At 29.2% G+C, this 576,716-nt stretch overlaps 6 protein-coding genes and 4 long non-coding RNA genes across 23 annotated transcripts; 5 read left to right on the plus strand and 5 right to left on the minus strand.

Moving 5' to 3' along the window:
- Positions 1-46,742: 46,742 nt before the first annotated feature.
- Positions 46,743-418,093, minus strand: LOC121129701 (uncharacterized). Of its 9 annotated transcripts, XM_071893234.1 has the most exons (15): positions 417,725-418,035; positions 417,563-417,646; positions 417,108-417,508; positions 416,826-417,017; positions 416,526-416,750; positions 416,198-416,472; positions 415,919-416,118; positions 415,686-415,860; positions 415,137-415,401; positions 414,637-415,077; positions 239,968-240,109; positions 159,682-159,802; positions 133,395-133,747; positions 95,971-96,460; positions 46,743-48,694 (listed from the first exon to the last, which is right to left on the minus strand). In XM_071893234.1, exons 13-15 carry the CDS (start codon positions 133,647-133,649, stop codon positions 47,568-47,570), a joined length of 1,872 nt encoding a protein of 623 aa, XP_071749335.1. In that variant the 5' UTR covers positions 133,650-133,747; positions 159,682-159,802; positions 239,968-240,109; positions 414,637-415,077; positions 415,137-415,401; positions 415,686-415,860; positions 415,919-416,118; positions 416,198-416,472; positions 416,526-416,750; positions 416,826-417,017; positions 417,108-417,508; positions 417,563-417,646; positions 417,725-418,035; the 3' UTR covers positions 46,743-47,567. The 9 variants fall into 9 exon arrangements, 6 of the variants coding, with proteins under 6 accessions (XP_071749335.1, XP_071749336.1, XP_071749333.1 ...); XM_071893235.1 differs by lacking the exon at positions 416,826-417,017 and having other exon boundaries at positions 416,198-416,463; positions 417,108-417,646; positions 417,725-418,093; XM_071893232.1 differs by having other exon boundaries at positions 416,826-417,646; positions 417,725-418,093.
- LOC121129561 (uncharacterized) lies at positions 300,285-301,749 on the plus strand. Its single transcript, XR_005868454.2, has 4 exons — positions 300,285-300,581; positions 300,657-300,743; positions 300,801-300,868; positions 301,020-301,749. It is a non-coding gene; the product is annotated as an uncharacterized lncRNA (long non-coding RNA).
- LOC139907226 (uncharacterized) lies at positions 399,051-408,110 on the plus strand. Its single transcript, XR_011783680.1, has 4 exons — positions 399,051-406,575; positions 406,640-406,739; positions 406,800-407,473; positions 407,538-408,110. It is a non-coding gene; the product is annotated as an uncharacterized lncRNA (long non-coding RNA).
- Positions 418,094-457,829: 39,736 nt separating the features above from the next.
- LOC121129284 (m-AAA protease-interacting protein 1, mitochondrial) lies at positions 457,830-458,775 on the minus strand. Its single transcript, XM_040724989.2, has 2 exons — positions 458,618-458,775; positions 457,830-458,550 (listed from the first exon to the last, which is right to left on the minus strand). The coding sequence occupies exons 1-2, from the start codon at positions 458,680-458,682 to the stop codon at positions 457,950-457,952; spliced, it is 666 nt and encodes a 221-aa protein (XP_040580923.1). The 5' UTR covers positions 458,683-458,775; the 3' UTR covers positions 457,830-457,949.
- An 897-nt stretch (positions 458,776-459,672) lies between these two features.
- Positions 459,673-463,879, minus strand: LOC121129260 (uncharacterized). 2 transcript variants are annotated; one of them, XR_005868382.2, is made up of 4 exons: positions 463,687-463,879; positions 461,257-461,382; positions 460,102-461,173; positions 459,673-460,034 (listed from the first exon to the last, which is right to left on the minus strand). It is a non-coding gene; the product is annotated as an uncharacterized lncRNA (long non-coding RNA). The 2 variants fall into 2 exon arrangements; XR_011783579.1 differs by having other exon boundaries at positions 459,673-461,173; positions 463,687-463,866.
- Positions 463,880-470,962: 7,083 nt separating this feature from the next.
- Gyc88E (Guanylyl cyclase at 88E) lies at positions 470,963-475,416 on the plus strand. The gene is made up of 10 exons (XM_040725522.2): positions 470,963-471,137; positions 472,164-472,381; positions 472,454-472,652; positions 472,712-472,876; positions 472,946-473,276; positions 473,336-473,523; positions 473,581-473,965; positions 474,030-474,096; positions 474,154-474,633; positions 474,703-475,416. The coding sequence occupies exons 1-9, from the start codon at positions 471,018-471,020 to the stop codon at positions 474,299-474,301; spliced, it is 1,821 nt and encodes a 606-aa protein (XP_040581456.1). The 5' UTR covers positions 470,963-471,017; the 3' UTR covers positions 474,302-474,633; positions 474,703-475,416.
- A 14,746-nt stretch (positions 475,417-490,162) lies between these two features.
- LOC121129552 (uncharacterized) lies at positions 490,163-493,900 on the minus strand. The gene is made up of 2 exons (XR_005868449.2): positions 493,569-493,900; positions 490,163-491,943 (listed from the first exon to the last, which is right to left on the minus strand). It is a non-coding gene; the product is annotated as an uncharacterized lncRNA (long non-coding RNA).
- Positions 493,901-507,139: 13,239 nt separating this feature from the next.
- Positions 507,140-510,960, plus strand: LOC139907172 (glutamate receptor ionotropic, delta-1-like). The gene is made up of 7 exons (XM_071893393.1): positions 507,140-507,276; positions 507,353-507,556; positions 507,612-507,690; positions 509,826-510,071; positions 510,124-510,290; positions 510,350-510,575; positions 510,635-510,960. Exons 2-7 carry the CDS (start codon positions 507,410-507,412, stop codon positions 510,958-510,960), a joined length of 1,191 nt encoding a protein of 396 aa, XP_071749494.1. The 5' UTR covers positions 507,140-507,276; positions 507,353-507,409.
- A 39-nt stretch (positions 510,961-510,999) lies between these two features.
- Positions 511,000-522,507, minus strand: LOC121129592 (protein trapped in endoderm-1). Of its 5 annotated transcripts, none has more exons than XM_040725313.2 (7): positions 522,363-522,507; positions 521,461-521,685; positions 512,591-512,753; positions 512,459-512,535; positions 512,062-512,403; positions 511,865-511,982; positions 511,000-511,409 (listed from the first exon to the last, which is right to left on the minus strand). In XM_040725313.2, the coding sequence occupies exons 2-7, from the start codon at positions 521,641-521,643 to the stop codon at positions 511,246-511,248; spliced, it is 1,047 nt and encodes a 348-aa protein (XP_040581247.1). In that variant the 5' UTR covers positions 521,644-521,685; positions 522,363-522,507; the 3' UTR covers positions 511,000-511,245. The 5 variants fall into 5 exon arrangements, with proteins under 5 accessions (XP_040581247.1, XP_040581249.1, XP_040581250.1 ...); XM_040725315.2 differs by lacking the exon at positions 522,363-522,507 and adding an exon at positions 522,023-522,193; XM_040725316.2 differs by lacking the exon at positions 522,363-522,507 and adding an exon at positions 521,912-521,930.
- A 24,120-nt stretch (positions 522,508-546,627) lies between these two features.
- On the plus strand, positions 546,628-548,669 carry LOC121129854 (uncharacterized). The gene is made up of 3 exons (XM_040725569.2): positions 546,628-546,740; positions 546,815-547,343; positions 547,762-548,669. Exons 2-3 carry the CDS (start codon positions 546,824-546,826, stop codon positions 548,340-548,342), a joined length of 1,101 nt encoding a protein of 366 aa, XP_040581503.1. The 5' UTR covers positions 546,628-546,740; positions 546,815-546,823; the 3' UTR covers positions 548,343-548,669.
- The last annotated feature ends 28,047 nt before the right edge of the window (positions 548,670-576,716 follow it).

Raw genomic sequence — 576,716 nt, forward strand, 5'->3', positions numbered from 1 at the left:
CGAAACGGACTTTTGGCTAAGATGCAGTATAAAAAATCATTTTTGACATGAAGATGAACCCCAATAAATTACAACTGAAAAAAGAATTTACCTTCAGAAATAATCTTTCCATTTTGAGAGTATCAGATCTGAGTTTATTGTGGAAAAGATCTGAAATTAAATTAATGGAGAGTGTTGGGAGACGAAGAGGTGGCTGGAAAGCAAATTTGTCGAGGCTTTACGAGCCCCATTTGGTCTCCAGCTGAAAAGGGGGTTACTTACAGAATCTGTACAGGTACACTTGAAGTGACTTCTATTATGAAACCAGAGTAGCAGTGTTTTTCCGGTAAGGTAGATAAGGAGACAACATCTCACATTTTATATGACTGCAAAGCTCTCTGGGCAGCTTTTAACGTCGTTGCAAAGGATGGAATCATCTTTTGGAGGAAAAATTCTGAGGGACGACTTTTTCGCTTTGACGTCCCCAAAAAAGATACTACATCATGCTGTTATAACAAAAGTACAATATTACCTTTATTCACTTAGAGCAATTAATGACGCCAAGAATGTTCGGTTTGAAAACATTGTTAATGACTATATTAGATTGTTACTCCTTGTTGTAAAAAAAAAATATATATATTAAGCTTCTAGTTTATTATTTGGTTGTTTTTATATGATTTTTTTTTATCGGTGCATATATTTATTAAGGATTATTGACTGTTCTTTAGGTTATTAATGTTTATTTTGTTAAAGTTATACTGAAATAAATGGTAATAAAAAAAAATATTTGCATTGTTTATAATCATTATTATACTATTTTTTATATTTTCTATATTAATTTGTACCATTGATATTTACTTGCAATAAATGACGATTAGATAAAAAATAAATTGTTAAAGAATAGTTTTATTTATTTAAAACATCAATAAAAAATAGATTTTTATTTCAAAATAATCTTAAAAATGTGAGTTTGGGGGTTTATCAATATATACTTTTTTATTATTGTATATAAATATTAAATTGAAAAAAGGTGTTATACATTCTAAGATACTAGTAGTTGTTTTTCTTTATTTATTTATCCTTACAAAATCACACTTAGGGAAAGGACTGCTCATGATCTTCACCAAACTAAGATCAACACAAGAACGAAATCCCTATATGAAAGCCCAGAAAGGCTCCAGGTACACAAGTGAACCAGGAATTATGATAAAAGAAACACGGGGAAAAACACGGGAATACAGAATAAATAATAATGAGCAAAAATTGAAGGTCTCAGTAGATTAGATTATCATCTAGAACTGCTTACGAGTCACTTCATTCTATTTTATACTTACTCTGTATATAAAGAAACAAGTACAGAAGGAAGGGTTAGAACAACTACTAGGATTTTAAAATATGGAACAAAAGGAATACTTTCAAGGAAAAGGGTTCATTCAATTGATTATACCTCGATTAAAAACTGCTTAATATACGAACAAATAATACACGAGGCTCTATCAAGACAAAAAATAATTGTATAGAATCGTTTCATCTGCATCCTGACAAGTATTGCGGATAAAACATAGATCCAAAGGAATAAGAAGCATTTTTATAAACCTTGGGATGAAAAATATCAAGGCTCACCAACAAAAGGGTTAATTGAGTAATTCAACTATAATAAATAAAACATTTCCCATACCTTTTAGAAGTTATTTATTACTACTTCATGATAAAATTATCAATGATCTTTATCACTTTTTATATTTGATACATATTATATAACTATTTCTGTTTTGATTTATTAGATATGTGTTTATCCATGCATTACATAACATCTTGATAAACTATTCTCTTATAAAATCATCCAACCTCTCTATTATAACTATTATTGTTTTGACTCATTAAGTTCTATAAATATATTCCTTTTTTTTTGTGAATTTGTTAAAAATAAATATCATTTTGCATAGAAAGTGACTATACGTGAAATATGAGCTTAAATTATGTGGTTTTTTTGTTGCCACACCAGCAAAACACAGGGTCTAAAGCTCAATGATAATAAAATAAGAACTGCTTGCATAAATTTCCAACATAAAATATTGAAATTCTTAATAAATGGAAATCAGCTTAACCAATAAGATAAAAAACTTGTAAAAAACCCTTATATATTTATTTTAGTGATATCTGATGAGTGTTTGTATACATTTATTATTTTTATATCGATGGTAAATCTGTTAAGAAAAAGTGCTATACCATCTTAAGGATTAAAAACAGAAGTGACAATTAAACAAAGAACTAGTATACTAGCTAAGGTGGGACGTAAACCAAAAAGTGATGAAATAGAATTAAGAGTCCAAAAGTTTTTGAGAGAAGATGATCATTCAAATATTTCTGAAATCAAACAACAATTAAAAATCAATGGTGTACGTAAAAATAAAAGTAGATTGGATTGAGGATGAAATTCATTTTATGTACAAGACAAAAATCAAATTAAGGTATTTTGCAGGACACACAATATTAGTAAAATCATAACTCTTTTTTTGAGAAGATAGTTAACTATTATTTTGATTTAATTACTATATTTTTATTGTCTTTCTTATAGATAAACTAGTGTTAATTCAATTTAGACTGTCCAGTTATTGGATTTAGTGCGATAATTCAAAGAGACTTGAAATTTCAAATCTTGAATACTATCAATAAGATTTTAATCAATGAAATAATACATTTGGTGGTTGCAGAGAAAATAAATACATGTAGCAACGTTTTGAATGTGCTTTTTTTAAGAGTAAGTATGAGGACGTCACCAAACAAGATGCAATTATTAGAATAAACAACTTCAATTGAACCATTTACGATCCAGGTCAATTAATTTCTTATTAAAAAATATCATTTATTTCCTAGCAATACATGATAATATTTTCAAATTATAATAATAATTATCGGACTGAACAAGAAATAAGTTTATTTTTTACTTTATATTTTATAATTTTTATCAATTATACATTTAATATTTTTCTATAATATAAGCTATGCTATTTCTCATAGCTATTTATAATGAATAAGTTGTAAGGGTGTAAAAGAGCACAACGTTTTTCATCATTTTTCAGCATAAAAAGGAAATATATCAAGTTCAGAAAAAGATACAGGTTCAACAAAAACACTTTTTAATCCTAAAAAACACTTTTACACAAGTTTTATTACTCTTACTTTTAATTTGAGATTGTTTTGAGGGTAAAAAAGGACACTAACCCATAATAATCCCGAATTACTATAATCCCAGATATTTCAGAATTCAAATATATATCACTAATTGGTTTTGAGTTATCTGTTTTTGAATCCTTTAATATCACGTTTTTTATAATTGAGTCATACTATTGCAAGTTTTGAGTATCTGTTCTGTGCAATTAAAGATTTTTTGGAAAAATTAGACTAAGTGAGTCTTTAAAGTTTATATGATAAAAATAGTTTAACTATTGGCATTACATCAAATGTTCAATAAGTTAACGGAGAAATATAATAATTTTAAAACATGTTTGGGTCGAATCCCTGGACAAAGGAATATTACTTAGTTTGACGTCTCCACTCCTATATGAACTATCTATTTTTATATGTTGGTGAAAAGGAAAGGTTTATATGTTTATTGTAGAAATAACAAAGCATAGCTATAATTGACTACATACGAACCTACTTATAATGTTTTAAGATGAGAGCATTCTTTGTTAAATATCAGGGCTTTTAAACGTACATCATAAGTAAATAAATAAATAAAAAACTTTTGCGGGTAAATGTGGAATTCTTAAAAAAAAACCATCAATTGCCGAAATATATAAGATAAAATACATTTTTTATATAAGGAAAAAAAAACAAAAAACGAAGAGATCGTTCCCATTTCTGTACATATGTACATACAAATATAAGGAGAAAAAAAGGTAAGAGGGTAGGTAAATGGAAATAGCGACCATATCTGAATCCCTCAAAGTACCATAAAAAATAATGGAATCCTGCAGGTATTTTATATCTGATATTTGTTTAACTCTTCTATTTTAAATAAATTTATATGATTTGATAAGAAAATACAAGATAGAGAACAATTTTGGTATAAATGCATTTAAAAACATTTATATATTTAGTACTTGCTTGTATACCTACTTTTGCAATAGGCCTTATCATTGATATTATACATGAGAATGCTCATTTATGCTTTGCATTTTTTTTAAATGCCTTAATAAAAGTACTTTTATAGTTTTGTGTATTTGATATTGATATTTTGAAAAAGATTTTAATTCAAAAAGAAACGTTCTATTTTGATACGTCGTTACTTTTATTGAATCACGCAACTTTTCCTTTAAAAAAAAGAAGAAGAAAAAAAAAAGGTTCAAAATCAATTTGTCGTTGTTAATAAATTCTTCCTAACTATGGAATTAGTATTCAATAATTATTTAGAATTGTTCAAAGCTTATTCAACTAATATAAATTCAAAATAGTCGAAAAAACCATAAACATCAACAGCTGACTACGAAATGTATTGTAAATTTGTGTTAGTAAGGTAATTTTGAATATACAGGAAATACATATACAGGAGGTGGGAGAAGTATCTGGGTATATTTCTAATTGTTTTTTATTTTTTTTAATCTAGTGCGTTTACTTTGTTAAGCCCTTACAAAACCTAAAAGTACTATCTATAGACAATAACTTTTGTTTTTATACTAAATCCCTTCAGTTTCACAATTAAGCAACAAGAGGACAAACATAAAGTCTTTGTAGAATTGTTTGATTGCGGCAACGATGCTAAAGCAATCTTAAAAGTCACAATGTATATCAGGAGCAGCGTCTATAAAGTCTGCAAGCGACTGAAGGCGGGTAAGGGGCTTTCCCATTCCTAATACGCCTGATTTAAATCCAAAAAGTGGACTGGCGAATTCATGGCAAGGGTCAATTTGTCTAACAATGGAAATCCTGGTAACTCACTGGTCTACTAATACTCAAAGGAGTTCTGTTAGAGGTGGGCAGTGCCCAGGGCCATCAACGATGACCTTGGCTTGGAGTCTCACATCAGTGGAAGGCATCATCTTCCTATAAGAAGCAAGAAACCCGACTAAATCTGTAAATCAAATCCAGGCATCATAAAGCTATTCATTAGAGTGTTGCTATTTTTTTAAGTTTACAAAATTTAAAATTATTATGGATAACGAGATGTGTTTCGGTGTTGGTTATGACTTCCTAATTTTTTTTTTTTTGTGCCATCAAAAAACCGTTACCCTCCATCCGGTCAAAGTTCCAAAGTACCTTAAGTACTTCAAAATGAGATAAAATTAAAAAAATAAATATTTTTTATTATAATTAAGACAAACGAGAAGAGAAAAATTATTTTATAATTTTTTGGAATTTGTTTGACTTTATTATGAAGTCGGTTTTGTCAGTTAAAACTCATGAAGTAACTATTGACATCATACAAATATAAATAAATAATTATGAATTTTCTGTTTATTCAGCAACTTATATAATTAATTTTTTTTACAAATGGGCAAACATACAAGTTGGGGGTACAAATGGGCATGAAACATAAAAAAAAAAAAAAAAAAAAAGGAGAGTGAAAAATTAGAAAGTTTGCAAAAGTAATTTTTGAAAAATTTTTTTAAATTTTTGAATACTCAGTACATTAATTCATGAAATCAGACGTGAAAGTTTTTATTCAATTTTGATCCTGAGTGATTTGTAACAATTAAATGTTTGTGTCTTTTCTCTTCATCATATGTTTTCTAGGATTTCTTTGTTGTTGATGCTACATATCTTTCAACATTTTGAGAATGACACGGAATATCTGGTAGAGATAAATCTTCAACTTGTGTACATTTAAACACTAGAACGACAGCTAGTTCCAACCCCCTTAAAAGACGGTGGAAATCAAAAATAATATCCATTTATTTTTTGATATTTGTAACTGTTAGTGGTTTATAAAATTGAAAGTAATGTGTTACCCGTCACTTCTATTTACAAGATAACAGCATTTATCCCAGCAAAATCCAAGATATTATATAAAACTTGTAAAGTACATCGGCGAAAATACATTTCGGTTGAATAAAGTATGGTCATTTGATCTAAAATATCAACTCCATGCTTAGTTTTATTCTAATACTGAATTAATTCTGATAACCTTTTTTGTCCATTCGAAATTGTCACACATATTTTTGGGAATAAAGCTCAAATTTAAAACATTTAGTTCTTTTTTTTTATAAGAAGTCAATTATCAAACTATTTACAAAAAAATCTTGAATTTATTGCATTTTTGGTAGTTTTTGTTCAGGAGACTTTTCTTTGCAAGAACAATCCATAGTTCCCTAAATACTTCTAACCAAAATTTAAAAACAAATCTAGCAGGCTTTTTAGCCATATATTGAGGGAAATCCGTTGTGAATATTTGCTCATGAATGTTGATATTTCTACAGGGCCTTTAGTCCCTCTTAAAATTTTCGACTAATCGATCTCATAGCATTGAAATAAAGGTAGAACTGGTTGTTTTGGCGTTTTTGTAATCTTGCAGAACAAACATCAAAGTGGACAAATCCCAATCATTTCTTATATCTGCTGCGAAAAATGTATCCCCAATTTTCCATGTTGACACAAATTCCTCTCTCATACATTATAGCAACTAATTGGAGTATTTCTCGTTTGCTGGTTGTCTATAATTCAGTCAAAAGTTTGGAACGACCCTAAGCTATTGTAAATTTTGACAATGTGATCAAAAATATAATTATTGATCAAGAGTTCAAAAGTTGATTGAGTGTTTTATCTGTAATGTCTTTACGTTTTGAAAATGATAGGGGACAAAGGACTTCCTTTAAAATGTTTTCTTGTCTAAAAAGGGCTGAATTCTTTCAATTTTCTATTTTTTTAGCCAAATTGTATTATTCTTAGTGACAAACAATGATTATCTTAGTAAATCCGTTGATGTTGCTTAGTAAGCGGGAATTGAGTCGTCACTTATTTGTATTCTAGCATTTTTTTTAAATGTTAAATATACCAGATAGTCGTAAACAAATACATATAGCGTCTATCAAAAGTAGTAAAGGTTCTCAACAAGATTACATAACGAGAGGTTTGCCAAACACTTCAAAATAGCTTTGAGAATCAGATGTACTTGATTGAGGTGGTTGGACATATTCTTAATCTACTTCCAATTCGAAATGATCACCTTCTAAATTGGAGTACAATGTTGACACACATATTTATCCAATGGATAACTATTTTTTTACAGTAAAAGGTGGAAACAGAATGATTAGTTCAGGAAAATATATGATATATTTAGACAAGGAAAGTGCAAGATTCCTTTCTAGAGCTGTTCATTCATGCCTGAACTTGCTTGAGCTTGTTCATACACAATTGTAGAACAAAAAGTTTATTTGAAATGATTGAATATCAAATATGATACTCACATCTCTCTAGGTAGTGTCCACCAAATGATTACTAATTTTAATTTATAATTTAGTTTTTTGTGGTTAATATAAGGATTTATGAAAATTCAAGAACTTCTGAATATATACAATCAAGAATTTTCTTACAATATTTCATTGTATCCCAAATGGGTATAAAAAATGATATCCTCGTCGTTCCAGTGCTAACAATTCATTATTTGTTGTATCAAATGTTTGTTAAGTTTGGTAATTTTTAGAATTTGTATTCAATTTAATTAAATCTAGGTAACTAGTTTGACGTAAATTTTGAAATTATTTTCTATGTCTGACTTGACCTTTTTGTCCTCTTTTACGATCTTCTAAAATGATATCAACTGTTTTTTTATTATGCTATGGTTTGAATCAAATAAGGACATTTTCTGGATGTGCAAAGCAAAGCAGCAAAGTCTTAAATGTGACTAATTTTTTCATTTATTTCTTCAAAGTTGAGATGCTGGTTTGATTGATTTAGTGAATATAAAAATTGTTTCAAGCCGTGTGTGATGTGAGGGAATCTATTATAAAAGGAAAGGAGGACCATCGATATTTAAAATCATAAAAACAAGTCTGAGAAGCTTCATTGCTGGATTTTTTTAATGCATAATCTTAGAAGGGTAGAAGCAATGATCCATGTTGTACTGTTCCTGTATGTTTTTCAAGAAATTTTTTAGGTTCATGATGTGGTCCCTTTTGTACAATCTGACAAATCTAGACAAAGTACTATTGATATCTGCTCTAACATTTATATAAATATTCATCTATGTGTGGTACACTTACTTTGATAGCCACAAATGTTACCAAATTTAAAATTATCATGGATAATGAGATGTGTTTCGGTGTTGGTTATGACATCCTAAAAAAAATTTCCTGTGCCATCAAAAACCGTTCCAGAGTACCGTAAGTACTTCAAAATGAAGTCAAATTAAAAAAAAAAGAATATTTTTTATTATAGATAAGGCATACGAGAAGAAAAAAAAAGTTTTAATTTAGGGAGCTATATAAGGTTTTGGCCTTTTTGTTTTCGGTTTAAAGTATTCAAATAATTTTTTTAAAGTCAATTCATTCATGTTAGGTGAAAAAAAATAAACAACATCAAAAAAAAGGAATCCCAGAAAAAATATATTCAAGAAAAAAGACGCAAAATTTTAATTGTTACAAGTCACTCGAGAACAAAATTGAAGAAAAACTTTCAAACGTCTGATTTCATGAATTAATTTACTGAGTATGCAATGATTTAAAAACGATGTATGGTCATGCCCATTTGTATCTTGATTTAAAAAAAATTAAATAATATAAATTGCTGAATAAATAGAAAATCCATAATTTTTATTTATATTTGTATGCTGTCAATAGTGTTTTTATGAATTTTGACTTACAAAACCGACTACAAAATAAAGTAAAAAAAAATTGTAAAATATTTTTTTGTTTTCTTATGCCTCGTTTATAATAAGATTTTTTTTCTTTTTTTAATTTGATTTCATTTTAGAGTACTTATGGAACTTTGACAGGATGGAGAGTAACGGTTTTTGATGGTACATAATATTTTTTAGGAGGTCGTTATTATCACCTAAACACATCTCGTGATCCATGATAATTTTGAATTTTGTCAACTTTAAAAAATACCGAACACTCTACTATTCATTGATAAGTCAAAATTCACCTTGGATGCTGCCTACAACCCAAAGAATGACCCCAGGCTGCCAAAAGACAGATCATGTTCCTCCTGTGATGAAGACTAAGTTATTGTGCAAGTGTTTCTCTTAATCTCAAGTAACGGGAATGTCAGGTCGGCTCATATTTTTGATAATGGTCTGAAGCTGACCTTTTTAGTGTAGTTGTAATACTTTATAATGTTGTGATACCATACACATACCCTTTATATATGAGGTTCATGTGGATTCAAATTGATAAAAAATCAACCATGACTCAACTTTTTAGGTAAGTCTAAACAATTTTTTTGCCAATTGCTTTTACTATTCATTCGTTTGATAATTTTGACAAATTTTTATGAATGGGTCTCTTATTAATATTCCTTCATAACTTTTAAAATATTTATTCGTAGAATGTAAAAATATAATCATAATATTAAAATTATAATGAAATTACTTGAAATTAGAAGTTGTAAAGAGGTTTTTGATTGAGAAGTGGAGGAACCAAGAAATGAATGAAGGAAAAGGAAGAGAATATTAAGACTTTTAACTTGGAAAATTAGTAATTAACAACAATAGGTTGAAGAAAATGAAAAATCCTAGGGTGGCCCCCTCCGCAAAGCAGCAGAAGGATTAGTGCTCAGAGCTTATGAATTGATGATCTCGGAGAGCAACTGGTTCATAAAGATGAACCTGGCCGTGGAAGAAAATATGAAGTCCTGAATTAACTGGGTAAATAAGATCAGGACAAATTTGACCCCTGATTTACAAATATTTGGACAGTCCGCTAAAAAAATCAGCTTTGATGGTTGAGCTAAAGTTTTTTAGGATAAAATGATGTAAGTAACATTACAAATAATCGGATAAAAAATATAATATTTCTCAGAAATAAAAGAATCAGTTTTTACATAAAAAATGGTGCTTTGATCACGAATTTTAGCAAATGTTGAGACAAGGGAGAAAAAAATCGTGAAAAAGACGCAATCAACTACAAAATTAAGATATGAGTGGTAAGGATAAAATGTCAAGTTTTTACCGTGTGGCTTGATCAAAATCCAAGGATTCTATCCAAAAAACAAGTTTCTGTAACCTATTTTTATATGCTAAGAGGACATAAATGTTAGTATCTAAAAATATTATCATTTAGCTAGCTTAAATTATTTGAGAATAGCTTGTTCTAAATTATTGACAGCTAAAATTTTGAGCTTTTTTTCTAATTTTAATTTATAGGACACTAATAAACATGGTGTCTTTTCATAATTTACTTTCAAATATCAATTAATATTGAATCAAAAGATTATTAGATGCTCATATCGACGCCATCTTTGAAAAAATATCTATGTATATCGTACATCCACTAGTTTAATTACTTTCACATCATCTCAAAAAAAGTTTTTCTTAAATTTAAGAAAAGTTAAGAAATTCATGTTTCGACTATAGTTGTTTGATTTATAAGAAAATGTGTTTGTTTCAACTTTTCCCGCTCTTTCAACCTATATATAATTAATCAACACTATGTATATTATCAAACAAATGCATTTTGAGGCTTATGAATACAATGGAGTTTCAAAAATAAAATTGAAAATTTAATTATGAATGAGAAACTTGGCAATTTATAACATAACAATGTATACAATGTTGTTGATATATGAATATTAAAACCATGATTTTATTAAAATATGCTGTATTATGATTTAAAAAAACATGGCATCAAAAATATAATGAATAACATAGATATAAAGTCTTAAATATTTTTATTGCATGAGGCATGACTAAATTATTTAAATATTTGACATTTCTATCAATAGAATTTATGAATATAAAATAAACTCTATTAATGTGATTGGTTTTGACACATTTTTAATTTATTGTTTTTTAGCATGTCATGAATCTTTTTTGAAGCCATTTTAGAGTTTTCATTTTTATTTTTTGCTCTTCAACATTAAAAAGCAATACTTTTATAATGTGCAAGTAATAATATTGATTATTTTGTCTCTCATACATATTGTTATATAAATATACTATTTTTTATTTCTTCTTTAAAAAAAAAATATTAGTCACTTATTTTGGTTTATATCAATCACGTTTGACAAAAACTAAATATAATTTGTTTTACGTATATCTGTCATGATTAAATTAATATTAATAATGTAGGTTGTGAGTTTTCTGTTACTTTGATGCAATTGAGCTATTCCATTCTCTGTTTAGATGACATGAGATTCTCTTCAATTAATCAATTCAACAATACTTTTTTTTAATATCATAACATTCCATCATTCGTCCAATGAAAGTGAAGTTAAGAATAGGTGTAGTAAAAAGGAATCCATAAGTCATCCTGTGAAATTAATATTAATTACCGGTATCGTGAAAATAAATCCATGGTTTGAAATTATTTTTTTTCATGTTTATCTGCTTTGTAATTAAAATATTGCTTAAATGATTTCCGTTATTTTATCAACATTTCAGACAATTGACCTTCCTGAGCGGGGTAAATCTTTGACATCAAAATTACCAAAACGGAATCTACAAAACCAAATTTTTGCATGATTGGTTTAGTAGTATTAGGACCACACACTCTATCCATATTTCAGCCACCTGGCTTGTATTTTCGCCTTTATCAAAGAAGATGTATTTTCTCTTTGTTGGCGTCCATCTGTGGACGAGTGCTCGAACAATACATAGTCAAACAATGAGGAATCTGTCTTTAAACTATCATTCTAATGCTATTTAGCAACAGCAAGTTGCCAATATCCATAGCAAAATACACATAACTAAAGCCATCTATTTGAAAATAAGGATTTCGTTTTGTTGAATTGTTAAAGTCATAGTGCGGCATTATGTAGTTATTTTTGATTATAAAAATATTATTGGTATCAATAGTAGTATAAAATTTATCTTTGTTTATAGGTAGCTCAACTATATTAATATTTTAAGAAAAATAAGATTTTATACTCAATTACCATCAATATATTTTTTTTCTTTTTTATGCGAAACATATTATATTAATTTCATAATTTTTAAAAATATGATAATTTATATTATAAAAATAATAATTTCTTCTCTATCAAACGTTATTATACAATATCCGTATATTTCTTTTATGATCAATATCTCAAATAATCAGTTTGACTAGATACTTATTTTTTTCTAGTTCGGGTACATCTTTTGATGTTTTTCAACTACTTGTAATAAGAATTAAGCTGCAATTCGTTAGTTGTTAACACTGTATTATTTAATGAGTGTCCCTGCTCTGGAATAATCTGCTGAAGGTGTTTGTAGGAGAAATTGATGTTTTCTTGTCGTTAATCTCCAATATGATATACCATTTCACAATTTACAATTTCAGGTTCATAATTAGTATCATTTGATACCTTTTTTGGAATCTTTTAAAGTGTAGAAGCTGGGAAAAAATATATTTCCCACGCAGGCTTTTCCACAAAAACTTGTTACTTCTTTAATAGTAATAGTTAGTTATTCTTGAATACTCTTTTTTATTCATAATAATGATATAGGAAAAAACAAAAAGCCATTCGTGATGAACGGATTTTTTTTTCAGAAATATGGTAACATATACGCCATTAAGATTTAACTTATTTTGAGATCGTGTTAATTTTTCCATAGTGTCTGTCATTGCACTTTGATATTTCCACTGTTTTTGTTAAATAAACTATTATCCTACTTACCTTTTCCTTTTAAGGAAACTACAAAGTATTATGTAGTTTTACAAACAAGACAAAGAGTCTTGTTTTGCGGGAGAAAAATGGGGGAAATGCAAAAACATTACAAACAGCACATAATATTTATGTATTAGTTTTCTCTTCAAGCATCTTGCATTGTAATTCATATTATTAATAATTTTTTCTCAGAACAACATTCATATTTCTAAAAGTAAAATGAGTCATGCTGAATAAATTATATATATATATACAAAAGAAGCTATATCGGGAATCGTTTTCATGATATTCTAGAAGGAACCCCCATTTTTTGAAAAAGTTGGTAATTTACAAAACTTTAAGGTCGTTGAGCTGCTACCTTTAAACACTGTTCAATTTTTCTCAAACTTTGAAAGTTATATTTTTTTTATCATAGGAGCGGATTTTGACACAGCAACCCGGACATTTCAAAAAAATAAGAAACACCCTAATGAGGACCTGCTACCACGGATTGAAAATTTAGAATCTTAGGTTATAACTAGCTGTTCTACTCATTACTAGCCATTCGAGATAAGCAAAGTCCCACATACTTACTATTTGCATATATATCATTCAAATGTATCTTAAACTACAAACACGTTTTAGATTGACTTGTCTTACAATAAAAAGTATAACCTTCGACTAATTTCCAATATTTTACAGCTATAACAAGAGTTCTATAAAATATGACCCATTTGTAGACAAAGTATTTTGAGTTGGTAATCTGAAGAGTTTTATTTAATTTGTCAAAGCTTCTATTATTATTATTTTGTTGTGGAAGAGATAACATCTAATATAGTATACAGATTACATCTGATCTAATGTCATTACAGCTAAGATGCTTTCATTCCAAACATCAATTTCAATTTTTAGGATTACTACCTTAATTTTCGCATTTCATTTTTTTTTTTTTTTACATATTTGGAGGGCATCCTTATATCAAGACTAAGAATATCTTTTACTTTACCCAATAAAATATTTTTCTAAGTACTAAAATCCTACCATAAGAGACTTTAACTTCCTATTTATCCACGTTTCTTAAAAACTGAGGATTCCAAAAACCCAAGTGATTAACGGAAGGTCAACAAATAAATCATGCAAATTTTGCATTGTAAAATTTCGTAAAAATCTATGTATATACTTATATATCCTAAGGAACGCAGAAAACAACTTGTAGACAATTATTTCATCTAAATTAGCCTAATTATTTCAAAATCAAATAAATTAAAAACAATTTTTTTTTTATGATAATAATTGTTATTAATTATTTTTTTAAACAGTCAGAATGGGTTTTTGATTAATGATCTATGATGCTCAATCATTTTTCCCCTTTTTTCTCCAAGTTCTTTCATAGTAATTAATTACAAAAACTGTATTTTAAATTAGTGTTTTTTGAAATAAAAAAAATACAAACACTAGCGGTAAAAAATAGCATATTCATCATTAATTCTTTTTATTTATATCTTATGAGCATTAATATAAAATATAATATAAAAGATCTATTCTTTCATATATAGAGAGAGAGAAAATGAAAAGGAAGCAAAAATCTTATTGTTCATTACATTTCTTATTCATTGAAAATAATGGGAGCATTAAATGAAGAAAAATAAAAAATTATACTATATATTAAAATGAGAGAAGGGGTTAGATGTACGACATAATTAGGTTTGGAATCATTTTTATGCGACATTTATTTTAATATATTTATCAAATCATCAATATCTACACCAGGAGTTAAATAAAGATTAAAACATTTAAAATTTGTCAATTTGTATTTTACAAAAACCAGGAAATATCATTTGTGCATGTAACTTGTATTTAACTTTTTTTCTGTTTCGGTATATTATACGTGACTCTTTTTTCCTTATACTGTATTGGTATAGGATATACATTAGGGAGGAGCACTATCTACAGTGCACCCTATGACTTTTATTCATCGATACAGACGTTCATACATATAGATAAACTTTGCTTCATTAATAAGAGATACATCAAAAACTTTAGAGAAATTGAAAATTGTCGGAAATGCAAACCGTCTCCACCGATACTACCGTAGATGTTTGTTGGTCAATGGTCATGTATGTTTTTCTGAATGTCAAAAGGTATTCAATATCATTCATTTTAAAATTATTTACGGTTTTTAAGTAAGAAATCTACTATTTTTCTTTTTACTAAGTTATTATTTTAGGAAAAGAAAAATCAATAGAAGTGTACAAACATCATCAAAGGGATAGAATATAAATATTTGATATTTTATAAAAATTGTTAAAAATATGACCTAATCTTAGGAACTATCGAGGTTAGGGTCAAATTTATTCAAAGATCTTCCCGTTTTGCAATATAGCACAAGAGCATCTATTTCAGAACTTCAGGGTATTATTAAGAGTTAACTAATATTATTTTGCAGATAATGTTATTTTATTTTTAATTGATCTTCGGTTAGTTTTAGATTCATTTTCCCCCCGCATATTTATGTACTTAATTTTAAAACTATAAGGTTTAAAAAAATCGATTCTCTTCTTTTTTTCTTTTTTTTCTTAAGAATTACAACTCTGTTTGTGTAATATGCTAAGCTTTTTGATTTGGAATAAGTTGGAGATCTAAAAGAGGCTACTTAGATCGACCTATTCTGATGCTTATTGAAGACATTGACAATACTATTACTGAGTTGTCCAAAAAATAACCTATGATATCCACCGATATATCGTACGCCGAAAAAAATTCCCTATGGAACTTATAAGTCAAATATATTTTGAGGTAGCCACAATATATATATATATATTTTTACTATATTTTTCGGCTTTTGGGCAGATGTGTTTTGCTAAATATTAATTTGTCCTTCTATGTTTTATAAAACAAACTTTCTTTATAGATGTAATAACAGACAATTTCTCAAACTTACCAAGAAAAAGTAATGGAAAAAGGTAAGAGGTAATTACAACATAAGCCTTAATTATTACATTATTATTTATTAATTAGTAAAAGGGATAATCATAGCTTACCAAAAAATAATTTGAGTTGAACAAATCACGCTTATGACACTAATTAAAGGCAAGAGTGGACAGATGGACATCTGACAAAAAAATAAGGAGGAGTTGTTGATGGAATACTCTTTAATAGTACCAATACTATTAAAAATGTAATTCTTCTAAAAGTAGCGTAAACTCAAAAAAAAAAAAAAAAAAATAGATGGATACACATCGTCAGATATACTTTACAAATATGAACTTAAGATTGAACAACATTTAAGTCTAGTTGGTACGAGCAAGCTTAAATGTAGCCATAGATTTTGCCTAATAGATGACTTTATTAATGTTTAAAAAGCCAAGTGACTGAAAATATTAATAGACTTTCTGATCCTGATACTGTAACAGGCAATCACGCACAATTTTGGTTTCATCAGTTCCCCTCCGATAATTTTGTTTTCCAAGATGAAACACGCTCTGGAATGTAGATTGTTTAAAATGTGAATGACATAATAGAAATTGTCGAGTACGACTGCCATGTAAACACTGTTTTGCTTACCAAGAAGGTAAAATTAATGGGGGAAAAAAATTAATAAATATTATAGTTTTGTTTTTATTACATTTAATATATTCTTCGACCTGCATTACTACTACGTCTTCGATTGTATTCGCTTAAATGATATAAGAAATTCCTTACTGTATTCATCAAAAACCTGTAAAGGGAGAAGACAGGCGGAAGAAAAGCGGCGAACAATCGAAATACAAGATATTATATAGGAAGAAGTAAAATCGGCATTAATAAAAGCAAGGAAAATTAATCAAAATATTATTGAAAAAAATATCAACGTAATGAAGATGTATGAAGAAAGATATAGCTGCAACAAGTTATATTTTTATTACGATAAAAGACAACTAAAAGACAATGAAGATACGGCGAGAAGATTGTACAATATTATTACAACAAAAATATTGGATGGATCTGAAAACACTACTAAAAATTCAAAATTTGATTTCAATGTTAAACAACCTACTATACAAAAAAAAACCTTACAAAAAGAATTTACCATTAAAGAAGGATATGAATACACGAACCAAAAATTAAAAGATGGAAAATTCCCTTACCCATCTGCAATAAATGCAGAATCTTATAAAAAGTTTCCTCATACAATTTCTATTTCTACAAATTACTTCAACCAAATCTTACAACAACAATCTCTTCCCAAAGAAATGAAGGAGGAATTGTAGTACTCTTAAAATAAACACAAACTATGTACATAACTTGAAACCAATTACACTTTTAAATGTACATTATAAAATTTTATCTGGATTAATTGTCGAGAGAATGATCCCAATTCTAGAAGAAGTTTTACTTAGTTCGCAGTTTGGTTTTAGAAAAAAACAGATCAATCAGCGATGTAGCGATATTTGTTCGAGAATTGATAAGATTTCAGGACAAAATAAATTAAAAGAAAACAACAGTTTTTATTGACTTTGCAAAAGTATTCGATACAATATCGCACAATCATATAATGCATACGCTCCCTACATTAAATATACTCTAGGATATATAAATCCAATGACATCTATCTTAAAAGGATCCAAAAGAGAAATTGCCATAGGCAGAGGAGAAAAAATAAATATCGGAAGAAGAGACAAGGACCAGTAATTTCTAACTTGGTAATAAGAGCACTACAACTAAGAACTGAGAACATACTAGATAGTACGAACATAAATGGGAAAAAATATGTAAGCGTTGTTTTGTTTTTTTGCAGCCAACACCACGTTCCTATTTGACGAAAATAACATGGATAAAAATATTAATGACTTTGTAAGCATATTAAAAGAGTTTAGATGGCTAAGTGAACTGCAAACAAATGGGAGCAAATCTACGTTTATGACAACGATGATAGAAAAAAAAACCAGTTTTAAAGAACTTGAAAATGCAGGAAAAGGAAGAAGTAGATCTTTTGGGAATTATAGTGAACAAAGAAGTACATACGAAAGGGCTACCACTTACATGGAAAATACTATTCGAAAATTGATAATATCTGCCAAAAAGTACAATCTGAACCTAATAGACAAAATAAAAGTGTTAAATCAAATCTTAATTCATTCACTGAACCATTGGTTCAATGTAACAAACTACAACCATACGATAAGTCAAAATTTGTGAAAATATATGAAAATGAATACATAAGGCATAAAAGGCTAAAAACATACAAAACCACAAAATATAGTTATGATCCTGATACTCTAACAGCCAATCACGTGAAATTTTGGTTTCGTCAATTCCATTCAAGTAAATTTGATGTCAAAGATACTCGGCCAATTGTCAAAAATGTGTATAAAATAATGAAATTAGTCAAGCCCAACCGTTATGTGATAACTGTTTGGGGTGCAAGGGAAATAAATATTAATAGATTGTTTTTTGTTTGTTTTTAATCCGAAAGATTATAAATTTATTTTTATTACATCTTTTATTATAATAACTCAACTGATTCAATGATAACTGGCACATTTGAACTTAATACTAGATTGCTTGGTAAAATCAACAGGCATCATGATTTAAATTTTGGGGTACTTGGGTTTGAAACAAATGATTTCCCTGATTTTACTTAAAAAAATTATTTTGTGTTTTTCTTTTATGTGAAACCGGAACATCAAATTGTCTTGACCAGAATTTTTCTTGTACTTTTTTTTAAAGGGTATATTGGTATGTGGAAATAAAAGTGTTGGTAACATCTTAGTTACTATAATCTGATAAGTTATGAAAAACAATTTATAGCAGACAGCATTATATAATAAATAATTTCAAGGCGTATGTAAAGAAATTTAATTCTTGCTTTACTATTATTACATTCCTGCTCAAGTATTAAATGTTTTTTGCCAATATAATTTTTTACGTTTTCTATATAACTAAAAAATCAAAGTAAAATAATAAACTATTTCACCTTTGTCAAGAAGCAATAACAGCTTATTAATGACGTAATTTCACTATTTACCATCATCCCCTCAAAAAGTGAACGTTTAAAACCAATTTTAACATACATTTAGTTCCTCATGAAATTTTCAATAGAACTTTTGTCTCAGAAATTGTACAAACATTGATTTGATGATGTTACAAGTCATTAAGCAATGTTGAAATATCCTGTATGAAATTTGTAAAAAACTACGAATATTTACTTTACTTATATTATCAATATATCTTACGAAGAAGAAAAAACCCTTGGAGTTGTATTATGCGTTAGGAAAATAATATTTTCTCTTTGATCATATATTCGTAAATATCATATTTTTATAAACAAAGTTACATATCTATGTATGTAAATTCATTTTGTCCATGATGAAAAAAAAAACTTTTGTATAATCTTCTGATGTAATAACTCTCTATAGTAACATTTATTCTAAATATTACTTATATTTCGCCAATTTACTACGTGTATCAATAAAGAAACACATTTTGCTTGAATTTTCATTACCTGAACATTAGGTTGCCGATTAATTACAAATCTAGCTAATGTAACTTTAAAATATAAATATGTATTTAATTGTTATATGTTTTTATTGAAACTTGTAGATGAGTTATAAATAATACAGTACGCTTTTAATAATATAAACATTCCTCAAACTTTGAGAAACTCTACACACTTCTTTCTATCATTATTCTATCACTGTAGAAGCACCCAAATAATTTTTTCCTGCAAAACTATTGTTCACGAGACACTTTTTGTTTTTGGCGTAATTACTCGGAGTTGGATGGTCTTATACGCTTCAAATTTTAACACAACAAGCTTGTATATGCCTACTATTATTTAATATATATAAAAGTTACACACACTTTCAAAAACAAATATTTAATGATAGCTTGATACTCAATTTTATCCATTTTCACGACCAAAAAAAAAATAACCTAACATCAACTTACTCAAATAACTCTTGTATAATAACTGCACATCCAAAATGGTAATGCCTTGGTGATTAAGTGTCATCAGATAATAGATAGATAAGACTAACTCTTATTAACGATTTATACAATCTTCACGTTGAGCTTGGAAACTTTTCAGACTCCCCCCTCATATGTGAGTAACTTTGAACCTCTTTATTATAGTTTGAGCATTTTAAGTATAAACTCGTATGTTTATACAAATTTAATCTATCATTGTGAACAATTGTAGGTAAACTTTTTGATTAATTGAGTTTTCTATATCTGATATTCCAATCTATTTTTTATTCAATAAATCATATCTTTTTTCTACCATATATTGACATATATTCAATACTCTCAATATCTTCATGGCTAAATATTGTTTAAATGATTTGCTTTCCAAATGAAAATTAACGCTACGTTAGTAAGCTGGAATTTTTCACTCCAAATTTTATAACACAACTTCTAAATCCATTTAAACAACATTTTATGACCATTATTTTTTAGTGTACTTAGAAACTTCCCATCAGAACAAATGGATTTTTTTGTTGTTTTAATACAAACAATTGGTAAATTTTGACATTTTTAATCAAGTTTAGTGAATTTAATTAGCAAAATCGTTCTTAGTTTTAAAATTTCCCTCTATTCAATGTAAAACAGAATGAGTAAATATCACCATAATCTAGGAACGCTCTAAACCAAGTGGCGAATCGTAGATCACGTGATCAATATTTATCTAAGGTAGTGCTATTAGAAATACTATTTTCGTGCACTAGAGGCGTTGAATATTACTATAGAGCTAACTACCTACCATCTATGAACTCACACATAAAATAACAAGGTAAATTCTGCAAAGAGAATAAAATGTTGCATAGGGATAAGGGAAAATGACAGAAAATGATATTGTGACGTCAATTGTGGTATAATACAAGGTACGACCAATTTCCTTCATTTTTGTCGCCATACTCTGAAATATTAATATTTTGCTCTTTTGGTATTATTTTATACAATAAATAAGTAAACTATCTCACAATTTTCAGTTTTTATTGTAATAATTTTGCAATATTTGGGATTCAATTCCAAATATCCAAGTGCATTATATCCCCAATGTTGAACTTTCCACGTCTTCCTCACTATACCCAGTTCATAACTTTTTTTATCTAATTAATTTATAATTTTAAAACTAAAAACTAATTCTTCAAGTACAAATATTTTTGAGTGATTAAATATTCATCTTCAATTTAAAGTCTTAAAATGGTTTGTATCAAGATGAGGAGAAAATGTATTCAATCAAAAAGATAACATTCTTAATTTTTGATATAATATTCAGACTTTTAATTTGCATACCAAATTTTATGTATTATTCAACAAGTGCAGAAGATTATTTTTTGCTCTGGTGTTAAAAGGATTTTCCTTTGAACACAGACCATATTATAAGGGACTCTTCACACCGCTGGATACTTTAGATATTTCTGTATCTTCTTTTATTGATCTTCCTGATACAGAAAACTAAACAAATACGAAGTCAACCCCCAAAGGCCTAAGGAAATATGAAGGTTTTCTTCTTTATCTTTCCTCACTTTTTTGTGCTCACGTTGATATAGGAAGCGTGCTTAAAAGAGCCGTCCGTGTATTTTTTTTTAGCTTAAAGTAAGTTGTGTACCAGTTGCTAGAATATGCACCTGTTCAATTAGGGATAGATATTGGAGTGGATTTGATTCCCACATACAAACTCCTAGTTGACAAACGTGCCAATTATGGTAATAACACGATTTCGTATGCTAAGGCGCTAGCTAAGTGTCAAAGAAACGTCAATGATTCTTCTAAGAAAATTAACTTGAATACATCTTTACAGTGGGACCACGGTAGCATTACAACTTATAATGGTAAAGAAGTAGAAAATCTTAATCAACAATTAACTCTTTGATTTGACAACAACAACCACGCCAGGACCACAACTTTTTATAATAAATAAGTAGGAAATAAAGTGGGTGACACTTCCCCTTCGGACGGCACTATAGACTGTCCACAATCACAAGAACCAAATACATCAAATGTTGAGGAACCAAGCATTCATAGCGAGAGCAGTGCGCATCAGAACCTTACACCTGTTAATAAGACGAAAATATGCTAAATTACCCTTCATTGTTATACTTTGTGATACAAGATGTAATTTGGAGAATCATTACTTCAATTTCACTAGGTTACCTCATTTTGTCGTACTTCAATAATCTGAGTCAGAACCCAAAACGTAGAGTAACTTTACCAATCACATCGACTCTAAACCCAAAAGTTCAATACCGCAGAGCCGACGGAAACTCTCATTAAAACACAGTGCTGTTACCTAGGCGATAACTTTGAAGTGATTGGTCTATATGGGTCAAACACTGACGCCCAGATTTCTACCAGGGTAAGCTTCTCCACATTGTTGCACACAGGGCAACAACTTTAGTAGAAGATTTTAGTGTGAAACTAAAAATGAGCAGATACACAACAAACAAGGTAGTGAACTCCCATCCTCGATCCAGAAAAGTAGTGTTGTCAATTATTCATCTTGAAATTAATTATAATAATTACAAACATATATATGTTGAGTTGAAATTTGACGATTGTTAAGTTAAGCCAGATTGGAGTAGTTGAGCCAAAAACATAAAGTTAGAACTGCATCTGAGACCCTCACTGTAAATTTTTCTAATTGTTTAAATTTTATTATCTTAACAAAAAACAAAAAAGTGATGAGAATCATTTTATAGACTTACATTGGCTTAAGCCTAGAAGCTCTTATCTATAAGGCGATTGATAAAATTTTATTTTCTCCAATTTTTAATTTAACATATGAGAAGAGCAATAATTGTTATTGTAAGTCTGAAAACACGAAAATGACCTTTAAAACATTCAACAGATCCAGATTTAGCCTTAGCACCCCTCAAATATTTCTAATTGTTTGTAAATTTTTATGATTTATATCTATATCCTTGCGTAAAATAAATATATAGACGTTTATCAACGTATATAACTATTGATTGATAAAATTACACCCTTTCAAAAACGTATTATAATGTTTAAATCTTTTGAATTTATAAATTTCACGCAAAGAGAAAGTAAAACTTGAAGGCCCTGGAAAAACTTCTCACAATTTGTATAGGTATTTGATATAGGTATGTAAGATGGACTCCCTATGGGAGTTAGATTTATTTTGAAAAAAACCATATGATTTATCCTTATTTTTCATTTATAATAAAAACAAATTGTAACCCAACAAGCTACTTCGGATACTCCAACAAACAGAAACCTTATGCCCATCTCCAAATTAAATTGAATAAGTATAAGAGCTCAGTTCTAAATTTTATTGTAAGTGTCTAAAGTAATATCAGTTACTGTTATGAGGAGTATCAAAATCAAAAGTACACATAGTTGGAAAACAGATCATTAGGGAAACTGTTTGTGAAGTAAGAAAAGGAATCAAAAATAAATTTCGGAGAAAAATGATTCAATTTTCGTTAAGGATTCCAAACTTCCATTCAAATTCCCTAAAGAATATTTTTAATATTCATTATGTTTATTTTTCATATTTTTGGATTAATGTCCAGATTAATTATCAGGTATACAATATATATGCATAGATATACCGTCAGAAGCCCTATTTTATAATATAATAGATTAAATTTTGACTTATTTATCCAATACTTTCATAGAAGCCATAATTATCATTGGAAGTAAATCTTTAAATATTAACAATTTCGTAACATATTAAACTTGGGGTATGATTCAGAATTATTGATTGATTTTAGTTGATTTATATTAAAATTTCCATCTACATTAGAAAGATATTAGCAAACAAGAGTCTTCATTTCAAATTTGAGTGATATCACCATCAAGTGCCTTTGAAAAAACATTTAATAATGCTCAAATTATTCTGTTTAAAAAAACATTAAATATATAAATCTTTGAACTTCTTTTGGTAAGATATAATCAATTTTCTGATCACATCCAAATCTCCAAATACATATGTCCTCTGTCGATAGAATCCTTCAGTTAATTTGAGAAAAACAATTACTTTTACAATTTTTTTATAAATATATTGAAAGATCAACTGGAAAATATCTAGAATATCTTAAGGATTTATTGTTTTCGAATCAAGAAAAGTTACTCTATTTAAAGTACAAATTTTATTATATCAAAAATATGTAGATTTTGCTAATCCAAGGAAATATAATAGTAAATAGACGTCTAACAATAAATTAGACCAATTTAAGGAAAATTGACTCCTCAAATGACAATGCCACAAAAGTGTTTTTTTGCCACGCGCAATCTGTGAGTAAAATTGTGAAATATAAAGATAAAAGTACATAATCACAGAACCAGGTAAATCCTGACATTAAATGCTGCTCAAATTCATAAAAATTGATTCTATGACTAGTAGTACAAATCAAAACTAAAATATTAGTACTACAATAGTTAAAAGGTTTTTTTTGCTACTGTTTTGGTTCAAGGTGGTCGTCAGGAACAATATATACGTATATATATTTATTTATTTTTGAGCTTATCTCTAAGCCAAAATAGAATTTACGTATAAGTAATAGCTATTTCGAAAAAGATTTCTGTTAATATATAAATTGCAAAGAAAAGAGGGTTTATTCTAGTAATAACTATCTAGTGGCATGAACCCTGTAGTGGAAATTACTTCTTTATTTATGGAATATGTATTAAATTTATTGTCGACAATGTAAATACAATATAATTATGACAAAATTAACATAAATAAAATTACAGTAAAATTTAGTTGAATCAACATAAATAACAAAAAATAATAATTTCTAATTGGATAATTGATTTAGCTAAAAATTCAAAATTGTTTATTCTAGAGTGTTTAAAATATGCTCTTACATCCGAAATTAGGGATAAAATTGAGTTTTAATTTTTACGCCAGCCTCTTATACAAGGAGGTTCAAAAATTTCAAGAGACATAGATACAAGAAAGGAAGGGTTGACATTCATGAAGGTATATCAATATAGGAATTGTACTTGTTTGAGTAATTCGTAAATGATTTATTTTGAATAGTGACATACATCTCAAAGGAGAATATTTAGGACATCGTTCGTTTGCCAACCAATAATTGTGTTTATATATTTCAAAAATTTTGTTCATGTCGGGTCGAAGTCGTCGAGTGTATTCAGAACATTTTATTTTTCTAGAAGCCATTTTCAGAGCTTTGATTTTTCCGTAATTAAGTTATGTAGTCAATATACAAAGTCAAATCAGGTTTCTAATATAAATTAATGTATTGTGTCAGGTTCGATAAAAAATTAGTTTTGTGTTGTGTTCGTTTCGATTTGTTGGACCAAATCTAAAACCATAGCTTAAATAGTTTAGTATAGACAGGAAATATCTAATTTGATCTAAATTGATGATTTTAAGATCCATTCTTTCAAAGAAAATTGGTAGTGAAAGATTGTTAGATAGATTGCTATTATTGTCTAGACAAAATCAATATTTTTGCACCATTTTTTAGTACCAAAATGTGAATAGGAGTTCAATACTTATTTTACTTAATACGTTATTATCAAATGAGCAGTTCACAATAAATTATTGGGGCGTCTATATAATTATTGTTTTGGGTACTTTGGGGTGAGAGAGCACTAGTTAAAAAAATTTGAAGACCTCTAAATAATTTTATTTTTTTCAATAGGTGACATTCTATTTATTTTTTTGAAAGGGGAGAGGTCTAGCTTAAATAATTTAATTTTAATTAATGGAAGTTCAATTTTTAATGACGTAATAGCGTTCCAAGTATCAGTTTCCAAAAGAAATTTAATATAATATTGTTGTAAATGCATCCGTAATCTGATATCACTATAGTACCGGTATACCGAATAACACTTGTGCATAACAATGTTGGGAAAATTGATACGTGCAATACATATCATTTTTGGACAACAATAATGATCTACTAAAGTATCCGAAATATATTACTTTTGATTGTTTCCTTAAACGTAGAAAAATTCAGTTATTTTCACACAAAGAAGAAAAATTTAGGAAAATTAGAAAAGTAATCTAATTCGTAAACCAATTATTTTATGGTAAAAGCCAAATAAAAGTTAAATCAGATTTTCATATTCAATTTCCTTTATTAAAACTTATAAATAAAACAAAGACATAGGTTTTATATTAGAAAATAACAAAAAAACATTTAAGTATTGGGATAAAAGATATCCAACTTTTCTATCAAAATTTAATTGGGACATATTTAAAACAAATTCCTTTGCAAACTTGCTCATAAAAAAACTGTTGCTGGCACAAAATCTTAATAGATAAATTAGATGTAATTTTTTTGAAGATAATTACAGCTTTGTATAAAAGGAGTAAATAGACAAAGAAATGCATTTATCTTAAAAATATATACAAACTTATTTCCCTCAAAAAAAAACCGAAAACAACACGAACCAGATATTGAGTGAAGACAGTTAATTTATATATTCCCATATATTTTTCCTAATTAATGTGTGTTAAAACCCATGCATTTACCCATATCGTAAAAAAATATATGTATATAGTTCAAATGTTTAAAAATAAATGTACTGGAGAAATCATTTTCCCATAGTTATAATTGGAGATTTTGTGCACTTCATGACAAGTATTTTCCTTAAAAAGGACTAACTTTTTTTCGTGTAAAACTGTTTGTTTACACCTCAGATATAACATGTATTTACTTGATAATTGTTTTAACTGCAACTCCCCCCCCCCAAAGAAAGAGTATATTTGTACCGAATGGACGACAAATTTCTAAGATATGACTTTTTGAAATATACATAGATAGTAACAAACATACTTAATTTTGCCAAATATTGCAAATAAAAACACGTCATAACAAATATAACTGAAGTGGTGAGTTAAAGGTTAGTTCTAGGTTGAATTGGTGTGGAATCGTTTATCGTATATAAAAATTAATCCACAAAATACATAACAATCTTCAAATATTAAAAAGTATATACAAAATGTAAAAATAAGAATTTTATCTTAAATAAATATGAATGTTTCTTTATGAAGTACAAAAAATATGAAATAATATTTGATGAATTGTCCCAAATCCTTCCTATTATCCTTGTGGAGCTGCCAAGTATTCTTTAAAAAAAGGAACTGATAAGTAGTCATTATTAAATAGACTATTTGGAACATTTTTCTAAAGTACAGGGCCTCATCTGATAACTTATTCTTGAGCCAAATCAGTATTTGAATGCCAAACCCAGCATGAGGTTGTTTAATTATATATTTTATACTATTACAAAATTTATATTTTTTTAAAGAAAAAAATTATAAATTTCAAAACTATGTAAGCGATGGGGTATCGAACCGTATACAAAATCCAAGGAGAAAGAAATACATACAGGCAAACAGGATGGGCAAGTGATTGACAAAAATATCAGCTGACGAAAACGCTATAAATCATATTTGCTTGTTTTTTATTACATTAATAGTTAGCAATTCCAACAAGAGAAGTTAAATTTAAATTTAATTGACTCTGATGGTATAATAAAAGTATTAAAAATATTTTTTTTTCTTAGCTAATCTTGAAGTTATAATACCCCTGAGATAAAATAATATAACGATTAGAATTTGTTAATTCCCGGGTACTATTATTTAAAACAAATGAATCCAAAATAAATAACAAGAAAAATAAACTTTGAAGTGACCCTAGCGTTCCAAAACTAACTGTTGACCAGCTCATATCTACATAAAAATTCGTATGTTGTATCTGTATAACTGTATTCTTTTTTCCCCTTTTGCACAGGTGATATTAATTGCTGTATACTGAAGTTTTAAAACTACTTTCTTACTTTCTCGAACTATCAATCGAAATCTGTATCCTGAAATCCTAATGAGATAGCGAAACTTGCAAAACTAACCCAGAAATTTTCAAAAAAAATATTTTTAGGAAGAAAATCCCATTATATTTAAATGATTTTTTTATGTAGTTATAATCATAAGAATTTATTAAACATAGCACCATTCTAAACGAATAATTTATGTTAAAATATACTATTTATGTTTTGTGTAAAATTATTAAGATAACCAAAGAGTGCTAGACAAAAGTAAAGCACATATAAATAGGGAATATACAAACTCCAGCTTATATTTTCAAAAAAAGATAGGGATAAAAAATAAAGAAACGTAATAACTTTACTAATGTAAAATTATATCAAATTGTTATTTTTAATAATATAATTTTAAAATAAAAAGGTTAATGTATTTTAATTGAAGCATTCTCCAATGCAAAACCATACGTATGATCAAAGTAAATAAAAGTTCAAATTTCTATTGAATAAATATTTGTCATAGAACTTGGAGACAACAAAGAATTCCAACTGAATTTATGATACCATATCTTAATTTTAAATTATTGATATTATTAGGAAAAATTTAATTTCAATAACTTAAACAAATTATCTATAAAAAGACTGATTATACTTGATTTACACAACATGAAAGAAAAACTAATAATAGCAGTTTTTTAATAGCACTATATATTACAGTAAAAATTAAAAAAAAAGACTTAAAATAATTAAATAACCACACAATAAATCTCCACAAAAAAAAAGAGAGATTTTTTCATATTTACAAATGTGACATTTTATTAAAATTAATCGCTATCATCTAGAATTCTTGGTTTCCAAAAACTGTTAAGACTTTACAATAAAAGAAAACACTTTATATATCAACTAGGTAGTGAGAGATAACTATTTTATCGTATTTCTCAGATGAGTGGGAAGAATAAAGGAGTATTAAAAGTGAAGACCCTTGAGCATTTAATATTTATTAAATTGGCTTAGCCTGTTTTTATTATCATGGAGTACAATTGAAGTAAATGCTTGAGGTGATCTTAAAAAGAAGTATACAAAAAATAAGTTGAGGTAGAAACGAGTGATGATTAATTGGTTTCAGAGTTTATAAAATAATTAAGACATAACAAGGGACTGACGACTATTCTCCCTCCTTGACTTCTTGAGATAGGGAGAGGTGTTATAATCAAATTTAACTTTAACCCCCATTTCTTGTTGCAAAAGCATATTCTAAACATTCTAAAAAAAAAAAATTACCTTTAGAAATTAGACAACAAAACTGTTGGTTGATTATTAACTATTGTAAATAATAACTATTATTTCATCAATATTTTAGTTCTCATTTCAAATATAATCATGGAATCAATTCATATAAATTTGAACAGAATTTCATGTGAACTTACCATTGAACAGTAATTATGTACTCATATCTTTACATTTAATCATTCCATTCAAAATATGGGCGTTGCACAATAAATGTAGCATTGTAATTTGAAAGTAGTAGATTTCCTCTAAATTTATTTAGCAGTGACATGCATTGTTAAACGTCTATTTAATATTATCTTTCTTGTGATTAGAAACATACCCAAATCTTTTACACAAGAAATATTTACATGAACCATAAAACTTGATATGTTAATTCATTTTCCACTTCCTATGAATGTGAACTTTTCAATCAGGATACAACATTTATTTTATAATTAATGTTTATCTGTCATCTGGAGTTCTTTAATTTAAATTATAAAAAAAAATAATTTTTAAATTATTTCCTGTGGGACGCATAACCCAAGAGTCTAAGTAGAATTGAGAATGTTGTTCAATTCAAAACTATCAAAAAAGGCAAATGTATCACAGCATATAAATTCATCCGTTATATTAACCAAGTCCTTATCTATTTTTAAGAGGAACAGCTAGCAAAAGCTTAGTAAGCCGCTCCAATCTTCACCTTATAAGGTATATCCTTCAGTTAAGACCTCGCAAAGATCCAATGCAGAAGGTAAAGGCAACATTTCAGTGTTACGGATGGAATATTCTGCTATCTCCACTCTCCTTCTATAACTATAATTTCAACTTCAAAAGTATATAAATATATTCAGATATGTTAATTTTGTAGTTAAATAAACCAAAATTCCCAAAAAAAAAAAAACATTATTACAATTATAATGGCTAACTTTTATATATTTAGAATTATAAAAAAAATAAAAATATCTTACACATTGGACCTTTGCAACATCTTAACTCAGAGTTAGACCTTATAGGATGAAAGCCATAGTCACATCTCAAGCTTTTGCTAGCTGTTCCTTTTAAAAATAGATAGGAACTTTGTCAATATGACGGAAGAATTATAAATAATGCAGCGATATATTTGTTCTAGCTTTGAACAGCAGAAGCACTATTTACTAGTTAGTTATAGACAACTACCCTTTTCTCCATATAATTATCTCTCAATAAACAGTTGCTATTGTATTCGAGAAATAAATTCCTCCAATTTAGAAACTCTTTCTGAAAATGTCAGGTTCCCATGCTTTTTTTTTAGAAAATATACATCAGTAAGATATGTCTTATGAAAGCAAGATATTCTTATAAATCACTATACTTACCTTACTCGCGAGAAGTTACATTTTTATAAATCAAGAGCAACATCAAGGATCACAATAATATTTTGTTTTGAAATTTGTATGTATATCTTATACTTAAGTAGGTATTCGCCTTGATATGGAAGCCATAATTTTGAATTGAACAGAAATCATGATTTGAGATAGACTCTTGAGTAATGCAATGCTATAAATAATTCATATCTTTTTTATATATGTAATATTAAGTAATGTAGTCTGTACGAAAGATGAACATAATTAAATTAATAAATATTCATGTAGATTAGAAAATTCATACTCACATGTTGTGGCATATTAATTATTATATCGTTTGTAATGAGTTCAATTGTATACTTTTTGAAACAAATATATAAAAGGAATAGTCATTCACTACCTCTAAAATATAATTAAGGGTTTCTGAGGTCAATTTATTAATATTATTAGTCTTTCATAGATTATAAACTTGTAAATTATACAACCATTTTCAAGACACCTTTTAATTCAATCTCCTTCTTCTACACCCATATTGAAAAAGTGGCGTCTTTCCAAAATGTTCCAAAGGTCGGATATCAAAGATAATGTTAACAGATGGAGAAAAAATTTAAAAATTGATATTGATTAATAGAATATTATAAAGACATTTTAGCAATGAATAATATAATATAATGAATAACATTATTTCAGATCAAGCGCCTAATAACTCAAGCTTAATTTTAATTCAAAACTTATACTTCAATTTCCTCATTTGATATCTTTGAGAGTCCATACCCTTTTTTTATTAAAAATAAACATTTCAATAGATTTTTAATTAAATATTTGGATAAACATCGATCATATTTCTTGCTACATCATTTTTTTTTGGAAAATATACCGGATGGTCCATTGAAATCTGAACATTTAATCATTCAATAATTGATGAAGGTTGGATTATTAAAATTAATTCATGTTTCTATATTTAAAGCATAAACAATTAGTTGCAAAATATAACAAGCTTGAGCTCTCTAGCTTACGTACTAGTCAATAAAATTAAAGTTGAACGTGATGGACAATCCCATCCATTCGCACACTCCAAGCCGTTGGGCGTCTCCAGGACCCCCGTCTACGCCGTCAGCAAGTCCTAAACGTTAGAAAGGAAGAAGGGCTATATCAAAAAGGCCAAACTGGATCAGAAGGAATTAAAGAAAATAGCCCAGGCTAATTTCCACAAGTCCACAAAGGTCCATACAAAATATCTAGGGGTTTTACATTATAATAAAAAAAGTGCCCAAAAAGAATATTGTTGATGGTATAGAGGCAACTTTTGACACCAGCAATGAAAAAACCCTAACTCTTCCGTTGCACGACTCTATTGAATGAATCTTTTGTATTCCTTGGAACTTTTTTTTGTCACTTTCGGTCACCTACAGGCCTGATGCCAACCTCCTGGACTACAACTTTATGTTGCATGTAGAGGAAAAGGCATTCAGTAAACGTCATCTAAACACCGAGGCCCCCAAAGCCACTGCCACCCAGCACTAGGACGACATAACAGAGGACTACATCCGAAACGGTTGACAGGCCTTCTGCAGCCACCTGGAAGACATCATTACCACTAAGGGTGGCTACATTAATGATTAACAGAGCTCAGACGTACAGCTATTTATGGGATTAATTTTGTTAATTCATAAATTAAATCTTGTTGAATTTTAAAAATTAATATATTCAGATTTTAATGGAACACTCGCCATACATTATACTTACATTTTTTGGGTGGGATAAACTAATGAATAATAAGTTTTGTTGACGAAAAGGCACACAAAACTATTTTTAATTATTTACATGTTGCGACCAAAAACAGAGATAATACTTTTTAAATGAATAATTCAATGTTCTTGTAATATGAACTCGTATAAGACAAAATAATTAAATTTCATTACATGCTGATCTATCTTGACTCTCTTAATTACTTTGTATCAGATATATGGAATATTCAATAATTCAAGTACCTTAATACGATTATATCACTTGGGAATTGATATAAAATATGATTCAAATATATGATAGTTTAAATTAATAATTAGGTAATTCTATAAATCATTCAAAAATTGTCATTGCATATTTAAGAAGTTAGTACATTTTTCTTACAGGACGTAGATACTAATGTTACATGTAAAAATTCTTTAAAATTTCAAATCAACTTGTTGATTAATTTCTTAGATATAAATATTAAATTCAATTAGAGTGAACAAAAAAAAAATGCCAATTATGACTCTCTCTTCAACATCAATTCAACATTCATCTAGTATTTGATTATATTTATATATGCATAATAAATCCAAAAATGTTAATTACATATCCATTAGATAGCACTGTCCAACAGCAAAAATGTACAAAAATAGTCTACGCTCAATTTAATAGAATTTGATCCCCTGATTCAAAATATGGCGTTATTTTTTCTCTGAAAGCCTCGTGGTCTCCAGAAAAAGACCATATATATTGTGTAATTTTTGGCTATTTTTAAAGTTCAAAGTTTTTGATGATAGGGTTACATTATTTTAATATATTTTAAAGCCGAATGTTAAGAAATTCTCAAACCATTTTTAAAATGTCTGCATCATAGTTATAGCTTGACTTATCTTTGTTTAAAGTGGAAAATAGGTGCTTTTTATTTAGAGGATTATAGCTTCAAGACGAATAAATTCAGAATGTTTAAAAATATCTCATTGGATAGGTGAAAGTATGAACCTTAATTGACAAAAAAAACCTTCCCAATAACGCTTTATATCGTTGTCAATTTGAGATAAGGCCACTACAATATTTCAAGGAAAAAGCTCATTTTTAAACTGATATCATAGTAAAAGTCAATTAGTATGCCCCAGCTAGAAGAGATAGAAACAAAGAGGGAGAAGAATAAAAGAGATAGAAACAAAGAGAAAGAAGAAGAAAAGAGATAGAAACAAAGAGAGATAATAAGAAAAAGGAGAAAAAATTTATATTATACAATTTGTTTTTACATTAAGCCTCATGTTTCAACCTGTACAAATAAATTATTTCAAGTTCCATGGACCCAAAATGACTTGTTAGTCGTTGCATACCCGTAGTGAATGGGGGATACTAAAAGACGGACATTCAAGGGAGTCCTTGGAGCAAATACTGTTTCTTTTTCTCACTCTTAAGGTTTCAATATCGGACCCTTCAGTTTTTATAGCATAATTTTGTATACATTTATAATAAGTGGTTAAAATTATCTGAGGCAGTTTTGTCAAAAATGTAATGATACATAATAATATTTTTTTACTTCCTCCAATCTTGAGATTTGTTTAGGAAAAAAAAAGAAAATTTTATGTCAGAAAAAGTAGAATGAAATATATTTTTTAGACTATAGTTGAAAAAAGATGAATTTACGAGTAATACAAACACGGGTTTATTGGGTTATCGTTGGAATTGACATAACCAACTTTCATAATGTCTTATGTTCTCCGTTTAAAGTCTGCACATAGAATTATGTGGAAAAAAAATTCCAATATATTACTTAACTTCAGTAATCATATGTTTAGACAAAAAAATTTAAACAAGTATATTTATTTTTAATTTGAAAATTGTATAGAATTAGAAACAGAGGCATAAACTAAAAATATATTATCAATATTCGATGTTGGATCGCATTAAATATTATCGAACGTAAATTTTTATTTCTTCTATTTGAGATTTTGCAAACAAGGTTTTCTTAATGTCCTCTTAAATTTGTTGGTGCAGTCGAATACAAATAACACCCAAAGTAGTATACACTTATAACATAATTATATACATTTATAATAATTCTTTGTTAATGAGTTTGTTAATTGAATTATGAAAAAAGATGAGAAAAAGCAAATTTATTTTTTAACTATATGAAAATATATATATCTGCATATATTTTTGATTAAAATTAAACACTTTGGCATGTCATTCTTTTTATACTGTTAAGTAATAAATCATATTATTAGGTAGTACCATTATTTTTTTTTAAATTACGATCTTTCAACAGATAAAAAAATGACTGGTTATAAATATGCGTAATATTAAATTATTGCAAAAAAGCAATGAAAAATAAGTTATGTAATTGATTTTTAATGTCAAAGTAAATTATATTGTGGGTAGGAATTTTAAATCTGGAAAATTTAATGATAAATACTTTACAATTTTTTTCCGAAAATTAATTCAGCAATTCCGAAATCTTTTGCTCTTACATGTAGGGGTGAATAGTTAAGTCAATCACTGAAGTCAACTACCTCCAATTTCAACCACAGCCTCCTTTTTGGTTCTGAGCCTGCCAAAAATCTTGGTGAGGGACCTCTGGTTCATGTTGGCCACTGTATCGACAATGGAAGCCTTCAAAGAGTCAGTAGTATTATGTGTACGTTTATTGGACCTTTTTTATCTTTCTCATGTGTTCCCCAAGGTCTCAGGATCAATACTGGTGCCTACTTGGAAGTGCTAGAAACTAAGGTGAAGACTTGGGTCGATATGGTTTCCAATGGGAGACGTATAATGTGGTATCAGGACTCGGCTCCCTGCCACCCTTGAAAAAAAAGACTTAAATGGCTGATGGATTTTTTTTTGTGTGGGCACGATGGAAGGATAAACCAAACCAAACCCCTGCAACACCAAAGATGAATTTATCAGTTGGATCGAGAAGGACTTTACGGATTTGCCAAGAGTAGTGAATGTTTGCTCGAATAAAAACTGTAATTGATACCGGGATATTTCAGGGAATAAAATAAATCAGAATTCATAAAGTTTTCAGAATCCATTTTTATTATTTTAATTTGATAACTCGTTGGAGAGAAAATTGCCTATTTTTTTTTTTTTTTTATGTGTTAGAGAAACTTTGCACACCATGAAACCCCAGTGGCACATTCAAATCTAAATATTTAGAATTTTAAACTTGAACATGATATAAATTATCAATTAACAATATAATTTTAACAAAATAAATGATATAAATAGATGTGTGTATGAGGTCACTTAATCACTAATGAAACCGCCATTAGATGCAAACATGGCTTCCAGGTTGTAGCAGATCGCATAGCATGTAGTCCCAATGCTGGATGACAGTGACATTGAGAGCCTCGGTGCTGGAATGACGGACACTGCAGGCCTTCCTCTCAACATGCACCCAAAAGGTGTAGTCGAGAGGATTGGCATCAGGGTTGTAAAGGGGGGGGGGAAATTGTCAAAAAAGAGTTCAAAAAACTTCAAGTTATATCTCTCCATTTTTTTCATATTTGATTTGTTTCCACAATTTTTTTCTTTTCACATATTAAATTTGTTCTATATTACCACAAGTATATAACAATATGTTTCCTATATAAAGAAACTCATCTTTAGTAATAAAGTTTTTATAAAATTTAACAAAAAAATAAAACATCTTAGCTAAACATTATGTACATTTAATTGCAAGAAAGAAAAATGAGCATATGTTACAATGTTCTGGTTTTTTTTTTTTTTTTTAAATTAAATTTATTATTATGAAAATGCAGTCATATTGCTTCAAATCATTTGTAAGCTTTATTTTCTTATTAATTTGACGTTCCATAAACTTTGTAATTATATTATAACGTTTTTTTGTAATTACATACTACCCATATGATAGTACATAATTTGTCAATTATCTATTTGATAAAATTAATTTAATAATCTTTGTTTTTTACCAAATTTTCACTGTCCTATTTTTTGATTGTCTTGTGTTTTTAACCAAAAAACTATTTTTTACTCAATACTAATAATACCTTTTCCAAAGAACACGTTTTTTATATACCCCCCTCCTTAAAAACAATTAATTTACTTAATGATGGTTTTTTAATTATCATAAATTTGTATTTTATTTTTAAACCAACCCTTTTACAAAAGGCAAAACCTTTTTTTTGGTTTTTCTAATTAAAGCTATTGATTTTTTTCAATAACATTATATTGATATATTTGTACAATATTCCTGATGACGTCATTTATGATATCTTAAAACTTTATTAAAGGCTTTGTTGTTTGAAGTTAGAACATTAACCTAAGCATTAACCCTCTCTCTCCTTGTTGTGTATCTGTATTAACATGTAAATACTGTACATATCTTCTTCTGTATATATATAAAAGAAAATGTGTGTTTCCTTTATGTTTCCCCAGACTGTTGGACCCTTTACGCTAAAATTTTGCATGGGTCCATCTTTTGAACCTGGTCAGGCTAAGACGGGGTATCGATTTGGGGTGGGGTCATATAAGAGGGACTTATTCAATTCACAACAACCGTTTTTTGCACCTCATATGTACTAGATAGGTGGTTGAGTTGTAATTCAAAAATGATTGGCGTTTCAAAAACAACTATTCGAATAACTACGTTGTCTATATTTATTCGAAATCAAAAAAGTTAGGATCAAAAAAGAAATTGTTAAAAATTGCAATTTCATTCGTCTGAAGTTTAAATGAAATATTGGATTAGTAAAAATATAAAATTTGAAAAAATTTGTCTGGAGATTCGTTTGCATATAAATTTTGCACATTTAACTGAAATATCTGTTATTTTCTGAATATTTTTTCAATTTATTTCTCTCTTTTTTTTTCATTTTTTCATCAAGCGTCAATTTTCAATTTTAAAAAAAAAATGCCACAGAACCATCCTTTTTGGACTCAATCAGATACTCAAAAATTACACTATAATATTTTTGATTTCCAGAACATTTTAGATTATAATTTTTGCAACATATGCAAAAATGGCTAAGTAATCGAGGGTTATTTTTTTCACAACATTATTCTTCATAACTTCTTTTTTTTTAAGTAAAAAAATATTTGGGTAGTTTTGTTTTCCTCTTTCCAATTCATATAAATTCTATTTAGAACTTTATTGCAAATTAGTACAAAAAAGTTTTCTGCAATTTTTTCACTAATTTCAATTTTGAAATTTTTGTCAAATAGATCTAGTAAAAGGTACCAGCACTCCGAAGGATCTCTCCCGAATTGCTAGATCTATCGAATTTGTACAAGTTCACTCCAATATAATCAAAACCAAGAATGGGGGTTTTCACTTTTTCTCAATACAAGGGTGCACTTTTTCATCAGCTTTATCTATCCCAATATGAAAATGTAGAGAATCTGCGGTGATTCAAAAGTGAGGGACAAAAAACAATCTCCGTTGATGGACTTAAAGTTTCTTAAGTTGTTGAAAAATTATTCACTTTGCTTAAATTTGTTGAAGCAAAGAAAAGTCGAATAATCTATTCTTTTCATTTTAAACTGCTAAAAAGGTTAGAAACAAAACATTTACCAATCTTGAAGTTGAAAGAAACTTTTCATATGGATGATAATAAAATCAATTTGTAAAAAGTAAATGCCTTAGTTTTAAAAGTGGTTCCTAATTGTACAAAAAACATTGAGTTTCAACAGTTTTGAAAATATTTGGAGGTAGGTAACTCAATGGACCTTAAGTTTAGAAAATTTACATCTTAAGAAAAAAATAGAGTATTTTCTTAAATACTGTCTATATAGTTTTGATAATTTTGGTTCTTTTTTCTTGATGATGTATCAAATAATTTATAAGTGAGTTTTAAATTGACCAAAGAGTGCATAAATATTTAGTAAAACAAAGCAATATATTTTGACACCATAACTTCAGATACCAGTAACAATAATTAGACTTATCTTCTTCTTGAAAAGTTATTAGGCAAAAAATAATGGAATTTGTTATTGGAACTGTTTCCATGAGTGTATGGGTACACTTTGTCACCAGATGTTTCTTTGTTCAATAGATATAAAGAAAATTTGTTGCCAATCCACAAAACTTACTATAAACATGGAAATATAGATGAAGAGGTAGACAGTCTTTTGGAAGGCATACGATGGTAGCATTGTACTATTGAATTCCCAAAAGATATTTAAGAGACGAATCTAGAGAACTATTAAAATGATTAATTATATTTTGTGGCGATGCCCCTGAGCGTGGAGTTAGTTCATATAGCTTGGTGGGCTTTCAAAAGTGATATATAGTCTCAAGATTTGAATATTAGATTAGAATTCAAATTGACTCCAAAGGCAGAACGATGATTATGTGATGTTTGTGTTTTCATTGCAAGAGTATATATCAAAACTTGGGTCAATAAATTTAAGGCCTCTAATGCTCCTAATGAAATTGTTAATTGAATATTCTTCAAATAATAGACATATTTCCAAATCTCTTCCATGCAAATTTCCCAAACATTTATGGTATTTGTCCGAGGAACTCGTTTGTCTTGCTTTTTTCGATTATAGAATTAGTTTAACTTTAAAAAAAAAACTAGAAATAAATTTATATAAAAGATTTAGTTAATTGAAAGGCTGAATGAAAGAGAAATATATAAGATATCTAAAGGATTTATTTTTCTTCAATCAAGATTAAGTACCAATTTATTTTATAAAACATTTGTGGATGTTATGCATAGGATGAAAATACATTGGTTCTGATCGTTTGATCATCCGGAGTATTTTCGTTGTACTAAATTTTATTTTAATTTTAAATAAGAAATAAGGATTATATTCTTACTTATGACATGAGAAATGGAACCTTAATGAAACTTTTGTAATTTAACAACATAACTTTAGAATTCAAACTTATGAAATTCAGCAACATAATATTAAAATTAAAACTTTTGAATGTCGTTTTAAAAAATCATTAGTGGTCAAAAACGGTGCTAGGTAATTTAATTCCCAGTAATTCATTCCTTGTCTTTTAATTCCTACTAATTTCATTCCCTATAAAATTCATTACCGGAAATTTCATTCCCACTTTGAAGAGGGATAGTTAGTGACGTCATACGGTTAATGTTTCTACAATAGTTAGTAGTTTTTGTGTAGGGGTGTAGAGGGAAGAATAATTGACATTCATTTACAGTCCCTTTCTTCATCAAAAGGCCATGACGAGGATTGTATTAGAGTTATAGAACTAGATCAAGATGGAGATCTTGGTCATCAAAGTCTGCATGCATTTGTGAATATGATATATAATATTAAATATATCTAAATACCTCATTAACTTATCATAGATTGTGTTGTGTTATCTTCGACCCTTCACTTGTGCTTCCCTCCCTGTGCATCAGGAGTAAATTATCTTGCAATCTTGTGTGTTTATATCTATTAGCTCTACTTTTATCGTGGAGTTATCGAGTTTTGATGGAATACTCCTGTATGAGATCCCCATCTTGATCTAGTTCTATAACTCTAATACAATCCTAGTCATGGCCTTTTGATGAAGAAAGGGACGGTATATGAATTTTAATTATTATTCGCAACGGACCGTAGCAATAGTATTCCGTGATTCCTTCCAAATACTTTGAAACCTACGTATTAGAGTTTGAACATATGTAATTGGATGAAGGATATACTCTAAAGATCTCTTATGAGTCCCAGCATTATTCTATGTCGAATGATGATGATTGTTTTAGGATTCAATCCAGAGTTGAACTTGAAGCAGGGGAGAGTAAGTGATCCTGGAGAAGGGAGTGAGGGGCCTGAGCAGTCTTGTTTATTGTTTACATAAATTACATGAATTATGAAAAGAGCAAGGGAAGATGATGAAATGGATGATGGTCGATGGATGAGCTGGAGCGAGTAGTGATAGACGATGAACAAGAAGGAGAGTAATGACAGGATTTACTACTATTTCCCAAGGTATAAATAATATCCACGGATCGGGATTCCCTCCTTACTCCCTGTTAAAGATTTATCATTACGTTATTTCTAATCCATAAACACCATAACTCATTCATATCCGTCTCCCATCCATCACTAGTCATCCATCCTCTCCAGTGCCGACTTCCCACTGTCAAGCCCTCCCTCTACAGGCCTACACAAAAAAATACTAACTAGTTCAGAAGCATTAATCAAATGACGTCACTAACTATCCCTCTTCAAAGTGGAAATAAAATGTCAGGGAATGAAATTACTAGGAATGAAAAGACAGGGAATGAATTTACTGGGAATGAAGTTACCGGTAACGCGAAAAAAACACCTTTGAATACTGAAACTTTATAAATAAAATAGTTTCATTAAAATAAAACAGAAGATCACCAGGTCTCCCTTAAAACTAGATACCCAAGTACACAAGCTAAAATATAAATTTAGAAAAAGTGGACCGTTGACCTCATATGTAACCTTAAAACAGAACTTTATAATTTTAAAATATTATATAACTATTGGTTTAAGCAAAAAAAGGCTTTGATATTACGACATTAGGGAGTTTCTTCTTATTAATTTGAAACTAGTTTAAAAAACACGCACTTGTGAATAAAAATTAATTTCAGAAAAGAAGAAAAGAAAAGAAGAGTGACTGGTCATATTATTTGGCGCTCTCATTTTTTATTCTCCAAGATAATATAATGTGATTTTGCATTAAATTTGTGTATAAGTGAGACTCTAGATGTGTGTGTATATTTAGTGAGATACATATCGTAAGTGTGGAATAGTTTTGAGAAAAAAAAGTGATTTTGTATTTTTCAACTCATCTTTAATTTCTTATTGACATCGATCAGGTAGTAAGAGGTTGTATATATTTGTTTATCACTTCATATAAGAAAAAGTTCCGAGAAATTTACGTTTTATTAATGAAGGAAACATCTAGTGGGCAACATAGCTATTTAAATGCATTAAAAAAGATTTGGCTACAAAAAAAAATTAGAAGAAAGATAATCATTGATATTACCAGCAATGATGGAGGTGGCATTCCTAAACGGCCAACTGTTCCAGAAGTTGATAACTTAATTTTTGGAAAGTTGGAGATAGACACATTCCTTCTTCAAGGAATTCATATTTGTCCTGGTTCTCGCCTTATGGTGGTTATAGTACTGAAAAAAGAATTAGTTTTTTAGCATTGCCTTTTCTCACATAGAGAATAACTTTCCAATAAGGGAAGCCACTGACAGGGACGGGGAATTAAAGGTGTTGTAAAGGAGGTTAAAAGCCCAACGTAAAGACGAGTATGGAAATCCTATTTTATTTGAAAAGAAAATAACTATTCACTCTCCCCATGAGGATGTTAAGCCCTGTGATATAGATAATGTATTTAAAGATTTTGGTGAAATTGTAAAACCTACAAAAGGGACTGCTTTTATTGATGGAAGATTAAAGGGCCTTAATAACGGGAATTTTGTTATTGGATTGATACCAAAGCGTAACCTTCCAGGATTTATTGGTTTTAGAGGTTTAAAGACTGGGATTAGCTACACAGGCAGTCAATTACATGCGCAAAGTGTTACGAAAAAAGTAACTTTGCAAAAAATTATCTTAAGTCAGTTAAGGAAGTTTTACCCTAAGACAATGCAATTGATAATAATAAAACAAGTGAAAAAATTGATCTTGGCTCCATTATTTTTGACATGACTAAAGATAACACAGATAATGTGGTAGATTCAGATGGGAGGAGAAATACAACATGTGAAGATAAAACATTCCAGAAAATGAAAGAGTTAACACTTGTACAAGAACAAGAAGAGGTTACAATAAGCGAAAATACAACTCCGACAGAGACAAATGGTAATTAAAAAATCACTTTAGTATCGAATATTTGCGCAGGAATTAGTTCAATCTATGATGATATTAGTAGCTCTAAGGACCAAAATGAAAAGAAAAGTGTAAATAAACCCCCAAAGCCTCATATTGATATTGATAAACAACAAATTTTTATCCCAGCGTTTTTGTTCCAAATCAGTTGGCAAACGAAATAAGCTGGATAAATTGCCATCCCCCAAATAAGAGGGAGAATCGCCTTAAGCAATTGAGGAGCTCCGATTAAATGACGGTTGATTTCTTTTTATTATTGATTTTGTTTGTCTTTCTTAAATTATTCTCTCATGAGTAATACCAAAATGACAGGTAATAGTAGTTTTAATAATAGCAATATTGGAAAGAATATAGGCATTGGAAAGATACTTTCGCTAAATACGAGAGGGGGCAAGACTCGCTTATCACTCCATGCTTTAATGTAAAGATTATTATCATATTATCCAGGTGTTATATGTCTTCAGGACATCAAAGCTAAAGTATCCTCGTCATGTAAGGATAATTGCGCCTTCTGTCTTCCAAGACAGTTTAACTATTTTTTTACCGGCTCAGGTTCAAATGGAGGAGTTCTGTCCTTGGTTTCTAAATCTCTTGATGATCCCACATGTACCGAATCCAACTCAAGTGCGAGTGACTGCCATAAAATCTTAATATCCATTGAACAGGCTAAATTTGAATTAATTAATGCTTATACTCCTAATGTAAAGAGTCAATCATTCTTCCAGGCCATTACTAACAATTGTATAGGTAATGATTTACCAATCTTACTCGTAGGATACCTTAACGTTGACCTACAATGTGTCAGCAACTCATATTAAAATAAAAAATATCTGGAGAAACTTATATGTGAATTAAATTTGATTGACTTAATATCCTATTTTAGCCTCAGTGATAATGTGTCACGGAGAAGAGGCCGATCAACGTCACGAATTGATTTAGCGCTTGCGTCAAAATTAATCTATAAAAATACTAAGAATGCCTTCTATCGTTCCGAACCATTGTCCGATCACAAGATGATAGTGGTTAGTTTTGTACTCGAAACTTCTTCAAAGCCCCGAAAACTCCCTTTGTGCTTAATCGATGATGAAAAATGCATAAAGAAGATGAAAAAAAACATTGCAAATATTTTTAATTTTTCATTTTCTGTAAAAAAATCATGGGTTTCCCTTAAAAGCACAATACATAGTACTGGTAGAAGCTGCATTAGTGAAAAGAGAAAAGTGATGGATGATTTTAACAATAATTTGGAACGTACCTTGAACATGGATTCACTTTTCAACAAAATATAACTTCTGAGTTTTATAATTCGTTCAGGATTGCCGCAATCGCCGAGTTAGAAGCGAGGGCTAAAATAAAAAATGAAAATAATCCCCTTCGAAGGATTAAAAACCTTAGCAAAGCAAATAATTAATCAGCCTCAGTAATAAAGAGAATAGAGTATGGGGGTAAAACTTATAGTTATCCTTATGTTGTTTTTTTCAAATTCCTTCATTACGTCTTTTGGATAACAGCATACAATTTATTAATTCACAAATTGATTTTCCAATATTGGTTATTGATTTTGTAAAAATCAAGCAATTCATAAACATGTTCCATTTGTATCACAATAGATAATTTGAATATTATTGATGTCAATAATAGTAGAATATTATGAAGTGAAAGTCTCATTTTTGTGTTAACGTTTGAGTCTATAGACTATAATGAGATGAAAGTAAAACTATAATTAATTAAGGGAACTTTTTTTTTCTCGGAATTTTTGACTCTTACTAATGATACCTTATTTTTTCATTTATATGGATGACTATATATACAAAAAAAAGAAACTGAAAATTAATATGTTCAACTTGTTAATTTGAAGATATTTTAGGATAAGAGTTGCTCAGCTGTCATGACGTTTCTTTAAATTACCTGTGAGCAGCAATGAGATGAGAGGAAAATGTACAACCCCACTCCGTATTTAATAAATATAACGATGCTGATCATCAAGTCTACTCCGAGACACACGAGACTTACACTTAAAAATCTGCAACAAATTCATTCAGTGTTATTTGTCTTTCACGTACTTGTGGTAACTTAATATGTCTCTTCAATAAATAAAAAAATGATGAGAGATTTGGAAAATAAATACTCCTTTTCGTATTGCAATTACAAAAATCTTAAATTTTCATTTTTTTATAAATCAAACTTGATGACGTGTTTAATAGCATATTAGATGCCTTTTATTCTTTGATATAGAAAAGAAAATTTTATATATCATATTCAACGAAGATTCTTTTTATGACTAGATTACCACATTACTGCGAAAAAAAATTAAGAAGTAAATGTTATTCATTGCTATTAATAGTCTGAAACAATTTTTATCAAATTTTTGCAAATGTATTCTCTACCAAAATTAAGAAATAAGGAAATAGTTTTCAAACATTTTGATATTAGTAAAATAAAAAACTTCTATTTTATATCTTCCAAAAATGATAATTTTTGGACTTATATGTCCTCACCTAAGCCCTTAGAATAATCATGTCAAATTTGGGAAAGACATAATGTAGTAAAGAATGTGCTAAGGGGAAGTTATTTCCCTGAAATTTATGTGCGTAAGTTTGATTCCTGGTTGTTCTTAAAGAAGTAAATATACAATTATTATGTAAATTGAGTTTAAGAAATATCTAAGTTAAGATGTTTTAATTTGCAGTCTTAGTAATAATACCTAATCAGTACAACTCCATCCGATCAATAGACAAATACCAACCCTAATGTTCATAATTTGGGCTTTTTGCTTAAAGCGGGGTTGTACACCAACGCTTGACAGAGAAAAAACCACACAAACTATTAGTAACATATTCAGATAACAATTTTACAAAAATTAGTCTTGAGAAAAATACATTATAATTTATTTATGATATGGACTTAGTGATAAAAATACAGTGTATCTTTTAACTAGCCCGTTTTTTTAAATTGGTAATAAGCAGAATGTTTTTCCCCTCAGCTGTTGTCATTATTATTTAACATTTTTTTATTATTATTAAAGACAGACAGTAATTTAGAGGATTTGTTGAGAGTTCTAATTGTAAGTCCTTGTTGGACTCAATGTGGGTTCACGTAAGTACTTACGCACAATATATCACGCATTTATTCTTCCTTGTTATTCTAATTATTAATCTTATATAATAACTTTTTAATTTTGGAATATAATTTATGAATGAAGTGCAATGATAATTTAAAAAAATGTAAAATCATGCGTGCTTAATGAATGCATAAGGAGTTCAGTGAACACACCTTCAGAGAGAATTGAGGTAAAACAGCAGACTAATTCTTGCCAATATCCTTGTTTATTTACTTCTCCTCCTCCTCCTCCTTCGTCACAGCTGATTGTATCTCATCTAATGAAACATAATGACAACTAGGCTGATCTCCTCTAAAACATTTTGCAAATTGTTACCATGTAGATTTTCGTTGTTCTTGTTTTTTACCTGTTCAAAATTAACACGATTTTCATCACTACTTCTTCTTTTTTGTATCATTTAACCTAAACAAAGATCTTAATTTGACACAAAAGGGAGAAGTGCATCATTCACATATCCAGTCCGGCCCTTTCTCTTCGTCTCTAAAACACACATGACCACAATGCTCAAAGATGGAAATCCTGACAAAAAATAAGGTGTCTGCAAATAACACATCCTTGTGCATTTTTGAGAAATACATGGAAACATTGCTCGAGTGGTATGTCAATAGTTCATGATTGAGTTCGAATAAGGATACGTCAAACTACTTCTGACTTTTTAAAATAGCTTTGAACTCTTTTTCTCATAACGTTGCCAGGAAATACTTGTTTGACGATTGTTTCAATCCTTTTATGTTTCAATAACCTATATACAATTCTATTCAAGAAATAGTAAATAATTTTTTTATTACTAGAATAATAATGAAAATTGTATTTTATGAAATGAAATTTCATATAAAATAAATAGAATAATGATAATTATAGAATGTCAAAATAAAATAATTTTATTTTTGCAGTAACTATGAATTTTCACTTCGTAATTTTCCTTGAGGGTATTTTGTAATTTTTTTTCGAAGATATAATTTTTTTCTTGGGTATGATTCTTATACTCAAAGATTTTTTTTTTTAATTTCGCTTATTTTTAATTCATGAGAGAAAGGGTTAATAATTTGACTGTTAAATGTTTAAACTGCATGTAAAGTATTAAGTAGTTCATGGAGATTCGAATGGATCTTAACCACAAACTATTGATAATTTGAAATAAATAAAATATTAACACAATTAGATTAGTATCAAAAGTTTACTTCTTCAGCAAGTTCATCGGAATCCAAGAAGAACAAATGTCAAAGAGGAAAACAGAGAAAGATTTGGATTCTATGACTCCTGTGCAAGATATTCCCAGAAAGGATAATACGTTACAAGAATCATGGTTCATAGTAGATAAGGGAAATAGTTGAAGTGCCTTAAATAAAGATAGTGAAATGTAATCTTCTCTGAGAAGATCCTTAAGTTAACAAATTGACAACTCCAAGTCCCCTTGCTCGTCCTGATACTTCATAAGAGACAAACTTACAACCTCTTTCACATGATTAGATATCTTCAATTTACTTTCCGGATCCTCAAAAGTGAAAATTGGGCAAATAATTTTAAAAAATCAATATCCAATTCCTCCTATTTCCCGTTGCTTTCGCTTACCGAGGTTCCTTCTATATTCCTAACTATGAAAAGATTGCGACAGTTAAATTTCAACCTACCCGAGTCCAAATTTCAATTGCTTTTATATATCCACCTCTAAAAAATACCCAAAACTCATCCCAATTTGGACGTAGTGGGTAAATAGTAGGTATATATTGATTTATGTTTCAGATTATACCAATTATAATAATTTTTCGGGGAATTAAAAAAGTTTGAAAAAAAGTGATTTCGGTGAAGATTTTTACAGTAAATAATTAAATGAAATGTCCGTATGAGTATAATTTGTATATATTTTGTAGCTATTTATGTGACAAATAATGAAAAGCTTATGGGATCTAGGATTTCATTCAGCCGAATTTAGAAAAATTGAGAGATATTAGCCAGGCTGGTCTACCAAAAAATTTATTACAAAAATTATTTAAATATAAATTAAAAACAAGATATTTTGAATGGTTAGTAGTTTTTATTTAATAGATATACATAGTTCATTTAAAGAATTAAGCATTTATATATATTTATTTTTCACAGGTACGATGAATAATTTATTGATTCTTTTAAAAAGTGTTCATTTATTGGAGAAAAATGACTGGAGAAGAAAAAAAACATACTCAATAAACAAAAGTTGTTTAACTCATATTATCGAAGTAGGTATAAATATAAGCTCATGAGTCCAAACTAAATTTGCTGTAGAGTAATTAAAATCTTTTTTTTTTTTTTTGTAAAAAATATCATCTCTTGGTAGCCGTCAAATATATCTAGCACATGAGTCCAGAACTCTGTATTTCAAAATGCATATATCTTTTGAAAATCAAAATTTTCATAACTAGCACATAAATCTCCAGATTTAACATAAATACGTTGGGTTGATTTTTTTTTTTTTTTAGTTAGTTTTCCAATTTTTTTCTTACAAAACAAGTATAACTGAATAAAATAACAATCCACAATTGAGATAAAACAAAAAACAATCAAATTTGAAAAGAATTATTGAATGTTCAGATTCTGTTATTGAGACATCATCCTTTTTACAAAATATTTTTTTATACATTTTACATATAGAAAAACTCTAGTTTTTGTTGACTATAGGGAAACGTTTACGATTCATAGAATATAAAAATATGTTTGTCATATTTAACAAAAAATAGCCACAGTTCATCAGTAGTCTTAATCTCTTAAACCTTGGATACGTTTGTCAATGACTTTGGATCCGCAATGGCGGAAGAGGAAGTCCCGAGACTCATCGTGATTAAATCACGACAAGGAGGTGCTTGTCATCCATATATAATATGGTCACAATTACTCAATCTGGAGAGTGTCAGACTTTTTGGATCTTGACGATCACTTGGAAGGACTGTTCTCATTGGAGATGAAGAGGGCGTTTTGTTTGAAGAACTATTTGTGGTTACAGGAGACATGTTCCCCAAGCCGTAGTTTCGTCTATTACTCCCTAGTGTATTGTAGTAGCGATGACAGGTGTGTTGTAGACCTGATGGGTTATTGTTAGAAGTATTCGTTGTATAGGAGGCGGGAGTGTATCCCTCTGGATTTTTATTCCTAAGGATCCCTCGAAGGGGATAAGCAGGGGTGATTTCCCTGGAAGATGTTGAAGATGAAGCAATGGAATGTCTATTGAGAGATCCACCACCTCCTGTATAGAAAAGAGTTATGGGGCCATCAGGACCCACGCCGCCCAACAGAGAAGAAGGATGAGGTCGTCTATTAGTTTCCTCATTTCGACTAAAGAGGAAGTCTACTTCATGATCCTGAACCTCAGTCTCCAAATCGATAGGTGCATCACATCCCGAATTAATAGGAGAGATAGAGTGCAATGTCGCTGAAGAGGATGAAGAAGTGGGCGGTGGTCGACTTATTATCCGTGATAGTCTTTTAGATCGATACATACTCCAGAGTAGTATACTAAGAAAGAGAGCTAGACCCAGTGCTATACTCAGAACAACAAACAGAATGAATTTTTCTCTATGCATTTGTATATGACGGTAAGAAGAGACAATGTCAGACACAAGGCCTGCCACGAGGTCATCTCCCTCCTTCCCCTTCTTCCCATCCGCTTCGTCAGCAAAAGAAGGGTGAAGTAACATCGTATTATCGTCTATAAGACCATCAATATTCTCCAGAATGATGTCATCGTCATTGAATGCTCTCGAAGAGGAAGAGGAACTCGGCTCATATTTGTTCAAAGAGTGTGTCGAGGATGAACCTATGGGCGCAGAAATCGTAGTGGTGGCAGCTGTTGTTGTTCTGTCTCGATGTTGATAATGAGTTTTAAGCACGTCTACATCCACACATGCGTATGCTGTTTTTAAATATACATTTGTGTTGGATCCAATACAGTCTGGAGCACCTAGAGAGGCTCCATCAGCCATGACAACACATGATTCTGAAACAAAAATGTTGAATGTATTTTAGGATCAAACATTAAAAAGTTAATGAGAGGACATTAAATTCAATCAATTTATATTTATATAAAAAGCATATATATATTAATGACCCTAGCACACACAAAAACCCTTATTTTTACTGTACATAAATAAATTAAGTAGATTGGGGTAGCTATTCGTTCATTAGCCATGTCCAAGAAAAACTCATAAAATTTGATAAATAATAAATAATTTATTTGGCGAATTGTATTACATATTATAGCAAAAAATATTAATATTATATGTGTTGTAGATCCAGTCTTGATGCTGTTTTTGGTTAAAAACGTTTATTCATTTTATTTTTGCCGGATAAGAACAATGATGAAGGTTTTATGACTAGTTCCTACATACAAGTACTTAATATATAACTGAAAGAATCATTATTATACAATTACATTATGATTCATTCCAGATCAAATATTTTTTTTTAAAAACCATCACTCTACCATCACATACATAATTTTGACTTTTTTTCTAGAGAAGCTATTATTTAAATGAATAGAACGTATACCAACTTTTAGTTTGGACATTTTAGGAGTTCATGAGACATAGAAACTTCATTGTTTATCAAATTAATCAACTTAAACAAACAATCATAATTAATGTACAGTGGACTAAATGTAAAAAATATCGAGTTGATTAATTATTCTTCAATTCCCCTGGTGTCACTCCTAGTAGTGTGGTATAACTTAATGACTTAAAAATGGCTGTAAAGCCACTTTTGTGCCTGTTTTTGGTTAAAGATGTTAATTCATTTGATTTATATTTATATTTGGTTGTTGAATATCCTTATTTTTTTATTTATACTGAATATAAATATAGTCCTTGCATTTTATTTCATGAATTCAATACCTTTGATATTTTTTTTTTCTCAACAACTTCAATAAGTAAGAAAATCATAAGTCAAATTTTTTCATGGAACAACATGAATTTTTGAAAAAGTGAAGTTTTTATTTTTTAAATCCACCCTAGAGTTAATTTGTTTGAAGAAACGTCGGGCAACTTCAATATAAATCTGGTCAAATGGAGCTCATCAATTTAGATGATTATTGTCTATATTAATTTCTAAAACAAATTATTTGTTCTGACCACTAATTTACATTGCGTTAAGCTATTTTATTTTTGTTTCCATGAACTTTAAGGGGCTTGAGTTTTTAGACTCAACTGTGTATAAGTTCATAAAGACTTGGACCATTTAATTGTTTACCTAAATGCCACATTTAGGTATTAATTATAGTTGATTATAGAATTTTTTACCTTATAAAAATATTTATAAATGCTTGGACAAAAACAAATCGTATTAGAAAACTTTTATTGTTTTATAAACAATGAATTTATGAAAATTTTACTAAATAATTACAAATTATCGTCACTCCCGGATCTTGTAATTATCTATTAGATGACGTTTATTAATTCATCACTGTGCATTTTATTATTCAATCAACCTTTTTATTTTGAATGTCTCTGGAATAATTGTCTATTGAAAAAAATTATTAAGCTTGTAGGTGAAGTTGCTGGAAGTAATAATGTATTAATGTATAACATATACATATGTATTCCTTTATCATGTAATATTCTGCGATTATCTTAATTTTTTTTACAATGTATATTCTCAACAATAATAATTTTTTATTGATTAAATTATGTTGATACATTGTCATTACTATTCAATTTGCCTTCCTTGCATTATAAATGAGAATCTATATAAAATAAATGTGAATTATATTTGTTTGATCTTGACATGGATTAAATTTTATTCTTTTTAACCCATTAACCCAAAATTGAAAAGATTTGATGCATCTAAATCTAAAATTACGTTTTTGTAAAGTTTTGACTATTTTTGTGGTCTGAAGGGACTGATTTCTTTACATCAGTTTAAACTGACACTGGTCATATAAGGGTGCGTATAAAAAAAATGAATTAAAATTAGTCCAAAAATGTATTCTTTTCGGGAATACATTTCTTGATGCAGTTTTGTTTACCATTTTTAGTTGGGGATATACTTTTACAAATTTATCTGCAGGGTCCAGTTTGTCATTGCTTGCCTAGATACAAAAACTTTATTATTTCATTAAAACAATTTTTCGTAAAAAGATAAGTTACAATTGAATTACTCACATCATAACAGATTTCCTAATACATAGATCATCTAGGGCATGAAACATATGCTCTCAGAAGCAATATCGCAATAAATGATCATGAGGCTCAATTCTAAATTATGATTTCCTGTATGAGCAGTGTACCTATTCGATTCCTTGCAAATATGCCTAACTATATCATCCGTCATGAACAATTCAAATAATGTAGTTGTAGAATCATGAGCATTTTGAGTAGGAGCAGGTTGGGGCATATGAGTTTAAAACTATTTCATTTTGTTTGTCAAGTTACAGCCACTCATTTACATCAACTCCTTGATTTTCATTCTTCTTTTTGCCTTTGGTTCATGGGTATATTTGGCTTTGGGGGAGGACCTTTCCATAGATGAGAAAAGCATTGTTACATAAGTTCTCTTCATCTTGTTCATCATCAAAAACACCTCCCTTAAAATCCTTCACCCAGAGAAAATCTTGTGCGAAGATTTCATTACTTCATAGGTTATTTATGTTTGGATAATCCTCGTCACTTGAATCAATATCACTATTACTATTATGTTGGTTTCGGTCTGGAAATTCTAGACCAGTCTGAGACCGTTAAGTTTTTTATTGGACCGAATTAGTTCGAAAAGTTGGTTCAAATCGGTGTAGAAAAAAATCACTGAAGACCGAACCAAAAAAAAAAAAATTAGTGCTGGACCGAGTTTCAACAATAATTGTTAAGTTGATCAAAATATTCAAGAACCTTATTCATTTTTTATTTTTTTTCGAAGAGTCCATAATAATAAGAATATATTCATAAATACTAATGTTGTAATACTACTCATAAGTAATAAAACTACTTTAAAGATGAATGAGAATCAATTTGATAAAAATAACAAAGAGATTAAATACGTCCTACTATTATGACCACAGAGTACTTTCCCACGACTTTCGTCCTCCAAAAACTTCACCATGAACGTAGACATAAAAATTCATTTATCAATGAAGCCTTACACTCTTTTGTTACTAGCTTCAGATAAACTGACGCTCTAAAACATCCATTTTTGGAGCATATACTGTTTGTATGTAGAAAACTTATTTTTTCAAGGGACAATATAGACTAAAATTAATAATTCATATGATTTTTTGTATTAAAAATTAACATTTATCGAATTTTAAAAATCAATTGAAATTTGTACTAAGAATTTATCATTTCCAATAAATATTTTAACTATTAAGATATGGGTATTATGATTATTAGGATTGTCATTCATGTTTGTACAATTCAACGTTTATCAAAGTTCTTATGTACGATGGGAAAATATTTTTTGGGGACTCATAACTTTTCCACTTTGAGTAAATATTGAAAATAAATAAATGGATGCTAATCCAAATAAACCTATACATAGTTGTGACAAGGATTTATTTTGGGAGGGAAGGGGCCGTGAGATTGGTATTGGTTTACTTAAGAATAACATATTTAAATGTATTTATGATCTTCTTATATCCTCCAAAAAAATAATTTTTATTTATTTGTAGACAAAGCTATGATTATTTATGATGAAATATGCTAAAATAAGTTTTATTATGTATAAACTAATGGATGGAAATACTACTTTATGGAATGCATCTTATGAATAAAGTAAAGAGCTAATAATGATTATTTTTTCTAATTACGGGTGAGAAGAGGAGGGACGGAGGATATACTACTCAAAAAAAAAAAAAAAAAAAAAAAAAAAAAAAAGATGTATGCTACATAATTAAAACAAATATTAACAATCCCTTTATGAATTAAACACAACAGGCTAAGTATTCAAATCGAACGCAAACACCCATAGGCACGGGAAGGAAATAAAACTAGTGATTACTTTATACATTTTTATCTCTCTTCATGAATTAACAAAAAATGATTTGAGCATTGGATTTTTTTTTCCTTCAGATTGCAATTGCAAAAAACTGATGACATGTTTAAAGCATATTAAAATATGGATTATACTTTTTTTTTACATATGAAAAGGAAAATGTTATAATTTCTCTACTTAATAATAAAAAAGATTGTCTTTATAACTAGCTTATCAAATTACTTCAAAACAAATTAAGAAGTAAATATTACTCCTTCGCAAATAATAAAGTGCAAACAATTTTTTCGCTCAGTTTAGCTAATGTATCTTTTATCAAAATTGAGGAATGAGGAGAAGAGTTTTAAAACCTTTTTTTGATGAAGTAATTTAAAAAAAAAAATGTATATCCTCCCAAAAAGGATAATTTGGTAATAATATATATCCCCACCTAAGCCCTACTCTACACACGTTAAAATCAGGGATTGACTTAACTTTGTGGATATTTTAGCAAAACTTTAGTAAGATAAGTTTTAAGTTGTAATTTGAAAAACTTACACCTCCACGTACACAACCATAGGCACGGGTCTGAATACTTGGCAAACAATTTCGATAATTATTTTAGCAATAATTGCATGTTAGAATTTTGCATAACTAACTCCATAGTAGATATGAAATTCACAAACCATCCGAAGAAAGTGAAATTGTGCTTACTTTTTCCTAATCTACCCTCGAGTCAGCCTTATTATCGTTGCGACAAATAATATTGTTCTATTAGCATACAGCGTTTGTCCAACTTATATGTGGTCTTATATCTATAATTTTTTTTAGTAAATAAGAGTTACCATCTATTTCCACAAACATGTAAAAATTTATTTTGTAAGGTTTAAACTTTTAAAATGTAGTTTTGGACAAAAATGAATACTTTTATCAATTTAACTTATATAAAAATTGATTGTTTGAACTTGAATCAGTTTTTAAACTCGTTGATCACAATAAGTACAACATATGGGAAACAATATTTTTTTAAACTGCAAATTGTACAGCACTTAACCCATTGACAACAATAATTTTTAAAAGATTTTGAAAAAATTCGGGATATCGTTTATCCATTTATGACTCATATAAGAGAATTATAAAGTTTTTCAAGTAAATTGTGATTTAATTTGTCTCAAAGCTAAGAATATCATAACTAAAGATTCCCCGAGACCAACATATATCAATCAACTACTTCACAGTTGAAAAAAATTGGCAAATAACAGAATAATTTTTTCGTTTTGTCGAAGAAAAGTTAGAATACTCGTATACAATAACGTAATGTCGTGAGATATTTTACAAAAAGAGCGAAGAAGTTATTAGTTATTTAAAATTATAAAATTAATAAATATATATTTAAAATATATTAAGGATTTTACATTAAGAGAAAATTCAAAATACATAATTGTGATGCGTCAGCCTAAAAATAATCTTGAAAAAAAATCAAGATAAGGAGAAAATTCCAATATAATTTTATACCTTATATTTATATAGCGAATACTATATAATAGACATGGTTGAGTAAAGAAACTCAAGAATTTAAGCCATTGCTATATATTTAAGATACTTCCATTGGATCTGATTTGGGCCATTCAAATAAAATATATCAATTTGAAATTATTTTCATGTGACGATCAATTCTCATTAATTTAAGTGCAATTTTCTGCGCCTCTAATTGATTGATAAACTGTCGATACTTTGTCGAAGAATACAGATGTCAATTTTGAGAAAAAACATTCTACCTATTCTGTGTGTTGACAGCCCACATGAACAAAGAAACATAACTGGAGACATGTAGATTTTTATATAACTAATTTCATATGATATTATTAGAGAAAATGAGAAATGGTTTTTTCAAGAGGTATGATAAATAACCTACGTTCAAGATGGAGAATGTAAAAAAACGTGTATACTATTTTTACATCATGATGATCACATGTTCCAGTAATTTCTTTTCATCTAGCTGGTCTATTAACTAATTAAAAAAACAAAAGTGTACCTTGAATTTCAAAATGTTATTATTATGCAACCCGATTCTTTGATGTTCTAAAATGTATATATAGGTATAACTGCATAATGCACAAAAATAAAGAATAGAAAAACATAGATAATTATGTTCAGAATATGCACTGGTCCTCTTGCTACGTACATATATTGTAATGACGTATGCACATAATATCCCTACATATACATAACATATATTATCCAACATATTTGCATAAGGATAATATCTAAGAGTTAAATATTTTTGGTTTTTGCGGAAATTTATAATAAAAAAATTATTCAGATAATAAACTCTGTATAGAGGAATGAAGTCATATATGCTGGTGTTGGGCTGAAGTCTGAAAATCAGATACGGGTCTTGGAGCGTTATAGTTTTAGTAAGGCCCAGCTTAGTCGGTATGATCAAAAAATCAGTATTGATCTGTCCAGAATAAAATTACTTGACAAAATTGATCCTTTTTTATATTTTTAAAACCATTTCATGAAATTCTGAAGATTTTTTTGAAAATTAGTATACAGGATCCACGGAAAGTCCTGTAACCTTAACTTTATATAATATATGTAAGTTTGATATATATTATGTTTAAACTCTAATTGGGTCGAAATTTGACTAAAACAAACAGTTTTAAATAAAATAACAGTTTTGTTAACCACAATGGAAGCCAAGAGAAAGGCTATAATCAAGGAGTACCTGAAGGGCAAATTTCGACCAGCCATCATGAGGAATCTAAAGCGCCTGGAGGTCAACCCCATGCTCATCAAGAGAACCATTGAGAGGTACGAGGAGACTAAATCTATCAAGGACAGACCCAGATCAGGTAGACCAAGGTCAAAAAGGACTCCTGGAGTCACCAAGGCAAGAATGGCAAGAAATCCCTGGAGGACACTACCAAGATAGCCAAGGATTTCAACATGGGTGTAAAAACAATGACAAACTTTAACCAAGATGACCTTGGGATGTATCCCTACAAATTGAAGAGGTAAAGACATCCGTCAAGCAAGGTCAAGGCTAAAAGACTTGATAGAAGGAATGTAATTCTTCAGAAACTGAGGAATGGCACGGCTCTCAACATTGTGTTCAGTGATGAGAAGATTTTCACTATGGAACAGGCATTGAATTCCCAAAATAATTGGATTACGGAAAAAAAGGTGAGCTGGGTGACTATTGAGTCAACAGAGTGCAGAAGCCACAGTGTGTAGTAGTTTGGATGACCGTCACTGAGACAGGGAAGTCCCTCTTGGTATTTGTACTGGCCGGAGTGAAGATCAACACCAAGGAGTACATCAACACCATCTTGGAGGAAGTTCTTATTCCCTCGGCCCAACAGCACTTCCAAAATGAGCCATAAACCGTCCAACAGGATGGTGCCCCCTCCAACACATCCAGAGAGACGTAGCTGTGATTTAAGAGCAATTTGAGTGGCTTCAAAGACAAGAGATCTGACTCCCCTCCAGCCCGAGCTAAATATAATGCATTACTCCAAATGGTCCATTCTTGAGAGTCTGTTTGACCCCAAGCAAGAATTTGGAGGACCTGAAGACCAAACTGGTGGCTACCTTGGATTCCATCCCCGTGGGCAGGCTAATTGAAGCATGCAAGTCCTTTTCAGAGAGACTTTGGGGTGTGGTCAAGGCTAAAGATGACCATTTTGAATGAAAGTTATGTCACATGTTTTTGAAACGTATGTCAACTTAGGCCTATAATTATGCAAATTATGTAAATATATCATATGTAAGCCCTCAACATGAGGAAGCTTTTGCCTTATGATGCAATCTGAAACGTTATTACAAATTCTTTAAAATACAGATAACATATTTATTCTTTTGAAGTTAAATAATAATAGTCCATAAGAAATCGGAAACAAAGTATTTTAAGATTCTCAACCTCAACTTTACAGACGCCATTGATAAAATAATAATTTAGGATATTTAGGTCTGAAAATCTAATAATAACGGGTCTTATAACGTTATAGTTTTAGTAGATTCGGTATTTCATACTTTTTAATTATTTAACTTTAACAAAAAATGTTCTTTCATTCAACCAATGTACAAATTTGATGTAAATGAATCTCAAATCAAGAATTAATATTTTTTTCCCCTCACCAGTAAGATTTTTATTTCAAAAATATTTGTGTTTATAAAAAAAAAAGACATAATTAAACATTATAGTAATATTTTTTAGTTTTGATTTAAAAAAGAATATATAGTTTAAAAAAAAAAATACCTTCAAAGGTGTGTTTCTAAAAAAAGATTATTATTAAGAATTTTGATTAAAATTCTACTAAGGTATTATTAACCCTCAATTGATAAACATCCTTTTTTTAACTCGGGTAATGAACTGAAATAAATGGTTACCCAAAGATATATTTAAAAAAATCCGGTACCTTCCATCGTCTTCACGGAATCGTATAAATATTTTTAATAAGGGTGATAAGAAATTTTAACAAATATTTATCATTTTTTTTAAATTTGCATATTAACTGTTGTTATTTTGAAGATTGATTTTTAGAATATTGGTTGATTTTCTACCCCTGAGCATTATGTATGTATAAACTATAATGTATATTTATGTACTTTTTACGCAACTGCTCCGGTTTATTTATATATGTATGTTCTAAATAATATATAAACCAAATAAAGAATGTTAAAAAAACAAGACCAAAATACTCCATATACACAGTTGACATAGAATAAAAGTTATATTAGTTTGTAACAGTTTAAAAAATTATTTATAAAAATTAAGATCAATAAAAACTTTAAAATACGTGTTTGAGCTCAAGGCATTAGTAAAACTATATATTTAAAAAAAAAAGTTAATCTTAACAGAATTAGTTTGGGGTATAAAAAAGATATAATTTGTTATTATCATAGATAAAGTATAATAACTTCATTTTTGATACAAATTTCTATGAAATATTTTTTATTTTTCTAACCAAACGTTTCAGAAATATACTAAATAGTATTTCTCGGTAATAAAATGCTATTTATAGGGATTTAAGGAAGTATATACAAAATTTCACTTCAATAACGAAGGGAAATAACATTATGTTTTAAAGATTCTACCTGTTTAACGCAATAAAAGCCGATATTTTCTCTATGTACTGTAACTGATTTTTACAAAAGCAATTTATCCACGTTTTTTGCATATTATGTGTTCCTATTATCTCAAAAAATAATTAATTTTAATAAAAAGTTTTATAACAATAAACTTTGTTTTACAAAAAAAAACACACTAAAAACGTCACATTTTTCAAAAGTTCCATAACTGGGCCTTAGAGACAATTTCACAAGAAACATGAAAAATACTGCATTGTGTATTTATCTATAGTTTTTTGGGAAAGATTTTGAAAAACTATATGGATAAATAACTAAATGCTATTATTTTTTTACTTATGATATTATCTGCGTATTTTAAAAATATAAGAAATTAATGATTGTAATTAAATATTTATACATGAAAGTTTAATGCAGATATAAAGAGAAGGAAAATTTAACCAACATAGCTTTCTTATAAATTATTTCTTTTTTAAACTTGAAAATAAAAATTGAAATACATAATATTTTATTCTTCAAGACTTTCAATTTTATATATAAAAAATACAGAATATTTACAGAGGTCCCAAAACAGTATTTTTATTTAATAACATTCTTTAGAAGCTGAAATCAAATTCATGCGACTTAAGGTTGATGTCAGTGATATTAAGACAATTTACATGTCAACATATAAAAAATGAGAGGAAGGACGAAAATACAAATCCCACTCCATATGTTGCTAGGTAATTAGTAGGAATTACTCAGTTTTCAACCCTCAATTCTACTCTGAGTCAGACAAAGACTTTCATTTTACACTCTGCAACTAATCTTTAGTTTTCATTTTCGTCTTTTACATACAGGTTATTACTTTACACTATGGCTGTATCAGCTATTCAGATGTGACTTTAAATCTGTCATGTCCCACATCCGGTCCAGTTTTGTCTCTTCCTATTATCGGTCATTCTAAAACGTTCTAAAGTATAAAGCAATCATTACAATGCATCATTTTCACAAACGTTATAGTAAAGTATTTTTCATTATTATTTAAATCTCGGTTTTATTACTATAAATTTTAGAATCATCTTTCTGTCTAGGTATACATAACAATTAGATATTGAAAAGGCAAACGGCTCCGAGTTAATGTAAGTATAATAATAATTATTAATTGTGCATACAAATCTACGTGAAAAAGATAAGCTCTCGAAATGAATGTAGGGAAGTTGTACTTAACTATCAAAAACATCATTCAAGGTGTTTATATACTCGTATATATATATATATACCTACTCATATTCGTGTCGATTTTGATAACTCACGTAGAGAATGTGTGAAACACCTTTGAAACGGTAGCAAAATAAACCAATTTATTATGTTTTATTATTATCTAGAGTATTATTATCTTTAACGAGAGTAATAACATGACATCAGTCCTTTAACCTAGACTGAGGGTCAGTTAGAGGATATATGCCACCTAGTGTGTCAACGAAAAAAATTCTAAAGTCACCAACTTCCGGAGATATTTCAGGACTCCAAGAGATTTATCCCTTAAGCACCATATTATCTGGATCGACGTTGTATAAACAAGGTCCTTCAGTAAGAAGAAACATTCTTTGCCTGGACCAAAGAGCCTTCTTAGTAATAGTAAAGTATCTCAGTTTAATATTTAAATTAGTTTAATATAACTTTCAGTATCTTTAAAATACATTAATATTTTTATTATTTTGCTTAATAGATGTCTTTTTAAAATTAAAGGATGCTCATTAAAATGATAGAAGATTGATATATGATTTAATCAATATTAACATAATTATTCTGTATCTAGTAACAGCATTAGTTTGAATATGAATGATATAGTCACCAAACAATTGCTTTGAGCTCCATCTTCATTTTTCTACATTATACGTAACATGAATAGCATAAAAAGAAATAATACGAGGAAGGAGTTTTCAGAACATACTCCATTTAGATATCTTTATACATTTATGTATGTGGAGCTTCAATTATTCCTTATGAAGAAGTACTTTTCATCATAAGAAGACTATTTCATTTAATATCACTCATATCTTATTTATACTATACATACAAACTGTTTTTATTTCTCTCTCGTCCATTCTTATTGTTCGCCTTTCTAAGACTCTGTTAGACTGCAAAATAGAATAATGCTTAGATATTTTATTCATTATATAAAAATGGGGAATCAAATTAGAAATATGCTAGCATTTCCTTCACGTTAAATTTAATTTTCCGCCTATAAATTTTTTGAAGTATTGAACTAATTGGTCTCACAAAATTGTTTTTAATTTACAAATTGTAAAATGTTTTTTGGTTAGTCATAAAGAGTTTAATATTGCATTTGTATTTTTGGACTTTCACAAAGGAACAAAGGAGCAATATTAGAAACTAAAGCAATATTAGAAACTAAAGCAACTGACTTTACTCTGATAAACTCAAAAGCCCTTTAGGAATTCCATGTGAATTGTACACACTCTCACGACATCATCATCACCGATTGTGATAATTTTTAGTCAGTCTGCTTATCCCAACAAAATAACTCTATGTCTGAAATTTTTGGAAAGTTCCTCAAATTGGTTTTTTCGAAGGATCCTCACATTAATTGATTCCAAAAAAAATATTTTATGTACAAACAAGGGCAAGTGCTTTAATTGAAATATATTAAGTAATATCATTTGTTGAATAATACTATCTAAACATTATTTCCAAATTCTCAAAATGACCCCACAGCCAAGCTGCTGGTTTGATTTTTCTAATTTTTCGTGAGAGTATTAACCTCCTAATACTCTATAAATATGCAAAAAAAGAGAGAGTAGATCATAGCGGAATCATTTTCAACTAGGCCTATAAAAGGAAAATGTCATATTTGCCAAAAAAAAAAAAAATCTTTATTCCTTCCAGATATAGTTTTTTTTTGTTGGGATAAACACCTTGACCAAAAATTATCAAAATCGGTGATGACCATTTCAAAAAATTTCACAAAGCATGTACACTTGACATGGAATGCCTCCCTTTATAACATGCAAGCTAAAATCCTATGAACCGAACATTATGAAAGAAGTGTGAGCTTTGGCCTTAACGTTGAAAGTTCTAAATATATGTAGGAACTGACATACGGTCCACAGTATTTGAAGCAATCAAGTATTTTCCATCTAAGACTTCATACAAAGGAAGAGTTTTTAACAGATTTATACTGAATTTTAGGAAATGCTTCATATAGCATCTTTTTGAAGTAATTTCAATTTTATTTGTTGATTTTAATTTAGAGTCTGTAGTTAATTTTAATGGATTTGTTTTGCCTGTACATACATGGTACTCCGTGGCCCTAAAGTTTAAACGTTAATATTCATCATATTTTACCGAATATTTAACTGTACTGTACATTATTTATATTGCCTTTCAAAATATACTTATATTAATATCGATAAATTGAAAGCAAAAGTCAATAATAATAATTTATCTCTCTATTTAACGTAGAACGTTTAGTTTGTACATTATTCAAAAATATAAATTATGGGAATAGCAAACTAAACGAATTTCTGACTATTTCATTATAACTCACGACTAATAAAAAAATTAGCAATATTTTCATAGAAAGACTTTCTTTATTAACTATAAAAAATGAAATTATTTGAAGAACAAATATTTGTTTTAAATTTAGATCATGTACTGTTTTGTTTGCAAAATTCCTTGCCTTTTGATAAAGCTTAATCATCTTACCTCAGACAAGAATAGTGCTTCTTAAACTGCACATGTTAATAATCGACATAAAATGTTGGAGTTTTATAATCCAGATGCTCATACTGAGTCAACTATGGACTTTAGACATTTTTTGCTTAATATGATAGCTAAGGTAGTATAGACTTGCTCTATTATATACAATTTAAGAATCCAAAAAGTAAAGAAAGCCAAAACAACAACAACTTTTATTAATTTCTTTGTCAACCTTTTCTATCTAAATATTGATCTGTGGCACTCAAATTACACATTTTTAAAGATATAGTAATATTATTATTGTTAAAGTAGTCGAAATTACTTGTATCCTATAAAAATGTACTATGAGATTTCTCGACATCCACAGTTTCTAACTACTTTTCTCTTTATTGTTGTTATAAACTTTGATATGTTGAACTCAAATTAGCTCTTGTTGAGCTGTAAACTATTTTTTACTATTATTAAAGAATAACTACAAACAAATTATTTGAAATCCTTTTTTAAAGGTAAGATTAACAGGGACAAAAAATGATCAAATCGTGCCAAAAATGGGAAATTGTTATATTTGACAATTAAAATTAAAGGATTTTTTTTTTTGGAAAAACTTATTTTATAGTTTACAATTTTTTTTTTTTTTTTTTTTTTGGAAATTCAAATAATTTTTTTTGTATACAAATCTAGTAATTTGTAACTCTCCCCTGGAAAATTCATAAGCATCTTATAATATTATTGTACTTAGAAAAGATTGAAAGGTGTAAAACAACTTGTTTTTTATGGATATTTTTGAGTAGTTAATGACTAAATATTTTCCTTATCTCATATCATCACAGCTTTTTGTATCATTTTATAAGATCAATGGTACAATTGAATCGAGTATGTGTATGTAAATAGTTACTTAAATAAATTTTAAATTCACTTGGATTAAATTAACTAAATTAAAGGATACTTTAATAGAGTTTTAATTAATTTGCAAACAAATTAAAAAAAGATGCAGAATAAAACATGTCAAAGCTTATCCTTTTATTGAGCTGCTAAGTGCAATAACAATAAGGGGATAGATTTAATTAGAATAGGCATGCATTTGTACATGCATATACGAGTATGTATATTTAATAATATCATTAAGAGCTCATACACTATATTTTAGAAATATGATAAATATATATACAATATACATTAGGGTGATGCAGTTGACCCAACATTATTAGAATCCGCAGAACCTAATTTTGGTACTGCAACTAGGTAAGTAGAACACATACTTAAAATTTTAGGTAATTTGGTTAACTTTTATCTCTTGTAAAATTGCAATTTTTAGACGTTGATGGAGCAAAAATGTTTTATTATGAGTTTTATAAATTAAAAAAAAACATCTTCAAAAGTAACATATTTCTATAATCAATTAAAGATTATCTTGTTGTTTTTTTTTGTCACTTCACTTTCTTTGATTTTATCAAGCAATAAGTGATCGCGCCTAGACTTATTAAATAAAAATAGACGCTTTAAAAGTCTTCATTATTCACTCTTCTAGTCAATCGTCCAGAGATGGGTAATTGAGGTCCTTGATAACATAACAAAATAATTACTCCGGCAGAAGAATAGTTTAACCCAACACTCAAATATTGACTAATGCTACATAAAAAACAAAGTGAGCACTATGCAGTGAAATTTGACATATGTACTAATATGTGTTCAACTGAGATTATTGCAGTACTATAGAAAGGGCCATCTCATTCTGACGATCATTAAAAGGATTATAATTTTAAAAAAAGGAAGAAATATTTTGCTTTTTTATTTTGGGGACTGAAATTTAATGATGTTAATGATATTAAATAAACGGTTTAGGTGCGATCACTTATTGCCCTCTACAACCAAAGAAATTAGAGTCACAAAAAAAAATTATAAAACATCATAATCTTATTTTGTTCATAGAATTATTTTATTGCAAAACATGTTTTTTAAATAGAGCACAATTTTTTTTTTTTTTCTGCTCCATAAGTGCTTAAAAATTGCAATTATCCTTGAGATAAACATTAGCCAATTTGCTAAAATTTTATATTTGTGTTCTACTGACGTAGTTGCTGTACCAAAGTTAGGTTCCGCTGATTCTAACAAGGATTTTTAATTTCAGGGGCAACTGCATCACACTAATATACATACATACTGTTGTGAACTGGCGGAGTGGCACCATATATTAAACAAATCCAAATCAAAGAGACAGAAAGTGCATGGAGGAGACATAAAATATTTATAATAATTTATTTATATTACTATACTACCTGGCAGTGACTCGCCTGCGAGGATACTTTAGGTAACAATTAATAAGTACACTACCTATATAATATAACACAAACGGCTTATAATAGTAAAAAAGATTGATAGGGAGGGAAACTACTATGTTGTAATACACAACACATTCTTACTAGGACAGCAAAACATGGACTGTTAATTAATGTTTATTTTCTCATTACTATGAATAAACTTAACGATTATCGTTTGATGTTTCGTTTTTCGTCGTCTATTGGACCTTAATAAACTATACAAATCATGGTGTTATTTCATCATCATAAGAGAGCTACAAGCAAAAAGGTAGATCATTTCAGATATCCTTGATACTGGAATTGATTTAATGAAGATTACGGACATTGGAAAGTGTTCTATGATGCTGAAGACCTCTCCATAATGTTTGGAAGTGGAGATCATGTTAAGTTTGGAGAATAATATAAAGGAGGATCACACTAAGTCGATGAATCGCCTCGCCAACGACTTTTCTGTGGCTTCTAGGACCATCAGGAAGGCTATAAAGAACAATTTGGAATTAGTTTCTATCAAAAGGACTCTACGCCACCTCCTCACAGCGGGGATGAAAGCCAGGAGGCTTGAGAGAGGCAAAAAAATCCTCACATGGATCAAAGCAAATCGGTCAATTGTGTAAATTTTCTTGGACAAGAAGATTTTTACAAGAAGATCAATTCCACAACGGGCGAAACAACAGCTGGCTTGTGGAAACAAAAAGAATAATGGTCCTCGAATTTGTGTCCTCTAATAGTGACTACATGAGACAACATGTCAGAAGAGTTTGTCATCAACTCTTGCATGACCTTCAGGTGACGTGTAAAGGCTGTTATTGATAATGAAGGGGCCATACTTAGTAAAAAAAATTGCAAAACCTAGTCTACATGTTGTTGTTTTTTTCCCCCCTATTTTGAAAATATAAAATTACTGATATATTTCTAAATCCATCTCTGGAGTCCACGTTTTGCTTCCCTACCCTATATATGTATATATAATTTCATTTCTAAATATCTTTGTAAGCTTTTCACATAACTATCCCAATTATTTGTAATTTAAATGAAATAAAATACATATATAATACCACTAGGACATATTTTCCTATAATCAATAGATAGGAACATGCATGGATGTTAAGTGATTCCCATAAATCCATTTTTTTCCCTACTAAACCAATTAGAATATCTATTTTAAATCACTTGGACATCATTCAATATTAACAGACGATCACTTCTACCGGGTGAGAAGATACTCCACGTATGTTTTTTTTCAGGCAGTTAACTTGTGGCTAAAGACCTCCTTCAGCATCTCATCATAGTCTTTTCAGAAGCGTCCAACTCCATCGAGAGCCTCCTAGCTGACACTAAAAAGTTGACTTCAATCAGAACTAGGATAGTCTCGATATTGGCTGGTGTTCTTAAGTTTTGTTCTTGGCCCCACGATCTCTTTTTATCTCTAATACTCGTGTCCCCTATCCTCAACATGTACTTAACCATAGACACTGTCTTGACTTTCATGCAGTGATGTCCTTAACTTTATCACTGCCTCAATTCCCTCTGCAATAAGTGTGCCTATTTTAAATCTTATGTTATACTAATATTCTGATATTATGGTACAACAAAAAATATTTTTTTACCAACTATCTAATTTATCAAACGATTTGACTTTTTGACAATAAATGTTGGTATATTATTTTTCAATGGTTAAAAAATATTTATATTTTAAAATAAAAACAGTTCTTTGTAAATAATTTATATTGTATATACATAGTTTTTATGTATGATATGAGTACATAGATAAATGGGAATGTTTTTCTCTACAAATATAGGTATAATCAAGAAAATATCTAATTTTGTATGCAGAGGAGAACCGCACATATAGCCTATGCTTGATAGAAAGTATTATTATATTAATGTATATTTTTTTGCATAAATAAGACCATAAATTAGTAAATATGAATACTATGCTAATACCAGGAGTACGTTTATAAGATAAAACCTAAATATACATATTATTTTGCAAACTCAATGTACAACAAAAACGTAAATTCGACAATAAAAAGTTTTAAAAATATTACAAAACTCCAATGAGAACTCTATTGAGTGCAAATCTCCACCTATAGTTATTTTTCCTGAATTAGATGTAATTTATTTGATATATTAAAGACAAAAACGTCTAATATTGAACAATTTGAATTGAACGACATTTAATATACCTATATTGTGTTGTGTGACACAAAGAGGTGATTTTAGCTCTGTCTCTCAATTTGTTCAAATTTGTCAATTATGCGTTCCTAAGTTATTGTTGGATATGTATTTTTAACGTTTTATGCTACCTTGATCCTTTTTTTTAATGTTCTTTTAATTAGTTAGAAGGAGTTGCACTGATTAAGTATAAGTAAACATTATAGTATAACATTTACTCCATCTATGCTTGTAATTTTCTTTGATGTTCATATACATAATGTATACTTCCTTTTCTAGGAACGACTGGGACGCATACCTATGCACATTGAGTTTAAGAAAATAATTTCTCCCCAGCGCATTGCCTATTGAGCCACGTCCTTCCATAAGTGTATTTTTCTTTTGGATATTGACCATGTTGTCCGTATAAAAAAGATATCATAAAGCCAATCATTAATATCTACTTTCAAGGATTAAACTATGGAAATATGCGTTGCCCTTATGTAAAACACAGAAGAAGAAAGTGAAAGTTGTCGTAAATACAAATTTGATGTTACATAGTTATGTTAGTGGGTTAAAGCGAAATATCTTGGAGCAAATAAGTAAGGTACCTAGTGCTACAAATAGTAACTTAAAATATGGACTTTATTTAATGAACTCGAACATACTCCCGTCAAACATCCATGTGTTAAATAAAATGTATATAATAAGTTTACCAAACAATCAAAATGGATTTCTTATACTCTGATATTGTTTAAAAATTACCAACTGTTTTAATTGTACGCATTATGGAGTACTGATGATCTCATATCAAATCAATATTTATTAATAATTTGTATTAAATTAATATAATTTTTTTTTATTGCCTTACTTTTCCTTTATTTATATATCTATTTTTTCCTTCAACCTCCATGTTTTTTCTTTAATTCTATTTTACTTTAAGTTAGATATACATATTATCTTGGTACTTTATAGCCTTTCTGGGAAAAAGAATAAATGTCGATACTAAAAAAGTTACTTTGAAATAAGCGGTTTTATATCTATTTCATTCTATGAATGTTATACCTATTCTTTTCTAAAATGTTCGTATTATTCTACTTTTTAAGAACTGTAATGAGGCTAGGAAGGAGTAAACATAAAAAATTACATTTCCTGATAAGGCTACAAAAGATCCATTATAATAGCAGCCAAAGAGCCACTATCTTTATTTTCAGCTATCATATAAAAATAGTTATAAGAGTTTAAAAGCAAAACAAAAAGAAAGGAAGAAAGACTAACAAAATGCTTGAAATAAATAGGCGTTTGAATAGAGGTAATAAGATATGATCATTAACTTCATTTCTAATAGCCACAATTACAGGAGGGGGGAGAGCTCTATTAGAAATTAATTTGATACAAAATTACCCTATTACAAGGTACATCTCAATAACATTATACAATGATAGATATCCATAACATAATACTATGATAGATCTTTAAATAAAAGTATGTTAATTATGTGTAATGTATTATATGCTCTAAATTACTAACAGTTATGGCTGTGAATGGTCAAAAGAATGGCTTGTTTGTATTTAAAACCAAAAAGAATTAAGCAAAATGACGGTAACAATACAAATTTTATATTGCAAATTACAATGTTTTTTCATTCCTTTATTTTTATACCTACTGGCAGCGCTAATGATTTAAACCTCTTGAGTGAAGGAGTTATGGAGATATCTTGCTGAATTTATCATTATTATAGACTATAATAACAATATTATTAATATTAAGTTCAGGTATTTATTTCCGTCTCTAGTTATCACTATTGATGAAATTTTAGAATAAAATATCCAAGTTGAATTTAATAAAAAAATTGGTTTTAAAATTACCTGTATGGATTGGATTTTGACCTTATCTGTGCATAAAAGCTAATAAGTTTACATCCGATAAGTTTTGTATACAACTGAAATATACTTGAAACATCAAATATAAATAAAACCCATGGGATTTAAAACCAATGCCAAGGATCTTTTTCAATTCCTCCTGAATTAATATATTTTTGTCTCAGGACATTTTGCCTTATAAAATTTCTCATTTTTTTATGCAGATAAATAATAATATTCAATGAGTTATGATGTATTCAAAACTCACTTTTAATACATCACTACATATACAATATGATACATAGTTTAACATCTCAGCATTAAAAAAAACAAAGTTTGGTAGAAAAAAAGGGCAGTAAGATATATTAAATTTATGGAACCCTGGTGTCCCCTGGGTGTGACAGAGCTAGTAACCAACAAAAAATATATAAAAATCCAAGTCATAAATTGAACTTCCATCCGAGAAAAAAACATTGGACCTCATTTGCAATTTATTTCAAAAATAATTTATATAATTTAATCGAAATTATATACATCGGCAACAAATATAATTTATTTAAACTGTTATTGTGTCCCTTTATGACTCGTCAATAACAATGGGTTTAAGTATGAAATCTCCCAACCTTTCATATTCTTAGAAGAAAGAAAAACAGGTTTAAAATCAGTTGGTAGTAAAGCCATTCTTCTTAAATGCGGTACAATTACTGAACAGAGTGTAGGAGATGATACAACAACAATGGAACTGCAAAACTCTGAAACGTTTCAGAGTTTGACTAATGCTAACAGCGTCCAGACACCCAGAGATATTCATTACCAAAATACAGCCAAATATCAAGGATGCGTGAACTAATAAAAATCAATACCTAAAGGGAGGGAGGCAATGATCGCAAGGTCAATATCAGCCATGCAATGATATGATGATAATGGAAAATTACGTACATTTATAGTTGCTAAAACAAAATAATTACTTTTACTTTTTCAATCATCCAGATTATTTAGAATATTGAATTTTATTCATATTTATTTATTAAGTATATTTTAATTTGGAAATACAAGTTTAACTTATTTATAAACATATATATATATAATAGATTTGGAAATGTACAAAAGCCGTATTGATATATGTAATATGCTTATACAAAATAAATAAATGAGTGATTTTTTTTTGATTTTTTTTTTTGAAATATTAGTTAAAAATAATAGGGAATTGCTCACACCTTAAAAATGAGACCATTTGAGTTCTATGTACGATTTAATTTAAAATAATAATAATATGAGGTATGATTTTACTTCTCTGGGGATGTTTAGCTATATATAAAAACTGAATTTGTCCTTATAGTCGTAACATATATTTCCTACTAAAAGCATCTGTGAATAAGTTGATATGATAATTGTGATTTTATAATCTACAATAGTAGTTGGAAAAGCAAGAAAATAATTTTTGTAGAATTTAAGGATTCATTATTTCTAAATCAAGAAGCTAAAAAAGTTGAAGTATACAAATAATGAGAACACATAAAATCATTATTTGAAAACTCAAAAGTTAATTAGAAAATTGATTAATTTAGAAATTAATGAAGTATCATGCCAAGAAAACTTGAAACAGGGAGTAGTACTTGATAAAGTATGGATGTTGTGTAAAAATATGACCAGATCCATAGATAAACACCCTGGTGTAACCAAGGGGTTTGGGATAACGCTATGTTGACCATACAATTGAAATTGAGCATAGCATTGTCCCATTAACATTAATATTTATCGAATATGTTTTTGTTTGCTCTCGATTTTTCGTCTACTATTATCCCTTATTAGTAGTATACAATAGTGTCCTGGACATTCTTTGGTTAGACTTGTATAAGTTTTAGTTAAATTTTGACCAAATATTTTCAATTATAAAGCGAAAGCAAATTTTTTATAATTACTACCAGAAAAGGGTTTTCAATTTTCCAAAACGTTTATAATTATTACTTAATTTACTGAATAGGGAATATCTAAATATATTTAAAGTAATAACCATTGCGTGTGCCCTTGAAAGGTGTATAGTAACAGGGTGGATTTGCTCAGGAGTTATAACTGAAGTCCTTGATAATAATTGAGGATGGGCATCGGAGGAATCCCAGCCATTAGGTTTGCTCTAGAATTATAGATAATTGTCTTTCCTCTCTAAACTTCATGAAATGTAAGCTACTCTCCTTCCAAACATTTTTGAATTGTTTGAATTAACACGTTTATTTTCGGTTTCTTTTATTTTTACATACATATTTTATACAGTATTCCTCAGTTCCTTTTCTTTTTAGAAAAGTTATTAGTTGATAAAATAATGATCACATTCTAGACCGCTATTTTGAAAAATGGTATTTTATTAAATGTACAACAGCTAAAAGACAAGGTTATGCCTGGTTCAGGTTCAGTGGTTCTATCGGTCCGGTATCGGTTCTTTAATTTCAACGGTTTTAGTCTTGGTTCAGCTTTATCGGTGTATAGTCCGGTCTTGGGGCTCGGTTCTTTTTTATACATACTCAGTTTGGTAAGAGGCACATAAAACAAGGAGCGTCATTAGAAAATTCAGGCCCAGGAAATGATATTAGATACAAACAGGGCGGTAGCTGCCTTATACACAGAGTACTTAGTGCTCCAAAAACTCGTAAATACGTCCTCATAAAACCACTTTTCCAGATCCATAAGAAGCCCTTAAATATTGGGAAGTCAGACACAACTCTGTATCATCCTGGCGATGTAAGAACATAAAAAAAAGTCAGGAAATTGACTTATTGACTAAAGAACTGAGACCATAAGCAATGAATTGCAGTCACGGTTCGATTTTGTCGTTCCCGTTATAGTGGTTCTAGAAGTCAAGGCAAGACAACCAAGGGCATAACCTTGATTACTTACTTTATAGCTATGAGTGCATAATTAGTACTTATTATACAATCTCTCAAATATGACGTTTAACCAAATTATATAAATATAATTTATATATTTGTTGGCTGTTTAAATTAGTGTGATGCCTTTTCCTTGCTTTTATTTAATTATGTATATATTTGAACACACATGTGCCAGGGTAAACAATGAACCCTAATGAGGTATAATTCTTTAGAAAAGCATTTAGTTTACCATCTAGATTAATAAATTATTCATTTTTGAGGTACCATTTACATACATATTTGCAACTTTTAAAAGTAGTTAATAATGATGATGAAAGATTGTCCCTTTTTCTATTTACCTTAAAATGAATACAAAATATATATTACATACTTCTATTTGCATTTTACAAAATCTATTTATTTAGTATGATTAAGTTTATCTTTTTTGACAAAAATCTTTTTATTTTATATACATATAAATTACTCAAAGTAACAATAAAAAATTTTTTTAAATTTTCCATTTACAGAGTAGATTCAGTCAAATGTTGATTTGTCAACATTTGACTGAATGTTCTCATTCTTGGTTGGTGAAAATCAAAATAAATTAGGTTAAGCTACGAATATTATAGCTTGAAAATTCGGACTCACGGTCGCATTGAAATCTAAGGGAACTTTAACCTCCCACTCAACTCGAACTTATATTCAAACATTCTGAATTGAAAAGACACGAAGCAACTTGTAAGTTGAAACTTAAAAATAGTCTATGTCTAAAATTTTCATTATTACATTTTTTAAGCACAATTTCGCATCTTTTATTTTTCTATACGATGGAAATTATGAAAATTTAGGGGTATTGGATAAAAAAAAATTATAAAAGTTAGTTAACAACGATTTTATATCATGGTAAGTGAAAAAAAACCTCAAAATCGTTTATAATTACATGATAATCATAGGTGAACGATTATAATAAATACGTGATTTAAAGTTAGTATCTTTTTAAAACTATTTTATTCATTTTACACTCGTAAATATCAACCAAAATACAAAATACTTGTATGAATATAAAACATTCAAAAATAAATAAAAACTTGATGTTAAAGTAATCTTATGAAAAATAGTTAAATAATGATTTAATATAATTGCAATTATCTATATAATTACAAGGACTTTTTGATCTCTTTTGTAAAAAGTAAAGGTTAAAAGTTATGGAAATATGAAATAAGTCATTTAACTGATGTCACAGATTTTACCAAAGATGAAAAAGTAGAAATATGTATTTAAAAAAATGAACGAATTTTCTAAAAAATCAAAGTAAACTTCATCAAATAACATACAGACAGAAAAAGAACAAAAATCTAATAATGTATATAACTTGATACTAAAAAAAGTTATATTTATATTAAATCATGTTAAAAAGTGCTGAAAATCAGTATGAAATGCACATATTTTATAATATATTATGTTTTGGATCTATTGGTAACATGGAATGTAAGAAATTTGGAAGGAAATATAACATCTTTGAAAAAGTTAATTGTCCACTATTCTATGTAATTAAGAATGTATAGTATTGTATCAACATATTTAAGGAAAATTAAAGTAGGGTATATAATAAATACTGTAGATTTTTCAAAGATAATAAATAATTTAGTCTTTTCCTTTGTCACTCCATTTTTATATACAAATACCTACAACATTTTTCCTAATCTTAATTTAAAAAAAACTATTTATTGAACTAAAATTTGATAATCAATACCCCTTAGATGCCTGAAACATTTTATATAAATAATTAAAAAGTTTAAATATCCATTTTACAATACTATCAATAAAAACATTAAGAACATATGAAAAGATGGCAATTTTTCGAAATGACAAGAAAAAAACAACAACTTTAGACTTCTTAATGTACTTTGATTGGCATCTTTATAGTGTTCATTCGTCAACACGCGTGTGTATTTTAAAGACAAATTTATACAATATGTTTATCGATATACATACAAGCATAAAAACTATTTCACGTCATCTTTAAACATTTATATTTCATGTTTAACGAAATATATATTTTTATTTTTATTCAAATTTTCCAATCAAATAAAATGATAAAAAAGCTAAAATCAAACTTTAATAAACATAATTTCGTATAATATGTAAGTAAAATATATTTAAAGCTATGCACAAAAATGTTGTATTTGGTTTAATTATAAAATTATTTAAGTTGCTATATTTATTCATGCAACAAAACAACAAAAAGGAAGGTAGAGGTTAAAATAAATGTAAACATCAACTCAATTAATTATTCAAAAATCTTACTGCAGAGGAAATCTGTTCAACATGAGTTGATTTAATGTATATTAATTTATATTTTAATTATTATTTTGAAAATTACTTAAATACATATATTATTATTTTACTCGTTGTTAGTTATATGAAAGGATTTGCAAAGGGTTACTTGGTGTTTCTCTGGTTTAAAGTATTCTTACAGGTACAATAGGTAATATAGCACCTTTATATTATATAAAAATATACATACCAAGATATATATACATAAAAAAATTTGTTTATCCATCTTATATTTTATGTCAAAAAATTACGAAATCAATATTTGTGAAGAAAATTGCAAAAACCTGTTTTTCACTAATTCTAATAGAAAAAATTAGTAAATAGGATTTATTGGAATTGTAAGAACCTACCCAGTTTTTTTTGTATTTGCAAAAGTACAAACGTAATTGAGAATAATGTTGTCGAAAAAATAACCCTCGGTAATTGGTTCATTTGTGCAAATGTTGCAAAAATTATGTTTTAAAATGTTCCAAAAATTGAAATTATTTTGATATAGTCTTAAGTTTTCTTATTTTATGTACAAAATGCAAGGTTTTATGGTATTTCTTCCAAAAAACTGACAATTGACATTTGATGAATAAAACAGAAAAATATTCAGTAAATGGTAGATATTTAACTTAAACATCAATCCTTATTTGTCAATTTATATGTAAACAAATCTCAAGACAAACTCCTAAAAACTTTATTTTATCTACAAAGCCAATATTCCCTTGCAAATCCATTTTATTGAACCTGAAATAAAACGAAAGTGCAATTTTCACAAAAAAAAATTCCCATAACTTTTTTGATTTTTAATAAATTTAGTAACTATTTTTTTATATCTGTAAAGCTATTTTTCGATATCCCAGTCTCTTTTGAAAACTCAACCACGTATTTAGTCTTTTAGAGCTCCAAAAAATAACTTTTGTTTATTGAGTATAAAATAAGCTCCCTTTATATGCCCCTCCCCAAATGGGCACCCCACTTTTGCCGGGCCATGTTCAAAAGAGGTTCCTTTCCAAATTTTCACCCTCTTAGCCCCGATGGTGCGGTCACCCATAAAAGACACAAACTATATTATATATAACAGACAGTGTTTGTGTTTCCTTTATGGGTGCGCATACCCTTGGATCTAAGAAATTGAAATGTCAAAAAATAAGGCATTCTGGACATCAAATTTTAAATCATAGTATTAAAATTCTGTATTTTTAATTTCTGGAACAATTAAAAAAATATATTTTTTAAATTTGAACAAAAATAATCAAGTTATCGATTGTTATTTTTTCGTCGACATTATCCTCCATATTTCGTTTTGCTTTTGTAAGTACCAAAAAAATCTTGGTAGATATGTGTTTCTTTTTAAAATTCCAATAAGTGTTATTTTCTACTTTTTTCCATATTAATGCAAAAAATTTATCAGTAGTTTTCTTCGCGAATTTCGACCTGGTAATTTTTTGACAAAATACAAAAAAATGGCTTTCTCATCTAGACAAATTTTTTCATCCATATATGTTATTACAAGTTCATAAAATATTTTTTTAAATACATATATTATAATGCTTGCCTGCACCGAAGGGGACCAAACATGAAGAAAAAATCATATTGACCATTGTCTGATGGAATAACTATTAACATAGAAGACTTTCTATGATAATTAGTCTACACCCCATCAATAAAATTAATTTAAATATACCTACTTCAATCCAAAAATATACATAACCAATTTTAAGAATACTCATTATGGTATTTGCATGAAAATTAATGTTCAGCAATGATTTATTATTTTTCTACGAAACTTATTTTTATTCCTTCTTTACTTCATGAACAGTCTTTCTTATTATATGTTAATTACTTCAGTCACTTGCAATAATATTCAGTAAAATGTTTCTAGTCGTTTGAGTATCCAAAATACTTCCTAGGCAACAATTTGTTATTCTTTCAAATGAAAAATAAGAAATATATGCTTGTGTATCACTGGAAAAGAGGAACTCTAACGAACCCCAAACTAAAAATATATGGCAGGGCGAAAAAGAAACAATTTTCAGCTATTTGGGAGGGCTTTAAACTGTTACATATTATATTTTTTTAAATTGTGGTGTGGGGTGCTTCTTCAATTTGCTTCCTCCTGGTGTCTAAATATAACTCAAATAATATTGGAAAAACAAAAAAATCGATATTGGATAATGAAAATAAATCAAAAATCAACGTAAAGTAAAAAAAACCACCTTATAGTGAATATATATTTTTTAATTTATAAAACCTGAGGAAAGTAAAGTAATGTTAAATAATTAACGATTGATCAATATTTAAAAAATATTTGCATAAATTATTTATAATTATTCTGTCAGATTATTAAAAAAATCATTCGAGAGTGTGATGTTGTTTAATGTATATGGACGTATTATATTATTTAATCAATAATTTATTTAATCTTTTTATCACATTAAAGTACTTAAAAAAAATTATTTTGAAACAGTTTAGTTATTTTAATGAATAAAGCAAATGTATATTTTTATTTGAAGGAAAAAAATTATCTTGTTTTATCTAAAATTAAACAGTATCTACTTTGTAAAAAAATAATATATACCTCTTTGCAAAAGTTGAATATGAACTTTAAATTCATTTTATTTAATTCAAATTATTAAAATTAAGATTAAACATCATATTAAACGATTGTGAATGGAAAATGAGTTTTAATACAGAAGTAAATTGGAAAAAGAATCATTTTCAAATAAATCTTTGAAGACTTGCTGCCAATCTGTGTTTTAAAAATAACAATGGCATGGAATTAAACAATTCGTTTTTTCTATAACTTTGAATATCTTGAATAAAAATAATAATTATTTTTTCATATACAACTCATTACAAATTATCTATTTAGGCTAATAAGTCAAGTAATTTATTATTTGGGGAAAAAGAAATGCATCAAAAATATATCGAGTTTTCATTCATTTAACATTACAAAATAACTTATTACAAATTTTATCTGCATTAACTGACATATATCGACCTTTCAATTAACTCATGGCAATAAATACTTTATTTTCTGAAAAGATTTTTAAAAGCTTCAAAAAGTATAAGTTCCCAGAACTAATTATATATTAGGATAAACTTATTAGATTCTTTGAATATTAATTGTACAAAATTAATCAAACCTATGTTACATAAGGAATAGCACATACGTAACTAAAAGAAACCCCATCAATAATCACAAAATATTAATTTTCAGTTGAGTTATAAATATATTATATGTATATATACATCACTTAAAGTATAATATATATTTGACTTTTTAAATTATCTAAGTTACACGTCATGTGACATCATTTTAGTTCAAAATTTTGCTTTTTATGTCAGCAAAAATAGTGATAAACATCCCTTCTACATTATCTCATACAACTATGATCTGCATATATTATCAATTATTGGCCATTCGTTATATTTGTTGAGCACATGCACGTAATGTAATATTCATTTGTTTTCAAAGGATATGAATATAATTGGAAGTCTTATAAGAATTTTAATTAATCATTTTTATTATTCTTTAGTATATTCTTTAGTTTTTTTTTCTTTTAATTAAAAACTGCAGTTTTTTTCTTTTAGTTTCATATAAAAGTTATTTTTGATAAGCTAATTGTACAAATTCTTTTAATAAATTTAAATGATTGAACAACTAGTCCGGTATTTGAAGCTTTAACTTAATGAACTAATCTGTTGGTGCATTAATATATAGAAAAGATTAACTGTTTAGAATATCATTAATCAATATTTTCTTGAGTTTTATTTTCAGTTATTAATTCATAACTAGTCTTTTGAACGTTACTTTTTTCATAATATGTTTTTTTTTACAATTCAATCAACATTTAGAGATATAAAAAATAAAGTGTAAAATGAAGATACATAAATTTAGAAAAATTTAACAAATATAAGGCTAAGTACCTAATATAACAACCCATTATTTTGGAATAGAGTTCCAGATTGCAAGACAAAAATAATATTTTTCATATAACATTATCATCTAAGCTGGGTGTTAAATGTTCATAATGCTCTTAATTAAATATTATGATGAAAAAAAATTCCTTTGCCCATGTGTTAAATTTGACCATAGTTAAACTGTTTTCATCACATCTTTGCAACATTAGTTGAAAAACCTCCATATTATCATTAAAGCACCAAGTTATTTTTTTTAAAACAACTGTAAAATTTTAAATGATATATTTAGAAAGGCATCAAGGCCAGACATTCTAATGACTGAGCCTGTTGTTTGGTTGTAATATATTTTGCACAATTTTTTTGATTCACAGTGTCTATTTTAAGGTGTATCAGAATTGTGGGGAGCATAGCCACAAGGCAATCTTTCCTTTGAGTTTTTATACCGTAGTCTTCTTTTATTTTTACCCTTCAATTTTTCCTCACAGGTTCAACCCTGCAACATTCATAGAGTAACTGGAGTGTTGATATTTTTAACACTAACTTTTAAAACTTTAAAAAAAATTTACTATGTAAAAATAATCAAAAATATATTAAGAATATCATTTGACTAAGGACCTTCCTTCTGTATTAAAAAAAAGTTGAGGGTTTCAATTGCAACTTCTATGTGCAGAAATATTAGGGTAGTAGTGTTTCTCAATCTTCATAGTAATGTGGCCAACTATTGATTTATTATATCAATATTGGAAATATTGATATAATAAAAAAATGCAGAACATTTAAATTATCATTTTCGTTCACTATGGGATTGCGACTCCGAAGTTGGGACTAGATAATGATTAAAATAAATAAAAACACAAAGAAAGCTTATGATAAGTAAGTTACAAACTCTTTTTAGGTAATAAAATCAAAAAATGTCACATGTGACGTTAAATCACATAGTTTTTACTCCTAGTCACACACAAAAATACAATAAACAGGTAGTATGTACGTCAATTCAAATTAGCAGTATTAATCATGTTTACCAAAAATATTTGGGCTAAAGAAAAACTTTAAACTTTTGCTATTGGGAAAATCATGGTTTGACAAAAAAAAAAAAAAAAAAAAAAAAAGATTTATAGAAAATGTGGAAATCGAAAAAAAAAAGTTGAAACGAATATCACATAATGTCCCTAGCGATTTTTTAAGAAAAGTTTTCTACACATAGAAAAAAATCAAACTCTATTTAAAAGAAATATCTTATAAAAATATTTTTTTTTTTGTATTTCAACTAAGTTTGGATTTACAAGAATATATAAAGAATAATATACCAGTAAGTTTAGTTTGTATCCAAAATAAGTGTTATATTTATGACTTAAAAATATTTAATTTTGGTAAATATATTAGAAATGTATAATGTATGCGAATTTAAGAAGTTAAAGAGAAAAAATAGATAAAATATATCTTGTTAGATCAGATTACACAAATTATTATTCCATTAACTAATGCCAATGTTTGACTCTAGGAAAAAGATCAAGATACGAAATTTGAAACTTTTATAATTGACTATATTAATAGAAAAAATAAAAAAGATGAACAACGGATGTTCTGTTGTTAATTACTTTGTTTCTCTTTATTAAAGATTTAAATGCAGCTAAGATATAATATCTGATCCATGATTTTCTTTTAATTTCTAAACATTTTAACATTTGGCAAAATATTTTCCAGCATTATTTCCCCTTATATATGTATATACTAGCAATAGTTCACAGTATTACCCAGAGTAATTAGGGTTTCACTAAAAGACAAATTTTGTATTCATAATATAGGTAGAAGAAAAACTCCCTAAGCAAATCATATTTGTTACTCTCCATTTTTCATGAGCACAGTCATATGTAACTATTCAATTCTTATATCAATTTATATGTGTCTTCTCGTCAAGAAAAAAAGAATATAAATAAAAGTTAACGAAAAAAAATAGTATAATGTGATTGAACCAAAGAGAACTAAAGTCTCTAGAGCGCTCACTAAAAGAAACAGTGCTCCCATACGCTCGATGCGATATGCAAAATGCAATACTGTCCATAAAGCATTCATAGTATACACTCAAACATTTACAAAGCTATATCGTATGATCGGATCTGACAAAAAAAGCAAGATATACTTAGTTAAAAAAGACGTAAAAAGTAATACTTAATTACTTTTTCACCCAACCTAATATGTGTCACAACTTACCTCAACTAGCTTGTGCCAATCCCAGGTAATCTCTGTCTTACGAACTATAAATGTACTTTAATAGTATATACGAACGCAATGTAATATTTGAATTTCAGAAAAAAAAAGTATTCAGAAGGTGTGTCATAGGATAGGATTACCTGCACAAGCACCCCTTATATAACAACCTTATTTAATGCATTAGTAATAGCTTGTTATTCCGCAAAAGTACATAATGAAGTACAACTTGTCAAGAACTACTAGTCTACATACCCATGTGTCATCAGGCCTCACTTTCCCTTATCTTATGTATTATTTTCATCGTTGTAGAAATATTACTAATACAATAATTTCGGGGTAAATAATCTCTAAATCGTTAAATACTACACATTCTGAAATAATTCTTAATAAATCTACGTTTAAAGGCTGTTGAAGTACTTGTGTTATTTTGAATAAAATAAGATAGAGTATTTTGTTATAGCAGTCGTCTATTAGGTCGCTGGGTTGCATACATCTGAATATCAGAAATTAGTTAACTAATTTAAATACAATACAACAACTTCAACATAAATAACGTATGTCTATGTTTTTGTAAGTGTTTGACCTCTTTGCACTTGGTTCCTATATTTGTTTTGTAGATTAACCTATTAAGTTCGAGGTAGTGAAGATATTCCTAAGCATTTGAGAAAATCTTGATAATATCGGCTAAATATTATTTAAGGCTGATATGTGTTTTTAGTTTTATAGATAAGTTTGATTACTGAAAAAACTTTTAATACCATTACAACAGATAATTTGACTTTTTAAAAGTTTTGAAGAGTTCAAAACTATAAAGATCTAATGTAACCCTTAAAACTTTTCTTTATCAAAATACTAAGTATGTAATAGGTTAATATTTACAAAATGTTGTATATTTAACACTACGCTAGTGAATATCTTTTTTAGTGTAGTAAGTGAGTTCAGATGAAACTTTAATCCCAAAATTAAACGAATTTTTCTAAATTTATAGAATATTCAAATTTTTTGCGTCCCTGTTTCTTTTACTCAAAATTTATTTTTGAATATTTGTTTAGTCCATACTTATTTACTCATCGCATAATAACAGCAAATAAAAATAAATCAACTAAAAAAACCTTGACTGAGTAATGATCTACAAATATCATTACTTATATGTTTTTATCAAACAAAAAGTTTGAATAAATTTTATGTGAATAAAAAAATTGTTATTGAATTCAAAAGCTTTTTGACTTTCTCTCATTAATTAGATGTGTTATTAAAATAACTTTATCGGGGAAAAGATCTATCTACTAAGTATATTCAGAGAAAGGTACTAAAAAGGATTGAATAATAATAATAAAATAATCTAATTACATCAATTTATATTATTTTCATTTTTGCTTTCCCTGAAAAAAAAACAAAAAAACTTTCTTATTATTATTTTTGTCCTCCTTGTTCCACTCCTTTCTTTCTTCTCAGTAATTAATGAATTAAAGTTTGAATATATATATACCAGAATAAATGGAAAAGAAAGTAAAAGTATACACCATTTTCTAGGAATATGTAATTTTCTTTCATAAAAGATATTTTTTCCTTTTTCAGAAGCACTCAAATGTAAATATGTATATATACATACTAATTAATTTTTCATCTCTTTGTCCTCTTTTAAGTCAAAAGCAGAGTACAGAAAAGAATTGATGAACTGATGTATACAGGGTGAGGATTTTAAATCCGGAACAAGTTTAGACCGCAATGTTTTGACAACCATGAGATTTATGATTATGAAAGTGTTCTCATCACATTCAGCTAACAAAGCTATATAAGAAAAAAAAAAACCTTCAGATGCAAAACGAATACAAACGCCGTGGGCCCAAAGAGGTGATTAAGGTTACAAAGCTGCCCAAATCAACTAATTACGATGCTGCTAAGCCTTTTAAAGAGTCTGATAGGTCAAGAATATCTGCAAGGAAGACTAATGATCATTGTATGGGAAATGAAAATTCTCCAGCAATTCCTTAAAGTTTTGAACAAAGGAAATGTAACCTCCTGGCTCTCTGATTTGAAACTCTTTGGAGTACTATGAATGGTGCTCCGTTGAGAGATAGAAACGTGCGCATAACACTGTTGACTCCATGTGGAGTTCCATTCTACAGGCGGTGGTCAACGTGAACATGACGATCCTCATCAAGACTTCTACAAGACTGAGAGCCCGGTTTGAGTCTGTGGTTGAAACTGGCTCTGGATAGTTTTGTGATTGACTTCACTATTGACCTCTATATTTAAGAAAAAAGGATTTGTGAGTTGCTAAATTAATTCTGGAAAAAAAAATCGTAATGTACAACATCCTTTAATTTTCTAGATTTGAAATCTCCATACTGTATATAGTAGTTAGCGTTGAAAATAGTTTCTATTTTTGACATGTAAAAAAAAACAACCCAAAATCAATCTAATAACCCTGAATTAGATAAGGACCAAGGTAATGTGCTAAAAGAGGAGGGGGTAAAGGAAATATACGGGGACATAGGCAAGAGTTATTGTGATACCGTTCCTCATGTTTACTCTGTGTCCAACAATGACTTACAATTATATCTCCATGGCAAATCCTCATGGTTAACAAAAAAAACTCAAATTTTTAATCAGGTTTTGAACATAATTGATTGTTGTGGAAAAGGAAATGATCTCCTAAGAAAATAAATACTCTCCTATCTTACCCTTATTGGGTTTAAAGCAGTGTTTTTCGAACGGTGCAATAGTCAGGTTTCTAACAAAATGATATTTCCTCTATTTACAAATAATAAGACCTAACATTTTTTAAGGGTTATTAGCTCCATATATTTAATTATCTCATTTAAGTTCCTTTTGATCATACATATGAAGTATTCCGGCAAATGTTATTTTTGAGAAAAATATATTTATGAAAAAAATAACTAATATTATCATTTTTATCAAAAATAAGAATTGAAATATTAAAAAGTGTATATAAAAATTATCCCTTTTTTATATAAAATATGCAGTAAGTCAACATAAAAACAATTTATAACAAATATCTAGAAATCGAGAAAATTCCAATTCATTTTTTAATAAACATAGAACCTAATCATTCATAAACATATTTGAGTCAATAACGGGCTTTGTATTTAAATTTTATATAAAAAAATAAGGAACTCAATCATTTTAACTTGAGTTTAGAATTTATTCTTAGTTTTTGAGACTTAATTTATCACCGATAAAGTTTTTCCAATAAAGTTAACAAATTTCTCATTATTTTATAGTGAGAATCAATTTTTGCCTACTTTAAATGTAATTTGCGCTACCTGCAGTGATAATGATTTGTTAATAGAAATAAACAACCATTTGTCGAATAATACAAAATAATAATAATAAAGACAATATATATTTTTATCAAATTTTTAATTTGTTTAGATGTATTTATTTTTTAAAAGGCATTTAAAAAGATATAAAACATTCATATGGCCTTTCCTCTTAATAATCTTCAAATTATACATACATACTCGTACATTAATAAAAATTATTATACATATTATATATTTTTAAATAATATATTCTTTAGCTGTTTATAAGAGAGATCAAAAGAAGCTTTTAGGATTTCTTCTTAAATATGTATGTTATATACATGCATATATGTACATATTATTCAGTCTTTTTTATTTTAAATTACCATAATCGGTTTTTTTTTGTATGAAAGTGAAAAACAGCTTTTTTGTCTCTATTGTTCATTTAACAAGATTGCAAAATATGTGTTTTGTTGAGTTAAACTAATATAAAAAAACTGCATTGATTTAATTTTCCAAATGAACTTAAATATAGTATTATTGTTTCACCCTCCCTTATTTCACTGGATTGTTTATTAACCCCAAATATTGAAATGCCCTTGTTATATCTTGTATATATCTTACTTTTTATTTATACACATTAACAGAGTCGGCTTTGCTAACAAAACATCGTTCAAGTTATCTTTATTTTTTGATAAATCAAAGAATATTCAATATATATTTCTACTTAGTTAAATTATAAAACATTTAAATTTGTTGATTGTTACGAAATGTTGTTATGGGTCTTTCTATAGAAAATTTACAATCAATAAATTTATTGCATATTTGAATATAAATTGCTGTATCCAACTTCCTAATTTTTGGTAACTCAACAAAAAAATTTCAATGTTTAACTTAATCTAGCTTTGATTTTTGAGCTCTTTTTATGTTACATTTGATAAAAAGTTGTCTTGCATACCTATGCGTTTTGGACTGTAATTCGTAATCTATTTTACTGATGGATGTAGATAATACAACATTGGTAGCTATTGAGCTATGGATCAAAATTATCTTTTTTATAGTTCTGCTATTTAAAAAAAAGTCTTTGATATAAATCATATTAATTTTACCCTTAAACATATCATGCATCACGTCCTCCGTTTTTGATAAAACATTCATCAGAACACGATAAAAAAGGCTCGAGGAGAAGGTATATAATTGAGCCATATAATAGGCTTAATTAGTTCACAATTAATGGTTTTTAAAGGTGTGAAAATTATCAAGTGAAGATAAAATCTTATTTAAATTAATTTACGTGCAATACTCATTTGCATGAGGAAGGCTTGACATTTTTTTCTGTCTAAAAAAAAAGAAGCACCTGTGTTACAGTTTGAAAAGTTATGGTTTACGCATGCACGAGAGTTAGCCATGTCCCAAAAAAGGTTAACAATTATTATTAATGACAGACTTCTCACCGGACTTATTATATAAAGTAAGAAAAAATATTATTTTTATTGTTCCAAAATTGTAACATGACTGTAAAATAATTGGATTATTCGATATGACCACCACCCTCATAATTAATAGCAGCCTCCAACCTCCTTCTGAATCAATTTTCTACCATTGGAAGCTATGCCCTCCAGGACCATTACGGAAGCAGAGTGTTTCGTCTTACATATAAACTCTAGATCGTCTGGCATGTCAGCAAGCTTTTTATCACTTTTTAGAACATGGAGTATAATCTTGAAATAATAGACGTCGATATAAATTTGTTACTATAAAGTAGAAACTAATGGTTATATCATAAACTCTGTCACATGTTAAAACGAACTAAGCTTGGATCAATTCGGGACCTTGTGTTAGTTTAAACAGAATATACCATGTACTAATCTGTCCAACAGAACAATTTTCCCCTCTCAGAAAGTATTTAAATGTTTAGTAAGGATCCAGATGAACTTTTTAAACATTCCTTGGAACCCTCAAAGAATTTGAAGACCCCATAGAGTAAAGAGAAATAGTGTTGTCCTACTACAGAAGACACAAGAGGTATAAGATGGCAATGCGCACAAAATCATCCTCGGGTAACCATGTCCACTCTGAACCACCCAAAAGTCAATTCCAGGGATAAGAAAAAATGGGTTATTAATAACAGTCACCCTCAGAAATACATTTTCCCCAAAAGATGCCATTCAAATGGTTGCTAATGTAATTCCCAAATAATTAGTTTCTATTAGAATTTATTTATCAGCCAAAACCTAAAGCTTTTTTAAATCATTGGTTATATTAATCAAACACAAAAATAAATAATAAAATTATTCACATTCTCAATAATTGCAAATAATTTTAGGATGGATGATAATTTATTAATAAATTTAGTCGCATCAATAATATTTCACATTTAATGTTTAATGAGATGAAATACAGATAAAGTATCTTCCTTTTTCAAATGATTATGTATGAATTAGATAGTAATTGAGTGGTGGAATAACTTAATTCTGTATATTTTAAAGCTTTTAATAGAAATTGGTCTAATTAAACAATCAAATAGCAAACTTGTTTGGCAAGATAAATCTTCTAATAGGAATGATTGAACATAGTTATACGGTATATACCTGTTCATATGACTGGATTTTTTTTATATGCTTTAAAAAGTTATTCATTATACTTTTAGTTTTGCCTCATTTACTTTAAAAAAGTACTCTCAAGTCTAAAGAAACGCACTAGAGTAATAAATAAAAAATATGTCAAACTGTGCATAAAATAAAATAAAACAAGGCCTGTGCAAATTGAGTTAAAACAAAACCTTTAAAAGAACATGAACTATATATCAAAGGTCCTATTAACTAAAAGTTATTAAATATAAACCTTCCATTTCTTCTTGAAAAGGAAGAAAACGTGAAGGGAAATTTTTTGTACAGAAATAAGAGTTTTCTTTCTTTATGAACGATAAGCAGGGAGAAAATATGTACGTGGGTCGTATAAACATTGAATTTATGACCCTTCATCGTTTAACAATGAGTAATAAATTTTTACCCCTTTCGTCCTTTCCACGTCTTTATATATAAAACTATAAATAGCATTTTTTCATAGGCATCATTAGCCCCTGTTTGTTGATTTTCCAAGCTGACATATATTCATATATTCGTTTTTCAAGTAAATAATCATTATCTAAGGAAATAAATTTTAAATTTGAAAAATAAACTTCCCCTTTTCCTATTTTATTTTTAAATTAAATCTCCTTTTCATGCTTCTAAAACCAGGAATATTTACTTTTAAGTCGTCTTACAAAGAGTATGTAAAATAAATTGTAAAATATGAGGTTCAGTATTGATTAATATCAAGCATTTATTTGCTAATTGTCTTCCTCTCATCCTCATAAAGGACTTCTTAATGGTACGCTCTAAATATTAAAAGGATTGTAGTCAAAAAATCCTAGTTTGAATGAAGGAAAATAATATATTTAATTCAGCATTCAGTAGCTGTAAAGCTCTGATAATGAAGAAGACATAAACTGATAGCAATATATTGCAGTCAGATTTAACTTCTTTCCATATAGATCTTCTAATTTCAATTTCAAGATCAATTGGGAAATATGCGTTCAATTAATTCATATATTTCCCCACAAGATCAATCAGATACTTAAGAGATTTGAAATAATAAATAAAGACGTAGCAAAAGAGAAGACAATTAATATAAATATGGAGTAAGCAGATTTTTGATTGATTTAAAATACAACTGTTTTCTTTGGAAATCTCGTATGTGTCATTTGATGAAGTTTTCTCCCGATTTAAAAATAAATCATACTTATTTTCATAAATATATCCCCTCTATGGCTCTATAAAGGCGCCGCTTTTGTTTTATGACTGCTATGATAAAGTTTAATTATAAAGTAACCTCGAGTGTCTTTAAGCATGAATGACAAATAGCACTGCCCGATAAATTTTTGATACTGTTTTATCTCTTAATATAAAAGTGTATTATAACACCAACATCAACTAAAGGAAATAAGTTGATTAGTTATTTGACCATTAGAGTGGAATATCAATCCAACTCTTCACTATATAAGTACGATAAGCAAACAAATGTGACGTCATTTAATACCCATTTGTCAAATAATACTTTTCTTCAATAATTTTTGTATCTTGTGCATTCCTTTTCTATGAAAAGTCTATTTCATACTCTTTTTTTTTTATTCTTCTTAGTAGTGTAACGGAAGTTAAAGCTACTTAACACATGTTAGTTCATGTATAGTAATAAAATTACATAAATATATAACAACAAGAGGGAGAAATCACATTTATCAAGCGCATATTAGTGAACCCTACTCTCCCCTCTCCCCCTCTTCAGACACACAAAGAGGAAAGACATTCTTAATTCCATTAATCATATGTATGTATACACACTCTTATATATTTACCTATGTATGTAAGTATTAAATAAGTAACTAAGGTGTATGGATTCCAGATATCCATCGTTTTTTTAAAATTACATAAGTATATAACATAAATTTTTTTTCTCAACAATTTGAAATGCATACCCCATATTTTTTTTAAATTTGATCTCAGCTACACAAAAATGAAGGAAAAAAAATATCTAAGACAACGATAACAGGTGCTGACGACAGCTTAAATTCAATTCGATGACTTGATCGTAGGGTGGACCAGTAAATTTACATTCAGAAAAAGTACTTATCATAAATGTATTTTAACTCGTTTGATTATTAGTAAATAATTAAACCATGAATTTTTTTTTGTCAACTGAATTGCTCTCTCAACCGTATCATGAACTGTTCTAAGCATTGACAGTTTTTTTTTCTGGGCTTCAATGTAAGCAGAATTACTATCCCATAAAGATGATGCTTCACGAATAAAATAATTATCAATTTTGAAACGGTAAAACAGTAAAACACTTTTGACCGATATGAAGTCATATACTTTTTTTATATACAAAAATGTATATAATGAAATTTCATATCATGGTAGACGATTTGGTAATTAAAAAATAGGTAAACTTATCATTTGATTTAAAAATATTCACGTACATCCCAAAAACCATCAAATGTTCAATTTAATGGAACGTATCTTGTTCCAATTGCCGAGAAATTTTCAATAGTAAAATTTACAACCTTTTTTATTTAATTTCTTGTTCAAATACCATAAATGATGATTAAGTTTCTTTAAAATGGGGGGGGTATTCATTTTCAAAAAATTACTTTTGATTTTATTGGACACCCTAATGTACATATATACTTACTATCTACAAATTTTAATTCACTTCACTATGTCACTATACTCCCTCCCAGTAATCTCTAAAAAAACCGAAAGTTTATATGGTTTACGGTAGGATAGTAAATTGTAAGTATTTTCAGTACGAAAATCAAAATGGAAAGTCTGACAATTAGGAAAATATCATATTCTCCGTATGAAGCAAGGACATGGGCAGAAATTAAACCATTTTTGATTTTCAGTTCTACTCTTTGTCCAACATGGCCTTACACTTTTAACTCCTTTGTGTAACTCTCCGTCGTTCATGACCACATACACTGGTGGTTATATATAATGTTTAGATGTTCTCTCCTGAAGAACAAAATAATAATTATAATTGTTCTAAAAAATGGAAAAACTTTTCAGGTCTCCACCAAAAAAAAAAAAAAAAAAAAAAAAAAAAATATAGCACGCTAAAAAAGATTAAGATTTTTAACAATACTTATAGAATACATTTTTATTATAAACCCACCATTAATAGTAGTTTTTAGGAGTCAATGGATTATTACTTGTAACATCTGTTTTTAAAATTCTAATAAAGGATTAAAATTAATGAAAATAAAAAAAATTAACTTTTCTTGTACAGTTTTTTATAAAGTCTAAAATATGTATCTATTATGTGTAAAAAATGAATATACATATAATTTTGTTCAAAGAATTTGCTTTAAACTTTAAAAAATCGTTCATAAAGTGGAAAACTTTTTGAACGATTCTAATGTTTCCAAATCGGCTGTGGAAACAAAAAATGTTTGCCTTTAGTTTTTAATAACTCTAATTTTGGATATTCGGCCCTCATGATATACTTATATGCACAGCTGTGTATAAAATATGCCTTGGCGTTATTTACTAACAAAAGAAGCTAAAAATTATCGTAGTAATTCTGACAGTTTGTACAAAGTTCTGGAGGAGTGCAGCTTAGCGGTCATGGGGTTTTATTAGAACAGCTGCATACAACCGTGAGAGGAAGTAAATAAACAAAAATACCACTTTCTATATAGCAAGGATGGACATATGGACTGTAATTTATCCAATGTCGATCCTAATAGATTCGACTCTGATCCACACAGACTTACATTTATAGCTCCCGCGCAAACCATTACTTTTACTCTTTATCTTTCGTGAGCACACGCACAAGCTATTACTTTATATTTAGAGATTCTCTCTCCAAAAATTAAATTAATAATTATAACAGCTTTGGAACATTAAAAACCCTGTTTAAATTCATAAATTTGAAAATCAGCTCCTGCTTTATAGTACATATTTTATACACCTCTGGATATACACATATGTATATTTTTATACAATATACATATACAATATACAGACAGAAGATGATGATATGACTTATCATTTATGTCACGCCTCCTCCTGTTACTTACTCGTCTTCCAACTTCATTCTTCAAAATATGTACGAATAATATATGTGTTTCTAAAAAAAAATATTTTCCTCAATTATTCAACCCTTCTTTTTTTTGTGAAAGATATCTTTGGAGTATGTTTTTAAAAAATTGAATCTTATATATTTAATAGAATGTTTTGACGACTTCCATTGTTTTGTTTTTTTCCCCTCAAAAATAGTGCGTAATTTAACCTATAAAGATTTTTAGATACATCATTATATCCAAATTCAAGGTCATTTCGTGTGTGTAACTATTTTTTGAAAGTAATACAACTTACGAGTAAAACTTTGGCCCCTTTACATGTTTCTTTAAAAATACTATACTGAAAATAATTTCTGATGATTTAAACTCACTTCGAACATAAACTATAAGCTATCCGACAAAATTATCTTGTAGTACATCATATATTTTTTATTTTAAATTTCTGTTGTATATTTCAAAATATTTATCTAACCTGGGTGACACCCTTCTTTGAGGGGCCTAAAAGGTTGTCAGAAGAATCACCAAAACAGAAAGAATATTATAAATAAAAACCCTGTTAACCAATTAAATAAAAATAAAAGGTTAAATTTGTAGAAATTTAGTTTGGGTGAGGGCGTCCGGCCGACAGAACCAACTCAACAGGGGGAGTTCCATGAAAATTATGTCTTACATTGATGAAAACATAAGGACTCACCAAACTACTTTTAATTGTTTATGTATTTGAAAAAAAATGAGGTAAAAATCACTGATATTGTATTAAAATATAACTTAAGGCGCATGTCATACTTTTTGTAGTCACAATCAAAGCAATATTTTTTTAAACTGTTATCATTAATAATTAATTATTGATAAGGAAATATTAAAGTATAAATTAATCACCAGTGGTTGTGCTCATAAAGGACTGAGAGTAATAATGATGATTTTTCTCAGGATTTATAAATATAAGTCCGTGTTTGACTCGGCGTAGAATTATGACATACATCAGAGTAATTCCCGCTTATAAGTCTTATATGTTATATGAAAAGATTAATATTTTTGTATTTCCTTCCCATTACAAAAGGCTGTAGCTTTTTTTTAAAACATCATGACAGCTAAGCTGCTTTCCTTCCAAAAACTCTTCAAATTGTTAGGATTAACACGATTTTTTTGGTTATTTTTATTTTTACATACTGGTAAGAAATATTTTGTACAAGATTAGTAATAACCTTCTATTTAAGCATTAAAAGGAGAGCTTGCATCTAGTTATTTTTATTGAGGTAGAGCTTCGTAATTCTACACATTGAAAATCCTTGCTCAATAGTTTAAACTTTTCTATGTACTTACAATTATGTAAAAAAAAAAAAATATGTAAATGTGTCCCATGAACATTTTTTTGTAATTTGCAAAGACTCTTTTTAGGCTTCCGGATCTGATAGGAATCATATTACCATAAATAAAACATATACTCATGTATTAATATTATAACTTGAGCTCCTTAGTTTGATACTATCTATAAAAATTAGCAGAGTTTGTCTTGATGGATGCTGTAAAGTCATTTTTGATCAAATAAATAACAATGTAGTAATGATTGTATACTGCTTATGCTCGGCGTTTCCTTTTTTATTATATTTAATATTAAAAAAAACTGTGTAGCAAAGCTTTGAGCGTAAAATTAAAAAAAGAAAAGATCGTTAGACAACTTTGATATAAAACTCATATTCTGAAAAAAATCAGCAATAAACTATAGTACTCTTTGCTTGCTAATACACTTGAATTTTTAAAATGGGTGCAATAATTAATAAAATCACTAACATTTTACAAATTATCAATAAATGTTTATCTTTTTAAACTGTATGCTCACTAGGATTTTGACAATTTCCACATGACTATATTATAAAAGCAAGATATATCGACACACAATTATTTCTTTCATTTCATAATTTTTATACTTTAATAAGTATTTCATGTATTAAGCAATTTGTGGCTTATCACAATTTGTATTTGTTATAAAATCAATATTAGCAAAAGTATGCTTAATTGTTATAAATAATTAATTAAGCATCTTTATATCTTTTATTAAGTTATTTTTTTTATTTGTAACTAAAAGGCCTTTCCGGGATTTCTCTGAATTATTACTCAGAAAAAACTTTTTAAATATTGATTTTTTTAAAATAAACATTTTGATAAGTCTCCAATATAATCAAATACATAAGTCATGAAAATACTCAGTAAAGTATAATAATTATGAAATGAAAGAAATAATTGAATTATTAAAATGTAAGCAATGTTTGAAAGAATTAAGAGATCTTTTTTTACTAACAATTATTATGATATCATAAATAAATATATTAAAAAATATATATAAGTTATTTCTTTAAGACATTTATTACACGAGTTCTTTATTTCAATTCCCTCTTTATAATTCCACACTAAAAAAAAATTTGGTACAAAAAGGAAAGGAAAAAAAGAATGCGCATTGGATGTATGGAATAATCTTTTCTATATTATGGCAATGCCTGCTTTTTCTAAGCTACAAATATTATTTACTGATACTTTATGTAGAATCAAAGGGGGAATAATTTTCAACATGAATTACTGATTTTTTAATGCTTGTACGCGTCATAAAATATATGGTATGATGAAGAATGTATTGAGTAGAACACATATTTATATTAAAACATACAGCAAACTGTATATTAATATACGTATATGTGCTTATATTTTCCTTCCTACAGCACTTTAGATATAATAACTATATTTTTTAATTGACACCAAGTATTATACGATTAGTTAAACAATTTCAATTAATAGAACAAGGCTTTTCGTTTGCTAAAAAAACGGAATATATGTACTTTTTTTACGTGTAAGATGAATTTTGTATTTTTGTAACAATTGGGCAACCTTTGATGTCCAGCTAAATAATAGTGTTGTATTCCTGTCTAAAAAAGTTATAATTTTAACTAATTCTGTCCTAATTTGGACTGGTCTGGTATCGTAGTAAAATTTAAAAAAACAAACAAAACAAAAACAGTTGATTTGATCCAACGTTATTATTATTTTTATTTTTTTTTAGAAAATGAAACTATGAATTTAATTTTGGTCCAAAGTATAAATTTCTGTCTCAAAAATCCCCCATGGCCCAACCGGGAAAAGATTTTTTTTTTTTTGACCTAGTCTCAACACTATACTATTTATTATTTTTTATTCTATCAATGACGTCTAAAAGGAGGGTTAAAATAAATCTGATGTACATCAAAATGTTATAGCCAAAACATTAAGAATGGTGCAATTGGGCAGCTTAAGTCTATTATTGTATCTCTTAGCATTTTCTTTACAAAGAGAAGGTGTTAGTGAACAGAGATATTATACACGCCGAGATTTTATAAAGATGCTTCATTTTCCTTTGAATATATATTTTATTGCTCATACATTTCATTATGCTCTTGATACATTACGTCTGATTATATGCAATTCTTAATTTATCTAGCTAATGCCTTATATATTTAACTATTTTTACTGCAGGTTTATTTAATAGTTTGACTAGATTTTACTTAATATTTCTTGGATTTTTTTTTCAATATGAAGGCTGAAACGTGCAGTTGTAGCTACAAAATGTAATATCGTTGCTATTATTATTTTTTTTAAACAATATATCCAACCTTAGTAAACAGATGTATAATCATACAAAATAATACAAATTTCAAAGATATTTATAACAAAAATAAAATTTTAATATTTTTACCGTATGAATAACAATCTATATCTTGTTACCTCCCCAAATTCATGTATTTAAGATTATTTTAAAATAAGAATTCATAATTTTTTGGGATGTCATATATTAAAACAAGTAAATCTTTCAAACTGACACTCTTTTTTTTGGCCCACTTCATTAAATAGAAGAGTACAAGGGTTACGTGCAATATGTGTCTCGAAGAGCCACAAAGTGCGGACCACCTCATTAATTGATTCCCTGCTCTCTCATATGAGAGACATCAAACAATACAAAAAAAAGACAAAAAACTTTGTATTTTTAAATTTATGAAATCTACAATTGTAAAAAAATTATTAAAAATAACTTTTAGATCAATTAAGCTTAAGAAACTGCTGTAGTAGCACAGATACCCCTTCATGTGGTCGTATCCATTCCTTTATATTTACATTGTTTTATAATAGTGCATGATTATTGTAAACAAAAATACATTCTTTAACTAACTAACTAATCTATACAAGTATTTTCAGGATTTTCATTGATATTGAAGTGTACGAAATGGAGGGATTGGTAAAAAATTGATACAAATTTAAATGAATGAATTATTAAAATCACTCTACTATTTCAATATATAATTAAATAAAATTAATTTCTTGAGTTTCTTTTTTACTCACTTTATTAACCACGAACTCAAAAAAGATGCTCTATAACTAATTGTTAAATGAGATAGTCATTTATGTTAGTCTGTTCAAATGTTAAATTAATCTTTTTTGAATATTAGGGATGCGTTTACTGATTTCTTCATTTAAATAGGTTGATCGAAATATGTATCTTAAAACAACACGTTATCAGAAAAGTAAAATCCGTTTTTTAGGATTTAATTATAAGGAAAATTATTTAAAATTTATTTAAGGTGTATTATGTGAGATTTTTCGAAATGGTTTAAAAATTATCAAATACATACGGGCACATATTTGATTGGTAGTTATAATTAAATTCTTTGCATTAGCATAATTGTAGTTACACTGTTGTCCCCTTTAATGTTTCCCCTCAAGAATTATATTTGTAGAAAAATAAAGCTGTATACTATACGCATTATGTATTTAGGTTAAGTTTCCTTGATATTATACATACATTTACCTCCATTCAATAATTTATTACAATCTGTCTATGAATCTACGTACATACATAGGTATATTTTATTTTCTTAAAATGAATAAAAGTCACTCACAGCCCCGATTACGTATAAAATAAATTAATATATTGAGATAGAAAATAAAAACTTGTTGATTTACGCTGATAATATTCAATATCTTTGATAGAAGAGTGGGAAAAATTATGTTGAAACTGTGGACAAATAAAAAAAAATCTATCAGTAGCACTCATGGAAGTGTAAGTGACAACTTATTCAAAAGGATGTTTGTCATTCTATAGGTATAGAAAAACATAAAACAGTCATACATTTGATTATGATAAACAATTTAGTAGAGGAAAGTTTGAAAAAAAATAAATGGGTTGTTGCCTTGTTTCAATTAAATTACCAACACTCAATACAAGAATCAACCATCATTTTTTCTATTTGAAAAAGTGTCTTTTGCATTGAAATTTTTCCTAAATTTGATCGATTTTTAAAAATTTTAAATAGAAATTTCAAAAAATATGAAAATTATGATAAATGAGTCACAACTGGGAATAATTGGGAATAATTCCTACAATATTCAAGATTAAGTTCTAAAAACAAAGTATTGATAATACCAGGAGTAGGAATTTGAACTCCAATCCGAATTTTGAACACTTGATTTAGACTCAAAAGTTATAGCTTCATAATATTGGTACTTGATTCGATAAGCATTTAAAACGATTTTCTAACCAGCATTTCAAATTTTTGAATGGCAATAAAATAGTAACTCTTCTAAGTCTATTTTATAGAAGAAAAACTTAATTTGAATAGAAATAGATTTTCTAAGTATTAACATTTAGTGGTATGCTACCTAAAAATGAAAATTCAGTTAAGATTAATTTAAAAGTATTTTTACAAATTTATAAAAAGTAAAGTTTTCAGACTCAAATCTATAGATAAGTAATAAGTTACCTTATATGAGTACGAAATAAATCTAAAACTCGATTTTGACTAGAATGAAATATTTAGTAATTTGAACTTGTTTAAAAACTTTTTAACTATTTTTGGACTTGCAATGTTAAGAAATTAACTCACTTTCCCTTATTCGATTAGAAGTAATGTTTGTTATTTACAATGCATATAATATTGAGTTAACCCTCAAAACACAGGTGTGACCATAGCTACCTACTTTTGAAATGACTATTTACTCTTCATATTTAATTAATCTTTTTGACATTGACATTCAATATAATTTATGATATTTGTCAACTTAGCTGTTTTCGATTAAAATTTTAAAAACAATTTTTGGAGTTAGACAACCAACAATTCCCGTAACAGCACTTTAAATAAATTTTTGTTGAACAAAAAATATATTTCACTCCTTCTTAGGAGCTGTTTCAATCATAATTGATTAGAATACTTGACACAAAAATAAATATGGCAATTAAGAAGAGTAGAAAAAGCCAATTAATGTCTTACTCCATTTTTCGAAAAACAGTTCATTGGTTATCTCTTATTTCTTGTTTTGCTCAGTATTATCTAATGATTTATAACATTATTCACCTCAAATAATCAATAATGGTAATAGTTTGTACCCATAAAAAGAAAAGGGGGTAGGACGTTTTTATATTCATAAAGTTTTTGTTTGTATACCTTATAAATTGACTTTTATTAATTAGACAACAGCATATATAATTGATTAATTTACACTCACAGGTTAAAAATATTTAACAAGAGCTTTAAATCAGTCGAAAATATGAGTCATAGAGTAACAGGTACATGAATTTTTGTATTTATGAGCTGACTTATCATAATAATCTACACATGATGAATTATTGTACTCACTTCAAGCTACAAGATGTTGAAACTCAATAATAGTACTTGTTAAACAAAAGAAAAGCTAAAAAAGCTTACACAGATCTCATTATTATGTTATTTGTTATAAAAATTAAACATAAATATTCTATTCATAATGTTTTCTTGTTGTTGAACAAAAGCTTCACTGTATTTTTGTGTTTGTATATGCATATTTTTGTATAGGTCTCGCTTAATGAAACTCAGCCCCTTCCTAAATAACAACAGGAGGAGTCTTTATACTTTTATCAAATCCTTTTTTATTTAGAAATGATTTATTCAAGAAAATAAATAATAAAAGTCAACTCACTTTGTCCATGACACATTTGCATAATGGCCTCTGTTGCATAGTTGGACTCACACTTTGAATTCTTCAATTTCTTCTTTTTCGGATGCAATATCCCAGCTCCACCTAAGAAATCATCATACACACCGGGGGAAAAGGTAGCTGATTCCTTGAGAGGGCAATAGATGTGAGAGTTTGTTGCTACAGCAAATGTAGCAGAGTAAATAGCCACCCGCTTGTTATTGCCATCGCAATCAAGTCGAATATGTTCACCATGACATACCTCACGGGATCGAAATTTCGTGGGACGACACTTATACGTCACTTCGATATATTTACGATAACCAAAGCAGGGATCTTTATCACGACCAAATATTTCAGGTGCTGTGACCATAGAACAGACTTCATGGTCGTGACATTTATCTTCGATGAACTTAAGAGCCTCTGGGAAGTCACAGTCTAGCCCTTCGAAGCCTGTATATTTCTTGGGGTAGAGTTGTGTTGGAGGACAAATCTGAAATGATATAAAAATTAATATGAATTTAAATTTATATATTAAATTTATTTAAAAGTAAGTATTTTATAAGATTTTTTAAGAGAGTGATACAAAAAGATTTCGAAACTGAAGTTCCCCTATGTTGTAAAAATAAAGCAAATCTTGTACAAAATTTGTTTCTACATGATAAAATAGGAAAGTAATCAAAGGTAAAAATTCACTCAAAAGTATAAAATATATAAATCAAATGAGAAGGAACAATGTCTCAATATTTTAATTCTTTTTAAGCCAAAGGAACTCTTTTGAAGCATACCTAGATAATTAGGGGTTCATTACCAAAATAGTATTTGGTTCTTGAAGGTGTAGTTAAGCTCCAATTTAAATTTAATATAAATTTTTTTAAATCAGCACTTTCTCCTGACAAAGTGATAAAAAATTTTAGGAGCTAAGATGAATAATTTAACTTTTAAACAAATTATTGGTTTTTTCCCCTTTTTACACAGATTACACAAAAATTTCAACTATAATATTCTCGAACGTTAAAAATTTTTGAAGAAGAAAACTAATAACAGATTTGTAATCAGCTTATCAATGATTAATCAAAATTGAATATGGAAATTAAAATAATCTCTTTTTTGACTTGTGGGTGAATAGTTAACTATGTCATAGTAAAAAAAACGCTTCTTACAAAAGGGATATATTACAATGAGTATATATATATATAAATATAAAGAATACAGCGTCTTGATGAAAAATAATAATCCCCCCTGTTGATGATATCAATAAGCCAAGTTTTCAAATTCACAACAAAGTATATAATCTGTAATTATGAGGTTAATAGTTTTATATGTTAGAACAAAAGAAATTGAGCCATATGTTGCAAATGAAAGAAATTTTCTATGTATGCTACATGTTTTTTAATAGTTTGGGCTTTTTATACGTGTTTAAATGTATCTGACTAATGACTTGTAAAGGTTTTTTTTTACTTAAGATTGAAATAAGTTGTACAAAACTTTACATGATGTAAAGACAATTCCATGATGTTTATACTCAAAAATGAAGGTAGATAACTATTATCAACTTTTAAAATTAAAAAATGTAACATTTGTAGGATTACTCTTATTTCAAGGAATGGTATTAATGGTTGTGATGTGACAAAGAGGAGTGTCACAATATATATTAAGATCATTCAAATTAGGCAGAGGTTAGAAAAAAGAGGCGTGGAGGATACTTAGAATATGTATAGCAATTTATTAACATGACCCTACTACCTTTCTGTAACTCGCCTGCCAGGATATTTGTAGGTATCAATTAATAAGTACACTATCTATATAATACATATATAATAAACGGCTTATAATAATAGAAGAGATTGAGAGCGAGGGAAATGACTTAGTCATAATACAAAACCGAAATAGTTTTATTTTTTTAATACAAATTCACAGCAAATAACTTAAATTGATTTATTAAATTCGTTAAAATGTACTTTCATAAAAATTTCTATATTGATTCAAACTCACAATTCACCAAAAAAAAAAAATATATATATTTGAAGAAGAAGAATTATTATCCATAGGTATGTAAATTCTTAAATTGTATTTTTCAAGTTGTTTTCAACTTTTGCTGGTAAGGGTATTATTATCTCGATTTATTCGATTCTTTTTTCCTTTTTTCTAAGATTTTGTGGAAAAAAAAATTATATTCCATTATATAAGTGTCCATGGATTCTCATGATATCTCAAAATATGTTTAAATAGAAATGTAGGAATAAGAAAAACTATGAAGAAAAACGATACATAATTAATCTTAGAACAAATAACGTTGTTATCATGTTTTTCATTTTACTAGAGATCTAATTTAAGTAAAATAAACATAATTATACAAAAATCACACTCATATTAAGATATTCAAAACGTAAATTGCTTAATTTAACTTTTTTTTAATTTCAAAAATTGTATAAAAAACTAAGTATTATGATCACAAGAGAACATTTTATTTCTCAAATGAAAAAATCTCTAGGATACATCATGTTTACATTTTCTCATAATATACATTTATTTGGCTTTCTAAAACACTTTTATTTTGCAAAACCTCTAGTCATTTCATATAACATAGAAGGGTTTAGGAAAATCTAGGTTGGACCTAACAAATTTGTTTGTTTTGCTGTTTGAGTTAGCCATATGTAATTATTTCATAAACAATGGTTCGTCATAAAAATAAGTAAAGAACTGTAAAAAAATATGTTTGTCCCATGAAAGTGTATGGTGGTGTTATGATTATCGTTAAATATTTTATATATGAACAAAATATTATTTTTCGTCATGAACGAAGAATAAGAAACGTATTTCAAAATACATACACTGTTATCGTAATTTTCCAAAATTATTTAAAATAATGTGTGACCTTTCTTATAGAATGAAAAAATAATTTTTCAAACCTTTTCTAAAAATTTCAAAGTAATGTAATTCCTCAAATCTGTGCATTTATGAATTAGTATATACTAAATATACTAAAAGTTCTCATAGTTATTAAAATAAAGAGTGAAGGGTAAAAAAATTCCATTATTCAATCAGTCTTCCAAAAACGACTAATGATTACTACTAAATTATCTCTCTGGGAGCAATATTTCATTATAAGTTAGTATAAATATCTCTCAGTCACAGCTGTTTCTCGTAATAGTATTCCGTAGATGTAAATATATAAAAAATATGGTACTAGGTGATTTCACTTCTAGTAAATTCATTCCTTGTCTTTTCATTCCTAGTTAATTCATTCCCAGTAAAATTCAACCCCAGACATTTTATTCCCACTTAGAATAGGGATATTTAGTGACTTCTTACAATCTATGTTTATAAACTACTTGGTGGTTTTTGTATAGGGCTATAGAGGGAGGGATGGGTTGTTGGCAGTCGGTACTAAAGATGAGTGGTGAGTCATTGATGACTAGTGATGGATGGAAGACGAATATGAAATATTATGGTGTTTATACTTTGGTAAATAGAAGAAGAAGAAGAGTAATGTCGAGATTTACTTCTATTTCCCAAGGTGTAAATATTGTCCATTGATCGGGATTCCATTCCTACTCACTATTAAGATTTACCATGACTTCATTTCTAATGCAGTCACTCATCTCCAACTATCCAACGAAAACACACCTTTTTTTGTACTAGAAGGAAATTTTACTTTCTAGGGTTAGATCACCCGATTCTCTATTTGGTTTTTTAATAAGCTCTTTTTTAAGGCAAATTACAAACTTACAGCTATCAAATGAGATACTTTAATTTTGTTTTGATTTATTATTCTTCAAACTATGAGCCTTAGAATAAAAAGCACCTATTTTCAACTTTAAACAGAAATAACGAGAGTTTTAAGCACGATACATACATTTTACAAGTGATTTTAAGCCATTGCATTTGAAATATATTCAAATAATTAATTTATCTTCCACACAAAGGTCTTAAAAAAGCTTTGAATCATAAAAATAAGAAAAACTTTATGGCCTTTTTAGTAGACCAAGAGTCATGTAGATAAAAAAATATGGTCACATTTTGAATCAAGGAATCACATTGTACGATTTTGTTCTTGTACCATTTTCATGTTGAACAGTGTAATATCAGCTAAAATATAAAACTAATATTATTGAAAAATATTTTTTTCCAATGGTTGTTATTATTCGAAAATATTTTCTTTGTCAAATGACTTTAATTTATTAAAAGAGAAGTAAAAGATAACAAAATATGTCTGGCTTGTAATGTTTTTTAAAGCTTTAATGCATTGCTAAGTAAATGGTACATAAAGATACCTTGAAAAAAGCAATTCAATTTAATGCACTCTGTTTTTTCAAATTGAGGAGTATAAATATATATACATAATTATTTGTGCATATTATATCAATTCGTGGTGGTATTTTTTTTACTGAACTCCATATTGAATATATACATATAGTAATTAAAAAATTGCTATAAAATGTGTTCATGCATATTCAAAATAAATATAGTTTAATAAAATTTGAGTAGCACTCAAAAAAAAGAAGAAAAAAAGAAAAGAGTCTTACACATAGAAAAAAAGAATATTTTTTTTCTAAAGAGAACTTTAAAATACATTTTAAACTAAATATATTTTGTCGAAAAATAGATAAAAAAGTTTAAAAAAATGACCTATCCACATAAGTAGTATAAACCTATATGAAATATGTATAAATTTATATATGGGTGATTGTTTACATATTTATTAGTTTTTGAGGCCTGTAATATATTGCATACTTGAGATTCAAGTATAGCCCCATATTCAACATAGAAGGTTAAGTGTTTCAACATTATAAATATACATATGTATGTGTGCTTACATATAGTAATGTTTAATTTGTTGAAATGGTGTATATAGTGGGTTTGTGAAAGTTTCAAAATTAGATTAATGAGAGGAAGAAAACACAATTTAGTCTCACTGTAACCTTCAGTATGAATGAAAAATGAGTGATAATTATATATTTTATTAATTATTAAAGTATAACCCAGTGAAAGTCACATTTTTATATTTCATTAAAATAAAAAAAAAGTGCAGGAATAATTAATTATAATAATGGCTTTAATCATTCCATATTTATATCAGATCATTGCCCCACATAAAGAACACAAATATTTATGAACTGAAATCATCGTAAAAAACAAAAATAACTAAATAATTCAAAATAACAATAAAAACCATTTGAATAAAAGATACGATCAAAACAATCCATTGAAATAAATGAGAAGTCTAAATATATATCTGAATACAGTCTGAGATAGTGATTTATTTCATATCAGATGGTATATTTTATACAAAGGAAGATTTAAAGCTACTTTGACCACCAGAGGTAAAAAAAGCGTTTTTTAAATATGCACATAAAATGGATACTTGAGTACCACATATACTTACTTATCTTTTTGATATTATATAGAAATAGATGGACTTGGAACTCAAACACAAAGACGTACGTAAACACTCGTAACTACGATTTGTCTCTAAACAAAGATTTGCACAACAGTCTACCACTGGTAGTCTTGAGAACAAATAACAAGACATAAAAAAAGGAAATGAACCCTTAAAATATATCCATTGCCTAATTGCATGTTAACCAAAGTTATGAACTATATATTGGATTCACGGAAAACACAAGCACTCACATTTTATTTTATTATTATTTTTCACACTAAAAATATAGTAATACATACATTTACTGTCTTAATAAATTAAAAAAAAAAAAGTTCATAGTCGCAGTCAATCTAAGACTTTAAAATAATTATTTTTTTTAATATTTTGAAGTAAAAACATGAATAATATGAACTATTAAAAATTTAGTTTGGATACGACATTTCGTTTTAATAACTTTGCTCTTATAAGAGAAGAGAAGAAAGATAGATAAATGGAATGATCCAGCTTTGTAATCCAACACTAGGTAAATAGATTCATAGTCGTAGAAGTTTAGTCTTCACACCAGTAAAGGTAGTTTATTTTATACTTTTCCTCTCACCCTATCTTCTTCCCTCCCCTCAACCAACTTTTTAACATAAAGTCGTTTCGAAGGCTAAGAGAAAAACTCCTCGTAGAAAAAAATAATTATAGTGTGCTCTTGATAAGAAAATTTTGTGGCCACTAGCTAAAGATAGCTAGTACCCTCAAAATCATACGAGAACTAGTAATATGATGGCTACCTACACAATTTGGAATCCACACACTAGCTAATTTCTTGTAGTACATCCTTCAGGGAGCATCAGTCACAAATATTATGCGATCCTGTTTTTTTATTAGTACATTCTTTTTGAGATTTTGCTCATCCTTGAAGAGACCACGGTAAAAAAGACTTGAGGCAAGATACGATATTCCAAAAGAATATGCTTTGGTGTGAGGAAAGGATCTCAAACACGCTTGATAAATTACTGCATTCTTTCTGTTTCCCACGTAGCCTCCTTCAATTTGTTTAAGTAGTCATGCTAAAACATGTTTTCCCTGATAGTTTATGTGACAACTTCGAAATTAACTATAGTATGTGAGTAAGAAAATTAACTATAATTCAGGAACACCCTCATGTATGGATATGGATTAGAAAATGAGTTTCATACATCTGCAACTATCTGAAGTGAGTGCTTTCATCTATACTCTGAGTCATTTCTTTTCCAGTCTGGTCAACTATTATGCATAATATATCGTATAATCCTACATATTTGGATATACTCATTGGTTTGAACAACACGTATTATCAAAAATTCAAATACGCCTCCAGATCTCTGAATACCCTTCTGGCTAAATTCAATTAAGACTTATATAATCTATAAGATGTAATAGCATAAATTCTTTATTACGGATGTGCATAGTTAGAATTTCAGCTTTAGTATCAAGCTAATGCAGTATTTTGTTTTCTCAATGATTAACAACTACGCAGAAGAAAAAAACAATAATAAATTAATCATAAATATTCTACAGCTTACTCCTTTGTTTCTACGTTCTACCTATATACGTACGTACGTGTGATGTACTTGCAATACTAGAAAGAATATTTTTTGTAAGTGAATTGTATATACGTAGATAGGTTGTTGTATATAAAGAAACATCTCAAGTCAGAGTTCTTACATTTCAAATTCTATTCATTTGATATAATCAGAGCTAATTACATTTAATTAATACTGAATAGTTACTGATTATATAAACATACAACCATGTATATTTAACTTTACCTCCCAATGGTTTAATTTCATTATACAACCATAAGATTATTGGTAGGATTTACAATATTTTAATCAACGTGCTTATCTATCTGTAATTATTATATACATTAGTAAACATTTTTTTAACACCATTAGTGAACTGGTTAAAATCTTACCCAAAAGTAGAAAACATAGACTGAAAGTTAAACTATTTAAGTTAAACAATTTTTTAAATTATTTCATCAATTGTGTACTCTTAAAGTGAAAGAAAATACAAAAAATTCTAGTATGAGCTCAAGACATAGCAAAAAATATATCCTTTGGCTAGAAATTTAATCTTATCAGTATTAGTTTGAGGTCTCAAAAAGATCTAAATTGTTATAATCAAAGTTAAAATAATATAATTTTATTCTTGATAATAATATGCATGAAATATTCATTATTTTAACGAATTTTGATTTAAAAATAAGTATTTATCCATTTTGATGAGGTTGTGGTGATACATAAACTAATAAATTATATTGAATTCAAAGCCATTTGACATAATTTTATGAAAAACATTATCACAACAACAACACAAATTGAAGTTTTCAGGAACATACTTAAAAGTGTTAAACGGGAATAAATTTTATTTGTAGGAATTAAAGATAAATTAAATTTATTGTATAGAAAATTCAATGTAAATTACCAAAGGATGGACACAAAAACGACGGTGAAATTATCATAATTTAAAATCGAAAATTACCATTTTCACTCTTTAATATAAATGATTAAGATTACAACATTTATTAATATTACAAATAATTTCAGGTTATTTCACGATATATTTTAATTTTCTTGGTCATTTTTTTATAACACAGTAGTGAAACAAAGACCACTTAATCAATATTTGTACAAGGTAGGTGCTGTGGTTACACTTGTTTTGTACACTAAGAGCGTAGAATATTACTCCAACAGTTATAATTAACATTGCAGCTTCCATTGATTCACCCTTTTAAACGAATTAACACGGTAAATTCTATTAAATCAAGAAAAAGTTGCATACAGAATACGGTATTCAATGATATAGTGACTTTTTTTGTGAGAAAAATATTTATCTGCAACCATGTAGGCCACCCAGGTAATAGGCACGTTTGACTACTTTGTTTTAAAGCTTTATCGTGGTTTATATCAAATTATTAAGAATACGAGTACGAATGATCCACGTATACACAGGATAATAAAAAAATGTTTGGACGAAGTAAAAGATAAATCAGGTGCACGTAATAAAAAAAAAGACACTCAGTTTCTGATAAAACAGGTATTTTATAATATATATTGTGATAAGTACAACAAACGAATCTTATATTATTATTGTTTGACAATATCTACTATCTCAACGTACCCCAGTTTGTTATAACTAGCCTTATGAATAAACCAAAAAATGTGCAATATTCAATTTAAAATGTAATAACTTGTATAATACAATTAACTATGGAATGAAATTGGTGCCTTAAAACGTATATTATTTGAAAAATTATCAATAATTCTATGATATAAGTGATTTGCTAAAAGTTCAATTGTGTGTTCATTACCACCCCTACCCTTATTTCCATACTATTCAAACTTTGCATTAAAAAAGTGGCATGTTAGGCTGAAAGGGGTTCAATTACTGTTAATTATAAGAAACTGTTATAATACTGTCAACCTAAAATAAATTTTTTTTTAGACTATTCTTACATTTAGTTTAAACAAAATATCTGATTCATCTTAAAGATTCGAGCGTACGTTATCTCAATTCATATTGGTCCTTGAATATTTGTTTTTAAGTGTTTAGTGCTTATAACCGTTTTTAACAGTTTCGGTAACCTTAATAGAGTATTTAGCTTTTAATTTCGTTTAAATGAACAACTTATTTTCAAATTATTACAAATAAAGTTTTGCTTTTTTAAATATAAATTTAGAATTGATTAAAACAATGCTTACTTGGATTCACCATTGAATATTTTATTTACATTTCAGATTTTTATACTTCTATATAAAAAACAAAACATAAACTGCTACACTCTTAAAATATATATTATATTTTTGGTACATGAATAGTGTCGTCAAATATTTTCAGAATGCCATAAATTATTTTCTAAAAAAGTAAAGAAAAATATTTTTTATTTATATGTGAAATGCATTGTACCAACATATACTATAAAAAAAAGGTTTTAAGTAAAAGCTTCTTGTCAAAAATAATGACAAAAGAATAAAAAATTAACATAAACAAAACGTAGACGACATATAAGGAACAAAATGAAAAATTATTTTGCCTTTTTTTCTGCTTTGTCATGAAGTAAATATTTTTTACTTTGAAATTTTTGAGGGGACATTGTTTAAAATTGTTCAGACAGTTTTTTCTGGAAAAAATGACAAAATATTAAGTTAAAGCCTCATTAATTAATATCTAGAATTTATCTTGCATAATCACAAAATCATAAAATCCTCCATTTTACTAAAAATATAACAGTAATAGATAATTTGCCTTTTTCACATTGAAAAACGCTTTTAAATAGTTTAGATATATTAATACTACAAAAAAAATCGTTATCTGTATGTCTAAGCTTTCATACTGTGAAAAAAAACCTTTTTTTATCCAGTCTAGGTACATTTGTAGTAAGTCAACGGTTTTTTTTTGTTATTTGAGAGGGATGTGGAAAATCTGAAGGATCATGTTCAGTATCTTAACAAAATTAATAATGGTTATTATTGTAGATATGGAAATCATCTATTGTATAAAATCTTTCAAGTAACATATTTCCTGTTTAATATCATGTAAAATATTTTGTTTCTCCGTCTAAAATAAAATTTCATATATTTAGACCCTTTTTGTTCTATGTCCTCTGTCTTTTACTTAAATATCCACTTTCATATTTATAATCATAAACTAAAAAATATAAATATATATAGGCAACAGCTATGTATAAAGGTTCATACATTGATAAATAGGGTCATTTTAACCAAATATGTAAGGTTAAGTGCTAGAGTATGTAAAATGCATATATTTTCTCAAGTAGATACAAATTAATAGCGTGCTATTTATGAACTTGCATTTTATTATTTTTAATTAGAAAAATATTTTTATAATTTACTTGAAATATATCAGGGTTTCTTCTAAATATTAAAGATGAAAAAAAAGATGTATAGGCCAGGGATCCGTCTTGCTGAAACGCGTACTTGTTGGATTTCTTCATGGTCTTGCTGATTTATGGAGCCACATTTTCCTTCAACACCATCAAGTAGTCAACCACACATAACCAGTATCCAACAGGTAACCAAATTGGAGGCATTTTTTCTCCAGTTGATGCCTCAACTCCAACATCATCACAAAGGCCGGATGTTTGTTCTTGGTGACTGTCCTGATGCTGTTGTCAGCCATGCCGAAGCATATCAACCAATTATTATGCTTGTTGTAGTTGTAAGGTCTCAACGGTTAAGGTCTTTTCATCACAGAAAAAAAATTACTCCGGTGGTGTTGTGCTTCAGATCATTCAAGAGTTGTTGACATCGATGAAGACAGAGTTCTTCTTGACGTTCAGACAGGAACGCCCCTCAATTCTTCTAAGCGACCTTCTTCCAGCCTTTCAGATGGCCTTGTTATAGTAGGCTGATTCACCTTCTTCTTCTTGGCGTACTCTTACATCTTCATCGTTAGGTTGAACTTAAAGGCCTCCATATGTCTTCAGGCTTCAATTTGGTGGGTCTTGCACTCTTGGGGTTGTCGTTAAGATTGTCCTATTCAGCAAAACGATTTTTGACCAGACAAACTGCCGCCTAGCTGACATTTAAGACCTTCATGATGTTAGGTGGTCATCCCGGTGCAGATTATATGCCTATGATGTCTTTTTTTGCTTCCTTTGCGACGTATACAAAATTTTTGTTTACAACATGTACATCAATCAAAGGCTTAGAATATAAACTATTCAAATATCATCAGAACTTTAAAACTTAATCAATAACACCTACTCAAAACTGTATTTTTAGAAGGTCTTATTACTTTTTCAACACCCAGTAAAGGTAGCTGAATCTACAAATAATCTTAATGAAAGGTACTAATGTGTCGAAAATGGAATATAATGAAAGCAATGCGTCAATTTTAGGTACAAGGTCGTAGCCCTTGCAGTAAAATATAATTACGATTTCATCCCTGTTATTTTAAATTACAAGGTTTAATTACACAGATTTACGACAAGGGAAACAAAAATAAACAAGTTTTATTTTTATCCTATATCTCTTAGTGTAAAAATGGCATCTCCATCCAGACAGCCTACCACATCAAGAAGATCTTTATAGCCAGGAATATCAATAACTTATGTAGCAATAATATGGCAGAATTCTGGCCTGTCTCAATGTGGCACTCCTCCAGCCCTGGCCTTTTCCTAGCATTTACTAAATATCTTTTTGAACGAACATTTCTTTTTTTCGAAAAAAAAAATCCAAGGTAGTAGATTTAACCAAATAAAACAGAAGATGATTAAAATATTCAATAAAGGATCAAATTGATTTATAAAACGTATTTAAAGTTTGTTGATAAAATTTTCGTCTTTTAATACTCATTAAGGAGACCGAAAGCCTTTTTAGGTCTACAAAATGGGAATTTTTTTTTATATGCTTATTATCTTACTCAAAAAAAGTGACGGTAAAAAGAGTTTTTTACAGTTTATTGGATAAGATAGATGAAGAAGCAAGACCAAATCGGTTGGTGAAGGATTCGGGTAATTCTTCAGGATACAACTTTTCTAATTATTTCAGTCAAACTCAGTTCTGTTATGAGCTTAGATAAAAGATTTTGATTATAATAGAAACGATTAATTTATATTTGTCAACATTTAAATCTCCTATTATCAATAGAGGATAAAAGTCATTCTGACAAACGTTGATAATATACTGAAAGAAGGTTGGACATTTCACATTAGGGCGATATGCATTAATTATATAAAAAACACCCCTTTTTGTTGGACTTTTTTTTTAAGGCAATCGCCAACACTTTTTGTTTAACACATTTAGGTTCTTTGATTGATTTTTAAATTAGACAAAGTGTTCCCCTATTGAAACCAGAGCCTGGTTTATACTAATAACTAGTTCAAACCAATTTTGATATTTTGTTATTGTTTATTTAATTTTTACCATAATTTTTTTTTTTTTAAATAAAAAAACTATAAAAGACAAGATAAAGACTTGCAGTAAACAATGTTTACATATTTATTTAAATAAGTCAGTTTCATATTTGTGCATTTATACTTTTTATTCATAATCTTAATATATATATACGCACATACATTGTTTGTTTTTTCCCCCAACTCTCTCATATTTTTTATTAATATTATATGTATATCATCATTAATATAATCTATGTATACACTCTATATGTACATTAGCCATGTATTTAGTCGTGATGAGACTTCATACAATACTGTTTTATCTCTGTTCAGACCGGGATCTCAGACCTTTCACCGAAATTATATCGTTTACAAATCATATAGTGATTCTTTCAGTATCAATAGGTATATAAATAGACCAACTTTGTAAGCATCAAAACGTGAACCTTTTTTCTTCTCTACCCAGATTTATGAGCTGCACAATATTCCAAGTAGCGGATTGATTTAAAAATTTTTGTTCTACGTAGTATTATAATCTTTTTTGTCATAAAATATATTTTTTTTGTTTAAATCAAGATAATAATCGTTATCAGAGGGGGGACACAAGTCTCAAGATCACAACTATAAGCCGTGCGGCTCAATTTCCAACAAAGATTTCAAATTTATTTGGAGTGACCACCAGGAAGACTGTTAATAATGTAAAAATTTGTTGGAAGAGGATGGGACATTGAAATGAAGGATGGCTGTGGTAGAAAATATTATACCAATGCAAATAACCTCAAAAATATTATTGACATTAGCCCAATCTATGCACAATCATTATAAATATTTGAGAACATCCTACATTATAGTCTACAAAAGAGATCGATTCTGACGAACAACATGAAACAACCACACCTTCAACGTTGTCCTGGAATTTTAAATGATCTTATATATCCAACGGTTCGAATAGTTATATTCTTTATTATTGAAAAAAACATTTGCTATAAACCCCGTCTCTTACTCCCTGTTAAGATGAAGGAATGAAGAAAATATCATGTAATTATTGTGTAAATGTTCACAACTGTTAACAAGACCTGTATTGAAATAGATCCAGTCTACATCCATAAGTACTGTGTCTCTTTCCGTACGAGAATGACAGCAATTGTAACAGTCCATAGGGACATACTTGAGTATCCAAATATATTATAGTATGTGTGATAGTTTTGTACTAAATATTATCAGGATTATATAAAGCATTTAATAATAATATAAAAACTTTGTAAATCCCCAGCCCAGTATTTACCTACATAGACTTAGCCTTTAGAACAACAAAAAATACATACCTAAAAAATAGTAAAAAAATGCACACGAATAAATTTCATTATTATTTTATGAACATACAAAAGTTTGGAATACAAACACATATTTGTTTTCCTCTTTTCTAACAACAAATGAATGCATAATATTATTACAATAATTTCGTTTTCATCTTTTACACTGCATGATTTTTTCTTTCTTCAAAATTGCCATCATTAATGAACTACAAATATGGATGTATATATGTATCCTTTTTCATTTTAAGCATAAGGTACCATAAGGTTAAAGAGTCCTCCTTATACATAGAAATAACGTTCTCATATTTGAAACATGCAGTTATTTTATTACTTTAAAAGCTATCTTCTTTTTTTTTTTTGAATAGGTGTATTTCCAAGTTGATTTATTAACATCATTATATCATATCATGAAACTTTATTGGGTCCTATAAATGTATTTATATTTTTAAAGAGTTAAGCTTATTTTAAAATTAATAAATTGTAGGACATGAAAATGACCGTGTGTGATGTGTGGGCTTCTATGTTCGTTTTATTGTTGTATAAGTAGCCGTCAACACAAAATCAACTAGAATGATTTTTCCATAATTAAATGTGGATTAAACTTGGTCTGTTAGACAAATAATCATGAATTTATATCAATAAATTATTCAATCTTTGCAAAAAGATTCGATCGTCTAAATCAGAAAATTATTTCTATTCTAGAGAGAAAATATGACTACATTAGTAAAAAATTTATAAACTAAAGAAGATTCTACAATGATTACTTAAGTAAATATTTGATTGTATGGAAAAATAATGTTTTATTATATATTTTTATTGAAATTCTTGGTGCAATTATATATCTTTTATCATGTCGAAAATGGATAAATAGTTTTTTTATATTATTCAATGAACCTTAGCCTTTAGACTAAGGATATATATAAAAACCATAAAAAAGTCCATAACAAAAAGTCTAAATATAAATGTTCAGACTGTTTATGTATTCTGTAAAATAAGGTGTAAAATTATATACCAATTTGTACTTATTAAATATGTATAAGCTTACAAGCATTTTCTATAGATTGAAATTTGTTATAGTTGGCAATCTGAACAGTATTTTATATTTTTTCAAAGCTGTTATTATTATTATTTAATTCTTGAGTAGAAAACATCTCAGAATAAAATGGCTGTTCATGAAGGCAATAAGTAACAGGAAATATATATGGAAAAGTTATTTGTTTAATTCTTTGTCGTACTTATATTTAAATCAAGGATTAATATCGGATTAATCCATTTCTATTTCGTTGCTAGATATAGTGTGGTATTTGGATTTATTTCCTAAATATTATTTACCCTTGTAGCTAATCTAATGAAACATTCTTCAAACAGTCAGAGTTACTACATTATTTTTCATGTTTTTACATACTGGTAGTGCTTTGAGTTTACAAATCTCTTTATAGATTTTAACCTAATATAATGAAGGTACTGATAAAATAATTTTTTTTTAAAGCAAACTTACTAATTTGTATTGCTCTAAAGCAGGTGGGATTATTCAGCTGTTGGGGAAGGTCATTCTTGTTTAAATAGGGGTTTTACCTTTGCCCAAGAATTAAATTGTGTTTGTTAGACTACTTTGATTTAACCTTGCGTTAGTGAACATCCCTTTTATAATGCAAAGAAAAATAATACATGAAAAGTACTCAACTACATGTACAGCTAATCGATTATAATAACTAATCGTTAATTAAGCTTTGTATCATTTTTTTTAATATTCCATCCATTTTTCAGACATGAATATCAATTAAAATGATCAAAAGACTTGTATTAATATAAGAAATCAAGAAAAAATGAATCTTTATTTGAAAATATTATTAATAACATGAATTTGGTGTATTCAACAAGATATATTATTTAATTAAAATGGTAAAAAAAACAACAACTATATATATATATACTACTTTATGCGAATTTCGCAAATCAAATTAGTATCCATCAGTATATTTATGAGTTCACGTCTATTGTATAAAAAGCTACAATGCTATATTGTAATGCCTACAGTTGTAGGCCTCAGTTCATAAATCGAAAAAAGAGAAATTCTAGAAATGAAACGGGTCAACATTAAAACAAACAGTTAATTAAATTCACCAAGCCTCGATTAAATATTTTCTACATATACAAATAAATCCTAAGTAAGATATTATTATTAATAATAAAATATTACATATAATCTGATTTAATGTTTCAGGAGCATCCTCAAAAAAATATCGACGATTAAATGTTGATAAATCTCGAGTATATAATATTCCAGTCACTAACAGAGGTTAACTCAAGATTTTGTCTCGTAAGGTTATACATAGAAGGAGGTGTAAAGGGGGATACAAATTGTAATTATATTAAATAAAATGCATGAACAAAAAAAGAGCAATAAATTATTTCCTTTCCTATCCCTTTATTGCATTAACGCTTTTCTATCCAATTTTTTATAGGTACATATATTCAAAAAGATATACTGCTATCTTATTATTATTTACAAATATAATTAAAAATATTGTTAAAAGGAATCACTCCACAAATGATCAAAGGAATCTGAAGGGAGCAACGATTTACTTATATGGGTGATAAATTTGACCATTATTTTATATCAGTATAAATCAATTGGGGTACTAATACTGCTCACTCCTGGGTGACTCATTCCTTCTCCATTAATTAAATGAAAGGTTTTGGGTATCTCCCGTTTATTACCTTCAGAAAATAAAAACTATAAATAATAATATAATTAATTGTGCCCATTCAGTAATTTATAGGCGGTCAAATATTGTCAATTTCATAATCCAAAGTACGCGTATATCTATATAAATAAACTGATATATAGATATATCATAATGTAAATGTGGATAATATCTCATATAGGAAGCATATGGAAAATCTTTTTAAGCTTACAATTTTATAAAGGGATACTTCATATTAGTGTTATTTTACCACACCTTATGTTAAAAGGTGATGAAGAAATGATGGGTCATATGAAAATGATTTATTCTTTGTCTTTTGATAAATCAGTTCTAAAATAAAGATATCATGTTTTTGTTTTGTTTTGTTTTTCAAAATACATACATATATCTGCTGATGACGTTTTACCCTTATATTATAGATAAATAAGACAAATATAATCCAAAATTGCCAACAAGTCTACTTTTGAAATATTGATGCAGGCTGGGATTTATTTTTCCCCACAATTAAACTGATGTGAGAGCATATCAATTGATGACACTTGGTTCTTAAAAAAAATGAAAAATAAGAAACTGTCATTATATTGTTGATTTATGTTGAAGCATCCTTTTTAAACCATTAAAACAGAAATGGATACATTTACAAATATTTTTGTTCTAGTTTCTTACAAATTGGTATTGTCTCTGTAAGACATTTAGCATTACCCTTTACCTTTTTTTGTATCAGCTTTTAAAACCTATACGTATATGCATAAAGATTACATTGTTATTTTACGAAATTTCATTGCAATTAGATTGTATTTGGGCAATGATAAAAAAACTCCACCACCGTTGGTTTTTTTAAGTATCCAAGGCTTCGAGTTTTATATTTGTTTTATTTTTTCCTAGTTATGTTGCAAAAAAATATGCTCGATTTCCCCTATATTTTTTTTCGTCAAACATTATATAATCTGAATTTGATAAAAAAAAATATTATAACAAGATAAAATCAAATCACTCTAGGGAAAAAATATTAGAGTTGAAGGTCTTTGGTCTTCAAAGATATGAGAGATTTAATTGGTTCATATGTATTGTTTCATATTTAATAGTGTAATTAATGTTAGTATAAAAAAATATTAATTTGTTGAGGGATATATATATGCAATTCAACTGGTGAAATCACGTCCTTTGAATATAGTCCTAAGCTTATAAACCATTAGATTAGATCAGTGGTTCTCAAACTATTGAGATTTCTAAATAATACTATGGTTTAACAATAGAACGCCAGATGGTAACAACCCCCTCCCCCCCTTAAACGACGCTCGATATTATAAATGATGCTCATTTTTCCTTTAATATTTGAAACTGTTTGTAGTAGCTAAAATTGAACGTACATTATTCGCCACATTAAGCTTGGACATAGTACTTGTGTGGTAGCCTTTAGTTCAGGAGGTATTTCTTTGCAAGCATGATTCATAGTTCTTACATTTGGCGCAAGACATACTATTCTGAAAGAGTTTGATCCCTAATTTTCTTGAGCAAATGACTTCAGTAGGCTACACTTGGGCAAAAATTCTTCTTGCACAGAATATAGCAATTAGTTAATTCTTTAGTTTTTAACTAGCCTCAACTATAGTACAATTTTACAATGTGAACAAAAATATAATTATTGATTAAAAGCTGATCATATTTTGATGTTACGTTTTCCTAATGATGATGGACCTGGGTCTTCCTTCAAAATATTTTTTTGGGTCAAATAGACCTAATTCTCTCGATTCCCTAATTGTTTGTGCCAGATTTTGTTACCCTTGGCAACAAACATTGACCTTCCTAAATTGATGAAGGTGGTTGGACATATTCTTCATTTAAAATTCGAAATTAAAACCTTCTGAATCGGAGTAGAAGATAATGTCTTATTTCATCAATGGATGTTTTTATTTTTATAAAAGTTGGTAGCAAAAAGGATAGTTCAGCAAAATGTATGCTTATATTTATACAAGTAAGGAAAACGACCCTCTCTAGATTAGTTCATTCATGTTTGAACTTGTATGAGCCTTTTAATACACAATTGTAGAAAGAAAAGATTATTTAAAATGATGGGGATATCAAATAGGATACCCACATCTGTCTAAAGAGTGTTCACTGTATGAACGAAACATTTACAAATTTTAAGTTTTAATTTTGTTTTATATGGTGAATATAATGAATTATGAAAATTCACGAACTTATAAACACAAATAATCAAAAAGTTTCTCACAATATTTGATTGTACCCCATATGGGTATCAAAAATGATAACCTCGTCGTTCTAGTGTTAAATTTTTATAATTTTACATTTATTGAGCAAAATTCTGGATGACCGTATTTTTAACAAAATAACTCTACGAGTACCACTAAAGAAACATTTGTGGGACAGCTTAGAAATATTGGATAATATTGTTCTGTCTATTATATATTTGATCAATAGTGCCATAGTCTTAAAGGATATTAATTGTATGACTATATAACTTTAAATAATAGTTAACTATAGTATCTGAAGATATTTCAAATTTTAGAAATGTTGATTTCTAAATATATTTGGTTAATATATACATTCATTTGAAAGATTTTTGTTATCTGGATTTATTTTTTTGATTTAGAAATTTACAAATTTTATAAACAGCTTTACTGACGTTTTTAGTTTGACGTTTATTTAGGGTTATTTAATAACTGACAAAAAATTTTTAATGAAATTTTTCCTAAACAAATCATCCAAAATCACGAAAATTGAAATATTGAAAATAAAAATATATTGCTATTCAATATAATCGCATATGGCGATCAGGAGGATCTGTTGGTGTTTTGCTTAACTGCTTCCGGTACAAATAAGTAAATGTGGTTGAGATCCAGTTAGCTTGAAAACCAAATACTGGATCCAATAAAGTTTTTAAAAAAATTTGATAAATAGGTAAACGGTTTCTTTTCACTATGGCATGGAGGAGAGTTTTACAGTTACTTCTAGACTCCTTCCTCCAGTTCCTTCCTGACTCTCCAGATAAAGAACTTGGTTGTGCTTAAGAAGTTTGCAATCTCATCATGGTCTTTTCTGGCGCGGATTGCAATTTCCACGATTTTAGAATAAATACTTCATTGATCAATGACATTTTTGTAACTGACGCCAAATACTAGATGGTAAAACAACAAACAACGTACTCAATCTCAATCTTATTATTTCATGCAAAATATTTATTTATCAGTAGACATGGATGTCAATGATAGATATCTACAGACTCGTGGATCGATCAAATTTCCATCACAAGCCAGATCTCTCGACTAATGGAGAAGCTAATCAATTCTTAATTGAGAATTTTTTTTTGACAAACACAATTTGATATCTCCCAGACAACATGGATTCCGAAGTGTTACAAACCTGTTTTCATTCTGGGATGATGTCGCTCCAAGTAGGAACTCCTCACTGGATACATATGTTTTATACTTTGATTTCAGCAAGGCGTTCGACAAGGTGCTGCATGGTGGGCTCGAACCCAAACTATATTGCATTGGGATTGAGGGTGAACTGTTGTAGGGTATCTCATCTTGCCTCAAAAATCGAGAACAGTGAGTTCTAATAAACGGCATTGGATCAGCTTCAATAGATGTCCCATCCTCTATACCTCAGTCTTCTCTGTCTATATTAATGACCTGTGTGAGAACCTCAGATCCAAAATATATATGAATGCTGACGACACAAAGCTTGTTTGCCACTAAGAAGAGGAGGCTAAACATAACCTCAGAAATTTTTTGAAGTGGAGCGACCGATGGAGAGTTCCTGTAAATCTTGAGAAAAGCTCTTTTATGACTAATTCGGGGCGGTGATATTCATCTTGGAGAGATGAAGAATGTGGGTGCCTTTAAGGATCTTAGAGTACTGACATCTTCTAATATAACATTCAGCACTCACATATACAGTATTGTTAGAAAAGCAAACAGAGCGCTTGGCTTTGTTAAAAGGAGTTTTAACAACCACAAATATGAAGCTGATGAAGAAACATTATGAAGCATATATTATGCCTATTTTAAACTACACTTCTCAGTTGTGGAATCCAATGTATAGAAAGGAAATCAGAGGTCTTGGAAGTGTACAGAAAGTATGAGGCGATATATCCTATGAGGTTGGTTTACATTTAGTCGGGATGTTGTTGCTTGAAAAGAGGAGGAAACTTCAGGATATGGTTATGATGTTTAAAGTTATTAATGGATTGACCAATTGTAATATCAAGCCCAAAGTATGTAATAAGGTGTACAACACTAGGTTGTTTTTCGATTTTTACTAAGTTCAGCTAATACTAATGACCTCCAACATAGCTTTTTTAATCGAACTATACGGATATGGAACAGCCTCTCCGAACCGGTGAGAAGGACATCCTCACTTTGCGGTTTTAAGAGACTTTTAAAAATAATCAGCATCTACTTTAATTTCACACCATATTATATTATTTCATTTTACCATATTATTTCATTAGATTTTATCCTATTATTTTATCATAATGTTTTATTATATTTTATGATGAGTCGACAATATTGGGCTTTTTGAGCAACTAGTCGAAACAAGCCCAATATTAATTAAATAAAATATCAAAATATTTTAGATGTGATTATATATATTGTATATAGGTACGAGCGCCGAGTATAAAAAGGTACCGAAACAAACCTCTGTATAATTCCGTACCGTACCAGCTCTACTTATTACATATTTACATAAAACTTATTTTGTGAATGAAAAATAATTTGATCATATAAATTTATACAAGAGACCAAAGAAATCTTGTCACCATTACATTAACAGCTCCCCAGAAACCCTTAATTGAAGTGCTTTTTTATCTGTGTAAGTCTCCCTCAGGTAATTTATTTTACTAAGGTATGTCCTTTGATTGTTAATCACTATACTCAAACTTTGTTTACAAGAACAGAAGTCTATAAACAACCTTTTAAACTACTTGGTCGCCTACATATAAATATTAACAATATATTTATTCTCATTTAAAGCACATTTAAAATTAATTAGGAATCAGTTTTAAATGTAATCACAAGTTTTTAATAGGATAAAAAGAAATTGACTTCTAATGAAAGATTACTTAACTTATTTCAATACATGTTAATGGGAATTTACATACAAAAATTCATATTCTTTATTGAATAAATAATAATTTTCTTTGAGAGACAAATATAGGTATGCTTATTTATGATTAAGTCTTACAAAATACAAAAGTATGTATTTTTTTAGGAGTTAATCAAACAAAATTCACCAAGACTCATAATTATGTTAACTTTTGAAAACTTGGTTAGTAAACTGGGATAACACCCCCCAGAAAGGAAAGATATTTTATTCCATGCTAAATAGTTAAAAGATTAAAATAATTACGTAATTTACATTTTGTATCAATTATTTGACCATTCTATCAATTTTGCACTCGTAAATATCAATTAAAATGCTTAAAATACCTGTATAAAAATAGGACATGGAAAAAATATAATCTGGTCAACATGAATTCGGGGATTCATGTCGTGGAAAAAAAAAAAAAACTTATATATTTTTTAAATAATTATATGGGCATTGGGAATCAATTTAGTAATCATCAGTTTTATTGAAGTTGCGTGTATTATATAAAATAATAGATACAATATTACACCTTTTTAGCTAGTGTATATGCTACAGTCCTCACATTTGATATAAAGAAGAATTCAATCAATCAAACACAAGCAATAAAACGTCTTTTAAGCAAAACAATTTATGAAATTCTGTAAACTTTCATGGAAAATTGCTAAATATACGAATAATTCCTAAACAAGGCATTTTGAAGATCTATAGGTAATAATTGTATATAATTTGATTTATTGTTTGAGGAGCATATTGAAAAGTATTTATAAAAAATGTAGAACTAAAGGAATAAAAAAGTTTTTTTTCAAATCTTGGAGTCTATAACATCCCAGTTTACTAACGGAGAGTTAAAGAAATAATTGTTGTATTTTGCAGAGTTCATTGTTATTATTATTATTATTTTTTTTTTTTTCGTTTTCACCTAACATCAAATACTTATAATGCCAACTTTTTAAAGTAAGTTTAAATATATTTACAGTACATACTTCACGGCTAATTATCTTTCATTCTGTTTTTTTTTCGGTCCGTTTGTGTATAAGCTCAAATAAAATATTTGATTCTTGTATGTAGATACCTACCTCCTTAAGTATATATATCTCCTATTTTTACTGTATATATAATTTTGTATATCCAACATATTTTACCTATGTTTTTACTACATGTTGTAATGGCTATTATTCATATTGTCATAGGTAAAAAGTAATATGAATCATTGTTGGCTCATTTCCAAGACGTCGTTGTTTTTGTTTTCTCTGTGATTGTCGTTGTACTTTCAACCCCACTTTTTAGTAGTATGTACTTTCTCAGAAGAAACTCATTAATTTTAAAACGTATTCTATGAATATATATATTTTTTCTTGTCAAATTAAATGAATATATATATATTTTTGGAAAATTGAGTGCCTTCATTAATTCAAACTAATCAATTAAGACTTGCTGTTTCTAATGAAGAAATTACTAGAAAATAGTAAAAAATATATGCGTAATCATTAGTGAGTCATTCGACCCTTCTGCTATATATACTTATGTATGTCTATATATTTATGCCACCCTATTATCATTTTGTTTATGCCCCTGAAGAGTAAACTTCCTTTTTCTTCTGAACATTTGTTTGTTTTCATAAAAGACGGAGAGTAGCCTTGATGATTTGTTTTGCAATTATAACTGTAAGTCTTTGTTAAACTAGCCTATGTCATTATTTATTTCCTTTTCCCACGTTCCCTCGTCACAGTGGATTGTAGCTGACAGCTAAGCTTCTCTACTCCAAAACATTCTTCCAGTTGTCAGGGTTATAAGTTGAGTTTTGGTTTCTTTTTCTAGCATGCCCAAAATTCTATCAATTTTCATTACTGTACATCTAAGTTAATTTTGTAATTTTATCTTTATTCATCGTTATTTGCTTTAATCTAAAGTTTGAATCAATATTGGTAAGTATGGCTTTATGATTGGATTGGAATCATACCTTACTAACCAATCATCTTTATTTCAAGTAGACTTTCAAAAATGTATGTATGTACATTAAAAATTAAATTTCAATATACTTCAGAATCTTATTTCTTTTCACAAAAAAGAAAACTTTATCATCAATTTAAAATTATTTTTTTTTTGATTTATATACATTGAAATTGATTGAGGATTAAACACTTTTTTTCTCCAAATAAAGTTTCATGTATAGTTTTGATATACACATAAATTATTGGTGTAATATTAAAATACCCATGCACTTTAACAAACATATTTTCTTTGCATTTCAAAAGGGTATTTTGTTCGTTAAATATCGTGTGATTGGTTATTGTTCATATTATAACATATACAAGGAAAAATATCATTTTATTATTTTTAGAATTTAATAAAGAAAAGTTGAAGAAAAATAAATGAAAATGCATTTTTAACCATTTGTCCATTCTTATTAAATCAATAGAAGAATTGCTGATAATAAAAGTAATAAATTAGATTTTGAATAATATCCATGTCAGAATCAATAAATCAAAACCGATCGATATCTTTTAAAAATATATATATATATATATTGACTACTATATGATGACATAAACAAAATCATCCTCTGAGAAGTGAGAAGTGACCTTTTTTTGAAAGAGTGACATAAACAAAATCATCCTCTGAGAAGTGAGAAGTGACCTTTTTTTGAAAGAGTGACAAAAGAGAAGCAATAGTTTTAATTCAAATTATAAAACTACACATGACAATTACAATATCAAGTACAATGATTTTTACTTGAATTAAATTGAGAATTATTTGATTTTTTTTTAATATTATAAGTCTACTCATACCTCATTTGCAGTCGATGTTTATTTTTAATTAGATTTGCATACTGTTGATGTAAATGTCAAATTCGACATATTTATTGTGAATGATTCATACTTTACAAATAGTTTAATATCAAAATTATATTTACAATGTATGTAGTAGACAAATGCTTCAAAATAGGAAGGACTCTGTCAAAATAAACCAATTAATGCATATATAGTTTTTTTTTAAATATTTGAATAAAATCTTAGCAGGAAAATTCTATAATTTCAAAAATAAAAAGACATTAAAAGGTCTTTTGACACTTTTTTTTTGTATCTTAAAAAGAAAAAAAAACTTTTTTTGAGTGGATAAAAACTACTAAGATAAAATGATATTAACTATAAGTTCGTTTAAAAAGAATTTCCGATTTTTTTTTTCATTGTGCATCTATCTCTGCATTTATAAAAAGCAAAATGAGCCAGTAAATCTTTTAGAAGTTTAATCTTGGTCATAAATTTGAAAGAAATTATATTTCCATGATTTCTAAATAATCACATATATTATTTTAGATAATAGATATTTTTTAAATTTTAATTTGATACTTATCTCTAAAATTCAATATTATAAAATAACTTTTTCCTACGTATTTCTACATGTTATTCAGTGTATGAATAATTATAGAACATTCTTTAAAAAACTAAGGATTAATATCATTTTTTTGTTTTTTCATATGTTTTGAATCAAAGTTTTGGGAAAAATAAATAGTGAGTATTTTGTTTTAAACTTGTTAAACTTGAATGTTGAAATTAAGAAATATAGAAGCGAAACAGTCAGGAAAAATAATATACACAAAGTCGATAATAACCACAAAACCTTTTAATAAATTAAAAATATATTTTAAATTCCCAAACGATTGAAATATTTCTTCTTTTCTCTAAACAAACTGAAACTTTAGTCTAAATAATGTATATTTACAGAGAGCAAAAATTATAAAATTCACAATTAATAGTTATTAATATTATGTTGATATTTGCTCAGTATTACAATCTGAAATAATACATTCTTGTTCACAAAAAAGAAATAAAAAAATACATGGTTGAATAATGCTCCAATAGATACAAAAACATTCATTTTCTTGTCAGAAAAAATCCAATGAGTAATTACCATATTGCGAATTTATTTTTTGAGATAATTAAAAACAAAAGGAGTTTCGACAATATGATTTGCCAAAGAAATAAAGGGGAGGTTTGAAAATATCAAATTAAATGTATTTAATTGAATTTATATTGATAGCTTTGAAATGTTCTATTACATTTAAATAGAAGTTTTATAGATAGGGTTCTATTACAAATTTCAATAGAAAAAATCAATTATTTATGACACTTTTCTTCAAATTCTAAATATATCTCATCCAAATATGAATATGCAAATATAGTGATAGATAGATTAAGCAATCAAAATCAAGTCTAAAGAACATTCACGACTATAATCATATTCTTTTATAAATGATAAATTGACACATAATTTAAGAAAGAGGAGGGAGGCAGACGAATGCATATTTTACTCCTTTGTTGCAAGGCTTATCTTACATACATTATATTATTTTATAAGATTTCCTTTTTTTAATGGTTGGATGAGTGAAAAAATAAAACTTAATTCTTTACAAAAAAAAAAAAAACGTATATATCCTAACAAATAAATATCTCTTTTCTCTGATTAATGAACCATTTATTTGATAAAGAAAGTTTCGAAAACCATCGAATATTTAGTGGGTTCTTATTGTTTATTTGATGTAAGGATGTAAAAAGTATAAATGTACAGTTCCTTAAAACTGTGTTTTTCAATTTTTTGTTAGAGTGACCACTATTTAAGACATAATTTACATCGGATATCGGCGTTTTTTAAACGCTAAATCTAAATCACTACGTTAATCTATCAGCTATTTTTTAATAATTTATTTTTCTATTTTTTAAATATCCTTAATGAAGGACCAAGACTCAATATATGAAATCATATCTATAAGAGTTCTTCAAAAATCCTCTGGATCATGATTATCATAAATATTATATCTTAATTTATGAACTAATGAATGTACTTTACAAATTACAGCAGATAACGTTTAAACATTTGAGTAAGAAAAATGACTGCTTAAATGTTTTTGCCATAAATTTAACTTTCATTATTTTAAATCATGTGGTCAATCTAAATCCAGTATTTTTTATTAAAATAATAATAGGTATTGTAAAAAAGTAAATTATTTTTCAAATATATGGCTTAAGTAATGTGTATCTCGCATTGTATAAGCTCAATCGATTTACGTTTGATTGTCTTAGAAAGATAATATAACTTGCTAAAAATCCAAAGAAAGACATTTTTGTGATTGAGTATTGTTTGAAAAAAGGTAGTTTTAAAAAAAATAGTTTTTATGGTTTTAATACTGTAACAGCAATTCACCTCCATGGAAATCGTCCAGTCAGACAATCATGTAAACACCGCTTTGATTGCAAAGAGATAAAAATTGATTTTTTTTCATTTTTAAATCCGTTTAAAATAATAGATTTCTTTTTATTACATCTAATAAATATAATTATCATAATTCTATGACAAGTAAAAATCTGCCAATTAAGTTTTTCCAATGTCAATTTTTTTATAATATAAACTTTTTATGGTAAATTGGTTTAAATATTTATATTTGCTATTTTCCTTTTGGGTGTACTCATAGAGAAAAGAGTAAACATTATTTAAAAAAAGATTATTAAACAGACACTGGAAAATATTTAATCAGATTGAGAAATTTTTTAAAGTAATGAGCTTGAAAAGGTAAATGTAGAAATACAAAAGTTAATTTAGAAATCTTAAAATGAATCATTTGCTCGTAATATTGAAGTATTTTTTTTCAAAAGCGAGTTCAATGGTAGCTGAATGTTCGACATTTCTTAGTTTATATTAAATAGTTTATTAGTAGTTTTAAAATTTCAAAACGAAAATGAGCCCCCATCCCACCTTACTTAGATAAGTTTTCTGTACAAACGTCAATCAAAATGGAGTAGATCGCTGCAGAATTTGAAAGAAGGATTAAAGAAATTTATTTGTTCTATGGTGCAACTACTGGAAGAAAGGGAGAGATAAGTTGAAAGATATTTAAAAGTGCCGCACAGATTGCTTAGAAGTATATCCCTGGATAAGAAATCAAGAAAAAAACGATTTTACTCGAGTTAGTGTACGTCATTCTAACAAATAAAAAATTGTATACGTTATAAATTCATTTTTTCTGTATATTATTTTTTTAAATATAATCTTAAAACTTTGCTTTCACTAAAACTTAATGTAAATTTGTTTTAAAACTATTTCAAATTTTTTTTTAAACATACTAAATTTAAAAAAATAAAAACATAATACTAATTACACCGAAGATTGACGGTGGCATAGAACCTTCCTTTAAGGAATACTAGTGTTAAATATTATCCGATCAAAGGTACTGAACTATATTGACCAAAAAAATAGGTTGTATTCTGTTCAAACAATTATAGTTACAATACAAGTATTCACTTGATGCTAAGTATCAAAATTTGGCTTTGCCTGTGTATATCTGTTACCAAATAGAATCAATGGCTCCAAAAATGATTTTGCTGTCCACTGAGATAGCATAACCTGTTTTAGAAATCATGAAAATGTCAATCGGTTCGAAAGTTGATCTATAAGTAGTGTTCCCATGCCTAATAATGTACTTTTTTGAGGAGGCTCGGATTTAAATATTCGATAGTACCATACGGCAAAGTCAAAATGGTTTCACTATGATACCATTCTTGTGTTAAATTGTGTTATTGATGATCTTTTTAACATAAGTTATGACTACAAATTACTTTTTTTATATAAAGATGTAGATTAAGCTCAAGTGCAATGTTTTGACGTGTAATAATATTGCATAAAAACAATATTAAAAAAATATATATATTTTACTATTATTTGAGTATATTTTACATTATAGAAATATTTATCTTAACTCTCTGTAAAATGTGCACATGTGCTCTCTGCAAATGTGTATTATCAAAATATTCCACTAAAAAAATATAACTTTACTAGTTGATACAGCTAAATATAATGGAAGGGGCCTAGTAATTTGTGCAAAGTAATTTTGTTTAGAATCAATAGAGTATGAATGTGTCTTACATAACGATAATATTTATGTAGTAAAAAATTTGTTTCCAAGTTATTCAAAGATATTTAATACTTCAACTTATTTATAGCTAGCAGTTTTTACAATAATTGATACACTGAACTTCAAGTATTTTATGTTAATTGTCGTCTGGGCTTCCTTTCTTTTAAGATTACAATAAATTATTTCTTATTTTACTTCTCGATAATTTTTGATAATAATGGAATTCATATAAAAGTTTCAAAGGAATATTAACTAAATTTTGAAACTACTCCTTTTAAATTTAAAATGAGTACTTTGTTAAATTATATCATTGAATGGATAATGTATATCTATGATAAATTTAAATAGCTCACTAAGTTCAATTAACTAATATCATTAGTGTTATTTTTTGAATGAATATTTAAACTTTATAATAAAGTTACCAAGCAGGTATGAAATAGGAAATGTATAAGGATCAGATTAATTTTTGCCGTTATATCTTACTGATGAGTATTTTAAATTTTATATGTTATTTGTTATTAAAAAACCCCAAAAACAAACATACAGTCTTGCTACAGACATATTGTTACTAAAACATGCATTATGCAGTTAGAACAAATTTTATTTCTAAGCTTGGGAGTATTTAAAATAGATGTTACTATACTTCAAAATAATCAACATTAATAGTATTAATATATATTATTATAATAGATTTGGATTGAGTCCCCACAAAAGGAGGCTAGGGATGCCAGTCATCATACGATTAATTTAGTGTTTGAAAGGGTAGGCTTAGATTTGCAAACTTATATCCCGTGAACTATAAAAAATGTATCTATGAAATGATGATCGTAAGTTCCATAAACATTTTAATATGATAATATCATTTAAGTTTACTCACCCTTTAAGTATAAAAATAAATTAACCTAGATGAAATGCTTCATTAGCATTACGTTTTCATATCTTTAGATATATTCTTCCATTACTAAAATAATAATAAATAGATAAAAACTTATAATTTTCTATCAATAAGTAATTTTTAATTGGACTAGATTATAGACTATCTCAATACTCTCATTTATCATATTTTTTCTACTCCTTGCAAAGCAATTGTAATATTAATTTTGATTCTTGTTGAATATATAAAGTAACTATCAAACTGTTTAAACATTAGTTATATTAAATGAATGATCAATCTAAATTAACTCATATAAAGTGAAACAACGTAGCTCAATAGACAGATCTTTCTCTCTATTTATCCTAGAAAAGGATGATTTGTACTTTAAATACCATTTCTGGGTTAGTACGAGTAATTATAATACTATCATGTACAATGCAACTATATCTGACATAATTAAAGGTAAATAAATCAAAACTAAATAAAGCGTTCATACGTTGATGAAGAAAAAAATACCCAAAAAAGCTGAAATGCAAGAATTAATGTTATTTGTTGGCAATTCGAATTGTAGATTCTTCCCTCAAATTATTAAAAAGTTTGTCAAAGAAAAAAAGAAAGAATAACAGATATACATAGTAAGTGATTAAAATCGAGTGCATTTTTTAGATCGTCCATTATTTGCTAGTTTGTAAAATGAAGAATAAATTTTCTTTCCTAAATCTTTTTCATTAGTATTTTATTCCTCAGGAGTGAACTACTTTTTTTACTACATACAATTATATACATATCTGAATTGAACCTTTGTGTGTGCTCATAAAAGACCTAGAGTAACCTTGAGGATTTATTTTGGAGTTTTATTTGAAGTCCTAATTGAACTTAGAGTAGAATTGAGGAACAACATTGGAATAATTCCTACCTATCTCCTTATTTTATTTTTATCTCCCCAACTCTCTCGCTGCAGCTGCTTGTAACTGACATAATAAAACTTCATGACAGCTAAGTTTCTTTCCTCCGAAACATACTTTAAATTGCATAGGTTATAATATGAGTCATATTAACTATTTAAAAAAAAATACACTGCATATAATTCTAAATTAATGATTAATTAATTAAAACAAACTTGTACAATCGCTATATACATATGTTTTTTGTTTAACATCGCGTTGTATATATTATATAAAACAGGCTTTGTGATGATTAATGATAAAATATTTGTTGTTGTTGTGTACTTAAAAAATATGCATATATAGCTAAGCTAATAATAATAAAAAGATATGGAATTAGTGAAAATGGTATATATACTTTACGAACATAAATAAATATTTGTTAGAATTTGTCAAGAAAAAACATCATTTTATATGATTAAAAAAACGATATTTTAGGGGAAAATACACAAATAAAAGCTTTTCATATAAAAACTAATGCATTTTTTCTTGGAAAAAACAAAATTATTGGATATTTATACTGAATTATGATTTAATAGTGTAGATTCAAACAATTACTCACATATTTATTTACGTACAGGGTAACTCAGAATTAAAGTCCACATAACTTTAGCATTACTAAATAAAAAGACATAGTAAGTGACATAAGTCAGAAATCTAGCTAGGCAAAACTCCTGAAAAATCAGAAGACGTTTTGTGTAATAATTGCGGGTCAACGTTGAGGCGTCTCAGCCAAGTTGTTCAGAGAGGAAAAAGCACATGAAATGAGATTTTGTAGTATTCAAGTCAGTTGTAGAGAAATATTATTCCATTCAAAAAAGTAATAATACATATTCCAATACAAACTATAGTCTCTAAATAGTTTAATTTATTTTATAGTACTCTAACTAAATCCAAATAAATGAAACCCTACGTTAGTTAAGTGGTATATTATACACCTTGGCATTTATAAAAATGCTTCTCATGTCCTTGAATCTACACTTTATTGCCAATACTTTTTAGTATGCTCATCAAACAATAAATCAGATTATAAGCAATACTTATTGATCTCGAAAATGCCTTTATTAGAGATTATTTGTATATTTATCCATTTTTAATCGAGCTTTAATTAATTTAAGAAACAGTTTTGCTTAATAGTTGTTCCTATGTTTTTCTGTCCGATTGAATTAATTCTCTTTTTCTTTTTTTTTTTAAATGTGAGGACTGAGGCGTAGAATAGTAGCTAAAAAAGTATAATATTGTAGCTGTTATTTTATATAATTTACACAACTTTACTAAAACTGATAATTACTAATTTGATTCCCAAACTTACAAAAAAGTTATAATTATTATAAATATATATATTTTTTCCAAAAAAATACGTTTAATGTTTTCACGAAATTAATGACAAATTTTTCCTTGTTAAACCCCCAAAATGATGTTGGTAATATTATTTTTAAATGGGGATTTATTTTTTTCTCACTGTCTGATAATTCAAATAAGTTTTTTTTAGCATTTTAATTCATATTTACGGGAGTAAAATTAATGAAATAGTATAAGTAATAATACAAAATGTAAATGACTTAACTATATTAATTGTTCAACTGTGTTTATCATGCAATTAAATAAGTTCATTTTTATTTTTAGGGAGAGGGGGATTCTTTTTATAAAAAGGATGTTCACTAACGGAGAGTAAAATGTTATTTATTTTGCGTAGTTCAAATTATTTCTGGTATGTATTCGCATTATATATACATATGTATATACAAGTTACTTAGTCTTTCACATATATTTTCTATAAAGACCGCCTTCATCTGGCTTCTTGTAGGGGTATTGATCCCCGTAATTTACCTTTACAAGCAAAAATATATGGAAAAGAGCCAAAAAAAGATTATGAGTATATGTAGGTGTGCATTTTTTATCCGCAACTTGAAGCTATTTTAAATTGAAGTCAATACATTTGCAATAAATATACAATGTAGTACACATGTCGAAGTGTGTCTTTAAATAAATAATTTATTGTGAATAAAAGCACTCCAGGGCTGTTTGTCGTTTTTGTATTAAAAAATACGAACTAAAGATTTTTTTTTGTATAATAAATGTACCCATTAAATACATTTTTATGTACATCGAACTCTAATCAATATGAGGACTTACAGTCATTGAGAAAAAAGATTATTTAAGAAAAAACGTCGATTGCACAAATAACGTATCAACACAATTCGATCTAAAACAAGAACTCTTACATGAATCAGTAATTGATGTGTTTGAATAATGTGGGGGAAAAAAAGGCAGTGTTTTTTTTCATGTCAAGGGTATGATTTGCACAGTAGATATTTGGAAAGGAGATAACAATATGTTGATTTTGTAAATGTTTGCAGAAAAACATATATAAGAAATTCCTGGGGAAGAAAATGTATTAAATACGACTGATGATTACAAATGAGTCTGCATTATATTTGTATTTTTCGATAAATAATTTCAATCAGTAAATTATTATTATTATAAATACAAATTGAAATTAAAATCAAAAATTTCTTAATTTGGCAGAAGGGTTACAGTCGCATAGAAGTAAGAAGATTGGAAGTGGGGTTGGAAGTGTGGCTCTTTAAATAGATGATCAAAACATAAATAAACATATACTTAAAATAATAATATAAACTCTAGAAAATAACAAAAAAACAAAACAATATATGTTTTTAAAGGAGATTGTGAAGTTGTCTTCTTTAAAACTCTCAGGTGAAGCTTATCTATCGATAACATATCGGAAATGCTAAAATCAGAGGAAATTCTCTTTGCGTAACATATTTTTTTTGTTTTTCTTAAAACAACTTTGATTATATTTCCTAGCCCTCCAACATAAAAAGAAATAAAATCGCTCTAATTGAATAAGAGCATAAAATTGTCATTGATAAGATGACCCACAGATTAATAAGGATATTTTTTTCAGATTTACTATTTTAAATAGAAATATCAGTACACTAATCGTCGGTGGGGCAATAACAACACTTGCAATGGTCATTCGAAAAACTTCGACCTGACTTAGGGTTTACCGTAGAGTAAACAATATTTGAACCACTTTTAAGAAAAGGATTGTATTGCATTTGTTATAGTTTTAATAGCAAAAGCTGTTGAAAGAGCCAAGTTTCTTTTCTACAAATAGTTGAAAAAATAATTGAATATTATGTTAAAATTACTGTCTTAATCACAACGTGATCTTTGTTTTCACTCCACCTTTCGAACAAGGATATAATAAATAGTCATCAAACTGACTGATTACGTACAACTCTTAGAATCAATTTATTAGAAAGGACTATACGTGATGATATATCGGATCGAAATCAAAAAAATTGATATATCGTACAAAATTTACAATATCTACACCGTATTGGTATCAAAGAAAATTAGATATTTGCACAGATATTTTGTATCATGTAATAAGAAAATACTTCGATTTTTGTAGCCTGGTAATGCTGAATACACAGAAGTTTCACTTAGATAAATGAATTTGTTATGAATTATGTACTCCTTAAATAGTAAAACACAAACTATGTCTACCTGGTTATTACATTATTTGTAGAAAAATATAATGTTATATTATGTCCCACTTGTACTCTTAAAATTTTAGTAATTCAATAATAATTTCTAAGTATTCATAAATGGCAATTATTTGGTTTTAAACGAACATAAACAATATCACTCAATATCTTAATAATCTATCGAAAGGACAAAGTATATACTCATATAAATATAGATGAATCAATTCGTCCATTTCGGTAATACATAAATTATTAGTTATTTGGAGGTTTAATAAGTTTTTATGTACATAGTCTATATAATGGTGTTCTGAATATTTAATTGTAGAAGAACAATCTTTCTCACTTATAAATATTAATTATTTTAATGAATTTTTTTATAAAGATCTTCATTAGTAACATAAACTTAATACAACAAAATGAAGTAATTATTAATTATTATTTTTTTTTTTTTCTTAACAACAATCATTGATTTTATATTGTAGCAAGTAAAATAGTTTAAAAAAAACAAAAAAAAAACATCAGAAGCCAAAGTTGTAAATTGAATTAAAAGTTTATTTTAAAGTCTTATAAAAAGAAGAAAAAAGTTAAAAGAAAAGGTTTTTCAATCATTTTTTTTTTTTTTTAAAGAAAATTGATTGTCTACTTTGAGTAGAATAATGAAAAGGATTGATTTTATTGGCAAATAATCAAACTAGACTTATCATGGGAAAGTTTGGCCAAACTTAATAAAAAGAATTACTTTAATATAAAAAAACGTTTACACTATTTGATGTTAATGTATACAAACAAGTATATATATATATATTGTTACATGTTGTATTCCTTAAAGTAAAATAATTCTGTCAGTTATATTTTGATTCAACAATTCTGACATGAGAAAATAAATATGTTTTTATTCACAAAAGTGTGTTAACGACAGAACTAAGTAATATTAGAGCCAGTTTATATTATAACCTTAGGAAATATAGAGGTTAGAACTTGAAGAAAAGTTCATTTATTGAAGCATTATCGAGAGTTTACACAAGTTGCGATCCTTGTTCAACCAATCTCTTTTTTTACATTTATTTACAATACAAAACATATTTTTAATTATTAACTAAAGGAAAAAAAAACTCAACTCAAGTCAGAATAAATAGTAAAATATTTACAATAAGTAACTGATAATATATAAAAATTGAGATTTGGTTATCCCTATTACTTTTAATATTTATTGATGATAAAGTCAAAAAAAGTCCAATGACTCAAGTGGGTAGATAAACTATTATGCACTTGAATGGAGTTCAAATTATTTTTTGGGTATTCAAATGGCCTCTGAAAAAAGTATTTAAGACTTGAATTTATAAGCAATGACTTAACATTCAATGCAAAAGACTTTAGAATATATTTGAACTTAGAATATATGGACTTTACTTCAGATCTATCAAATAATAAACTTGATAATGACTTATCCTTAAAATGGTTTCAAATTATAAGAAGTATAATACAACCCATAGTTTTAAGCTAAGATTAAAAAACTTTTTTACGGACAAAGAAGTCCTTGAACAATAGGAAAACAAAGCCAATATCCCAACAACTTTAAATATATATCAATAGATAAATAAAAAGGTGCTAAATTTATACAGCCGATTCACCTAAAGCAGTATTTCTCAAACTAGTGGTACGCAAACTCTCCTTTAGCTATCATTTTTAAGGAGTCCATTTATGGACATAGTGACAATGATAGTGGAGGAGGCAAAAATAGTATTATGAAATTTTCCTTTGGAATATTCTCATCGAAAAATATCTATCGGGAGATTTACCATCTATGTAAATTAGCCAACTGCAGATAATTGCCTGAATTATATTATATATGTAGCAACAAATTTGCCAATCTGTCTCATTTATGGACGTAAATGACCCTTTTTTTATGATCCGTAGATAGTTTTCCCAACCACAAATATATTTTTTACATTTTCAGTTGCATAAAGACAAGAGCTGAAAATTCAACCTTTATAATGTTTTTTTTTGCAAAAAGGGACAATGGCTTCTACCACAAGGGCATTATGAATTGTGATTCTCGTTGGCTTAAATAGAACGATTGTAACACTTGTTCTAAGGCATTGGAATTAAGCGAAAATTACTAAACTACTTTATAAATAAAAAAGTTAACAAATATACATTGTTTTCAAGAAATGAAATAAAAAATTATGAATGATCATATAATTTGGAGTAATATTCTCTCAAAAAGTGTCAAATTTATAATTTTTAATTAATTCTGATATTTCAATATTTTTTTAGGTGTTTCACAATGTATATATGTAAGTTTTAAGAACCACTGATCAAGACAATCTTTTTCAGTAGTATCTATTGTATATGTTTCCTTATTCTGAAGCCATTTTTTCTTTCATGAATATAACAAATCATCAAAATTTTGTTGTTTATAAGTAGCTAGAGGCAATTTGTAGCATATATTTAGTTTTGTTTGATTTATTAGTCAGTAACCTATAATTAGTTTTTTCTTAACACGTAAGGTATTTTAGTGTTTTCTTGTGTGATCCTTTTTGTACAAATTTCTGACGCACTTTTTGAGAATGAGAAGTTAGATTAATATATTTGATAATGAATCATTATCTGCATTATATAATGTTTATTTGAATTATAGATTTAAACTGTTTCTAAGATTAGCTATGTTAATTCCGGAGAAAAAAATGAAACTTTTCCTCAAAACAAAACATGGTTTTTATAATTATAAAACAAGGTATTGATTTTTCTAAGTCTTTTAAGAAACTGAAACAACTTATTAAATAAATTGATCATAATTGACCTCACATTTAAAAGATAAATATTGAAGTACCTTGAACATTATTCAAAGTGTTTATTTTAATACAATTTTGTAATTGAAGAATACTCAAATTGCTTTAATTATGATAGCAAATGTCCAATTTTCCGTACTTTTTTTAACCTTATTCTACGGAACTTACGTCAAATTACGGAGAAACTCACATAATTTCAACTCCATGACCTTTTAAAATATAGTTTATTAGCCAATGAATCATTGTAAAATATTAAAACATTTTCTCCACAGAGTTTTTAAAAAAATTTGAGGGAGGAAGTTAATTTTTTTATGTAGAACTAACTTTTAACAAAAAGGTAGAAACATATCTAATTTTTTTTAACAAGAATATAATGATGTGTTAGTTAAATATAATTCATTATATAAATTTGTTAAGAGTAAATATGTATTTAGTATTAATACAATCGATAAATACTTCAGCTAAATAAAAATTATTTTTTATATTCTTCATTTATACATTTATTACAAAAACATTAATACTTATAAGGAAAAGTAAGTTCTGCCTTTAGCAACTACATGTAATAAGCATGGCTATACACTTTACTTTTCCTCATACGGAGTGAAATTAGGATCAATGAGCTTGGGTATTAACGTATTCTCCGGGGCAATGGAGTTTACAGAGTCATTAAATGGTTTCCTTATTTATGTAAGAGTGTATGCGCGATGGAAGTAGGAGAGGAGGGGGGGGGGCGATAAAAACACACACTTTAGAAACAAAATCAACAACTATATGTATTTGTATAAAGGAGATTTTTGTGGAAATTTGACTCTTGGGTGTTCTTTAATGTTCCTATATTTATATGTAAGTATATATATATATACATTTGTAACGACTCCAACAGCAAGGAACTCATAAGGAAATACTAAATATAAATCACGATATGTCCTTTTAGCAACAAGGAATTATAATTTATGAGAAGATGAAATCTCTTACCTGCGATGAGGGTTTATTTCGTCCATATTTGACTAACTGAATGGATATCTTTGTTCCAACAGGACATTCCAAACTAAGTGTCTGTGAGTCACAGGCTGCTTTTTGATAGGTCCTTAATGTTCCGGACAAAAGAGCGAAAGGATCGTTTCGATAAACTTTATATTGAGCTCCAACATGGGTAACGAGTATCAGAAGGAAAGGAAGATAGAAATATATCCTTTCTACTCTCCGTGTTTGCTTTGTCATCATCAACATTTTGGATGTATTGATTTAACAGCTCACCGAATAGCGTAGTACTCCTTCATAGAAGAGGGCATTACAAATAATTCATACCATGATTTGCTCGGCATAATCTGTAAATAAACACATCATAAAAAAGTTGGTTTGAACTCATTAAGTCTTATAAATATAAAACATCATTTGAAATTATTTTTTTTAAAAGTAAGCACTTTTGATACATTTTACTTATATTATTTATCTACATATAATAATTGAATAATTATGCTATAATGCTCAACTACAACGTTTGTAACGCTTATATACCTAAATGACAGACTCCATGTAATTAATCATAACATTAATGAGTTCTTTTTTTAAATTCCTTTTTTTTAAAGATCTCAAATGGGAAAATTTTAATCATTTCATTTTATAAAAACTTCTTCACAGCATAACTTCAATGCAAATTTTATATATTGTTACGGATTTTTTTGTATCCATAAAAAAATAATTAAATAATCATATATAACTGTTCAAATGGAGCAGTATTCAATCAAATCCCTGGTAGGAGAGAGGGAAAACGTATTTACATATGTTATGTTTTATGTATTTTGGGGAGTGATTTAACCGTCTCGTTCTTGTTGAAGATGAAAGACAGAGATCACTCAGTTGAAGAGGAGGGGAAGGGAAGGAAAGATATTGTAAAGTGATGGATTAGATTTGTAAAGAGACAGAGAGATAACAGAGGACGAGGTGAGTTAGGGAGAGAAAGAAAGAAACAGAAAGAGAGCCGAGCTAGTAATTCACTAATAAATTTAATATTCATATATTGCTAGAATAGCAGTAATACCTCGGATTACGAACAACATCATTTCAGTGAAATGTTTGTAATTCATAACTTTTATTTATATTTAGATTATAAATTCTGAATAAAAAGAGTGTAGAGGTGATGTTAGAAAGTTTTCTTGAAAATAAAGTTGGTTGCTATCATGCCTTGTAGTAATTAGCAATGCCCATGTGCCGTTGCAAATAAATATTGCCCAAAAATGAGTTCTAATGATATTTAGTTAAATAAAATTTATTGCAATGAGGCTCTTCACTTTTTATCAGTATTATTTAAGAAAATCAGTTAATCGATTTAATTTCAAATTGACTTAAAATTATATTCATAATTTGAAATTTGTAAGGTTTTTAGAACGCAAACAACTCCACAACTATAGAGCTAAAATTAGCTCCACCATATGTGCTCTCATGCAAAAAAATTTAAATTAGTGCGGTTTGTCCAAATCAAGTAATTAGAACCAGATTATTTCCAGAAAAACCAACATTTTAAAGATTTTTTGCAAAATTGTAAATTAATAATGACTGAATCCAACAACTATCCACACTTAAAAGCTGCAATATGTTTTTTTTATATATAATTGTAAAGGGTAATACGGGAATTTTAAGGTAGTATGATCTCCCTTTGGCAACTCTTCAGACCATACGATATGTAAGTTCCCTCAAACTAGTAAGAAAACTATGCTTAGAGGTAATTTACAACCCCCAGACCACAACTAAGGCCTTAAAGTAAAAACTTGATCAGACTGGGATAAAGGTATAACAATCCTCCATCTAGCTACTCTTTCACAGAAGAGATTTTTCTGGACGTATATCTAATATGGTTACCCATTCTGGGGTTTGAAAAGTCTGCAATAGTTTTATCACAAAAAATAAAAAATTACCAAAATTAATATGGTTATGTTAATAAGTTTGATAACAAGAGTTTATATACACTTATTAATATTAGTCATATTTGATGGTGAAAGCACCAAGAGTCTTAAATAAGAAAAATAAAGAGTAAGGGCCAAATGTTAAAAGATATATTTTAAAAGTTGTTAGTTCAATTATTCGAAGAGTTTTCCTTTCTTTTTTTACACAACTAAATTTCCTTTCAAGTTTTTATTTATCTTCGAATGCTTTCTAATCGTATTTTTATCTTAAAGGGACATCAATTTAACTTTTATTTATTTCTTCAAATAGAAAACAAACCACACAACTTTTTTATATAATATGTAGGTGAGTAAGTATAATGTTGGTAAATAAACACTTTTATTATTGTACGACTAAAAATGTGGCTCAGATTACAATCTTATGATATTTACGACCCAAACATAAACAACTTTAACAAAAAAAGATAATATTTGAGGGGAAATAAAAAGTTTTCAACAACATAAAAAAATTTATATTTTATATCAACATTTTGTAAAATCAACGTGGAAAAAAGAAAAAGAAACAGATCACAAATAGAAGATGAATATTTTATTTTATATCATAGTAAGAAGGTTTGTTTTTATTATTTATCTGTTATAGAAAAACATTTCTTCTTTATTTCTCCTTCTTATTTTGGTATTGACAAAACAGTGACTAAAAAAAAGTTTTTAATCACTGCTTTTTGTCTTGTCAAAGTAAATTTATTAAAGAGTTTTACTTTGTTCTCAATAGTTTCTTTCCTTTATAATTAAGAGTATGTATGAATTTACTATCGATCGAAATTATATGTATTCGTTGATCTTGAAATATATATTGGGCTAAAAAGTGCTCTAAAGTTTCAATTCAATATCGTTTACAAATAATTAAAATATTTTCTCTAAGATGATCCTTTAATGTATCGAAAAGTGTAGTCGAAAAAGGAGCAACTTTCTATAAATAACACTGGAGAACACAAACTTTGTGAATTGAAGCCAATAATCGAATTTATTTGAAGTGAAGAATTCAAAACTGATTTCAATTTTTTTAATGGTGGTTTGAGTTCTAAAATATCTGGTATTATAGTAATTTGGTACTATTATTGTGCAGAGTCATTTTTTACCCTTAATACAATCAACAAATTAAAGGTAAAAATAATAAAACTTATTTAAAAGTGTTTTTATGATTAAAAAAGTGTTTACATTGATTATGAATATTGTCCTGAACTTGATATATGAAGGAGGGAGGGAAATGGATGAGGCACACGCAGAGGTTGACTTTCATTTCACGAATTTTAAGAAGCAAATGATCTTATTCATCAGTAATAATAATCTTTACTTTAAATTCATTTAAGGATAGAGATTTTCCTATGAATATAAGTGTTTAAAATGATCCGATAAACACGTGCAAAAAGATAAATTTTCCGGAGATTTCAGCTATAAGTTTGATTTCAATGTGATACATACCGCTTTTAAATTTTGAATATCTAAGATTTTTTTTAATAAAAACATGATCATCGAGATAACAGTGATTTAACTATTTATTAATTTTTTACAAAAGATTTTTTTATAAGACTGTTTCAAATGTTTGTTAAAGCAAAATTTACACCCTATACATTTTCATATTTATTTTATTTAGATATTCTTTATAAAAGGAACCCCCATTATAATTGAAGTACTCTTCTTTAGTTCTTGATGATGATGAGGTAGAAAGTAGACTTGAAGGAGGAAGCTGCTAAGATATTGGAGGGCTTGATATGACAAATGGATTCAAAATAGCAGAGGGGCTTAATTAAATTCGATTAAAGATAGAAGAAAGGCTTTCGGTAAACAACAGATTTGAGGTTAAAAAGGGCTCAAGGTATAAAATATATTTACTGTAGGAGGATAATTTTGAGGTACGAAACTGACTCAAGGTAGGATGAGTGTTTGGGTTATAAAACATACTTGAGGTAAGTAAGCTTGGAGTAAGAAGATGACTTTAGGTAGGAAACAAACTTAATGTGTAATTAGAAGGATACTTTGAGATAGGAAATGGATTAAAGGTGGGAAGATAGCGTGGAGCAGAAAGAGGGTTTTCTTCTCTTCTGTTAGAAAATCTTCTTCGCATAAATGGCTTACAGAAATCAAATTTGATAATTTTTTCATTGACCTTCAATTTCCCTGTATTAAAATGTATGCTAAAAGCCCTATAATAATGAAATTCTTGTTTTAAACTCTAAAAAACAATGAAAACATAAATAACAAATAAAATATGAGTGAAATAAATCACCCACCCACAATTGTCGCATTGAATTTCAATTCGAGGAGTTAAACTATAATGCAATAATTTATGGTATAAAAGAGATGCAATGAAATTTAAACCTTTCCATCAAGTTCCCTGTAATAAGTATAAAGATACTAAGAATAAATAAATATTTTTTTAAACTACAATATATAAATTAGCATGTTCAGCTTCTTCAAACATGTACGATTAGAATATGTGACATCTCCTTCAACAAACTCGTGTTTAGTAGTTGTTGTTTTTTCCATTTTTACACGATCCAAATAATTTTTGATATTTTAATATTCTATTGTCTTTATAAAATAGATTGGATTTCTTCAGCAAGGAGGCAAAGTTTCCGAATTATCACAACATCTATGGCAACTGTCATTCCGCTTTCTCATAGTTCGTATGTGTTAAAATACAGTTACCGGTCTTCCAATGCTTTGTAAATGTATTTTTACAACAATATATTTCATAACCAGCATCCTGGTAGGATGGAAAATGTCCCTACTCTAATTTCTTGGAAAAGGAACAGTTTTGAAGTCTAAATAAGGAGGTTCTTGATGCGTTCCTGTCACTCATGACGATGATTTCATTCTAAGTTATGCTAAATTACTTGGCTTCTTTAATATTTTTAGAAACTTTGGGAATATAACATTGATTATAGGCTTAACATTGAAATGTCTAGTTTAAAAATTATGCCTCTAAACCTTGACTAATAATTACGAAAATTATGAAAGTATTTGTTTTTATTTCTTAGATTTGAAGGTTCTATAAAAAAATAAATATTGTCTATTCAAAAGCTTCAAAAAATCATAGGAAACGGATTTTCTGCCTCAAGTGATATAAACTTAATTCTTAATTTAAATTTACGCTATGTTACTATATTCGAGCAAAAGTAAATTTATATTTTTGTCAATTGTTTTCGATTGTTTTTTGTTGCAATTATGAGTATTAAATAAACATATATGAAACAACAGAGAAAATAATGAAAAAAACATGCAACACACCTATGGGCACAGAAGTGTTTTTATAGTTTAAAAAAAATATTTTTGAGAAATTTATGTTTTTTCTAATGAAATATGTAGTAAACAGGAATTTATTATTTTTCCAGGTTTAGTAATGTGTATCTCGCATTGCATAAGTTTGATTGGTTGATACTAGATAGAGTAAGAAAAATAAAATTTCGTGTACTAAAAAGACATTTTAGACAATTGCAGGATTGTTTGCATTGGTATTGTTTGAATGCACGTTAAAGATGACAACTAACAAACAGAAAATACTCTATACTTTACAGTTTTTCTTAATAAATGCGAGATCACAAGAATGCAGCTGAAAATATTAATAGTGTTTATGGTACCAATAATGTAACAGTCAATCACTTGCAATTTTAGCTTCATTGATTATGTTCCAGTAATTTTGATGTCAAAGATGCTTGACGCTTTGGAAAACCAATTGTTAAAAATGTGAATAAAATAATGGAAATCCTTGAGTTTGACCGTCATGTAAGCACTGTTTTAATTGGTAAGGAGATAATCATTAATGCAAATAAAATTTTCATATAATACTTTTATTTGGATTTGATGATTTCTTAGCTTAATCTAATTGAATAGTTTGATTTGTTTGAAATTCTTATTAAGACTGGCATAAATATCAATTCCCCTTCCAATCTTTATATTTACATCCACGAATTATTTTAATAGATTATTATTTTTCTATTGTTTTTATACTCAATATTTGCTAATTTATATTATAGATGGAGAAAGAAAAAAAGGATTAAAGAAGAGATGGAGTAAGTTCTAACCACACATTATAAGCCTGTCTTCCAATTCGGCTCTCACCCTTCTCAGCAACCAACAAAAAAAACCTATAATAGTATAATATTTCATTTACCAACTCGTTTATCGGATTTCGATAGGAGTGAAAATGAATTAAACTCTTTATATAAATTGGTAAAAAATGATCGCAAAAAAGAATAGATATCCCTATTAATAGATAAAGTTGTTTAAAATCAATATTACTAATGAAAGTGTATTAAAAAAGTGAATATAACTAAATTAAAACTTCGTTTCTCTCATTGTCTCTTGATTCTTGATCGAAATAAAATAAAAGTGAGGTGAAGCTCTTTTTTTAATATACGGAGTTGTGTAAAAGTTTTGACACAATTTTTAAATTTAATAACTCAGGCTATGCTCCAAAAATCTAATTATTTTTTCCCTTCTAGAGAGAGCGTTAAGTGTTTTTTTGTTTTTTCTGTTAAATTCTAAACATTATAGGTTATTATTATGTTGCAAAAAAAAAAAAAAAAGTGAATGGAATCATCGTAGCTCAAGGAAATACTTTATGTATATGGACTTCACACAAGAATCCTAGATTAGTTGGAGTACTTATACTTAATCAGTCAAATTAATCTAACCAATTAAAGGAACATAAAAAAAGTGAATGGTTGCAGCCTTGCTAGATGCCGTAATTTTTCCAAACGCCATTATTACGAAAAAAATATGACTCAAAGGCAATAATCTACCGTAACCAGGAGCCCCTCGATAAGGATGAGGATCTTGGAGAAGCTCCCAGGAGTGGTGAATAAAGAAAATGAAGAACTGAACCTGTAGTTAAAGCCATAAAGAGAAGCCTGATATCTTCTTAAATGAGATGGTCATGGGCATATATTTCTCAGACTGCCAAGGCCCGTCAACGAGAGTGGTTTTTTCTCTATACGACTCCAAATGTACCATTGCTTTGACAAAGTTTGGGGAAAAGTGAACCAACTTTTTAGTTCAAGCTTTTTTGTTGAATTCTTGGCCTCCCAAATCACCAGATCTGAATCTTCTTTATATTGTTATCTAGTGGCAAGTACAGTCACAGGCCTACAGAATCTTAAACCCAAATAGTATGTATATAAGCAGAGGGCTAAAAACCCCTGCAGCAAATTCTACCACTGTCTCAAAGCCATTATTGCTACCTACAGTGATCATATTCAAGATTAATTATCCTTAATATCATTATTACAAATTTGATTAATGAAATTGTTTTTGATATCTAATGCATACAAAATTATACTTTATTGTTTAATTCGTTCATTTTAGTCACAAAAAGTTTGGATTACCCGGCATTTGCAAATTTCCGAAGTTATATTAAATTTAAAAAAAGACAGACAAATCTAAACACGGCTACAGATAAACTCAATCTCCCATTCTCGTTATTAAAACGTATTTTAACAACCCCTTAATATTCTTTCAAATTCTAAAGTGGAAACTTACTTTATGTTCATCAATGATTATTTCTTAAATGATGTCCTAGCAAATAATTTGCTAGCAATGTATGTTTATCGATCCATAAATAACCGCAGCACTTTTCAATTTTATATACCATCTATATTTAATTAGATTGATTCAATAGATTATAATATCAAGCAAATGTGATTATAATACTCTTCAAACAAATATATAGTATTTAAGTTTTAATCTTTAACTGTAATTTTTATTTGTTCTGTAATCCTTATTTCCATTGTGTATATTATATATATTTAATGTTTTGACTTCTTTTTTGCTTAATTATATATTTTAATGCCGATTATAATGCAATAAAAACTATTTCTTTTTGACAAAACTCAACCCTAAACACCCAATACAATAAATAGTTGAAAATAACTTCGATAATATTTGAGAATAAACGAAACAAAGTTAGTTTTAAAATAATTAAGATAAATTAGAAATTAACCTTGAAGAAGAGGTACAAACAAGAGGAAAAAATTTTATTATACAATTTTTATCAATAAGATTTTCATAAATATCCCAAAAAAGTAATGGAAGGTTCGAAGAATTAACAGGTAGTAATAGAAAAAACAAATAGAGTATAATATATTGTATAAATTATAGAAATAAAAATGCACCAATGGACCCAATATTAATATAGCTTTTCAATAGAAATGGTTACATTATTACGTCAACGATATTTATATAGGTTTTATAATCAATACTGTTGTATTTTCAAAGTTTTAAACAGATAATGCCCAATTCAATAACCAGGAAAGTTTTAATAATAACACATTGATTTTTAAATGAACACATTGTTCCAATTTGACATCTCAAATTTTTTATCTCACAACTCAAAAAAAAAAAAAAAAAAGCAAATAATTTGTGGATTGTCCCGCTGCAGGTATTTCAAATGATTGGTAAAGCCAAATATTTGAAGATAAGAACATGCTAATATTAACATTACCAAATGTAGGGTTTTGTTCGATATTTCCAAAATGATCATTTCATGATCATCTTTGGAATCGAAGGATTTTATATTTTCCTTCACCAAACTTTAAAACCTTTTATAAGAAACAAAATAATAAATAAGGATGCGTATTCAATTGGTATTGCTGCATCAGAAAGATATGAAGCACTTTCCATTAAAGTACTATCTTTTTAGAATTTGGCTAAAGAAATATTGAGTACTTTTTATCTACTTCAAGATATCATTTAAAGGTTTTGAAAAGGATTTGAACTATTTAAATTTAAAACTGAGGCTTTTTTTAGTATTTTAATCAACTATTTTGGTTTAATTGTAAATACCCTGCTTTTTTTTACCTCTGATAGTATTGATTTTATCAGTTTTCAATAAAGTTTTTTATTAGTAAACTTTTGTAACTTTGCGATGTAACCTTACTTTTGAAGCTTAAACTTTGAACTAAAATGTGTATTTCTGTTCGATATATAAGTGTAAGAAATTTAATGAAAATTCTATATTTTAATTTACAAAATCCTTTAAAAATTGAAAATTTAGGGAGAACAGTTTGTAGGAGGACTAATATGAATATATGAACTAATACGTATTTGAATATGAAATTCAATTTTTTTTTTTTTAATTTGTGTAATTATACGTACACTTTTAATATATGTGTTTATTCTTTTTCTTTGATGGTCAAAGTGGTTTTAAATCAAGATATCCCTACATATAAAAATATACAAAGATTCGTTTCCCTCTATCAAACATATACTATTTTTTTACTTTATTTTTACGAAGTACATACTCTTTAATGTGACCAAACCATACACAATCATAAAAAAGAAAAAAAGAAATGGCAGTTAGAATTATGACTGTAATTATAAAAAAAGAGCTCTTATCAAAAGAACAAACTAATACGCTAAATAGTAGCATAGCAGTGCCTTATTACATAAAAAAAGCAAAATAAAGACTTAGAATTGATTTGTGCATGAGGTAGTCCAATCATTCAATGTACAATCTTTCAGACTATCACAAAGTTCTAATTGGATTATTCGTATAACCAGCTTCTTAAAGAAGAGTTAATGTATCTTGTGAGCGGACAATTGACTGAAAACATTTTTGCCTTAAGAAAATATGCTGAAGGATATTTAGCAGAACGAGAATATTCCAAACAGACATTTCGACAATTGACAATTAACTGAATGTACATTTTTGTTGAACATCAAAATTTAATATTGATACATGCGATTGCATATTTTAATTAAAATTTGAAATGATAGTATGAAAAATAGGTAGATTAATAAGTTTTTTTGCCGACAAATATTTATTCCCTTAATTATATTCATTAATGACGACAACATAAACATAACAAAATGGTTAAAATATAATTGAGGCACTCCAAGGTCGAATCATAAGAGAATATGAGGATTGAAAGGCATAAGCGAGAAAAACTGTAGAGCTTTGTACAGTTGGAACAATCTACAATTTGAGTAGAAAAATGAGAACGATGGTTTTTGTCTCTTCATGAACTTAGTTTATTTTCCAAAGAGTACAAAATAGTATGCATTACTTATTCAATCAAAGGACTTGAATCCTCGGAGATGTACACCAAAAAATTTGAATTTATTTTTCAATTATTGAAAAATATAATTTTTTAATTAATTTTTATTACGAAAGGTATTTTTCCATTTTAGGGGGAATTTTAATAATCCCTATAGTTTTTCAAATGCCCAGAAAATGATTTATTAATTAATCATTTTGATCAATTTTTCTGCAAAGGGATAATAGTGATTCTAATTTTTCACTTTATTGAAATGTCTAAATCACTAATTAGCAATCCGTCCTTAGGATAGAAAAAAATAATAGAAAACTTTGGAGTGAAATTTAAAAAGGTTAAGAGGTAGCTAAATGGCCTCAAATTTTTGAAAATTGCCATTTTTTTTTTTTTTTTTTTGAAAAAAGGGACTTCTTTCTTGATGATCATGAAATAGTTTACGATATATCGTTTTCTGCTCTAAAGCTTTTTAGAAATGTCATAATTTTACTCTAAGAAGTTTTAATGTTGATCTGAGAAAAACATATTTATAATTTGAATGACGTGTTGCACGAAATGTTTTATATTTTACATTTTTTCACTACAAAACATTGTTCACGTAATATTTTCATTATGTACAATTGATTTAGAATTTTTTACGTTATAGAGTGACAATTAGTTATTTTCGATTAAAAAATACAATTAGTAGAGTGTATGTCAAATTGAGTAATTTTTAGAGGTTAGCTTTCAAAATTGATAATTTATGAAACCAGATTTTATACTCAATTATAATCAATAATTTTTTGTTTTGTTTTGTGCGATAAATATTTAGTTTAAATTAACATTAGATAATTTATAAATTAGTTTCTTCTATATGATATATTACAATACAATATAAGCAGTTATCCTTTTTTTTCTGAGTAATATGTCTAAAATACTAACATATCCTAGATTAAGATTTTTTTTTAGTCTGTGTATATACGAGGGTTGTATGGTTGAATATGCAAACTGTTTATTTCGGGAGTAATTAACTAATTGAAAAGAAACCATCACTTATTATTTTTCGACGTATTCTCTATCAATGTTGACGCACTTTTGATATCGCCGAATCCACCTGTTCATACCGATTCCGAAGTCCATTTCCGACTTAGGCTTTGTGACACCCTCCCAAGCTGATTTTACATCTGCCACGGTCCGAAATAATCTTCCAGTTAAATTTGTTTTTGGCTTGAGGGAACAAGAACAAGTCAGATGGTGACAAATTGGGAGAGGATGATGGGTGGGATATGATCTTTATCCCACGGGAATCCAAGAAACTTTTACTTTTCTTAGAAGTATGAGGAAAGATATTGCCCATGTGAAAGGTCCAATTTCCAGCCTTCAGTTCCTGTCTTTTTCCCCCCCAAAATGATATAAAAACGTATTTATAACATAGATAAAGTAATCCAAGTCAACAATTTGGACCTTTTGACACATAATGAGTGTATATCCAGCCATATTAATCAAATAATAGAATGATCATTACTTTTTTGGCTGAATTAATGACCTTGGCTTTAATAGGAGCTTGACCACTTTTAGGTATCCATTATTTTATTTGTTTTTTGGTTTGGAGTATGGTAAAGGATACCCAAAACTATTCAGTTGTAACAATTGATTTTATATAAGCCGGATAGGCCCGACACAAGCCCTCGAAAATTACTTTGCACATTCTGACCTTCATATTTTGTACTCCTTTGTGAGAATTCGAGGTACCCATCTTGCAAAACGTTTTGAGAGACTAACATCTTTGGTGTGGATTTAGTTGACGTTCCAAAATGAAAGTTCATACTCCAAGAAAAGTTCCCTGACTGTGACACCTCGATCCATTTCCACAGCTAGCCCCACTGGCTAAATCATTTTCGGGGTCCTTTTATTTGAATCCACCACATGTATCTGATGGGTTGTCTCCTGGTTGAAATTTGGCAATAATCCGATAAATTTGGGAATCTGATATGGCGGAGACTACAACTTTCAGATATCAGAAAACATTTTATTTCTACGAGCAAGGTCGGAAACAAAATTATGAACTCTCGTCATTGTTATTATTTGGGAGGGGTAAGCCAACAAGGCATTTTGATTATCAGTTTTTGCCTCTGATCCATTTGATTTATTTCAAAAGGATAAGCTGGTATGATTAAAATTTGTATCTTTTAAATATCTTTAAAAATGAAAGAGCTGTCAAAGCATTTCCATACTCAACTGTACAGGCCTCGTACTTTGATGCCCTTCAACGACTTGTGATAAAATTTGAAGTTGTGATTTTTCAGTTGTTAACAAGCCACTGAATTTTTTAATAAATATCACTTTCTCGTTTTGTTTAACCATTTACAACTTTACGAACATTAATTATTTCAAAGGATTTCTTATAATCAAAGTTACTTGGCCAAAGTTTTGGATCGATCTAAAAAAAAAAATGTCTTGTCTACTTATCATTATTTTTTTAATTTCTGAAGTACTAATTCTATAAATATTTGAACTACATTCGAACCAAATGCTCCTATGCTGTATTTATATAATAATAGTTAATAAATATAAATAATAAAATAATATTTTTCCTGAAAAATAAGACTAATTAGTTTATCTATATGACATATATAGCATATAAACAATACCTACATATTTAGCATGCTATCATTTGAAATGTAATTGTATATATTAAATATCATTTTTCGGACAAATTTCCTTAATTGCCCTTCGGCAAAACGGCTGTTCCACAAATTTTCCTTCGGCGAATTTTCGTTCTGAGACCTATCCTTCGATGAAAATGTTTTCGGCCAATAGTCAATGAACCAATGTAACTGTTGTTAATTATTAGTTTCCATAAAATGAGAGTTTGTTTAAGTATCTCAATCTGTTCTCATTAAATGATATGAGATGCATGAAAAAGAGTTGTAAAAGAAATAAGAAGGGGAATGTTATTTTTATTGGTTTGGTGATAATGGTTTGTAGCGCCATCTTTTGGGAAAGTTTTTTCAGTGTATTACTGTAATGGAAAAAATATATCATTTTACAAGGATATATCAATTTTATGACTTCTATGTTGGTCATTTTAGTCTTTAGGATTTAATTACCTATATAATGTCCAAAGATATTTAATCCATCTCATTTTAACTAGTTGGAAAAGCCTGGTTTAAATAACATAATTTGGAGGAAGAGTATCCCTAATAAGAACATACAAGGGTCTTTATGAAAAAATAATAATAACAACTTGGAATTTAAAAAAAATCTGATTTGATGAGCCAGAGAGTACTTTAGATCGTTGCTATACCTAATCTAAAGTCACATACTACATTATTGTAAATTTAAAAAAAAGTTGTTTCGCTTTTTTTAATTGTGAATTGTGAGTTGTAATAAACGCCTGAGAAATTTCTTTTATTCTTACATACCAGCACAGATCTTTAAAAATATACACTCAAATAGATAACACCATAATTATGTATGTGATGTATAAGTTGAATTGTTTTCCTATCTTTTTAAATTAAAATTTTGGAATACTTAAGTCTAAATATAGGCAATTGACAAATTACGATCAAGTATTTGCAACAGCAAAATGTTTTCCATTTAATAAAAAAAAATATCCAAATATCGGAAAAGACTAAAGAAATGTCTCCTTTTGATTTATTCATGTCTTTCTTCGTTAACGAACTCATCGAATTCATTTGTAATGCGACTAATAAATTTGTGTATCAATCAGAAGTAGATTCAAGTTTATGGACCCCAATTTATCTAGCTGAGTTTTTAGTCCTTCTCACCTTAATAATTTTTTAAGAATTTAAAAAAACCAGAAGATTACATATACTTGACTAAAAATCGCTTATTGAATACTCAAATTTTTTCTGTAGCTATGTCATTTGGACGATATAAGAAAATTAAACAATTTTTATATTTTTCTGATAATATTTGATCTGTTGCTAACTCAATCAAATTATCATGTTTATCAAAATTTTCAGGAAAAATGCATGAAGTTATAAATTCTTCAAAGATACATTATACCGGCGATCGATGGATTACGTTTTTCATTCATATCAATGTTGTAAAAGGTACACAGTTTGATCCCAATTTGAAGTGCTTGCCAGTTACAGGAATAATTTTATTGGCAAACAAATCAAACCATATGTCATTATTAAGAAAGTAGATATTTGAGGGGCAATATGGCTTGTTCAGATAAATCATTAGTTGACGGCTTTCTGTATCATGCACCGTATCTTGACATAACAACCATATATTCAAGTGAGAGTATACATACGGATTATGTCACCGTTTTTTGTTCAAGCTCCAGAGAAGAAGTAATGAAGTCCCTTAGTGCAATCATTGATAAATTGGGAAAATTGCAAATCCAGTTTGGACTATAAGTTAATATAGTAAAATACTACAAAATGTGAGGAAGTTCTGGCCCACGGTTCGGTCAATTCCAATTCTTTACATCTCTTAGTGATGTGCACATTAAACTTTGTATTACTATATAAATAAATAAAAATATTTTCTTCTCAATGTAAAAAAAAATATGTATAGGGTATATATTGATAAGTAATAAGTTTTTAAAGACTTATTCAGTCTATAATTTAAATCTATGTTACCTTCTATGAAACATTAATTCAATAACAACATTAAGTAATGGATTATCCTTTTCACAACTTCAGACATACAACATATGAATAAGCTCAATTCAAAAACAATCTTAATAGAAATGGAATGAAGTATGTTTTTTGTCTATTTGTTTGTCCAAATGTTCATTGACCCGATTTCACCATCCAATATTTTATATCATCTAATGGAATATATGATGAACAGTCAAATTTTGCCTTTGTTAAAAAAATTCAGGTCAATTTGAAGATTTCTAATATTTTTTCGACTGAATTTATATTTTATGTTTTGTCTGTATTTAGTAGACTGTATAGCCATCAAATGAGTAAAAGCTGTATAAATACTTTGAGTTAGATAACAGTAGATCTAAATACTAATAGATCAGAAGTCAAAAACCATGAGGTAATAGTTTTTTCTTTATCGTATTTGGCTTTGAATTTAAAAAAAAAACTATAAGATATTGTATGTAATACTTAGGAAAAATTAAACTCAGAAATATACTCAAAATCAGAGTATAATTGCACAATATAATGGAGACAGTGAAAATAAATCTGTTGTTTTTCCAATAGATATAGGTATATGTATCTCACATTGCATAAGTAGGATCAGTTTACACTAGATGGGACTAGAAATATAAGATACCATACTAAAAAAACTTATCTAACAGTTGTGTGATTATTCAAAACAGTACATATTGTTTGAGCGTGCGTCAAAGATAGATCTCAGAAAGAGAAAATACACCATATTTCACAGTTTTTCTTCGATAAAGGCGAAAAAGCAAGAAGGGGCTGAAAATGTGAATAGTGTTTATGGTCCTTATAGTGTTATTCCCAATAATTTGCACTTTTGGTTTCTTCGATAATTTTGATCTCAATGATGCAACACACTCTGGAAGGCCAATTATCATTAATGTGGATAAAATAATAGAAATCGTCGAATCTGACAGTGATTTAAGCACTCCTTTGATTTCCAAGGAGATATTCATAAATAAATTGATAAAAAATACTCAATAAAAATAATGGAATTTTGATGGATTTATTTTTACCATACTTTATATAACATAAAAATATTCAGATATATTCTACCTTTGACATCATTCTATTACGAGGAGAATTTATGATGAATTTTATATACAAGACATTGATAAATAATAACAGCTTTGAAAATTTTCGAAAATAGGAAAGGAAAGGGTGGAAAAACTAATTCGACGTCGTATGGCAAAAAGGAATCTGCAAGGCCATTTAAAAAATACTTTTTTTTATATAAATATATTTTTCAACCTAAAGCAAAACCAGATCCTAAATTATATTTAAAAAAACAATCCATATAAGAGTGCGATATAGGTCTGGTTCAAAGATAAAAAACAACATTTTGAAAGAGATGGAATTATAAACAAACTACGAACATATTTAAAGAATATCTAGGGATGTTAATATTGGCTAAATTTCGGTAAACTTAATAACTTATTAATATATAAGTTGATAAGAGCAAGATATGAATTGTTTTGATAATGATTCTTTCTTGTTTTTGTAAGTTCTAACATATCAGCGAATAAGGAGCTATATCTCTGCCAGTAGAAATTACGTTTCTTAAAGGTAAAAATTGTTTATGGTATTTTTTCAATTCCATTTGGATAATAATCGTAATTTAAGCTATATTCTGATCTATCTTTGTAAATCCTAATGTTTTGTTAGCGTGGTAGTGGTTTTTTTGTTGGCAACCAGAAAAAGGTTCTTAATTTTCTAAAGATCATTCTTTCCATCTTGAGAAGAGAAAACCCAATATAAAGTGTGTGAGTTCATGAAAGATGTAGAGTAAAACTAATTAGATGTTAGGGAGTTAAAAGGGTAAAGGATCTGTGATCATTCAGGAAACCAAAACATTTATTCTTATATTTAAATTACTAAATTAGAATGTAATCATATGTCTTTACATATATGATGAGACTTGTAATCAAATATATTCGAATTTACGTATTTAAATAGTTTATTTACAACATACTTGTCAATGCTTGTGTTTATCATAAAATAAGAAGAGTATTATGATAATTGAAGAAGGATAATTTAAATGTATTTTTGTCTGTTTTTTCTGCAATTTTTATACATTTAATTATTTATTCACGAATAAATATATACTTAATTCATATTTAAATTTTTAATAATTTTATTACTTATCTGTAATAAATTTTTTTTTCCAAAAGACTCAATTAGATTTAAAGATTCAAAAATCATATACGCTATGACATATTTGATTATATCATATACAAACATTCATGCATAATTTAATAAAACTACATACATGTGATTATTCATTTTTGTTACTTGGAGCTTTTCACTATGTACTGACGACTAATAGTTTGAATAATCTCCTACATTTGAAAGACAAACAAATTATTTCTGTATTCCCTTAACATTCTTCATATTAGTTAATTATTTTGATATCTTTGTATGTTATTAATAATGGCTCTAAATAAAAGTAAAAAATTAAATTATACGAATATATAAAAGATTATTATTATTGTGTATATGAGTAAATAATATTGATATACATAGATGGCATGATATTTTCTTACATGTATTATTTTTGCAAGAAAAAAATATTAATTAAGTAAGTACATAACTTCAAATATATATCTGCTATATTTAAACAAAGGTTTTAGTCACGGTATTAAAAATTATTATATACATGGGTAGTTTCAGTTCTAAAAAATTGTGCATAAAAACAATTTTCTTCATAATACAAATCTATACCAACCACTTGCTTTCTTTCACTTATGATATTACTATATCTATATAATCCTTTTTTATGTAAAACTTTAAGACCCATTTTGATCAGTCTAAGTTGGAGCCCAATAACCCAAAAGTATCATAAAATATAGATGTATTTTTTATAAATAGGAAGAAGAGTATTATTCTATTTCCAAAATATTAGACCAGTACTTCTCAAAACATTTTGACTAAATATCCACACACTTCGGTGATTTTTAATTATTTTTTTCGAAGGATACTTGTTGAAAATATTCGTATAGCCATTGTTACTCTGATAAGAGACGACACACAGTTTCAAAATCCCAGTGTTAGACTTGTTTTAGATAGACAAGGTCTGCACAATTACTCAACCCAGTTTATTTCCTTTGTGAATCTATGTACTGGTCTTCATTGTATATAAAAGTTTATGCTTACTCAATTTTAAGTTTAAAAAATGGAAGTATGTAGTTGTACATTTCAGCATTTGAGTTCATTCAGTAAAATTTAATATTTTGGTTGGAAAAGTTGACATCGATCATCGAAGTATAAATTCCAGAATCCTGAAAAGGCAAAGTGCCCTTGTTGTGTTCCATGAAAAGTTGAGTTTGCAAATTTCTTAAACCTAAACAAGTCCTTTTCTGGTGAGTCAGGAAGGAATTGGAACAGTCTAATTGTCGTTTTGAATCAACAACAAATGGTGCAGATCACAAGATGAGGTTATACTTCCAGAGCTTCCCTGACCTCCACCCCATGGGCTTCTATGTGTAGGTAGGAGTTGAGCAGCATACCAACAGATTCTCTCGCAATGCAAAATCCAAGCTGATATCCAAGATCCAGGAGAGATTCCAGAATCCGCTAATGAAGACTATCATCATGAGCTGCTTCCGTTTCTAAGGTTAAGTCGAGGCTGTTATTGATACCAAAGGTGCATTGAAAAATAATATATACATTTTTAAATTCAGCTTTCATTTGACATTGGTTTTTATTCAGATCAAATTATTAGTTTTGGAGAAAATCCATTCAAAAAAATGTGTTGGTTATTAAATAGAGGTTGCACTCTGTAGAATGGTTAGAATTTTTAATTTTCGCTTTACAGAACCATTTATATTTTTATTAGATCATATATTGATATTAATTAATTTAGTCCTCAATTTATGTAGCATATTAATATAAAAAGTTGGCTCGTATTCATTAAGGTGCTAAAGTGATCGATTGAACTGTTTTCTTCAAATAATATATTTACATTTTTTTAGATTTAACTGTATTTTTATAATTAGTTTTATAGATAACTTCAATATTACTTATTTATTATTTAGTGGACTATTGATGTAAAACAGAGATCACTAGAAAAATAATTTTTGTTATACAAAAACAATGTAATGTTTGTGTCCTAATTTCATATTTGTATACTCAAATTTCAATATTCTACGAAGAACATAAAAATACAATATTGACATAGAATGCATGATTTTTATGATATAAAATTTCATATACGAATCTGAGACTGTTTTAATGCTGACATATTGCACTTGCTTCACAAAATCATAATACTTTTTTTAAATGGAAAATAATAAAACAGTGAAGTATATTTATAGTTTAATATTAAAAAACCAAAAATGCAAGTTTTACAATTTTTTTTTAAATTTAAAGCTATAAATTGAGAGAAAAAATTCGCAAAATTAAATAAACCAATTTTTGTTAAGATCAGTTGTAATTAAAAATGAAATAGTTTGTATATGTTTGTGCATATTTTTGGCTTATGTGTGTTTTTCTCCAAATCAAATTAGTCAAATGGAGTTACACCAATTCGAAAAATAATATATTCTGGGTGCTTTGTTTACTATGTTATGGGGTAATTTAAAATTAGGGCTGGTACGGTAAAGGGTTGTACCGTTGTTCGGTTCAGTACGTCTTTACCCTCCGTTCGATACGTATATATATATATAATCACATGTTAATTATTTTGATAATATATATATTATTTTTTTTGTATAATTATCTATTTGATTTATTTAATTTAAATCACATAAATATGTAAATACATCGAAGCAATCGGTTGGTTATTATTTTTTTCAAAATCAAACATATATTTTATGTTTTAAATATCTATTGCCCCCTCAAATATTTAGGCAACCACTATTAAAGAATTATTCAGTTATTTGTTCTTAGTTACTTCGAAGTAATTTGTATTATTTCAAAAGCTTTCATTTAAGCATCCTTAACCAACAAATATGGAATTGAATATACCTCCTAATGGTATGTACATACAAGTTTGCAGTATTCTGTAAGTATTGTTCCACAAAAATCGCTAATGTCAGTGGAAGTACATAGAATATATAAGCCGATTTGCGAAGACAAACATTTTTATACGGATAGAGATATTGCGATTACTAATCGGTTATGTTTATTACCAGAAAATATAGACTAGATCATTTTTTCAAATAAATATTATATATTCATGAATAATAGTATTATATAACTCGTTCAAATTTCTATATCAACCTTTGTTTGTTTTTTTAAGAGTAAAGTATAATTAGGGATAATTTATTTGTACAGAAAAGTAATTATTAAAGAATAAATATCGAAAAACTTGAAAATCTAGATTAATTTCATAAAAAAACATTTACTATTATAGCGTACTGAACCGTGTACCATGAAGGGTGTACTGCGGTTCGTAGTGAATCGTTGCTTTAAGCGTACTCTCCCAAACTTACTAAAAATATGCTTTAATTATGTTACAGCAGACAAATATAATTCGATATTTTGAACAGCTGATTTTAATGTTGTACTATTATTAAATCTATTTTAAATGTATAGAAGAAAAAACAATTGTAAAATTGATGAAACTTTGATTCAAACAAGATATTCTTATTAAAAATTAATAATTTACATTTCAATTTATGTTAAGTAGAAACATATAAAAATAAATAAGAAACAAATCCGTGTCTCAATATTTTTGATAAAATAATACTTTTAACTTTTTTTTAAAATGACATAGGTTGGAAACTAATATATATACTGATATCCTTTGTGTATTCTTAGTATTTAACATCTTGTTGACCATATTTATAAAAGAACATTTTCACAATACTTCTGTTCATTTCTTAAATCATCATAAAAATATAATTTTCTTTTAAAAGATCTTTTATTATCATTTGAGTTACCTTTTTCTTTTATTTGGCTTCAAAGTTTACAATAGATTAAAAAAGTCATTTTTGATGAATAGAAAAAAAATAAGGTATAAAAATACATTTTTCTTTATTAAAAAGATTTGTTTTTAATATATAAATAGTAATATAAAAAACTAACAAAACATATAAATATAAACTAATCTGAAAAAACGTCAAAATAATTACAGTCCCTCTTAGTAAATGCATTTGTTATTTGTATATGACATGTATATTTTATTTTTGTAACTTAGTTTCATACTTTTATTTATACAAAAGAATAAGCTTTTTAATGTTTGTAGGTGATGGGTGATACAAAAATTGCTTTTAAATTGATAGTTACTATATACCCTTCTATTGAGAGCCAATGATCTTAAAAAATAACATTGACAAATCATTATTTCATTTGAGTATGGGGAACATAATAGCAAAAAGTATTAGTATCCCAATTTTTTATGTATAGAAAAAATATTTCTACATGTACAACAAGCTAGTCGTAGTTCCCAGGATGGCCAATAGTTATGATGCGTCAACAAACATACAATTTTGCTTTAATTATATAAAAAGCCTTAGTGTTACTCTCTGTTTATCATGAGCAGACTTACACCTAGTTACTCGATACTTAGACGATTTCTCCTCAACAAAAACAAAATATTATTATCAGCTTGATATTTTTTTATATGATTATTTTGAATTTTATAAAAAAAATACTTACTTTTCGAAAATAAGTTGAAGTAAACTTCTGGAAGATTTCTTTTATTTGTACTAAACAACGATACATATTTTCTACAATTCTGAACATATATTGTAAATTAATATGTAAACAAAAAAGAGGAATATTATACAATGATTCTTTATGTTATTCTCTTTTTTTTTCTTTATATTGATAGGTATGTTATATACATAAGGGAGCACTATTTACAATGCGCCCTTTATACACGCTCGATGCTACATGCAAAACACCTGTAATAAGACTATGTAATTATTTCTTAGATCAAAATTGCCTTTCCATCAAACATAAACATATACATACAAATAACTTTGCCTTATGAATATAGATATATCATTGATATTTACATTGTTTACAAAATATTATCGATTAAGATACATGTGATTCATTTTACTAATGTAATATAATTACAATAAAGAATCAATGAAGTTAGGAAATTTACAGATAACCTTTATTTATTATCATGTATGTCTATATGTTTCAAATAGAGTAGACCGTGTTGTTACATAAAGGGTTCGAGGGAGACTGATATATTTCAAATGTATGAATGAAAATGTAAAGATACAATAAATATATTTCAGTAAAAATGGTGAATATGTTTTATATCCATCACTAGAGATTGAAAACGTCTATAATTTTACAAGTATATAAGATCGTTAAGCATCCTTACAAATTATGGCAGATTAATTAGGTTACAAAATATTGTCAATGATGATTTTACAACACCAAAGCGAAGAAAGCAAAAATAATAAAAATGTTATTTTGTTTCATGATATATGTATGTAAAAACACAAACTTTTATTTATTTATCATTAAGAAAAAATGGTAAAAATGTTTTTCTTTCTCGTTGCAAAACCATAAAATTAAAGTAAATCTGGGAAATCTATTTTCATATTCCAGTATTATAATACCAATTCGTTACTACACAAATATAAAATACCATAAAAATAAATTATTTATATTTATTTAAAATATAAAGCAATATTAGATTTGATCATAATGCTTTCTCCATCATTGCATTGGTGAACACATTAAAAAAAATCAAACTGTAGTTTTTCTTACATAAAGCCTCCCATTTCTTTCAGCATTTCTCAATAAAATTTCATTTTTTACCCTTTAATGATCTAAAAGGCTCTATCAAATAGAGTTAACATTACGGAAGACATTTTATAGGACATTAAATGACTTTAATACGCTTAACTATAACGTTCAAAATATGGGGGTTTTTTCGTTTCTAAATTAATCGGTATGATTCAACAATATTCTTCTTAATTTTTGAAGCAAATCAGCTTCTACTTTAAAGTAAGTTATTTATTAGGTTTTGACTCTTATGTAAAAAAAAAAAAAAAAAAAAAAAAAAGGTTAACTTTGACTTGAAACGAGGAAAGCAAAGTCACCTTCACAAAAAAGCACGGAATACTAGTACCTTCAAAACAAAATTATCTTTTTCTGATATATTTTCTGCCACAACTAATTGATATTCATTTGTGAAATATTTATTTAATTACTTTTTGATTTTATTTAATTATTATGTTATACATTAAAACAACTTTCCTAATGTAACATTCTATCAAAATCAAATTAATTAAATATTACATCAATGCTATAAAAAATATGATCACTTGTAATATTAGCTAAAAACTATAAAATTTATAAAATAAAATATCCGGCTCGAAGGAATATATCATACAACCACTAATTAATAACAATTACCTTCATATAATAGGAATGCTCACAAATAGAATCTTATCCGTGTAGAATTAAATGATTATTTTATGCTACTCATATGGAGTTGCACTGATTAAGTATAACTAAAAATTATAGTATTATATTTACTCCATCTTCATTGCTATACATAACGTATATTTCCCTCTCTAGGAAAGACTGGGGCGCAAACCTACGACCACTGAGTTCAAGAGACTAATTTATTCCGAGCGTGTTGTCCATTGAGTAACGTCATTCCAGTTGATTGGGCGTACAATTATTATTTTTAATGTTTAAAGCAAACTCGAAGCTTCTGTTATCGATTATGATTGTGTCTTATCTCAGATTTTTTATTTTATTACCAACTTCTTCTTGTTTTTTGGAATTACTATTATTCTTTTTGATCTGAGAATATTGTTTTTTATATCCATTATTAAATTTAATGTCTTAGGAAGAGTCGACGGTCTCGAGTATTCTTAGCTAATAATCGATTTATAAATAATTACTATGAAAATATACACATTATGTGTACACAAAAAATTCCTGAAATCAACTTTCTTTTTTAGTTAATTGAAGATTAATTATAAACAAATTGTAATATTTTAAGGGGCTCCTCAAGAAGGAGCAGTCTGTAAATAATGCAATAAAAAAAAGTATTGCATAATTTCAAGGACTGCAGCTCCCCAAAGTATACTTTATAATATATTTGCCTAGGTTTATATTTCAAATCGACCTATTAAACCACAACTCTAGTATATTTTTGGGTAAGCTAGCGATCTCAAGCAAGTGGCCTCAACAGTTATTACTAATCTACATACAATGTTACCTATCTAGATCACAATATGGCAATGATTATCTCAATAGGAATTTTGCAAATACTCCTCTAAACCAGTTTTTATGTACAAGGTTGATGAAGAAGCGAGAGAAAAAAAACGATCTTTACCTGTGTGAAGACATATACCAAAGCTCTACGATTAATAAGTGATTATTTAGGGTGATTATAATTGAAGTATTTTTTTAGTTTTTTATAATTTTTTTTTAAATGTCAAACTCTAATTGTAAATTTTTATAAATTAAGTTTTAATTTATGGTTAGGTTTATCTTGAGTTTTTATTATTTTGGTTGCTTTATATTATTTAACATGTGAGCTTGAAATATATATGTTTTGTAATGGGAATTTTTTGTAAAAATAAAATTTAAAGATAAAATGTGAAACCAAATTTGTTTTTAAAATATTAGAGAGTTAATAAATTTAAAGTATACTCGTATATTAAGACTATTTATTGGTGCATATATAATTTCACAGACTTGAATATCTATTTCCTTGATAAGGAAAGTAATTTGAAATGTTATTGTTATATTTCTTCAAATCACAGTTTTCACACTGTACAAAAAATTAATGCTGAGATGTTGTTAATTCTAATCATTTTTCTTTGGCTCTTAATGATTATATAAATTACCTCATAATACTAAAGGCTTAGATTACCCGTATGATTTTTTTAATTTAGTTTCAGCTAAAAGTTTTTATTTTTGTTGTTTGATTACCTTTAATGTATAAATATAATAAAAGAGTAATTTAAAGTTTAAAAATAGGCACTTGATTGATAATTACAAATTTCAATCAACAAATTCTATAAAGAATTGATTTTGCAATTTATAAGGGGCTGAACATACATATTAATGTTGTAGGTATTGTCTTTTTTAAGACTGCTGAAATGAAGGAATTATGTATGGTCTGGATGACAGTAAATACACTTAAAATATTCAAGGAAAGGTTCCACAAAAGCCTTAACTTTATCATTTATTAGACTTTTGAATTAAAAATTGTTTTTTTCGAGAGTTCAATCACTACTATTTTAAATGCTCAAATTATTTTCCCCCAGCTGCTATTACAGCCTAAAAACATATCTAAAATTAGGAGCAAGCTTAAGTAATCTCTTCTATGGGCCATGCCTTTCTGAGGACTGACTTGAGAGTGTCAATATTGATGTGGTGGGCGCTGTTGGACTTGCTCTCCACAGTGCTTCACCAATAATAGTGCAGAGAGTTGAGGGCATAAATGATTGGGACCAGAAGTTAAAGGGGCACAAATTTTCAAGTTACTAATTGAGAAAGGAAAAAAAATTCAAGGAGCTCCATTCTTCTGCAACAAATAATCCCTCTTGGAGTAATTGAACTTCAAACTGGGCAACTATTGTAACTAATCATTTTGTAGTAGGCCTCTGTGTCGATAGACTGTCCTTGTTTGCAAATGACACCAAAAATCATGATTAGGTGGAGAATTCTTATGGACTTCATCCTCTTTCTCATGGTATAGACATTGATCAGGGACACTCCAACAATTGGCTTTCCTCTCCTTTGGGCCCGTTTGAGCTATATGGGGAATGGCAATGATTTTCCGATTTTGTTCTTGCGAATTAATTTTTCAAGCATTCTGAACAAAGCTTAGCGAGAAAAAAGAAAAATATCATTACTCATTTTGTTTTCTATGTCAAAACTGAAGAAAAGAGTTGCCAGATGTTGTAAATTAGCAACAAAGTCATTTAAGTTTATTTATGGCCACCTTCTAAGTATATCTGTTTGGGATATATATTATTTAACTTTTTTCAAATTTTGATTCCAGTTAATGTGAAAAACTTTCAAGCAATAAGAAATAATGAATACATAGTTTAGGACGTCATCTTTGGGTGACACATTACGATTACAGTTTTTAAAAAATGTTAGTTATTAGTCAATAAAAATTCAAATAAAGCCTTACTCTTTATTTTGAATTAATTTAATTTGATATAATTTTTTTTTCACGCCAATCAAAAAAATTACTATTTTTTCTAAAGTCATCCTATTGAGGATAAAGAGAAAATAAATGAAAGAAATGTTCATGATGTACTTTGATGATCATTCTTATTTCAAAATGTAAAAAAAGGTGATGCGCAATAATTGAAGATCATTCAAATGTATAATGTTTATTAATTTTTTATAGTTAAGAAAAATGAATGTTTTAAGTAAATAAGAATAATATTGTATTTTAGCCCTTACCGTCTAAATAACTAACTTTTGTCAATGTTTTTAAACTTTGATTGAGATGTGCAACCTGAAGATGGCATTGGTGAATTTTTTTATCACTGGACAACTTTTTCGCTCTTGAAAAAAATTGAAAGAAACCCTCTGATATCTTAGTACATCAAACGTCTTTAGTATGTAGTTTATGAATATATGAAGAGATACATAGTTTTACATAATCAACTTCATTTCCTTTCTTTTGTCTTTTGAAAACGAGTAATGTAATATATGTTCAATTTAAAGTATATGCTGGGGAGTAGTCAAAAAATGTATAAGAAAGTTTATGCAGATATCTCACCTTTAAAAGCATTGAAACCCATATCAAGAAGACTTGAGACTATCATGTGATCTTTTCGTATGATAATGATAAAAACAAAATGTAGAGAATCCACTCAATTTCTCATTCAATCTTGGTCGACCTAAAAAAGATATTTATAAAATGAACCATGTATAATATATATATATATTTACAGTTGTATGGCATAATACATAAAGTGAGTTCCCGATATATGAAAATGATTGCATCTTTATTATGCACATAACATAAGAAACTGCATATACTGCGTATTAGTAATCTATGACATGTTCATCGCAATATAATGCCAAAAAAAAAGAACTTTTCTAAACTGGGAAAGTGTACTTTCTATTGGTACACATATCGTTAAAAATAAAAAGTTCATGGATTATAAATGGTATAATTTCTGACTTTTTACTTTTTTTAAATAGGTGATAGGGTTCGACCAATACAATGATTGTAAGAATTTTATGGCAATTAATTTTAATTTCATAAAAAACAAAAATATATCTAACTTAAAGGTGGCTTAACATGTATACCAGATAAGAAAGTCAAATAAAAAGATGCACTTTGGTCAACGTAGAATTGTATCCCTTACGCCTTGTTATTGCATTAGCCTCTAAAAATTCATAAAATTGGGGGACCTGTATTTTTTTTTAATGTATATATTTGCATTGTACATAAATATTTTATAAATACATCTTTCTTTAAAAGACTCTTGCAAATAAGAATGACAAATTATTAACTACACAATTTGTTTTTTTTTTATAAAGAAAGTAAAAATGCAATCGAAGTTTGCCAAAAATTGAGTTGATTGTTTGCAGTGTCTTTGTTCTATAGCCATTTTTTATTATATTTTTAGCAATACTTTACAAAAAGAATGAGGCAAATGTAAAGATCGATACAAAAAATAGAACACATGGCTTTTTAATATGGGAAGAATATTTGCAAAACAAAGAAACTAGACAAGAGACTATTGTATAATTCCCAAGTTTAACCAAGATCTAAAAGGAGGCCACAAAAAAGAAAGTTTTTATTTATTTTATTTTTATTATTATTATTATTTTTTTAAATAAAAGGTTTTTCGTCTTAATACAAATATTAAGTTATTCTTTCAAAGTATTCTATGTTTTTGTGTGGCATCTTTATAATTCAGACACGTGCTGTTAATTTTGACAGCTACGACTACACAAAATCCATTTGCCAATGAATGGATCTTTTCATGACAATGACAACTTTTCTTTCATTGAAGAAATTTAAACAAGCTTTAATGGAACGAAACATTAAAAAATGACTGAGGATAAACAATATACTTTCGGACGCATATTATAATATATGAAATGAAAAATGACCAAGTCGAGACAAAACTTGAATAAAAGTAATATGAAGAAATTTGATCATTTGAAAAACTTCAGACCCATTGAAAAAAATAATAATTAAACAATATAGCTCTGTAAACAATGGGGTCTAGAAAAGTTATTCTTTGAAATTCAATGTGCGTAGGTTTAATTCACAGTAACTACATTTCATTCATCGGATAATTCCTTGGTCCGATGGAGTAATTTGAGTACTCTCAAGTTTATTAAAACCATGGAATACTCATGCATCCTACATGAGGGTACTTTAAAAGGAGTGATTGGCTGAAAAAAGGGAAAATGTGTCTATTTTATTTTTTACTCCATCCTTTATGAGGGAAAAAAAGAAAAACAACAAGGTAAGTTGCATTCGTAGCATTCCATGTGTCAAGAATATAGGGAGAAAATAAATTATTATTTTTTATACTGGAAGAAAAACATAGAAAACATTTTAGTTATGAACTATACCAACTAAACAAAATTACACAAAAATACAGATATATCAAAACGTTAGGAAATTTTGAAAAAAAAATAAAGGACTAAAATAATAAAAATAATTTTCCTTTTTATTATTATTTATAATAATCTAAATAATTAAGAACTTTGTCCTAGGAACTACTCGTCATTTCTAGAATTTTGATCAAGAAAGCCAAATATTTTGCAAATACAAAAATAATAATTGATCTTCTTTCAATAGTTTCACCACTTTTATTGGTTGAGAGTGTTAAATTTCTAAGACTGAATACAAGCAAAAACCACATTAAGAAAAATGTTATATAATGGTTATGGCAAATATTTTTTTACTAAAAATAAAACTGAAACACTAATCAAAAATTTAATTAATACTTTAAAAATTATTTAATAATTTTACTTTTGAGACTGTAATGTAGTTTTTTCATTTCGTTATATCCCTAGAATGGGTTGTAAAGCAGTCAATCCCCCTTAAAAAATAATCACAAAGAAAAAAATATTAATGGTAGAAGCAAAGCCTTGTAAAAAAAATCGTCCTCTATATAAAAAATTGTAGAAAGTTAGAAAAATTACATTCATAAATTCCTTCTTTTTTTTTCTCCTTCGACCTTAATTATAAAAACCACAATTTCATACCTTCTTGGAATGTGTTTAAAATTAAAAGCTACTTTCATACACCCACCAAAATATTTTTTATAATATAACCTGACCTAGTTTTATAAAAAAGCATATACAAATATATAAGAATATGCCTTAGGAATAAAAAGGCTTAATTTTTGATTATCTCATGAGAGGAGAAAGACTGTTTATATAATATACATACCTTCTTTTTGTGTAGAATAAAGAAAAGAAAACAACAGAGAGTTAGGATCAAGGTTGAGTAAAATATGATTTGCCAGTATATAACAATAAAAAAACCAAAAAATGACATGGTAACTCTGACAATTCGAAGAATATTGGAGACAATAGCAGCTTAGCTGTCATGAAGTTTTCTTAGGTTAGCCACAAGTGCTATGAGATAAAGTAAATGAACACAAATCCCACTCCGATTCTATCAAGATTATAGACAGGAATTACTTCGATGTCAATCCGTATTTTTACTAACTCCTAGTCCTAGAAGGACTAATATGTAAAAGTCCTTCACAAATCCTGAGTGTGTCACACGGTCCTTCATGATCACTTTATAAATAGATGTTCACTTTTTATGAGCTAACGAATAATAACAAACTTTTCAGATTGCCAAATAAAATAAAAGGCTGCACACGTGACGTTCATGTTTTCCACAACTATAGCTATAAATAATAATAAACACTTTTTTAAGAAACTGTATTTAAATTTGCCATGAGTCCCTACTTTGTACAATTTTGAAACATTGAAAAGCCATGGTTTGAGAATTGCAAAAGAACCACATTGGTTCATTCAGAATTATCTTTAAGAAAAACAATTTAGAGGATTTTCATCGAGTCTTCAAACAAAAGTGTATCTACATATATATATATATATAAGCATATTTCTTATTTGAGAGAAAAAATATTAATCATTCATGATGTTATTTTTATTATTATTGATGACTCAGCTTATACACAACAACAAAATGCTTCAAATAACAAATGAATTATAATTTATTCAAAAATAACCATTAAATCTTTCTTTTATATTGATCAATATTTTGTTCTTCAAAAATAAAATAAATATGTTTATTTCCTCTACAGTGACAGGTCATTGATATTGGTTTTAGCAAGCAAAATAGACTAAAGATATCTTTGTCAGCAGACAAGTTGTCTTTCAGGGTCATAAATAGTAGAGTAACACTGAAACACAACTTACCGGCTAACAAATATCAAAATAGAGTATTTGGCTTGCTAAAACCAACATCTTTGAGCTGCCAGAGAAGGAAAACATAATTAATAAGAGCCCTAATATCTTGCATGTTACTATACTATTTTGGAAATAACACGACCTAAAATTTAAATATACTAGTAGTCCCTTTTTTTCAAATCTTAAGGATCCATTGCTCCAACTATTGAGGATTGCATATTAGTTCGATAACATATTACTCTCAATATAATGTAAAGATTTAGAAAAGAGAAAAAAATATTTATAATTATTGTATTGGCAAAATATAACTAATTTTTCGTACAGTAGACTCTTGTATGACAGACATCCATTATTTTTTCCCTATGAATAAAACAAAATGATTTTTTTGAGACTTTTATTTTAATGTTAAATGATTGTTTTGTTGTTCAATGACTCATCCAATACACATCAAAGGTACGACTTTATACATATATTTACTATCCATACAAACTTATAAGACAGTATTTTTTATCTCGTTCAACTTTGTGCTTTCAAAAAGTACTGTCTTCGAATCCCGCATGGACAACATTAGATGTACAAAGTCATATATGTATATTTACTTTGTATTTTTAAGACATCAAAATTTGATAAGATTTATATCTGGTATATATCAATATAATATATTTATAAGGAATATATGGGCTCCAATTTTTTGTCGTCACGTCCGGTGTCGTTCGAATAGGACGCAAAAGCCGTTACATTTAACTATATTTGCTAAATGAAATCATCATGAACAGGAGTACTACTAACTGTGTGCATTTGGGGGAGAGGGGGTCTTATCCCAAACATTATCAACACCGTAATTATATAAATTATTTTACTAACATATATATATATATTTTTTTTTTTTTTTTTTGGGGGGGGCTTTCGAAACAAAAAACAGAGGCTAACGATGCCCTTAATCATGGATACCATTTGACGTCCTCAATGATATTCACCAATTTGTATGAACATATCACATATTTTAAATAGGGCCATATTCAAAATAATGGCAATATATTTTCTTGCTTGAAAGGTACTTAAACGTTAATAACACCAATTCAGACGGTTAAGTTAGATATTTAAATAAAAAATGAAAAAAAAAAATCTCCTCTAGAGTGTTCTTTAAAATTTGAAACGCTTTTTAATAACCAATAATTCAATTCGGGATATGGGGTGAGACCGATTTTTAGTTCCTAACTCAGGACAGATACAAGCATAATTTTTTTATATATATCATAAATGAAAACAAAAAAAGTGTACTTTTATTCTTAGATATACCAAGAAGAAGCTTTTTATATCTTGTCTGTCAAAACAAAAATTACATTAGTATTCTTTGATAAATTATCGTTTACTTATATACACAAATTAATCTTATCAACCCTTTGGATGCACTGCAAATTGCACTTAAATTTGCCAAAGTTGATTACCTCAAAAAAAAGAATGAGAAATTAACAGATTTTATTTGAAAGGCCATATCGGGGCCGGTATAAGTCCCTTAAATAAATTATAGGCTCTAAATAATGACTCAAATTCTCAAATAACTAAACTCATCCTACAAATTTGAATACAAAATCAATAATTGACTCAAATATGTCTATGAAATATTGGATTGTATGTATATATGAAGTAAAAAAATAAAATTGAGTCATCTCCTTTTCTTAATTTTTTTAGGATTATTTTTATGTTGACACAAAAAAATGAGGTTTTACTTTGTTCCAAAGGCTTTAAATAAGCTATCTTGTTCAATTTTACTAAAACCATAGGGTTAATTTTTGACACTTTGTTATATAGGTTACATTTCAATAAACACCACATGAAAGAAAAAAAAAACACATGATTTATTCTAAAGGCGGAAAATTAATGTCTTCCGATATCTGCATCAAAGATTAAAAAATATGTTTATATCAATAAAAATAAACATATATCTTTGTAAAAAATAATTTATAGCCTCTAAAATTAAAATATTTTTTCTTCTACACCAATAAGTCAAATACAATAGTTATTTATTTGTTTTTGTGATGTATCATTTAACAGAAGATGTTTGATGCAATGTTTTTAGCCAATAACATTTGCTTTAAAATCTATAAGTAACAACTTATTTCTACCTATGTATGTACTAGACCTTTAATGCAGTCAAATGCATTCGTGAATCTAAGTTTTGCGCATAGAAAATACTCTCATGGGGTTTCTACATGAAAAAGAATACTTAAGGGGCATGTACCTATTAGTGTTAAAACTCGGTCCGAAACAATTTTTTAGTTTTGGTTCGATCTTAAGTAATTTTTTCTGTAGCTTGAACCTGAAATTCAATTCATAAATAGACCAAAATTCAAAAAGTTCATCAAAATTTACTTTGACCTAAATTTATTTTTCTAAAAAGACGGCTAGCACAAAAACTCCTTTTTTTCACTGAAATATGTATGTAAAATATCATCATTTATAGAGGGACTGGCCACTACCAAATTTTGGCAAAAATAGTTAAAGTTATTATAGTCTCAGACCGGTTTAAAATATTAAAACCGCAATCGAACACTAGTACGAATATATATTTTTTTCAATAATTTAATATTGAAGTCTACAATTCATCTTTTCTTTTGAATATGAATTCCTTGCTCTTTGAACATGTACATACTTATATTTATATATATATACATATATAAATAATCATAGATATTTCAAAAACAGATCCATACCCAGGGATTAATTATTGTTATTTATGACATTATAAAAAAGGGGGTTTTGGCAGATGAAATAGTTCTACTTAACTAATACGACTTGATATACATAAGTATTCTCAATTAGAACACACAAAAATCATATCTTTGTTTACAACTTATGCTCAAATGCAACCAAACAAAAGCAGCTTTTTTTAGGGTGGATGGAGAGGTATTGTAATTTCTGTATAGATTTAAAAATGCAGAAGAATGTTTGGCATTTATTTAAATGTTTTATTTGTACATACTCGTATATCAGATATACAGAGTTAAAATTTTCATACTTTCAATAAGTAAATTGAACTATACTTAAAGATTAAACATATATACGTACATTTTACTAGTGGGTTGGATCCCTAGCCGATATTTAAAAAAGTGACTTGTAATAAACTTAATAACTTACTAATCAATAAATTATCAAATATATATTATAAAGGTAAGCAATTATTATTATTTTAATGTTTCTTTAATCGTTCAGATGGAGTTGCATTATGTAAGTATATATTATATTATTAGAATTACTCAATCTGACCAGGGAATCTTCTTTGAAGTCCATATGCATATTGTATATTTTCTACTCTAGGAACAACCGGAACCCGAATCTAGGCACATTGAGTTCAGAAGAATAATCTCTCTCGAACGCCTTGTCCATTGAGTTACGTTGTTCCTTATTAATTTAAAAAAATGAAAGTTTAAATAATAAAGTATCAATATATATAAGTATTCACCATTGATTAATAAAAAGTAATTTTATTTGGTTATATTTTTTTATTATTCCTTACAATTGTCATATTACACTATCACTATCTTTTTTTCTTGTCAATTAATACAAAACTAATTGCTTTATATACAGTTTTGTCACATTCTTTTTTTTTCTTCAATAAAACAACTTATAGTAAACTTCAAAAGCAATGGAAACCATTTAGTATATTTAGTAAATTATTTTTTAATATCAAGATCTTGCATGCACACGAAGGTGATATTTCAATATGATGTCCAACAATTTTGAAATTCAGAAGAAGTCTCTCGACTCGCTAACTGTACAATTAAATTTAGATATTGCAATAAAAGCTTAAGGCAATTATGAGATCAAGGATATCCACTGTTGCTTAATTTTTTTACTTATATAGTTGATTGTTTAGTTACTTATTATTTATTGTTGGAAAGGTTAATTTGTTATATCACTCATTACTTAGAATTAAGAAAATATTACTTTATTTTATAGAGCTGATTTTTGTATACCAATATTTTTTATTATATATGTAAATATGCGATATGTGATGCTTATAAAAATGCATTTATTTTAGAAAGGGGGTAATTCCTTTTATCTGTCAACCTCACTACTTTATATGATTTCATCCAGATCCTGAACAAATGAATTGTGACGATTTTTTTGATTTTATTTAATAGTATAGATGGTAGTAGCTTATTAATTTACATTATGGTAAAGGGCCTCAATTCTCCTGCGGAGTAACTATTTTACTTCATAAAGATAAATATTAATTTTCCATAAACAGTCCCAGAGTTGATATTATTGATTATATAGTCATATTATTGCATTAGAATTAGTATATCTTTTGAATGTAAAGGTTGTATTACTTGGCCTAACTGTAACATTTTTCTGTTCGTTGCACTTTTTAAAGAAATGAATGCTTAATAAATAATAAAAAACATTCATATTTATGACATTTATCCTATTTTGACTCTTACATATCAATATTTTCATTTATATGAATCTATGAACTGAAAACGATTGAAACCATTTCACTTCACAAACAAACTGTTTAGCCTTCCATAAACGGTCCCAGAGTTGATTTTAATTACCCTATCGAAAACAATTTCATTAAATTGGAATCCATAAATAAGTTGAAATAAGAAGAAATCAATTTTACACTTAAACAAAATTAATTCTAGAGTTATTTGAGTTTAAAGAATTTTAAAAATTTCAAATTAGATAAACAGTACTTGATGAGTGATCGTCTTTCTTCATCTCGACAACTGACTAAAAATAAAAGTCACCTAAGATATCCTTTCAGCAGGAAGAGTTTGTTTCAATTGTATTGCACAGCCATGTATATTTATGATATGTGACTATAACGCTAAATTAAAAAATAAATAAATCATTTGGAGCTTCCTTCTTTTTTTTAATTATTTTTTATAAAAAAAATTATTTCAAAAATGTTGTTTCCATTACTGCATATACATACATATATTCTTATGAATCAATCTATGGTTTTTGTCAAGTAATGGTTGGGGGAGTACACTAAAAAATTATATTTTTTAGTAATTTCATTTTATCTTTACTGCCTCAGACATTTACAATACATAAATATAAATATATATAAAGACCATCAAATGTAATATTTTTATTCATATTAAATATTATTATTATAAGACTTTGATTAAATGTAATAGAAATATCTATTCATAATATCAAAATTAAATTAAAATTTTTATGATAATTGGTACTTGTTCTGAAAAATATATATTTGAACATAAAAAATGTTGTACTTTATATATCTATATATGACTTTAACTTCATTTGACTCCATTATTAAATGCATATCTATATATGTAAATAGAATATATTCTTTGATCCTATAACAAAGTGATATGTTTAAAAAAAAATCTTATTAGAGATATTAATATTATATTTACTCTATGTCTATATTCATGAATGTGTCTTATTCGATGAATAAATAAAGTTCAAACTGTTTCAACGTTTAGCAAATAAAGGTAGGGGCCTTTTTATATATTATATTATTTACACATATCGCTGATTTGGGGATAGAAATCTCCCATATGATTCAAATTTCGAAAATAGAAATATCACTACTATGTCTTCCGTATGTTCAACTTATTCTGAGCTGTATGTAAAAAAAACGTGAATACTCATAACTTTATCAATTTAATAATCATGGCATACGGTGTTTTGTCTGAGAAATATAGAAAGTATAAGATTTGCCAAATCAGATTATTATTTACAAATCAATATTTAAAAAAAAAAACTTTTACAATTAACAATAATTTTTTGATTTCGTTAATTTATTAAATATTTATTGGTATTAAAAGAAGAATATGATTTTTAAGAAAGAAAAAAAAAATAGTCAAGGGCCACGCTTTTTTTATCCTCGGCTTAGACCCAACGAATAAAAAAGATGTAACATTTTATTTCCACATTGGTTATATTCCTAGAGTTTAATATACACTTTGTGGTTTATTACACGTGATTTTAGCACGCATAACCCTTCAATATCGTAGTTTTAGAAAATAATTTTAAAAAATATTAGGTTTCAACTAAAATTTATAGAAGGTTTCTTAAGATTTCATTGCACAAATTGTTTCAAAATTATAATAATTTGTACTGTAATATGTTTTGAAAAAAAAAAAAAAATTGTTTGAACAATTCTTAGTGCCAATTTCATAACAAAGATATAAATCATGTTGGAATAATTTATAAAAGGGCTTCATACATATTTAAAAAAGGCATTTTGCAAGGCTCAATAAATTTAACAATATATCAATATCATCTTTTTGAGAAATAGTTCTAAACCAGGAAAATTCTTCATTTTTTTTAAAAGAAATTTTTTTGTTAAAAAACATTTAACATTACTAAATTTTTACTTCAAAAATAAACTTCAAATCGATATTGCAGTTGAAACAAAAAAATTGTTGAATTTGTGTTTTCTAATATTTTGAGCAACATTTACCTTCTTATAAAAAGAAATATTTAAAACTGTCATTTTTAATATTTTATGCTTAACTAATAAAAAATAATATTTACCAAACTTGCTTACATTATTTGTTAAAATGTAGCTTTAAGTTGGGAAAGGCTCCATTTATTTGACAACGATTTGTAGAATAAAATATAATTATATTCATATATTCGTATATACTCACTAACAGTTACATTATTGCCTGTAATTCTCAAAAAACAATATTTTATTATAACTGACAGCTTAATAAGATATCACAATATGAACAAAAAACTTTCATATACTACAGAAGTAGGTACTCAATAAATGTATGTCGAAGTTAATTATGCAAAACACTTCTGATAGCAACTTATCTTACATTTCCTTTTCTAAATAATAAGTATTTTTCTGAGAGATCTGTTAGATACATTTTATAGTGAGTTAAATGGGTTTTTTCCTATTCAAAGACGAAACACACAGAAATAAAAGTAGAACCTTTTTTATTTAATACAACTTGAAAATTTCACTTTTCTATAATGATTGATATATATTCAAAAAAGTGAGTAGTCAGCAAATGTTCAACCTTTAATATAGACCATAAAGCAATGATACTTTCAAGATATACAGGGTGGGGATTTTATATCTGTATAATTTAAGGATAATGTATCCCACGATATCATTGCAAAATATAATTAATCAAATACATATCTTTTTTTCCAACATATGGGAATCCATAGTGAAGTCAATCACTCAAATTAACGACCTCCAACTTTAGCTACAGCCTCCAACCTGGCCCTGAACCTGACACAAGCCTTGATGATGAACTTGTTGTCCATATTGGCCACTGCTTCGAGAATGAAAGCCCGCAAGAGTCAAGAGTGTTATGCCCACGATAATTGGGCTACTATGTGTGAGAAATCTTGGAGAGTCCAAGAGGTTAAGATTCAGCAAGCTAAGAGACCACATTTCCTTTGACAAAAATATAAAGGTCTTAAAAAAGCTGGCTTTTCTGGAATTAATCCTTTTCCAATTACCCAATATGCAAGAAACGACCCAATTTAAAATTATCACATGGCTTTTGACCTATTAACATCAATTTAACCTCTCTATCATAATTATCTATGTAGTTATTTGCATCCTCGGGCGTGCTTACATAACCAATCCACAAAATAATGAACGCACGGCGTTTCTATTCAAACAAAATCAAAATGATTATTAATATTTAGAAAACAATTTTGTCAACTAAATATGATGAGCACACTTTCATAAATATAGAACTCAGGGCTGCCAAGATATGGAAGTCAAAACTTTTTTCGGATTTAAAATCCCGACCCTGTACATATTTAAAACCAACAATATTGATAGTTAAATAGTTTATACTCTATCCCATCTTTGTTTTCATAGACAATTCAACATTTAGGCGGTTTGAAGCAGCTGTTGTATATTATCAGATACAATTGTGTTAATTTTTTCCATTTTATCAAAAAAAGGGATATAAAAATATAAATTAAACTGATTCTTAATTTTTTTTTGTTTCCAACATGTTCGGAGAAAAGACATAGTAGACAAATGTTCCCTTTGATAAAAACAGCAACAAATATAAAGTTTGAACCGTGTTTGGTTAATGTACAGAGTCCTTGAGGTTGTTAATTTTACAATTTTATGAAATAAGTAGAATTATCACTTATAAATATGAAACAAAAGCTAGAATAGAGCAACTTATAAACAATGCATATTTTTATAGAAAAACAATCTTTTAACAATTGTATTACAAACTTCCCATAAAATTTAATTTTTTCACATTTACATTAGGACAAATAATGATGTTGTAACACGTACTTGTTTGTCATATATTTATAATATAGGATCTAAACATTGTTTGAACATAGTTTTTTATAGCCTAAAAAATCATTTTATTGAATATATCTTATAAATTTTCATTTTTAGTGGCAGAATCCCCCTCTAAAATAATCAGTACTAAAACAATTAAAAAAACCTTTAATCACTTTGTATCTTTCATGTATTTACGTCATTAGTAATTATGATAAATGTTACTCGTATTATGGTAGGAAAAATAACCATTTTTCATTTTACTTAACATATACGCTTAAATTTTTTGGAAAATTTGCCCTATTTTTTCATTCATAAAAATCTTTTCAAATTTATTTTAATATATATCAGTTAATGACAGGAGTTTAAGTTATCATATTTAGAAAAAGTCGCTTTTTTATACTGCCAATTTAAAGAAAGTTGACATTTGTCGCGATTTTTTTTTTTAAATGACGTCAAAAAATCAATTAGTGTATTTAAAGCAAAATTTAGTAAAGCAATTGTATAAGCTATTGTAGACGTAGATATTAGCTGTTATATATAAAAAAATAATTCAAGGACTGTTTTCAGTATTCAATATTTCGAGTATGTAAGCCAATTTACCCTCCATAGCTCCTGTTTGACTTTAAATACTAATATCTCACTGAATACTTAATCGTGGTGCGTCAATATATATATAAAAAGTTAAGCAAAAATTAAGAAAGGGAAAAATCTAAATTTATTCTTTATACTTTCTATGCATATACAGTAATACAATAAATAGAACGACAGAGCTCAATGGACTCACGCTCGAGGGAAATTTTTATTTTGAACTCAATCTCCGTCGATCCGCGTCTAGGTCGTTTCTAGAGAAGTAAATATACTCTATGGAAATGGACTTACTAGACCATTTCTTCGTGAGATGGAGTAAATGTAATACTATCATGTTTCTTTATACTCAATCAGTACAACTCCATCAAAGGAACATTAAAAATCAAGAAAAGAAAAAAATGGAAATTTTTTGTTATTTTTTCTATATTTAAGTACATACAGCTTAAAATTTTATAGACATATTTGAGACAATTATATCTTTTGAATTCAAATTTCTTCTACAAGTTAAGATACTCACGATTTTGAACTATATCTTTGAACCTTTATTTGTTTTGAGATACTTTTATTGGCCCCAATATGACCTTTCAAATCTATCGAATTCTCATTTTTTTACTTTGATGATCAATTTTGGCTACTTTCAATGCAATTTGCAGCTTCTCCAAAAGTTTAATAAGAAAAATTTGACGATAGAAAGGGATGAGAATTTGTCGAAAAACACGAAGACAGTACACACTCCTTTACGAGAAAAACATTTCAGTTTATTTTTGTTTAGAAAGGCTGGCACATTTAACCTTCACGTTTAAATTAAATACAAAGGATTATATTTTCCTACAATAAATAAAGCTTCAAAATAGTAATTTAATACTTGAATTTCAAAAGGCAGTTAACAAACATGATGTAATGTACAACGGGTGCGTAAATTCAGAAAATGTGTCACAGTACATGGTTGGGTATTCTCCCCGCTCCTATTTCTCCCCTTAAGAAGACGTAGATAATGTAGCAATAATTTGTTAAAAATTCAAGGAAATGTGTTACTCACCTTTAACTACAAATGTTCATTTTTTTATGGTTTTTTGTAGTTTTTAGAATTGAATGAATTTTGTCAACCTTTTATTCTATACTTGCTATTTACTTTCTACATTTGTAATTACACATTATGTATTAATAAAATGACATATGTAATAATTAATTTTTATGCATTTGAAAAATAATGTAACATTGTAGAAACAAGAAATATAAATAGGTAAGTTTATAAACGAATTGAAGAAAAGTAAAGAATTATGAACATTTATCAACTTAAATATATATTTGACCTTTTTAAAAAAAAAAAAAAAAAAAGTTTATAAGATAAAAAATAAGATTTTTGAAGATAAGATTACTTTTATTGTGCTTGTGTGTCAATATAAATTATTTTTTACTCTTTGAAAAAGAGTAAAAAACAATAAAAAAGCCTACCGAATGGTATTCGTAGATATAAAGAGATGAATCTTTCAATTGAACAGGTAAAAAAATATAGAAATATTTTTCTATTCAAAGTATTTATTGTGTAGTAAGGGAGGAAAAAGACACAGGGGGATTTAATTGCAAGCCTTTTATCAGTTTTAATGTAATTATTAAAATAAAAGTAATAATTTAACACGTGCAGCATAGAAAATCGTATTTATTATCTTTCTAAGATATAGAAAAATATTTAATATATTTAGAATAGAAAATGAAAAATCATTCATTAACAAAAACTCACTTTACATGTTTCTAACATTCTGCATTTTCTCCAAACTTTAGAAAAACAAAACAAGGAATGATAAAAAAAGGAAAAAATTTAACAAAAATATATAACTTTAGTATGTCAATTTGTTAAAGCATCCAAATAGCCAGAAAATAAAATGTTATCTAATGTTTTATGGGCTTCTATAAACAGAAAAAAACAACGCTTTTTATATGTTAGTACAACCTCTCTCAAATGTAAATTTGAACATAAAATCTCCTTGCCAAATGTTTTATTCTACTTTTTAGACATATCTGACAAATGATTGTTATTTTATAATATATATCATTTTTTCTGTTATGCTTTGGTTATATGTACCTATGGGGTAAATATATATATTAAGAGCTGTGTTCCTTTCTTCTGATATTAAAATGTAAGGTACTTGTGCAAAAATGTTTGATAAAAATTGCATTACATTTTTGTTTAAAATAACACTAAAATATTTTTATAAACAAATGTCAAAAAATGTATAGAATAAAGTATTGAAAAATGCATCCCTGACAAAAAGTGTTTTATCTACTTATGACTTTAATTCTAGTCTATCATTATATTTAGCTATATATAAAGTATTAAGCGAACTAAAATATCATTCAATTTTGGTTGTTCTTTATAAGAAACCTTCAAACGATAAAACATACATTGTGCATCTGCTTAATATCTCTAGAGGGTAGGGGTTTTAAATCCAGAACAAGTTTAAACCTCAATACCTTGGCAACACGGTAAAGAAAATATTCTCATCAGATTCATCTTTTAAATTGTATAAGAAGTACAACAAAAACCTTGATTTTTCTTCCGAATGCAAAAGCCATGCGTCATTATTGTGTGCCTCTGTGACGGGTGTACATCCAAAGAGATAATTGATTTTATCAAGCTGCAGAAATCAACTATTAAATATATTGTCAAAGCTTTTCAAGGAGTCTGATGTATCGGGAACACTAGCAAGGAAGACTCATGATCGTTTTGAGAGCAAAAATACGTACGCAGGACTTACTGAAATGTATTCTGCATTTCATGCTAGCACACTGGATCTGAACCCCTTAGACTATTATATATTGAACGTCTTGGAGAGAGAGTGCAATAAATGTGACACAAGGGATTTAAAATCCCTATCCTAAATGTTATGATGTCTAATGAAAACTTTATATTTCTTAACTAAAATTACTTGAAAGTTTAATAGTATTTTATTCTATTTCAACGAAAGAACGTTCAGGACACTCATTGACAGTTGTCTATACAAGATGTGGGAAGTTTGTGTGATAACGCTGTGATAAATGTTCATGTATATTTTGAGTCATAAATATGATTTAATTTTGAAAAGTAAGTAATTTTTGATTAATCCCTCCTCCTTCTAAAAAAAAAATATATAGAAAAAAAATATACCACACATTGACATTTTTCCTATTATCATAAACATAAACTGAAGCAGATAATCTATAGAACTGAGAGGAATTGTCCTAATCTACAGAGCGAATAAAAGTTTATCATTTTTGAGAATATATGAATGTTTTTTTTTTTATAGAGAATAATAAATGGAGGAAAAATGAAAAGAAAGACGTTATTGGGTTAAAGGGGGGGGGGGAGCAGTTGAGGATTTGATGATAAACTTAACATATGAGACCTTTAGTAAATATTGACTTCTTTGTCAATAGCTTGGATATTGATTACGCATAAAAAACCTTTTATTGACATAATTTTAATTGTTTACCAACTGTGATATTGCAAAACAGTGTGTTTGCTTGATTTGAGAGTTATTTAAGTATTGGATCATTTAACAACAAATCAATACAGCCTCAAAAAAGAACAGATTAGTAGTTTAACAAGCCAAAAGTGTATGCTTTCATTAATGGGATGTTCTTGGAACACCATATATTTCCTACAAATTACAAACAAGTATCAAAAACACCATAAGTTACAACAAAGCTTTCTCACAACAATTGAATTTTATTGCATTTAACTTTGAAATGGTTTCTTCTTTCATTTTTGCAAATTTTAGCTCTGATGATATAACTTTAAATATTATTATATATTTTTGTGTATGTAATTTTTTTGTTATGAAAATTTAAAGTAAAATTTGCTTTTAGTTATTTTTGTGAAACAAAATGAATATTATAAAATGTTAAACGATGTATTTATTATATTTTATTCATATAATTATTGCCATTTTTTTAAATACTCCCTGGAGGAATAGTAGGATGTTGTACAAAAAATATAAATTTCACCAGCAAAATACCCATTGGATAAGAAAGCTATGAATGAAGTTTATTAGAAACAAAGATATAAAACTGTATGCATAAAGAACTATTTTATCAATAACACAAAAACTGAAGTAATTATCCTTTACTCTTGCTTACTTGACAATTACATTTTTTCTCTCTATAGTCAGAAAAAGTACAATTCAAAGATTCGTAAATCCAGTTTGAAAATGAAGAAGTTATTTTTCTAAATCTAGTGAAATACAAGTTATGTTTGTTAAAGCTCATGGTCTTATAACTTTGAATAGATACACATAATAAGGGATGTGAGAAGATGCAATCATAAATAATTCTGTAAACAAATCTGACTTGAAGTGGTACCATAAGAATATGGCAACCTTGAGACATAGTACATCATCAGATATATTGTCAAGTCTTAAAATAAGACAGAAAATATAGAAACTATCATTATTTACCTCCTTTATCTCAGAGCAGCTATTCTTTGACCAATTTATGCAAATCACACGAAAATAAATAACACTTCATCTTAATATGCTTACTTTTTGACACCTTTCCATTGTAAAAAATATAAATTAGCCATTATTTTAGCCTTTTTATAAATATGTAGATGATTTATTCAGACAAATAATATATTATATTTAAGTTATGTATTAAGAGCATTGCACATATCTTGCGAGAAATATTCATGACTTCATTATAATGCAATGTAATATGAATAAGTTATATTTTTACATAGGTATATAATTTATTCAATTAAATTATCGGGAAAATTTAGAGGAAAAAAAGAAAACTCTCATCAAAATCACGAGGAATGGATTTTGCTTTCTATAAGGACCATTAAGTTGGACTAGAGTGTGCTCTTAAATAAGGACAACACAACATTATTTGCAATGAAGCCCCAATGTAAGGAAGATTTGTATATTTATTGGTGAACCGTTTTTTTTTTTTTTTTTTTTTTTTTTTAATTATAACATTTTTATTAAAAATTTTGAAAAATAACTTTTAACCACTTTGATTACATATGGATGATTAAGTGCCACATTTGTCCTAATACAAAAATTATAAATATTTTTTTTATTGTCTATATGTCATCCTAGATGTCTGATATTTAATGTAAAAACTTAAAAAATATAAATTAAGACAGTTGAAATGACTTTCTCAGATTCATTTTTTTGTAAAAATTGGGAAGCACCATATTTTTCAACGTTTAAGAGTGGAGTTTTTAAGCTTAGTTCTGTAGACTAAGTATATAAGTTAAATCAATTTGGCTCTAATAATGATGATGATAAAATAAAGAAAGTAGCACAAAGAAAAAAAATTAATATTGTCTGGGTTGACGATTGTTATAAAGCTGCAATGCACCAAATTAATCAATCAATTTTTGCATAGGTAGGTCCTTTGATATCCCTAAAGAGGTATATTGTATAGGGAAATGTGTATTTATGATTGAAAACATTCATTATTCAAAATAAAAGGTCCTTGAACAATTTGAGAAAGACCAAATAATTTATATACTTTTTCATTAAACATAATTTATTTTATTTGCAAAAAGAACAGAGGTGTTATTTATTGGAGGCCTCTAGACATATTTAATAGCTTCTTTTTGTTTTTGTCAACGTTTCTTCCGAGGAGTAAATCTTCTTCTCCAATTGTTTAACCACGAAAAAATATGAAGTAGGTACATTTATATTTCCTCAAATAAAGCTTTGATATATACATAAATCTTTCTCATATCATTGAATTTGAATAGTGCCTAAAATAAGTTTCTTAAACTTTTTTTGTACTTTGGTTTCAAGGGAATTTAACTTTTTTTTCATTTCAAAATATAAAATACAACTTTTGTAATGGAAGAAAAACTAACTTAGTTTTAATATAAACGAGAGTAGGTGGTCCGGCGTTGCCAGGGATACTGAGAAAATAAAATTAATTCTGAACTCTGCTGCTTCATATAAAACTAAAAATAAAGATCGTAAATTTATAAGATTATTCTAGCTCCATGTTACTATGTATCTTGGTACTCTTTTTTTACAAGGAGATTATAAGATTTAGAGAACAAAAAAAATTCAAGCACCGACTGTTGAACTGTCCTTTGCTCAACTTTCATGTTATGGTCTAAAATCCTTTGTTTTATTCTTTGTTTTTTTTCTCTCTCTCTAAACATTATAATCTCCTTTTAAAAAACTCGTGGAAAGATACATACCAACATGCAGCAGAAATCATTCTTAGAATTTTACGGTCTTTAAATCAACCCCAAACATACACACAAACATACATTTGCATTTAACATATTGATAAAATGTTGAGCTCAACCTGCGTAGTTTTGCGCCCTGGTCATTCCTAGAGAAGGGCATATACATAATGTACATATATGGACTTCAAAGAATATTCCAATGTCAGATGGATTTAAGATAATACTATAATGTTTACTTATATTTAATCAGTTGTTCTCAATCTGACCAATTAGAAGAACATTTAAACAAAAATATTATCACAATATGTGTGATACGTCAACATAAAATCAATCTACAACAAAAATCAAGGAATATTAATTGATTTTTTATTTCAAATATATATTTAGAGTGCGAACATATACTTTGGTGATCAAGTTAAGGTAGAACAAAATTTAAGATATAATTTAGAAACTTTATTCATTTTAGAGACATATAGAGGTTGTGGCAATAAAACATCTTTTTTTATCATTCTTGGCAATCAGGCTGTAAAAGTAGTAGTGGTGCAGCGGCGTGGTTTCATTCTAGAGGCAAGATTCTACAGTTTTCTTGAAAATACAGGCATTTGCTATCATGTGTCGGAATAAAGAAAAACGAGTGTTTAGAGCTCTAATATTTTGGGAATCAAAAAATAAAATCAAAAATCATGTTGACCACTGCCAACATGCACAATAACTTCCTCATCAATGCCTGTGTCAGGTTTTAGGGTCAGTTTGGAAGCTATGGTTAAAGCTAGAAGTGATTGGGTTGATTGATTTACTTCCCTATGTATTCTCTACATGAAAAAGCAAAAGATTTGTAAATTTCTGCATCAATTTTGAGGAATTAATTGTAATATAAATTATTCTTAAATTTTTCAGGGTTTAAAGTGCCCACCCGATACATAATGAAAAAAACAAAAAAAAAACAATGCTTGTGCAATTATTAAATCAATAATTCGAGAGAAACATGATAAAAAAGTTACTACAGATTTTATATAGAGCATGTTATGCATATATTGCCTTAAAATAAAGCTATCTATTCATAATTTACATTAATTTTTTTCCATTAAAACAATTGTATTTTTTTAGCGTTTGTGTCTTAAAAAACTCATTAATGTAGAAAATAACTTTCATGATTTTTGGCAATCATGAGCATGATTATTTTTTAATTTTATATAATTACAAAATTTCACAAATAAAAAATATATATTCTTTGAGGATAAAAAATAAGTTCAAGAGTTTTAACTTGTCATAAATAACTCCTTGGTCCCCTTTATCTACTTAAAGGCATAATGAAATTATTCTATTAAAATGAATGTATGTATTTTGATATAACGTTTTGGCACAACTTTTCTAACGCGAAGCATTTTTTTGCAAATATATTTATGGGCTTTAGTATTTAAATATAATCGGTTAAAGTCGGGTTTTAATTGAGTCATGGAAGGAAGTAGCTCAATGGAGAACACGTTAGGGACTTCAAAAACAATTTCAAGGTCAGATTTAGTTACTGTTCAAATTTAATTTTTATTTATACTTAATCAATCATTTTAATCATCATTCCTATTTTCTTGACTTGTGACTATTATATTTGTGACTTGTATATGCTAGTATTTTATAGATTTCTTTATTTTGATAATTATAAATCTTTCCTTTAGAGAAAGTTTTAAACTTGTATTTGGTTGTATTTTACTACAACTTGAAATAAGTGTAATTTCTTCAACCAGGATTTGACAAAACATATTGGTCAATCAATTTTTGTAGACCAATAACGAGACAAAAAAATTTTTTAAAAGTTTTTACTTGATTTTTCTCATCTTGACGAAATAAAAATGATATTTTATTTGAAAAAAAAAAATTATGAATACGGAAGGGGAAAAAACGAATTGAATACGGAGGGCAAAGCAAAATTGTCAAGACAAGAATTCAAATTCGTCTTTTATATAAAAGTAAAATTTAAACACCCTAAAAGTTGCCGTTACTACGATAAACGAGGCAAAATGTCTCGAAACTGAATTTATTGAACAATTAATGACGAAATTGAGTTACACTGATTAAGTATAAGTACCATTACAGTAATACATTGTCTCCATCTGACTTAGAAATAATGCGTGAAATAAATATACAAAAAGTATATTTATTTCTCTACGAATGAACGGGGCACAAATCTATGTACATTGAATAATTTATCCGCAGCCCATTGTCCATTGAGCTACGTCGATTCTATTGTAATTTTAATTATATTAATTTGATCATGTACAAGCATGCTTTCAAACTTTACAAAATACAAATTTATAATCTTTCAAATTATTTGAATAAAAATACATTCAATTACTACAAATTCTGCACATTACTTAACTTAATAAGGCTAGTTTGATCTTCTAAAAAAAAGGAAATAAAAACAAACACAGTATTTTTCTAAATTCATGTATAATAACGAAATAATGTTTTATAAAAAATGAATTGTATTGATTCTTAGTTCTAATTTTTTTAAATCGTTTTTTCAATTTCAGTGTTGATAAGAAATAAACATGGCTATGAAACAATTTTTAGTACTCTTTCTACGAAATGACAATGACTAGGAAGTTTCTATAACTGGTATATTTACAAAGTTTTGATATACCCCTATTATACACCTTTTGATTAATAAAAATGTTTCTTATTCCTTTGAATCTACATTTTATTTCCAATACAGTATGCTCATGAACATTTTTATTTATTTACCTTCATAATTATTTGTTTAGGATTTAATCGTATACTTTAGACATTTCTAATCGAGGTGTAGTGAATTAAATGAACTTTTTTGCAACAAAGTCAAAGACTGTGGTGTACATATAACAGTAGCTACAAAATTATAATATTGTAGCTGCTATTCTATATATTACATGCAATTTCATAACAAACTGTTATAAGTTAATTTAATTCCCGAATTTGCATAAAATAATCACTATTTTAAAGATATTTTTATCAAAAATAAAAGAATAAAACGTTTATTTAAAAAATAACAAATTATATCTGGTTCAAAGCCCAAACTCTATAGATAAGATTCTTTTAATATAAGGATGTTTTACCCAATGTTTTTGATTCAAGCAAGTATTTATTACATCTTAAGTGATATTGATGAGTGCAAAAAAATAAGTAATAGTTTAAAGAATCAAACAATGACGTAATTATTATCATCACTCAACTGTTTATCATGAAGTTAAATACGTTTTAATTTTTGAGTTTCTTTTTTACCCAGTTCCCTTTACAAAGTATAGATAGATTAAAACCAACCAAAAGAAATAAATTGCCTCCTTGTTTTCTCTGAAAAAAAAAATCTGAAGAAATTTTCTTCAAATATGAGTTTTCCTCTCTCTTTTCCCCTATATTATCCGTTTAAATAAATCATTCTTGATATTTTTCTCTCTTTAATCAGATAATTTATGATTTCGAAAATAAATATATATTATTCTTTAATTGGAATATAGCCTAATAATGTTTATGAAATACGAGGGGAGTAATTTATAATACATATAAACATGGATAAATCGTGTCTTGATTATATTTTTAGTCTAATAAAATATCTTATTGATGAAAAAAAACAGCTATTATTTACATAAAGAGATAAATTTATGTTTTGAGTCATATTCTATGATAATTTAGAAAGATTTTTACTCAAATATAATATATATATATATATTTATAGAAAATGTAACTTCCCTAACAAATTTGGATAAACACTAAAGTAATAAATCTCAACTAATCTCAACATGTTTAAAAGTAATTATAACTCACAAGAAAAAAAATATGAGTTTCTCATTTGGTGCTTTCTTATTTTACATATACAAATATTATCGTTGTGGCTTCTATAAAGCATTCAAGTATATTTTATAGAATGGAATATACTTTTTTTTTGTAATAGTATGGGAGTATTTTTGTTTATTGAAAATAAAAATCATTTCCTATTATAACTTGACTGTTATACATATATGTTGGTAATGAAATCATAAAATATTTTTTATTAAAAAAAAAAAAAAAAAATCTAAAAAGTGATTATTGAAGGACTATTTTTGTAAGCTCATAATAAATTATCATTGTTTGCAAATTAGTTGTTTCACTTTTTAAGGAAATAAAATAAATTGAACATAAAAAATCTGCGACATATCATGTCTGACGTTAATTTTTTTTTATCTGGCCATTTTATAGTAAAATGCTCCAATGTTAGCCAAATTTTGAAAATTAAAGTAGTATAATTGATAAGTTGTATTTTTGCTTCATAAAGTTGTGGTTAATGTCAACTTAGTTGTTTTTTCGTTATTTTTCCCTTTCAGTTATAGTTTTAATACATTAGTTCATTTTGAAGTTTTGGAACTACTAATTAAAATTATCAAACCATCTGTTCAAGGACAGGATTTCAAAACTAAAACCTTTAATCCATGGGTAGTTACTTATTCTCAAATAAATATAATTATTTTGTCGCCAAACGAATCTTTCTCATTGGTGAAGTGCAGTCTTAAACTATCAATGAAAAATTTATTTAAATTTCTGATAAAGAAAAACATAATATTGTGTGAGGTTAAAGATACTAAAGATATAGGCTATACGGGCTAGTTTTGCATCCAATATGAGAAAGATGGATAATCCATCATAATAAAAAAATATTTTATCCATCTAAAAATAAGGAGAAATTGTTTACGAGAAGTTTAGACAAATTTAAAAACAAAATCAGCTCAAAATTAAAGATTAACTTGAATTTTGATACAAAAAATAAATAATTAAGAAATTAAAATCACGGTTTAAAAAAAGACAAATCACAATGCGTTTAGCTCTTAGTACAAAGTAAACTTTCCAACGGCACACAAAAGACCTTTCATAAATTACGTGAATGGGAAATATTTAAAAAATACGTTAGTAGACAAGACATATGTTGAAAAAAGTAAGTTGAGTGCTTATATTCCAATGTAGTCTGTCCTTGAGCAGTTGTAAAAATAGTCATTTAAAATGTCAGATAGCAAGACAGGACAAATTTTCTTATGATACATAATCTTAAAAAATATAAGAGTTGTACTTGCATGGAAAAGAAATAATTAATCGTAATGAATGTTATTAGAAATTTGCAAGAACATCTTCTGTCAACATTCAAACTTTTTGAAATACTCAATATCTTCAATTCTACTTAAAATACTCATTTTATGAGTACATTTACGATATATAAATGGTGTGATTATACTTTATTACCTATGTCAGAAAAAAAGAAGGTAAAGAGGTGGAGTAATAAATATTAAAATATAGGTCTTATACTTTAAGAACAGCATATAAAGAAAAATTGTCACTTATCTTACTAGTAAAACTTCGAGTCGCAAGAAACTAAACAATTCGTTTATCAGGGTCGACTAGAGTGTCATTGAAGTAAGGAAATTGAAAAGTTAAAATTATTACAGATGATGTCAGAAGTATTTAGTATTTAATTTACTGACAATCTGAGCATATTTATACTATCTCTACTATGAGTTTGATCAAATAAGTAAAAGAAATACTCTGGCATGTATATTGTACACAAATACGTTCATGAAAAAATAATATCAACTGTCACACTTTCCCGAAGTAATTGTCAAATATACAAAAAAAAAGTTTACAAACTTACTGCTACAAATCACAAACGTCAAGAACTGTTAAAATTTTGCTAACGACTATACAATAAAAGGCTTTTTTATATTAATCCTAAAACTATTGAACTCCTTTGTGGCAAACAAACGAATATATAACATGTAATAGAGAAAAGTAATATTTTATGTACTAAAAGTAGTTTAAACTTGCTAGACATTTTATTGAAAAATCTATCTACTGTTAAGAAACATTTATTTGAATAATACTTTTGTTCAAGGAATCGAAAATTGTATTTCTTTTTTTAACAGAAAATTGAACTTATCCTTAAATGTATAACAATTAATTAAAAAGCTTCCACATTTCAAATAAATTAGAAAATGTTTCAAAAATAACCAGTTCTACTTTAGAGCTATATTAGGAAAATAATTCCCTTATTCCCATTATTAAGATAGAAAATTAGGAATACAGTAAATTAAATTTCACCTTTATTTATCTTTTTTGTTTATGTTTATTCAAACAAATTAGTAGGAAACAATACTTTATTAAGTTTGAATATCAAGAGACTCGTAAAATAGTTTAAATGTAAAAAAGTTTTAAATTAATGAGAATGTTAATAGTTAATAATTGGAAATTTAGATCATAACAATAATTATCATTTTCACAACATAGAGTAGAGTTTGTTTCTACTTTGAAATAAAAAAATGTCAATAATGAAAACTTACCTCATCCTCAAGTATTTATTTAAAAATATTCTACATCAAAAGAAAAGTAGTGTTTTTCTTGCACTATCTGTGGGTAAGAGTTTTCAACCCCCATATTAATTTTCTTCAAATAACTTGTAAAAACGTTCTTGATTAATGACTTATTCTATGTGGCTCTCTTCTTTCACCTTTTTTAGTTATATCTTTGTTGAATTGTATGACTTTTTTTTTTTTTAAATATTGTAAAGTACAATAAAAGAGAGACTCATAAAAAAGCTGTTGTATTAAAAAAAAAAAAAAGTATTGAATTTTAAAAGTTTCTCATTAATTAAATTTGAAAATATCATAATTAAAAGTTGTAGTAGTATTAAGTATTTTATAAAAGAACATTTATATGAAAAAATTGTGATAATGATGGTTATATTATTTACATTTCCAATTATTGTCGTCAACATGTTTTCATTGTTAACGTTTTAAGACATTAAATTAACTTTATTCAAATTTAATTAATCTAACAAGAGTTGTCTTTAAAGTGTTCTCTCTGAATGTGAAAATTGCATTACTTGTCAACAAAAATTAATTACTTAGTATGATTGCATATTCATTAAAAGGTACTCATTAAAATGTCAAGCCTTTTTAGTACGTAGTTTTTCAAAAAAAAAAAAGTCAAGTATTCGCCAAATTATTGTTTTTATAATCCATTTTTTCGACTGTACTTTGATTTTGGAGAGTAACTATGAATCATTGTTTCATAACGATAAAGTAATATATTTTGTCCAAAGCTCGAATTTATAAAGTCTAAACTACACCAATTTTTGAAAATAATTAAAGAAATAGCGAACAAACTTGCACTTAACTGGTAAACAACCAATATGTATAATAAAAGGGAAGACATTTTGGTGATAATTTTCAAAAAGAGTTAGAAAAATTGCAAGATGTATGTAGGGAGTAAACACAAAAGCACGCTTGAATCATTTTGATAATGAAGGATCTTTACTAATATTTTTTTTTTTCAATAAAATTAACTAACATGTTATTAATTAATTATTCTGATGAGTCCTGTGGAGGTATTGCAAATTGCACTAAAGATGGAAAAAATCATGATGACAAATCAGTACAAAAAAGATGATATATTCTCTTTGTATGATAAAATAGAAGCTTGTAGAATCTTAAAAAATATAAACAAATCTAATAGAAGCTTTACACCAATGATTCTCAGAACTGTGGCACACGTACTAATAGTAAAACACAGTTGCCTCTAATAGTACGTGTAGGCAGGGTAGGTTTTACATTAATCAGGGACTGGGGGAAAGATATATGGACAATTTCTTTTTTTTTATAGTTTGAATTTAACTTGGAATGTTTTTTTCTTTGGTATGTTTTTTGACCCACGTGACTTTTTCTTGTTCCCGAAACTGAAGGGACCTATGGAAGGAAGGAGATTTGCAACGATTGAGGAGATAAAGACTGCATCGCTAGAAGAACTCATGGTTATACAGAAAAGTGCTAATGAGAAGTGCATGGAAGATTAAAAACCTTGGTAGAAGTGTATTGTATCTGAGAGGGATTACTGTGAAGGGGACAAGATAAATATTGATAAATAAATTAATATTTTCCCTAAAAATACAAAGTCACCGTGCTTTTTGAACACACCTTGAATAACATATTCTTTGTAAAATGTAGTACGTAGAAAAATAATAAATAAATATGTAGAGCTTACATAGATACATATGTACTATGGTAGGGTTGTCAACTCAGTTTCACTTTTTCCTGGGATTTATCATAGTTTTGTGCCAACGTTAAATTTTCTAGATATCTCGTATTTAGTCATTTCATAATATACGGTAAGTTTTATCTAATTATATATAATCCAAAAATTAGCTTGTTCATCGTATACAGTATTTTTTTAAACAAAATTGAAAAAAGTGGGACCCATGGGCTCTAAAAAACAATTCGTGTGCTATTAGTAATGAAGAAAATAAGAATTGAGAATATATAGGTATGACTAAATAGATAAACTATATTACTTTCTTTGATATTATTATTTACTAACGGGATCTAGAAAATTCTTACCAGGGAAATAAAAAACCCTACATCATACATACATAAATATAGTAAGTGCTTTTTGAAGCTAATGTAATGTTATGTTAACATTATCTCAATAATATATGTATGTTTTTAAAAGAACATATTTAAAAAATATATATATACATATAATAAATAAAATAATTTTACCTTTTAAAGAACAAAATAATAAAACAAATGTGAATATTTCAAGATGTGTATGTATCTTATAAGTATATATATGTAATACATGATATTGTCCATATCTATAACTTGAAACTCGAAAATATATATCAATCTATTAAAATATCTCCATGCTATTAAAAATGAAGTTGTTAAAAGAATACAGAAGGAAGATATATCACTCGCATGTTGTTATCACAAGCTAATTAGTATGTATATATTTATATATGTTATGCATCTATAGTGAGTTCCTTTCAAATCTCAACACGAGTATTTCCTTGGAGTGTTTAGTCAGTCCAACATTCAAATTGAGTTGTTTAAAACTGTATTTATCATAAATATAGTTGATATAAATGACGAAACCTGTTAAACATATTATCCACCATTTTGTAAAAAAAAAGGAAAGTTAAATGGGCAATTTTAATAATATTTGAAAGAAGAGCAGGATAGCCGGAAATAAACACAAACCCAACTCCATATATGGCAATGATATTTGCAAAAATTACTCCAATATCTATTCTTAATTATAACTCCAAGTACAACAAAGAATTATCACTTCAAAGTGCAACAAACCCCCAGTGCTACTCTCCGTCCTTCGGGCACTAGTAATTAGTTTTTTAATTTTATATTACTTTTTCAATAATTGTAATAGCTTTTGGGAAATAACATATATTCAGCTAGCAAATACAAAAAAAAAATTCTATCTTCCATTTACAATGTTTTCATATGTCAGAGTAAAAGTTGAATATTTTTTAATCAATCTATTTTACACCTTTGAATTTATAATCCATAAGTAAATTTGTAGGCACTAGAGAACATACTATTTTTTCGTTAATACACTATTATCAAGCAAGACATGTATAATGCAGTATAAAACAATTCCCAACTTCCCTTCCATTTTCCTTTTTGTATTCAACTTTGCAGTAGATAAATAATAGGAACGTTTAGTAAATATTCATTAAACCTCAATAATTAATTCTAAAAAAATTAAAAATTTTAGAAACTAATTAATGATAATTGCAAAGTAATTAGAGAAAATATATGATAAACTATATATTAACATCGAAATTGGAGCAAAAAATATGAAACATTCAAGATCTCCCAATAGTGTTTTAGTTGCTGGGGTGGACAAAGACTTCATAAAAGTAATACTCGGTTAATCGGCCTTGTGTTACCCTTACTCAAGTAGAATTCTTTTGTCAAATAACATTTATTTGTCGACCTCATTCAAAAAAAAAAAAAAATGACTTGTTCCTCTATCAAGAAAGTTACAAAAATTCTTGGATAATTTTAATTTTTTTTTAGATTTATGATAATATATTTTATCAGTTAAATTTTTCTTATTATCACTTTTTGCTTGAAATTTGCGGAATTTTTTTTGTGGGCCTAATCTAAATTCATCTATCATTCTACTTTCAAAAAGTTACTATTCTTTTTAAAGTAGATATATTTGCAAGGTTTAGTTGGTTAAGAAACAAATTTTTCCTTTTTTTTTTACATGTACCGGACTTAAACAGTAAATATTCTCAAGGACATTCCTTTGTCGGTTTTTTCTCGTGTTGGTTTATTTCACACATAAATATAACAAAAGTTTGGAAGGAGAAATTAACATTCTTATTGTAATTGTAATTATCCAATGAAGAGCTCAATATTGTGTGGGTACATTGTTCGTTTACATAAAACATTTTTTTTTTTTTTTGTAAATATAAATGTTTCATAAATGAAAGTAAATTTTTTGAATTAGATAAAGGGAGATAATACTCCTTTATAGTGTAGCTAAGAAAGAGAAAGGGCGGATGAATTTTATTCCCAATTTCCCTTCGCTACTTATTTAAAGAGAAAAAAATATATTTTCCACTATGTTGATTATACCATCATCGACATCGTCTTACTTTTTTATAATGTAACTATGAAAAATAAAAAACAGTATTACCTCGATTTGCAAACATTTAATAAGCTATGTGTTTTAAAGCAAAAAAAAACCTGGTTTTAAGCTGAAAGCTGTCAATACATTACTGGAGTGATTGTTATTAGTAGGCAAGGGCATTGCTAGCATTCATCATTTTTTAGGGGGGCTCAAAAAATTGTCATCACTTGTAATTCTATATGTGATAAACCTATATGTGAAAAAATTTAGGGTGTTGTTCCTGATAGTTTTAGGTGGGCTGAAAAATAGGCAAACGAAGCAACTGCTTCTAGGTAATATCCTTATTTTTTATGCTTTATAAATGCCAATAACTCATATTATCTCACACAACGATTGTACTTCTCATTCCCCCCTATTACTCTTCTTTCTTCCCTCCTCAGATACTATTTGTGTCCTTTTCCTCTATTCTTACACAATGGAATCTTAACAAAAAAAAATATATATGTATATTTGAAAATCTTTGACAAGTCTTCTTTACTTTTGTTTTTCCAATCACCATATGAAACACATTCACGAGTTTGAGGAGGTTTGGGCTACGTAAAACACTCAAGTACCTACGAAATATTCATATTACTTGATACTTTATATCAGTGACGTGTAGAATAAATAGGAGTCTCAAAGATCGTCTGGATACTTTCTTTTAATGGTATATATTGTATCCGTCGAATATTTATGACTGAATGCGTTATGAATATTTTAAGGGGTTACATTGGATATTGTCAGAAAATATATTTGTTTGCATTAAATTGTTATACAAGGAAAAGTTTTTCAGCAAGATGTCTTTCAATATAAATATTTAGTAGAATATAACCTGCCACGATTTATTAATTAGCTTATTTCAAAGAAACTAAGTCTCGATCAGTATTTTTCTCATCCTTTTTAGTCAATGATATTGCTTGCAATCCAAAGTATCGTCTTTTTTCCTTGATTAAAACAAAAAGAAAATCCGAATAAGGACGTTATACATCTGGCAATTTATAGGCAAGAACTCAATTTTCGTTTTTATTTAATTATTTATGTATTTGATAATTGTACAGAGAATGAAGACTGCTTCTTATTTTGTTGTCATTTCAGTAGCAATTCATTTGATCAAAATGGGGCTTGAATCGAACATACCGACTTATAATACATATACCTTAATTCAACTCTTGCTTCTAAATAATAGTATTCCTAATAAGCAAAAAAAAAAAAAAAAAAAAAAAAAATAGGTACACGGCCAACATTTCTTTGTTTTATTTAAAAAAAAACTTAATTAATCATGATAAAAATAAGGTAGGTATGTTTTAAAAACAAAGTAGACTCGATATCCGTAGAAAACATAAACTTTATTTCATTGATTATATCCTTATTACATAAAATGTATTTAAGACTCTTACCTAAAATAGAAAAAAAAATTATTTACATAGGAAATTAAAACTTTTTTTAATAAATTAATTTTTTTGAAGACCTGTCTACTATAAAAAGATTTTTTTGTATAGGAAAAAAATATATATTTAGAAGAATAATATTTGAAAAAAACAACTTTCATTGTTATGTTAATGATATTTTTTGTGCAATAGTCTAGGTTCAAAAGATATCAAGTTACTATGTTGTTTGATCCGTTTTGTTATTAATAAGTAAAAAGATCAAATATTTATGTACTTAAGGAGAAAAAGTTCTTTAAAAAGGAAGCTACAACTTTTCTAAAAACAGCACCAAATAAACAACATTAGGACTATTAATTTGCTACATACAAAAAGAAACACAATCCACATTATTATTTAGTAATTTTATATCAAAAAATATTAAGTGCATTGCAGCCCTCAAGTTCAGTAAATATATAAATATATATATATTTGTATAAAATATAAGGATTTGTGGGAAAAAAGATTGATAAGTATATTTGATTGAAGGCAGAACAAAAATGTCATAAGTGGTATAACTAAAATAATGGATTGTCAAAATACGGGAAATAAAATCTTAGTGTAAATGCATAAAATGGGCAATTAATATGTGGTAATCATCTCATCCCATTTTTTTGCCCAACAAAATATCGTAGTTAGTTTGACGTAGGACAATTCATCTCTGTGTTTCTATACTTGTAAAGTACTATCTAAAACCATAATGCTAATAATTTTGTGAGGGAAATTTCCAACATCCACAAAATCTATTGGAATAGACTCTACCAAGAAGAAATACCTGTTGTCATTGATTTAAAATCTAAAAGTGGCTTGTTCAACTCATCCTTAGCTATTTGAGTTAGCAAACTCCCTCATTCTCTACATGAATGATTTGCAAATGTATTTTAAACTACAAATACACATTAGAATAACTCATTTTCACTAGTTTAATTGGTTCAATTAACCAATGAATGTATTCAACAGTAGTGTAAAGAGACCTTTTAATCAATAAAAATCAAAGTAAATATCCATTTCTAAAATTTTCTTCTATATTCAAAAAAAGAATATTTAGTAGCATGTGAAATATACCCCATTGTAATTTCCACAACAATATACAGAAAGATTATATTTAAGAAGTCTCAGTTCACTTGCAAAAAAATATATATCCATTAAGTATAATCAAAACTTAATAAGCAATCTTCTATTATTTATGAAATTACCACGTGCCAGAGTTTAGTTCGGACCCCATGATATTTATATTCATCCCAGAAAACACTTCATTGGCATTTAAAGCTATATAAAAATAAAGAGGAGAACAATGGTAGCCTTGAACAAGCTTACTTACATAGCGTATTTACAGCTATATATCAGTGTTAGTTGAATATTATTTGTTACATACTCAGCCTTCAATTATTAAAATAAAATTAGTAGTTTTTTTTCTCAGAATTTTAACAATTTTAAGTCGATAACAATTTAATAATTTTCAAAAGTTTGATATTATTTGTTTAGTTGTATTTATTATGTATTTTTAACTTTGTAAAACAAAAAAAAAAAAAACTATAAGATCTTGAAATATTTTTTTTTTTAAATCAGGAAATGTATTTTTTTTTAAATTCCATGTACATTTTCTGGGGTAATAAAGTTGTTTTCTATAAATAATACTTAAACATTTACTTATGGAAAGTAAGAAGTGTCTTTCAAAGCGATTTATAAAAACGGCAGTATCTAAATATAATCATTTTGTCATAACAAATATGAAGTTATTTAGTTTTCTTAGAATTGGGAGTGTGTAGAAAGCTTTAGACAAAATACAGGGTATAGAAAAAAGATACGAACACGGATCGAATTGCTGATTTTGCTGAAATAAATCAATATTTTATAAATGGAAATGCTGCAACGTATTAATTATTATTTTCTTAATGGGAGGAAACAAATTGATACATCATTTCATCTTTGCATGTTTTATTTGGAAAGCGTTGAAACACAATCATTATGCAAAGTGACAACGCTGTTTATGTAGGTCACTAATTCTATAAAGCTCACTAAGTGAATTTAGGGTAAGATTTTTAAATACATATCTATAAAAATAAACAAAGATATTTTGTTTTGTTTTTTAAATAAGTCAAAGTGAAATATTTTCGATTTTGTTGAAGTTAAGATTTTTAGCATACAATTGGCAATTATTTTATTGAAAGTTACGAATTGAATGCTTTAGCAGATTTTGATAAGAAATAATTGGTGGTCACCGTGTAATATCTCTAAAATTACCTTTTAATTTTTTTTTTAAATAATGGATCACTTTTTGGATGACGTGATACATCTGCAACAATTGATGGACGAAAGTAAGAAATTCACAGTTTTGCTGTTTAATAATCCATTGGTTAATTGTTTGAAAATTGTTTCCATTAAGTTTTAGAGCCAAAAATTGTTTAACTTCTCAAATTAAGTACTCGAATAATCACATATCAAATATGACACATATGACGTTATAGCACCAAATAAATTGATTATTATTGTAAGTGATTTTAAAGTGTATAACTATTCTGGAACATTTGATCCTAACGCTGTATCAAATATGACCTCCCGATAAGTAAAAACAAAATGAAAATTGACATGATAACTATGACCATTATAAGGATGCTCTGGAAAAGAGGAGCTTATCTCTCATGACGTTTTTTAAAATCAGCTGCAAAAAGCTATAAAATGAAGAAAATCATCATAAATTCTACTCTGTATCTTGAAAGGATATAGGCGAGTTATTACAATGTCAATCCTCAATTCTTCTCTAAGTCCAACAAAAATTACAATTATACCCCGTAACAAATCTTTAATATTACTCTTCTTCTTTTAAGAGAATATTAAGAGCCGATTACTCTATACTTAGACGTTCTCTATTCATGATTGAAAGAATAATGAAAACAGCGTTGGAAAATATAAAATAAACACTCTTAAAATTGCAAATTAGAAAAAATCTTTCACGTGTTAATATAATAGTATATATAATCTTATTACCCTTTTAACCCTTGGACCTTTTTAATACAAAGAAACAACATTATTCTCTCGATTTTAAAGTAATAAAAGTAATTATCTCACCCCACCATTAAATAAAATATAACTTTCAACTCAAACTAAGGATTGACTTTTTTTAAGGGACTAAGAAAAAACAAGACACATCTTTGTTATTAAATCATAAAAATCCAACCCCAGTAGTGTAACTTAAGTTGAACAGTACGAGTGATCATTACTGCTGTTAATTAGAAGTCACTTATTGAGGTTTGTAATATCTGTTTGGATTTGCTATGGCTAATTTCTTAGTTACATACTTTTTATTTAAAATATGTATACATATATTGAGGCTCCATTAACAATTTGATCATAACAAGATAAGTTAATGGAGACCAAATGAATCAACAAATTTCTGATAGGGTTGCTCATAAATTTAAAAGTATGTGCCTTTCAAACAAGTAAATATCTATGTCAGAACGTATATATATTCAGATTGATGAATTAGCTTCTGTCGATATTCAGCTCTTTTATTATTTGTATAAATATATTTCTTGAAAGAAATAACGTTTTTCCCCTCTATATACATATATAAAGAAGAGTATAAAATTTGTCTAAACCAATATTTATCAACAATAATAACAAAAGAGAAAGCACGAGAAAAATTGTTAATGATTGGAAAATAATGTTTAAAAATGATTTATTAGAAATATTTGTTTGTATATAAAGAATAAATCTATTGATCATTTGAAAAATTAAAAACATATTGTTAGTATATAATAAAAAACACTTCCTTTCTCTTCAAAGATTTTATAACTCCGGAAGTTTTTATTATAATATTTTTATCATAACTTTTTTCATTTTCTGAATTTTTTTGTACATGCCTTTTATAAAGGTTATTAATTTTTTCCGCGACTGCTAAGAAAATACTTTATACTTTTAAATATTTTTTTATTGAGGCATCATAAGAGGACGGGTTTATGTCTGGAGGTACAATTTTAAAATAAAATGTACATTAATATTTTTATAATATAATTACTCCAGTAATCAATTAGCTAGTAATTGTTTCACATAATATCTAATAAGAAAGACCACATCCTAACCAAACGGAAAAGGGAAGTTTATAATAAGGAAATATTTCTTCCTCATATGGATAATTACTAGGTTTTTTCATTGAATTAATTTAATTTACATAAATATTTAACAAAACAAAATTTACAAAAAAACTAGCTTCGAATTACAGGCTGCGACCTGAATACGACTTTTGAAAATTAATTTTCCATAAATAAATCAATTTTAATAAAAACCCATGACATATGAAAGGTAAATAAAAAAATCAATATAATCATCTTTTGCGTCAATAGATGCCTCGACTCGACCACAGAAACAGGTCTTGCTGAAAGTCTCTCTTGAAAACTCCCGTAATTCCTTCCGGATCCTGAGCATCAGCTTGGATTTTGTCTCGCAAGAGGGTCTGTTGATGTGTTGCTCAACTACATTTCACACAATAACCCCTTGAGGTTTGAGGTTCACTGAGATTGGAGGCCAAAGACTGGGTCCAACAATTTTTTTGAAAAATAATTATTACAATTAGGTTTTCTGTAGTGTGGCATAGAGCAGAGTCATAGTCCCGTCAAAACCCCTGCAGTTCATTCTTGAATCTCCGGATAAAGGACCCGTCTATGTATAATAAACTTACAATCTAGTGCAGCGTGGATTGCAAAAAGGACACTCTGCCTTTTGTACGATTGTAGAATAAATATTTTGTTGATCGATGACATTTTTCTTAACTGACACCACACACTTCTGGCATCCCTCTAAAACAACAAACAAAGTCCTGACTGCTCAATGTTAAACAACGTCTGCAGACTATAGAGACAATTCATATACAACCACCATTGCTTTTAATGAATTTATCAGGAGATAAAATTAAATACAATGATACATTTTATGTTCTTAAAGTCATTTCATTCTAACTATTTTAAGCAATAGTAATGGTTAAAATTTAAAATTGCAAAAAAATATGGTTAAACTATGCATTAATGTATTTGTAATAATAATAATAAAACTAGCGAAACTTTTATTTTTTGCTCTTTTTCTTTCTCAAATTATTTCTCTCATCTGTTGTCTATAGATGTGGTTTAAAAATATTGTATCAAAAGGAAATAGAGAAGCAATAATCAACTTATACAAATAATAAAAATAACTTTGATCACTTATTTTTTTTAATAAAAATTCTTAAACTTTATCACGATTTTACATGCATCATAAAAGAACAAAGCATCAATTGCATTTTGTCCTTAAACACATGGGAAGTTTTCTTACATTTAAGGTATTTTATTTATTCAGAGTCTCTTATTTTAGTGATATAGTGTGTTTTCTTTACAAATTTCAAATAATGTAACACAAAAACAGATCTGTAAGATACAAACGAGACATCCCCACTTTTTGTTAAGCACTTATCGACACTTTTATCATCTTATTGTTTCAAATATATGCTTCTTATTTAAAATATTTATTCTTTAATTGAACAATGATGGCTATTATTTTTGTAATATAAACTAGAATCAGACAACTCCATTACAATTCCATGGAATTAAATTAAACATTTCAGTATGATAAAAAATAACTTTTTTATAAAAATTTATATTGAGTTTAGAATACAGCTTTTGTTCACACCTTAAAAAGATTTAATTCTAATTTAAAAAATAACGCATTTGGAAAACTAACAAGAGACAAGAATAACTGTTCATGAGTTGGTAATAGTATAGCAAAGGGTAAGATTTCCATCTTTCGACAAAGTAATATTTTGAATAATTTTTTTTCTAGATAGTAATTTAACTTTCTTTACATGTCAAATATAAAAAAGTATTTGAATTTTATATCTAAACAAATATACTTTTTTTTCCCCACACATACTTTTGGCAATTTTAATTTTTGAAAGACAATTATTTGGCCCTTTGACACATTTAAAAAAAATACCTTCTTAAATATGTAAGAAGTTAAATAACGTAATTTTTATATACACAGTGTAAGCTAAAATAAAGAGCTTTTCGTTACTTCATGAAAGCTATTGTATATTTACTTCATTGCTAATTAAAGGTCTTATTTTGGATTATATAGAGTTTATAATACATGTGTATAATATGTCAGAGGTAGAACAATGTCGAGACCAAGTCAAGTAATGAGTCATTTTAGTTCAAGTTAGACCCATAATTGTCTACAAACATCAATTCTTTACAAAGATTCACAAGAAAACCAAACCAAACCAATCAAACTTCAAAGAAAATGAAAGTTGACATAGATCATGGAACAAGTGGAATAACTTCCACTTTAAAAAAAAAAATCCAATAGAAAAGACAAAATTGAATGCTCAATGCCGTTTATACTAAAACGAGGAATATTTTTTTTTTGCTAAGCCGGGCAAAGAGAGTGAAGATAAAGACTACCTTTGTCTGATCACTTTAATCGAAGTTTTATACAAAATTAAAACTAGTATATTGACAAAAATCATAATGCCAAAACTTAAATAAATAATACTAGAAGAGCAAATCAGATTTATGCCAGATAAAACAATGTTCGACACCATTATCAACACGGATAAAGTTATTCATAAAGTACTAGAAAATAAAAGCATGGGACAATAATGCCCGTTTACTTCAGAAAGTTGTTGGAGGGCCTGAGTCACTAGCTAATTCTAAAACACATCAATATTTTCTTCGATGATGAAATATTTAATTGTGTTGGAGCATGCATTACAGGCACTTATATATACGTGGGTGATAAGTATTCTAAGGAAGTTAAATCCAGAAGTAGTGCTAGATAAGGCTATCCTATATCACCTTTTGTATTTAGCTTAGCTTTCTTGTTGCGGACGAAGAAAATTAAAAATTGTAGTTTTTTATTAGTGCCAATAAGTAGGACAGTTATAAAACTCAATTTTATGCTGATTACAACCGTATTTTGATAAATAGTGAAAGTGAAGAGGAACTCTGCAATAAAATAAATCTACATATCTATGAAATATTGGAAAAGATGTCTAACTTCAAAATCAAAAACAGTAAAACTAAAGGATTGCTTATAATTAAGACGAATAACTTGTCACAAAAGAATGCTAGTTGCATGGTTGTTACGACAATGGAACAATTGGGAGTGAAAGTGAAATGAGTGAATCATACTTTGTATATATCGACTCCAGAGGCTGGATATTAATAAAATCCTCAGAAGTGACGTATTTGGGACAAGTCTACTCGTGGAACTTCCAAGTCAATTCTAAATTCCTTAACCAAATGACTGTGAATTGGCAGATTTCAGAAAAAGTTATAAAACACTCATATATTTAAGGAAACTCCTTTTTCTAATAATAATATTAAAAAGTTGGAAGTAGCAAGGTTTTGCATTTAACTCCACAGAAGAAATTATATGAAAAATATACTCAAAATCTCTTATAAGAACATTAAAGAAAACAAATCAGGGATGGTGTAAATAAGGAAACGACAATTACTTTGTTGTAGCACCATATGCATCTAAACACATAATGACCTTATAATAAGAGATTGAAGGCATTAGCCCAAATATAAATTTAGGACAAAAAAAAGATATCTCTAACATATATATTTTTATTAAATATGTAATCATATGGGGAGCAAGAAAAGAAGAAGACAATCAGATAAAAACAAGTTGGCGGAATAGGAGACTCCAGCAATTAGAAATTGGTTAGTGATTAGAAGCCTTTGATTGGACGATAAAATAGTGAAGATATCTTAAATGCTGCTTACATAATATGGAAAGTTAGGCTTGGTATTATACCTAAAGAATACATAAATTTTAAAGTATTCGAGGTTCTAAAATTGAAAAAGTGGAAAATGTATATGAAACATTCTTAGTAATACCGTCTAATATTGTTCAACACAGGAATATGCTGTAAAACTATAGTAAAAAAGGCTACTCAAAGATCTACTTATGGTTTGAATTTCTTTATGGGAAAGAATATCCACTTTCAATTCAATAGAAATCCCTTTTGTTTCCACATCAAAAAAACCATACTCTCTGGGATGCAGGGAAATGTATAAATGTTTAGATATATTTACAGAGTCTTACAAATCGTTTAAAGGAAGAAAACTAAAAAAAAGAATTATACCACTTGTTGGGTTTAAAAGAATATAAGGAGTTCCTTATGTTCCTACCACCTGAAGTGACAAAAAAAGGCAGAATTTGCCAAAATATATTCGCTAGTATTAAATTCACTTAAATCAAACTAAAGCTATAAGTTGGAGAAGGATACATGGATCGAATAAAATACAAGTTGACGACATATACGACGTAAGTAAAGTTGTTTATAACACTAATTTGAACAACGTCCTTGATAATTTGCTTTCAAAGTGTTGGAAGATTTAAATTTGTATTGGAATGTTTTAAATATTTAACTGGTCCCATGTTGTTGTTTAATACAACAAGGAGTTAAGTTTAAAAGGAAGTTATTTATCAGAGATGTAAATACTTTTTTCTTTGATTTCTATTATTATTTTCTTGATATATGTATATTTGTAGTTATGTTGTTTGTCTTATATAATTTATGGACAAATATTATGTTATTGTACAAAATAACAACTTTACCAACAAATGAAACAATCAAAAGTTATCATTGTATTTCAATAGGCGATGCTCAAGCCTTTTACATAATTTGGTTAAATTAATTCATATTGCATTATCGCCTTCAGACATCTTTGCATTTTCCTTCTACAAATATGAAGTTTTTCTCATTACTAAGAAAATAGTATATTAGTTTGGAAATTTTTGTTCATCTTGGTTCGGCATATGAATAAGTGCTCTGTAACAATACAGAATGCTTGGCTCCTCCAGGATTTAGAAACAGGCAATTTAAGACTTTGTTTATTCTAAATTAAATTTCTTATTAGTTATATCATTTAAGATTTCATTTCTAATAGTCTATGTTATAGTTGTATTAATCAATTAGAATAATATCTTTGATATAACGATTTATTGTAATTTTTATATATTTATTATTCCAATAGATTTCCTTCATTGGGCAATATACTATTTGGAGAGGTATAGTATTACACTGGCTAAAGAATCTTCTGCAGTCTTCTCATATCTTTCCCTCAAGAAAAGTTATTCATTCAACATCAAGATTAAACCCAACAATTTCTTTTTTAGAATTGCTTTAACATTAACTACAACTAAATACTTTACGAGTTGCAAATAATTTAGATTATATATTTGCCCTGAGTGTCCACTCTTTTCTAAATGACTCTAGGGAAAGAGCGGTCCAGGGAAAAATAAACAATTCAATTTAAAAACATGGAAGACTATGTTCCTAACACCGACCTATAATATGGTGTTATTGTTGTCACGTTGGTCAATAGCTCTACTATGTGGTCATTGTTAAAAAATAATTTCATTTAGTAGCTTATGACATGTAAATTAAGAAATCGTAGGTAAAAATATGTTTCATAATTTATGACAAGTTAAAGCCTGATAAAATGTACATATCATATTTCTACAGTCTATATGCAACATGGTTATACATTTATATTTGATTAAACTTTTTGAAAAATATTTCATAAACTTTAAATGATAATAAAAACTTTTATTAATAATTCCCAGTTAATATTTAATAAAGGAAATGATTGAAGTAAATGTAGAAAATATTTAATTTTTAAAAACTGTTTGTGAGACTGAACAGACTATAAGCACATCCTTCTTTTTTTTATATATATATTTCCGACCTAATTGGACCATATGCTATTCTTTAAAAAAAATTGCAAAAAATATTTTTTTCATGGATTAATGCGTTTTGCTACAATTAAAACACTTTATTAAAACAAATCTTGATCATTTTAAAATATTTTCTAAAAAAAGTAGCAAATAGATATATTTTTTTTTTTTGTAAATGATTGATAAGAAATGGGTATGACAACAATCCATGATTACAATGCATATTTTCATATGCATGTATACTAAAATGTAAGTATGTAAGGTATTTTTAAAGGTTAATCATCTTTGATTGACTCACAATATAAAAAAAACTTTAAAAAGCAAGAAGAGAAAAAAAAGAAAAACTTTGTTTGCAAATCAAATATTAAAAAAAAATGTTAGACAGATATGTATCATAAAGATAGAAAGATAAATCATAAAGAAGTCAAACTGGTGCAAAAGGACTATGCGACATAATTGGTTAAAGTGATTTTTAATTTAAAAAATTGTTCGATAACCTTTCGTTTAGAAAGTATAAAATATGACTTCCTACTGAGAAAATAATATTTTGTTCTTATATATATAAGATTTATTATGATAAAACTGTCGTATTTCATATTAACGTATGTCAAAAATAAAAATACTTTTTTTGGGCCCTGTATGCAATCTCGGAGATGTCTTCCAAAGATATGTAGGAAAATGTTTTCCGAAAGATTTATACATCATTATAATATCCAAAAACTTTTATATCATTGAAATATTTTATGTAACCATGCCACTACTTCCCATTTAATGCCACGTTCCAAATAAATTCAACTAGGGAGAGGAAGAAAAAATAAAAATGTAATATGCTATTAAGTCGGAACTGAATTGGTCCCTATTTTGCTATTATTTGGTTATTCATTTTTGAGCTGTTAAAATAATATATCAATCTATATGTACTGAAAAAGAATTTCAAAAATTTAAAAGTGACGTCAACGATAATTGAGTATTCCTTTATCAGTTTACTTCAATTATGTACACTTTGTCTATTTTCTATCTACTGATCCTTATATTATATAAAACATAACTAAACATATCTCAATTACAATAAGTTGATTCTAAAGAAAAATGAAAGAAACACTATAATTAAAATTTGTATGATAGTAAAAAAAATAAATACATAGTTTAATGTACTACATAACTATGTATTTTTTTTTACAGAGGTAAAGAGGAAAATAATTAATGTTTGAGTATTTCCCTAATTTTTTTTTTTTACATTTATACAACGAGTCAACATTTTTTTTTTTTTTTTTTTTTTTTTTTGGAAAAATGCCATATTTCTTAATATGTATAGTATTTGGAAGAGTATTTATGGTATAATAAAAGGATATTGAGGTAAAAAGTAGACCAATGCAATATATTTAGTATTAGAGGGCGTGGTAACATCATATTATTTTACTGTAGTTACATATATACTTTAAGAACGTAAGGGCATTGGGCATACAAAACAACAATTTTCAAACTTATATACATATATTTATATGCTGTATGTGTACAAGTTGCAATGATGTAAAAGTTTAAATTTGTACAAGTTTCAAAACAAAAATCAGATCATTCATTCTAAAGGAATAATTTATTATGCATTTGGAATAAGTAATGGATCAGTCTAAAAAAACAACAGCTAAAAATACTGCAATCATATCAGTCCGGTCCTAATAAAATTAGTCAGTTCTGTGACTAATTCCTATCCGTATTTTATATAAACTATATAGTACGACAGGGAAATTTTCCGCGATGAAGAAGACAAACCAAAACCTTTATAATTTTTTATAAGAAAAGTGTAATGAAAAATGTTATTGAAAAAACTTTTAGGAATCAATCTTGGCAAAGAATTATTCAATAATTGGCTCAGGTTGCCAAAATATACTCGGCAGCCTATTGCTTCTTCATGCTGGCCTTGACCTCTTGCGCATTTCTACGTGATGTCTTCCCAGGACTGGAAGAGTGTCATATGGTGTTGTCCTAGAAGTCAGCAATATGCTCCTTGCAGAAGCTCTATGTCTTCAAGGCCGTATTGCTGGGGGCACCATCTTGGATGCACACATAGTTGTTCTGGGGATAGTTAACCTTCAGTCAAGGCAAGATTTTCCACCTCAGAAACTTACAGCATGCCTCATCCCCGTTTTTCTCATTGGGCTTGAAAAAGAAGAGATCAATTTTCTTGGTCTCAGAGGCCACGACTCAGAAGCACATTGTTTGGGCCGGATTTTTTGTCCTGAAGGTACTCTGAACATCCTCAGGTGATGTAGCTATAAATTTGTCGTTTCTGGTATTCAAAACCTGGCGGACTGTGACTCTTTTGCATCTCTTAAGCCTTAAGGCCTTCATCAGGTCGATGAGGAGATGTCTTGGAGTACTAACAAAACACTTTAGGCCGATGTCATCATAAACTACCCTCTAAGTGGTGATCTTGTCCACGTTAAACTTGTTAGCTGAGTGGTATATCGATGCTGTTGGATCGTCCTTGATATTGGCCTCCAGGATCAGAATCAAAACAATGCGCAAGAAAAACAACACATGTATCGGAACATTGCTTGAGATGCCACCTTAATTAGCAAAAAAAAATATTTTTATGACTATGAAATTTCCTGGTGCACTCTATACAACAGCTGAAATTACTTAGTTATATCTAAATACGGCATTTGAGTTGAAAAAGCTTCCTCATAATTCATAACCTACCATAAAGAGACAGGATACCTGAAATGAAAAGTAGGATGTGTCTGACTGAAAATTATTCGTTCTAGCTATAATTAATTAATTTTTTGGTTCTTATATTCTTCAATCCTATTTAGAAGTGAACAAAATAAAGAGATACCTACTACCGTACAACTGAAAGACCGGTGTGTCGGTGTGTCGGTCCTTAAGATTAGGATTGCATTTTACCATTTATCTACGAAAAATTGTAAAACGACAGCTGAATGCCAATTTTATCATTGCTGGTGTCCATAATTGACAACAACTGATACAATACTGAGTCAAACAATCACATAACTTCCTGAAAAGTTTTCCTAGTACGAAATTTACAATACTAGAGTTATCCATTGGAGAATTGATGGATATATTTTTACTACATGTAATAAAATGCAATAATGGAATATCCAATTAATGTTTGAATAGTTTATCGAGCAATTTTTGACTTGAATAATTAAATTGACTAAAGTATAAATATTATTTGGTGCATAACATTTATTTTATTCATAAAAATTGATAATTATTCATGAAGAGTATTGATGTTGCAAAGAAAACAAAACGTTATGAAACGTACAACTTTGACAAGTGCTTTTACACAATATATTATGTATAATATCAATTATATTTATTATATAATTGATATTATTACTTTCATTTTTCAATTGATCTTTTTCAGTTGTTTTATGAAATACATTTTTATTATTTATTTACAAATGAACTTCTAATTTGGAAAAAGGAAATATTTTCCCCCAATTTTTATATTTTTTTAATTTTGATATACCAAGATCAAATAAGAGAAATTTACAAAAAATCCCTAATAAAATAACTAATAACATTATTTATTTTACAGATTCTAGAATTTTGGAGATACGCAGAATCCTTTTCCCAAACTTACTTTTTTGTTTCAATCTACTATTAATATTTACTATACCGGATGGTCCATTGAAATCTGAACACTTACTTATTCAATAATTAATGAAAGTTGAGTGATTTAAACTAATTCATCTTTAGATAAATTAAACCCAAAACAATTAGTTACAGATAGAAGACGAGAAAATGACGCTTGAACGTAATCGACAAATTTCTATTCGTGCTCTCCAAGCAGTTGGGTATCTCCAGGACCACTGTCTACGCCGTCAGCAAGTCTGAACGTTGAAGAGGAAGAAGGGCTCTGTCAAAAACAGCACAGGGCAATCTCCTCAGTCCATGAGGTCCTATGCAAGAGATCTCGGAATTTGACACCGAATTGTCCACAGAGCAATAAAAAAATGTATACGGACATACCCATGTAAGGGTGGAGAGGCTACTTTTGACAGCACTAATGACTGAACCTCCTCTCCTTCGTTTCAAGACTCTATTGAATTAGTCTTTTGAACTCTTTTTTTGGCATTTTACCCCCCCCCCTAACATCCCGTATGCCAACCCCTTCGATACCCCTTTTTGGTGCCCAGGGGGGAGGGAGGACTGCAGTGTCTGTCATCTAAAAACTGAGGCCCTCAATGCAACTGTTGGCCAGCAATGTCATACCAGGTTCCATGCCTTCCACCGCCCCCTGGAAGCTATCATTACCGCTAAGGGTAGCCAAATTGATGATAAAGAATGCTCATCCATTTATAGTATTAATTTTTTTTTAATTCCATTGATAATTAATATATTATATCTTTTTGAACTTTGAAGTTCAAAGTGTTCAGATATAAATGGACCACTCGCTATAAAAGTGCAAATTTAATAATAAATACAGCAAATAAAATTATATAAAATTTAATTCAATTCCTTTTTGTAAAAAAAAATACAAGTTTATACCAATTCTATTAGCAGTTGAATCTTTTATATTACTGGCTTATGAAAAAGGCAATTTCTTTCATAGATAAATGACTTAATTTCATGGAAACTTATATTTATAAAATGCTTGGAAAATCTTTAATAATTTATTCATATCCATTATAATCATCCATTTTGATAAATTAAAAAGTGATATTTATTTGCAAAAAAATGATAAACTCGAGCAATTTAATTTTTTGCAAAATGTTTTAGTACCGTTTATTTTAATAGCCCATATAAGAAATTTAAATCGTTTATTGAAAACGTTAAAAAATATATTTTTTAACTATATAAAAATAAGTACATTGTACATAAGACAATGACTTTCATAGTTTTGTTTTGCAATATTTAATTTGCATACTAACATGTGAAACTAAATACATATATTACTATTATTTCTATACAATTGTGTTTTTACTCGATAATGGATATTGGCAACCAATATTTGAATTAAAAGTGTAGAAGGTTAAAAGCTTGATGTTTAAAAAAATACTTTTTCTGCAAATTTGTCCTTGCTCATACACAAGATACACCATGTGTGTATTGGTATTGCCGTATAGTTTAACAAAAATTTTAGCAATATATTTTCAAAAAAAATAGCTATGTTATAAAAACTCAATTTATAATTTCTTATATCTATGGCCCTTAAATATATAACGGTAATTATAAATGGTGTGGTACACTGATGTACACATGTAGAGCTTCAGCACAAAATCATTCTATAACAAAATTCAAGAAAAATGATATACATATTCTTTTTAAATTGTTTACTTTTTAATAAATATGAAAATATGGAAATTTTATATATAAGAAGTATTTAAACTTTGTTTGAAATAATATGAAATACTATATTTTAGCATTCCATATGATATATTAAGCTATTTATTTTCTCCAATTATGGCTTGGAAATTTTGCAGCGCCCTGAAATATTAATAAGAATACTTTAGTAATATAATTCGAAAAATACGAATGAAATTCAGACTCATTCTTAAATGAATTTTTTTTTTTGTAGTGTTCTTATAATTGGTCAGATGGAGTTGCAATGAATAAGTATAATTAAAACTTATATTGTTACATTTTTCTTCATCTGACATAGAAATTGTCTTTGACGTCTAAATATATTAAGTAAATTTCTCTAGGAACGACGGAGTATCAATCCTACGCACAATAAGTTCAAGAGTTATCATTAAGGCCAAATTTGATAGCATTCAAAAAGTAATATATTGTGTTTCTTACTTATTTCTTCCATATATGATTTTGAGCTCACATGCTATGTTTTAAAATATATTATTGTATACTAAGAACCAAACCAATCATTGTTTTTATTATTATTTTTTTTTTTTTTGCCAACTAAGAATTGACCATAGTTTATGGTTTATTATTAATGATGATACCTGCAAAATTATAGACAAATGGATAAAGAAAAGAAAAAGGTAAAAAAAAAAGAAAGAAAGCAATTGTAAGATATTTGACCCGAAAAAATAATTATACTCATATCTAATTAAATATTTTTACCACCCAATTTTTGAGAAGTGGTGCACTTACAACACAACCATAGTTAAAGATTGTCAAATGTAAATACATAATCAACACAACAATTAACAGATAGATTGACAGACTATTTGTCACTTTTTTGGGGAGTGTGTGATAAATTTGAATGATAACGTCTTTTTTTTTACTGAAATTATTTAAAATTCGAGCATTTTGTAAAAAGAGTAACAGTTCCTATTTGAGCTTTGTATCTTTTTATCTAATAAGAAAGATTTTAAATCGGCATACCTTATAATAAATTTTTTTAAAAATGTAAAAAACTTAACCAATATTAGTGGTGGTCAACAGGGATGACAACTTGATTTTTATTCAAAAAAGTTTGCATTTAAATAATAAGATCTCACTTAATATGAATAATTAGTTCTTATTTCTTTTTTTTTTTAGTCTTTATAAATAAAATTTCAAACACTATTGTAGTCTTTATTTAAAATAATAAGGTACATTAAAAATATTATATTTTTGCATCTTGGCTATCATTAACTAATTAATGCTTAAAAAAGTTCATTTTCCAGTAATATGTATCTTTTTTTAAATTATAAAAGAGTACACTACTCTTAATATATAATCCGTTAATTATGTAATGCCTGCTATTCTGATACCATAAAGTACTATTAGTCAGCAATACTAACCACTAACAAGAAGGAATCTAGTAATATGCAAGTAATATTTAAAAAAAAAAAAAAATACAATATTAAATTTCTGCATTTTTTACATCAAGGTTACTTAAAGATGTATTTTTTTACTAACTCAAATAAATGAGATATAAAAGTTTTTGAGAATATTTTATGATAAATAATTATCATATTTGTTTTACAACTAAATAATAATTTCCTCATACAATTTAATTTGTTCATTTTTGTCATATTTTATGCTATATAGTTTTACATATTAAATATTATAAAATGGGTATTATAAAAATTTACAAGGAATTTTAATGTTGTTTTTGATCAAACAAAATGAATGTATTTTTTTAGTATTTTAAATTTCTTTTTTAATGAAATGATTAAAGCAAAGATCTGTTATGTGTATTTAATGCAAAGATAAAGTAAGTTGCTTACTCATGGCTTGCTAAAAAAAGATGATGAGAAAATATGTCTTTTTTTATTGAACAGTGGAAAAAAACATTTCAATAAATAGATTGTAAAATTGACTAATAGTTGTAGAAAATGGATTAAAAAATATTAACTAAATATATTAATGTTTTTATGGAGATTTAAAAACTAAGAGTAAGTAAATATCAGCTATAATATTTCAAGTAATATGGTCATAAATATCATATACGAGTCTTCTTGTTTGAGTTATGTGTTTGTAATTTTAACTCATTCAAAATGAAAAAAAGAAATCATTTTTACATTTTCATAGTTTGTAAACGACATTCATATGTAAAATTGATTTTATTTGATACACTATGACAAAATATACAGTTATAATTTAAAAAAGTGTTCACGTAAATAATTATATTTAAATTAAAATTGTCATTTAACCTTCCATAGATCTAAAAATCTATATTTACCTAGATATGATTTCAAATTTTATGGTTTTCTTCATTAGTAAACTCGATGGTATTCATATCTTTTGAATGTGTTTGATATCCTGATTAGTTGATGTAAGAATAAAAAATTTATTAAAATTCTAAGCTTAAATTTACCTTAATGAAAATTATAACATAATTCTTAAAAGGAAAGATTCATTTGGTACCCTGATCGGCATAAATGAGGAAAAAATGAAAATAAACAAATTTATTTCTACATACACTTGGCAAAGAATGACTAAGAAAGGTTTTTTGTTGTTTTTTGAAATATACTTGATATCTCTGCCTACATTTTTTTGGCTCTAAATCAACAAACAATGAAATTAGAAAACAAATCAAAAGAAAAAAAACTCTTTGATATAACAATTTGGGGAAGTTTTAGTTATATCTCATATTCTACAAAGTAAATATTCGGTCCAAAACAAAGTCTCTCACAGATTTGTTCAAAAGATTCAAAGCTTCCATATGAGAAAAAAAAACTTGGCAAATTTTGAATTTTATAGAAAATTTAAAGAAAAATATAGTTTGCTTATTTACATAGTTGATGTGACCCAAAATTCAAGAAAAGCAAAAGATAAATCAATTCAAAGTTACAAACCTTATTTTCAAATTCTCATAAGTTTTAAACAAGTTTTATACAAAGGACATTTTTTATTTATAAATATACGTAATAGTGCAGAATTAGAGTCCTTTAACAGCCTTAAAATTATGTGTGTTGAGATTTTGTTAAACAAGTAAGAACTATTCTAACAGCGGGATGGGGGTCCCATCCCGCTGTTGCAAATGAAGTGCAATAATAGTGCAAATACCGTTTTGAACACATTAGAAACAAAACCTTTTAACCCCCTTCTTCACTTAATGTTTACCCCTTTAATGTAAGGTACGGTCAAGGGAAGGGGATAAGCAGTTTTTAGACTCCGGAGAGACCGTGTGAGCAAAATATTCTGGAAAACGTTCTGTGTACTAGCTCCAAGTTAGTGACGATAATAATACGCCATTTTGTTTAGAAAAGGGAAAAAACATTTAATGAAAAATTGGTTAGTTGTCAACCTGTAAGATAGTATTCATACCATATTCTAATAACAAGTGTAATCGCTAAGGAATTTAAGCTTTTAGATGTGAGTCTAATACAACACAATAAAACATAGCTAACTTTTCTGTACGTCAATTTCTTCAAATTTCATGGCTTTTATCCAACAATATAACCAAGTAAAGATTGCACTTACATGTCCCCAAGTTATGTAGTATATATACTTATGTTTCTTTTAGAACAGTTTTAGCATTACACCTGCTACACAGGCACCTAAATATACATATATTATGTTTTAAACCAAACCATAATCATAAATTGATGGCAAATATACTTATGCACATTATGGTCCTTTGTTTTTATACATATAGTAGTATCATTGATCTTTTCCCCCCCTCGTGTCTTAATTCATAGAGAATAATAATGAAGAGAAGAAGCTAACATGTAATTAAACATATATACAAATAAAAAACTTTGAGTAGAGTTTAAGAAAACACAAAGAATACATCCATATATAAAACTTTTTTGTGAAAGGAACACAAACACTTTTTCTACTTTATAAAGTGTTTGTTTTTTGTTTTATTTCTTGTTTTTAGTTGATTCTAAAAATAATATATGTATAGCGTTACACTTACATACCTATAAAGTTACACACAGCGGTATCTAAAGAAGTTACAAAATTATTCTAGAAAGACAATGATAACTATGAATTTTGTTTTTTTTAATGAACGAGGGGGATGTGAAACAAAAAATTAGACAGTTTTAATATTCAATTCAGTAAAAACTAGTTTAACTTGATAATTGAAATGATACGTGTCATTTATTGATAACGAATTAATAAATTATACTTCTTAAAAGAAGTCATTTTTAGCTGGATTTTAATAAAAAAAGTAATTTGATAAAATTAAAACTGTATAATAAATACTAATAATGATTTTCTATCACTACTTAGAAGTGCAAGAACGTCACGGAAATACCCGTCTCTGATTTTAGCATAATTTTATACAAATTAGACAATTACAGTTTCTTAGATGCTGATGAGAGAAACAAAAAACAACATAAAACTGTATCATTATAAAAAGTTAAAAAATAAGGGATGGGTCTGGATAATGCAATCTAAAAAATTACGGCATGTTAGCTGCTGCTAATTTTTGTTCGTGAATAAAATTTAGAAAATATATTCGACTTTTTATTTCAAGTTATTAAACGAAATAGTTCATAGTTTTGTGACGTCATCATTTGTTTTAAAAACTCTGCAATAAATGCCTTCAATTACGTAACATAGAGTTATGAACTATTTGCTTCCTCTGATCTCACTTATCCCCAGATGAGACAGATCCAATTCAAAAGTGGGGAGCCAATTCCATATAAATGCCATTATATATATTAAACAACTGTTCATTGTTAATGTCGTATAAAAAGTTGGATACCAAATGGCTTCTTGGCTCCATGGTCATACCTCATGAGTATCTTATGTGTTAAAATATCCTGCAAAAACTTAGTCTAAAGTATGAATTAACTTTGGTCCTAAAATTAATTCCTATTGGGAATCCTTGTTTTACTATTCAAACGGTATAAATTTATTAATTATTACATTTTTTTGTTTTAATTTAATTGGTCATGTAGAACTTTACTGATTAAGTATAAGTAAACCAATTATTGTATTACAATTACTCCACCTAAACTATGAACTGTCTTTGAAATCCATTTCTATATAAAATGAGTCTTTTCTGAGCAAGTATTGATACTGAGAGCGTCTATAATCATCTTTATTGAGAGCAGGATATTCCCAGCCTGCCATGCACAATATTACAAATGATATTTCCCCCCTGAATTAAACAATGTTACAATCCATGTTTCATACATTTTTTGTCCTTTTGTACTCCCTCTAATAAAGACCTCTCTAATATTTCTGCCATAGCCCTAATCAACTATTTAACATAATTACATTTCACCCCATCTTTATCATTTAGTTCACTTTTGAGTAACAAGGCTGCTATTATTAAAGATCAGTCTCAACCAGCCGTGTTTCTGAAAGACAAAAACTTAAATAAATATTTGAAGGGCCTCTTTAATAAGAAATATCTTATTCTTCGTGACACCTGGTTCTTTAAAGTTTTACTTGAACATTTAAAGTCCTTAGAATTCCCTACAAGTCATGCCTTTGAAATTTCAAGAAAAAAGATTGACACACATTGACTGTCCAGGATAATAATTTCTGTTGAGCGATGTTGCTCCATTAATATACTCGTAAATTTTAATCGGTATGTCAAATGGATATTCTAATTGAAATATAGCTTTACATATATTGAAGTAATTATGTTATCATAATCCCTAAAATTGCATTATACTAATTGAGTATTTTAAGTGGGAAGTTCACTATAGTTATCGCTACTGTATAGTGTATGTGTAGAGTATACAAGGACCAACAGTTTCTTGATGTATAAAACTGAGTATAGTATAATGAAGACGGTTTTACATAATCGTATATAAGCATGAATAAAGAATAAAAAAAAGACTTAAAAACATATACCCCATCTCAAATTGTTTCTTGATTTCAAATAAGCTGAAGACCCTAACGAAAAAACAAACTTTTATTAAAGTATCTTTTATGGACACAAAATACTATCCTCTTATTGTTAATATTTGTAAAAACCCAACATATATGTCCCTTTTAAAGAGTCATGTTAATATATAAATTATAGATGGATTTAAATAAAGGACATTTGATAACATCATAAAAATATTTCAACAAATTAGTAAATGTTTTCAATTACAAAAAATGATTTTTTTTTTTGGCAAATTAAAGTTGAACATTCAATTTAGTCTGCAAATATATGCATGTATAAAAGGTTGAGAAAACACAATCTGATGTTATCTCATAACTCTCATAATGGTTATTAACCAAAAAAAATCTTAAATTTTGATGCAACGAACGTAAATGGCACATTCAAATAATAATAAGTTTATAATTAACAACAACAACAAAACTAAACAAAAACTCAATTAAAATGCTTACGTACCTAAGAAGCAAAAGTAATTATTTGCTATGTTGCTTGCTTCTAAGGAACAAATGCAATTCTACACATATATTATGAATATACTTATTTTCTACATACAAAAACCTTTTTACGACCTAATGAAAAACTACAAAAAGTACATTTTAACTATAACATGAAAATTTTATAGTTATAAAAAGTATAGAAATACACGTAAATCTTTCTAAGGATAATAAGATATATCCTACACATTCATATATAATTAAAAAAAAATTAATCATTTTGTAAATAGTAAAATATAGGCTTACTTATGTTAATACAACGCAATTCCTAGCTGCAATTTCATATTATATTATTTCATGTTTGTATGTATACATATATGATATGAGAAAGAGCAAAACAAATACATATAATTATACCTATATATGTTTGTTTTTTTAATTAGAAAATTATATTCAAACAATTTGCAACAGTTAAAACTTCATTTTCTCCTAAACAAATGAATAGCAATTGATTATGATTTTTAACTTTAGGTAAAAGACGGTAAAAAACATGATTTCTTATTTTAACTTATTAACCCAGGAATGGCCCAACCCCCAAAAATTATTTTTATTTAAAAATATTTCAATATGACATTCTTGTAAACTCGAATAGTATTATTCAGGTCTATAAATCGATTTCTGCTCCTGCATAAGAGCACTAACATTGAGGAACGTATTTTTTATATTTTAACTTTTTATATTTATTGTTATAAAACCACTATTCATCTTCATAAATATTTTTTTATTCACTAATTTTATTAATATTACATACAAATATTTTTATTTTGTAGCAGGTGTCAAAAGACTGGAGAAAAATGCCTACTTCACATATCTTACATTTATTTTGAACTGTGTGAGTTTCTTTACACATTTGACAAACACTTTTTAAATTATCCTTACAGTATATCAATAGTACCCTCAGAGTTCTTGCTGCATATCTAGTGAGGTTAAGAGCTGTTTCTATTGATGTGTTGATATTTGGTGCCATTGCATATTTTCTAATAATAGATGATAAGCATCTCTTACTATTTACTGATTTGTTCATTGTTTTTCGTTTTATTAAACTTTTAAAAGATGTTCCATACTGGAACCATATTTACATTTAGGAACCAACTTTTTAAGGCCTAACAACATCTCTTACTTCTTATTGATACTCTGTAGTTAGTTACATCATCGTCAAACAAGTATACTCCTACATTATAACTTTTTAGTTTAAAATTCGTTCCTTTGATTTCTTGGGTTCTTTTTTTTTTAAAGTGAAAACTGAGTTTGTACAACAGTAGCAATAAGAGTTTAATATTATAGATATACATCCAACCTCATCAAACCTAATATGTACTAATTTGATTATTGAAATTCTTTCTAAGTTATGATTATTTTATAAAAAGTTCGAACAAAATTGAATATCTTTACAAAACTAATTTTGTTAAGATTATTTTAAAATAAGGTTTTATTTTTATTAGTTCAACTGTGCAATTAAATACGTATTATTTTTTGCAATTGATTTAGCAAGTTCACTAACCACGTTATAGAAAGGATGTTTATTAATGGAAGATTAAAGTATCATTCAGTTATTGTAAATTAAGCGACATATATACAATATACAACAAAACAGTCTCGTCATTAGTTTTTGAAACAACACTTTTGAATGTTTAAAAACGTGAATTTGACAGAAAAAACTAACTTCAAAGGTAACTTTTGTAGATATAGAGACTGAATTAATCAACTGATGGTTATTTTGTTTCAATATTTTGAAGTAAAATACATGAATAAACATATTCAATAATTCGCTTTTTCATGAATACATATAATTTTATTTTTCTGGTTTAATAATATTCATTTATCTCAATTGAAGTAAGTAGAAAATTTATAAATATTTCCTTTAAAAGGGCTTCATTCCAAGCATATATATGTATATTTTCTACACTATTAACCATAAGGGGGCAATAAAAGCCTATATGTGTGGCAATAACATAAAAGTAAGCTGGTTTTTTTTTTTTGATGAAACAGAAAAAACGCATTTTAAGTTTTTTACTTCAATTAAAAACCAAAGAGGATTTTTCAAAGGGTCAAATACAATATTAAAACACTGAAAAACTGTCTAAGAAGTTATTAATATGATTGATATTTGTTTAAATTTTTACATGAACATATTATATACAAGTTCAGTCAATTTGATTGTGCGGTATTTGAACTTTAAATCGAACTTTGATGTCATCAATATTATCAATTTCAGTTGGTGAGACATGCTCTTAACAAACTAATCCCTCTCTTATTTACGCTATTCTCGCAACGTGAATACTTATCCACTCTCCTTTAAAAATAATTTTCACGTTATGACGTCTCAGTATCTTTTAGGATCAGTGTTACCAAATAACTAATTTTTATAGGGTTCCGTTAACCTTAAAAATCATGGCTCTTAAGGAATTTATTACTTTTTTAAATTAATATAAATTATAGTAGTCATATCAACAGATACGTAGATCATATTGTCGCAATATTGAGAAAAAGTATCCAAGTTTGTTTTTATGTTATCGCGACACATATGTAATTAGTTATTCTATTATTTTGTTATGATATAGGTTATCTCATCATCATATAAGCTTATGTCATCAATTAGTGTAAATTGAAATAATATAAATAATGGCAGAAGGTATATAATCACCATAACAAGCTAAATCAATGTGGGGTTGACAATATAATAATATATGTACTAGTATTAACCTACTCCTAAACACCTGTTTATAGATTTTATCGATTCGATAACAACCAAATTTGCACTTTTTTATATAGAAAAACAAAAGGTTACATTTATCAAAGTTGAACAACAATTATTGGAAAAATTCAAAGAAGAAAAAAACTGTGTACCTATTTATATTTATGTTGTTTTTAGAAATACTAAACAGAATATGATAACACTTACTATATTTACTTATTATTATTTTTTGTATGTATGTAACCTTCCTAAACTTCCGTCTTTCCCTTTTAGCTTTTTACCTATGAAGGGAATTTGAAGGCGCAATTAATTACATATGTATATTCTAAAGATATTTACATATAACGGCTATTATAGCATCTGTATCTTACAACTGAAATATGTCCGCCAGTTTTGCAAAATTAGGTAAACTTGTAGTAAATTCTTTTTAGACTATTTTCCTATAAAAAAGAGGGACATGCAACGTTTATCGTGCTCTAGAAGTGACGGATTTAAATGTAAAAATATATTATGTAATATGTAAAGTCATTTTTTTAAATAGATAAAGTTTTTTTATTAATAACAAAAAAATATTTTATAACAATTTTTTTTATACTCCATACAGACACCTTTCTGAACCAAAGCACGGCGGTCAAATACATTTCCATGCAAGGATTTCTATTTACAAGTTGTCAATTTTTTGAAATGGCTAAACCCGCTCATACTTTTGGTTCGCGTGATCCTTCTACTACGTATGTACTTGATTTAAAAATAAAAATACAGACAAGAGTTTATATCATATTCAAAATAAAAGTGTTTCTGTATAGAGTTGTATAAAAACTATACATTCAACTATATATTAATGAAATCTTGCCGTCACTTCAGTCAGCTCATACAGTTCTTAACGTTAAAATATGAGCTGAGAACTCATTTTTAACATAGCTAAAGCTCTTTAAAAAAATGAGAAACTCTATGTGTGAGTGTGCTCATGAAAAACGTAGAGTAATACTGAGGATGACTTAATAATGATAATTTCTCTATTATTGAAGCACCACTAACTTATTTATAAGATTATATATTTTTAATATCTTAATTTTTATCACACTTAATTTGAGTGTAGGAGTCGGTCACTTTTTATCAACACAAACGTATCTGACTCTTACTGATGAAAATGTCGCAAACCCTGAGCATTAGAAAGTATAATGAATGATTGGAATTATATTGCATGTTAAAAAACTTAAAACCAAGGAAATATATATACGAAAAATTTAAAATTTACATTTGATTCATTTTTGGATGAAAATAACTTTCAATCATCCAAAGAAAAGGTACGCACAATGATTTAAAAATCTGTAAAATATCTAGAAAAAACAAAAGATTTCTCCTATGGTATATTTAAAGTTATCTAATTAAATCGATGAACCGAATTTTATTCAATTTGAATATTCTGGATTATAGGTTTTATAGGTCGGATTATTTTAAGAATATTTTAGTCATGAAGATGTTCAAGTAAATAAATATATTATTTTGGTAACGCGTATTACATATAGATAATTTGATGCATTTTTACTAATAAATGTAGTCGTTTGATACGAAGTGTTTGATATACTATTATTAAATATATGTAGATTCAGAGTTCATTTATACCAAAGAAGAAACCCTATTGTACCTATCAATTTGGAATATAAAAATTTAATTTTATATTATTCTAATATGACATTTTATGATCTATTTAACATTGAAGCCAGTTTTTATGTCATTGTTACAAATAATATATTCATCTGAAGAAAATACCATTTTCATGTCATATTGGACATGTGGTAGGATTGTTTATATACAAGGAAAGAGTGACTGAACCTAATTGTGGTACTGAATATCAATATCGATTTTGGATTATTCTTTGGTAATATAATCAAGTGTCATTGAAAAGTAAGTAAAATACCTTCTAAATTCGAAAATTGGACCGCAGCTAAATTGATTTCTGAATATCTTTTACATTAGTCATATGAGATTCAGATAGAAAAATCATACGCAAAATAGAATTAAACATCCTATCTTAGCTTAATAAGTCATTTCATATAACGCTTTCATACAAAATACGCCTGATATTGCTACAAACGTTTTAATTTATAATAAAGTGACCACACCAGACAAAAAAAAAAAGTAGAATACTTATGAGAATTTAAAAAATATATTTAAGAAAATTATGAGTTAACGCTGGATTTAAATCACCCATTTGAATATATATATTCTTATGGTCAAATGGACATAACAAATACCACTATTACAATCCGCACAATCCTTTCTCCCCCAGGTAAACATGCTAAATTAACTGTGAATTGTATATTTTCTTCAGGTGATATGAAAAAAAAATCATAACCATTATTTTTCATTTGTATGGATGCAAAAACAAGTCATAACATTCAATACACTTATCTCAGAGCATAAAAAGAGGAAGTCACAGAAATGAGAATCAATTTCTTGAAGAAAAGCTTGGAACTGATAGTGATGGAGTTCATATCCCTCAATGAAGTTCACTACAGAAACGAAGTGTGTCCCACAACGCACTTGCTGATTTATAGATAGATATTTTATGTATAGAGGGCCCAGAATTTGCCCCACCAGACCCTTCCTCACTCCAAACGTAAGCAGGTCTTACAAAGTTATTTGCACCTCCATTAAAATGTATTTTCCAGTTGTTGTTGCATGCATGCTACAAACAGATGCAAACTCTCGCGCTATGAAAGTCCAAATTGACGGCACGAATGAACACGAAAAATTGTGATGTACTTTAACGATTAGTCGACATAGTCAGCGCCAGAGAATTCCACAAAAAGTTCCTTGCCTTTTGCATATTTGTAGCACATTCTTCTTTTCAAGTTCTTCTGTTCTCTGCACAACTGAACTTGAAGAACGACTGATACTTCACAAAAAATGGGCTTTCTCGGGACACAAGCCTTTTCCTGCTTCCATCATACACTCTTTGATGATGATGCCATCAGTAAACGGGTTTCCTCGTTCTGCCATCTTATATGGTACACTATTTTTTAATTTATAAGAGTGACAGATTCATTTTCAGTAAACATTCTGAGGAAGAAATTTTTTTGAGTTTCTAAACCATATTTCATGGAATCATACTTTTCAGATTGTAACTTTCCTCAAAACTTTAAATATGTTGATATATGTTTTGTTTCAAAGTTATGGCGAAGAAAACTGCAACACTTTCGCGGCATTTTACACAACTACCTCACTCTTCCTTTGTTTCCACAATACTTCCCACTCTTCATTGAAAATACGACAATTGGTGTACACTTTTTTTTAGTAGCCGTATTGATGACTGAAGAAACGGGATCAGGAAATAAAAAAACAGAAAATATGGGTAATTGTAGACCAATTGCTCTAAAAAATATCTTGAATTCAATTTTCTTCTCCATAAACGACTTGGATTAAAACTCTCGCAGACTGATTTTCATGATCGTCCACTATATTATCGATAACTCTAACCTGGATCTTCAGTTAATTTCTTGCCGAAAGAAATAACCTCGGAGACCCTTCAACTTTTCATGAAACCATCCAATTCCTGTGCTACAAACTGACAACTTTTTCTTTCTAAATGTTAATTTTGTACTTTTTTACTAAAATGTTTTAAAAATTAAATCCCAAACTATAGCGAAATATGACTAAACGAACTATCACCAAATTAGGAAATATATATACTTTAAAAAACAAAATTTGAAATTAGTTTAAAATTTAAAAAACAAAACAATTTCCCGTAGAGGGGTCTCACTCCCAGTCAAATAGACCCCCTACTCAAACTCACATGCTCGTATATATATTGTAAATTAACTTACAGACCAAAACCTGAGTATATAGATGGAATTTGTAAGTACATTTAACGGTATAAATATGTTACGTAGAGTAGTGCTACTTCCAAAAATGATGGAAACATATATAGTTACTAAAAAATTCTGAAATAGAAATTAAAATATTGAATATGGGCAATTTAAGTTTGTTTAAACATATTCTTATAGGTCTCTGTATCTATAAAAGGCTATAGATATTTATAGGATGGTACAAAATATGTAAGTTTTTTTATCAGAAAAAAGTCGTAAATAAACTTGAGTGAAAAGAAAGCATCGGTTTATGACTCTGTTTAACTTATGTTTTTATGTATGGGTTTAATGTATATAATATTTTGTGTTTGAATATTCTTAAAGAGGGGGGTTCCAGTGGGGGCCTGTAATATGATAAATTATTAGTACTCATGATAGGCTTATTAGCATTGTTTTAATTTATATAAAAATAAAATAGGAATATGAAAAAATGCAAAATATGTAATATGAATTAGAATTTAGTGAAAAATTAGTATCCTAATAATGGAACAAAAATAAGTTATATTTCTTCTAAAACCATTGTAAATGAAAGATTCATAACCTTAATTCTCAAAAAGTAAAAAACTCAAATAAAATAAAATATATGAAATGGACTATTAAAATCTTCGATTTATCATATAATTAAAACTGATTAATTCATACTGTAACCTTGTGATCAAAACCAGAAGTTATAAACAAGAAATTACCCTACAATTTATATAAAGCAACCTTTCCCTTATCCATCCATTGTGCTTTTGGAGTGGAAATTTTATGAAATAGTATAAATTGGAATCCATAATTAACGCTTACAATTCAAATTTAGTAGAGTACCGCTTTAAATGGGCCAGTATTCTTCTGCCACCATTTATTTTAACATTAACGTATGTGACAGTGACTTCAAGTGACATTCAGTATCAAAGGGTCAAGGTATGGGCCATTCTGTAAACATTAAATTTAATTTTGTAATAACGTGTTTCTAATTTAGTTATTTTATTTAACTCTAACAAGGTTCTTTTTCTGAAAATTACTTTGATTTTTCGGCTTGAAGATATTTCCCAACAAAGCTATGAATGAATTAGACAGAACCATGAAAGTGAAATTAAAGAGATAAAAAATAGAATGTTTAGCATGTAAATCATTTGATACAATCATATTTATACCCACTTTGGAGTAAGTATAGCTATTCTAACCTTTTATTATGTACCTATCTTTTCAATTATTAGAATTTCACAGCCAAATTCGCCAGAATCAAATAAAACATACTTGTGTATATATTTACGAAATAAAATAAAATGGAAAATCATGTTTTTATATGTCGTAGCAACCATTAAATTTTCAAAAAAGAGGAAATGTAATCAATTGGCTTAAATGCATTAGGTATACTTAATGTAGCACTTACAAAATAAAAAGTGCATGTTATATCTAAAATAAATCGTAATTAAATTTCCAAAACTAATTATTTAAATTTTATGATAACTATTTTTACACAGTTTATTTTAATTTATATCAGTTATTTCTGCTTCAAATAAAGGTTCTTCTAAAAAACGTATATGATATGTATTACTCCATCAAAGAAAAAACCTTAAAAAATATAAATATAATTTCTTAAAGTTACCTTTTTTTCTCATAATTTGATAATCCCACATGTTATACAAACCCATATTTGTAAGTTGCATTTGATTTTTTCAAAAAATTAGTCTACCTTCAAATGTTATACCCCAACATTATATTTTCTTAGGTTAATTTAGATCTACAGTCCGAGTAAAAAATAGTCAAAAAAAAGTTGAAAAATAACAAAAACTAAACTAAATACAAAAAACTATATTGGCAACTTTTAATACTAAACACTTCTATATACATACATAAAACTTTAACCCTTATTGATTCCACTAGTTTGACAAAAAAAGTTTTTTATAATTATAGTCGTTACTTTAATCTGTACATTATTTAAATATTAATGTTATGGAATGGACATCACAATTAATAGAACATAAGTAATTTATAACTTCACATTAACACATGTAGGCCTTATATATACATACACTATTTAGAGCTTTTCAGATCGTAAAAGTTGAGTGTCAAGCACAAGGTATGTATATAAAATATAGACATTCTTTATTTAGAACTATAAAAAACCGATAGAAATGGGTTTGTATGAAAACATCAATTCAACAAATTATAGTCGTTAATATTTTTTGATAAAAAGGAACTATATATATAAATTAATGATACGTGAGCAGACATTTATCCCACGAGTTACTAGCAGATTGGGCCGGGCTATACATTTTCAACCCAACCCTTTAAACAAAAATCAGCTCCTTCATCACATTGCACTTGATATTTTTAACCCTTTGAATGTCATATTTCCTAGTAAATATGTTTAAGTTTAGGGATCTTATGTATCACACAATAGACTAGAAACTCAAGCAGATTAACAGTTTTTTCTGCTACTAACCACACATTACAATTAACACATATTTTTCAAACACTGAGTTTGATATGGAAACCTTTTTTTGCGAACAAAAAATTAACGTAAGTTTGAGAGTAGCAGGTAACACGTAAATGTTGCAAGCTATTTTAAAGAAATATTAGCTTAAATTCAAAAACATTAACTTACACTAAGAAAATAATGTGGAAGGTAATTCTTATAATGAGTGAAAGGTTTATGGGCAATTTTGTAAAATTTACTTCTAAATTTCAGTTATATACATTAAATCAATTTATATTTTATACGTATATAGGATAGGAAATAATTAAGGCTAAGTGTTTTGTCACATTTTTTAAAGTATCGTAATTAGATAACATGTTGCGAGCCGGGAAGGTTACATAACTCATAATGTGGGACCTACGGTTTAAAAGATACCCGCACATCATTTAGATACATATACAACATGTTATTTAAATAATACAATTTTCTCGTTAAATTAATTTACATCAATCAAAAAGAACATTAAACTATGAACAACTATGTTAAAGGGACAAAAGTTATATGAAACTGTATGAGTCATTTCTGCCAGTCTCAATTTGGTGATGAAAAAAAAGATTATACAATCACAGCAGATGTATAATTGTATTAATTACATAAGATTTCAAGGTAGATACTTATTTTGTTCGAACAATTGATAGTGAATCATGAAGGATATTGTGACAGAGATTTACTGTATGAATGTACACATCATATAAAGTATGAAAAAATACTATCAATGGGATTCATAAAGCTTTTTGATATTATTATTTCAATAAATACACAACACGTATTAATGTATCAATTCCCCCCCCCCCACCCTTTTTATTTGAATAGATGTATTTATATATTTTGCAACACTTTTATTCGCTATTAAGACAATATTGCATTGTGATATGATAACAACTTATGTGTATACATCTATTGTATTCAAAACAATCTATTTTCAAAAAACTATGCAGTGAATATCAATGAAATATCTACCAAATAAAAAACCATCGATTTTGTATCATATATTTTTTTAAAGATTAAGATTTTTTAAACATATACAAACTACAAGTAGCAGCTGCATTCCCTACAAAATAGTATAACAGTGTCCCATTAAGATTGCTTCGATTTGTTTTGCAAAATAGGAGTAAATTTTTTCATTTCCATACCATTTTTGAAACAAAATACATTATTTTAGTATTAAATTATTTATTCTCACAGCTGACAGTTTCATACACATCTTAACAGCTTGGAATACTGATGCATTTTTTTAAAAAAACCAAACTTTTCTCTCAACCACTATTTATGTTTGACCAAAACTCTAATTAAAAACTCTATTTTAAGCGCATGTTTGTGTGAAATGTTTCGAACATACAGCGATATTAATATAAAGACCTACCCTGACTTTTCCTAGGATTACCCTCCCGATTTCTTGTATTCCGATGACACACTATCACTAATTATGAACGTTGAATGTTACTATACTTAGCCACTCATTAGATTATTTAGGCACGCGATATTCACCCTTTCATTTATATTTATTATCTTCTATATTAATGAAATAATAGACGACTTAATAAAATCAAACATCACAACATATAACTTTCCAAGATAAAATTCAACTAACTGCTTTTTTTTTCTTGTTCTTTTTTATTTTTTGAGTCACTATCTAGTAAAGTTTTTCCGTACAAAAAAAAAATCGTTGCCAAAAAAAAAAGCGTGAGAGAAAAAAAGGACTCTGGGCGTGTGCTTAAACTTATTCAATACTATTATTGTATATACGTGTGCGTTTTGGAGTAGTGTGAGTGTACGGTGACTCTTTTATTCTCTTTTTTTCCATATACATACATTCAGCAATTTAAGTTAGTTCAAATGTATTTTGAGAAGGAATTTTTTATATTATTTCTGAACAGTCCTATGCAATTTGATAAAGGGAGAGAGTTATCACATTGGAGTTTCAAGAAAAACGTTAAATAGATTAATTTATCAAACAGTAATTGGTCAATTTTCATTGGCGTTGAAGTTGCAGTTTTATTCATCTATTATAATGTATTGGGGTGTTTAAGCTTTCTATTAACTTTCAAGAAGAATCGGCATTTTTTTGTCTTGTATTAAGGTCAATTTTATCTAGGAATAGTACTTTCAAGACTAACCCTTAGAGGCAACGTAATATCTAGATGACACAAAAAAAATATCATTTTGAAAAAGACAAATTTTAATCTAGTTGCATCAACTAGTTGCATCTTGACAACAATATCAAAAGACTTGGAGAGGTTGTGTTATTCTTCAACTTTGTGCCAAATAGGTTTTTTTTAAATTAGTTGACCTTAAATTCCTATAGAATATTTACTCGGTTCAGGTTGTTGAATTGGAATATACTATATATAGTATGAAACATATCAGAAATTGTATTTAAGTTTGTTTTTTTTTCCCATAAAAATCACGTCTTTTGTAATCGAGTAATGTTACTCCGAGTTTTGAGTTCCCACCCTGTATAAATAGATAAAACTAAGCATTTGCTTAGAAAATCGGAGCTCCTTAAAATTCAAGTTTGATGCCTTATGATTTTATGTTTCCATCTGCATGATTTTACGCCAATTACGATCTACACTTATTTTTTAATAATATACGGCATTTCTATACTCAACAAACATACAAATGAAAACAATGAAGATGAAAACTTTACGTCAACAATATAATGACATGCATATTTGGGTAGAAATAAAATTATATTCATGAAATGACTGACGAGCTGTAATATCAAAAAAATCAATTGCTGCAATAACCAAGTAATAATTAGATAATAGAATATTAATAATTTTGTACAAGATACCTAGTTATTAATCCATATTTTAATAGTTGCAGCTAATAATATTTTTTCTTCCTCAAAAATACTTTTACAACCTTGTCCTAACATCAAATGAAATAAATTACACATAGGTAACTTTACCCAAAACATATGTAATAGTGGTTAACAGCATATCTCAGAACTTTTAAAAAAATGTAAAATAATACTTATATATGAAAATTCAGAAAAATGACGTTTAAAGTTACCAAAATTAAATATATTTTCCCAGAAAAGTGACACTGAAATTAGGCTATACTTTTACGCTAACATCAGTAATTCGATATTTTTTGAATGAATAATCCCCTTCATTCACATATACATCAATGAAAGCTTATTTTTTCCAAGAAACTAAATTGTATACCTATCAAATGAAGTATTGCTTAGATATAACCCCTCATAATGTATATTTTTGTAATTGTACACACAAATTTCGAAGGCAAGTCAAAGGCATGTTTCTGGCTAGAAAATAAAAATATATTTTTATGTATACTTAACAACTTATTTTAACATCCTGAAGGTATTGGCCTCTTCAACGATATGCAGTATGAGCACAAGTACATTTCTATTTTTATTTTGAGATCTTAAAGGTATAAAATATGATCACTGACAAATTTTGAACGATTTTAAAAGAGTTATAAAGGTCGTCTAACAGTGTTCAAGTGTTAAAAATTAAGATTATTTTTCAAAAAGTGTATTTTCTTCTTTAGTTATCTTCTTGACACTTCATGACGTTATTTATTTTATGTTTTAACATTTTTTTTTATGTCAGTAATGATCTTAAAAAATATTTAAGGGATTTTTTTTTTCTATGATTGAAAACAGAATAGGATCATAAGTCAGATTGTTCAATCATTAGCAACTTATAAGTTGCTAATGATTATATTCAAGGGGTTTCTGCTCCGATTTACGAAATTTTATACTTGTTAACTAATGATAAATAAACATATAATACAAATTAATTAATTCCGATTCAAAGTAATATTTTGAAGTTAAATTACTATAAATATGAAAATTAAAGGTTATAATAATGGATAAAACAATTTCACCATTCAAAATATAAATTATTGATTAAGTTACCTTGAATACAGTACAGTATAGAAATATGTCTAATCACATCATGTGAATAATCAAGTAAAATAAAGAATTTTATTTGTGAGTTTATATCATTTCACTAGCATTATATTATGGGTAAAAAAATAACCTAAGATAACAACTTTAAAAGATTTTACATCACAAAAAAATTTGGTATTGACTAATTTTTTGGTTTAACTTTAGTTATATTAAATAATATTTAATAAAACTAAGTAATGTAATGTTTTGTGAAAAAATTGATCTGAAATTACCTATAATTTAATTTTGCTAATTGTCATCAGTAAATAATATTTCAGAGCTTAGAAGATTAATCCAAATTTAAATATGTTTCATATCCAATGTATTTGATTTGTAACTATTTATTAGAGTTTAAGTAATCTAATCAATTTATTTATACTTAGTTTTTGAATATTTCACGCAACTTTTATTTATTTATTCATTATAGAATTCATATGTAACTCAAAAATTTATGTGAAATAACCACTGTGTCTCCTTGAAAACCAGAAGAGCAGAATCAAATCATCGGTAAAAGAAATAAAAGACGAAGAAAAAATTATTGTCCAATCGCAGATTTCTGTGAATTATATTTTTTTTCCCAAGACCATGTAAGTACTGAGGTGAGATATTAAACGGCAAAACCCATTCCTTTCCAGATTGTACGCCTCTTGCCACTCTAAAACAATTGGAAAAAAAGGTAAAATATTTTATTGGTATTGTTCAAAAAAAACTCATAGAGTAATAGTGGTTTTTGGACTTTCAAGAAGGGACAAATGAAGCTACCTCGAAAATCAAAGCAATTGACTTTGCTCTATTAAACTCAAGAGACCTTATTGTGAGCAGTCTAATGGACATATTGTAGTGACAGAAGTGAGAACTATAATTTGGACCATACCTACAAGATATGTTGCCTTATCGCTGAAAATTTCGAACATGAGAACGAATGCTTGTTTCACAGAAGCAGACTAAATCAATTATCTTCTATCTAGGGCTTCCAAAAGGGAAAAGTTTTGAACATAAATATAATTTTTTTAGCAAAAGCTTGAGATAGTATTTTTTTTATCATTTCAATTTTATGTATTGCTGTTCAATTAGAGTTTTTAGCTTATTTTAATAAATTTGTTTTTCTTTCATATAAATAATGGATCTGGTTTTACTCTGGAGGACTAACTTGAAACTAATTTCTTAAATGTATCAAAACATTGCCCATGGCTTTATTATTATATTTATATTAATATTTTAATCTTATAAAAAAATAAAAAAGACAATCTAAATCGACCTTTTTTCTCTTGCAGCAAATCTTTGAAGCTGTAATGTAAAGTTTCAACGTATAATGAATCCCTGAATCGTATCTATATAAAAAGCTTATAGAGCAATAATAAATGTAGGTTTTTAGACAATGAGCGTTCCAAGACCTAAGTTCTATTATTGTATTCTGTAATTGAAGAAGAAAACACAGTTTTCGAAAAATCGTCAATTCGTAAAATTTTAATGATTTGAAGCTCTATTGAAAATACTATTGTCTTAGTCTATGTTTAAATTTCTAGAATATGAATATTTCATAACATTTTATATCAAAAATTGTAATTTAATGATTTTACAATAAGAATAACAAATGATATCTTGCTGAAACCCCAAACTCATGTTGATAAGATTTCTTTAAATAGAGATTTATTTTTCTCAAAGTTTTATATTTATAAAAGTATTTTTAGCATTTTAATTGATATTTACAAGTGCAAAATGGATTGAATAGTTAGGAAAACAATAAAAAAAATTAAATGACATAATTATTATAATTGTTCAACTGTTTTTCAAGTAATTAAATACGTTTTATGTTTAGGGCTTCCTTTAGCAGTTCATTAACCATGTTATATAATGGAAAAATACAAACAAAGGGTTATATAGTTTTCATGCAACATCAATAAATGCAAATAAATAGCAAATATGGAATGAAAATATTATTTTAGTTTTTCATTTAAAATTTTCTCCTTATTTTGTTGATTTTCTTATCAGTAAATATACTTTTAATCTCATTAACATATAAATTTCTAGAAAAAACAACATTCGAGACATGTTTTAAAATTTTTAAATTGTGTCATAAGCTTGACCCAAAAATTTAATAATTGTCCAATTATATACCAAAAAGGATTTTTAATCAGACCTAAAACTAAGTATTTTGAAATTATACACACTCTAAAAAAATATTTAGTGTGGTAAAATAGTTGTCCCTTTAAAGACGAGCCGCTACTGTTCTCACACTTCTTTATATATTTAATTAAGAATGTATTTTTATACTTTATATGGTCATTTGAATTAGTACTTAGAATTATTGTTGTTACAAAATTGTAACATCAAATATATAAACACAATATGCACTAACGAAGTAGCACTTTTTACCTTTTATAAAATTATGTAACTCCATTAAGGAATAAATTTACCAAAAATATTCTTCCATGATTGATTAAAGTGACAAACCTTAACTTCCGTTTATTTGAAACAGGAAAGTTTTTTTTTTTTTTAATCCAGCCTCGCAGGAAATTCTGAGCTCTCCACTGAGATTCATTTATTTAAAAAAAAATTATCCAGATAAACAATCTTCAAAACTTGTCTTTACAATTCAGCCTATTTATGTAAAAATAACTTTTTACTTTTACTTATTTTTTCTACAAGCTTAGAGAGGTTTTCACATTCTACAACTCTAAGTGTAATTATATTTTTTGTAATCTGTATTATTACTTGAACATATATGATAATTGTATAAGTGACTGTAAACCTAACATTTCCTGTGGTCAGTTATTATCAAACTGTTGTACATTCACTCATCTTTAGTAGTACATAGAGACTTGAGTAGGGGACGGGGAAGTAACTATTAAGAAAGTGACCACAATTTATTTCCTATCAACAAAAAGTCTTCTAAAATTTTGCATAACTTTCAATCAAAGATTAGCATTTTTTTTTTAAATTGTGATATAAACTTAGATATTTTTTTCAAATTGTAGGTAATGAACAAAGTTTGAGAAATATTGTCTTAGACAACGCAGATGAAATATTATTTGATTGATTTAAATTGTGTTTACCATCTACGACAAAATAGTGGATCAAGTAATTAAATATTGAATCACTGATACCTTTTTGATGAATCAAAATATTTCACTGAAACTTTGCAAAATTGTACATTTATTGATAAACTTTCAAAATTCAACAAAAGAACCTCCTGCATCAATCAAAACTTCAACCCAGTAAATGCTATAAATTTAATGTTTTAGACAGCTTTGTGATGGTTTTTGAACGTGCGTCAAAAATGAATACAAGCAATGAGAAAAAACGCCATATTTTACAGTTTTTCTTTGTTAAAGGTGGAAACACAAGCCAGGCGGTTAAAATTATGAATAGTATATATGGCTTCGATACTGTAACAACCCAGCACACACAGTTTTGATTTCTTCCATCCCATTCCGTTAATTTGATGTCAAAGATGCAGCATTGCATCAGATTCGGGAATGTTAATTGTAGAAAATATGAATAAAATAGTGAAAATTGTAGTGTCCAAACGTCATGTAAGTACAGTTTTGATTGCCAAGGAGATGAAAATTAATAGAAAAAAATGTTTTTTACTACAACAGATATATACATGGTTTAAAAATATGTAACAAATAAAAATATCATTGTTTAAAATAAAAGTGTAAACATACTTAGTCCACCCACCATTTTTGACCATGTACCTTGAACTTATATCTAAGAAGCTTTAAGTATTGCTTAAATTAAATAAAACACGACTACATTTTAGATATAATCAATATACATACAGGTAAAGCTTTAGGATATATCAATATAATGCAAAAATAAAATGATCCTTAACTTTTAATAATATCCAGCTAAGGAAATTTTTTTTTTATGTTAAAAAAATAAAGATTACACCAAAATTAAAATATTTTCTTTGTTATTAATCTCCGAGTTCTTTGCTATTCTTCTGTTTCTTCTTTTTAAATAATATTTTTACAAATACTAAAATTCCTTTAAAAAACAACAAATTTAGGTTAATAAGATTTACTTTACTTTTTATTTAGGGTTAAATAATTTGATTAGTAGATGTTTTTTTTGTTTTTGTTTTGTTATCAAAACAAAAGTTGAGTAAAAAAAAATACAAATAAAGTAACAGAGCACATAAATTCAAAAAAAAAAATCCAATTTTGAAAAATAAAAATTACCTGATCAAAGTTTATATTTTTAAAAATTAATTATTAGAATATTTTATTCCATGGTTTGAACTAAGATAATTAAAATAAGTTCATTCAGTAAATAAGAAATTAAATGGATCCATTTAAAAGTATTTAAAAAAATATATTTTCTTCTTTGAAAATATAGAAATCCCTTTTAACCTTATAAATGATCGACGAACAAAAATAAAAAAATCATTATGATATAATTTTTTACTACGCAAGTTTTTATCGTATAAATTTTACAGTTAGCTCATAGTTTTTAAATAAAAAAAAGATTTCATTAAGATTATTTAAGAATTTAAATAAATGTTACCTTTCTGCTTTTAAAATCATTTTGAAAATTCTGAAAGTATCATCTAATGTATTTCAGGTTTAAATGTACTTTCTACGTCATATTGTAACCTTTTTATTATAACTTTTAGTTATGTAAATGATTATGTAATGAGATAAAAATGTCAAGGCTATAAAATTATATAAACATCAAATCATTATCACTAGGAGAATATCTCAATTAAAAATAATTATTGGAGCTACAAGGCATGTTCAAGGAAAGGGTTAAGGAAGGATACAGACTAACACTGAAGGAGAGGGACTGGCTTTTTTTTTATGTCTCCAGAAGCTGAGGAAAACATGCAGATCAAGAAACTTATTACGGGCATTCTTTTTAACGTTTACACAAATAAATGAAGCGGAGTCCAGTTAAATAGTTCAGTAATACTGTTGAATAGATTGAAGAGGAAATGTGTACACATGCAAATCTACGTTAACCTGTCTCACCAGTCACCAATGTTTTCAATTCTTTTTTTATTAGTCATTGTGTGTATTTTTGTTTTGTTTTGTTTTAATTGATCATTTTGTTTGTGGCGAGGGAGTCGGGGTAAAAAAGGAAACGAAAAGAAAAATAGAAAATGAATGAAACTACCATTTTAATAACATCATTTTTTTATATTTTTTTATACACGTTCAGAAGCATGCCGGTGAAAATATGAATAAATTTGTAAAAATCAATTTTATTATAGTTTAATTTATTTATGTTTATGTTAATTTTATTATTTATATGAACTTGTTAACTTACATATTGATTATAATTATGTGTGTCTGTTTTGGTAGAGAATAAATAATAGTAAAGAAAAAAAAATAGTTATGGAACCTGTGCCAGGAAACAAAATTGAATTCTGGTTCCTCTGCTTGTAGCAATATTAAAGGATCTATATCTAATCATTCCTTCTGTAAAATTTGGACCAACGAAATTTTTTTGCTGTAAGTTATTTGAGACAATTTAGTCAAAGAAAGAAAGGGTTCAACCAGATGTATTTCAATGGGGACACCTGCACAAAACATAGTTTTCAAGAATTCCAGGTCGATAAAGCATCTTACTAAAAAATCTAGCTGATTAGTTAAATTATCATACTTAAGAGGAAACAATGTAAAAGATAATTTTTTGTTGATGTATCACATAATTGTTTTATTATTGACATTTTGGATGCTTATTTAGAATGTATCAATTATTCATGTGAAAGAACTAAATAAAATTGTATACTAGTAAAAAAAGAAGAATAGATGCAACATTATTAACAAATAAAATTATATATTAATTAGGTATATTCTTTTTTTTTTTAACAGAACACAATATCATTCATTAGCATCGACTATCCTTATATTTACAGCAATTCTATTTTCGTATATATTTATAGAGTTACAGCCACATGTCTGTGACGGAAAGATATCAGAACTAATGAATGGATAGAGCTGATTTTTTTAATGTAAATTTTTTATGACAATGCACAGAACAGAATATAATTTCTATCAGCCTTAAGCATCAGCACAAAACTTTTACGTATAGCATAAACTTTTAGGTGTAAGGCTAAGGTGCAAACGCCAAAACAGAAAAAGAGTATTTTATACACAAATAAATGTCTTCCAGTCTATAACATCATAAGGCTATTAATTTACTTAGTTCAAGTGTCATGCTGTTTAAACCAATTTTTATAGAGTGTCAGGAGTGGTAAAACAACTGAATTGATTACCCTGTTGCTTGAGGCTATTTATAAATTAAAAAGGTTTATAAACATTTAAATAATTTATTTAACTTTAACTGATCGAATTCATTAGATTCAGCTGATAATTCCATCATTGTGAAAATACTAGATTCCTCTATGTACCCATATTCATTGTATACAACTCCTCTAAAAATGATAACATGATCATTTTATGACATGCAAACCCTTTTAAAAGTATATAAAATATATGCAACATGCAAAATATAATTGCACACAGTAAAACCTCGTTGTTACTTAATATAATTTTTTTTTAAATTTTTTTACAAATTACTTGTATGTGTAAATAATACATATATTAAAAATAAAATTCATTTTCTCAACATCATTGATGTTTAAATTAAAATTAACTATACTTTATAAAAAGCATAAATGTTGATAAATGTGTATTCTGGACATCCATAAACTAAAACATCAGATTTCAAAATGCACAAAAATTTCTTTAAAAATCAGTTTCATTTTAAGTTTGACAAGTTTAAACTTGGAAACATGTATCTAATATATATATATTTAAAAGAAACACAGGGTTTTTAACATGAAATTCGTATTTCAGACATAAATATATATAGTCAATAACTCATAACACGCAATTTAATTAACCAATATTCATTAAAAGGTATGATTAAAAATTAATAGTTACATGTGCATCAACCTATAATCCTTTGATGATTCCTTTAATGGTGTAAACAATTTGTATATCGATATATAAATATATTTACTTATCAAGGTCTTCAAGTATTGAAGGAATATTTCCATGAATGACAAGAAAGAGCACATTTAGGTGCATTAAGTAAAAATAGTCGTCATATGTACAAGCACCAACCAATCTTAATTTAATGTAGTAAATATATATAAGGCTAAATCCAACGCGTTAGATCACCCATTCGAAATTGGATGTCATCAAGGGTTGAAAAAAAAAAATATGTGGTTGATTGCAAACAGGGACGTTTCTAGCTTTCATCATTTGGGAGCCTTACCCTCCAAAAAAAATAAACACTGTTATATAATTACTTATATAAATTGGCCTTTTATATAAATATATACTAGAAGACCCTGCCTGAATTGCAGAACTGAATAGAGATAAAGATAATATCTCTATAGATAATAAAGATAAAAATGAATGAAGGTAGAAGAAAAAATAAAGAAAAAAAAAACAGGGAAGAGACAGAGAGAAGGAGAGAGACATAAAAGAGAGAAGGAAATTGAGGTTTTATTTGGGTCAAAAACAAGCTCTTAATGACCTTAAAAGACCAAAAAAATATCATAGCAACATACTTGGTTATTTTATACGTCTACTTGCTAAATTTCAGAATGATTTATTAGACCATTTTGGATTCCATGTGTGATACAACAAAATCAGACTTATAAATATATATAGAAGATAAGATAAATATTTTTATTGGTCCTCATAAGGTTTTAGGAGAGCTCAAACCCCCCAAAAGGGGGCTAGTGACTCCACTGATTGCGAACATAATTTACCACTTTTATTGTGATAGTTTTTAGTCTTTTATTTAAATTTGTTTGTTTATGCTAATTATTTGGAAATAATATTTGAGTAAGCTCAGGATCACAAGTCGTGTTTGGAATAGATCTGTATTATATTTTATAGCTTCTATTGTATGTTTATTTATATCAGATACCGGCCAATAATTCCCACACATATTCGCGTCAATTGTAGGTATTGTATTCGAATTTGTGGAATGAGTCAAGATATCCCAGAACTTTTGCTATTGTTTAGAAAAAGTGGTTCTCAAACTATTCGCTCCACAGCTTTTTGAGGTGCGCTCCGTAGCATTCTTCAAATATATATTAATCTATTAAAGAAGTTATAAGATATTAGTCTATTTTGTATACAGTGCACCAATAAATATTTCTAATAATGTCACAGTGTACTTTGAGTCATTCCATGTCAAATCAGCCAAGGCCTTACATCGAGTGTCTCAGATTAATTTCTGCAAGATTTCGGAGTAAAATCATCTACTTGGAGAAGAATATGTATGAATAAATTACTGATAAAGTGAATCACTATATTGTATATTTATTACATTCAGAATTTGTCAGATAGTTATATGCTTATCAGTTTAATATTATCTAGATTTACTATTTAATAATTAACATAAATTTACAATAAAATGAAATTGAAGTAGTTATTTACATCAGTTAGTATAAATCAAGATTCATAAATGAATAGTGTTTGAATGAGTTACATTAGTAGCAGTTATAATACTTTAATTCATTTATACAGTATTTTTTTTTTTTTCAGCTCTAAGAAATCAGTACCTAATCTGCATTTAAGAAGAGCACACAAAATAATGAAAGGAAATAAATGTTCAATGGGTGCAAAATTTTATTAAATATGCACTGAAATTGATTTTAAAAAATGAGATTGAGATTGGCTACTCAAAATTTTGCATATTGAGACCCAAATGGTATATTTTACCTGACATTAATGGAACACATTTAGTTTATGTTTGCACCTACCACCAAAAGCACAAAAATCTTTTTGAGGAGGCATTGAACTCAAAAATCTACTTCCACAACTGATTGGCTCAGTAAAGAGTGAGATGTGAGGGCTATCTAGACTCATAAATGTTAACTTATTGTTTGTTTACATTCTTTGGCAATTACAAAGATGATCAAAATTCATTTTTACTCGGTGGACAAATACTGATAGACCTACGCTCAAAATTGTTTCAGATGTACCTTGCTTAATCGATAAGCCTTTTGAATCACTGCAAGCACTCAGACCTCACTCCTACATTTCAAAAGGACAATCTAACTACCTGAACCAACTGAAAAGGGATCTCGATGATTCACAGGCCATCTTTCTCGCTGATTTTGCAAATAACTATTCTTTTTTTGTGCAAGATGAAGTTCAGAGTTCATTGCATCCATTTGTCCACTACTTTAAGTCAGACAATGTTATTAATCATGTCTCCTATACGATTATTTCTGAGGACAATACTCATAATGCACACTTTGTTTATTAAGTCATCGATGTCATCATGAAAGATTTGAAAGTGAGACTACCTGGTTTGCAGCTTTAGCATTTGTTTAATTATAGTTTTGCAGGGCAATAGGAAGATGATTTACAACCTTAGTTAATTTGAAAGGGAGTTTGGTATCGAAGGTAAATAGAATTTATTTGCTACTTCTCAGTGGAAACCCTCATGCTCTGGTATTTAAACAGTTTATAAATAAAAGTTTGTAAGTCCTTTGTTCCGTTTATATAGGCGGCAATTAACACACTTCTTTAAATTTGTACCTCAATGGGCGGGGTAGTACCGACGAACGCCTTACTGCTAAAGAAAGTTTATGCTGGCCAAACAACAATCAAATTCTATTTACCGAAGAAATGTTTGAATTTTGTCAAAATAGAATTCCCAGTATTATGTTTAAATATGTACCTAAGATTGAAACGGAATGCAGATCGTTACGACAGAATTGATTATGCTATTCCTGGAATCAAATCTTAACACAAGTTCATTCCACTATGCGTTGATAAAGTTGGGGGAAAACGGTATATTGATAATGAAGAGTTTGCCTAAATTTATGATTTTAAAGTTGCATTTTTCTTGGAGGAGATCACTGTTGGCTAGTGAGCTACATTTATGTACAACAGGTGCTGGTGGCTTTGCTAGATGTTAAAGAAAACCAACTAAGATTGAAGTCAAGTTCTTACACCCTGAAGGTATATCAAAAAAAATCATTGGCACCTACGTGATGATGTATGCTTGATACCATTTGTCTGTATATTAAAAATGATCGACATTCCAGATACAAAGTTATACAACAGATACAACTGTTGAAAAATGTAGTTTATTTTGTTCTAAGTTTTAGTGTTTCTGACTTAAGTGTTATGAAAAACGACTTTTATCAACTTAAATATATAGTTTTAAGCAAATTTAAATTCAAATGGATAATTTTTCTCTACAAATTTTGCAGAAATTACTATGATTTGATCTTTTAAAGTGAAAATTTTGAGTAGATTTTAACATTTTGTAAAATTGTTTATTTGTATTAAATAGACATTTCCAAAACGCCAAACTTTCCATTTAGCTATTTTTTAGAATATGTAAAAAATAAATTTGACTTTTTTTTTTTAAATAGGGGTGTTATGAGATATGGACCGCAGTGGAGGGTGCAGTTATTGAAACAAAAATAGTAATTTTTGAAGGTAATGCCTTCATTAATGGTTGTTCTAATGTGTTTTTGGATTCTACATCAAAAAATAATCAAACATGATTTTTTTTTCTACGAGTACTTTTCCAAATATTATCAAAATAGTTTTTGGAACCTTATGTGAACCAGTCAATATTTGGGAAATGGAGCCTTAAAGAAAACATCAACAACTCGGTAACAATTCAAAGTAATGACTTCAAATTTTGGTAGGGGAATTATTACAATAAGGGATACAACATATCTAAAAATGAAGAAAATCTCAAAAACCTTAATTTTTATGAGAATTGGCTGATTTGACATGACTCCATTGAGAATTTAGAAAGTTTGAAAACTACTGACTTAGAACTTTTATTTGATTTAAAACTTATTTTAATCCTGATATAGTCTTCAAAATAAAAAAAAGTTTAAATTGCCATTATTTTATATTAAGAATCAATTTTGGCTACATTAATTGTAATTTTCGACACACCCAAAGGGTTAATAAAACTAATTTATTAATAGTTGTTGTCGAGAAATTGTTGAAAATTTTAAATTTAATATACGCTAAATTTTTAGAAAAGTCATTCTAGCATCTTTCGTCTTGACAAAACTATTCATTCCTTTTATTTCATAATAAATGGAAAATTTTGTTTATTTGGGAAGAGAGAAAAAAAATTATTTCTCAATTGAATGATGAGCATTTTTATTGTACAAACTATGGTTTATACAGTAATTTACAAATCAAATTGCCCTTTAAATGAAATATATAATTTGTAAAAAACATCATTACTCTTTGTAACAAAACATTTCTGTATTAAAGAAATTTAAGGAAATAAATAAGTTTTAAAAATTTGGTACAAAAATTCTTGTAGAGACAAATAGGAAAAATAACTAAAATAAAAGCAAATTTCATTTCTTTAATTTAAAATACAAAATATACGTTTATGAAAAGATTTATTAATGTCAGCAAATTCAAATTAAGGAAGAAATGCTTATTTGGAAAAAAAATAGAGGGTGCTGGAATATGTTAGACATATAAGCATAAAAGGTAGATTAATCAATAGTTGTACATTTCAAATCCAATGCTTATTAGAGTTTACTTTATACATTCAGAAAGCTTATATGTAAATATGTACAGCTATTTCCGTTGCATGTCTCAAACAGTAGACAAAAAGTATTTTTAAATGTATTATATTTATTTTGTTATTATGTCAAAAGCATATATTTTGAAAAAATATATATATGTAAATAAATTTAATGAAAATTTGTAGCATGATTGACACACTTTTTATGAACTTCTATATATATTTATTTGAATTTATTCCTACTTAAATTACATGACAGTATTTATCTAATAAGGTGTTATCCAACTGAAATTTATAATTTTGTCAGTTGTCAATTTTGTTCCTCTTCTGAATGTTGATCCATTAAATTTAAATTATATTTTGATAATTAAAAGTATAATCAAATAAATACAAGATTTGCAAACTCTGATACTCCTTTTTGTAAGATATGAAGGCTTGAGTAGTGGAAATTTTAAAAATCATCTAAAAGGTATGATTTTTACAGAAAAAAAAAAGTCGATTTTTTTTAATTACTAGTAAGGTCAATGAGAAGTATTGAGTAACTACGTGTGAGTGAGCTCATGAAAAATGTAGAATTAAAAGGTAGTTGTTTTTTTTTTTTGTTTTTTTTTAAAGCCATATCTATAGTAATGAAGAAAAATTTGTCTATTCGTCGGCGTCTAATAAGTAGGAATAATCCAGTGTACTATCCACAATATAAAATTTATAAAGAATAAATTCTTTATAAATAATTGTCGAAAGTATTTTTTTATATGAAGTAATAATATTCGAAGCATTCAAATAAAAACGGATCGCGTTAGTTTGGCGAATTATAATTTGTTTAATATTTTATTTTTATCTAATAAAAACTTTTTTAATACTTCATTTTATTTACTATAAATATGAATTACGTCATCTCTACATAAGGCAATCTAAATATGTACCAAATTTGATGCCGTGTTTCAGGAAGCAACTAATGCAATAATAAGTTAAATATAGATGTTTGTGGCTTTTTTCTTTCTATATTAGGTAAATTATGCATTGCCGGGCACATCGAAGAGGTGTTTACGTTCATTTACTTTATATAGACATCGTGCGTTATATTCGATATTTAAAAAAAAAAAAAACATTGACTAATATGTTAGCAAGAAATGTGTATCAGAATATTTTCATAGGAACATCGAACAAAGAGGCTATTAAAAATTTAATAACTCATTCAGAAAACGGCCTATGTTCATAAATTCGGACAAGTTTCAAATTTTTATTTTTTTATTTCGGACACCATGAAATAGTAAACACTTGTATGTAGGGGAATCCCTGATCCTTTGGCAATCTTTGGGTTAAAGGATTTCATATCATTTTATGAAAACGAATTGAGGAAGGAAGAGACACATAGTAAATGAATTAGAAAGAGAAACATCCCTCCCTCAATCCTCACTCTGAATCATATTAATAAAAGGGAGTATATTGTATGTGCTTCCAACTCCGTCTCAGGAAGGAATTAATGGATCCAGTTCAAAAAAATAATGTCATATATTCCATATATACCTCCAATGTCTGATTTTTGGGGAAATATTAATCCAGATTCTAATTCTAACCATGTATTGTATAGAGTCACTTTAGGGATGTACAAACTTTCCTAAGATATGTTATAATTGTCTGAATTTGTTTTCTCGTATCATTAACACCAGAAAGTTAAATCCTTACTTGCAATACGAACCCAAATTCAATTGGGACTCTTCCATTTCCAAATTTATATTATCGTGATATAATGTTTGATCAATTATGAAGAGGAATTATCTCTAACTCTAAATCATTTATTACATTCAAGAAACAAGAGTTATCATTTGTATTCTGATTGGCTATGTTGATATTTTAGCCCTTTAATTCCTTGGTTTTATTTGTTAATAATAACTAATATCACAGCGTCTCCTTTAGACGTCTTTGCATTACTACTCTACAGACACAAATTTGTCCTCTTGGTCGAGAATAAGGTAAATTCAGTTGGAAGACTTATGTTACACTTGATTTAATATATTCATAAGCAAGGCAATCTATATCTTAGATTTTATTGGAAACATCTCCCGCCTTGTCATATCTTTCCCTCAATAAAATGCATGTATCCAAATGACTCCAGGATTCAACTCCACACATAGACATTGCTTCAAATGGAATTGTCCTGTTAATCAAGTTGGACTTAATGTTATTCATATGAGCAACTGTAAGGAGGTCCAAACCAACTATTTGTACTTGAACAAGAAATGTTGATAATTTCACAAGGTGATGAGTTGACGTTAGGCGACTCGGACTCGGAGAGACTTCATACGATACTTGGCTAGAGTTAGAATCCAGAAAGAGATTGAACCGTCAATAAAATAATATCCATAGAATAAATGACATTATCTTGGAGAGGTGGATCCGTTATATTCCTTTCCAAGATGGAGTTATTTATATTATCGGAAGTTTACATTATCCCTTTTTAAATTTATTGATATAATTAAGGGTGAGGCTTGAAGGAGGCTTCTCTTTCTATTTTATGTACCGTGCATCTGGTCTTACCCTCTCTTCTTCCTCCTCTACAGCTATTTGAATGATTTTCTGTTCGGCATCTAGCTATTTATTAGGCTATTTTCACAATTTCAAAAAACTAAAAACTATCCCATAATATGAATTTGTCAATTATTTGGTTTATATTATCAGACAGCAATTATTTTGCAAAAAAATATGACAAAAATGCAGCAAATATTTAATAATGATTATGTCAAAACTTATATTCAACTAAAACATAGCAAGGTTGTTCTAATATAATGAAATGGGGGACAATCTTACACACCAGAAAATATAAAAGTGTGTTGTATTTTAACTTCATGTTATTAGAACCTGGAACTTTAAAGTTATTTTACACAAAAAGTACATCATCACCAATGAATTTGAAATTTTAAACGATTATTGAAAATGTGTTAAGATTACATAAAAATATCCTGTGATATCCTCGGTTGAAGTATTATCAAAATTTGTGGCGTAAACGTTACACGTTCGAAAATTTGGAACGTTCGACGAAGAATAACTTACCCTCATGGCTTTCTAATTACAATTTGTTTTTAAATTAGATAATTTTATTATTTATACTTAAAAAGGAGGAAAAGGATTAATAAAAGCAATAAAATGTGTAAAAAAAGTTTTTCAATTACATTTTTACTATTCATGTTAAATAAGTTAAGATAATTATGATACCTGTAAATACATTTAAAAAAGTCCTTTGTATATTTTATTGTACAATAGACAATAAACAAAACAAAAAAATGGAGGAACAGTTTAAAAAAATAATAATGTTTCATTGTAAAAAGCAAATAAAGATAATGTTTTATATTCTTGATATTATCAACATTCAAATTGTAGTTATCTTTATTCCAAATGTGTAGAAAGATACAGAAATGAATAAGCTCTCCATAATTTATAACTTCATGGAGATTTATTCGTCCCAAAGACAGAGTTATACTTCTATAATCTTGTTTGTTTTACATTGTTCCTCCAACTTCTTAAAAAAATATCAAGTTTTAATATACTTTCTGTTTCGTATTTGTTTGTGATGATACTTGATTTGTTTCTGAATTATTAATACATTCAAAAAACAATTATTGAGCTTTCAAAAATGTTTTAAATTCATTCTATTTATTTATCTACTACCATGAAAAAGGGAGATGTAAGATGAGTTGTCCATTCTGTAGAAAACATTACTTGTTTGATTATATTTTGATAGTACTTCAAGAAAACACGCACAATATTTTTTTTTTTTTTCTTAACACGTGTTTAGAAATAGCAATTGTGCTAGAGGTAAACGTAAAACAAATTTGTAAAAATTTTGTATTTGTTTTCAACTTACCTAGTTGCAGTACTAAAATTAGGTTCGGCTGATTATGACAAGGATTTCTAATTTCGGGGGTAACTGCATCACACCAATGAAGATCAATAATAAAACTTGTGTAAATGCAGCAATCAAGGCATTTGCGGTACATTATTCATACCTAAGTGAAGAAATTGTAACATCAGCATTATTTTTTGATCAAGTTAGAAATGACATCAAAGTATAACATGGTATCAAAATTACTGACTTTAAGACAAATGCTCTACAGCATGAGACATGGCTCAAGTTATTCCCTTCCAAATCAAAGAAACATAAAGCAAAAAAAAACTAGTTGGTATTTTAAAATTGACGAATGATCTATATATTTATATGTGTAAATTAGTTACTAGTTTAATTATAATTATAAATATATATCATTATATAAAGATGATAATTAGTAAACAAGAAAACAACTAAAAAAACTTAATCTATAATTATTTTTCTTCTTCTTGGCTGAACGGAAGTTTAATAATGCATTCTTTATTTAATAAACGGTTTAGGCGCAATAATTTATTGCTTTCTACAATCAAGGAAATTAAAGTAACAAAAAAATAAAAAAATATCATAATCTTTCTTTTTTTTCTTTCACAAAAACACTTGATTGTAAAACATACTTTTAAAATTATGTTTAAAAAAAGTTTTGCTTGATACTTGTTTAGAAATTGCAATTTTGCTCGAGGTAAACATTAAGCAAATTTCCTAAAATTTTGTATTTGTGATCTTCTTACCTAGAATCAGTGGCAAAATTAGGTTCTGATGATTTTGACTAGGATTTTTAATTTTGTGTCCAACTGCATCAATCAAATATATATAATTGCAGATAAATTTGGACTAAGTTTATAGACGTCAAGAGCTACAACAGTGATAAATAAAAGTAGTTTTTTTTATAATCTTCCTGGAAGAAGAAAAACACAATTCCACTTCATGAGGATGATATCATCATACTCCACATGATGTACCCCAAAAATACTATATATACCATCATAAAGAGGTACAAATACATGGGTATGTCAAGTAGTTTAAAGCACAGTCCCAAACTGAAGTAGAACCCCCAAGATCCTGGCTGGGCTCAAGAGGTCCATCAAAGCTTATTCAGGCAAATCCATGTGCATCCTTGCCAAAAACCGTTCCGTGAACTGTAGTATGATCTCCAGGGCCATCAATGAGAACTTAGTTTACAAGAGCTATGTCCTAAGGAGGATACACATGTTAAAAGATTTAATTAAGCTCACTAGAGAGGCCAGACGAAAACCCCAGCCATCGTGAAAGTCCTGGAAATCATTAGCAGTAAGGGTCACGTCATACTTCTACGTGCAACCATACTTCTTCTAGCCCTAGCAACAGCTGATCAAGACGTCTACTTGAACGTGCTCAAAGATTGGTCAAGCCCTGGATGGACAAAGTGGCTGGAGGCAGAAGGCACATTCTCAAATTGGACTCCGCCTCGCCCATAAAGCCAAGACTGTGCCGGAATGCCTGAAGGATAATGTGTGCTCATTTTTTAGACTTCAAGACTTAACTTAGCTTAATATTTGTGATTTTTATATGAAGGGAAAGTTGGAGGGGGGTTGCCTTTGCAACCCTCCATAACTACGTGGAGGTTTTGAAGAATTATATTCAGGTCGTGACCAGTTCCATAGACGATACAGAGGTCTCAAAGTCTTTTACTGATTTCAAGTCCCGTGTGGAGACTGTCCTTGAAACAGGAGGACATATAGAATAAAAATATTGAAAAAATGGTATTCTCCAAAACCATTATTTGTCGATCTTGGTGTCCTTAAACTTGGTCCAAATTTATCAGCAAGACCCTGTACATATTAGTTAAAATAGTGAATTTAGTCAACTTTCTGGAAGACACATGATTTAATAATTCAATATAAATATGTGATTACATAAATTCAAATAATACAAGATCTGAATTATTTGTTTGTTCCAAGTTTTAGTCAAAATATTTATTCATTTTTTTAAATTATCAAACTGATTCTTTATTAACTTTATAAATATTGCAAAACATACAAATATAAAAAAACAATTTATAATTGCAGTCATTATGAAATATAATAAATAATGATTAAAAATATTTTAAACTAAATCTTCAATAATATAAATATTAAAAATTTAGTTTGGATGTAACACTTTGTTCTCGTAAGATAAGAGAAAGAAGAGTAATAGATGAGATGATCGACCTTTTATAAATAAATTACTAACTTAAAAGTCTAGTTTTTAGTCTTCACGCCAGAAAATATAGTTTTTGTTGTTTTTTTTCCTAATACCCTATGTTTTCTCTCCTCTTGACCAACTTTGTCTAAACATTGTCATATTGTGCTTGTAGATAATGTAAATTGCAATTTATATTTAACTTTGGAGGCCACTTGCTCGAGATTACTAGCTCCCCAAAAACCATGCTGGCTAATTTCCTCGTTGTAAATACATCAGGGAGTTGCAGTCCCTCAAATTATTTTTTGTTTCTGTTTTTTTATTAAATTATTTACTGTTTGCCTCCTCATCCATGAAGAGTTATAAAGTTTAGTTTTTTAAGGCCCCTAAATGGCTGACATTATCAATGCTGACGTCATTTAGAAACACTATATTCAGTTACTGCATATAAGTATCCTCGGGTTATCTATTTCTTAATAATCCCTGTAAAGACTGTGGCAAAATGTTCAACACAGTTATGCATGCACTTAAAAGTTGCCCAGCACTCTATTTTTGAGAAATTTTATCACACTGAACATTCCTGGAATTTCAGAAAAATATATAACGCTTTTAATTTTATTAAGTATCTCCTTAAAAATTCAAAGTGCTCCTACAAAAACAAAAGCTATGGACTTGGCATTATCGAGCCGTAAAAGCATGATTGCAGAGAATTTGGCAGTAGCGGAGCCTATCAGAGTTGAGAAATCAGAGCTATTCAGATATTTAGCTTGAAGTATCGCCCTCTTCACAGGAACCCTACATATGAGGCCCTCAGCCACCAAGATAATAAAAGGAGAAATCAAGCATTTCCAAGCCTCCTACGGTCTCAGAAGTGAACAAACGGCTGGTCCTAACCATTTTTGGGAGCCAAAACAAGTCAATTCCTTTCTAAATAATAATATGTGGTTATATAATTAAGTAAATATAGGGTCTTAATTATTTGTTGGCTTCAAGTTGTAAGACTAATATTTGTTCAATAGAAATTTGCTTTTTGATTTACTTTATACTTGCTTATGAAGCTACGTAGGCCAGCCAGCCAATATGAAACTGTTTTGATTTATAAGTATTATAAAAAAATGATGCATTTATATGGTTAATCTTTAAAAAATAAGGTAATACGATTTTCTCCTCTTTAAAAAATAGGCCTGAGTTTGTATTCTCGTTATTTAGGTGCGACCTCCTTTTTCTAGTTCTCCTTGGTCAAAATCAGGATCTCATCATATACTGGTTGCATCGAAATGGGAGGTTTCAAAATTACTTATTTCTAATTATCGAAAGTTTTGGTCTTATATGTGTGATGATAACAAGAAATAGAAAAGGATATTTCTGTTACCATAAATTTTACCACTTTTTCTCAAAAATTTCACAAAGACCGGACATGTTATTATTACTTAGAACCTCTAGTTTAATTTAAAGGGATATTTATTAAAGGTTACTGCATCAGTGACGCCAATATAGCCTCTCAGAGATGACAAAGGATGATATTGCATTATAGGAAAGAATTCATATTGATGTTGGTATTATTAAGCATTTACCAGGCTTATCTGAAATGATTTTTTAACTATATAATATATCTTAATTTTTTTGACGCCATCATTTGGTTGATTAGTTATATTAATATTGTCATGAGATCCCCGATTTCATCTTCATCTGCTAACGATATCTCTGAACATGGAAATGTAACATTTTGCGATGTGGATGTGGAAGACGGACAAGGAATTAACAGGTTCCTCGAAAATGGTTGTTCTTGTTTTCAGGGACTTTTGGATACTTTCGGAAATAAAACTTCTTCTTTTAATTGTTTTAGCACCACGAAGACATTTCTTATCGGGGAGATCAATGCTTAGAAATGTCTTATATTTCTTCATTGAGTCACAAAGCCATTGCTTTAGGACATTTTGCTGCCCTGGATACGGAAGTTAAAAAGATCAAATTACAAATTAGTGGGCGGAGAGTCTGTCAGACAACTTTTCCTTTCCTATTGGTTATAGGTAGATCTACATTTAAGGGACTATATACTCATTATTTAAAGAATGGATTCAAACATTAACATCATAAATTGACTGCAAATCCATCTAATAACTTGTACAATAGAAATAGAAATAAAAGAGAGATGGTATTAAACATTTTCGGGAGAACTTAATGAAGGATCATGGTATTTTTGTACCAGGAAGTGTAGCATTTCATTATGACCTCAATGCTATACGTTACTAATGTCATTGGAATAGGGAAGTTGAATATAATAAATAAAAACAATCATGTTTGGATCAAGGATACGATAAATTCAGATGTTCAGATGATCTCTACAAACTAACCCTTTGGTTAATTGGACATTGAATATAGATGAAGGTATTAAGGAGCACTTGTAGTATGTTCAAACTGATCGTAGAAATTACAATTCGAGGATTGAATACGCTAAAAATCATCAAGAATCTGTTTCATTATTAACTACGGACTTTTCTGAGGCTAAATCAATTCATTACACGTCAATACTACAATTGGAAAAACTCATTTTATTTCTCTTTATAAAGTTAATATTTTTGTTATTGAGAATGAAGGACTAGGAACGTTCAATATATATATGTTTGATGAGGCTGAACAGGTACATTTTGATTTCTAATGTTCTCAGTCTATATTATGCTATTGTAAAATATTTAGAGGAAACATGTAAGAGAGGGTCAAATTGTGTAGCGTCTCTCTTAAACCATGAACTACAGAGTATAAGTCCAATTCTACGTCTTGAATAATAAATTGTGGTTAAGAAAATTTTAATTGGTTTTTTTAATTTTCCACTTTCCACATTTGATTTTCCTTTACAGAGGCCAGAAAAAAAATAACATTATAATGGCGTTTGTGGCCTACATGGTTATTTGTGGTGATTTCATGAAATTTATATACATTTTCCTGTAGAAAATCACACAAAGTTTTCACTGAACCGCAGATTTGGTATCATTTTAAAATCATATTATAATCAGCATAAAATTGATTGTGTTGAAGATTTAGTCGAAGTAGTCTAAAATGCATCTACTAAATTTAGTGTGATATCATCCAAGAAGAGTGAATGCCAACTAATTCAATGGTATAATTGGAAGACATTTTTAGACAATTATTTCCGCCCTTTAAGGGGAATAAAAAATTATCACACATTTACCTTCACATCTGTTTTTTTCTGGAGTTGTACATATTAAAAAATGATGATATAGTACACTAGCTATTCCTATAAATTTATTAAAACCTGGAATTCGGTACTCTGATTTGCCATTATATATTCCTGTTCCTATATTTAAAAAAAAAAAAAAAAAAAAAAATTACCGGAGGAAAGAATGGAATATCTAATGAAAAATGGTGTTCCTTTGGTTTATTGTAATGAAAAAAATAATTTTTCTTAAGTCTATAAAAAACTTATCCGTCACAAAATAAGCTAATATTCCTTCTTCTCAAGATAACAATTTTGTTTTTCCATCTACTTCTAACCATAACGATTTCGTTCCTCCATCAACTTCTTCTCGTACAACATCTATCAATTTAATCGTAGATAGTCAATCAATTTAATCTTTAAGAAATAATTATTTAGTACAAGATAATTCCTCATCATCTTTGAGTAAATTATTAGAAAGTGTAACACATCATTTTCTGTTGCTTTATTTTTAAAATTTTAATCTACTTATTTTCTATTATAAGTCTCATCATGTAACGTGATAGCAAAAATATAGATTTAGCTACATTTTTTTAACCAGATCGATAACTTCCAGATGTGTTCAAATCACGAGGAATAAAAAATAAGTTCTTTGCATGTGATGGATGTAATTTGCACAGTAAATATTTGAAAAAGGAGATAAAAAAAACGTGTATATTGCACACATTGCATAAAAAAAAACATTACAAAAAATTATTCAAGAAATTTATTTGTACAAAGAACAAGTCATCCTCGATACAATGAATAATAAGGTTATTTTTGTTTGAGGGTTTTTTGTTGTCTACCACTTGCATTCATAATAATTGGTTATGGATAAGAAACCATATGTTTATCGTATAATTAATTATAGTTGTTAATAAAACCAAATATAGTTTTTGGTTTATTATTAAATTTATCAATAATTTTGTTTTAATGTTAATATTTTATATATATTGAGATGTAAATAAATAATTTTAGTATGTATTTTAGTCTACATCAATTTATTTATAAACATCAAAAGTTGAGAAAATTTGAATTAGCAATCCTTACTTCTTGCATTCTATTCCATAATATTTAACTTTGTAAATCTAAACCAAACGTGACCATTATTTACTTTTAAAATAAAGCCAAAATTCTTTATTAACTAATTGATAATAATAAAATAATTATCTTTTTCAAGCAAACAGCTAAATCAATTTAATAGGGAATATAATAGTGTATAATAATAAATATCGAATTATCTAAATTAAAAATAGATTTTAATCTATAAGATTGATAAATTTTCATTGCAAATTATATGACTATCTACTTCTAATATTCCCAATCCTTCAGCAATGTGATCCTCCCATTTAATTAATATAAACTCCAATTATGTGATACAAATTTAATTAACAGTCTGGATGTGTTAATTCAGTAAATTTGTATTTAAAAAAAGTAGGACATTAAACCAGATTAAATATCCATAATTCATTTTTTTAGATATGTAGAGAAAAAAAACCATTTTCTGAGTTTCCAAATTTGTAATTAGGCAAATTTCATACCTAATCCAGATCTCGTTAAGTTAATAAGCAATTACTCAAACACTATACAATTATATTTTCAACTATCTATTTACAAATTTATATATAACCAATGGAAGACATAAAATTACTTAAGAATTGAACGTGGAAAGTTAAATTATATTTTAGAAGTAAGTAATAGCTATACATAAATACAATAGCATGTTTTGAAAAACTCCACATTTTAAATTATAATTTTAGTAAATTCAATATCTTGGGTCAAAACACTTTGATTTATGGGAATTCTGTTGTTATTACAATATTAATCAAAGATTAAATAAAAATATTAGTATGCTATAATCCTGGAAGAGAGGATAAATGCAGATTACATTGGATATTTTATTCTTGTTTTGCAGAATATTATTTTAAGTCAAAATCATAGGATCCTGGAAGATAAAGTAGTAGGCATATATTATGAGTCTAAACAATTAAGTCTAGCACAAAATTAATGCTACTTATGTAGACGCTCTTTAAGTCCTTGTCATAAGCTGAATAGAATTCCATAGAAGTGGGGAAAAGTCCTTATAATGTTAGTCCAAGTTCTTCAATATTTTGATCATATTTCTTTTGAGAATATTAGAGTTTAGGCTTTTCGTGAGTTCAGTATACACTAGCTTTCGAGTCAATAGTCTTAGCTATAGAGGGCAAGTCAAGTATCGAGTCTTTGATTGTGAGATCAAGCCGAGTTGTTAGTCTTCAAAATATGGACTCAAGTCCAATTTGAGTCCTGGGAGTTCCTCTGGTATTCAATTAACTCACAACATAATGAAAATAAAATGATTAACAAAATTAAACTATAGAATTGAGTTTCGGTGGAGACGGAGTTTTTTTCTCTTGTTATTATTTCTAAAGCTTTTTTATTCCTCTCACTTAAAGAAGCGCCTCTTATTAAATATGGAAATATTATTAAATATGTATCTTTTTACTATTCCTAAGTATCAAAATGTAGCAAAGCTTATGAAATCAGATTAATATAAAACATTTAGTATAATTATGAATATATGTATTTCTTTACCATATTACTATCTATAAGTCTAGCAAGAAAGATTAGATTTTTATTTGTCCATTCTGTTATCCTCTCTACAAAGTACGTGCTAAAATAATAATTATGTTGAGCCAATTAAATTTGCAATATAATGATGAATGGTTTTTATAGAAATCAAAAATAACAATGGTAAAGAAAATTAAGCCTTAAACGATCCTTAAAATAATTTAATTTTTTTAATTGCCAAGTAATAATAGAATATAAAATTATATTAAAAAGATTAATTGATCAGAAAAGAATTATAAAAAACATTAATTCAACTACTTCATTCACAATTGAGTATGGAAATATATGTATGTGTGAGTACCCATTAAATTGAAATAGTTTCAAATTATATATATTTATATATATACAGAAATTAAATATATTAATTCTTCTTCACTTGAAAATATTCATTGTTTCCTGTCTTTAACATATTTATACCTTGACAGATTTTATTGAGTGCATTTTAAAATAAGTTGAAATGTTCATATGATCATAAATCAAAAAATTGTTCACTCGTAAATATTAGGTATATAATAATACTTTGATGCTGCTTTGAACATGCTTACATAAAAACATACAAAAATGTTTGTCATTTGAATGAGTAATTGACTGCTCCTCTTGAAAAATTAATTAAGCGAGAAATAGTGTGTTTCTAATGGTTACTCTATGTTGGAGAGCTATTGTTAAATATGATGCATTTTATTTACAAAAAAAAAGAGGTTGTGTGACCAAGAAAGCAAATCTTTTATGAAAAACAGTGGATAAAGTAACCATGGGATACACTAACAGAGGATGGAACAGCAAAAATATTACGGGTACTAAGTAATATACTATGCCGAAAATGCTCTTTTCTGTGTGAAAACTCCTTTTTGAAAAAACAGAGCATTTTCCTATCAATGAGGATTACTTTGTTTCAGAAATTAGGACGAAATCTGCGTTCCTCTTTCATGATATATCAATTAAGTCTTCCACCTCCATTAGCAGAGTAATGGGAGTAGCAAATAAAGATTAATTATTCTCTGAATAACCATTAATTGTAGCAGTATATGTTTTTTTCGAAATGTCTTCATGGAATTGGTTTGCAAATAAAACTACAAGATATTTTCATGACATCTCTGATATTACTCACCTCTATTATATATTTTAATAAATTGAACATTGGAGGTTTCTTGGTATTTGAAGGATAAGTCTAATCGCTAGTCTAATTACTTTTTAGATGACCTTTATCCATTTGTCTTTCCTTGAGATTCGATGGAAACTTGTGTAAACCTATTATATAGGTATATTTTCTGCTTTTTCATCAATGTATATATGTTGGTTATATAAGTCATTTTCTGAAGTTTAGCAGTATGTTGCATCATTTGAAATATATATATATATATTATAATTTCTTGATGTACCAAATGGTACATTAAAATCTAAACACTGAATTTTAAAATTCAACAAGATACAATTTATTAGTAAACAATTGAATTTCAACAAAATTAATACAAAAAAAATAGATGTGTGTCTGAGTACCCTTAATCATTAATGTAGCTTCATTTAGCAGCAACGATGACCTTTTGTGATAGCTCTCTAGTGTGAAACTCCTGGAGACGCCCCACTGCTTGGAGTGCGCCGATGGAAATGACCTCGTTCAAATGCAATTTTCTTGACTTGTATGTAAGCAAGATTGCTCAAGATTTCTTTGCTTTCTAACTAATTATTTATGCTTTAATCAATCAAAATGTTAATTATTTTCAATCACTCAACCTTAATCCTTTAATGAATTGTTAAGAGTTCAGATTTCAATGGACCACGCGGTATATCATCGTATAGCATAATTTTTTTCTTCTTCTAAGTATAGTGTATAGTTAACTATAGTCGACATTGGCTTTTTTATATTATTATCGAACATTGTTAAATATACTCTTATAAATTTATTAGGCCTGGAAATGTTTTACTATTAACTTTATTTGATTTAAATATGAAGCTCTCTAAAATAAAAGAAAGATATTAAATATAAATTACAGTACAATTTCCCAAAATCAAGTTACTTTTACATTAAATATGAAATATTTTTAGAAATTAATGTGTGTGTTTTTTTGAGCGATTTATAGGTAATTTCATGATCCATCATTAATATTGAGTGTACATGATTAATTTATAACTCTCATGGAATCTTAATAATTCCATTCTTCCTTTCATTCACATCTTTTACCAGGTAAGCTTTGAAAAATATTAGTGAATGTTATTTATTGAGAATGATGGGTTATGATCAAATGTGTATCACATTAAGAACTTCATTGTTTCTTGTAACCTTGCATTTCAAAAGAAAAAAGATGAATGTCCCAAACGCACTAGTACTTACTAGATTATACTATTGGAGATTACATTTATCTAATGATAGGTTGTTTTTAATATCTTTACCTAAATTTAATTCGAAATCAATCAATGTTCAGAAAATTAATAAAAGACCAGATTAAACAAATCGAAATTTGTCAAAAATTGCATTGTAATTTTTCGTATAGGTGTGATAAACCAAGCAGTACTAGGAAAAAAAGGAGGACACACCTAAATAGCGAATATACAAACTCACCCCTATATTTTACAAAAGTTAAAGAGATAATTATTTAAAAAGCCTAGTAAATTACTAAAAATACTTGTAAAACATATAAATATTATGTAATTTTTAAATTTTAATAACCTTCTTTTAAATGAAAGCAGTTTCATAAACTAACATTGGATGACTGGCCCAGGTTTCATATCCTATTATATAAATATAAACTTTCTCAATAAGAAAGAAAATTTCAAAACAGAGAATTCAGATTGTCCATGTACTGAATTTATAAAACTACATATTCGTATTAAATTATTAAATCACGTGTCCTGTAGAAAAATTGACTAATTTGACCATTACAACTAATATGTATATTATAATTCGTAGTACTTTGACATGCTCCTCAACGAAGAATTGTCTGACATGAGGCTTAACAAAGGGCAAGGAGTAAAATTTAATATCTTCAACCTTTCTACCGAATAAGCACTATGAAGTATAGCTTCTCATCGATCATTGGGTTGAATAATCAAACATGATGACTCATGAAGAAATACTTTTAGGTCTTCTTACGTATAATTCCAATATTGATCCTTATAAATCGGTGAAATATAATAGATACGAATTATTTCTTGGTTATCTTGCAATTGTACAGGATATAATATTGAATAATGATTACTAATGCTCTTTTCAACTCACTCGATCAAAGATATAATTTTTTTTTAAATAGCGTAAGACAACATTGTACTTTAGGCCTGAATTCGTAGAAATGGAAAAAAAAGGACAAATTTCACTATCTTACTTTCAGATGTTCTTGGATAAAATGCAAATGTGGGTAGTGATGATATTATTTTTTTAAAGATATGGATAACCTTTTCTTGTTTCGTTTTGTTTGTGATTTTCAAAGTATCCCCTTTGTCGATAATACCAAAATAAATGAACAATTATAAAATCTTCCTTGTGCTGAATACTGAGTCAAACAGTCTCAAAACTGTTAAAAAAAATTTTAATACAAAAATTTATCAAGGTAATGATGCCTTTTAATATTCCCCAATTGCACTGATACAACGAGAGATACACATTATTAATGCCATCAATAGGAAAAAATACTATACAATATACTATTGTTACCATAACTGTTATGATCTCAGCTTTTCTTAATCTACATAAAATCAAACTTTTAAATCTCTGGAATCCAAACTTTCTGAATGGGTTAATTTATTTTGTCATCTTCTTTATTATTTATAGATTTTGCCAAAAATAAATATTCTATTGGAAAAATATTCTTCAACAAATTGTTGCAGAAATATTTGTAATATATGTATGATATATTCAATTTTTTTTTTATAATATATAATTTGTATTTACATCTGTAATATTAATTTTTCCAAAAAGAATTATGTACATTTTTCTATACAGTGCAATATTTCAATATTCGTTATTTGTACATATTTAGGAACAAATATGTGTGTTGAAAAAAAAATTATATTTGAAATAATAATATAAAAAAGTCATTTTGATCATTCAATGTATTAATTTTGTACTGTTTTGGTGTCGGACGATAAGATATTGTCTACGACACTAATGCTCTCTGTATGATATGATCATTCATTTAAAATAAATTTTTCGAAATATTAGTCAACTGATATTCATTTAAATATGATCAAATTTTGCAAACTAAATAAGGATATATATTAGTTTGAGAAAAAGTAATTGCTTATTTCCCAACCTTTTCTTATAACAAATACATCTTGGTTATAATTTCTCACATCGGATCATACGATACGGTGTTGTAAAGATGTGAGTATATACTAAAAAAAGTTTAAAGTACGGCGCTTGATCGGTTTTGATGTGAATTACCGTACGTCCAGTATGGAGGTCTCAAAAGAAGAATCCTACATTTTTACTACCTGAAAGGGAAAAACGTGTCAAAACCGACCAAGGAAACTCTTTCAGATCATGTTGCAAAACAGTGGTTTGATCAATTTTTCTCCTGCTTAATTCTGTCTTCTACTGTGAACATATCCACTGTTTGAAGATAGCGATCGAACAAAAACGGCTGTATAGGTGAATCACATCAAGACAACGTCAGGCTGCATTTATATTTGATGACGCGCCATATCTTCGGGACCTGTGATGGTAAGTTCTGATGCATCCACCTTACAGTCCAGACCATTTACAAATTGACTTCTACATATCCCTTCTATGACCAACACTCTTGGGGGTACAAATTTGGCCTCAATAGAGGCTTGTAAAAATTGATTGGCCCAGTATTTTGCCAATACGGGCATAGGGCTTCTACGAAAAGGGCATTATTAAGTTGAATTCTTATTGCCAATAAATTATCAAACAGAGCAAGGAATACTTGGCTTTAATCGTATGATTGTAACACTTCTTATAAAGTATTGAAATAAAGCACAAAATACGAAATTACTTTTTCTTAGACCTATTATGTACATGTAAATCCGAATTAAACGCATTTCTGTTATTTAGCATAATGTATAAAAGAAAATTGTTCATACATAACAAGGGTGGTCCGAAAAGCATTTTATCTAACAAAGATAAAATACATTTTTTCCAAATTTTTATTTTATTTTCGAATATAATCTCCTTGTAACCCGTTTAAATAGTACTTGGCGTTTTTCTCTCCAAAATAATTGTTCATTTGACAAAAATCTTTGCAGTCCACCTTTTGGGCTGTATTTGTTTTGGGATATGATGGTGTATCGAAATTTTATCTACAGTAAGATTTATAGCACATAAACTTTGCCAAAAGAGTAACACTTGATCTCGTCCAGTTTCCCAAAAACATACCCATCAACTTACTCTATTGAGTCCAAAATAGCTGAAACTGTAGTGAGCAACTTTCAATACATGCTAGATAGATGTGACTAGCTTTTATTTACAACTGCTTCCATTTTCACGCTGATATGAATTTTTTCAGAACAACCTCATATACTCGTATATATATATATGTATTTTATACCTTTTTTGGACTGGCATACATATTATTCAAATAGACCTTTATCTTTCATATTTTTGTGACCAAAATGTCCACATTAATGACGAATTATAATTAAAGGCGAATTCAAAACGAACAATTTTTTCCAGTAGGGATTTTTTGACAGGCGCGCGAGTTCTGTCAAATTCATATGTAATTTTTACTCAGTATTGTTTTACAATTCATCATGGAAAGATATACGCCACAACAACATGTACAAATTGTTCAATTGTACTATGAAAATTAGCGTTCTGTGAAAGAAGTTTTTCGCAAATTACGCCCAACTTATGGTCCACATAATCGACTTTCAGAATCCACAATTCGCAGAATAATTGAAAAATTTGAAGGGACAGCAACTTGCTGGGATGTCCCGTCGTCTGGTAGGCCACGTACAGCTCGCAGCGTAGAAAATATTGCGGCCATAGCCGAGAGTGTAGACGAAGATCGTGAAAAATCGATTTGCCACCTTTAACAGACTTTTTGGTTCCTCAAATTGAAGCACTTGGTCTCCACGATATTTGGTTCCAACAAGACGGTGTCACTTGCCACACAGCGTGCGTAACAATGGACTTATTAGGACATCATTTTGGTGAGCGATTAATTTCACGTTTTGGCCCGGTGAATTGGCCACCAAGATCGTGTGATATCACACCTTTGGACTTTTTTCTTTGGGGCTACGTAAAAACAAAAGTCTATGTGGATAAACCAGCGACGATTGAAGCATTGGAAGCAAATATTGAGCGAGTTGCTCGTGAGATTCCGGTCACAATTCTCGAACACGTCATCGAAAATTTGTGCGAAAGAATGGACCATTGAAAGACCAGTTGCGGCCAACATATGAAGGGGATTATTTTATAGAAATAATTGTAAAGGATTGTTTTTTCGGTTCATAATAAAGTTTTGACCATAATATAATATTTTATTTCTACAGTCCATTTATTTACATTATAGTGTCCCGTTTTTGGGAGGATTTCTTATTTTTTTCACTAAAGATAAACTGATGTGTTTTAATAAAATAATTATTTTTGTAAAGTTTATGTTTAAATGAGATTTGTTAGACCAGTGAAGCTATTTGAATTTTGAACAGGACGTTTTTGGACTTCACTTATACTTCAGAAATATGAAATTTAAAAGAAATAGGACCCAATTTTTTTAAATGAGTCAATAAGGATCTCAAAGTTAAAAAAAAATGGTTTCAAAAGAGCTAATAAAATTTCTTTTGATTTATGACAAAATACCTAGACATATACAGGCGTTTTCTAGAGCAAGAAAAAAGAACACATATTATTACTTTATTTGTTAAGTAATTATATAAATTTAAAATCAAGTAAAAGCTTTACTTCAAATTGAATAATTTTTATTCTATTAATATAAAAATAACAGTTAAATACTTCTTCACGTAAAATTCCCAAAAAAATCATTTGTCAGTATACTTCCCCGTTATAATGAAGAAAATGAAAATACCCACATTTTAAGTAGGGCTTATTTCTGCACATATCCTTTCAGGTTTTTTTCTTTTAGGCGTAGCATTTTTTCGAATTCAGTTAAATATATTTGTATGTTAAATGCTGATAATTTTGGTAAGATATCATACCATAGTTATATCGTATTTCGGATACCAATTATATTACACTAAATATACATGTAAAATATTATTGGAAGTAAAAGACACTTAAAAATTACCTTTTATCTTGAGTAGCTATATAATAAAGAATCATATCACTTACTAATTCAATCACATCCAATAAAATACGGAATATTTTGACAAGACTTCGTAAATAAGGAATCATAAAAAGAATGAAAACATAATCTAGTTCAAAATATTGTATTAATGTATTATATACAGAAATCAAAAGGAATCAAAGAAATTTTGACTGCACTGAAGATAACCATGTGAAAAAAAAGTTGTCCTGAAATAACAGCAGCATAAAAATACTGCTCAAAATAATTACTTAGAATTGACTGATATTTCCTTTATTACTTTTGATTTAAAAAAATATATATATACAAGGGTTGGGTCGGTATAGTAAACTCACGATTCTGTATGAACCGCCGAACGCCCTCTACGGTAAGCAGTTCCGTACGGTATAGTACTAAATTTTTTTTAAATAGAATTAATGTAGTTTTTCAATTTTGTTTTTTTACTATAATCTTTAATAATTTATTTTCTGTACAAAAAAAATATCCTTGAATATTCTTCTCAAAAAACAAAGGTTGATAAATAAAATACTCAGGTTATATTCGTATCATTCATGAATTTATAATTTTCTTTTTTCTCAAAAATATATACTTGTCTACATTTTCTGGTGATAAACTAGACCAATGTGCAGTCACAATATCGCCAGCTGTCGAAAAAAATATTTCATTTGATATAGATATACCAAAACTTTAGTTGCGAGGTATCGTGAAGCTAACATGGAAACATTGGGAAATTTATTTAAATTTTCTCTCCATCATACCACATTTTATAAATAATTATCTCTTTTTCAATTTCTTTTAAATAATGTTTTATTTTTTTTATAAAATAGGTCTGGTTCAATTAGAATATTTCGGTTATTTAAAATATATAACATAAATAAAGAATGATAAAAAAAAAATAACCAAACTTATGTATATAATATATCGAAATATTTAATATGCGATATATATAAACGTAGAGCACTAATCATAAAAACATACTAACTGCGGTACAACCCTGTACCGTACGAGCCCTAATATATACAGAAATAGTTAAGTAGTACTCACATTTTGTATTACTTATCGAAATTACATAGAAACTGATAAAACCATATAATAAATGTACTAGTCCTGTTCATTAACAGATTTGTTGTAGAGAAACATTAAGACAAAATTAAATTTAAATCTTTAGAAAAAAAAATTGCTGGGCTATAATGGATCTAAATATTTATATTTACAATGACCATAATTTGATTTTTGAGATCAAATAAGAAAATTATGATACGAAAATAATGTTTGAAAAAGGGGATCATTTAAAGATTGATAAAAAGGATGAAAGTTTGTTTTTGGCACTATACTTTAGCTGGTTAAAATTGAATCAATGGTTCCGTAAATCTGGTTATTTCAAACTTTTTTTTTAACCATATGTATTGGTGTAATCTTTTCATTCGAATAAATAAAATATCAGGAACTAATCATCGAATGAAAGAAAGAAATAAAGATTTCTAAAATGAGGTCATTGAATTTATAGGAGTTAATGTATGTATTATAGAAGGGTCGTTTGTATAGAGTATGTATCTTATTTACGCTCAAAATTTACCTTGTATAACAAATTTTCAAAAGTAACAATCACAAACATTTTGATTTATTTATAAGTACTATTTTTCACATTCAAATACAAAATAACGTTTTATTACGTCATACCACTGATCATAAATTAATATATAATCATCAATAACTGATACGACTTTGAATATTTTACTTATTTGATCAAACTGTTGAAAAATAACCTTATTTCAATAGTTTAAAGGTCACAAAATAGTTTTCTTTATGAATTTTTAGTAGGACAATTCTATAGAGTTGTGTCGACAATTAGTCGAGTCAAATAGTTTAATTAGCAAAAGGAAAAACATAAACCTGAGTATATTTATTAATTTATATCTTATGAAGTATCTTCGTCCTTCAATATGTACTTTATGTAATACTTATCGAATTTTCATTAACTAATACGGCTATTTTTTTCATATAAACTTCAATGAAATCATATTTTTAGTAGCTGTGAGATAGTGCCATGGGTTACAAAATGAAATATTCAGTCTATCGTGTACGAGATTAAAAAATAACATTACAAATTGAGATTGAAGAAAATTAGTTTGAGACAGCTCCACAAAACCTTTGATGAGTTTTAATTATAAAAAAAAAAAGCCGACTCAAAAATATGAAACCGACTCAACAATAGGATTGAGTTGAAAAATCATTGATTAAAGTTGCGTCGAACTGAGTAAATAATTATTTATGTTGACACGACAATACCAAGCTATTTTATTTTAAAAGCTATCTTCTGACTCAAGTGTTAATATAAACGATAAATTGGGCATAAAGGCTAATAAAAAAGATTTTTTATATGTTAGATAGCTTGTTCAAATTTGTAAAAGTTGGAGCAAAATTGAATCAATTGACGATTTTTTTTTTTTTTATTTTTTTGAAAAAGCATGCAACATATCAATTCCTCGAACTCTGGGAGTGAGTAACATTGGTTTGTTAGGTTGAGATGTAATTTGAGGCCTTTAAAGGGGATTTTGAGGCAACAGCAATTACCTCAACTCGAAAAAAGTATCAAATGGCTTCAACACAATTTTGACGACTTTCGCTATACTTTATGTCTCAAAACTCGCCGTATTTCAATATTATAGATTTTTTTGTGTTGGACCAATCGAGCCCCCTGGAACTTTATCGCACTTTCAATCTTGAATAATGAAAGTAATTGAGGCTGGATGTGATTTTATTAAATTAAATCAATCAGAATTTATTAAACTTTCAGAATCTGGTTTTATTTTTTAATTTGATAACTGGCTGAAGATAAATTGCGTTTGAAAAAGTCCTTATTGCTGTAGAGATAGCTTTGTAAGACCTTACAATAAAAAGAAGACTGCTTTTCTTTGGAAGGATATCAAAGTTCAAAACAGTTCCAAAATGAACTCATCATTTTTCAACCGCATGATTATATGCATGTACGAGTATTTGCACATAAAAAACAACACAATGACTGCATTTGCAATTATTATGATAGATCATCACCAAATGCAAACAAACATACTATGCCTGTATGTGTAATTCCTCCCCTGCAAGAATAAAATGATTACCATTCTATTTTAAATGTATTATGATAGATGATTAGAAAAATGGAACGATAATTTTCATTTTTGTAGTTACAAAGTGACATTTGGTTGAAATTAATGTATATCAATATTTTTATGGCTTAAATTAATGTCATTTATTAATTATTTTCATGCAAAATATCATGATTTTTATTTTTTAATAAATACATACAATCTAATAAAAACTATACCTAAAAAAATAATTAATTTGGGCCATATTTTTTTCAAAAAGTTAAAAATGTTTTTTCTATTATTTTAAACAAAATATGATACGGTCTTAATTTCTTTGTTTACTCCTGTATAAGTCGCATATACTCAAAATATTCAGGATTACTATGTTTTCTAAACAAATTCTTATTTCCTACTTTTCCCACCTATTTTGACCTAATGAATAAGAACTATTTTTTTTTCATTTTAAGCATAAGCATAAGCATCATTTCTACAAAAGATAAAATGAATCCAACAATAAAGGAAAATATTGTCTAAAACCAGCTGATTTGATTCACTTTTATGTCTAGTTGCTGTAAAGACATACAAATTCATAGTAAAAAAGAAGAGTATTTAAAAAAAATAATATTGTACTATTTATATAAGATTTGTTGCTTGATAAAATATTTTAATTATATTTATTAAGCTATTAAGTATTGTTTATATTTTAAAAAATGTTACTCTTTTTTAGATCACAAAGGCAGAAACCAGAATTTTCTTTAAGTGGCAAGGATTAAGGATATGTGTGTTTCTCCGAGGAGAGACTGGAGAATGAATGTTACGACATAAATATTAAATTACATAGTGACGGTTAGATTTTATCATTATTTTTCGCGGAAATACCAAACATTTAATATTTAAAAAAAAAAAATAAGATGCTTTGAATTTATTTTTTGATTTTTTAATTTCCTTTTTTTCGACATAAATCATTATTGTAGAGAATTAAAAACATTTCAGAACTTAACCTCGAGAAATTTCCATTTTATCAAAAAAAAAATCAAATCAAATCAATATCACTGCTGAACTAAAAGATCTTCTTAAATGAAATTTTTATTAATTATGATTAAAATAAGTTATTTCGCATTTAAAAAACGATGCATAAATTCCTTTTCAAATAAAACTCTCAAAATATATTTTTTTTACCATTAAGTTACTTACATCTTCTCAGAATTTGATGATTTCTTATCAAATAAACTCGTAAACACATATTTGAAATCATATTTGCGAAATAAAGTAACGTTTATGTTTTATAATATAACATTGAATATGGAATTTAAAAGGTTTCAAAAATAGTAAATTTTGTTGACTTTTGTAATCAGTCAACGAATAAATAAAATACTTATTCATTTCACTCCAAGCAACTCCCATACTTTGATTATTTAAACGTTTTGGTGAATGAATTATTGATAATACAAGAAAATATAAAATTATTAAAGTCTATATTTTAAGCATATTAAATAAGAAAATGGCCTTCTTTGATGATTTTATTACAATGATTTAGTTTAATCATAGAATTCAGATACATGGAAGTCTATCAATCTCATTTTGTTTCCTAGTTTTTCCTCTTGAGTCATAGATAATTCTCCTCGTCTCTTATTGAATAATTTTTATTTAGATACATTCTTTGTTAGTAATTCTTTAGAAATGAATATATTTAACGATATACAAGCTAAGTAATGCGGTTTTTTTTATCCTTTAAATATTTGCAAAAATAAAATTCTAATAAAAAAAATGTGAGAATGACATTTTTTTTTTTTTAATTTATAGTTAGGCACTTTAAAATTTTTAAACACTATATATTCAGACCTATTTTTACTATGATATATAATAAAATAAAGAATGAATCATTTAGCAAAAGGAAAAATGTCATCTTTATTCCAGATACCTATAGATTAGTATACCTTTCACAAAGTCATCTCGCTAACAAAAAAAAAACACAGTGAATTTTGTTGTGAGCTGTAGATGCTTCTGCTAATTTTCTCCTAATAAATTTTCTGAACGCTGATTAATTCAATTAAAATTATCTCTAAACAATTTCAAACAATTATTGAATGATAATTCCATAATTGGAAAGAATCGCCAAAAAATACTGATTGATTTTGAGCCTTCTTTTATGTATCTTTTCGTAATAAAGAGATATATGGATATATGTAAACATACGATCATACATACAAATATGTACAAAAAGTGCATTGAGTGAAATCAAAGTTCTACAAAATAATTCATTATGATGAAGAATTGAAAGTGCATTTAAGATCTGGAATGGTTTTAAAAGACAAAAAAAAAAAAGAGGTAATAGGAAGTTCACATCAAAGCCATACACTATATTAAATGCTTTCATCCCCACTTTTCCGTATTTTTAAAAAATAAATGCAAAGCACTTATATGCTCATATTTATTATTTATGTGTTGGAAGTTATTTCCCATTTATATAAAGGTAATTTCAGTAAGCTGATGATTAATTAATGTACAAAGGTATGACCCAAAACTTGCAATAGCATGACTGAATTACAATAAACGCGATTTGTATGGAATCATGAAAGGAGAGCTCAAAACCAATTTTTCATCTGTTTAAATACTTTTTATGTATTCATTTTTATTGTTATAAGCATGGTTGTAAAATTTGAGGATATTTTTTTGTAACTTCGATCCGACTTACGTGAATTATTCGATTCCAACTCAAACTCCGACTATTTGAAATAATTTCACTTCTACTCCGACTTTTTAAAATAACTTTAACTACAAGACCATTTATTTGAAATAATTGTCGAATCCAGGTTTGCTATATCAAAACCTGTATAGATTTTAATTCGAGGAAACGGTCAATAATCAAGTAATTTCTCCCCATTTTGTTGTTTTGTCTATTATTGCATCCTTCTTGCCCTTCTTTTTTTAATAATATCAATTTTGGAAGTAGATTATTTTACAATTCCTTTTAAACCTTTTTTTAGTCCTTCTAACTATTTATAATTATGCAACTCCAACTATGTCAAATCCAACGACTCCATTCGATCTCGATTCTTATTAAAAGGAAGCGAATACGACTTCAAAATCCTGTTTACAAAAATAAAAGGGATTTTTTTAAAAATGGGCATATTAATATTTGTCCTTTTTTCTCACATGTTTTTTTTTAAATAAAAAATAGATCGAACAATATCTTATTAACACACTTTTTTAAGTTAATGTCAGCTAAGTTAATTTTGAAATGTCTATTTGTCATTAAAAATTTGTTTCAAAAAATACAGTGTAATAACGTATGTAACTTTTTAATACATACACATAAATATTTGCATATATTTATTGTTATCGCATTAAATGTTTATCAAAAAGTATTAGCATATCAACTAACTGTATAATTTAATGAAATGACCTAGTTTTATTTGGATGATGTAAGCAGAGAAGTAGTAACTACAGTACGTAACTACAAAAGTAAAAGTTTTAATTACATCCCTTTTCTATCCAAATTTATCTATGAAAAAAGTAATTGATTTACAGGTCTAGTAAAAAGAAATCCAATATTTCTCTGATAGATCCCTTTAGTAATCTCAATCTAATTTGTATAAATTAGATTGTTGTAAGCTAGATGGCGTTACAAAGATAATATTTCGTATTAAAAGTACTTCTACACAATTTTACTATTGTTTGACTCAATATTGTTTAATCGAGCATCAAAGATGAACACAAGCAAAGAGAAAATCCGATATTTGTATTCTGTAACAGCCAATCATGCGCAATGCCGATTTCTTTGATTCCGTTCCGGTAATGTTGATGTCAAAGATGCACAACGATCTGGAAGACCAATTATCTAATAAAATCGATAGAATTATGGAAATAGCAAAAGCCAACTGTCATGTTATCACTGTTTCAATTGCTCAAGAGTTAAACTCTCTTCCCCGAAAACCCGTTTGGAATCACTTAAATAAGGCTGGATTCAAAATGAAGTTCGATGTATGGGTGCAAAACAAGTTAACTCAAAAAAGCAATTACAAAAAAATCGATCCATTTCTGAAGCGTATGGTTACTGGTGATGAAAAGTGAGTGACTTGCGACAAGGTAGGGAATAATCTACTATGAGCTGCTCCTTTTTTAGCCCAAACTCTTAATTCGGAGTTGTATTGTCAACAATTGGACCATCTGAAGGAAACCATCGCCCAAAAGCATCCATCTTTTGCCAATAGGAGAGATATTGTGTTCCATCAGGAATATATCAAGCCTTACACATCTTTTGATGACTCGCAGGAAGCTCCAAGAGCTTGGTTGGGTGGTTTTTATGCATCCACCTTATAGTCCAGAGCTAGTACCAAGTGATTAACACCTGTTCATTTCTATGGCGAATGATTTTGTCGGTGAAAAAATCGCCTAAAAAAAATCTTGTGAAAATCGACTCTGCCAGTTTTTACCAATAGAGACAAAGTTTTCTATGAAGGAGGCATTATGAAATTACCTTCAAAATGGCAACAAGTTATAGAACAAAACTGTACAGGTGTTACTTAAATCCAATAATCCTTACTCTGCTACATAAAACATTGAAATTAAAGAAAAAAGTAATGGATTAATTTTTACTAGACAATATGAAGGTATAAGCTCAAAAGAAATTAATAGACTTGATTTATTCTAAAATTATAACTAATTGAGTTTTAATTTTACATTTACTTTTATTTTTAGAAACGATTCAATTGTCGAATCTTTGAGTCTACTTGTATAAGTATTACAAAAGATGCTAAAAAGAACAATTCATGGTGTTTGTAAAAATTGTACATAAGAATGTAACTAAGAAAGACAGAACTGACAACATTTGGATTTTAAATTAGCGAGAGGAAATAAAATGCTGAAATGAAATATTTTGCTACTTTATACAAAAATGCTATTATCTAATCAATTTAAACACATCTACGATTAAGATCGACAATGCACCAAGAAATATTAAATCATATGGTTGAATGTATATTGAGCATGATCTTCTTCGTAAATTAAATTATAATAGTATGATTAAAGATTTCTCTTGGATAAAGTCGAGGAAGAAAATTAATTAAGTTTAACACTAACTAAAAGTTAAGCAAATACTGCATTAATGTACATAACAGATGGGATTTGTGTCTCGAAATTTTAATATATATTGCAGTACAAAATTTGCTGTTCATAAGCTGTTTGAAGGTCATTTAGGACTACTGCAAAAGGAGAAACCCCCTCTATTGGTTTTTTATCGTACATATTAACACTAAAAAAGTAATAACCAGACCTAATTAAACGTTAATGACGCCTTGAACGACCATCTACTAGATGTAGCTATCAATATGTATGTAAATACACATATTTAATGTGGTTTCAACACGAAACCTGGAGGGACAACTGAATTTATACTTAGATAAAAAATACTGATAGAAAAAATTATAACTGACTCAAATAAGATATTTCGTCACTCTTTTGATTGAAAGACTTTATCATTTTTCAACTTGTATAGATTATTAACAAAACAGGTTGAACTTGTAGTCCTCTTCATGATAGGTTAGCGGGGGAAAAATTGATCCATTATGAAAGAAAATACATCGCTCTATTTATACCATCAAATTTGAATTTGTATCTACAGGTTTAATTAAGAACTATCCCATCGATCAAGTCATTGTCAAAAATTTGGAATATACAATATTTGTATTATTTATCTTGAACCTTGGAACTTGGAGGATTGATTCCTTGATATCTACAAACGTGTTGTAGAAACTAAAAAGTTTTTATATGTAAGAATTATCAGGAATTGGGTTTAACTAACATTTAAAAGGATTTCATCTTGAAATTAGACCTCTTTATCAAGTCCTACAACCTAAAATAACCAAACATTTCAATATAGATTAACACAAAGTTACAAAAAAATAATTCAAAAATGGCCATCAATTCGTTGTTCGTTCTTCCTTCAATGAAAAGAGTTAATATAGCCCAACAATTATTTTTAAAGTAGTTATGTATCTAGCCAAATCGTACAGTTTGTATTTGACTACTTCAATAGGAATAACAATTTATTCTAGGTATTTAAAAAAAAAAAAAAAAAAAAAAAAGGAAGCATGTAAAGCTACAGAGGACAAAACTATTCCTCTCAAGCTTAATATATGGATTGGCTTTCTACGTCTCAACTTTTTGGCAATAAATACTTTGGCGCTGAAACAAACGAAATGTTCTCCATTATCATTGCTTTATCGGTAAACCAAACAAAATTCTTATCTCTCAGCTATTAACATTATTTCCCTCTACATTTAGAGAAACAAATACAAAGAAAAAGAAAACCAAGGGGGACTCAACGACAACAAGAAAAGTACAGTATGCCTATATGAACTTAAAGTGGGTGTACACTGAGAAGTAGGGTCCATCAAACGCCCTTATGTTCTTTAATTTTCTTGTTTATTCTCCTGAATGTGTGAATTAGTGAAAAAAACATAAGTACAAAAAATCAGAACAATCAGAGGTGGTCCTGGGGGACCGCCGAACCCTTGAAGTTTTCGAACAAAGCTGAAGTATAGTCAAAATTGCTGGGTATCGAATATATTGTTATATAAATATTTTTTGTATTTTCTTGTATAAACACGTTGCTCTAAATTCCTGTTGATGCCCTTTGTTTGAAACAAAGGAGAAGAAAAAAAATTATAACTCTCTATTCATGTACTTTAAAATTGAGAAAAAGAAACGCTTAGTAAATAACCTTTGTTTTAAATAGTTCTGCGATTTTCTTTTGAAATGGTGCACATGGGTACTAACAAAACTCGATCAACAAGTGCTAAGCCATTGTCTTGGCAATGGCTTAACAATGAAGGATGGTATATTAACTGGATTCTGACTCCAAACTTGTGGGTAGGTTCTTAGATGCTTTATGTGGTACGTCCAAGAAGAAGTTGGGCAAAGTAAGCAAACGCAGCCACATAATTGGAAATCCGCAAATACCGTCTTCATTCAGCTGAAAATATTCTACAAGATTCCTATCCTTTCGTTTCATCAATGTTGTAAAGTAATACTTGATCTTCTTAGACAAAACAGCAAATTACGTCAAATTCCAGCGTCTCGTCGGAGAAATCAAAATAATTTAAAAAAGCTCGAGTCTGTAAAAATACGACTTGACAAAACATTTTGTTTATGGGTTAGTGATGCTATGGAAAAGTAGATTAATGAAGAAAATAAAGACTTTTTGTCATCTATGAAATCAGATCGGTTAGCATCATTTGGTGTTGCAGATAGAAAGAAAGAAGCTATGAAGCGTAAAAAAGAAGTTCGTTGTCGATCTGAAGCATCAAGATAAAACAAATTACTTGGTGTTGTAATATATCCCTCAAGAAGTGGAAGGTCATCAGGTGATATCATTGCAGAACATACTCATGAATTGTTAAACGAATGGCAGTGCGAGCAATTGGCAGTAAATATATGTTTCGATACAACAACTTTGAATACTGGACATATAACAGCTGCTTGTATTTCTATTAAAATTAAACATGACCGTGTACTCTTGTGGTCAGCATGTCGTCAACATGTTAGGAGAGATAATTTTAAAGAATGTTTTTCAATATCTTGAAATTGAGACCTGAAAGTCACCTGAAGTCTCCATATTTAAAAGGCTTCAAAAGAATTGGGAACTTTTCTTTGGTGAGGAGCGTAGAAAATTGTCAAAATTGACCTGGAAAAATACGATGCAGAAGACAAAAAAAATACTTTTATCTTACAAAACATGTGTCTTGGATTCATTACAAACAGTGACCTCATTTTGTAGAGATGATTATAAGGAAATGTCACAACTATGTAAAGTTGTTCTCACTGGCGAAGAGATAACAACGGAAGAGCTTCAAAAACCAGGAGCAATGCAAAAAGTCAGATGGATGTCTAAAATTCTCTATTCAATAAAAATGTGTCTACTTGAAGAGCAAATTTCTTTAAACAGAAGTGTAGCCGCTAATTATCAACAATCAAAACTCAAGGAATTTGTAGTTTTTGTTGCTTACGTTTACTGTGGCTCAATCTGCGTGTTTCGCTCGGATTTGTGCCTGTACAGGACTCTACTGGAATACAAAAAGGATCAATGCTTCCTATTTCAATTTATGTTTTAAAAGCCTTCGATAGGTATTTATGGTACTTAACAACAGAAATGGCTGTTATAGAATTGTTTTGTAATAAAGTACCTGTTTTAGAACGTCGAGCCCTTGCAAATGCTTTAATAGCTATTTAGCCAAAAAAGATGTCGTGTGCTCCAATTCACCGATATGGAAAACATTTTATCCGAAAATAATCTCAAAAACAACTTTAGGTAATTTAGTGAAGAAGGACTCTTGGTTTACCACAAATCTTTTAGATTTAAATATGAGTTGAAGAAAATATAGAAACATGGGAGAAGAACAAAGATTTCAAAGTATCTAAGAAAATTGTTGAAAGCATCAAAGTAATTAATTATTCAACAGAAAGAGCTGTCAAGCTTGTTGCAGATTTGCTTCCATCTTCCAAAAAAGAAAAACAGCATCAAAATGTTTTGCGAGTTGTGGAACAAAATAGGAAAATAATTCCAAACTTAAGAAAAATCCATCAAAACAGTACTTAAATGCAATGTAAATATATAGTAATATAATAGATTTTCTTTTTTTTAATTTAGTGTTAAAAGTATAAATATATATATAAATCAGTTAATTCTTGTTTCTAGAATATATTATTTTTATAGGAAGACATGTAAAATTCTTGTATAATGAATAAACTAAGATTATAAAACGTATGCATTTTTATTGTTATAGCATTATTTTTTTGTAAATATCTTTGGTCATTTCATCATCATGAGCGAAAAACAAGCAAAAAGGCAGCGCATTTCAGATCTCCTAGATGCTGGAGTTGTTGTGATGAATGATGTTCTAGGGACGTGGTTTTTAAGTTGGCCAAGATAAAAAAAATAAACCTCTTTGAGATATTAGGAAGTGGGGGGGGATAATTTGAAGAGACATACGAATTTCTTGTTAAGTTTAGAGAAGAAAATAAAAGAGAATCCCACTAAGTCAATGAATTGCCTCGCCAACGACTTCTCTGTGGCTCCTAGGATCTTCAGAAGGGCTATGAAGTACAATTGGAGATTATTTTCTTTCACAAGGACCCCAAGCCACCTTCTGAAAGAGGGTACAAATGTTGGGATTCTCGAGAGATGCAAGAAAGTCCTCACATGGATCAAGGCAAATGTATCAATTTTGAAAATTTTCTCGGACAAGAAGGTATTCAGAGTTTATCAATTCCACAAACGCCGGAAGGTTTGCGGAAACAAAAGAAGAGGCCCAAGGGGTTTACCATATCAAATATCCGGCCTAAACAATGGTCCTCAACCTTTTGCCACTGATGAAAAGAAGATGTCTCCGTTCTTTTTGCCTATACCTACTATAAAGTGCTTAGGTACACCATCTTGCAATGGGTAAAGACCAACTACCCAGAGGGTAACTAGTCGTGGACTCAGGAAGGCACCCTTCCCACAAGTCCACCAAGTGTCTAAAGTTCTGCGTAGATAACATGGCTCGATTCTTGGTAAAGAGATATGGCCTCTTCCTCACCAGATTTGAACCCGCTTGACTTTTTTATGAGGGGCACTTTGGAGAATGAAATCAATAGTACCTCATACCCGAATGTGGATTCATTGAAGTCCTCCATGTGCTCCGGATTTATAATTGTAAGTCCATGTTGGACTCAGAGTATATAATTAAAGATCAACATCTTTCCAATGTCCTTTTTTATATCCTTCTACCCTTCCTTACTTGTCATAGCTGATTATAGGTGATTTAATGAAACGTCAAAACAGCAAAGTTGTTCTCCTTAAATACCTTTTTCAGATTGTATTGGTTACGTCGTTGATTTTCAGGTTTTTTTTTTACATTTACCCAAAATACACACAATTTTTATCATTAGATATTTGTACTGAACGCCGGTATTTGGTTGAGTTTATGAATCTGATATTGATATAATTATCCTAAATTGGGTTTGCATGGTCATTATTGACATAGATTTCACAATAACTTCTGGAGAGGATGAATCACTTGGTACGCAATTACCTCATTTTAAAGAAATTTATCAATAACAGATTTTTTATTTGCTTTGATAATTTTAGAGAGCCCTAATAAAAACTCCGTGTTCTAAAAAAAAACTTATTGCTCTAAAACTAAAGAAATGGAAAGTCGATATCAAAAAATGACAATTTAGGAAAAAAATGAGTTATAGTTATTTTTAGTATATTGATAAATGATAATAGGTTTGTGCATGCTAAGTAGAATGAAACTTTCCATTTTGGAAGTGACAGTAGAAAGAATAAACTTCATTTTCTTCAATCTACTCAACATCGCGGAGCTATACTGATGACAACAACAATGGGTGGTCAAAAGAAAGTTTCTGAAGATTCTCATCCCGATATTATAGGATAGGGCATGTCAGATTTGCCACACAAATAAAATTAATTGTTGTAGGCAGCATTTGCAGGGGAAATAACTATTAACAATTAACTAAATGATAAACATTAATATCTTCTTCTTTTTTTCGACTATCTATCTATGTACCCACTACTAAATAAAATTACATCCTTCCATTTCTAATACCTTTTTTTACTTTCTAATTTGCATAAATGTATATAAACATACATATATCCATGCATTTTTTGCAAATCGTTTGAAACCTTGATTCACACAATAGTTTATACATAAATCACATACATACAATACTTGAAGCCATAATTTATGCTTTTAATTTAATATGAAAATATATTTTATGTATGGAACTACTGAAATATAAAAATGTGTACATATATCTAGAGTATTTATAAATTTATTTATCTATGTACCATAAATATATACAACACAGATATTTATTTATGTATTTAAATAAATGTATTTTCATCTTGAGTTTTTAACAAATTGTAATTTTGAATTATTGTCTTTAAAGAAAAGAAATAATGCATCAGTAGAGAATACTTTGTCTTCATTAGCCCATTTTGAATACACAGACATTGCACAGATGTGATAAAAAAGTCAAGGAGCTATCAGTAGAGATGTATAGAGTGGTATAATATATGACCTGCCGGTATGTAAAAATAAAAAGAAAGTATAGAATCGCCGTAAATCATGCACAACGCACTCAGTAGAAATTATTCTCTTGAACTCAATGTGTGTAGGTTCGCATCCAAGTGATTCCTAGCGAAAGAAATGTACTTTATGTATATGAACTTCACACACAAGATTCCTAGGTTAATTGGATAAATTGCAACACTATAATGTTTACATATACTTAATCAGTGCAACTCCATCTAACCAATTAAAGGAGCATAAAAAAACAACTGAGAACTAACTTAGTAATCCTGACAATTTGGAGAATATTTGAGATGGTTATGGTATATCTATAATTGTCATACCTTCTCTTTATAGCAATAAAATAAATGTAAGTGTTCAGGAGCGCTTGTGGCATTGACATAAATTGGAACGGGTGTAGTCTTTCCAACTTCTCTTTTTACAGTCCAAAAATACTTCCCCTCAATTGAATGGTTGAGTGTATTATGATTCTTTGAGACTATAATGTGGTCCTGAGCCTCTCTGACTAGTGTATTGCAATATTACCTAATCACCACGTGGCTTTTAAAATTGAGTTCTTAATTGTCAAAATTCAAGGAATTCGAAGGTTGGTGAAAGAAGAATTCCATCAGGCCTGGAGTCTCTCGTGTCCCAGCAAATAGACGTCCTAGAACATTCTGAGGATTCGAGGCTCCCTTGCAAAGAACTAAATTTCTCCAGGGTCTGTAAGCTAACTAATTGTTTATCTAAAGTTTTGTTTACGACCGGCTTGCTTTCCCTCCTTTTCGTCTTCTTTTATATTATTCAGTAATATTGTGAGTAAGTTTGTTCCATGTAAGGTGAGGAGTGAGAACAATAGTCTATGCAGCAGTTCATAATCATTTATTAATATTTCCTATTTACGGGGAAGGAAAGAATAAGAACAATAGGTGAAATTATTTGGTATCAAGGCTTCGGGTAGTATACCCTTATTTAAGGACCGGCTGGCCTCCGCTCCTTTTTCCCTATCCTTCTTCCTTTACGTATACTAAATTTCATCTCCTTGATATATAACATAAGTATATTTTGATTTATGAAATAATAATGTAGTCATATTATAAAAAATTTCAGGCAACGTGAACTTAAGCGCACTTTTTGCTTCCTTATGTATATCATATACATTTTTTTAATCCAAGAAATAACAACGTAGTCGTATCAATGCAATATTGCTGGTATGTGCATGTGGAATCGAATATGTGGTACTGTGTATGTTTGTTTTTGTTATTGCTATCTTATGTATATCATAATACATATAGATTTACAGTATATGAATAAAATATAAATGCTGGTATGTAAAAAACAATTAATTCTCGTAGTTTTTGTATTTAGCATATGGGAAGAACTTTTCTTCTTCTTTTTTTCTTTTTTCTGTGAGAGCTCTAGAGACTTAAAGTACTCATCAGTCATCCTGTAATATTTGTTTTTCTTCAACTCTAAATATTATTAATTTTTCATTCTTGAGAAGAGAGCACGCCATATGAATTGATGTACGTATTGAGTAGTTACGTGTGACTGTGTTCATGAAAAACGGAGAGTACTTATGATTTCTTGAGGAGTCAGTAGTTATATTATTAAAGCTAAATTTTTGTTTTGGCTTAATCCTAATTGCTTCACAAAATGCCTGGGTACAACCATTAAAATATCAATAATTTGTGAAATAATATACAATACTGCTGATTATTTAGAACTATCTGACAACACATTAACAGCAGTAATTTTTGCCACCTGCGAAATCCGGGAGGGATGTCTTAGATATTTTCATTGTATCTACATCAACTACTAGTCGAAGTAGAATAATGTCAAGACATAAAATTAATTAAACATACATGTCATTATTCATTGGAGATCCTCCTTCATATGCAGGACTACACAGGAATATAAAAATGTTGAGAGATTTTCATGGATCCAACTAGGGTATCCTGAAGGAAAATTTTTTAGGAGTGCTAAGGATTTACAGCTCGACAGGAGAATGCCAAGGCAATGCACCAATTATTAGAAACATAAAGATTCATAGATAGGATTACTGCCCTTGTTTTTGACACCACCTCCAGGAGGAGTGGCTTACACGAGGGACCTACCAAGATTATATAAAACCAATTAGACATCCATTTTAAAGGTAGTTGTAGGCTCAGTTTGGGAAAATTTGTTTATGAAAATTCAGTTTCTAGAAAATCACTGGTTTAAATATTACTAGGACACATAAGGTAACTTGAATAAGGAATATACAAAAAACTTGACTATTAATAGATTATACCTGAAAGGAGAAAGGGCAAATAGTTTAAAGAAGATGGATAAAATTTTGAAAAATGGCAGAACTGACTATAATTTCACTTCTTCTATAGGTACTCACTCGAAGAAACCAGGAGAAATTCATCAACCACGACGGATGGCGATAAATATATACTCCCAAAAGGTGTTTTTATTCATTGAGGAAAGGAAATATAATAAAGGTACAATTAAAAAGCTGGATAGGATTAACCTTGTTTTATACACTAATGTGGATGACTTCAGCATTTGCAGATGATACACCTGTAAATGACTTAAAATTTTCCCAGACATTTTATTGTTCAAAAGAAACGAGAATGATTATGCAGAAGTTGTCATAAAGTGGTATGTTGTATTTGACATAGGAGTTGGTTCCGTTAGAACTAATAAATAGAAAAATATTCAATTTTCCTTTAGTGTTTTTCATTTTCTTTTTTCTGTCAACTGGAAGGGCTAATTTTTTACTCCAAACTGCCACAAAAATCTGAAGTTTATTACATTGTCTATTTATTAGCGACTACAAACTGCTTCATATCATAAAAATCAATTTTTTTTTTTAAATTTCAATAATGAATAGAAAAATAATCAAACTTCTTTACGTTTAAATTTTTTTTTCCTCTTAACTTCGAAGCTAATTTGTAGAGTTCATTTTGAGTTATTAAATATAGCTAGAATATTATTACGGGTAAAGTTTTTGTAATGTCTTTAAAAAAAGTAATCGAATTTATGATTTGAATGATGTATATATTTATGACGTTTTATGTTGACAAAACTTATTATCGATCAGCTGTTCGAGCAAATTAATACGTAGGGGATAAAAAAGATTAGAGCACTCCCTCTTTTGTAACATACACACATACATTTACCAGCCCATAATTCTACTACCACTCTAACTTTTTTTTAAAGTGATAAATTGATTTTATTGTTTTCTGATAAAAGTTAAAAGTTAAATTCTTGAGTTGATACATAATAATTTACTTAACATACTAAATTATATTCAACCCGGATTTATAAAAAAAAAATGTAAATTTTCCATATTTTGTAATATTTAATTTATAAATTAAAAAAGCAAGGTTTGACTTATCATGGAATTACGCTGCCGAATTAATTGAATATTTTTCCTTGATATCATTTCGGTATATAAGTACTCTACGGCTAATTATTAATCGATATAAGGAGAATAGAAAATTACTGACATAATTGTTTTCTTTTTTTCGTTGTATTTTTGAGTTGTTCTGATTTTTTTTTTTTTTTTTTGTTAGGCAAATTAAATCGTAATAATATAACATTAAGTGTTTGTAATATGGATGAGGGTCATAAAAAGGGAAATCAATTTTAAATCAAAATGTTTATTTATGTGTTTTTTAACACAAATTAATTTTATTTTATCTATTTAGTTATTCATATTTTAACATATTAAAGGGCATAAAGAGCTAGCAAAGGGAGAGAGTAGTTTGTCTAACTGTTTGTCAGGGAAGGTTCATTTTTGAAAATGAGCGGAAGGGTTGTAAGCTCAGCAACTCATATGAAAAAGAAAAGAAAGGGGACCTACAAAAAAATAATGCATGTTACTTAAGGTGAGGTTTAGCAATAAGTATGTCTGTTAGAGTGTTTGCTATTTTTAAAGTTGACCAAATTTAAAATTATCATGGGTCATGAGATGTATTTAGGTGTTTGAAGTTACCTCCTAATTTGTTTTTTCTGTGCCATCAAAAACCGTTACCCCCCCATCCCGTCAAAGTTCCAGCGTTCAGGAAGTACTTCAAAATGAGATCAAATTAAAAAAATAGAAAGTCTTATTATAATTAAGGCATAAGAAAAGATAAACTTACTTTTTAATTTTTTTTAACGTGTTGGTAATTTTTTTGTTTTTATTGTAAATAAAAACTCATGGAGTAACTATTGACGGCATACAAATATAAATAAATCATTATGGATTTTTTTATTTATTCAGCTATTTATATAATTAAATTTTTCCATGAACACAATACAAATGTCCATAAACATATTTATTTTTTTAATCTTTGAATAATCAGTAAATTAATTAATGAAATCAAACCTTTGCAAGTTTTTATTCAATTTTGATCTTGAGTGATTTGTAACAATTAAATTTTTTTGTCTTTTTCTCTTGATCATATGTTTTCTAGGATTCGGTTTTCGATGGCAGAGAAAAAAATATTTAAGAAGGTCATTACCAACACCTACACACATCTCATGATCCATGATAATTTTGAATTTGGTCAACTTTAAAAAATAGTGAACACTAATGTCTATGTTGGGGTATTTTAGTGAATAGTATCTGCCATACCTTGCATTCAATTTTGAATTCGCTAAGAGCTGCCCTCAGGCAACATGGTACGACATGGACTCAGCCTTCATCGTTAGGACTTGTCAATCTATTCCCTGGTGTATCGAACCTGTTATTGTTCGTTATAGAGGATATATTGAATAAAATATATAGCTAAACATATTATAAATTTGTTCTGGGTTTTCGTTTTTTTTTATTCTATAAAAACTATGTTTTGCATAATTCATTCATGCTATTGATACTGAATTATCTTCTATATCAATAAAGCTGATCTATATTATTGAAACAAAGTTTGTCTATTCGTTGACGCCTAATAACTCAAACCAATGCCAGATTGTACCCGTAGTACTATATTAATTTGTTGACAGAGCTATCAATTTTTTTTATGACATCATGTTCGCTTTTGTAAATATATTTGTAAAATAGTTTTTTTTTTTTTTTAGTTTTGAGTTGAAGTGTTTTTAACAATTTTCTTCTACATGAAGTTTACATTGAAAAAAAGTTTTTCCTTTTTAAATATTATTCATTTAAATCAATATACAAATTTTGGTACCCAAATCAGTATGAAAATATTGGTATCATGATAACACTATTAACATAGGATCAGTGAACATCTTTCTATAACACAGTTTAGCTAGCTAAAAAATAAGCCCAAGAATTACCTTTTAATTAATTACATTTACAATTGAACGATTATAATAAATACGTTATATGAATTTTGATTTATCTTATTAAGTATTACATCCATTCCGCTTTTCTAAATATCAATTAAAATGCTAAAAATACTGGTATGTATTTATTTAATCAAGAAAACATAAATCCTTGTTTTAAAATAATCTAAAAAACCAAAGTTTGGAATTTCAACATGATATAATTAGTTTTTCCAATGGTAAAATACATTATTTTTTAAATTTTGATCAAAATTTCTATAAATATTCCATACTTCAAAACAAATTCAAGAATCAAATTAGCACCTATTAGTTTTTGACAAGATTTCGTATTTGCAATAATGGTTACATTATTATAATTTTGAGGTAATCTTGTAGGTCTCAGTCCTTACAGGGGAAAAGAGAAGAATTCACAAAAAAAAAAAAAAAAAATAATTTTAAAGCAAAATGGTTGGTTAAATTCAATAAACCTCGATTAAAAATTGTTATTTAATGTTTCAGGAGCCTAATAAAAAGTTTTACTGATAAAATGTAGATTCATAAAATAAGAGCCATATAGAAAAAAAAAATAATAATATATTTCATGGAATTACACATAATTTTAACTGACAAAAATAATTATATATAACATATAAAACTAATTACTAGAAAATTCTATGTACATTGTAAATTTACTGAAAAATAACGAAACACTAATTACTCTTGATATAAACATTAATTATTACTTTTGACTGTAATGCTTGTACATACATGTTATATATTTAGATATCAAATTTAAAACTTACATCAAACTACTTATTATTTCAGGATATTTTTTAATAATTCAATTATTCAAAAACATTTTTTTTTTTTTTTTTTTTTTTTTTTTGCGAGTTGCTATAAATTTAATCTATGTTTGTGCTGGTCCCTTTTTATTTGTTTGTAGAGTTCATGCTTTGATTTATTCTGTGCCTAGCAAAACTCTTTCGGATGTGCCATTGAGTTTAATTTAATTATTTTTACAAAATGTACATGAGTAATTATTTCGTTCCTGGAACTCGTGATGAAATATAAAAATACTAAGAAGTGTCATCAAGTGATATTTAAAGATGCAATGTTTCATGAAAACCAATTGAGGAAGTTTAATTATTTTTTTACTTGATTAAGTTTTTTTTATTTCATTTCCACCAAGAAATAATAATTTAATAAATATTTACATTTTAAACTTAAAAGACTCCTAGGTAAAATTTTTAAAATAATAAAAGAAAGGAACAACAGGTAGAGCACAAAAAGGCTAATGCTTTTAGCTGTAAAATAAAAAATATAAAATTAATCAGACAATAAAACAAGCAAAGTGCATCAAAGAAGGGTCATCATGTTAATGTAATTTTACAATGATTTAACTGAGGAAGGCGTGGGACAGATTTGTTTATGTTCATAAATTGATAGTAGGAAGTCTGTTATTATGCATTGTTATGGATCTCGACTCTTAAGGCGATATCCCATAAACAAGTGTTTCACTCCGTGAATTTCATCTCTTGTAATGGAAGGATCGTGCATTGAGCAGGTGTTTCTTCGAATCAAGGTCTGTGATAGTGACTTTTGATCTCGTTAATCATTGTCCTTATACATAAATTCATCCAAATCTTCCACAGATTCATCGTATACTACTACAAATAAGAACTAAGGAGTTCCATAAAACTACAGAATAGTCGACTAAGACTATAGCCAGTGAGGAGCACAGAGACTTTTCCTCCTCCATCCAAAGATCCTTCTTTTAAATTCTTGAAAGTCAACTCTACTTCGTCTCCTAATCTAAAAAGCTATTCCATTAATAAGTCCTTGATGTATATAACGCAGACATTACTCGTCTCTATCACATATATATCAATTCCATGTATAATTTGGACTTTGTGAAATACGTCTATACGAATAGTTATATAACCTGGACACTTTGAGCTCATCCCTGATTTCTTTATTACTACTGTGTCACTTGTCAATCTATTCGCTGGTGTATCGAACCTGTTATTGTTCGTTAAAGAGGATATATTGAATAAAAAATTAAAACATATTATAAATTTGTTCTGGGTTTTCGTTTTTTTTTATTCTATAAAAACTATATTTTGCATAATTCATTCATGCTATTGATACTGAATTATCTCCTATATCAATAAAACTGATCTATATTATTGAAACAAAGTTTGTCTATTCGTTGACGCCTAATAACTCAAACCAATGCCAGATTGTACCCGTAGTATTACATTAATTTGTTGACAGAGTTATCAATTTTTTTTATGACATTATGACACTTTTGTAAATATATTTTTAAAATAGTTAACAGTGTTTATGGCGATTAGAACAGGGTAGGTGAAATAAGATTACCTTGTTTACATCCTCTTTTAATTTTAAATCAAAACTTTGAAGTCATTGGACTAATCCTAAAAGAAGAGCTCCTTAGAGTGGTGGCAACCATATTAATAAAGATAATTGAAAGACCATTTACCTTAAGCTAACAAATTTGTGCGAAATTGAGTCGAATGCCTTTTTGAAATCAACTAGCGAAGTTTAATAATTATTTCTCTTTGCCGATAGATTTATTGATTGATTCTTGAATGGAACGTGGAATATCTTCGGCCCGTTTATTTTTCATTATATCCATAAGTCTATTATTTACTTTTCCAGTAATAATTTATAAGTAGTACTAAGGAGTTTAATTAACCTATAGCTTGACATCTCAAGTTTATCCTCCTTTTTTTAGGTATAAGCGTTAGCTCTATCACTCATGAATTTTGGAACAAACCCCAAAGTCCATATCTCACAATAGGCCACATCCAGAAATGGTACCAGCTTTCCAGTAATTTTTTTATAAAACTCAAAAGGCATGCCTGAAGTTCCTAGTGACTTTTTTTTCCAATGTACATTTACATTAAACAGATATAATTATAATATTTTATAGTTTTATAAAAAAAATAACCATTTCCACTTATTAATTTAAAAACGTTCTGCAATGCACGTACATTTTTATTTAGTATAAGTAAAAGGAAGAAGTCGGGAAATATATAAAAGGAGAAATTGAAGGGGGGAAAAGGCGTACAAACATATGTAAGCCTTGACACCAAATATTTCACCTATTCCTTATCTTCTCTTAGACACTCTTGTAGACTATTCAGTTAATTCAAAATAGGTGTTTGGTTGGATATAGATTTTAGAAAGACTTTTAAAATCCTCGATAAATTATGTCAGTTTAGAAGATCCAAGAATATGGTCCAGTCTACTACTTATGGTATCACTGATTACGAATCTATTTGAGACAGTCATACCTGTTTTTTTTAAGTCCTGAAAGAGACCAGTGTCCTCAAGACGAAACTTTGTAATTTCTCTTCCCAGATTTCGAATATTTTCAAGCTTCTCAGGCCTCTTTAGTTCCGTGAATATTTTTTTGATTGCCTTGTTATGTTAAAATCTCCGAGAATGATTGTATATTCATTTTCTGTCACTATTTTGGAAAAGAAGCCATCAATATCCTTTTAACCCCGTCGATGACATGTACTCTTATTACTTCCTCCAGTATGCTGATATCCACCGACACAAAATTTCCTTGGGTATCTGATTGTACTAAAACAGACTGTAAAAATTTATTTACCAACAAAATAACGCTTCTGGGGGAAGTACGATTTGAATTCTGTATTAGACATATACAATTCAGGAAATAGAGGAAGAGGATTTGTAATTTTTTGAGTGTTTTTGAGATGAGTATCTACTAGAGTCATAATATCCAGAAAGCCGAATGACTTGAGATAATTTAAAACTAAAGATGCTCTCCCCAACGAGAGAATTGATTTAACATTTTATGATAGAATTGATAGCTTCATAATTTTTATTTTTCTACAAGGATTCTTATCATGTCTGAAATTTCAGAGATACTATAGAAATGAGATATAATGAAATTTTAATATTTCATGATAATGTGGAATACCAAGGGAGACAAATACTTGGGCAAGGAACTAGAAATATATTTCATAATTTCTTTTTTTATTTGATCTTGTTCGCCATGACTTGGGATCTGAATCTTTCGAGACTGCCATAAGAGTATCAAAAGGAGATGGATGGTTCTCATTTTCTTGACTGGATTTAGCTCATTCCTCTAAACAAGAATGTATCTCTGCTTGAGAGATTCCACAATGATAGTGGCTCACTCAGTTCTCTCATCATTACTTTAGATAGAAATTTCCTACCTCGGTCTTTTGAATTTAATTTTTGCCTCTATTTTTGTATAAACTCCAACTAGCGATTTATTAATTTAACTTTCTGAGAAAGTTTGACTCACTGTCCCTAGATTTGAACTTCTTTCCATTTGAAATACAGCTTCCCTGTACGACTTAATTGTATTATTGATATCCCCGATTTATTTTTTATTTTTCAAAGGGGTACACATATGTAGTACCAGTATAATTAATTTTATTTTCCAGAATGAAATTACCATATTGATGATAGTTCAATATTTTTTTTCCTACTCGTCCTAGGAGATTTAACTAACTACTGAATTTTTGTCATCGCGATAAACAAATGATCAACTTAATTTAATGTACTCTCTTATTACAAAGATCAAATAACTATTCCACTTGCTAATGAGTAAGATCATATTTTAGTTAGGTACAATAGCAGGCAATACTTAGAAAATGAAATATAATATCAATAATCCTTCTGATCGTAAGTATTAATTTAATTATAACCCCATTGTCATTTTCCTTAAAATCTTAAAGGGAAATTTTTCCTATGTTAATTTTTAGTCTAACTCAAAAATTCATCATATGGCAATTTTTAGAGAAAAAAAAATCCTTACAAAATATTTCCAATATATGTAAGTATATAAATAAAAGCTTGGTGCATTTTTTCATTTTGTATCTTATCTATTTTTTTATTAAATGTATTTTCTAACATTTCAATACCATAGAAATATGTACAATATATTTACAATTTCCTTGAATTTAATACTATTGTATCGTTATGATCAAATAGATTGATATATATTAATTAGTTAAATTTTTAAGGAAATAAAACAAAATGTCATAATTCGTAAATAATTAATTGATAATAAAAATAAATGTTTAAAAAAAAGTTCTTTAATCATTTTTCTTTTTTGTTCCATCTAAAAAAATCCTAAATCTAAGCTCAATTATAATGCATGATAAAATATTAGTATTTCACAAAAGGTTCTAGGAAAATTGGCCAAAAACCTTTTTGCCAAAGGACAATTTTCCGAAGAACATTTCGCCGAACGGGCAATTTTCAGTACGGACAATTCGCTGAATGTACATTTTGCTGGATGGACATTTCACCAAGGATTATTTGGGACATTTGGACGAAATATAATATTTAATAAATACTATATTGATATGTGGGATTGCATATTTTAATTTAATTAAAAAGATTGTATATGATAAATCGCCCGATTTTTATTGTTCATATGCTATATATGTCATCTAAGTAAATTAATTAGTTTTCTTTTGCGGAAAATATTTTTTTATTAATTAGATATATTCATAGTTATCATTATATATATGAACACAACATAGTAGCATGTAGTTCGAATCTTTTACCGTTCTAATACTGTCTAGTACTAGTAACGTCATGTCGAACGATAATTGATAACGGATATTATTTATTAGCACTTCGTCGATTCGATTGAATCACTGTCGTGTTTGATTACTATTTAATCTATTTAAAGTACTAGAACGGTAAAAGGTTCTAACTACACACAACTGTGTTGTGTTAATATTTATAGCATATGAGCAATAAAAATCGGGCAATTTAACATACAATCCTTTTTAATTAAATTAAAATATGCAATCCCATATATCAATATAGTATTTATTAAATATCATGTTTTGTCCAAATGTCCAAATTAATCCTTCGGTGAATGGTGCAGAATATAGTTAAGTTTGATATTTGTTATCAGTTCAGCAACACTTGCTTTAAATATATGTAACTAGTTTGAATTCAAAATTAACTATTAATTCAATTAACATAGATATGTACTTAATATTTTATCAACTCAGTCACTACTTGAACTCGAGTTATTTTTGGAAGACTGGAGTGGGGAAAAATGGACTCCAACACAGCGTAGCAACTAATCCCATTTCTAGAAAATTATTTTTATTGTCTACTATAGCTATAAACCAGGGATGGGTAGCATCCATGATAAAGAGGGTCAAATTTTTTTAGCATTTATTATCATTGGAGGGCCACATGACCACGCACTTCAAATAACTTGACATAATAGACGCTACAAGTGATTCTCAATAAGAACACATGATATATGTATTGATATCTGTATGTTTATTGCACCAACATGCAACTATTTTCTGCATATAAATGCATTTTTACATGACCTTAATAAGCAACAAAGACAAAACATTTGCTTAAAAAAAGTGCAAAAAGTAATTTTAACTCCTTCGTATAAAAAAGTTTCTTTAAAAAACTTAGTCCAAATAGCTCATATTCAATCATGGCAACGTTAATGAAACCTAATTATAGACCTGTGGTTTGGCCTGCTGGCTCACAATGGATTGGATTTCAATGTCAATTTTTGTGGTCCCAATGAACATCAAATGAAGCAAAGTATCATCGTTGTTTTTCTCTTTCGATTTTATGTACTTCATGTGCAGGCCACACTGAGTAAGGTCGAGGACTGGGTGCAGCCCCGGGCAGCCAGTTGTCAATTCCTGTTTAAGAGTGTAAACTACTCAAAGTAATATTTATGAAAATAAACACAATTTAAAATATAAGAACACTCTTTTCAGAAATTTTAAGGCTGTGATGTGCTACTGTTCCTATATAAAATTACTGACAAAATATTCCAATAAAAGAAAAAAATATCGCCAAATCTTGGAAAGTGTCATATTTATACTTTAGTAGTTCTGATATTATCCATACATCCATGTATCCTCTATCAAAAACAAAGGAGCTTTTACGCGCAAGCCATAAATAAGCATACATATTTTATGGTAATAAACAAAATTGATTTTTCATTTATTTGCACAAAGCAATTTACATAAGAAGGATTTCATTAGTTCTGATTAAGTGGATTAAATTGGCGCTCTTAAATCCTTATTATCAGTATATATTTATATATGAAGGCCGGGTACAAATACAAAAGAAAAACCTTACAAATGCTTGTTTATGTAAAGTATTACATTTATGTATAATTTTTTATTTGATAAATTGCCATATAGCTTACGAAATAAAGAGTCTTCAAAACAAATTAATCATCAAAGAGTTTGAAATCACATATGTATATTTTAAGGTATTTAAAAAAAATAGTAATTGATCATCATTTCGAAGAGAGATGTTTCATAAAAAAAGATTATGACAAGAAACACTTACTCTATACTTTTGTTGTGATACTATTTCAAGTTCTTAGGTGGTTACATCATCTATAATAAGGTCACTCAATTATCATTGAGCAAAAGTACAGTTTGATCATTTTATGTTTGTATAAGTGTAGCACATCAACAAAAAAAAACCAGCTAGAATATTTCTTATCAAAATTGAGGGTGGATTACATTTGTATTCTTCGACGAATTATCGTCAACTTCTATCAACAAACTATTCTTATTAACTCTTTGGAGGTGCCACCAATTATACTTAACTAGCCAAAATTGATCGTAACAATAAATAATAAGTCATTGACATATTATTTTATGAGAAAAACCCTATCGAGTCCAACATAAGTATCTTAAATCAAATAAACGTCCTAAGCTAGGAATAACTAATTTTTTTGGGTATCTTCAGTTATCCCAAATAGACTTTGAATACAAAGTATACGTTTAATTAAAATTTGCGGATTTAGACCTGCGGGCCGCCAATTGAGAAGCCTTGATCTACCTCATTTTTTTAAACATTGCATTAATAAATTTAAATAAACCTGTTTTGAATATAGAATATATATTTAGGTGTTTTTAAAAGAAAAAATTGGAAAGTAAAAAATCCTAAGATAATGTCTTCTTCTTCGTCAGGCTGTCAGGTGTTACTGTATTTGTATTAGTATATATGATATCATTGGGTAATCTTGAAAGCAATAAATTTGCATTCAAGAAATTGGGCAAATCTAGTATTATAATTTGAAGAAAATTAAATTAGCTTAAATCACTTAGACGTTTCAGTAACGTCACATCAAAATATATTTCAAATATGAAGCAAGGATAGGGAAAAATTACTCAAAATATTTAGATACTTTTTAATATCTAAAATAATAGTTGACAAAGAAAAATTGAGTAAGAGTTAATCTTTTCCCTATTTTAATCACTTACAATCACCATTATTTGTGAAACGATATTAAGTTTTAATTCTCGCACATTTATTCAAGGCTCTCATTATCGTTTTAATGATTATTTTAAGAACAAATATACTTTCTATCATACAAATATATGATTTAATTTTGATCAGCTCCTAATTTGTCTACTCTTTCATTTTATTACTGTTGATAAGTACAAATAAAATGAGTTCATGTAAAGAAGGCATTCTAAAAACCCTAGTGAAGATAGCAATACTTAAAAATGAAAAGAACAAGCTTCAGCCAGATTTCAGGCCTTTTTTTCATGCATGTAAGGTTGAAAGATGCACAGAGCTATGAATTTAAATGAATTGTAGCCAAAATACAAATGTGGCATGTCAACAGAAAAGCAAGCTAGAATATTTTTCTTCAAAATTTAGTGTGCATTACATTTGTATTTTCATTCTTGTTTCTTATTAGTCCTTTAGAGGCGCAAAAAATTACACTTTAAGTAGTTAAAATTGACCGTCACAATAAAATAATAAGTTATTGACATATTTTATTTTGAAGACCATATCGAGCCCAACATAAGTATTTCTAATGAAATAAAGTTCCTAAACTATGGTTAAAGTTCTTGGGTATCTCAACTTATCCTACAAATTTGAATAAGAAGCTTGTAATTGATTCTAATATGACTATTACCATATCAAGTAAAAAAAATTCTGGGAATTCTCCATTTCTTGATTTTTATTAAGTAAACGCACTTATGTATATGTTATGTAGTATCGACTGATCATCTTATATCCAAGTTTTACACATCAACGTTCATAAAAATACTAATAAAAGACATAGAAAAAGAAAAATATATGAAAATATTATAATACTTTTTGTGTGACAGAAGTTGTTGGAGGGGCAAATTTGTCCAATTTTGATCTGTTTTTGATCTTTATATTTTGTAGTACTTTCTATATATTGAGAAAATTATTAGTCCCAAACAATCAACAGTTTTTTAAAAATTGGAACCATCCGTCAAAAACCATGTTGTTATAAGCAGGATTGTATAGTCGAAGGATTTTTTAGCAACTCCGACTCGACTTACGTGAAGTATTTCACTCCAACTAAACTTTTTGAAATTATTTGATTCTGACTCCGACTTTGTGAAATTATTCGACTCCAACACCAATTATTTGAAATTAAGGTTATTGCCTTATCAATCAATATGGATATCAATTCGAGGATACGGTCAATCATTGAGTTGGTGTTCCCCCATCTTGTTATTTGATTTATTATTACACCCTACTTGGATCTTCTTTTTATAATAATATAATTATGATTATTTGGTTTTGAAGGTTTGAATGGATGACAATAACGTATCCCCAATGGCAGTTAGACTCATATGACTTAGTTCCTTCAAATACACCCAAACGTTGAAAAATTGATGAATTTGATATTTCAGATACAACCTTCCTAGATGTTTGAATAATATGCATTACAGATGCATTCGTGATACAATTGAAAAGTAACAAATATTCCAGTAATCAGTAAGACATGATAAGAGAGAATATTAGATATCCCGTAACAGCCACATCTGCAAACTCTGGAAGTAGCTTCAAAGGCATCTTCTCAGATTTGAAATACGTTTTTCCCAAGTCTCTAAAGTGATAAGGGACCAAAAACAATTCATACCCAAACAAGATGAGCATTTATTCCACTTGGCTTCAATCCCATTGTCCAACTTCAAATAAACCCATAACCTTTAATAATGTAGTATGCCATGGGTATAGGCAAAAAATGAAAAAAATAAACCTAATATTGAATAATTCAACAAGCATAAAGATCCCAACTAATATATAGGTGTAAGTTAATTTAATATTGATAAATCTACTATTTATTAAAAATTAGTTTAAAAAATACAGTGTTATAACGTACATTATCAATAAATATCTACATTTACTAAATATTTGTTATCGCATTAATTGTTTATATAAACAAATATTAGTATATCAACTAACTGTAAAATTTAATACAATGATATAGTTTTATTTGGATATTGTAAGCAGCTTACTGTACGTAAGTACAAAAGTAGAATGTGTACTTGAATCCCTTTTCTATCTATCAAATTTATCAACGAAAAAAGTGATTGATTTACATATATAAATATATAGGTTCAATAAAAGTGAATTGAGTTGATTTTTTCTCTCTCAAATTATAGGTAATTGAGTTATAATTTTACAATTACTTTTATTTTTAGAAACGATTCAATCGTCGAATCTTTGAGTCTACTTGTATAAGTATTAAAATGATGTTAAAAAGAACAATTTATGGTGTTTGTAAAAATTGTACATAAGAATGTAACTCAGAAAGACAGAACTGACAACATTTGGATTTTAAATTAGCGAGAGGGAATAAAATGCTGAAATGAAATATTTTGCTACTTTATATAAAAGGCTATTATTTAATTAATTTAAACACATCTACGATTAAGATCGACAATGCACCAAGAAATATTAAATCATATGGTTGAATGTATATCTTCTTCGTAAATTAAATTATAATAGTATGATTAAAGATTTCTCTTACATAAAATAGAGAATGAAGACAAATTAAATTAAACACTAACTAAAAGTTACACAATTACAACATAAATGAATAGAAGAGATGGGATTTACGTCTAAAAAAATTGATATATATCGTGGTACAAAATATATGGATCATAATCTGTTTGAAGGGTCATTCTAGTTTTGTTCCTCGACTTGAATTTCAATGCCACAACTATGTGTGGGAAGGAGGGGGCATTTCTTATAATAATGTTTTTATTTGTCATTTATTTTTTTCACTGCTTTTCAGAGGTCCGAACGAGAATTTTATTATTACGGGCCTTTAAGCATATATTGTAACGCTAGGGAAAGTGGATAAAATATCTGTTCATTTTCTAGTAGATAACTATTCGAAGTTTTCTGCCGAACAAAGCTTTGGAATTATTTCTAAATCTTTTAAAAAGTATGGATTGTACTTATGACTTAATTAAAGCCTATTAAAGAATTTTATTTCATATAAAGAATTAAGAATTTCGATTTCTGTAGATTATTTATGTGAAGAAGCTCTTCTAACAAAAAAAGAAATGAAATGTGTATCTAGAAAGAAATATAGCACTTATAGATGTTTCATGCTTCAAGGTTCCATCGTAGCATAAATCCGTTTCTTACATATTACGTATTGAACAATTTCAACTTCACTATTTTTGTTATATCGAGATACAGAACATTTTACATATCCAATATTCACAGCTGGTTATTAGAAGGGATAGTCACTGGGATAAGTATCCTCACGAATCTCATAATCCTTTTTTTTTTTTTTTGTTTTTCAAGGGCTGTCTGGACATGGGAATGCTTCAGATCTGTCAATTTCTTAATTTCATTGAAATGCTCTGTCGTCACCTCTGTCATTGAGCTTAGGAATTAATCTGAGTAAATTTTCTTTCCACGATCAAAAAGATTATGAGACACTACTGAATATTCAGGAGTAGTGAAGGATGAGCAGGAGCTACTACTCCCTTATTGAAAGACTTATAAAATAATAAAAAGATTCTAGATTATATATAAAATTCTTTAATATCTTAACTCATCCCATAAATTTGTATACAAACATTAATTGACTAAAATATTTCCATGAATTATTGGTCTATATGTATTTATAAAGTAAATAAATTAATTGATTTTTTTTGTTGGTTCAATATTGTTTTTTCTTGATGCAGTGCATATTTCAAGAGAGAATGCCCCCTCTCCCTTCACCATCTACCGGGCCGTGCAAAATTATTTACTGATGATGTAAATATACTTTTTAAGAGGTTTTGTGGCAACCAATCTGATTGTTTCGTATTGTTACTGTTAAAATAAACAAAAATCCTTCCTGTGAGAGCGTAACAACTTCCACACGTGAGACCACGCCCAATCAGGAAACAAAGAAGATCGAAATTGCAGCCCTCCTCCGAGCGGGGGTGCCTTATAACAACATTAAGGAACAGGTTGGGGCCTCGTTGAAGACAATTTACAACGTTTCCAATCGTTTGGAGGCTGGGGGTGATCTCAAGCATTCCCCTGGGGCTGGCAGGAAGCCCACTGTCTCAACAAGGCAAGTAAAGGCAGTGTTAAACAGGACTCCCAACAGGTCCATTACCGACATGGCTAGAAAGATGGGAACGTCGAGATCAACTGTTTCAAGGGCATTGAAAAGGGCTAGAGGAAAGTCCCTGAGGCGTACTGAACGCCCTCTGCTAACTGAACGTCAGCGAAAGTCAGACTTGAGCGTGCCAAGAAAATCTTGAATGATATCAAGAGCTCATCTGGACGCATCATCATTTTTTCAGATGATAAAACTTTTACGGTCGATCCTGTTTTCAACAGGCAAAATGACAACGTTGTGAGCTTTGGAGATGTGCAAGATAAGCACAGCTATGTGGCAACAACAAAGCACCCTGCTTCGGTGATGATGTTGGGTCTCGTGGCCTCCAACAGGAAGGCCATGAAGCCGGTATGGCTCCCCACTGGCTACAGATTAACAGCGGAGGATTATTTGAAGATTCTGGCGTCCAAGGTGCTTCCGTGGATCAAATCCATAGTCGGCAACTCTCCTTGGGTTTTTCAACAAGATGGAGCACCCGCCCACGCTTCCAAGAAAGCTCAGGAGTGGCTCAAGGACAACATGAACTTTTAGCCCAAGGGCTACTGGCCCCTTCAGAGCCCAGATCTGAACCCACTAGACTTCTCTATCTAGGCGCACGTGGAGACCCATGCCTGCAAAAAACGACACAAGAACATAAATGCCTTAAAGTCTGCTGTCAACAAGGCCTGGGCCTCCATGGACGCCGATTACATCCAGCAAGTCTGTGGCAGCTTCAGACGTGGCCTGACCAGTGTCATTGAGTCAAATGGTGGCTACATTGATTAAATTTGATCACAAACTATTTTATTATTCTAAAAATGTATGAATAATTGTTTCTCAAGTCATTCGAAATGTCATTATTGTCCGCGATATGTTCTGAACAAAAATCGGTAAATAATTCTCCACGGCCCGGTAGAATTCCTCTACTAGTATAATTAAAAATGGGAGGGGAAAATTGAGTATTGTGAATTGTCCATTTCCATAATCAAAGATGTGAAAATTGTCTAAATCCTCTTAAGTATAAAAAAAAAAAAAAAAAAAAAAAAGTATATGTTAGCAACATTGATAGAAGATATTTCAATAGAAAAAAATCACTAAATAAAGTGTTATAAACATTCAAATTTTCAAAATATGGAAAAATAATTAATAAAAACATTATTATTTTGTTGATTGCTAATATATATATATTTTTAATGTACGTTCTCGAGGATTTGGATAATTTTCAAATTCTTATTCATAATATATATTCATTAATACATAGTTTGAAAAAAAAAAGTGTGGGGGATATCCATCAATTCTACTATTTTCTACTCTGATTGCTACTAAGATACTGTACAGAGTTATTAGTTTAAAACATACGAACTCTCAAGTTGAAATAAGAAATTACTTATTTGACTCTATTGATTGATTCGAAAAAAATAATATATATACTATTTAGTACTTTGCTTTGGTCTTTTTTGAGATATATACTAACTTGAAATATAAAATATATTTCAAATAGCTCAATATATCATCCCTGAAAAAGACATAACGATATTGCTTTTTTTTTTTAATTTATGACTATTATTTTTTTCCCCTATATAACGGTGGTTAAAACCGAGGGCTGGGCTTAAATAAAGGTCCCAAATCTACTTTCATAGTCTATAGTTTACACGATGTAGTGATGATAAGTTTTTTTTAAATTAAACTTTTTCAGAAAATCAGAACTTTATCTTGGTTAGTCCTACTTTTTTTTTTTTACAAGCGCAGGGAAAAGTTCAAGGAGGTATTAAGGTACAAAAAAAAATAGACTTTAATTTTTGTAATAATGATTGATATATACCTCAACTACAGGGATTCAAAGTTTTATAGAAGAAAGTTAGGAAAAAGAATTTACTGTAAATTTTATGACTCTTCCTTTGAGAAAAAGGGGAAACATTATTAAAGATTTGGTTTTTATAAGAAATATAAAAGTTGACGCTTTATTTCTTATATTTTACCTCATTGATACAGTTAGAGATTGAAAAAAAGTAGTATCAAGACAATATTTTTTTTTTTAAACTAGATCAAATCAAAAATGTTATATGACAATGAGAAAGAGAGGGGGGAGGGTCTCAAAAATACCGCTCCCAAAAAAGGTATACGTGGTTTGTGATTGCCCCCTCACGTATTCAAGAGTTTTAAAATTGTTTAGATGTTATCTTGAAGTTTAACATGGTTTGCCACATTAAGTTGGGATTACTATACTAATAATTATAATATGAATATTTGTTGTTGTCGAAAGAGATCCTGATAATTCTAATTCCTTTTCTCTTGGATTCCACACACTATATCAATCCGGTTAAGTAAGGTAACAAATGGTTATTTAATATTAATTTCAAACATGATTGAACTTATATTATATATGGAATTTGACCATTCTCAGAGAATTTTCTAAATTAAAAAAAAAAAACATTAGCATTTTTTCAAGGGTTTTATTTAAAGTTTTGAATTGATAGACCTCTAAGTAGTCATTCAAATACTCATAATTGATCAGGATGATGTAATATATAGAATATTTTTGCACATTGGCTATTATGAATCTGCCCACCATCAGCCTCAATGATAGCATCCAACCGCCTCCGGAACCCCTTGCATACATTGGCAACGTAGTCATTTTCCATGATCCTCCACTGCTGGTTAACGGAGGTCTTCAGGGCATCAATATTCGGGTAGCGGACTTTGCAAGCCTTCTTCTCAATTCGCCACCAAATGGAGTAATCCAGTGGATTCAGATCTGGGCTCTGAGGGGGCCAAAGGTTATTGGACTGGAAATTCACGTTGCTAATCATCCAATCTTGTGCAATATTAGTAGTATTGGCCTTATTCCCGTCCAGCTGAAATACGTATGTGGTCTTGTTGGACTTCTTCAGGGTCTATGGGACCACATTTTCCTTCAACATCATCAAGTAGTCGGCCGCAGGTAATCAGTATCAAACAGGAAACCAAATTGGAGGCATTTTTTCTCCAGTTGATGCTACAACCCCATCAACAAAATCAAAGAGGCTCGATATTTAGTATTCGTGACTGTCCTGATGCTGTTGTGAGCCTTGCCAAAGCATTTACCCGATCATTTTGCTTGTCGTAGACGGGGTCAATGGTAAAGAATAATTTCATTAGAGAAAAAAATTACCCGGTTGCTGTTGTGCTTCAGATCATTCAAGACGGAGTTATTTTTGACGTTTGAACAGGAATGACCTCTCAACACTTCTTAGCAACCTTCATACAGCCTTTCAGATGGTCTATCCCACAGTAGATCAATGCACCTTCTTCTTCTTGGCGTACTCTGACATCTGCATCGCTGGGTTGACCTTATTGACCTCCATGATGTTTTCAGGCTTCACTTTGGTGGGTCTTTCATTCTTGGGTTTGTTTTTAAGGTTGTCGCCATCACCCAAGCGATTTCTGACCCGACAGACTGTGGTTTTGCTGACGTTTAAGGCCTTCATGATGTCTGAGGTGGTTCATCTGGTAGGAATTAAATTGTCTATGATGTCTCTTCTTGCCTCCATCGCGATATATACAGAATTTTTGCTTACAACATGTACATCAATATAATAGAATCTAAGCTATTCAAAAATAATCGGAAATTAAAAATCTAATCAACAACACCTATTCAAAAAACTATATTTATCTAATTACTTTTTCTACACCCGGTATTTACAGCTTGAGTAGCTTATTTTCAAACTAGTAAAATGATCAAGAGAAGCTATTTCAGCAGAAATATTAATGGTATTTAAAGAAAACATCAATTATATAATATAAACGTTGTAAGTAGAACACAATAATTCTCTTACACCTCTTGGAAATATATGTATGTAATCAAAGTACCTATTCCGAAAACAGAAGAATGCATTCAAAACCCATATAAAAATAATAAATATAACATTTTATGGTCGATGTGATATATTTATTCAAACATATTATATCTACTTTTTATGTCATCTATTAACCAATCACGGCTGCCTCTACAACATTGTGCATACTATACACCGTTACAATTTATGATATAGTAGGTAAAAAAAGATGCCCAAATTTGTATAGTTATTTTGAGAATAAGTTGGGTTGGGTAGAAATACTTCAAAAGACCTCATCTAATTTTTTTTCTATTCAACATGGAATACTACAAACAATTATAATAATTTACATTCATAAAAATAAAAGATGTCCCGTTTTCGAGTGAATATTTTTCCCCTTCACAAAAACTTTTTGTTCTGGGGAGAATCAAATAACATACTTTTGCAATGTTTGAGGCCTTACATAATATTTTTGGCGTGATACAGGCCATTTTAGTTTATAAAAAATAGTATTTTCGGGATAAATTGACCATTTTTTTTGCATATATTATAATATACCTAACATATATGGCATATCTAATATAAAAATGCACTCGAACGAAACAAGTTTAAGGTAATGTTGAGACTTGGACCTATATCTTTTTTTTAAATGATTTGTTACTCAGTAGATACCCAAAACTCGCATGACTAAATTAGAAAAAAAAACGTGATTTTTATGGAATCCATTAAAGAGAACTTAAAACAAATTAATGATATGTCTATATACTATATTTAGATGCATGTTTTATTCAATATGTCTTCCTTCAAAAGCAGCAACAGCTTCGAAACCCCGACAAACATATTGGCATCTCTTGACGATGAAACTCTTGTCCATGTTCTAAAACACTTTCATGATGGCAGCTTGGAGCAAATCCAAATTTGAATGAGAGGTGCAGTAGATATTTTTCTACAAGACACCTTAAACTGCTAAGTCCAATGGGTTGATGTCAAGACTAAAGGAAGGTCTCGTTGATGCAGGTAAGAATTCAACTATCTTGTTGCTACAGAATTTTTGCTTCTTCTTGGATTTATGGGGGGCATTGATGGACTTGTTGTTATTGTAGTAGTCCAGATGGTGATGCCATCGGTCTCTGCATCTTCTTGGCACTTACAAGGAGATGTCGTTTCGTTGTAGAGACTCGCTTTAGTAAAGTATCCAGGATGGGGGAGTTTATCTGTTTGTTTAATGTTATGTAAATCATAATAACATTAAAAATGACGGGTTTGTGATATAGAATAATGAGACCAAGTCCTTTTGAGCAAGAAGAGATAATCTTTATCTCCTAGTGTTCTGACTTAAATTTTCATTATTTAGCTTAAGACAAAGATGCACATGATTTTATCCAAAAAAATTGAGAAACACTATTTAATACTTTAGTTAAGCAGGGTAATTTGTTGAATTCGGTTTAAAAGGGTACGGTTGAGAAAGATTCGTTTAACCTCCAAAAATATTATCCTTAAATAAAACTAGAAAATAAGTACATTTTATAGTATGTGGGGCATTCAACTCAAAAAAGTTGAGGACCAATATTTCAATGATAAATCAAAAATTTTAGTAATTTTGTATCATAATTAATTTAACTTCCGTTTGGGAACATCAATTTTTTTAACACAATTAGTGAATTTGGAAAAAATAAATCCAAAAATCAAATGTATTTAATTAAATGATGAACAGTTGAACGATTATTATAAAACGTTATTAATATAATCGTTCAACTGCTCAATTTAATTAAATGATAAATAGTCAAACGATTATAATAATTACTTCCTATGAATTCTGTATGATTTAAAAAAAAATATTCTATCCATTTTACACAATTGAAATACTAAAAATACTTGTATGGATATTTGCCAAAAAATATATCCTTGTTTTTGAATAACCCTAACAGAAGTTTTGGTTTTCAACAAGATAAAACTTATTATTTTTATAGAATGCCAATAATTTTACAATTTTTATTAAAATTTATGTGAAATATTCATTACTTTATTTGAATCAAATTATTACCCATCAATTTTTGATAAAGTTACGCATACTATAAAAAAATAAATAATAATAGCTCCATGTAGCATGTTTGTTTGTTGCTACCGTTGTACACACATAACAGTCTCACATTGAAAAAAAAGAATCCAAAAAATTAAATGTAAAACAAAGGAAATACCATTTAAAAAAATATTTCCGTTCTATTAAAGTAACAAGTTTTATCTTGTTGTAAACCAAAACATCCGTAAAGGTTATTCAAAAACTAGGATATATTTTTTTGCAAATTCTTGTATCCATACCAGTAGTTCTTAGTATTTCAATCGTGTAAAATGTATAGAATAATTTTTTTTTAAATCATACAGAATTTATAAGATGTAATTATTATAATCGTTCGACTGTTCATCACTTAATTAAATACATTTGATTATTGTGTTTATTTTTATCAAATTACCTAATTTTATTAAAAAAAAGTATGTTCAAAAACGGAAGTTTAATTAGTTATTAGACAATATTACTAATATTTTTGATTAAACCATTAAGGACGAAAATTATTTTTTCCAAAAAAAATGACTAAACTTTGGGTGGAATAAATTTATATTATTTGTTTTTAAATATTTGTAAATCAATTAGTAGGTATAAAATATCAATTACCGGGTTTTTTTTTAGCGGCAAGATTTCCTGCCACTGGTCCATAAAATCTAGTTTTTGTACTTATAAAATATAACGTATTTTTTAATGATAAACCAAATGCAACATAATATAAAATGTATTCTCTTTCTGAATAACTAACAAATATACATATTTAAATATTAATTCCTGTATTCTCTATATTTTTTCTAGGTTTACTTATTTTCAGTGAAAAGGTTCCATACATTCTGGATGTAAAGGTACATCGCACATTTTACAAATATATATTGTTCTTGGAGGAATACTAACGATATCTCGAATTCGGCTTATTTCCTTTAGACGTCCAATGCTGACCTCCATTGTAGTTAATGTAGCAGGCCCACTCGCCTGTACTCTTGGACCTGCCTTTTTCTTTGAAACTCCAAACTTTTTTAGAATACCAATTGCTTTTATTCTTTGAAATTCCAAAAGCAATATATCTTTTTCTCTTTGGTACATTCTCTATGCACGAACAATTTGAGCATTTACACTCCATGCAAAAATTGGCCACCGCCATTTTTTGGATCGAATTCTCACTCTATAAGACGAAATGTTTTGGTCAAAAACATATACACCACCCATGAATTTATTGTAAATACTTATGGAGTTTGGTATTTCGACATTTATGTGCTTTCTTTTCAGCTTATCCCATCTCATGGCTTTTTGCAGTGGATGATTATGATATTTATTTAAAACTACCATGACAGGCCAGTTGTCTTTCCAATTAAACAGTGAAATATTGTTCGTAAAAACTTCCTCCATATAGCCCCGTTCCTTTTTCATCATGTTGACTTTTGACATCAATGGAGTTTTCTGTTGCCTATCTTCTCTTAGAGTGTCTATAGCACCCATTTTTTGTCAACTCTTTCAGAATGGAAATAGTGGTAAATAGGTTATCAAAGACTGCATGTTGTCCAGGCTGTAATTCCAACAACTGTTTGACCATTTCCATCACAACATTAGAACCATGTCCGAGGTTCCTATCAACATATTTTGTATGGATACAAATATGGTTCAGCGTGTAATAGAGACTCGTCAGATGAGCAAGCAGACAATACTTTAAATCCAAAAGAGATTGGCTTCACACGAATGAACTACTTATCTCCATGCTTTCAATAATAAGTTATCATAATTTCACCCACACTCCAATGTTCAGGGACTTCTTTTTTTCCTTACAGACCTTGTTTAAATGTTAAAAAAATAGAGGAGAGACCTTATAAAATCGATCTTCACTTAGTTTCATATAGCCTTCAAAATGTAAGAGACGCATAGTTCCTCAAAAGTGTCGCGCCTAATCGATTGAGCGATTAAATTAAACTGTCTGGTGTGTTTCCCAGTACTATATGGAAGTTTGTTATATTCTCAGAGCAGTAATATAGCAAGATTTTTTTTTATATTTCCTCGTGAAATGCATTCAGCTGAGAGCCCTTTTGAGCTCCATATATTTTACTCTGATAACAAATACTGTTTATCTAGTCATCAGTCCAAAATAAATTAAATGCATTGAACAGGGTATGTAATGACTGGATGCTGCTCAATGTTTCTTTCTTTATAATCAGGAAATTCCATGTTGGTATTTTTTACCCTTACACATGGCACCGCTCTTTTTCCTTGTTTCACTGTTGAAATTGTTATTTTTGACGTTTTCTTCCTTCCCATTTGTTAACAAAATTCGTAGAGTTAGATGGTCCGGATTACATGTAACTTCATTATCCGACTCATCCGAGTCACAGTCTGTCGAAGCATGTGGTTGTTCTTTTGTAGGTACAATTCCTTCATTGTTCTGGTTTTCTGTCTGCACATCTTTTTCATTATCATTTACGAATAAAAGGTGTAAAAATTCCTCATTAGCACCAAATTTATGTGAAATATTCATTACTTTATTTGAAGCAAATTAGTACTTATCAATTTTTGATAAAGTTACGTATATTATTAGAAAAAAATAATAGCTCGAGGTAGTATATTTTGTTGTTACTACCGTTGTACACACATTACAGTCCTCACATTGAAAAAAAGAAGAATCCAAAAAATCTAAATGTAAAACAAAGGAACGACTTTAAAAAAACGGTTAATTAAAATCACTAAATCTCGATTTAAAAAATTCCAAATATACGAAAAAATCATAAGCTGTGCATAATCAAGATTGATTAAGTATTGCATAGATTTAATGTTTCCGGAGCATACTAAAACGGTTAGGCGATCAAATGTAGTCTAAAAGGAATAAGAATCCATATCAATTTCCCACTTCACTAACATCGGGTTGAGTTACAAGATGTAAAAGTTTATAAATTAGAGTTTATGGTCTTGAAAACAATGTTATGGTTTTTAAATATGTTGCAATATATTTTTGGTACATACATCATGGGCCTATAAATATTATAAGCAGAGCACAATTAAATTCTATTTTGAATCATTGGAGAATTGTAAAAAAAAACATAAGTATTGTTGATGTTTGTTATTTTGGAGACAAATACAAACAGACAACTATATTGATGTCAAAACAGGACACAAAAATAAACAGACTTAAACCTATACCGTCTATTAGATCTATAATATATAGTTATATCAAAAGTATATCAGATCCTAATATGCATTTAAAGTATGTTAATAAATCATTTTACATTTTTATTTATATGGTGTAAACAATAAATTAGTTATTACATTAACGTTTCTTCCAATGATAGTACATCATGGCATACATATCGGTTTAAGTTTTAGTCTATGACGTCAGTAAAAAAAAGAATTTTATTTAAAGGGTAAGGCAGGAAAACGTGGACTGTTAATTAATGTTGATTTACTCATTACTATAAGAGGGTTTAGTGATGTTTTTTTGATATTCTGTTTCACCCGTCCTTTTTACATAAACAAACCATACTAATAATTTAGTCATATAATCACCATGAGCAAGCTACAAGCAAAAAGGCAGCACATCTCCTAGATGCTGGAGTTGATGTAATGAAGTTTATGGGCATAATTCAGTGTCTAGAAGCCTGATTTTAAGTTGTCCAAGGTAAAAAAAAATGGAGAAGATCTCTCCAGGATGTCAGAAAGTGGAAGGTATAATTTAAAGACGGATACAAAGTAATTGTTGAGTTTGGAGAAGAATATAAAGGAGCATCTAAGTCCATGAATCGTCTCCTCAACGACGGGGGTAACTACCTGTAGACTCAGGACGGCAACACCTCTCACAAGTCTGCCAAGTGCCAAAAGTTCTTGCATGTTTTTCAGGCAACGTGTAAAGGATGTGATTGATAATGAAGATGTTTTGCTGCCCTACCCTTTGTATATATATATATGTAAATAAAGAAAAGTTTGTCTGTCTGAATGTTTGTATGAACATACAACAACTAATCACCGGGTTGCATAATTTTAATAAACATATTATGGTCTATGAAATAAAAATGCAGTCGTATTAATGAAATATTAGAGGGGGCTTTGTACGTAGTACTAAGCAGTTACAAAGGGTGCATCCTGATGCAAATTATATAACAAATAATAGTGTAGTTATATGAATGAAATATTGTAGGGGTGTGCGTATAACAAAGACAATGTTTTGTTTCGTTTTTGTTATTGGTGTCTTATCCGTATCATTTTTCATGTGTGTAGGTTTATGTTAAGATTGAATCAAATAAAAACGCTGGTATGTTCAAATGAATTTAGTTCATCTCCTTTAGACTAAAGTACTCATATATCATCCCAACATATTATTTTTCTTTTCTAAAACTCTAATTATTATTTTTTCCTTCTTGAGGAGGGAACAGTTTATTTGAAGTAGTTATGTGTGAGTGTCCTCATGAAAAAAGTAGACTAATACTGAGGATTTCATTACGAATTATCTGGTATATTATTAAAGGAAAAATTGTCTTTTATTTGGGGGTTAGCTACTAAGAAAGATTGATTTTTAATAACGAGTGAATGTAACAATAGCTACATATATTAAAAATATAAGAAAAGAAAAAGAGTTATAAAATAATAAATTAAACTTGGATTGTGCTTAGCAATGAGTGTGTGTAGCTACGGCTCAGCACGTCGCATTAAACAAGAAAATGAGAGTATATATATTTAGGAATGTAAAAAAAAAAATTGATTGCGAGTTTTACCGTGGTTGGTCTCATGAAAAATGTTTTTATGAAGCTGTTAGCATTCTTGAGAAAATAACATCCAAGTGGTGAGTATCTACGTGTAAGTTGTCTCATGAAAAACAGAGAGCAACACTGAAGATTTGTTAGGGGTAATATCTTCTTTATTAATAAAGCAAATTTAGGGGAAAGTGAGGATACTTGCTACGGAGGAGACATATTACACTGACAATAAATTTAAGAGATAAAGTTGTCCAACAACCCTGTTCTTATGCAGTTGAATCTCTTCCTTTGTTTATTAAATCAACATAAAACTAATGCTTAGAGTTGTAGATAATTTTGACGACACAAGAAGTAAACATTATAGGTAAGTGTTTCTTGAAATATATTTCTATTATAAAACATGAGATTTTTATTTTAATTTATTAAATGTCATAGTCTAGCATTTTCTTCATTTAATCAACATGATTGTAATATACTATATGTATATTATTAGTTTCAATATTCAGTTCACATCATTTATTCTGATTTCAACACTATGGAGGAGACTTGTTACAGCCCATTTTTATTATATATACTTGTAATATATATCAATAAATATATCATACTTAATTATGTTGTTCTTTTTACTGTGAAATTTCATGTTTTACTTTAATTATCAAGGACGGTAAATGGTTAAAAAAAATATTTTTTAAACTTTGTTAATAACTATTTCTGTAAATGTTTTATTTCTTTATCTTATATATGTAATCATAATTATTTACGTTCTGTAAACAAAATGTAATAAAAAGTACAACAAATGCTTGAATATAATATAACGCAGTTTTTACATAACATGTCTCCTCCTGGTGTATCAAGTATTCTACTTTTGGTTAGTTTCAAAAACACCAATAAATGGCCATTAATTATTCCACTCCATCCAAAATAATTTGTCTTGGGTAACTACCTATGCCCTGTTGCCCGGGCGTTGAATCTACCTATGTCATGTTGCCCTGGCGTTGAATTATTTTTTAAATTGTGAAACTTGTGACAATTAAAAAAATGATTTTTTGTAACATGTATCCTCGCTCTCTCCCATATTATTAAAACAAGTTTGGTCTTTACATCGACCTGTAATAACTCCTAGCAATACCGGGTACTGGAACTAGTAATAAATATACAGACTAACATAGATATATACAAGTATGTTTATGTAAACTTGAATTTGACAATTCATTGCGGACTTTCTTCTTTTGCTAATTAAATAATGTACTGAATATATTATAACTAATTTATAATTTTTTTTGCATACAGGATATTGTCATAAATTATGTAGTTAGGCGTGCAAATGACATTAAGTATGTCTGTAGTCATAACTACGTTATTCATCTCGCCCTTTTTATTTAAAGGGGAAAGAATCTTTATTTCTTAATCAATATAATTGAGTTACATTGAATATCAAGAGTAAGCTAAATCATTCATTCTCTACAAGCTTGCATATGTGACATTTTATTTCTCTATAAATATTTATATTTAAAAAAGTAACACAAATGTAATAAATCATGCTTAATATTCGTGATCACAAATTTTGATCATTTTGAATATGTGTATACAGAGTGAGACAACATAATTTCATTATTATAATTTGTGAAAAATAAGGCTGTAGAATTAGTAGCAGAGTTAACAAAGATTCATTCTAGAGGGAAGATTTCAAAGTTTTCTTGAAAATACAGTCAGTTGTTATCATGTGTTGTAGTAGCCAGAAACGTGTGGCTTTCAAAATAAATATTGCCAAAAAATGTTTTGACATAATATTTATTGAAATAATGTAATTGAAATGTTGCTTCTGAGTTTCTATCTGTGCAATTTATGAATATCAACTCATTACTTCTATTTCTAATATTAAAGAAAAAACACGATTTTTCCAATTCATTATCAAAATTAGAAAGTTGCAAAATGGAAATTCGTCCGTCACATTCAAGCGTCATTTTCTCGACTTTAACCTAAGTTCCAGAACTCAGTTTTGTTTCGTTTAGTAACTAATTGTTTATGCTTTAATATATCGGAATATGACTTAATTGTAATCAATCAACCTGAATTAGTAATAAATTCTAAGTCAAAGTTCTTAATATTTACCCTTTTTAAGTTTATAATACGTAGAACCAGCTGTTTTAAATAATCAAGAGCCAACTTATGAAAATAAAAGAACAGCTAAAAGGAGAATAGAGTACATCGTTTTTTTAATTCAAAAAAATAGTCGTGATAACTTATAATATAATTAAATCTCCCGTTAACAAATCTCCAAATAGTTTTTTGTGATAAAGAGAATACAAATTTACTTGAACCAGAGATATTCTAAAATGCAAAACTTTTTTTTTTTTAATTTCAAATGTGAATGTAAGTAATTCAGAAGTAAAAGAGGATAAAACCAAAATACCGAAGTGAATTTCTTTTGTAATTAAAAAAAAATGTAAGACGATCTTAGATAATGTAAACCTTTTCTTTAATAATAATAATTGGCGTATTTCAATGAACAACGCGCTGGGGAGAAACATTTTTCTTGAAGTCAATGTGTGCATTTTTAAAGGATATATGTATAAGTTACAAGAGATGCAGAATATGCTATTATAAAAGAGAGCCTTGCTATTTGCAGTTGCTACTTGAATCAGGGAGTGTGCTCCAAAACTGAATATATGTTTTTACTTAGCAAAGATGTCATTTTTATATTTATAATATTTTTTATCCTCACTACGCTATCACAAAGTCAATGGATTTCCAAAGTAAAGTAGTGTTTTTCAAAGATTAAGGAAGAACTTGCCTTAGAGGAGACTACTAGTAGATACGGACATTATTGATTTTTTCGTGGATCCGGAGCATGAGGAACTATACTAAAAACCAGAAAAATCCAGAGCATAAGGCCTTGGCGACAGAAAGACTCGGAGCATGAAGACTCAAGCTTGACCAGAAAACTAAAAAGGTGGACTCAAATACAGCACGCAATATTGGATTTAATAGGTATTGGATCTTTACTCTTTTCTTTAATTTTATTTAGAATGAGTAATTATTTATGGAATTTGAAGAGGATCTATAATGAAGATATAAAATAATTAATGAAAATTATGAATATACCTAGATACAAGTATAATATAAAAAGATATCCTAATATTTGGTTGCTTATATTGCTTCTACTATGTAGGTTTTATTGATGATAACCTCGACCAAAATGTGTAAAATCCTCATTCAATAGTATACACTTAAGTTCAAGTACGTACAGATTTACCTATAAAAAGGTCTTGCATGTCCTGAATGGATAGCATTATTACTGTTGATGTATTGATGGCATCACTGTTATCATCCATACCACTAATAAATCATTTTTGATCACCAAAATCAAGAAACAAAATTTTTATTTCAGAGATAAGAGGGATGGTATATTCAAACAAATTAGAGAATAGAGTTGCTATTCTGTTCAGACCATGAGTGAGACAAGTGACATGCATCGTGACTGTGAAATCTTGCTTAAGGTTTTTGATTGTTTTTATGTAATAATCTGCACCATCGATAATGAAAACTTTTATTCTCTAAACAAATAATCGGAGTTAAAAAACGCCTTTAAGATTTTTAACTTCAATACTTGTAATTGTTCTATTGCTAGCCTTCTTAATATATTACCAATTTGTTAAATAAGATCAACTTATTAACACTGCAATCGTGATCGTAGTTTCGTATAGGACAAGAAGATTATCATATTCTTTCTCAACCTTTGACAACACAACATTACTTTGGGACTCCATTGACTTTAAGATGGTATAGCAAGAAGGAATGGCTATGACATGAAGCTCCATGAATTTGACTAGATTTGAATGACCTATCAATATGGAGTGAGACATTGCAGGAGACATGCATCTTGCTCATTTACGATATAAAATTAATATTTACAAAATATAACAAACATATGATGTAATATAATTGTTAAATTTATTTGATCTTGTTACATGCATAAATTTCATTTAAAACAAGTTAGAATTATTCATAAGATAAATAAGTGTTATTGGTATTGTAGGCGCAATAACACTTAAATTAAACTCACTTAATATTTTATACAAATGGAAATATTTATTTTATTTTATCTTACTTTAAGGAAGATTACAAGCAATAAAATTAACTTGGGTTTTTTGAAGTCGGACATTATTTTTATTTCATTTTTAATCAAACTTCTCTAATATCCATCAGAATCATTCCTTGATAAAAACTGAGTAGGATAATAGATTAATATTATAACCATTCTTGGCTATACAAAATTGATTGTGAGGTTATGATTATGGCTATGAATAACGGTTCTTGTTTGTCTATGACTAGTATTTAGGATCGACTTCAAAGAAATACTTGACAATGTTTTTACTAGATATGGAGTAAGATTTGTATTTACTTCCTTTCAAACCCTCTCAGGACTTCTCACAGCTAATCTAAAGAAACTTCATGACAGCTCTTTTCCTAAATATTCTACAAATAGTCAGGGTTGTCACGTTACCTTTGGATTTCTTTTTATTGGTACCGCAGTGGATAACATTATTTCCATCAATTACATTAGACAGGGGAATAATTAGGGGAGGGGGGATTTTGTACAAATTAATTGAAGACAATAATTGGATTTATCCATGAGCGCAGAATCGAAAACGGATCTCAGTCATCTGAATTCTGAAATATATGGGATTATAGTAATTCGGGATCGTAGACCGTTGTAAAGTGTTTTTATTGATTCTTTATCTTGTTCTGAACTCGATTTATTTCAATTTTAAGGCTGAAAAATGATGAAAAACGACACTCGACTTTAAACTCTTACAACTAATTTATAGTATAAGGTAATGAGGAATATCATAGAAAAATATTCAATGCATAATTGAAAAATATTCATCTCCAAGGATTTCTGTTCCATTTTGTAGTAATCCCAAATTTTATATGGATGTACAAGCAAATCGTTAACATGATCAGCATATTTCTTTCGAATTCAATGCCAATTTAATGATGTCAAGCCTCGTAAAAAGGAATATCGTGGTAATCGAATGAAGATACTTCTAACTTGATTATTCATCTCAATAAAAGTTTAATTTTAATTCCGAATTCCACATGGGACGACAGGAGGAGAATTCATCCGAAAAAAAGTATCAGACTTCATAAGGGAGTAGAATGGACTCCTTCCTTGGGAATGAGATACCAGGATCGAAACAATAAAGCAATCCATTCACGATGAGTAGATAGTTTTAATATTTCAAAATGGGATCACTTAAAAAATACAAAAGGGAACAAAAATCCTTGGAGATGCATATTTTTAAAAATTATATATTGAATATTTTTCTATAATATAAGCTAATATATTCCTCATCATATTATGAATAAGTTAAAAGGGTCTAAGAAGAGTGTCGTTTTTCATCATTTTTAAGCCTTAAAATGGAAATATATCGAGTTCAAAACAAGAAACAGAATAAATGAAAACACTTTTACATAAGTTTTATTAATCCGACTTTTAATTTAGAGATTGTTTTAGGGTAAAAAATGACCCTGAACGATAATAGTCCCTAATTACTATAATCCCAGATATTTTAGAATTCAGATGAGTGACACAAAAACTGAGATCCGTTTTGGATACTGCAGTGAAAGATAAATTCATTTTTTGGCTTGAATTCATTTGTATAAACTAAGTGTTCCTATGAGATATTTACGTATATAGATTTAAAAATAATTCTTGGATCAGTTGTTGTAATTATAACATTATACTGCTTATATATACTTAATCAGTTTATCTGATCAATTTAAGGAGCATTAAAAAAGTTATTATTATTTTACGCGTACCGAAAAGTAACTAAACATAAAGAAAGCTACTTCCTTGGACATAAGTCTGTCTACAGGACTGCCTATCCAATCATTTATTCCTGTTACTTTTATCTGCAATGCAAACTTATTCGGCTTTTATATTCATTATTATAGTTCTTGGGAATTGTCACGTTATTATATTATGTGAGAGAGAAAATATAAGGGACTTCTTAATTTATATTGACTTTCATAGGAAAATCCAAAGGTTATAGAATCATTCACTTATTTATTAAATTGCTTGTCATTCTTTTGTAATGTTACCCTCCTGAGAACATTGTATTTCCACGCAAATAAACAATTCACCGAAATTAATTAAATGTTTCCCATAACAGTATATTATAAGCGGCGGTTATATTGAAGAAAAAAATGAAAAATGAACAAAACATATGTTTGAGTATTTATTGGACAAAATATAAACAACAGTTTAGAACATTAAAATTATTATGTGGGATATTTAAACATCCTCCGTTTATTTTGTTCAGTATCTTTGATTATTATTACTTTATTAAATGTTTTCTTATTTTTTAGTCCACCTCCTATAGTGGCATTAAGAGTAAAGGGTATTCTTTGAGCTATACTTTTTTTATGATACTAAAATATTGTTTGCTAGGTACATGATATTGGATGCTTACTCATAAAACCCTTTCGATGCTTGAGTGAGATTAAAAGGTTTAATTAATTGTCTATAGATTCGTAAATGTGATTGTGAGTTATTTTCATTTAGGATATTTATTTTTTTACTCCCTCTCCTAATGTATCAAATTGTTGAATAATATATATTTTCACAATCTATGCATTTTGAGGCCAGTATGAATCAGAAATTCATTTATCCATCAATATTTGATAAAATATATATAACTATTTACTCAAAAATACTTTCTAAATTATATCAATTATTTTTCACTCAATGAAAAATATGTACTTACAATGATTTCTAGGTTTTTAATCTTTTAGATGTAATACAAACATAATGTAAAATGTATAACATTACAAGAAAATATCAATAGAGTCTTTTCAATGGTGATAAAGATTGCATCAAATTGCAATTGAGAGTGACACCATGTTGGAAGCATAGCGTTGATATATTTATTAAATTACATGGAGAAACTTTCCATAAAACCTCATTAAAGGTCTTCAAAATAGACAAAATAACTAAGCACAGATGTGGCCCGTGAACACAAAAGTAAGCTAGAGTTTTTTTTCTCTCGGCATTCATTTAATTTAAAAATACATTAAAACACAAATATATAAAAAATGATATCGGTAGACAGACATCTAAAAAAAAAGCTTCAGAGTTAGGGTATGAAAAATTTGCAACAAAAATACACCATAAAATAATATCCAAGAAAGTACCTATAAATACTTAATAAACACGAAAATATTGTTTTGCAATATATTTGATCCCATTAGTGGCAATTTTTCCTTTCATTATCATAGTATATAACACATACTGAGTTTTTTCACAAGTAACATTGAAATTCCCTTCACCTGTGCCATTAAAAAAGCTTAAAATATCATCCTAATCGAAGGTATTCTCTAGCAAAATTTTAACTCTCCCATATACGTGATTTAAAATCAAACATTCCCAGAAAAAATGGTCTCTGGTTTCTAATATTCTGCATAAAAGGCATTCCTCTCTCTTGTGTCTATAAAATTTGGCCCACACTTCAAGAGTTCCAGTAAGTTTTCTAAATATGAACCATTACCCTGCAGACATTAACAAAAAATTCCTATAAGTATTGACATATCCGCAAATGTCCCTTTTGATTCTCTGCTCCTTTAAATATTCCTTAAAAGGATCCAAAGTTGGTGTTTGGGAGCATTTTTTTTATGTAAGGACTTCGGCACCTTTAATATCCTTATTCTGAAGAGAGCAATTCGGCGCTTTACACTTTTTTTCCCCACGGAAGACGGAGCAATAATAGTTTAGTGTAATTTGAATAGTAAGAGTCGGGAACATTGCAGCATCAGAAGTAACATCAAACCTTTACTCTTTACATCCAGTGTAAAAATACATACCATTACTGGCATCTCCCAATCCAAATATTTTAAAAAGTTTTTGAAGACTTCCTTCGATCCTTCAGAAAATAAATTTATTATTGACGAATACATACTTTGTTTCTTCAAGATTTTTGGCAGTACATCTCAAGGATCCGTAAAGTAATCAGCACCTCACGCCTTTATAAATTTTCAGAGATGATCACTTAATAAATGACCTATGGACCAAACTTACGAGATCCAATAAAGATTAAGGGCCTTCTAAACACACAAAATATCGATCACTGAAATTCCACCATATTAACTGGAATTATGTAGTCTTTTTAGGGATAAGTTGTTTGTTTGTTTCTTTTCAAAAAAGGAGCTTTCAACTTCCAAAATGCTGCGTAAAGTATCTGAGTGAAAGAGGATTACACGTAATAAATGGACTACCTTTGAAATAGTATAAGTATTCCAAGCTTTTATTTAATCCCACATATTTAGGGTAAACGATTTGAAAAAAATGGTTGCTTTCCTTAGTTTAGATAAAAATAAATTTTGGATTTTCTAACTTTTTTTTTGTACAAGATCGTTATAAAATGCACGCGTCACAAATATGGAATATAACTTAATGGTAAAGAAAAACAGTTTGTTTGAATTAAATCAAATATCTAGGTATTGTAAACCTCCATAAAAAGGCTAGATATTTAGTATTAATTTTCTTTTGGATCGCTTAGAGGAAGGAAATGTTGAATAACTGGAGAATTATATCTTATCCATACAAATTTAGTAGTTAAGAGTAATTTTAGATTAAAATACTCTATAAATAAGAATGAATAGTATAATTTAAATATATAATCGGATCTGATAAATAATAAAACTATGTTTTCAATAGATGGAAAATATTTCAGTCATGTACTCTTCAGTTCCATTTTGACATCCAAATTCAGGGTAGTATTTCACTATTTTACTTCATGTTTATGATAAAAAAAGAATTTATTCTTATAAAATTTGTTTTCTTATGACCTCAAAATGGCTGGCATCATATAGACATTCTATTATTTGTTAGTGTTATGTCAATGATTTTATAAATACATTACTCTGATTATGATTGCATTTTAAAGAAAAGTAAAATGAGTACAATAGAAAAATTAATCAAATTATGGATTCAGTCAACTACAGATAATTCCACATAATCTTCTTTTTTTTTTCTTTTTTCAAATTAATTATGTATATATATATATATATATATAAAACTATTATGTATTTTCATAAATGATTATAATGACAACACATATTTTTTAATATAAAATGCATTTTTTCCTCCTTTTTTGCATCTTCATGTTACTAAATATCAAAATTTGGCTTATTGAACTGAAATTAGAGTAGACTTGAACAAGTTGTACAACATTCGTATTTAAAATCTATATTTTGAATGGATTAACACTAGAAATACATTTTCATACTTTTTGATTTTTACATATAAGACAAATAAAATGATTAAAATTTATCATCTAACTTTTTTTAATATCATTTTCTAAGGCTAAAATTTTTATGATTTAACATAGAAATCAATATGTTTATTTATTAAATGTGTGTATGATGTATACAGTTCTACCAAGAAAAATGGACATGTTAAAAAAAAATTAATAAAATCATGAGTCATGATTTTTTAAGCCTTTATATGACACATAACTCTTATAGGTTATCAAGAAAAACCATATAAAAATATATAAATTCTGAGTTGTTTCCACAAAAATTACAAATTGAGAATACTACAAGGAATTTACCTTACTCAGTTGTATATTATAATATAACATTACTGGAGTAGATAAGATTGATACAATGAGTAGACTATATACCCAAAAAGATAGTTCCATACGTTGACTATTGTAACTATTTTATAATATATAGATTTGGCAGTTATAAATGAAGTAATTTCATATATTTTAAAATGATATCTTCCTCGTTGAAGCCGTCCATCTAGTATTTACTATCAATCTTGTTGATTCCAACTTGATTATCCTGACCATTGAGTGTTCTATTTTATTTTTATTTTCAAATATAACAACCTTCTACGAATAGTGGAGTTTCGCATACAAGTTATAACGTCTATGATATAATATCTATAAATCATGTTGTTCTTATAAACAATTAATATGAGTTGTGTACAAATTCCAATATATTTACAAGTTACAACTTGTATAAGTAAATCGTACATGTTGCAATTTCTTTTTCTTAAAATGCGTTATTTAATTATAATATTGATTATTCTAATTACCAACTACACATTGATACCGTCAATTCATTTTAATCTATTAAAATTACTTGGTTAATTTGAATTTATGAGTAACATAATTGTGGGCTTTTTAATGTTGTTACAGAATACTTACATTTTCGTAATTTGTATTGAAATAGTCAAAAATTACACCATTAATATATTGATCAGCAATGGAATATTCAAAAATTGAATGATATTCCACCCAAATAATGTAAAGCGTTACTTTAAAATTATCCATATAATTTTTTGTTTGTAATTGGTACAAGTTGCTATTACAAGTTGAGACTTGTACATACTATATTTATATGCGTATGAATAATTATTGATTTAAAGTTATATGTCAGTCACAATAATTTATTAACTAAATCATCAGTTTACGGCATCTGATAACAAAATTTATAAGTTTCTTTGAAATTTAAGCTTTTGTTAAAATCAAGAAAAAGTATTTTTACTAGATTTTAGATCACATTGAAAAAATAAGTATATAATTTTGAGTAAATGAGTAAAATGATCTTGTAGAAAATAAATGAATAAAATTATTAAAATTATAGGACTAAAAAAAGAAGATGGAAACAAAAAGAATAAAATATAACATTGGATGCACAAAACTTTTTAAACTGTCTATGGATCTACGAAGAAACGTCATATTATCTTTCGAACCGGACGGGTAGTAGCGTATCAAATCTCCATGTACTTCCACATTAAATTAGAAGAATCTGGAATTTTTATGATACAAATAGATTATCTTGTAGCTGTTGAAATAAGAATCACTCTAATTTCTTCATTTGGAAGCTTCGCTGCTATCCTTCCTCTACAGCTCAAGAGAGCTAACTAACTCTATGGCGCGAGTTTTTGTAAAAATATTTGAAATGAGCCCGAATAAAGTCATGGCACTTGCGAATTTCTCACTTATTCCTGCTACGTTATGCAATATGAACTTTTTTAGTATATGTAGTGAAGGGTACTCTGCAAAAGTAGGAATAACTGTGCTAAACAATTTTCTACAGTCCTTGAAAGAATTAATAAAGAATATAAAATTGAAGGCATGATTGGTCCAATATTTTTAAAAACTTTTCGTAGATTTTGTCAGCTTCCTCCTTATAATTTAATGTAAAAGAGATTCTCAAATTGTCTTTGGCTCTTTTTAGTGGAATTTTTTTTTTCCAAAAGTTTAATATTGAGTTATTGCTCAAATCGTGAAAAGAGATAATGCTAACTATTATAATTTTTTGGGTTCTCCGAGGTTTTTAAAATAAAATTTCCATTTACACTTATGTTGCACCACAAAATGACGGTGTTCCTTTCCAAATAATCCTATGTAATGCCACTAAAGATGGGGACAATTCTACCAAGTGATCTTTAATATATTATGTTCCCAGCTTAACCCATGTCAGTCTCTAGATGTCTTCAAAGGTCAATTAGACCTTTTTGATAGTTTTTTTGTATCCCATATCATTCCCAATATCTCCACAGTGTCCTTAATTGAACCACTGACAATTTGAATATCAACTATTGGCTCATTTCCTACTTCTTGAAGTAATTTAAAAAAATCTCAATTCTTTTAGTTAATTTAGCCTCAGACTAAGCTTCTAACATCAATGTGACATCGTCGGCATACATATCAATTATATGTCTCGATGTCCCAAAATCCACTCCAAGCCCCTTGAATTTCTTTATTATAGATTCTCCAAGATCTTTTATAGCAGTGACGAATAATTGGGATGCTGAAAGACAACCCTGACGGCAACTGTTTCTTAAAGTAGTTGGGTCACTTTCTCCATCCCCCATCGAGATAGTTGACGTGTCATTGAAGAGAAAAGCTCTGATGGGATTAAAGTATTGCTTTGGAAGAAGTCTTTTAACTGCCTTCAAATATGACTGTGTAAGACATAATCAAATGTCCACAGCTATAATTCCAACAAAAGTTCCCTTTTAACTTACAATTTCAACAGCAGACTGTAAATTTCTTGAAATGTCTGAAATCTTCCTCCCCTTTACGGAGCCTTTTGTTCATTGCCAAGTTTGGAGTTTAAAATTGGTTCTATTTTATTGGCAAGAACACCAGAAATAATACGATAGCTCTCATAGAGCACCAAGATTGGTCTCCAATTTTTAACACCCCATTTTAGGGCTCAAAACTCTTGTTATAGATTGTGGAAACTTCCCACAAATTTCCGTAGACTTTCCAGTTCAAATAAATAGGGAACAACAACCTTATCTACGCATTGGGGGAAAATCTTCGTTTTATTTACAATTTATTTAATTGAAAAGGGTCCATCATAAGTCAAATTTTCTTCATATCTTTTTACTTCTGGCTATAACCCCCTCCCTCTTAGCCCGATAATTACTTTTTCTTACAAATGTTCATTTAATTAAATTTTACTGTAATTTTTTGTTTTGTGTTCGGCAGATTTATCATGTATTTATACTGGCAATGATAATTTTTTTATATTCGATCTATCAAAATGTAATTTATACTATAAGATCCACCCACCGATGGGCCATGGGGGTATGACCCTTCAGTTCTTTGCAATTTATATAGTTACGACAATATTTTAAAATAGTAAATATTAAAACATAAATTATATTTTGACTTAGGAATAGGCTCCAATATATATACATATATGTATATATACCACATTCCTGACGATCACCAGAGCTTGCAAAAACATTCTAACTTTTGTACCACCAATATTTTATTCCTGATTTGAACTATAAATCATGGTATAAAATCTTATGAATTTGAACGACATCTAGGGTGGGATTTTACCCTTATGCTGGGATTATGTTTTTGTATGTGATTATGTGATTTTATATTTGATCATTTTACTCAAAATATAGGTGTTACCCAAAAAATTTAAAAGGAAACTTCCTTTATGTGAATGGATTTTCTCTAAATTTATTGATTTCCTATAATTAACAACATCCACAAATATTCGATAAAATAAATTTGTACTTAAAATGAAGGAACTTTATCTAGGTTTGAAAACTATTAATCCTTGAAACACTCTAAATATTTCCTGCCTTTCAATAAATTAAAACAGAATTGTAAAATTAATTACTCTTCTCAAACTAAACAAAATATTCCATCGATAGAGGACATATTTCTTGTGATTGGGATATTTTTATATGGTCAGAAAATTGATCATATCTAACCAAAATAAGTTCATAAATAAATTAAATCATTTCTTAGACAAATGTATGTGACTATCATTAAATAGAATTTCAAATGTCCTTGATGGTGATCGTCATACAAAGTTAAAACTATAATGAAAAAGGTTGCTTTTGATTGATACTATTATTATCTTTCTACTAGACATTAAAAGTGGAATATAAATCAAATGGAACCATTCAATTATTGTGAATCATACCCAAAGTGTTATATTTTATAAAAAGTGGCTTATTTTGAGCGATTTACTTCTAGTGATAATTATGGCTTCTTTAAGAAAACTTATGTGCTAAATAAGTCATAATTAATTGTATTGTCCTATGGAATGAGGTTTCTGACTGCATATGTGCATAACCTTCACCCATAATTAATCTGGATGCCTCCTGGGAAATGAATTTATAAATACCCACATCAACCCAAAAATATTCAACTTTACAAATATTGAAAATACTCGTTATGGTATTTGCTTTAAAATTTGAAACCCTTCAGCAATGTTAAATTATTTTTCTACAAAATGTATATTTTATTTATTATCTTACTTCATAAACAGATGTCCTCCTTATGTGTACATTTGATTTTGACCCTACAGATCACAGTAATTTCTATTATTTTAGCCACTTGCAATAAAATAAAGGACTAATACTTATTTAATTCGATTTGGAGGTCAGTAAGTTTGAATATCCGAAGTAGTTCGTTGGGCTACAATTTCTTTTTTTCAGGATGAAAATTTTTGATTATATTCCTATGGATCACCACTTGAGAAAAGGAACTTTAATGAAACTTTTAAAATTCAGCAATATAGCTTTTAAATTAAAACTTTGGAATTTCTTTAACAAATAGAAAATGTCGTTTTAAATTGGCTATAATGGTTTAAAAAAACGCCCTTTGAAGACTGAAACTTTACAAATCAAATTTTTCATCAAAATACAACAGAAGATTGAATGAATAGGTCACTCTAAAAATGGGCCACCCTAATACACACGGATGCATGGTTGAAAAGTAATTGTAGGGGTAAGGGAGGAAAGCCAATTTTCATTGTCAACAAAATAGGTAGTCAATAAAAAAGTTGAGCTAAAATTGAATTTTCTCATTTTAATAACCTATTTATAGCGTCTGTAACAATCTAGCTCAACTGCCTTTTTTTCTCTTAATTGAGTTAGAACCCCTGTTATTAAATGGTAAATAATCCAACAAAACAGGGATTTACTAAATAATTTCGAGCATTTCCTCTGAAAGTTATTGGAGGAAATGTTGAGAGATACAATTGATTTGTTTATTTATTACGATTAAAAGAGTAGTTATGACAAAGAAATTATGTGGAAACATATTTTGAAATGTATACAAAGCACATTTATAATTTTGTCAGCTTATTTTTCTTAAATAATGAAGTTGTTCTATTTTAGAAAAAGTTTTTACAAAGTGCAAACTTATTATCCTTATTAAATTATAATAAATATCTAAAAGTGTTATAACGAACATAAAAGCCATGGATTCCACAAAAGAAGAAGGATAAGAACAATAGAAAATATTATTTTGCAAGCTATATATTAGTTGCCATAGCATTCTTTTCTTATTTTATCTAACATAGTATTATGTGCATAGTGAATGTACTAAGAATATATTATTTTATAAAGCTGTTTCACTTTTAAAATTGGTTCAACTTTACATTTTAATTTTTGTGAGAGAGAACTGCCAAGAGGTGTACAACAAGTAATTTGGGCTGATAAAGAATGGAGAATACATTATGTTCCAAGAACTTGCAATCAAATCTACAGGAGAGAGAAATAGAGAAAGGGCATCCAAAAAGTTAGAGCTAATTAAACGTATCTTTTAATTAGCAATAAAACTCTAATACTGAGTTCCTTAAGATATGTAATAAGTATATATAGCCCTTTTCCGCCATAAGAAAGGTTATATTTTTAATTGTAAACAATTTCTATGAAAGACATTTTGAAAAACCTTATCTCGGGAAAATCAATTACAAAATCAAAAAAAAATCAATCTTTTTTAGATGCCCCCACTACTGAGCAAATGGAAGAAATTATAAATATAATATTAACAACGAATGCAGATTTGGTCATAGTTTATATAACAGAGCAAATATCATTCCAGGGAAAATGTTCTATTTATTCATAATACATTTTGTAACAGAAAGGAGGAACCATGTTCGGCAATGTAATAACCAGAAAAAACTTTGACAATAAAGATTCTACTACTAATTTTTTTTTCAGTCAAATTAATTTTTATCTTTTCAAAATCCTTATTGAACTTACTAATTATCTCATTGAATGAAAAGTTTTCAATTTATCCAAATTTGATAAAATTTTATTTGATTTATCAGGGAGCATAGCTAATGTATTTCTTCCTTTTGCTGTTCATGGTAGTGCCATGTTCCATGATGAAAACCTATAGGGAAAACTGTTGGTATATTTGAACAGCTGCCTATTTGTTGGCCTGTTTTAAATCCTCCCTTGGGTGTTATCTACTACATCTTGGACAGTCTTTTCTAAAAATAAATGTGAAAATCTTTGGATAAAGTGTTTAGAAGAGGGATTGACTTGTCTTAAATTCTTAATTACGTAATCAGAATTTCCTTTTGATGGTATTGTAATGTATAAACCTTCAATTACACCATAAGAATCTATTCAAATAATTCATTTAGGATAGTATCAAATTCATCAGGACAAAGTTGATAAATGTCAAAACCAAAACATGATAAGCCTTATAATTTAAATTTTTTACCACATCTTCTTCTTTAACTAAACAACCCTCCAGAAAGCAAACCAATATTGTGAAAGAAACTGGACACACTCTGGAGGAAATTGTTTAGTTAAAGAATGAAGATGTGGACAAAAATTACATTCAATAGTTTATCCACAGTCTCAACAGTTGGACAATGCTTCATAATTCTTAACAAATTATTGGAGTCATGTTCAACAGGAACATATCTTGAACAATTATTAAATCTAAATGACTTTATAGATAAAGCATCATTCTTTAAATTGTTACATCGACTTTTTTTAAATTTTGATTTCAACTCACAATAATTATCGTTAAAGAAACTATTAATTAAATATTTACTTCTATTACCTTGTTGTAGTTTAATAAGATTCGAGAGCTTCCCTTTTTTCTTCGCCGAATTCCTACAACTATATTTTATAAAAATATTTTCCAAACCAGATATATATGCCAAACTTATTTAGACACATTTTCCCCCAAATCTGTGTGAAATCTGACATGTGAGGCCCCTGTTCTCATTTCAACATAGTGTTCTTCATTATGTAGGACTCATGAATTAAGTAAAAATATCTTCTTCTGTTTTACATTGTAGATTGATTTGATTTTTGCTCGAAAAGATTTTTCAAGTTTATTTTCTAATTTTCTTGGCTTTATATTTTTTTAGAGGGTTGAAACCCTGGACTTTTTTAACTTGACATACCCATAAAAAAAGTAATAGGATAAAATATATTGTCGAAAAAACAATAAATAAGTGCATTGTATATACAAACAAGTGGGATCATTGTTGTTATGAGACATTTGCATAAACATTCAACTTTATGCCCTTCATAGCATTACATAATTGATGCATTGTATTACAACTCAAACAGAACAAAGCTGGAAAGAGCAAATAACATTTTGGAATGTGCCTATATAATTAAAAAAAAGTATTATTTTTTTTAAACTTTTCATGTTTTTCTTAGACTAAATGTAATAGTTTGGGTATTTTATCGGTTTTTATTGATCAATATTACTTGCAAATTTACAATTATTTGACATACTTAATTGTCTACTTCATTTAAAGAAAAATATACTTATATTCATCTTGAAAATATCAACTTGAAGTATTAAAATTATCTCCTGCATAAAAACGTAATCACCAATCCATTAATCAAATGTCTTAAAATAGGAAGAAAGTTATTGATGATCTTGCTATTTTCTGACAACGTCTCCGTGTTTATTGATGGTTCACGAGACTTTACGAAAACTGGAAAGGGTGTTAGTCAAAATCCAATAAGAATCTGCAATAAAGGTTACACTGTCCAAGATTTAAATCCTTACATCTATGGGTAATGAACACTTCGTTAACGGAGATAAAATGCTTAGTATAATAACCAAAATTGTGTAGGTGTTAGTTGGATTTGGGATAAACAAATTTGTCAAATAAAAATAAGGAAACAAATCTTCTGAAAATTGTTCATATTTTTGTTTTATAGCCCTTTTACAGAGGAGTTTCTATTGGAGGGATGCCAGAAACACGTATGCAAATTAAGATTAATTGCTTCAACCACAAAGTGGAGTTTAGAGCTCGTAGACCTGAAGGGTTTTTGGAGAACACTAAACAATAGCTGGCTCAAAAGAATCCTTACAAGTGAAGATATTTGTGCAGTATTAATTTAAAAAAGTGCATACACATAAATCCGAGGAAGTATTTTCAAGGAAAATATATATAAAGGGTCTTCAGACCTTTTTCAAGCGACAAATAAGCTTGTCCATGACTGGAAAATAATATCCAAAGGGGGGTCTAAAACCTTTTCATATGTAATCAAGATCCTAGGCAATGACGAAACACTTAACTAAAACCCAAGACTACATACAAGGAATGAATACTACTATTCAGTCCTTATTATTACGATAAGTATGGTTTTCTAACATTATACTTAGACTTGTGATGAGGCACACAGTTTTGGGCCACAAACTCCTTTTTTATAGCTATCAAGTCAATTAAAAATAGACATATAAGAAAGGGACTACCAGGTTGGAACTCACCAAAGAACTAGTAAGCAAGCCATTCGACAGATTATGGCTCCTGAGGTCCAACATCAATTCAAAAACACTTTTCCAAAATAATTTTACTTCTTCTAAACCAAAATTGTACAGTTACAAAATCGCTACTTCAACAATTTATTGAAATAAATCGAATCATCCATATGAGAGTTGCAAGAAACAAGAAACGTCTTTACATATTCTCTAGCAATGCGTTAAGATTTATCTTTCAATAAGAATGTGTAAGCAAAAAATATAGCAGAATATTGTAAATCAGGAACTTAAAAATAGATTTGGTATTGTTCGGGGATCCATACCTTCCTAGGGTTCTTAAGGTAGAAGCAATCATCAACAAAATACAGGAAATTATTTATTCTAGCAAATTCAACAGGAAACAAACTCCAAAATATTTGGAATTTGTCCTCGTTTAGCAAATTTTACCAACAACGTTCGTACACTCGGACTTTTAAATATCTTAATAATAATTACCTAACAGGTGTTATTAGACAGAAAAATGTAGCAAAATCAACCTTGTTTAGTTTTGTGTATCGTTTCTATAGTGGTTTTTTTTTTTTTACTTTTATTAGTTTGTAATCAAGGATTCAGAGAGTGGCGCTGTGATTCAGGTAAATAATACAACTCTAAAAAGGATAATATCCAATAGGGAATAAGCATTGTTGTCTTAATTGTAGCTTGACAAAGACTTCTTGAGCATTCATCAATCATCCCACCCCCAACCCCCTTATGTTGTTATTATAGAAAAATAAAATAAAAAGAGAAACCTCCCTCATAAGCTGGGAACACAAATTTCGAGATTCTTATCCGTTACCCGTAATACCTTGGAAAGGAATACATTGCATTCGGCGTCATGATAGCATACCAATTCCTTGTATTTCTTCTGGATATCATCCATCGTTTATTTCTCGCTCCGGATTTTATCTTCATCCAAGGATCGTATACAGTCTCTTTCATCAACTTTTCGAAGGCATGCTATAAATATCCTGGAGTTATTTTCGGGATATTGGAGTATCAAGTATGTGGACTATGAGCTTGTCTGAGAATAGCTATAATTTAGTCGTAGAATCACATGAAATCTGTCAACATTTAATTGAAATTACAATAATATGTTCCACTCCCTTATTTCATGTGAGTATTTGACAATGTCGATTTTACTCGTTTAGATTCGTAGTTATATTGATAGTGGAAGTTGAATATGCCTACAAAAATCATCAAAATTAAGCAAATATCAATGCTAAAGTATAAAATTGCATTTGATAATTATGCAAGCGAACTTCAACTTTTCTATAGATTCGAATCAATAACGTTTAACATTTGAAATAATGTTTCTAACTGGAAATTGGGTGATGTGATGTTGTAAGTATGCTACATTTTATCGTTTGTCCACATTTCTTATAATAAATTATCTATTTCAATATCATATTAAATAATAGGAAAATTATAGAATTAAGTACATTTATAAAAACGATATACATAGTGCTTAATAAACCAGATTTGTAACTCTATGAGCTTGAATATAGTTATAAGTTTATGCTGCTTATGTTTGAGAGATGCCATGGAATAATTTGATATTACATTTTGTCTTTTAGAGAGTATTAATTGTAGGTACATATTTTGAAATCTCACATCTTAGGAAATTAATTAACTAATTGAATACCTCTGTTTAGGAAGGAATTTGTTTTTATTTGAATAATATATTATTTTGGAGGAAATGTTTTCGTAGTTATAACATAGGTACATTTGACGCATGAACGCGGAATTGTTCTAATTTTTTGATGATGATTGCATAAACCCAAAGGCACCAAGTTTAGTAAATATTAATCGATCATATAGATTACTAGGTATACTATTTGTAATCTAAATAAAGTTTTTATTGAAAAAATAAAACAATAGTAAGGAATATAAGTAATAACATAAACTTTTACACTTGTTCTTTGACTTTTCACCAGATACGAGATACGTACTCGTAAATCCTTTTTTCTCCTATTCTTTTTCATTAGTTTCAAATGACAATCTGAGCTCCAGTACAAGTCTTGAAATATTATTACGATAATATAAATTAATGCATATAGGAGTCTCATTTAAACATATATGTATATTTAAATAAAAATAATATATACCATTATTTATTAGAAATGATGTTCGAACATAAAAAAATCATTGGTTTGGAGTACAATAGATAAGCAGATAATTAAAGCACGTCTTTGAAAAAAAAAATAGTTTAATTGCCTCAGAGTTAGAATCCGGAATAGGAAATAAACCACAAATGAAATATTTAAGGAATTAAAGGAATTAGTATACTATGATGATACGGGATGAAATACATTCCTTCCCAGGGTAGAGTTAGCCGATAATAATCTCAAGATTTGTGTTCCCAGCTTATGAGGGAGGTTCTCTTTCTAATTATTTCTTCTATTTTCAATATATAGATGAATGTGAAAGGGTTGGTTGTAAGGGGTTGGTTGTTTACTTGAATACTGTCACGACACCTTGCAGATAATATATATGTATATATAACTTTTTTAAAGAAGAGACAATTTATGTTTAAATCTATAAATATCTTGTTGGGAAAAAATTACGGTAATTGCTATTATTTTGGTCAGATATTAGCTAATTTGTTGTAAGCTCAAAATATCATCCATTTTGATTGCGGGCTCTTAAATCTACAAAAAAATCAAAAAAATCACAGGTTTTTAAAGTTTAAAACACTGTATTATTAAAGTAAATATTAACCAACAAATTGATTTGTCAAAAATATGTGGAAATGAAGAATCTTGTAAAGAACAAGGTAAATTATAAGTATTAATAATTTCACACAGGGTCATTTATAACTGTTGGTATGTAAATGTATATTAATTAATTGCAGCACCTTGTGAAGTTTCAAACAATTTCACACCACAATCTTGGACCAACTTTGAACATGAAGAAGCAATTAATAATGAATATACTTTCTACCAAAGCTTCATCACTTTGACTTTCCCCCCAAATCTGACATAATCTACAACACATCTGATCGGCTAGGATTGTCTGACAATTCATTGACAGCCGTTGTTTGTGCCACGTTAAAATCTGGTGGTGCAAACTTATACGATTTTGTTATATCAGCATCAATCACCCGTAGAAATCGTATGATTACAAGATATACAATCAATAAAGCATTTATGTCATCGTTTATTGGAGATCCTCCTCTTCACTGGGACAGCAAAATGTCTATTTTCTGGCCCTCCCTCCCAGCTATATTGAAGGAAAACTATAGGGAATACCGATGATAAAGAACTCATCAGGAGAATGTCAAGCCAATACATCAATGGAGTTATTGAAGACTTGGAAAATGACGGAGGGAATCACCGCTCCGGTGTTTGACACTAAATTAAGTAATAGCGGAACACACAAAGGAGCTTCAAAGCTAATAGACAACCAAATGGGGGAAAAACTACTTTACTCAGCATGTAGGAACCATATATTTGAGATTGTTGCAGGCGCAGTTTGGAAAAAGTTATTTGAAAAAATCAAATCTACAGAAAATACTTGGTTCAGACATTTTAAAAATCAATGGGACAGCTTAAAAAAAAATCCAAGGACCTTAACTTTGAAAAACCTATGGCTAACTGAAAAAAAAAGAAGAACGTTTACGAACGATGAATGAAATTTTGGCATCTTGCAAAACTCCAAGATCTGATCATAGGGAAATGACCGAATTAACAGTTATTTCACTTGGAGGTACTCCTCCTCGTAGAAATCACTATAAAAAACCTTTCTTTATTTTATAACCCAATGTGGATGAGATCAACTATTACAATAGACGCTTCTATTAATTATTTGAAGTTTTATCAAGACATTATATTATTCTCCAAAATTGACGTTTGATGTTTTAGCAGAAACTTGTTTAAATAAACATAGAAACCATAAATGGTACTTAACAGAAGAAGTAGTACGATTTGCATTATTTAGCGATATTTAAGATGATAAACAAAAAAAGAAAAATAGCAATAAAATTATATTTAACTGAAAAGTCAGAAAGTTTTAGAAAGGGAAAACCTATTTTTCAAGAAATAACATTAAAGACTACACTTGATTCATTGATTGACCCAGAATCCCATCTTTTGTTGGCCACCCTTAATTTAATGAAAAAACCTCCTAAATCATGGCCAGTATCAATGAATATATTGAGGCAAAAAATTATGCAAATAATCTTTGCGTTGTCGATTATATTGCAGAGAGAGGAGTTAAAATGAGGTCAGACTTCACAAATGATCCGAAGCAAAGAGAATATCTTTTACAAGCAGTAGAATTTAATTGAAAAAAAGATCAAAAGTTTTAAGAAGAATATTCTTAATATCAGTATGAATAAATAAAGTTCGTATAAATAATTTTAATGAGTTTATAATGTTTTTAAATATTTTTTGTTATAACTGTTTTGAAAATAAGGAAAATATATACAGTCAAAAGGAATTATTTTGATAGTTTTCAACAAATTTTCTATTGTCTTGTGACAAAAAGAAATTAAGAGTATCATTCTTATCTTTCTAAACAAGCTAAAGAGCTTGTGTTTAAGGTACTTCGAGGATCTGGAGCCCGTATAAGTGTATTTAAATAACATATTTTTAGCATTTTAAACGTTTTTATTGTAAAATAGTAGTTCCATAAAATCCTTATTAACTAATTGACAACTTTTTTTTATAAATAATGTATTGCTGTCTTAGGACAAACAATCATTTTTGTTTCTACATTTTTTAAACTTTACTTCATAAGAATTTTTTTTTATTTTATAAGGATATCTTAACATGAAAATCCGTGACAGTCCGGAAGAGATATCCGGACTAATGAATTTTTTGGTTAATATTTACTTTAATAAAAAAGTGTTTGAAAACTTAAAACCCGTGATATCTTCTTTCTTGTAGATTTAAGAGCCCGCAATCAAAATGAATGATATTTTGAGCTTTCAACAAATTAGATAATATCTTGCCAAAAGAAATAGCATTTACTGTAATTTTTTCACAACAAGACATTATTAGATTTAAATGTAAATTGTCTCGTCTTTAAAAAGTTTAAAACATAAAAGTCTGTGCAGCCAACCATTTTTCCAATAATTGATGAAGAAGTACAATTTTTCGAAAAAATGACAATTTTCAAAACTTTAAAAGAAAAGTTCGAGGGTCTAAGATGTATTCCGAACCCCCAAAAAATGATTTTCTTTCTTCTTACATGTCAAAGCATGGGAAAAATACGGAAACCTAACAAAACTTAAAAAAGTGTTGTTTTTTTTTAAATAGGTCTAGTCTTGGTGTTATGATATTGACCCATTACCCATGCCAAATATGTTTAGTGAGTGAGTGAACAGAAATTTTCTCATTGGTGAGGTCAGTACCAATTATGACTCTAGGATATAGAACTCGCTGAATGGAATCTGTCTCCTCGTTCAACGTACGGTTTCCTGGACATATGGATAAAAATCTTGAGATTTTTTGAATTATATTACCTAGTAGTACAATTTCCCCTCCAATGAGTGATTTAGGCATTTTTATTGGGATTTATTCATGAAATATCTAATAGCTCCATATTTTTTTCTAACACTTACTCATTCGATAGCTGCTTGGATGTTTCGTAAAATATTGGAATCTTTCTTTCTTTCTTTTTTAAAGCTATTATTTTTATTTAATATTGGCTCCTTTTGCACAGCCAAAATTCCCGATAAAATTCTGTAAGAGGCATTCAATACGGTAATAGGCCTCCAGTGATTGAAGTACGTCCCATCTCCTTTTTTAGGAATCAAAGATATTCTTCCTTTTATGAATGATCCAGAAATTCTACTTGTCTTTTCCATTGTACACCCCATTCTATACAGAAAGGGCGTAATTTTATATGGGCATATGGTAAAAAGCTCTCCAGAAACTCCATCTGGGCTACACACCTTGTTGGCTTTCAATTTTTGGTGATGAAATTTTTAATATTTTATATTGAATAAATGTAATCACTCAGACCATATCCACGCCTTTTAGAGAAAAAAATCATCTCAGTTTGGACCACTGATTGAAAACTAGAATGAAAATATTCTAAAATATCTTTTGGGCTTACCATTAGCAATAATCTTCTTTTTTTCTTTTTTTTTATGTATGGGTAATTTTTAAATCTTCTGTTTGAATCACTCTCATCCATAACTTTGTCATTTATCTCCTTGCCGCCTATTTCTGCTATTGTAAATGAATTAATAGTATCTACCGTAAAGGATCGAGTAAATAAAGAACTAGAACTCAATAATTTTTCTACTTTTTTTGATATATTCGTTTTTCCCTTTTCTTTTCCCGGGAACAATTATGAAATTGAAGTTTGAATAGATCAGATAGAACAGTTATTGCTTGCTTTGCGTTGAATTTAGACTTATAACATTGGATAAGATTTCTATCAATTTTTACTCGAAATTTTTCTACGCCAAGAATCCATCTTGATAAAATAAATAAATGCCGTTTCAAATGACAATAGAAGCTGATCTCTATTAGTTTATGATTAGATGCTAGTTCATGTATATATATTGCTCTTTCTACAGTTTTGTTTAGGTTGTAGGACATCAACGCAAGGTCAATCCGAGAATACTCTTTGTTTCTTCGCCAGGATACATTCTCTTCTGAACGGTGTTTTTTTAAGATGTTCCCCAAATTAAACCTCACATAAAGCTCACCTAAGACTTTTCAATTTGGATAATGATTTGTAAACCCATTAAGGTCTACGTTCAAGCCTTCAATCAATATAAAGGGAAACGGGTCTTTCTTTTGAATATTGATGATAGATTGGAGGAAAGGAGTGGACCGTTTATTTGGTCGATATATATTAATTACGGAAAACGTCGCTCTATTGATGGTCATACATATTTAAAGCCAAGTCCCTCTTGCCGGAGTACCTCTTTACAAAAATAACATCATTTACTTCTTTCGTGTCTACTGTCTACAGTCGCTACCTATACTGTCGCTATCTCGAGTAAAAAAGGCATGAAACTATTTTTGGAAGACAGAGAGAAGACACATAATGTCTGGATATATAGACAGAAGATGGCTCATCAAAGCATGCCTTCATTTCCTATCTTCTCTGCCCCTGATGTTTAAATAAAGTATTTTTTTAATGCCCATATTCCATTTAAAATAATAGGATAAAGGTTCCAAATAAAAATCCGTGTTTCTGGTCTGTTTTCGATTAAGAGAATATAAAGGCTCCAGATCTTTATTCATATTGATATTAACTCATAAAGCTTTGTTTGACTTGTGTTTGAGCGCATTATCTTATTTAAAAGAAAAATAACAAAAGACGACACAGATTAAATTTTGCCTTAGTATTTTTTTAAATTAAAAACCTCATTTTAAATAAATAAAATGAAAAAAAACAACAACAACTGGAGCGTTCGGCCATCAATCATGAAGCAGCACCAGACTCAGAGCTCTTTGGCTGTTTCTTCTCTCTTACAGTGGAAAGATCTATATCAACGGTTTACTTCTTTTCCAACAGAGGAAGCACAAGTACAACGGTCCAGAATTGTATGGATGTCCAAATGAGATTTGATTGTATTTTTGGCATTCTACCTTCTCCATCATTTTCCAGTGACCCCTGCCCCCATGGTTTAATCCGGAAGACTTCACTTCATCTTTTTCTTTCACAGTTTGGGTCTCACTAATCTCTTTGATTTGTTTGTTTTTCTGATAGGCTATGTTTATGACTTATGGAAGAATTATTTTCATTTTTGTTTTCAATCAAATCTCTATTCCCTGTTCTTTGTTTAATCCGGAAGACATATTTTCATCTTTTTCTGCCATAGTGTGGGTCCCACTAACTAATGAATTCTGGAAGAATTATCTTCATTTTTGTGTTCTATCAATTGAGCATCCATATTCTCTTCAATTTGTACTCTTGATGGAAAACAAGAGTGCATGGCTTTTTTGAGTGTCTTTTCATAATCTTTTAATTCGTTTTTCCATGCAATAATGTTTCATGTGTCCAAGATTTCCACAATGTACTCAATGGCTCACCAAATGTCCTTATAACTCTTATATTTTCCCTCCACTTTATCCTCCATTGGTTTTTTGTTGTTGTTGTTTTTTGATTTTTTTTTTGAAGACAGTCGCCTATAATTTCAACAAATTATACTTATTTGAAGGAAAATTTTATTTTTATTTCAAATATTTTGTTTACATACCACCAATACTGAAAAATTGCAGATTTAAAAGTTCAAAAATAATTTTCAAGAGTTTTGTTCGAAGATAATAAAAATCTTGATTTTTATTATTTTAAAATCAAAGGATACTTATTTGTAGCATACGTAAATAACTAAATGTTATTTCTAAAAAGATCCAGCAGCAATTTGATTTCAATATCAATGACGCAAAATCTATGGAAAAAAGTGATTTTATTATATATATTGAATTTCTATTTGTTTTGAGAGGAATAGTGCATTATTTATTTCTCCACTTTAAGTTAATTTATTTGGTTTCATTTACAAAAGAGTATTCGGTGTATGCATTACCAGTAATTAGATTCTGAGGAAATTCCTTCCCTGTTTTTTTTTTTTTTTTGTTTTTTTCATTCCTAGTGAAAGCATTACCGGTAATTAGATTCTGAGGAAATTCCTTCCCTGTTTTTTTTTTGTTTTTTTCATTCCTAGCCAATTTATAGCCTCTAAGTTCATACCCGGATATTTCATTCTAATTTGGAATTTAATGACGTCATATAATTTATGTTTCAGAACTAGTTAGTAGTTTTGTGAAATGATTTACAGGGCGGGCTGAGTTGGCAGTCATCCCTGGAGATAACTAGTGACCGATGGGAGACAGATGTGATTTAAAGATTAGAAATGACATCATCATAAATCTTTAATAGTGAATAGAATTGGAATCTGTGGATATTATTGGTAGCTCGGGAGATACAAGTACTTCTTGTTATTGCTCTTCCCTTGTAATGTAAACTACATATTTGAATTATGAAAAGAGGAAAGGAATTAAAAGTAGTGATACACAATGGAGAGGATGACGGGATTTTTCTTCTATTTCCCAAGTTATAAATAATATCTACGGATCGGGATTCCATTCCTACTCACTTTTAAAGATTTATGATGACGTCCTTTCTGATCAATAAACACCATAGATTATTCATCTCCCACCCATCACTAGGTATTACTCATCTCCGGAAACGATTGCTAAGTCCCTATACCTCCTCAACAGGTTTACAACGAAAACTACTTAATAGCTTACTACAGAAACCATATGACATCAAAAAATATATGTTTTCAAAATGGAATGATATGTCCGGGGATAAATTTTGTAGGAAATGAATTTACATGGAATGTATTTAGCATTGGTTCAATGAAGTCTAGTTTAGCAGAAATGTCTATATAAGTTACTCTTTTGTAATTTATAAATTACAAAAGGTTAAGTATCTTTTTTTTTTAAACTCCGCGATAATTAATTACATTTTGATAAAAAAAAAAGAAATAAATTAATGATAAATATAATTATGTAAACAATTGAGTTGGTATAAATTATTATATCAACCTAAAATGATTTTTAAGACAAATAAATTGAATGTTGCTGCTAAACTAAAGCCCGGTCACATGAGGAATACATCTGGTCAAACTGAAACGGTTAATATTCTGGATTGAAACGAGAATCATATAATTTGAGGAGAGGAAACAAGTGTGTTCATCTTGGAAACATTAACTCATTTTCTTAATTTGTACAATTTGCTTATATAAGACAAATTCTACAACACGAAAAGACATTTTCAAAAAAATATTATTTCGGGGGAAACGGAACGTTGAATTCGTGTAGGCGTAAACCCCAACGTATAATTTTTTCCCATTTTTCTCAGAAAACGTGTCCATGTTAACAGCGGACTATATTTATATTTTTTATGTATAAATTAAATCTAATATTGGAATAATATAGGACAAAAGGATTATTGCTGACAAAAATAAGGCTTAAAAATGCGAAAAAGTGAAAATCAATGGATCAGCCACACCTTATTGTCGAAAAAAATTCATTATTTATGTTGTTTGTTAATTAGCAAAAAATAAGCCACATACGTCACCACTAAATGTTTTGGTTTAAAAAAAAAATATAAATCTATAATCTTGAGTGACAGCTATATTTTTGCAAAAACTGTCAAATATTTTTTAAGATTATTTGGTATCACAAATAATTTTCTGATAAGAGATTATGTTTTATTTTTAATGTAACAATACATGTACGTACGCTGTAAAAATCATTTAATGATAATTAAGTCTCTTGAATATGAATTGCTGATGACGTCATGGGTGTTTCAAAATTGTGAACATCGCCACAATAACGTCATTGTATTATATAAATCATTTTTGTACAACACTTAGATCAGAATAGGGGTTGAAATTCCATAGGTGAAGACCAAAAAAATAAAGTGTATATATGTATATGTAATGAGACTAAACGAATGGTATACGCTCCAAATTGGTCTAGAAAAGATCCATTAAGAGCGAAGCAAAAAAAAATCCACTTTGAAATGAGTCTCAACAACTAGTAGCTAAATTACAGAGTGTACTGATATGACAAAAATTAGGAATTTGTCGTCGATGGATGCTTTTTATTCATTTGAACAAGAAAATAATCACCAAATGTCCGAAAATCGGTCTTTTATAGACACGTTTTGATGAAATCTGTGAAACTTGGAATTTTTTTTTATATCATCACTTAATAATTCTACAATTAAATCAAGATACATATATCATTTTTATAAAAATTAAGTATTGTAAATTAGAAATCTATCGATGAACATTTGTAAAATAATATTAGTAGAATTTGTTTCTGTTTTTTCCAATTTAAAACCAAATTTACGTTTATGATACAAAATGTCTTGTGAATATGTATATTATAATCAAGAATAAGTTTATTTTTCATTTACTCAAAATAAGAAACTCTACCGTAGCAATCTTTTGATTTTTTCACTATCAATTTTTAAAAATACTTCAAAATAGTTACCATTTTTCTATTTCTTCAAAAATCAATTTTCCCCGAATGATCTTTGCTAGATATAGATTTTATTTGTATGCATTGATCTAAAGAGATCCTTCATGTAACAACCACAGGGTTCATGCATGGTTAATCAAGTATTTTATCTTCTTCTTCTTTTATTAAGACATTAAATAGGCCTCTATAGATAAGATTCTAGAATTGATGTATTATGTATAAAAGGAGACTTTTATTCTAGATTAGAAATACTTTTTCTTAAGCTATCATATGTATGTATATGCATTTCAATATAGCATTAAATGCATTTATTTCCTTGTGAATGTATCAGGATGCATGACTTAAATTTCATCATTATAATATGGTCCTTAAAATGGAGCCAAGAATGTTATAACTGCCTCAATGAGTTGTGTTCAGTACGACACTATATTTTGTTAGATCAAAATCGAGTCTTTAAGGGATTCAAATCGACATAATATCAAGATTACAGGTGCAGAATACATTTACAAATGGGGGCCAAATCAAATTATATAATGATGATGTAACCAGAAGCATCCAAAGATTTTTTATTCAATTTTTTTTCTTTGGGGGGTGGGGGATTGCTGGCATTTTTGTTATGTTTTTTTTGAAAATTTTGACAGAATTACTTAGACTTTTATTTTTTAATTTAAGAATTCTTTAAAGTGATAAAATTTGAACAAATAAATTTTACTTTTTATTTCATAAAAGGATTATATGTAGTGATGTGTCAGTCTGTCTTGATTTTGTCCATCCCAGTTCAGTCTTAGGACCTGAAATTGTCAGTCCTTAGTAGAAGTCCTTAAAACTGTCGATCCTTCGTGCTGCCAGTATCATAACTGATTAAAAAATAAATCTAAGTGACGTCATGGAAGACCAAATTTTATCAGTTTAAGGACTGATATGCAGGATTGAACTGGACCGGAACGAGACTGAACTGGACAGGACTCCAGTCTCAACAACTCAACACAAATGGTAACTTTAACGTATTTTTAGCAATCGTTTGTAAAAATTGTTTTTCAATGTTATATAATTCACAGGAATACAAATGGGATGACTGGCTATAATTAAGGGTGATCTTTTATTATATCGAGTTCCCCCTTAATAAGGGAATAAGGGGGGTAATAATTCATTGGCACCGATGGCTCTGACGCTACAGACCATCATAACAAATAAAAAATAGAAGTACGTCATTTTAAAAAAACTTTTTGTTATTTAGGAGGGGGGAGGGAATTAGTCAATGATTAGAGAAGTAAAAACAGTCAAAATCTTTGTCCTTGTTGGACTCAAAATAGAGTTGAGGATCGAAATTATACTAAATTCTAGCCTTTTTCCTTCTTGGATACTTAGTGGGGCTCGTAATTATTTTATTCATTCCATAGCTGCTTACAACAGAGCAAATTAAACGTAGAGATAGCGTAACTGTTCTTTTTCCAAACAACTAAAAATACTTGCAAAAAATGTTATTGTACACTGCTTCACACTTTCTTTAAGGATAATCCCTCTCGGTTTGAGAAGCACTGAATTAAAGGAACAATGCATATTTAGGTTCCTTTTCATAACATTTATCCTTATTTATACTACGTATAGTATCACCTATTGGTATCTTTGTTTATATGTATGTAATAATACTTTTATCTAAAATAAAAAATATATTTTTTACGTTTTGTGAATTTTTTTTTTTTTCCTTATCAGTAAAAAAACATTTACATTATGAAAAATGATATTAAGTTCAACATTAATCATGATATGAATATATGTGCATTCTTAGTATTGGTAAAGTTAATGGTTTACAATCCCCCAAAATTGTTGCATTTAAAATACAGATTTCTGGGTAAGGGCACTTTCTTTTAAAAAAAAAAAATATTTATATATTTGCTTATGTGGATCCAAGAGATTTTTTGGCAATTATTTTGTTAGTCAATGTACATATTTTGCAAGCATGCAATTTTGAAAAGGAACAGAGTTTCAGGATTTGTAGGTGGGATAGTGTGAGGTAGTGGTCTAGTTCAAACCAAAAGGCCTTGATCTAGTTTTGAGCCTAAAAACAATGTAACCTGGAGAAATGCTTTACTATTCTATACAATTTCTCCATTTCCATGCTTCTCTAAAATACAATTACGTTTCTCAATTCACTATGAGTCTCTCAATTTTCTCAACAACTCTATATCGAAATCCTAAAATGATATTTTTTAACTGCAGCTAGAGTCGAAGAATACGACAGCTTAGTTTACACGCTCTCGTGTGGACAGTATTATTCTTCTAGAAGATAGTGACTTATCTCACCTAAGTGACGTGATAAAAACAAATTTCATGTATTTATACCTATTATAAGATAAAAACAATGGAGAATCGTTACATGAATAAATAATATAGGGGAAAAAGAGAGGCTCCGCTGTGAGGGTACAACAATATTTTTTAAACTGGATCAGATTAATCAGATTTCTTCCTTGTTTGGACTTGATATCCATTATCTTTAATATATGTTGTTGTGAGGACGAGAACTTAGTATCTGGCAAATCTAAGAAAAAGCTTAATGAAAGGATGGCAACATGATTATTTTGTATAAAAATATTGCTGGCTTCGATCCAACTCTTTTTTTGTACGTTTGAGGCAGGAATTACAATACACCTAACTACGAAACACCCATGAATTCACCTTTCCAATTGTGAAAGGAAAACAAAACTGTATACGTCGCGAGAAAATACCATGACGTCTTCTGAGTAAATAATATATCCTATTTCAAGAGCGATATCCATCAGAAAAAAAGTTTGTTGTTAGTATTTCAAAAAAAATAAAATAATAATAGCACATTATTTTATTGCTTTGAACTTTAGTAAGTGGTATTAAATACAACACAAATTATATGCTTAAATAATATTTTAATTGTGACATATGGTATTCAAGTGAGATTGTATTTAAAAGTAAACAAGAAATGATTCGTTTTATTGATATAAAGCAAAATTATATCGTTGATTTAAGTATATAATTTATAAGAGCAAGTACAAAATTATTAAAATAAACCTCAATCTTTTACGTTCAAACCATAATCTTGATAGAAATGAATATATCGAAGAAATGAAACATAAAGAATAAATTTCCGTGTAATACCTACTTTTAAAACATATGTATATCTGTAACATATTTTAAAAGCGTATTTTCGAGTCATTGACTTATAAAATAATCATCCATTTTATTTAATATGATCTGCATTAAGTAAATGCATATTTAACTTGGGGATAGTTCATTAATTTTCACCAATCAAAATGAGCGACTGTATATGTTAACATGTTTTTTTTTAAGTTTAGTTTTATTAGAATGGGTGCCTAATGATCCAAAAATATAGCAGATGAAAAAAAAACCCATAAAATTCAAACGATCTTTATGCCACTCAATTGATAGTTAATTTAATTACTAATGATCCATTAACTTAAAAGAATAGATGTTGTGTATAGATAGAAAGTAGGGATTTATCTACCCAAAATTTTGGCATCCCTTCCAAAGTCTTGAAGAACCTGTTCAAGTTTTACTATTATAAATATTGAGTAGTTATACAATGTAAATCAAAGTTTATCACGTTGATAGCTTAACTTGCAATCTTTCTTCCAAAAATAATTAGGAAAAGACGCAAAAATTAATTGGGAGTTAGTCAATTATTCACAGTCATAAAATTATTATCTAAAATTGTTAAGAATTGTCCTTTACTTAAAAATGACTAATTTTAATTCAACCAAAAAGCGTTTCGAACAAGCAAAAGATAAGGGATATTTTGGTCGTCTACAAATTTTGACGTCATGATCTAAATCTTAAAAATTTGTATAATCAAATGCAATAAGAGTCCACTGAACAATCTTCGCTAATTAATGTCATGATAGACATGATTTAACGTTGGTATCATCAATTTACTATTTCTATGTCTGATTTATCAGATTTTAAGAATAACAAATACTTTAATTAAGTCTTAATTAATGGTAGTGATGATCAATCATCGAGCATGCAAGATATTTTCGTTCTTATAGAACGAATTTAAGCTGAAATCTGATGTTGATATTTTTGTTTAATATTTGTGAGAATTATGATATGTAGAAGGGACTGATCACAGGAACTAAACGGAGTTTAAGTGCATATTGAGGACCAATACTGACACGAATAGTAATTATGTACATAAATTAGTACTTTTTCAATGATTAAAAAAACTCCTAATGACATAACATTTAATTATTATTTCTACTGGGCTTTGCCCTTTTGCACCTATTTTTAAATCAAATTAATTACTTAACTGTTAATAAAGACGAAACATTTTATTTCTAGGGAAGAATAAAGGATTATAAATTTACTAATTACCAAAATTCAAGTAAACGCGTGGAATCTATATTTTTGCATTGAAACTAAAATATTTATTTCCTGTACTTTTAAAAATGTAGGTATATAACACTTGTTCATTTTTTCTCCGAATTTAGTTGGATACATTAATACTTTTTTGCATACTAGAGGGCGCTGGCGTACAATAAATGACTCTATAACTAACTACGCTTCCTCCATAACTCTATTTTTTTAAATTATTGAATCAACAATGTAAATTCTCTAGAGGGAAGAACAAATTGAAATATCACGAGGAGAAATGATATAAAAACACAATAGTTATTATGTTCCGAGAGTCCGCTACGTAAGATTTTCACCCCATAAGGTACAGAATGTTTGACCCCGTGACATTACTTTTGTCCCCTAGAACATAGACTTTTTTTGATTTTTTTTAAAGCCTGACACCTCCACCTGCTGGGTTTGTTCTCCATAGACCCTGAAAATATCCTCTGGACGGATTTTTTTAATCCATAAGGTAACATGGACAAAACTTGCACCAATGTATAGTACTACATCAGGACATCATAAAAACCAAGACTGACAACAAATTTCCGTTCAGGAAAATTAAGTCGGACCCCCTCAAAAAGTACTCCCTCCCTCCCCTTTAAATTAAAATAATATGTTGATAATGCTTTATCAGGATATTATAACAATCCCTATCACACCATATTTCCCATGGATAGTCTGGATTTAAAATCTCCTCATCTATGACTTCATTTTCCTCACAAGCATCGTCATATTCGTCAACATGCACTTAAAGAAAGAAAACAAAAGTAATAGAATTTCATTAAGATCATTTTCTAAGCAATGTTATTCATTTACTAGTGTTAAAATTGATATCAAACCTTCCGAACCTTTTCTTCATTACTGGTTTTTTATGATGATGCCCTGACATAGTACATAGTACTATACATTGATGCAAGTTTTGTCCATGTACCTTTATGGGCTGAAAAAAATTTAAATTTTAAGGTTTTTCGTTGTACCATGTGGGAGGTCTGAACTTTAGTTACCGACCAAATTTTTTTTGTCAGTCTTTGATTTTTTATATTGTTCTGACTATAAATTGGTGCAAGTTTTTGTCCATGTGTCTTATGGTTAAAAAACCCCGTCCTCAGGCTATTTTTAGGGAGTTTGGAGGCCAGACCCAGCAGGGGGGGTCAGGTTGACAAAAAAAATCAATGTTCTAAGTGATTTAAGTTATTTCTGGGGGTCAAACCTTCTCTACCTTATCCGGAGAAATCTTACGTGACATGCTCCCAGACTATTAGTAACGTACCTAAATATGTTAACCTTAATAGCCACATTTAGTACAAAAGTTTCCTCATAGCCTCAATTTCATCAAGCAAACATACGTTTTCGTCACTTAGTTTTATTGCTTTAGAGATGACACAAGTATGTTTTAAATAGGGATGAAATAAAGTTTTGCATGGTGGATGTACATACGTCGTAGAACACATACAAAAACCTTCATATTAGTTTCTTTTTCTTTGAGAGTAGCAATTTCTCAATTTCATAATCTTAATAAAGCCACTCCTCCACCTTTTATTTATTTTCGAGAAGTGACAAACTCAGAAATATGATGATAATATTTTCAATACAATTTCTATATCATAAAAAACCACTCTTTTAAATAAAAATGCTTCCACTACAGCTTATTAATAAAGAATATCCAACCAATAACATCAATTGTCTCATCGCTACATCCCCAAGGTATGGAGAGTCAGGCAAGATTTAGAGGCTCATATCTACGCTACAAGGATTAAACTTAATCCCGGTCTGTGTGGGCTATAAAAAGTATATTTCAAGGTCTATCGAAGCATACAATACAATTAGTTTATGATGGCCCGGCAGTGAATGAAAATATAAAGTTGGATGGAGTAATAACAAATTTCATACTATCAGCACAAGCCAAGCAGTTGTAGTCACACGCCCTCCTTAGTAAAAACATTGGAAAATTACATTGACCCTTCTCCGACGCACTTCACTTGTTTTCTTTTATTGCCTGATTAATTATATAATATGTAAGTCGGGGAAAAAGTAATTTTATATTCATCGCATTGTTTCAATGCTTTATACAGTCATTCGGTTTAAGGCAAGTATGCACATATTTGTTTGACAAGTTGTTGCTAAGGAGTATCCAACTTGATAATGAATGCTCTTTTCGTAGAAGCCCTTGTCTTTATTGGAAAAAAACTCTGACAACCAATTTTCACAGGCCCCTATTAAGGCCAAATTGGTAGACAGGAACAGGTAGAAGTCACATGGTGACAGGTACGTACATTAGGATGGATGCATAAGAACTTACCATCCGGTCTGCCGGAGCTTCTGGCGTGTCATCAAAAGTGTATACGGCCTGGTGTTGTCTTGATGAAGTCTTGTTGTCTCCTATTCAGCAATGCTGGCCGCTTCTGTTCGATCACCAGCTTCAAACGGTGGAGTTGTTCAAAGTAGAGGAAAGAATTGAGCAGAAAAGCAAACCAAAAATCGCTCGAACCAATGTTGTGCAACACGAACCAAAAGAGTATGGGAACCATATACTTCACAAATTTTCTTGTTCGTTATCGATGCATTTTTCCTATTCAGGTAGTAAAAATGGGAAAAATGGTAAATTTCTTCCTTTGAGACCACCATACTCGATGCACAATAATTTACGACTGAACTGGTCTAGCGCAATAAACGTTTGTATTATACGCTACCACCTTTACTACGTGATTTCGAATGATCCGATGTGACCAATAACGAGCGGCGGGAAATCTAAAATTAATTTTTACCCAACCTAATATTATTTATTTTAACCTCACGCACATGCTTTGTTGAATTAAAGCTCTAACTGTTGTTTATTTTTCTTATTAATTTGAAGTATTTTACTTTGGAGTCTTTGAAGATTAAAATTTTGTAATGATGTATTAAATTATTATTGCTCTGTTGAAATTAAATAGAAACACTTTTTTTTTTAATATCTAACTTTACAGTTTAAATAAATTGTAAATATATAGTAAAAATTACTTCATCAAGTTTAAACATACTGTGGTAATTACCTACTTTCTCTTTTTATTCCCTATTGTTTCTCTATATAACTTTTTCAATATATCCTGGCAACATTATATGACGGAAACTATTTTCCTCGTGAACCTTTCATATACTTTAACTCTGACCTTGCACGTTGTTATTTCGATATTAGCTCAGATAAAAATATGTCGTGGATACCAAGCTTAATAGAAATACAAGGTTATTCCATAACCCATGTACGACTGATATTTCACTTCCACCACGCTTTTAATATCGTCATAGTAGATGAGGGATTGCGTGTTTTCTGAAAATCTGTCGTTCTTCCCCAGCAGTCAGTAAGATACATTAAATTGAAAATAGTGACGTCATAGACTATGACTAGTTACTTGATTTGTCAAAATCTGCCTGCCTTGTCCAGCAGTCACTAAAATACTCATAATTGGTCAGGATGATGTTATACATAGAAAATTTTATTTTATAATATTTTTTAATAAATCAATACATATTAATTATGAATCTGACCACTATCAGCCTCAATGACAACCTCCAATCGCCTCCGGAACCCCTTGCACACATTAGCAATATATTCATTTTTCATGATCCTCCCCTGCTGGTTAACAAAGGTCTACAAGGGTATTAATATTCGGGTAGCGGACTTTGCAGGCCTTCTTCTCAATTCTCCACCAAATGGAGTAATATAATGATTCAGATCTGGACTCTGGGAGGCCAAAAGTTCTTGGACCAGAAGTTCATGTTGCTACCCATCCCCTCTTGTACAATATTAGCAGTATGGGCCGGAGCCTTGTCTTGCGGAAATAAGTAGGTGGCTTTGTTGGGCTTCTTCATGCTCTTGGTGATTTATCGACCACATTTTCCTTCAACACCATCAAGTAGTCCGCCGCGGGTAACCGGTATTAAACAGAAAACCAAATATGAAGCATTTTTTCTCCATTTGAAGCCACAACCCCCCCCCCAACATCATCAGAGAGGCCGGATGTTTGGTCTTGGTGATTATTTTGTTTGTTGTAGGTGGGGTTAACGGTAAAGGTATTTCCATCAAAGACAAAAATTACTCGGTTGCTGTTGTGCTTCAGATCATTTAAGAGTTGTTGACATCGCTGAAGACGGACTTCTTGTTGATGTTGGGACAGGAGTGGCCTCTCAATTCTTCTAAGCACCCTTCCTCTACCCTTTCAGATGGCCTTGGTCATAGTAGACCGATGTATTTTCTTCTTCTTCGCATACTCTGACATCTTCATCTTTGCGATGACCTTAAAGGCCTCCATGATATCTTCAGACTTCACTTTGGTGGGTCTTCCACTCTTAGGTATGTTCTTAAGGTTGTCCCCACCAGCCAAAGGATTTCTGACACGACAAACTGTGGCCTAGCTGACGTTTAAGGCCTTCATGATGTCTGATGTAGTCCTTCCGGCATGGATTAAATTGCCTATGATGGTTTTTCTTGCCTCCATTGCGACATATACAAAAATTTTGTTTACAACATGTACATCAATAAAAGCTTTATCAATCTAAGCTATTCAAAAATAATAGGAACATAAAGACTAATCAACAATGCCTATTCAAAACTTTTTTTTTAGATGGTCTCATTACTCTTTCTACACCCGGTACATAAATTGAACAAATAAACATAAACAAACACCTGATGGTTTAATGTGGAAGAAATCTACGAAGAAAAAGACTCCAATGTAGTATTATAATGCATAATTTATAAAAGTCTGAAACTTTTACATAGTATTTCATTAAAGATTACTGATATCGGCAAGATTTCTTTTCTTATAAATATATCCACATGTAAATGTATTCTACTCCTCGGCTCCACTTATAGAAAACAATATTTATTTTAGCTTATATCAAACTTTTTTTTCTTGTTATTAATATTTTTTGCATTCGAAATGGTAGTATTTTTTTTTTTTTGCTTTATTTGTTTATTTAAAAGGAAAAAGAAAAAGAATCAGAGATAATATTTTTTTACTAAAATACTTTAATCAACTTAGATAGTAAATAAATGAAGGAAAGTTCGTCTGTTTTTATGTAAGGTACTCATTTTTGCATATGTGCAAAAGAACTTCGTTCTTAGGCATCCTTTTTATAACACGGTCAGTGAACTGTGTAGAAAATCAAACGTATTTAATTACGTGATAAACAGGTAAACGATTATAATATTTTTGTCATTTAAATTTGCATTATTTTTTTCAACACTTCTATCCCTTTTGCACTAATAAATATCAATTAAAAAAGTTAATCATTTGTCCGACCTATTCATAACATGAGTTTGGAGTTTGAACAAAGAATAATTTGTTATACTGAAAGTAAAAACGTTAAATTTTTATTCTTGATAAAATTGTCTATCAAATATTATTTATAATTAGTATTGATGAGGTTGCGTGTATTATATAACATGAAGGCTAGAATATTATAATTTTTGTGGCTACTGTTGTATGCCTCAGACCCAACATTAAAAAGAAAAGAATATTGAAGCCAAAAGGAGAAACAAGGGACCAACTTTTCAGCAAAAAAAGTTAATTAAACTCACTAAACTTCAATTAAAAATTACTAAATATACTACTCAATCACAAATAAGGTATTTATAAGATAAATAAAAAATTGCATATAATTAACTTAATGTTTCAGGTGTATGCTGAAAAGTATTGTCGATGAAATGTAAATTCAAAAGAATAGCAATCATTAATATAAATGTCGGGGTGTATTATATACCAGTTTACTATTGGAGTACTAATGTCCTAGAGCTACGTGACAACTTAATATAAAAAATCAACGAGTGTGTGTATATTAAAAGACATACTTTAAAAAAATCATGATCAGTTAGACATTTGATGCTAAAGAGTTGATAGTTAAAAATGTTTATACATTTATCAGAAGTATTAAAATTATATTATATTGTTAAAAAATAAATCCTTAACAATTAGTTTTTGAAAGTTTGAAGAATTTTCGATTAAACCTTTTATTTTTCATTTTTAAATAAATGTTTAAATTTAAATGACTCATAGATATATAAAAAAATGTGACTTTTTTTTTTAAATTGACTATATTATTAATGTGGGTATTAAAGGAAAATATATATTTTTGTTAAAATTTAACTAATAACTCCAAGCAAAACTCGGTATAATCACTAGCAGTATCGAAAAAAGTTCGCAGAGTGATGGTTAAATTCATTTGGAAATATTTATTGTGTCATTACCTCTTTCTTGCAAAAAGAAAAGAAAACAAGGTTAGATGGCAGATGTTAAAGGCTAGCCCGGGTAATAATTGATCCTGCAAGCTCGTAACGGGAATATCAATTTAAAAATATTTGTCCTGCAAAAAAAAGGTACACTGCCATTAAATTTATATAATATATTCGAATAATTATATCTTGAAAACAAATATTATAAATGCGTCAAAGTTTGCTTTCCAAGCTCTAACTTATCACCTGGGTTACCAGAACCAATTCAACATTGAGGAAGCAATTTAATAAATTTGATGTCATATATATATATGGCATCACAATCATGAAACTTATCATTTAAATTGTCTTCCAATGAGATTGGGTCACTTTGCCAAATCAGTTGCTCATAATACTTCCTCATGACAACATGGATTCTTATAATCAAGAACAAAAACGACTTGCACTTTTCTATATTCTGTTCAATTTAAAAGGTTTTTGGCTCAAGCAGTTTGGTGCATTATTCGTTTTTGGTCAAAAAATTCAGAAAACTTGTCAAACACTATAGTGAAAGATCCACTAACGTTGAAGCGGCCAAAATCGTCTGAAGTTCTGTTTTGTTGAGAAAAATGAAGAAATAATTGAGGATAATCCCGACCAATCCATGAATACAATCGCTGATAGCATCGAAATAGCTTCCCGTTAAATTGTCCATCGTTGCAAAAGAACGCTCTACTTTTCTTAACTCTGAAAATGTGATGTACGTCCTGTAGAGTTCTTGGCCTCCTAATTGAATCCTTTAGACTGTTTTGTCTGGGGAAATACTGAACGGATTTCCAAATAATGTCCTAACAGCACCACAAGTTCCCTGATAGGTTGAATAAGGAGGACATTCCGGACTTAAGACAGTTTAATGGTCAAGAAAGTAATGGAATGTTTCCAGGGACGTCGTGAACGTGTGGCTCCAGCTAACGGCGATTTTATTGATTGAATTTCAAATTTGTTATAATTTTAATTTTTGTTAAAATTTTAATAAAATTGAATAAGAAATAAAATCACAGCAGCGGTTGACTTTTTTCTCTGCTTGCGAACTTTTAGATGGACCATTCGTTCTAGTTAGAAATTACAAGCAGTTATTAAAATACCCAGTTTCAATTACCTTTGTCTACTCGATTAAATAAACATAACAAGAACACATTTTTAAACCGAATTATTAAAGAATTTTTAATTTTATCGAAGGAATCGCTACAATTTCAAAAAGCATCATCTAACTTTAGTAATATAATCATTCTGAATTATATTTGTTTATTATATTGCTAAAAATTTTCACAACGTTTACATTGTTTTTTTTTATGGATTGAAAGATGAGACGTTTTTGGGAGTGCTCTGCGATTATCTAATATTGAAATAATGGAAAGAAATAATTATTAATTTAGGGAAAAATTCTTCAAAAACTTTTCAAAGTTTGTTTATTCTTCTTAACTAGTTATTTTTTCCAAATTGCTAAACCATTTCTTTCCATTTGTTACAACAGTAGAAAAGCGTGGACATATAATCTTTTAATCTGTCAAAAACAAAATAACAATGCAAATATTTACGAATATTGAGTCATTAGTACAAATATAACCAAAAAATAAATAAGAAATCAAAATTCAGAATTGGACATTAATGGGTTATTTTATATCAAACCTTGTACCACTTATTATGTAGAGGTGATGATGGACAATTCAAATTTTCCCTCTTTTAAACATCAAGAAAGGTATAGCCACAAAATTGTACAATAACACTGTATAATTTATAGCAGAATATTGTGGAAAAAAATCAATAAATAGTGTCAACTTATCTATGAGATATTACATCAAAACTTATTTGGATTGGAAAAAAAAGTAATACGGTCTTAAAAAAATCACTATCAAGATTAAACAGACTCTAATGTTTTTCCAGAGTAAAAATCCATAAATTCCTTAATCTAAATTTTACAAACTTCCAAGACCTTACTTTGACAAAGTTTTGTGCGTACAATTTTTTGGCCTCTAATAATCAATGTTTTTAACCCATTGCAAGAAAACTTCCCGAAATGCTATATAATTTGCAAATGGCAATCAATACTTTCTAATTGTTGTTGAGAAGTAATACATCTAAATATATTCATATTACCTTCGGATAGTTTCTTCTTTCTTAGCTGAGACCTGGAAGCTGATCATACTTAATCCTGCATTCAAAAAGATGAATGAAATAAAATTGAATATATATGCGAATGCGTAAAGAATCAAAGGTGGAGGTCAACTAAGGTTAACAATATTTAATTTATACAGGGACTGTCCAATTAACATAGTACTTCTCAAAAACTTATCAAGAGGACCGGAGTGAGTGAACAAAATGCATATACTTTATACTAAGAAATATTAATATTATTTTTAGATGATAAAAGAGTTATAAATAATGTAAACTTTGGTCGTCAACACAAAAGCAAGCTAGAATGTCTTTTTTTAAATTAAGTATGGATTACATTTGTTTTGATTGACGATTGTTTGTTGATTTTTATAAAACAATTACTCTTACTAACCCAATTGCGAGGGCCACGAATTGCACTTGAAGAACCCAAAATTGAGCATAAATATAAAAAAATGAGCAATGGGTAGATTTTATTTGAATGAACATATTGGGTAACAATGACATTTTATAAATCAAATTAAAGGGCTTAACTATAGACAAAATAATTGAGTATTGTAACCCATCCAAGAAACTTGAATAATAGTTCAAAAATTCAATTTATTCAAAATTATTTCTATTTTGATGCACATCATATGGTCCTTATACAATATGGTATTTCTATTTCTTATATTGATGGTTTTTAACGAAAATCAAATTACCTTCGAACTTAATGAGTCTCCTGATTTTGTTAATTCCAGAAGTAACTCAAATTAGGAATAATAACATCATACAACATATTTTTTTCAATCGGTTTTAACCTTCATTTATTATTGATATGTAATCTTTAGAACACATTAACGAACTCATTGGAATGACATATGATTTATTACGTTTTTATGATTACAATTCCTATAAAAAAGTGTCTTATCATAAAATAAATAATATATATTTGAAGCTATTATTTTCTCAACTGTTTTATATTACAGCTGAAACTAAAGAATAGATCTGATATTACAACTTAAAAGGATTTGCCGTCAAAAAGAAAATTAAAAGTTAAAATGAAAAATACGTTAAAAAATTCCTTTTTTTTAAAAGCAAATCTTGTTAAGCTGATATATAAAATTTATTCTAAAATATTACCTATAATACAAAATAATTGAAAAAATATGAAGAATGATTAACCTAGAAATATGATCCTTCATTTTAATTGGTTTTTGTATGATTAAATACATTTTGTAGGAGTAGTAATCAAAATAACATTTGAAATCATTAGACTTTACTATGTTTTTATCAATTTCCAATAACTTCATAGATATTTCACGTCGTAATATGGTTAATATTCGAAATTATACTCTAAAAATAGTTTTTTTTTAAGGTTCTAAAGGTCAAACCTTTGTCGAATAAATGTTTGAATGGTCAATTTTGTGTTTTATGGCTTAAATAACAAAAATGAATTAATGTGTACTTCAGCTTGCGAGGGGTTCCAAAACCTTAATTTGGTTGCATAGTGATTATTCATGTTAAGCCTTTTTTATAATACACGCAAATAACAATAATTCCTCTCAGAATAGTCAATTAAAGTTATTTAATCAATGCAAATGATAATTAAGATATAACAAAGTTAATAAAATCCAACAATGAATGATCTATCTGTATATTTAATTTTTTATTGATTATTATACACGTAGGAGGGAAAAAGTTTTCATATTATGTAGAAGATAGATAAAGATCCTTAAGGAGTTGTGAATGAAATATAGCATACAGGTAATATTTAATCCTATATTGAACATTTAACAAATAAAGCTATACATTTATTAAGTTTAGATCATTTGATATTATATTTACAATCAATATGTAACTTTACAGAAAATTACACTTTATTTCCAGTTATCAGAGATTCAATGACATTGACGATTCGAATATATTTGAAAAATCTATAAATGGTCTCTATTCTCATAACACTAACGTTATAAGGCCATATATGTACATGTGGTGCATGCTTTTAATATTGGTTGAAATTGATAATTTGCCAGACAAAAATCATAAGTGAAAACTTTTTTGGGGTTTCTTTGTTGTCACGGAAACACATAAATTCATAATTTTTTGCAAGGATTTATACTCATAAGAAATTATATATCGATATTTGTGTATTGATGAAAAGTTTGAGGATTTTTGGTCAATTGAGATAAAGCCATTAATTCGTATCAATACTGAGCAAAATTTGATGAGTTACTGAAGAATTTGTGAATAATTAAAATAAATGATTAATAATTTGTTCAAATATATCTTTGGGTCATTATCTCTTTTATGAAACATATATTTAATAACTTTCAGTCGTCTCTGCATGTGCTATTAAAAAAAAATGAAATGTTGTTTTCTTTTAGGTAAATTCAGATTGTTTAACCATTATCCCAATAAATTAGAAAGCTATAAATTCTAACATAAAAGCTTCTTTTTTTTTTCTATTTTTCTAACTTATAATCAATTTTCTCAAATTCATATAAAGATTGAAAACATTTTTTTATCTTTCATATTCATTTTTTTACTTAGTTTATACTAAAAATGAGTCGGAATCTGTTATTCATACATAAATGTCCATTTGTGTACAATAAGATCAATTTTTTTTAATGTTCATTGTATTTAACAAAAAAGTAAATATAAACTAACCATTGAAATCCAGGAACAAACATTTTGTTGTAATGTGATATCAAAAGTTGTAAAATAAATGACCTAAAACGAGTGATTATGTACTTTCCGTAGTTGCAAAATGAATAGTGTTTTTTTCCAAACCAGTTATCTTTCTCTTATCATTACTGTGAAGGAATATCTAAGTACAAAGTGAGGATTGAGATTTTTGTGTTTTTTCTACATCTCCCTTTCAGAGCTACTTACAGCTACTCTCATAGAACGCAATGATATCAAAGTGATCTCTTCGAAAACATTACTCAAATTGTCAGGGTTATCACGTTCATTTCCTTGAGTTTTTACATACCGGCGGATCATATATTTTACAACTATAGCAATATTGACTGATATTGTTCTTTACAACATTTTTCTCCATATATAAGTACTGGGTCTAGAAAAGTAATGAGACCTTCTAAAATTACCGTTTTGAATAGGTGTTGTTGATTAAATCATTAAGTTCCGATTATTCTTTAATACCATAGGTTCCAATCCTTTGATTGATGAATATGTTATTAAAAAAATTATGTATATGTCGCGATGGAGGCAAGAAGAGCCATTAGTGTGGATAAGACCATTCGAAAGGCTAGAAGATTGCTTAGAAGAATTGAGAGGCTACTCCTGCCCCAATGTCAAAAAGAACTCCGTTTTCAGCGATGTCAACAACTCTTGAAAGATCTGAAGCACAACAGCAGGCGGGTAATTTTTTACTTATTTGAAAATAACTTTACCGTTGACCCTATCTACAACAAGCTACCTTATCGGGTGGTAGTATTTGGTAAGGCTGACAACTGCATCAGAATAGTCACCAGGACCAAACATCCGTCCTCTGTGATGATGTTGGGGCTTGTGGCATCAAATGGAGAAAAAATGCCTCCAATTTGGTTTCTTGTTTTGATACTGGTTACCTGCGGCCGACTTCTTGATGGTGTTGAAGGATAAATGAACTTCTGATCCAAGAACCTTTGCCCCCTTAGAGCCCAGATCTGAATCCACTGGATTACTCCATTGGGTGGCAAATTAAGAAGAATCCTTGAAAAGTCCGCCATCCGAATATTGATGCCCTGGAGACCTCAGTTAACCAGCAGCGGAGGATCATGAAAAAGGACTACGTTGCAAATGTGTGCTAGGGGTTCCAGAGGGGATTGGAGGCTATCATTGAAGCTGATGGTGACTGAATTAATGTGCATTGGTATAGTAAAAAATATAACAAAATAAATAAATATATGTCCAACATCATCCGGATCAATTTTGAATATGTTAATGACTACTTAGAAGCAAGTATCGGTACTTTTCTATACAAGGTATATATTCTTTATTACAGGTTGTCATGATCAATGTGAGTGTCAACTCGAGACATGATTGGAGCTAGTTCTGTTGTTGGCAGACAAACTAGTACGTTTGATTTTATAAATGAAATAAATTAAAAAAAGAATTCTGCTAATATCATAATTTAGAGAGATTTAGCTCTGTTCTTAGACAGTCTCATTATAAGAAAATTTTAAGCAAACGAATTAATCCATGATTGCAGTTTAAGTACTTTGTAGGATTTGATCATTTAATGTGTACTTTCAGGACAGGTTGATGAATCTCATGCCATATTGGAGGAAAACATTTGGTTAGATCATCTTATTCATCGGAATTACATTTCTGCTTTAAAGAGACCAAGAAATCGGTTGGGTGGTGGGATCAAATCTTTTGAGGACATAATCACAAAAATTTATTCGAAAGTTTTTGTTGATATAACGAAGAATTCCAACATGGAGTGGAGATATGTGATAACATCAAGTCCATACAGTGAATATGTTATACTTGGAACTGATCTTATAAATGGATATATCGACGACTTTTCCCCTATGCTTACTGCAACACAAAGTGTTCTTTGGAAAACGACTCCCATTTACGATTGTGAAACGACTGTGGATATAACTCATAAGAATTTAGGGAAAAACCTTTTTCAAGAATTTACGTGACCCTGTGTCTTTGGAATGGGAGGCACTTACAAAAAATCAGATAACAATACATGATATTGGTGTTAAATCTATTTTATTTTTTACAGGGAAGTTAAATTTCCTCTCATTAGACATGAAAGCTACACAATGTGCCCTTTCCTTTGGCATTTGAAAATGAATTTTTCTAATTCAGAAAAGGGCTCTGCGTCGTCAAGGTGTGATGGATGGCTTAAAGAACTAAATATATCTCGTAATTGGATGCATAGGATTATGTCTTCGACTTCAGGAATTGCTGATGGAAGAAAATTCACAGCTCAATCTCAGATAGCCACAGGAATTTTGTTTTTCAACACTCCAAGTAAATATTGTGGTAAACTATTCAATACCTTTAGACACGCTTTTTCGGAATGTCAATAATTACATATTCTGTGATCATTTATTAGTTTAAACCCGAAGGGTCTAGAGGATAATTAAGTTAATATAATAACGGGGTTTTTTATTCGGCATGTCATCAAAAAAGAAAGAAAGTACTCCTAAAGCTAGGTCGATAGGGAATGCTTAAACGGAGGATATCCGTGTTATTTTAATTTCGACGGTGAAAAGATATGGAGCGTTCGAGTTGAAGATACCTAGAGCAATCGAGGGTACTTGGGACTGGGCCTCTGATATGATAATTCATCAAACGTATCAAGACATTTTAGTAACTTTGCACAAGATACTTTAACTTTTTAGAAGGAGCAAAAAAAACGAACTAGTTGTTGAATTTGCTATTAATATTTTATGTTTGTATTTTATTGATTTTAGATGCTAATGTTTTTAATTTAGATAAATGAATATTTAGTGCATGAAGGCCTTAATCTAGTGAAGAATTTTTAAACTATAATATTTTATAAATGCATCTTCACCAGAAAATTTTAGATAATTTTATTTTTTCATAAATTTTTTTCTTTCTAAATAAAGGTAATAAAAAAAAATCTCGGAAACTTACAACCTCACCGAATGCAATTTATTTGTAATATTATTTTCCAATGTCATGTTTGAAGCTTATTGACTAAGTAGGTAAGGTATGATTCATGTACTTTTATTTAATTCATTCATTCATAAAGAAAAACGAATATCAATTCTATTTATTCATACATGAAAAAAAAATGCCAAATAACAAGTTGTGAAAAAAAAAAAATAATAATAACATACAAAAAGAGTTTAAAAACATAGAAATATGTTTTAGTAGACTTCCAAAAGACATTCGACTCCATTTCGCACAAATGTGTAGAAACCCTATTCATAATTAAAATTCGTACATAGTGCGAAACTACTTGGAATTAAAATTTTGAGAAAAGAATCTGTTTGGGGGATCTCTGGAAAATCAAAGAGAATACTGAATTTGGTCTCTGAAACCATTTTGCTATATGACTATCATTTTATCAAAACATTGGGCATAATAAGAATTCGGAATAAATTAGCCATTCCCCGTTTGGTTCATTTATTCAGATATACTCTGTACATCAAGGAAGTAAAAAACAAACTGAATAATATTCAGAAAAAGATTATTTGGGGATCGAAGCGTCCGTTTCTATCTGAAGATCGTTTATTTACATCAACTTCCCGATGGGGCTTGGATGGGATATGAAATCTTTGTAGTGGCGCTCTGTATGTTTTTAATATACCTAAATATAGTAAGGAATCGCTTCCTGAGTCTTGACTGGCCTCCAGTAGATGGCGTTTTAAAAATTCCTCTGGGACTTGAAAGAATTCGTTGATCAAATGTTGGACCTCTTGGCAGTGTTTGAAAAAACATAGGAGAACTAAAACTATAATATAGTGATATTGTTTATGATCTGTAAGATCAACGAGAATTTTTAAGGAAAGATTAATTAGCGCGCCCTTGTCCAGTCTCTCTCTTTCTTCTTTTATTAATTTTTTTCTACTTTTAGAACAAGACATAGTCGTTGCTTAAATACAAATAATTTCTTCATCATTAAGTTTCCTAAATACATTTTTTGTCATTATATCAAACACTCTAAAAAGAAATGTCATTAAATAAACTTTTTACAAAAAGTTGTACCTTTTGAATCTAATTTTCTTTCAAAAATAAACCATAAATTAAAGTCAAACTGGATGTAGTGCCGAACATATCTATCCAAGATAGCATCACCTACAAGGGCAACCTCATTAACGAATCATCAAAAAATTAGTTCCATAAAACCTTTAATCATATTACTTTACCATTTTTAAATTTCCTTCATAATATTTAGGTACACTTTACATTTTTTTAAATAAACTATATCAATGATGTCCCAATCAGAAGGAGAGATTGTAATTGCTCTCCATTTTTCATTTTCAGAGCTGACAGTGGATTGCCTTTTCTCCACTGATCAATCATCAGAGCAGGGTAGACGACATCCACCAGTTTATTCAAGGGATAGTTCCTCCGGTAACCTTAACTTTGTTCCATCGAGTAGATTCCATTCCTCAGGATATCCCTCACAGTTGGTGGTTCAGACACAAGTAGCTTTCGGGCATTACCAACAAAGATATCCAAATGGGAGGTTGATTTTGGCCACGTCATAATGTTAGGCATTTTTATTCAGCTTCACTACACACAATAAAAATTAAGCCAGAACCCGTAAAGAAAGAACTTAATTTTTTCAATTGCGCAGTTTCTATGTACTTTGTGTGATGCGATAGATTCAAAATTACATACATACATTACATTGTAAGTACTAAAAACACATACATATTCCTGAAGTAAATAAATAACTGTTGACATAGATTAAATTTAATAATTTTTCAGAATTTATTAATAATTCTGAATTGATATCTAATAAATTATTTTAATTTTGATTTTTGTTAGTTTTACGTTTAGAACAGAAAACATGAATTTATAATATTCAATTATATCTTATACGTATTTATAAAGGCTATCTTAGAAAATACATATAAATAACAGTATTAAACATACTTCCAAACTAAAATTGATATAGCTTATAGTTGTGTGTATTGTTTTAAAAACTTCTTTTATTGATTTTGCATGCAAATATATATATATATAATATAATTATTTTTGATTATACAAAAAAATGAAAACTACGACCCGCCTACATATGGCGATAAAGATTTGATTATTTATGAAGAATTCAGTCATGTACAGGAGATTTGTATTTATGAAATAAAGATTAAGTTGAGCTTAAAATTTGCCTAAAAACAAATACACAAAGTTATTGTTCCTGAATTTATATAAAAATCAAACGTAAATTTATCCAACATTTTTTACATACATCAACTGTTAGCACACTTGAACCACGCGAACAATAAGAAATCCAAAAAAGAACCAGCTTTAAAGTAAAACTCATGATAGGGATCAAATTATTTTTTAATTTTCTTTGCTAAATGGATTTAAAAAAATTATGGAAATTTTTTTGCAAAGACAAAGGCTCTAAAGAATTCACTCTATAGACCTTTTATGTTTTTCATCTTACGTTGTTTGGTCCGGCTGAGCTGCCTAAATATTTATTGGATGAAGAAATAGCAAAATTTATACTTCTTCAAAAACTCAATCATAGCCCCATACAGCATAGATTCGGGTTGTATAGAAAACTAAGACGTGGAAACTAGTATATCAGTTGCCGCTAGTTTTTGGAAGCAGAAAAAAATGGTTTTTAAGGGTGCAAATAAATTTTTTATCCCTTTTGAAGAAAGTTTTCTCAGCGAATAACATGGAAAGGTTAAATGAAATTGATCAAGATGTTAAAAGGATATAAATATTCATACCATCAGATTGCATCAATGATTCTTGATTGGTTGCCAAAATTTATCTCTATAATTAACTTCATTACTGTTTCAATAGAGAAGAAAAAAATAGTTCTTCCAAGACTATGTCTCAATCTTGAACAGTTTCCTTTAAAACAAATAAAGAACTATTTTTATTGTTATCAAGAAGTGATTAGATATGATATTTCCATACAAGCTGACCCTACTATTACTAATCAGGTCTTTATTTATTATAAAGTGATCATACCAGACAAAAAAAGTAGAATACTATAGAGAAATTTCGAAATATATTGAAGAAAATAAAGATTTCACATTGGATTCAAATCAAACTATTGAGTGTCTCTTACTTGACGGCACAAATATTACGTAATAATCTTCACAAAATTACAATATAAATTATTTTGCGTTCGAGATGGCTCACAACGGTTAGTCGTTTATCAAATACACGGAATTCCTAGTATGAAAAGAAAGCTTAATTTCAAGCTCTGAGAAAGAAAACAGGAAACTCCCGATATCAAAAAGTATAGAAATAGAGATTTCAATGGCTGATACTTGTGTAAGACCATATTATTTACCTAAATTCACCATTAGTGATACTTATAATATTCATATCCGAGATCAAAACTATGCTAATGGGCCTCTCATCACGGCAGCCACTCCTCTAAGTCAACTTTGTAGTTCTGTCTCTTCACCAATTCAATTTCACAAAATACCACGTCATACACCACTAAGTTATGAATGGTAAAATAAGTGAAAAAAGTGTCATATTAAGTTTATGGATAAGAAAGACAAGAAAGTTGTATAAGACAAAAAAATGAAACAAAAAAGCAAATAGAAACAATTATTCATCCATATTTTTTTTTTTTTTTTTTTACAGGTTATAAAATAAAAATACATGTCATGTTTAACAACATATCAACCCGACAAAAGAAGGGAGGATAAATATAATGTCGTATTTTTAAGAATTTAAAATCCAATTTTTGAAGTCCAAATTGATAAATAGCTATAATAGTATTAATTATTTGAAATAAATTACCTCTGGAAGTATATTTGATATAATATATTTGTGTTGAGAGAACCAATGTTCACTCTATTATCGCAGCCAGAAAATAATTTAGGTAACATTAGTGACGCGACCAGGTCTCTTATTGAGCAAACTATCAACGTCTTGAAGACTCACAACAAAACTTTCTGGAGAGATGTTTGCTACCCCTAAAAAGTAATACCTTTGACAAATCAATAACTGAAGTAGTATGCTCACACTGAATCATCTACTCCTGTTTGTAGTTTAGAAGGACAACTGTAAGGATAAATCTTTAAACAAGAGGTTTAGAAGATATTAATGTATTGACTATTTAAAGTCTCCTTGACCCAAGGTTTTAGAGACAGATTATTCAGGGAGGAAGTGAGTCAACAAAAAGCTTTGAAATAAATAAGCTCCGAATTGATCAAACTGCATGAAAATGAAGATATTATAGATAAAATCCCTTGCTCAAATACTAATATGAATATTCAAGTTTGTAGGCTTCTTTTGACGGAGAAATTAACTCCACAGAGAGGGAGCAAATATCAAAATTCTCTTATCCCGAAATGGATACCAAAATTCCACAACAGCCTATAACTTCAAATCCTCTGCAGTGGTGGATCTACGAAGGAAGAACAAGATTTCCTCTTATTTTTTGACTTGCTTTGTTACCAACAAAGTTTTCCCCTTATAAAGGGGGTTCTCTGCTGCAAGGGATATGATAAGTAAAAAAGAACAAGTCTGCTTGATGGAAATGCACATTTTTCTACTTATTTCCAGCTAACACAAAAAAAATTCAATATAATTAACAAACGGTGTTTATTACATAGAGATAATTTAATTTTGTATAAAAGTTCTTCATTTATATGCTTATATGTTCTGTTCCATATGTAAATTTGTATATATCCTAAGAAAAAAGAAATGGAAATATTTAAAAGAATAAATAGTGAATTAATTTTATTGCTTTATTACAATATGGATTAATTAATTAAAATATCTTCGGTTACATTCAATTGAATTATGGCTTATTAGGAATATATTCTATTTAAGATCGTATTTGTGTGATTCATTCCGTGCCAACATACATTGTAAACCTAAAATGACTAATCAACCAACCTCCAATGTTAGAAATTGAAAAAATAGGGGTGTTTGTAATATTGAAAAGTCATAACCATATTTGTAAAGAATGAAAATCAACGTTTTTTATTAAACTTGATTGTGTGGTATTTGACTTCATTAATTAGTTATTACATGCAGATTTTTTAAATATATTTAGCTCTCATGTGTATATATTGGATTGATTACCTTTAGTATATAAATTTTCACATTTTGGTCCGATAGTCTGAGAAATACCCAAAACCCAACAGTTCGTAGCCCGAAGCCCGATATTTCTTAGCCTGATCTACCCAGTGATGGGCAAGATAATTATCTTTTTAACTAGTTAAGTTAAAGCTAATAATTATTTTATTGTTATGTAACTAGTTGAATTAAAGTTAATTCCGATTTCTATGAAAATTAACTACTTAAGTTAAAGTTAATTTCAATTTTTTTAACTAGTTAAGTTTAAGTTATTTAACTTGAGAGTAATTTAAGTTAAATTAACTCACCCAACCTTGGTTAAGATAAAATTAATTTCTTTTTTTTTTAAATAACTATTTAAGTTGGTCCATTGAGAGGCTTTATAATAAAGATTATTCTGTCGGTCTCTCTGGCTGAAATTTTCTCCACTTCCAACTGAACGATTAAAACAATATACAGATTTAAGTTACTACTAAAATGGAAGTCAAAGACAGCTAAAACTTTAGATTTTTGAGCTTCTATCTAATTTTAAAGTATATGTAAAATCATTACAAAAAACGGAAATAATATAATAACGACATTTTCTACGACACTGAGAAAATATCCTTTTTATCGATTGGATTTGGAATGACCCAGTTGAAAACAGATAGTGTCGACAAAGTGTTTAACTAAATTATCAAAGAACTTACGGTTACTTTTACCATAGTTTTTTGTATTTCAACTAAGAATAACACATTAAACTTAACTAATTAACTTAATCAAGTTAAGTTAAAATTAAGATAATGCAGTTTAAAAAATTAACAAGTTAAGTTAAAAGTTAATTTTGATAAATTGAAAATGAATTGGTTAAGTGGAAGTTAAAATAACGCTGTTTAAATAATTAACTAGTTAATTAGCTTAACTTATCTAAGTTAAGTTAACTGTCATTAACTTGCCCAACTCTGGATCTACTTCTAGTCCATGAATAACTTTTTTTTTGGCACTAAAAGTTTTTTTCTTCATTAATTGAATTAAAGGAAAAATAAAAAACATCCTGAACTACAAATTTCTGAACTTTTGCCATTGCGGTACACTCGAATATATATAGTTACTAGCAAAGAGTTATTTAATATTGATTGGGCGAGTGTTTGGGTATTCTTAAAGGCATTATAATATAGTTCCTGCATGAAATGTATTACTATGAATTTTGAAGGAAATGTGTTATAATCTTATAATAGCATGCCAACATATATGCATGAAAAAATTTGTCTATATTAGAGAACCACCTTTTATTTTTGTCAAAAAATTGTCAACTCAGAATTGCAAAAACTATTTTGCACTGTTGACGTCTTTATGATTAATTAATGACTTGTTTTATCTATTTAATGATTATCAATAAATTGTCAAAGTATGTTTCATCTTTTGCTTAATGCATTTGTTATTAATTTATTTTATCCATGCACTAATATATTTTTAATGGATTTATAATCCTATAGAAATAATATTGACTTTTTGCACATTTGAAGCGTTCAAGCAAAAAAAGTACACGTCCATATATGTAATTACATCTTCATAGCGTGAGAGTTGCTCCATATTGCAAGTTGGCATGGGTTAATGGGGTCATCCATGTTTGACTTCAAGAACAGATCTCAGATATGTATTATTGATCAGTTATGTGTGATAGAATTTTTCGATTACCTATTAGAACTGGGCGGATTTGCAAAATCCACGTCACAATACACATCGTGCTCTGTCACTGACTGTTGACGATACGGTAGATATTCATAGTTGATTTTTTTAAATGGTGGTCTTATAGTTAAAGAAGAGGCATATTATGTGCTGATCAAACATTTTATTAATAACACTATGTAACAACATTTTCCTTTGCCGACTATAAACCCTATTCCTTATTGTAATTTAAGTCATAGAACTTGAAAATGGATAATTAAATTTTCAATTTCAGTAGCCCGTAATGTCATTTTTTTTTTAAATCACGTCTTTAAGGTTTAATTTCGATTCAGAGCCATATTTTAAAATAGGATAACTATATAGATGAAAGTTCATATTATTAAATATTGATAAAAAACATTCCAGTATTGGAAAGATAAAATATTTATTAAGTTATGTAGAATATAGTTTCTAAAGCATGGATCAAATCATAAAAAAAATCATCTAAAATGAAGGGTCTTATTTGGAAACTAATATTCTTTGCATATTTTCTTTCAATTGTTTTTTATTATAGCTAAAAATAAAAATAAACCTTACATTACAACTTCAAAAAATTTGCCGTCAAATAAAATGTTTGATTGATTGTTTCACTTTGATTTTTAATTTTCTTATAGAATATTTAATAAATATGCAATGTAAGGTTTCGTGAAAACGTTTAGAATTTAAATATAATTAATTCGGGTAATTGTAAAAAAGCTCAAAAATTAAATATAAATAAGTCCATTAGATTATTTAAAAATTTTAACACACAAAGTATTGAAGTCAGTGGCAGGATCCTGGTTGAATTAAGAAACAAGTATATTCACTATTCATTGAAATACAAAGAACATGTTTTAGTTAATGTATCCACCCTTAGAATTAAGGATGAGCTCCAAGTGGTGATGGAAGCTGCAGCAGACCCTCTGGATGTAATGGGCACTCATGGAGACCAAGGCCTTGTTGACGGAGGTGTTATGTGTGCAGGTGCTGTTGTGGCGTCTTATGCAGACCTTGGACTCACCGTACACCTAGATGGAATAGTGGGGTTGAGGTATAGGATCTGCACATGCCAGAAGTCCTTTACCTAGAAGTGCGTTTTGGTCTGGACCCTAAAGCGAACCATAAGGGATTCATGGTCTTTCTGTTGGACGCAACCAGCCGTAACATCATCAATGAAGTAGTTTGTTTGGTGGTGGAGACATAATAGTGGTCCTCTGCTACATCCTCAAATGGCACTACTAGTCAAGGTCTTCTCATCAGAAAAGATCACAATGAGACCATAGTTCCCTAAAGGTAGTTCAGGGTCTTTTTCCACACTTAAGTCGGACTTTTATCTGCTGTTATGTCAACAGAGGGCGTAGAATACACCGCTGAAACTTTCCTTCTGTCTTTTTTAGAGCCCTAGACACAGCTGAGGGGGACTTGTTCATCTTCTTGGACATGTTAGCAATTTTTTCTTGGAGGCCGACTTGAGACAGTTGACAGACACATAGGGTTTCCTGCCTACTCCTGGAAAGTGTCTGAGATCCTCCCGCACCTACAACCACATGGATACATTATAAATCGTCCCCAGTCTGTTCCAAAATGTCTCTCTGGGACAATCCCGCAAGGAGGAGACCTGCAATTTCAATCTTCTTCTCGTACTGTGTCCTAGAACAATTTTTTTCTTAGCAATCGACAGCATATTATGTGTTCTACAACATTCCTCATTGGAACATTCTAAAAACTATGACTCGGAACTTCTCAAAAACTCCACAAGTAAGTTGAGTAAAAAATAAAGGTTGGACCGGTTTTTAAATCGGGGTTAACTTTACTAAATCTAAAATATAAATAACTTTTTTACGGTTAGTCAAATGTTCCACTTAATTAAGCTAAATTTCCAAACAATTTAACAAAACCTTACATTCCAAGTTTGTCATTCTTTCTATTTCTTCATCTGTATTTTAAGCCTCTTGTGGTGCCTTCTTCCTTTCTTGATTTGAACAAATGTTTTAGACGTCTCTTTATAGGATTGACTTGTTTTCTTGTCAATGGAGGAAGCTTCTTCGTGAGCTTCTTTGAAAATTTTTGATTCACGTAGAAAATAAATTCATCCGTTCATATTTTTCTGAATACCTCACAAGTAGTCATTAATTTACAAAAAAACTTAATTTCTTATCTTAATAGCCACAACATAAAGCAAAATACAAGAGTTACGACAATTTCTCCAAAAACTCACATCTCTCTTTATAAACTCTTCATCACTTGATCGTCTTTGTAAATTGTCTTCCACAAATTTATCAACTTTTTTATTCAAGCATTTGGTTTCATTAGAAGTAATCTCCTGAATACTTTTGACATTAGAGTCAATTACTTCAATGATTTTAAGAAGTTATTTTCTTGTTCCATTAGGATGTTGATTTTTTAAGGTATCTTAAATTTAAACAAAATTAAACACAAATTTTCTTTTATTGTTTTTAAAAATGTGTAAATATTTAATTTTTTTGTGTGTGTGTTTGTGTAATGGGTATGTGTGAATTAATAAAGACCTACTGGAAAAAAAAGAAGGAACCCTTCCAATTCTGGCAACACAAAAAAAAAAAAACTGCTTTTACAATATAGTTACTTTTAAGGTCCAATGTTGTGTCTCTGACACTTTAAAATGTTTCTTTTGATATAAAAATAACATTTGCAAATTTCAAACGTCCCCCAAACCAATTGAAAAATATAATAAAATTCAAGGAGTACAAATTAATCAATTATTTTAGTTTATTGATCGATTTTCACGAAAAGAATACAAGCCTGCTTTTACGTTGATACATCACATATATGACTGTATTTATTTCTTTTATTTATTTCATGTAACCTTTAGATGATGATACTATATAGGTTCATACATTAATCAAGTAAGAAAGTTTTTAAAAGGTAGAGTAATCACTGCAACAATCAATTTACTTAATACATATATTAACTAAATGCTTTGCAACTCTTTTTGACTCTGCTTGTTAGATGAATATGAGTTCCTTTTGATTGCTCCATTTAAAAGGCTTTAGAGTAAACGTATTACATTATAACTAAGATTGATGCTAAAAAATCTATCCATTTTATATAATCACTTAAAAATAGCCCTGTATGATCTACCATAATGGTTCTTAATCTTTTTATAGTGCACCTGAAAAAATTTCAAGTCTCCATGCAACACCTTCTATTTTTACAACACTTTCAAAATTTGTACATTTTTAACAGAATGAAATGTACAAAAACTAAAATGACTTATTTACTATACATGATTTTCATTTCTTTACCAAATTAAATTAATTTATGTTGCCATCATTTTTAATGTATTTATACATTTTGACAAAAGTATAAATTACCGGGTGGTCCATTGACATCTGAGCACTTACAAATTCAATAATTAATTAAGGTTGAGTGATTCAAATTAATTCATATTTCGATATATTAACGCATAAACAATTAGTTAAAAAAACCTGAGCTTTCTAGCTTACGCAAAAAATGTCAAAAAATGACGCTGGAGCGTGATCGAGAAATTTCCATTCCCACACTTCAAGCAGTTGGGTGTCTCGAAGACCTCCATCTACGCCGTCAGCAAATCTGAAACGTTGTAGAGGAAGAAGGGTTCTATCAAAAAGGCCAAACTACACTCGGAGGAGTTAAAGAAAACAGACAAGGTCAATCCCTTCAAATCCATGGGGGCCCATGTAAGAGATGATCTCGGAGTTTTACAACAGACTGTTCAGAGAGCTATCAAAAAGAGGGTGGATAGAGCCTTTTGAGGTTGGAAAGGACACTTTTGACACCAGCAATGAAAGAAACATATCTCCTCTGTTGTAAGACTCTTATGAAGTAGTCTTTAGAGTTCTTTTGAACTCTTTTTTGACATTTTTGGCCCTTTACTGCCCTGATGCCAGACCGCTCCACTACACCTTTTAGGTACAGTCGAGGGGAAGGTCTGTAGTGTCAGTCATCCAAACACTGAGACCTAAAACCACTTTAAGCCAGCACTGGGCCGCCATGACAGATGACTAAGGGTGATAATTTTGGTAAGAATAGAAAAGCGTGCGAGGAGAAGAGAAGAAATACTTATGGCATCATTGATTAAATAATATACATCTTCTTCTATCAATCAAGAACATTATCAATCCCGCCTTTATTATTCAATATTAATAAAATATTAGATGGTGATAGTCAATAGAGAACTGAATAAAATGCCTAAAATAACGTCGCCTTCTGTCTGGATTTATGAAAATGGAGGCCCAGGAATTTGGAAAATACTTAACGGATGAGAAACAGATGGCTTGTCGGATTTGTCGATGTAAATGTGCCTTTAGTGTTCTGTCTAGAATTACACGCCACTCATTATCTTCATCTCATATCATATCTCAAGAGCATGGATATTCATCTAAAAAATCAAGTTAATGATGAATACATCAAGTAAGACTTTAACTCTGATCTCACAAAGATGCTTATTGCATGTATATACCCTTATCCATTGCTAATCATCTACGTTCACGGGTAAACCTATTCTTTCCCAAGGAACCATCATTAAATTAATGGAGGATGTTGGTACTGATGTCATTTATAGAAATACATATAAAAATGCTTTGAGTCATCCACACCAAATGACGATCAAGTGATCAGTAAAAAGTATTTACTAATATCGAAATGGAACTTTGAATTTTGTACTATCTAACAGTAAGTATTCAAATTTTTTTTAAATCTAACTCTAAAATATGATTCTATTTTAGCCAAAATTATCAAGAATTATGATACACAACTCATTCAATGGCAAAAAAAAGTGCTTAAATGGTCACAACAGCGGGAGCATTAGCTTTGGATGGTTCGCAACTAGTTTGTCTGAGACTAGTTTCTTCACTTAAAGACTTGGGTATGATCATTAGGGTTTCCAATATTACATAGTCAATAAATATTACTTTTTTATCACTTAAGGCTTAGCTATGATTGATAGGCTCCAAGAAATGGTGTTCGGAAAACTCATAAAAGGAAAAAACAACTGCCCTAATGGTCACAACAACGGGGGTAGTTACATTGGGTGTAGCATTATAATTAGCAATTGTGTATATCCTTCATGATAATAGTATGGTGCTATATAAGCATAAGTAACGGGGGAAATATATTTTTTTGATGCTCATAATAAGGAGTAATATTGCCGGACATTACTACATAATTATCTTTTGCTCTAAATCTTTAAGATGGATTTATTTCTAACATTTTTTTTTATTAGTATATTTATTGTCTAATTTTATGATTTTGACACTTACTTTATTATTAATAATTAGTTAGATCTCATCCGTTGAGATATATCTATCCTGTGCACAATTGTATATAGCAACTTCCACATGAAGAAGAGGGGTGATTATCTTTTTGATTAAACTCCATGTCTCGTTTGTGTTTTGCAACCTAAAGTTATGACAAATTTAACTGGATTCCGGTGTCAGAAAAGAAAATATTATTTGGATCAATCTATTATTTCAATATTCTGTATATATTTTGATATTAGTTATATAATTCCAATTGTTTAATTTTGTATATTTAACATAAATGTATGATGTTATATTTTTTATTATGTAGATTATATTTAATTAAAGCCTTCTTTTTTGGAACATGGAACTTCAAATATATTTCGAAATACTCTACTTTGTCGTTTCATTAGCTATTATTCTAAGAATACGGTTCTTAATGAATTACAATTTCATGGAGTGTGACGTTATAAAATCTACTGTAACGGATAAAAAACGTCTAAGTAGATACGTAGTATACCTTCATTAAAGATTTTGCTGATAAATACATTCGTTATACCCTCAAAAATCATAAAAAAGCAGGCAGATGATAATCACATCAGAATTTTAAATAAATATACCATATGTATTTTTTCCCCCCTTCTCCTTGCACGCGTTTTTCTCTACACTATTATCAACTTTACAGATGACTACATCCGGAGGGGTTACCAAGCCTTCTGCCACCACCAGGGAGCAATCATTGCCGCTAAGGGCAGCTACATAATTAAGAGAGCTCAGACACACATTTATTCATAGTATTAATTTTGTTGAAAGTGCCTTATTAGTTAATAAATTATATTTTGTTGGATGTTTAAAATTCAAAGTGTTCATATTTTTAAAAAACCACTGGCTATAATATTAAATTTTAAACATTTTGCAAAGGCAATGTCATTTTTTGACAAAAAAATATTAAACATTCGACAGTTAGGTGAAGAGTGAACTCTCCTTTCAACAAAACATAGTCACAGGGTTGCCTAGAGGGAGCTCGTCTACCACAGTTATAGAACCAGTCTTCAAAGAAATGTAATTCATTAAAATATGTAACTTCATGTTCATGCTAAAGATCTCATGAGCAATGTTTTTGTGTAATTGGTGATTGAGAACACCTGATCTATGAAATTAAATTGATATATGATTTTGACCTCAATCTTCCACCTTCATTATTTTCATGTATGTGACATTTTTAAACTATGCAGTAGTCCCTGTTAATAAATGATGTCTTGAGTTATAAGTTAAAAATAAATGATAGATGACGTCAAGAAAAAATCAAGGTGAAAAAACTGCATCACAAGTGTCAAATTTGATTTTAAAGAAGTTCAATTTTCTAAGCCTTGACATGGGGTTATCAAGTTGCATTTACATGATTACACTGATGGGAGCAATGTTCATTAATTAAAGTCAATTGTTTAGATAATTCGAGGTTTCTTTTAAAAAACTATTGATGTTACATTACACTATTTACTAGTGATGGGACAATTCCAAAAAAAAAAAAAAATCCCAATGCAGATTCCAATTATTTAATGTTTTAAAAAATAGTTAAAAAATACCATTTTGCTTATCAGGAGCGTCCACAAATTTTGCTTGGTTTTTATGGAATTGTTTTGGACAATTAAATTTTTAGACCAAAAATTTCAATATTACAATTTGATACTTTAAATATTTCAAAAACCCAAAGATGGTCACAAAAAATTTAATTTTTTAGAAAAATATTTCAACAATAAAATTTGTAATATATTTTTTGAAAAAAAAATTTAATTATATATTTTTTGGAGAAAAATTTCAAAAATATATAGTTACTTACAAATTTTTTTTTTAAACTTGGAATATTTAATTTTTTTGAAAAAAAATTGAAATATTATTTTTTCGGAAAAAGAAAATTCTAATATTAAATTATCTAGTAATAAGCAAAAATTCCTTGATTTTGGTAAAGTTTTTTTTTTTTTTTTTTTTTCAAATATTCAAACACAACATTATTTTCTCGATGCCGATCCCGATTCTGATACCCGAAAAAAACACCCGATTCTTCGATTCCAGATTCATATTCCAATAAATATTCCCATCACTACTATTTACGTCAATGGGTTTTTTTTTTAATTTGATGTCATATGTGCTATTTGTTTGTTATATTGCAACTTTTATTAAAGGTATTGAATGTCATTGCATTCAATATTGATATTTTCTATTTATTATTTATATTTTTTAAATTGAGAAAACTATTTTTCAATATTTATTGTCATAAGTGCATTATTTCATTATTTTTCTGTAAATGATTTTACAATTTTTCATTCAACTTTGAACTTTTTTTTTCAAATAGAGTATAAAATAAATCTCTTATTGTATATCTATAGTTTATAGTATTTTAAAATTTGAAAAGGACTCCTTACATGAGACAAGAGTAAACTAATATAATATTATTTCCCTGATTTAAATTAATTCATTTTTTTAACTCAAGGATTTAAACCAATAACAGTGCATTTATGATTTATGGAGTTGTAAAAAAGATAATTTATAGGTATGTCAAATAAAAAAGATAATTTATAGGTATGTCAAATAAAAAAGAAAAAAATATTGAAAGCGGTAGTCTTGACAATTTAAATAATGTTTGAGAGAGCTCAAGAAGATGTGAGAGAAGGAAAATATCAACAAATTCCACACAGAAAATATCGGATTTCAGCAATATACACCAACGAATTGACCTTTGGACCGTTTACTGGAAGGAAATGAAGGGTGTCACATTCATATCGCTTGAAATGACGCGCAAAACCATTACTGAAGAAGTAAATTTCGTTTTTGGGATCTTGGTTATCTCTTCCCCTTTCTATGAGGTACCGAATATTCCGGCGATTATAGGTTCAATCGTGAAAAACTACCTGTAGGAGAAGATGTTAACTGTCGACCACATCGGCCATTTTATGAAATAAAGGAGATAGTGGGGCCTATCCAAACGTTTTTCAATGCTCTTGGAGGAAAAGGGGAGGTTTCCATACATACAATTTTAGACCAAGATATTCAAAATGACGACAGATTTTCTTCTCATAGACCCATTGCCCGTATGGGAACCATTAAATCAAAATGCATCCCTTCAGCGATGATGTCATCCAAATTATCCCAGCCATGAGCACGATTTAACCAAGGAACACATTGGACAATCCCATCTTCCGATTTTCCAGCCTGGGAATCCTGTTGGAATCGAAAAATTATATTTTTTATGACGTCGACAACCCCTTTCTTTCATCGTCTTAACATCGACATGTCCAATAAAAATTACAACAATATTTTTTTTTTTTTGTACATAACTTAATAAATATATTTAAAATGTCTCCAACATGGCGGTATTCCTGATTTATTATTCAGGAGGTTAGGCCAATAAACTCATGGAAATAAGTAAACCTAATCCGTAATTTTTAATCCGAGAAATAATTTGAAATAAAAATCAAAATTTGGTTAATTATACAAAAGCATAACCTTGATTTTTTTTGCAGGGGTTTTTCTTAGAAAAGAAAACTTTTTGAAAAATTTTCATTAAATTCTTTTTGGAAGAGACTAATATTGACCCCATAACATTTTTTTAAAAAGACAATTTTGAAAAACAAAAAAATCATACAATTATACCAATTGAAAGTTTTTTAGACAAAAAATATTTTAATATAACCCCTCATACAGATTCCCAACTTCTAGCTATATAAGAACATGTAGCTCTTTTTAATTAAGTTTGAATTTTATTCAAGTCATTTAACATCTTTTTTAATGTTATTTTTTTCCATTTAATTTTTTCATCAACCGCCTTTCTTAAACATTAATTTGATATTAATTTAATATTTTTCGACTCCATTTAGAAGTTATAAACCTTTGTAGGTATTTGACTTTATCACAAAGAGAAAAAAAAACTAAAATATTAAAAAAATGTAAATAAAAAATAATTGTTTTTAATGTGATTAGGATTATAAACTTTCATAGAAAGCAATACTTGAATACCTTTCCATGTGTCATTAATTAAATTAAATTCAATGTTTTTGTTGAAAATACATATAAAATATTGATGTACAGGGTGAGGATCCCTGGCAAGAAGATCTTCACAGTGGACGCTGTTCTGAAACAAAAAAATGATTGCTTCTTGGCGGAATGAAAAGCTCAGGTCGAGGGAACCTTTAAGGACTAAACTTCCAGCTCAGATCATAGTCCAACGGCAACAAGATGCATCCCTACTTCTTCAAGGCGAACGAGACAGTCAACACGGACGTCTTCTACAACACTAATCCGGAACATACTTTCATTTCCATGAAAAAAGCTACTTGTAACTCTTAAAGAGAACTGTGCCAGAATTTACTTTATTATTAATAGTTAAGTTAGATTTCATCGGTAGAGATATATCTATCCTGTGCACAATTGTATACAGCAACTTCCACATGAAGAAGAGGGGCTTTTTGATTTGATTAAACTCCACGTCTCGCTTGTGTTTTGCAACCTAAAGTTATGACAAATTTAACTGGATTCCGATATCAGTACAAGTAAATATTATTTGGATCAATCTATTATTTCAATATTCTGTATATATAATTTATTGTTATTAGTTATATGATTCCAATTGTTTAATTTTGTATATTTAACATAAAGGTATGATGGTATATTTTTTATTATGTAGATTATATTTAATTAAAGCCTTCTTTTTTGAACCTGGAACTTCAAATATATTTCGAAATACTCTACTTTGTCGTTTCATTAGCTATTATTCTGAGAATAAGGTTCATAATGAATTACAATTTCATGGATGATCAAAAGTATTGAAAGTAACGGGGAAAATATCTTTTTTGATGCTCATAATAAGGAGTAAATCGTGTGACGTTTTCAAATCTACTGTAACGGATAAAAAACGTCTAAGTCAATTATACGTAGTATATCTTCATTAAATATTTTGCTAATTAATACTTTCGTTATACCCTCAAAAATTATAATAAAGCAGGCAGATGATAATCACATCAGTATTTTAAACAATGATACCATGTGTATTCCCCCCCCCCCTTCTCCTTGCACGCGTTTTTCTCTACAATATTATCAACTTTACATATCATATTAACATTGTATCGTCAAAATGTAATTTTATAACAAACGTCTCATTGCTTGCTCAAACTGTTTTTGCATTCATTCATATTATTTAACAAAATATTGATATAACAGCTGACATTCACAACTAATGTATTAGAAAATGAGTATAATGCTTCATTTTAACAAACATTATGTTAATTTTGTATACACAGTAATGTAAATCTTGTGTATTTATTAGCTTGCCCGGTTTTTTGTTTATGGAATTGGTTATCTGAAGAATGAAATTTATTTTCTTTCGTAACTTTCATTGTTATTCAACTCCTAAGTAGTGAACTTCCTTTCCTAAAAAGATCCAATTATTTTCAAAACATGATTGAACATTCGTGTGTGTTCATAAAAGACAGAGAATAACCTTGAGGATTTATTGGGGAATTATAATTGTAGAACTTACAATTTGTTGGACTCAGAGTAGAATTGGGGATCGATATCTGAGTAGTAATTCTTGCCAATGTTCTAGTGTATTTCCTTTCCCCCCTCATCCCTTGTCACAGGTCATTGCAGCAGATTGTCAGGGTTACCATGTTGATTTTCAGTTTCTTTTTTTTAACATGCCCATTTTCATCATTATGACTACGTATGGAAAATGTTATCATTTTTTGTTATGGAAGAGGGGAGAAGAAGAAAAGAAAATGAAGGATTTTTACCAGTGGGAACATAGCTAGAATTTTACTATTCTGAAGTTATCCTTTTTTTTTTTTTAATTTTGAACACGAATTGTAAATTGTGATGAATTTAGTTATATTTTGTGAATTATTTTTTCCCAAGTTTGTTTTAATTTTCGTTACCTATATATCATTTAGCACTTTTACTTGAAATATATATGTTATGTGAAGAAATATGAGGGGTTCAGGCACTCTGGACCCCTCATTACGGGCCTAATATATATATATATGTATGTATATTTTGTGTACAGGTTGTAACTTGCATAATCAGAATGTTCAATAAGTTGATCAGTAAAAAAAATCCATAAAATCACTTTTTTAAATCATTGAAGGAATCTAAAATATTTTTCATGACTTGCAAGTTTCCTAATTTTTTTTTTTTAACGTAGAACATTTAGCCCTATTTGAAGTAAACAGTTGAACAGAAAGTTTCAAAAAAAAAAAGGAAAACTGCAAATCATTGAACTCATCTTAGAATCCTTCAATTATTCAAAACAAGGTATACAATAATGTTGTTCAAATACTATAAATATTAAAACTTACGATAAAATCAGTTTTTAAAATTTATCAAACAAAAAAAAAAAAAATTTGTGAAAGGGTATATTCAACACGTTATAAATTGTACATATCATAAATCATAATAAATTATTTAATTGCAAAATCCGTTACTTTTTTGTTACCATTTTATAATGAATGATGATATTATTTCATTTTGTCTGCTAAAATTACTAATTTATTGCATATATACAAAGGATTTAATAACATATATTTTAATTATATACTGTAATACAGAAAGCTTATCACTTAGTAGTTTTCATGGAAAAATAAAATATCTGGCATCTCATTGTTTTGGTTTTAAATTGTACAAACTACAACTTATATAATAAATGCCATCAAGAGTATTAGATTTTTTTGTAAATATTTATGAAGCATTAACATTTGTTTACCAATAATATCATAAAGGATGCCATAAATGTTTATGTAAAAAAACAAAAACAAGGAAAACCTTATAAATTTAAAAAGAACTCTTATTTTTATTGGTATACAAACTAGTTAGTATAGACAAATCCGTTTTTGATGGTGTTTTATTTCTAAAAAGAAAAATATATCTTATACAAGAGGCTTGTAAAAATGATTAAATATCATTTATTAAGTTTTTTTTAAATTTAGAGAATAATTGTATCAAATAATTTGTAATATGTGTAAGCAAGAAACAATATATTTTTGATTAGCTATTGTTTTTCCTCATATTGCTTCTTATTACAAATAATGATCTTCATTCCATATCTGAACCTTTCCAATTAAGAATAAAGAAAAATGAATGAAATGGAAGGATGGAAAATAATCATCTACTCAGCAGTTCCTTACTTTCTACGTGAACAATAATTGTAGGATTGAAGAAAATTTAAAGGAAAAAAAATAATCAATAATAGCTTGATAATAAGTTCCAGTCAACACTTCTTACTTAAACTTAGGGCATTTTGTCTCTTTGAAAGAGATTATGATAAAACTTCAACAACTGAAATGAAGTAGTAAGTAATTTCAAAACTTAAAGAAGTCCATAAACCAGTTAAATAATATATTTTATTATAAACTACTCTAAATTATGACATTTCATTTTTTAGTTTCCAAATAATAGTTTATTTGACATATCAAATATTATTCAAATCGATGGAGAAACAAAATTGAAAAAAGTGTACATTTAGTTTAAGATATTTTCTTGGTCATATAGATTAATTTTAGTACTACAATGTCTACTTATATTAATTGATGCAACTTCATCTGAGCAATAACGAGAGTAGTTAATTAAGTAGTATCAAGGAGATTTCAGTAGTTTCTAATATTATTCAATGTTATTATTTTTAAATACACTTGATGAAGTTTCTGTCGATTTTTGAGAAGTTTTTGTATTTTATACAGAATGCGTCAGATTGTAAGATTTAGAGGTTCATTAACAGTGGCTACAGCCTCTCCAGGAAGACAGAAAGTAGACGACCACACAAAATTATCACTGAAGACTTCTGTGCCTAAGAGTGGGGCCAAGGAGAACCAAGAGGCGATGAAAGAGGTTGTCAAGAAAAAATTGAAAGATAAAAAGGGAAAATTAAAGTTATTTATTTATCTCTGTTTCTCCGTTTGTCATTTTATCTCGAAACTATCTCTAAATGAAGATTTAGAAAGAGGGAAAATAAGAGAGAGAAAAGTAGTACTTTGTCAAATGTGGATTGGAAACCAATCTTAATATTTGCTACCTAATTAAAATAAATATTTTTATTCAAATTTTTAAGCCTAAAAGTTTGGATTTCTTATGACATTTTTGCAATGAAAAAAATATATTCCCTCATTACTGAAGAATTTCTTCAAAGACAAACTCTAAAATACTTATTCATTAATATTTAATAAATTTATGATAATTAGAATGTAAAGAAATGACATATGTTATATTTCAGTTTTCTTTATACTCAAGTCTTGTCAAAAAAAAAAAAAAAAGTTGATTTATCTTTTATCTACGAATATTTTTGAAACCGGATCCTGTGCTTTCGTTTTTGCTTGTATAAACGAACAAAAAAAAATTATATAACATACATAGGATATATAACTTCTGTTTTATGTCACTTATTTTGTATAGGCATAAGTAGGTGTTAAACTAATTTTGTCAACATTAGATTCAAAGACATATTTTTTAACTCCATAGTTTTAAAAGATGAGATTCTTATCAATTCTGTTGAACAAATATATTTTATATCTGAATCTTTGTGAAGAAGAAATCCATTAAAGAAAAGTAAGAATACATCTGTGTTGTTCGGTCTACACTTACTGTAGTATTTAAATCGGCATTGGCTTTGGAACTGCTACTTTACCTTATGTTGGAGCACCTTCGACTGATCTACTTCCCTTCTTGATCATTTGGGAAGAACGTTGCAACAAAACCACACTTTATTATGGTACAAGAACAGCATGTCTCAATTTGATCTCCTGATTCAAAATATGGCGTTATTTATTGTCTACTAGCCCCGCGGCTTTTAGAAAAAAACCATCAGTTTTTTTTTCTATCTTGCGCTATTTTTAAAGTTCAACGCTTTCGTAAGCGCTGGGTGTTTAAGATAGAGATACAATATGTGGATATATCGTAAAGCCCAATATTGAAAAATTCTAAAACTATTTTTAAAATGTCTATACCATGCTTATAACTCGAGTTATAATTGTTTAAAGTTGAAAATATGTGCTTCTTAATCAGAGGCTCAAACATTCAAGACGAATATATTCAAAAAGTTTAAAAGTATCTCATTGGTTAGCTGAAAGTATGAACTTTAATCTTAAAAAAAGAGCTTCCCCCAAAACGCTCAATATCGTTCTCAATTTGAGATAAGGCCTCGACAGTATTTGAAGGATAAAACTCATTTTTATATGATCTCATAAGAAAAGTCCATAAATTTAGACTTCCCTAACTGGGAGAAAGAGAAACAAAGAGAATGAAGGAAAGAAAGAAACTTAGCGCTAAAGCTTTGAAATGAAATCCGAGACTCCTGGCTCTTGAGATTAGGATCCTGAATTATGGATCGGTTTTCGTGAATAGAGGAGAGTGCTTTGGTAGGGAGGAATCTCTGGCAACGAAATCCCCGCTGGAAGATCCACTTCGATATCAACTTCTATTGAGCCTTTTCACTGACGTTATAATTTGCGTCATAATGGAAGGAGACTCCATTTTGGGGGCTCAAAGTTAATATTTTTGTTAAATAATGTTAAAAATTTCCATTTAAATCTTGATGAAACTCCATCAAATGGCTTTAAAAATTGAAAGACTTAACATCTGCCTTGAATACTACTTGATCCCAATGATAAACAGTGATATTTGAATTTATTATTATAATTATAAAACTTGGTTATTTAAGCCCCCTAAATGGCTTCTGTTAACAATGCTGACGTCATGTGAAAACGATCTATTCAGTTACTGCGTATAAGTTTTTAGTGTAATTTGTTTAAGTCTGAAGAAATTCAATTAGATTAATATAAATATTTGTTAATTTAGATAAATATAATTGAGATGACTAGGATTTTCGTCTGTATATTTGGCTGGGAAGATCCCTCTTCAGCCCCCAACAATAAGCCGCCAACATTGCGGTGTTACACTTTCCTCGATTTCTTTTTTCCATAAAATGAATATCTTGGCGAAACCTCTCGCCGTCTCATCGATAACGTCTCCAAGATTTTCTAGGAAAAAGTATATGTGAGAACTAAGGAAATGTATTTTTAAACTAATGTTACAACCCAAAACCTTGTAAGATGCTAAAATATCTTTAACAAGTTCTTTGTAGTTGTGGGCCTTTACATTTCCTAAGAACTACAGACACCCTTTTTTTTAATGACAGCCATACTGCACGCTCTAAGATTAAGAGTTTTTCTTCAAATTATCTACTTGTCATTATTTTTCTTATCTGTGGTCAAACAAAAATACCTTCTTTTATTTTTGCAATGCTAATTTAGGGAAACATTATTTTCAGATATGCAAATCCTTCTCCATTCTTGTCCAAAGCTTTCACAAAAAATTTCATTAAACCCAATCTCATATGAAGTGGAGGAAGAAATATCTTTTTGGGATCAACGAGAGAATCTTTATACAAGATAGTTCTATCAGAATTTGCATATACTTGAATCTATTTAGAAAATGATGTTCACTACTCGGGAATTAAATGATAATGACAACTGCTAAGGAAAAGAAAATTCATTCTTCAGACTACTTATTTTTTTAAACGGGCCAGCTAAAAAATACACCGTATTTTCCTCACTGTATATATACACACATAAACACTACTCTACAAGTCACTCACTCATTTACTAGTGAACATACACCCCGGGATGAACATTTTTAGTTACCATCAGCAGGTGAAAATAAAATGCCAACTTATTTGAGGGTCTGTGATATACCTTACCGTTAGAATGCCTAACTTCAACATTTCTTACCAATCCATCAGAATCAGGAAAGTTACGAATTACCGATCCTAGAGGACAGACCTTTCTATCTTGGATGTTATCAACCAAGACTACAACGTCACCTTGATCTTCCACATTTAGATATTACTTGTAAATTCAATACATATTTTTTCATCCATCGGTTTATAAAATGTTTTAGTAGAATGGTTAGTTTTTTCCAGTGTGATAATGGTGACAAATTATTTTCAATTAGCCCATCTGGCAGATTAGCTATGTTAAGTTTTGCTCGAAGATTTAATCTACGTGCTTTTTTATCGTTTTGGCAGAACGTTGATTATTTAATAAATGTGGACTGTAATTATTTCTTTAGTATAATATATATTATATTTATTTCCTTTGCAATACATGTAAGGCACACTCATTAAAATCTACTTCCTAATACAAGAGGAGAGAATACTTTTAAATGTTTCTCTAATCACAATTCAGTGCTGCCATACACATATATGTATATACAAACGAGTGAAGACCTTATATAATTTTAAACGTAGCACTCCAAAATATTGAGCTAGCCATACATTAAAAATTTAAAAAAATTAACACAATTTAAGTTAAAACACTAAAGGCATCAGGCTCGTCTACGGTCATAGTGGTTTACTATATCTATGACATTCTTTCGGGCGTACCTTTTACACTAGCTGCGATTTCGATCCTTTTCACATATCTAATTATGAACAAAGTAATTACATTTTCAAGAAAGAAGAAGTTACTTTTTTTTTTTTTAAATATAATTTTAGATGTTCTTCAATTAACAGCAATGGATTTAAATGTAGTATGCTGTAGAGATACACATTTAATGCTGTTTGGATTCGTTCCCTACCATATTTCTAAATATATTACATTCTATCTGTTTGTTTTAATGTAACAAACTAGAATTAATATTTTCAAAATATTTATTTGACAGAAACTGCATGAATTTGATTGCTTTATATCAATTTAATGTTATTTATGTATTTAAATATATATGTATATTGTGCAGCCTGCATATATACTTTTATATATAAATAAATGTACCTAAAGGTAATATATTTATCTCTATAAATCATTTTTTATTGTTATATTTGTATGTTCCAAAGGGTGAGAGATAGAGATCAAAATCTAATTTATTTCCATGTAGGTATTTGATCAATGATGCACTTAATTTGTTATTTTCTACTCAGATACATTTTCCCACAAATTGCTTTGTTTTGCATTCATTTGTTAATGAAGGTTAAATAAAAAACAAATGCTGCGATGAAAAGCCTTTAGGTTTATGTAAGCATATGCTTTGATTTTACCAAGAACACACAGCAACGTAGCGTCAGGTCAACCGGGTTATATTGGACAAATATAAGATTGTACACTGTATATACATATTTGTAGTCAGCTCTCATTTTCTTCAGGCTTTTCTTTTTAAAAGTGTTCATAACGATGATGGGTTGAATTTGAATAACCTTTTGTTAAATTGTGGAACAGAATGGGCACTCGTTAAAGCGTGAATCTTTGCCAATGTTCATTTTTCCTGAATTATTTCTGCTATATGAAACATCTGTTTTAAACCTACATAAGAACATCAATTTGAGCTCTGTACCTTAATTGGTTATGGTCCATTATGTCTCTTGAACGTTTTGTAGTACCTTGATCTTTGACTTTGCCCTCTCAAAATTTAATGGTATCTTACTGTGTTCATATATAATGTTCTTACTCAGTTAAACCTTATTGATCTCTAACTTTTGTTGTGATCCTAGTGACCAACAGACAAAGAAACAAACAATGCAAAAAAATAACCTCTGTTCAGCTTTGTTCGCGGAACAGAGTAGAAAAAATGGAGAAATAGAAAAGGTAATTTTAGAATTAAAATCGTCATTAGATGAAATTTTTTCAAAAGAAACATGAATGCCTTTGATGTATCAAAAAATTGTCTAACAAAAAAAAGTCAAACAACTTCCCTGTATTTTAATTTATATATATTATTATTTTTTTTTTTGTGCTGTTTTTGGGAGTGGGAAGAAAAGAACCACGTAAGTCCACATGGGGGCCGGGGGAAGAAGGTTATAATTAGGTTAAAAAAGAACCACGTGTTTCATGAATGACCCGTAATCATTCAATAGTAGACAAGAATTGGCGTACTGCTACCAACAGAATGCAAGATACCAATAAAATCAAAACTTTGTCAAAACTAAAAAATGATGCCAAAAATAATATCAAACATTTAATTAAAAATCAAATTATCTTGTATAAAATTAAAACACATTGGATAGTTTTCAAAATTCTAGGCAGTGCTTATTTATTTATTTTTTCTAACCCATGAATATCAAATCGTTTATGGTTGTATAAGACAGTTGTATCCTGTCACTTTAAGACATACTTATACAGAAACATATATTTAGAGGGTAGGAAATCCAGTATTTGAACTACAGGAACCCATTAAATAAATAAACATGTCAAGCTTTTTAACATATCCACCGAGACTAAAATGTATGTATGTATACATATATAAAAAAGAAATAAAAATAAGTATCATCATTTCTCTTAAAATAGACTCTCTAAATTATTCAAAACATTATAAAAGAAATACTCCTCGCATATTTGTTAGACTGCAAGATTGTTGTTTCTCCATTTTTACTAGGTCTTTAAAATTATAAAACCCATAACTTTATTCTAATATATGTATTTTGTACATATATCCTATTTTAATATAAAAGCCTATATTTGATGAAATCTTCTTTTTTCTTTCTATGTATATATAAGAGGTTATAATTTTTATTAATCACCCCATTAATTCTAATTTCATACCTTTAACACTCTACACTTTTAAAAAAAGATTTATAAGATAGTTAAAAATTATAAGAAATCAAAACCTTGAAAACATTTTTTTCATACCAAAAATAAAAAATATGAACATAAGTTTTGACAAGCTTTTCAATGATGTATTATTATTCTTGCCGAGCATTGCCTTTGTTTACGATATATCACTAATCAAATATTCACGAAAATACGAATTTGATTGTTTTTAGGACCTCAAAATTAGATTGAGCTACAATTCCAAGCATTCATTTCTGAGAATAACTACTATCAATGATACCATATACCAAATTTAATTCAAATCAGTTTCCCTATGGAATGAGCCATATTCTCCCATATGCGGCTTTAGGATAAAAACCTTGTTATCTTACAAAATCCAATATTTTGACTTGAAATTAATTTTAGAAAGCCCTACAAATAAGGATCATGATTCTATGTTCTATTATGGGAAATTTCGATTCATTATCGTATTATGTGCAAAAATAAACAGGTTATTTGATGTCTATCCCAATTCTGTACAATAAAATAGTGTCATCTGATTTTCTCGAAAAAATTATAGAGATGACTATTTTTTCTTGTCCACATTTGAAAAGGAGGACGTAATACACTAGTAGACAAGGAAAAACAAAAACAATGTCGATAATTGGTACAAAAATGAACAATGTTAAACGATCGATATGCCTTTGTTTGGGTGGATGTGAACCTCAACTAAGTGATACAACAGTTTATTATAAAAAAAACTGACATCACTGTTAGTTAAACCAACCAATTTTATTGAACCTAACCCTAATTTCTAGCCACCATACTGTACAGACAACCCCAATACCTACTGCGTGCGGTGTTCCCATTTTATTTTACATTATTATGATGACAGGTCAACGATCTACTTCTTCTTTTTTTGAATTAACTTGTTACTTTTTTTAGAATCATAAATAAAATTTAAGTCAGTCTTACACCACGAGGAATCCAGAAAGTATCGTTATTTCCCAAACACTAAACTACTTAGAAAATGTCACTGACTGATAGCAGTAACCAAAAAAACACATCACCGATTAAAAACGGAAACGACCAAAGAGATATGGGGAATGGAAGGCTTTTAAGGCGAAAAAAGCAAGGTCGAGTACACATCTCCTTATAACGGCTATTTGATTCCTTCCAGGTAAGTACTAATTTTGCAGGAACTACTGCAAGTATTTTGAGATTTTAATTAGCTAATTACTGCGAAAAGTTATAACTAGATTAGCTCAAGCTTATTTGGGGGAGATGTGTATATATTCTACATAATAATTTTATTTCGGATGCTTCATTTAAATATATTAACAGATATTTATCCACTCTTATTTATGAATATAAAAATATACTTTATGTAACGCAAACACAAAAATGATTTCATGTTTTTCATGGACTTATCATTATTTGCTTTCAACAGGACTGTTAAAGCGACGAACCATATGAGATGTCATAGGACCTTTAGTAATACTGACCAGGAAGTAATCATGAAAGAGAGTCCGACACTGCCAACGATCAATATCTACTCTGCCACATTAACCTTTGCCAAGTCAATGAGTGTCGATAACAATTCAAAGGCTGGAAGAAATGTGCTTAGAAATATCACCTTTTCAAGGGTGCACAAAAGATTCAAGTTGGTCAGAAATTCTTTCTCTGTACTTTCTCCCTATCACACTCGTAGCTGGAAACACTGCGGAAAAATTGAATGTTTATGGAAACCCTACTCCTAAAGTCGCCAATCAACTATCCACCACAATCCCCAGTGTTCTACTGTAAAAGGTACAAAAGCACATTGAATCCTGTGTCGAATCCCACTATTACTGTACAAACCAATTATTTGGAGAAAAGTTGTTTTCAAAAAATTCCAACAACCAAGCACACTCAAAATATAAGCCTGCGGATGCCTCTGGGTCAGCATCAAGAATGGGGGGTTCAGGCCTAGAAACGTTTAAGGCCCAAATAGCATTTGGTGAAGTTACAATGTAAAATATTCCAAATCTGTTAAATTTTAGTCCAGAATCATTCATGAATCTGTGATTATTGATTTTACATACATTCTCATTCTTTGTGGCCAGTGTTCCTTTTTCTTAGTAATAGGCGAATATTTACATATTTTGAATATTTTACTTTTTAAATTCAACAAATGCTATTTTGCAATTTATATAGTTATGGCTCTTACACGTTTCTAAGCCTGACTTCCCCCCCATTTCTTGATTCTGACCGCCTTTGTAAACAATGCAGGAAGTAAAATTTTTAGTTAAACTCTAGAAGTAATATTAAAAAAACAGTGAATAAGTGTTGAGTTATGAGCCCACTACGTCCTCCGCTGTAAAAAATAAAAAGAATCTTGCATATGGGGTGCATTCACCAATTACAACGATTTGGCGGTGGGTTATGAACCTACTCGGGGCTATACTGACATATTGCACAACTTGTGGACTGAAATACATATGTTGCGGGCAATGTGGAAAATTGGACATTTTACTGAGGATAGTTATCCCTCTTAGGGGTCAATACAACCTGTTGGCCGAGGTATATTTTACAAAAAATAGAGTTGAGTCTCTCTTGACAATTTCTTATAATACAATAGTTTACTTAATTATCAAATTACCCACAATCATTTAACCTCACAATTAAGTTAAAATGGCCACTCTATTGGAAATTTTATAATTTGATGAGGAATTTGGCACAATGCCCCCTTTGATGGTAAATTGGCACATTTCCCACTCTGATGTGTATTTTGTACATTGCCGGTAACATATACATACATAGACATCAGCATGAGTAATTGCATTGATTTTTTGGGAATTATCTAGCGAGTGTACTTACTCATATTCTAAATAAAATCTCACCAAATTATGCCTATGCAGAAAAAATCATACTTTGGTCTGATTCTTGCGTGGCTCAAAATCGAAACTAAATTCTTAGCTATGCCCTTCAGTTATTTATCCAGTCGAAAAGTAAGATCAAATCTATCATTCTATCATTACTGTGAGCCTGGACTTTCAAAGATCCAGGATGTTGATAACTTACACTATAATATCGAGCTTGCTCTTCGTCACAAAGAGATCCACTCACCATTGTCACTTGTCCTCCGTCTCAAGTTAATCAAACCTTCAGGTCAGGATATATACTTGGCAATGCTCAGACCAACCGGACTTTTTATTATTTAGCTGAGTGTACAGCAGCTGGAATGTATGAAAAAGTTTGACATACTGCAGTTAAGGAGATGATATACAAATCGGGAAAAAATAAAGATTTAGAGATAAAGAAACATTGAAAAAACCCTGCATCGAGTGTCAAAGTACTGAAAACCTATCGAACGAAAGCAAACCCCATCAAACCAATGTCCCAACCCAAGATATATATATATATAATTTTTAGACATTTTCTATCGTTTGCCAAACAATATAAAAATACACACTTTAATAACTTATTATAATGATAAACTGACTGTCATTAAAGAATAACACTATTTATTTAGTCTAGATTGAATGTCTAAGTAAAGTACTTTAGTTTATACAAATTTCATTAGGGCGCCTATTTAATATATTATGAAAATGAATTCGAAAATATTCACAAATGGCCGATTTTTTTTCATAGAATTCAAAAAATAATATCATTGATGCCATCTGAAAATAATTGTTCCTCAAAATTAAGGGGTTTCATTTGCTAAATCTGAAAAGAAAAAAAATAGTAATCACCCCTATCGTACCGTTCTTTCTCTTTATTGAGGTTTTTATTATATATATCCACAAACGACATAAGAAATAAATGAAGAAATAAGGATCATGTAAAAAAAATTACATAAATAATACTTGAAAATTCGTTGAAGGAGCCTATAAGTCACATGTTATAATTCTCATAACTAGGCATGAGATCTATTATAGTTATGAATTCACAGTCCTGGATATAAACTCAAATCATTCACACTTATATTTCTCATTTCCTCATGCTCTCCTATGACCCAATCTTTGAGTGCCTTCCTGAACCATCTTATTGTTTTGCCTCACCAAAGACAATTTTTTTTTAAAAATTCCCTCTTTTTCTCTACACATCCTGCATCAGAATGAAGTAAAAATCTTTGTTCTTTCATGATTTTGTGGTTGTTTGTTAATCCATGAATCTTTTCCAATATTAATGATCAATCCTGCCGAATGATAATTAATTGATAATGGAAATTCCTTTCGAATTACTGTCGAGTTTGTTGATTATTAAATTTATTTTAAGTATTACAATGGTGAAGATTTGAACTTCATTCGAAGCACATACTTCTGTATCGTGTTTATAAAATGATCACAAATGAATGTAAGTATTAAAAAAATATTTTTCTGCAAAAGAACATTCATTAATTTACATATATTACATATGGACAATAGCTATTTACCATAATATTATTTAAAATTGAATCAAAATATGCAATTGTATACATTAATATATTTTTATTTATTTCGACCAGCGGCGATAATCAAAGCCTATAGAGGTGGACTTATATTTAATGTTTATAAAATATAAAAATGATCATTCTTAGTCATAGTGATGCATTTAAGATACGAATATTAAAACTTTAAAATAACGAGGTAGTCCAAAGAAATAATTAACATAATAAGATATACAATATAAATAATAAACACAAAATAAATACAAATAATATTTATATATATATTTGTCACACAACAAAAAGAATTTATTAAAAATTGCTTGAGGTCAGCCTCACCTCCCCGGTGAAAGGACAAAGCTATAGAATTCGATCTGTTATAAAAACTTTTTTTTAATCTCAATATTTAGTTTTAGGAAGTAGATGGTGTTAGCGGAGAGTCTCGTTTCCTGGAAGAGATAGCTTTTATTAAGTATCCAGCGTAAGGAAAATAGGTTTATAATTTTTGTCTAAAATTCGGTGAAGCATAATAACATTCATAATACCACGTCTATGATACAAAGTGATGAGAAGAAGTCTTTTGATTTTGCATTTATAGTTTTCATTATCTCCCAATGAAGAAAAAAACGAAACAAACCAAGCTTGCACATTTTCTAAGGACTTAATAAGGAAGTTTCTCGAAGGATTCCAGGTTCAAATCCTTACATTAAAATATATTTAACAACATTTTGGCCAAATGTCCCAAATCGTTATTCGATGAACAGTCCGTTTGGCAAATTGTCCTTCAACAAAATGTATATTCTTCAAATTGTCCTTTGGTGAAATTTCCATTAGGCATAAAAAAAACTCGGTTAATTGTCCTAGAACCGTATTTTAGGTATTGCTGCCTTTTAGTCAACAACTTATACCAAAGTAATTCACAAAATTACCAATCGTGACTTATCAAGATCTAAACTGTTCAATAGATCCAAAGGAATTTTCTGATTTAGTTTGCAGTAGGGTCAGTTATGAATCGGATTTCTAAGACCTCAAATTGCAAAGGATGTATTTTTATGTTAAGAGTGCTTGCTATTTCTTTTTGTTCTCATACAAACTACTAAAAGTTGATCTGCCTTCAAATTGAGTTTAGACTACAAAAATCAATTTGCTCTACAGATCCACAATGATTCAGTTACAGGAAAAAATTTCTATTTATGAGGGAAATACGACTTAATTGGCCAACGGCCATATATTATTGAATCCTTTCTTCTTTCTTTTCGAAAGAAAGATTGAGAGAAACAATGAAAATCAGGCCCTGAACCCATCTCATAAAAAATCGGGAATGATAATTTTGGCCACTTAAACAATATAAAAGAGTGGCTCTGTGGCAATAAACAATTGAACCATTTATGCCTTTTCTCGAGCGCAAAAATTACCTTTTCATCATTCTTAAATTATTTGTGAGATAATAGGTTGATTTTTAGTGGAGCATCGGGCAAAGGGACAAAGTAAAACTATGAAATCTTAGTTTCACTTTGCCTCTTCTATATTGTACAATTCCTCATCTGTCCTTTTCAATTTTTTTTTGATAAACCAGGAGTGCTCTAGAGAAGGATATTATAGTAATATTTTACAAGTCGTCAAACCAAAAATAATATCCCCGTTCATTCAACATTTTTAAATTATATCAGATTGAATCAAAGTAGATAATATAATATCAATTCATAGTTGCAGTTCACACTTTTTATGAAGGTAACTTTTAGAGAGTCAAAGAAAAATAGTATTTAGTCCTTATTGAAAATGAATATTAAGAATATATCATGAACAAATAAATTCCCAATCAACTTATTTTTCCAAAAAGTTGAAGATGATTCAAAAACATTCATGTCAATGATTTCTTATATAGATATCACAGTAAACAACAATTCAACACGACAAAAATGTTGTGTTGAATTCTCCTCTTCGTCAGAAAATGATATCGTAATTTTTCATGCAAATAGTATAAGAAACACATTATTTACATTTAAGAGTTTAAGATCTGTATTTGCTGTTTCAGTAAATACTTGGATTAAAATAAAAGAACATTCGTCTTGGATAATGACAGTGTAATCTAAAAGTAGTCACAAATTAAATAACTTTTTGGATAAAAAATATTTTAATATGTACAATTTATTTTCAAATAAAATGAATGGTCAAACTCATTCTATAAAGAAAACTAAGAATTTATCAGATAAAAGTATGTTTGAAAAATTAATTTATAAGCTTCGATTATTAAATTCATAAATTTCAATACATTTCCTATTTATGATTAAATAAATATGCCAAGGAAAGTTGTAAAAAAAATTAATTTTGCCCATTTATAACGTCTATAAGTTTCATTATCAATCATAAAATTTCATTAATTATATAACAATCGGTTAATAGATATATTTTCCGATTTATTTCAAGAAATGGTGATCTGCTTGATCGGTTATTCAAATATTCATAGATTGATGATTGAATCACATCCATATTTAATTAATCCCTTGGGTTCTAAAATTGTAGCAGTTTTATAAGATTAGTATACCTCTATAATAATATAGTCATATGGTGGCATAATAAAAGTAATACAATACCATATTCATTTTGTAATAAAAACTCCATAGCTGTATAGCAAATAAATTAATAACACTGGCCAACACAATTTTTCTTACATGGGGTTATTAAACTGAATCTAACTCCATTTTGGCTGTTGATTCCAAATCCGTCATTAGTTTTTGCCTATCACATCAAGTTTTTGAATAACAGGGTGATGAAAAAATACTTCAACACATACCAAAAATCCTTAATTTACGAGAGAGAAATAATACATTATTTTTGTTTTTTGTGATTTTATTTGCATATTGGCTGCTGATTTCAATGTGTCACTAGTTGTTGGTTATCATATGAGATTTTTGAACTATAGGTTGATTAAAAGGTTTTATTTTATTTTTCAATACAAGACACAACAATCTAATTTTGTTTAAACATACAAAACTAATAAAAATACAAAACATCAAATTACTAACACATATTTGACAAAATTCAATATTATTACAAACATAGAATGTTATATCAAAGTAGTAGATGGAGGAACAGTGAATTGTTGTTTGTAGAAAAACATATTAGTTCATTTTTGGGTAAACTTCCTTTTTGATGACGCCCTCTTAGGTAGAGCATCCCTCATCAAACTCCAGCAGTAATCAGCCATCATATGCGAGTCCCAACGACCCTCATATCTGTCTTCCATGACTTTAATGTCTTGGTGGAACCTCTCACCTTATTCGTCGCTAACATCTCCAAGTTTGTCTGGAAACATGTCCAGCTGACCGTGTAAGTAGTGCAGCTTGATGTTCATTCTGCACCCGAGCTCTCGTAGACTAAGGAGAAGTTCATCCACAATCTCTTGGTAAGTGTCGTTTTTCTGGTTCCCAAAAAAAACCCTGCACCACATTAGTAAATGTAGTCCACGCTCGAGATTCGACAGCGGTAATCCTCTCAATGAAATGTATGTCACTGAGTAATGTTCTGATCTGGGGTCCGTCGAATATCCCTGCCTTTTTCTTTGCATCACTAAGACTCGGAAAAGTTGAACATATGTTTTGAAAACAATCAACATTGTGATCAAGAGCTTTTACAAACTGCTTCATAATACCGAGTTTGATGTGCAATGGTGGAAGCATGATGTTTTTTCGATCAACTAGTGGTTCATTAATGACATTCCTCTCTCCAGGTACCTACGTATGCCTTGATGGGCATTCCATTCTAACCTAGTGATCCTTGTCAGCTCTACTGTCCCAGTAGCAAAGGAAACAAGGGTATTTTGTGTAGCCTCCTTGTTGACCCAACAGGAAGTTCGCCATTTTTAAATCCACACAGATTAACCACTGGTAATCGAGGTATTTCAATCGTTCAAGTACTATTTTGATGTTACCATACTCCTCCTTCATGGACACTGAGTGTCCAATAGGGATAAATCCATATATGTTACCATTGTGAAGTAAAACACACTTTAAACTTCTTTTTGAGCTATCAATAAAGAGTCTCCACTCACTTGAATGATACGCAGATAATCCCACAAGAAGCCCTTCAATGTCACTGCAGTATACAAAGTGATTGTTAGAATCAAAGAACTTCCTCAGTTCTGCATCTCTCTCACAATAAAATGTGACACTTGTGCCCTGAGCAAGCATGTTTCGCTCTTGCAGTCTGGAAGCCAACAACTCAGCAGATTGTTTAGGTAAATTCAAATATCGAATCAGGTCATTCAATTCAGATTGACTATACAGAAAAGGTTGACCAAACAATGAACCCAAAGGTCATCATCATCATCGACTGAAGTATGTGATTCATCATCAATATCTGCTAACTTGGTCAAAACAGGTACAGTTATTTTGTCCGAATGAGGAACTGGCCGTATTGCAGAGGAGATGCTAGGGTATGCCATGTATCGCTTGTTCTTTTTATTGAATCCTTTAACCTTTACAAGGCAGAAGTAGCAATCATCTAGGGGGTTTGTTGGTTCTCTCCAAATCATCGGCACACCAAATACGAGCTTAGCATTGTTTCCTTGAGACCAAGATCTCAGAATTTCGAGACAAGTCGCGCATGCTATGTGAGGTGCCCATTTTTTGTTTTGGTCTCTAATCGATACTTTAAAATAAGCAAAGTACACACTCTTAACGAAGTAAGTTATGTTCCGTCTTTGAGGTGATAAAGTGAAGCATCCGCAGATATAGCAGAATATATCTGGGTCGCTACACCACTTTGTTCTCCGTGAGGGTGTAGACATAGCTAGCTTATACACTTATACAGATGTGTTCGGATTTCGTAAACAGTGATTTAAAAAATATTTAAAATATAATCTCCAACGTTTACTAAATCCAAATGAGAGCAACACAAGAAATAATATCCAATGAGAGTTTTACTGGCATAGATAGGATTAAATAAAGGATTTATTGATGCCTAAAGGAAGAGCTGGCACACATCGAGATATATATTAAAACACGTTCAGTACTAGAGTCAAAGAGAGAGCAAGATACATACATAACAGGAACACGTGGTATCATTATTGGGTTTTTTTATGTAAACATCCACAAATATTAAATATCAGATATCACAAAAACTTAATGTGATGTGCCAAATCTAAGCATATATTCAAAATTAACAGCACAAATTCTATAAAAATCCGTTGTCAAAGTCCATATAAGAAGAAAAAATTAAATTTTGTTGACCAGTTTAATATATTCAAGAATAAGCGTAAAATTAATAAAATTATGTACTAAACATGAAAATGATCATATGAAAAACATAAAATAATATTAAGATCTTAATTTTTCATTTATTTTTAATATAATAAATATAGAGTTCAATATTTGCTTCAAATCTTTCTTACAGAACCGATCATGATGCTTTGAATAAACCTCTTTTTGCCTTGTGATTTTGACTGTTCTCTCTAGACATGTATATAGTATACTTGTACATTTTTTTAGTTAATATTTAAATGATACTCTGGAAATCAGTGGAGGGTGAACAACTTTCTTTGTTCCTCAAAGTATTTTGCATTTTATTTTCCTTTATGTATCTCTTCAGTTCTGATATGAGTAGAGGATGATTTAATACATGATACAATAACTATTTATATATATTAGCAGAATATAATATACTTTACAGACAAAACTATCGAGAAAAGAGAGGCACATTACCTGTAAGAGTCTAGAATCATCTTCCACCCGTTTTCAATGCCAATAGAGACTCATAAGTAATAAGGATATCAGCAGGGAGTCAGAATTGTCCAGGTTATATAATTGTGCATATATGTAGACCGTGCATTACGAGGTCCAACTTATAGATGGAATTGATATCAATGTGATTGAGATGAGTGATTTCTGCCTTATATGCATCAATAACACTGAAGGATTCTTATCAATGAAATAGTTTCCTTTTAGTAAGAAACGAAACAGAGTTACTCTTTGAGGAAGGGACTCAATACTAGAGAACAATAACTCTCTCTCAATTCCTCAATGAGTCTTTCAGTGGAGTATTATCCATTTCACGGAACTCCCTTAGTTCATATAGAAGTAACCGATGATACTGTAAAAGATCATGAGGAATTTACGTATTATCCAACGAGTGAGACACAGCGAGGTGAAATTGTTATTATTATATTATTATAATAACAATCAATAAATCATAAATGTATAATGGAAAACTCCGGTCTCTTCTCTTTGGTGGGAAAATTCAAAAAAAAAAAACCAAAGAATAAAATAATTTCTTCTTCCCCCATAGCAATTTTAGAGTGCTATGCATGCTTCATCAATCTCTCTTAATTACATTCCATCCTACGTCAGTAGTAAGAAAAATGACAGAGTGACGTCATATGAAAAGCGACATCTTACGAAAAAGTGTTACAACGCTGTACCATTGTATCTCCTCAGGCTAACGATTGCGTTTCGCTACTTGGCTTAAAGTTTTAGTGCAGTTAATTGATTTATCCCGTCTTTTGAGTAAGATTCATACAATGTAATTTTATAGAAGTCAAGGTTTCGGAAAGGGTTATTCATTATTCTTTAGGATAGACAAGAAACATAAAATATTGATTCAAAACATAGTTCATAGTATCTGAGTCATAGTTGTGCTCTAAAATATTATATAATTTATTTGTTTTAAAAAATACATAACCCAAATCATCAACGAAGGGTATTTATATTCTATATTTTTGGATCAAGGGTTAAGTGAATCTTGAACCTCATTAATGTACAGAGTTTTTGTTAACTTTTTATTTCGACCATCTTGTTTCCTTTTTTATATATATTTCCTTAACGCAGACGGAAATCTTCTCTTCTGGTTTCCTGAATTATATTTAAAATTAATACATACATCTGTCCAAGGGTTTTGTGAATAAAAAAAGTTGTAAGTTGCTCTTAACCCTTTCTTTCCCAATGACGCCATATGGTATCATCAACTTAAATTTCGATTTCTGTCGTTATGAATATTCAGATGAGTCTAATTAGCATTCTAATAGATAGATGCCTTTGTAATAATGACATGTTGCATCATGTTTGATATTAGGCGTGCGATATGCTTCTACCATAGCTGATCAGTTGGACATGAAGTGTTCTCTAGGGAGGTGGTCGACGCTGCTCTGCTTACGACTGCAGATTACTAACAAGGTATACACAATATGTATATATCTATTCATTATAATTGAAGGTCAACATCCTACAGATGATTCTGGAATTTCCGTTTTGCTCAGAATATAAACATTGTGCGTTCTAGATTTTTTTAAATTAGCATGATTCCATATGGCATCAATGGGAGTTTATAATGGCTTTCATTAAAATCACAAATAATGCCAACAGATAAGCTATTTGAACTTTAGTTATGGGATTTTTTTAAAACTAGTTATAATACGTCATACATTTGCTTTCATCAATGATTCCCTGTATTATATATTGTAGATAATGACGAGGAAACGTTTAACGCACGAAGAAATCGCTTTTATTTTGAAAGTCGATGAATCTGAAGAAGAATCAGATTATGAAAATGACGTTGACGAGAGTATGACCGAAATAGTTGCCGATAAAAATGACATACAACAAGACATGAGACTGGTAAATGAAGTTGATGACATTATTTCAGAGGATGATTTCCCGTTAGCTGAACTTTTACAAACACCAAATACAAAAAATGTACGAAGTAAAAATAAGGAAAAATGGAAGTGGGATGAAGAATTTTTCAGATCCACCCGAATCAACAACACCTCTTTCTTACGTTAGGCATTTCATAGACGATGCAATAATTGAAAATATAGTATATAAAACAAATTTATATTCAGTGCAAAAGAAAGGTTTTTCAGTAAATACAAATAATGAAGAAATTGATCAATTTCTAGGTATACATATTCTTAGTGGAATTGTACATATGCCTAGCTATAAAATGTACTGGAGTGATGCAACAAGATATGAGCCTATTGCGAGTATTATGCCACGTAATCGATTTAAACAACTGAGAAGTTTTCTTCATCTAAACAATAATGATAATATGAAAACCAGAGAAGATTCTCAGCATGATAAACTTTTCAAAGTTAGACCATTCATTGACTCTCTCAACAACAACTTTGCTAAAATTGAACCGGAAGAACGTAATTCGGTGGACGAAATGATGATACCCTTCAAAGGACGTAACTCATTGAAGCAGTACATGAGAAATAAACCTCCAAAATGGGGAATCAATTTATTTTGCTAGATGTAGTACAAGTGGTCTCCTATATGACTTTGAAGTATATGTAGGAAAAGGAACCACAGTGTCTTCCAGTCTAAAGTTGTGCATAAGTGGAGATATTGTCATAGGGGTGGTTAGTAAACTTCCAAAGAATCAAAACTTCAAGCTTTACATTGATAATTGGTTCACATCTCACAGTCTACTCTGTGCTCTCAAGGAGATTGGAATTTATGGTACAGAGACAGTAAGAAGTAATAGATTACCTGGTTGTATTCTGAAAAGTGATGCTATGCCAAAAAATGACGGTAGAGGAAGCTGTGATATTCGAACCGAGACAAAAAACAATATTACCGTCGTCAAATGGTATGACAATAAGCATGTACATGTTGCATCTGCTTATGTAGGTAAGAATCCAGTATCTACTGTGTAACGAGGGTCAGTAGCTGAAAAAAAGCATACTGATGTACCTGTCACTGCAATCGTGAAAGAATAAAATACAAACATGGGTGGTGTTGACCTAAATGATGCTTGTGGATCGTTACAGAACAAGAATAGGTGTCAAAAGATTCTATCTCTATCATATCATTTTGTAGATACAGCAATAGTCAATTCTTGGCTACTGTATCGTCGTCATTGTAATTAAAGAGAAGGAAAAAAATACAAACCCTTCATTGATTTTCGTGCTGAGATTGGGCAGGCCCTAACCAAAGCCGGAAAAAGACTACAAAGAAAAAGAGGCAGGTCATCAATAGATAAACCATCAGTACAAGATTGTGCAACTGCAAAACCTGGCAGATTTCCACGCCCAATAGATGGTATTCGTTATGATGGGCTTCATAATTGGTCAATGCCTTCTAACCCAAAACAAAGATGCTGCATTAAAGCCTATTGCACACCAAATGTAGCAAGTGTAATGTCTTTCTATGTATGAATAAAAAGCGCCATTGCTTCAAGACATTCCACTGTAAATAACTATAGAATAATATTTCCATATGTAAATGGTAAATTAATATAACACTTTATAGAAAACGAATTAAAAGGAATTTAATGTTTTACATTTGTTTTATTTGAATTATATAATTTGTACCTTTAAAAAAATATATTGTTTTATTTTGTCTTTCAATCATGCCATAGGATTTTCCCAATGACACCATATGGAATCACTACCATTTCCTTTGATATGTTCCACATGATGCCATATAGAATCATACTCGTTTTGTGCTTTAAACTCAATATTTAATTTTGAAATGCGGATATATGTGTTATTAGATGCCGTTCTGATAAGATTTCGTTGTTATTTTTTTTTTTCCATGCACAAATTAATTTCGTAAAGAAAGGGTTAATATAGTTCTTGGATGAATCTTGTCTTTTGCTCTATTACGTCACTTTTGTGCATCACTGCCCTAATTACACTAAGGATGCTGTTGATCTCTGCCACGTTGATTCACGAATCCTTTATATCCTTGTTGAGTACAAAATACGAGTTATTTAGCAGAAAAAGGAAGGTGAGGTAAAAGGTTATACAGCTTATTTAAAATATTGGTTATTTGAATGGAAGTTGAACAATACTTAAATCCCTTTTTTACCAAATTTATTTTTGATTTCTTCTCTTACTTCATTAAGAGTTGTGCTAATGATTGGTAGTCCGGCTATGTGCCCATTTGATTTGAACACTCCACATTAATAAATTTCTATTACATGAGACACTTATAATTAAATTTTGAAAGGACATTTATTATTTCGATACGAGTTCAGTACGGTGATTTTGATGGTTCGAGTATAAAAAGTAGTTCATATTTTTTCGCTATATATTTTTCTTGAAAATAAAAAAATAGTTCTATATTTTTCAGTATCACCTGAGGAAAGGAAATTTAATGAAACTTTTTACATTCAGCCTCATAATTTTAAAATTCTAATCTCTGAATCTCTTTCCAAATAGGTAATTTTGTTTAAAAAATATCCTTTTCAAATGGCTGTAGAGGTCACATAAACAATCTTTGAAAACTGCGACTTTTCAAACAACTTTTTCAGGCGTACACAAAAAAAAAAGATTTTGAAAGATTTGACCTTTTTGGAAGCCTTGACCTTTAATATGACCTTCGTAATATAAATCTTTAATTTAATGTATTATTAAGCTAATAATTCCAGAATAAAAGGTATTTAGGTAATTCCATTAAATTTCAACAAATTTTTAAACAATTTTATACCTACTACGATGAAAATGTATTTTAACTACACTGGTGTATAGAGTATCATTAAATTGATAACTTAAAAAAAAAACAATTTAAAAATCGGGCAACCGGTTAGTGAGATATGACCTTTTTTTAAATCTTAACCACTAGGTGGCGCTCACATATTATAAAACTTTAATCACTGATTTTAGAGGTCCTACTTATGAGGAAAATATGATTTCGGTACGAAATTTTATGTTTTTTGGGGCGAGGAGCTTGAATTTGATAGTATAATTAGTGTAAAACTAAGATAAATAAATTATTTTCAATGTTTTTATGTTTCGGGAGGCATATCTTTTGGGTCCAATTTGAGGATGAAGGATTTCACAAAATTTTTATTTATTTTTTCTTCATGAGTTCCATATTCCACTAAAAAAATGTATATATACTCGTTACTTTCTTGAACTTTAATGATCTTAAAATAGGCGAATTATTCCTTACTAATTTAAAAATCCGTTAAAAACACGCATTTAGGATTGAAAGAGTAATTTTCGGGGTTCTGCAAAACATGTGGTCATTAGAAAAGTTGGGGCTAAAGTATGTAGATTTTATCATTATTACAAATAAAAAGATTTTGTTGTTTTTGACATGTAGCAAGAATAATTCTTACAATTTTTTGTTTTATATGAAGTTGTCGTTCGTTAGTAAAAAAAATTGTATTTAAAAAATATTATATTAAGGCCACCATGGCTTTGAAGGTCATAGAGACTGTTACGAAAATCATCTTTTGAGCCTTAAAAACCTACAAAAAAAATCCGGGAAATCTATTTATTGGTTTGGCCGTGACTCTTGGGCACACAACCACACAAAAAATATTCGCATTTAATATGTAGATATTCTGTTTACACATTTTTTTTAAATTTTTAATATGAGATTCCCAGAATTTAAAAATGGCAGACATAACTCTGCATTTCCCTCGTTTGAGACTCTTTATAGATCAATTTCAACTTAAATATAGAAAAAGAACCTATCCGATACTAAAATGTGTTTGTTAGTGAATATTTTATATATTAATTAAGCTGTAAAAAATGTCAATTTAATATTTGTGCATTGTAGTGTATACCAGAGATTTTCTTACAAATCCAAGTCCTTGAATATTTTCATCGAGTCCAGTACGAAACCTTGAATATTAATCAATTGAGTCCAGAACAAGTTCTCATATTTCTTTTGAGATCATTTCACTTCCATATTTATAATATAGGTTGGTTCCATAGTGTTGAGATTTTTTATTTAATTCAAATTGAACTAGCTTTCGAGACCAAGTCTAGTCGTGAATCTTACTTATCGAGTAAATGTCAAGTTACGAGTCTTTGATGGCAGAATTAAGTAGAGACGTATATTTTCAAAATATATACTCATGTCCAAATCAAATCGCAGGTCTCGAGTCCGGGTTCACCAATAAAACCCAATTTTTTTTTGTCCATTGTTCAGTTAGTATTAATACATTTTTGAATATGCTAATGGCCAATAAAATTATTGAGATACATACCTAATCAAATCATTCTCTAATTAATTATTCATGTAAACAATCTTGCATCATCGTGAAAATAATATACTAATTAAGTCAAGATAAATAATTAATGGAATTCTTAACTGCATTATTTACTACCAGTATTTTACGTATAGTATTGTTATATTCAACAAACTTTTTGAATAATTGAAGAAATCAGTTTTCTTATAGATAAAAAATTTCGAGGCACCTGTTCGGAAGTAAAATTTAGAAAAATAGAACTGGCAAGAAAAGGCAAAAATTTCCGAATAGAAGCTTGGAAAAAAAAGATTTTATGGATCTGGACAATAGGATGTACGGCTCCGATAATAAACTGAAGAAACCCCTTCAATGATCTACAATACAGTTATTGATTATTTCGAAGAGCTCTATCGTTGAAGAGAATGCAAAAATTCAGTAACTTGCACTAAATGTACAATTAACAATGCAAATTTCGCCGATTACATCAAAGTTCAAATGCCAACTGATATTCCCAAATCAGTGTCTGCCACAGAAAGACATATTTCTGGCGGAATGAATTTTGAATTGTCTAAAAAAAACAGATTTGTGGAACCTCTCGAGGTCTTAGGACAGGTTCATGCTAATGATGGTCTACAACCAATCATGCAGCATCTTATAAGTTGCAAATTTTTGAGTTCTCTTCTTTGTGATGTTCAATGGACTCTACAGAAGCTTGAGTTATCTCTCAGTCAAAATATACCACTAAGAGGCTTAACATTACAGATTCCTATGTCTTTGTAAAGCATTCCAAATGTTAACACTTTGAATATGTAACGGACTCTTGGCTAAGATGCAGTCTAAAAAAATCATTTTTGACATGAAGATGAACACCAATAAATTACAACTGAGAAAAGAATATATAACAACTTTGCCGAGGCTTTACGAATCCCATTTTGTCTCCAGCTGAAAATTGGTTTACTTATAGAATCAGTACAGGTACACTTGAAGTGTCTTCTATTATGAAACCAGAGGAGCGGCGTTTTTCCGGAAAGGTAGATGAGGAGACCACATCTCACCTTTTACATGACTGCAAAGCTCTACGGGTAGCCTTTAACGTCGTTGCAAAGGAGGTGGAATCATCTTTTGGAGGAAAAATTCTGAGGGACAACTTTTTCGCTTTGACATCCCCAAAAAAGATACTATTTCATGCCGTTATAACGAAAGTACAAAATTACCTTTATTCATGACACCACAAATGTTCCGTTGGAAAACATTGTTAAAGACTATATTAGATAATTACTTAGGGTTTGGCATCTCAAAGTACAAGATCATGTTTTGAAGAAGAAGAAAAAAAAAATCTTGAAATAAAACGGATATTACTTGATATCAATTATAGTGTATTGTTACTTCTATTTAAACTGTATACTTACATATACATATTTTCCAGGCTAGAAATCACTCAAAAGAGTATGAAAGGCAACACTTTCATTATTGGATTTTCATTGAATCTTATTCATTTTCTACAAATATAGACAAAGCCAATTATAAGATATACATGATCAAACAAGAATAATATATACAGGATTACATAAATATGTTCGTGTCTCTTCGTGTTAGGAAAATCAGGAAATGATAATAAAATACAAACAAAGGTAGAAAAAGTAGGAATAAATCTGCCTTCGAAAGGATTTTTTTTCTTTTTCCAAATAAAGTCCGATTCCATAAATGACTCAATGACAAATGTGATATGTATATAAAGTAGATAGTTGACCTTCTACATGGCCCTGAAGGCTTTACTTTACATCTTTTTATATTTCCATTTCTTTATGAGATATATAAATAATTTTCACTTGTACAACATTAGGTTTTAATATCAAGTGATATTAGTGATATAAAGTTTTTTTAGACAATATTCAAGAATATTTTGTAGAAATGGTACACAAAAATTAAAAAGAAAGGCCTTATATTTTGAATACACACTATAATGATGAAGAAAAAAAAAATTAGGAATTTTAATTGAGAAAAGATTTATGTAAGTGACTTATATTAGATATCATAGGAATTTTCTTCTTTGAAGACTATATATATCATGTATATGAGCTTTTCAAGGAACGACCGGGTCGCGAACTTGCGCACATTGAATTTGAGAGAATATTTTCTGCCGAATGTGTTATCATTGGAACTACGTCTTTCCATATAAAATGTTTTGACTCAAATTTAAAAATTATAGGAACAATATATGTATAAAAAAATGAAAATTCTAAAAAATACGAGCCTATATTATGTATTAAAAATGCTTTTAAGTTATAGGAACAAATGAAAGAATTGTTGTGCATTGACTTTTTTGTCTACGAATAAATCAGTCAGAAAGTGTCAAAATAGTATACATGAAAAAAATAACCTATGAGTTTTGATAACTTTTAAATTGAGTCTTGAGTGTCAATAAATTTAAAATGTATCATTTTTAATTCATAATTTTTTGTTTTGATTCCATTGTGCTCTTTTTAAGCTAAAAACGAAATACAAAAAACCAAACTGTTTCAAACCAATTGGTTTTCCTTTATTACCATTTGTCAGCCAATTAAATAACACGTTACTCATGTGCAGAATACCCCATTATGTAAAATATGGAAGTGATTTTGAATACATGTCTAAAGTTAAATTAAGATATCGTGGGTCAGAGCCAAAAAGCTGATAGTAGTAATTTTATTTATAAGAGAAAATTGCTGGATAAGTTTTGATTTCACTTGATTTTCACTGCAAGTCTAGATTCAATTGAACTGAGACTTCCCAAAGCAACGTTTTAACACAACGTTTCTGTATATTGATGTATTACCTACAATGGATTATACTTCATATGCAACAAATATTTGTCTGATAATGCAGAAGAATTAACGCAATGGATGTTTACTATAAATTGGCTTCGATTTTTATTTGTTATAATTTCTATTTACACTACTTTTGAAGGCACACCTTCGCTAATTGAAGCAACTACAGTAGTGGCAGTTGGTGGATATATTGTGTATTTGTAGTTTAAGATACAAAAAAAAAAAAAGTATGAGGGAGTTCGCTAATCTCAAATAGCAAGGGATGAGTAGAACAGGTGACTTATAGATTTACATTCCATGATAGCAGGTCCATACGAAGAATCTGCTTAGAAATCATATCATGTGTGATAAACAAACCATAAATATTACCATAAATGGATTTTGAAAATTATTTCTAGGTAAGATCAAGAAGTTGTTATACAAGCATGTTAACGTATACCTAATTGATGCAACTCAATCGGAACAATTAAAAAAATACTACAATTGCAACATAATAACATGGAACAACACAGCTCAACTATTCTCTTGAAATTTGTGAACGTAGGGTTTGCACCCCGGTCGTTAAAAGAGAAGGAAATGTAAATGGAATTCAAAGAAGAAGATTCTTATCTCTGATGGAGTAAATGTTTACTTACAATTAGTCAGTGAAATTTCATCGGACCAATTAAAGGTATATTTAAAAATAAGAATAAGTTTTTTTTTTTGTAATATCAAGGAATAGGTAAGAGTTCTATTGTAAGCCATTATCTGGTACATTCAACTTTTTTTTAAATATTGAGCTCTCTTATAGACTAAAAATATCGAATTTAGTAAAAATAATGGCTGATAAATTTTAAGCATTTTTCAGAAGTTTTAGAGGTAGCCAAACGCTGTTCAATTTTTTTTTTTTAATTCATGCTATTTTTCAAAAATTTGGTTTCTTCTTTTATGATAAACAAACCACAAGCAGATAAGATAAAATTAATTTTATTACTTTTTTTTTCCATAAGTATCTTTTAAAAAATATTTAATTTATTTTGTTATCAAATTAGTTGCTTTTTTTTAATTTAAAACGGAACAGAAGTTAAGTATATTCTTGTATCTATTACTCATAGTCTTCATTATTTTTTTATATATTTTTTTTAATTATTGAGCAATATTGCCAATTTTTATGAAAAAAATACAAAATATTATCAGAGAGACTTCGGATCCTTCATTTAAGGATTGTATATACATCATAAAATGTATTTATTCTGACCCAACGATACAATAACCAAATGTTAAAAGTTTGAGATATATAGCATTAATATAACCGAAGTACATGAATAACTTTCTAATGAAAGAAAATTGAATCATATTTAGAACTTAAATGTAATATAACTGTCTTAGTATTTTATATATAGCTTTTGATTTCGATGTAAAATATAAAAAAGTATGAACAAATAATTGACCGAAATATTTTTATGAACTATAGTACTATTTATAAATATATATTTTTTTAAATTGGCATTTCTCCTTTTCTTGATTTTTGTTCAAGATTGTTTTTGTGTTCCCTCACCAGAATTATTTTTTTAGGAATTTGAAATAATCTCAATCAATTGACTATTGTCTACTTAATAGTAGATATATTAACAGTCTAAACGATTTATTTGGTCTTAATTATCTTCAATCTTCCAATCACTAATAAAAAGCAAAAGTAGATTTAAAGATCGATAGTAGTCGAAAGAAATGGTTTACTATCATGTTAGTAGTATAAAATAATGTTTTTTGAAATAAGTTATCCAAGGATAATTCACCATACATATAAATCACTATTTGCTCTTACCGTTACTCTGGAAATGGATTTGTAAGACTTAATAATTATAATTACCAAAGAAAAATACAAATTTGGTAATAATTTCCGTAACAAAGTAAGCAACATCGATGGGAAGATGTTCTTTGTATTCACAGTAATTTATTTTACAGAACAAAAGATCATATCAGCAAATTTATAACCGAAAAAACTTAGTTTTGAGTGTTGCACTAAGTTTTTTCGGTTATCAATTTGCTGAATATGATTTTTTGTTCTGTAAAAAAATCTATCACATTAAAATTAACGCATTTGTTAGGTGGATTTTTTGTAAATTAATTTGTATGCCCAATAACCCATTTGTACAAATACCCAAGTAGATGAGACTCCAAATGACAAAATGCCCAGATGAACAGAGCAAAAAATTAATTTTACAGTATTCTATTCTTTTTTTAATCATCTACCCTCAAATAAAGACAAAATCTAAAGCTTAATTTCATTTATCATTCTTTTGACTTTATTATATAAATGTCTCATTTTTATTACGTTATACTTAAAGGTATTTTATCAATAACTCCTATGAGAAAACAAGATAGGAAAAATATTTCTGGACACATGTTTCAGAGATACTATTGATGTACATATCTACATTATACAAAAAATAGAATGATCAGAAGATTACTATTTTACTTATTTTCTTGTATTTTACCTATCGTGCTATCAAAGAAATAATAGTTATGATTTGTCATATAAATATGAGGAAAACTTTACTTCTGATAAGAATTACAAATCAAATTAAAAAAAGGTATGAGTTATCATTTGGTGAGGTATGTATATTGTTATGACTCCCATTACTTTTTTTTATATTTCTTTTCTAAGTCATGGAAATTAATGTTGTCTAATTTGTAAGGACTTCTGTTAACTAATAGTGATGATCATTTAGATATAGGTAGAGTCAATCAATAATTGACAGATGTAGTAAATATGTAAGGTTAAATTTTTGAGTTTTTACGTCAAACGAAAAATCAAGACACACTAAAAAAAAGTTACTTCTTTCCACTGTTTTTCCTGCGTACAGGCTACGCAAGCTATCTACACCGCAAAAATGATTTTCTTCAAATGCAATCTTCTCTCCTACCATAATCAGATTTTTAAAAATAAAACCAAATTCTGAAAGCTTGATGCATTCGGATGTATTTTATTTAATAAAACTACCTCCAGTCTCTATACAAGGCCGAAAGAGCATGCTGCCGTCTCCACTCAGTCCCTTGGCAAGTCTTAGAATTCCTTATCAATCCGAATGATAAGTTCGTCGTTGGTTTGCAGGGAGTTCGGTTGGTTGGTCGTCTGATTGCACCCAAGACAAAAAAAATCAATCAGTTTGCGATCTGGTGAGTTTGAAGGCCAAAATGAACTCCTCAAAATTGTCTTGGAGCCATGTGATACTTTTTTTTCGAGGGGTAGTATAGCTGTTGCCTCAAATTTCCTCTTAACCTTGTTAACAAATGTCTTAAATAGTCTCGAAGTTTGAGCAATTGTTATTGTGTCGCTCCTGGTACGGAGTTCAAGGATGGTTCCCTACCTTTTCCAGATATTCGGGACAACGAATTGGTCAATTAGTTCCTATTTTTTTCAACTGGTCCAGGTTTGAAAAAGCTATCTAACAAAAAAATCAGCTCCTTAAATGTCTACGTTTGCTTAAGAGATTGTGCCAATGTGGCACCCTGTATTTTCTTCATTCATATCCTTGCTCAATCATTATTTCAACTCGGAGCATGCAATTAATTATCTTTTAATATTATTAGTTGTCATACAAAATCTTGCTAAAAAATTTCATATTTCATATTTAAAAAAAGTTATTATTCTAATAATTAAATATGTAACATAAAAAAGAAATAACCAGAAAATCACTTGTACTTCCTTGACAAAAGCCTGGAAGTATGGAATTCCAAACACAAGACAAACTATAATTAAAACTATGTTTGAAAAATTATTTATTGCCTATTGGGAAGTAGATGATGTTGTCATCAAAGAGTTTCTTTTTTGTGGTGAATGATTAGTATCCAGGGTGAGTGGGACTATTTTGTTTAAAACTATGTGTAGTGTAATAACAACTTTAATTATACGTTCACGGTATAGAATGAGGAGGAAGTGAAGTCTTTCGAGTTTGTATGGATAATCGTGGTTATTCTCCATTGAGGAAACATCGACAAAAGGCTGACTTGTAACTTTTCCATGGACTCAGTCAAATAGTTTTAGGAAAGATTCCAGATCTCATATCCATATATTAATATTAAGAGGACATAATCTATAGTCCTATATAATATATAGAGTTTTACCACAAACGAAGGGCTACGGGTTTTGAAACTTCTTTAAATGATTCCCAAGTTCTGATTAGCCTTCCTTAAAATATAGTGCATATGCCTTTTAATATCACGAGAGATATAAATTTCTAAGTCTAAGTAATCATCTACTACCTTAGGACTTAAGGTACAACTCTTTATAAAGTGAATAATTGTTCACAGCTTCAGAGAAAATAAGTCAATTTCAACCAATCAGCGTTCGAAACAGTAATGATGACAGGGGGTGGGGAACAAAAAACAGCTAATATTAAAATTAACTATATATTTTTATATTTATGGGGTAGCACTGTTCTTTTAGTCAGTTTGTATTTACACTATCACTCAATTCGTAACAACAATACTGTAACAAAAATTAGAAATCGGGTACAACAATGTAGAATAAAATGATTAAAAACTCAAAATTCTAGCTTTTTAAAATTTTTACTTTCTAAATTGGATTCAAAAGTAGTGGCAATATGATTTGATCTTATGTCAGAATTTCCATACTTTAACGATAAACAGTCTTTTTTACCAAAAACCTAACTACAAAATCACTTGTTTTAAATACTTTAAAAAATAAATAATTTCATAAAGTACTAATCAGATCTATGCTTTCTGAGTGATTTTTTCGAACTTTTTTTAATCGACATAATTACTTGATAGCCGGGTAAATATTTATTCTTTATATTTTTTAGTTCTTCTGGATTCAGAAGGACTATCAATACGAGATTTCACTAGTTAGTACATTATTTTCATTTTGATCACTCATTTTATTTGAGCAATTTTCTGCCGATCATAAAAGTAATCGAGACTTTTCTTGTTTCCATGTCGATAGCTACTTTAGTTTCCATAACTAATTTCTTTTTAGAGTTAAAAACTTCCATTTTTATCGTTGTTATGATTGTTTTTTTATATTGTATTTTTGTGTTATACTCATTTGCTAACTTTATAACGCCAACAAGGTGTAAAGTGATAAAAAAATTTAAATAGGGTCAAACCAAAGATTTTTTAGTATTTGATGATATATTCAGAGTGTTTTTTTATTCGAAATAACTGATTGGCCAATTTCTGATGTTTATGAAAGAAGGAAATGATTGTTTTCCACATTCCTACCATCTCTAAAATTATTTGTAATTTTCAAAAAAAAAAAAATATATTTTTATAACTTTTTCGATTATGCAACACGTTTACAAGACTGAAAGGTCATAAATAATAAATTTGATAATTTTTGTATGTCCATTGTACTATCATTATACAAAGCAGGGTGATCGCTCTGCCCCAACCTCTTTCGATCTTGCTGGGCATTTGTATAGACCTAGTGCAGATTATGTACATCTTAAAGACATCAAAATTACCAAGCTATAAAGAAGTTTTGTTATATGATTTAGAAAACATTAAACGCCTTAAAGTCAATAAGTTATCTTTCGTGGTCAAAAAAGTTAAATATGAAGCAGCTCAATGTTCTAAGAATCAGAGTCAAGTATATATCATAAATCAAGAATACTAACGATCACTAAAAAATTTTTCAAGAAATGATATATCTTTCCATGAAAATAACTACAAAAATTGTCTTAAAATTCCTATTGATGGAAAATCTGAAGACAAAAAAAATTCTCGTTACTGTATAAAACCAAAAGAAACCATTCATTTCCCCAAACAATAGCGAAGAAATTATGCTGAACAGTTTGAAGGGAAAGTCTGAAGAAGAAAAAAATGTTAAAAAAGATTTATTGTTTTTAGACGATATGAAGGCAAAATCTGTGAAGCTATTGAATGTAAACAAAATATGAAGAAAGTGTCCAAGAATTTGAGATTAAAAAAAGAAGAGATGTGCCGTTTTGAATCTTTAACGTTACCGGATTTCAATTCATCTGATACAGAAGTAAAATTAATTAAACATTTATATAATTTTTCATTTAATTTCAATTATATTTTCAATCATATTGAGGAATATTAAGAAAGTAAAGTCTTTAAAATATTAATATCAATATATAAAATGTTCTATAAATTCATCTTTCAATTTTCAGTTAGAAACTCAATGGGAGAATTATATTGTTTGCTCACTCAGTGCTAATCCCTTAACTATGTGCCAAGGTCGAAAACATCGTTGAATAGTTAAATTTTGGGACGCATTAAAAATTGAAGTATCACAAAGTCCTGAAGTTTCTTTATTTTGAGGATTAAAAAAAAGTTTTTGAGTATTAAACCATGGAAAAACGGATTATTTTTTAATACCTAGAAGAGAAATGGAAACACAGAAAAACATATAGTAGTTTCATTCTGCAAGCAAGCTTAGGAAATTTGACTATTCAAGAGAGGACTATAAAGAATTAATTCAGTTAACACTTTTCTATCTTGACGAAGCACCCCTAGAGCAGCTCTTCACAATGCTCGGTGGTCGGGAAAAATTGCAATAGTACTAACAAGTCGAATAAATTCATTGCTTCAAGGAACAGTTTTTTACCCAAAACAATAGGAAAAATTAAAATAAAATGTACATTTCTTTGTATATAGTTATTTTTCCGGATGGAGAACTGGAGAATTTTGACCTTCTGTATCTATAATTTTTTTAAATCTAATTCATACTATCCTAGAATATAAAATGTACAATCTACTTTGTCATGAGGCGGTATCAAAGCAATATGGTCGCATATGTGGTATTTGACAGAAGAAGGTTCCATTAGCATTATTTAGAGAGTCCATTGATGAAGCAGCAAAAATGAGGATACAGGAAAAAGTATTATTTTAAAAACCTGATGGATCCAGTAAATTGGGAGATTGAAACTCTCTCAAAAAATATATCGACTATACCTGACATAACTCTGTTTCCAATTGTACCTGAAAAGACTGTGGTAAGCTTTATGAACTTTCGACATCCTGTTATTGGTTAGTCATAGTTTTAAACGCGTGTATTAATGTATTTTGTATTTTGTTGTTCTTTTTTACTAGGACAGTAGTTTTTATCTATAAAAAAAATTTATATCTGTGTGATGCAACTTTTCTAGATGAATGAAGAAAAAAATGAAGATAACGACCATAATTCTCAAAATAGAAAATCCATTGAAATACTTAAATCGACATGGATTTGAAGAATACTAGATTATTCAGATAATTTAGCTTATATGTATGATCAAATGCAATAAAATGAAAATAATCCAATATGTTTAGTTATAATGTGCCTCCATAAAATGGTGTCCAATCCTCATCAAATTTTAAAGAGTCGTTCTAAAGGTTAATTGTCAAGACCAGAACAAATGCCAATCACATGACGTAACTTTTTGAAAAAAATGGGACAATGCAATCACCCTAATATACAGGATTGCTAGAAATCATCTTTAAAAAATTCAAGGAATGGTTTCACAACCAAAAATGTATTATCCTTTGGAATTGAACAATAGTAAAGGGAGAGTTCAATATACAAATCTATTGAAGGTATTCAAAGTATTGTCCCTCAGCTGCTATGACACGTCACCGAAAGAAGGAGCAAACTCAAACAATCTCCTCCATGCCTCACGGGTGGTTGTCTTGAGGAAGTCAATGATGTTGTGGTAGGTGCTGTTGAACTTGATTTTCGAAGTGCTCTACCAATAATAGTCTCGAGGGTTCTGGTCAAGAGAAGATGAGGGCCAATAGTCCGAGGCTAAGAATTTTGCAAATTTGGACTTGAGAATGGTCTGGTTCTTCTTGGCTATATGGCTTGGAGTTCCATGCTGCTGCCACAAATAATTACCTTTAGGATAATGGGCCTTCAAGCAGGATAAGCAATGGTACCTAGGCACTTTTATTGGGTCTCAGGGTCGACAGACTGTACTAGTTTGAAAAAGTCGGTGGTCACTGCAGATGACCACAAAGAACATGATAGAAGCTGGATGATTTTTGCTGTCAATCTTCTGCCTTCTGCTCGACTCTTGACAATGTAGAGATTATTCTTTCAGTTGAGAAGCTAGTATACTCAAGATATACTTGTTCAAGAAAATTTTCAAAGTGGACGAGTTCATTCATTTCAAATTATTTTTGCAGCACTCCAAACGTCGTGCAACCTGACTCTCATTGAGTGCTTTCATTCTTGGTGCTATATATGACTTCATTACAAGCTCTTTAATTGCCTCCTGTATGGTGGCTCCTCTGGGAAATCATTGGGTCAGTGTTGATCCTATCCTTGAGCTTCCTCACGAAGGTATCGTCCCTCTTGCACTTACTGCCACCTCTTGGAGCTCAGAAGAAGGGTCGGTTATCCTTCATTCCCTTTTTTTAAATAGTGACTAGGCACACCCCAAAAATGGCTGGAATCTTCTTTGAGGAGAACAGCAATGATTTTTCGATTTTGTACTTGTCAATTCATGTTTCAAGCTATCTGAACGAAATTTGGCGAGAAGAAAGAAAACAACCAGTACTCTATTTGTTTACTTTATTCGAACTGAAAAAATGTTCGCCAGATGTCGTAAATTAGCATCAAAGCAACTTAAGTTTTTTTTCATGCAATCCTGTATATGCAATTGCATCCATATAGTTTTTGAGCAAAAAATGTCAAACTGCTCTAATTGAGGATTCCAAAAATTATGTATAAAATATTGTGAATGATGTATTATGGATTTTAATCTAATCTATTAGTAGGGACATGTAAGTGTAATACTTTTCATCCTTTATACTTAATGATGATTTAGTTCAGTATACAAGTATTTGTATACTCATTAATAGGGACATATAAGTGTAATACTTTTCTCATTGATACTTAATGATGATTTAGCTCAGAATATAAATATTTTTATGCTCTGTAATATCCCTATGGAAAGTGTTTACTCTCCTATATTTGTAAACACTATTTATTTAGGTACATTTTTTAGATAATTGATATAATTTAATTTCTGATAAATAAAAACTTTTAGAATAATTATTATGTGTTTTGAAATTGTTATAACAAAATAAAAATTAATTGTAGTACAGGAATGATTCTCCAAAAAAAAAAAAAAATATGCTTACATAAGCATATGCATCTACTATTTTATAATATGTTAGTTGTAGGTCCCCTGATAAAAATTCAGGTATTCAGTATTTATTTAAAAAACGGAGACAGACTTTAGACACAAAATAAAAGTTATTCAGAATCCAGAGTTGTGTACCTAGGGCTATGTTTCATTCTGATCAGACCAGATTCCCCTGCTCTGGATTTGCCAAAAATGTATTTTTTGCAAATAAGATGATTTTTTTTTTTTTGCATAAAACAAGATGTCACAAAGTTTTTTTAAGGTATGGGTTGACCATTCAAAAATGCACCAAAAAAAATTAAAAAATCCTAATAATGAATTATTTTACTAACAGAAAAAGAAAGGATCGTATATTGAAAACGAATTTAAAAAGGGAGCCAGGAAGAGGATTAGCGAGTTAGTCTTAGTATGTATATTTAGGTTAAAGGAGGAACATATTTCTAATTATAATGCCCAAAGGGATAGAAGAACTTCAAATGTTATATAATTCAAATATTTAATACGGGTACGTCCTAGTATTTAAATTATTTTATATGTCTTTTTTTACAGGAAATATTGCTTCTCTGAAAGCGGGTCCCCCCAAGTACCTGGCCTGACTAAGAAATGGCAGATTGGTTTATAAGAATCACTATATTACAAAGTACGCAATCTATTAAGCATATGTTTCATGTATAAAGGCGCCATATTGTTAGGTATTTGTTCGGTAGCCATCAATACTGAACGTTGTCAGTGTTGATGTGAAGATGGAAAAAATTGGTCATTGTGATGTGTTACCATACTTATATTCAAAAGGCCTCAGCGTAACCAATATGAAGGCTCATCTGGATTATATTCTGGTTGAACCTTGTTGTTTGTTTACAACAGTAAAACCTTGTCTAGCTGATTCTAAATGAGACCGTACAAACTGCCACGACAAGTATCGCAGTGGCCTTTAAAATGAGGTGACGACTCCAGAAATTGTGAAAAAAAAGTCCCCAAAGCAATACTGGTGGATCGTTGACTCAAAGTGCACGAGCTAGCAGATATAGTAGGCATCTTAAAAAGTTTTACATCGCATATTATCTGAAAATGTATACATGAGCAAGCCATGTGCAAGATGGGTCCTGGGTGTGCTCACACTCGAGCAAAAACAGTGTCGTGAAGAAGTTTCAATTAAGGGTTTAGCAAAGTTGCACAACAATAAAGTAGAATTTTAACAAAATGACATAAAAATGAATTAAACATGGGTGAAGTAATAACACTTCATACCAAAAGACAAAAGAACAACCAAAACGATTTAAAGGGGAGAACCGGCTCCAAATAAAGAAAAACCGTTTCATCTTCAGCCAAGATCATGGTGTCGGTTTTTGGGATGGACGTAGGAAATTTTTGAAAACTATTTTGAGAAGGAAAAAACTATGAACGGGAAGTAGTTTGGGAGAAGAAATTAAGAAAAAAAAGATCGTACTTAGCCAAGAAGAAAGCGTTGTTTTATCAAGACAATGCCCCAGTTTACAAATCTATCTTTGCAATGTCCAAAATTAAATTTGAACTCGTTATCTCATACACCCTATTCACATGATTTAACCTCCTTATATTATTTTTGTTCCCAGACTTGAAAAAATGGCTCGAATGTCAAAGATTTTCCAACAATGAATAAGCGATTTAAGCAGCTATTTTGAGGAGCAAAACAGTTCTGATTAAATAAAGAACTTATCGAATTTTTTTAACATTTCTGGGAATAGTTTATAGAGCTTAAGGAAGGTTATGCTGAATAATAATTTTTTACCTCAAAAATGCTTAGCTTTCGTTTTTGAGTATTGTACTTTTTAATTCAAGGACAACCCAGTAGGTGCACTATTTAGATCAATGATAAAAATAAAGTAGTAATAACTTTTTGAATCATTCTTATGGTTTGACCATTTTTATGATATAATAAAAAGTAATTGCAATCTAAGAATTATTCTGCAAAAAAAAAAAATATTATTTGAATTAAGAATATTTGTGTGTCTTTAAATAAATAATATATATTGATATATTTTCTATATGTCTTTTTTTTTTTACAAGCAATATTGCTCCTTTTTAATTATTTTTAAAGAAAAACCTATTTTCCCTATGAAATGTTAGCATAATTAATGAAAACATGTTTTATTTTTAATCAGATATATTATTTTGGAACGTTAATAAATTAATCATAAACTCTGCAAGGACTATTATGAAAAAATAAAGTACTAGTTAGAAAGGTAGAAAGAGTAAATACTGTTTGCAATATGTTTAATTCTCATCTGGTCAAGTGAGTAATGTTATTATGCGCATTTTGTAGTCATTTTTAATCAGCATTGTTTATATTTACATATAATTCAACAAAATGTGTCCTTCTTAGCCCTGGTAACATTGTGAATTAAAAAGTAGAGTTGTTTATTTTAGTCTAAGAAGTAGACCAGTAATTTATTTTGTTCCGATTCTCTTATATGTACCTATAACGTGTATTATAAACTAGAAAAAAAATCAAATTTTAAGGAAATATTACTTGATTTATAAAATGTGATTGCATAGAATGACCAGAATTGTAGAAAATATGAAAAATAAACCGAAAAATTGCTTCTAAGGACTATCGTTCGAACATTTTAGCCGAAGGACAATTTACTGAACGGACATTTGGTCAAAGGACAATTTTTCGAATGTTCATTTTGCCGAACATAAATTTCCCTAAAGGACCAATTGGGAAATTTTGCCAAAAAATGATTTTGATATATATGTCACAGTAGAGATTGAAATCCAGTAGAATCGTTGATTTTCCTAATAGAGATCATGATGATTTCTACTAGGAGAATTAATAATTCTACTGGATTTAAATCTTTACAGTGATATATCCAAAGCATATTTTCATTTAATTCAAAATTATATTATGATAAATAGGTACTTTTCATATTCTATACGAGGGAAGTTTGAAAAGTTTCCAAGCTAACAAAGATACAATACGTATTTTTTTTCTGAATTTTAATTTTGCAAAATAATCTCCTTGTCACTCTACAGACTTCTCCCAGTGATGTTCTTATCTCTGTGACCCGTCCAAATACTACTCGGATTTTTTTTCAGCAAAATAATTGTTCACTAGACACTTTTTGTTTTTGCCTCAATTACTCCAAGTCGAATATACTTAGACGCGTCAAATTTTATCACAACGAGCCTACTATTGTTTGAATCTATTTAAAGGATACACTTTTTTTTTAAATATTTAATGACAGCTTCATACTCCATTTTGTCCATTTTCACAAAAACACTCAAATCAACTAACTCAAACGACTCTTATACAACAAATGCCCTTCCAAAATGGCTGAAACTATGTAAATAAACTATCAACAGATGCAAAATATATGAGACTAGCTTTTATTTATGAGTACTGTCATATTCACGTTGAAGTGAGAAACTTTTCAGACCACCTTCGAGCAACCACATTCTGACACTCTTCTCTGTTGTGTTTGTATAGTGATTATTTATTAATATAATTTAAAAAAATATTTTTCGGCAAAAATAAAGTAATTAATTCACCTAATATGACATACTCGAATATAGCAAATGGAAAATACCTATTTATCATTCTGTAATTTCAAATTGAATTAGAATATGCAATAGCATACGAGTATATCAATAAATTAAATATGATCTTTCGGCCAAATGTCGCAAATGGTCCTTCGACTAAATATCTGTTCAGCAAAATGTACATTCGGCAAAATGTCCGTTCCGCAAATTGTCTACCGGTGAGATACATTTCAGTAAATTGTCCTGAAGCATAATATTTTCAGCCAATTTTCCTAGAACCCCAAAATTGACAAGGCAATTCAGGCAATTTGAAAAAATATTTGGGAGGAGAGGTGCTGGTCAATTATGATATTATATCAGATTAGCTGTAAGCATATGAAAGAAATAAACAAAATTCCCACTCTCTATTAAACAAGAACATGGGCAGAAATCAGTTCAATGTCGATCATCAATTTAGCTCTGGATTTAACAAGGATTTAACACCTATAACTCCTCAAAAAATCATCAGAATTACTGTTCATATTGGCAAATACATTTTTTGAAACTCTAAGAATGACAAAAGATGTCTCGTTCATCCAATAATATATTGCTATAAATCAATTAATATGTATTAGACTACCCAGTTTTTGGATTAATATATTTCAACCCCTGCAAAAAGACCTTTTCTCCTGGGGAGAATCAAAAAATAACTTTTTTGAAGTTGATAGACATCTCAAGTCATTAATTAATTTATTATTTGCAAAATTATATGTTTATTACTAAGTTTTCTTTTACTCAAAATTTGGTTCAAGCCTCTAAAAATAATCAAAATATTCAAATAGAAAATTCTCGAAAATCTCATTTCATACAAAAAACTATTTGCGGATTAGTAATTTGCTCATATTTATACAATTGAATATCTACTATAAAATATTTTTGAAAAAGTAAAATTTTGTTGACTTGTGTTATTGGTGAATCAATGAAAAGTTGGTTTATTCATAAAGAAGTTAAGTATATATCAAACCATTTACTATTTGAAAAAATAAAATATGACATTAAAATTATTTAACGAAAATTGCGAGTCCCTTTCCATACTATTCAAATTCATGAGTTGAAATCCCATGAGTAAAAAGCTAATGAAAATTACAGTATGAGTAATAAGTACAACTACACTAAGTATACGTTTTTATGGAAATAACTATGAGTTATCTACTTATTATAACAAATAATTCCTCTTGGTAAAATGAAATATATTCGGCATTATTCGTTTCTTGACACAAGTAAAGATCAAAGTTTAAAACTTTGGGCATTTAATGTAGGGCAAGCTTTGAGTGTGTACATTAGGCTTAATATAAATAAAAGCATCTTCCCACTTTGATCTTCTAAGTTGGAATGTAATTGATTAATCCAAATCAATCAAAAGTTAAAATTTGTTTTTAAAAGAATAAATAATCCATTTAACAAAATATAATCATATCAATTAATAAATTATCCCTATTAGGGTTCTTAATGTTGATTGGTTGAATTCCAATTATCTGTTATTCAGCCCTGAACAATATCAAACAATTATTGGATAACAATTCCATAGATGGGAAGTTTTGGCTAAATATCAAATAATTTAAAGCATTATTTTCTGTATATTTTTAGAAAAAAGGTTTTGAATACACTCTTAAAAGGTTAATTATATATTTTTTCTATTTATAATAAATTGTGAATGTGTGTCAATGGTTAAAAATATATATTTATTTGAACATCATATTAACAATAATAGAAAATTATTTTGCTTAAGTAATATTTTAAACCTCATTGAGAGAGGAAAAAAGCATTTCTTGTCACTCAATACTTGACAATATATTCATATGCCATTGGTTATTTAATGGTATGTAAACATTTTTTGAAAGTATTAAAGTACTTAAACATGTCTTCCTTTTTTTTAAAGACTTGAATAGTGAGTGGAAAAAAGCTCCGTCCATGTTGTTCATCTTTATGCAAAAAGCAATATTCAAAACAACAAACACGTGATCAATTTTTGCCAAATTTGATGGCTAAAGACACTTAGGGTATCATGAATTAATTAAAACTAAAGAAAATAAATTATGTTGGGAAAATTGGATGTGTAACAAGTCAAAATGTGACGTCATCTGTCATAACTCAAAATTGACCTCGCCCTATGAAAACTTATTTTACAGCCAACTAAATTAGGGCAAAATTTGATGCATGGTTGTTGTTAATTTTTAAAAAATTAATGAATGCACACCTGAATTGATCTTTTTCAGAAATAAAGGGAAAAGCGTGAACAGGTTTAATCCTGGTTTGTTGAATTTGAATTATTGATATGCTATATTTTGTTGAATACATATGTACAAATAAATTTAAAGTCTGTAAAGGGTAGTTCTTCTGAACGTTTGCAATTTTTCTAGCTTCATTCCCCCCCTCCCCCTAAAAATAGTTTTAATGCAAACACACACTAAAGGAGAGTCCGGTACGAATGTTACTCTAACACGTGAGTTGCTTATTTTAATCAGGAACAAAAACGGAATGCAGTTTTGTGCAATTTAAATGATTGGGTGTACTATTCGATCCCTCCAAAAATTCGAAAAACGTGTCGAGCAAGATAGTGAGGTCCCACTCACAATGATATATTGATTTTTAGGAAAATTTTAATGAAATTGGTTTAGAACGTTAAGATGAACCACTTTTTATATGAATATATGTGAGGCCATCACAAGAACGACTCCTAAAAGTGAGGTTTTTATATTTCTAGCTATTTTTGTTTCATAAGAAAGGAAAAGATTATTATTGTAACATGAAATTTCACCACTTTTAGACAGAAGTTTTAAAAACTGCAAAGGTAACCGTGTTGCTTAGAATCTCTAGTTAAATTTGAATGCATTTTTTTAAAGTATAAAACTTCAGAGGAGCCGCAATGGCCTCTTAAAGATGGTACAGCATGAAATTATATTATAAGAACAAATAATAATTTATGTTGGTAAGATTAGGTTCTTTACCGGCTCATTTCAAATGAAGTTCCTTCTGTATTGTTCTATATTAAATCCTTCGACGTCGTTACATTGATATAAATAATATATTTTCGTCATGAATTCCGCAATTTGTTCTTTATCTATTAACGATATCTCTGATATCCGAGCTTTGGAGCATGGAGACGTCATATTTCCTGATGTGGATATAGAAGAAGGACGTAGAACTGAAAAGTATCTCAAGAAAGGTTGTTCCAGTACTCTAGAGTCATTGGATCTATTAAGAAACAAAACTCTTTTGTTTTAAATGGCTTGATTATAGATGTGTTTCTTTTGGGCGTGATCCATTCATAGAAATGTCTTCTATTGCTCCGTTGAGTCATGAAGCCTATGGGTTTGGACATTTGGGTGTCCTGGATAGGGAAGTTGAAAAGATCAAATTCCAAATTAGTGGACGGAGAATTTGTCTGACAACTTTTTCTTTCCTCATGGCTATGGAGAAATCTAGAGCTCAGGTACTTTACATTCATTATTTGAAAAACGGGTTCACTCATAAGCAACATAAGTTAACTGGAAATCCATCTAATAACCCGTACAATCGAAATGTTACAAACAGACTTAATTTGTTTGGTATTCAGTGATATATTAGTGTTTGAAATCAGCTGAGTAGTATCTTGATACAGGTACATATTAAAAAAATTCTGGAGAACCTAATGAAGAATCATGGTATTTTTGTACCGGGAAGAGTTGCATCTCATCATGATCTTTAAGCAATTCGTTTCCCAAGTCATTGGAATAGGGAAGTTGTATATAATAAATATAAACAATCATGTTTGGATCAAGGATACAATAAACATCGCAGTATATTCACTTTTATTCGTCATTGGAAGACTGTCCGACCTGAATTTGGTATTATGGGACGGCGAAGCGATTTTTGCCATATTTGTTATGATCATTCACAAGAATTGGCCTCATTATTCAGAGAATCTATGCAAAAAATCTTATGGTTGATTGGACATTAAATATTAACGACAGTATTAAGGAGCACCTACACCATGTCAAAAGTGAACACCTAGACGGAGGGTTGAATACGCTAAAAATGATAAAGAATCTGTTACGTCATTAACTTTTCTGACGCTAAATCATTCCCTTACTCGTCTATTCAAATAGGAAAGACGCATTTCATTTATATACATAAAGTTAACCTTTTTTTTATTGAGAATCCAATATATATGTATTTTTGATGAGGGTGAGCAGGTACATTTTTATCTAATGTTTTCAGTCTATGTAATCTTATTCTTTAATAATTTTAGAAAATTATTAAGAAAGGCTCAAATTATGTGGCATCTCTCTTATATCATAAATTACAGCGTATAAGTAGAGTTCTGCGTCTTACAATTCAATGTGATAACTGTGGGTAAAAATGTTGGAATAAGATGTTCTTCTACTTTTAACAATTAATTTTCTTTACAGAGGCCAGAATAAAAATTATATCATTACAGCTTTTTATAGAAAACAACGTGATTTGTGGTACATTTGATGAAGTTTCTATACACTTTCTTCTTGAAAATCATTCAAAGTTTTCCCCAGACCGCAGCTTTATCGTAATTTCTAAATCTTATTATAATCAACAAAAAATTGAAATGTGGAAGATTTAGTAGAACTTGTCGTCCAAGCATCTACTAAATTCAATGTTATATCTTCTAAGAAGAGTAGATGCCCACAAGTCCAGTGGTATAATTGGAAGAATTTTTTAGACAAGTATTTATGTCCTTTAAAAGGAATAAAGAACTATCCCATATTCACTTTCAAATCTACTTCTCCGTGAGTTGTACACGTAAAAGAATGGTCTGATAGTTCACAATCTCTTTCTTGGAACTTATTAAAACACGTAATTTTGTCCAGTGTATTTTTTTTTTCGTTTTAATTCTTATAATGAAAAGAAACAACTTCTTTTTTTTAAATCTATAAAAAATGAAACGAACTCCCAAACAAAGAATTAATAAATATTCCTTTTCCTCAACATATCGATTTGTTACCTACGTTGACTTCTTCTCCTACATCCGGCAGTTTATCCAAAGATTCTTCACCATCTAATTATTTTGGAGAAGATACTTCGTCAGCATTATCGGTGAATTTATTACAAGGTAATACTCAACATTAAGTTGTTTAATTTTATAAATTTGTAATCCACCCCTTTTCTATTGTCAGACTCAGCGTACTATTTTGATTGTACAAGTAACTTATCCACACATTTTGATACAAAACAAGGACTCTCACATGAATATACAACTGATGTGTTTAAATCACATGGAAAAAGAAACAAAATGTATTTTTTTATGAGAAGGGTGGGATTAGCATAGTAAATATTTGAAGGAGATAAAAAATGTGGAACTTGTAAACATTGTATGAAAAAATATCTTTAAAATCCTGCAAAAGATTTATATGTACGAAATAAAACTTCAGAATGGAATTAATGTACACAGTATGAAAATATGGTTTTTTTTCTTATGGAACGAAATTTTTAATAATTTGCCATTTAAAAACTATTTTTAGGAATTACTTCTACATTTATAATTTTAACAAATGGCAATTATCTCTCCATATCAATGTGTTCGTTTTTTTCTCTTCATTTATGTACTCTACAGCATTTCTAACTTTGTTAAAAAATTGTTATCATTTTTTCTTCATCACTTACATATTGTGATAGACGACATTCCTTGATATGAGGTAGATAAGAATATTGAAATAGCGTGTAAGCTATTTGAAACTATTAATACATAGAAAAATACGGCTAAATTTTATTTTAACAATACATAAGATCTTAATTAACTCATTAACCTCATAATGGATTAATTTATTTTATTATTTTTAATAGCAAATAAGAAAAGGAAAATAACATAAAACAATGAAAATCGAAGTAAATTAATATTTATTTTATATTATTAATTATTTATTTACTTAAATCCATTGTGAGGTTAATATTTTAAGGAAATGGTATCAATTGGCATTGGTTCAGACGGTACGCATTTCCACCGGTGTGGATCAAAGAGACCTTGAAGGCCAATGAATATAAAATTAGCACAAAGCAACCTAATGCATTGGAGCACCGCGCCACACATCCAAGATCACCCTAAAGTATTCGAAAACAAATTTAGGGGCAAATGGATTTTGGTCCAAGGAGATGTGGCCACCCAACTCCATCAACCTGAACCCACTTGACTACTACGGGTGTTGCATCATAGAGAGAAAGGCCAACACCCACTACCCCAGTAGCGTGAGATCATGACGAACAAGGTGGAGGAGGAATAGGCTAACATTCTGGCAGACACCCTCAGGAACGTTTGTTTTAAGTTTCGAACCCGCCTGGAGCTCTTTATTGTGGCAAAGGGCGGAATTTTTGAAAAATAATAGAAATTAAGATATCCTTCATCTCCTTTTTAATAATTTTTTTTGTATCATTAATATTAAGTCTAGATTTATCTTTCTTTCTAATGAAGTAAAAAGTGTACAATGACTTATGACGCATAAAGTACATATTTATGTTATTTATAATATAAAATATTATATTTAGTTATTAATAATAATAAACCAAACATTAATTTATTTGTATTTTTGTTCTGTTTTTAAATTTACATGCGATTTTTTTAATAATCGAAGAATATACCTATAAAGAAATATTAATAAGTAATACTTAAAGAGTATTATAGAGTATTTAATCTGGGTCAATATAGTTTTATACCAAAAGAGTTGTTAAATTTCAATTATATTGTCAAACATATATGGAAATTAAGATAATCATTTAAGAAAAAATATTTAAAAAATTTATTACATATTTTTTTTTTTAATAGTTCACAAGATATAATTTTGTAAATCAAAAATAACACGTTAACTACTTAATTAATATGATGACTCATATTATAGTTGGGTCTAATGATGTGAAATTCATTGCTAACTTATGAATCATTATCATTAATAACCATCATCTTTTACAAGAAAACAAAGATCAACTAAAATTGGACTACAGTATAACATCACTAAAAGTGGATCGGAATATATTTTATTATTATTTTTACCATAAAGTATAAAACTATTTATTCCAAATATTCCCAAAGTTTGAAATACAATATGTTTTGACTTCATAATGAATGTTTAAGAGTAATAATGTGACTTTAGCAGGTTAGTAAATTTTCATTTTAAAACTAAAGCAATAAAACATGAAATATGCACTACTCATTCTGTAGAATATAGAGGGAGGGAGAGTTCACACTCTGAACCATTCCATTAGGCAGCATTCATACCCGTTTGTTAACTCTATATCTAAATTTAAATATTAATTGAAAAGATAACAATAATAATGTCAATTAATAAAAATCAGAAAGATAAGTTTTATAATATTATATATAAAGATAATATTAAGATTGATATACTTGAAATGATATGATTTAAAAAAGTAAAAGTTTTAAGTTCAATAGTAGTTGCTAGGCTACATTGTAACAAGGAATTTCATTATTTTATTGTTAAAAAATTCTCTAAAGCTAAAATAATATATTATTATCTTGGGAGAAAGAAGGCTCAGACGAAGATATCCATGAGATCTTTGCAGCTCGGAGTATGGATTATTTTTAGTCAAAAGCATACGATCCCGGAAGAAACGGTAATAACTAATACTGAGAAGCAAAATATTTTAGTTGGGCCTAATGATGTGAAATTCATTGCTAACTTATGAATCATTATCATCAATAACCATCATCTTTTACAAGAAAACAAAGATTAACTAAAATTGGACTACAGTATAACATCACTAAAAGTGGATCAGAATAAAATAATATATTATTATCTTAGGAGAAAGGAAACTCAGACGAAGATATCCATGAGATCTTAGCAGCTCGGAGTATGTATTATTTTTAGTCAAAAGCATACGATCCCGGAAGAAACGGTAATAACTAATACTGAGAAGCAAAAACCATTAGTTATAATAAATATCTCTAATAAATAACTTTTGGACAAGATAACAGGTTTTTCTCTATGCAAGGCACATCTATATTCTATTAATTCAAAACAAAATGACTTACCACAAATTTAATTGACAAATTTTGGTAAAATTTGTGATTTTTTGGAGTGCAATTTAACTCAGATCTAACAGGACTTGTTGTTATTCCTCGATTTATTAATCAGTGATTGATATATTTCAAATAACAAATGATTTATATTACAATGGATGAAACATGGATCCGTAACTTCACTCCGAAATCAAAAAGATCATCATCTAAGAAGAAAAGCGCCCGAATGTACAATAATCAGCTGGAAAGGGAGAAATACCATAAACATCGAATATCATAAAGCGTTATTATAGCGTTTCAAGGACGAAATCACGGCCCCATTTGAAGAAGAAGAAAGAGTTATTTCACCAGGATAATGCACCGTGTCAAAAAATAATCAAAAAATGGCAAAACTGCACTATTAGAACATTAAATTACTTTTGTCTCCAGCGATTACTGGATGATCTCAGACCTAGAAAAAAGGTTTGCTGGTAGGAAATTTTGTTTCAATTTAGAGGTTATCCCTGAAACTGAGGACTTTTCTAAGGCAAAAGATAAAGGGTTTTATAAACGTGGAATTGTTTGAGCAGCGTTGGAATAATTGTGTTGCTTTTGATGGAGATTTTATTAATCAATAAATCCAATTTTGAGCGAAAAAAACGCGTTATCTTTTTTAAACCCGGGGCTTTTCAGTTCCTATGTTATATACTTATTGATTTATTTATTTATTCAGGATTCGGTACTAACGTAGTCCTAGATTGTTGACTTATGTGTTTGTTGTAAAATGCTCTGAAATAGATATATATATTCTAACAATGGAAGGAAAATTCGCATAAAATTAAATGGCAAAATCAGATTTTTTTAGTGATCGAACTATAGGTAATATGTTTGTACTTAGAGTATGTCAAGAAATTCATGTCCTCTTTTCCAAACACACATAAATGAAAGTGAATTGAGCATTGTGATATTATTTTATTTCCCATTATATATCCTCCTTAATCTTTATACACTTTTTAATGCGTCCGGGCATACAAGAATTAAATTATACCAAGTATCATCTGAAATTTGCTACCAAGCAAATTTGACATTATGGACGAGAGTTTCTTCATTGGTAGCAGGCGGAAATTTATTGATCTTATTTTGGACAATTGCGCATAGACTTTGTAACACAATCTTTTTTCTTTTTTTATAACCGCGTCTTTATAAGATTTACATTTTTCGTTGTTACATATGTTGTAATTTAGTCAAAGTAAAGTTTATACTCGTAATAAATTATTTTTCTGTCTTCTTAAATTGCACTAATGGTAAGTTTTATACGAGAATTTAAATTGTGAAAATAAATTCCTTCTTACAATCTTCTTATCACTGAACACAATGAGCCGTGCCAGTCTGAAGAATCACATTGTTCTCTCAAGTCTTTTTGGCTTGATTGAATGACCAGTGATGTTACATCTTCAATTTGTAGGGATACATCCCAAGGTCATCTCAAATAAGGTCTCTCACATTGTTGTTGAACCCATGTAGACATCCTTGGCCATCTTGGTAAGTTTCCTCCTGGGATTTCTTGCAATCTTTGCCTTGACGACTCCGGGCGTCCTTTTTGTCTTGTTCTGCCTGATCTGGGTTTGTCCTTGATAGATTGAGTCTCCTCATACCTCTCAATGGTTCTCTTGATGAGCATGTGGTTGACTTCCAGGCTCTTTAGGTTCCTCAATATGGATGGTCGAGATTTGCCCTTACGGTATTCCTTGATTATAGCCTCTCTCATGGCTTCCATTGTGGTTAACAAAACTGTTATTTTATTCAAAACTGTTTGTTTTGATCTAGTTTTGACGCAACTAGAGTTTAAACATAGTACTTCGCAACCTTACATTTAATTATATTATATAATGTTAATTTAACAGGACTTTCTGTGGACCCTATAGAAGTACAATTTTGCAAAGTGGTGCAAGACTAATCCACTACCCGGTAATGAGTACTTAGAATTATTGGTTAAAAATAAATTTAAAATGTTCATTTAGTCTCTTTTTTAACTTTGAAACAATTTTATAGACAACTTAACTATTTAGCATCACATTAAATAAACGAACATACTTGCTTTATATAAGAATTCTATTGTATTTTTCATATAAAATATAATTTAATAATCAACATAAAAAAAATAATAGATAAATTTCAATTCAGTTTAAAGTACCTAAACAAAATAAGTATCTAAAAAACATATAGGACCAAAAATATTTCAACTTTTAACGTTATTATTTGTATAATGACTTCTCTAATAGAACCTATTCGTTTTCAATAATAAATATATAATGAACCCAAGAAACTCCTTTATTTTTGAGCGCTAAATCCAAAAACTGTTTACAGTTTTTATCTAGATTATCGGGTTTGAGATAAATCTGAGATTATAGTAATTCGGTCCTTTTATCGTTCATACTTATTTTTTACCATTAAAACATTCACCAAATTGAATTACGATGAATAAAACTGACTTAGAAGGATTTTTTATTATTATAAAAAATGTTTTTATTGATTATATATCTTGTTCTGAACTCATATTATAGTTGGGTCTAATGATGTGAAATTCATTGCTAACTTATGAATCATTATCATTAATAACCATCATCTTTTACAAGAAAACAAAGATTAACTAAAAAAATATATATACTACTATTATATTGCAAATCCAAGCAGGTACATAAAATATTATCTTTCAGATTTGTGTCACTAAAATCATGATCTTCATTTGAAAAAAATAATAGTCAGATATTTTACAAACCTCTTACTTTCTATAATTGTTTTTTTTAATTTATTAAGTATGCATTGAAATAACTTTTTTCCTTCTAAAATAAAAAAAATTTAATTAAAAAAAAGATGGTTTATTTGCAAGTATCATTAATTGATATGAAATATAATTTAAAAAATAGTTTAACTAAACTGTGGAAAAAAATTAATTTGAAATTGATCGGTCCATTTCTAAGAATGAAGAGAAATGGTAAGAAATTTTTCAAGAATTGATAAAAATAAGGTATCAATATTTTTACACAAATTAGCTTAAATTTTATTTTAGAACAATGACTGTCTTATCTATTTTTCACGTATTCGAAAATTATACTGAGAGTCTTCAGAAAGGTGTGCTCTATACGTAGTACACATACAGCGTCTACAGAATTATTATCCATTTTTGAATAGGAAGGAGCCACTTTTTAGGGAGAACATAAATGGCACATAATGGGTAGTTCTATAAAACTTATTCTTTCAAAAATTTAATTTGACTTCCTTGTACATTATTTAATAAATTTATTTTTAACAAGTGACTACTTTCACCTAGAAAGTACAAACAAAAACCTTAATTAAATTTAAATTTCTTAGTATTTGTTATGGAAACTTTACAATCTGTTAGTAATAATGTTGCACTACACTTTTAATTTAAAAAAACATTTCTCTAAGTTTGAGTTGCCGAGGACTTGTTCAATTTATTTTTCTTGAGTGAATAAAAAAATAAAAAATTCGACATAAGATATAGATTTTTTCAATAACGGCCCGATATATATATTTAATTTGTAAAATGTGTAAATATTGATCATAAGTTTTGGGATCGATTTCGACAAAAAAATCATGTATTTACAAGCGTGTATATCAATATATTAAATATACTTTTTGACGAAATGTCCGAAATTATCCTTTGATGAAATTTCCATGCAAATTATCGTTAGGCGAATAGTCCTAGAACCATTTTTTACATACCGAAGTGCATTAAATATAAAACTCTATTCATACATTGAAAGTAAAAGAAGCAGGTGACAAAATGTATATTTCAAATATGTAGGAGAGTGGAACAATTCACTACAGAGTTTGTTCCGTTCAATATAAATTTTTCATTTAGTGTTTATTCATATTTCTAAATTGACTATACACCAACAAATAGTCTCAGGTAGGGCTGCTAGTAAACTTTTCAAAAAAAAACAAGACAAGGCTATATATAAACCAACATTTAAAAAACACATGCCTACAAGAATATTAATATACCGGGTGGTCCAAGGAAATCTGAACACTTACTAATTCCATAATTAATTAAGGTTGAGTGATTGAAATTAATTCATATTTCGATATATTAAAGCATAAACAATTAGTTTCAAAACAAAGCAAAATAGAGCTGTCCAGCTTACGTACAAGTTATAGTTAATTCATTAATTTTATCTTGTTGAAGTTTAAAATTTTAGGTGTCCCATTTAAATGGACCACTCTGTAATGAGTTATTTTCTTACCTTTATTTAAGAATTACAGCGACTCCACCTAGACACTTTCCTCAGTTACCATTACAACCGTCCCCGGGGCACCTGGAGTGGGGGCTATGACCTCTCACTTATTTGCAATATATAAAGTAGTGACTAAAAGTAATGCATAAGTAATGTCCGAGACGTAGGTTCCAAAAAAAAAAACATCCTTCGGGAGGAATCATTGTTCTTATAAGAAAGTCACTTAGTCCTCAAATGAGAGAGTCAGATCCTGAAGGGAATTATTTAGTAATAGAGATGGATTTTCTTCGAAAAAAACACCGCACTATATTCGTTATATGGTCCAAACTTTAAATCCAAGCTTTGGTTCCCTAACAATGAAAAAGTCTGACCCGAAATCTGAGCATGAGTATGTAATTGTGGGTGACCCCAACATTACCCGTCACATGACACTTCTGTCTATGGGAGTTCCTGTAACAAAAACAATGGCAAAGATATAGAAAAGGTTATTAATAAAAAAAATTGTGGACCTGGGGCTTGTGTTTGATGATCTATTACCAAAAATGACTTTTACAGGGATTACAAGATCTGGTAACAAAATACAAAGTCGATTTGATTATGTCCAGTCTTCAAGTAGATTGGCAATTTTTTTTGCAGAAGTAATGGTGTTCCCACCGTACATTTCTGGTCAAACTCCAGTTTTTGCAGCATTCAATAATTCATCGTAGCCTCGAAGATCCTTCTGGAAACAGAATGTGTCTCTCCTGGAAGAAGAAGGAACTTGTAACGAGATATCTGAAATCATTAAAAGGAACAAATTGTTATAAGATGCTGGTAAAATATATTCTTTCATAAAGGAAGAGGCTTCCTTTCGCAGGGGAAAAAAAGCGTCTGGAAGAAAAGAGGGATGATAATAATAACACGAACGCAAAATTGGAGGAGATTATAGAATATGAAAACATGAGAAAACAGATAAAAATAAGAATTAACATGGTGGAATTGAATGTAAAAGGGAACTTTTCCTTCAAACATCATGAAAAATTGCATACCGGAGGAAAAATGACTTCCCTAAAACTTACCTCAGGCGAAATATCGGAGGACCCTGATAAAATTTCCGTAGATTTTATTCCAAATTATATAGATGTTTGGTCTAGAAGTCGAACAGACTATGTTACTTCCGTTTGAACTGGAGGATTTTGAAAGATCCAAAAAAATGGAAACCTTCGTTATTTCAAATTTGGAATCCTGGAAGAACTGAAAAAAAATTATCAAAATTATTTAAATCGTTATATATTTTCAAACAGAGACTCACCCATCACTGAAAAAGAAATTAAGAAGTTCATCCAAGATTATGATAAACAATTTAAAAGCACTGGACCATCAGAGTTGCCTTTTGAATTTTTCAAAAGATTTAAAAGTTTACTTTCTCCAATCCTCAAAGAAGTGTTTAAGGAAATATTCAAGAAAGGTTTTGTTCCTAACTTCATGAGCACTGAATCCTTTACTTTAGTCCTAAAGAAAGAACAAGTCAAAGTTTGAAATAAAATTACAGACTAATTTCCCTCTTGAATTCCTCTCATAAAATACTCACTGGAATATTGAATCAAAGACTTTCCCGGATTCTCCATACATTATATTAACAGATCAGAAAGGAACAGCTATATAGGTAAGGGCTCCCGGATGGGTTTGTTAACATGGGCTTGGCTATCCATAAGAACTCATCTAGCATTGACATTCCCGGTGCTTATTTTAAGTTTTGCTTTCAGTGTGGAGTTCGGGCAAGGAGATTTGCTATCGTCATCCCTCTTTTTAATCGCAATGAATGGATTGAACGAGATTATCAACAACAACTCCAGCCTTAGAGGTCTTAAAATAAATGAAAAGTCACCAAAGTGCTTATTATATACGGACAATCTTACTTTATTTCTAACAGGAACACAAGAAAAACAGATATATTCCATCTCCCACGCCATTTAACTGCTTCAGTATTTCAAAAAAAAAATCGGGTATCTCCATCAACATAGAAAACTAGGATCTTATCCAACTGTGACGACTATGTTAAGACATATGATGGTCTTAGCGAGTTATGACTTGTTGAGTATTTCTCACTTCTAGGGATCGAAGTTTCTAGCTGCAGTTCGATGCTGAAATAAGAAATGAGGTAAAACATTTATCTACTTTACAGAAAGTGTCAGATTTTTCAGTAATACACCACTCACTAGATATGAAAAATTGAAGGCCTGGGATATAAATATCCTTCCAAAAATATTCCATCTGCTAAGATACGCGCCTTTTCCAGAGAATATGTGAGAGCATATATAAGTTAAGGCAAGATTTTGTAAGGGGGCATGCAATAGCATACGTTTAAAGGTCGAAGATTAATGCTCCAACAACTCACTGGGATCTTGGTTCTATGCACATAGAAGGTACGTAAAAGGCGCTGAATCTCTCGGTGTTAAAATTACTCAAAAGCATTGGGGAAATTAAAACAAAATTCTTACAACGGATTGGTTTCTGTATGGGTCCATCTGAAATATTTGGAGTGGTGAAAAGATCGGGTCATCATTGGAGGAATATGTTCTCAGTATGGAGCACTATCATTGAGAATGCCCTTCCTTTACTATGTTCAAACGGACCACTTAATTTTATTCCTCGACTGAACAGTAATGCAGGAATTACTTCTGCAGGCCAATATATATCAGACGGGAGCCCCGTGTTGAATAACTTCTTTCTATCCCATAGAACACGGCGGATGTTCTCTGGGCGAGATTTCAAAAGTAACTATCTCGGCCCTCTGATCTCTGCATTCATTGCCTTAGAACTCATTCCTAACAAAATGATAAAGTAAGCTTCAAATGTTAGTTTTGGTCTTGAAGAGAAGGATCCTTCATCAATCACAAGGCTAAGGTTCAAACAGCTTTGTATTAGCGATGGCCTGTAACATTAAGATCCAAACCTTATATTGAAGAACCCATTCACAGACCCACGTCAAAAATGAATGAGGTACAGACTATTGTTACAAATAAGTCCCGGGAAGATCCTAAGGAGATAAATTTTTATTTTTGCCAAAAAGAATTGGAGATCTTTTTTCATTTATTCTACCAATGTTTAAAAATACCTCGATCCTTAGGATGGTGGAGGAAGAAGGCTGGAGAAATTTTCATGCAAGATTGAGTCCCTCGGATTTGCTCATTGTAACATCCTCACGATATAAGGATAGGTGAAAGATTGGGTGGCTCATCTCCAAAATACAATGTATAATATACGCAGCGAAGCACAAGAACCAGGAACTCCCTTCTTGGCTTTGTGATTACGTCTTTGAAGCGATATTAATTCTCGGCTCCCTCCCCATCGAAGGGAAATACTAAGAGCTAATAAGTAATACAGCTAATATTCCTATCACTACAACAAATATACTAGTTTAAACTTGTAGTGTCGACTAACGGCTACTTGTCGGAGCTCGCTTGAGAACCTCATATCTTGATCTGATTAGTTATCAACCGGTTTTTCTTCTTGCTTTTCTTCCTTCATTTAAACTTATAATATTTCAAATTCTTAAATTGAATTATTTTTATAATTATAATTTGGGCATTGTATGTTTTCTGATTTGGATAACAAACTTTTATGATTTTTGGCTGATGTAAATAAAATAAAAAAATTAATAAATTATATCTTGTTGAAGTTTCAAATTCAAAGTGTCACATTTTAATTTACCACTCGGTAATGAGTTATTTTTTACCTTTATTTAAGAAATACAGCAACTACTCTTCACTTTCCTCAGTTACCATTGCATCCACTAGGGGGGGGGGAGTTATGACCTCTCCCTTATTTGCAATATATAAAGTAGTGACAAGCTTTTTGGAAATAGCTAATAGTAATGCATAAATTATGTCGGAGGAGCACTTTTATTACGGTTATAAATGAAAAAATTTTCGCTATGTAAAAACGAAAAAATAACCTTGTAACCCTCACCATTTGGAGAATGTTTGCAAGACCAGCTTAGCAGCTATGAGCCTATGACGTTTCAATATAATCTAATGATTAGATCATTTACACGCAGTCCTTAAAGGAAGGAAATTAACACAAATCCAATGGCGTATCTAGCAAGCACACAATAAGGAATCACTCTAACGTCGATACTCTGTGTCGAACAGCGACTTACACTTAGGTTATAATCATGACTCATGAGTCATGACACTCATGAGCACACGTACTGGAGGTTACACTTTATAGTTAAAATAACAATAAAAAATAATGATAGCAGCTTCAAAAAACAAAAGCACTGCTCAAGTTGCGAACAACAACAAAACTTGCACACTAAAAAATACATAGGATTTACCTTTGCAAGCATATAAGTCGTCGCTCCATATTTCATATTAAATTATCTCAGGAATTGTTATTACGATTTTGACATTTTTCACCTCTCTTGACTAATACACTATGTTACTGAGTGTTGACTCAAGTGAGAACAAGGGATACAAACAATTTATAATTCAAAATGACGTAAACAGTGGTAAGAATTTCTTGCTGAATTTTCAAGACAGATGATCGCTTAAAAACTAAAACTAAAATCAAAACTATTATCTATTTTATTTCGTTAGTGATCATCTGTAGTTAAAGACTCCTACAAAAAGACATCGAAATTACTTCTCAAAAATAATATATATATATATGTCAAATATCCGGGTAAATACGGATACTTGCCAAAAAATTAAGATCCATTAACTTTTTTTTTTAATTTGACTTGCTTGGCACGATAAACAAAATTTAGGCTCTGTGCCAGTTTATAAATATTTGCTGTGTAGAATGGGAGTATCACACGAGCTCACGGATACTAAGTATGAAATAGCTCAGGGACATTAAACAAAGCGAATGAAATTATTTGAAGAAAAGCTGACCAGGAGTGTCCTTCCTCGCACTTTACTCCCACAACGCCCATAATGTCAGAGTTTAAATTGTCCTGCATCCTGTCAATGAATGTTGACAAATAAAGCTCTAGGATTTGGGGTGCCAAGTAAACTGTCTTTCTCTTCAGGAGTAGCTGTGATGTAAGAGAACTTTGAGTGAGCATAAAGACAGGAGAGGTAGAGAAGGTCGGATGGAGTCGACAACCCCCCCTCTGCTCATTATGTCGATGAACTCTTTCAGGTCTACATGCTGATTGCTTGGGATATCGTAGGTTATTGAGTCCGAAGGTGTGTCTCTGATGAACATTAACTCTTGGCATGATGTACAGCTGATCTTCTTCTTCAGAGAAAAACTAATATATCCGGCAACAAAGTAGAAGGCATTACTCTCTCCCTTAGAAGCTAGTTTCTGGAGGTCATCTGGTTGCCAGTTAGTCAAAATGAGCTCAGCTTTTACCAGGTCTTCATCCAGCATAGCTTTAACTGCTGAAGTAGTCATACCTGAAAATTTAAATAAGTAAAATATTCTAATGATATTATTATATTGTAAAAATAAGTAATACCTAAATAAAGAAGCTCACTATTAACAAATATCTTATTTACCTGAGAATTTGACAAGACTCAGAATACAAATCTTTTTCTCTGCTTTCAGGATATGTCTCACGCTGATACAGTAGATACCTCCCCTTAGTTGTCTTCAAACTTCACTTACTTGTTGAGAATGTCTTCCGGGTCTCTGTTTGATTCCATTCTTCTTTTGCTCCCAGAAAGGAAGCCAAATTGATGGCTTGAATCACAGTGTTGACATTCCCTTCTGAGGTGATGTGTGACACTGCCTTTTTGTCAATCAACACACCAGATTGGTACATTTTGAATGATTTATCTGTCTCAAACTGGATGCTGGCTACTACTTGGGGGCCCAATTTCTCATCAAGTAATAGTTTTAAAAGGGCAACACTTGGTTTTGGGACTAGGATGAAGTCTGATGGGAGTGTCTCCTTGGTCCATTTGTCACCAAGTTCTTCCACAGAGAGGACTGACTCCTCAATCAAGAGTTCAAATTCCAGATGCTGTTGTAGGTCATTGAACTTTTGAGCCCTGCGGTACGTGGCCGTAGCTTGAGTTGGCCTTGATGACGTTTTAGGAGTTGAGAGGTAGTTGGGGCAGTTTGGCTATAGGGATGGTACTACATCTGGTTTGAGGTACCTGTAAAAGAAAGATGGTCATAAGCATACTATCTTCCCAACATTTTTTACTAATTATCAATCGTGAAACCGGCAATCTTATAGAACGCATCAAAAGTGAGCAACTGCCTCATCTCTTCTTTAGAGCCTTGCCAAGGGCCCGACTTCTTTTAGACTCACAGATGAAATCAGAGTCGTTGAAATGCAGGGAACACAGCTTTGTACTTTTGGATGGTGCCTAATCTGTCTTCTTCAGATCTGTTTCTCTTGGAATGGATCTCAGCCAGGAGGTATCAAGTCCGAAGCTTCTCTCTTTGTTTGGTCCACAGATGGATCGTAACACCAGACTGTTGTGGCTCGTTGTCATAGGCCATTCTACACCCTGGAGCACAACACTTAGTGGGTATGATTGGAATTACAGAACACAATAAAGATGGCGTCCACAATGTAACTAATAGTTATTAGTTATTACTTATTATCTTACCAAACACGTTAAATTGTTGTTGTTTTTTTCTATAGACCCATGTTGCACGCGTATTTGAATTCATGTTTGCGTGTTCCGGTCCTTGTCAATGTGTAAATGTTGGCACCCAGGTGATTCCTAGAGAAAGAAATATACTTCTTGTATATAGATTTCACCAAAAAAATATTCCTAGTTTAGATGGAGTACATGTAATACTATAATGTTTACTTATACTTAATCAGTGCAACTCCATCTAACCAATTAAAGGAACATTAAAAAACTTATGCGAGCAAAGTTTGACCCTTTTTGAAGGATCCTCGAACTTCAGTGTAACTCTGCTCGAATAAAGGACAAAAATATTTTAGAAATATTCAAAGTACAATTCTATTTCCATTTTTTTGGGAAAATATAACATAATGTCGGATCATGAGGTAGAGAAAATTAAGAGTGATTTCATTGTTTCATCTGTCCAGATTGGTTATTCAAGGAAGTCTCAATTGGCCATTATATCTAACTATTACGTAACTTGTGAGTAATTCTGAGTAGATTTCTTATGAACAATTAATTCAATTCTCCACTCGGCTGCATCATTCTTTTTACGAACTCTGAGTGATGCATCAGTCTCCCGTATACATGCATGAAATTACCTCTTACAGAGTGGGATTTGTGTTTATTTCCTTCCTCTTATAGCTGATCGCAGCCAATCTAATAAAACGTCATGACAGCTATGCTGTTCTCCTCGATTTGAATAATAGGTTAAATTATTCAAATCGTCTGGGTTACCATTTCATTTTTGGTTTCGTTTCTTTCTAGATACCGGGAGGTCATATTTTATACAACTCTATCTATTAACTTAGTGCATTTTTCCCCATATTTTAATAGACACTAAACATTGAGAAATTACTTTTCAATATTTCATTCGCTCTGTGTATAAAATGCATAATTATTTATAAACTTTTTATAAAGGGATAGGTAATCTTAGTACATAGGTATCTTTAATCAATAATAAATCAAAGTCCAAATGACAGTCCTATTATTATACATATGTGTAATATTAAAAATATAAAAATCTATACGTACAGGTGCATGATTTAAAGGGGGAGTAAAAACTATCTATAAATCTTCTTTTTTCTTTTTTTTTTTTTCATAACCTACGTGTTGGTAATTTAGGTTCTTAAGCCTTTAAAACACATAGATTTTGAATCTATGAAACCTTGGCATACGTTATAGACATTTACATTCACAAAAAGAAAGGATTTGAAGGAATACATTTTATAACTGCAAAATCTGATTCATACATAAAAACATCATTTAATTTTAAGTGTAGTGAAAAGAGATTCATAATTTTTTCCAATGGTTAGTTTTGGTATGTTATTTTTCTCGTGCTGAATAAGTGAAATCGGTTTACACTAGATGGTGTTGGAAAGATAATATTTTTTGACTTATTTTACAGTTTTTCTTCGAACAAGGCGAAAATTCAAGGTAAAAATATAAATTGTATTTATGGTCCTGATACTGTAATAACCAAATGCACGCAATTTTGGTTTCATCGATTCCGTTCCGTTAATTTTGAAGTTAAAGATGCAGCACGCTTCGGAAGGTCAATAGTCAAAAATCTCGATAAAATAATGTAAGCACTGGTTTACATTAATAGATCTTTTTTATAAATCCATTAAAAACAATGGATTTATTTTTGCTACATCTAACAATTATTATTTAATCTGGATTAGAAATTAAATTATGCATTTATGGAGGGAACTCATCATATGTATCGGTATTGATTGAGAGGGGTTGTGAAATCATTATTTTTTTAAACATAGAGTATTTTTTTTTCTTCTTGTTTTGTTTCTAATTTCTCAAAAGCTTAAATACAACGGTAACAATTCCGATAAAAAAATCTGTTATAATTGGTTTTCACTTGACTATTATCCAAGCCAAAAAATTATCAAAGCAAACACGTCACAAGGCAGAAATGTCACAATGCAAAGAAGTTGCAAGGTCAAAAAGCAAACAAGTGCAAGACAGACATGTTTAAGCACAAAAATGTTCAAGGCGAATCCTCTAAAAACGGTTTTCCACTACTATTTTAGACTAACTCTGGGATGTTTTTTCTAGATTTTTTAATAGTTGATTAGTTTCGAAATAAAAAAGGAAATTGATTTATAATATGTAATTGTTTAATGATTGTGTTAAAGAAAAAAAATTCGTTTTTTATTAATCAATAAGTATTATGATAACAAAAGATGACTAGATCAACAAAAGAAATATTTTAATTATTTAAAACATTAATTACCTAACTTTTATAATTTAATCGAAAATTTAAAAAATGTGGGAGAAAACAAGGAATAAGAAAAAAGAGGGCGCGATCCATGCATATAGTATTCCTTGGAGTAGCAAAGTATTAAACCTACTAAAGAGAGACTGATTAGACTTTATAAAAACTGTCAGAGATAAACTTTTGATCAATCCGAAAACCTTATTTACCAATACTCGAGATGACTTATCTTCCAAAATATAATTTTTGGAAAGGAAGCTATTTTTATTGGGACCGCTGCAAGGTATTCAAAATTAACAATCAAAATCCCTGATCTGGATGGTCTATCGCTTCAACTTCGAATTACAATAGGAAGTTTCTCCGTAACTTGATACACATCCATAGAAATTTTAAAAAGTTCTGCACCTCAAAAGTTGTCTATTTTTTATTTATTTTTTAATTAAAACTTTAGCTTTTGTTTCTTTTTTTATTATTAATAATTTAATGTGAATCTTTTGGATTATTTTAATGTTTGTTTTATATCTATGGACATATTTTATCAATTTTTTATAGAAAATCCATGTAATAATGAACATTATCTGTTAATCATGTTTATTTAGAGTAATCATGTATTTTTAGTTTAGGAATTTAATTATAAACTATAGTGTTTATTTATATATTTTTTGAGTATGTAACTTCCCTAAACCAATAAAGAGAGAAAAAAAGAAGGAAAGAACTCAGTGATTTTCTTCTGTACCTTATTGGGCCTTTCAGTTATTGTTTTCATATACCTTCTGATCAATGTACTCCTTATCGTTACTTCCAGAGATCGTTCCAGGAGTAATCCCATACTTATTTAAAAAATACATATTAAAAAAAAAATTCTATATAAGTCTAAAGTGTTGTCATGATGCAACAGATCAGACTCTAAGTTGGAAATTATAATCTCCATATTTTGTTTGCCTTTTAGTACAGATTGGTTAATTACTAACTAATCTCTCTTTTAGGGCTTAACCATGTACTTCTAAAGTCTAATAGTTCCGCTAAAAAGTTCGTAAGCTAACGTTGTAAACAAACTTATTTATAAGAATATGATTTATCTATTCAATATTGTTACCTTCGAGAGTCATAGAGGTCATACAACTTTCTGAACTCATTTTTATTTTCAAAATAGGCCTTAGTTTTGGCAGTAACCTCTTCATTATTTGTGAACTTTTTTTTAACATGAATTATTTTGATGTCTACAAATAAAAAAAAGTAATTAAGGACCTAATCTGTAGAACACGGTGGATAGGCAAATAATTTGTAGCGTAATCCCTATCATTATTTTTACTGATTTGTAACACAAAGCATTGTCTTGATGAAACTGTTCTTGTTTCTTTTTCAAATGGGCCGTGTTTTTGTGATTTCATACTAGATCCGTTCCAACAAGACTATGTAATAATCGAAACCAATGGTCTTGCACCTTTTGAGGTAATCAATTAATATTATATCATATGCATATACAGATGCCATAACTTTGTCACGCAACTCTTGCATCTTTTCACGTTTTGGATTCAGTCAACTCGCCCGACTATTGAAGGAACTTTAGTGTATATTGATGGAACCACGTTTGATCCATAGTGACATTTAGTCTAAAGTTCGTATTTGTTACGGTTGAATGCTTATTGTTGTTTGTGAACAATTGTCCAACACGTTATTTTGATATCTCTAGAGTCTCGTCTATGTCAATCAAGTTCACTTTACTATCATTCAAAATTATTTGGGGGACTTTTTGAATGTTTTCGTCGGTCACTGCCTCCTTTGGACGTTCTCTTATGCATCATTTTCGACGCTGGTTTTTCCTCATTTAAATTCAGCAAAGCATTTTTTAACGGTTGATTTTGCTAATAGAGAGTCTGAATAAGGTTTATCAAGGCAAGTCTTGGCTTCAAAAGATTGTTTTTCACAAAAAAACAATGATTCATTTACATACAAAATTCTTAATTATTCATTTTTTTTTTAAATTAAAAAAAAAGTTGCTTTACTCAAAACGCTAACACATGAGCTGAAAAGCCAAAGGTTAAAACAAATAGTTGGCGCTATTTTTATTCACATCATTTTCAGTTAGTACGAACCTTCAAAAGACAGCTGTCAAAATGGCAATTTGTTCTTTAGTTAGTGAGGGATTGATCTAAGTGTGACACTACTTTTGTTATTTCCAAAACTATGGATAAAAACAATTTCGTGTTTTAATTTTAAATTGCTTGTTGATGGTATTCTTACCATCAAGCTGTTCAAGCTAAGCAATGGCTTGAAAAGTGTGATGGGGTATCCACTCTATAAACCGAATAAAAATAGATAAAATAATAATAATTTTAAAAAAGCCAATTTGAACGTTTTTTGTTTTGTTTTTTCTCTTGGAATTTTCAGCCCATGTGTTGTATCTCAATTGTCTGACAGCTGATAAACTTGTAAAGATATCGTTTGAAGGTTGATACTGTATAAAAATCATACAATTTTATTCTAGTCACGCCATCTGTGTCAGCTTACAAACTTTTCTGACGACGTAATATCTAAACTAATGATATTTTATATTTTCCAACTTTGATATAAGCTGACTTTTTTTGGAATATAAAATAAGGGCCTCTTCATTTCCCCCTAAAAATAATCAAAAGCCTTTTTTAATAAAACTTGGTTCATTTTTAATCGAATGATATTTTTAAGAAAATTATATATATTTTATTTTTTCAATAAGGCTTTTAAAGTTTGTAAGATTATGTCATTAATTAAACATTTGTGATCAAATTAAATCTGGAGTATCACTAGGACTTAAAATTGGAGGGAAGGAGTGGGCTAATTTATAAGTCTAGAGCAGTATTATACAACTACCAGAAAGTCGCTAGGGTATGAATATTAATCCATTCTTGCAATAGTTAATTTTACTATAATACTTGGAGAAATAAAAAAAATCGTAGCATTATTTTGTCCTAAGAGTTTATTTAAATTAGCAATTTCCTGTAACAAGATTGTCATGGGCCCGTTTATACTCTAATGACGACTTGAATGCGAATTAAACAATGTTGGACTACTACCTATCATGGAAAATTGGGAATATTTAAACTATGTCAATTGTACACACTTTTTAGAAATTTATAAGATGGTCATCACCGCTTTTAATAATTTTTGGTCAGGGTGTTCATCTCAACAAAAAAAAACAATATGTCTGAAATTTCATAGTTATGGGAGCACGAAGGCATGTTTGGGAGTTCCTTACAGTTTTCCAATTCTCAAAGGACACTCGAACTTCAGTTTTACCATTTTTTTTAGAGCTTTAACCTACTTATACTCTACGAGTATGCAAAAAAAAAGAAAAAAATAGAATAGGATCTCAATGGAATAATCCTAATTTAGACCCATAAGTAGAAAAGGTAATATTTTCCAAAGTAGTAATTTCCATATTTTTCTTGAAGATATATTTAATTCCATTTTATTTTTCCTTCCTAACCTTTCCAACTTATAAAATTACATAATCATGTCACATACATATTTTTATCATTCATTGTAAAAACCCCTTTTATTTTTTAGAAAAATAAACTATAATAATCATTTCTTCATATACTCATCATGAGTGAGCTAAAAACCAAAAGGCAGCACATCTCAGATCTCATAAATGCTGAAGTTGAGGTGGCGAGGATTATGGGCATTTTAAAGTGCTCCAAGAGCCTGGTTTTTAAGATGAAGAATGGGTGTGAAGACCTATCTAGGAAAGCAGGAAGTGGAAGGGACAATTTAAAGAGGTATACGAAATTCATGTCCAGCTTGGAGAAGAAGATCAAAAAGGACCCCGCCAAATCGATGAGTCGCCTCACCAACGACTTTTACGTGGTTATTAGAACAATTAGGAGGGGCTTGAAGGGTAACTTTGGGTTGTCTTCATACACGACGACCCCACGCCACCTTCTTACAAAAGTTATGAAGACTAGGAGGCTCGAGAGTCCACGCTTCACTGACCAACCCTGTAAAACCAAAGTATATCATACATGGAATTTTAGATCCCTGGAATAAAGACGACATTTTTCCTTTTTCCCAAATAGTCATTTCTTTTAATATGTCAAAGACATCTTCTACTTCAGTACTTGACAAACAATCTCTTGAAAGTCCGACCTGTTAGCTTTAGTTACATTCAATACATATGAGTTAAAGTAAAGAAAATATCATTCACTTTATTCCGTCATCAATTAATTATTATTATTACTCACTAATCAGAATTGGAAATTTGGAAACGAGTTGTACTAAACTCTTATTAAATAGGGACTTCCAACTCCACGAGGACTCAATTTGTACTAGAAAAAAGAAATTTCAGATTTGACTAGGACTCAATGTGAAAGCCTCGGAACTCGTCTAGAATTCGTAGTGAGATTGACAAGCTTCAGATTATAATAAAAAACTCCGCTTAAAACTCACTAAATCACGTCCCAAAAACTTGCGACTTCACTTGGACTCGTACTTGGAGATATTGGACTTTACTTTTCAGCCTTCTATCGAGCCTTTTCCTTAATGATTGAGAATTTGCCAGTGATCGTCAAAATTACTTGTGAACAACTACGTTTGCGAATATGAATGTATAAATATACTCGTAAAATTGAATTTTTGTTTGATAAATGTCGAAAAAAATTCTACAAATTCTTCATCATTCACAATTGTTAATATAGAATTGAACTCTGTTTTTTCTTGAATTCGACTTACATATACATGTTTGAAAATAAGTAATTTGACTAACTGAAAAAAAAACCTTTTTCCATCATCGTCCAAAGTATCCAAACAAAGTTTTACTGTGAAGATACAAAATTAATAAACTTTATCAGAAGGTGAAAGTAATCCACCTCTATTTAAGCTCCATCAACTCGCACATGCATTGGATTCTTAAAAATTGGTGGTAGTTTATAGCATTCTTAGCATTTTATGACTTTCATAATAGACTTTATTATATATCATGATATGTAAGAGAGGACTCCTTGACATATTTAATAGCGTTGTTGATGTCAATATTGGGAAGTGCTTGATTCAATGTTTGGGAATTTCATCAAAATCTTTTTATATTCGATACCATGTTATCAGAGATTAAACTATGGCCAAATGACTGTATAAGAATAAAACAAATCAGTGCAAAATAAGCAAAGGCTTTATTAATAGTAATGGATACCTAGACTCTTAAAAATAAAAATATACATTTTGTCCCAGATTAAGATATATGTGTTTGAATAAATAACTAACACATACTATTATTTTTAATATTATATTAAGTGATATATTCTGTGTCACTCAGGAGGATACAATACATAAGTAACAATCATATAAATACTAATTTAATTCATGAGTTTTGATGTAGCTGATACTACGAGTATAATATCTGGTTTCTAATTCTTGGAATTGCTCCTTTCCATTTATTTATCATTTTACATCAGTTAGGAGTCATGTAATGTTATTTTCGATTAGTATCATTTTTTCCCCCCCGCTGGTATCTTCTTTTACATTCTGGAACATAACATGCACAATTTTTACCTATATATCGGAAATAAAATGTACATTTTAAAGAATAATATAGTTCTGATATATAACTTAATATTTTTTTTTTAGTTTTAGTTTTAATAAACAATAACCACTTAATGCCTGAGGAATAAAACTTATCCATAAAAAACATTCTCAGAAAGTTTGTGAGCATAATATTAATAAAATATTGTTTACTTGATTATAAATGATTAGCATATTTAAAAAAATACTTACTCAGAATTTTACGACAGTAAAACTAATATTCCATTGATCAAAACAAAACTTTGGTTTATAACAGTGAATAAATAATGACGATAATTAATGAATAGAATAGGTATACACTTAGAATGAAATAACATATAACCATGTAACCACTAAAGGAGCATATATTTTTTCTCCTCGTTGCTGATTGGCTTTAAATTGGCAGCTAGCCTAACATCTGTTTAAAGGGCTTCTATGGGTTTTTTAGTATTTTCTGGGCTTAGTTTATTTATTTGTAATAATTAGTCAATAATTGCAGTATATTTTCATAATGGTAATGTCGAATTTGCCATGTCACACATTGTAAAAATAGATCAGCTACAGATAAAAAGTCTCAAGCTTTTTCGTTCATGAAAATGTTTACCTGTTTACCTTTCTAAAAGACATAAATAGAAAGAAGTTGTGGAGATCAATGCCATCAAACATGCTCATTGAAATCCAACCAAAGGCTCATGAGTTTGTCAAGTAGTATAATGAACTATTTTTTACTAATTGTGGGATATGTAAAGATTACAATTAATAGGTTGTTTTAAAAAGATGTCATTGGTCCTTGTATTATATTTTTTCGTACTTAAATTATTTCCTTTCAGCTCATTTTGAAGAATCAATGTTTTTGAGAAAGTTTCTAGAAGGAAGGCGGAGTATGGTACATAAAGCAATTATATCTTAGTATTTGAACATTATAAGACATAAAAAAAAAATTAAAGATCTCGTTTATCTGAAACATTTAACTTGGGAATCTATTCCCTGTACTCAAACGTTCATATTCCAAGATGAATTCATTTATTCTTCTCCTTACCTGAATCTTCTTACTTCTTTGGAAGAGTTTTTAGATGAGTTTTGACTGGCTCTCATTATCATTTAAGTGGTATCGTCAAATAAGTTTAGACCTTGGAATCTGTCTCTCTTTTTAATAAGGACTGACTCACGAAGATAACAAAGGGCTCACATCGTTTGGGATGAGGATTTTTCAAGAGAATATAACTGAATATATTCCATTCCTGAATTACTTCTTGACACGTAGTAACGGAGGATTAACTTAAATGTGGTTCTTTGCATGACAGTAATTTCGAGGAGCTTTGAGAAAAGTAACCAACATTTCTTCCCATGAAAGTCAAGATAATTTTTATTAAGGAATCATTTATTTTTATCCCCTAAATAAAGGCAACGAAAACAGACGAATATATATTAGCTTCTAATATTAGCAAAGATTAGAGAGAATAATATCGACGTTATTTTTGATTTCCACACTATGAATATAATTTATAATTGAGGAAAAGCCAAAAAATCCCAAATGAATTAAATACTGTTATGAATTTAGTTAAAATTATTAATCACATCAAAGCATACACGCCTAACTCGCATTTTTTAGCCGCTATGTGAGGGGATAGACGCAGAAGTACAGATGCATTTTCTTATACAAAGAGATTTAATGTTATCTCGTGGGAAGTCACTGGCCAGAGTGTTTGAACTACGAGAGCAGTTACAAAGATTTCTCCCAGAAAAGAAGTTACTACTAGCAGCACATTTCAGTAACAAGGAATGGGTATAAATCTGGCTTATTTGCAAGACATATTCAGCTTGCTCAATTAACTCAACTTGTCACTCTAGAGATATATGGCAATTATGTTTAAGTTGGTAGATACAGTAGCTACATTTAAAACCAAAATAGATTTGTTGTGACAGCGCGGTAAGAGAGGCATATTGGACATGTTTCAAACTTTTGTGGGGATTTTTTTGTGAGACTGAACCTGCACAGTCACTCACTAAGCTAACGCACGATTACTTGTCTTCGCTATTAAAGATGTTTGAGTAATCCTTCTCAAACTCAAAGGACCCACAAACACCCAAGGAATGAATACGTTACCCATTTGTCAACAAACCACCTGAATCCAGCATGCCCATATTATAAGAAGACCAATTGCTGGACATCCCAAACGACATCGACCTTAAATTGTTCGAGACAACAACTCTGCAGATCTTCTGAATAAAAGTCATGACAAAAATATCCAGAGATTGCTTATACAGCGTTGAGAATCCTGTTGCCAAATCCAACATCCTACCTATGTGAAGCGGTGTTTCTGCAGTAACAACCACAAAAACTGGACATAAGGAACATATTTCGGGTGTTTTTGTCTGTTATTACCCCCAGATAGGACCATTTCGTTGCTAAAAAAACAGCTCAGGACTACCAGTGACTTAGTGTTACGGAGAGTTTTTGATGTTATAATAGCGTTATATTGTTGGAGCAATGTGCAAACAAAGCTATTATTTTCTAATCTAATAATAGTATTGTAATGTTGGAGGAATGTACCAATAAAGTTCAATATGACTACACATTGGATTCACGTTTATTATGATAATAAACGTGACCTCCCTCACTTATGTTATTAATAGAAAAATAAATTAAATTATTATTGGATATCAAACTCCAAGCTCATATAAACATTGTTGGAGATTACAGAAAATAATAAAACTTTCTAGAAAGAGCTTGAAGAAACAAACTAGCTGTTAGTCTAAATACATTTTTGCTCTTACATATATATTTCTTAGTGATTTTAATGGCTTTTTGTTATCTACTTAGTTCTATGTTGACTAGAATTGGTGTATTGGTCTTATTGGTTAATTTTATTGATTTTATTCAGTTAATATTTAATGCATATTAATTTGTTGAGATGTTAATGTAAATAAATTGGATTTATAAATATTTATATTTGTAACCCTTATTCTGGTACAAAATTTAAACGATAATGTCTAAAAATATTTCTTCAAATGCATCTTCATCAGAATTTTTTTAGATAACTTTTATATTTTATTTGCCATTTAAATAAAGGTATTTAAAAAAATCAAAAAGAAATCTCCCGTATGAGCTGGGAATACAAATCTCGAGATTCTTATCCGTTATACGTACTACCAAATCCGCCTTGAAGTGGAATAGATTGTGTTTGTTGTCATGATCGTATACCAATTCCTAGGATTCCATCAATATCTCATACACAGTTTATTCCTCACTCCGGATTTTATCTTCAGCCAAGGATGGTATGGAGTCTCTTTCATCAACTTTCAAAAAATGTGCCATAAATAATTTTCTCAATATCGTATTATTCGAGTCATTTACTTGTGTTTGAAGTAATAATTATATAGATTATTAGTCCGAGACTTGTTGCGTTTTGAGTTCTGATTAATTATATTTCATTTACAAAAACTTCGAAATGATACTCTAAAAATGAATTTAAAAAAAAATACTTTAAAGTCCAACCTACTGCGAATGAAAATTTTTATGGTTATTTTCTGTTCTATGTCTATAATAACAATAATAAATGTGTGTTTTAGCCAGCGAGCGTTCCACCACCTGAGTTTGTTGCATAGTTCTAGAATCATAATTTAAAAAAATTATTATTCTTTAAAAATGATGAGTTTGTAGTGAGCAAAAAAACTGTGAGTGCTAGTAGGGACTGTTTTTTGTAGAAACTCGAAAATAATCAAGCTTGCAGCACATCACTAATAACAATTATGTTATTTCGAATTATTGTTGAGAAATATTAGATAGTAATCTCTCCATAGTAACTTTAAAATAAGAATATGACATTGATTGATTCAAAGAGCTTTAAAAATAAATGATACTTCACCACTCTCCACGACTTAGTTATCAATGGCAAATGCATTTTAATAGTATTAATTTTCATCTAGTTTCATACATATATGTTATATAAATATATATTTTTTGAGACATGCACATTAAATTAGTACTTAGTTATTTGTGTGTGTCTCTACATAAATAAGTATAACTGACAAAATTAATTTATCAACAAAAGGAGGCTTTATATAGATAAGTCTTAATTAACTTCACTAATGGATCGTGCATTGTTTCTTCCTCATACACCTACATACCTGTTATGAAGACATGCATATTATGCAGACATGGAGAAATGATAATCATAATAACTTACATGCCAAAATCAGGTGTAAGTATGAGTGAAAATATACGACCAGCGTAATTATTTAGTGGAGTGGCTAAAAAAGGCATAATTTTAGTTGGTGATGAAGGGAGGTATTTAGAAAACGATTCACCGTATTTTGGAGATTCCTCAATTCAATTAAACTGTATTTATACATTTTTTGTGCGTATTTTTATAATATTAAATCCATTATTACCAATTAGGATCACAAATTTAATAAGTACCACAAATGAAACTTTGGATTTTTTTAATGTTGATTTTTTCATACTTACACAGCAAGAGCAAAACCATTAATAATTCTTTTTTTTCCCGAATATTATGATTAATTATTAGTGATGTGCCCCAAGCAAAGCTCGTCCTTTGGTAGTAGATTTTATTAAATAAACAAAAACTAAGCTTGTCTTGTTGATTGTTGAGCAATGAGTAATGGTTATTCTTACATTCTGAATTTATTTTATTTGGATTCAAAAAGTTTCGTGTCTATACGAGAAAGAGATCTGTTTAATCCGACCCGGTTAAGAAGGCTGATAAATCTAATGAGTAGATATGTTTTTGTTTTTTTAAGAGCTCAAGGAGAAGGCGTGAGTTAGACATATGGTATTCCTGAATAAAGATAATAATTATTTGCTGCTTCAAAATGATATATGAATTTCGAGGGAGAAAAGGAATTACTGCTATAAAGAGGAGAACCTTTTACATTTTAAATAGCATTAAGGGGGGGGGGGGTAATTTAGGAATTTTTGCTTTTTACTAGAAAATTTGAAATTTTATTCAAAAAATTTGAACTATTTAAGAATTTTTTTTAAAATTTGATAGATTTAAAAAAAAAAAATATGAGTAGTTTATTATAATTGCAATCATTTTTTTAGAATCCATATTTGTGTCATTCTTGTTAATTTTTTTGTCTGCTTTGAGTCTTTACTAGAGAAGAGTTTTTAAAATCAATTTCTCTTCTTTACAAATTTTATAAAATAAATGTTAGCTGTTTAAAGATTATTATTTTTCTACAATGATTATTCATATTAATAAGCATCAGTGCCAATAAAAGTATATTGGTTATAACCTGAAATATTAAAAGATTGATGTGTTAATTATATAAACTGTTGAATTACGCTTATCACTCACCACGATTCAAATAAGTTGAGCTAATTTTTTAGTTAATTCATGAACATAAATAAGGCAAATAATTTAAATGACTTTTTTCCATCATTTTTTTAAATATATGATATTTTTATCGCCAACACTTTTTTTAGTGATCAAAAATTGTTTGTGTGAGTGACATGAATAGCTCCGAATTCCTGGAATGTTTTGTGTTTTTTCGAAACTCGAAAATACTTGAAAAGCAAAACTCAGCTTGCGGCCCATCACTAATAATTATTATTAATAACCAACAAGTAACGAATAGTTGGACTTTATACAAATAAATAGAGTGATTTTACTTTACAATAGAGTAAACAGCTTTGTTATATGAAGTCAGTTATATGAAAAAATAGATTTGTACAAAATGGAGACCCAAAAATTAACTACCTTGGCTTGGTTGCGTAATAAAACCTCGTAATTAACAATAACGGGGATGAAATTGATATTAAATTTTACTGCAAGTTTTGGATCCCCACTTTGTCTATATTTAAGAAAACCTCTGAAACCTACTTTCATCAAATTATTTTTAAATCAATACACAACTTTTTCCAGATGTCCGTTTCCAAAATTAAAAAAAGTTGATCAAAATCCTTCGAAACGACCCTTGGAGGTTAGACTGTTTCTGAATTCCAGTCACAGTAGAATTTTAAATGGAATACAGTATTTTCTCTGTATTTGGGTCAATCTAAGCTCATAACTGCATAGTATTTATGATATATGCAATTGGGGTATAGAAGTATTTCCTTTATACAGTTTTAATATAATGTAACAATTATCCAAATTGAGTTTAAGCTCTTACTCAACTTTGAATTTTAATAATCAGTCAACAAATAACGTATATATGAATGAATCAAGAGTTCTGACAAGTCATTTCTCTCAATAAAAAATCTTTAATCCCAATGCCCTCGGTCAATATCTATATCATAGAAAAACAATATATCTACATTAGCCTACATTGATGAGGAAATAATTTAAAAATCCATAGTGACTGGAATTCTGAATCAGTCCATTGCAGGCTAGTACCTGTTCACCTTTTTTTACGTCAATCGTTGATTTTGTAAAAAAAAAAAATCCGTTCGCCGTTCAATCGTTCATTTTTGAAATTTTATTTGTTTATTTATTATTTATCTAGTATAAAAAGTCCAACCTAAAAAAATACTCATTAATATATAAAGCCCTTTTTGTTTCGTAATACATAAAAATGAGCCTCAAGGGCGTAGCATACTAAAAGCAAAACAGACAATCCCAGGGGTCTTAAAGTCAAACTCTCAATTTTTATAAACTGGTGTTCAATTTCTTCAAAATACAAAAATCTGTGATTTAATAAAATATGATATTTCAATAAAACTACACAACTTTCTTAAACATGAAGAAATTTGAATGACATTTTGAGGAATTACAGAGTACAGTATTGTGCAAAAGTTGATATTTTTAAATATCTTCAATTGAATTGTATAATATGAAATTTAAGTATACGAATATTTTCACACGCTCTCCAGATAATTAATGATAGATATTGAAAAAAAAGAGAAAACTTAAGACGGATATTGCGCAGTAATAAAGATTGAAAGTAATAATGTCGGAATAAAATTTATGTACTTTGCATAAACAAATTGTATAAATTTTTTATAATATATTAGATAAGTTCATGCATTAATGTCCATTATACCTTTTATTTGATCCATTATACTTTATTGTGATTTTGAAGGCTATCTTGAGATGACTTATTTTCAGTGAATGTTGCAATTATATGAAGCAACGGATTGAGAAAAAAAATTAGACTAAATATACTATATTTTAGCCACCATCAAAGATAATAATTATAATTATACCATAATCAAAAAAAAGTATATATCTTATTAAATATTCAAAAAGCTACCTCTTTTAGATAATAAGAAAATTAACACCGTTCATATTTTTTTCCTGTTCATCGTTCATTTTTTCTCCTTTGTCGTTCATTCAATCAAAAAATGAACGAACAGAGTGAACGCCGTCCGTTTTTCTATTCAATGTCCAAGCTTGGTCTAATGTGTATACATTACACATGGTATTTAGCTATGAAAATAAGTAATAATTACAACAGGTATACTATTTACTAATTATGACTACTCTATCATATTATAAAAAGTCTGTTTTGTTTGAGCCATTTTCCAGCCATCTCATTATCTATTCTTGATTTTATGTATGTACTATCAAAAATTAGTCTGATTGTATAATTATTTTCAATATCCTAGACTAGTGTTGTCACGATATCAAATATCTGTATCGATTAGTCTTTGGCTTTTAGTGAGATACTAAGAAACTCCGTGGTTAAAATGAAAACATACATTTTGAGGAGGTCATGCCCAAGTATTCGTGAAAGATCCCAAATTAATTGATGTTTTCTACGTTAGAAAGTGAAGTTATAACTTAATTTTCTTTGTTGGTTTGTATAGGTAGTATGAATTACATAAAGAAAGTTTGTATTAAAAAATAATCAAATGGCATATTTTTTTGGAAAATAATTTTTTTTCCAAATAAATAATAAATTTTTGAGTGAATTAATGGATTATTTTTCAATTTCATTCCTGTGTTATTCAACATAAAAATAAATATGAAACTAGAATTACTCATGGGTTTTCCGTGTCGGACTTAACAAAGAAAACACGTTTTTTCTTTCAAAATTAGCTTTATTCATCAATATAATCTCCAACAAGAGCAACACAATCCTTTCAGCGCCACTTTAACATTTCATAAATTTTTCTTTTATAAATTGATTTATCTGTTGCCTCAAAACAGCCCTCAGTTTCAGCGATCACCTCTTTACTGGTGCGAAATTTCTTAACAAAAAGCATTTTTTCGATCTTCTTCTTCAAATGCTCCTGTTTTTCCATGACTTCGTCTTTCAAACGCTCTAATAACGCTATATACTATTCTCTGTTTATAATATTTCCCTCCTCAACGTAGTATATGATTAAAAGGGCATTTGCAATGTGCATCCCCTCAAAAATACTAAGGCCATAACCTTTGACGCTGATTGTTGTACTTTCCGAAGCTTTGAACGAGCTTCACACATAATGATGATTGTTTTGATTCTGAAGTGAAGTAATTGATCCATGTTTCATCCATTGTCACATAGCAACACAGGAATTCAGATTTCTTACGTTTAAACATGGTCAAACACTGCTCAGAATAATCAACATAATTATTACTAAATATTCTTATTTTTCTGTGCAGAAAATGTTATCACTTTTTTGGATTATTCTGTGGTCCCTTTTTTTAAATATATATATTAAGAGATTCAGCCACTTTTATCTTGTCAATCCTTGAATTGAAATCAATACATCTTAATTTAAGCGATTCTTTTTTGTAATTTAATCATTGACTTACCTTATTCTCTGCCTCTCTCTTCTAAATTTTTGGCTTGAATAAATCAATGAAAACATTATTTCGTAATTATACATTAATATTTTAGAATGAGGATGTTTATTATAAAAATTACTTATATATATGTGTGATTGTATTATATGTGAAATACAGTATTTTTTTAAACTAAGATTCTGGGAAATGATATTTTCTTTGAAAAAGAGGTGTATGTATTTTTCTTTCCTTCGATATTTTTACAATTAAATTATAAAAGTCCTACCTTTATATCAGACAGTGAGCATGTAAGCCTTAATTGCTACTTGAACCCTTGGAAAATCCCTTAGACTATTTTTAAAGAATAAGATATTCATATTACACATATTTTTGTAAGAATACTTTTTTTTTTAATGACGCAGGTTTTACTTCGTACGGAAACCTTTGAGCACCAAATGAAAGAGGGGGGGGGGAAGTATAGAGGGATCCCCCAAAAATATATTGTCAAGAGGCAACTTTTTCCATGGTTAAATCTTTGCTATCTCAATTTTTGATTAGAACGATACCCTCTAACTCACATATATGAATTCGGTGTATAACTAAATATGTTGCTTTTTAGGATTGCAAAATTAATGAGAGTAATATCATTATATCCCTCCTTAAAAGAATAATTAATTTTATTCAACTATTACGAAGAAATGTTACTTTATAGGACTCACTATAATAATAATAAAGTATGCCTACTAATTTCTTTTTTTAAAGCAATACTCACTCAAGCGGATTGGCCCACTCAACTAACCAAGCAATAATTAGTTTAATGTCACTCCTTATTTAGGACGGAAGACTGGAGTACTGTCCAGTTAAGTCTCGGTACATTCCAGTTCAGTCCTGTAGGTATATTAGTCCTAAAACTTATTAAGTTTGTTCCTTTGATGACCCAACTCTGTTTTATTTCCTTTTTCATCCATTTTAATACTGACAGTCCGAAGGACCAGTCCCAAGAACTCATAGTACTGGTTCTAAGATTGGACTGAACGGAAGAAAAGGACTGACGTAACACAAGCAATAATTATAAATACTATTATTGTTATAAATGCGCAGACTAAGTGTCGAAATACAAAGCGTCGAATGGACAAAGTGCAGAAAGTCTTAGAGTTAATTATACTATCAATCAATAGTGGATATATTATATACAAATACTATATAATAATGACTCATTTTCATTGTCTAGAACCCCCACAATGTTTCACTCGTATGAAAATATTTAGAGTTCACAATGCATTAAATTGATTCTTTGTGAAAAGCTCCGATTTTCTAATCCATGACTTAGTTTAAAAAAAATTATATATATTATATACATATTCACACTCAGAGAAGCAATATCTGTCGATTAAGGTCAAATTGTTTGATCATGTAGGGCTTCCTTACAAAGCCTCAAACAAATACCTAACAATGCGTCAAAATAGTTTACTAATTAACAAAAGTCAAGAGTGTTTTTATTTTCATTTTTTAAAAGGAGTAATTATCAAAAAAGGGCTATACTAAGGTCATGACAATATTAAATATAATATTTGTGCAATAGTTAATTAAAAATAACATATGTTTATGCATGCTTATTTAGTAGAAATAACTGTAGGAAAAAAGTTAAATTCATTAGTTAATATTTAATTATTGAAGCCATCATTTTCAGACATTACATTTGTTTTTTGGTAAAAAAAAAAGTTTTTTCAAAAGAGGGAAAAAAAGTTAAAAGTATTAAATATACTTTTCTATGTTTGTAGGTTTATCTATTTTATGTAGTTTGTAAAGTTAATTTCTGGGAACTTTTTTTTCTTAGGCAGACATATGCAAAAATTATAAGAGTAAAAATCATAAAAAATCATTATTTTAAGTATATTGTATCTTAGTTTCATTAGAGTCATTTAAACGCCACTTAGCATTAACTTTATTTTGTTTCAAAAAGTCAAGCAAATCGAGTTGTATTCTGAAATTTTCTTGAAGGGCTGATTTTTCTTGTCATTTTCCATCAAACTCCCATTATGTCAAGTACTTAAGAGGTTAAGTTCTGGGGCTATACAGTGTTTTTTCAAAAGACATTGAAAAAATAATAATCATTACGTAAGAAATATGCCTCCTATATTTTTAAGACTTTTTTCACACATTTTGTCAAGGAAAAAACCATTTAATTGCAGCTTCTTTCGATTTCCTCATCATGATATCAAATGGCAATAATGACCTTTATAATTTTTGAGATAGTAAAACATTTTCTAAATCTTAGTCAATTTTTCCTCACTGTCCACAAATTTTTGATTAGACTTAAGCCTGGTGAGTTTATTGGCCAGTACAGAAACGTAACTTGGTTTTCAATAAAGACTTTGATCCCTTTTTAAGTAGCATGAAATAAGGCCAAATTTTCATCAAAAGTTATCCAATTATTACAGAAGGTTGTTTACATGCCTTTTACAAAGTTCTCATAGATTAAATTGATAAATAATAATTTTCTAAGTTTATCATTTCAGATATAGGCAAGATATATTTAAATTAACAAAGATAAATTAAATTCAAATTCTTTAAATCGTGGAATCAATCGTTGCGATAATTAAATGGATAAATGAAAAAAAACCTGCAATAAACTTGTATTTTTTTAAATGTGGACATCATTAAATTAGGTATATTCAATTCCTTGCTTTTGGTCCAAATATAAACATATCTGGAAAAGGATGTTTCATAACGCTATCACCAGATTATTTCGAATTAAAGAGTCGAGGAAAAGAGTTCACTAAACGAAGACACTTTTATTTTTCTGAAGGCTTTAAATTGTCAACTGATATAATTTCCTTTCGTGCGCAGAAAACTGACATGGGGAAGATTGCCATGGAGAAAATTGACCGTATTTTGATCAAACTCAACATATTATAAATTCATTTAATATTATTTATGACAAATATCTAAACATATTTGCTTGTTCCATCTCCCGAGGGACTACATTCAAGTGTGAGTAATATTATTGCAATACAATTTCATAGCATTTTTTGAAATTCAATCCAATCTTCTAATAAATGGATCGAAAGGATTGGTAAGGGGGGATAAATAGCTTAGGGCCTCTTAAAATATGGTTGAATACTCTCCGCCCTTGGATTAGCCAATGTCCCGGGGGTAGTGTGGGGTTATTAAAAACCACCACCAATTCATCCAATACATGCGAGGAACCCCTCTAACACCACAAACAAGTGCATAGCCCTCAGATTGGTTGAGGTGCCGGGGGTAGTGTGCGATAATTAAAAACCACCGCCAAAGCATCATATACATTCAAGGAACCCCTCTAATATCAAAAAATAGTTCCAAACCCTCGTGTTGCCCGGAAGTCTTGATAGTGTTAAAAGTCAAGGGCCAAATCAACAAAGTGCAGGTCTCACATTCGCTAATTTAAAAAAAAATACTTATAGGCTATGTGAGTTCATTGTATATTTCTGTAATATTGTTTCAGCACGCCGATATTGTTAACACTTTATTTCACCCTCGTTCATATCATATGCAATATAATCATTATGCTATTTTTTGAAAGATTAAAAGCGTGAGGGCCTTTCGTGGAGTGAGGACGGTATTCTATATTTTGTCCAATCCATAAGATGACTCTGGCATTACCTCAGTACCTGTCCTTTTACAATCTCCTTGACTCTCATAGTACCCCTACAAAATCCGACAACTTGTGTGATATTAAATTATCAAATTTAATTGATAGTAACATACACATAAATTTTGTTGTGAGCTGTCGATGTTTCTGCTTCTTTTCCTAATTAGTGTTGTGAACATTGATTGGTTGCATTAGAATTAGCTCTTATTAAGCTGTAAATAATTCGAAACCCTTATTGAATGCTAATTCCATAGTTGTGAAAAATCGGCTAACTACCAACTGATATTGGAGCCTCTTGTATGTTTCTTTTTGGAGGAAAGGTTAAACGATACAATAGGTTATTAACATCTCTTGTGCTCTGAATATTGATATCAAATAATACAACATAACATTAATTTATGATTTTTATTGAATTAATATTCGAGTGCAAAATCCAATAAGAGTAGCAATTGTTCTATTTGTGGTTTGGTTTCTGTTAAATGCGAATTTACAGTAATTTGGGATTTACATTGTTGAAACCCATTATTTACTTTCGAAAACAAACTGAAAACTTATAATAAAATTAATGAAACTTGTGGAAAAGAGTAAAAATATTTCAAAAATGTTTTTACATTTCCTATAACTTGCTTTAATCTCGGTATAAAGTTCTGTTTAGTTTGAAAATGAAAAAAAAGGAAAGTTTTTTTCCAGTTAAATATTACTGTTGAGTAGTATTATGTCGGTCCTTATTTATTCTGTTGAGTCTTATAAAGATCGCTTCCATCGATCCTTAAGATTATTGGTCATTGGATTTTTCCTACAAATCTTGGTAGTTTATTAACTTACAGAACTTTGCCCAATATTTTTATTGGGACATATGATGATATTCATGGGCAAATGATGAGCCTTGGCCCAATGATTCAGAATTATTCAACTAGTCAAATTCATATGTTTGAGTTAGCTTAGAGTTCTAGAAACTTTCATGTTCGATAAGAGCCTTCATAAAGTGCCCCTTCCCCTTCAAATTTAAAAAAGTAAAAAAAAAAAAAAAACCTTGATTTCTTCAAGGTTAATAGAAATACAATGCAAGACCATGATTAAAATTTTCAATCTGATGTATTGTACAGACTGATGGTATAATCTTGGTTTCTAAAAAATAATATAAATTTTCATTTTTACGTAAAAAAACGTTTAGTTCAGTTTTCTGGCACGAAAAACAGATTTTGAAAATACATGGCAAGACCATGATTAAAATTTTCAATCTGATGTATTGTACAGACTGATGGGCACGAAAAACAGATTTTGACAAAACACGCAACCACTCATCTTCTATGACGTCAATATTAAAAGTGAGTTGGAGTTCAACATTAAGTCGTGAACGTGTTATGGTATAACCTTGTGTTTCTATTAATCTTGGATTTCCGGAATTTTATTTAACTGCGATTAGAAAGGAACGCTTTTCACAATTTTACGTAAAAAAACGTTTAGTTCAGTTTTCTGTTCATTCAACGTACGTTCCATGGAACGCCGTTCTGCAAATATGTATTAAGATGCACATATCTTGCAAAAAAAATCATTTTCATTTTATATCAATGAAGACGATTACATCTTACAGTTTTTAATAAAAAAATATACTTTCACTTTTATTTCGCTTGACATATCACAGGTCATTGCAGAACCACTAAAATGTTGTTGGTTCGGATCCTGTATTTATGAAACAACAGAATTGTAGTACTGGAGTCCAGATATGGACTCTTTTCATATGCATTCAGACAATTTGGGGTTGCACACGAACTTACAATAATTTTGATGTAGTTTTGTCTCGCGTAGAGAATAAATTGTCCAACTATTCTATTATACTTTATGTACTATTTGTAAAAATAAATACAAAACGGATAATTCCCCTTTATTCTTTCTATCTTCTATATTTTGATATTATTATAATTAAACTTTCAAATATTATTTACTCTACAAATGAAGAATTATGCATTACATTTGAATTCCTTCGCTATCAGATATTTTATGATATTTCTTTTGAAATGAAAAGCCCTTTGAAGTTTTTTTATACAAATGATAGAGGGTTTTCTTGTTTTTTTAAATGATTAAATATATGCACTTCTTCTATCGCTAATTACTCTGCCAATTTTAATTAGTTTAGTTTTATTTCTTTTTTTCAGCAAACTATTTGGTTGAAAGTTGGTGTGTGTTCTTTCAAGAGATGTTACTAAATAAACAAAACCTCTATACGCGCCAGTTATTCCGTCTCTCGGACTTTGCACGGACTTTTCAAACGACCCTCGTATATATCATTTGGGTATCAACAAAATTATTCATTCAATGTACATCACAAAAAAACTATCTACAGCCCTTGATTAAGTTATTTTTGATATTTGGTAACTTAACTACTTTGTACTGAGTGTTGCAATATCTCAAATTTATCCCTATGAAGTGATTTTGGGATTTTGTCAAAATTATTTCATTTGATACTTAAAAAAATCAATAATTTAAAGGATATAAGTTTCAACAAAAACAATGAAACCCGAATAATATTATTACAAAAATATTTTTCCTCCAAAAATTAACTTATATCCCTCAAAATCAGTTTTTTGTCAAATACCTCGAAGGAAACTTGACAAAATGTATTTTTTGCAATAATTAACATTGTCTAAAACAAAGGGGTTTCAAAGTGGGGCCATGAGGGGAAGCTAAGGGGTAGCTCAGGAAGGTGGTTGACTTATTTAGCTGACTACCAGATGATTTCCGGCCTTTTTTGAGGGTTGTTGTGAAAGGTTGCGTGATACAAAAAGGTTATACATATACCAAAAAATACAATATACGAAAATGAGGGCAAGAACAGAGACCGATAAGGAATATATTGCGGTCTTACTTCGACTTTGTCGGTTCCGGTTTAAGCGGTTCAAGAACCGGAACCGCTTGAACCTTTAGAACCCCTAGACTGATAAAGGCACAACCTTGATTATTACTGCTGACTTGTTGATTGCATCACTGTTTTTTTCATACTATTGAGACTGAATTGAAATGTTCAGCGTAATAATTAATCGTTTTCGATCCCCAGAATTAAGAAATAAATTTTTTACTTTACTTGGTATTTTCGAAGTAATTCTGAGAGACCGTTGCTATTCTATTCAGAACATGAGAAAGTCAAACGACATTCAACATCATTTGGAAATTTCGCTTAAGTGTTTTGACATTTTTTTTTTAAATAAGCTGTGCCATTGATAATGAAAAGCTTTAGTCTCTTGCCATAGAAATCTGAGCCAAAATATTGTAAAGACTTCAGTTGTTCTATTTTGAGCCTACCTAACATATTTCAAGTTTATTAAATATAAGTAACCAATCAATGCTGTAGTCCATTCATCATAGTTTCGTCCAAGAAAAAAAAAATTATCATTTCCTACAAGTTTATTCGTAATCTTTGACGACACTACTTTATTTTATGGACTCCCAATTACTTTATGATGGGGTAGCGAGAAGGAATGGCTTTGCGAGTATAAAGTTTCATAAATTGTATAAAATTTTGATGGCTATCAATATGGAATGAGACATTGCTGGAAACATGCATCTTGTTCATATTTGACATAAAATTAGAAGCATCAGGACTGGATTCAATAAAATAAGGGAGAGTGAGGATACATGTTACAAAAAATCAATTTTTTTTAAACTGTCACAAGTTTCCCAATTTAAAAAATAATTCAACGTCCCGGCAACATGACATAGGTAGTTACCTAAGACAAATAATTCCAAAGTATTTTTGAAGTAGTCCAATAATTAATAGTCATTTATTGGTGTTTTCGAAACGAACCAGAGTAGAGTACTTGATCCACCAGGAGGAGGTATGATACAGGGTTAGGATTAGACATGTTACAACAGGAGGAAACATGTTAAAACTGCCATTTGTTATATTCAGGTATTTATTTTACTCTTTATTACAGTTTGTCAGCATAAAGTAAATACTTATAATTACATATATGTATAAGATAAACAAATAAAACATTTACAAAAATAAAGTTAATAATAAAATTAATTTTTTTGTTTTAATATTAACTGTGATTGAGAATGAAAGTATAACATGAAATTAAAAAGAAAACAAAACATAATTAATATATATAAATATATATATGAAGTATGAGTATATATAACAAAAATGGCGTGTAACAAGTCTCCTCCATAGTGTTGGAATTATAATAGATGATGTGAACTGAATATTGAAACTAAAAATATATTACAAACATGTTAATTAAACATTACATGCTAGACTATGACATTTAATAAATTAAAATTAAAATATCTTCTTTTATAATAGAAATATATTTCAAGAAACACTTACCTATAATATTTACTTCTTGTGTCAAAATTATCCATAACTGTAAGTGGGTTTTATGTTGATTTAATAAACAAAGGAAGACATTCAACTGCATAAGAACAGGGTTGTTGGACAACTTTATATCTTAAATTTATTGGCAGTGTAACATGTCTCCTCCGTAACAAGTATCCTCATTCTCCCTACCTATAATAAAGTTTCAAATTATTATCGTCAATACAGTTTTTCTTATACTGTTAAAATTCAAATTTTCTAAAGGCTTGGATCTTAAAAACACAAAGGTCACGTCACAAAGATCTTAAAGCCTTGCCAAAAATCTATACTTTTCTCCTTCTTTGTCAACAAAAGAAAATAAAAAGAATTAAACTTGTAAACAATTATAAAATGAAAATTAATGTTTTTTAATGTTAAAAAATTAAATATAGTTGTTATATATATTTTTTCTTGTTATATGTATAATATTATATCTAAAACATTTTACAATTCTTCATAAGAAAAGTATGTAATATTAAAAGTGTATGCATTTCAGAATAGATACACTTAAAAAATTAAACTACCTATTATATACGCGTTATATTTTATAGAAATGTGTATAAATTATATCTAACATTAAGGAACACAGGCCATAAAATTAACATTAGTTTTTATTTTTAAATTTGATATCATTTTTATTTAATTTTTCATCAAACCTCGGTAATATCCAATTATATAATAATTTTTAATGAAGAAAATAATATGATTTCAATATTTAGATAACATGGGGGTTTAATATTATACTATCAAGGATCCATATCGTCTACTCTTCTCATTGCTTTATTGAGAGTTTTATCATTTTAGGACTCAAATGATGTAGGACGGGATCCTTTTCTTCAAATTTGAACATGTGGTAAGTCATTTAACCTTGATAAAAACTGAGTTAGATAATCAATTAATATTTAACTATTCTTAACTATACAACATTGATTGGAAGTTTATAATTATGGTTATAATAAAAAGTCCTAGTTGGACTAAGATTAATGTTTAGGATCGACTCCGAAGTAATTCTTGACAATGGCTTTACAATGGAGACAGAGTAGGATTTGTATTTATTTTCTTTCCCCCACTCTCAGAGCTGTTCACAGCTGATCCAGTATACGTAATGACAGCTAAGCTGCTCTTCTCCAAAACATTCTTCAATTATCAGCGGTACCGTGTTATTTTTGGGATTTTTTTTAGCATACCGGTAGATAAAATTATTTTCCCCTCTGGTAATGTCTGACTTCGAGAAAGAGAGAGGGTGGAGGATATATTCAGTGCCGTATGTCGGGAAGATTTTTCGGTCCGCTTGACAAGGGTCAACGGTTGATTTTCAGTGGTGAATGTGGGACATTTAATCAGGACAAATGCTACAGCATAGATTAGATCTTGCAAGAATATTGTCCAATGGACTGTCTGACCATAATTTTCTTCAGGCAAACATTGGTAAAAATAAAATCAAAAGGAAAAACTCTAGACGTAAAGTCAATGCCAATCCATTCAGAAAGGAAGGAGTATAAAATGCAGGGGGCGAGAATGAAAGCAAAAGTTTTGAAATATAAAATGAAGCCAAACAATTTAAACCTCATTAAGTATATAGAAAAGAATAACGGATGAAGTTAATGAACGAGATTATAATGGACTATATAACGGTTACATGGACAGAAAGGATAGCAGATTAAGTTCATAAATCTAAATAAATAATTGAAATAAATGAAGAAAAAATGCATGTGTTCTTAATCATGACATAGAAGAAGAAGTTTCGTGACACAGGTCTCCACCTTACTGTTATTGACGATTGCAATGAGATCCATTGTGATGTAAGTATAATAGGTGGCAAATCTGTTCTGAAGCTCCTATACAATCTTATTGACTGCAACATTGAAATGTATTTCACGGAAGTAGGATTCTGTTGCTCATTTCCACTTTACTATCCTTGAATCTTCGCCTCCTTGTAGTCCAAAATCAATTGAGTCTTCCTGATCGCTACTGATTTCAGCTCAGACGACTTCAACTCAGCAAGTTTCCAGAAAGCGTTTCTCATTTGTAAGATCTTTAAGAGTCCCAATCACTAGGTTGACTTGTTTTCAGGGCTTTGTTAGGTCTGCCTTGAAGTTCATCTGACAAACTAGATGTGCGTCTTAGGAGTTTCTTCAACAGTTCAATAATGAAACCAAATTCGTGACTTAAAGATGCTGTTGAGCTGAGATGTTGCGGTAGAACTCGACAATGTATTTTTATATTTTCTCATTATTATGAGGGTGTTCATCATTCTGAGCATCTCTAGACATACAGCGTGTACGGCATTGTAGCAGAGACTCCAGCGGGTGATAGACTGGCTATTCAGGGTCATCATCTTTGCATGCTCCTCATCTACACTTGTTATCTTCACCGACTTGTAGATTGGAAAAAATGCCTCAAAGAAGCTCTCCACTTCACGACTTCCTCAACATGCTGAGACTGAACCTGGCCGAGAACCGAGGTATACTTTCTTTTTGATGCGAGGAAATTGATCAACGTTTCTATCGACAGTTTGCATTTTTTGTTGTTTGAATGAACTTTCAAGGAGGAACTGTTTTTCCAGGTTTTGAACCCAAATTTCCCATGGTTTGAAATGGAAAATTTGAAACAGGCGAAACACTTGGATGACTTTTCAACTGTGTCAAATTCTAGTAGTTTGAACTTACGGAACCAGTCATATTGAAAGTTTCTGGAGTACTTGTCATCTATCTGAGGACTGTATGTTTGTAACTTGGGCTGTAGAGGATGATCTCTCTCACCTTTAGGCACAGTTTCCCGCTCAGTCTCCACTCTGGTTCTGGTCTGGATGACCTTCCGCTGTGGCTCCCGCCCAGTAAGTATTGGATCACCTAACTGGTTCATTAAGACGTCGGAGTACTCTTGGGCGCCGTCACAAACTCTGTCTCATCAGTCTTGCCTCCTTGGCCATTGTCGGTTGTCTCAGAGTCCTCTGCAGAGAGAATATTGTTGTTGTTGGCTACAGAGTGCTGTCCGGGAAAGAAAATGTGCCCAATCATCTGAACAGGAGAAGGCAGTGACTGGGGATGAGGATGTAACAGAGGAAGTTTTCTTAACAGCAAAGTTCAATGTTTTCTGCTTCTTATGATCAATTTTCACTTGATACTTGCAGCTGGGTTTGATGTTCTTTACTAAACTCGTGGTCATGCCAGGGGCCAGGAAGATAAGAACGTCGGGAAGAAAGAATGAGGCTGGACTGAGATTTAACAAAAGGGGTAATATATTCTATATAAAGACACAATAGACACGAGGACTGGCAACATCCTCGTGGAGATTCATACACTGAAATTGCATATGTAAAATAAGATAAAAGTAAGATAAGGTACACATAATCAAGTAAATAAAAGAGTAGATTTATATTAAGGGGTCATTCTTGTGGAGCTTAACTTTGTGATCATTAAAGTTGTCCTTCTGAATTTCCCTCTGACAGATACAAGAAATCATCAACTACCTTTTAAATTGCGGTTTTCTGCTTTCCGTGATAAATAACTTTTTAAACCCATATTTACTGCAACAGTTCACTCTAAAAAGTACATAACTATTATTATGTACCTTTTAAGCAGTAATAATTTAATTTATCTTGTATTTAATTAAATGCATTCTCACGCTCTTGATTATTTCAAAAGAACTTTACAGGCAGAAATAAAAAACAAAGACACACACAACATTTTTCACATGGATATAAAGTACTTCACATTGAGTAGATATTAAAGTTAGATATTATGTTTAACGTTACTGGCTGCAACCAATGTTAAAAGTATTTCTATTAATCTTGGCTGCTATGTATTTTTTCAATATCGCCTACATATTGGGGTTTCGTTAAAAAACTATTAATTTTATGAAAAATACACGAATTATATATTCAAAGGTTCAATCATTTATATGAATAAAATGACAGGAAATATTTCAAAGAGATATTACGGTCAATTGCTATCAAATTTGAATTCAAATTTCTGGGATAAATTGAGATACCCGAGAGTGTTAACTATAGTTTAAAATCTCCGTTTTATCTATTTGACTTAATTTGGACACAATATTGTCTTAGACATATAGTTGACTAATTTCCTAATTTTATAAATGTGGCAGTGAATTTTATCTACTTTATGTTCAATTTGCGGGGCCTTCAAAAGATTAAGCAAAAATATTTGTTCATTAAAATGAACTATAATTTGTTGCAAAATGTATTCCATGTTCAATTTTGAGAAAAAATATTCTAGTTTCCTTTTGGGTTCTTGATGTGCTACAAATATTACAATGACTCAGTACTATTAAGAGTTGTTCATAAGTCATATATATATAATAGATTTTAATAATTAATTATGACATAATTCATCTATATTACATATGGGATTGGTAGACAGTCGGGTAAGGTTTTTTTTAATTTTTTTGGTCCGCTGAAGCGGACAAAGTGCAATACTGACGTACGGCTATGGATATATTAAAGGCTGGGCGTGTTTGGTCGTAGGTTGAAATGGTGTGCAATAGGGGGTATCACGGAGGAAAAAATGGAGGAATCACGCATTCTGACCCCTCAAAAGTTGAGAATGGTAAATATAAATCCATTTTAATAAAAAAAAATCACCCCTTCCCCCTTTGTGCAGAATATTTCTGTATGGAGTAAAAAATAATAACTATGAAATAAACTTTTTTTCTCTCATTTATAAAAAAGCTTTATATGCTTAAAAAAATGATATTGCCCGATATTTAATTTTTTGCTAAAGTTAAATCCCTTACTTCTACAGCGAGATAAGCGTTGCGTGCCCCCGGATTTAGTGCGAAAATAGACGAAAAGATAAATGAAAAGGAGAAAATTCAGCCAATATCTTATTTTTTTATTATATATAAGTTAGTATAGAAAAATGTGTAATTAATCTTTGCTGAATGCTATTTTTAAACATATTATATGTAAATATATCAAACTGTGTACTGACACTTAGTTTTAAATTTTCTTAGTTTATCTCCTGATTTTAACGTTGAAAAAATGTTTGCGTGTCTTTGGTTGTATCCGTAAACCTTACAGGAAGTCTCTGAAACTATTTTGACTGCCCTTTTCTACAGATTGGGAATGACAAGGATATTTCTCTAATTTCAATGGCTCATTCTTTGCTTTAATAAGTTCTTTATCTGACCAATATTGTAAGATTGGAGGAACTGAAATTACTATCTTAGACCAATCAATCATATTCATGAAATGATTTAATTCATAGTTGATTTTATTAAGAATTATGAATTGCCTATGGGGGGTCATATGAAATTTTTGCATTCAAGACTTTTTTCAATGCAAATTTACGAACTTCTGAATCTTCATCTACCAATGCTGCTAACAGTATATTTTCATGATGAGAAAAGAAATAATTTTGGGATAATATTTTTTGTACAACAGGGGCCAGATCTTAATCAATGCCTTTTGATAGTGAAAATGCAAGCTGAAAATGCTTCGAACCATCATAGCACTTCGGTTGACATCTAATTGCAAACCACATTGGAGCGTAATAGTTTAAGATAGATGCTACCAATTTTAAGAAGTTTTTGCTAGGCTTTTTATTCGATATATAATATCGCAAAATGCGATTAGCTTTGGTAAGCCATCTAGCCTCGTGCAAGGTTTCTGGTGATTTAAGAGGTAAGTGGGAACCAAAAAGAATTTTTCCAGACTGAATTGCGAAAACAATTTCGTAAATGAAGCGTTAGTCATTACTTAAATCTGCCAAAATATCTTTATTCATTTTTGTACTTTTCCCACAACAGGCCTGAAATTGACGAATTTTTTGTAAATCTTTGTTTATTGATTTACCAATTGAGCCCCAATAAATACTTGGTCCTTGCTGACCACGATCAATTTGTTGGAATACCTCCTTCAATGTCAATGCCAATTTCCCCACCCCTTTATATTTTATACGAATAAAAATTAAAACAATTTCATGTTGGAGTACCTTTAATAATGACTATATGCTCCTTTTTTTCTGTGCATAATATATTTTTTGGTAGGAAGCTGCCATTGCTTATCCCTTGATGTTCAACACTTTTAACCATTTTGGTAATGTCTATCTTGCCATCAAAACCAATGCATTTGATTTTCATTGAAAATTATTTAGAAGATTTTGCATGAATTTTCCTGTACTTCTGTCTTTCCCTTTTAACTTTTTGCCAATCTAGTATATTTGGAGGTGCAATTAATTCCATATCTTCTAAAAGAGAACTACATATAGCAGCTACTGCTGTATCTGACAACCGCAATCTGTCCGCCATTATTGGTAGATTAAGGTAACTCCCCTTATTATGGTCAGATTTTTTTAATTGTCTCACAGATTATTCGTCAAAGTCCAAATTTTCATCAGCATTTTTAGGCATAGGGAAATCTTCCACATCTGAAAGATTTGTTAAGGGCTGATTATAAGAATTTTGGTCCATCAGTCGTTTATTTTCACGCTCAATGTGACATTCCTCCTGCTGGTAGTATCCAAATTCACAGTAACAGAATCAATAGGTCCTAACATCCCCACCCTATTTTTATTAAATCAAAATATTCCTGCCACTCTTGAATGGGGATCTTTCTTTGACATTTATCTCTTGGAATTTGATTATCATAGCATTGCCATGAAGTGTTATTAAACATTTCCTCACATTCATCTACGAACTTTTTCACCAAAGGATTATCAGAGTTCAACCCATTTTTAGAAATCCTGTCAACTCTTTTGTCTATTTTTTGAATTTTAACAGCAACAAGGTATTTGTACATTGCAGGAATACCGAATTGCTTCCATATTGACAAAACTAAATCAGCAGTTGTTAAATAAACCTCTCTTTAAAAACATTGGCCAGGACGATTCTTTTAAAGTCTTGCTTTACTATTAAAAAGGATTTATAGACATCTTTTATAGATGGAAGAATTAGTGGATTTATATCACTGGGCTGACCAAAAAGGAAATGCAGGGTTAAACTTTTTGTAGCCATTGTTGTTTCTGTTTGAATACTACTTTGTGAAAAATCAATTGCATCGCATTTATAATTATGTACTCCTGAACAATGATTCGATTTGAAGTTGTTGTATAAAAGAAACATGTTGTTAATAAATCTATTTTTCAAAATACAAATAAGTAATAATTGAAAAAAAAAAAATTATTTTCTTGTTCCGAATGTACACAGTAAATTTACTTTACAAATATTTAGCATTTATTCACATTATTATATACTAACTTATTTAAAATAAAAAAATAAGATATTGGCATAATTTTTTCCTTTTCATTTATCTTTTTCGTCTATTTTCGCAGTAAATCCGGGGGTCCGCAACGTTTATCTCGCTGCAGAAGTAAGGGATTTAACTTTAACAAAAAATTACATATCGTACAGTATCATTTTTTTAAAGCACATAAAGCTTATTTATACCTTGAAAAAAAAAGTTTATTTCATAATTTTTTTTTACTTCATATAGTAACCTTTCCGGACAAAAAGGGGGTGGTGCATTTTTTTTCTCGGGGATTTTTTTTCAGTAAAACGTATTTATATTTACTATTGGAACTTTTGCTGGGTCAGAATGCGTAATAGATCAATTTTGGGCTCCCGTGATACCCCCTAATGCATATTATACGCCCTAAAAAGGGGGAGCGGCTTTTTGAAATTGACAATCCATATAATACTACAAACGACTAATAGAATCTGTCATTATTATTTTTCATTCTTAAGGAGAAAACATGTCATAATTTATAATTATTCACCATATAAAATAAAATATCTTTTAACTACTATTTATTATTATTTTAATAAGTTTTAGAAACGTGTAGAGTTGTATCGTGATGAAGTTTGAGATAAAGTATTGACTATTGATATTCAATCCTGGAATGCTGATAACGGTAGCAAAAATGTATGGAGTTACGAAGAGGATTAGTAGTTCTTAGGATGCAGTCTTTGCAATTATTGAACTATAGTCAGGAAGATATTCAAAGTAGAACAACACAGTAAAAGTCAAATTAACGAAAGAAATTTGGTACTGTATACAAGTTACATAAATAATTCCAATTCCGAAAATTCAAATTTTATTAGTGATCAAGATCCTTATCTCCTGCAATATTCCATTCCATATCGTGAATAATCCAAATTTTGCTAGGTTTATGGAAATGTACACTTCTTCATCACCAAGTCAATGGAGCCAAAAGAAAAGAAGTGTTATCCAAAATAAAGAAGGAATTTAAGGGAAGGATATATTTCCTTCATTGGACGCAACTACTGACACTTGACAGGGATCTATGACTGCAGTGTTGGTCGGTCCTTTAGATGGTTACTTTTGGGGTCGTCTTTATCACATTAATTTGAAAGATGTTACGAAAGCTGACAATAAAACGATTACAAATGTTCCTGTAAAAAGTATCAACAATGTTCTTGGCTCCGATTTCGGAGGCGAAAGATCTGAAAGCATCAATCACGATAGCGAATTTTTGAAATATTAAAACACTCTTATCGTTAACATAAAAGAAAAGGTTCCATTTGACGGATAGTCACTTCAAGGATATTATGATAATGAAGTGGAACATTGAATTATTAAACGTTGGAGATTTAATATGAAGATAGTTAAATCAGTTAATAAATTATTATTTATTTAATTTCTTACATTTTTAGTTACATAAATTTGGCTAATGGTAGGGATGGATGACGGGTTTTACCGAACCCAGAAAATTGGTTCTTATAATGAACAATTTCCAGCAACTTTCCTTAGAAATCGATTTTTCACGTGGTTTTTTCCCGAAACCCGTTTTTCCCCGGTTCTTAAAAAAGATCCGAAACCTGAAATAGCCCGGTATAAATTATTAAACAAAAATTAGAATTTTCCTAAAAAGAGCATAATTCCTAAGTATAGTGAATTTTTTCTGTTTCTTCTTTTCAACCAAATAGTGTTAACATAATAGAACGACAATACTTCAGCCACTTGGTCCAAAAATGGGTTAAAAATGATTGAATTATGGCAGGGCAAATCTTAAGTTTGAAAATATAACTAAATAAATAGAGTTGTAATTCTATAATATTATAACAAATATACTGGTGCTGCTGGGTTGGATTTGAGGTTGAGTTTTTTTAATGGAGGAGTAGAATTTTATACACATATTCCAGAACGACTCCCAAAGCAATGATAATTAGAACATCTCCCCTTTCTCGTACCTCCTCTCAATTTTTTTTTTTTTAATCAAATTTTTTGAAGAATTGTAAAAAAACTTAAGGTGGAATTCGTAAAGTTGAAAGATTGAGATAAGAAAACCTCCTACTCTGCAGCTCTGATTTGTATCCCTGACGAATCTAACTAATTTGCTCCATATCTTTCTTAGAGGGTTTAGTATTGTCGCTGCCTCAATGTAGAAGGAAGTAGGAAACGGCACTTTTCAGCTGAATGAAGCAGTCGATCATCTAGTAGCAGGAATTCCACCTGTTTTTTATGCAAATGATAAGACGTTTCGGTTTCACATTTACCTCCTTGAGTGCTTTGTCGAATGATTTCTTTGTGGTAGATGACTTTCTGGTGGGAATGACGATGTCAGAGACTTTGTTTTTCAATGTTGATAAAGCAGGGAACTTGGAGGAAAGCATCTTGTACGATCAAATTCAATGAATTTGAAAAGCACCCTATTGACATCACTTTCTTAAATTTGGGTCCCTTTACAACACTATTTGCATTATCTGTTGAAATAGCAACCAGTTTGTTTCCCAGTTTCAAATCGTCTGAAGCACGCTCGATAAAAGCCTAAAAGCAATAACATCGTAATTAATAACTAATTTAGCAAAAAATTACAAATTCATAGGCCACTGTAGTAAAAGATATTATTATATATAATTCGTCGCAAGTTTCAAACAAAAATAGACTCTATTAACTCTTCTATTTGATAAAATGTCAGTTGGTACTCTGTCTCCAATTCCTTGCAATAAAAATATAATTTTTCATTAATGTTCACGGCAGTGTGAGCTGATATAAGCTATGAACATCTCAGACATTTGTACTCGAGAGGCAGCTGCTCATAGGATTCCATCTATTCCATGAAGTTGCTGTGAGTGCTGCTCTTCCACATGTCACTCGTTAGTGAAACCCACCCAGCCTCACGTATTGCTGACAACACGTTATTCTGGTCTTCATCATATAAATTTTGCAATGACACATTGGTAAAAGTTTTGGGACATGGCAAATTGTAGTTGTCATCCAAAGCAGCAACAAATCTTTTGAATCCCTAATTTTCAAGAATTGAGAGAGGCTGCATATCAGCACAAATCATTTCGATGAGAAATTCGTATAATGAGGTCTTCTTTGTACCAGGATACTTCCTTTTACGACTGAAGTATTTCTGCACGTTTTTTTTTTTTTTACTGTTTAAGATGGGCATTAAATTCAACAGGATGCAGGTTAATGACATTTTTGTTAATGGATGAGGTGGAGCCACCTTTGTTCAAGATTTTTTTAGAAAATTGGCACCGGACTCTGTATGCCTTCTTGCCCAATTCTTTTGATGCATTTTTTGTAAAAAAAAAATGCTATACAATAGATCGTTGTTTCTCCTTTGATGATATTTTAATTTCCACTTCATCATCGTACACTTCCTTAGCATCCCTCTCTCCTTCACCAGTATCGCTATAACTTAGTGTAAAACAATTTTATAAAAAAATATAATTAAAACTTGAGTATCTACATAAAAAATTGATTTAAAGTTAAAAAACAAGCAAAAAGAGAAATTGGAGCAAATACACTCTCGAACTATTACTTGAAAGTACTGTTGCCAAAGACAAACTCATCATCTACTAGAGACAATGACATAGATCGACCCAATTTGAATTTGACTACTAACAGCAAGACATTGGGTAATAAAAAGATCACCAGCCATACTCAGAAAGTATATCACTTATTAATTATTATTACTTAATATATTGTAATAATAAACTACGTTGTTTCATTATAGCGGGGGACATATTCTCACAATATGATGATTCATGCATGTAGATCTACTGACCGATAAAAACAAGGAGATAAAGCGATAATTAAAAAAATATAAAAGTGGGTACCTGCTTTAACATAGAGATATGGAACTGAAAGGAACCAGAACCAATAAAATTATGGTTCTAATTAAAAAAAGGGAAATTTTGGGGGAAAAAACCATCTTTTTCCGGTCTTCATAAAGAAAAAATCGATCTAGAACTGGTTTCAATTTTTGGAACCGTTCCCCATCCCTACAATTGAACCATGCATTATTAATGATGTCAACGAAAATTATTTTATAAAAACATGTCGAGGACTTAGGATCCAAAAGATAAACAGTATTTTGTTGATCCAAAGAATCAACTCTCTCCGTCCCTTTGTTCAGAACATTACCATTACTAAAAAAAACACCAATGATCCACGCTGAGTCGTTTTAATATTATTTGAATATTTCACAGGCTTTTCATCCTTGATAAAGACAAAGTAAGTAATGAGTTAATAGTTAACTAATGATAATATCAAGTTCTTACCTATGTACCATTGATAGACAAGACGTCGGATTGAACATTTGCGTGTGTTTATGAAAAAAGACTGAAGATTTTTTGGGGATTTATATGTGTCCTCGTTGTACATAGATTTGAATTAAAGATATACATTTGAGTAATTCTTGACTATGTTTTTGCTTTATACGTAGTGGGATTTTTGTATACTTCCATTACAACTCTATCAGAGCTGCCCACAGCTAATCTAATAAAACTTTACTACGGCTAAGCTGTCAACACGTTAATTTAAAAAAAAATACCGGTAGGACATATAACATTCATCACTGGATATAGCCTATATCTTGCTACTTATGTTTCTTGAAGCATTCATTAAACGATTGTTTAAATTCAATTAATTATTTAATTTCGTAACTATTTTGGTAAGAATAAAATATAAAAAATGACCCTCAGTATTAAAAAAAGAAAAATTTAGGTTCCATGTTTAAAATATTATTTCTCCAATCAAACTCTTACACATAAGATTCTTTGAAATGAATGTGGCCTTAATATTTATTATATTTCCTTATTAATGTATCAACCGTGAGAATGCATTTTGATAATTTAGTAATTTATCTATCATGTGGAACCAAAAAATTGAACTTTGATCTAATATACCCATCTGGTATTTGTTATCAAATAGTTTTTCTGGTAGACATGAATTAAGAGAGAAATTTGTAGGACACATCAATTAAATTAGGATATATATTTTCTTTAATAACTGAATGAACACTTTGAACAATGAAACCACAAAACATGAGTCACTTTTATTAAAGCTCATAAATCTTGTTCCTTTTTTTTTTTACTTATTTCAATAAGAAGGCTGCATAAGAGAACTAAGATGGAAATGATTGACACCATTGATAATCCAATTTGATTTTTCCAAGTCTAATCCCTTGGAAAAGTTTCTCGTAAATCTATAATTGGCCACGAGAAGACCCCCCTCAGAGTCAATTGTGTCTCTAAAATCACTAAAACTCGCCCCAGAAGGCAAAACACCCAGACTGGGATGATAAAATGACACAATGGTTGTTTCCACATGCCTTTCAGTACCCTCCGTTCCGGGCATAATAATACCTATTCGATAAACGAATGAATATCCAACTTCACTCACACGAAGCATGGACTTTTGAGGCTCAGAGAGACGAGGTAAGTCCTTTTTGAGTCCTTGTAACGTATCCAAAGTTACTAGTCCACTCTCTAATGATTTGAAATCATTGTCTGCAAGGAAACCAGACACAGTGGAAATTGCCATTTCCGCCCCTTTTATAAACTCTGAGTTGGAGTATCTGGGATCGAAAAACGGCTGGATGAGGAATCGTGCTTGAAAGACGTTTCTTAACCAATGAAGTGGATTGGGAGCAAAGATTCTCGGGAATGGACATGAGTCGAACCCTTCCAAAGTTGATTTCCTATAAAGAAACAAAAATAAAACATGTTGCATAAGACACTACTGAAATGAATGAATATTTAACTCACGCTAAGCTTCTAATAAAGGTTTTTTGGATAACCAGACGACTTATCATCAAAGATTTTAGTATCATGGTGTTGCATTGCCCCGTCACTGTGAATTGTCTTTAATATTATAAAAATAATAATAATTCTAAACTAGCCTGAAAACATAATATTATGAATAGTGACGTCATTCTAGCTTCCTTTGCGTAGCATCAATAAGTTCTAATACTATCTCTAGGCAGGGAACACTAAAATGATTATAAACGATATCTTCTTTTGGCGTGCGCTTTTTTTACTAGAGTGCAAATGGATTTCACATTTATCATACTAATAAAGTAAATGAAAACTTTAACAGCTCATAAGTCATAACTTAGCCTTTTTAAACTACTAAAAAATTATTTTTTTTATTGACAACTTAACACATAATTTTAATTGAAATTAATTTTATAATGAGCCAAATGTAATATGTACAATATACATTGAAGTTACATTGAGTTACATTGAAGAAAAAAAGGAACTAATTCACTAATCAATATGATTTCAGCTTTGAAATTTGTTTAGTATTATAATTTTTTTTGCTAGCATTGAAGATAGCACTTAGCTTCAGACAATTTTGTTTTTGCGAACATAATAAATATTTTTGATGCAATTTGATTAAAGAAAGTGCTGCTAAGAAGATGATTATTAATGCATGAAGATTTTTCAAACCATACTGTAGTTTGATTAGACGTAAAAAACTTCGTGCACCTTTTACAAAAACACTTCATGCAGTAGCCATATATAAAATAACATTTCGCCTTTTTTTATTTGAAAAAATATGTTGTAGCAGTTCATAGAGATGTCCTCCAAGAAGATAGATTACATCACTGGGTTTTTTTAGACCACCTCTATCAATTTCATTAACAAAGGGGGCTAATTTTTGATATTTTCCCAATTCATACAATTAAGAAAGTAATATCTCCATCCGAAGATAAAAACTTGGTACAGTACTTCCGATTTAACGTTTTTAAAATAGAATGGGTAACACAGCCACATACAAAATAAATAAGCGGCTCCAGACCTTTCAGTGAATCTAATTTTTTCAGAATTTTATTGGGTCCGAATAAATTTTACAAAGAAAAATAAACTTAACTTTATTTTGATCCAGTAAATATATATCTACATAGGCGGTATGAAATGTCTCAGAAAATAAACCACACCATTTTTTAAAATCCATTCTGTAAACCTAATCAGGAAATCAATTTGTTCCTGCTCATTTACAGAAATTTGGTTTTAATGAATCGTCTCTCTTTTGGACGTACATAGTATTAGAGTTCACAATTATGCAGCTCCAAAAGTGCTTAAGAATATCCATCACTTGTTCTGTTTGTTTGAAGCTTCTGAATTGATCATCTTTCGACACATAATGGCTAAGTTCATTAAGAGTGGACTCGTAAAAAACCTTACAGAAAGATCAAAATTACACTTTTACACTGGTTGATGAGCCAATACTTTATGATTAAGCTTACCAGCTAATTTCAATCCCTGTCCTGGCTTCATGTAGTAGATTTGGTTCATATGCCCAAATTTGGCTTCAATAATAACATCCTCATTTTAAAAAGATGAATATGATAATTTTCGTCTACTAGTAAAGTTGATATAAAAATTATCATGTCTGCTTGTAAAGTTGATATACATTTTTTTGAAGATATGTACCGAATCGAATAACATAAATATCTATCGTTCAGAAGTGGAAAAAGGATTCAGTATATATCTAGGAAAAATTCAATTTCTAGTTCATCCACATAGAATTTTCTGTTTGAGGCAATCCGTAGTGGTTGCAACGGCTTCTAGGCCAACTTTGGTAACTTTTATATAATATTGCTTTATAATAGAAGATTTAATATTTGTGATTGGTAACATAGCTATCATGTCACTGTATTTTCCCAAGTACACTCTTCACCATAAAACAAAGTATGGTTTTAGAATAGTTTCCATTATTTATCATACTTGTTATTCTTCTTATACGCGATTCAGATGGAAAGTAAATAATTCCAGATTTTCTAATTTGATTACATAAAGCTGGGCTTGTATTGTGCCAAAATATTGAAATTCCTAAAAATTCAGGAGAGTATCTTCGCCTTTTTGCAATAACAAAGTGAAGGTCAAGTTATTCTATAGTAAAGCTGATGTGATTTTTTGAATTAAAGTCTTCTTCCAATATCTCAATGGCATACTTTATGCTTGAAGCAAGTTTGGGTTGATTTTGTTTATTTTTTAAGTATACTAAAATTTTATTGATAACATAATAACGGCTCAGACTCTTTGATGTACATATGTATGTAATACATAGATGTATTTTGAAAAAATTGAGAAAGAGAGGTCATTATTCACTTTTAAACCAAACAAAATGTAAGGAACAATATCTTGTGATGATAAGGCGAAAAACATGACGAAGTCTTCATTATATATTACATTAATCCCTTTGGGTAAACACGATTTATCCAGGTTTTTTTTTTAATATCCGTGGAATTTTGAATCACATCTTCTTGAAATAATCGTTCAATTTGAGAATTAAGACGAAGTCTATCTTGCTCAAATCTGAAAAAATAACAATGCACTTTAAATTACTTTGAAATATTAAATATCCCTAGTTTTTTTCTTATGGTGAAATTGACCCATACTTTAATAAGTTGGATAGCAATGGAAAGAATGTTTTTCTTCAACAATTTCTACCTCACTATGATTTTGATGATTTTTTTTCTTAGGATAACCAGTCCTACAACCTGGACAACAGCAAATCATTCTGCCTAAAATAATAAATGTGAAATATAAATTTATTAGATGAAATAGTTAATAAATTCATTAAATAATTCCTGTGAAAATGTAATACATATATGTGTTGATATATCATATAGTTTATATGTAATTACGGTCTCTAGAATGACACACTGTATGTATATTAGGGTTTCCCAAGACATATAAAATAATTTTTTGAGTCAAAAATTTAAGACAACGACACTTGGTGCAAAGTCAATTCGATAACTTGATCGCAGGATGGAAAGATAAATTTATATTCAAATGAAGATTACAGCAAAAGTACTTATCATAATCGTATTTTAACTCGTTTCACAATTAGAAAATAGATTTATGTATGTTGTGTAAAACTTTGGTTTGTCAAATTTGAAGTTTCTCCAAGTAATTCAGTAAGATGTGTTTCAACTTTTTCCGGTCCACTCTACTCTATACTATAGTAATGAAGATGAGTTTATCTTTCGGAATTGATAAATAATACCTTTTTTATTCATAATAATAGTATTCCATGGGGTCTTAGTATATTTTGAATACAGTGAGGCTTTACATATTACATTTTAAATGTCAAATTAGATAAATGTTGAGACCTTGTTTGATTCATGAATTTCCTATTAGTAAATCTTCTATCCAAAGAATACGGAGTGATCAAAGAAAAGATCGGAGAACGCCATAAAAATTGATTTTAAAGACAAAGTACCAGATGTTGTAGCTTTACTTTTGGATGGAAAATTACTGCCTGATTTGAATAACTGGATGATGAAAAATTGTCGATTGTCTTTACATATGGAAAGCAATTCTATAAACTCAGCACAAAAAAAAAAAAAAAAAAAAAAAAATGTGCAAGTTATCTGCTATGATACCACAACTTCAAATACTGGTCGTCTTAATGGTATCATTATGCTGCTGGAAAGACACAATGTTTTTATTTACTTGTCGTCATCATCCTCATGAACTGATTTTAAAAAGTGTTTTCGAAGTGAATATCAAAAATGTTACAAGTTCAAATATTATTTTCTTTCAAAAATTAAAAGATTATTGGAAAAATAAAGATTCCTTCCAAATAGACTCCTTAAAATAATTATTATTAGTACAAAGTAACTTATCACTTTCGGAAATTGAAGATTTATTAGAATGTTATCACTGTGAACTATGAAAAGAAATTGGGGGAGGTAATTACATGGAGCTCATAGAAATATGTATTATATTTTTCGGTGGAGACCATGATAAAAAAAAATTGACCTCATCATTTATGGTATTTGATTGATGAAGCGGCTGCCCTTTCATACTTCAATGATGTAGATCGAAGGTAAAGAAAAAATGGTCGTAAATTTGAATAATGAAAATATCTTGGGACATGACTAAAGATCTGTTGCACCGAATGGAGCATTTGATAGTTCTTCGTTTGGTGCTTGAAAGTTTTAAAATCTAGTGAAAACTTTATTTATTGTTTCATTAACAACTCGTCTATCAATATAAGAAATTTGATTTCAGATATAAAAAAATATGTTACTTCATATTGGTCAAAAGCATGACACTATTTTCCCGTTTCAAAATTGAAGATTATTTTCTTGGTGAAGCTCTATCTTTATGGGATAGTAGTTCTACTTGGATTGAAGGCCCCCAAAAAAAAAAAAAATATATATAATATCAATGCTTAGAGCAGTCAATGTTATGGCTAAGATATCCTTCAAAACTTTCCGATAGACTGCCATGATTTAATTACAGCGCATGAGGAACAAGACATTTCTACGTTGCGTTCGTGAACACAAGAAGATATATCCTGAATGTAAAATAAAACACTTAAAAGAAAATATGTCAAAAACATTAATTTATTGTGTTATTATGTAAAACTAATCCTAATATATGAAATATTGTCCTATTATTTATCAATTCTGAAAGATGAACTCAACATTATCACTTTATAAAGAGTAGGATGCACCAGGGAAAGTTAGCACACGTTTTACTAAATTACTTGGAGATACTTAAAATTAGACAGACCAAAGCTATACACAACAGACATACATCTATTTTCTAATTGTGGAACGAGTTAAAATACAATTATGAAAAGTACTTTTTGTGTAATCTTTATTTGAATGCAAAATTTCCGCCCCCCCCCCCTACAATCAAGTCATCGAATTGACTTTAAGATCTTGTCGGCACCTGTTATCGTTGTCTTAGAGATTTTTTTTTTTATATTTGAGTAGCTGAGATAAAATAAAAAAAATATGGAAGGGGGTATGCATTTTTGAGAAATTACTTTTAATTTTATGGGACACCTTAATGTAAAGATTTATAATTACCAAATAAAAGTAGATATATAATTGGTGAAAACAAAAATACGTTAATAACTTTAACCACGATGTCTATAAGTACACAAAAAACTGGAATAATCATATGGAATGAATATATATAAAAGTGAATTATTCATTTCTTCTTTGCAGTCTTGTAAAAAAAAAAGAACGCATTCCATATTCATTTCAGTGTTCCCTCTCAAGGGTCCTTTATGGAGGGCTAAAGTATTAGGGAAGGGCACAAACATCAATCACGCAATCTGTTGTGGTCAAAAACATCATTTTTGATGATAAATTTCACTTGGTAAACTCATATGGACTTTGTACAATTATAAGGGTATCATATTTGTCGTAGTTGTAATTTTATCTCTACATCATGTGGTATTTTAAGCAACTTTTTCATTAAGGGATTGAAATCCCAAAAATTTGTTCTTGAGCAAAAAATGATAGCTTGATTGAATGTGTACAATCAAAGTATATTTATATAAAAGGGTTTTTTTACGTCAATGTTCAAAATATTAATAAACATTGATTTAAAATGATGAATTTGTCCTTCAAAAATAAAGTATCAACTTCATTTCGTGTTTGTACAAGATCATTATGTTGTAGGTTTCCTTCAAATAATTAATATGAAATATTATACTTATGAGTGTATTTGCACAATTAGTCAAATGGATTTGGAGTCGCATAATTCAAATGGTTGGATTTATACCCTAGATCACAAAATTATTATTCCAAACTAACTATACATTAAAAATAATTTATTTTTCGATAAGTCTAGTTTTCAGGAAAATGTTTATGCTTATTTATTATTTTAGGTACTGATAATTTAAATTCAATTTCTACAGTATCATTCAAATAGTTTCTTGAGGTTGGATTTAATCATTAGAGATCCTGGCTCCCATTCTGTAGCTATTCTAAAATTTGCAGCTCCAAACTATAGGTAAATACAACCATTCTCTATGTTCCAAACCAATTCCTTAAATAAATACATGTGACTCTGCTGACTCCCGGCTCACTCATCAGCCGTAATTATTACTTCATGGGAATTATATGTATATAGTTACTAAAAATTAAATTATTAAGATCCTTTTAAGCTCATGAATGGGGATATAAAAAATTGATACAGTCTTACCGATGTTTCCAATTGGTTCTATTTCTGCACCAAATATCAGAATCTTGTTCATCCCAATGAATTAATTACATTATTAATAAAATGGGTGAATATATCGTATTATGTGAATAAAACTTATTCTTATTCCAAATCCATTCAAGTCCGTGCGTAAATACATGTGACTTTACTAACTCCCGCCTCAATTAAACGTAATTACTTAATATAACATTATGTTGACCCTTCATAATTTATATAGTCTGAGGTAAGAAAATCACTTAACCTTTTACCGCATGAATTTTATCTAATGAATTTAAAATAAAAATTCTCATTTGTATAAGCTTTTATAGGCATCAGGATATAATATAAATCCAAAAAACCTCAAAAATATTTTTTTAATAACAAAAATATCTTAACAAGAGTTTGAGAACCACTTGGTAATATTAATTTAAAAAAGTAAATATTTATATATGTATGCATTTTAAGTACATTCGGGCGAATTAATATAAATAATAACACTAGAAATTCATAAAACATAATAAGAATATTCTAAATATATAAAAAAATATATAATTTTCCTTCAAAAACATATTTCTTATATTGATCATAAACTAGCTTTTATGACAATTAGTTAGAAGATATAGACTTGGAAACTAATGCTACACCTTTTTATTTAAAAAGAGACTTAGAAATACATCCAGGCGGTAAAGCGTTAAGTTACCAACGTAGGCTTTATCAAACACAAAATATATGAAACACAAATGGACGGAAGATGAAACACAACAATCAAAATGATAATTTATTTAATTATATAACAAACAGCATACAACAAGGGGTGTGAGTTCACCGAACGTTACTGAGTAAACTCACAACCCAACATAATAAATTTCATTCCACAGTCTATCTTGTAACATTGGTGTATATGAAGTTTTCTAACCCTTTCTATTCGGCAACGTACATATATAATCATTGTTATGAATTAATGACATTATTATTCAAAGATCAATGGATGTTTAATATAATATTGCATATTATTTGAGTGAAACTTACTACATAATCTTGTACAAACATGATCCTAAGTTGATACTATATTTTTGAAGTGCAAATTCATCAGTTTCAATTATTAGTTTCATAATGCTTTTAAAATTTACTTTAGAAAACCCTTTAACCTATATCTATTTTGATTTTGAGTAGTATTCATGAAGTGAATTCATCAGTTTTTGCGCAAAAACATTTTTTTAGGATTTCAAATATTATCCCTTAATGAAGGAGTTGCCACGTGATGTTGATATAAAATTACAACTACGACAAATATTATAGCCGTACAATTGTACAAACTTAATATGAGTTGACCAAGTGAAATTAAACATCAAAAAAATTTTAAAGTTAATTTTAGTACCGTAATCGTCAGAATCGTCAACTCTATCAAGTTGATTTTAAAACTCTCCTGAAAAATTGATATTCATGGATGCTAGGTCATTTGAAATTAAATAACTAATATAGTCGTAGTTGTTCAATTTAGTTCATTAGTTCTAGGAAGTAGTGTTGGGTTGGTCTGGACTGAATGAACTGGACAGACTATCCACCGGTTTAAACTGAGTGAGTCGATGGAACGTGGTCTGGAGCGATAAAAATGAGAAAAATACAACATATGACGTCATACACATTTAAAAAAATAATATAAATGAATTAATATAATTAAAGGATAAAGTATCGCAGATCTCTTCTTTTGTACTTTTTCTAAGAACATGAGAGTCTTTCCGTCTTGAATGAATGAAGATGATTCTAAGCAAATGAAAAGCATAACCAAATTAAAAATTTGTCTCTCCATTTACTCAAATGTTTTATGTGTTATTTTTAATATATTTAAATTTTATGAATATAGTTCACTTATAATATTATATTCCTTTATTCAATTCAATTAGAATAGAAGTGACTTAACATTTATCAAATCAATCATATATATATACATTTATTATACAACACACATCTTCCAAAATTTAAAAGTCTGGATCATTTCTATTTTAACGTCACTTTGATTTTCTAGAGATGGTTCATATTTTGTTACCAGAATTTCATCAAAATTCTGTCTTTCTTAAAACATTTTTCTTATGTCTTCTGTACGCAGACCCTTCCAACTCAACTTTTTTTTTCATTTCGACTTCAGCAATTTCTGCAGTTCTAAAGAAATTCAGAGAATCTGCAAAATACGTGCGTGCAAAAATTGATCCATTATTGAGAACATTATCCACTTGACTGGCGTATAACCTTGTTTCTTTCCTATTTTCCAAAAGAAACCGTGAAGTTGTTGAATTATTTTTATGAGCTTTTGAGTTGCATGGTTGGATGAAAATGTGTCATTAAAACCTCCTACTAATTCTTTTTTTAATTTCGTTTTATATTTATCGTCTTCATTCAACCATTTTGGTATACTTAATTGAGAATTTTATAAGGTTTGTGTAATTCCAAGCAGATCAATTTATGGTCAGAGGAAGGTTTAGGTTTATAAAATGCTTTTTTTTACCTTATGAGTCAATGTAGGAGAAATCAAAGCCAAGTCAATTCTGGAAGACTGATTCCCTCTCTTCCAATAAATACCCTCTTCCGGACTGAATTTTTTGTTAAGTCAACAAGATTGAACTTAAGAAGATGGTTCATATTTTGTTACCGGAATTTCGTCAAAATTTTGATGAACCCAAATTAAAATTTTTATTTGTATATCCAGATACCTTTATCAGATATCAGAGGAATTATCCTTTGGTTACCACCAAACCATAGGTATACCAAACGGCATCCTATTCTGTTTTCCCACGGTTCATTGAGATAAAAATAGTCAACAAGAGTTGCACCCTTTGCGAAGTGCCTACTATTTAAACAATTGAATCATTCTAAAAGAGACAAATTTGATATTTAGATTTGCTTTAATTTGACTATTGCTAAGACATAAGATAATTTTTCGATCATTAAGATCGGAAGAAGTGGACTTCTATGTTCTCCAAGATTTAGTACAAAAGATAGATAGAGGGAATCGAAGGAAGGTACTTCTAACTTGATCATCCATCTCAAGATATGTTTGAATTTGGGTTCCGAATGCCACGGTGGAGAACAAGATGAAAATTTATACGAGGAAAACTACCAGACGTCCTCCTAAGTCATAAGAATATAAAAAGCGTGTAAATAAAAAAAAAGTATATCTTGGCAACTTTGATAAATGACATATTATCTACTGAAAAAGACAATAAAAAAAAAGTATGATCCTCCCTACTTACTAATAAGTTTGAATTTTCAAATTAGGGAGAAATAATTAATAAGAATACTAATATCTTCCAGATTACCAACATATGTATCTATATATTTTTAAATGCATGCTCACGAGGATTTGGACAATTTTCACATCCTTAACCATTAGTGTCATGGGTTAGAGCCCGACTATAGTAAAATATTGATTTGTTGATAATAAAAAAACTGTCAAATTAGGCTTATAAAAACGATTCAAATAAGTTATGCTAAGTTTTATACTACATTGGACAACATGAATTAGGGGGAATTAAATGACAGGTTTTCAATCATTATTTTCAAAATATGATTTTTTGACTGACGAGTTGGTTATACCACAAAAAGTGTTAGGACGATTAACGAGTCTAGTTTGTAATTCTTCGGGTTTTTTTTTTTTTAGAAACTCAAAAATAATTTTGTAGCAAAGCTCAGGTTACGGCACATCACTTGTAACAACTATTTTTTATTTTATAAAAAAAATTGCTTTGTTAATTCAAAAACGAGGTTTTTTACTACACTTGTGGACTTTATCAAAGAAATATATTGTGTAGAATAATATAAAGCGCGTTGCAATTTTTCTTCCATCGTTTAATTTTTTTCAATGAATTATAGTGAACTGAATTATATACAATACACATAACGGTAGTTGCATAAATACGCGGACTATTTGTGGTAAATAATTAAATATGTAATAAAGTTCGTAAACATCCAAGAACTGTCCACAATGCTAGATGGATTACTACAGCATCCACTCTTCTGAGACTCTATATCCAAACCAGAAATCCATCAGAAGAACTTAAAAGCAGTGATCATTCTTAATATTTATGGACCAACATTCGTAAACATTAAAAATAATTATCACGGTAGATATCCTTCTTTGCACTATTTCTTTGCATTGCATCAAGGACGTCAGCATCTTACAAAAGAGGAACGAGATGTAGTTGCAAATTCATTCAAAGTTAACTCATTCGGTGCACACCTAGAAGCTATACTTTTAGGCGCTTTATTTGACTCGGGCAAAAATACCAGATGGACAGCAGTCAATATGATAATGAAAGACAGAGAAAAAAGAAAAATTGGATCAGTTAGGCAATATATTCGCCCAACTGATTACTTAAAATTTAATGCAAAAAGTTATTTGGAGTTAGTTGATTTATCATCGATTTCAAATAGCTTTTTAACTGAACCTCCTTTAACTTTTGATATTAAAAAAGAAGAATTTCTAAAGTGCATTGAAGGATAACTTTTGGATTTACCAGACATCCCCTGCCATTCCCAAAATGTGGAAAGATGTATCGCATCAACTACTAAAGAAGCTAAAATACCACCGGATGAAAAAACTAGACATCAGGGAGTATTAACAGTTCATCACTCAAGATCAAAAATATCAAAGAACTTTCAAAAGTCACATTTTATAGCTTTAGATAGTGATAACTAATTATCAATTTTCCTCTTGCAATTCTTTTTCGATATTTTTATACACATCAAAAATAATATTATATGTTTTTGTTATTTTTTAAAAGCTTAGAATAAGAATATAACTTATATCACAAATGTTCATATATGTACTATTGTACATAGTTTAGTTTACTATTATTTGTTGAAAATAAGTAAACCAAGGACGAAGAATTGCAACGCGCTTTATATTACTCTATACTATATTTCTTTGATAAGGTCCACAAGTGTAGTGAACAACCTCGTTTTTTAATGAACAAAACGATTTTTTTTTTTAAATATTTTTTTTTTTACACTCGTATTACATTGCAAAAAAAAAAATATTGTGCATGTAACATCATTTTTGGAGAAGTTTTAAAACTAACCGGAAGTGTTGACCGGAAGTAACCCTTCTAATTTTGTCTGCAGGAAAAAAAATATTGCAGGACATTCTTACCCATACTAAATCACAACTCATGGTGGAAACGGATTTTGGATTAGTAAAAATTGGTTTCGTAAGACACACTCTACTCTGGAGGGAAAGCTTGTTTTTTCGCTAATAAGTTGATTTTTTTAATAAAACATGATCGATTTTCCGTGTTCCAAAGTTTTTTTTAAAGGTATCGGTTGTTCATACGAAAAAACACGCACAAAAAAACAACAGCAACAAAATGAATTATTGTACTAACGGAAAAAGGGAGAACTTATGTTGAATAGAAATTAAAAAAGGGAATTAGGAAGAAGATTAGTGACTTATTTTTAGTATGTATCTTCATTATGGTTGAAGAAGGAACATATTCCAAGTTATAATTGCCAAAGGGATGGAAGATTTGAAATGCTGTCGATGGACAAAATTCTTAAAATTTATTTAAAGCATTAATATATAATATATGAATAAAATATATAATAAAGGTATGTCCTAGTACTATTATAATATTAAATACGATAATTTTTGGACAAGGAATTCAATATACATTTGACGAATTTATTCCCTCTTCTATTTGCTCCAAGATATCTATGTCTCTTCCATTTCCTATTTTCATAATCATCATAAAAATATTTTACAAAATCACTTTATATAGAGTAGGGTGGACTGGGGAAAGTAATACGTTTTACTGAATTACTTGGAGATACTTCAAATTAGACACACTAAAGTTTTAAACACATATATTTTTGAACAAACAATGGATCCTAAGACTTTTACTGTCAACTATTTTTTATATATAAAAAAAAGGAGCAAATTTTCAATTTCTTTCCATCAATAGATAAACAGAGAGATTGAAATCTGTATAAAATATTTTTTAAATCCTTTATTTTTCTGGATAGTTCCCTTAATGCACTATATTTAAGGCCAATACCGAGAATGTGCATGTCTTATTAAGATCTATGATCAATGGGATTATAACATGTTCAATAATATAATATCAAATATGGTTTTTGGAAGGCTCTCCAAATAGTTTTTTTGTTCATCATTCAATATTTAGAGACGTAGTAACATAGATTTATTCATCTATTAAAAATGTATGGATTAATTTTGGAAAATTTTGCAATGTATATTCGTAATAGTCATGGAGAGGATACATGGGAAAACATCAGGAAACTTGCCAATATTCCAATTTCAACGTTTTCTACTCATCAAGTAACTATCACATTATTTATTCATTTCAAAGTAGATTAATATTGTTAATAGGAAAGTTCAGAGATGAATATAACTTGGAAATGGGTCATATGAAAAAATAAATAATTAGAGTGGGCTCTCTATAGAGCACAAACCTCCGCCCATTTTTTCTAAGTTTGATTCTTTGGTATATGATGCATTTTTATGAAACCCATATCAGGACACCAATTTGAGCTCTTCAATATATTCTGTAGAGATGGTTTTGTTATGTATTCTTAACGTTTTGACCTTGACTTATCAAAATTTTATGGCCTCTTACTGTGACTATATATAATCTTCGTACCAAGTTAGATCAAAATCTATTTGTAACTTTTGACGTAATCCTGGTGACCTTTAGACACAAACTAACTAATTAGAATATTAAAAAAAAAAATTAAAAGCACGAATGTTCGGATGTAAAATTAAATTGAAAATTTTATCGGAATATATATAAAATTTCCGATAAAAGTTGTCCATTTACTTTTTTACAACTGAATATTGATCGGCTCTGCTTGTAAGAAAATAAGGAACTCGATTTGAAGACGAATATAAGTATAAATGATTTGTGTTGATATCTTATCGGATTAACTTCGAAATTTTGAAGTACTCGATGCTATGATATTTGTATCGTATACGAAGTGATAAGTTGTATTGGGAAGTCCCTAATTAAAAGGATGTCCCATCATTTTGGAGTTACATTAAGCAGATGTGTGCAACCTTAAGCTTTATTTGTAGATCCTTCTTTTTTAAAATACATAAGAAGATAAAGTGCTTTCGATCTTCGTAAATAATATTAAAATCTAAGTCTAAAAAAAGTCTTTTGTGCAGTCCCGGAATCAGACATATATCAATGAGGAGGGCTCCAAATTACAGAAATAGGGATGGTTCTTACCAATAGACGTAAAAATGAGAATCTAGAATGTGATTAGAATGATCATAATTGATTACATTAATACATATACAATATGTAATGTTTTACATGTTTGTTAATATTTATAATATATACAGGTATACCCAGACTCAATGGTTGGCAAGCTATCTAAAAAAGCAACCCTTCTCCTTGGAATAACCGAGGAAGAGTTATTTGAGAATATTGGTAATTATTTCGTGGAATTTGTTGGATCATTTGGCTACGGTGATGTTCTTGCTTTACTCGGACGACAACTAAGAGATTTCCTAAATGGTCTTGATAATTTACATGAATATATTAAGTTTTCTTACCCAAGGTAAAATTAATTATGGATGAACTTTCAACAATTTTGTCACAATAAGTAAAAAAATGGTGTTATCCTTTATAGAATACGTGCACCATCATATTTCTGCTGTGAAGAAACAGAGACTGGTTTGGTTCTATTGTATCGATCTAAGCGAAAGGGACTTTCATATTATACAATTGGACAACTAAAATCCGTAGCAGAGAAGTTATATCAGTTAGATCTCAAAATAAAGGTCATGAAGGAAGAAATAATTGCAGATTCAACGGAAGTCTCTTTTAAAGTAGTTTTTCTTACTGAATAGAAACAATGAGGGAAAAATAAATACTCGTTTATTTGCAGTTGGAGTTTGATAATCGACCGGCTGACAAGCGAATGACGGCTTTGATCAGAGAAGAGGCCCGACTACCAGCAGTCTCATCAGCCCTTTTGTACGACATATTTCCTTTCTTAATAATTTTTGGAGAAAATATGATAGCTCAAACTATTGGAAGGAGTTTGATGCAAGTAAAGTGAATTATATAAGTTTATAGGCTTGTTTAAGAGATGATTTTTTTTTTGTTTCCATCATTTCAGATAATGCCAGATCTTTTCGGTAAAAAGATAACAGATTTCTTTGAAATGGTTAGACCCATGATTCCCTTTACCTATAAGTTAATTTTATCTGCAAGAAACAATGTATTTGAAATATTGGCTATTGATAGGAATCCAGATGCTGAAGATACAATCCATTCTGAAAATTGTTCAAACCTTTGTCTCAAGGGACAAATGATGTTCATGCCTGATTGGAATGTTATCATGTTCTTAGGAAGTCCTTTTGTAACAGATTTGGATCAACTAACTGCAGTAAATTTATTTATTAATGATCTACCAATTCACGATTTCTCAAGAGACATTTTACTTTGTTGTAAGACACATTTATTTTTGGGCGGTGACCATTGCTTTATATTTTATTAACTTTAATAGCATCTGAATACAGTGATAATTTAAATAAACATTTGGAGGAGGAAATTGAAAAGTCAAAACTTCTTGAAATGAGTATGAAAGAAATTGATGAAGAAACAAAGAGGAGTGATGATCTTCTTGCTCAAATGATCCCTAAAGAGATTGTAGAAAAAGTAAAAGCAGGGATTAACCCTGTCAATACATGTCAAGTAAGATTATAATTTTCTGCTTACACGTGAAACTCTAACCTCAACTGTCGATTACAGTATTTTGAGTGTGTGACAATCGTTTTTAATAATGTACATGGCTTTAGCGATATTTGTGCCAAATGTGATGGAATGGAAATTGTTGCTTTATTAAATAATCTTTTCGGCATGTTTGATCATTTATCCGATAAACATTCAGTCTACAAAGTTGAAACTGTAAAAGATTCATTCGTTGGTGTTGCTGGAGCCCCAGAAAAGACTGAAGATCATGCAGAAAGAATTGCGGATATGCTTTTAGATATGAAGGACTCTGTTGAATTCCTACCTGATCCTAGACCAGAATATAAAAATACGAATGAACATATCAAAATAGGTTTGGGAGCCCATTCTGGAAGTGTAGTTGCTGGGATTATAGGAAATAAATGTCCCAGATACTGTCTCTTTGGTGAGAGAGTTTTTGTAATAAAGTTTGTTTTTAACTATACACAAAAATCCATTCTGTTTCGTAGGAGACGCAATGAATACGTCATCCCGCATGATGTCGTCAGGTGAGGAGCAAAGGATTCACATATCCAAGTAGGTGCCATATTATTTGAATTTGGTGTTTAATTACTGTGTATTTGCCCTCAATAGGAGTTTACAAAAAAAACTTCCCTCAGACTACATTACGAAGGAACGAGGAACAATTAAAGTGAAGGGCAAGGGAAACATGACAACATATTGGCTTGAATCAAAAGTTGGAAGAAAGACATTGGAAATGTCAGAATTGCTAAAAAAATGAGGGTGGGGGAATTCGTTAATAGTGTAGATTTGTTGTGTGTACTTTTTAGTTAGTCATGTATGTACGTATATTGGAGATAATCAAAGAAAGTGGAAATAAAGTAGAAATAGTATGTAAATTTTATTAAAACAATGGATTATTATGTATCAGTCTATGTTAGATATAAAGTATAGTATTTCAAGTATTCATGCATAGCATATAAGTCAGTGAAGAAAATAAATATTCATGAAGAATATTCAGTTGGGATTGTTAGTTGAAGAAAATCAGACGCAACAATGTCTTCTCAAGAGGAAAATCAATTACAAGTATGCAGGAATCTAGTGGTTAAAAAGGTATATATACTATTAGCTTTTAAAGAAATAATTACATTATTTCAGTGACATTACTAATTCATTATAAAGGAAGATTCAAATATTCAGATCCATGTCACCACAGACCTATTAAATGGAAATCAAAATATAGTCATAAATATTGAGCCGGCTCTTCAAACGCAATCAGGAGGGAATAAAATCCTACTTAAGAGAACATTAATGAAATGTCTTCTATGTAAAACTATTGAAACTCATCTCAAGTTGGAGGATTCAATAATTTGCCTCGAATGTCAAAAAACTGCATCTTTATTTAAAAAAATAAAAACATTTATGTTTACAAAAATTAAAAATATCCCACTGAATACTTTATAATTGAATATTAATATTTATTGGCCTGTTGTTTTTTTTTCTATCATAGATATGATTTCGAATGTTCGGGATGCAATTAATTTAGTTTTAATATTATTCCTAACATAAATAGCTTCATTTAAGAGGAGGGTGTTGAAATCAAATTCAATTTTAGCCCTCATTTTCGGATGCAAGTGCATATTCTGAGCACTGTACAAAAACTAACTTGAATTTGTGGACAAAAAAACCCTACCTCGAAAGTTACTTTTTCTTTTAAATGCTCATTAAATTAAATTTTAATAATTTTTATTTTTTTTCGACATATTTAGCAAGTATCTATACTGTCAACGATAAATCATATATATTCCATGAATCATACATTTATGTTAAATATAAAAAATTAAACAATTGGAATTATATAACTAATAACAAAATATATACAGAATATTGAAATAATAGATTGATCCAAATAATATTTTCTTTTCTGACACCGGAATCCAGTTAAATATATCATAACTTTAGGTTGCAAAACACAAACGAGACATGGAGTTTAATCAAAAAGATAATCACCCCTCTTCTTCATGTGGAAGTTGCTATATACAATTGTGCACAGGATAGATATATCTCAACGGATGAGATCTAACTAATTATTAATAATAAAGTAAATGTCAAAATCATAAAATTACACAATAAATATACTAATAAAAAAATGTTAGAAATAAATCCATCTTAAAGATTTAGAGCAAAAGCTAATTATGTAGTAATGTCCGGCGATATTACTCCTTATTAAGAGCATCAAAAAAGATATATAAGAACATACTATTATCATGAAGGATATACACAATTACTAATTATAATGCTACACCCAATGTAACTACCCCCGTTGTTGTGACCATTTAAGCAGTTGTTTTTGCCCTTTTATGAGTTTTCTGAACACCATTTCTTGGATCCTATCAACCATAGCTAAGCTTTAAGTGATAAAAAAGTAATATTTATTAACTATGTAATATTGAAAAACCTAATTATCATACCCAAGTCTTTAAGTGAAGAAACTAGTCTCAGACAAACTAGTTGCGAACCATCCAAAGCTACTACCCCCGTTGTTGTGACCATTTAAGCAGTTGTTTTTGCCATTTAATGAGTTGTGTATCATAATTCTTGATATGTTTAGCTAAAATAGAATCATATTATAGGGTTAGATTTAAAAAAAATTTGAATACTTACATACTGTGAGATAGTACAAAATTCAGAGTTCCATTTCGAAATTAGTAAATATTTTATACTTTTTACTGATAACTTGATCGTCATCTGGTGTGGATGACTCAAAACATTTTTATATGTATTTCTATAAATGACATCAGTACCAACATCCTCCTTTAATTTAATGATGGTTTCTCGGGAAGGGATAGGTTTACCCGTGTATTTCTCCATAAACTTTTTGAACATAGATAATTAGCAATGGATAAGGTTATATTACATGCAATAAGCATCTTTGTGAGATCAGAGTTAAAGTCTGACTTGACGTATTCATCATTAACTTGATTTTTTAGATGAATATCCATGCTCTTGATATGAGATGAGGATAATGAGTGGCGTGTAATTCTAGATAGGAGACTAAAGCCACATTTATATCGACAAATCCGACAAACCATCTGTTTCTCATCCAGTAAGTATTTTCCAAATTCCTGGTCCTCCATTTTCATAAATCCAGACAGAAGGCGACGTTATTTTAGGCATTTTATTCAGTTCGCTATCGACTATCACCATCTAATATTATATTAATATTGAATAATAAAGGCGGGAATGATAACGTTCTTGATTGATAGAAGAAGATGTATATTATTTAATCAATGATGCCATAAGTATTTCTTCTCTTCTCCTCGCACGCTTTTCTATTCTTACCAAAATTATCACCCTTAATTATATATACATGATAATATAGAAGGGGAGAAAAAAGAGAATAAGAAGATCCTTCCGACCATAATTAAAATACACAAACTATACGCTTTTTTGCAATTTATATCGTCATGACAATCATTTTCAAAATACCTTATAGTAATCCAAAAAAATATTTTGACTTAGATAAAATACCGATGATGTAAATATACTTTTTAAGAGTTTTTGTGGCAACCAATCTGATTGTTTCGTATTTTTACTGTAAAAAAACAAAAATCCTTCCTGTGAGAGCGTAACAACTTCCACACGTGAGACCATGTCCAATCAGGAAACAAAGAAGATCGAAATTGCAGCCCTCCTCCGAGCGGGAGTGCCTCATAACAACATTAAGGAACAGGTTGGGGCCTCGTTGAAGACAATTTACAACGTTTCCAAGGGCTTGGAGGCTGGGGGTGATCTCAAGCATTCCCCTGGGGCTGGCAGGAAGCCCACTGTCTCAACAAGGCAAGTAAAGGTAGTGTTCAAGAGGACTCCCAACAGGTCCATTGCTGACATGGCCAGAAAGATGGGAACGTCGAGATCAACTGTTTCAAGGGCATTGAAAAGGGCTGGAGGAAATTCCCTGAGGCGTACTGAACGCCCTCTGCTAACTGAACGTCAGCGAGAAGTCAGACTTGAGCGTGCCAAGAAAATCTTGAATGATATCAAGAGCTCATCTGGACGCATCATCATTTTTTCAGATGAGAAAACTTTTACGGTCGATCCTATTTTCAACAGGCAAAATGACCGTGTTGTGAGCTTTGGAGATGTGCAAGATAAGCACCGCTATGTGGCAACAACAAAGCACCCTGCTTCGGGGATGATGTTGGGTCTCGTGGCCTCCAACGGCCATGAAGCCGGTATGGTTCCCCACTGGCTACATATTAACAGCGGAGGATTATGTGAAGATTCTGGCGTCCAAGGTCCTTCCGTGGATCAAATCCACAGTGGGCAACTCTCCTTGGGGTTTTCAACAAGATGGAGCACCCGCCCACGCTTCCAAGAAAGCTCAGTAGTGGCTCAAGGACAACATGAACTTTTGGCCCAAGGACTACTGGCCCCCTCAGAGCCCAGATCTGAATCCACTAGACTTCTCTATCTAGGTGTACGTGGAGACCAAGGCCTGCAAAAAACGACACAAGAACATAAATGCCTTAAAGGCTGCTGTCAACAAGGCCTGGGCCTCCATGGACGCCGATTACATCCAGCAAGTCTGTGGCAGCTTCAGACGTCGCCTGACCAGTGTCATTGAGTCAAATGGTGGCTACATTGATTAAATTTGATCACAAACTATTTTATTATTCTAAAAATGTATGAATAAATTGTTTCTCAAGTCATTCGAAATGTCATTATTGTCCGCGATATGTTCTGAACAAAAATCGGTAAATAATTCTGCACGGCCCGGTAGGCTAAAAAAAAAAAAATAATAATATCAAGTTCCTGACGACTGCCACGAGCTAATACAATAGCATTACAAAACAGTAAAACGGTTGTTGCGTGTTTTTTTCTTTTTCCTTATTTTTTATTCATTATTTATTAATAATTGTTGTACGACATCTCCCTCTGATAAAGGCTATATTTGCCGCTTACTAAGTAGTACAATATAGAATATCATTAATTTTATTAGTTAAGTCCCTTAAAAAAGTTCCCCCTCCGCCTGGATTCCAATTCATTGGATCTTTATCTATCCATATCCTAGCCACAACCTTCTGATCCTCTCTTCCTGTTCCGTTCAAGGGATATTGTTTCTATGCGCCTCACTCGGTGTACTTTATTTTCTTTATTTGAAGGATCGTTGATTGTGTAGATACCCCTCCCCATCAAGGTCTGTGATAGTTACTTCCGACATCGTGACTCATTGCCTCTATACTTAAAAATACATAAATTCTTCCAAATCTTCTACGGAATCATCGTATTCTGCTATAAGAAATAATTAGTTCCATAATAAGACAAGATAATCCACTGAAAGCCCTAAGTGAGGAACAGAAAGAGTTCTCCCTCTCTATCCACTGTTCCTTCATTGAAATTCTGAAGTTCTTTTGTTCTCTGCTTCGTATCTTACTCTAACAAAGATGTTTCATTTATACGAGTTCTTCAGTTTCCTAGGTGTATATAATGCAGAAATAACTTATCTCAATCACAATACCATTTATAAGGTGGAGTTTGTGATGTATAATCTATATTACCTATATAACCTGAAACCTTGATTTCTTTATTTCATGTCTTTTGTAATTGGAAAACGAGTAGAAAATAACTATAGACTACTAAAGATAATGTGTCTCTCTATTCTATATATTTCTGTCGGTATTGACAATGCATATTCTATTTTTCTAATAATAATATTTATATCCGTACAAAAATCGTATCATTTGTCCTTTTAAATTTGTCTGATTCTCTGCTTATGACTTTGATGTTATAACTAATATAATTGTTTTTTTAGCTGTATTTTTTATAAAAATTTACCCATACTTACTATTATAACCATACGTTATAACACTAAAATAAATTATCTTAATAATGTTCCCTATTGCGTCACTATTCACGTCATACTTTGTTATAATTAACATTTGTACAAATTCAAATAAAGTAAATAATAATTGTATTTTAAATATTGAAGTTCCCTACTCTTCGTGAATGGATCTCTTCAATTTTGCAATCTTTTAATCTCCTTTGCAAGGAAGGAGTCGAATCTGCTCTCTTGAGATGGATAATCAAGATAGAAGTACCTTTTCTTCGATTTCTTATATCTGTCTTTGGTACTATCTCTTTGAGAACATCTCTAAAGAGTTTCCATATTTTCGTCGCATTAAAAATACAGGCCCTGATTTTTGGAGTTGTAAGTTAAGTTGTATTTTGATTTACGGACAACAACTGCTTGAATGGTCTCAAAGGGCGTCTTGGCTTCAAATGGTATGCAAGGTGTTTTTTTAACATCCGTTTCTTCGGGTAAACACTTGGTTGGCTATGTTCAATGGATTCAAATATGTAGATGTGAAATTTATTTAATATAAATTTTAGTGTACTTGAAGTATGATAGGATGAAGACAGATTTTATTTCTAGTAATAATTTGTATATTTATTTCTTAGTAAATATGCCTCATTATATTTTATATATATTTGTAATTTACATTTTGTCGCTACTAATTTTTGAATCAATTTGTAGTGTGGTATTGAATATTAATCACTTCTATTTCTTGTCATTTGCCCTTATTAATTTATTTGATTTTCTATGTATAACTTCTATTAAAAATTTTAATCAATATTTTTTGTAATATTTAATCCCAAGTTATTTTACCCATACTTTTTAACTTAATATCTCAATTTTAATAGATCTATAATATAGAAATATGAAAGTTCATTTTATGAGTTTCACGAAGTAAATCAAGTATTCCTGAATTTCAAATTTTGGACTACTTTTTATATTAACTGTTCTAGTGTAATTTGAAAGAAGATTCTCATTTCTATAATAGAATCACGTAATATTCTATCCTCTAAAACCTTAACTTTAATCAATAGTACCATATGTATCGCTCCCGCTTTTTACACGCACTCGCTTAAAAAATATTAAAATTATTAAAAAAGAGAAAGTGCTTTAATCTTTTTTCTCTCCCACGTTGCTCGAACAGCTGATCGACAAGAAGTTTTGTGACGCATAAATATGTACATCTTTTAAATTATAAATGCGATGACTTTTTCTTAAAGGCATTACAAAAAAATTACCCTAATAATGTTTTAGAGGTTTTAAACTATATCGGCATAGCAAAAATTAAGAAAAAGTTGCAATATACAGCTTCATTTAATAACTTGAATTGCCCTTCGAATTGGCTTCGACGTTTTGGGCCATAAATGACCCTTCTAATTAATAATTTTTTTTTTATCCTAAGGAAACTTGAACATTTTTATATTCATTAGTGAAAGAAATATAAAAAATTAATGACACAATCAGTTTTTATGAGATGAAGTAGTTTGTAGCCACTAATGAATAGAGTATGTAATGAATTGCAGATTTGCATGGTACTTTAGGGGGAGAATCACCCTTTCAGTAAAAAGAGAAATTTTTTAAAAACATTTAAGGATGATGGAATATTTATCTATTCATTAGTGAAAAAAAATAATTTGACGGAATCATTTCTTATGAGATACAAAAATTTATTTTCCCTGATTAAAGATAAAGACTATTTCTTTATCTTCAAATGGGCTTCAATTTTTTGGCCCAAAAATTAGTAGAAAAAAAATTTAGACTTAAGGAAGCTTGCACATTTTTATATTCATTACTGAAAAAAATATAAAAATTGAATGATACAATCAGTTTTTATAAGATGAATAAATTTGTAAGCTCTAATAAATTAGCATATATGAGTGGCATGTTTGTGTTATACTCATTCCTTTCTGGTAACTGAACCTTGTACAATTCACATCTAGGAAAGTGTTGGTTCCATGATTTAAACTACGACAGTCCTAAATGTAGAAGAACATAATTTGAGTGGGATAATAATTAACAATCTCCGTGCCTCATATTTAATACGCCAGTCTTAAGAAACTAGTTCTTAGTACATGCAATTTAAGGAGAAGACGGATTAAATTTTCGACCACGAATCTCCGGATTTCTCAGGGAATAGCAAATAAATTTTAATAATTGATGTATTTATGGGAAGAAACCCTCCATGCACAGCGTAAGATACCCTTTTCAAATTTATATTTTGACTTTTTTCAGACTTTGTAACAGATTGTATTAATAGATAATATAGTTTTTTCCCCCTCGTCAGACTCTACTTTATAATTTTAAATATCAATTTGTATATTTGAAGTTTGGGCCGTTATCAGTCACCAGGCTGTGTCAGTTCTTCACCGGATTCCACGAAACCAAACTATAAAACTGGATCTACTTTGAAGAGGAAAATGTTGTCTGACACATCACAAAACAAAAGACACATTCACAAAAGGTACAAAAGTGGTATTCAGACAACTTGGATTCTTTTTGGGGCAAAGGCACATGTCCTGCCAACAGTCCTGATTTGTCTCCCATTGAAAATTTTTAAGTCTTGGTCCAGAGGGAACTCAATGAAAATGCGCCAGCAACTTCAAAGGATGAATTTAAAAAAAACTGACATAAGCTTGAGAAAAAGTTTATCCAGATACTTTGAATAATCTGTATGAAGGGATACCAAAACGCATAAGAAAATGTATTAAGCTTAAAGGGCGTCATATTGGGAAGTAAATAAAGTTTTTGCCAAAAAAGGTTAGGTTATTTCATGACTTTTTTTAAAAAACCACCATCAAATTTTGGACATACAGTATTTCTAATTGCACAATTTTGGTTTTATCTTGTATCATCATATTCAAGAGTGGGATTTACTCACTTTTCATTGACACCAAGACAGGATCCAACTTTTACTACCATTGAAAATATCCCGAATCTCTAGCCTTATTAAGAATAATGCAATGATTTAAATTCCATTTGAAGCTTAATAACTTAAAGCCATGAAAGTTTATACAAACATATGTATGCACGTCAGGATGATAACATATGGTTGGTTCACTGATGTACGTAATGTACATTTTTGAAGACAAATATCCTTCCTTTATTTATTATTATTAGTTCCTCTGGCATACTTAACAATATATCCTCCTGGAAGCTACCTGGAATACTTAACACAACCCCTCTTTTTAAAAAAAAGAGTTTGGGGAGAGTGATGAATAAATTGCTTAACGCAAAAGAGTCAAAATGTTATTTTATTATTTTAATTAATAAGGGGTAATACCTGTCATTGCTTGGAGTAATTAAGCGTTGGATGAAAGACAAATTAAAGAAAAAATCCTCGGTGTTACTCTCCGTTTTTCATAAGCACATTCAAACGTAACTACTCAATATTTATATCAATTCATATGGCGTGCTCTCTCCTCAAGAGTGAAAGAGGAAGAATAAGTTTTAGAGATTATGTTGGGAATACCCATGAGTACTTTAGTCTATAGAGTGCTGACTAATAAAAGGAAATAAAAATCATTGTTTTATAACAACGTTTTTATTTAATTCAAATCTTAACATATAGAAAACATGTATTTGAATTAAGAATTATGAGATACATTAGAAAGCAATAACAAAAACAAACGCAAACAGTGCTCTTTGTATACATGAACCCCCCACTTGAAGTATTTTATTGATACCAAGATTAATAGAAATGCAAAGTTATGTCATTATGCTAGAAAGGACAGTGGATTAGTTACAGTAAGTTTCGTAGTACACACTCTAGTATAGTATAGAATGAAGTAAATTAATATTAATGTGTTCCACATGCATCTAGTTAGTGGCCTGTCTGGAGATGATCAGACTGAGATCCCCCTCTAATTTTCTTTATCCATGGAAACAATAAATTGGGGCACTTTAAAAAAAAATTCGGCCAAATAAAATTTGCGGACTGGTAGGGGCACCATTTTGAAGTATGCACCAAAGTGCCAAAATTTTATTTTTTGTTTTATTGCATCAGGTATTTACTCAAATAAAAGTTGTGTATGTTTAAGTATATTGACATAATGAAAGTAAAAATCCAATCACTAAGACGGGAGTTATCGTCTTTTAAAGAATAAGATAGGCATGTTTTTTCGACATTTTCCTAAAATGGTCCCTGTGTGTCCCAGCTATCTTAAATTTTGCACAAGGAGTTATCCTATAACGCTTAATAAGTGTTAATCGGTGATGGACATGCCGTAAATCCTAAAAAAGGGTGATCACTTGACATAGAATTACCCAACTATTACACTTAGTGTAAAAAAGTATCAAACCAATTGCTTTTATGTTTCTGGTGCCACTGATATTCAATATCAAGGGAAATGCACTGTTTTTAAAAATGGAGAAACTAGTTTTTGGAAAATAACCAAGGTTATCTTTTAGCAAAAGAACACTAATTAATTTGCATATACAACATAACCATTTATCATAATAATATTTGAAGTGGAAATAAAATATGCAATCGGATATATCAATATGCTGTTGGTAGTCAACTGGGTGCTTACCTAACTTTGCATCCGACGGGAAAATTGTTTTAACTAAAAAAAATACTAAGGATTCAAAATATCTTAAGAATCTACGTCCACTTATAACACAGAACTCTTTAAATAATTTATTTTCTATTATTCGTGCCAACAGATTAAATATGGGTTTAAACAAAAAAGTGTACGGGTTTTAATATTGCTTTTGTCAAAAATAAAAATAATAGATAACCTCACTTTTATCTACAAACTATTATAGAATCAAATGAAAATGTAAGATTAATAGTAATAGCATTTTCAAGCTTTTTTTAGTAATGCACCACTAGTAAAATATTTATTAAACTCAAGTATGCCCTTAACGGCCAAAAGTATCTTTAGTTTAAGTGACTAGGACATTTGTAGGATTATATTTCGGAGGACAACTTGGTTTGTGGATTTTTTTTTGTTGAAAATAAATCCAAAAATTAAATTTTTTCGAATATTTTTTCAAAAATGCATAGTTATTCTTTAAAAATTTTGAAAAATCCTAAGCTATTTACAAAAAATTAAATTTTCTAAAAAAAATTTCAAAAATCCATATTTGTTCCCAAAATTACATGTTTTTTTTTTTGAAAAAAAATCAAAGTCTACAGTTGTTCACTAAAAATTACATTTATTAGGAAAAAATTTCAATTATAACATTTTTAGAGAACATTCTTTTGAAGAAAATTTCAAATATTAACTTTTTTGGAGAACATTTTCAAATATTAAAACTTCTTAATTCGGGGAGGGGCAATAGCTCCTCCAGCCCACATTCTGCAAACGCCCTTGAGTTATATACCACTTGTTAAATATTCCTTCATCTCTCAAGTACCCCATGGAGTGGCTCCAAGTACCCCAACGGTTACGTATACCCTCATTTGAGAACCACTGCACTATCCGATAGTTATATTATCAAGAATAAATATAGAAAATGTTTTGGTGATTATATTATCCGTATGGTGGGAATTACCGTATTGAGAACTCTTATTTGGATATATTGATTATACTATGTAGATTTTATTGATGATAAATTCGCCGAAAATAAGTACTCATTCATTAGTACAAATTTCCCTATAAAGGTCTTGCATGCAATGAATAGATAAAATTATCCCTGTATCCATTTTTTATTTATATCAACAAAAATTCCAAATCGAAATTCGCAAAGAAAATTGTAAAAACAGTTTGCACTAATTTTGCAGAAAAAAAAAGTAATTAATAGCATTTATTAGCATTGTAAAGAGGAACACAAACCTACTAAGATTTTTTTCGTACTAGCAAAACCAAAAATGATAATGTTGTCAAAAAATAACACTTTAAAACTGCAAAAAATTGCAAAAATTATCTAATAAAATGTTCTACAAATTGAAAATACTCACGTTTAATATTATTTACTCTTGCACCAGTCCTCAAATTGTCATCGGAATTGAGGACAACAATCAGATTTTAAATTAATAGGCTTCCATAATCTAAAAACGAATCTTCGAGAGCAAAGATAACGTATTAGTATCCAGACGACGTAAAAGTGTAAGCAGTGGCTATTCAGGGTATCAGTTGGTGAGAATGAGATAATAATCCCCATCCTGTTTCCCTAAGTCAACATACATATTTTAAAGGTTGAGAAGCAATTGTTTGAATTTGCAGATCAAGTGTTTGTGAAGGCAATAGTCTTAAACATTCAAGATGTATTTGAAACCATTTGACTAACATCATTTTTTATCTTGGGTAAACTTTTCGTGCATTCAGAAGGTTTTCTTTTATTGCAGTGCAGTATCTCTAGTACCCTTTTTCTTGCTTAAATTCTTGAGTGATAAAGATGAAGACTATAATATTCATAAATAGGTAATCCAACCCAATATGATATGTAATTGAGAACCATATGATTCTTTAGCAAACTATTCAAGTCTTTACAGTCCTTCAATACTTCAACGACATTTTGATATTCGGCATCAGAGTAAGTGGCATCAGTTATTGATTTCAGAGCAGGATCCAGTTGTACTGCTTGTAGTCTCAAAAACCGTAGCAGTATATCAGATTTCTCCTCTGGTTGAAAAACAAGAGCACGAGAAGAGCATCTTCTATGGTGTGTGTTTTACAAGAGGCCCATTTAACAGTATATGTGAACCCCAACAACTTTGACTACATTCTCTGAATCCTTGAATAACCAAATTTCCTTGTTGTCGAAGTGAAGACTGACCATATTCATTGGTTGGCTCGAATCAGTAAGCATTATGTTCAGTTTCAGAGTATGAGTAAAGAAGCAAAGATATGATAATTTTCCTTAAAGAGAGGTTTTGTGAAATATAATTTAAAAAGTTGCGTTTAAAAACTTCGCGCAATGCTCCATAAAAAAACACACTTTTTTTCTCCAGGGATCCTCGTGACTCCAACTAGCGACATGATGATGATGATGGAATTGTATATTGACGTCCTATATAATAATTAACCCTATTCGTCGCAATAATAATTTTGTAATTATGGAGCTAATATGATTTTCAATATTTGGGGGACATGGCAGTTTAATATTGTAATATGAAGCACTAGTATAAGGCTGTCTGTTCTACGGACACATGGGGAGGGACTCATTTAGACACAAAGTGCTGGTGGTAAATAATTTAAAAATTCAAATTAATAATGTTATTCATAACTTATGTTTGTCTATTTGAATCGAATGTAAAAGTACCTATTTGATTCTAGAACAATTATTATAAAACCCAAGAACGCAAAAAAAAAAAAAAAAAAAAAAAAGAATTGTTAGCCTCCTGGGTTTGATAAAAAAGAAAGGTTATTTTCATCAGAATTACTCCTAAACAGGTATTGTTACACCCTCAGTTAAGCATGCCTTGAAGACAACCCAACAAATTTCAAGGATACCAAATAATCAGTAACAGTAAACAACCAACTAACAATCTTCTCCAAGTTTATGATTAATATTTTTTTTGATTTTTTTTGTTGATGTTTGCCGCGTTTCTAGGCACCAAGGGACCCTTCTCATATTTATTATAATAATACACCCCCACTCAGTGGTTGTGCAGGTGAAGTGCTGGGCCCGAGAGATTTCTCCCCTGCCCTGGCCTGAGTATCAAGGAGCCTCCTGATACATATGAAATACAGGGACTCAAGGCAGTTTAAACTGCACAGCCGACACATTTTTAAACACCAAGAACCGTTTTTAATATTATAGTATAGCCGAACCCACGGTTGTGTAGTTTAAATTCTGGACTTGAGACAGGTTTAATTCTTCCACTACCGATTCCATGATCAAGAAATCCACCTTATACCTCAATAGACAACCCGAGGCCCAGGGTGTGTAGGTAAAGTACTGGGCCTCAAAACAGTTAAAACTACACCGCTGCCACATTTCTAAGTACCCAGGACTTTTCTAAAATGCTAGAATACACCTCTGCCCACGTGTAGTGGGCTTATTGTCCCTGAGCCAGGTTATATTCTTCCACTGCCGTTTCTCTGAGTATCAATAGAATCCTTTTAATATCCAAAATATACCCCGAGCTTCAGGCTATACAGGTAAAGTGTTAAAAAAAGATATTTCAAGTTCATCATGTCCTTGAAACCCAAAAAAATGGTTACCACAAATTAGTACAAATTTTAACCATAAATCATGGAATCAGAGTTTCGAATTTTCAATTTATGTGTCACCCAGGAAGAATTAAGTTTTAATGTTCCGAAAAGAACGGTCTAATCGTTTTGTTTACTTTTGTGCTATGATTATTTACTTCGATCTAAATATTTGTTCCTTCCTTTTAAAATAAAAACCTATCACTAACAGCATGGCATGCAATGTGGAGTCATTCAGGAAGTTGATTTTCTTAAAATCTATTTGGCAGTGACTGCATTTCTCACTCGTGTCTGTAATAATAAATATATAATTTTAAATATTATTCATTATTTTAAAAATAGTTACTAACTTAATTGAGTCTTTCCTATCAATGAAGAATATCCCCTAATATGTGGTACAATAAATATTGATCCTTAGAATAATAGCTTTCTCTATGCATAGAATGAAGGAACTCTAAAATGATATGAAGACAACCAATTCTGAAGACCATCGAAATCATCAGAGAAAATTAAAAAAGACCGTCTCCATATACATATATATATTTATAAATTAGATACAAAAAAGCCGCAAGTCTTACCATGACAGAAATTTCTTTTTTATTCAAGTTAAAAGAAGACTATCGAAGATTATCTGTTGATAAAGTTGCAAATAATTTGAAAACATATTCATCAAATATTTACTATACGGTAAAAACATTTCAGCATTGAGATGTACATATATGCATTATATGACTATTTTTAATAAGTATTTATAAAACAGCATAATAAACCGATCAGTTTTATTATGAAGTGTTATTTGTTTGTCCAAAATATAAGTTTTTAATGTTTCAAAAGATATTTCTTTTTTTTTTTTTGGGGGAATAAGGGGCTTTGGGACCCATTTTCATTTTTTTACAACTTTTTTTAAACATAAAATAAACTTGTTCTTATAAAGTATTATACAGTTCTTTTATTAAAATTGAAAAGTTTTGTTGAATATACACTTAAATCGGGCAGCGTCAAAAAATCGTACACAAGAAAACGATGAGAGGCTCAAACTTTAAGCATAAGATTATGGGATGTGATCACTCCTTATGATTTATATTTCATTTAGGATAACAAGCCCTAATGTCCCTATTAATAGTTACAGCACTGAATTCATACTAATTCATTACACCGGTTTCTTTATATAATAATAGCTATTATATAATCCTTTTATTCATGTAAGTTCATCCATGGGGAAGTTTACATTGATATTTTATAGAAAGTATCCTATAGAATAATGTATTGTGAGTAAGCATTCATTATAACACGTTAAACGATATTTCTTTATTGATTGAACGCTTACACAGCAATATTTCCATGATATATATATTCACCTCTCTTTATTATCAATATGAATGTAAGGACTATGGGTTCCAGAAAAGATAGATTTATGAAGATATAAAGATTTGCTGTCTTGACATTTTTTTCTTCCCATCTAAATATGTTCATTAACTTCAACTTTAGCATGTGCAAATTTAAGGTAACAATATATACAGCGTACGGCCGTTGTTTAACAACAAACTTTGAGCACCTGCAACAGCTTTGCATAGGTAGTTTTGGAGGCTAGCCAGAAGTGTTTGTTGTCAGTTAAAGAAAATGACGTCGGTCAACGAAGTTCTTATTCCCCAATCGTGGTAGAGGGAGAATGTCCTTTTTTCGATCCACGCAAAATGAGACAATATTGAGATTACAAATTAATTAAACCTTTACAACTTGAAAGAGTTGGGAGGTGATATACATCAACAACAAAGGGTGTTGATCACAAGATAAGGTCAAACTTGCAGAAGGATCTGTTTTTTTTTGTAAATTTGCAAAAAAATCATTGTTGATGTGCCATCCAAATTGATAAGGGTCATAGTCAGGTATCTCAACTGTTCTTAAAGGCTTATCAGGAAGTGTGTGACAGATAATTTGCAATACAAATCATGCAAAATACGAAGAGCTCAACTTCTGAGAGAAAAGATATACGTTGACCTGATTGTCAGCAATTGTTTGAGTTTGTTGGACCTAGTGTTAAAATAATTAACTAAAAATCGCTTGAGGTCGAGCTTACTTCCCTCTCCAAAGCAAAGAGTTACAGAATTCCAAAGACTAGCCGATTTATAATAAAAGCTATCCTTTAAAATGGTTTTGGGAGGTAGGTGGTGATGTGAAGAGTGAGTATCGTTTCATGATAGAATTAGCCTTTACTTGGTTTCTAGGGTGGAGGAGATAGGTTTATTTTTTTGTTTAAAATTTTGTAGAGCAACATCCTGAATAGCACGTCTCAAGTATAAAGAGACGGTGATGCTATGTCTTTTTATTTGCCTTCATAGTTCTCGTTATTTCCCAATTAAGTAAAAAATGACACAAACTTAGCCTTCACCTTTTCGAAGAATTTAATCAGATAGATTCTGGAGGGATTCCAGATCCTTACATTAAGATGGGGGTGGGGTATATAAGGCTTATAAAGTTTCACTTTGAACAAAAGTTTTTGAAACTTCTTTTAGTAATTCCCAAGTTTCAATTGGCCTTCCTTATAATATAGTTTATAAGCTTCTTAAATCTCTGATCAAAAAGGAAGTAAGTTCCTAAGTCTACGCAAGCGTTAATAAACAACGCAAGATGGCGCCATTATCCTCGGTTATGTAAACAAACTACTAATAAGTAAACAACAATCATATACTAAATAATTTATATTGAAAAATGAGAACCATGTAAATGAAAAAAATCCCTAATTAATTACATTTAATGTGGAATAATTTACAATGACTGCAATAATTAAATAATTAATGAAAAACAACAAAAGTTAGAATAAACACTGAATAAAAATGGATATTGCTATAACATCGGATAAAAACAGAAAGTGAAAAAAAATATAGTCTAACTGCATAGGCTTAAATTTGGGTTTTGCAATTGACTCATAGAGTACAATTCTATATGTGTACACAAATAATCATAAAAATATAGTCGTTATTGATATTTAGATTGAATGAAATATCTATGGATACAGGTACAAATATTTATATACTATAAATTGTACAGATATATTCACTCAGTGACTAAGGGATTCCAAAAACTGCATCATAATTGTATCTAATCAATTATTATAAAAAGGGATCGTTTGAAGCAGTGTTTCTCAAACTGTATAGCCAGCCAGGGCGGATTGTAGAGTGAGCTGGGTATATGCTAAAAATTTAAAGGGCTATTTTCGTTAACGGTTAATTTTGATCTTGTTTTTTTTTTTAAAGTAAGGGTATAAAGTCCCAAAATTTTGACGCCCTATCTAACTATCTTTGCCGATGACGTCATTCCATATATCAGCAACGAATTCAATTGGGAAGCTAAGGCATTTATTAAAACATTCTGTTCTATAGAGGGTGCTTTAAAATGTAGTACTTTTTCAGGGACGGGATGTGGAAGGAGTCCTCAACAGCATCAAGACGGAACATGTTGAGGACCAATCTAGTCATCTCATAAAAGGAACAGTTCAATTTTTCAACTGCGCTTAATGAATTTGATTTATTTAATTTTTGGGCCTTGTTATAGTAAAAAAAGTTTCAGAAACACTGTTTAAAAAAAAAAAAAATCTGAAAATGAAAGTTAATTTCCATCAAATATTTAAATAATACTTACAAATTCACCATTTATAAATTAAATATCTATAAATACAATTTTAGAATATAATCTTATAGTGTTTACTTTTTCAAAAAATGTTCACGTTTTTTTTTTAAAAACACATAAATACTTTGATAAGATCTATACGACAATCTTAAAAAGAGAGATAGCTATTTTTTAAATTCTAAATTCGATTTTCAATGACTCATAAAAAAAGTATTTTGTTGTGCTCCTCGGCTATTGAAAAAAATGGTAGGAAAAAAAATCAATCTCCGAGATTTTTTTTTGAATTTTTTTTTAAGGGAATTACTATAAATTCTTGAGAAACTATCAAGGAAAACGAATTAAACTTTTTGATTGACAAGAAAAGCTGGGCTTGGAATCCAATCAGATTCTTGCAAGTCAAGAAATCATACAAATACCAAGGTAATTTGGCTAGGGGCTACTGGATATATTACAAAATTGAAATAATTGAAAAGTACGAAAGAGGAAAACACAAATAGTCATTTGGTGTCTAATGCTACTTCTAACAAATAATAAAATCTAATTTGGATGGAATATTCCTGGATGAGCTCAAAAATAGGAAGACATAATAATTAACATGCAATGTACAATAATACATAATACAAGTTGATATAAAAGGATATGACGTTAGAGAAGTAATTTAAAAAAAAGATGGATGACTCGTATTTGCATCAATGGCATGCTTCCACATTACTCCTATATATATTATAATAGCAAGTAGAAAACCAATGGATATGGAGAGAAAGATGGTATTAAATTTGATTGAACCCTCGAAACAGGGCTTCGTATTGATGAGCTCCGGGCTCAATTTAAGTTGTTCCTCTGTAAAAAAAAAAAAAAAAAAAAAAAAAAAAAAAGACGATAAAGTAAATTAAATATTGTATGACAAAAATAATGCGTGAAATAAAATTTACTTAAAAATATTGAGGAAAAAAGTTGGATGATAAAGTGAATGTTTGTTTTGGCATTGTGAGTTATTGGTGAGTGGGAAAATTGAAAGTAGACATATCTAAAGAAAGAGGAGGCAAGACAGTTGAAATAATAATAGAACAAAAAAAAAAAAAAAAAAGTATGAATCTAAATTTACACAACCTCAATCAAAAGATAAAAAGGGCAATGACTAGGAATGATACTTTTCTAGATACCAAGGAGAGTAAAATTGTAATTTCAGTAAATATCCCATTAAAAAAATAAAAAAATGAATCCCTTAATTGTAAATTTGAGTTGTGGGGGATTGATGTATCATGTATAAAGCGCCATCTATGTAAAATGAACTATAAAAAATGTCAATAACATATTAGGTGTACGGATTTTTTACCTTTAATGTATCTCATGGCAATCAAAACAGTGCTTCTTGCATAACAGTCGGACACATTACTAAAGCCGTCTTTGGGAAAATAATTAATTTTTTCTTTACTTATTATAATGATTTAAAAAAAACTATATCATTATAATTCAATTCCGATTTTTTTTTTTTTTTTGAAGGGAAATTGCTTTATTAAGATTATAAAATTGGACACTGCACGTAAAAGGGTTAAGAACCACTGCCTTAGAGTCTCTTTCGATATACATGACTCCAATAACATTAAATTTATAGAATCTTTTGTATTGATTAACAGAAATTGGTACATTATGTTACACATCATAGATAGGGTCGAATGTGTACGATTCAAATTATGTTCATTTGATTGTAGACAACGAATTGATTAAAACACCAAGTCCCCCTCCCCCAATTTTATACAAAATTCAAATTGTAAAATGTCAAATAATAAATTACATCATTAATAAAAATAAAAATATTTGTGATAACTCTTCAGAGGTAGAAAGGTTTTATTAATACATATATAGTAGAAATATAATTGCTTTTATAGGTACGATTTGAACATAATATGTATTATATTTTTTTAAAAGTAAAAGAAAAACAAAATTTAATTAAAAAGTCCCGAATGAAAGACATAAATTCTAATGAAATCAAAATATGCTACATGCAGGGATTTCATATTAAAAGAAAAGCTTAAAAGGCCCTGAATTATTATTAATTATAATTATTATGTACTTTAAAGTTACTTTTTAATTAAAATAAGGCTCAAGTTGGTGAAATCAAGGCTGCCACTATTTTGACAAATATTTGACAATTTAGATGGACTGTTTTTCATTTTTTTTTGTTTTTTACAAATCCCAAATTTGATAAATAAAATCTTAGAAGATAACTGAAAATAAAATTTAAAAATCTTAATCTTTTCGATTATTTTTTTTAAGAAAGACACATTTTTGATTACATCACATTGTTCATTTCAAAATTGTGACACAACAGGAAAAAATTATTCACAAAAACGTTTTCTTTTCGACAGCAACCTTTTAGTCACTCCCCCCTCCCCTCTCGTATTCACATCCCTGTGTGGGACATAAATGTAAATGATTTATGCAGTACCGATAGCAATACGAACTTGATTCTTGGAGATCCTATCTTCCATCAGCTTCTTGGATCGGAGATATTTATTATGAATAAAGGGATCAAAGGTGCGATCAAATGGGGGAATGTTATAAACGCACTTATCACTATGGATCTCACAAACATTTCTTTTTTGTCGGGCACGCTTATTAGCGGCCATTTGACTTATAATGGCAGCCATGGTTGTTCTCTTGAGAAGTACTTAAAGTGGCGGTGAGGGAAAGTGAAGTGAGATAAAATTATTAAATTCACATCCCTCTTGAAAAGGGTATTTTGCTAACATCAAATCTATGTACCCACTAAAAATGATCCTCAAAGAACATGTGCGGGGAAAAGAGGAGTGTTGTGAGATTATATTTGTAAGAAGAAAATCAGTATTTTTGGAAGAGGACGCTCCGTTGTTTGTTCTGAAGAGGAAGGGAGAGAGAGCTGTTAAGACGGACCTCAGTACTCACTACTCATTGAATTAAGAAAAAGGTTTTCATTATCCTCGTATGTTTGAAGGGATGGAACAGCAGAAATAAACAAATACATTAGTCGTCATATCATGCCTCGGTATGAGCACTTAATAAATCATATAAAGTGCAAAGAAATATAACTACTGTTCATAACAGATATGTATTATGATGATACTGAGAGGTTATCACCTCTCAGGGGCGCCTGTAGTATTATATTGGGAGGGGGAGGGATTTTAGTAAGGTTTTTTTTTCAAAAACTTTCTAAAATTTAAATTCTCCACTACATAAATTGATCGAATGACCTTTTTATAGAAAATAAATCCTTAAAAATAATTTCTTCCCCTTGTTTTTTTAATATATACTTTTCTTTCAGAGCGATATTTTTTTCAAAAGTTCCTCCACGGGGTAAGGTTTCAGCCCCTCCATCCCATCTCCAACTTTAAAACATTGTAGCGACAAGAAAAACAATTGATCAATATTTTTACATGTTTTTTTTTCTTTTGCCTGCTAGGAGCGTCAAATAACTAACTAGACAATCTCCATGAATTCATCATTTTAATTGAATAAACAGGGTAAACTCTGCTAAGAGAAGAAAAAGTTGCATAAGGTAAAATGATAAGGGACGTAATCTGTGGTATCATAAAAAGCCACATCTTGCGTGTGAAAAATAAATATCTACTACCATATCCTCAATTTTCCTAAAAAAGAGACAAATTCCTAAGAATAATGAACTTTTCTTCTTGGAACCAAATAGTGCTGATATAATACAACGACTATTCTTTGCCTGCTTGGTCCAAAAATGTATTAAACATCATATAATTAGAGCAGGGTAAATCTTAAGTTTCAAAATATTAAACCATTAGATCAAGGGTTATCTGTATTTGTTTCTTGAATAAAAAGGCATAGCTTTTTGGGAGTTTTCAATATGATTTTTATTAACACTATATATATACATTATACATACCTATTGAATTAATTATTGACTTGGATCAATTTGATAACTCATCAATTAGTGAGCAATGTCTTTGTTAAGAGGATCCTTAAGTCGGATTGGAGAGCCACTAACATTTCAGCATTCCCATAGATAAGAAGCTAATTGCCTTTTATTTAGCATATATTCTGCTGAATAAAACAAGCGATCTGACGGGACGCTCGTGGAATAGACGTTTGTATTTTTCGGTATTTACACACCACCACTTTATGAAGTTCTGTTCTTGATAATAAAAAAATGACGGGGAGGGCAGCATCTACATAGTGGGATTTGAGACTCGTCAATCATCTGGAGACTCAGCCCTCCGGATTTGACTAATAGAGCTGACTTTTTTGAGGGAGCTTCCACATGCTGAACGTAATGTTGGACAATTGTTTGTTCCTTTTCAATCTCCAAAATTTCCCTTTTTTGTTTAGAGATAGCTTCATTTACTTTGGTGGAATCAGGAAGGAGCTTTTCCCAAGGCAAACATATAGAATTTGTATCTTTAGCAAAGACTTGGTTCTTCTCTAGATCCTTAAAGCGATAGATTGCTGAATTTAGCAATGCTTCAGCAAGCTAGTGGGTAATGCTGTCATAGGGATATTTTTAGATCGGGATTGTTCTTGTATAACTGTGAACAGCAAAACTTAGCAAGCGGAATAGCCTTTGAGGTCCTTATAACTTTCTCACGACCAAAGTCCAGAGTCATAAGGTACGTAATGTGAATAACATCCGAAACTTGCTCTAAATCTTCAAAATCCTTCTTAGAGAGTTTAGTATTGTGGCCACCCCTATGTAGAAGGAAGTACGAAACACCTTTTTTCATTTGAATAAAGCAGTCTATGATCTCATAACAGGAATTCCACCTGTTTTCTACGCACTGGTAACAGATGTTTCGGTTGCACATTTACCTCATTCAGAGATTTGTGGAACGATCTCTTGAGTTTGTGACTTTGCAACAATAACGATGTCTGAGACTTTATATTTCAATGTTGATATATCTGGGACTTGGAGAAAAGGATTTTCAACAAGCAAATTGAATGATTGTACAGAGTAACTTATTACTGCGCCTTCTTGAACTTGAGTCCCTTGACAGCGGCTACAACATATTTGCATTATCAATTGAAATTGCAACCAGTTTGTCTTATGAATGCTCAATGAAAGCCTATGAACAATGATATCGTATTCAAAAACTAATTTAACAAAAAATGACAGATGCACAGAATTCTGTAATAATAGATATATACATATTTCGTCGTAAGTTTCTTTTTCATTCAAACAAGCACAGATTCTCTTAACCCTATTAGTTTTTACAACGTCAATTGGTGCACTCTGTCCGATTCCTTGCAATCAAAAAATAATTTACCTTAATGTTCACGGCAGTGTATGCAGATTTTCCATCCATCCCATGAAGTGGTCTGTGAGGCTGATGAAGCTGCAATGAGTGTTGCCATTTCAATTTTCATTGGTTAGAGAAACTCACACAGCCACAGTTTTGCTTGCACCACTTTCTTCTGGTCTTCATCAAATAAATTTCGTAATGACACATTGACATAAGATTTTTACGACATGGGAAATTGTAGCAGTATTCCAATGTGGCAACAAATCTTTCGAATCCCCAATTTTCAACAATTGAGAGGTGCTTATATCAGCACAAATTATTTCGATGAGAAATAATCCTATACTGTTTTTTCAATGTTGAAGATGATCATTCAACTCAACCGAATGCAGGTAAATGGCATGTAATAATAATTTAGAATCGGGAAATATTCGATTTTTGGGAGAAAACCCGTCTCTTCCCAGTCTTCATAAAGAATTTTTTGTTTATTTGGAACCGGTTTCAATTTTTGGAACTGTTTCTCATCCCTAATGTGGTGATCCTCTAGATGGATTCTAATATCAAACACGAAAAACCATACGTTATCATTAAATACTTTAAATAATATACTCCAAATGTGAGCATAATAGGGATTATGTACCTCACACCTAGGATTAGACCTTGTCAAAAAGATACTCTTGAATCCCTTCCCCCCTTCTATAAGCTTTAAAAAATTCCCCATAAATTCAAGTTTTTGTGTGCAAGTAAATGAAAACTCCATTGCTAATGCAGATTTAACTAAGAAAATAGAACTCTACATATTATCATTTGGAGAACGAACTAACAATAACTAAATTTTAAAAGTGATAGGCCAACACGACAGATTTCTTTAGTATGCTGACTTATCTCTACAGTCGAGTTACTTGGAAGTGGAGCTCAAAGAGCGAGGTAAGATTCTTGATAGTTTAAATATTACCGGAACGGCAAAGAAAAAAGGCCCAAGAGGTATTTTAAAAATATTTTTGTTTATTTTTACTTCATATTACAAATACAAACATTCACCGAAAAGCACAAAGTACCAATACCAAATTTTAAAATATTTAAAAGATTTGCTGTCTATTTTTAATAAATTTGTGTAAAAAATAAAATGATTATTTATACTTAAATATTGAAATATATATATATATTACGGCATAGTAAAACTTTTGTGATTAATTTTATTTCAACTGGTAAGCATGTAACACAATTCAAAATTTGTCATTTACTATTTTAATTTCAATTTCAATTCAATATTATTTATATTGATTTTTTAATTTTTTTTGTAAAATAATAGGTATAATAAAAATAAATCAATTATTTTTCCGATAGATGGCTATAGTAATATGTATCTCACGTTGTATAAGTTCGATCGTCTTATGCTAAATATTGTTAGAAAGATAAGATTTCGTACTAAAAAACTTTTTAGATAGTTTTGTGATTGTTCGACTCAGTATTGTTTGAGCTCCTATCAAACATGTACACCAAAATCAATTGTTTGAACGTTTAGACGATAACTCACGATAATTTTAAAATATGTATTATTTTTCTATCATTATGAGGTAAATACCTGAACTTATAAATTTTTTTATTTATAAATTTTTTAGATAAAGAAATTAGCTTAAAAAAATATTCATACAAGCTTATTGTAAAATGATACTTTTCTATTATTATAGAAAGATAGTTTAATGGTAAATAATACTAGATATGGTAAAAAGAAATCCATTATTCTTCCAATTGATGGTTATAGTAATGCGATCTTGCTTTTTATAAGTGCGTTCAGTTTAGGATGGATGGCGTTAGAAAGATAAAATTTCATATAAAAAAAATATTTAACTCAGCATTGTTTGAGAGCACTCGAAATTGGACACCAGCAAAGAAAAAAAACTCCATTTTTTACCATTTTTCTTCGATAAAGGCAAAAACGCATCACAAGTGTCAGATAATGTGAATATTATTATGTTCCTGATACTGTAACAGCCCATCACGTAAAAGATGTATGTCCAATTGTCGATTCCGAACGTCATGTGAGCAATATTTTGATTGCAGAGGAAAAATATTAATGGAAAAAAAGTAATAATATAAAAAATGTGCAAAATTTGGAACATTTGGAAAATTACTTATAAATCTAATAATTATTAATGCATCTGTTAGAAACTTATCATACCGATTAAGTACACGTTTTGGACAACACTGCCACTGTGTATTGCGCAAAAACACAAGTGGTATTTCAGTTACATCTAAACTTAATGTGCACGTATTTGGATTGCTCCTCATCTACTCTAGTTATTTTGTGCTATGCATCCTATGAGCTATATACTCATGTAATCATTTTTTTAAGTATTATCGACTAATAAATACATATTATGACATTTTACATTTGTATGCCCAATGGAACAATTTTGACCATATAATGGTTGCCTGATGTATCAAATTTGGGACATATAAATCAAATACACGTTTATATAAAAATATTTTATTTTATGTTAAATAAAGGTTAGTTTAAGAGAATATACTTCATATATGTTATAAAAATTTAAAAATCTAATTTTATCATAATTTAGGTTATAGAGGGCTAAAATATATCAATTTCATTTTATTACCTCTTATATTTAGCTAAAAAATACATATGGTTTAAAATATTGTGTCAAAAACTGTCAAATATGGAAAAAGAAAATGGAGGACTTCGATAAAAAATAAGACACTTCCAAGTGGACAACTGGGGTTCTGGACAAAATCTCGACAAACATTTACAATATTTTGGGCAAAACGAAAATGTTTAAGCTTTAAAATTTTAGCGGTCTAATTGTCAAAAGAGCCTCTTTAAAAAGTACAAGAACTTGATTCAAATCTTTAATTTGATCATAAAAAATCATGCCTTATTAGTGTTGGATCGGTCTTAGGGCTGATTTTATCCCCATTCCCCGTTTTAGTCTTTTTTTTTTACCATTGTCTTGTAACAGCTATCTTATTATTTTTTTCCGTCCTAGCTAAAAATGAAGAATATAAAAACTAACAAAATAATGAGGGAATGCTAAAACGCATTTTTCTGGAGTATAAAACGTTCTAGCTTCAAAACTCATACACATCAATTATCTTGTTTCCTTGAAAGAGGTTATGATAAAACTTCAAGAGCTGAATCACGTAGTAAGTAACTAACTCATTTCAGCTGTTGTGGTTAACATAAAAGACGGTTTAGGACCGGCTATCAGACTGGACTGATAGGACTAGAGTCTTTTTTATTTTTTTTCGACCATTCCAACATGCATTTTTTCAGTATTTATAAAATTATTTTTAGATTTTTTTAGAGCAGCTTTATTTCTTTAAGAATTTATTAAAATTACATATTATACCTAGAACTTTGAGTATGTAAAAACTTATTTAAACATTTAAATTTTCTCCTACTCATCATACTTATTTTTTCGAATATAATTTTTCCCCGGATAATTTGGTTATTTAATTGGATTCATTTTATCCAAAAGAATACATACAAGTTAAAAACTAAAATATTTCTTGAGAATCCTCCAAAATATCTGGGTACAACTAATGTTAATTTTCCAGAATGTGATCTATTATATTTTTTTTTCAAGAAAGATTATTTTACAGAAAAATCAAAGTCTGTGAATTTAAAATATCCCTCTAAAAAATTTACATGGCCCATGAAATTTGGCTTTAAATGTACTATTATCAATTTAAATAAATATATAATATTATTTTCAACATTCTATTCAACATCAGTTGCATATTGGAAAGACTTTTACTGTAGAGATCACGTCTAAATCTTACGCTACAGATTTACAAAGGTCTATCATAAAAAAATAGGGGAAATTTTGTATGTAATTTAAAAAATATATATTTCGTCTATATTTTTTTTTAAATGCCACCTATATTATGGATCTCTATCAGAATATATATTAACCCCCCAAGGCAACTGATAAATTTAAATTGATTTTCATGTGTCCTTTTCTCTACTTGTATGTAAATTACTGAGCTCAGATGTGTTTTGTTTGGAAATAATTGTTTATGCCTTTATGTATCGAAATACGAATTCATATTAATCACTCAATAAATATTGAAATAGTAAGTCCTCAGATTTCTATGGACCAGCCGGTATCAGAGTAAAATAGGCCCTGGGATGTTGTGTGTAATATTTATAAATTTCAAACTTCAAATTTGAACAAAAAATGGTCTTTCTCATATTTTAACTATTACAAATTTTAATCCAAACAATAATTTTTTACAAAAATGTTTTTAACAATAAACTCATCATTTATCATTTATAGAGCTTAATATGGTTTTAATAAAAAAAACTCAACATAAATGTGTCTATATACAAATTATGTACTAAGAAACTGTAGGTGTATAATGGCTATTATATAAAAACCCTCTTAAATAACAAATATATTTCAAGATTATTACATATTTAAAGATTTATAATTAAACATTATTCCACATTACTTAAATCATTAATTCACTTAGTAATAATAAAATATATAATTATGTGAACAAAGCATTCTCTTTCAAAACACATCTCAATTCTGATTAGGGTCCTTCCTCTTCTTATAAATCAAATATCTGCCACATAAACTAAATTATAATTATTCAGTATCCTATTTAATTGAAAGATATTTCATTCTTTAGGATGAATTTCGTACGTCAAATAAATTTTTATAGATAAAATACTAAATTTTATCTAATATTTGTCCCTAACTTATGTAATATAAAGGGTGATTCAAAACGAGCAGTTTTTTCCAGTAGGGATTTTTTGACAGGCGTGCACGAGTTCTGTCAAATTCATGCGTCATTTTTACTCAGTATTGTTTTAAAATTCTTTATGGAAAGATATGCCGAGAGTGTAGCCGAAGATCGTGAAGAATCGATTCCCCACCGCTCTCAACAACTTTGGTACTTCAAATTGAAGCACATGGTCTCCATGATATTTGGTTCCAACAAGACGGTGCCACTTGCCGCACAGCGCGCGTAACAATGGACTTATTGGGACATCATTTTGGTGAGCAATTAATTTCACGTTTTGGCCCGGTGAATTGGCCACCAAGATCGTGTGATATTTGGACTTTTTTCTTTGGGGCCACGTAAAAGCAAAAGTATATGTGGATAAACCAGCGACGATTGAAGTATTGGAAGCAAACATTTAGCGAGTTATTTGTGAGATTCTGGTCACAATGCTCGAACGCGTCATAGAAAATTGGCGCCAAAGAATGGACCATTAAATGGCCAGTTGTGGCCAACATATGAATATTTATAGAAATAATTGTAAAGGATTGTTTTTTCGGTTCATAATAAAGTTTTGACCAGAATATAATATTTTATGTGTTTTATTTCTACAATCCAAAAACCGCTCGTTTTGAATCACCCTCGTATTTAAAAAAAAATCAAATTATATGACATTTATACGACATTAAAACGATAAATCACGTATTGAAGGAACTAAAGTGCATTGTAATTCATCATGAACGTATAAATGTCGATTTATTTTTATCAATTACATATGTATTATAATCACACTTCCTGCCTTGTTCTATTGGAGTAGAGATAAAAAATTGGTCCATGATGGATCATAAATAATTTCACTTTCATACTCCTCTTAATTTTTTATGATGCATCGTATCATTAATATAGTAATGAATGTATGTGTATGTAGTCTAAAGATGATTATCATTGATGTTTTTGTTTTTTCAAAGAAACTCAATTTTGACAAATCATATTTACAATTATTTTCTTAGCCAAACAAAACTCAACTTGAATAAGAACATTTATATGTTTTATCCCTGAATGGAAATAGATACAAGTAAAATAAATAGTTTTCGTTAGATCGTAAATATAAGGATACACTGAATAGCAATATCATCTTTGCTCGGCATTTAAGGAAATAAGCTAATATGATGCACATATGTACATGCATATATTATAACGCTCTTAATAAATTTCCCATCATTCCTAAATCTGATTGGTAAGTTAGAGTATCTTGTGATTTGCATGGTCATGTCAGAATATGGAAGAACATGTTTTCTACATACGAGTAAATGAATGTATCTTAATTAAAGCTGAATGTATTGTTTCTTCCATATTCAATTATGTGTCTTAATGGATAGCTTCTTGGATAGGGAGAAACAATAATTGCATATTATTTTAGATATTAATTGAAAATGAAAGATACTATTATTGTTATTATCAAGACGCATCTTTTGTGTCTTCAGATGTTTTTTATATTTTCTTCATATATTTATGAATATTAATGGTCTACTATAAAATACTCATTTTAGCTTCAGCAAGAAATCAGTTCCATCATGACGAGTCTCAATTTCATCTTTGTATTCATCTTCTTTCTCATTAGAGACATTTATGGCGATCCTGTGAGTATCATCAAGGAGTTCCTCTCTTATTCCTCCTTGGACTCCAATTGCGATGCTATGGGAGTGGATATTGAATTGGAGAGCAATTATTTATTGAAGGGACTATCAGAGAGGCTTAGTATAAGGTAACTATTATTGTTGGGGCTTAGTATTATTTTTTAGACCGAACTAATTCGGCCAAAAAAAAAGAAGCTCAGTCTGGACCGGTCTCATGTAAAAATTTGCTCTAGATCGGTCCAAAGGAAAAATTAAATCTAGTTCGGTCTCAAAAAAGCGGTCTAGACCGATTTTACAGATTGTTTATAGCTCGGATACATTTTGATCCCGCCGTCTCTTATACGTATTCAGTATTTGTTCTAGAACTTATCGTGTACTTTTGAGATTCTTTTGAAAAAAAGGAATGACAGTTGATCTAGAAAAAAAATGGTCTCCCATAATATATGAGACTGAAAAAAAATCGGTCCAGGGTGTGATACCGCAGTCAGGACCGAAAAATTGGTCTAGACAAAATTACTTAAGACCGAACAAAAAAAATCGGTGCTGGATCTAGTCTCAATACTAGTAAATATGTACCTGGTATGTTGAGTTGCTTCGGTTTAGTTAAAAATGTTGAGTCCAACAAAAGATTTCATCGTGATGCAGAGGTGCCCAAAGGGGATGGGCTGGAGGGGCTGTAGCCCCCCCCCCATTTTTGGAATTTTTGTTTTTACTAGAAATTTTTTGTGAATAACTTTGGATTTTGAATTTTTTTTTTAATTTAATATTTGAAATTTCATTTTTCAATTTAGTTTTCAAAAAAATTATTTTCTGTGAATAGCTATGAATTACTAAAACTTTTTTCCAAAAACAAAATATTTTTTGAGATTTAATTTTAGAAAACTTTTTTTTTTAAATTCTAAAACCCTCCCCCCCCCCCACAAAAAAGATATAATCCTGCGGACCCCTGCTTTGTTACCCAAATTTGCACAAAAAAATAAATACGTATGTAAAACAGATTAACTTTATAGTAACGGAGGTAAGAAATACGGTATTCAAAATTAACCTAGATAATTCATGAAAATAATATAAGCAACCCTCAAATTTAAATTTTATATTATTATTATAAGTTTTATTCACATAAATTAGTGAATAAAACTTATTTATAATCTAAGGCTTTCATTGAATGTTTATAAAGTTTTTTCTAAATTATGAGTATTATTTATTAATTACTATTTATTTATTAGAATTGAATATTGGAACTAATTTATAAGTTTACTTATAAGTACTTTAGTTACTTAAATAGAATATACCATCAAAATTCCCGAACGCATCTAAAGTATAAATTATTATGTTTGTGTAGGGCGTAGCCACTAGCCATGTTATTTCATTCACATAGTCTTGTGAATAGTCAATGTCATTAGTGTGAAGTGTAACATTAGAGTGAGAGATTGCGTGGATTCCCGTTGCTCGGTCAATAGTGTATAAATTATGTAGATAAACTTATGAATGAGCTATCAATATACATCTCATATAACTTTTGAGCTATTTCAATTTTTGTTTATCATGTTAAAGATTTTTAATTATAATATTTTTAATACCTGGCCCAATTAATTACTACATATAATTAATAACTACCTATAGCTATAAATTAAATCTATATTTATAGTCTCTACACTCAAATGACTCAATAGTACTTATATAGGCTATAAAATATATGTTATTATAAAATTGGAGTCGGATTTTATGCAGCCCTTCTTTAAATGGTGTCTGGAAGTTGGTAAAATTAGGACCACAACCTAAATCCTTGTGTTTAACAATAATTCATTTATAAAAATGTGTCCCTCAGACTTGTAGCTTCGTACTGATTGCTAGGCAAGGCAGGCAGATTTTGACTAAAACATCAAACCAATCATATTTTATGACGTCACTATTAAAAAGCATGGTGGAAGTCAAACATCAGTTGTACATGCATTATGGTATTTCTATTAACACTGATTAATGTTAAATAAATTTATCAATTAAGAAGAAAAAAAAATGGGCAAAAAAATGTCATCTTGAGCAAAGAAAAAGAAAAATCCTTATTAAGACTCTAGCCCCCAGGCACTAAGAATTTATTTTAAAGTGAATGTGCGTAGGCTGTTTGACTTTTTTTACCAAAGTGTTTTTGTTTTAGATAAAAGCCAAATTTGATATATATAGTTTTTGAAGATACAAAATCGTTTTCTTAAATTTTAGGTTATTTTTTTTTTTAATCAATGGACTAAATTTGACGAAAGAACATTTAAAAAAAGAAGGGAAATTGACTTAATTTTTTTCTTTGAAAATGATGACATTAAAATTTTTTATACCAGAGGAATAGTTTATTGTAGAACTATAAACGTATACAAAATTGCAATGACCTTATGGGTTGAGCACCACTACTCTTAGCCCTCCTAGAATTTGGAGTATACCCTCTTGAAGTTTGCTACGGTTATGACTTACAGGACAGCTACGTACTGATAATTTAAGTTTTTATGATCGTTTATATTGATTATTAATCGTCTTTCACCTTATGGACAGGTAGTAGATACTAACACTTCGAAATCTATTATGTAAGGTGTAGGATATTATCAAGTAAAGTAAATATTACTTCGATTCATACTTCTGTGGCATGAGCGCTCTTTAACTAAATTAGTTTGTTTACAAAAGGATCAAGAGTGGTGCCACCTTGCGGCAAAATGATACAACTCCCTCAATGATAACATTATTTAATAAATATATTAATTATTATGTGTAAATTCAAAATTTTACTTGGTGAGGAAGAAAAATAAATTAAAAAGAAATACACTTTACGTTGCTTTTTTTTATTGGACTTTTATTAAAATTATCAATAAATAGACACAACAAAATAAAGTTTAAAATTATAATAAAATACATCAAGAGGGATTGCGATAACATTAATCATAAATATACGTTATATTTTAAAATTAAACCTCTAGTTCAAAACTCAACCCTTCAATATTAACCACTTATGTTTTTTTACAGACTATATAAAAATATAGTAAAGTCAACCACTACAAAATATTGGTATTTTAAAATACAAAAATAATAAAATTTAAAACAGACAAACAACAGCTGAACAACAATTTATTCGATGTTCTCTCCTCATCATCAGGTATCGACTTACTAAACATGAGTAGAACTTACACGACCATTGTGGGAAAAACTTAACAATGTATGTAGCTTAGTTCCATTCTCTATCCTCGTAACAGGGAATCCTTAAGGAAAAGGCTACATAGTTTGCTGCAGAAGCAAATAAAATTTTGCTCGGAGATTGAAAGCTTATAGGACATTCAGAAGTGAGGAAGCTGGTTATGTATACTTTAGCACAAACTAAAGCAAAGCAGACGACCCTAGTTACTGTGGTAAATTTTTCCTTCCCTTGGGTATTCAAAAAAAAAATGTAAGCAAACCAATACTAGGGAATACATTCAAATTAAAAATATCAATATTAAACTCGAAGAAGTATCGAAAAGCAGATATCCTTGATAATGCATGAATGATTGAGTTAAACATATATCCATAGTACTTGCTGGGCGAGTCGAAGTACATACAGCCCGTGGAAATTTGGTACTTAGCTGTAAATTTCCTATTTTCCTTGACAAATGTGAGGGTCTCCATTCTTACCTTTCCTATTTATTTATGTTGTGCCTTCAAACAACAACTGTTACACCAACTAGCAGATAATATATAATAAGATAATACATCTTTATTTTTAGACTTTTACATCCCTTTCTCTAAGACCGGCAATCCCACTTTTTTGAGACTATCTCAAACTTAATCAAACATACCTCTTTAAGTAGGTATGAGAAGTTCAAAAGGACACAATTTTCGGAGGAGTGTTTAGGCTCCAATATAATAAAAAAATAAACTTACTGAAATGATCATTGAGATTTAGTTGTATAATTATAATTGTTGTTTACTTTGTTGAAGATGACAAAAATACGATTAATGACGTTATGAATAGCATATTTTTTAATAATTTCCACGGTCCTAAATTAGGACTGATACAACCCTATAATCTCAGTTGATTAAGCAAATTTTTATCTTCATTTAAATTCCGTAGGATTCAGTTATTCGAAAGTGATAGCCTTAATTGGCAAAACAACCCATATTTGCATCAATTAAATGAATACAATGGTTGCTATTTCATTATCCTTGAAGATATAAGTGTTTTGGATCGTGTTGATAAATTTTGTGTACGAACAGGGCTCGCACCTAGTTTCTTCATCATAATTGAGGAGAATCGTGGTAGTATATATATAAATGGAGAGGATATCCGCACGCTTCATTTTCCATTGGTTGTATTCAGAAAGAATTCAGGTTCCAGTCATTCAAAGGATTTTTTTATTTATTAAAACGAATATCCATTCCATAATTTCCTTTTTTCTTTCCAAGAACAAGACTACAACCTGCTCTTAACATGTGTTTATACAAATTGGAACTTTAATCAAGAAAACATAGATCAATGGAATTACAACTTTGGATTTAAAAAGGACTCTCTTCAAATATCAAACTATTGCCAAGTAACAATTTAATTTCAGTGATTCGATTTGCATTTTATATATATAATTTTGCCATATTTCAATTAATTATATTTAGTCTTCAGCCATTGGTCAAACAATTAGAGTGGAATATGTTGCATTTACTCCCTTTATTATGGGAACAGATAAGCTGGAAGGTGTGGACATATCCATGATAAAAATTCTGGCACAAAAGTACTCATTTAATCCAGTATTTTCTCGTAATGCTGCATGGGGTACCTTTGATGCGATAAATAATGCGTCCACTGGCATGATCAAATCAGTAGGTTAAATTAAAACATTTTGATGTTTATCAAAGTATCTTATTTGATATTTAGTTAAGTGAGGATAAAGCTGACATGGGGATTTCTACACCAGGGATAAGTTATTATAGACATTTGGTAGTTAAATATACAGGTGAGTATACACTAAGGTGTTTCTTATTTTTCATTTTGTTAAATGTCCGAGTTGCTGCATCAAAATACGTTCCTATTGATAAAAAAATACAATCGGCAAAGTTTCAGCAAAATTGAAAAATATTTGGAGGTAGCCTCAAAGTTTTGGAAATTGCATTTTTTTCAAAAAAGGGACTTCTTCTTCAATTATCATGAAAACGGTTTGAGATACAGCTTTTTTTTATTCTATAATTTTTTAAAGAAGATTTAATTTACTATAAGATATATTATTGCTTTATAGGGATAAAAATATTTTCACAATGAGTTATTTAATGAAAAATGATTGAAGAGAAAAATAATACATATGGAACGTATTGAGCAACAATTTTTTATATTTTTTCTTTTTTTTCCTGTAAGATAACCAATTTTCATGATATATTTTCATTTGGTTGAATTATTAGAGTATTAGAGTGAGCAATAAGTTTTATTTATTAAAATGAATAACACTGGTAAAGCGTTTGTTTAGAGCGGTTTTTTTCATTGATAGTTAAAAAAAATGATACTCAGTTATTCTTAATAATTATTTATTTTCCTTTCTGTGATATATATTTTATTAGTTTATAACTTTATTAACACAAAATAGTTTATATCGTAAAAATAATAGTTTCTACTCAAACAAGCACTATTATACAATTTACATATTAATAAATGGTTATCCTTTTTTCTGAGTAATATGTCTAATATACTAAGGTATTACAGATTTATTTTTTCCGAGTTGGATACATATTTTGATGCTCTTCAACAACTTGTAATAAGAGTTGAAGCTGTAATTCATCAGTGTTTAACGAGAAACTGTATTGTTTAATAATTGCCACTCCTTGGTCATTGAGAACTTGAAGAGAATCAATTATTTCAAGGGATTTCTTAAAATTATTGTGTCTTGACTACAATTTTGAATCAACATTTAAAAACTCTTCTGGGAGTTTCAGCAGCTCAATAAAAATTTTTCTTTTGCCTTTTTTGTAACAAAGTCTTCTAAATTTTTATAGATGATTTTATTCCTTGAATTTTTGTCTTGTTTTTCTATATTGTCTGCTACTCCCCAATCTGGAACGGCTTCACAAATTGCAGTAACTTGCGTTTCACCTGTACCAGATGCAAGTAATTTGGAAATTCATCTTCCAGAAATTATTATTGGGATACAATCCACCATATCTTTTCCAATTAGATCGAAAATTATTTTACCATCCAAATGGATTACCAGAGAAATGTTACATCGGAATTTTTATTTTTTTAAATATATATACAGTTCTCCAAATGCGAAATGTACTTTGGTTAAGAGCAAACTCATTAATGATTTTGCCTATACTCTTGAGTGATTCTACTAATATAAAAACAAATTTTCGATTAAACACTTTTGTGCGATCAAAAGCTGATTCATCTTCTGGAGTAATTAAATTGTTTTCTTCCTCTTTTAAAAATTTGATTTAGTAGACTCTAGTTCTTCTCCCTCTCTAGTATTTTCGTTATATAGTTATAATAAGGGTAGAGTGAATGCCAAATGGATTTAAATTGTAAACAAAAGTACTCCAGATTTGAATATTAGAAATTATGGTTTATAAAGGGCACTTTAATATTTAGGACACCTTTGCAGGACCAATAAATTGGACTAATTTAACATCCCAAATTAAGGATCAATACAATTCAGACAAATAATCATGTTTTACAGAAGGAAAATATTAAAAACATAAAAACTTTGCATGCAACAAGTTATATACGTATAAGTTATCTCTTCAACTATTTTTATTGCAATTCATATTATGCATATTTTCTCTCCAAGAAGTATAAATATATCTTAGAGTAAATTACGTTTTCTTAAAAAAATAATAAAATATCAAAAGCTGTATTGGGAACTGTTTTTACAATAATCGAGGAAGAAGTAATTTTTTTTTTGAAAAACTTTGAGGCCGTTGAGCCACCTCTAAATATTTCTCAATTTCACTGAAACTTTCCCGATTGTATTTTTTTTAATCAATAGGAACGGATTTGGATCCGGTGACCCGGATATTTCAACAAAGGGAAAAATAAGAAACACCTATCCACATTACATTAAGGAGTAAACTTGTTATTTTTTATTTTTTTTTCATTAACTCTTAGTAAGTGTTTACCGTCAAACCATCGACTACATGTGTACAAAACCCAAGCCCCTTCCCTCCTATCTAAATATTGTTCGTCCCTTTTTGGACTTTGTGTGGCTCTGTATTCTGATCTCAACGATCGTTATGGCTTTATTTCTTTATATCTTTTACAAGATTTTAAGGAGTATCAATCAAGATTTTGTCATTAAACGGGCCGCTTTGTCAGATTTTTATATTTTGACTGTTGTACATCTTGTAGAGCAAGGTATTTTATGTGGAAAAACAATCAATAAATACTTTTGTACCCATCTTCTCAGGTATCATGAATTGGTTTACTACTTGGTCCTCCGGACGGATCCTTACAATAACTTGGAATATATTTCGAACCATTCTGATAATGGCATATTGCTGTAATCTACGCGCTGTCATCATTGCTAAAGAGTACAGCAAACCAATTGACACAGGACACGATATTTTAGAACAAGTAAGAATCTTCTTTTTTTTTTTCAAGATCTGTTCTTCAATATCTTATCTTAATTACAGAAACGCCCTGTTTTTCTTTTTGGGAATGCACTTCCTACAACACTTTTGAAAACCTCTGAGTTTGATGTCCATAAAAAAATCCTTCAGCAGTTTACTGGAACCTACCATTATTTAAATACTAAAGGAAAGTTGGAGAATGAAGTGTATGATGAAGTCATTCAAAAGGATGGATGTATTCTTTTCTTGGGAATCCTTATGAGAGATGCAACATCCGGACTTATAAAAGGTGTTGTCCTATTAATATGTCTATGACTAATTTTAATTATTTACTTTGATATAACACAGATTTCTCAAATATGCCCTATCAATTTGCAAAGTATCCATTTGGATTCTATCATGTCGGTTATATCGCGCAAATGGAAAACTCTCCATACATGGATGAATTTTCTCAAACACTTTTACGTATGGTTGACATGGGGATTCCAGAAAAGCTATTTAAGCAGTTTTTACCATTGGAGGCTTATATTAAGGAAAAAGAGTCCCGTGTTGTTGAGGGTCTCTCAATCAATCATTTCATTACGACCTATACGGTATTAGCTTTTGGAGTTTTAGTATCCTGTATTACATTTGCCTATGAACAATGGAAAGTAAAAGGAATGTATGAAAAATAAAAAATTCATATCGAATCATAGATACGAAATAGTTAAAAATTAAGTTGATGTATCATTTTTATTCCACAATATTTGAAATAACTTATTAGATATAATTAATTATGAAACTATTATATTATAATTTAAATATCCGTCTCTATTTTTATAAATACAGGTATATTGTATTTACTACTCAATAATAAAATGATTCAAATTAATTGACTAAAATTGTCTTCCTTGACCAGATAAGCTCTAGATTTCTTATAATATCCTAATAATATAAACAAAATATACATATTAATATAATTAATTCTCTGATACGCAAGCCTTTAAATCCTTGAAAAGTTCAATAAAAGCTTTACGATATGAAGCATTAAGAATAATGTAAATACAAGGATTAATTAAGCCAAAGCACCATCCAAAGGCGTAAAGAGGTATGTGCCAATGTGGATATAGCTTTGCACTTGGATCTGAAACAAGTTGAAGGATTCGGATAAAGTTATATGAAAAATATTAAAATAATTATGCAGTTAGTATTGGATTCGAGGTATAATTATCGAGTTTTGGGTTGATTCGTGTTCATGTTAGGATAAATTGATAATTTTTTAGAACGGTCGAATTTGAATTTTTTTTTAATTTCCACATAATATGTTTGTAATTTGCATTCTCATTTTTAACACATCAGTTCATCTTTTCTTAAGAAAAGAACGTCTGTAGTTTTGAACTGTTCTTTCGAGTTATACTAGAAATTTGACTTATCCTTAACAGAACGTTTTGAATTTTGATTATTCAAATTTGAATACAGTCGAATTTTCCGAAAAATATTTCGGGAGTAATTTTCAGCTGTTGTAAACTTTTTTTTTTTTTTTTTTTTTTTTTTTAAGTTTGAATTATACTCGAACCCAATACTAATGTTATTACATACCAATTGCGAGGACCAAAGCAGGAGGAGCTGTGCAAATGACAAAGCTTAGAAAGATCATAAAGAGAGTTAGAGAGATTCGACTTTCTTTTTTACTCCGTCCATTGCTGTTTTTCTGTTCCTGGAAGATGTGATAGATTATATTTATACTCTGCTACGTATAAGTAGATATATAAAAACAACAGAAAAAAGAATAAAACCTTTATTTGACTATTTTGACATTCCAAGCTGGAGGAAAAGGAAGTTTGATGAAGGTCAAAATCCGTATTTCGATGACTTTTTAACTGTTTTTTTGAGCGTTTGACAATTAGATAAATTCGTGAGTAACAAAAAACAATAACAAAACCAGGTAGTACAAGGCCAATTATTAGAAATGTTTGCCGGGGAGATCCTTTCCCCTCTTTGGAGTCAATCATTGTGCACGTCCCAGTACCATCATCAAATCCCATATTCCCCCATAATCCAGTGAGAGGCACAAGAAGTGCTAAAAATGGTAGGAGCCAAACCGAGCCCAGTATTAGGATATTTGTTAGTCTATTAAACTGAAACGTACAAACTAACTGTATTGAATGACCTTGTTATTGATAGAATACTTACTTTAATAACAGATTCAGGAGGGTGACAAACCAGAATATACCTATTAAATGCCAGAGCTGCTTGATTCATCATCATTACTTTAAAAAAAAATACATAAATTAATTAATTTAATTGCATAAACTACGCACAAACCTGTAATATTCCAGTAAAAAATAAAAGCATATAATCGGCAAACGATTCCTATACGACACAAATAACATTCATAAAAGGTATCAGCAGTTAATGGTAGACAAATTATGCAATAAAACAGATCTGAAATAGTGAGAGATACCACAAAGATGGTTGTTGACTGGCCCTAAAAGAAAAAAAAAGTTACAGTTGTTTAATCTCCTTTCTAAATGGATATAAATATGTAAAAAATATTAAAAGAATGATTCCTGGATATGAGGATTTTAACCAATAAAATTAAGCTCTTTTTAAATTTCTAAAACAAAAAGCGTAGCATTGAAAGTCTTTTTAAGTATGGGTAAGTGTTTTATGGGTATTCCAATACTCTTCGACTAATAATATAAAGCCAGAACACCCTTTAGGACCATTCGCATGCCCTGACAGCAGCATTCACATGATTATGAAAATTTGATTTGTGAAATATGGGAGGAGGGGTGGGGGGTTACGTCATCGACGTGTGATTGCTTTCATGATAAGTGGCACTCCAAGTACGAGCTCCAAGACCAATCAAGATTTGAACCGTTTTTAGTGCGTCAGTCCGTCGATTTCACTATTATGAACAGTCCTAGTCTAATGTCATTTTAGCTATTTAATAAAAATAATAATATTCTAATTTAATAATTATTTAATCCAATGTTAGAAAATGCTCGGTTCGGTTCTGGAAAGGCACTTATGTGAAGAAGACAGTTTTTAACACTATTCATATTTATTCACAACAAGTGACTAAGTAGCTTTGTGTCGGTTCCTAATTAGAATTGAAGACTACAGCCCAGTTCAGTCTCAGTCCGGTCGAGTTCAGTACTGCATATCAGTCCTAAAATGGATAAAGTTCGGTCCTTGATGACGTCACACAACTTTATCTCCAATTTTTTTTTAATGAGTTCTAGTACTGACAGTCTGAAGGGCCCATGGGTTTAAGACTGGAGCGAATAAATAAAGACTGACTCAACACTACCTATAACTGTAAAAAGGGGGATTTCATTCCGTCAATTCCAGTAGCAGGGCTAAAGGGAGAGCAGAAGGAACAAGTGCTCCGGGCTACAATTAAAATTTTTACAAAGAGGGCCAAATTTGTCCATCACTACAAAGGGATCAATTTTTCTAACACTAAAATGAAATATTCCCTTTTGTTAAAAAAATAAAGTGTCTGTTTTTTTCAAATGACCACACTATAAGTTAGACATGGGCTGCTAATAAATCTGGCAAAATATCTCATATCTGTATCGTATCGCTGCTATCAGATGAAAAAAATTGAACTTTAGATATTCTCTCCGATTTTTTATATTATCCTTTCAGAAATAAGAAGGGAGTTGAAAAAATAATGGTTCTTCAATTTTTGTAGACAGGGAATGCTTAAAAAACAGAGCTCTATACACACTTAGACGAATGAATGAATGTATCTGTTATGACTTATGTACTTTTTAAAAAGAGTTCGACGCAATGTTATATATATATCATCTAAGCTAGAGATATCTTGTCTCTGAAAAACTAGTAATAAATATTTAGCTTAGTCTTTTTTTATTTATGGTTTCTTTAACGATATAAATATGTTGGCAAAGTTATAATAGGGACAAAAACCAACAACAAATTCTTTCAGAGATACGGCCAGTGTTGTGGCGATCCTTATTTATTTGGTATAGCCCTGTTGGTCCTTAGGACTGTTGGTTCTTGGGACGGGATCTTAACCGCTGGTCTTTGGAATTTCTCCTATAAATGTCGATTGTTTATTATTCTAAATAAGATATACGAGTTATCTATTAAGAGCATTGCACATATTTTGCAAAAAATATTCCTGTTATCATTATAGAGTAATATAATACGATCATTTTATATTTTTAATTAGTTATATATAGTATATCTAATATAAATTGAAGAGCCAATATTTAAAGAACAGTAAACTGGATTTATCTCAATTTTAGAAAAAACAACAATTCCTTGTGATATTCTGAAAAAATATTCACATCAAGACTTACATGTTATATCTAAGTTTTTTCAGTCACGTAAATTATAATTGACACATGACTGTTAGTCGTATCCTTTATGGACATTTTGAATAGTTGAAAATATTTTATACAATACCAAATGCATAAATCAAAGAAATGGGAGATCAGATAATGTTTGTCATCCTGTTTAAAATCTCTATCGGACCACGCACTCTCCCTTCCGAAAAAAAAAACAAAAAAAAAAAACATAACAGAAACACGCCAAAAATCAATTGGTAACTTTCTTGTTCAATTCTCCGCAACTATGGAAATATTATTTAATCATTGTTTGAAAATATTTACAGTTTAACAAGAACTAATTCAAATTCAACCAATCAACGTTTAAAACACTGATTTGGAGAAAAGATGCAGAAACATCCACACCTAATAACAAAATACATTTTTCTGTTCGATAGGTAACACTGTGACCTATGAAACTTTGTTTTAATTTAATATCATCACGCCAACTTTACGCCGAAAAGAAACAGAAAAAATAGAAAAAAGTTTGTAATAAGCCATTTCTTCCCAACTTTGTTATTATTATTCAATAATTGTAGGGAATTGATTATCTAGATTAATAAGAACTAATGCTAATTTAACCAATCAATGTTTCGAAACTGATTAGGTTAAAAGTAGCATAATCATTCGATATCTGACAACAAAATGCTCTGTATATTTTTATAACGCCGTGATGAGACAAGCTATTTTCAACTGCACCCTGCTTGTTTACAAACATAAATATTCTGCTTTTTTATAAGGAATTATTAATAACTTCTAAATTATAATACTACCTGGAGGATAACAAACTTGAATCACGCAAACTGTTGTGCTAAAAAATATCACTTTTGAGGAGCAATTCTACTAGGTAAACTTAAATGAACTTTGTACATTTATAAAGGTATAATATTTATCGTAGTGGTAATTTTATATCAACTTCACATGGTATTAAAAGTAACTCTTTTATGTTGAAGTAATATTTGAGATCCCAAAAATTGTTTTGCCTCAAGAACTCAAAGAACAACTCAAAATCAAATCAATATGTTAAAGGGTTTTCTAACGAAATATTCAATAATAAAAAAAAAATCATTTTATGTAGTAAATTTCATTCAAATAATTAATCAATATGAAATATTCTTCCTCAGTTAAATGGATTTGGAATAACATGATTCAAATAGTTGGATTCAGAGCCAGGATCACAAAATGTTATGCCAAACTATAATATTAGAATAATTGATTCGTAGATGTGTGTAGCTTTAATAAAGTTGTTTATATTAATTACATATAATAGGGAGTGATAATATAAATCTAATTTCTATAGTATGATTCGAATAGTTTCCTGAGGTTGGATTTATAATATTTAGAGATCTCTGCTCCGAATCTCCAGCTATTTTAAAAATTACAACTCCAAGTCATAGATATTTATAAATATATTCTATTTTATAAATTCATTTGACTACTTATGTAAATAAATGTAGCTCTACTGACTCTGGACTCACTCATACGTCATAAGCCTCGGTTTTATCTTCATGGGAATTAAATGTACCAAATTACTAAAAATTACATTATTTTGAACCTTTTAAAGTTATGAACGGGATATAGAAAATTGAAGCAGTCTAACTGATGTTTCCAATTGGTTCTATTTCGGGACCCAATATAAAAATATTGTTCATACCAATGAATTAATTATTAATGCAACGTTAATGGGGGAATATTTCATATTATTTGAATAAAAATAATTCAAATTCTAAATCCGTTCAACTCAGTCTTATGTGTAAACAATACAGTTTGTATGGAGTTTTTTATCCGTTTCGGCTCGGCAACTAACATATGGATACATAATCAGCCTTATGAATTATTTACATTATTATTCAAAGATCAATAGAGGATATACTATTTGAATGAAACTAACTAGATAATCTTGTACAAACACGATTTGAAGTTAACACTCTATATTTTTAAAGGGCAAATCTATTAGTTTAAATGATAAGTCCAATAATTTTTTTTTTTAATTCACTTTAGAAAATTCTTTAATATATATCGAATTTGATTTTGAATTGTATACCTACATTCAGTAAATCTATTTTTTTTTTTTTTCAAAAACAACTTTTTGGGATTTTAAATACTATCCCAAAATGAAGAGTTATTTAAAATGGCATGTGATGTTGATATAGAAATACAATGATCAATATTATAGCCAAACAATTTACAAAATAGATATGCAATCAAAAATGAAATTTTTCACCACAACAGGTTGCGTAATTGAGTTTGTGCTCCTCCAGGTAGTATAAGAATTCATTGGAATTATATTCACAACTTTAATTGATTTGTTATTTTGATACAAAATATATGTACATAGATTACTTTAAATTACTATTAGTTAGGATAACAAAGAGTATTTAATTTGTATTAGAAAAAACAAAACATAGTATGAATAGACTCGTAGTGATTACGTAATTTTTTCTTAAAATCAAAAGTTTAACAAGGAATACCCATAATTACATAATATGAAAAAAACACTTTATAGCTATGTAACTAAAATTGATCAACCTTAGGAACTTTTTGTTATGTCGAGAATACTAAAAAAACTAATTGTGATTTGTGAAACAAAATTTCATAATTGATGAATTGGAAATTTGAACCTTTTTTTTTCCTATACTTATGTTTACAAATAGGTTGAAAAAATTGAAGATTTTTGAAGAAAAAATAAAGAAAAATTGACTCGAATTTTTTATCACTACTCTCAGAACCGGTCCTATCAGTCTTTGTGACGCGATGATTCTTAAGACCGTCAGTATTTTGGTCTGTCAGATGTAGAACTGATTATTAAAAAAAAATAAGTTGAGTGACGTCATCAACGACGGATCTATATTAGTTTTAGTACTAATATGCAGGACTGAACTGAACCGGACCGAGATTGAACTGCAATCCTAAGTAAGGGTCAACACAGCACTAACTATTCCGGAAGATGTGAAAAGGGTCGAAATTCCAGGGAGTGTTAGTAAAAAAAAGTAAAATACGTTCGTAACTTGTGAGATATTTGTGCTTTTATTAATTTTGCCTCACTATTTTAGAAATTAGAAAGAAAGAACCTTATAACTTATAGTGATATTTATAAGTAGATATGTCGTTTCTCAAAGTTAACATGTTTTTTATGAAATATGCCTATGCAACTATTGGATTAATTTGATTCATAAAAAAACTCTTGCTAAAATGAGATTCACGTCATATGTAGATTAATAAATTTATAATAATAAATAAATAATTAATAAATTGATGATACCTATAAAAATCGATTATTATACTTCTTCTGAGAAACACAACATAATATTAATAAATTGTTAAATTAAAATACCTTTTTTAGTCTGGAAAAAAATCTTTAATTATTTTTAAATCAATAAAAAATATGTAAAAGTAAACATGGAAAATGCCATGTAGAAAATAAAAGTATGTACTTTAGCAAAAGTGGTCTATGAGGAGTATAGTAAAAATATATTTATAATAAAAGATCCATCGTCGCTTTATTGGTGACCAGATGTCACGGCTTATGTACATTATACACGGAACCACTCATTGTGCATTTCTTAAAATATTCAAAAATCGCTCAAGCTAAGACAATGTCACACATTTTAATTGACAATCGAAAGTCGAAGAAGGACTAGTTTCAAAAAATTTAATCCAAAAAAATCAAAAATCAAACTTTGTCTCCTGTTAGACATCGGACAATTTGGAATCTGGTTACCTTATCTTTAAGGATATGAGACGATTTTTGAAAAAAAAAAAAAAAATGGTATTATGGTATTTATAAATTTAGTTGGTATATGAAGAAATATTCATTTTCTCTGACATGTGAGCCCATTGCATACCCCATTGAAGCATTATTGTAGATCTAGTACTTAGATCGGATTAAACTGCAACTTCAGACTCAACACATAAGACTTCAGGCTTGAGACGCAGAATGATCCTTTATTTCAAATTATTATTATCATTGACGTGTCATTTATTGTTTTTTATAGATTTGGATTCGAGTATTCATCGAAATTGAAAAATACTCGAAATAAGTAAAGACGCAATTATTTTGTAAATTACTCAAACTCGTCCAAAATATCTTTTGAAAAACTTAAGATAGTTTTGAATTGGAACCACGGCAACTCGGACTATTTATAAGAATCTCGAATTATCAAATATCTAGTTATTTATTTTTGATATAAAGGAATATCTAAATATTACTACTAAATACAAATTTTTGAATAAATATTCAAAATAACGGATACTGATGGTGCCAAATTTAAAAATATTTTATATGTAATTATACATAACAAAAGATAGGAATGGTGACACCATCATTTGCAGATCATAACAATTATACAAGTCATAACTGGTTCTAATACCCGCCGTACTCTTACAGTTGATATTTGGCAGTTTTAACTGTAGCGCGTAGGCCTAGGCCCACGAATTATTTTTCTGTTATAAACTTTGTATTTTATTTAAAAATCAGTATTTGAAATTGCCCAATCGATCAAATCACCTACTATAGTAGGGGAACAGTGATAGAAAATTAGCACTTTATAACTTATTTAAGTTAGGCATTAGATATTTATCAATACCTGGAACTTCAGTTCCCAAGTGAGAGGGTCTTTTCATCTGATGGGGAAATGGTTTCTAAGAAGATAAACATGATTAGTTACGATGTAGCAGGTTAATTAGCCTTTGTGGTAACCTCAATTATTAAGACATTTTATTAATTACTCACGAAATGACATATTCAATGAAGTAGGTAGTATATAATAAATATTAAAAAGTAATTTTTTATATTACTTTTTTAACAAAGTGATGTCATTATTCTATGAGCTACTAGAAAAGTAAAGATTACTTACTAACACATAACTACCCAATAGTGGTTAAGACATAACCACTTAATTCTTCTATAGCGGATACAAATTAAAGCCCCAAATAAATTATAAAAGAGTATGTAATTTATTCAATAAGGCGGATTTCATTTATAGTGAACAGATTTTGTAGGTCCCTAGAGATCCAAAATAAGCGGGTTCTACTGTATTCTCTCTTTAGCTTTTTTTATAGTGATTTCTTTCTTATATAAAGTAGCAGACTCTACGTATCAATGAATTCAATAGGGTAGTGTTAATACATTAATACGCTTGTCCGAAGTAAAGCTCTAGGATCTCAAATTATAAACACTGAGAGGAAATCGAAGTTCTGTCAACAATTCAAATAACTCAGTGACATCTATTTTTTATCATATAAACTTTGCTTTGAGCTTCGATTTATTATAATTCAAAATGTTTTTAGCAGGGGCGTCCGCCGGATTATACTTCTTTTTTTTGAAAAAATCAAGGTTTCCAATGGACTTGTAAAAAAGGATTTATGAGCAATTCTGTACTAGGTAAAGTGGGGTATAATGGCTGTATTTATGTTCGGAGGCCTATTGATATTTTTTAAAGCATATATTCTCCCAAAAACATAAAATCAATTATATAAATAAATACATTCTAATGTTTAATATTAGAAACTCAAAAGAGATGAATCGAAGACTCAAATCCACCGTAATAATCCCACCCTACATATATCAGGAGCTGGTTTATATTTTTGGGGGCCTTGGTTTTTGGAATTTTTTTAATAAATCTACTGTTATTCAAAAAAATTATTTTTTTTGGGAAAAATTTCAAAAATGCACATCTCTTTATATTAAATTAATTTTTTTTGAAAAAAATTTTAAATATTAAATTTATTGCAAAAAAAAAAAAAAAAAAAAAGCTCAAAAATTCCCAGCTGTTTACAAAAAAAAAAAAAAAATCAAATATTAAATTTTTTGAGCAAAAAACTCATTTTTTTATTTTCTAGTAGTTATCAAAATTTCTTCATTTAGGGATGGGGGATAAAGTCCCTCCAGTCGACCTCCTGCGGTCGTTCTTGTATATAGTCATTCAATTGGATATTTGCCTGATTTTTTAAAGTGAACTTTAATGCAAGAGTCAATAATTCGGAATTTCCTGTTTTAAACTAAGTGTGACAGACGAATGAATGTCATTTAAATAATAATTTATAATATCCATATGTGAATTATAATATTTGAACTCTTTCTTCGAATGTATGTTTTACAAGAAATCACATAAAAATGAGTCATTTAAAAAGAAGAAACATAAAATACAATTTCTACAGAAGTAAAATACAATTTGTATTTTAATACAACATTTTAACAGATGGTACATTCGAATCATAAAAAAGAAATGGTACAACAGCAACCCTACATATATATTTTTTAATAAAAAGTAAAGGTTATTTCATTACTTCTTTATCTTGAGGCAATGGCAATACAAATGAAAAGACAAGACATACATACATTTTCAAATTCAGTTTAAAAATATCACTAGTATAAGGTATAACAAAGAGTAACAGGGAAAATTGATTGGTAGTTCAACTCTGACTCTAATTGGTTATTGAAATTGACTTGTTGTCCTTAACAAGATAAAATACAACAAATTCAATGTTAATATTAATGTTTATAAGGATTTTAATGGTATTTTGACTTTATAAAATAAGAAATCACTTTGATAATAGAATCTGATGGCGGTGACTCAAAAAGGAAATGTCATAAACGTTTTCTCAAGTTTGATCGGCTCCAATTGTGGAGAAAGAAAAAACACCTATTATACACAAATAATAAATAACTGATCATTTTTTATATTATTGTAATCTTAGTCTAAACAAAATTCTATAAAATATGGTGGGAATCTGTGTAGATAATCATCGATAATAGTAATGATTATAATTGCTTTACTCATCCCCTAAATAATTATTGAAAAAATAAATAAAGAGAATAAATACTCTTCTTACCATAAGTTTCTTAGAGCGACATAGACTAATGAGAGTGATGAGATTTATAATTGATCCAATGACAGATATCAAGATGGATAAGACGAATCCAGCACGGATATCCTCTGGAGGTAGATTGGATGTAAAGGATTTATCTTGATGAGGCGGAAAAATAAAATTTTGGTTATCTTCTGGATACTCCATCCCTCAGAGTTTCTAAATGCTCGTAGTTATGTTCCAACAGCACTTTAATATAATAATGTATTATTTGTAGCAAAAATTTGTAATATTAGACAAAACGATTGTTAAAATATTACAATGATCATTGCTTTAAAAAGAGTGTCTCCTTGCTACCTCTTATTATAGATTCATAAATAATGATGACAACAATAATTAGGTAGCATATTCATTATATATCTAAAATATAAACAACACTGCCTGCTTAGCTCTACCTATGTTGATATTAATATACCTATGCATGTAACGCAACAAACGTCCTGAAAATGACGAGTTACTTCAAAAGGAGTGTGCCCTTTTTTTGACTCTTTAAAATGGCTATGATTAATTAATCATGATCCCTTACCAATTTACACTTATTCTAATATCATTCACAAATACTTATAACAATCGTATGATAAGTGAGAAGACGTTTGTAGGCACTAAATAGGCCTATACAATAATAATAGTATTGACTAGCAGATGTAAAAAAAGGATAACAAATGCGAACAAATGTTTTTTTGTTTTTTTATCGTTCTTCAGCCGTATGAGTACTATTATAATTATTTGAATGATATCAAGTACTATTCATGCATTCCACAGTAAGAAAACTCGAATACAAATCGAGGATCTTTACTTTTAACACTAAAAATCTTTTAAAATATTATTACTTACTATTCTGATCAAAATATATGTATTTTTCTTACCTGATACAATAAAGTCAATTACTTCAATAGTACAACGTATAGTATAATTTGTATAAATGAAGGTAAAGATAAGTAACAGTACCGACTTCAAACATGCTTTTATTTATGGGAATGATATCGATAAGGATTTGAAACTGAAAATAGATAAAAAAAAGAGTGTCAAATTCTCTTTAAAAAAATAAGGAGCAATCGTTGGAGGACTGAGTAATTACTCAACCAAGATGATATTTCCTAGAAAAATGTATTAATAGCTGAGATGGGAAATATTATATAGTTTTTTTAACGGAAAAAAGAAGAATCGATAAACACGCAACCTAGTCTAGTCAACATCTAATTTAAATGATTATGGATTTTCGATCTAAAGATTATGGTTTCTTTTTAAAAATTTGAGTGTATATGAAGAAAAGAAATGCTGACATGCCTAAGGGGACACTAATTAACATCATTGTCTGTAGTATTTCCTTATTACTTATTATTGTTGATGTGAGAAGTAGTAGTATTCGTCGGGAGATCATTCAGTCTTTTGTGATCACGTTTCAAAAAGATCAAATATGTGTATAAAGTACATTAACTGATTTTGATGATGTTTCATTGTTAATACTATATTTGTGAGATTGTCTATGTATACAGATGGATTGAAGATTACTAAAATGGTTTGATGTTTGATCGACAGTAACAAGCTAAGTTATCTTAAATATATATTATAAATATTGGAAAACTAATGTTCAGAAATACTCATAACTTTAGTAAAACTGATATGATATTTCAATATATAGATTATGAAATTAAAGTATTATAATATATGTAATTATTTAAGTTAAATACAATTTATGAAATTAAAATATACATCAATCATACATTTTTATATATTGAATTACCCTTGTTGAATGAATATTGAATAAAGTTTAATGAATAAATATTATCATTTAAAGTCATCCGACCGTTGATCTTTAGGCAGAATTCATATATATTGAAAGTAACAAAAAAAATGAGATATACATTTTGGAGAAGTGTTTGGGAAATAGACTGAAATGTTGAAATAAAGGGCTCTGCGCCTATAAGGCAACACCCTTTCATCCTTTGAAACTGATCTAAAAATCAAAAATTCAATGTCCTTTTTTCTAAATGAACAGTATTTTAAATTTAACTCGACTTAAATTAAATCAATAGGACATGCACAAATTAACAGAATGTTTATAGTTGCAAGTGGGCAGTGAGATACTAAGTTTACAAACAGTCAAATAATTAACACTTAAAACCTATATATTGTGTCCTGTAAGGGATATAGTTCCTACTTAATCTGTTTCAACTAAATTGAGCCCTGTATTAGAAGCAAATCCCTGGCACATTTTTCTTTGAGTATTTTTTATTTAAACTTCTTCAATTGTTTCTATCAGATCATTTTAACATTTTGATTCTTTATCTAAAGAAATTCAGAGATTTTAATTGAGAGTAAAGTATCTTAATATTTTTGTGAAACAGGGAATCCTTAATAATTTCGCTCTATGACATGGAACACTATCTCACCTAAAAATTTGCAATTTTTCTTCTGCTTTTCGTCTGGTTAGTGTAGGGAATGTTGATTTGTTAAAGTAGAATTAATACTTGGTAATCTGTGAATAATTTACAACATTTATTAAATAATAATTCCATGGTTGAGAAGAATACCAACTGACTTTGGATTTTTTTTCTGTTTCTTTTTGGAGGAAAGGTTGTGTTATTTAAAATAAAGGCAACGATTCATGGGCACTCATAAACACTGATGTATATCAGTTGCATTTTTTAGCTCGCCTCTTTTATTGGAGTAGGGAACTTAAAGCATGAATTATCATTTCCTAAGCTGCTATCATGATTATTTCATTCCTGAGGTGTGAGTTTTGTCATTTTCTACTAAATACAACATATCATTCATATATACGAAACCAGATTGAACATTTCCGGGTGTTCAAAAAAGACAGAGAGTAACTCGGAGTATTTGCTTCGGAGCTTATAATTTTAAGTCTTTGTTGGGCACAGACTAGAATTGACAATGGACGTCAGAGTAATTTTGGCCTTTGTCCTATATTATTTCCTTCTCCCCTTCGTCACAGCTGGTTTTAGCCAATCAAGTGAAACCTTATGAGAGCTGAGCTGCTCTCCTCCAAATCATTATTCAAATTGTCAATGTGACCATTTTGATTTTCGGTTCAAGATGCTACGTTTAGCATTACTGTTTATAAAATCTGTTGACTTTAAAAGAAAATGTCATGTTGAAGTTGTTGTTCTTTCTTACTATTTTTATGAAGTTTGAGTAAATGAATCATTTAAGTGATGTAACTGTGATAAATCATGTATTTTATCGGGCAAGTCTTCAATTTATGTGCATTTACTCAAGAATCAAATAAGAAAGTTCATAGTTAATCATCCGTGTTACTCGTATAAATTTGAAACAAATATATTGCATTAAAATACATTCTATTTTGTGTATGAGTTATTCTTTCCGGGTCCAAACAATGTATACTCAGTATTTGCTCACACATAAACAAAAGATTCATGTTTGAATGGTGCTTCTTTTCTTTTTTTAAATACATACAATATTTAGAACAAGTAATGAGCATTTCAATATAGATCAATATGGCTAAAGAGAGATCGTAATAGGAAGTATGTAAGTAGCCTAGGGGCTCAGATTCTCCGCTTTAAAATAATATTTAGTGTATTTTCTATTCAATTTTTTTACGATTCAGAGATTCCAATTTACACTAATTGACACAACAATTTTTCTGCAAAGTGAATCCCAATTTATGGAGGTAATTAAGCGTTCATCAGCTCATGAGATCTAATGAGACTTTGAATGGAGGGAAACAACATGACAGTTATACATACAAATGCCAATGACGGATAAAAATAACAAACACATCAAATCTTTTTTAAGGAAGATGAACGGTTCATGCCTCATGGGTCCTCGGAGATGCTATTTGTATATAGAAGTAAAGTTTTTAGCCTATTACAGCTGTACAAGTATATGTAGGTACCTATTGTTCTCCAAACTTGAGATGACTCCCACTTCTAACACTTATACTGAGGCCACGAGTCTTAGGCTCCTTCAAAATTGAGGAGACTCAAAATATAAATCAACTGGAAGAATTTTACTTTCAATGGAACAATGCAGAGTTGATATGCCACAAGTACCATATAGATGGAAACACTAGAAAATCAATGTCAAGGAACAATTATAAACGAAAAATGGGTCTTTATAATATTTATGTCTATTTGACTTCATAAAGAAGCAAGAGATTATAACAAGGTTAGTCCGCAAAGATTTTCATTTCTCACTGAAAATTTACTAGTATAACGGGTGACTTCATTGTAACTCCAAATGCAGGAATATAGCTACATATAATAGTGAATTATTGAAAAACCTAAATATAGTCTTAATAAATAAGGAATCAATAAAAAAAACCCGAATTTTAATTTGCTACATTTACTACAAATGCGCCCTATTGTTGCTTAACCTTGTTCTATTAACATTGAAGGAACCCATCTTTAATGAATCTCGAACTCTTAATACTTTTTATAAATTGGAAAAAATCCAAAATCAGTTGGTAGCTGGCCAATTCTTTCCAACTATTGGATAATTGTTATTATCCAATAGTTATTGAGAATAGTTGACAGCTTAATTAAACCATCTTCAAATTCAACGGATCAACGTTCAGAACACTGATAAATAAAAAAGAAACAAGAAAATCTACAGAAGACCAAAAAATATATTATTGTAAGTAGGGTAACACTATTGAACATTGAAACATAGAATTAATGTATATTTGATCGAATTTAAAAAAAAACCAAAATAACAAAAAAAAAGCACTAGAGATATAAAAAATACGAGTATACTTTAGTACGAATGCCTTAGGGAAGGTGGGGCAAGTCACTACCCTCGGGTAAGTTGATACACCAATTAATATAAGAGAACTATAGAAAATTCAGAGTTTTTTACTTTCAACATATTGATGGGGACACTATTTTAACTTCTCATTAAATTTTATAAAAAGATTCAGTAAAATGGACAAGACTTAAGAATCAAAATTTTTTTAATTTGTCAAATTTGATGTCACTACAGTTTTTGGTTCTTATTAATTTTCACCTGTTGTAATTGTTCATTAGACATTAGTGAATCATTTGAATAATTAAATATTTTTTTCGTTTACTTCTTGATGACTTTTGAACTGAATGACATAAGGTTGGAGCAATTTGAGACACTTTAGAAGGGGCAAGTTGATACATGTATCAAGAATAGAATATATTCAAGTTGGTCGATGGGAAATTTTTGAAAAGCATTGTATCAGGCTTTAGAAACCCGAGTATATTCCCTTTAAACTATGATATTTTACAAGAATCAGACTACGTAGCTTCTGAAATGCCAACCAAGAGTAAAGCATCCTTGCCGTCCATCTCTTCAGAAAATTCTTGTAGGTCAATACAAAATAGCAAATTGTCAACAATAACTGAAGTCTCTCCTAAAGTATTATACCCACTACCTTTAGCCCAACAAAGAACATCCAATAAATAGATGTTGCAAAGCATCATGTTCTATTCTCATAAAAATACCACCAAAATGTGAATAAAAAGGATTATTTATTATTTAAGTTATGATTATTATCTATGAACAAAGCGAAATATTTGTGTATTTGGAAACTAATATGAATAAAATTGTTCTTGTCTTCATAAAACCATGACTGTGTATTTATTGACCAGGGTGTGATGTATACCTAATTATGGAATAAATTTGAATAGATTTGTTAATTTTTATATCATCAATATGTCGATTTTTCTTAATTATTTCTTATCTTATCAGTCATTCAATTGTATGTATCAACTTTCCCCATGACATGTATCAACTTATCCCTACCCTGAGGTAAGTTGATACATTTGCCAATTTTTATATTATTGAAAAAATAGAAAGAATATCATATATATGTATATATAATTACATTTTGTTAACCCTTTTGGCCGCCTAGTTGCAAAAATATTAGCCAAAATAGATGATTCTGAACATTTTGAGGACGTAAAAACCAAAAAGTGTATCAATTTACCTCACCTTCCCCTACTTACTAATTTAATGTACAGTCTAGTATAGTATTTGGCGTTAAATGTGATGATGAATCCATTTTTCATTCTTATTTATTGTGGTATTTTCATTAATTATATCCCTAATTATTTGATTCTTTAAAAGAAAAATGCTCCTTATAAAAGAAAAGAAAAGAAAAAAAAAACATTAGTTGAGAAGTAAGGACCCGTAGGGTACTCATTTTAGAGAAGGATATGACTTATTTTATGGGTTTTTTTCTGACATAGGTCACACGTAAAAAATTGGGAGATATTCGAGAAGTTTAATTTGTTATACAAATAAAACCAACATAATAAACCATGAAACTATGTTATCATCTCAATACAAAACCAATTTATGTAGCACAATTTGAAGATTTCAAATATTAATTTTTTCCACAAATCCAAAAGTATTCACAAAAAATTATAAAACTCATGGCTATTCACAAAAAATTCTAAAATCCAATGCTCTTCACCAAAAATTAAATTAAATTTCAAATATTAAATTTTCTAGTAAAATACACAAATCCCTTAATAAATAATAATCGAAATCGCAAATTAAACATTATTTTCCAGATGCCAATCCTGATTTAAAAAAAAAAAAAAAAAAAAAAACCAATTCTCTGATTCCGATTAATCCATAGTAGTATCCATCACTAGTAATTATCAATAATTTCCAAATTATATTGAATGAATTGATTAGTTATTGAGATTCTAGCATATTTTCATTGTTTATTATTTTCATTTGGTACAACCAATGTTTTACTCTTGGTTTAAGTTAGGAAACAAATTTTAACCTTAACGAACTATAATATTGAATATTAAAAGTGAATTGGTTGAAAATCAAAAGATTTACTTTAATTTATAAGAATTACACTACTAAAAATCATTTATAGGACATGTATGATTTAGTTTTATTTATATGAATAAATTATCATATTACCCAACCTTCCACTCTAATCTCTTTTCTTTTACTGTGAGATATGGGTTTTAAACAGGTGAGTAATTTATAAAACTGGATTTTTTTTTGAAAATAAAAGTTTGTTAATGAAAATAATAATGAATATTTCATTGGAAGTATTGCCAATTGCAAGCTATGCATTTTGCCCATCCGTTTGACAACTTGTGGAGAAAAAAAACTGTTGCCTTTTTTTTGATATTCTATTCAGATTAACGTTCAGTATTAATGGGTTTGCCAGATTTAAGCAGCTTATAGCAGTCTTCAATTTTTTTCGGTGGTTTTCCACGTTCTTCGATTCTAACGTCAAAATTGTCACTTTTGAATTTATTTAAACCACTCAAAGCACTTTGATTTACCAAGAACATGCTCACCGTAAGCTTTGACGAGTATTTGATGCAATTCTGCATCAGTTTCGATGTTCAAAAGATCTTATAATCCTAACAACATAATTTAACTATAACATCATTAATACCAACTCTGGTAACGTTTATGCAAGATTTTTTATGAAGTAAAATAGTTACCTTCATGAGAAAATTGAGGCAGTGATTGAGGCCCATGGAGGTCATATTGAAAATGAATGAAATTACCCTCTATGTTATTAAATAAAACCAAAAAAAAAAAAATCATCAAAATGCCATTATTGAGTATCAGGATGAGGTCAAAGTTTGTTTCTATTGTAGGGCAGGACCCTTTATGGATATATTTGTAAGGATACAATGGGGTTCCAAACTGCAAGTATTCGATAGATCCCTAATACTGTATATATGTAAATACAATTTCTTAATAGATACTTTGAATGAAATTAGATGTATGAATAAACAGAATTGAGCTGAGGGATCTTTGATATTGTTGCACCATATGTCTCTCTCTTTCTCACATAACCCAATTATTAAATACGGTCCCTAGAGACTCAGATATCCATGTATGTATGTATTTTTATATAAAAAAGAACTGAGTGACAAATACCATTAAATTATGACGTCTTACTCCAAAAAAAAAAGGAAACGTTTTATTGATTCTCTCAAATTACAAGATCAAAACTGACAGAGCTTTGAAATTTGTATTATAACTTGGTAGTCGTTGTTCGTTGTCTTGATTCAGAGGAGATTCCTCCACTAATAAAGTCATAAACTATGAGGACGGTTTTTGTTCCTTATGTCGTATTCCCACTAACATAAAAACTTAGTCTGTATATTTTCCTAATACGTACTCTTGACCTCTATTAGGCTTTTGAGCTTTGATTGATTATAGTAATTGGAAACAAGTTCTAACTATGTCTGAAGAATAGTCCCACCGTGTGGAATAATTGGTTATCTAACAACTAGTTTTTGATAAAAGGAAATCTACTTCCTAGAGCAGGGCTACATAACTTTAATTATTAAAGTTCCAATGTATAAAAAGGACTGGAAATATTGTATATAAATATATGCTCCCGTCCTAACGAAGGGTCCCAACAACAATACACAAAAGGTCCAGATTTGAAATGTTGGTACAAAATTGAGACGGCTTCACCAAGGTAATTCACCTCCAGTCTATTTTCCCTCCAAGGCATTTCACCCTTTTCATCAAGACCATTGAATGAATCTTACATTTTAATGGAGAAAAATATACATATGTCTGAATATTAAAGATAGTTACAATAAATATTTGAATGTCAAGCGATATGTGTTCTTAGAATCATACTTTTGGACCTATTTTATAAAAATATTTTTGGAGAAGGAAGTGTTTATACATGTAATAAAGATATATTAACATCATGTCCTAAAACTATCGAGAAATGTGACAAAATAATAATGATCAATTCGAGTACAAATTTTTCTGGCTATGAGTCAACTTTTTTTATTGAGAGGTATTGAGATTATTTTCATATTGAACTTAAAAAATAATATTGTTATTTTTTTGGGAAAAAGATATTTTAAATTTTTCACTATATTTTTTTTATTTTGTCTTCCAGCATTTTAAGTCATTTTTATGATGCTATGGGCTCACTGATCCACAAAATGTCGTACCTCCTACTGACCAAAATGTTATTGGTGGGGATGGGCAAAGCCTAGAGAAAAAAATGACATTTTTGAGATTACAAAGGGAAAAACGGTTGGTGGCATTGTTCTTTTGTCCTTTTTGTTCCTTCTTTAATAGATCGTCTTGGTGTAAACATTTCGCTCTGAATGATGAATTTCCCACCTTTTTTTGGTGTAACTTTTTTAAATGCAAGGTAAAATAATAATAATATATAGTTTTAAAATATTTTCCCTGGACCTCAAAATCATATAACAGGTAGCTGTTGGTAATAAGAGTATTAATTAAGTGGTACTATAAATATCGAACTCACTTTCTCCTTTGCCTTTACGAAATGCCCATCCCTAGTCATTGGATCGTAGAACTCAAGTGTACTTTGTATATTGAGTCAAAAGGAGCAGCGGTCAATTTATATGCATAATAGAATCAATATATGTGCATACAATACAAAAACTCAATTAAGATATTCTAAAGATATGTATGTTACATAATTATTGTTTCAGTGGAGAGTAGAGACATACAACAAAAGTTTTTATTTGAAAGATCTATATGCATTGAGTGTGGTGTCAAGTATCAGAGAGAGATTACTACTTGTTAGTTTGAAATCAGAGAGACAATTAGCCTGATCTTTCTTTCAACACATACTAACAACATAATAGGACTAATATGAATGAGTTTTTCTGCATCGATTGTATGTCAAAGGCAGTTATCAAGTTAAGGGATCTTTTAAATAAGAGACTCTGACTCAAATAATGTACTTATATAACAACCATCATATTTTTCCTCCCCATATTATTGGCATCCTCTTTTCAAAATATTTATGTTGCGTCCGTCCTCTTGCCTAACAATAACGATGACGAGCACTACGACAATATAATACACAAAAACCCGCAAGGTGTGAATTTGAGTCCTTAAATTAACAATGATAATAATAACAACCACCAAGGGGGAGTTGCCTCGTTGGTTGTCAGTTATATATCTCTCTTTCCTTCTCCCTTCTTCTCTCTCTCTCTCTCTTTTTTCTTTTCTCCCCTCAAAGTGATTCTTTCAATGTATGTACTTTGTTGAATGGGGGATCCATCTAGCCAGCTAAAGATGAAAGCCAAAAGCCTATTAGATATTCAAGAGGGTGTAAAAAGTGATGGTTGCTCTTCACATTGATAATATTATGTATGGTTATACAATAGATATGCATATTATAATGTGTGTATGTAAGTAGTTATATATTCTAAAATGCATTCAAACTCCGTTTTTTATGTTAAGGGGTGTGCATTAGCTCCAAACACATAAAAAGTGTAAGTGATATCAGAGTAAATTAGTTAAAAGACTAGAACCATTTTTTTTTTTACTTAAAAATACATCTTATAAATAACGGGTGTACATTTAATTATAACATTACTTATCGGCCTTTTGGCTAAAATCAAAATGTTGTAGTTCTTTTAATCTGCTTAATAACTTATCCAAATACTTTGCGTTGGCCATTTTGTAGGGGCAGTCTGGTATTCTAGTACCTCTAGGAATCTTTTTTTTAGAGGTATGCTGAATTTTCAACCCCACCAAACACAAAGCATAACCTTCTTGGACGTTAATCCAGGCTTGGCGATCGTTTGAACCGCTTCACCGTACATTGGCCGCAATATTTCCGGCTGTTGCTCTCTTATGTGAGCCATTTTCATCGCCAGTCACTATAAACTTATAAAATGGATCGAATTCGTTACGTTTCAGCAAAGAGTCGGAGACATCAATTCGATCCAAAAGGTTATCATGAGTGCATTCGTGTGGTAACTATAAATTGAGCTTCTTCATAAGACCAGCCTTATGCAAATGGTTCCAAACGGTTTGCTGGGTAATCTTCAGTTCCTGGGCAATATAATAGATGCTCACTTGGCGGTTCAACTCGACAGTTTCGATTATTTTATAGAAATTTTCGATGATTGGCCTACCAGAGCGTGGCTCATCTTCAATGTCCATATTACAAGAACGGAGTCGTTGAAACCGTCGCTTTTCTGTTGAATTTGATACTGTTTTGGGTCCATAAACAGCATACATTTTTTGGTCACCAAACACAAAACTCTGAATGAACTTTTTTTAAGTGTACGCTTAACCTTTAAGTATACTTTTAGCTTTTTTTATACAATGCATTAATCATGAAATATACATAGTTCACTAAAGACATCTAGAGAGGATGTTCCTAACTTTTTCATTAACCATTAGTATTTAGCTAATACGCTACGCTAATAATAATGCATAATAGCTGTTATATGAATGCAGATAGGAAAACTGTTCAAAATCCAAAATACTGGAAAAGGTTAAATGTTCAAAGACACAAATGCTTCCTGAAGTCACATATTTAATCTTCATAGTAGTACAAATTAAAGATGATGATGAGGTCACAATACTATAAAGTATTGTTCTTCAAAATAAATTTCAAAAATAAAACTATATTTTAAAGTCCCAAGGCCAGGTTTGTCAACTTTTTTGACAAAGCAAGTCCAAGCTATTGAAAAATTTAATAAGCTTTTCATCAACCAAGCCCAAGCATAGGCCTTGTATTCAACATCGATGGATCAATATTAATCTCCTCTATTTTTCAAATATATTGGAACAAAACTACAATGGAGCCTAAAAGTAGATATTACCCTTTAGCATTACAGAGCTTCAGCATTTATAAAAGTGATAACATTTACATATTATTTATGTCCTTATTTGAGATGAATTTACCGTTCTCTTTTATCTGTCAATTTTCTCATTTGAAGACATGCTGAGCCAAATTGTTTTTGTAGAATTTGATTTAAAATATCAGGGTTTTTTTCTGTAAAAAATATATTTTCTGAAAAATTATTTAAAAGAAGATTCTAAATTTTACCATCTTTAAAAAAATTGATAAGATTTTTTTTTTCATACAGCTGACGCAAAAATAATCCTTTTTTTTGGGGGGCGAGATTATTATCTATAAAATATTAAACTGTTCTACAAGAATAGTCATTAAGAAATAGATGGTGAGCTACTGCTGTAGGGAATTAGTGTAGTACACCAAAGTATTAATGCCAGGCGTGGACTCATGCCAAAAGATTATATGACTTAGACGTTAGAATCATATTAATACATTATCTTGGCTTTATATGTAAATTGGTAGAAAAACAATAATCCAGAGAATCCATATATCTAATAAATTCTGACCATATAATAATAGTTATAAACAATAAAAAATAACTGTGTATTTCATCGACTCAAACAAAAGTTTAAAACAAAAGTTTGATGAATTATTTATTTAATTAATGTTATATTAAATTCTTTATATGTTATTTTTTTTTTTTTTTTCGCATTATTGGGTGTCCTTAAAATATTCTTGGGGAGGGGTCATAAATCTCCAAAGCCTTAATATCCTCAATGGTACTTTTATCAGAAGTTTATTTAGACGCCAGACGAGATATTTTTCATTAAATCATTGGATTCAAACGTGAAAAATTACATAAATATATTCAGATAGGTTCATTTTGTACTTCCATCAACAAAATTTCAAGAAAAAATATAATAATTAATAGTATAATAGCTACTAACTATACTTAATTATTGAACCAATGCTCCATAATTAATTCAAGCTAGACTCTAGAATAGAGTCAGTAATTATTACTTTTTTTTAAATATAACATTAAGTATTTAGTATTCCAGAGTGAACAGAAACTAATCAATATTAATAAATGTTCTAAAGTAGACTGAAAAAATCATATGTAGCGGTAATTTAATTAACCTTTTTTCTGGAATGATCAAAAACAGGCGGCCATTAGACCAAGTTTGATCCTAGATGGTCAAAATGGATTGATGATGACGTCACTAAGCAAAGTTCTACGGGAAGACTTTAACCTCTAATTTAGATCCGTCCTTCAGAATCCAGGACGGGATATATCCAAACTTTTTTCTAAACAATATATAAATAAAATTAATGTTAAAAGTGTCTTCACTCATACTTTTTTCATCTTTTTCAAAGAGTTCCCAGACTTCCAGTCAATTAATTTCTTAATAAATTTTGACTATAAAAAAAGAACAATTTGTATTTATCTTCTCATCCCTAGAGGCAGGCTTTCCAATGAGATATTAAATATGAATACACACACTACGCAAGGAACTTTAGAACAAAGTATATATATATATATATATATGTATAATCATGGGAAATTAGTTACTAAAAGAAAGTATAGCCCTATACAACACTCTCCTTCTCTTCAAAAATTATAAGATCACACCCAATAGATAACCTTTGATTCGCAAATGCTTGGGAAAAAAAAAATGAATATGATAGTAGAGACTGTCCACCCTCTCAAAGTCCTTGTAATACAATTCTTTCTAAAATGTCTTAAATAAAATAATAAAAATCATTATTGTCAAATAACGAGAGGAAAGTAGAAAATATTATATATAAAAAAGGAAAGAACAAAATTATTGGGAACATAAGTAAATCAAATTAATCCTTATATATAAAATATTGTACAACATTTCTCCCCAATTTTTAGAACATGTATGTAATAGAAATGTGATAAATAAATTTGTCGAGTGATGGTTTGACAATAATATTTATAATAGGAATATGTCCTTCCTTTTAACCTCAATTTTCCTTTATTGGACATGCATTTTTGGTGTATGTAGACTGTTCATTTTGTAGGGGAATAAAGTCACTCATTACATAAATAAATATTATTATTATTATGATGTGGTTAAGAGGTGAGAGATTAATCCGTCACTTTTCTCACCTGACTTCTTTTTTCTCTTCTTTAAAGTGGATTAAAGGAAGAAGGAACAATAAAGAAAATTAAGATTTTTTCCATGATATCTATTTATGTACATGGACATCTAAAAAAATAGATTTACATAATAGGAATTAGTTTTTTGTTGAAAGGATAAGAAAATAAGAGTTAAAAATCTCACCTGACCTCTACAAGGGGATATGATAATAGGAGCACTAAGTAGGTAAATAGTTCTAGTCGTATGGAATGACAGATCCTTCCCTAAGGCCACTTGATATATTGAACTTCCCACTCACTACTTAATAGTGTTGAGACACCGCTCGGTCTTCAGTAGTGTTGTCTCGGTCCTTAATTAGGACCGAGGACTACGGTCCAATCCACGCGTTGGTCGATAAAGAAAGTAAAATATATCCCTTATGACGTAATGGAGGGTGTTTTTTTCTTTTTTTAATTATTCCTTTTTATCCTACCGAGTGGTCCATTAAAATCTGAACAATTTGAATTTTAAACTTCAACAAGATATAATTTATTAAGTAACAATAGAATTTCAACAAAATTAATACTATAAATAGATGTGTGTCTGAGCTCTCTTGATCATTAATGCCACTGGTCTTAGTGGCAATCATGACTGCCAGGGCCACATGGGAATGGAAATTATAAATACATGTTATTGCAGCATGAATCATCATCAAATATATTTATGATTTTTTCAGCAAAGTGTACGTTCGGAAAAATGACGTTTGGCAAAATGATATTCGTCAATGGTGGTTTCGGCAACAAAGTTTTCGTCAAAGTGTCCATGCACGCTTCGAATGTACCTAAATGGAAAAAAAATCTATCAGGATTATTCAATTACAAATCGAGCTGGAACAAATGACTAACATCTGAACAAAAAATAGTAATAATTATTAATTCATAAGTAGTAAATAATTACACACTACAAACCAATACTGACAAAACGAAAAGACCAAATATTATAATTAAATATTACAAGTCTTTGGACTGAAGCTCGAAAGTGACTACCAAGTTGCACAATGAGAGTACGTGCTATGTATACCCTTCAAATATCCTTAAAAAGGATCTTCAATAGATTTTCATTACATCAATTTAAAGTTTTGTCATATTAGCAATATTTTCGTAGGGTTCCTAAATTAATAATGGTATTTCGAACCTTTTTCTTCTAAAAATATGAAACAATTTACGGTTAATTTATATGCACGTACATAATTCAGTAATACCATATGTCTCCTTACAAAAAAAAAATCTCTACTATAATGAACACAATAGTTATAAAAATTTCGAAATGATAAAAGATATTATAGTTATGTAGATTACCATGCTAGTGAAATAAAACCGTGGATTACGGACTACACAAGACTGGTTAATTTATTCATTCAAAACCACCGGACTCAGGGCTTACTCATAGCCAAAAACTGCTCATTTGTCTCTGATACTACGTTATTATTGGAATGAATCTCTCCTTTGAACTTAAAAGCCCATGGAAGGATGTATCTTATAGAATATTTACTCATACAAAGCCTCCACCACTCAGTCCAACCCCTTCCTTCCTCCTACTCTTCAAGCAACCACATCATAACCAATTAAATAATCTCTCTTTGTATTTTTAAAAAATATATAAATAGATCAAATATTTTGACAGTTTTAAAATATATATATTTTAAGAATAAGAGATTTGAACAGACAATACACAGAACCCCAAATTCCTTTTCTCTATTCTTTCTCTTCTTGTTTTTATTATTCTTATTTCAACACCTCCATTCTTCCACAATATACTTATATATATATATATATATATAGTATTTCCTATAATTTCCAAGACTGTTATTATTATAATAAATATAATGAAGCACTTATGTGGACGGAGTTTTTCTCTTCTGTACAAAATGTAAAATGTGGGGCAGAGAGATTAAAATGTCTTCATATGTATATTTTATGACTATATTTGATTAAACAAAGCAATAGATTTAATCGCTCTTCCTTCAAACAACGACAACAAAGTACAAGACTTTTTTTATAACAAATTTGTCAAATGTGGTGTGTCAAAAGAGGAAGAATATTGAACAATCCTTTACTTCATTCATAATAATATGTTTGAACATATTTCAATAAATTATGGACCTTATATTGTAATTTCTAGGGGTTTTAGTATACCCAGCAATGTTTACTATAATTTAAATCTTTATTATAAATTATGAGACTTTATTTGGTCCCGAAAGGGCCTTTCAAATATTTGTTCTTTAATGGTGACAGGGAATTTGTTGGATCTCCTAGTGAGATTTACGATAAAAATCTTCTTTAAACAGGAAAATATGATATTTATTAATTCGCGTAAGGGATGCCTTTTACTCAATAACTAAGACTCGACTCAAGAAAAGCCTTAACACTATGGAGTCTATATTATAATTAATGAATTAAAATGAACTAAAAAAAAAAATCAAAGCCTGAAACTTAAACTTGATATACATGTTAAGGGACTTGAGATTTGACTTGAACTTGCAGTATAGGAACTTTGTTCCACCTCTTCATTAGTTGAAGAATACTAATGCAATTTTTTTTTTTTTTTGGGAAATAATCATAGATTGTTTTAGATTGGAAGGACCACAAATTACAAGCCCTTTTTTTATTTATTTGTCAAGTTTTGTTTATTTTTAGTCCATAAAAATTTTTAATGATATTTTTAAGCTACTTTTCAATCCTATTAATACATAATAATATACCTGATATCCATTTTACCAATTAAAACTTTGTTTAGTTCGATTATAAACGCAACGATGAACTTTTAAACAAGGATGAAAGAAAAAATCAATTAGGGAAGGTTTTGCCCTCTCTAAATATGATATATATAAGTATACAGAAAGCTTTCTTATCCATGGATGTATCTGTTATCTTAAGATTTGAAGAATAAATATATCTTTGTTCCTTAAAAAACAAATCACTTTTTTTCTTCTTATTTAATGTTCATAAATAGTATTTGTAATATTTATAGGTTCAAAAGTCACTTATCTACATATTTAACCATTACATAAATTAGTGGTAGTATATATATAATTAATCCTCTCAAAATATAAACCCCTCAAAAAAAAAAAAAAAAAAGGATTAAGGGAACATCATCATCATCTTGACAATAACACGAAACGACTCAGTCAATAATATGTACTACATGAAGTAAGGAAAAATATATATTCCAGCTGCTAGCACAAAGTGCAAAAAAAAATATTGATTAAAAGATAAAAATGCATACAACTGCAAAAAAACAGAAATGAGATATAGATATTAATTCATTTTTAAACGTAATATTGTCAAAACTTTAATGTAAATATATGTATATTAAAGTGAAAATCTATTTCTATTGAACAATAAGTCTAAATTTTTTTATAAATGTTACTAAAAAATTTCTACATTTTGTTATAAAAGTCAGTGTCTAAATACATACAAATATATTTTTTTTAATTTTATAACTTTTTTTTTATATGAAAATATCAGTATTACTTTTCTGTAAAATGATATTTTGCTATTCAAATGTAAGGATAGTTTAAGGATAAATAATCATAGATGTATTCAAAAGAAATCAATTATTGTTCCAATAGATGGAATTAGTAATGTGTATCTCGGGTGTTATAAGTGCCATTGGTTTATGTTAGATGTAATTAGAAAGATAAGTTTTCGGAGTAAAAAAAAACTTCTCTGACAGTTTTGTGATTGTTTGACTCAAGTTAGCTTAAGCACGAAACAGGCGGCCGAAAATGTGAATAGTATTTATGGTCCTGATATTGTAGTAGTCAATTAGGTGGAAATTTGGTTTTGTCGATTCCGTTCCGGTAATTTTGATGTCAAAGATCCACCAGGCTCTGGAAGACCAATTTTTCGAGAATGTGGGTAAAATAATCGCAGATAAAAGAAATCATACAAAATCAACAAAAAATAACAGGATATATTTATATTACGTGTACCATGTATAACGCGCAGTATTTTCTCTTTCTTTTCACCGCTTTATTGAACAAAATAATTTCAGCATTAGTTCATCACAACAAACTAGGCATGAAATATCAGTCTATATACTTTAATATTGGTATCAAGACTTGTTTTGTAATTTTAAAATACGTATATAGTCTTTAAAGTATTTAAAATTCGCCTATAATCAGAACTTATTATTTAAATATGATACCAAGAAAAAATTAAAAATACAAATATATAACTATGTAGATGCATATATATACGGAACACTAGCGCCCTCTATTCAAGCTTTCTCTCTCTCTCTCCTACTCTTCCTTCAACACAAGTATGTAGGTACAGTACATATGTATGTATAAAATCAATTTGAATATCCATTTCTCATGAGAATTGACAAAAAAAAAAAAAAAAAAATCAAAAATACACACATACTTTGACAAAATAAAATTTGTATTTTAAAACATATGTATGTACATCAATTTTATTTTACGTGACTTGACTTGTGAAGGAACACATCATTAGGCACTACCTGTTTATACTCCATATACAAAATATAAAATAGCTAAAAGACTGTAGGGGAGACGGAAAAGGTTGTAAGGACCCCTTTTTCTTAGTCTTCAAAAATCTCGTCATAAAATTTACATCAGAATTCTATAATATAATGCGTATCATCATGGAAAAACATCAAGTATTTTTGTCAAGACAGTTTGATATTGAAGGCTTAAAGTAGTTTTTTTTAATGAGCATTATTTTTGTAATAATGCAGTCAGTTTTTTTTTTCTTGCTTCCGCTTCAATTTATATCATTATTATTATTATTTTGTAGTAACATATTTATACAAAAACTTGTTCATATAATTTTATAAAACTTATGTACTTCAATATTAGGGCTAGGACGGTAGGCTAAACCCAAGGCTCAGTACGAACCGCGGTATATCCTTCGTTGTTTGGTATGTTATAATACTAAAATATTTTGTTTAAAAAAAAATAGAATTAATGTAGTTTTTCAAGGTTTTCGATATTTTATTCTTAAATAATTAATTTACTTTACAAATAAATTATCCCGAAATATACTTAACTTCTAAAAAAAAAGAGGGTTATATATTTTTTTTTATAAAACGATGATCTTGTCTAAATTTTCCAGTAATAAACAAGACCAATGAGCAGTCACAGTATCTCTAACTATCGATTTTTTTTGTTTTTTGCAAATGAGCCAACATGTTTTATGTATTTCTACTGGCATAAACGATTATTGTGGAACATATACTTATAGAATATGGCAGACTTGTAATTACCAGAAGGACGTTGGTATAGAATCGATCAACTACCAACAGATTTTCGGCCTTTTTTCTCTTTATTTCCCTATGAAAGTCTATTGATACAATAAGGGTAACGACGTGTTAAGTATCGATCATAAAGACTGAGAGTTATAAGGACCAATCGTCTTTAGTGCCGTTCTCAATGACAAAGAAGAACGGTCTTAAGAATGGTCTGGACCGAATAGATACGGACCAACTCAACACTAATTGTAACACTTAGTACACATAGGACAGGTTATTCTGCAATTGTTTATTCTTCTATAATATTTTATATATTAATTAAACTTTATATCAAGCATGTTTTTTTTAGGCAGAGAAGTACTTTGAATAGTTTTTTTAGAATTAATGTATCCAATCTATAAACTTGATGAGGGATTTATAATATAAATCATATTATATCTTAATCTACACTAATACTTTGAAATTAAATGGTTAAGCATCATGAAAAGTCTAGTTATTTATAAATTAAAAAATATTTTATAATCTAACTTTCTTAATTTCTAATTAGGATTTGATATTTTTTTTCTTTTGCAACCGTCCCTGGCTCCAAGGAGAATCGACACTTTTTTTAATTTTTTTTTTTTTTTTTTTTTGAGAGGTAAAACCAGATTTTTGTAAAAGCAATATTTCTTGTTTTTAAATATTAGTTCATTTGAACATTGATCATTTTGTTGAGAGTTAATATATCTTAATTAAAATTCAAACTTAGTGTTTGAGGATAAATTTGAACTACTTTTGTAACTTTCAGCACAAAAATCAGTTGAAAAAAATTTAGTTTTTTCTTCTTTACCATTTTATATACTTAGTTTGATATTCATTGAAACTTATAAATAAGTCAGTCAACGCTTTGTATAGTCTAGGGGTCAAAAATTAAATGATGAAGAAATATTTTATGGGTGCAGAAACCAACTGAACTAAAAACATCATAACTTTACCAAAAATGTATTGATTAACAAACAATTTTTTGCGGGTTAAACATGGATCTATACTGAATAATTATTCATCAATGAAGCTGCCCGATAGGGCGTCTGACATGCAAGCAGGCTTTGTTGACGACATCCATGGGAAGATTGATGAAGACGACCTTGATCCGTTTTATGAGGTTGTATCTGCTCTTAAAAGCAGGCCTGTTGGTATATTTCTCCACCGTGCCCCACGCATATAAGTTCATAGGATTACCGTCGGGCAAGTTAGGAGGCAAGCATCAGCGAAAGTAAAGTCAGAGAAGTTACCAGCAATCCATTTTGGAGACTTTCTAGATGTGTGGTAGGGTGCAAGGTCCTGCTTCCAAACACATCCTCTGTTTCCAGCCTTTTCCTTGATCCTTTACCTTCACCGTCTTATGGATATTGTTAATGCATTCAACATCTCACTTCCGGTCAAACCTTCTGGAATGTTTCTTTCGGGCAGTCACTGCTTCCAAGTCATAATTTGACTCAATCAGCTTACGTTTCACTTTATGCCACTGACAGCTTGGGCTCACCGAAAACCTTGCGCTGTCATCATTAAAGTTATGTGTATATTATACTTTAGCCGAAATGTGCTAAATAGTATAGACTTCAGGACTAGAGGATTTCGATGACAGACAATTGAGGATGTTTCTGCTGTTTTGGACATTAATGTTTACAAATAATTATTTATCAGAACATGATCAAGACCTTCTCTTCTCGCCTATCTTAACTTGCTTACATATATACAAACCAACTCTAAGTATCTGAGCTAAAGGCAAAAAGTGTTGCAACTCTCCCCAGTACATAGGAAAAAAAACGAATAATACATAATACATGTATGAAAATGGAAAATATAGTTGATGATTAAAAATTAGTAAATAAAACATGAACCCTTTACTTCATTTACTTATAAACTTATATAGGTACTTTGCGTGATGACAAAGCTTCTTAAGAGTAATATACATTTATAAATACATTTGTATTGTACATACACTGAATATGAGAAACGCAAGAGACTTATAGAACACAAAAACAAGTCGGAATTATATCATTATGTATACTTTTGTATGTATTAGGGTTCGACTGATTTATTAATTATCAATCGATTCTACGATGTTTAATAGGCAAATGATGCAGATTTATTATCAAGTAGACTTTCTTTCCTTAAGAAAAAAAAAACAGTTTTATAAATATATGTAGTATGCCAATTGTCAATACAAAAAAAATCTTGAATAAATATCAAGAAAAGGAGAAATTGCAAATATCATAGATGTGGAGTGGAGACACAAAACTTGTAGTAGCATGACTAAATGACGAAAAACGGGGAGTTTTATGGCCTCAGGAAAAGAGAGCACAAAGCAATTTGTGATATGTTAAAATTCTATATTTACCGATATTTTTTATTCAATGTGTCCACCTTCGCAATGAATAACAGCCTTTAAACGCCGGCGAACAGATTGGCAGCTCTTGACGACGAATGACGTGTCCAATGTAATTTGCTGATTTATTTAAATATTTCATAAAGAAAAATAATTAAATGAAGAGTACATATTTAGTCCAGGCTCAATTTTTGGGAGAAATCATTCTAAGTTGCTCTATTGTTGACAGACAACAAATGAAAAATGAAAGTCACGTTTTCTTTCTCAACAAGGATTAGAATAAAAGTTTTATTTCTTTAAAAATCATTGAAGCCCCAAATGCTGTCTATCCAACACCCATTTTTTAACCTTTTTAATAACATGTTCTCTCCAAAAAAATCAATGTAATTTTAGATACTATTTGTACATAAATATGTGTCCTCACTTTTAACTGTCAATTGTGCAAAAAAAAAAAAAAACCCTTTAGAAACGGGTAAAAAATCCTATTTAGTGCCAAGTATTTGGAGAAATATAACCTTATCTACAATTGAGCATTCCAGGATGTCCTTTGTTAAAATTTTAGTACTGTCATGAGGAATACAGAGACAAATTACAAAATTTTGATTTCTATTATTATAATGAACGAGTCTACCCAATTCTTTTAGGTGAAAATGAATTAGTTTTATGGAATACTAATCAGTAAATATTTCGAAAATTAAAGAATAAGATATTTAAAAAAAATCATTTTTCCATATTTTACTTTCTTTCTTTACTATTAAGTTTAATATTCAACTGTTTACCCTTAAAAAAACCCGTGCCTTTCATGAATTTATATGATAGTCTTAGTAATTGGTCACCCTAAAGTATAAAACTGTCTGAAAGCATTGGCCATTTGTTTCATAACTATGAATTCAAAGGGATGTGAAACGTTAGTTTGAAGAGGAAATAATCAACAGATCGTAATTTTAAGCATCAATAGGAATTTATTTGAAGGAACATTAATGATTTGTTGATAACGATCAAGTCCTTCTTCATTAGGCCGTTTGAATGTGACATTTTTTTGTCAGAAACTATTTATTTTCAACTCTAATTCATATAAACGTTCCTTGAGATATAAATAAAAGCTTAATATAACACATATATTTGTATTAAAAACCTCAAATAATAATTGGTCCTAAAAAACCCTATCGGTATTAATGTGTGCATTTTTGCAGAACTTTCAACACATAACGTTGATCAGGGACTCCACCTCCTTCTCCTCCAAGGGAAGAAGATAATATGTAGAATAATAAGAGAGTCAAAATTGCTTTCGGTTGAATAAATAGACATTGTACTTTTCCATTGAGTCGTAACTATTTAATAGCAATAAGTTGTTACGTTCATACAACTATCCATGTATGTGTATGTATATTCATTATGTATTTATTTAAAAATGAGTAGTAGTACATACTTTGACGATTTTTTTTTTTATCATAAGGATGGTGATGATACTTGAGCCTCAAAGTTTATTTATTTTTCGTTGGACATAATACAACATGAGTATATATTATAAACGTGCCTATGTACATATGGATACAGTATTACCTCCCCTTGCGAATACCCATATGGATATTACAATTCATCCTTTTAAAGATTCATTCCAGTCTGGAAGAGCAGGCCTCTCTTCCTCTAATTATAAATGACTAGCCCCATAGATGACGAAAACGGGGTCATCCCATTATTTGAAATACCACAAAAATTAAACATTTTCACCAATCTGTGATGCCATTATTATGGCACTTCCTTTCCATTTGTACTTGTTTCTATCGCCAATGGCCCACTTCCACACATACACTACACTCATTTTAACATTTTATTCTTCATTTGTCGATTAAGGATGTTTATTTTGAATTATTTTTTCTGGTTTACCCCTCACCCCACACCCCAACAGCCCTAGAAAAGCTTTCACCAGTTTGAAAACTGTTGATATAGATCAGGGATGAGAACTTTCATGATAAAGATAGTCAAATTATTTTCAGCACTATTATTAAAGGGCCACATGACCTTATTTTATTTTAAATCATTATTGATCTATTTGTAGGCTGCACTGAGTGAGGACGATGACCTCGTGCGGCCCTTCAGGCTGCCAGTTACCCATCCCTGATATAGATTGTAAAATTTTCTTACTTTAGGTGTTTAATAAAGCTCAACTATTTTATCCAAAGACACTACAGTTAATTAATATTATCATAAAGTAGTGTAAGGGGGGAGGGCTCCCCCTTATTTGAGGCCCAAATGTATCCGGAAAATATCTTACATTATCCCCTTAATATGCTTGATCGTAAAAATGCTGGTACTAACATTATTCTGAAGGAGCAATTTTAGGATTCATTTTTTGGATGTTGTTGTTCGTAATACGAGGGTTTACTGTGTATATATTGTATTGTATATATATGATTGTACAGTGTACACAGTGTCTACAAGTTCTATCAAACAGAAAAATAAATAAATATTATTTTATACTCATTTACAGAGTGATTCGTTGAAGATAAGAAAAATAAACTTAGAGCCTCTTACATACTTGAGGGCTAACGTGATCTGTTGGATAAAATAAAATAGAAGAAGAAAGGTCGTCGTTACTATTAAAGTATACATGGATATTAGTGGTGAGAATGGGTTCAAAACCAATTTTTTGAGCCACACATTATAAACTGATTTTCTCTCCTTCACAGTTATCATGGTGTTACCTCAATAACATAAAAATGTACTCTGTATTTGATTGTCAGCTATTGATTTTTAAACTTTTCTTCCATTTATCAGTATTCTGGAAGTTGATTGGTTGAAATATCGTTAGCTCTTGTTATACTTTGAACAGTGCTTAATAATAATTTCAGAGTTGGGAAGGATAGGCTAACTGCTATGAACTGACTTTAGGTCCTTTTCTTTGTTTCTGGGTGTAGGAAAGGTGTGTAGATACAATACATATCATACGAGCCGTATCATCGTTCACAATTTGGAAACACTCAGGAATTTGAAAAAAGAGCAATTCAGAGTGAACTGAATTAGCTCCCTCCGGGGAAAATATATTGTAAAGCTTTCAGATTTTGAGACCGAATTCCAACACTAATGTTCATAAATATAAGTAAATAATTTTCCAAATCCTAGGGAAACCATATCTGCTTTTCGTTGTCATTTTCGTAATAGCGTGAGAGGATTATCTGCATTTAATGAGAGAAAAATAGAAATATACGTTTTGCTAATCAGTTCTTGCCTTACAGACATAAATACAAAGAGGATACGTATACATTATGTATGTAAACCATATTATGTAAATGGTTCGTAACAAGAAAGAAAAAAGGGAAAAAAGAGCATAAAATATTTACTTATAATGGCATAGTCAGCAGTTTTATAATCATATATATATATAATTTAAATAGAATATATAAATAATAGCTAGTAAACCAACCAAAAAAAAACCAAGAGACTTACTCGGGGTTTATATGTATACCTACTTCAAGAAATCGCTTTCTTTTCCTCGTACAAAACCCTCGGCAAAAAAAAAACACCTTTGTAATAAAAACAACCATGTATCTGTGTATATAGAAGAAAACAACACTTAACCAAGGAATAACCATCCTCGCGCGCAATACCTTCCCGACCAATCGCGCTCCCAAATAGATCACTACCACGACCAATGGAGTATTTCTCTCACTTTGGCGCTTATAAATATTTGTAAATCTTTTTTTTCTTCTTCCCTTCTACGACCACGGCGACCGAAAAAAATAAAAATAATAAAACAACCATCCTTTCTTATTTGTCTACCAACAACTAGAAAAGGAAAAAAATAATAATAATCCAAATAAAAATAATATACAACCATCCTCAGTATATTTTGATAACTGATAGAGTTTGTAGGTAGATACAACCATAGTATATTATTGTTTAAAAACCATACTACAAATAATAAACAAGCAAACAAAACAACTTTTAGTAAAGGGTAAGTGTTTAATGCCTGCTGCCTATATCATACACTTCTCCAACATTCCCCTATCACATGAATATCTCTTGTAGATTCCGAGAATGTCCATCATTTCCACATCCCCATTGGAGTCCTCCTCTTCTCCTACCACCTCCACGACAACACCACCTTGTGTCTCTCCCTCACTTCACCATTTAGAGCAGATACGGCTCCATCAACTCTACACCATTGCTCTAGCGGATCGTATGCGATTCCTCTCACAACAAGCATCATCCCCAGGACATCATTCCCCACTTATTCCCTATACACCCTGTCCCAAAACGCTGCCTTCCTCAAATCCCAATAGTTTCCGATCCTCTCCCAACTCTCCTTCTCATCATGGAGGTCCAGGGAATCATAACCAAGAGGATCCCAAGCCTCAGCAGTCATATATTGGTCTTATCTCCATGGCCATTCTCAGCGCGAAAGAGCATAAACTCGTTCTTGCGGATATTTATCAATATATTCTAGACAATTATGCGTATTTCCGACATCGGGGTCCTGGCTGGAGAAACTCCATTCGGCACAACTTGTCTCTGAATGATTGTTTTATCAAGGCTGGAAGAGCTGCAAATGGAAAAGGTAGGTCCTTTTAAAATTATATTCATGGCCTTTCCAAATTAAATTCATTTAAGTGATTAACACAAATGATTTATAAACTTGAATCAATTTCTATTGTAAATCCTTATTTTTATATATAATCATTTGAGGAGAAGACAGAGAGATATTACCATTTTAAATTGTGATGTGTACAAATTCAATCCAGTGTTTAACAGACCATAAAACGACATACACGAGATATAACCATCTCTTCCCCCCCCTCACATGAAATTATGGGGTATACACAAAAAAGAGGGGGGAAAGAGTTTATTTTATATATTTATTAATTCATTTTAAATCCCTCATTTATGGATGATTTGAATTTTAAATGAAGAGGAGATACAAGTACAAGTTTTGGATATTGTACGTCATAATACAATATTTCCTTATCTCCTCATAGGTCATTACTGGGCCATCCACCCCGCCTGCAAGGAGGATTTCCAACGAGGCGACTACAGACGAAGAAAAGCCCAACGTAAAGTACGACGTCATATGGGTCTCACCGTGGAAGAAGAGGACTCTCCCAGCCCACCACCTCCACCCACACAACCTCCACCAATCTCCGGCCCACCCTCCATTTCATCCTCTCCTCCAGCCGCATTTATACATAATTGGGGTCTCTTCCCAAGTCCTCCAGCCCCTCCATCATTCCCAATCTTTCCTGTCTCTGGGAGCGAATCCGGAAGTATCATTCCACCTCGAAAGCGGCAATTCGACGTTGCCTCACTCCTTCGACCAAAATCCCCTGTAGAAGAACTAGATGAGACCCCCCCAACCAAGATACACCCTCCCTTTCTCCCATGGCTTGTGGATCAGAGCCATCAGGAGTATTTCGCCAAGTACTATCAGAGTCTACTAGGGGCTCCGGTTGTAGAGGAAGAACTGGTTGTGACTCCTACCGGCAGGAGAAGTGCTGGCATTGGAGAAGATAAAGGTAAATCCCTTACGCCAAACGGTCTGGAAGAAGAGGAATCAGACTAAAGGATCTCAGGCAGCAAATAGCTATCTATTAAAAACTGTTAATAGATTGATTTATAGTAGTACATGTTACAATAAGTGTCATTGGGTTTCTTCCCAATTAGTACACACGATAAATATGTTAAGTGTTGGTGTTAATTATAATTGCTCTACTTTTTTCTCTATTCTTTTTTTTATTCTTTCTTCACCGTAATTATATAATATTAAATAATAGTGTATGGATAGATGTATGTATTTGTTTCTCTGTTTATCGTGCTACCACTACTTTAAGTTATAAGTCTGTTATAACCTCAACCATTAGTTAAAAAATAAAAGAAGAATAAAAATCTCATCCTTTTGGATTTATTGAACCAATTAGTTCATAGATGGAGCCATTGTATTATATAAAAATATATATGTATATGAAACAGTGAAAAGAAACACATTAAAACGTTTTTTTTGTTATATTATTATTATTTAATAACAATTATCCAGTCTATTGTTGTTATTTCTCTCTATTTAAGTGGTATTAAACAATCATAATAACAATAAGAGAATAAAAAGAATATAAAAAAATATTATGTTAAAAGGTTTTATTTTGGGTTGACACTCTTTTTCTTTTTCATTACGCACTCATGCAAAAAATAATAAATCTCTTCCTATTCATGTATGTAACTTATTTTTATAATATGTGAAATAAACATACATAATAATACTTACTCGTATGTAGGTATGAGTGACGTAGGCACAGAGACTGTACAATCATAACTCCTCCTACTCCCAAATGAAACTTTTCTTTCTTTCTTCAAACACATTTTACCGACAAATATTTTCATTTTATTTTGATATCTTCTTTACTCTGTATTTCATTCTTCCCATCTTTTCTTTTCACAATGCATATTTTTTAAAAGTCATTCTACATGATTAGAGGGCGCCTTTCCTACCTACTAATTCACTTTAAAGTATATATGATTAGAATACCAAACCCGTATTATTCATTGTTCTTGTCTTTGTTATTACATATAATAGGAACTACTTATTCTGATTAGAAAGGTTGCGTGATGATTCATTAATTTATCGACATAAGATTTCCTTACTTACCTTTACATCCTAACGCGAGTACTTTATTAAAATGGATATTTTAGAAATATAAAACTTTACATCTCCTTAGTAGTAGTTCATCGTTCGAAAAAATAAATCAGGGGCGTCTGTAGGAGAAGGGCTGGAGAGGCTTCAAGCCCTTCCTCCCAATAAAGGAATTTGTGTCGTTACCAGCAAAAAATTATCGGTTTGTGGGGAAAATTTCAAAACGGATGAAAAAAAGGTCATGTGTTAAAATTCAGGCTCTCTTCAAAAATGATAACTTTAAATTTTTGCACAGAAAGTGTTTTGTGTCTGTGAAAAATAATTAACCCCCCCCACTCTTCAAATAAAGATATGCGGACGCCCCTGTAAATAATTCGAAAGCATAAAAAATATTCTTTAAGTCCGTGATAGCTAATCTGTTAATAAATCAAAAACTAATCAAGTATTATGTCATGGTGTAAAAAGATGATGCCCACATGAAATTACAATTATATTTTAGTCTCTGGGGTAGATAACATCCCAGGGAAGGTATTTTTTCCTTTCTGCGCACTAATTAAGACATTCTTGGTAAGAAGGAACATATAAGCATAAATGATATAGCTAAATTCATTTTAAGGACAACATTATAAGCTCTTGAAGCTCGCAAGTTGTACTCAACTAGTAAATTAAGTGGAATTGACCCATTGAAAGAAAATCTCCTCTTTAGAAAAATAAATGTCTAAAAGTGGTGTTCCTCTTCTTTTAATCTTCTGCTAAAATATTGAGATCTCTCAAATTGCACAGTCATACCTTGAACTAACTCAAATATTGAAATTACAGCAATCGTACAGACCCTTTCAGAATATGTTGTAATAACAATACATTTAACAAGAGATGAAGACAAAATTCTTTATTTGTTATTCCTAACTTTTAAAAAAAATATTTTATTTTCGAGACGAAATAAAGACGATACTTAATCTACGAAATATTGGACTAAATGTAATAAAACGAAGTGAATCGAAAGAAGACAAGATTAGCACTTCATATATTCTTTTACTGCCACCAGAATTTATTTTTTAAAGTAAGGAGGCAAATTATATAATGGTAATGTTTCAGAGTTGAAAGGGATGATAACATTTAAAAGAATACCCTTTTTATAAAAGACAAATTGAAAAATTAGATTTAATTTTTTTTGTAGACAAAACAAAAAAAAATCTTATCATAACTAAAACAATCCCCAAAAAGTGGGGGACAGTGGTTCATTATAGCCTTTATGTTTCCAGTACCACTGGTTCTATATCACAATGAATCCACAGTTTGAAAATTATCAGGAAGAAAAAAAATATATGAGGTATCAAAACTTTGGTAGAATACATTCTTAACTGTTATGGTGATAATCAAAATGAGATAAGGTGTCTAAAAATAAATCTTTCATTTGGTAATCAAAACATGACAGTTGGACTCGTTGATTTCCATTATTTTATTTGCAATTTCTACAATTGGCCTTCCAAGGCCTGGTGTATCTTTGATAACAAAATTACTGGAACAGAATCGAAGAAATGAATACCCTGTAATTACAGTATCAGGACCATATACACTATTCACCGCCTGGCTTGCGTTTTACCCTTTGTCGAAGAAAATATGGAAAATATGGCGTATTTTCTCTCTCCTGGCGTCTATCTTTGACACGAGCTCAAACAAACCTGAGTCTTACAATCACAAACTGTCCAAAAAGATTTTTTAGCACAAAATCTAATCTTTCTAACACTGTCCAACGTAAAACGATTGCGCATATATATACGCGAGATATAGATTACTAAAGCCATATATTACAGAACTACTCGATTACTGTTTTAATACTCCTACCATATAGATTGCCCCAAATGGTCATGCCTCAACTTTAGTACGATCATTATTTTTGATTGTTCAAGGGTTAATTTAAAAGGAAAAAAAACCAACCGATGAATGGATAATTGATTTTTTTTTCTCCACAAAAAATTGACATCGTATCAGCACAAAAAAAAATGATATGAGTTGAGTTGTAGTATAGTTAAATGGACTATAGGACTTGATTCCAGCACCACTCAAATAACAAAAAAAAAAATATGAGTCTGATAATCTTATTACATTTCTCTTTTAATAGAGAAAGAAAGAAAAACGAAAAAGAGTACCTAGAGTTCATTGCTAGTCGTGATAAGACTTTTTCCTTGGGGAATAGGAAGCACCTTCTCTTTTTATACCACAGAGATAAATGCAATTTAAATGGTCCCTTGAGGAAGTTCCTCCCTTCTTATGGAAATGTCTGTTCATTCGAAACGCGCTCACTTTACAAGTTATACAAAATATATGTTCCATTCAAGTTGAGATTTGATTGGGAAGTTTAGGTTCTACTTTAAGCCGATGGTAGAACCCACAAGGCCCACAATAGATTTTCATCTGACCCTTCAGTAGATAGAAAATGACTTATTAATTAACTGATTTGTTTTTAATATATTCAAAGGCATGGCGCAGAGCGTGATGTAGCCTGAGGCAAAATGACCAAGGCTCAAGGCCTCCTCTCTAAAACTGACATTGCATGGTATTATATTAATTCATAGAGCTAAAAATATGAACTGCCGTAAATCAACAAGGTAATATCCGACAATTTCAATAATGTTTTGGAGAAAAACAACTTAGCTGTCATGACGTTTATATAAACTAGCTAAAGGCAGCTGTTGGATGAAATAAATTATGACTTATCGAAGTCGGACATATACTTTAGGGAAATATTGATCCAAGGACTTGATTCGATAAAAATAGTTGCTAAATTTTGAAGAATAAACAACCCTTCAAATAATTAGTTAAGAATTTTCCCTTAATTGGTTTTTTCTTTGCAATAGTATAAAATCATTGAGCACACGAATAGATGTTTAACCTTTTTATCTGTCAAAAATAAAATAATAATGCAATCACCTTTTTTCTTGATTATGTCCATATGTATTTAGATGACTTTTTTTAGAAAGTTTTTATATTCTATTTTTTGAAAAAGGCTTCATTTTTATTTCGGAGTGGCTTCTTATTTTTTTTTTAATCCATGGTAGTGTGACCCCAATCCCCCTACCTATGTTGCAACGGCCTTTTCTACATGACAAGTTATCTTTATTGTATTTCATAACCTTTCAAAAAAAATCAACTGATTTGTTCACAGTTTAACAATCTAGCTAATTTGAGTTAAAATAATCAATGATTAGATCACTAATAAGAGGAAGATAAATAGGAAAATAGAGATTTGCCAAAAAAATAGAATGTTATTGCTATATTATACTGGAATAATATATATTTTGAATATATGACAATTTAAAATATATACGTTTTTTTTCAATAAATGTGTGATATGTAAAAAATAAAAGATTGTTACATTGTAAAGACTATATATAATTAAGAGATGTTTAAATTACTATTCTCTCAGAGAGAGTATTTTTAAAGAAGTGGATGCAGTGAACCTCTAAAACATTTGTTCTTCTATTAATTATTCCACCCTATTTTGAAAATTCAAACTTTATTAGGGGACAATGAGCACTATACGATGTCTAGAGATGTGAAAAAGGTCCAAATCCGGGTGACGGTAAATTTAAAAGGAAAAATTACAAGTTATAACTTGGAATATATTCGTGCTTTTATTAAGTATTCCTTCTTTTTTTTTTAATTCGATCATATTTGTAATCAAGGAACCCTATATTTATCTCTGGAAGCAGACACTTTGTTCCTAGTGTTCCCGTATTTATTATCACCTCAGGTATGGTTTTTACAGTGCCCGGGATTTCGGCATATAAGTCGTTCCATAGAAAAAAATTATACAAAATTATGTCTTTATTAATCCCTCTCCATCCTCAAGGCTAAAAAACACTTTTATTTTGCCTAAATTAAGAATAAAGGCTAATTATTCTAGTAAATGAAAGATACATAAAATTTGACTAAACTAACTCAATTGGAAACAAGGAATGTTTACTATAATATTAGTCAAAATTAATTTTTAAATTTGGGAAGTTTTCCTCTGATTCATAACAGGAACTCACCTGAAATCAATATGTACCGATTTTTGTAACCTTATTTTAAGAATCAATACAACCTTACTAGATATGTCTAGAAAGCTTTGTTGGTACATCCTTGTTGGACTCAGAGTAGACTTGAGGATTCACATATTTGTCATTCCATTTGTTATGACCAAGGTGACTATATATAAGAGGCGTGTCGATAAGAAACTTGCAACGCAGTCTGGTTGACGTTAGCTGACAACTTTTCTATGACGTCACAATGGTTCAGGGTTAACTCATACTATTGCAAGAACTGTGTCTTTTTCTAGAGATACTACGTGTATGAGTTATGAGTAATTGTGTTTAAATATTGTTGATTTAAGATACTTATTTGAAAATTTATGTTCTGACTTATTTTTCATTAAAAATACTTTTAATTTATTTTTGTTTAAATAATTTTAGTACCATAATCGTCTGATGAGAAAATAAAATAGTATATTAGTACAATTTGTTGTACTTATCGAACTTCCTCCTAAATTCTGTGAACTCATCAAAATAGCCAGTACAATTGTAAACAAAAGCAAAGTAATATCTTATCATCTATCATGGCAACTAAGATAGTCTCCTCCTAGATTATTTTCAAATTGTGTGGGTGACCAAGTTAATTTTCTATTTTTTGACCATACCGCCATTTAATATTACTTGAATCCATGTAGATGGTCGTAGGTACATCATTTTCCTATGCAAGAGGACGCTTTTTATGATCACAAATGACGTCACTTTATTATCCTTTATGCCATTTTTGAAGACAAAAAATCCAAGTATAAAGTGATAATCAGGACGGAGATCATCAGTGAGGATTTGCTCAGGGTTTAAAAGCTTAAGTCGTTGTTGGATTCATAGTAGAATTGAGTATCGACATCGAAGTAATTTGAGCCTACATATGTCTTTGCTCTATACGGGGTGGATTTTTTTACTTTATTTCCTTCCCCTGGAAGCTGCTTGTAGCTAATATAATAAAACGTCATAAAAGCTAAGCTACTCTCCTGCTTTGCGTTTTTACGCTTGCCCGCTCTCCATCAATTTTAAACATCTCTAAATATATAAAAGCCACTATCATTTCAAAAAATATATTTTTTTTAGTTGCATCAATTTACTTTGATAGAATCACACTTTTGCTTCTTTTCATACATTATTTTTATTTTTCGTGATGATGATGAAGAAGCAAGAAGAAAGATCAAAGGAAGAATGGATTATTTTTATTATAATATGATGGGGGGGGCTGAATGAACAGACGTACAAAATATGTATTCTATAAAGAGTTAAAATTTCTGATCTTACATGTTTCTTTACTACTGTCAATTTGTAATAGGGATTGTAAATGGTTTTTCATTAAATTAAAAATGTATATTCACATACCCTATGTTGCAAGAGAATAATCAACTAAGAATCACTTTCATCTTTCAATTATTTCATGATTTTTGAAAGCATGATACTTATTTGTTTGTTTTTTATGATCGTTTTCACTTACAAATGGGTCACAGAGAAGAAGATCCGATCAAAAATGTTAATAAACTTAAATTGTCATATTTAGGACTATTGCAATCTCGATTAGGGATAAAAATATCTAAGTTAATTGAAAGCATTCACCTCTTAAGTTGCTGCAAAATAATATTCCACAAATTTAATAATATTTTGTCAAACTTTATTGTCGCAAGAAAAAAAAAAAAGTCACAACCAAAATCCAAATGTTGAAACCGATGGAAAGTCATTTCCATGGATTGAAAGACAATAAATAAAATGGTCATGAAAAAAAGAAGTCATATGGGTCTCAGTGCTAGTGCAGTTAAGTATAATTGTTTCATGTTGTTACTAAAATGCATTCCATCTACAGTTAAATATCTCGTAAATATCTACAATTCATATATCAATATCCAAATTGCATTAATTGATAATTGGCTACGTAAAGTTTTTATGAATAACTATTTCATTTATGTTTTATTATTTAAAAGGCATTGAGAATAAGATTTGTAATTCAAAATTGTATCCAAAGAGTCGAAATAACCACATTTTGCTAGATCATTTTATTTTGTTTTATTGTAAAAACGCTAATTAATAGATTTTTTTTTAGATTTGAACCATAAAAAGGATCAATCCAGTCTTTCGATTTTATGAATAAATATAGGGCTTTAAACAGTAGTTTATCCAAAGTTGCCCAGATTCTTAGGACTTTCCAGAGAGCCAATTTCTTCAAATACACGGATAATTATTAGTGTTATTATCCAAAATTTAATTTTTGTTAAGAAAAAAATTATTAACAATATCAAAGTTGTTTGTTTTGAAAAAATCTTTCATCTTGTACAATTTAGACTTGATATAAAGATGTATGCTTTTGCTATCTTGATACATAAATGTAATTAATAGCAAACAAGAGTAAAATTTATGTTCAAATATAGCCAACGTGTAGGCCATCTCATTAATGGATCCTGGGATAAAAAAAAAGTTTGAAAAGCAATGGTCTAAAATAGGGTATTTAACAACAAAACAAGTACTGCTTTTAGGGACTCATAGGCTCTGTGATTTATTGTAAAACTTAATTACCCCACTCAATATAGGACTATATCTAAGGTCAAGAAGGAAAGTAGGCATGTGTCTTCATCAGATTATGTTGCCTTCTATAAAACTTCCCACTGTAAGGTGTCACTTTTGAGATACCGAAGATGACGTTACTTTAAAATGTATCACTTATTTACTCACTTTTTGAATAATGTTGATTGAATTAAAAGGGTGAATTCAATAAGATGGAGTAGTTAACTAATGAGTAATATTTATGATATCCTCAGTACCCCTAGCGGACCATAAAAAGGTCGCGTAGCCAACTATAATTGAACAATTATTGATCTCCTGGTCTTTGTTTCACCACTTGGTTTATGGTTTTGAGGGATACGTTTTCATAGAGACAACACTATAATATTATAGGGGTGTCCGTAGAGGGGGATAAAAGCTTCCCTCCCAAAAATAAAAACACCTACTTATTTTCATATTTTTTAAAAAACACGTTCATTTTATATCCTAAATAAGTTATGATTCGTATTAATAGATTTGTTATTCATTTGCACTTTTGACTCTGTTGACAAATTTATATTTTATTTTAGAAATGGAGTGAGAATTTCAAAATTGGCCGCAATAAACAAAATAAAAGGAGGTAACTGAGAATAAACACGTAGAGTGGATCTCTACATAGAAAAATGAATTTATGTATTCCACACATATTTTCACACGAAAAAAGGAGCATTAAACAAAGGGCGAAATAAATAGACTCCTCCTTTTAGTAGTAGCTGTAACTACACGTCTTGAGGAGTTGGTATATATTATTATATACCTGGTATAAATACTGAAAATAACAATTTGGTCCGTCAAGACAAAAGCAAGCTAGAAGTATTTTTCAGAAAAGGAAGTGTGCATTACATTTATATTCTACGACAAAATATCGTCAATTTGTAAATTTCAGTTTCTAACTAGGTCAGCTTAAAGTAGCAAAAAGTGATTGTCAAAACAAAATTATGAAAAAAATGACGGATTTTATTAGAAGAATCATATCCGGGCCAATATAAGTCTTTTAAATCATATCAAGGCTCTAAAGTACAACTAAAATTCTTGCGTATCTTATAGAGTAATACACAAGCCTATGTTTGATCTTGGTTAATAAAGGGATTGTTAAACATCTTCAAATACGTAGGCTTGGGTTGTAAAATAAGTTGACACGCTTGGGCTTGTGATTCAAACGATAGATTTCTTTATATTGATCCTTGTTATTTCTGTTCATAGTATCTTGGTTCCGATGTGACCAAAAAGAGAAAGATAGTAAGATTTGACATCACTTATAGGACATTCAATCATCTTTTTTAATTATTTCAGCTCATCCTCATATGATGATGTATTATTTATTGACTTCGGGTAGGATTCGGTTCTTCAAACATGTAACTCTCAGAGGCGTCTGCAGGGGCTTAATTTTTGTTTAAATTTTGGGCTGGGCCTGAATTTGACCGAATTACCTTTTTCAAAAAATTCCTTCTGTTTTCCTATTTAAAACTTTTCTAACAAAGCGACAATTTTTGGGGGATCAAGGCAAAAATTACTTGACTTTGAAGTAGGAGATCTACTGCCTAATGAATCTTTCCCAGGAACAGTGCCCATATCTGCATTCAAATAATAGCAATAATGAATTATTTCTGCCATGTGACTGGATATGGTTCTTTGTAAGCTTAGGGATGAACGTTGAATCCAAGCTGATAGCTTGCACTTATATGGTAAAGCATCTTAACTTGTCCCACAAATTTGAATATAAATTCACAATTGACTCAAATATGTATATAACATATAAGGCTGTTATATACAGGGTCTGCCGAAAGCTCTGTTAAATATTTATTAAAGTACTAATGATACAAAAAATTACTTAATTTGCATATAATTATTGATATAGGTCGACACAAGTGTCAAAAACATGTGACATAACTTTCATTCGAAAAAGTCACCCTTAGCCGTGACCACAGATCATAAGTCTCTCTGGAAAGGACTTACATACTGGACGGACCATGTCCACGGGGATGGAGTCCTAGACAGCCACCAGTTTGGCCTTCAGATCGTCCAAATTCTTGATGGGGATCACACAGGCACTGCTCTCAAGAACAGATCACATGGAGTAATCTTTGACGTTGATGTGGAGGCTGGAGGGGGCTACCCTGTCTTGTCTTTCAATCCATTCAAATTTTCCTCACACCCCCGCTGCGTCTCTCTAGGTGTGTAAGAGGAGGGAAGGTATATGGCTCATTCTGGAAGTGCTGTGGGGCCTTGGGAACAAGACGGTGGGGCTGATGTATTCCTTGGTGTTGATATTCCCATCGCTCGACATAAAAACCAAGGGAGACTTACCTGTCTCAATCATCTGTGGCTTCTGCACTCTGTTGACTCCATGGCTAACTTTTTTAGGGCAGAATTCGATCATTTTGGGAGTTAAAAGCCTTTTCAACAGTGAAAATCTTTTAATCACTAAACACAATGTGGGGAGCCGTGTCAGTCCTCAGCTTCTGAAGAATGATATTGCTTCTCTCAAGACTTTTAGGCTTGACCTTGCTTCATAGGTGCTGTTGTAGAAATACATCCCAAGATCATCTTGGATAAGGTCTCTCACTGTTCTTGTACCCATGTTGAAATCTTTGGCCATCTTGGTAGGTTCCTCATGGGATTTCTTTTATGACCTTGGTCTGTCCTTGTTAGATTGAGTCTCCTCGTACCACTAAATTGTTCTCTTGATGAGCACCTCCAGGCTCCTCAAGATGACTGGTCGAGATTTGCCCTTCTGGTACTCATTGATTATGGCCTCTCACTTAGCTCCATTGGGCTTAACAAAACTATTATTTGTATCTAGTTTCGACCCAACTAGAATTTAAACCATAATATCTCGCAACCACACATATAATTATAATGTATAAAGTAAATTTAATAGGACTTTCCAAGGAACCTGTATATGAAGTAAAAAATATATATTGGGATTTTTTCTTTTTCTTGATTTTTGCTCAAGATTATTTTTATATTGACGTACCACATATGTACATAACATACATGTAGTTATTTCCACCATTTTTTTTTTCCTTCTCTTTTTTCTCCTTCTTTTCCCCGCCGATGGATATCTTAAAAGCCTTTATAATAATAATATGTTAGTATGTATCAGTACAACGTACAGCTTCTCTCTTCTTTATATCACAAAAAAACAGCCGAATAATAATAAATAAAAACACAAAATAATAAAATAACAACGCCTTCTTTGTGATGATGGAAATGAAATTCATTTAGAAATCAAATTTGTCAAATGAAGAAGACATTTACATACAAAGAGTATATTAATATAAACTGTGTGTAATTGCATTCTTTGTTCGTTGAAGAGTAAGAGCTTTTTCTAATGGACTTTATTGATTCTTCTTTTACAATGACCATTTCATACTGTGAATAATAATAATAATCTTAGATTAGTCCTATTTTAGAACAACGTCTACAGTTCAGTCCCATCTAAATACATGGGGTTCTCTCATGGGATCCCGGGAAATTCCAGATAACATTATGTAACATATAATCCTTCAAAAAACTTGCAAGTGTGATCGGTTACAGAATTCTAAAAAGCTGGATCCGTGTGTTCTATCAAACAACCTGCAAAACTGATATTGATACTGATGAAAGGAAGAACATGAGAATCGATAATATTTGGCTAGGTACAGCCAGATTTAGTTTTGGGATCCCGTAAAATTCACAGAAATTGAGAAGCCTTTCTTTATCTAGTGACGAAAATTGGGTGTATTTTGGGCATTAAAAAAACCTATTAAAAAAAACCAACATGGTAACCTTGAACATTTGAAGAATATCTTAGAGGAGAGCGACTTAGCTGGCATGGCATTTCATTAGATCAGCTACAACCAGCCTTAACGAGGGAAGAGGGGGAGAAGGAAATAAACAAAGTCATTATCAAGAATTAATCCGATCTAACTCCTCAATTCTACTCTGAGTCCAACAAGGACTTACAACTCCGCAACAAATCCTCAAGGTTACTCTCCATCTTTCATGAATGTTCACGAATATTCAATCCTATTTTGAATATATTTGAAAGTAGTAGGGAAATATCCTCACTTCCCAGGAGTTAAAAAATAATGTCAACAGCTGAGGAAAAGAAAATTTCATTTTTCTGATTACCAATTACAAAGAAAACGGGCCAGCTAAAAAATAAATCAGATTTTCTTCACTAATTACATATATACCATTATCAGGGTTTTGTTACCTCACAATTGATCACTCTGCGGGACTAGGCCCCTAATAACTTTTTCAGTAGTAGTATTCATAGACCTTATTAACAGTCATTCAACTTATGTAGTTCCTCATTACAAAATATTGATTACGACACTGCCTTACACAGAGTTATTTTAATAACACAAAAAAAAAAAAATTATGGTCAGGTGTCAATGTTCTACTTTTTCTCCTAATCAGTGTTCGGAACAGTGATTGGTTGAATTAGAATTAGCTCATTTTAGGCTATGAACAATTCAAAACAATTATTAAATAATAATTCCATATGAGTTGAGAAGAATTGACTAACAACCATCACCTGATTTTGGGTTTTCTTTTTCTTTTCGGCGGAAAAGTTTCGTCATACAATATAAGTAACGAAAAACTCACTAACATAAATATGTACTATGTATTACCTTACAAATAGATAGGGTTGGATCTTTTTTTTTTTTTTGGCTGATCTAGGCCCATCTGAAACAAAAAATTTATATAAAAATCCAAGCAAAATAGTAATGAAGCGATGCTTTGATTTTGATTATTAATGTTTATGTGTTTTTACTGTACAATATTAATATAGAGTGTCCTCAATAGAGAAGGATTATTTGTCTTAGACACTCTGGAGTCCTCTACATATAAGTTATTATTGTTATTTTGTAGAATTCTTTATAAAAAATGGATTCCAAACTGTCTATGAAAGTAGATAACTATGTACACAGTGCATTTGGAGGAAAAAAACAAAAAAATATATTTTTTTACTCTACTGAATAAATAAATACATAAGTAAAGCTAGATAGAAGCAGAGACATCTATCTGCAAACATGAGGATTAAGCAAACATTCTTTTTTTTTTTTTTTTCAATTTGATATCCTTTTCTTCTTTTGACAAAATATATAATAGGTATTAAAGAGTTTTGATTGGTTTTCTACGATACTAAAAGCCATTATTTTTATATGTAATTGATACCATCAGTGAGTCAGAACTAGGGACTAACTTATGTAATCACAACTCAGACTGACTGGAGTACCATTCAACTACACCTTCAGATCCGACTCGTACTCGAAGTGAAAAGAACTCATCATGATCTCAAACTAAAAGACTACAAAACATGACTCAAACTCGTTAACAATTGTTTGGGAATAGCCTTGGATGAAATTACAAGATACAATTTAAAATGGTTGGTATAGAACGTAAGGAGAGACGTCACTCGTACGTGCCATTAGGCTTATAATTCACGCAAACAAATAACCTAATAACGTAATTTGAACAACGATAAACTGTGGTAATATAAAAACGACATTTTCCAAGGGAAAAAGTTGTTAATAAACTAAGGAATTAAGGGGTACAAGCTATCTTCCGCCACTTTGGCGTGCTCTCTTGGACAAACTTGGGCACATAGGCAGCTGATTTTTATACAGATAGCTTGTTCAAACTTGCACCAGTTGAAAAAACCATTAACGAATTTGTTGTCCTCCTTGGAATCCGTAGCAGAAGTGGCAACATAACAATTGCTCGAACTCAGGGACGTTCGTTCCAAAAATAGGAAGGAACTTGCGATCCCAAGTCATGGTCTTTAAGGGGATTATCTCCGAAGGCCAAGTCATGCATTTTCATGTGCTCACCTAAGGCATCAGAGTCAACACAGATATCTATGCTAGAGACGCAGGTCATGCCTTGGATCGACATGGTTGCCAATTCCAAGTGGCAGAAGGAATTGGCTCCCTGACACATCTAAAAAAATGGCCAAAATGGCTCCAAGATAATTTTGACGACTTCATCTCGCCGGAATTGATTTTTTTCGTGTAGGGTGCGATCGATAAACAAACAAACCGAATCGCCTGCAACAACAAATAAGAGCTTATAAGTCAGTTAGAGAAGGAATTACAAGATTGCCAAGGTTTAGTGGTGAAGGTCTGTTCGCGCTTTCGGCCTCGTATAGAGACTGTAATTGAGACTAGAGGTGATTTTATTACAAGTACAATTTGCAACTTGTATAGGAAAATTGTATAAGTTGCAACTTATATAGGAACATTGTACAACTTGCAATTTATTTGTCTTAAAATGTATTATTTAATTACAACATTGATCTTTCTAATTACCAACTATTAAGTGATACTATTATTTGATTTTGATCTTTTAAAATTATATGGTCATTATGTATTGATGAGGAATATAATAACTGATGGTATTCTAACTTTTTAATGTGCAACATAATTTAGTATTTTTTTATTGAATTAGTCAAAAATTACACCATTAATATATCGATTATCCACAGAATATTTACCTATAATTATCCCAAGTTCCGTAAACTCGTTATTTAGAAATATTCGTTTCATTTTCTGGCTTGCAACTTGTACAGTTTTCTGATATAAGTTACCACATGTACATCACTTAAGAACATGAAAACGGAAAACAAATATTGAGCCCTCAAAAAAGGACCCCCTCAATATTTTGACACCATAATATGTAATATGGATGTACATAATACATGGACGTAGATTGAATAAAATATCTGTATATATTTTTGGAAAAAGATGAATAATACACTTTGACAAAATGTTATTATTATTTTGAAAGATTTCAAGAACTGATTTCTGTCTTCCATTCATAGAAGGAGAGATTATAGGAATTTTTCAAATAATTGCAGATAATGCCTGGTGTGTTACATAGTTCTATGGTTTTGTGAATGTACATTGTATATATTTAAAACCCTCATAAGTTCATACATAGTACATAAAACCAAAATAGAACCAGGAAATGCACTTGAAGTATTGTATTTTTAACATTCATTAATATCTATAAATAAAGAAATACTTTCTTCTTTTTTTTTTTTAAAATTGACAAAAGATTGAAATATATTTGAATAACTACATTCTTAAAAATTAGTGATCATACACCTAAAAAGTTTGGTGAGGAGTGAGGAAAATATTATGATAAAAGGTTGGTTTTGTAGGAAATTTAGGGAAAAAACAAAAGGATTTTCCTATCCTTTATTCCAAAGCATTAATTGCAGGAAAACTTAGCTCTCCTTTTTTTTATGATTTCATAACTTCTAAGGTGCTATATCTTTGCAAATTATGCTCAATAATTTTTAAGCATAACCCTTGCTAAAAATTTCAATAATAAATGTTAATTTTTGGACTATGATATCAGAATAAATCAAATATCCTTAGTCAAAATCATTTTTTATATCTCAATCTGTCCTTGTAAAAAAGAGAAGAACAAAAACTGCACAACTAGTGTTGTCTTGGTCCTTATATAGGATCAAGGAAACTGTTCAGTGCCACTTATCGGTCGTATGAGAAGGTAAAATCAATCCCACGTGGCACCAATGAAGGTTTATTTTCCTTTCTTTAATTATTCTCTTTTATAATAGAATAAAATAATAGGTTAGGTAAAAAGTTTTGTGTGTTTTGTCGCTTTATTTTGACAACAAAATTGTTATAGTTAAGCTTTTCAGGCTAATGTTTAGTTCATGAGCAATGGAATAAGTGCTCACATGCGGGTAAAACTCAACGATTTCCATTATTTTATTCACATTTTTGACGTCCATATCACCAGAAAGGAATCGATGAAACCATTGCTTTGCTGTTACATTAGATACTGTATTGAGTCCATAAAAAGCACAATTTTTTGCTACTTACTTGGCCTTATTACCTTGGTCAACTTGATACTGAATAATGTATCGAATTTTCTCTCATTTTACTACAATTTTGGAAGGCTGTAACACTATCATTTTAAAGTGTACGCTTAACCTCTAAGCTTTTTTGATGCAATGCATTAATTGTGAGATATAGTTTACTAAAGACATCAAGCGAAAAACGCTCAGAACTTTTTAATTAACCCAATACATAACGAAGTAAAAATATAGTATTTTTGTAATATATCGCATTATAATGAAAACATGAATATTCTTTGGAAGATAAGTGCGATGATCGCTATACACATATCATATATCTTACTTGGCTTAATTACCCATTTACATTTTTAATAGAAATTCTAATGAACGACAGTTGCGGGTCAGTCCCAAAGAGTTATATGACCAGTTCTAAGACTAAACTGGACCAAATAAATAAGGGCCAATCTACCCATAACTAACCAGTATTTAGCTGAAATCGTCCTAATTACTTTTCAATATTAAGGGTATTCTTCATGAACTTATTGCAGATATATTTTTAGAATGTACTATTACGGAATCAGCAAAATAAATTGTCTCTTGTTAAAAAAAACTTGTACAAAAGTTACTTTGACTGAGATATCCTCTCTTAATGACTGGAAAGATTTTAATAGGAAGTAAAACTTTTTTAAGTAATAAAGTAAAAAAAAGAAATCTAACATACATACTAAATTAAGTATATTTAGAAATATCAAAATTTTGTTCACAAAGAAAAATTCCAAGATACCCTCTCTCTCTTCTACATATAATTTAATAAACTTCTGTTCCACAACTATCATAGGCACGAAAAAAAAAAATCCCAAAAAAAAAAGAAAAGTTATAAACGGATTCTGATGAGTAATTCGGGTGGAGTCCATCTATTATCCACTTTTGGAATGCTAAAAACAATGATATCTCGTTCTTTTGTTATCCCCTAATGTTCACTGCTTGGCGAAGATTAATTCGCATTCAACAAATCCATATTCCATTATATAGACTAAAAAAGTTTTGATGTTTTGTAAAAAGGAACGAATTATATACTGATAATTAGAAATTTATATGTAGACCTTTTGACTCCTTTAAAAAGTCATTTCTTGAAGAACTTATTTAAACACTCTTAAAATTGGGTTTTTGTAGAAAGTGAATAATAAAAAATGTTCAATATCATCAAGTCGATAATCTATGGCATCACTAATAATTTGATTCTCATATGGTTTTAATTTGGGTGTACGGATAAGGAAATAAAAACGTTTGGATTAAAAAAAAGCACGTAGTGGAAACTAATTGTAAGTGGCTAGAAAGGGCCCACTGAGAAATGATTGCTATAAAAGTTTGTAGACAAAATCGTTGGGTAATATCGTTGTGTACATTATCATTGAGAGACAAAAACGTTGTGGGTTATATCATCGTGAAGCAATATCATTGAAATCAATATGAATACGGTGGAGGCGGAGTTTAATCTACCTTGAATCCAGCACTGAGGCCCAGGGTTTATTTTGGGATAAATTTGGATAAATTTAACTTGTTATGAGGCCCAACAGCCAGACCTTGGCCCAGAGCATATTAGCATAACCTTTTTACCACAATCATTTTACCGGATACTACTAGAAATGATTGTAGATTACACTAAAGGTATTTAGTTGTATAAAAATATCCGAATGTATTTATAAAAAGTATTTTATTTATGAATTTCGTTTGAAAGTCCTTCTCTTTGTGTCTGTTTCTTTAGATATATATATAATTCAACAAAGTAGACAACGTTTTCATTCTTCAAAACCATCATTTTAATTACGGGTGGTGATGATAAAGAAAAAATGAGAGATGTAATTTTTTTTTTTGAACTCTGAAAGATTAAAAGTCGTCTGTATCAAAACCTTATAGTAAATATATGTATATCTACTATTACTAACATATGTTGATGTGTTTATGAAGACGAGATACCAATAATAAAAAGTAAAAAAATACAACAGTAAAAAAGGGTGTTAAAAACTGGGCGGAGACTTGGTATTATATCTTATATATTTACTGATATCAAAAAGAAGAAAAAGAAAAACTTTTAGAGGAGTAAGACGTGACGTCATTCCTACTATGGAATCAATAAAGAACGAACTAAAATTGGCTGATCCATTGATGATGTTATTACTAATAGTTAGTTAGGGGAAGTTTAAATAAAGAAAAGAAGAGAAGAATGGAATATAGGAAAAGGGGAAAATGTAAAAGTAAGTCGGGAAAATGCATCAACTATTCTATATATAAATACATATAACATAGTACTGTCTCCTTCCCAGAATATGTACAGTATTAAAGAGGTATAATTATGTATATATATATACATAATACTACAATGTACTTATCATTGACGAGGATTATATCATATTACTCCTTACAACTATGCACTGCTACTAACTTGGCCTCTGACATGAAGAAAAAGGGATCAATTACGTCATTCCATAATAAATAGGTATATATTATTATAACACTTGAATATGTATAATATTATACCTAAGAAGGGGCGGCGTCCACAGGATTGTATATATATATTTTTTTGGGGGTGGGGGGGGGGGGCTTTGCTTTTGGAATTTTTTGGAAAAAAATTCCAAAAATCTTTAGTTATTTACATAAAATTTTAAAAAATCAATTTGAAAAATAGTATCAAAAATTCAATTTCAAATATTAAATTTTTAGGAAAAAAATTTCAAAAATCTACAACTGTTCACAACTAATTATTTTTTTTGTAAAAATTTAAATTTTTTCGAAAAAAATTTCAAAAACCTATTCACAATAAATATAAACTTTTCGAAAATTTTACCCGCTATTTTCATGTAAAAAAATTTCATCCTGACCTGAAATTCCCTAATTTGGGGGACTATAGCCCCCCCATCCCATTCCCTTAGTGTATTTCCATCAGTATTAAAAAGCGTGGTGGAAGTCAAACATCAGTCGTACACGCGTTATGGTATAAACTTGTATTCCTATTAACCTTGTATAGTACTTATATATAGGCTATAAAATATATTATTAATAAATTGTGTGAGAGTCAGAGTCGGGCATTTTATAAAACTACTCAACAGCCCTGATTCCTATATAATATATACAATCAGGAGTTAACATTGGACAATTGTTAAAGTTAGCTGTTAGCCAACAGGGTTAGTTAAAAAAATTACTAGCCCAGAATAAAATATTTTCCATATTTCAACACCTCCTTCTATTGGAACTATAATTTTTTAAACAAAACGTAGATCAATAAGTATTTGCACACACATTTGTCACATATTTGACATATTCCTTGACTACTAAAAATACTATACTACTATAAAATGTAATAAAAAATAGGGTGTTTATAAGACAAAGGAAAAAAAATATAAAGTACGCTTTCATGCGCGCCATTTTTTAATTAAATCCCATGAATACAGATACAAATATCAATGTTAAAAGTACTTTATATCTATAGAAGAACAAAATACATATTATCTAGATCAAGCATGTGCAACCTTTTAATATAATGGGCCGCATTGCCACTTGAAATATTTTAATGGCCCAGAGCACCGATTAAATTAAATTTCAAGAAAAATGAATTTGTAAAACAAAAATATTAAACACATATTGTATTCTAATTATTCAAAGCCAAACTACTTCTTAAAAAAGGCCAATTTGGCAAAAAATTCATTTTCTGCATAATTTGATCGGATGAACTTTCTTTTATAAAAGATTAAAAAGAAATTCTAGAGTGATAATTTTTCAAAAAAATACTAATGGAAGTGAGAATGAGAAGCGGGTGCAATGAAGGCCGTAGGCCACATATTGGACATCCCTGATTTAGATCATCTTGAGGTTCGACAACAAAAAAAAAAATTAATAAAATATATATTCATGGATATATTTAATGATTAAACTAGTTTAAATACTGAAGTGTTTAAACACTGGGTATCAAAACAGACTAGATACAAGGTAACTTGGTTTAGCTTGACAGTTTTTTTATTAGCTACGGGCTATACAAGGCCCTAGTATAGAATGACCAAATTCTGATTTTTGAAAAAGAGGGCACGTGGCCCAATCTTTTTTTTGGGGGAGGGGGCGTTAATATTTCAAAATTTATAAATAAAATAATAGGTGTAGGAAAATAAAATCCATTATTTTCCCAATAGATGAATTTAGTAATATGTATCTCGCGTTGCATTAGTGTGATTGGTTACTACTAAATTGTGTTATAAAGATAGGATTTCATACTAAAAATATTTTAAAGAGGTTTTTACATGTTTGACTCAGGTTTGCTTGAGGAGTCGTCAAAGATAGCAAAGAGAAAATACATCTTTAAAAAAAAAGTATTGCTTTTTTTTTTTTTTAGAATAATCTTTTTATGCCAATTATGTTATTTTATTCAATTTATATGTAATTATATTATTTTTTGTTTAATTATTGGTATATACATATGTACATTCATATTATAATTGAAAAAAAAAAAGAAGATTTCCCCGTTTTCACAATTGAATACTCTACATATAATAACGGATCTTTATTCCAAATATCTACACTAATCATCTTTAATTTTAATTTAGGAGATTTTTTGGGAGTAACAACATTTTCTGGGCAGTGTTGATAAGGACTTTTAATTATGAAAATATCCAAACATAGGACTAACTAAATGAACTTTTTAATTCACACATTTAAAATCGAGTAGCTCACTAGAATGTGATTCAAATTATTAGTAACGACGTTATTCAAAATAAAGAGCGGACTCTTATTTATTTTATGATTAGTGCTTTCTTTGAAATTCGATCTACTACAAGAGATGAATATTAATCTTCCTTTAATTTCTTCTCTTTTTCTTAGCTTTTTTGTTCCTAATTTCGTTTATGTCTGTTCCCAAGAGCGCAACTACATACCTAGAGCAAATATATTACAGTCCCTTCGCTCCAAACACAGGGTTCTCAGAACTTAAGAAAGATTGGAGAGGCACAACTGATATATATGTATATGTTTTTTTGAAATATTCCTCCCTCCATTGCTTTTAAAGACCCCAGGTCCAATACGCCATAATAAAGATACAATCACTTTTTACACCACTGTTTGTACCTCGCATTTTTTAATCATTATTTCCCGTCCGGAGTTTTTTTAGCAAAATTTTTATAAGGAGTTGTCATTAGCATCTACGTACATTAGAAATAGCTATAATTTTTGAATAAAAACAACCATTGGTTAGGGAGAATAGATGAGTAAAAAATTTTAACACCATATACGAGGGTGTTATGAAAAGGTTCTGAACTCGGCGGGAAAATGGCAGCACTCGAAAATGAAAAGTAGGCACATCTACCTAGTTTCTGTTGACAGTTATTAACCAAAGTTTGAGTCATTTTGGACGCCCAGTTGCTGTGTAACAGTCGTTTAAGTGTGTTGATGTGAGGTTTTTGTAAAAAATGAACAAAATTAAGCATTGCTCTGTTAACGCAGTTTATGCGTAATAGATCTGAGTTTTGGCACAGATTGATTACTGTAGATGAGACTTGAATACAACATTATAGGCTTGAAACTAAAATACAGTCCAAATGGAAGGATTTTTCTCATATGAAAGATAATTTATATTCGGCAATAATTATTTTGCAGAGAAAAAAGAAAATAACTATTTGGACATGAGATCATTGTTGGGAGGCTATGCTGAAAAACTGAGGAAAAATTAAAAAATTTATTGTATCTTTTTTAGGTCGGAAACTTTTTAGAACACCCCCTCGTACTCTGTTAGTAAACCACCATTAACGTCGTTTTACATTCCAGAACTTGCAGAGGAGCCTATCTAACACTTATTACATCTCTATATGCACTTTGAAGTTTATTTTTTTCTTTATTGATCTTCACATGTCGATGCCCAATATTATCATTTATTATGAAGCAAAATCATTTTTCGTTTTTCTAGTTAGTATAATATTAAAATTATTTTGATTTGTGATTTGTTAACAAATGTCCACGTTCTATCAATTAATTAGATCGTTAGCTATTCCTTCAAAATAAGATTTTATTTTGATTTTTTTCTCCATATTTCAACTCTTTGTACGTTTAGACGACTTCAATTATAAATACTCCAAAACCACTCTTTTTCTCCTTACGCTATGAAGAATTCCGAAATTATTTAATGGGTCTAATTATTCATCCATATTATTTGTAATTCAAATTGTTAGTATTTTGTTCTTATTAAAAAAAGGAACCCAAAATCAAAATCGTAACTCTGACAATTTGATTTTTTTTTTAGAGGGGAGCAGTTCAGCTGTTATGACACGTTCCATGAAAGCAGCTAAAAGTGGCAATGACGAGGGGGAGATGGTAATTAACAAAGGCATATCATTAATTCTACTCTGAGTCCAACAAGGACTTACAATTATAACTCCGTACAAATCCTTATGGTTACTCTCCGGAACACACTCATGATTACACTTTATTGTTATTATTGTACGTAATAGACAAGGAAGTTAACTACTCAGGAATGAAATAATAATTATGAAAGCTTAGAAAAAGAAAAAACACTATTCTGGTTCCTATTCAAAAAAAAAAAAAAAAAAGCAGCTAAAAAATGCTTTACAATTAGCATCAATCATTGTTATTTTACTGAGAGAGGGCTGACTTATATGAGGGTCGTTCGCAGGGGGTATGCTATAGGGCCTTTAGGGACCCTCTCCCAAATTAAGAAATTTTTGTTTTTTACTACAAAATAATTTCAGTCAATTATATTCAAAATTTATGATATAAGGTTGAGATACTTTGGAACAGGGCCGCTGGTATGGAAGTGGGGAGGGGGAGGAGGAAAAAGCTTTGGTTGGCAAAAATGAATTTCATTCAGAATATCTATTCATTTAACAACAACTTTTAAACAATTAGAAACAAATGTGGAAGGACGGACGTTTGAACAAATAAAATTACCTATGTTTCCATAAAAATGACATCTTAGAAATAGTTGAATGTATTACTTTGTAAAAAAAAAAAAAACTATATGCCTCGCATTGTATAAGTACAAGCATTTTACCCTAGATGGTGTTAGAGAGATAAAATTTCGTACTAAAGAAACTTATCAGACAGTTTCGTGATTATTGGATTCAAGTCTGTCTGAGCAGTCTTCAAAGATGGACAATAGTAAAAAACCCCGCCATATTTTAATTTTTCTTCGATAAAGGATAATACGCAAGCCAGGCGGTAGAAAATGTGTATAGTGTTTATTGTCCTGATACTGTAACAGCCAATCACGCGGTATTTGAGTTTTGTCGATTCTGTGCCCGTAACTTTGTAGTCAAAGATACACTGTAAGATACTCTGCAAGGTCAATTGTCGAAAATTTTGATAAAATAATGGAAATCAACGAGTTTTGATAAACATTTATGGGCATTGTTGTTTTGTTTTTTAATCCAGTAAGAATAATGGATTATATTGAAAAAATTATTGGGGAATTCTCCTTTTTTAATTTTGTTCAGGGTTCTTATTATAGTGTTAACTCACGACAGATGTACCACAGAAACATTATTTTGCAAAAATCATCAATGCTTGTTTTTGTGTTGACAGGTCTCTTATATGCAAATATGTAATCAACTTTGATGAGTGCTATTCGATATTTTCTATCTGAAATAACCACTGGTGGTGTACCTATGTATATAAATATATTTCAATGGATATTTTCTTGTTTAACAACAACAAAAAATGACAAAACCAATGGTTTAAAGGAAACAAGAGTTAATCCTATTATTAGGAGTATGTTTTGAGTAGTTATTTGGTATTAACATGAGTTTATCTTTTTGTGTGATGTATCGTATCAGAGGTAGAATACACAGCATCTCACAATAAGGTTGTTATTGAGAGAAATTAACCAAAATAATGAAGAAGAAAAGGCATTACGATCGTGATGATCGTTCCCTAATCTTCTTCATTGGATCAAGAGAAAAACACACCTGGTTCATTCACCATTTTTTGTCAATATAAATACGTACACAAATTTACAAGATTCATTTGGTTTTATATAATAACTATAATTGAAATGTTTTTAATTATAGAATTTTTTGTACAAATGTACATATATGCCCCAATATGTTCCAAAAAAACAACAACTCTTTTCACCGGAACTATTTCATGAAGTAAGAAATAATTGTATTTATTTATTTCCATAATTGTAGCAGGATTGTAAAATAATTGGATTATTCAATATGGCCACCCTCAGCATAAACGACGACCTCTAACCACCTTCTAAAGCCTTGGACCACCTTGATGATATAGTCAGAAAACAAAATTGTTGGGGTTCCAGCCCGGAGCTTTTTGAGGAGTAGTCTTGATCTCGTGATTATTTTTACTTTTGTTGAGTTATTGATGAGGTGCTTCTTCTTCTGGGCCTTGAATTTATTCCCAGGTCCTAATGAACGATCCTTAGGATTGTACAAGAGGTCAAGGACATTACCTATGCCATGCCACGAATAGTTCTGATTGGATTTCTCTTGATCCGAGCTTTGACAGCTAAAACTTTAGCCTTTGTCTCTTTTGACCCTTATTTCCTTTGGACATTCCCACGTTCCTCAAATCGTTTTTTGATTGACTAGATTGGCTTTTGGTTCATCCCCACAGCTTTAGAGATCTCAGTTGTGCAATGACATGTCGACCACTATTTGGCGTTTCACGTCCATGTCATCCAAAATATTTTTTTCAAAGTGAAAACTAAAACAATATAACCGATTCTGCGTTATAAATCTCTTAACCTTGTTAAAACTGCCGTTATTTTTTGAGTTTTTTTTTAATTCAAAGCCATTTATATAAATGTTAACTTCTTCTTTTTTTGAATATGGAGTAGGAAAGATATTTTAAATCCAGAACAAGTATAGACCACAATATCATAGTAATACAGAGATTTATGTTTATGAAAGTATGCTCATCAAATTCAGCTGACAAAATTGTTGAAAAAAGTACAAAATCCTTTAGATGTCCAATGAATACGAACCCCATACGACCATTATTTTGTGCCTCCGTTCTGGGCACACGCCCCAGGACGCTAATAACTCCATTTTTAGAGACCTTAATTTGCTGTTAACAGATCTAGAGTTATTCTATAACTTAAAATGATACGGGTTGTCCAAATCAGGTGATGTGAACCAGATTTACTCTGGATTAACTTGACTATGAACCCTTATATTTAAGAGCAAATTATTGTTAATTCTGAAATAATTTTGAGAAATAAATAATATATATGTACTTTATTCCTCAATTTTCCGAATTTAAAATCGCCTTTTCTTTTTCAATATGACGCAATGAGCTATAGCTACACACGCTTGTTTTTAAAAATGGGTCATTTTCAAACAAACAGAAAAACTTTGTTTTATTAATATAGACAACATAAAGTTTTCCTAATGTAATCTTGGGAAGAAATTTGCTCAATTTGTTTAAACATCAGCTATATTAATAGCTAGCCTACACTATTGTGGCTCTGTTTTCTTATCTGTTACTTTACATCTAATGGGGAAATCTTCCTTAACAAATGCATTGATCAATTTTCAATTAATAGATTTTCTACATTAGATTTTTAACATAAAATATTTTTAAAATTATATATTTATGAACCGATTTCAAAACGCACGGGCATTTATTCCCCTTCAGCATGGGCGCATTAGGAACAAGAAGAAGGTGTGAATAGATTTTTTTCTTCGAAGGATAGAGATTGACTAACTTAAAAATTTAATTATTTTTCTTAAGGTGACGTTTACTTTTTATATTCTTTTTTAGGAGAAATTTTGAACACAATATTATTGAATGACCTTTTTTCGTTAAACACATAATTTTGAAAAGACCAATTTGACAACAAAAATTATTTTGAATGATAATTATTTTCGAAAGTACATTTTTTATCATTTGTTCTACTGTTTTCGAATAAATGCAATAGTCACACAGTAGCCAGGACTCTTAACCAACATAAGACTGAACTGGGGGGGATTAAGAAGAAAAATTAATTGATTTATATTTTATATTATATAATATTATCATTCAGGGAGTTGTATTATTTTGCCGGTAGACGGCGTCACTCTCTGTCCCTTTGATTACAAACTAATATAAGTAAACAACACTTATGCCCTTTGAGTTCAAAAAATGCTTTGTGATTCATTTTTGTTAGCTTTTCCTTTAAAGTCTAAAGACATTACTCCATTATTGATACAGTTTGAATCACTTTTTGGTACGGAAATCACATTTTCTTTTTTTGCTTGCTCTTTGTAGAAATTTGATAAAACATAGTGTCACGAGTAACCAGTCCCATAAACAGAACTATATAAGGAAAGGATCTCCGAATTCATGGGAAAGGGTAAAAGGATGGTGAAGCACAATAACCTAGGATATCGTTACAAAAATGTAGTTTTACAAAAAAAAAAAAAAAAAAATTGTAGTTATATTCGAGATAAAGACAAGTCCCTTAGTACATTTACCTTTAGTTACAAGGCTTCATAAAACCCACTTTCTCTCATTTGTTAAAAAGTTGTATACTTTTTGAAAATACCACATATTTGAATCTCAAATCCTCAACTAATTTCAATGACGTCTATATAAAAATGTTCATATATAAAGAGACGTTACCTCGTTAAAACAGAAATTTACATTGTATTTGGTTGTCAGCTGTTGATATGTTATCTTCTTTACTCCTTACCAGTGTTCTGAACGTGAATAGTTTTAATTAGAATGAGTCCATTTTAAGCTGTGAATAATTCCCAACAATTATTGTATAATAACTCCAGAGTAAGGGAAAATTGGCTAACTACCAACTGATTTTGGAACATGTTTTCTGTTTCATTTCGGGTGAAACATTGTTCTGATAAAATTAAAATCACAACTCTCTTTGGTTGTTAAAGGAATATTTCAATCGAATCTACTGTACGTACAAATGTTTGAATCAATAGACGCATTCTGAAGAGTTTATGTATCATTTGTAGTGTTGGATCAGTCCTAGGACTGATTCCCTAAACAGTATTTTTTTTCAATTTTAGGTTTTTTTTAATCTGTCGATCCTTTTTTACCATTCAACGCTCGTTTATTATAATAATAACAATGTATTATAATAATTATGGGAATCTAGAGATTTCAATAGGTTAATAAAGTATTTTTAGACAGATTAATTTATGAAGTATAATAATATTTATTCCAATTTTTAAATTTAAATATAATTTGATTTCGCTTTCCAAAATAATAATGATGAATTTGATAGATTATTTTGGCAATAATTCAATTCCAGAATTCAATTCAATTGAACAAGATTAGTGAGTATGATCCGATCTTTGGTCCTTTGAATCTTCTCACTTTTAGTATATAGTTTTATGCCATCATAAAATTTTGAAATAGATTTTATTTAGTGTGAATATATGGTTTGATTCAGGAGATTAATCAAAGACTTGATAACTTAAAACATATTTTTTGCGAAAGTTGCAGCTCTGGAGGTACAGTTATAGGCCACACAAGTCGACATGTTTAACGTGGGACTCTTTATACATATATATATATCCTATTTAAGTAATATATATGATATGCAGGTTGACGCGATTGACAGATGAGTTTTTAAATTATATCTTTAATTTGATGTGTTCACCATTGTCTTGGCAAACTATATTTTTCTCTCGTCTGCTGTCGCGTCGTTAAAAAATTTCCTTCCTATTGCTCAGTATCAAATTCTATGTATGTTATGCCTAAGTGTCTCTTGAAAGAGGTTATGAGGTACAGCTGAAAGGACATAGTTAGTAACTACGTCATTTCAGCTGTTGTAGTTACCATAAAAGACCGATAAGGACCGTTCTTATGACTGACAAATTGTATTAGGACCGAACTGATAGGACTTTTAAGTTTTTTTAGACCGATCCAACACTAATCATTTGTACATCAATTAAACTCAATAAAGAAAAAGAAAAATACATATTTTCCTATTGACTTCCGGCTTAGACACATGTACATTTATAAGAAAAGAAAGTTTTATGGAAGTAAGGAGATGATGAAAGGATGACAATGCCCTGTTTCCATTTACCTCCCTCCGTGATATCAAAAAATAATCAGACATTCATATAAACATTTGTAATCTCCTGCAGATGTTGTTCATTTACCAACTTATACTATATGTACAATGTGATTACATACCTATGTATCTAGTGGAGTTTATCGCAATTAATTCTGATTTTTTAAATATGAAATAATGGTGATTACTCTAGGTAGAGTTAATCACGTACTAAAAAGTATTTTTGTATCGATTGTTCAGGACTGTCGTTACATAAATTATATTTTTCCCATACATGTAACTTTGTAGGAAATAATACACATATATATTGAATTTAAATCCAATTATAATTATGAATGCCTCTATCCAGATAACATGGAGTTGAAAATGCGAATAGCTATTTACTTATTTAATAAAATAATAACTAAATCAGCCCCGTCAGAGTTGTGAATCCTGCTACGAATTCCCCGCTCAAAACATTATATGATCATTCAAAGCTACATCATTATTCTTTCAATATCCATCACCGAGTTGAGATATGGGTAGTGACGATATGACGACACCATTATATAGGATATATCCACTGGCTACGGAATGTATTTATAACGAGGAAGTGAAAAAAAAACAGCCATCGACTACGTCCGCAGGCCTTTTTTTTTTGGGGGGGGAGGAGGTCGGGGAGGGAATGAGGTGGTATATAGCTTTTTTCACAATTTTGAACTTTGAAATTTTTTCGAAATGTTTTAGAGTAACTTGAAAGAATAATCTATTTTTATAAAAGATACATTTAAAAAAATAAATACATTTTGGAGAAAATATTTATTATTATTATTAATATAGAAATACCTCAAAAGGGGGGGGGG

This window comes from Lepeophtheirus salmonis, chromosome 14 (assembly GCF_016086655.4).
Source record: "Lepeophtheirus salmonis chromosome 14, UVic_Lsal_1.4, whole genome shotgun sequence".
NCBI lineage: Eukaryota > Metazoa > Arthropoda > Copepoda > Siphonostomatoida > Caligidae > Lepeophtheirus > Lepeophtheirus salmonis.

What these genes read in the sequence shown, in the direction of transcription:
- LOC121129701 (XM_071893235.1), bottom strand. Translation starts at nt 133,649, where the DNA reads ATGTTGATGATGACAAAGCAAACACGGAGAGTAGAAAGGATATATTTC. An exon ending in GAAATAAACCCTCATCGCAG is followed by an intron (nt 96,461 to 133,394) that starts GTAAGAGATTTC and finishes ATATCATTTCAG; the next exon opens with ATTTGTCCTCCAACACAACT. An exon ending in GCAAATGTGTCATGGACAAA is followed by an intron (nt 48,695 to 95,970) that starts GTGAGTTGACTT and finishes TTTTTGTTTCAG; the next exon opens with AATCATGTGTTGTCATGGCT.
- LOC121129284 (XM_040724989.2), bottom strand. Translation starts at nt 458,682, where the DNA reads ATGATACTAAAATCTTTGATGATAAGTCGTCTGGTTATCCAAAAAACC. An exon ending in ACCTTTATTAGAAGCTTAGC is followed by an intron (nt 458,551 to 458,617) that starts GTGAGTTAAATA and finishes GTTTCTTTATAG; the next exon opens with GAAATCAACTTTGGAAGGGT.
- Gyc88E (XM_040725522.2), top strand. Translation starts at nt 471,018, where the DNA reads ATGTATGGATTAATTTTGGAAAATTTTGCAATGTATATTCGTAATAGT. An exon ending in CAACGGAAGTCTCTTTTAAA is followed by an intron (nt 472,653 to 472,711) that starts GTAGTTTTTCTT and finishes GTTTATTTGCAG; the next exon opens with TTGGAGTTTGATAATCGACC. An exon ending in AAGAGACATTTTACTTTGTT is followed by an intron (nt 473,277 to 473,335) that starts GTAAGACACATT and finishes TAACTTTAATAG; the next exon opens with CATCTGAATACAGTGATAAT.
- LOC139907172 (XM_071893393.1), top strand. Translation starts at nt 507,410, where the DNA reads ATGGGAACAGATAAGCTGGAAGGTGTGGACATATCCATGATAAAAATT. An exon ending in CCACTGGCATGATCAAATCA is followed by an intron (nt 507,557 to 507,611) that starts GTAGGTTAAATT and finishes TTTGATATTTAG; the next exon opens with TTAAGTGAGGATAAAGCTGA. An exon ending in TTTGGTAGTTAAATATACAG is followed by an intron (nt 507,691 to 509,825) that starts GTGAGTATACAC and finishes ATTAACTCTTAG; the next exon opens with TAAGTGTTTACCGTCAAACC.
- LOC121129592 (XM_040725313.2), bottom strand. Translation starts at nt 521,643, where the DNA reads ATGGAGTATCCAGAAGATAACCAAAATTTTATTTTTCCGCCTCATCAA. An exon ending in GTCGCTCTAAGAAACTTATG is followed by an intron (nt 512,754 to 521,460) that starts GTAAGAAGAGTA and finishes TTTTTCTTTTAG; the next exon opens with GGCCAGTCAACAACCATCTT. An exon ending in TGCTTTGGTCCTCGCAATTG is followed by an intron (nt 511,410 to 511,864) that starts GTATGTAATAAC and finishes AACTTGTTTCAG; the next exon opens with ATCCAAGTGCAAAGCTATAT.
- LOC121129854 (XM_040725569.2), top strand. Translation starts at nt 546,824, where the DNA reads ATGTCCATCATTTCCACATCCCCATTGGAGTCCTCCTCTTCTCCTACC. An exon ending in AAGAGCTGCAAATGGAAAAG is followed by an intron (nt 547,344 to 547,761) that starts GTAGGTCCTTTT and finishes ATCTCCTCATAG; the next exon opens with GTCATTACTGGGCCATCCAC.